The sequence below is a fragment of the Sturnira hondurensis genome, unplaced genomic scaffold, assembly GCF_014824575.4.
Source record: "Sturnira hondurensis isolate 20B ecotype Veracruz unplaced genomic scaffold, ASM1482457v3 Scaffold0009719, whole genome shotgun sequence".
NCBI lineage: Eukaryota > Metazoa > Chordata > Mammalia > Chiroptera > Phyllostomidae > Sturnira > Sturnira hondurensis.
Genome location: NW_028082350.1, coordinates 106,246 through 668,660, shown reverse-complemented (window position 1 = coordinate 668,660; position 562,415 = coordinate 106,246). Strand labels below are relative to the sequence as shown.

The 562,415-nt window shown below is 41.9% G+C and overlaps 5 protein-coding genes, 2 long non-coding RNA genes and 1 pseudogene across 17 annotated transcripts; 4 read left to right on the top strand and 4 right to left on the bottom strand.

Annotated features, from left to right (window-relative positions):
- Positions 1-3,730: 3,730 nt before the first annotated feature.
- Positions 3,731-4,239, bottom strand: LOC118994704 (uncharacterized). The gene is made up of 2 exons (XR_005068122.1): positions 4,107-4,239; positions 3,731-3,847 (listed from the first exon to the last, which is right to left on the bottom strand). It is a non-coding gene; the product is annotated as an uncharacterized LOC118994704 (long non-coding RNA).
- A 45-nt stretch (positions 4,240-4,284) lies between these two features.
- USF3 (upstream transcription factor family member 3) lies at positions 4,285-71,579 on the top strand. 5 transcript variants are annotated; one of them, XM_037057389.1, is made up of 7 exons: positions 4,285-4,572; positions 42,811-42,926; positions 44,332-44,396; positions 46,334-46,362; positions 48,237-48,319; positions 57,841-57,937; positions 60,684-71,579. In XM_037057389.1, exons 3-7 carry the CDS (start codon positions 44,350-44,352, stop codon positions 67,154-67,156), a joined length of 6,729 nt encoding a protein of 2,242 aa, XP_036913284.1. In that variant the 5' UTR covers positions 4,285-4,572; positions 42,811-42,926; positions 44,332-44,349; the 3' UTR covers positions 67,157-71,579. The 5 variants fall into 5 exon arrangements, with proteins under 5 accessions (XP_036913284.1, XP_036913283.1, XP_036913287.1 ...); XM_037057388.1 differs by having other exon boundaries at positions 42,811-42,935; XM_037057391.1 differs by lacking the exons at positions 4,285-4,572; positions 42,811-42,926 and adding an exon at positions 46,699-46,767 and having other exon boundaries at positions 44,333-44,396.
- A 9,175-nt stretch (positions 71,580-80,754) lies between these two features.
- On the bottom strand, positions 80,755-178,751 carry SIDT1 (SID1 transmembrane family member 1). Of its 2 annotated transcripts, XM_037057386.1 has the most exons (25): positions 177,868-178,750; positions 148,409-148,530; positions 147,213-147,383; positions 135,080-135,125; positions 131,605-131,706; positions 130,146-130,229; positions 128,337-128,424; positions 127,000-127,071; positions 126,558-126,651; positions 113,577-113,620; positions 103,676-103,747; positions 102,143-102,288; positions 101,342-101,415; positions 100,276-100,342; positions 98,508-98,581; positions 97,402-97,525; positions 97,086-97,203; positions 92,270-92,406; positions 91,525-91,633; positions 86,953-87,029; positions 85,977-86,023; positions 85,534-85,639; positions 85,349-85,459; positions 84,276-84,389; positions 80,755-82,827 (listed from the first exon to the last, which is right to left on the bottom strand). In XM_037057386.1, exons 1-25 carry the CDS (start codon positions 178,075-178,077, stop codon positions 82,765-82,767), a joined length of 2,472 nt encoding a protein of 823 aa, XP_036913281.1. In that variant the 5' UTR covers positions 178,078-178,750; the 3' UTR covers positions 80,755-82,764. The 2 variants fall into 2 exon arrangements, with proteins under 2 accessions (XP_036913281.1, XP_036913282.1); XM_037057387.1 differs by lacking the exons at positions 80,755-82,827; positions 84,276-84,389; positions 85,349-85,459; ... (1 more) ...; positions 85,977-86,023; positions 86,953-87,029 and adding an exon at positions 87,924-88,093 and having other exon boundaries at positions 177,868-178,751.
- A 10,308-nt stretch (positions 178,752-189,059) lies between these two features.
- SPICE1 (spindle and centriole associated protein 1) lies at positions 189,060-250,934 on the top strand. 2 transcript variants are annotated; one of them, XM_037057385.1, is made up of 18 exons: positions 189,060-189,141; positions 195,801-195,899; positions 199,498-199,545; positions 204,646-204,789; positions 207,231-207,333; positions 208,115-208,221; positions 211,010-211,122; positions 229,796-229,938; positions 230,676-230,813; positions 231,174-231,439; positions 232,890-233,021; positions 236,649-236,793; positions 237,715-237,939; positions 243,168-243,658; positions 246,030-246,240; positions 248,588-248,690; positions 249,652-249,739; positions 250,881-250,934. In XM_037057385.1, the coding sequence occupies exons 2-18, from the start codon at positions 195,801-195,803 to the stop codon at positions 250,932-250,934; spliced, it is 2,610 nt and encodes an 869-aa protein (XP_036913280.1). In that variant the 5' UTR covers positions 189,060-189,141. The 2 variants fall into 2 exon arrangements, with proteins under 2 accessions (XP_036913280.1, XP_036913279.1); XM_037057384.1 differs by lacking the exon at positions 189,060-189,141 and adding an exon at positions 189,701-189,800.
- On the bottom strand, positions 243,903-244,016 carry LOC118994881 (uncharacterized; annotated as a pseudogene).
- A 5,023-nt stretch (positions 250,935-255,957) lies between the features above and the next one.
- CFAP44 (cilia and flagella associated protein 44) lies at positions 255,958-379,067 on the top strand. Its single transcript, XM_037057378.1, has 35 exons — positions 255,958-256,014; positions 261,961-262,079; positions 269,028-269,183; positions 269,682-269,841; positions 271,822-271,984; positions 276,294-276,396; positions 281,594-281,810; positions 285,553-285,667; positions 291,058-291,222; positions 293,116-293,271; positions 293,690-293,737; positions 294,317-294,416; positions 298,688-298,782; positions 303,059-303,268; positions 303,884-303,994; positions 316,639-316,800; positions 319,739-319,978; positions 326,989-327,134; positions 327,747-328,017; positions 335,116-335,171; positions 335,309-335,471; positions 337,373-337,503; positions 342,838-343,034; positions 345,468-345,642; positions 352,678-352,855; positions 359,254-359,751; positions 362,069-362,272; positions 363,160-363,355; positions 366,288-366,398; positions 367,703-367,833; positions 369,123-369,239; positions 370,314-370,515; positions 374,779-374,939; positions 376,008-376,142; positions 377,661-379,067. Exons 2-35 carry the CDS (start codon positions 261,980-261,982, stop codon positions 377,832-377,834), a joined length of 5,547 nt encoding a protein of 1,848 aa, XP_036913273.1. The 5' UTR covers positions 255,958-256,014; positions 261,961-261,979; the 3' UTR covers positions 377,835-379,067.
- On the bottom strand, positions 378,471-451,978 carry BOC (BOC cell adhesion associated, oncogene regulated). 4 transcript variants are annotated; one of them, XM_037057383.1, is made up of 22 exons: positions 451,532-451,978; positions 449,096-449,129; positions 446,887-446,980; positions 416,872-417,047; positions 415,430-415,608; positions 414,495-414,773; positions 396,700-396,846; positions 394,926-395,069; positions 393,192-393,485; positions 392,558-392,830; positions 391,199-391,506; positions 387,817-387,976; positions 387,311-387,421; positions 386,629-386,835; positions 386,066-386,247; positions 385,650-385,755; positions 385,166-385,288; positions 382,840-383,058; positions 381,887-382,122; positions 381,639-381,715; positions 380,954-381,147; positions 378,471-379,916 (listed from the first exon to the last, which is right to left on the bottom strand). In XM_037057383.1, exons 5-22 carry the CDS (start codon positions 415,512-415,514, stop codon positions 379,729-379,731), a joined length of 3,333 nt encoding a protein of 1,110 aa, XP_036913278.1. In that variant the 5' UTR covers positions 415,515-415,608; positions 416,872-417,047; positions 446,887-446,980; positions 449,096-449,129; positions 451,532-451,978; the 3' UTR covers positions 378,471-379,728. The 4 variants fall into 4 exon arrangements, with proteins under 4 accessions (XP_036913278.1, XP_036913276.1, XP_036913275.1 ...); XM_037057381.1 differs by lacking the exons at positions 446,887-446,980; positions 449,096-449,129; positions 451,532-451,978 and adding an exon at positions 419,371-419,458 and having other exon boundaries at positions 379,218-379,916; positions 381,639-381,718; XM_037057380.1 differs by lacking the exons at positions 446,887-446,980; positions 449,096-449,129; positions 451,532-451,978 and adding an exon at positions 417,833-417,843 and having other exon boundaries at positions 379,218-379,916; positions 381,639-381,718.
- LOC118994732 (uncharacterized) lies at positions 451,623-461,996 on the top strand. Of its 2 annotated transcripts, none has more exons than XR_005068133.1 (3): positions 451,623-451,709; positions 456,155-456,239; positions 459,665-461,996. It is a non-coding gene; the product is annotated as an uncharacterized LOC118994732 (long non-coding RNA). The 2 variants fall into 2 exon arrangements; XR_005068132.1 differs by lacking the exon at positions 459,665-461,996 and adding an exon at positions 456,542-456,654.
- Positions 461,997-562,415: the final 100,419 nt, after the last annotated feature.

Genomic DNA, 562,415 nt, shown 5'->3' with positions numbered 1-562,415 from the left:
AGACACAATCTGTAAAAGAACTGATAAATTGGACCTAAGAATTAATTACTATTTGGCAAACATTTAAGAAAATGAGAAGATCCCTGGCCTGTGTGCCTCAGTTGGGCAATGGGTCGCTGGTTCAATTTTCTGTCAAGAGCACATGCCTGGGTTGTGGTTCGGTGGGAAGCATAGGGGAGACAACTGATGTATGTTTCTCACATCAGTGTCTCTCTCCCTCTCCTCCCCTCTCTTTAAAAACTAAATGAAATCCTAAAAAAAACATAACCAAGGAACTGGGAGAAATACTGCACATTATGTATCTGACAGTATATGTATCCAGAATAAGTAAAGAAGTCTCAAGACTTTGTGAATAAGAAGCAACCCAATAAAAATGGGCAATAAGCACACAAAGATGCTCAGTACTTACCATTAGTCATTAAGGAAATGCAAATAAAGTCACAACAAAATAATAAAGTGAAGTTTTATAAAAGACTGACCACATTGTTAGCAAGATACGGTACAATTCAAATTCTCATTCTAGTGGTCGAAATATACAACTTTGGAAAATAATTGAGTTTTTTTATTGTTTGTTTTTTAAGGCACACTTAAATATTTATGAGCCATTCCACTGGATATTTTCCTAAGTATACTACCCAAAGAAAAAGCAAATGTCTGTACAAGGTGGGCAAATGTTGGTTTATAGAGTGCAAAAGTTTATTCTTGTACTATTTATTGTATTTTCATATGAACAACTGTAAACCTATGTTTGCCCCATCCTGTACAAGATTTGTACAGATGTTTGGTATATTTGTAGTAGTCCAAAACTGCAAATAATCCAAATATCCACCAGTGTTTAATACGTGATGTGTCTATACAGTGGAGTACACTTAGCAACAAAAGCTAATTAATCATCGATAACAGGATGGGTGAATGTCCAAAAGTAGGCTGGGTTAAAGAAGATAGAATATTGTATATACCGAAGTATTCCATTTATATGAAATCCTAGAAGATGAAAGCGAATGTGACAGATTAGTGGTTACCTGGAGAGCAGGATGAGGGCAAGAGGAAGGAATAAGGAGCATCAGGAAGGATATGTTCATTTTTTTATTGTAGAGCATGGTTTCACAGGTGTATACATGTCAAGACATAAATGTACATTTTAAATGTGTTACTATGGGTCAGTCATACTTCAATAAAGCTTTCTTGTTTTTTCAAGATACAGAATGGGTGAAGATATTTGCACAACATATACCTGAGAAAGAACTTTTAGTCAGAACGTGCAAAGAACTTTTATGACTCAGTAAGACAAGCATCCTGATTTTAAAATGGCGTAAGATTATGACAAACTTTGCCAAAGAAGCTATGCAACTGGTCAATGAATGTACGAAAATATGCTTAACACCGCTAGTAATTAGAGAACTGGAAATAACTAGAGTCCACTTTACCCCCTGCCTCCAAGGGCTAGAATTTAAAAGACTATCAAAGTTGGAAGGGAACGTGGAATATCTGGAATCCACATATATTGCTGTTGAAATGTTATAATCACTTTGGAAAATAATATTGGGAAGTTTCTTAGGGAAATATGTAGATTTCAAAATTTGACCATTCGCTTGCATCTCTTGAGAGCCTGTAAAGCAAGCAAACACGAAAACCTGGAGCATCTCTTGCTCGGCGCGAATCTTAATGCCCGGGGACCTGGCACCAGGGGGCGCGGGGTGTCCAGACGTCGGGCAGAAGAGATTCACGCATCACCCGCACTAGCACTCTACCAGGCTCCGAACGCAGTGCTCTCCACCAAGTAGGCAAACTGTGCAGCCCTGGCATCCTAGGGCTGGGAGCCGGAAGTTGGAGCAAAATCCGGAGCCGCCTCAGCGCTTAATACCCAATCGGTTTTGTCACCAGCTGCCTCTCCTTGTCTTGCATCCCTAGAAGTAGGGGGAAAAGATGCCAGAAATAAAACGGTATGCAAGGAAGGGGGCCTTGTAAGTCATGCAAATAATCTTAGAGTCATTGAAGGGCCTCAAGTGTGGATGAAAATCAGATTTTCTTGAGCCGTGGGAAAAATGGACTTTGCTGAAAGCAAAGAGACAGGTTTCACTTGTATAAGCAGGCGTCAGCTAGCCGGAAAATTGGACTAGTGCGATTATTTGATGCCCTCCTCTCATCTCTATGACTGGTGCAGTAAACTGATATTGTATGGGCAAAGCCAATAAAAATATCCATATTGGAATTTAAGCTTCAGTCAGGAATGGGCATTAAAGAGCTAACACTGAGAACTTATCAAATAAAAAATTGTCTTATTTAAAACTTCCAAACTGTATCAGAAAGGTATTAATGTGCATTTAATGCACATTAGAATCTCTTAAATCATCTTCTGAGCCATCAAGGTATTTGTTACTTTACTTCAGATTTCACACAATGCAGTTGCTTAGAAAATCATACATAACCATAGATGTGATATTTATTAACCAGAGTAGTTTTTAAACCAGAATACCTTACATTTTGATCACAAAGGAAATTATTTCCTACATACCAATACTGCTCATGGAGGTGCTTTTAGTATTATTAGGCTCAGAACCCTAGGACTTCACCTGCAGCTTTAAAAAATATATTTATTTTTAGAGGGGAATAAAGGGAGAGACACATCACTGTGTGGTTGCCTCTTGCGCGCCCCCTACTGGGAACCAGGCCCGCAACCCAGGCAGGCGTGCCCGCCAGGAATCCAACTGGTGAACCTCTGGTTCACAAGGTAGCACTCAATCCACTGATTCATACCAGCCAGAGATGCAGCTTTGACTTGTATGCGCTAAGTTCATTCAGAAGCCAATTAGAACTTCATATGCCAAGAACTTAAACAGTTAAAGAAAATTTCCAGATTACTTATAGTGCTATAATTTGTAAGCAAATTTAAGGTCATTTCCTCACAGCTCTGAATTTTTTAAAATTGATTTGAGAGAAAAACATCGATTTGTTGTTCCACTTATTTATGCATTCATTGGTTGATTCTCCTACATACCGGTACCCTGACGTGGAATAGAACTGCAATCCTGACACAGGGCAGATTCTCTGAGCTACCTGGCCAGGGCTCAATATAGCTTTTAAGCTGCTGTACAAACATAAATTCTGGTTTCTGCTTAATTTTACACTTTTTCTCAATACGAGGTCAGTTTCCTCTTAACACAGGCTCAATTATTTCCCATTATGCCATGCCCTGTGCACACCTTTTGGAAGTTACCTGGTCTAGCTCTTGGACATCTAAGATCTGGAACGTTACAAACCCGGTTATGAAAGCACTTGGTAATCTTTGACCACCACCGCCTAGGTGGAGGACACCTGTTTCAGGAGGGGAGCGGTCGTGAAATATTAAGTGAAATCCGGAAACCAGAGTTATGACCACGGTTCCACGGCTCCAAACCCATCCTGGAATTAGAAGACCCTCAGGTCTTCATTCCATCACCGCAGCTCAACATCTCCTAGATCTAGGTCACTAGGATCCCAAGCTTGAGGGACTCTAATCTTGAGATTCCAAACCTCATCCCCCAATGCCACATATTCCCTTCTCCCAGGTGGGAGACCCCCCAGGATATTTCTGAACACAGTCATCTCCAGTGGACAGGAATTCATTATTTTTTTTTGCAATTGAAGGATGATATGACCACAGCCCACAAATTCAGGCAGCTTTAGGTTCGCAGCGATCTTGCAGTGAAAGGGCAGTCGGAGACGTCTGGAGTCTCATTTTTCTTTCTTACTTCTTGTCACAGAAGCCACGTTCCGCCTTCCTACCCTCTACGCAAAGAGGAGCTCTCTAATCATTCTTGAAGACTTCTCTGCCCTTTTCCTTTTCAGTTTTTTCACTTAAAAACGTCTACAGAAAGTGGAAAGCATAGCGAAGAACAGGATACAAAAGAAGTTTCTTGAAACACCTCCTTTTATAGGCTCTCAAGGCGTCCCCTTTAAGAAACCAGGCCCACCTCTTTCTCATTCATCTAATGGCTTTCCTTCCTGCCCATCACTCTACCTTTAAGAATATTTCCTGTTCCTTCAACCCAACTTGCACACCTCCGCCCCCCGGCCGTCCTCATTGGGCCGCCTGAGGCCCGTTCACTCTTCGGTTTTCCCTTTACCTCCTCCCGCCCTCTAGCCTAGCGCAACGGCGTTCCTCCTCTTGATTGGCCATTACGGTAGCCTCCCCAGAGTCGGATTGGTGAGCTGAGTGGCAGGGGCGGGAGTGCGGCGCATCCAGGGTAGGCTGCTTGCGTGCCGAGCGGCGGCCGCTGAGGGGCGGGGAGGGGCGGGGGGAGGGGGGCTGGGAAAGTTGAGGCCGCGCTGCTGCCGGGTCTCCTGCCTTGAGGGCTTCAGCTCGCTGCGGCTGCGGTGGCCTCTAGAAGAGGCGGCGGGGGCGGGGGGAGAGGAGGGCCTGGGCCCGCGCTCCCCCAGCCCCAGAGGAGCAGGGGGCGGCCGTAGAGGGAGAGATTCGCCCCGGCGGTCGGACATCCCTGCCGTACCCGCCTGGGATCATGACCCAGGCGGGGGTCGCCGCTGCCGCCGCCGCCGCCGCCGCGGCCGAGACGGAGACTGCGCAGCCCGCGGGTGAGTAACTGCGGGAGGGGGTCGCTGACAGCCGGAGCGGGGGGCGGGGGCCAGGGCTGCGAGGGCGGCTCCGGGGGGCGGCTCCGGGCTCTGCTCCACCCACCCCTTCCCGGCTCCCTGAGGCTAGGGCTGCGAAAAGTATGCCTCTTTCTTGGGGACCCCTGCTTGTGAAGCCTGGTGGGGTGCTTACACCCCTCTTCTCTCTGACCTCTGGGCGCCCCGCGCCCCCTGGTGCCAGGCCCGTGGGGGACTTGCGCTGCTACCCGGCCTCCAGATACGCGTGGGGCGAGAGAGGCTTCACGTTGCCCTGGGTGCATAAAGAGCTAGTCTCTAGGTTCACACCGGATGGCCTTTGCTCGCCTCGTACACCTTTTCCTGTCTCTTTTATCCCCTCTTCTTTCCTTACTTTCTGAATTTCCTTGGGACTCGCTGGTCAGACTCCCGTGATTTGCTTTTTAACTCTCACCCCTATGTCTGAGAGTTAGGCTTGCGTTTTTTTATTGGAAGCCATTCTTTTCCTTTCTTAGTAGGAACGGTGGAAGCTAATAGCCAACTCTTGGAATCTTTTTCTATACTTCCAAGAAATATTTCTGGACTCTCGTTCACGTGTAATACCTTGATTGTTGGGTTCTTCCATACTCACTGACCCTTTTTTCCTTCCCACTTACCCTAATCGGCGGTTACACTGTGGTAGGGGCCTTTGGATTTATTAACTTCATCTGGAAATAAGAAACTGCATAAGCCTGTGTGTGGACTCCCAGTTAGAGGCTTCCAACTTACGTTCTCATACCGGTTTTACCATTAAGTAGATATAGTGATCTAACACCATACAAAACATACTGTTGCAACTAACTTAAGTTTGCATAAAAAGAAGACGGTTGCTTACCTATAAACAAAGTACAGATTTCTTGAATAAACCCTTCAGTGAGTAACATGGAACCTAAAATATATTCATACCTATGCTTTTTCTTAAAAAACAAGCAAGGAAAAGACAAACAAATCTTTTTGAGGGATCAACAGGCTGGCATACTCTCCAGTCACTTTGATGTCTTTTTCCTCCTATACATGACCCTTGTTCAATGCAGTACTGAGTTGCTATATGGAATACATTTCTTGTTTCCCTTTATTTGGGAAGTGCTCTGAAAGTATTTGTTGTGAAATAAGGAAAATACTTTGTAATTATTGCACTTCTGAAACTAGGAACAGTACAATGTTATGTCCCCAGGTGCTACAAGAATGAATACTTAATCTTACATTTTGCTTTAGTCTAAGCATTGTGATTTTGGTATATGTAGGTATTATATTCTTACTCTATTTAAAAGAGAAATTTTATAAAATCCAGACATGAATACAACCTTGAACGGTCTTTAGTTTAGAAGCACTTCACTGTAGGAACCTAATGACAGTTAGTTGTCTATGGGACATCATGGGAATAAAATGTACAAGTTGCAGACTATGCAATCAGTGAAATAGTCAAATAAGAGAAATTTATAGGTTTATTTTTCTCTTTTCAGAGCTTAGCAAGGTCAACAAGGGAAAAGAAACACTAAAATTGAAAATGTTTAATTCAGGTCAGAAGATAAGCCTCACTGGATAATGAACTCAAAATTGTTGCTAACAAACAGGGACTGAGTGAAATCAGGCTTGGATCTTAACCATGTCTGTCATGCCTCACCTTACCTTCCTTTTGTGTAGCACACTGGTTCTCAATCCAGACTGTACATTAGAATCACCTTGTGTGCTTTTGCATTTTAATGCTCAGGCCGCTCCCCACCCCAACCTGAGATTCTCTTACTTTGGATATGGGGTGAGTCTCACCCATGGGTATATTTTAAAATATCACTAGGTGTTTCAATTCAGTAGTCAGGATTGAGAACTACTGTTAATCTAGAATAGCCTTTTCCACTTCATGGCACACATAAACTAATTACTAAAATTCTGCAGCATTCCAAAAAAAATGTATTTTTTGCCGATCTGGCAAAAATAGGTATAATTTTGATTCACACTGGACAACTACTGTTGTGTTGGCTGTTGTCATTTTTTTATTTGACAACAGCCAACAAGGGAACAGCCAACAGCCTAAGGGAGAAGAGGTCAGTGCTCCTGACTAAATAGCCAAGTATTGCACACTTTCAAAATTCTCGTGACATACCAGTTGAACACTGCTAGTCTAGAACAATGTCCAGTCTGCTAGGCTTGTGGTTCAGTCTCTTCTAAATTAGGCTTTCACTCACCTGTCCACCTTTTTCCCCAGTGCTTCCCAGCAAGAGTCTTTGGACTTCCCAGTGGTCCCACTGCAAGCAGTTTGGGTCCCTGCTTTTGTTAACAATGTTGGTCTTTCTCAGCATGACAAGGTCCTACCTCTGCTCACTCCCCCATCCATACTTTTAACTCTACTTTTAGTGATTGGCTGGCTCTCTTTGAACTCTGATGCCACCTGTTGTTTAAAAGACTCTTGTTTATGCTTCTACTATGTGGTGGTTTAAAATCTTTTGTATGTATGTTTCATTATTATCAAACTTAACAGCAAGGAGCATTTTATTTTGGGGTCCTTCTACAATGGTTTGCTTTGAGTTGATTGGTTTGCTTTGGAACCCTACTGACTCTGCTCACAACCACAGTTTCGGGTTTGATTCCATTCCAGATGTTTCTGTCTTGGTATCTTCCTCACACCTTAACTTGCATTGAATTCATGTGTGGATGTCAGTTTCTTCAATATCTTTTTCTGATTTCTTCAGTAGGTAGACTGTTTCCTGTGGACCCATAACAGCTTGTACTTATTTCTGTGTTAACACTAATTACATTTCCTAAAGTATGTGTTTATCTACCTTTTCCACCAGACTGCTACCCCCAGGGCATGTTGTTGAGCAATTCCAAGAGGTACGATTCACATCCTATTCTTAAATACCGCTGCAATATGGCAGAGCTAGAACCCCACCAGCATAGGAACTGTGTTCTCTTCATCTTTGTATTCCTGGGCCCTAACAGCACTTGTCATTAGTAGGCACTTAAGTGTTTGTTGTATGAGTAAACAACTGTTTTGTTATATATTATGAAAAGATAACTGTATATATCTTTAAAATAAATTGATTTGGCATTAATTGAATTTTGCTATTGAATAGTCTTACGTATTTTACTCCTATTATGGATTTGTTAAGGGTTAGTCGAATTTAAGTAATTATGGTTGTGACAGACCCCTTAAACCTTTGTTGCAATATGCACAGGGATGCACAGGGATATGTACCTTAAGGTTTTGGGGTTTTTTTGTTTTTAGATTTTATCTATTTATTTATTTTTAGAGAGGGAGAGAAACATTGATGTGTCAGAGACACATTGATCAGTTTTTCTCAACTGGAGACTTGGCCTGCAATCCAGGCATGTACCCTGACTAGGAATCGAACTGGCAACCTTTTGGTTTGCAGGCCAACAATCAGTCCATTGAGCCACACCAGCCAGGGCTATATCTTGAATTTTTTCCTATGAATTCTAGAGATTGACTCTTGTTATCTATAAAATATTTGTGGAATTCTTGCTCAGAGAAAAGCTGTTAACTGTCCAATTGGATAATTACTCTTTTTCTCATTAAATTTTCCATATGGGTACACTTGTGCTACTTCAGAAGGCCAAATCTTTTAATTAGATCAGTAGGGTATGATATGTTGCTCCTATTAATGTGCTAATGCTAGGTTTTTAATTCAGTTCATCAAGTATTTATTGAGTGCCTGCCATGTGCCCAGCACTCTGAGGTACTAAAGACAATAAAGAACTAGTAAATGGTGTGGACTCAGCTCTTAAGTTTTTAGGCTTATTGAAAAAATTAGGAAACACCATATTAAATAATTAAGGAACTGAACACAGTATTTATTAGATGCTAATTTAAATATAAGTGCCCAAAATGCAGTGGTTAAACCATAGAAAATTAAGAAAGAACAAATGTTCAGCCCTGCCTGGTGGGGCTCTGTGGGTTGAGTGCTGGCCTGCAAACCAGAGGGTCACTGGTTCAACTCCCAGTCAGGACACATGCCTGGCTTGTGGGCCAGGTCCCTCAGTAAGGGGTGCATGAGCAGCAACCGCACACTGATGTTTCTCTTCCTCTCTTTCTCCCTCCCTTCCCCTCTCTCTAAAAAATAAATAAAATCTTGGGGAAAAAACAGATATTCTTTTAGTAGACATTTAGTACTCCCATACTGAGTACTAATTGTTGAGGATACAAATGTGAAAGTTGTGGTTTCTGCCATTTAGAAGCTTATAGTCTTGTAGGAAAATCCTGTAAGCATATAGAGTGTATTTTATGTTAGGACATTGTAGAATATTAAGTCAGGATATGTGGGACCAACCTCTAGGAGTCAAAGTTTCAAAGAGGATAATTAGGAGTTCCCAGTTGGAACATTGATATGAGCATTCCAGACAAAGTAGCAGATACCAAGGCATGGAAATGAGAAAGGAAATTTCTTGAGTAAGGAACTGCAAGTAGATTTCTAAAAAGATTTTATTTACTTATTTTTAGAGAGAGAGAAAGGGAGGGAGAAAGAGAGGGAGAGTAACATTGATGTGTGGTTGCCTCTCCCACGCCCCCTACTGGGGACCTGGCCTGCAACTCAGGCATGTGCCCTGACTGGGAATCCAACGAGCGACGCTTTGGTTCACGGGCTGGCACTCAATTCATGGAGCCACACCAGCTAGGGCACATGTAGATTGATATTACTAGAAAGTCTTATGTTACAGAGCATGAACTTGGGAGCCTGACACATGTAGTTCACAAACTTTTATCCCTGAAAGGTCTGAGCTTTTGCAGATCTTGCCTGTGCCTACCATTGGCATCAGTGTACTGGTCACTTTCTTGCTAGTGTTAGTACAGAGAGGTGCCCAGGATCTTCGCAATTCCCGTCTATGCTCCTTGTAACTTCCTTTTTGTCTGTTGCGGTTGCATGAGGAGTCCCTGATATCCTTACTTTCCAATTAACGAATCCACTACTGGGTCCCTTGGCGAAAGCTTTCTCCCCCTAGCTACTGTAATTTCTTAAACAGCAGAAGCTACAGTGAAGGGACAGGGAGAAGTTTGTAGTGTAACTATGGGAGGTACTACTTCTGTCTTTATTTGCAGGACCAATTTCTCTTTGGTCATAAGCAACAGAAATTACCTTTGGCACAATTCAGCAGAAAGGGGGAATTTATTGATATAGATACTGGGTAAACTTGTAGAAGGGAAGCAAGAGCAATGAAGCCTTGGAAAGGCCACAGGGCACAGCAGCTTTTTAGGATCACACTGGGTCCATGAGGCTAACTCAGTCTCAGCCAGTTTTTCTTCCTGGGCAGAGTCATATTGGTCAGCCCTTTGCCCACACGGAGGTGAGCCCATATTTTATGGACCCATTAGACCTCAGGAATGAGGCAGAGAGGTTCTCCAAAGAAACACTGAGGTGTTGTTGCCAGAAGGCCAAACAGAAGATCTTTCATACAAAGTTCATTGGATTTGGCAGTGTGGACATCTTCTGGTAAGTTTGATATAAGCAGTTTTAGGAATAAAAGCCAGGTAACAGCAAGGTAAAGAGTGAATGGGAAGTAAGAAAGAAAGAACAGTGAAGGAGCCTGATGGTTGGGAGGGAGAAAGGATGGGAACATGTAGAAGCTGTGGCAAGGTGAAAAAAAAAACACTTTTCCTTTTTAAAAAGTATTATTTATTGATTATGCTATCAGAGTTGTCCCATTTTATTCCTCTCCTTTATTCCCCTCTGCCCTGTAGCCTCCTACCCTCCAGCATTCCCCTCCCTTAAGTTCATGTCTGTGGGTCTACCAAGTGATCTCTATTTTTGTGATTCTGTTTCTATTCTAGTTGTTTGCTTACTTTGTTTTCTGTGGGTTTTTTTGTTTTTCAGGGTTTTTCTTGGTCCAGTTGTTGATAGTTGTGAGTTTTTTGCAATTTTAATGTTCATAGTTTTTAATCTTCTTTTTCTTAGGTAAGTCCCTTTAACATTTCATATAATAAGGGCTGGTGGTGATGAACTCCTTTAACTTGACCTTATCTGAGAAGCACTTTATCTGCCCTTCCATTCTAAATGATAGCTTTGCTGGATAGAGTAATCTTCAATGTAGGTCCTTGCCTTTCATGACTTTGAATGCTTCTTTCCAGCCCCTTCTTGCCTATAATGTTTCTTTTGAGGAATCAGCTGATAGACATATGGAAACTCCTTCGCAGGTAACTATCTTCTTTCTTCTTGCTGTTTTTAAGATTCCTTCCTTCTCTTTAATCTTGGGTAATTTAATTATGATGTGCCTTGGTGTGTGCTTCCTTGGTTCCAACTTTTTGGGGACTCTCTGAGCTTCCTGGACTTCCTGGAAGTCTATTTCCTTTACCAGATTGAGGAAGTTTTCCTTCACTATTTTTTCAAATAAGCTTTCAATTTTTTGCTTTCTGGCTTCTCCTTCTGTCATTCCTATGATTCAGATGTCGGAAAATTTTTAAAGTTGTCCCAGGAGTTCCTAAGCCTGTTCTCATTTTTTGAATTCTTTTTTTTTTTTTTTTAATATCAATGTATGATTGCCTCTGGTGTGTCCACTGCCAGGAACTGGCCCGCAACCCAGGCACGTGCCCTGACTGGGAATCGAACTGCGATCCCGTGGCTCGCAGGCCCGCGCCCAATCCACTGAGCCACACCAGCCAGGGTCATTTTTTTGAATTCTTGTTTCTTCATTCTGTTCCAGTTGAATGTGTATTTCTTCTTTCTGTTCCAAATCATTCATTTAAGTCCCAGTTTCCTTCCCATCACTGTTGGTTCCCTGTACATTTTCCTTTACTTCACTTTATATAGCCTTCACTTCCTTTATTTTGCATCTGCACTCAATCATTTCTGTGAGCATCCTGATTACCAGTGTTTTGAACTCTGCATCTGATAGGTTGGCTATCTCCTTGTTGCTTAATTCTTTTTCTGGAGCTTTGATTTATTCTTTCATTTGGGCCATATTTCTTTGTCCTGGTGCACCTGTTAACATTGTATGGGGTGGAGCCTTGGGTATTTGCCAGCGTAGGGCAACCCGCTTCATTTGGTTGTGGCACTGTATGTGGAGGAGGGGTCAAAGAGAAAACAGTGCTACTTGCTCGCTTCCTGCTCCACTTTCAGTTACTTCCCCTGCTACCCACAAGTGAATTGTGCCTTTCTGGTGGTGATTCCTGGGTGGGTGGGTTTGTGTACATTCTAGGACCCTGTGAATCCCTCCAATGGACTCTCCCATGAGACTGGGAGTTTCTACCACCTCTGCAACCCACACAGGTTTTTACAGCCAGAGGCCTTGATGCTTTATTTTCTTGCACTGGAACCCTGGGTTGCACAGTCTGTCTCACTCCCCAGTTGTTCTTTCTGGTTATCCACACAAAAATATGGGACCGCCTGGTCCTCCTGCCACCTTGCTTGACCGTCCATTCCACCCTGGCTGCTCATCTGTCTCTGTCTCTCCTACCTGTCTGGATGAATCTTTCTTCTTTAACTCCTTGGTTGTTGGACTTCCATACAGTTTTATTTTCTGGTAGTTCTGGTTTCCAGAGTTTTTTGTTTTCAAATTGATTATTGTCCTTCTTTAGATTGTGAGAGGAAGTGAAGCATATCTACCTACACCTCCATCTTGGTCAGAAGTCCTCATTTTTTTCTTTTTTAATGGAAAAAATGGGGATATATTAAAAGAAAAAGCACTAACATGGAAGGAGGGATTAATAATATATAAGAGAGAAAATATGTTTTTTAACAAGATCACTGAGAAGTGGGAAAGCTAGAGTCCAGAACAAAGGTAGAGGGTATTGTGTTGGCTAGAATAGTAAAGTAGGCTTTATGGAGAAAGGCAGGCTTGCACTGGGCTTTAATGAGTTAATAGGATTTAGATAAGCAAAGTGAAAATGTCATTTCACTTTGAAAATGCAGTGGAAATACAGCAGAAAATGCAGTAGCTGATAAGTAGCTGTGGGAAGAACCTGTCTGAATTGGAGAGGAGGGAAGAGTAGATGACATGACCCGTTAGTTATATTACCCTGTTCCTTTGTGTGTTGTACTAGGTGTGAGACTGGCCAGTGAAGAAGGTAGTATTAGGTAGAGTCATGAAAGCTAGGACCCAAGAGTTTGGACTTGATGCAGTAGTTTTTGGAAAACAGTGCTGTAGATTTTGGAGCAGGAATGGTATATGTTGGAATACATGTGAATTGGCTAGATTGCTGAGACGTTGGAATATAAAACCATTGAAGAATAGGGAAAAGACTTGGAGCAAGAGTATTAAGAGCCAGACATATGTAAAACATGGTCTAATCTAAGGTGGTAGTAATGGACAAGAGAAAAAGATTGTGAAAATAATTAAATGGATTTGGTGAAACGATTTGAAGATTATTTTGGGGTTGAGAAGCCAGGAAAGTTTGATATAATTGATAAAATGGAGAAATTGTAAATAGGTCTCTTAAGAGTCAAGACAGAGAATCATGTTGCAAACAGACTTGTGAACTGGCTTTGAAATGAACGTTCTGAAGAGAGCTTTGCCTAACCAAAGATTTGGAGGAAGATCAGTGTTGAAAGGTAGCTTTATTATAAAAACATAATGACTTTTACACAGAAACAATTTGAAACTTTGTAGAGAGAAATTAGACAAAAAAGGATTGAGCTTTGGAAGTCAAAGTGAAAGACAAGGATTCACGTTAGAGAAAGATGATGTATAATTGGAAAAGAGGGAGATAACCTGGGAGAGAGAATTTCCAGAAAAGGGAGAATTCAGCATCCTCAAGTCTTGCAGAGAGAAGGAAGACAAGAAAAGCCCTTTGATTTGGTGAAAAGCAGTCCTTGACCTGTAAGCAAACAGTTTCGGTTGGCAAAACAATCAGAGGGCACACTGCCATGCGTTTAGGAGGGACTAGCCAATGAAAGAAAGGTGAGAAGTTTAATAGGAATAGTAGGAGAGAAATTGAATGAAAAGGCAGTAAATTGTTGTTGAGTATGAAGGAATCTTTTGTATTTTGAAAGCAAAAAAAATGGTTAGGGAGGAAATAAAGTACTAAAGGGGGAAGAATAGAGTCTCTCGTCACTGATGGTAGAGTTAGCTTTAGGATGTTCTGAAAAGATAGATGTCTAGTTAGAGGTTTGATATGATAAATGTAGGATCCAGTTAAGGAACTCATACCATATACCTTCCATCTTCCCAGTGAATTAGGGGGGAAATGGAAAAAGACAACTAATGTTTATTGAGCTCTTGCTATGTACCAGATACTTTGCTATATCCATTAAATGTATTATCATGTAAACTTTTAGCAGTTCTCTGAGGGGTTGGTAATAATATCCCAGTTTTAAATGTGAGAATGCCCAGACTTTAAGTAATACTTATTTTAAAACCAAATAGCTAGTAAATGTCAGCTATGAGATTTGATCCTATGTCTGATATCAAAGGCTATTCCCATTTTACCGTACCACTGATTCATTAATGTGAGGAAAAGGATGTGCATGGACTTCAGAGGGAGAGTACCTGTTAGTGATTTCAGTGGCTGTGCCTCAGAATCGCTTTAGGAGCTTTAAAAAAATTATTGACCCTACCATCTTTCATCAATATCCTTATTGATTACCCAATATATTAGTCAGGGTTCTCCAGAGAAACAGAACCAATAGTATATATATATATGATATCACATAGGGAATATATATATATATATATATATATATATATATATCACATAGGAGATATATATATCACAAACTGGTCCTGGAGCATCTTACAGGGCCAAAAAGTAAGACAGTACTAAAAAACGGGTAGGAGAGAGGTGCAGGACCATGTCAAAAAGACACAGGAGCCAACCTGAAAGAGAACCCTGTGACCAAAGTTTGAACAATTTGAATAGTAAATTAACAACAGCATTTAATTTTGGCCCAAAGAATAAAGTAAATATCCATGAGTCTATACTGATATAAAATAAGATTGAGTAAATAGATGGGGGAGAAGAGACAAATCTTTAAGAATTCTAAAAATTATATTTAGATACTCCCCTCTCCAAGAGATGGAGATTACTTCTTATCCTTATGTGTAGGTTAGAATTAGTACTCATTTCCAAAGAATAGAGTACAAAAAGGGGGAAAATAGTAACATAGCAGTCATTCATTACTTGAGCAGAGTTAACAGCAAATTTAAGGAAGAAAATTGGTGGAGAAAACTACTTTTACAACTTAAATCCTTCAGTGTGATCTGAGTAGTTTAATATAAGGATGTTTTATTCATATAATGAGAAAAACTGAGTCAAGTAACAAAGAATAAGAAAATACTGAAATAATGATACATCTTTATTAATGTCGAAAAGCTGGGAAGGGTGTCATCAAAAGATCAAAAAGCATTGAGGAATGTATGAAAAATGCAAAGCATGTGGTGATAGATTGATGACAGAACCTTACAGTGTGAAGAAATCTGCAACCCAATACAGGCTTAAAGGGGAAATGCTAAAAAAGTGAGTTTACCTAACAATTCTAGAACAACTGCAAAGCTCAGAGACTTTGTAATAAAGTAGGAGGAGGTTGAGGTTGGTTGTCTCAGTCTGTTTGGGCTGCCATAACAAAATACCATAGATTGGGTGGCTTATAAACAACTCATTTATTTTTCACAGTCTAGAGGCTGTAAGTTCAAATCAGGGTGCTAGCATGGTTGGATTCTGGTGCAGGCCTTCTGGGTTTGTAGGCTGCTTGACTTCTTGTTATATCTTCATGTAGTGGAAGGAGCAAGTTGCTCTCTGAGCCCTCTTTTCTAAGGGCACTAATCTCATTCAGACCATAGCAATGGTCAAAAGGTAATTAATTACTAGACTTCAGAACAACTGTTCCAGGATCATTTACAACAGCTAATGACAGTGCTCAATCAGAGGGTAAGCTGCTAGAACCCATTTATGTAAGTTAGGGCTATCTCTATCATAGGCTGTTGAGCCAGAGAGAGAAGCAGGGTTATACCTTAGAGAACTTCTAGTTGCTGCTATGAATGTAGACCTCATTCCATCAGAAGGTACACAGCTATGACACACCTCTATCCATGTGTGATATTCTTCATAGCTAGAACTCATAATCAGCACACACATTCATGACAGAGAGAAGAGTGATTTTCACATAGAGTATTAAAGCAGTGGTTCTTGGTGGTGGATGCACATTAAAATCACCCAGGGAACTTTCTTTTTTTTTTTTTCTTTTGAAAAAGGTGATTTCTGTAGTGCATTTGGAGTTGAGAACCACTGTGCCAGGGAAACTAACTTTAGCCACCAGTTTGGTGAACCAAGCTGCTAAATATTTGAGGGGGGAAAAACAGGATAAAAGAGGGACACTAATCTAAAGAGAGGAGTCAATCTTTGAGAAAATAAATTGAATGTAGCAGATAAAAGATAATATTTTTTGTTCAAAAATATCCTCAAGGATTTCAGAGAATACAGTTTCATAAAATAGCAATGGGGTGTTATGGGGGAAAAAAACAAGAAAAGAAAGTTTTGGCAATTAAAAACATTTTCTGGAAGAAAAATAATAGGCTGAATAACAGCATGTTGTAAGAGATGACCAAATTAATGGACTAGAAGATCAGACCAAGGAGTTCTTCCAAAATATGGTACAAAAAGACAAAACAGGAAATTATGAACTGTTGAACATACACAGATCTAGCAGGAGAGCTGAAGCTCTAGTACTAAAATTCTACACAGTTTCAATAAGTCTTTGGCAGAAGTGGGTAGTGGGTGGTTGGAGGGTAAGAAATAGAGTATGTTAAACTTTTATAGTGGTAGAAGACACCATAGATACTGTTTTTAGTAGGAAGAACATACATTTAAATTTTAAAATTAAATTTTAACCTAAAATATACTAATAGGCAGTTCCTTTTCTGTCAGCTCTGTCCTTTCAACTTTGCTTTTCTTTGTGTGTCAGTTTCATCTTCAGACTATCTTCCCTGACTTGAAAGATGTCTGCAAGTTCAGTATTTGAAATTGCACACTTTCTCTTTTTAAAATTGGGAAGAGAAAGAGCATAGCTACCCACACCATCAGAAGAGAAGTCCTGAACTTTGCTATAATTGCACTGACCTAAGGACAATCACTGTGGCAAGAAGAAAGAAAGAAAGGAAGGGAGGGAAGGAGGGAGCGAGGGAGGGAGGAAAGACTTGCCAAGGACTGCCACCAACGCTCAGGTTTGCGTTAAGGAGGGGTATATACCTAAGTGGAAATTGGGGAGTTCCATGAAGTAGAAAGGAGAAAATATCTAACAAATATCCACTACAGTATATGTCTTAAAATTCACTATATTCATAAAAAAGGTGGGACAACTGTAACTGAACAATAATAATAATAAAAAAGAATAAATATAAGAGGAAAAAAGATATTGAAGAAAAGAGAAACAAAAATTTAGCCAAGAGAAAAGTAAAAACTTATTTAAGAAGGAAGGAGAGAGAAGAGAATATGAGCAAATGTAACAATGGTTACAATAAATGTGATGGAATAAGTTCTCATTTTTTTAAAGGCTCTTAAACTGTACAGAAACAAATATCCAGATTGTGTTATTACAGACAAGTATAAAACAAAATAAAGCAGAAGAGTTCAAATGAAAATCACATATACGCTGTCCAGGTAAATATTGAATGGAAGAAATGCATAGTAATTTGTTCTCAGGCAAAGTTTAATTCTAGAAAATAAACATTTAATTTTAAAAATATTTATTAAAACTTCATACTTAATGAGCTAATAATATATACTCTTCTCAAATACTCATATAACACTTAAAATGTCATGTAAGAGCTACAACAAAAATCTCAAGTTAACTACTTGGCATATTTTTTACTTCAACTCTGGTTGAAGAGAATGTAAAAGTTGAAATTATAAAGGCAAAAAAAGTCAAGACAATAAAAACAAGCAAAAGAAAAAAAAAATAAAAGCAAATCATACAAAAATAAAGATAAATGACTCCTAATGTGGAAACCTCAGTTGTCATCAAGAAGTTGCAAGTTAAGCAATAAGAAGATACCTTTTATTACCATTTGGACTGACAAAAATTGAAGGGTATTTATTGTAGCCCCTCCCTCACCAGCATTGTTTTTAATAGCCAAATAATAATAATAATAAAAGAAAAAAGGAGAAGAGAAACAAAAAGGAATATCCATCAATAAGAAATAACTGAATATAAAATGGCTCATGCCATGTTATGCTATGCAGGTGTTAAAAATTATAAGTTGATATGTACTTACCTAGAAAAATAATTTTAATATATTTCTAAATAAAAAAAAAAGCATGTTTCAGTGACATACAAGGGGGAACTCCCAAAACTCCAGAATTTATTTATATAAAATTGTGTATTCTTACATGTTTAAACTTCAGTCACCTTCAGAGTACTCTCCATTTGATGGAATATACCTGTTGAGGTGTTTTCTCCACTGTGCAAAACAGTTTTTGAACTCAGTGATTTTGACGCCTTTTAGTGCTTCTGCTGTTTTTTGTTTCACCTTTTGCACAAAATGGGGAAACAAAAAAAGTTGCTTGGGGTAAGATTGGGTGAATAGGGAAGGTGGGGCACAGGTGGGGTAGTCATGCCGGTTTTTTATGGTCAAACACTATTGAATGCTCAGTGAAGTGTGGGCAGATGCACTGATAAATCACTGATCATGAATTGGGCAAATGCATTGGAAGAGTCTTCAGAAAAATATTCACTGAAGCCAAACACAGCCTCACACAACACCACCATCTGGTACACTGATACAAATGGCTTCCTAGAACACTCACCTAGGTGGGGAAGCCTGCACTATAAGGAGCCTGCCCGCCAGGAGGTTAATTCTGGGGTTTTTTGGGTCTCCTAAGAGATAACTCTATAGAAAGATCAAGAAAATTAATATCAAATTTATTTCCAGCTAGGAGAGGGTAGAATTGAATGCTTGGTAATAGGGACTTTAATTTTTCTCCTGAAACAAAAGAAATATGGTTAGGTATATTATTAATTTTTTGCTTTTTAGCATAGTGTTTTAACAGTAATTTAAAATTCAGCTGAGACCATGTAGCATTTAGAAATTAATGATTTGAAAATATTACATATGAAAATCTTTGGGCTGTAGATAAAGTTGTACCTTGAGGAAATATAGTCTTAAAGATATTTATTTAAAAAACTGAAAAAAAATAATGCATATTTTGGAAAAGAAAAGGTGTGCATGTATCTGGACTTCTGGCCAAGATGGAGGCATAGGTAGACACACTGTGCCTCCTCGAACAACCAAAATAAGGACAACAGCAATTCAGAAACAAAGTAACAACCAAAACTGAGAGAAAATTGAACTGTATGGAAGTCTGACAACCAAGGAGTTAAAATAGACACATTCATCCAGACTGGTAGGCGGGGTGGTGTTGGACAGCCGAGCAGAGAGGGGTGGCGGCACAGGAAGCAGTTACACCGGGCATGCAAGGTGGCACTGGGCAGACCCTGGGCACTCAGGTGGCGGCTGGCAGACCCCAGGTGTGGGGTGGCAACAGGCAGACCCAGTGAGGCAGCGACTGAGAAGCAGGGCACTGTGTGCAATGTGGCTGGCTGACTGGGCAGTGGTCCCACATTCACACACAGATAACTGGGGAGCAAGACAGACTGCACAACCCAGGGTCCTAGCACCGGGAAATAAAGCCTCAAAACACTGATTGAAAACACTTGTGGGCATTGAGGTTCAGGGAGAGACTTCCACCCTCACAGGAAAATTTGTTGGAGAAACCCACATGGTCCTAGAATGCACACAAGCCCACCCACATAGAAATCAGCACCAGAAAGGCCTAGTTTGCTTAGGGGAAGCAGCGGAAGGGACAGAGAGCAGAGCGAAGCACCATTTTTTTCCTCTCAGACCCCGCCCCCATATACAGGGTCACAACCCAGCAACAACTTGGGTTGCCCTGCCCTAGTCAACACCTAAGCCTGCGCCCCTCCTACGTAACCAGTGCGAACAGACCAAAACATTATGGCTCAAGCAGAAAAACTGCTCAAAGCCCCAGAGTCAATACTTCTAAGCGACCAGGAGATAGACAACCTATCAGATGCACAGTTCAAAACACTGGTGATCAGGAGCTCACAGAACTGGTTGATTTTAGTCACAAATTAGATGAACAAATGAAGGCTAAACTAAGTGAAATGAAGGGAAATGCAAAGGGAACCAATAGTGATGGGAAGGAAACTGGGATTCAAATCAGTGATTTGGAGTAGGAGGAAGAAACATTCAACCAAAACAGAATGAAGAAACAAGAATTTAAAAAAATGAGGAGAGGCTTAGGAAGCTCCAGGACATCTTTAAACACTCCAACATCTGAATTACAGGGATACCAGAAGGGGAAGAGGAAGAGCAACAAGTGGAAAAGTTACTTGAACAAATAATAAAGAACTTCCCCAATCTGGCAAAGGAAATAGACTCCCAAAGGAAATCTGGGAAGCTCAGAGAATCCCCAAGAAGTTGGACCCAAGGAAGCATACACCGAGCCACATCATAATTAAATTACCCAAGATTAAAGAGAAGGAGGGAATCTTAAAAACAGCAAGAGAAAAGAAGATAATTACCTGCAAAGAAGTTTCCATATGTCTGTCAGCTTTCTCAAAAGAGACCTTACAGGCAAGAAGGTGTTGGAAAGTATTCCAAGTCATGAGAGGCAAGGACCTACATCCAAGATTGCTCTATCCAGCAAAGCTTTCATTCAGAATGGAAGGACAGATAAAGTGCTTCTCAGATAAGGTCAAATTCAAGGAGTTCATCATCACCATGCCCTTACTATGTGAAATGTTAAATGGACTTATCTAAGAAAAAGAAGATAAAAAACATGTATGCTGAAATGACAGCAAACTCATAATTACTAACAACCACAGCTATAGTAAAAACAAACTAAGGAAACAACTAGAACAGGAACAGAACCACAGAAATGGAGATCACATGGAGGTTTAGCAACAGGGAGTGGGAGGAGGAGGGGGGAGGTACAGAGAATAAGTAGCACAGACAGTGGGGAGAAAATAGATGAGGGAGCAAGAGGAGTGTGGGAAATGTAAAAGCTAAAGAACTTAATGCACATGGATATGAACTAAAGGGGGGAATGTGGGAGGGAGAGGGTGTGCAGGGTGGAGGGGAATGAAGGGGGGAAATGGGACAACTATAACAACATAATTAATAGAATATGTTTAAAAAAAGGTGTGCATGTTGCAAAAAGTTAAAATTATATATGAAAATATACTGTTTCCCATTTCCTCTCTTCAAAGGCAGTCCTTTCAGATATATTCTCTGCCCTTGAATTTATATATATAGTATATATAAATGACCATCATTATATATAAGGGGGGACCCAAAAAACTAAATAGGCATTATATACAAGTTTAGAACTCTTTAAATTCATATACGTATAGTGTGTGCACGCGCGTGCATGTGTGTGTGAAGTTCAGGGCTGCCATAACAAAATGCCACAGACTGTGGCTTAAAAAAAATTGTTTTCTTTCAGTTCTGGATGATAGGAGTCCAAAATCAAGGTGTCAGCAGGTTTGGTTTCGTTTGAGGCCTCTCTCCACTTACAAATGGTGCCTTCTTACTGTGTCCCCCAGTGGTTGTCCCTATGTCTGTGTGGTCTGTGTTCTAGTCTCCTTTCTTTTTAAAAAAAATTTAGAACATTATACTTTATTTTTTATTTTTATTTTTTAAAAATATATTTTATTGATTATGCTATTGCAGTGTCCCATTTTCCTCTCTTTATTCTCCTCCACTTTGCATATCCCCTCCCCCTTTAGTTCATGTCCATGTGTCATAATATAAGCTTTTCGACTTCTCCATTTCCTATACTATTCTTAACCTCCCCCTGTCTATTTTCTACATCCATCTGTGCTACTTATTCTTTGTACCTTTTCCTCCATTACCCTCCTCCCCTTCCCTGCTGATAACCCTCCATGTAATCTCCATTTCTGTGATTCTATTCCTGTTTTAGTTGTTTGCTTGCTTCATTTTTTAAGTTTGGTTGTTGATAGTTGTGAGTTCTTTGTCCTTTTACTGTACATATGTTTTTATCTTCTTCCTTTTCTTAGATAAATTCTTTTAACATTTCATATAATAAGGGCTGGTGATGGTCAACTTCTTTAACTTGACCTTAATCTGGGAAGCACTTTATCTGCCCTTCCATTCTAAATGATAGCTTTGCTGGATAGAGTAATCTTCAGTGTAGGTCCTTGCCTTCATGACTTTAAATGCTTCTTTCCAGCCCCTTCTTGCCTATAATGTTTCTTTTGAGAAATCACCTGATAGTCTTATGGGAACTCCTTTGCAGATAACTGTTTTCTTTTCTCTTGCTGCTTCTAAGATTCTCTCCTTCTCTTTAATCTTGTTTAATTTAATTATGATGTGCCTTGGTGATTGCTTCCTGGGTCCAACTTCTTTGGGAGACTCTGAGCTTCCTGGACTTCCTGGAAGTCTGTTTGCTTTGCCAGATTGGGGAAGTTCTCCTTCATTACTTTTTCGAATAAGTTTTCAATTCCTCTTCTTCTCCTGGCACCTCTGTGATTTGGATGCTGGAACGTTTAAAGTTGTCCGAGAGGTTCCTAAGCGTCTCCTTATTTTTTTGAATTTTTGTTTTTTCATTCTGTTCTGTTTGAACATTTATTTCTTCCTTCTACTCCAAATCATTGATTTGAGTCCCAGTTTCCTTCCCATTACTGTTGGTTCCCTGTACATTTTCCTTTATTTCATATTTCATGACCTTCACTTCTTCCTCTATTTTGCAATCATACTCAACCATATCTGTGAGCATCCTGATCACGTGTTCTGAACTGTGCATCTGATAGGTTGACTATCTCTTCGTTGCAATTTTTCTGGAGCTTTGATCTGTTCTTTCATTTGGCCCATTTTTTGTGTGTGTTGGTATGCCTGTTACCTAGTAAAGGGAAGGGCAACCCACATTGCTGTGTTGTGGCACTGTTTATGGGGGACAGGTCTGAGAGGGAACAATGCTGCTTGTTCCCATCTCTGCTGGCTTTCAGTCACTTCTGCTGCTACCCACAAGCATTTTGGGTCCTTCTGGTGCTGATTCCTGGGTGGGTGGGTTTGTGTGCATTCTAGAACCCTGTGGGTCTCTCCAATAAACTCTTCTGTGAGTCTGGGAGTTTCTCCTGCTGCCACCTCAACCCCCTCAAGTGTTTTCAGTCAGAGGTTTGAGGCTTTATTTTCTCACATGGGAACCCTGGGTTACACAGTCTGACTGGCTCCCCACTTGTTCCTACATGTTTATCCGCATGCAAATGTGGGACCACCCAGTGCCACCCAGTCTGCCAGCTGCTGCCTCCCTGGTCTTCCAGCTGCTGCTTTGCCACAAGTCCTCTCTGCCCCTTCTACTGGTCTGGGTGCATGTTTCTTCTTTAACTCCTTGGTTGTCACACTTCCATATAGTTGGATTTTCTTTCGGTTCTGGTTATTTTTTGTTTTTAAATTTGTTGTTGTCCTCCTTTTGGTTTTTTGAGGAGGCACTGTGTATGTACCTATGCCTCCATCTTGGCTGGAAGTCTATTTTTACTTTTTATTGTTAATACTATTACAGATGTCCCCCATGTCCCCACCCTTTACCCACCTCCACGGAGCACTGCCCCAAGCCCTTATCCCTCCACAGTCCTTTACCATACTGTTGTCTGTGTCCATGGGCAATGCATGTATATTCTTTGGTTAGCCTCTTCACCCTCTTTTATTCAGTCTCCCGTACCCACATCCCCTCCAATCTCCTTTTCTTATGAGTCTTTGGATTAGAGCCCACTCTCATGACCGAACTGTAAATTAATCACCTGTTTAAAGGCCTTATTTTCAACTATAGTGACATTTCAAAGTACTGGGAGTTAGGACTTCAACATAGAAATTTGGGAGAGACACAGTACAGTGCATACTATACATTTGTCTCTCTGTCCATTGATCTATTAGTACATATAACTATATTGTATAAGTAGACCTATTAAATTGAAACATCTGAAATTGCAGTCTCTAGAGGCAGAAAAGATCAAATATGGGCAATTCCAAATGGTTCAACAGAGTACTGGGACATGGTTCAACAGAGTACTGTGATGTATTTCATCAGTCTCCTTCCTTGTCTTTGCTACTTAAATATCCTTGAATAAATGTCTTCTGCATATACATGAATATACTTGTAGGATAAATATCTAGGAGTTGTTGCCTTAAAGAAGTATATATTTTTATGGACCAAATGTGGGTCCAAAATGTGTGAGGAGGGAGCTGATCTGGGCATTCTGCCCAGACCTTCCTGATGGGCAAGGAAGGATACTTCAGCAGAAAGAGAATGGAATTGTGAGGACAGAGGTAGAAGTTGGAAGATGGGGAGAGAGTGTAAGAGACTGGGTGGGCAGAGGCATTACCCACATAGAAGGAAATGTATTGAGATATTTCCAATGGATTATTTCGTGACTAGAAATGATTAGAGGATTTTTATTATATAATTGTAACCACTAAAATCATGGGATCTGTGCTAAATTTTATCAGAGGAGCAGGATCACCCCACAGACAAGATTTGAACTGGCAGTGGGAGGTATTTTATCCTATTTGCATTTTGCATGTCCTGCTCCTTCAGTGTAACAGTTGCTAATAAGGACATAAGTAAGTGCTTGGACATACATAGGGAAAATGTCTGGAAGTGATACCACTAGACTGTTAAAAGCAGAGGGGCATTGGTGCTTTATATACATGTGTGCTGTTAAAACTTTTTACAGAGAGCAAGGATTATTTTTGCAATTGAACTTTTATTTATTTTTTAAAAGCAATTGCTTATTTTAAATTACATGTATTTAAAACAAATGTCAACATATATACTTAGAGCATTTTACCTAGAGATTTTAAATTGTGATTTAACTAGAACTTTAAAAATATAAATGATAACACAAATAGAATTCTAATGTTTCAATAACTGACAACATTATGCAAAGCTTGAGAATTTTGAAAAACACTTCAAACAAAAAAAAAGTCTTTTAAAACTGTGTTTAAATATAGAGGTTGACTGTAAAATGTTTTGGTGTTAATTATATTTATTAGGGTGACATTGGATAATGAAATTAGATGAGTTTCGAGTGCGATTCTGTGATACATCATCTATATGTTGTATTATATATCTACCACCCCAAATCAAGTCTTCTTTTGTCACCATGTATTTGACCTGATTTACTCTTGCAGGAGTGTCTACCTTTTTGGCATCTCTAGGTCACAATGGAAGAAGAATTATCTTGGGCCACACATTACACAAACACTAGTGAAAAATGATGAGCAAAAAATGATTTTAAGTAAATTTACGATTTTGTGTTGGGCCACATTCATAGCCCTCCTGAGCCACATGCAGCCTGTGGGCTGTGGGTTGGACACCTGTGAGTTGGAAGCATGGAGTTCTCTTTGAATTTGGTGACAGTATAATTTCTGAGCCAGAAGTATTTATAGTTTACATGGGCAAGCGCAAAGAAAAGGTCTAACAAATGCCAAACTCTTCACAGTCGTTAGTCCTGAAGAGTGTGGTTGAAGAGCTAAGTAACTTTTCCATTAAATTGAAACATTTCTATACTCTTCAAAAACTATTTTTGATAATACTGTACTATATATTTGAACGTTACTAAGAGAGTAGATATTAAAAGTTTTCATTTCAAGGTATTTGTGTGTTGATGGGTGTTAAGCAGATTTATTGTGGTTATCATTCCACATATATATACAGATATCAAATCATAATGTTGTACACTTGAACCAAATATAATGCTATATATCAATTACATGTCAAAGATAATTTTTATATAGATTACTAATATAGTTTAAAAATAAAAATTAAACTATTCAGAAAATTGTGCTTTTGCTGATTTCTTATTCTTAAGATATAGTTAGATTCAACTTCATGGTGGAAACTCTAGTAGCAGGATTTCATTATTTTATATTCTTGTATATGTCATAGTATTTCTTGGTTGGCATTATGAACCTCTATGATTGATTGCACCAAGCATAATTGTGACACATCGACAGGAAGGAGCTAATAGATAGTGTTAAAGGATGTAAGATTTCTTTAATAGCAAAAGAGATTAGCAGTGATAACACTTACACAAAACAGAGACAACACAGCACACTCATAAACAACTCCTCAAGTTCCCACCGAGATGGAAAAAGCAGCTGCTGAAACCACATACGTAGGGGAGGGATTCCTTTGGGTGGTAAAAGCATCCCTGCACTATCCCTGAAGTGTAATACAGATACTTGTATGTCAAGGTTTAATGAGTTGGAGTGGGCTGAGATGGGAGTAAAAGACAGAAAACTGTATTTGAACAACAATTAAATAAATAAATTTTTTAAAAAAGATTTAATGAGTTGAACCAGGTAGACCAGGTAATAGGACATTCTAGGTAGAAGATTATTAACTTAAAATACTGGAGAAGGTGAATGCAGGCAGTATCTCCTACATCAAAATACAAAGAGCAACAAAATCTAAAGCACTAAAGAAGATGATAGAAATTAGTATATATACGAGGTCTGTCCCCCCAAAATTCAGCCACTGTTAATATAAAGAGAATGGTTTGTGCAACATTAATGTAACCTGGCAGCCAAGGACAGTGGACTGAAATATACATGCATGAAAACTGATGACTTCACTGTACTAGTCAGTGGGGGCAGTAGACACTATTGAGTGAGTCTGTGTAGGTGTACCGTGTGGCCATCCCATTCGAAATGAGTGAATTGAGCAATGAATCTGCATCCGATTTTGCATTAAGCTTGAACATTCTTCCATGGAAACTATTTGGGTGATTCAGGAGGTATGCATCATGTCTCATGCAATCTTTTGCTGAAACATCAAGTCACCCAGGTGACTCACACCCCCTATAGCACAGATTTGGTGCCCCATGACTTCTGGCTTTTCCTAAAACTAAAATCACTTCGGAAAGGGAAGAAATTTCAGACCGTCAGTGAGATTCAGGGAAATACGATGGGGCAGCTGATGGCGATTATTGGGAGAAGTGTGTGAGGTCCCAAGGTGCTTACTTTTTTTTTATTTAAGATTTTTATTTATCTTTAGAAGGAAAAGGAAGGAGAGAGGGAGAGAAATATCAATATATGGTTGCCTCTCATGTGCCTTCTGCTGGGAACTGGCCTGCAACCCAGGCATGTGCCCTGGGAATCAAACCATGGTTGTTTGGTTCACAAGCCCGCCCTCAGTCCACTGAGCTACACCAACCAGGGCCCAAAGTGTAGCTTACTTTGAAGGGGACTGAGGCATCATTGTCCCATGTACCATGTTTCTTGTATCTTATATCTTCTTCAATAAATGTTTCTGTTTTTCATATTATGTGGCTGGATACCTTTTGGACAGGCCTTGTATATCTAAGATATTAAACATAAATGTTATAGTCACAATTTTGAATATTTAGTGACATGGAAAAATGCTACCTTTAGTAAAAATAGAATACAACATCGCTTATGGTCTAACAATGATAAAAAATCAGATGTGTGTAGAAGTAGAAAAAAATCTCCAAGGAAATCCATAAGAATGTTAATGTTGATTCATGTGGATTCCTGTTGAGTGATGTGATCAAGAGTTTTAATTTTTTTCTTTATGCCTTGTTTTGGTTTCTAGGCATATATTACTTTTGTTGTAAGAAAAAAACAAAGTATGGTGATAAAATAAGTAGATATCTTTTTGTGAGTGTAAAATGGATTGGTGGTATAATGTTTGTAACCCAGACTGGGGATTTAAGCTTTGTTGTGTTATAATTTTTGTTGATCATATTTTAGTTTAGTAGGGAAAGTCACTTTGATTGGAGAAGACTAAGAATTTACTAGAGATCTTACATAAAGGAATAGAACACATTTAAGAACTGCGTATCTACATAGCCATTCCATTAAATATATTTTTAAATATTTTATTTATATATTTTTAGAGATGGGGAGGGAGAGAAACATCTTTTGGTTGCCTCTTGCAGGCCCCCTTCTGGGGACCTGGCCTGCAACTAGGCGTGAGCCCTGACCAGGAATCAACTTGGTGACCTTTTGGGGTGTGGATGACACCCAACCCACTGGGCTACACCAGTCAGGGCCCATAAGACATTTTAAATAGTTACCAAATACATAGGAATGCATTAAACAGCATCCAAATAGAATTAAATGTAAAGGTTGAAAGGTCTTTCCTCAAATTTAGACAAATAAGCAATGTACTGTAAATTATTTTCAATTAAGATACTTTAATTCTAACTTGAAAATTTTATGATAAGATTAGGCTTTTCATTGTATCTAAAGTCACTATTTAAATTAATCTTTACCACGAATTTGCTTCCCAATGAGAAGAAAACACAGTTTGCCCTTGAGCAGTTAGACCATGTTTTCTCATAAATGAGGGTCAGTACTACTTTTGGTGGCTTCACATTGTCTCTGTATTGGGGAAATTGGGGATGGTTGGTAACTAAATAAAATTTTTAAATTGTATGCTGAAAGAAAGCAGATGTATAAAATGATGAAAAAGATGACTGGGTAGGGAATTTCAAATTACCTGATGAGACTTCTATCAAAGTTTTTTTTTTTAATAGCCTGTTTGAAATATAATTCATGTACCACAAAGTTTACCCATTTAAAGTGTAAATCAAAGGTTTTTAGTATATCTGGGGAGTCATACAACCATTATCATAGTCTAATTTTAGGACATTTCATCACCCCCAAAACACCCATATACCCTCTTCCCCGCCATTCATTCCCCATCCTCCTCAGCCCCAGGTAAGGACTAACCTACTTTCTGTCCCAATGGATTAGCCTGTTCTGGACCTTTCATATCAGTGGAACAATATAATATGTGGCTTCTGTGTCAGACTTCTTTCACTTAACAGGTTTTCAAGGATTACCCATGCTGTAGCATGTATCAGTACTTTATGTCTTTTTATTGTTGAATAATATTCAAGCCCTACGCGGGCCTGTGAACCACACGATCGCGGTTCGATTCCCAGTCAGGCCACATGCCTGGGTTGCAGGCCAGTTCCCAGCAGGGGACTCACAAGAAGCAACCATACATTGATATTTCTCTCCTTCTCTCCTTTCCTTCCTCTATAAAGACAAATAAATAAAATCTTAAAAAAAAAAAATTCAAGCCCTAGCTGGTGTGGCTCAGGGGATTGAGTGCAGGCCTGCAAACCAAATGGTCCCCAGTGAGGGTTGTGCGGGAGGCAACCACACACTGATGTTTCTCTCGCTCTCTTTCTCCTTCCCTTCCCCTCTGTCTGGAAATAAATAAATAAAGTCTTTAAAAAGAATAATATTCCACTGTGTGGATATACCACATTTTGTTTATCTTCATCATTTGATGGAGATTTGGCTTGTTTCAACTCTTTTGCTGTTATGATTATTGATGCTACAAGTATTCACATACAAATTTTTGTGTGAACATGTGCTTTCAGTTATCTTGGGTGTATATTTAGGGGGAATTTCTGGACCATAAGGGAACTCAGTGTTCAATATTTTGAGGAACTGCTGAACTTTTCCAGAGTGACACACCATTGTACATTTCCCCCAGCAATGTATGAGACAATCACACACTTTTCAATAGGACATATATTTTTTCCAGCTGTATTGAGGTATGACTGACAAAAACTGTGTATATTAAAGTTTACAACATGATAATTTGATATATGTATATATTGTGAAATGCTTACCATAATCAAGCTAATTAACTCATCCATAACCTCACACAGTTACCTTCTATGGTGAGAATGCTTAAGATCTCTCTTAGCAAATTTCCAGTATACAATAGCTTATTATTAACTACAGGCACCATGCTACATTTACATTAGATCGGCAAAACTTATTTATCTTATAAGTGAGTGTTTGTATTCTTTGACCAATGTTGCCCCATTTCTCCCACTTCCTAGCCCCTGATAACCACTGTTCCAACCTCTGTTACTATGAGTTTGACTTTCTCATTTTCCATATATAAGTGAGATCATCAAATACTTGTCTTCTGCACCTTTTTTCACTTAGCATAATATCCTTCAGGCTGATTGATGTTGTCACAAATGTCAGGATTTTTTTTAAAGGCTGAGTAATATTTCATACTTTGGATCCATTGTTATAGAATATATTTTTTATCCACACATCTGTCAGTAGACACTTAGGTTGTTTCTATATCTTGGCTACTGTGGATAATGCTTCAATGAGTGGGAGAACAGATATCTCTTTGAGACAGTGATTTATTTCCTTTGGGTATACCCAGAAGTGTAATTGCTCAATATATGGTAGTTCTGCTTTTAATTTTTTGAGGAACCTCCATACTGATTTCCATATTGGCTATACCAATTTACATTCCCACTGTGTTCCCTTTTCTCCATATTCTCACTAACACTTTGACTGTTTGATAATATTCTAACAGGTGAGTGGTGAGACCTCATTTTCTTAATGATTAATTATGTTGAGCATCTTTTCATATACTTGTTGGTCATTTGTATATGTTTTTTTGAAATATATATTATTCTTTGAATTCATATTTTTAATGAAATTTCAGGGGATTAAGTGGCAGGGACCTCAGGAGAGCCTTTTGAGATGCTGGTAATGTTTCATATCATGAGCCAAGTGGTGGTTACATGGGTGTGTATTCATATATAAACATTTATTGAAGCCCTGGCCGGTGTAGCTCAGTGGATCGAGTGCGGGCCTGCGAACCAAACGATTGAGGTTCAATTCTCAGTCAGGGCACATGCCTGGGTTGCAGGCCAGTTCCCAGCAGGGGACTTGTGAGAGGCAACCATACATTGATATTTCTCTCCCTTTATCCTTACCTTCCCCTCTAAAGATAAATAAATAAAATCTTTTTCCCCCCAATTTATTTTATTTTATTATTTTTCAAGTACAGTTTTGTGTCTATTACTCTCATCCCATCCCACCCCCATGCTCCCCCCTCCCTCCCATTTCCACCCTTCTCAGTTGTTGTCCATGTATCCTTTATATGTGTTCCTCTAAATCCCTCCCCTATTTCCCCTGAAATTCCCTCCCCTCTCCCCTCTGGTCATTGTCAGCCTGTTCTCTATTTCAGTGTCTTTGGTTATATTTTGCTTGCTTGTTTGTTTTGTTGTTTAGCTTCCTGTTAAAGGTGAGATCATATGGTATTTGTTCTTCAACCCCTGGCTTATTTCACTCAGCATAATGCTTTCCAGTTGCATCCATGATGTTGCAAAAGGTAGGAGCTCCTTCTTTCTTTCTGCAGCGTAAAATTCCATTGTGTATATGTACCGTAGTTTTTTGATCCAGTCATTGACCGATGGGCATCTAGGTTGCTTCCAACTCTTGGCTATTGTAAATTGTGCTGCTATGAACATTGGGGTGCATAGGTTCTTTGGGATTGGTGTTTTAGGGTTCTTAGTATACAATCCTAGCAGTGGAATTGCTGGGTCAAAAGGCAAGTCCAATTTTAGTTTTCTGAGAAAATTCCATACTGTTTTCCATAATGGTTGTACCAGTCTGCAATCCCACCAACAGTGGACCAGAGTCCCCTTTTCCCCACACCCTCTCCAACATTTGTTGTTTATTGCTTTGTTTATGATAGCCATTCTCACCGGTGTAAAGTGGTATCTCATTGTAGTTTTAATTTGCATCTCTCTGATAGCTAGTGATATTGAGCATCTTTTCATGTGTCTCTGGATCCTCTGTATGTCCTCCTTGCAGAAGTGTCTGTTCAAGTCCTTTCCCCATTTTTTAATTGGGTTAGTTGTCTTCTTAGAGTGAAGTCGTGTGAGTTCTTTGTATATTTTGGAGATTAAACCTTTGTCTGAGGTATCATTGGCAAATATGTTTTCCCATACAGTTGGTTGTCTTTTTATTTTAATGCTGTTTTCTTTAGCTGCGCAGAAGCTTTTTATTTTGATGAGATCCCATTTGTTTATTCTTTCCTTTATAGTCCTTGCTCTAGGGGACATATCAGTAAAAATGTTGCTGCGTGAAATATCTGAGATTTTCCTGCCAATGTTCTCCTCTAGGACTTTAATGGTGTCATGGCTTATATTTAAGTCTTTTATCCACCTTGAATTTATTTTGGTGTATGATGTAAGTTGGTGCTCGAGTTTCATTTTTTTGCATGTAGCTGTCCAGTTCTCCCAACACCATTTGTTGAAGAGGCTATCTTTACCCCATTTTATGATACTGCCCCCTTTGTCGAATATTAATTGACTGTAGAGATTTGGGTTTATTTCTGGGCTCTCTATTCTGTTCCATTGGTCTATGTGCCTGTTTTTATGCCAGTACCAGGCTGTTTTGATTACAGTGGCCTTGTAATACAGTTTGATATCAGGTATTGTGATCCCTCCTACTTTGTTCTTCTTTCTTAACATTGCAGCTGCTATTCGGGGTCTTTTATGGTTCCATATAAATTTTTGAAGTGTTTGTTCTATGTCTGTGAAATATGCCATTGGTACTTTAATAGGTATTGCATTGAATCTGTAAATTGCTTTGGGTAGTATGGACATTTTGATGATGTTAATTCTTCCAATCCATGAACACGGTATACGTCTCCATTTGTTTGTGTCTTCCTTGATTTCTGTCTTCAGTGTTGTGTAATTTTCTGCATACAGGTCTTTAACCTCCTTGGTTAGATTTATTCCCAGATATTTTATTTTTCTTTTTGCTATATCGAATGGGATTTTTTTCTTGATTTCTGCTTCTGCTGATTCATTGTTAGTATACAGAAATGCCTTTGATTTCTGGATATTGACTTTGTATCCCGCTGTTTTGCCAAATTCATTTATTAGTTCCAGCAGTTTTTTGGTAGAGTCTATAGGATTTTCCATGTACACTATCATGTCATCTGCAAACAGTGACAGTTTTGTTTCCTCCTTTCCGATTTGGATGCCTTTTATTTCCTTTTCTTGTCTGATCGCTGTGGCTAGAACTTCCAATACTATATTAAATAGAAGTGGTGAAAGTGGACAACCTTGTCTTGTTCCTGATCTTAGTGGAAAAGCTTTCAGTTTTTGCCCATTCAGTATGATGTTGGCTGTAGGTCTTTCATATATGGCCTTTATTATATTGAGGAATGCTCCCTCTATTCCCACTTTGCTGAGTACCTTTATCATAAATGGGTGTTGTACCTTATCAAAAGCTTTTTCCGCGTCTATTGATATGACCATGTGGTTTTTGTCCTTGCTTTTGTTTATGTGGTGTATTACATTTACTGATTTGCGGATATTGAACCATCCTTGCATCCCTGGGATGAATCCCACTTGGTCATGGTGTATGATCTTTTTGATGTATTGTTGGATGCGATTTGCCAATATTTTGTTGAGGATTTTAGCATCTATGTTCATCAGTGATATTGGCCTGTAATTTTCTTTCTTTGTTGTGTCTCTCTCTGGTTTTGGAATTAGGATAATGCTCGCTTCATAAAAAGAGTTTGGGAGTTTCCCATCATTTTGGATTTTTTGGAATAGTCTGTGAAGAATAGGGGTTAGCTCTTCCTTAAACGCTTTGTAGAATTCTCCTGTGAAACCATCTGGTCCGGGGCTTTTGTGTGATGGGAGTTTTTTGATTACTGCTTCAATTTCATTTGCTGTTATTGGTCTGTTCAGGCTTTCTACTTCTTCTTCATTGAGTTTTGGAAGATTATATTTTTCTAGAAATTTGTCCATTTCACCTAGGTTTTCAAATTTCTTGGCATACAGTTCTTCATAGTAATTCCTTACAATCCCTTCTATTTCTGTGGTATCAGTTGTAATCTCTCCTCTTTCATTTCTGATTGTGTTTATTTGTGTCCTCTCTCTTCTTTTCTTAATGAGCCTACTTAAAGGCTTGTCTATTTTGTTTATCTTTTCAAAAAACCAACTCTTGGATTCATTGATCCTTAGAATTGTGCTTTTAGTCTCTATGTCATTTAATTCTGCTCTGATCTTGGTTATTTCCTTCCTTGTACTTGCTCTGGGCTGTCTTTGTTGTTGTTCTTCGAGTTCTTGCAGACGTCGGGTTAGGTTGTTTGTTTGAAATGTTTCTGTTTTCTTTAGGTAAGCCTGTATTGCTATGAACTTCCCTCTCAGGCCTGCCTTGGCCGTGTCCCATAGTTTTGGGTTGTTGTGAGTTCATTTTCATTTGTTTCCAGAAACTTTTTGATTTCTTCCCTAATTTCAGTCTTGACCCATTTGTTGTTTAATAGCATACCATTCAGTCTCCATGATTTTGGGTGTTTTGGGCTTTTTCCTGTGGGGTTGGTTTCTAATTTCAGTCCCTTGTGGTCAGAGAAAATGCTTGGTATGATTTCAATTTTCTTGAATTTGTTGAGGCTCATTTTGTGTCCTATCATGTCGTCTATCTTTGAAAATGTTCCATGTGCATTTGAAAAGAATGTGTATTTAGCTTCTTTGGGATGAAGGGCTCTGTATATATCAGTCAAGTCCATTTCATCTAGGGTGTTGTTTAGTGTAGCTATATCTTTGTTGATATTTTGTTTGGAAAATCTGTCCATTTTTGACAGTGGGGTGTTAAAATCCCCTATTATAATTGTGTTGCTGTCAATATCTTTCTTGAAGTCTTCTAGGATTTTTCTTATATATTTGGGTGCTCCTATGTTGGGTGCATATATTAAATAAATAAAATCTTTAAAAAAAATTCAAAATTATTTCTTATTAAAAAAATTTATTGAGCAGTGAGCCTAATAAGTTAGTGACTTATTGTATGTAAGTTATATATCAATGAAAAATTACTTACTTTGTTTTTTGTTTCTTTGTTTTTTTTACTGTAGACTGGAGGGACTTTGTTACAGAACAGTGCTAGTCTGTGGACCACTGTTGAAGAACCCCTGATCTTTAAGATAAAATCTGAACACATTCATTGACTGAATGAAGAAAATTCCTTGACTATCTGATCCAAGTTCTTTTACTGCCCTCACTTCTCCTCCTTTCCCTCCCACCCATGTTTCAGATATTGCTGGTGCAATTCTCAGTCTCACAAGGCTTTTTTAAATTTCACTGCACTGCTCCTGCAATTGCTTTTCCTTCTATCTCATAAATGCTTTTCTTCTCCATCTCTGCCTGGCAAAATCCTACACATTCTCCAAGTCTTAGCCTTTTCAGTTCCAAAAGAAACATGCTCGATGCTTTGTGCTCATGTAGCATTATTATTTTATTTTAATAATAATATAATAATATTTTATTATTAAATCTTTGAAGTAACACCAATTTTTAAATTTACTTTTAAAAAACTTATTGCAAAATAATTATAGATTCAGAAGATGTTGAAACACAGTACAAACACTCCATGTACACTTCACCCAGCCTCCCCCACTGGTAACATCTGATGTAGCTGTAGGACAATGTCAATACCAGGAACTGACATTTGTGAACTCATTATTTTTCATCTTTCTACTTATTTTTTTACTCCCTGTGCTCACTAATACAACAGGCACTATCCATATGTAGCTATTCCATTTAAATTATTTAAAATTATATAAAAGTAAAAATTTGATTTCATGGCCTCAGTAGCCACATTTCAAACACTTCATAGCTACATATGATTTGTGGTGACCATATGGGTAGCATAGATACAATGTATTTCCATTGCTGCAAGTTCTTTTGGATAACCCTGACTACATTCTTCTTGAGGGCAGACTTACCTTATTCATCTTTATATCTGTCACTGATAGGCAGTTGTGGTACTCAATTCATATCTGAATGATTGACTCCAGTGTTATTCTCTTGTTTTACATGTGCAGAAATGTAGGCCCTAAGTTATGGTAAATAAAATGGTATTTAGCTATTGAGTAGCAAAGCTAGAAATAGAGCTCAGGTTTCCTAATTCCAAGGTCACTGCTCTTTCTGTGTGGACCTTAATTTTGTGAGCTCATAGATTTGGGTCAATTCTAGAAGTAGGAGTATTAAAGTAATATAATACTTTCAAACTTGAGGGTATATAAGAATCAACTAGGAAGCTTGTTAGAACTGCATATTCCTGGACCCCTCCCTCCCATGAATATGATTCATTAAGTCTGTGGTAAGGGGTGGGAATGTGTATTTTGAACATATACATAGTCAAGAATGTGTGGTAATACCATAATGATAGATGAGAAAAGACAGCAACAGAATAGTAAGCCTAGAAATGGAACCACGCTTAATATGACCATTTGACTTTTAATAAAGATGCTGTTAAGGAAAGAAAATATTTTCAACAAATAGTGTTGGAACAACTTCATACCCATATGAAAAAGAACTCTGACTCTTCCCTCATGCCATAAATAATATGTATTATTGACCTAAATATGACAATTATTAATTAATTATATACTTTCTAGAAGCAATCATAGGAGAATATCTTGGGGATGGCTACTGGTTTTTGGGTCAGGACACCAAAAGGAATAATCATAAAAGAAAATTGATAAGTTATACTTTATCAAGAATGTTTATTTACCAAAAGACACAATTAAGAAAATGCATAGGCAGGCCACATAATAAGAGGAAATATTTGCAAAATATATTTCAGACAAAGGATCGGTATCCAGAAGATACAACTCAGAATATATACTTTCTAGAAATCAACTATAAAAAGATAATCTAATTAAAAATTTGACAAAAGTTATGAGCAGACAGAAGAAGCTCTACAGATGCACTTGATATGTGCATAAAAAGGAGTATTATTAGTTATCAGGAAATGAAAATTAAACTATGCACCATATACCCACCAGAATAGCTAAAGTTAATAGGCTGAGAAAACCCAGTTAGTGAGGCTATGGAGCAAGCAGAAGTCTTCCACAATGTGGGTGGAAGTGCAAAATGATCTTGTCACTTTGGGGAAAGTGTGTTAAATATTCTTGTGTAAGTGTTTTTGTGGATATAGTCTTTTGTTTCTCTTGGGTGAATACCTAGGCATGGAACCACAGGTATCTGATAAGCAGTTCTAGTTCTAGTTGTTTACCCAAGAGAAATGGAAGACTACATCCACAAAAAGTCTTACACGTACAAGAATGTTCATGGATAGCAGTTTCATTCATAATAACCAAAACACGAAAACAGTCCAGATGCCCATCAACAGAAAAATGGGTAAACAAACTTAAATCAACATAATGTCACATATTCCTACTCAGTAATAAAAAGTAACAAACTACTGGATGAATTTTAAAAGTGCTCTGCAGAGTGAGAGCTTGACAAAATAGACCTTTCAATTAATGCATTATGAAGTTCTGAGGTAAAAAAAAAAAGTTAGGACTTCTGCCAAGATGGAGGCATAGGTGGAAACACTGTGCCTTCTCCCACAACCAAGTTTGAATACAACAAAGGTTTAGTAAACAAAGACGCAGCCAAAGAACAGAAAACTGAACTATACGGAAGTCCGACAGCAACAAACCGTTCAACCGGGACCAGTAAGAGGGGCGGAGGCAACAATAGAGCAGAGTCGGCAGGTAGGATCCCCCAACCCAGACGACCCAGGCGCGCAGGGAGCCAGGTTAGCAGTGCAGACCCAGTAAGGGTGCGGGGCAGGCTGAGCACGGTCACACATTCGCATGCAGATAAATCAGCAGAGGAGTGAGCAGTGAGAAGGACCGTGCGGCCCCAGCGGCAGGCGGTGGGAGGAGGCAGAGGAGACCTTCATTGATTTCCTTTGACCCCGCCCCCACATATAGCGTCACAACCCAGTGACTGAGTTGCCCTGCCCTGATGAACACCTAGGGCTCTACTCCACATACATAACAGGCACAAACAGTCCAAAATATGGCTCAAGAAGAACTCAAAGCCCCAGAGTCCATAACTCTAAGCGACCAAGAGATTGCCAGCCTCTCAGATGCACAGTTCAAAACACTGGTCATCAGGATGCTCACAGAACTTGTTGATTATAGTCACAAATTAGAGGAATATTTGAAGGCTAAACTAATTGAAATGAAGGGAAATGCACAGGAAACCAATAGTGATGGAAAGGAAACTGGGACTCAGATCAATGGAGTGGACCAGAAGGAAGAACGAAACATCCAACCAGAAAATAATAAAGAAACAAGAATTCAAAAAAATGAGGAGAGGCTTAGGAACCTCCAGGACATCTCTAAACATTCCAACATCCGAATTATAGCGGTACCAGAAGGGGAAAAGAAACAGCCATGAGTGGAAAACATATTTGAACAAATAATAAAGGAGAACTTCCCCAGTCTAGCAAAGGAAATAGACTTCCAGGAAATCCAGGAAGCTCAGAGAGTGCCAAAGAAGTTGGACCCAAGAAGGAACACACCAAGGCACATCATAATTACATTAGCCAAGATTAAAATGAAGGAGAGAATCCTAGAGGCAGCAAAAGATAAGGGACAGTCACCTACAAAGGAGTTCCCATCAGACTGTCAGCTGATTTCTCAAAAGAGACCTTACAGGCAAGAAGAGGCTGGAAATAAGTATTCCAAGTCATGAAATCCAAAGACCTACAGCCAAGATTGCTTTATCCAGCAAAACTTTCATTTAGAATGGAAGGGCAGATAAAGTGCTTCTCGGCTAAGATCAAATTCAAGAAGTTCATCATCACCCAGCCCTTATTATATGAAATGTTAAAGGGACTTATCTATGAAAAAGAAGATGAAAAATATGAACAGTGAAAAGACAGCAAACTCACAGTTATTAACAACCACACCTAAAACAAAAGCAAACCAAGAGGACAGCTAGATCAGGAGCAGAACCATAGAAATGAAGAACACATGGAGGGTTAGCAACAGGGGAGTGGGAGGAGGAGAAGGAGGGAGAAGGTACAGAAAATAGCATAGACAGTAGGTAGAAAATAGATAAGGGGGAGGGCAAGAATAGTAGGGAAAATATAGAATTTAAAGAACTTGAGGCACGTCATAAACTAAATCGGGGGGATGGTGGGGGAGGGGTGTGCAGGGTGGAGGGGAATGAAGGGGGGAATAGAACAACTGTAATGGTATAGTCAATAAAATATATATTAAAAAAGTTAGAACTCTGGTTGCCTCTGGGAGAAGGGGAAGGAACTGACTAGGAAGAACCATGAGAGAACTTTTCTCTGGTGATATATCGAGTTAAGGGGTTGGGTCACATAGGTGTGTGCAATTATCAAAACTCAGAATATTACATTTTAGATTTGGGCATATTATTAAGTGTAAGGTTTACCTCAAGAGGAAAAAATGTTAAAAGATGTGGTTTATTTTAAACTTTTTTTTCTTAAAAATTTTATTTACTTCTCAGAGAGAGGGGAAAGTAGGGAAAAAGACCAGGAAAGAAAGGTCAATGTGCAAGAGATAAATCAATTGGTTGCATCTCGAAAGCTTCCAACTAGGGAACCTGGCTTGCAGCACAGGTGTATACCCTGACTGGGAATCAAACTTGCAACCTTTTGGTTTGTAGGCCAGCACACAATCCACTACAGCACACCAGCCAGGGCTAAAAGATGTGATTTTAGTGCAGGTGAACTGAAGGCCACACTTTGAAAACCATTGGATTTGACTAATTTCAGAAGTAATCCTTTCTTACCATGAAAAATAATTCATAGATTACTAATGTAACATTTTGAAGTTGTTTTTTAAAAGATTCTATTTATTTATATTTAGGCAGAGGGGAAGGGAGGGAGGAAGAGAAGAAGAGAAAGATCAATGTGTGGTTGCCTCTCCTGTGCCCCCTACTGGGGACCTGGCCTGCAACTCAGGTATGTGCCCTGTGTGGGAATCAAACCAGCATCCTTTTGGTTCTCAAGCTGGTGCTCAATCCACTGAGCCACACCGGCCAGGGCCCATTTTGAAATTAAAAAAAAAAAAAAATTACAGCATTATTAATGTAAGAATGTCCAAACCTGTAGAGAATTTTTATGAGGTTATTTGAGCCACACTGAGGACATACTAGGAAGCAAGATCTCAAACTCTCTAGAGAGTGACACTTTTGCAGTTTCTTTTATACACTTGGAATTAAGATGGGAACATCACAAGATTACAGGAAGGAGAAACAAAGCAAAGCAGGGGAATCTCTGATTGGATTACCATAGAGTTAAGATTATGTGTTCCCTTAAGGGGGGGTATTCTTCAAAGGAGTCTGGAAAAGAGAATTACTCCTGGCATTTCAAAGGTTTTTTAACCTAGATTCACAAGAATAATGGACAAGGCTTGCGTAAGGCAAAGATAAACCTTTTGTAGGCCTAGGGTTTGACCAGGTACCTGACCTATCCTGTTAGGCATTTATAATCAGATCACCCTTTTCGGATTCTCTTACTTAGATTGATTATAGAACCTCTTCTTCTTGTCCATAGCACTTTAAATATTTTAAAGCAGGGGTGTCAAACTCATTTTCACCGGGGGCCACATCAGCATCTAGGTTGCCTTCAAAGGGCCGAATGTAATTTTAGGACTGTGTAAACGTAACTACTCCGTAACAGTTAAGTGAGAGCTCGGCATTGTTGCTGGGTAGAAACACGGTGCTGGGCCAGATTAAACAAGGTGGAGGGCTGGATGTGGCCTGTGGGCCTTGTGTTCGCCAGCTGTATTTTAAAGGGTATATTTGTATATCGTTATATAAATATTGTATGAAGAGTGTCATTTATTAGAAGATTAAATTAGTGAGTGGACAAAGATTTGTGACAATATTATATAGTTACTTATTTCAGAAAATGTTTTCTAATGTTAGGAATGCAATTTTAATATCAGGAGTACAACTTTAATAGCAGTTGTGTAACTTTTTCAGTTGAAGCAGCTTTCACCACAGTGCAGTGAACGTGTTTCCTTATGTGATAGGCCTCTGGTATCATCTACTTTCAAGATTCCAGGTGTTTAGGAAATATAGAACTTTTACTTCTTGCTTCTTAATTGTAACATGAAGCTGCAGACTTTCAAAAGTGCTTCAGGGGAACAACTGGAACTTTTGTGGAAGGCTCAGTTTTTCTTGCCAATTCAGTGAAGAATTAAAGATTAGCAAGCTGATTAGTTTATAGGCAGAGTTTAGAAGTAATACATTCTCAGGGAAGAGAAAGGGCCTAGGCAAGGTGGGCAAGAGAAGCATAGGCTTTAGGTCTCTTTGTCCTGAGGATTTACCTAGTTTGCGGGGTGGGGCCAGGAAGTTACATACTCATTTGGCAGGAAAGGTGGTGCATACTTACTTCCTTAGCATAGGTATGGGTGGAGGTCTGTAAACTCAGATCCTTACTTGCTCCAGACCACCTCTTGTCATCCTGATGTAAAACAGATACTTGGCCTGCAAGCAGTTAATCAAAGTTATTTATGAGCTTTTTCTGTAAGCACTATGGACCCCCTTCCAGGTCCTCCCTCTCCTACAGTTTCTAACTTCTACCTAATAAAACTTGATGCTAATGACCAAATGTTGACTCATGGGTATGAGGAAAATTTAACTTTACAGGTTTAAACATAGTATTATGTGGTCAACTATCATGCCACATCCCAAGTAATTTTTCCTACAATAGGATATAGTGCTGGAAATTTTACCAATTAAAGATATTTGCCTGCTTCCAAATTTTCCTGATAAGAATCACCTGGGGCACTTATTCAATTTTAGACTCCTCCTTTAGAGATTGAAATTTCTTGCTTAAAGGCTGGTTCATTTGGTCTGGGATGGGTTGAGAATTTATTTGTGTTTTTAAATAGCACCTCCTGATAATTCTTTTTTTTAAATTTTTATTTATTTATCTTTAGAGGGAAAGGGAACGAGAGAGGGAGAGAAACACCAATGTATGGTTGCCTCTTTTGTGTCCCCTGCTGGGAACTGGCCTGCAACCAGGCATGTGCCCTGACTGGGAATCAAACCTTGATCCTTTGGTTCGTAGGCCCGAGCTCAATCCACTGAGCTACACCAGCCAGGGCCTGAAAATTCTTATCAAGGACATTTAGGAAACATTGCCCTAAGATGGAACTAAGTTTCTCAAACACTTTTGCTCCCCACCCCCAAAAAAAAGAAGGAAGGAGGGGAAGAAGGAAGGGAGGGAGGGGGAAGGGGAAAAAGTAAGAGAAGGAGGAGGTGAAGGAAAAGGGGGAATGATAAGGAGATGGAAAGGAAAATCACCCAGAGACCTTGTTGAAAATACAGATTCCTGGGCCCTACTCAGTGCCTCATTTGGCTGGGATGAAGCCCCCAAATCTATACATTTTTAAAGCTGTGTACCCTGAGAGAAAAGATTCATTTGATGTGAACCTGGAGAAGAGATTTGTTTGCTGAAATGGACTCCCTGTGGTCTACCAAGGGCCCACATGTTATGGACAATGAGAGTCTAGTAGCCCTTTGCCGACAAGGGCTCCTTGTGTGCTCTATGCTGGGAAGAGCCTCAGACCTGAACTCTCTACTTCGTACTATGCACTGCAGGGAAATCCTGGTTTAGTCTTTCTACCAAAGGACTGAGACCTGCCCTGTCCAATCAGAGCTGCATAATTTGGATGCTTCATTTACCTAAAATGGACCTATTTCAGAACCTGGTGGGAATTTTTAACTGTAAAAAACAGCCTCTCCTTTGTTTTGGTGGCACAAAATTAAGGGTGCTACCTGAATCTGTCTCCTGAGCCTCAGCTCTTTTTGTTCAAATACATGCTTTTAATTCTTCAATTTGGCCTAAAATTAACTTTGGTTTACAGAGCTCATGCAGTGCACAGGTCTGAGACTGTCTCCCTAGTGTCACTGCCTTAGTGGAAGGTCCTTGAGTAAGCTTTCAGAGAAGAGGGGTGGAGGAGTAGGAGACTGAAGGCAAGATAGTTTTAGAATTAAGGACAGGTCTTAGTGTAAGAGCTAGGTGGAGGACACTGGGAACCTAAGGGGTAGTGAGCATGCCTAAGGAAAAGGAACCACCTGAGGACCAACTGTCTTATAGCTGCAGTACTACAGTCTTTGTGGGAGTGGAACATGGGTAAGCCATGGGAAGGTGACTTGAAAGCAACTAACCGTATTTTGCTGTGTGTAATGTGTACTTTTTTTTGCACAAATGTTTGAGGGAAAAATAAGGGTGCACATTATACATGGATAGTACCTGAAATACCTTGTATTTGTTCTTGTGTTTTATAATTATTTGTTATGTAAAATTTCTTGTATCATAATATGTTAAAAAATAAATGCTAAAATTTCTTTATGATACAAAAATGATCTAAATACAAATAAATATAAAGTGAAATGAAAAAATTAAAAGGAAAGATTTTTTTCATGAAATTTTGGGCCCAAAACATGGGTGCACACTGTACACAGGAGTGCATTATATATGGCAAAATACGGTACATTCATTATTTTGCAAGCAAAAATATGCTTGTGTGCCATAGATTGCCAGTTCTTGTTTTACTTGCTGCTATGAACATTTATTGATTTTTCTCTTGTGTAGTAAGAAGAAAGCATAACTTATAGACCATCTTCTGGCAGAAGATGATAGATTTGGATCAGAAACAGGAGGCGTTGGAAGCTAGGAATCAAAAGTGAAGAAATTCTGCAAGCCCTTGGGTGAGAAAGGTGATGGATTTATTTACTTACATGTCCCACATTATATGGTTATCTAATGTGAGCGTGATGCTTTTAGGTAGATATGTACCTTCACAAGTGTTCCTTCACAAGTGTTCAGAAGAACGTGGAATAAGCTGTTAGAAATAGGTCTTAAGCACACATTTCTTCTCAGGCTGCTCCTGTCAGCACTTCCCGTCATCACCTTCCCTGCCTTTACTTCTGCTTATTTGCCAGGACCCTTCTAGCTCCTTCTCATGGCTAAAGCCTTAACCCGAAATACCTCATTAATATTCATGATAGCATGTACTGACTTCTTCTTACTGCTAGGCACCATGCTATTGTGCTCTCCCAGCATTCTTTCATTCCTTTCATGAAATAACCCAGTGATCTAGTTACTATGATTATGATCCATTTTGTAGATGAAACATCTGAGGTTCTGAGAGGTTATATAACTTGGCCAGGACTTCCCAGCTAGGAAATGGAAAAACCAGATTTGACAATTGTGCTTTCTTCTTTCTTGCTGCCTTCTTTCTCTCAGAGAAAATGGGGAGTCATACCTGCATGTCCTCCTGTGTAGCCCAACTTGGTAGACTCTTTTGAAAAGTTGTCAACCCCTGAGATTTAAAAGCATTTAAGTCTTTATTATGGAATATTTGAAAGTCAGAAAGAGAAAGAAACCACCTCTATTGTTGGCCTTATGTAACTGTGATTACTATTTTAATGTGTTTGTTTTCAGGCTATTTTGGCACACGTGTGTGTTTCCTAATAGTGCATACATTCTTCACTATCATGAAATTTTAAATGTAAATAACATTTTTATACTCATACTGAGATTTTAATGATACTCAAATGATAATGTAAGATTTCCAGCAACTTGAAATGAATGAGGTCTAGCAAATGAGTAAATGAATGATGCTTGCTTCCATGTATGGAATATTACATTTGTCTCTTTTTTACTTTTGTTTTTTTCTGTGTTCAGAGAGAGAGTCCATTGTTACAGTTTAAATTTTATATCATGAGCAAACAGTATCCTGAACAAAGGACATACTCTCCCAGCTCAAGTATGTTTTACCTGACTTTCCAGGTCGTGCTCAAATCCACATTCCCTTTAAGCTTTTCTTGACTTCCAAGCCTATAACAGACTTTCTCTACATCAGTCTTCTCAAGCACTTTCTGGCTATACCTCACATTTGACTTTTACCATATTCTCTGTCTGCTAGATACAATATTTTTACCCTGTTTTCTTATATCTTTTTCTATCCCCAACACTTACTCTAGTGCTTTTTTCATTATGTTGTATTTATTTTGTTAGCATTTGGTCTTTGAACCAAATTGCTATTAACCAATTTTTCTGAGATAGTAGAATGATTTTAAACTTTCTGGTGTGTCTTTCTATGACTTGTAGGTTCCTATCACTGTAACCATGCCAGAAATGACAGAGAGTGAGACTCCTACAAAAAAGCAGCACAGGTATGTAGCCACAGTTCAAACATAATATAGTTTCAGAAGATAAGAAGCAGGATTAATCCCTACTTTGTTAAATAGGTAGTCCATAGGGAACTTTTATTTGGGTGCCTATCAAAACCATTACTCTTCAAAAATATGTGTGGATAATGAGAAATAGGTTTATGGAACGAGGTACGTAGTTAAAATTTCCTGTCTTCCTGATTTTGCCAGTAGTGTAACAAGTATAATACCAAATCTATTCTAAATGTATAGTTTCTTTGGAACATCTTATTTGCATACAGTGTTAGTCTTTGCAGATTCTAAATTCACATAGGCGGAAGTCAATTTGACTAGACATTTTGTTGTGTTAGAAACCATTAATGTGAATACACACATCAGAACAGTATTATTTGTGTTCTTTGTATTACCCTCCTTCTGGATTTCTAGCAGTTTGGCCAGTGTTTCTGCTTAGAATTACATGGCCAGTGTCCCCATTAATATTAAAATCACTATTCTCTTTTCCTACTGCATAGCTCCTAAAGAATGTTAATGTATTGAGTAATGGTGCCTGAAAGGGAAAATCAGTGTTTTTAGTAGATTAGCTTTTTTAAAAAAGATTTTTATTTATTTATCTTTAGAGGGGAAGGAAAGAGGGAGAGAAATATCAATGTATGGTTGCCTCTTGTGCATCCCCTGCTGGGACCTGGCCTCCAACCCAGGCATAGGCCCTGACTGGGAATCGAAGCACGATCCTTTGGTTCGTAGGCCTGTGCTCAATCCACTGAGCCACACCAGCCAAGGCCTTAGATTAACTTTTAAGACAATTTAAGGCCTTGGCTGGTGTGGCTTAGTGGGTTGAGCACACTGGCCTGCGAACCAAAGGGTCACCAGTTTAATTCCCAGTCAGGGCCCATGCCTGGGTTGTGGACCAGGTCCCCAGTTGGGGGCCTGTGAGAGACAACCGATCAATGTTTCTCTTGCGCATCAATGTTTCTCTCCCCCCTTTTCTCCCTCCCGTCCCCTCTCTCCAAAAAGAAATAAAATCTTAAAAAAGTCACACACTATGAAAAGAAAAAAGAAGATTTAAGAGATTGTCGTGGGCTGGTGTGACTCAGTTGGTTAGGCGTCGTCCTGCAAACCAAAAAGTTTCAGGTTCAATCCCTGGTCAGGGCATATACCTGGGTTGTGGGTTTGGTTCCCATTTGGGGTACATGCAAAGGGCAACTGATCGATGTTTCTCTCCCATGTCAATGTTACTTTCCCTTTCTTTCTCCCTCCCTTCCCGCACTCTAGAATTGATAAAAGAAAAAAGCTATTAAAAAATAGAAAAGTTAAGAGTTTGGATAACTTAAGGTATATAACTAACTGCTCAAGATGGCTAAAGTGCCAATTGCAGTGCGTGGGTGCTGCTGGCTGCCATACTTCTTCTCTCCCTGGGAATTTTTAGGTTCCTCTCTACTGTTGCCTGTTTCCTTTACACATCCACCCCCACCTTGGCCTGGGTGCCAAGGCAAACAGACATTAGAAGTCACCTACTTGGCATATCACTTTGAGAATTGACAAGCTCATTAATTACATTTTAAATTAAAGTTTTCAGTGATTGATTTACATCCCAACCAATGACTCATCTGCTTGGCACATCACTTTGAAAGTTGACTAGCTTCTTAATTATATTTTCAAATAGTTTTCATGGATTGATTTATTTCTTTACCAATGGTTTGTGGGTATAGAAGAATAGGGAATTGTAATTACTTGCAGAAATTGTAGATTCTAAATTTATATTGATGTGTCTGCAGTTGTTTTCATACCATAATATATATTAAAATTTTTTTCAGATGGTTTCTTATTGATGCACCAAATACAAAGGCATAAAATTTATTTTTATGGTTCTCAAAATACAAAGTGGTGAAAATGTTTTTCTATTATTTTCATGTTCCTTTTATCTATACTTTTTGTTTCAGAAAGAAAAACCGGGAGACACACAATGCAGGTAGAAACAATTTAAATTTTGTTTGTAAACATTTTTGTATTAAAAATAAAATTATGCTGTAGTCGATTATAAGCTTTTATGCTGTAAGTACAGAATCATTATTCATTTGTTTTAGGAAAAGTATTTCTTTGTTATTTTTAGTTGTCAAAACACCTCTGCAGCTTATAAAGATTGTTTGCTTATCATCTTTGGATTTAGTATATTTAGATAATTTAAGGATTGATATACCCCTGGAGCTAGAGTTTTAAGTGATTTCACCCACTGAGTGATTTTAGTGTTTTAAGTGATTTCAGATATACTTTTCCTAAATAGAATGAACAGTATGTGTCTTTGCAGAAATTCCAGAGGGGGCTGGCTGCCTAGAGGAATAGGGAAGACATGAGCAGCAGGCTGTAGATCTTAAAGGTACTTAAAATGTGAACAGTCTTAAATTAAGTTGTGGAGTCCTCAATTATAGGAAGAAATGTAGAAAATAAATATTTAATTTTATCATAAACATCAGAATTATAGGTCAAAACCAGATGAACATTTATAGACATAATTGTGCATACATTTACAATTTGGTGCATTTTATAACATTTATTTTCCATCAGGGACTTCACTGAGATCTAAAAAAAAATTAGAAGTTAATTTCTACTATCTGTATTATAAATGATATATATATTCCTTTCCCTAAAGAAAGGACCCTGGGAAAATTTTATCTATGGAGAGATGTGTTGAACATTTGCAGCCATATTGCTCTTCCCCAGAAGGGAGTTTCTGCCTTTGAATTTCCCTTTATTACTGTGGGTAAAGAGTCTAAATTTTTTTACCTCTACACATTAAAAATTTGCTCCTAGATAAAAACAAATACTATTACTTTGGTTTTTTTGTTTGTTTGTTTGTTAAATCTAATCTTTTTTGGATATATGACCTGAATGTTTTATTGGACTCACTGTCACATGGTGCCTTAAATATTTCCTGATACTAATTTATTGAGAATGATTAGATATCATTGAAAAAGAAATCCTTACTGCTAGATTATGAAGCAAAAAGTATGTATTTTGCAAAGCAAGACCTACCTGTGCTACAATCTGAAAGATCATTCCTTTAGAAGCACTGGAGTCCTTTGTTAAGAGATTTTGCAAACCTTTTTAAGGAAAATAGCCAAGATTAATATTTCTACTAACAGAGTTTTATAGAAATTATTTTAGATCATCTCTTATATCCTCTTGACCCTTCTATACATCTTTAAAGTTGTAGCATATAAGCCTGGAACATATCTCAGTTCATTGGGAAGTTGTCAGTTACCTAGTTTCTTGGATGAAAAAAAAATTCTACATGGCCAAAGTAAATAGCCCAGACCCCATGAGAAAAACCAAGCCACTGTCTTTTCTTATCTGTTTTGAGTTAAAACTAATAGCTGTTTCTGTTCCACAGATGTACTCTAGTCATCCTAAAGGCTATTTCAAGGTTCTTTAGTCTGTCTGGAAAAGTTTCATTAGCCCATGTGCTATAAAGAGGCAACTTTCTAGTACTTAGCTTATTAGTGGGTTCTTGAAATTTGGTTATTAAACTCTCTAATAATTACTTGCAATATAATATGATAATGGCCTAACAGTAATGTAATATTAGCAATTTGTTTATAATTTGAGTTTAGTTATTATAGATCTCATTCTTTAAAGTGCTAATAAAAGTATTGCTTATATCAATTTCTAGAACTCTAGTTATGTTATAAAGTATGACATTCTTTGAAATCTTATTATAGTTGGTCTTCAGTAGATCCTATTTGATGAGATTTTCTTAGGTTTCTTCTTTGCCTAAAATTTCTTTACCTAGGGAGAATGAAGCAATTTGGCTGTAGGTTTGATAAATGGATTTTTTCCCCTCTCTAGTGGAGAGGCATAGGAAGAAAAAAATCAATGCTGGGATTAACAGAATAGGAGAGCTGATTCCATGTTCCCCTGCACTGAAGCAGGTAAGAAGTTCACTCATTTATATGCATAACTTGTGAACAGACAGTTCCCTGTTGTTTCTGCTCTCAGAATGATTATTTTTTAATTAAAGTAATTTATTTAAAATTTAGAAAAATCGACTCAAAGAATTGAAAACAAAGCTATTTAAAATAAAATGGTACTTTTATTTTTTATTTTTCTTGACATATATAAAGCTTTTTTTCAGCTAGTGATTTTTTGAAAGATGTATGTATCATTTATGAGGTAAAGACAACTTTATGCATATATTTCTTTTTCTTATCAGTTTTAAAAATTGTTGTTCAAATACAGTTGTCTCCGTTTTCCCACCACTACTTTCCCCTGCCCCACCCACCCCCACCTCCTACCCTCTCACCCCTCCTACTCACCTTTGGCTTTGTCCATGGGTCCTTTATGCATGATCTTTGACAACCTTTTTTCTTCTTTCCCTCATTATTTCCCTCCCCCATCTCCTCTGGTAACTGTCAGTTTGTTCTTTATTTCAATGTCTCTGGTTATATTTTGCTTGCTTGTTTGTTTTGTTGATTAGGTTCCACTTATGGGTGAGATCATATGGTATTTGTCTTTTACCACCTGGCTTGCTTCACTTAGCATAATGCTCTTCAGTTCTATCAATGCCCTTGCAAAGGAGCTGTTGCTCCTTCTTTCTTTTTGCTGCTTAGTATTCCATTGTGCAAATGTACCACAGTTTTTTGAGCCACTTATACTGATGGGCACCTAGGCTGCTTGCAGCACTTGGCTATTGTAAATTGTGCCACTATGAACATAGGGGTGCAGAAATTCTTTCTAATTAGCGTTTCAGGATTCTTAGGGTATAATTCCAGCTGGGTCAAAAGGCAATTCCAGTTTTAGTTTTCTGAGGAGATTCCATACTGTTTTCCATAGTGGCTGCACCAGTCTGCATTCACACCAACAATGTACTAGAGTTCCTTTTTCTCCACAACCTTTCCAGCACTTATAATTTGTTGATTTGTTTATGATGGCCGTTCAAAATGATTATTTTTGTTCCTTGTCATTAATGGTTTTTTTGAGTTAATAATTGCCTCCTAATTTTTAATATGCATAATTTTCTACATAGATGTTCTCCTTTCCATACTCCCAACAGTCTTCTGGTGCAGTTTTTTACATGATCAAATGGGCCATATAATTTCTAGATCTTTAGGTCTTGAATTACTCAGTCCCATGATTACATTTATATGTGTGTAGCTGTATTTACCAGGCATTTTTTTTTATTTTCTGACAGTTATGTTCTTTACTATCTTAAATTCTTACTGAGACTCTTCAAAGGACCTCTTCTTTATTTTCTTCTCTATGCCCTGTCAACCTCCACTAAAATCTGAGCTTATTAAAGCTGACAGTTTCCCCTAAAGAAGATAGTGTTTTGTTTCTTCTGATGATGAGGATAAAGTGTGCTCACTGAAAACAAAACAAAATCAAACAAAAAGTGGATAAAATATAGAGGGCATTAAAAGTTTAAAAAATAAACTGCCACCCCACTCCCAAATTATAATCACCATTAAAAGTATTGTTACTCATTTCTCTAGACGTTGCTTTATGAATATGTCTTAGTAGTTTCATAACCTGCTTTGTAGTTTCACTCAGTGGTACCCAGTAGACTTGGTTGTAGATACCTTTCCTCATGTGTTCTCCTAACATTTAAATGATTATATAATATTTAACTGAAAAAAAATATTTGACTGTATTAGAATGTTACAATATGTATTAATTAGCCTTTTGAAAATTATTTTTTGTATTATAGTGCGTCATGTTTTTTTTTTAAAGATTTTCTATTCATTCATCTTTAGAGGGGAAAGGAAGGAGAGAGGGAGAGAAATATCAATATATGGTTGTCTCTTGTGTGTTCCCCGCTGGGAACTGGCCTGCAGTCCAGGCATGTGCCCTGACTGGGAATCGAACCGCGATCCCTTAGTTCTCAGGCCTGCGCTCACTGCACTGAGCTACACCAGCCAGGGTTCATGTTTGTTTTTTTAATATCCTCACCTGAGGATATTTTTTCATTACTTTTAGAGAGAGAAGGAGGGAGAGAGAGAGAAACATTGATGCGAGAGGGAAGCATCAATCAGTTGACTCCCTCATGCCCCCTAACCAGGTATTGAACCTGCAACTTTTCGGTTTAGGACAATGCTCCAACCAACTGAGCCACACCAGCCAGGACTGTCTCATCATTTTGTTTTGTTTTGTTTTGTTTTGTTTTTTTAGAGAGGGGGAGGGAGGGAAAAAGAGAGGGAGAGAAACATCAATGTGTGGTTGCCTCTTGCATGCCCCCTACTGGGGACCTGGCCTGCAACCCAGGCATGTGCCCTGACTGGAAATCTAACCAGGAACCTTTTGGTTTGCAGGCCCGCACTCAGTCCACTGAGCCACACAAGCCAGGGCTGTCTTATGGTTTTTATTATCATTTCCCTGAATCTAAAGAAGTTCTAAACTAGTTTGACAACTAATTTTTAAAACATTCTAATTGAGTATTTGTATATCCTCTTTTTATGTAGTACCTATTCTATGTGTTTGATCCATTTTTCTAATGGATATTTTAAAGAAATTGTATTAAGTTTATTGGGTGACACTGTTTAATGCAATTATGTTTGTTATTAAATTAATATCTGCAAAAATAATATATACGCATAGCAAATAGCACTAAAAAGCTTAAAACATCCAACATCAGTCTCCTGTCTAATACAATTCTAATACAGCTTCTTAGAGGCAGTCATTCTGAATTACTGCTTCTGGCATTACTTTTACATTTCAAAATGACATGCTTGCATTACTATATCTTATTTCCCTTTTTGTATATTATATATTGACTTCCCCTTGTCTAACCTTCCCAGTACAATTGTACTACAACTTTTGATTAAATTGGCGTTCAGTTTTTATGTTGTTAACAGAGTCTAGATATGGTTATGGTTGAGCGATGGAATGTACTTATATATTCTTTCAAAGATTTTATATCTATATTCTTTAAAAGAATATATATATATATATATTCTTTAAAAGAATATATATTCTTTAAAAGATTTTATTTATTTTTTGAGGGAAGGGAAGGAGAAAGAGAGGGAGAGAAACATCAATGTGTCGTTGCCTCTCACACATCCCCTACTGGGGACCTAGCCCACAACCCAGGCGTGTGCCCTGACTGAGAATCGAACTGGTGACCCTCCGGTTTGCAGGCTAGCACTCAATCCATGGAGCCAGACCAGCCAGGGCAGGAGTGTACTATATTATGTTTCATTTCACATGTAACTTTTGGCTTTTTGAAATTAATAATTGCCTCAGTGTTCTTCATTTGTTTAATTTTCTCTATACCTCTCTTTAATTTTTTCTACACTTCTAACAGTTTCTTAGTACAGTTTCTACATGGTCAAATGTACCACATAATTTCCATTTTCCCTTTTCTTCCTTTGAGGCTTTATTTCTGGAACCATCTTTTCAATCTCAATTGTTCGATCTCCTCCAACTCTTCTGTTTTTAATTTACTCTCATATTTTTAATTTCTAAGATTCTTTTTTCTTACTCTTTTTGTTTTTTTTCATGCAACCTGTTTGTTTCATGGATACAACATCATCTCATCTGTGAGAATGTTACAGAGTATTTTTAAAAGTTGCTTTCTATTTCCTGTGTTAACTTTGTTTCTTCTGATTTGTCTTGATGTTTTATCTTTTTTGGAGACTTTCCTGAAATGTTTAGTGATACTTAGTTGTTTTTTCATATTTGACAATGAGGCATTAAAAAGCTGATGACTAGGCTTGTCTGTTGGTGGATCTAGCTGTTGAGTGATTAGGTGGTGAACTAGTGAAACTCAAAAATAACAGTATTTGTAGCTTTTTTTGTTTTGTGGTTAGTGGTGATGATGATGATGATGACGATTAAATTTTCCAGAGCAGAGTCATTCAGCCCTATATCTAGGAGTAAGAGTGGTGGGAAGAGTATGAGACTAGTTGCCATTATCCTGGAAGCAGGGTCAGGGAAGTGAGTGCTCAAGGGTCTCATGCTTTAGGAGACAGTTTTCCTTTACCCATTTTCACTGAGAAGCCTCATCTTGTTCACTTCTGTGCCAACCCCCAGGTCTGAAATTCTCTGGTTACATTTCATAGAAAATAAACTTGTCTCCTGTGGTTAGAACAGCAAAGGGAAGTCATCCCGATGCCGAGAGAGAGAGAGAGAGAGAGAGAGAGAGAGAGAGAGAGAGAGAGAGAGAGTGTGTGTGTGTGTGTGTGTGTGTGTGTGTGTGGTGGGGTGGGGGTTGGTTCTTATTCCTTTCCATAAGTCCCCTCAGTTTTAACCCCTTCCTCTCACCCCACCTTCTGTAGAAGCTGGAGCTTCCCAGTCCTACACCTTCCTAGGCCTAGGGAGGCCAGATCAGCTTAGCTCATTTCCCAACGTTGTCTCTCTTGGGAAGGTCTTACCCTTCCGTTTCTTTTCATTCTCCCCTACAAATTGGTACTTAATCTTATATAAATGTGTTTTTTAGTCTTTTTAAAAACATACTTTCTCTTTATTTTAGCACAATAGCAAACTTAAGGGCGGATACTTTGTCTTCTGACTGTTTTGCTTCCTCTGTATCTCAGTGTATAGTAGCTGCTTAGTAAATATTTGTGTTTGCTTAGTAAAATCTCATTTTCCTGCCGTTGGCTTTCATTAATATAAGTTTCTCTAAAAGGAAAGCATAATTATTTTGCTTTCTTGGTGTCCTAGAATGTACAGTGGAAGTCAGTATTTGGCTTCCAAAGACTGAATAAATTGAGATTATCTTCACTATTGCTACACATTGCCAACCGCTTCTGTAGTAGAGAGGCAGTAAGTAGGCACTACCAGGTTCTGCCTTTGTCTTTGACTCTTGATTTAAAAAAAGGACAATATCAGTTTTTTTCTCTGTAAAGTGTTTTCCTGGGTTATTTTGGGACTCAGTCTAGGAACCCAGAATTGTAACTTGCAGTACCAAAGCCCTAAATCACCGATTCCTGTATGAAAACATCTATCTGATAAAGTACTAGAGACAGTCAGTAATATGCATATGGGAGTAGAAGTTAAACACGTACTGCGAATTTTTAAAAATAATTTATTTTCTTTTTCTTTTATAATTACATTTCATTGATTATGCTGTTACATTTGTCCCAAGGTTTCCCCCTTTGACCTCCACCACCCAGCACGTCCCACTTCCTCAAGCAGTTCCCACACCATTGTTCACGTCCAAGGGTCAGGCACACAAGTTCTTTTGGTCATTCCATTTTCTATACTGTGCTTTACATCCCCATGGCTATTCTGTAACTACCTATTGTACTTCTTAATCCCCTCACCTCTTCATCCATTCCCCACAGCCCCCTCCCATCCAGCAACCATTGAAATATTCTTCTTAGCCATGAGTCTGTATCTGTTCTTCTTGTTTGTTTAGTTTCTTTTTTAGATTTAATTGTTGATAGATATGTATTTATTGCCATTTTATTGTTCATAGTTTTTGTCTTTTTCTTAAATAAGTCCTTTTAACATTTGATATAATAATGGTTCAGTGATGATGAACTTCTTTACATTTTTATCTGGGAAGCTCTTTATCTGCCTTTTGATTCTAAATGATAGCTTTGCTGGTAAAGCAGTCTTGGCTATAGGTCCCTGCTTTACCTGACTTTCAATATTTCTTGCTAATTTCTTCTAGCCTGCAAAGTTTCTTTTGAGAAATCAGCTGACATTCTTACGGGGACTCCCCTGTAGGTAACTAACAGCTTTTCTCTTACTGCTTTTTAAAAAATATATATATATTTTATTGATTATACCATTACAGTTGTTCTATTCCCCCCCTTCATTCCCCTCCACCCTGCACACCCCCTCCCCCAGCATTCCTCCCTTTAGTTTATGACCACGTGTCTCAAGTTCTTTAGATTCTATATTTCCCCTATTATTCTTGCCCTGCCCTCTGTCTATTTTCTACCTACCATATATGCTACTTATTCTCTGTACCTTCTCCCCCCTTCTCCTCCTCCCACTCCCCTGTTGCTAACCCTCCATATGTTCTTCATTTCTATGGTTCCGCTCCTGATCTAGCTGTTCTCTTGGTTTGCTTTTGTTTTAGGTGTGCTTGTTAATAGCTGTGAGTTATGAACAGTGAAAGGACAGCAATCTCTTACTGCTTTTAAGATTCTTTCTGTCTTTAATCTTTGGCATTTTAATTATGATGTATCTTGGAGTGAGTTTCTTTGCATCCATCTTGTTTGAGACTGTCTGTGTTCCTTGGCCTTACATGTCTATTTTCTCTCCCAAATTAAGGAAGAGTTCTTTCATTATTTTTTCAAGTAGATTTCCAATTTCTTGCCCTTTCTCTTCTCCTTCTTGCCCCTCTATGATGCCAATGTTGGAATGCTTGAAGTTGTACCAGAGGTTGCTTACACTATGCTCATTTTTTTAATCCTTTTTCTTGTTGTTGTTCTGATTGGTTGTTTTTTGCTTCCTTGTGTTCCAAATCATTGATTTGATTCTCAGTTTCATCCACAGGACTGTTGTTACCCTATAAATTATTTGTTATTTAAATTAGTGTATCCTTCATTTCTGACTGGATCTTTTTTATGCTGTTGAGGTCCTAACTAAGTTCCTTGAGCATCTTTAAAACTAGTGTTTTGAATCTGCATCTGATAGATTGCTCATCTCCATTTTGTTTAGTTCTTTTTCTGGAGTTTTGATCTCTTCTTTTATTTGGGCCATGTTTCTTTGTCTCCTCATTTCAGCAGCCTGTGTGTGTTTATTTTTATGTGTTAGGTAGTGCTGCTAAGACTCCGTGTCTTGGAAGTGTGGCCTGATATAGTAGGTGTCCTGTAGGGTCAAGTGGCACAGCCTCCCCTGTCTCCTAAGCTGGGTATTTGAGGTGTGTCCTTTGTGTGGGCTGAGTACACCCTCCTCTTGTAATTGAGCCTTGGTTTCTGTTGGCAGATCAGTGGGAGGGGTTTACCCAGGCCAGTCAGCTGCAAGGATTGGCTGTGACCACTGACCACCAACTTATGACCCCTGCGGGGGATCAGCTGTGCAGGATCAGGGTGGTAGTGCACCAATGAGGTCTGTAGCTGCCCACTAGGTGTGCAGGCCAAGGTCAGCCCCCACCTGTGTTTTGCCTGGGGCCATCCTGCCTGAGCTATCAAACAATCTGAGATGGCTGCTACTTGTGCTGGGTTTGGAGATTTTCTGGTGAAGCCAAACTGTGAATCTAGGCTGGCTGCTGCTAGTGCTGGGCCTGGGGCCCCTTAGCAAGAGGTTCAGGGGCTAGGGACTCACTGAGGCTGGGTGTTGCTACTTTGAAAGGTTTTAAGATGTTGTGAAGCATGAGCCAAGGCCAGCCGTTCATATGGAAAAGCCACTGTTAACAGCTGTAAGTTGGGCGGGACAGAGCTTTGGGGGATCTCCATGATGGGGCAAAGAGTGTTAGCTAGGTTGATGGAGTCTCAGATATGGCACCATCTGCCAGCTCTGTGGCTGTCTGCGGGGAGGGACAATGGGCTCTCCCTGCCTTTCTGTCTGGGAGAAAGTTGTCCCCCAGCTCTCACCTTGATGCCAGACTTCAATTTTTCCCCATATGCCACTGATGCCTTTCATGCTGCTACCCTGGTGCTGGAGCTCAGAGGGAATGAGTCCGAGTAGGTGAATCCCTATGTGGGTTCTTTAAGAGGAAGTGCTTGGGACTCCAGAAGTTTATTCCACTAACTCAGTTCCCACTGGTTTTTGCATCCAGAAGTTATGGAGTTATGGAGTTAAGTTCAGTGTCTTCCTGGCACTGAAACCTTGGGCTGGGGGGCCTGTTGTGAGGATGGGACTCCTTTCTTCTGAGATATCCCTCCTGAATTTTTATGCACCATACGTAGATGTGGGACCAGCCTGTTCTGTGCCTGTTTCCTTTTACCAGTCTGGATGGATGTGGTTTCTTTAATTCTGTAGTTGTCAGACATCCACTCAACTTGATTTCTGACGGTTCTGAGTAATGATTTATTTTACTTTTCAATTGCAGTTGGCAGTTCATCATTTTTAATAGCTAAAGAATAAAAAAACCGAAGTGCCTCTTACACAGCTTAAATATCTATCTATCAGTAATAGACTGGTAATAAAATAAATACAGCTTTTAAATGTATGCCATAGATATTGGTATCTAAATTCTAAGTAGAAGAAACTCCAAGATGTATTTTTAAATTAAATAATGTAACTTATTGTTTATAGTATCTTTCTTTCTGGGTGTAAAAATTTAATACACACACATCAGTATAGAATATTCTGAAAGGATGCACAAGTAACTTTCCAGAGGTTGCCTCTGGAAAGAGTTGGAAGTTTAGTTTTTATTATATATCCCTCGAGATTACTTACATTTCTTGCTATATGCACATACTATGTTTTTGATTTTTAAAATTGTTAATTAAAGAATAAAGCAACACTTTGACATAAAATACAGTCTTTTCAAAAAGCTTAGGAATGGAATGTAGTGGTAGCATGACAACGAAACTCAATCAGGTGACACTGTTTTCTCCACCTGTGATTGGGATGGTTTTTAGTTCTGCTTGACAGAGTAAGGAATGACATTAACATGTAGAATCTTAAATGGTCTTGAAGGCTTTCATTGGCCTCTTCTTTTATTACTTTTCTCCTTACTCTTCCTGCAAAATGCCAAACACAGCCCTGGTTGAGGGCTTTGCTTTTGGTCATCCTGCTACCTGTACCCTCTTCCTTCAGATACCTACAAGGCATATAACAAACCCTTCAGGTTTGTGCTTCATTGGAGATAAAGGCCTTCCTCAACCTCCCTACATAAAATAGATTATAATAGAGTGTCTTGGTCATTTTGGGATGCCTTAGAAAAATAGCATAGACTAGGTGGCCGGAACAACCAAAATTTATTTCTTATAGTTCTAGAGGCTGGTAAATCCAAGATCAAGGTGCTGGTCAGATTGTTTACTGTATGCGCTGTCTTCCTGGTTATGTCTTCACATGACAGAGAGAGAGAGAGCAGTCACCTCTCTTTTGTCTCTTCTGCTAAGGTCATCTCATTTATGAGGGATCTATCCTCATGGTCTAGTTATCTCCCAAAGGTCCAGCAGCCAAATGCCATCACAGCAGGAATTAGAGTTTCAACAGGAATTGTGGGGGGACACAAACATTCAGTCCAAAGCACAGAGTAACTTCTGCCATCTCTCTCGCCCCTCCTTACCCTGCTTCTCCTCATTTTTCTTCATAGCACTTACCACCTGGTCATTATATATATGTATAAAATTTCTCAAGGTCAGGAACTTTTTCTGTTTTGTTTATTATATATATTATTTCTGTGCATATGACATCTGCTATTGATGCATAGCAGATGCTCAATAAATACTTAGTAAATGAAAGATGAACAACATTTTTGAATGAGTTGCATTTCAAAAATTTTAAAAGATGCTATCACATATCTGTGATAAAACCAAAGCTTTTAAATTTCTTCCTGCCAGATCTTACCTTTCAGAGAAGCATTTAAACAGTTAATTTTCTTTGGCAGAGCAAGAACATGATCCTGGACCAAGCCTTTAAATATATAACAGAACTGAAAAGGCAAAATGATGAACTCCTGCTTAATGGAGGAAACAATGAACAAGGTAAGTATTTTTTCTTCCTTTTTGTTGTGTGTGGTTTTTATGTTCAGGCCTTTGTGTCACAACTAACTTATATTAGTATACAGAAGGCTTTTTTGACCAAAAACATTAGTAAGACCATGCATTCAGTCAGTCTTGGAGGATAGTGTTGCAAATAAATTCATCTTAGTTTACCTTCTTTCCTCATTCTGTGAGCAGTTCTAATATTGCAGGCATATGTAATTTTGACTTTGGACTACTCTGTGTTTTTGGTTTGCTTAACTCATAAATAATGCTGGATCTCCTATATTCTAGGTGGGTCTTCCAGCTAGAGGAAGTCCGTAAGAGAATATATTGGTGGAATCCTGCTCATTGTAACTTAAAAACAAGATAAAGATATGCCTGTGCCAAGACTTAATTGTGAATTTATTCAAAAGGCCACACACTTAGTTTATAATTATTTATATTACATATAATGTATGCATTAAACTGATCATTTAATGATATTTGATTTTTAGATAAAGGTGAGTCTTTCTGTGTTATCAAATGAGTCTCTTTTTCCACTTGAACTGGAGAATGGGCTTCCTTATAACAGCTGAAAAGAAAAGTATCACAGGCAAGTGTAAAGCTCACAGTGGTAGGCCAGTTTGAATTGTCATTTATTTATGTTTCTGACAAGAGCCGAGAATTTCCTGCAACTCAGAAGGTCCCATTAAAAGGTGAGGAACAAAGGCAGAATTTGTGGAGGTGGGAGCAGTCCTGGGTTGTGTTTAAGAGAAGCAGGAAGAATATTAGAAAGAATATTCAGGAAGTCAGGTTCAGAATGTCCTTGTTTACTTTTATTTTCTTTAAAAAATTTTTTAAAAGATTTTGTTTATTTCTAGAGAGAGGGGAAGGGAGAAACAGAGAGGGACATCAACATGTGGTTGCCTCTCAAGTGCTCCCAACTGGGGATCTGTTCCGCGACCCTTTGGTTCACAGGCTGGCACTCAGTCCACTGAGCCACACCAGCCAGGGCCTTGTTTACTTTTAGTTAGATAACAACTTATCCCTTCAATGTGGTCAGCTGTCTTCTATAGTGTGGACCCTGTCTTATAATGCTGTCAGGTTGTTAGGTACATAGTCTGTGTTTGAGGCATCCCATAAAAGGGATGTTAAGGCTAGAATGACTCTCTAATAAGGGCCTCTTGTTTCACAGCCCAGTGGCTGAGACAATTAAGTTACCTTAGGGAAAAGGGAAACTATTGAAAAAATACAAGTTGCAGGGGGCCAGGAAAAGCTGAACAGCATGGCCAGGGGTTCAAGCAGCAAATGAGGCAGCTTAGGTGTAACCATATTGCCATTTCTGTCCTTTTTTGGTTCTTTTTTGTGTGTCTCTTCTGTCTTCTTTCCATCTCCCAGCAATTTTCTCCATATGCTCACAGTGTGCATGACAGTCTAGAGAGTGGTCCGAGCAATGGCCTTGGGAGTCAGGCCCACTTGGGTTTGTGTGTTGGTTTCATTCATCACTCACGTACCTCTGGCCAGTTACTTAACCTTTTCCAAGTCTCAGTTTCCTATTTTAAAATGAGGATAATTATAGTATCTATCTGGTTGACTTTAGACAAATTCCATAACTACTCTGAGCTTGTCTCTCACATCTGAAATGGTGATGACAAGAGATAGTTCCCATTTCATGGTGGTCATGAAGATTAAAAGATAATTCTGGTAAAGCATGTAAAGTCTGCCACATAATAACTGTTCGATAAATATTATCTGTTGTGATTGTTGTTATTATTAAATGAAACAATGAATGAAAAGTGCCAGGCATATACAGTAAGTGTGTGATGAGTAACAACCACCATTATTATTCTGTCCATACTGATTATTTTACTTTCTAATGTCCATGGCACATTAACATTTCGCCCCCTGTGTCTCTCAGCCTAAATATCTGAGGAAAATAATCTGCTCCTCTCAGTTTATCCTTGTCAGAACAGAACTTAGCATTTCAGGCTGCCTCATAGGGCATTGTCTTTGAGGATTGTCTGTTTTTGGCAGAGGGAGTGGGGAGAGTACCTACCACCACGGCAAGGCAGGTAGGGATGTATGGGGTCACAGAGCATAAATAGCAGCAGCCCAGGCTGTGCCGTGAGTAGGGTCCATGGGTGAGGCTGTCTCCCTTAGAAAGGAATGGGGTGTGACAGACATCTTCATTACTCAGTAGTGTACATACATGGGCCCTGCCAAGGAAAAGGCAAGTTTCATCGTTGATGCTTTCCTCCACGCTCTTGCACTTTACTTCTTACATGTTCTGCTTGGACTTTATTATTTAAAAGGGTAAAATAGAAACTAGTTAAAGCCACTTATAAAAGAGGCTCTATTACCACTATAAGTAACATTAGCTGTTGTAGCATTTAAATGCTGTTACATTGATGTTCAGTGTTACGTTCCTAGCATGTTACCATGATGTCAGTGTGTCTTCTCTTGCTTTACCTTTGTAGCTTCCATATTGGGAATTTTTGAATTGGGAGTTTTAACATTTCTACATTATGAGTAATTTTCATCCTTTGAGTTATTGATCTTTAAAAATATATACTTTAAAAATATGGGATAGAGGTTTGAGATACCATTCTAAAAAGAAGAAAGCTTATATCAGGACATGCTAGATAGTCTCAGTTGAGGTATTTAGAATGCTAGAATTAGATTTCTGTAGTTTTAATATACAGTTCTTAAGTTATTGTAAATACTGACATTTACAGGTAACCATTTCATTTTATTTTTAATATTGTAGCTGAAGAAATTAAAAAGCTACGTAAACAACTGGAAGAAATTCAAAAAGAAAATGGCCGATATATTGAATTACTAAAAGCAAATGACATATGTTTATATGATGATCCCACAATCCACTGGAAAGGAAATCTTAAAAACGCAAAGGTCTCTGTTGTTATTCCCAGTGACCAGGTTCAGAAAAACATTATCGTTTATTCCAATGGGAGTCAGCCTGGTGGAAATGGCCAGGGAACAGCTGTTCAGGGGATCACCTTTAATGTTGGTCATAATTTGCAAAAGCAGACTGCCAATGTAGTGCCAGTACAGAGGACTGGCAATCTTGTGACTCCTGTGTCTATTTCTGGAGTTTACCCTTCTGAAAACAAGCCATGGCATCAGACTGCAGTTTCTGCATTGGCTGCCAACCAGCCTGTTCCTCTTTGTCTTCCGGCTACCATTCCTGCTCAAAATATTCTCGAGCTTTCCACCTCCGAAAGCGAATCAAATGTTCTTGGTGCCACCACTGGCTCCCTGATTGCTATTCCTGTTGGACCTGAACCTCACCAACATTGTCCCTTGCACACAAGTCTAAATGACCAAAATTCTTCTGAAAATAAGAATGGACAAGAGAACCCCAAATTATTGAAGAAAATGTTCCCTTGTGCCACAAGCATCCCCTCCAGCTCCTCAGCAGCTGCCACTAAAGTGAACCATGGAGGCAAGACCTGTCCGAGCATACCGGATCTCAGAAGTGATTTTCAAACGACCTTTGTTGTTTCAGTTACCACCACAGTCTGTTCCCAGCCTCCTAGATCTGCAAGTGATTCCTGTCCAATGAGCATTAGCAAGGGTTCAGACTCAGCAAGTGTCAGCACAGCGGTGGCCCCGCCTGCCCCTGGAGGAGGGAAGACCACCACCCCCGTAAGCACTCTTTCTGCAAACCCTTTGGATAATGGCTGGGCTCGCTCTTGTTCTTTGCCTTCTTCAGCTGTTAGTGCTTCAGATATGAAAAACGTTAATAGCCTTACTCGAATTTCCTCAGCTGGAAATACACAGACAACGTGGACTACTTTGCAACTGGCAGGAAACACTATTCAACCCTTAAGCCAGACATCATCTTCTGCTGTGACTCCAGTATTAAATGAGTCTGGTACTAGTCCCACCACCATGAACCACAGTAGACGCAGATCTACCGGTATCAACTTGAATAATTCCTTCCCAGCAGATGGGCAGCCAGTTGAGCAAGTAATTGTAACCTTGCCTTCTTGTCCATCCTTACCTATGCAGCCACTAATTGCCCAGCCACAAGTTAAATCTCAGCCCCCCACAAATATTCTTCCATTGAATTCAGCAATGCAAGTGATTCAGATGGCTCAGCCCGTTGGGACAGCTGTGAATGCAGCTCCAGCTAATCAAAATGTTATCATTCTTCAGCCTCCCAGCACCACTCCATGCCCAACAGTGATGAGGGCAGAGATTCCCAACCAAACCGTAGGTCAGCAGATAGTAATCATACAGGCAGCTAATCAGAATCCTTTGCCCCTCCTCTCAGCTCCAGCTCCCGGTTCTGTTCGGTTCCCTGTCAATGGAGCCAATGCTATAATAGGGTCTAATTCAGTGCAAAATGTTTCGACTCCACAGACTTTTGGGGGAAAGCATCTTGTCCACATATTACCAAGACCTTCATCATTATCAACATCTAATTCAACACAAACTTTTTCTGTTACCATGTCAAACCAACAACAGCCTCAAACCATTTCTTTAAATGGACAGCTCTTTGCTTTGCAGCCTGTGATGTCTTCATCAGGAACTACAAACCAAAACCCTATGCAAATTATTCAGCCTACCACCAGCGAAGATCCAAATACCAATGTTGCCCTGAATACGTTTGGCGCTTTGGCCAGCCTCAATCAAAGCATATCACAGATGGCTGGGCAAAGCTGTGTACAATTGTCTGTTAGCCAGCCTGCCAACCCTCAAACTGCTGCAAGTAGTCAAACCACCCCAGCTAACTCTGTTTCATTAACAGCAACTGTAGCATCTCCCATGACAACGGATAGTTCAGCCACACTACCCAGTATTTATAATCTAGTGACTACTCCCTCAGTGAACACTGTAGCGTGTTTGCCTAATGTGAAATCAAAAAGGTTGAATAAGAAGCCAGGTGTCAAGAAACACTTAGCAGCTAACAAGTCAGCCTGCCCCCTGAATTTAGTCAGAGAGGTGGGCAAAGCAGACGGCCCTGGCACTGAAAGCTCAGCAGAGCCACCGTGTGATGCTGGACAGCTGGAAAGCTCCCCTCTCGTGTTGCCATCTGTTGCTGTGTCCCAGGCAGAGAGTGCTGTGAGTCTTTCTGGTTCACATCCTTTGGATGTTCTGAATTCAGAATCAGTGATACCTGAGTCTGTACCCAGATCTAAGTCAGCAGAAGAGTTTAATTCACCCTCCCAAGAATCTGTAACAAGTGAACGTTTAGCATTGGCCCCAGCAAAATCCAAAGATTCTGCCCCCATAGTGCAACGAGAGGCATCTCAGGATAAGCGACCAACTACTTTGGCATTGTCAGATGCTGCCAAACCCTGTACTTCAGCCAACATGTTGATTTCCCCTTCAGATGATCCCCACATTTTGGTTTCTCAGGTTTCTGGTTTGTCATCTGCCACGAGCACCACAAGTACTGACTCTGTTTCTGAGGTAGAAATCATTGCTGAACCTTGCAGAGCTGAGCAAGATTCATCAGATAGAATGCAAACCCCAGGTCTCTTAAAGGAGCAAGGTTTAACTGCATTACTATCTGGCCTTGCTAAAGAAAAAGACACTCAGAAATCATCTCTTTCAGACCAGGTGGACCATCCTGACTTTTCTTCAGAAAATTCCAAAATAGTCGATTCAAGTGTTGATTTCCATCCCAAACAGGAGTTGTTACTGATGAACAGTGAGGATAGAGATCCAGGACAGCATCTTTCCTGCACCCCCGATCACGAGGGTATTCACGGTTCTTTGCTCAGCAGTAGGCAGGCTGACTCTCCCATGTCAACCAGCTCTGGCAGCAGTCGTGGTTTCTCAGTTGCATCCATGCTTCCTGAAACAACCAGAGAGGATGTCACCAGCAATGTAACAACTAATACGTGTGACAGCTGTACCTTTGTAGAGCAAACTGATATAGTTGCTCTCGCAGCAAGAGCTATTTTTGACCAGGAGAACCTTCAGAAGGGAAGAGCTGGCACCCAGGCTGATATAAGGGAAGTTACTTCAAAGCCTTCTGAACCATCATCTTTAGAAGGAGACCAGCCTTTCAAAACACAGATCTCTAAAGAGAATGGCCCAGGTCAGGCAGAATCAACACCAAATGAATTTAATTCTCAGGATTCAGTCGAAGCAACTATGGATAGGCCCCTTGAAAAACCAAGTTGTTCTGTAGGAATTAAAACGTCAAATGCCTCTTTGCAGGTTTCAACTTCTCAGCCACCAAACATCACCAGTTTAAGTGTGAATAATCTTATCCATCAGAGCAGCATCAGCCATCCTCTCGTCAGCTGTGCTGGATTAACCCAAACTTCAGAGCAAACAGCTATTCCTGCTACAGTTAATCTGACCGTTTCGTCTAGTTCCTATGGCAATCAGCCTCCTGGACCATCTCTGATGACTGAATATTCCCAAGAACAACTAAATACTATGACTGGTACTATACCAAATCCACAGATTCAAGAGCCACTCTTAAAGCCAAGTCATGAAAGCCGTAAGGACTCTGCTAAGCGTGCTGTCCAAGATGACCTTCTACTGTCTTCAGCTAAACGTCAAAAGCATTGTCAGCCAGCCTCCCTCAGGCTTGAAGGTATGTCCCTGATGAGCCGAACTCCAGACAGCATTTCTGATCAAACTCAAATTATGGTTAATCAGATCCCTCCCAACTCTTCAAACTCAGTTGTGCCTATTAGCAACCCAGCACATGCAGATGGCCTTACACGATTATTTCCACCTACTAACAACAACTTTGTGGCCCCTGCACTGAGGCAAACTGAAGTTCAGTGCAGTTCTCAGCCTTCAGTTGCTGAGCAGCAGCAAACCCAGGCCAGTCAACATCTGCAGGCCCTGCAACAGCATGTTCCAGCTCAAGGGGTATCTCACCTACACAGTAACCATCTCTACTTAAAGCAGCAGCAGCAGCAGCAGCAGCAGCAGCAGCAGCAAGCAGGGCAGTTAAGAGAGAGGCATCACTTATATCAACTGCAGCATCACATATCCCATGCAGAGAGCTCTGTCCACTCTCAGCCCCATAATGTCCACCAGCAGAGAACTCTGCAACAGGAAGTTCAGATGCAGAAAAAGAGGAATCTTGTTCAGGGCACTCAGGCCTCTCAGCTTTCCTTACAACCGAAGCACCATGGGACTGACCAATCCCGACCCAAGAGTGGCCAGCCACATCCCCACCATCAGCAGATACAGCAACAGATGCAGCAACACTTCGGAAGCTCCCAGCCAGAGAAGAGTTGTGAAAACCCTTCAACTAGCCGGAACCACCATAATCATCCCCAGAACCATCTCAGTCAAGATCTTCTGCACCAGCAGCAGGATGTTGGAAGCAGGCAGCAAGGATCAGGGGTTTCTTCTGAACACGTATCTGGGCACAATCCAATGCAGAGGCTCTTGACATCAAGAGGCATAGAGCAGCAAATGGTGTCCCAATCAAGTATTGTGACTAGACCTTCAGATATGACCTGTACTCCACATAGACCAGAGAGAAATAGAGTTTCAAGTTATTCTGCTGAGGCACTCATTGGAAAAACATCTTCTAATTCAGAGCAGAGAATGGGTATATCGATTCAGGGTGCTAGAGTTTCAGATCAGCTTGAAATGAGAAGTTATCTTGATGTACCCAGAAATAAGGGTTTGGCCATTCATAATATGCAAGGTCGTGTGGATCATAACGTTGCCTCAGAGATCCGCCTTTCTGACTGCCAGACATTTAAACCCACTGGATCCATTCAACAGCCCCAGAGTAATTTTGAAGTACAGTCTTCAAGAAATAATGAAATAGGTAACTCTGTATCGTCAATGAGGAGTATGCAGTCTCAGGCTTTTCGAATTAGTCAAAACCCTGGCCCGCCACCAATCGACCGCCAAAAGAGATTACCTTATCCACCAGTTCAGAGCATCCCAACAGGAAATGCTATCCCAGCAAGGGACAGTGAAAATACATGTCATCAAAGTTTCATGCAGAGTTTACTTGCCCCTCACCTTAGTGACCAGGTCATTGGAAGCCAGAGATCACTCTCAGAACATCAGAGGAATACACAGTGTGGTCCATCCCCTGCTATTGAATATAATTGTCCCCCAACTCATGAAAGTGTCCATATTAGAAGAGAGAGTGAAAATCCGAATAGGGAAAGTTGTGATATGTCCTTAGGTGCAATTAACACCAGGAACAGCACCTTGAATATTCCTTTTTCGAGTTCTTCCTCCTCAGGAGATATTCAAGGCCGAAACACAAGTCCCAATGTTTCTGTGCAGAAGTCCAATCCCATGAGGATTACTGACAGCCATGGGACCAAGGGCCACATGAACCCTCCAGTCACAACCAACATGCACGGGGTTGCAAGGCCAGCTTTGCCACACCCGTCTGTGTCTCATGGAAATGCTGATCAAGGGCCTCCTGTACGTCAAACTAATTCTTCAGTTCCTCAGCGATCAAGGCATCCCTTGCAAGATAGCAGTGGTTCCAAAATTCGTCAGCCTGAAAGGAATCGTTCTGGAAACCAAAGGCATAGTAATGTCTTTGATCCAAGTCTTCCCCATCTTCCTCTGTCTGCTAGTGGCAGTATGATTCTTGGACGCCAACAACCCGCTACAGAAAAGAGAGGAAGTATTGTTCGTTTCATGCCTGATAGCCCACAAGTACCTAATGATAATTCAGTGCCTGATCAGCATACACTATCACAAAACTTTGGTTTTCCTTTTATTCCTGAGGGTGGCATGAATCCACCAATAAATGCTAATACTTCTTTCATTCCACAGGTTACTCAGCCCAGTGCCACTCGAACTCCAGCCCTCATCCCTGTAGATCCCCAAAATACTTTACCTTCCTTCTATCCCCCGTACTCTCCTGCTCACCCTACACTGTCCAACGACATTTCAATCCCCTATTTTTCAAATCAAATGTTCTCAAATCCTAGCACAGAGAAGGTAAACAGTGGAAGTTTAAATAACCGATTTGGGTCGATTTTATCTCCTCCGAGACCTGTTGGTTTTGCTCAACCAAGTTTTCCTCTTCTCCCTGATATGCCACCAATGCACATGACCAACTCTCACTTATCCAATTTCAATATGACATCCTTGTTTCCAGAAATAGCTACAGCTCTTCCCGATGGCTCAGCAATGTCACCTTTGCTTACAATCGCAAACTCCTCTGCCTCTGACTCTTCCAAGCAGCCCACAAACAGACCTGCCCACAACATAAGCCATATTTTAGGTCATGACTGCAGTTCAGCTGTTTAAATACTGATAGACTAAACGTAAATGTAACAGGTGAGATCACAACTGTATATGCGTGTGCATGCACATGTACATGCACGTGAGGAGGGAGATTGTGCGTGTGTATGCCTTTGTGTTCATATAATCAATTTCTAATTATCTTCTGAATGTAGGGAAGCCATGTCAGAGATGATGCAAATACTAGGCTGTCAAATTACCTTTCATTTTTAACAGCATCATGTGTTTTTTATATTTTCCGAGCAGATTTGCATTTTGTAGTTTGATTTGTAATATTCCCTAAATATTAATCAGCTGGAAGCTGAGTGAGATCATCTTGGCATTTGTTGGGTTGTAGGAGGGAACCTAGATTTTGAACTTGATTGTTGAAAGTATGTAAAATAGTTGATATGATTGAATTGTTCTCCAAAAATACAGATAATTCTATATAGCACAATGGCTTATAACCAAATGCTGTGTATGTCGGCATCTAGAATGGATTCTTACCCATGGCAGCTATTGAACTATTATAGAATGAATGTCCATGGTTAAAGGCAGGCAGTTAGTAAATAAATGAGTTGTTTAAGGTCGGCCATTATTCCCAAGATTTGGTTTAGGTAGAGGCTTCTTTTTTAACTGTGACAGTAAATTATCTGAGTTTCCTGTCTTGTTCCTCAAATTAGAGACCTATGTTATCCTTTAATGTGCCAAATCCTTTAAAGCAAAGGTCTTCCTTAAACAGTTAGCCTTAAAAATAGAAAGCTAAAAAGAAAAGTACATAGATACCCTGCATTTTGTGCTTGCATTTTGCATCAGACCATAAGGATAAGAGCAGTTCTGTTGTGAAGTTTTGCATGCGTTCAGTCAAAGGTGGTTGGTTCATCAGTTGTGTTTTGTTTTCATTAATTCTGTCTATTGATCTTGAAGTAAGTTCTTTTACATTTGTTTAATTGGTAGGGACTAGTCAGTAAACAGTATGTTTAGAAACATAATTATTTGAGCCTTTTAAAATATTTTGCAAGGTCTTAAGCTCTGTCCTAATTTTCAGTTATTGATATTTATGTTTAAAATATGGCATTGTATATTGCATTATTATCCTTCATAGTAGAATTATAATAAGATGAATTTGTTCAGTATTTTTCCTGATGGTAGATGTGAAGTGGTGCTTCAAAAATTGTCTATATATGTCTGTGTGTATGTGTGAATGTGTGTGTGTACACATAGATTTTAAAGTATAAACTGGTCGTTTAAAAATGGGCCTGCCATCTGAAAATGGGAAATTGAGACCCAAGACCTGCTGAAGTATAGAAAAACTTGATGTAGGGGTTTTAAAAAGCCCCACTGAAGTTAATAATAGACCTAAAATATATATGTATATACTTAAAGTTTTCAAAATTCAATATATAAGTCAACAACCATATATGCTCGTATTCTCAAACCCACTACTTTTTGTTGTTATATTCTGACAAAACTGGGATGAAGTGGGAGAGATTGTGGCAGAGCATATAAATTGTCCTGTCTGCTCTCTTAACAAAGTGAGCCCAAGGACCAGCATTTCCCCCTCTTCCTTAAAAAGCCTCCTAGGACTTGGTTAGAGCAGTGAACTCCAGTGAATACCTCTTCTAAAGACTCAGCAAAAGGGTCATCTGTGCCTCTTCAACTGTTCTTAACCAGACTTTCCCATCTACTTGTGCTGCAGATAGAAACAGCCTTCTGGGGGCAAAAAAAATATTGTAAATGAGAAAAACTTTTGTATTTTCTCCCTTCAAAATGATGGTGCGAGGAATAGGAGAGCTTCATGAATAAGTTATTCCACAAGACCACAGATAAAAACACAGTAGTTAAAAGTTTAAATTGAGAAAAAATGTGATATTTATTACTTGTTTTTAAATTATCTTAACTGAGCTTTAAGCTTTAACATTCAAGTTTTTCTTGGTACTTGAAAGATCCAATCTGCTAATTTCAAGGACAGTTGTCAATGTGTTTGTTTATTCTCTGTCTCTCACACAGCCACACACACGTGCTCTCACACAGTGGCTAGTGAGTCCTGAAGAACTGGGGGCTCTTAGGTATAATTGGAACTAAGGTAACAAGCTAAGGAGAGACTTAGTTTGAACATTGCAGTGAAAAGGCCTCAAAGCCTGGAACTTTCAGATACTTCACTGTTGCATTGATTGTATTTTTCTCTTCAGCTCTGTTCAGAGGTATAGTTCTCAGAGCTTTCATTCCAAGCCTGTAACACTTTGATCCTGAATGATTCTTTATCCCCAAAGAAGGCTTATCTGACCACCCGAGGAAAGATGTGTCACCATCTGCAAGTAATTTGGCTCCTGCTTACATGTAGCTCTAATTATCTTACAGAAATGTGTGTGTGTATACATACATATACATATATATGAGGTGTATATATATGTGTACATACACACATACATACATATATATATATGTATGTATGAGGTCATTTTACATAGAAACTCAAGTCTGTAGGGTTCCGAGCATAGTAATTTTATTTGACTCAAAAGCACAAGTGTATGAGATCCACCAGCAGTATTGAGTACATGGTAATTAGAACTACCTGATTTGGGGGGTAGAATTTATCTTAATATGTAGTGATCTCTGGATGTCATTTTTGGCAAAGGATTGGCAGAGAGCATAGTCAGTGTTGGTTATAGTATATTTAGTGTTATCTTTTGCTTGCTAGTATATGACTATAGCATGTAAATCCATTCCGACAAAAATTTTTAATTTGTGGAAATACACAAGCTTATGTATGAGTTTTAAATGAGAGTGATTAAATCAGTTTTCTCTTAGTATTATTAATCACATGGAGTTAGTTACAGAAAGTGGTTGACTGTAACTAAACACTTAACACAGTAACTTCTAATGAGGTGAAAACTTTCAGATTTTTCATCATGTATAAACTTTTAGTGTGTGAATCATAGATAAAACAAATCAAGTTTTGTGTAATTTTTGTATTTGTACAAACAGGGTGTTTTGGAATGTTTTACACCACTTCAGGACATTTACTTTTTGTTTTTATTGTGAGATCCTCTGGTGGTGTCAGATGGTCCCTGTTTCCAAGGAAGGACTGAGAATTCCGGAGGGATCATGCTTTACAGTTTTGTATATTGGACCCGTGGAGGGAGGAAAACGAGGAGGGGATGTTCTTTTGCAGCCACTTGCACATATCAAGGTGAACTTCAACGAGGATAAACTTTTAAAATCAGCTTTTTAAAATAAATTATTTAAGCAAACTTATTTAAAATTATTTTAATGATAATTCACTTGCCTTGCTCTTGCCTTCTAACATTGGCCATTTCCTGGAGGGGCTGAAATGTCTATCCTTCTCCCCCCAAAAATGTGGGAACACATTTAATGGGAGTGAAGTTTTAAAAATTTGAGAAAGAGTAATGACTTACATAAATTTATCTTCTTAGCAATATCCTTCCTTCGACACATAGGTACCTAGGCTCTTATTTTCATCCATGTGCTCTGTGTTAAGCAGGTGGCAGGGAATCTGGTCATTTCCTTAGCGTGATGAATGCTCCTTTGCCTTGAAACATTTATTGGGCACACCATCTCTTGGGTCAATGTGTGACAGAAAGTCATACTCCCAAATCGATGATTCCCAATTTCTGGTTTAGGAAACTAATGAGTCACCCAATTTCTCAAAACAGAAGTAAATCAAAATTGATTTAAAATATTTAATGTGCCATAAAGTTCTGTTCCTTGTTTTAATCAGCATCCCCCTGCCCTCCATGGAGTGAAGAAAGGGCAAAGCTGATCCCAAAAGACAGCTTTAGGTTGCTATCTTTAGGAACCTGGATGTCATTGTTGTAATTCTGTTGTCTGTGTACACCCTGCCTTTGCCTGGAGATCATTGCCTATGGCCTTGTACATCCAGAGGGCAGTAGTAATAGCCAGAGAAACTAGTGTGAAGTTACTCTGTGAGTGATGATTTGTGATACTTATATGCACATTAAAAGGCCAGAAAATAGTTTCTTGAGATACCTTTTGGGCTACTCTTTCTCCTTCACCAGAATTTGACATAAAGGGGTCCTTTTTTGGACTTAACCGTGTTTTCCCTGCATTCTGTACTTCCTGTGTGAGCCTGAGAGTTTTCTATTGAGTCTGTGGGGGACATCAAGATTAGATTGAGGCAGTCCAGATATGCCAGGAGGAAGGGTTAAGGGCCTTCTTGGACAGAGTTTCTTTCTAGTTCTGCTCACATGCCTCTTCTCTGGTACTGCACTTTACTGAAACTGTGCCTCTGGTCCTAAGACCAGCCATTGGAACATACTACTCACCTGCTCCTCTGTTACAGCAAAGGACCAGCCAGGATGGTACCTGTCAAGTAATCAAACACCTGGAAGACAAGTACAGTTGATGTTTCTCACTGTTGCCTTATCATTCTCTGAGCCATCTTCGATTCCAAACGTGTAAAAACAAACAAACTTACTAGGTAGAAGCAAAACTCCTTTTAAACTCTGCTTGTATGTGATGGTCATCTAACATCCTTATTTCTAGATTTGTGCAAACCACAACATCTTTATTTATAGATTTGTGTAATATTTTTTGTCATGTGCATGTGTTCAGATGCTACATAAACACGAGCCAACTTGCATTGAAAATATTGGCGTAATATCCAAATCGGTGTTATTTTTGATGACTGCATAATCCTCATTAGAGATTTCATGAGGCATAGAAAATAACTATTTGCAATTTAACCTTTTGAAAAGTGATCCTGAGTATGTATTTGTTTTGGGGGGTCAGCTGTGTGTTTGGTTATCCATCATACTATGTCATAGGAACTTAGTGTTTACTCCAGCCAGATGCCCTCTTCACTTTTCTGGGTCTCTGTTCCCCATCCCCTGAGTCTTAAAACCATTTTTCATCTGTGAGGTCATTGAGGCACTGGACTTGATAATGTTGGTAACCTTTAGGGGGAATCGAACTGTTGATCTTCCAAGAAGAAAGGGACCAGACAATGTTGCTTAAAATGCTGCAATTGTGTTACTGTGAAGAAAAGATTTGCTTCCACTTTCCGCAGGCCATAATGTATTCATTCTGGTGAAAAATACGTGGGGAAATCTGAGAACATAATCACCTTCACAAATTACAGATACACTGGGTGGGAAGCTTGCTGTAGGGCAGTCACCAGAAACAAACCTAACTGTAATGCTCTCAATGGTGTAATATTTGTAGTTATTTCCATGCCAGCAACGTCTGCTGTGCACTGTGTCCTATTACTGTAAATCACCTGGTTTGTTATTCTAATGGGAGTTAACTTGTTTTGTAATGAAATCCAGAGCAGATATGTATAATATGACCAGGATTGTCCTACTGTTGTAAATAAGAATAGGTCCTCTTTATTTTGACATCTTTTTACAAATGCATTGTATTAGGGTGTGAATATTCTGAACCATGCTCTTGTTTAAAGTTTTGAAATTTTTATTGGTAAATGTAACATTTTAATGGTTGTAATAATTATTTGTATAGATATGAATATAGTATTTTATTTAAGAAAATAAACTTTGCATTTTTGCATTGTGAATTATGTCTTTTCTGGTCATTGCATGTGCTACTTAAAGCCTGGTATGAAAACAACTTCTCTTTAAAACTACAGTCTTACATTCGAGTAATCGTTAACTTTATTTTGCCAAAGGGTCTGAAACAATAACATGACACATTTCCCCTGGGAATTGTGTTCCTGGTGAGTCAACTTCAAATAAATCAGAATTACGAGCAGCACTCTATTTTTAGAACAAACTATACACCTCTACCCTTATTGTAAATAAAATGAGAATTTCAGATCTGGAAGAATATTGAGAGATGAGTTGGTTTACACCCTTGCATTTTATAGTGGAGGAGACTAAAGCACAGAACTTCGGGACAAGAATTAGGTCTTTCGTTACCACCACATGAGCTTGGTCACCTCTCACCAGCATTAAGTTTGAGGGAGAAAACACGCCGCAGAGGAGCTTGAACAGGATAAAGCTATATAAAGCTGAAGTGCCTATAAATTAAGCTAGTATTTAGGGGTAGCCTGGAGATGTAAAAATGGTAAATTCAGGAAGTGATGGAGGTCAAGATAATGGATACTTTTTAATAATAGGACAGTAGTATCAAGGGCAATACTTCCAAAATGAAATACTCGGGTGTTTATTTCATTTACACCTGAATTTTTTGTCTTGTAAATGTATAAATATATCTGCAAATTAAAACAGGTAGGGATCATTAACTCCTGCATGTCCTACAGGAAATTAATAGAATATTTTCCTTGTTCCAACTTCTCGGGAGTTCAGATTAAAACTCAGTATTCTGACTATCACATTACTGCACACTGCCTCTCACACAGGCCATGGATGTTTTATATATCTTGATTCCACAGGGAGCCCTAATGTGCCCTAAAGGGTATACAACCCATAAAAATGTAAACATTATGTATAAATCTGATCTCCCTTAGATGAAAGTGCAAATTATACAAAGTAATTTGTTTGTTGGCTTTCCAGTTTAGTTAGATGTCTGAAGAAAGATGGTTTTAATTACCTATCTCTTTAAGAAGCTGTGTGGGGGATTTTCACTGTTAGGTGGGATGTGGGAGCTACTGGCAGGTCAGCAGTCCCATTGCAACAACTGGAACAAAAAGTTAGAACAACCCTATTGTAAGAGCTACCAAAACCCATTAACTATGAGATAGACCAGTAGATTTCAGCATGACAATGCATGAAAAGTTCACTGATACAATTTCAAATTCCACATTGCAACTCAAATTCCACAAAGGGAAGCTACCCTTTGTTGAGTTTAGGTATATGAAAGAGTAAGTACAATTATCTGGAAAGGCTACTCCCTCTTCCAACTACATATTTCTGTAAGGCCAGATTTTCTTCATACACTTCAAGCAAAATAGATACTGAACAGAGTGAAGACAGAATCCAAGCTGAGGATCCAGCTGTCTCCTGTTAAGCCAGATGTTAACTACCTTTACAACAACGCAAAACACTGTCACAGTTATCACAATTTTTTTTTGTTTCGGAAAATGGCATATAAATGTAAATTTTTTCATACAGTTATTTTTATTCTATAATGAGTTTATTGCTATCTTTAAATGGATAAATATTTAAAATTTGCCTTTTTTGTATCTAACATGGTAAATATTGATATAATTTACATAAACAAAAGTATTTTGGGGCCTCAGTAGTCTATAGGACTATAAATGGGTCCTGAGACCAAACAATTGGAGAAATAGTGTTCTAGAAAAAAAAATCCACAGGAAATATTACCTGAGCATAACCATAAAAGAAAAAATTGTTATATTAGGCTTTATAAAAATTAAGAATTTCTCATCATCAAATCACAGACTGGCAAAGACTACATATAAAAAAAAGAAAAAGAGCCATAAGCGGATTTTTAAAAAAATGGGCACAGAACTTGAAAAAAATCTTTACATATATGTCCAAGAAGTCTATGAAAGGCTCTTAACATCAGTAATCACCCGAGAAATGCAAAATAAGTGGAAATAAGTACCATTGCACTCTCACCCAGAAAGGCTAAAATTGGAGGAATTGACAAATTCGTCCCAAGTATTGAAAAAGGTGTGGAACAATAACTAGAACTCTCATCGATGATAATGGGAGTGTAAATTGGTACAACCACCTTGGAAAACTGTTGGCAGTTTCCTTTAAACTAAAGACTTACATACTCTGTGACTGAGAAATTCCATAGGGGCACTAAGTACGTACCCTGGAAAAGAATGTTTGTATACATTCACCAAAAGATATGTATAAGGATGTTCATAAAACCTTTCTTAACAGTAGCCCCACACTGGAAACAACCCAAACATCAGTAAGAGAATGGACAAATGAAAGGTCATATTCATAAAATGAAGCTACTGATACACACACAGATGAACCTCACAGACATTACATCAAGTGCAAAGTGCCAGACAAAAAGGAGTACATACCAGAGAACTCCATTTATATGAAGTTCAAGAGCAGGCAAAATTTATCTATGAGGAGAAAAGTCAGAAGAGTGGAACAGACATGAGGATGCCAAAAATGTTTTGTATCTTAATGTGGGCAGTGGTTACATGTGCATATATATGTAAAAATTCACAAATAAGTATAAACTTAATGCACATGTTATATATTACTGAATATATTTTATACTCAAATAAAAAGTTAAGAAAGACTATCTGTGGAAGTCTGAACTGATGCTAGTTTTGACAAATTTCTTGAGTCAGCCAAATCTCAAACTTCTTGTGCTGTGGTCACTCTTCAGCAAAGGAGCGAGCCATGACACTATTTCGTATTGGCTTGCCATCAGCGGGCTGTGGGACTTAGGGCAAGTAGCATAATTTGTCTGCACCTTAGTTTATTTGTTGGTACGTTATCTGTCCTCTCCCCTTTACAATATCCCTGCGCGGGACAAAGAGGTTTTATATTTCAAGTGTTTTCACACTGTTTCAAAGGAATATTTGAATGCCAGGGGCGATTCTTTTCCATGCCCTTCCTCATTCCCGTCCCCCTACACGTGAGGCCGAAATGCAGGGCTCTGCTGGAAGATAGTTTCTTGGTCAGCGTCAACCGCTCCTCTGACTGTTTTATTTCTTGTGAGAAATTAAGGAGATAAATACTAATTTGCTGCCTACAGAAGTTCAGAGGTCAGGTAAATTAATTACTAGTATCAATGTGCCACTTAATTTTTCACGTAAGTAAAGTAAGCTACAGAGTTTGGGGAAGATACAAAAATCTAGCTTTTAACGGTGCTGTGTGCAGCTCTTGCTTCGTGGTGTTTTCTTACATGGTTTAATCACATTCAGATCTGTGGCTGAGAAGGAGGCTGAGGCTAAATCGTAGTGGTGCAGAACTGACTGCCTCCGGGGAGTTTTCTGGGAGTTCCTGAATCCAATTAGGTTAAATCCCATTTTTTAAAAGGTTGCTGAGTGGCAGATGTGCAAATTCACATTAAATATTTTTTTGAAACCCTAAGAAACAGCTTAGGGAAGGAGAAGAAAATTGGTTAGTATGTCAGTGTTTCAAAGCAAATCACCTTGCTCTGTTGTCTTACCTCTGGACAAATTTAGGAACACTTATCACCATCATCATTGTACCCCAGATGAAGAATTAGGATTTCCCAGTTCATGGCAGGCTAGCTCTTCTGCCTCAGTTTGGTAAAGGAAACCTCTCCCTTACAAGGAGTAGGGGAGAAACCCTGCAGCCATGGGGCAGAGGCACAGATTCTGCCTAGCCTGCTGGGCCTGCGTGGATGAGTTTTGGAGGCAGCTTTGGACGACTTTTTGATTCTTGACAGTTTTTTTGGGGGGGAGTGCGGGGGGGGGCGGGTCCAAATGTTTTTTAGGAAATAAAAAAGCCCCTGCATTCCCGTACTTTCTGTCCATGGTTAATTTTGGTTTGGAATCAACAGCCTCCCAGTGGAAACCTGACACCTTATGCCACATGTATTTTAATTTAAAAGGAATCTTTGGTTTTACAGCCCTTTGCCAAGTGCAATCATTGAATTTATAAAGACGACTTTGGTCTTGACTTTACAAGCTTAGAAATTGAAGCAGCAGTTCTCATGTGAGTCCAGCTGTTCCCATTTAGAGAGCCAAAATGATCCAAAACTGTAGTTTCATTGGTTGGCTTTCTTAAAAGCACAGTAAGTTTCACTGTACTCAGATTTATATGACAGACACGTATCTTCTGAATTTTGAAAAAACCTTCTCTCTCTTTTATTTTTAAATATATTTTATTTGTTTTTTAGAGAGAGGGGAAGGGAGGGAGAGAACTATTAATGTGAGAGAATCATTAATTGGTTGCATGCCTCCACCTTGAGACAGACCTCAAGTGCTGCTAAAATGAAACAAGGCAAGCTCTCCACCAGCTGGGGACCTGGCCCACAGGGCAGGCGTGAGTCCAGACAGGGAGTCAAAGTGGCAACCTTTCGGTTGGCAGGCGGGCACTCAGTCCACTGAGCCACACCTGCCAGGGCAAAACCTTCTCTTTTTGTTAACAGGTTCAAGAGTTTTATAATTTTAGGCTGTGTATTTTACATATATAGATACATGTACAGATAAATGTTGACTCATTATGGTATCGCAATCTATCTTTTATCTTTCTTGTTACTTAAACTTCTGATTTTTGACTACTAATCCAGGTTTCTGCAATATTTGCTTCATAGAGGGCAGTGACTTTCTCTAAGTTTCAGTTTCTCCATCTGGGACATGGGGATTATAGTGATACCGACATCACAGAGAGGGTGTTTCAAGATCAAATACATTAATGTATATCAAACCCTTGGCAGAGGCCTGATGACAGATGTTGGCTGTTACAATGATCAGTTCTGCCAACACGCTTGTCCTTCAGTGGTGGGGGGCAGTGTTGAAGTTCCTAAGAATTAGGGAGATGGAGCCATTTGTTCTCTCAGAGCTCTTTGCTCACTTACAATGAACACATTTCAATTACTTATTTCATGTACATCCTCCCTTTTGGACCGTAGACCCCATGATGGAAGAAACTGTGTGCTTTGCCCATCGCTGTGTCCAGCTCCTTACTGAGTCTGCCCAAGTATTTCGTGATTGTCCTTTGACTAAAGTAGTGTTTCTGATTCTCCATAAGTCAACAGTGGTATGGCCAGGAAGGAGAGGATAAAGGGGAAGCAGACCCCTTGAAAAGCAGGTTGCTTTACAAGGGGTCCCACGTTGAGAGAGCAGCAGAGTAAAACTCAAACCTGCATCTACCCTCTTCCTTACAGCACCCTCCCTGCCCCTTGAACCAGGCACTGAGTCTTGTGGAAAGCTCAGATGAGCAATGTAATAAAAATCATACAATGCAAATCAACTTTTTCTCTGGTGGCAACGCTTATAGCATCCTAAAATAGAGAGTTTTTGAATTATTTCAAATAACCTCCCATTTAGAGGACTCAGAGGCCAAATTCATGAAGAATGTCAAGATCCTGAGGAAATGCGGGAACCAGGAGCTAGCCATCATGAGATAATATATCAGATTTCTCTTGTCCACATGCAAAAACCTTTCACTGTGTGAACCTCTCGTGTTTCTAAGTCATACCTGTAGTGCTGGGGCAAAAGATGGGACACCCAGACTTTGCTGAGACCTTGACTGAAACATGGTAGCACCTCAAGGCTGTTCTGTATTAAGAGACAGTGATCAGCTAGTGTGGATCTCCAGTGAAATGGATGGGTTACATGGCAGGGAATTCAAAGCAATAAGAAAAAATCTAGAATAGAGCGGAGGGATTTTTTTTTTTTAAATTTAGAGTTCAGGGAAAATTATGAAGTCCAATCTAGAGATAGTTAGGGAGAGGGCAGAGCTCCATTTCCCTCAGATTCAGGGGAGTAAAGTGTAATTCTAAGTGAGTGATGGGGGCCACTTAGTCTTCTTCGTAGTTCAGTAAGAATAGAAAGATCACCCTTCAGGAAAGCCGTAGGATGAACTCCAGCCCCTCCTTGGAGCTCAGGGCGTGAGGGCTTTTCATGGAGGAGCCCCATCCAAGTGAGAACTCTCTTACGAGGGCCTTTCAGAAACTCTCGCCAAGCCTATTTGAATTCCTGTGCCTTAAGGCCTAAGATTTAGCAGGCACTTAACCTTGCTGACAGTGGTGCATTCACATAGAGGAGATACGAACACTTAGCCGCATTGGTTTATCTTCTCCAAACAGCAAAAAAAAAAAAAAAAAAAAAAAATTCCTACTTTTAACTGGGCAGAACAGTGGTAAGCAAGGGTTTGCATTGCTTCAGGCAGAAGCAAATGGTATCTTACTCATAATGTTCTTCCTAAATTTCACCAGAGGACATTAGAGTCATTTCCAAACCTGCGTGACCACTCATGCTTCTTTTTTGGGGGGGACCTGTTTTGTCACTGGTGGGCTGAACCCCTTCTTCACACAAGCTGAACACCCAAGCTTTCCCCACAGCACATTTGGTGGCCAGGGTGGGAAGGATGTGGGGGACCTTTGCCCGTGGCAGCCCCGAAGCAGGGTAGTTATTAGCTACTTGAGGGGAAGATAACACCCAGGGCAGAGAAGGCAATAATGAAGTGCGACATCATACCCAGCTAGACTCCCTGTGTGGCCCCAGCTGTGCTGGCAATTTCTCATCTGAGTTGGAATATGAGTTTTAAGGGCTAGAGGCAGTAAAATGCAGAAAAGGGGGCAAGGACGGAGCTGCATCTGGNGGGAAGGATGTGGGGGACCTTTGCCCGTGGCAGCCCCGAAGCAGGGTAGTTATTAGCTACTTGAGGGAGGATAACACCCAGGGCAGAGAAGGCAATAATGAAGTGCGACATCATACCCAGCTAGACTCCCTGTGTGGCCCCAGCTGTGCTGGCAATTTCTCATCTGAGTTGGAATATGAGTTTTAAGGGCTAGAGGCAGTAAAATGCAGAAAAGGGGGCAAGGACGGAGCTGCATCTGGGAGCTTGGATAGTCTGAAGAATCTCCAAAGGTCAGGCCGCCTCCCACCCCACAGGGCCTCCTGGAACCGAGGGCAGGGAACAGAACAGCTGGTTTCGGTGGAGTCTGCACATTGCCACCTTTGTCACCCTCGTGCTATGTTGGCATCAGGTGGACGGGGAAAGTGAGAACTCTAGAGGTCCAGCCACTCGCCAAAGGTCACATGACAAATGTATTTGGACTGAAGTCTGACTTGAGAATCCTTCTCCAACTCTGCTGTTCCTTTTATAAAAATTGTTTATTTTTGCTTCTCCCTTGCCCCCAAGTTTTACACAAAGAGACTGCCTCCCAGAACGAGAAACATTTGTGTATTATTTAATTCACTGACACGTGCATTTTGTGGTCCCACAGAACACTGTGGTGGCTGTCTGGAGCTATAAAAGAAGCAGCTGCCACTTTCTCTGTCCTGGGAGCTGGCTCGGTGACCTCCTCCAGTCGTGGAAAGTCCCATCCTCGGACAGACTCCGGTTTCCACCGGCTTCAAGTGCTGCTAAAATAAAGCTGGGCTAAGCCCTCAACCATCCGGCATCAACAGGTGGAGTGGCCTGTGCGGCACTCACCAGAGGTGTGAAGGGGTTATTTCTTCCGTGACTGCTTGCCCCTCGGATTGCCATGGCTTGCCACATCGCTGTCCTGCTCCAGCTGAACTGCTCTCGTTACCCCTGGCCTGCTCTGGCAGGGGCCTCTTCGCAGTGGCTGTTTTTCTCGTTACCCTCCTGCTGGACTCGGCGTTCAGAGCTGCCTTCCCTTTTCTTTTGAAGAGCGAAGTCCACGAGCTCAGGCAGAAGCTGCACAGGCACTGCACTACATACAGACATGCAGCCCCGGAAACCTCTGCTTGTACCTCCACCCGCACTCCTACCCCGCACTCCTCCCCGCCCCGCAGGTGCAGTGGAGCCATTTCCCTGAGTCCTCTACCCACAAGGTGGGCACTGCAGGAAGAATGGGCAACAAGCGCCTTTAAACTTGACGTGTATAAGAGTGGGCTTGGCCTGGGTTTCTGGTCCTGCTGTAGAGAACAGAACTGACCACAATGTGTGGGTGTATGACGCAACACAGACATTGGAAAACGGTCCAGAATACAGCAGCCTGATTCCACGGGGCCTCTCCCCACGGCCATGGTCATGTCTCCCAAACAAGCTTCCAAAAGGCAATGAGTCTCGGCATTTATTCACTTCAGGCTGCAAGGCTACTTGAACAGTCTTTGTTTACATTTCCTTAGTGGATCTTTTTCAGGGGGATTTGAAACCATAAGCCCACTAAAAGAAAAGAATTGGTTCAAATCAACCATAGTTACACAGGCTCAAAATTTCTTTTAGATGTTAGACTAACACAGCCAAGTAATAGGTGGCCTTCATACAACCTATGGAAGCCAACAGTATGTTTACATTTTTACGTGAGTTTTTATTTTATGGAACACTTTTCCCCACTATTAACTTATCCGATTGTACCATGACTGTGTGAGGCAAGGATTTTGTCCCCAGGATGGGATGCCAACAATTTTTAAGGAATAAAGTGTAACAGAAGACCAATTACAAATTTGATGAAATAATAAAATATTTCATTAACAGCATCTTTGTGTTTTTTAAATGAGGGAAATTTTGCTGTTCAACTTCCAAAATGTGTTTTGAACATTATGCAGATATTTGAAAGAGAGGATAATAGTTGTTTTAAAAAGAGAATGGCTGACCCATTTCTCTAATGAATGATCAGGAAAGCAGAGGGGAGAGTTAACTTCAGTTCCATGGGCAAATGGGTCCGTTTGTGCACACTGGCGAGCACGTTTCCCAGTTCCATCGGACGCAGGCAACAAGGAGCCCGGTCAAAACGGGACTCTCAGGGGTAGAGCTGCCAGACAGTGAGGAGGGAAGTAGGGTGCTGGGCTCTCAAGGCTTTGCTGGGAAGTCCATGAGAACCATTAGGTGCCAGCAAGACAACCCTAAATTCTCTGTGCCCTTTGCAACTAGGGAGTTAGAGTAACATGCATTCGCCCTGAGAGCCACTTCTCGAGAATCCAGGGAGAAAGGCTGGAGGCCCTGGTCCACGTAAAGGGGCTGGGTCAGTGGGAGAGGACCCCCAGTGCAGCGCCCCTGGCTAAACATTCATTCCTCCCCGAAAGGTGCTGTGGGTACAGAACTGCGCTGGCTGAACTGGAGGCAGGCGGAAGTGCTTTTGCCTTGGCTGTGTTAGCTCCAGGAGCCCAAGTCCTTTGGATGGGGCCTGTTGGCTTGATGCTGACTGCTGTTCCCTCTCTCTCAGCACTGTCTGGGTCGTTTCTCTTGCTCCTCCTACCAGTAGAAAAGTTCTCTCACTTTCCCCGCTACCTTAGAGCTGGTTTGTGGAGCAAAGAAGCCCGGTTCCTTCTTCTCAAGAAGGCAGAGTCTGAGTTATGGGGTCAGCACACAGCAGTGAGATGAAGATAGCAAGGAATAAGTAAGCACCCAAGCCCTGGTCCCGGGGATGAGTTAGGAGGACTGTAAGACAAGGGCCAATCCAGAGTCTCCCTAAGGAGGCCAGGAGCCTGGGGAAAACGAACAGCATTCCTTCTCAGGAGGCATCGAGCTGCTGCTGATAAAACGTCTATCCCAATGGAGTAGGGCATTGGGTCCACCGGCTACCAGACTCTGAGGCACCGTGTCATCCCAGGGCCCTGGAGAAGTGAGCTTGTGTTGAGCAGCATATGCCTCAGAGGTGCAAAGGAGCCCACCTGAGTCTCTGGGTGGGGAATCCGGGCTGCTGGCCTTTGTGGGCATGGGGGCAGCTGGAGAAAAAAGTGCGGCATCATTCTGCCATTGCTGGTGAGTCCCAGGTGAGGTGCTGGGGCGGGGTGGAGTGGAGGGTGGGGGGTGGTCCCAAGACAGTGAATTGACTGGTGCAGCGTTTCTCCAGTGTTGGAGTCGCAACGTAAGGGGATGGAGGGGATGGGGCTTTCTCCACTGTTCAGGGCTTGCCCTTGTCCACAGACGTCGCTTCCTTTCTTCCCCGCTTCCTGCAGATTGGGATCTCCTCTGCTCCTGCCCTCCCCGTGCGAGTGTGTGCAGAGCCGACTCCACTGGGGTCGAGGGGAGCATTTGACAGTGGGCACTGTGCTGTAGGTCCCGCGTGTTTTTATGAAACAGCACCAAGATCGATGGCTCCTTTGTCCCCCTCTTAAAGCTGGACGCTCAGAAGACAGGGATCTGGTCCCTCCGAACCACATCCAGGTCATCATCCAGGGTTAACAAAACCTGAAAGGTGAGGGGCAGAGAAATAAAAAACGAACACACGGTCAGAGCCACAGTGAGACGCTACTTTCTCTCTGAGACTCACGCAGATGAAACCTGTAAATGCCCTTGCTCATTTTCAAGTCTTCTGCAGCTTTCTACAATGCTGTGCTCTCAATAGGCATGTATTATACTACATAGTTCATTTACTAATTAATTCAAATGTTTATCACAGGCCTAGCATGTGCTATTCCAGGTGTTGGAGACTGATCTCGAAACGAAAGAGGCAAAACATCCCACCACCCTGGATCTTGCACACGAGTGAGGGCTTCGGATAGGAGGCAAATACATGAGTAATATACGTGTAGTGTGTTAGACAGAAATATGTGCTGGGTAGAGTATGTTAGATGGTCATATGCACTAAGGATAAAAATTAAATTATGGAGAGGATATGGGAAGTAGAGGGTGGGAGAGGTAAGATAATTTTGAGAGGGTGGCTGGGGAAATCATTATTAGAAGGACCATTTAGGTCAAGACCTAAAGGAAATAAAGTCTTATTGCAGAAAGTGTTACTACCCAGAAGATGTACCCTCCTCCTCAATTTTTACGCCCCAGCATCACCACTCTCTCCACTGGGACCCTTCACTCTACTTTTGCTGTCTCTCCCTTTCTAATGAAAGTGACTCAAAGATAAAAGCCTTGAACAATGACTGTACAAACTTCCAAAACTGGCCACCAGGGGGTAGCCCTGCTCCACTTTCAAGGTTATAAAGCTAGCAGACAGCGCTTAAACCCCGCAGTGTCTGGAGCCCTGGCCACCTGCTCCTGTTATTTGTCGACCGAACCTCTAATAGGTGCCACAGACGTCTATTTGGAAAATCGAAATTAATACAAAAGGATTCCAGGAGGTATCATTTAAGGAGCTTATAATACGTTTGGCTTCTGGGAAAGTGTTGGGGTAAAAAATAAATGGAGGAGCTAAAGGAAAGATTTGGAACTGACTGGTTAGAAGGTAATGGAGGCCTGGATGCTACCCTAAGCTACTCCAGGAGTTTGTAATTTATGTGTAATCTGTTTCTTGAGGCTGGAAGAGGAGGAGGAATGTGAGTCTAGCATAGGAAGGAGTAACCTAATGATACCGAAGTTTCACTGGATGCCCACAGTGATGCCTGGGGCATTCTGGGCACATGAGTTTCAAGGACCAGTTCAATCTGAACCTTGTGCAGTTTAAGGAAAACCATTTTGTCAGCCTGTGTCTTAAAATATTGAAGAGTAAAGAACAATTAAAATAAACATCGAATCAAAAGATAAACAACATAAAGAGAAAATCTGTACGCTGAATTACACTGAGGGATTGAAAAGGGAAATTAAGAGAAGAATATAAAACAGGGTATAAGGAAGAGGGGAAGAGGAAAAAGAGCACAGGATTCCAGAGAGAAGAAATTAACCAAAAAAAAGTGTTATAAACTCACCAAGAATGAGAAAAATAGGGCAGTGGCAGACAGGAAGTGCCAGATGTCATGCTCATCAAAAAAATCCAGCAGGATACATTCCCGGTTCTTCTCCCGGGATTCAGCCGGGGTTCCCTGCGGGAAGGTGAGGCAGGACGTGGGCATGTAATCCCACAGCTCAGGTGTGCAGAGCCCTGAGCAGCCAAAGCTACATGAATGCAAACGCCTAGCTCAGAAACTTAGCTCCCAAGAAAACACACAGTCTCACACACACACACACACACTTGCACATGAATGTTCACAGCAGCATCATTCGTAACAACCCCAAAGTGGAAACAACCCAACTGTCCATCAACTGATGAGTGAATAGATAAAACGTAGTGTATCCACACAATGGAATACTGCATAGCAATAAAACACATGCAGTACTGATAAAGCTACGGATAAGGCTTGGATGAATGTAGGAAACACCATGCTAAGTGAAGGAGGTCAGACTGAAAAGCCTAATGGTATATGAGTTCACTCATATGAAGTGTCCAGAATGGGCAGGTCTACAGAGACAAAAGATAGGTTAGTGGTTGCCCCAGGGCTGAGGGGTTCAGGGGAAATGAGTTAATTTCTGGAGTGAAAAACATCCTACAGTTGATCGCAGTGGTTGTGAGGATGGAGTGGAGATTTCCCTGCTCTGTGGCCCAGCAATATCACTAATTTCCCAGGCCTCAGCTTTCCAGTCCGTGAGGTGGATGCATAGATACCTGCACCTGGGCATTTGTTTTTGGATGATGATTATGAGAACGGTGTAGAAGACACACTAATCAAGGTTTCTGTATATGTTAAACATTCTCTGAGAACAGGATTGTAACAACACACACGGAAAATTTGCAGAATGTGGGCATTATGCACTTAGGAGTGCTACTCTGATCACGATGACAACGTGCCCTTCATCGAGATGGTAAAGCTTTTAGGGGAAGCTTTTGCTTTAGAGGATACCAGAAACATTAGCAACAACAAGCACATGGAGAGAGGGAGGTAGGGTGCTGAAAAGGCGGGATGGAGAGGGAATATCATGTTGGAAAAGGAAACTGTTCTCTTACCTCCCAGCTGCTGAGATTCTGGAAGAAAAAATACAGGGCGGCAGCCCACAGCACAGCGGTGGCCACGCTGCAGACGAGTGGGATGGGGAGGACCTTCTCTGAGCTGCGAAGCTGTGGGCGGGAAGCAGAGGCTGTGGTTCGAACTGCCCGCCTGGGCTCCCCCCACCCCCCGCCGCCTCGCTTACCTTCATGATGGTGTAGAAGGCCAGGTAGAGCAGCAGGTTACAGATAAAGATGCCCAGCATGTAGGAAGCGAAGTCCCTGGGTCGGTAGATCAGTCCAAAGAGGGCGCTGTGCACACGGGCAGGAATTATTTTGCAGCAGTGAGGGTGGATTTGTAACATTATTGACTTTTTCGCTTTCCCACTCTCATTTTTGCAAGGAGAGGAATTTAAACAGAAAAATGAACAACCTCTTTAACATATGAGTAACTTTTAACGGATTACGCCTCCTTCAGAACATTCCTTTTTAACGATTGTAAAGCTCCCATAAGTGGATGCACCATTAAGAATCATACTTGCTGTCTGGTTGAAATGAGTTTTCCCTTCATATGACAACCAAAGAAAGCTAAACCAATGTCACAGGTATATGAATTTAAAACAAGATGTGCTTTCTTAAAGTTACTTACAAGGACCAGTTAACCAGATTCCCCACGACAAGCAACACCATTCTGTCCTGAAAAAGGAGGAAGGAAAACCTTGAAAAACCCTCAGCCTCCATTCCCTCCAATTTTAGGGCCCAGAGCTCCGGTCCAAGCTCTAGTAGGCTAAGGGGTTCCCACATTCCTGTTTGTAAAAATCCCCCGATTCTAAACTGTTAGCAGCAACGCCGTGAGCTCCTGTAGGCCAGGCCAATGCAGCACCTCTGGTTCTGAGTGCCGCTCCGTGTCTAGGTATCTAGGTCGGGGCAGGGCTCAGGGAGGCGCTTGGCTTTCCCGAGGTCGCGGGCCGGCGAGCGAAGACACAGCTGTGACCGGGGCCCTGAGTCCCCTGTTCAGTGTTCAAATGTGTAATGTACCAAACACCTTAGTGGAGAATTTTTAAAAGTTGCATGTCAACCACTAAGCAATAAGCAGTTTTAAAAAAATACCCTTGCTCATGGTAAAAAAAAAAAAACCCAACAATGTATAAAAATCAAATGCATGTATAATGTGGATAGTGTAAATTCCTAATGAAAGTGACTGGAGGGCCACAGGCCTCGGCTTGCTCGGCACAGTCCGGTTTACGCCTGCCGTCCTGCTGCAGTTATTAATAGCGCCCCCTTTCAGTGACCCAGTGAAACTGCCTTACCTCTGATGGGTTATTTACCGGGATACCACCACAGCTATGATCGCTGTTCAATAGTTTTGTACACACACACACACACACACACACACGTATTTCTACACTAGCAATCTTTCATGTTCAAAAATGGGACCATCCCAGCTTGTTTTTTAATGGAGAAGAAGAGTGAGCAACATGCTTCTTCCTCCTGACTGGTCCTCAGCTACTCTGGGCCGTCTGGCCCTCTGGACCTGGGGAGCCCGGGTGGCTGCCCTGAGCCTGCCCCTCCTGAGCCCCCCCCCCCACTCCCTGGTGCAGGCCAGAGCCCAGGGGCACACGTACCATGTACAGAGGCCGGCTGCACTGGTGGATGCAGTCCGTGTAGAGCACCATGGCGGCCCGCCGGAACATCCCCAAATCTGCCGAGGACACGATCGCGTGGTGAGGAGGCTCAGTCAGAGATAATCGATAATCAATAATCAAAATGCTCCCCTATGGCCCAAGCTTTTGGGGTCAGGATGATGTCGTCTTCACCTATCAAAATGGTGCTTTGCACCTAAGAGGTGCGTGATAAACGCTTGCTTTAAAAAGCGACACCCACATCGGCCGCTTCCACGGAGAGTGTGCCGCCCCCGTGGGTCACACCGCAGAAAGGTCTGCGAGATGCACGCGAGCAGCCAGCAGTCACAGGTCCCCTGGGCGGCTGGCCAAGCCCTCCATCGTGTCCTTCCGCTGTCTCCCTCTGCTTACAGTTTACTCGGGTGGTGTTTCCCTTAGAGCAGAGGTGTTATGGGGCCCCTCAAGCCCACCTTAACTCATGTGCTCTCTCTAGAGGATGGGAAATCTTCGCTTGTAAAAGTTCTAATCTGTATTACTCAATGTGGTTACGAGTCAGTATGAACTGAACCAAGAGATACGGTGGGGGGGGTGGGTACTGAACAGGTTCAGAAAACCTAAACCTGTACTGAAGCAATCATCAAAGGAATCTAACTAAGAGGGGAGAGAAAGACAGCAAAGATTTTTAAAAATGCAATTCCTCCAACGGATGGCATGAAGCACAGTGAGTGTGTTACAACTGCCGTAGGAACAGTCAGTATCACAGGTGGGGGCTCTGTCCGAGTTGCCCACCCTGCAGACATCCCATGCAGGGTGGGGCAAGCATTCAGTGAGAGAGGGTCCCAGCTCTGTTGGGAATGCTACCGCTGGGGCCAATTTAACCAGCCTTTGCTAGACTGTCAGATACCCAGAGGAAAGCAGGAGATACGGGGCATGCCCAGCAATGGTCCAGAAGAGGGGCGCAGGCTGGGTGGGAGTGGTCCTTGCCTCCGCACCTCGCTCTGGCTTGCCCACCCACCGAGCCTGCCCAGCCTGGAAGGAGGTGTTCAGGGAGCAGAGTTGGCAGGACAGCCAGGAGGCCGCTTTGTTAAGAAAACAATCAAGAACCCTGAGAAAAGCTGCTGAACGTTACCTGTGTCGGACACATCTGAATCAGTGGAAAGCAGAGGAGAAATGAGAAAAAGAGATTTGTAAGCAGGTAGCCAAACAGGTGAACTACTGGTCATTTTATTTTTCTCTCTAAAAGGATGACTTGGACATTATTTTCTGATTGTAAAAGCAATGTTTGCTCATCATAAAGAACAGAATTTTTCTGCCTGTCCCAGACACTCAGAAGTTTATTATTCCTCAAGGACAGGGGCAGTCTGTTCCGTCTCTCTGTCTCCTTTTGTGCAGGCTTACAACTTACAGTCCATCCTCTCTCTCTCATGGGCGTTCCCTGTGGTCTTTTATGGACTCTGGCAGCACATTAGTGACCTGGGCAAGGAGTTCTACCGTTTTCTGTCCGCTTATGAAATGCCCTGCCTCACTGCTGCTGCCTTTCCTGTGTCCATGTGTGCCTTCACCTGTGACCTGGGGGCCACAGAGAACGGGGCATGTGAACTGAGAAAGTAAAGCTAGCTTTTGAAATGGGCAGGCAGGAGCTTGAACCACTCTGTCCACTAACTCAACTTCCTGCCTTTGAACTAAATCTAGATGTGATCTTTATCACAATGACATAGAGAGTTGTCCCTTTGACTCTGGTAAGTCCATAACTGCTTGGGGAAGACTCCCAGGGAGGGAACTTGAAAATGTTCAGTTAAGCTAGACACTGGCTGTCTCCCATCTGCCCTTTCAGACCTACTTGCCACACACCTCTTTGCCCTGCACCGTGCCCAGAAGGCTCACTGTAGGGACATCAGTGGATTCCTCCCCCTCCGTGGATTTGGACAATGGGAAATGCCAGCAGGAAACTTGTGCCCTGTCCCTGTCTGCCAACCAAAGGTCGCTGCTCCTTTCAGAGTGGCTGCCTCCCCATGATTCTCTGTTTCCGTGTTTTGGTAACCACTTCCTGCCTGTCCTTCAGGCCTTATGGAGAGTAAAACTTCTCAGCTACTTGCCCAGGGTCACTATGTTATCCCTTTCATTCTTGCCAACCTTGCCATTGCCTTACGGATAGTCCTTTTGTGAATAAGTTCTCGTCAATCTTTGTGTGACAGCTTTTTTCTATTCGGATCCTGACAGATATGTCACCTGGTGGTAATGCATTCCATTTCTCCTTTTTAAAATACAGGTGAACTAAGCCAGCACTGCTAGACTACAGGTGGTAAAGGAGGTATAAATGTAGTCAGAGCTGCTGTAGGTACTAATGGTCACCACTACACACATGGTGGTCCCCCTGCTCGCGCTTTTGCTTCCCGCAGTTTCAGTTACCTGCAGTCAACTGGGGTCTGAACATATTAAACTGAAAGTGCTAGAAATAAACAGTTTGTAAGTTTTAAACTGTGCACTATCCTGAGTAGCATGGTAAGGTCTCAAGAGGCCCACGCATCTTCCCCGGGCCATGACACACCCCTTTGTCCAGCGTCTCCACCGTGCACCCCATCTGCTGGTGACTCGATCAGACCCGTCTCGGTTATTATCAGATGCACCGTCATGGTACGTTATTTCACTTAATAGCAGCTCCAAAGCACAAGTGTATTGACGCTGGCAATTAGGGTGTGCCTGAGAGAAGCCGTAAAGTGCTTTCTTGAAGTGAAAAGGTGAGTATACAGTACAATAAGATATTTTGAGAGAGTGACCTCATTCACATAGCTTTCACTACAGTGTTATACTTGTTCTATTTATTATTAGTTGGTATTATTAATCTCCTACCATGCCTAATGTATAAATTAAACTTTATCATAGGTATGTATGCATAGGAAAAACAGAGTGTATACAGGGTTCTGTGCTACCATGGTTTCAGGCACCGACCAGGGCAATTGGGACACAACCCCTGCAGATAAGGGCTGGGGGACTACGGTATCTGCATTCAGTTTATCTTTCCAACTGTGGGAGAACCCAGAACAAGGATGCTTCAACTTACTTGGCTTTGTTAGACTGAACTTGCCTCTGGGTCTGGAGGATGGGAAATGACCGTCGCACCAAACCAAATATCCTATACAGCCAGCTAATGATGCTTCCCATGGGGGGGTTGGAGGTGCACTGTCTATGTTACTACCAAGGACAAACCCACTGACCGTGCCTAAAAGGAACCTAAACTGCCAAAAGAAAAAATGTTTTATTCGGTCTCCTACTCTTAAACAAGCCACTTGTCTATGTAGAATCACTCTCAGACCTGTGCAAGAGGGGGTTCCTATTTTAGAGGCCCTGGTTCCCCCCAAGTGTGGAGTCTGCAGGGCAATGGGACTACTCTTTCTCCGTCTAGATCACATTCTGAATTCCTGGGCCCCAGAATTTCCTGCCCACGTGGCCTTGAGCCTGTTCTCGGAGTTCGCACAGCCCCACTCCCTGGTCTACCTTCCTGCAGGCAGATGGCACCATTAGAGTCTGCACTTGTAGGGGCAAGGAGTGGGCCCCTGGGTGTTAAACAAAGGTGTCTATATGCATGCCTGTGAGACTCTTAAGATGCAGGACAGGGGTGGAGGTGGGCAGAGAAAAGAGGCAGGGCTGGGAACCAACTCTCCCGTACAGCTATGTTCTGAGCATCCAAGAATTCTAAATTTGAACCTGGACTATCTAGAGTATAACAAAGGCATATTGAATTTATCAATTTGTTGGACTTTCTTCCAGTTTTCCTTCCACGTATTTAATAGTTTTAACTTTGCTTCATTACTTTTAAGTCTTTATACATATGGTATGTAAGCATTTATTTGCAATCATGCCTTGGGCTGTGCAAATATTAGGAATAGGGCTATGTTTATATGTAATATTTTTACTTGACATGGAAAAAGCACATGTAAGTCTGACTTCATGTACCTTAAAGTGACTGATGAAGTATAAAGACCCTGAGATGACTTGAACCTGCTCCCATGTATATGACTGACCAACAGCAGACCAGACGCTGATTTCTGGAGAACACAGTGTCCTCCTGCTGTTTGCATGGCCAGAGGGTGTTCAGGAGGTGTCTTGCCTCTAGATTGACGAGTTGGTCTCAAAAAGTTTAACCCAGAACCAGAATTTGAAAATAATATATAATTCATTCTTGGGAACCTTTTAGCATGGTTAAAGAAATGTTCCTTTTGAATACTACAAATTGAAAAACATCCCCCAGGTAGATAGAATGAGTGATATGGTGATCATACTGTCCTGTGAATACGGTTTCAAAGTTTTGTGTGTTGTGAAGTGTTTGGCACTTGGAACTGGAGGTGTGCCTCAGCTCTTGGGTATGGTAAGCTTAATTTCTCAGGTGACTGGAACTAGTGATGACAGTTTATTGCAATCCAATAAAGGAGAGGAAGCGTTTAGAGAGAATGTATGCTATTAAACACAACACAGAATTCAGAGCATGCACTCACAGTGACCAGTGACCCTTCCAGTTAGGTTCAGTGAAAACAACGTTTTCCCAGTGTGTTTAGTCTGGAGTAATAGGCGACTCACCTATCTTGAAACGACCCATGTAGTAGATCTGGGTGCTGAGGGCCAGGGAGGCAAGTATGTGGATCACAGAGAAGATGAGCCAGAACCACACGTCATTTTTCCCAAACACCTAGGAGTAAAGCCGGAGGTTACCTTCATCTGGGGTTCTTCCCAGAGAACTTTCTAAAGTCGGCTCTGTCTCGCATCTGCATAAGGAATCAAAGACTGAGCCATGCATGCACTTTGGTCCCCTCCCACCCCTTCTCCGAGCTCAGAGGGGCCTTACTACACCCGGGGCAGGAAAAAGAGTGGCCACCTGGCCAAATAAAAATGAAAAAGGGAAGAAACGGGTGGGCCAGCTGAACAACAATGCTGAAGGGGCAGCAGGGTTACAGTCGGGGGCTGCAGCTCTTCAAACAGCTGCAGACAACTAACATTGTTCGTGCATACTCAGAATGCGGTTTCTCATTTTTTAGCTCAGTCTCTCCAATCTTGCACATTCCCATTTCAGTCTCACATGAGTCCAGTCCCAGCTTTACATTAAGACTCTTCAGGGATGGTTTTACAGGTGCCAATTACATTATATAAAGTAACTAGCTAAGTAACTAAATAAAATGCCACCAGTGGATCAATGATGATAGTGTCATGAACCAAGGATGATGATTAATTTAGTTCTGTTCACTTGAGCTCCAAGAAACAAACAACAGAAAACCTCTCAAGAGGGTACTTTTCGAAAGGGAGGCGGAGGCTGTGGGCTGGGACGCACCACTCCAAGGACGGTGAGTGTGATGACGAAGGCGAAGGAGGCGTAGGCGGCGTAGGCGCTGGCGTTGATGTCTGGGTGGCGGTTCTGATAGAGCTTCAGCATGCAGAGGCCGGCAATCATGTACATGAAGGATGCGTCTGCGGGCCCAGAGGAGGAGCCAAGACCATCAGGCAACAGTTAGAGCGGTCCACAGCCTGGCAGAACCCCCTCCCTTCAGGCCTTGGAGTATTTGCTGCCCTCAGACTGTGTGGAGACCTCTACCATGACTGCCCCCAGGTTCATTCTCCAGGCAAACTGCACACGCTCCACTTCTGAACCCCCTCAAAGCGGTTCCTAGTTTACAGACGAAAATTATCTGAGGACATGATAAATAAGTGACTATTCCCACTTGCAGGGATATTTGTGTTTGAATGCCGGTGTTCAGCAACAATGACAAGAGAAGCCCTACTCGTGAAAGGTAAAGCAGGGTGAGATGCAGTGAGTGTGGGCGGTCCTTCTCGGCATCCGGAAATATAACCACTCGACTGCTGCTCCCGTGTAGCTTTCTAGGCTAGGGATGAAAAGCAGCTAGAAATTAAAAGTGGCTTAGCTGCAGGAGAGTTATGGGAATTCAAACACCAATGTAATATTCCATGTTACTCAAAAATCTAATACGAAATTTAAATGTCTGTCCATAACATATACCAGTAATGATATGGGGAAGTGGGAAATCCCACACAGCTAGCAGGGGTGGGAATCAATTCTCTGGAGAGAAACTCATCAGTTTTTTTGTAAAATGGAAGACGCATGTCTTCCACTGCAGGTGACTCCAAATTCTACTTCCAGGTTTTCCAGGTATTCCAGAAACCTCTCTCACAGGTACACAGAACTACATAGGATGTTCATTACAGTACTGTCTGTAACAGCAAAATACTGGTAACAGCTGAAGGTTCTTCAATAGAGGAATTGATAACTGTGGTATATTTTTGTACACAATATGACAGTTCTTAATGAATGAACTGATAAAATCCAGCACCCATTTAAGACAAAAGCTCTCAACAAAGTGGGATTAGAGGGAACACACCTAAACATAATAAAAGACATATGACAAACCCACTGCCAGCATCGTATTCAATGGGCAAAAACTACAAGTGTTCCCCTTTAGACTGGGAACAAGACAGGGATGTCTGCTTCCACTGCTCTTATTCAGCGTAGTACAGAAAGTCCTAGCCACAGCAATCAGACAAGAAGAAAAAATAAAAGGCATCCAAATTATAAAGGAAGAAGTAAAACTGTCTTGATTTGCAGATGACATGACACTATACATAGCAAACCCCAACGATTTCACCAAGAAACTACAATAACTGATAAATGAATTTAGCAATGCAGGATACAAAATTAACATCCAGAAGTCAGTTGCATTTCTATTTGCCAATAACAAACTAACAGAAAGGGAAATTAAGAAAAAAATCTCATTTACAGTTGCTTTAAAAAAAATACCTAGGAATAAACCTAACCAAGGATGTAAAAGACCTGTATTTGGAAAATTATAAGGCGCTGAAGAAATAAATTAAAGAAGATACAAATAAGTGGAAGCACATACGGTGCTCATGGATAGGAAGAATTAACATCGTTAAAATGTCTGTACTACCCAAAGCAATCTATGATTCAAAGCAATTCCTATCAAGATTACAATGAGGTATTCCACAGAACTAGAACAAATATTTCAAAAATTTATATGGAAATACAAGAGGCCCTGCATAACAACAGTGATCTTAATAAAGAAGAACAAAGTTGGAGGAATCACACTATCTAATATGAACCTATATACCATTGAGCCATAGTAATCAAAACAGCATGATACTGGCATAAAAACAGACACATCGATCAATGAGACTGAATAGAGAGTCCAGAAGTAAATCTACTCCTTTATAGTCAACTAATATTTGACAGAGGAAGCAAGCACATACACTGGGCTAAAGAGAGTTTATTCAATAAAAAGTGTTGGGGAAAATTGGACAGATACATGCAGAAAAATGAAACTAGACCATCTTCTTACACCATATACAGGAATAAATTCAAAATGAATTAAAGACTTAAATGTTACCCAAACCATAAAAATCCTAGAAAAAAAACATAGGCAGCAAAATCTTGGACATTTCTCATGGAAATTTTTATCACCTATACCTTCCCAGGTGAGGGAAACAAAAGAAAAAATAAACAAATGGGACCACATCAAACTAAACAGTGTTTACACAGCAAAGGAAAACAACAAAATAAAAAGACAATCCACAGAATGGGAGAACATACTCACTGATACACCTGATAAGAGGTTAACATCCACAATTTTTAAAGAACTTATAAAACTCAAAACCAGAAAACAAACAAACAAAACAAAAACCCAAACAACTTAATTAAAAAATGGGCAAAGGACCTGCATAGACACTTCTCTAAAGAGGACATATACATGGCCAATGGACATGAAAAGATGTTCAATGTCACTAATTTCAGAGAAAGGCACATTAAAACCACAATGAGATATCACCTCACACCTGTCAGAATGGCCATCATCAATAATAAATCAACAAACAAAAAGTGCTGGCAAAGGATATGGAAGAAGGGGAACCCTTTTGCACTGTTGGTGGGAATGCAGACTGATGCAGCCACTGTGGAAAGCAGAATGGAGATACCTCAAAAAATTAAAGATGAAACTGCCTTTTGACCCAGTGATACCACTTCTGGGAATATATCTGAAGGAACCCAAAGCACTAATTCAAAAGAACATAAGCACCCCTATGTTCATTGCAGCATTATGTACAATTGCCAAGATATGGAAGTAGCCCAAGTGTCCATCAGTAAATATGTGAATAAAACAATTATGGGACATTTACACAATGGAATATTACTTGGCCGTAAAAAGAAGAAAAATTTACCCTTTGCAACAATGTGGATGGACCCAGAGAACATTATGCTAAGTGAAATAAGCCAGTCAGAGAAAGACAAATACCACATGATTTCACTCATATGTGAAATCTAATGAACAAACTGAACTAAAAAGCAAAATAAAGACAGACTCATAGATAGAGAGCAAGATGGTAGCTAAGGGGAGGGGGAGGTTAGGATACAGAGTGATTGAGCAGAAAGAAAAAAAGACTCATGGACATGGACCACAGTGTGGTGTTTGTGGGGGAGGTAGAAGAGGGCTAAATGGTAATGGGAAAAAATACAATAAAAATGTATGAACTAGCCCTGGCTGGCGTGGTGTGGTGGATTGAGTGCGGGCCTGCAAACCACACGATAGCGGTTCGGTTCCCAGTCAGGGCACATGCCTGGGTTGCAGGCTGGTTCCCAGCAGGGGACACACCAGGGGCAGCCATACATTGGTGTTTCTCTCCCTCTCTCCTTCCCTTCCCCTCTGAATATAAATAAATAAAATTTTTTTAAAAATGCATGAACTAGCTGTCCTTGATCAATATTGATAAATCTTGAAAACATATTAATGGATGAGAAAAGAAGGTTGCAGAACACACTGTGGGAAATTAATATTAATTTACTATAAATGTAGTAAACTATAAAAATGAACTGCAAGAATAAATGCCAAATTAATCATAGTTGTCTCTGGGGAAGGAAAGAGAGGAATAAATTTGGAAAGCAGCTCAAAAAAGGACTTCAACTTAACACATTATTTTATTTATTAAAAAGTAGGCTTAAGGCAAATATTTTTAAATATTGGGTTTTGTCCATTCAGGGCGGTAAGATTGTTCTGTATAGTTTTCCCTATTAAAAGTGTTTTGTAATTTTAAGGAATTAAAATGTGACAGAGAATTTCTGTGGTGTCTCAGTTACCAGTCAGAGGCTAGAGCACAAACATAAATATGACCGCTTTAAACATCCTTATTCTTGACTGTGGAGGGCATGGTTAACTGCCCACTCCCAGCACCAGCTCTTCCGCCCTCCTCCTCCCTGACAGCATCTCAGTACTAACTCAAATTTCTTAGCCTGGTTTTCAGTTTAGAAACTCACACCCTTGCAGCCAATTTGCTCCAGGAAGGCTAACCCCACCCCTGGCACCAGCAGTGGGTCCCACTGATCTGAAGGTAATGCTGCCTCTGTTGCCACCCAGGCCTGAGCTAATCAGCGCACAGAGAATGAGCCTGGGATGATCTCATGACTGGTTAAGCTATTGAGGTCTGAGGTCGTTATTTGGGAGCGGTTTAGAAAAGACGTTTCCTTGCTCTTAAATGAAGGCTCCTGGAAGCCAGCTAGCTGTGTCCTCCAGACACTGTGGGGTGGAGACAGGAAGCCAGACCTGCTGAAGCTCTATTCGCCACTGTGAGTTCCATGGTAGCCTGAGAATGAAAGCAGCACAGGAGGAGAGGAGCCGGAGCCACTGGTCCTTTGCCCCTTTGTAGTTTCAGGTGGTGAGCTGATAAATGTCCTCATTATTTAACTCAATTTGAATCAGCTCTTCTATTATGTGCGTTGCAAAGCAATCTAACTGCTGAAGTAGGCCAAGTTACATGGGAGGACCTTTCCAGAAACTCGTTGGTGAGCTCTGTCCAACTTGCTGCCTAATGCTTAGCCCATGGCCCACCTGAAGATCTGGCCATGAGATCATCTTTCAGTGGTGAGGGGTTTCTAGTCTAAAAAGTGGTCAGAGAGAAAAAAGGGTACAAAATGTGAAAATCATGTCCTGTGGTGAGGTGCTCTCCGATCACTCTTAGCTCGTGAAATATGTCATTTAATTCTTGCATGTATGACCCTGGCATTTTTGGAAGGGTCCCAGGATAAGACTCCTCTAATTGAAGTCTGTGTAATTAATGTGCATTCTGATTACCAAATTGGAAGTTGGAGTAATTAGGGCAGATGTGGTAACAAGCACTGAGCACTCCTTCCATCATCAGCGCGATGCCCATAGCATAGAAGAGGCCAAAGTGCTTGGGAATCCCATACTCCTGAAAAAGGAGAAAGCCTGGTCAGTAGAAAGATACCAGTGAGTGATGTGGCCACAGAACCTGGAAGCCCATGTCTCTGGCCTCAAGCATCACTGTCCATCATCACCATCAGGCCAGATGTCCTTCCCCTTTGCAGACCACGATAGGAATCACAACCCTTCTTAGCTACCACTTCCAGTTTCCCCACCCTCTTCTCACTATGGCGAAGAGGTCCTTGGCTTCCAGGGCTCTTCGATGGAGAATGTCTCGGCGCAAGACTATCAGCAGGAAGAGGAAGCCCAGGAGCACGTGTCCCACATTACTGAGAATGTTGTTGAAGGCACTAAAGGAATAAGAAAGAGAGACCGTGACAGGTCAGGCAATCAAAGAGATTTAAAGAACGAACGCACGAATTAGTGAGGGAACTGAGCATTTGCGATTTCCACCACTAGCCTTTTCCTAAGATTCCAGGACTGGGAAGCCACCAGAGGTCATCTTTAACCTTTCACTTTAGGATGCTTAGCCTGTAAGATGTGTTTGTTCCTCTCAGGGTGCCCACCAGGCTTCCCTCACACCCTCCCACCCCCTCTGGTCCCAATGGCATGGGCCCAGAATGAATCCAAAGATGGGCAGTTTGGCCGAATGTTTTGGCTACACCATGAGCGGGAATTCTCAAAAATGGACCCATGTAATGTGTCAGCACTCAGCTCTGTAGGCGTGAGTTTCAGAACAAGCATTAGCTGGTCACAACTCGTGGCTTTAATTCAGGAAACTAAGGCCAGTTCAGTTCTAGAACAAGGAGCCAAGCTCCCTACTTCCAGGCACATGCTCTTTCTGCTTCTGGTGGCTGCAGTGTGGTCTCGGGGTCAGCGAGTGTGGGTTCAAGTCCCCACATCACTGACAGCTAAGAGAGCCTCAGCAAGTCCTCACCTTTCTGAGCCTTCGCATCTTCACCTAAAAAGGGGGGGCGATGATAAGAGTGCCACCTTGCTCATGAGCTTGGTTAACGAATTGCACATGGTAGCAGCTCAGACCCATTGAAGAATGTCATCACAACTAGGGACCTGATATTTTCAAAAACACCCCTGTCCAAACCCCGGCTGATTATTCTTGGGAATAATCCAGGGATGAGAGAAGTCTAGTCTCAACTAGACTTAGTCTCTTAGTCAACTATACCTAGTCTCAACTTCTTGATTTCATTCCTCTTTATTCACGACTGGGGTGGTTATCCACAGATGTTTTTAGTATTTTTAAAAATAAAAATCACAGCATTACACAGAATGGCATTTCCAAAGCCTCATGAGGAATTCGTGGACTGCACTTACCTCAGGACACCCAAGGGGTGAGCACAGAGGAAGTTGTAGTAGCAGATGTCCTGGTTTCCAGTGACATTTACCACCTGCAAAATCCAGAGCAAGGAGATGCAGTTTTCCTCCGTCCCCTGAGCCGAGCCTGGAATCACAAAGAGCAAGCCCTGCTCCCAGTGATGATACACTGTCCGCGATTTAGTGTCCCCAGGGCCCCTTCTCATCAGGGCTGGGTCATTATCTGCCACCTTTACATGGCACAGGCACACTTCCCTCAGTTATTTACTTATTTTTTTATTAAATTATTGGGGTAACACTGGTTAACAGAGTATAGGTTTGAGTTGCACAAAACTGCTACCATTTTGCTTTGAATTGAAATATTCTGTCTTCCTCATTATGTGGCCTCAAGGTACAATTCAACTGAGTATGTTTCCTCTATTCTCATGATAAAAGCAGTATCATTGGATGTGCCTGTTAGGATAGCCATGATGTGTCCTAGTTTCTAGGTGAATGCTGGGAGGAGGGGAAGCTGTCCCATTCTCTGTGGAAATGACTACCACACGCAGGCAAACATGAGGACATGGTGGTCGGTTTTCCATACTCATCACCATCTCTAGCATTAAGAACCTACCCAGACCACAGTGCGCCTATGTCTTCTGAGGGCCCCAAAGTGTTCAGAGAGTATTTAGATTACAAACTGTGGTATTCAGCCCTGGCTGGTGTAGCTCAGTGGATTGAGTGCAGGCCTGCAACTCAGAAGATCACGGTTCGATTCTCAGTCAGGGCACATGCCTGGGTTGCAGGCCAGTTCCCTGCAGGCCAACTCCCGGCAGGGGATGCATGAAAGGCAACCATACATTGATGTTTCTCTCTCTCTCTCCTTCCCTTCCCCTCTAAAGATAAATAAATAAAATCTTAAAAAAAAAACTGTGGTATTCAAACATCACAAAGTCCTTGTCTGCATCATGTAATAACTATAAAATTGGCTAAATATTATTGGATCACCAGCTTTCAAACTTGGCTACATATTGGAATCATGGGAAGTTTAATCAATACTGATGCCTAGTTCCACTCTCAGAGATGCTGATCTATGGCTGTGGGGCACAGCTTGGACATCAGGACTTTAAAAAGTTCCCCAGATGATTTTAATCCACAGCAAGGCTTGAGAGCCACTGCAGTAGAAACACCTTCAGCCTCGTGCTGTTCTAAATGGGCTTCTTATGTGGAATAGATACCAGAGGTCACTTAAGTGGCCTGGGCCCTTGGGTTCTATGAAGGGGTGGTAGGGATTCTCGAGCTGTTTCAGTGATTTTTTGTTTGTTTATTTTATTTTTGTTTTTCTTTTAATTTAACATTTTATTAATTTTATGAAGCTGTTTTTACTTTCACAAAAAAACATTTCCCCTTAGTGAGAGGACAGAGGCTACATGAGACACCCAGTTTCCTCGTTTCGTTCCAGAACTTTATTTACTTCCCTCATTACCCCATGACGGTCAAAAAAAGCTCAGACTGGTAAATAATAAACACAACTGACAGATGCTATGACTGAGTGAGTGCAAGACTGGTAGACAAAATAATACAAGTGGTTCCAGATCCCTTTGTGATACAACAGTTGGGAATTAGATTTAAAGGTCAGTCGAAGATAAAATGTTGGAGAAGTCCAATTAGAACCCAAATGGGAAGTTAATTTTTGGACCGATCCCAAGTTATACCTTCCTCTGTGCGCCACAGCAAAGACCTCTCCACACAGCATGAAGGCTCGGGCGGGCTCCAGGGCGGCACTTACCGTCTGGTAGGTGATTACCAGCTGGATCACAGGTAGCCCATAGAACACAGCAATAGTAATGATGTTCCTGTGTGGGCAGAAAGAGCCAGAGATAGTCATTTCCAACCCGACAATGAAATATCTGTTCAAGTTTTTAAAAAGGAATTCTTTCACCCCATAACTCCCTAGTCAACCCACAGAGGCAGTTAGAAACGGACAGCATGGTTCTCATTTTTTCCAGTCATTTGCAAAACAGTCTAAGTAATACTTGCTTCTGGCTTAACCACATTATTGATGAGAATCTATCTCTTAAGGATGCTGTTAGAATAAAAGTGATCAGAATGTAAGTAATGGGAGATGGATCACATGAAGGGATGTGGCTCTCTTCAGTTCCTTAGTTCTAAAATGAAGGTCCCACTATGAAATTCCTTGTGTTCTCCATTGTCCCTCATCTTCCTCTAATATCTGTATCCAATTACAGGGGCAAGAATTGAGAACAGTACAGAACGGGAAGATCTGTCACAGTGTCAGCCTGGGGGTTCTGAGGGGAGAGAAGGAGGGTCCCTGCCAGGCAGCCCAGCCTCTCCGCTTGAAGGGAGAGGTTGCATGTGGTTCCTTGAGAAAGAGACCATCTCAAGTCTATTTGTCATGGGCTGGTAGTATTGTCTCCCAGGGTAGTTTCCAGCTACTTGGAGATGCTCTAGGCATCTAGTCCCTGCAATCACTGGTTCTTCCAGGAGCAAGGCCTGGTGAGGAGAAGAGTGAATGGCTGCGGTTTAGCATGTCTCATGCTAACAGTAGTGACATTAATGTCACTGTTACATGAGCTTTCTAGAGGAGGATTTAGTGGGTTTCCTACTCACATGGAGTCCAGTACTTTTCATATTTTTCCTTTTAACTAAGTTAGGGCCAGTTGCCTTTTACAGTTTCTTTTTGTTTTTCCTGTGGAATGTGGCACGGACCTTTGACACACCTAAACCTGTGCCCCACCAAACACTGAAACCTGTGATACAAGTGACACCACCTTATACAATGAGAATTTAAATTTTAATGAAAGTAACTATGGCCCTCCTGGTCACCTACTCACCAGAAATAAATCTTATATTTTTTGCTGATAATTCTCCGATCCTTCCTGGACAAGTCTGACAAGTAAAGGAACACCTAGGAAGCCAAAAACAAAGCGAATGCAGAACTGTACTTGCTTTTATTTTGTTGCACAAGATACAAAGGAGAGCTCCGCAGATTTCAGTCCCTTACTAGGGATTAAAATCATTTACCAAGATTTTTCTCTTAATTTTGCTTGTCTCAGGACACCTTAATAAAAATGCCAGTATTTCCCTTGAATATTAAGGATCAGCTGATGTGGAAAAATGAGTGGGAGCCACAGGCTTCTCATATCTCAGGAGTCGACTTCCCAGTTTTTGGAGATGTCCACGTGGTGGACGGGAACTGCAGGACTGAAACCATGCACCCACCTTCATCTCCCTTACTGGGTGCGACACAATATAATAAATACACACCAGGAAGAAAAAAGCTTTACTCCGGAAGGACCATATTACAGAACCAGAAAGTTTTTCCAGCTCCACCCCCCAATGCATCTTTTCTTCCATTTGGTTGGATCCCTTCCTCCTTTATTGTCCACAGGCTGTCACTTCAGCCCCTGAGGGTGTTTTAATGCTCTCATTTTTTCCTCCAGAAAGAAAAGCTAATTAGAGTACTGCTTTTAGTCTATAGATATATTTTACCCAAAAAGCCCTCTGGGAAATGTGACTTCTCCCAAAGTAAAAAAAAAACCCCACAAAAATCAAAGGACACGGAGGCATTGCTGAAGTTGTGTTTAACTGCCAAACTTTCCGGCCTCTCAGAGACCACAGCCAGGCAGAGGTACCTTGGTCCGGATGACGTTCTTGTCACTCTCAATGTCTGGCATGGTGTCGAAGTCGCTCTCCTCCACGGAGCTGTCGGTGTCTGACTGGCATGGCCGGCGCCGCTCAGGGGAGGACATCTGCCCGCCGGGACTGGAGCTCGACTCGCCTGAAACAGAGAACGCTCATCTGCCTTCCCAAGCCAAGAAGAACCCGGGGAGCCCATTCTTCTCTGCAAAAACACAGTGCTGACTCACACTTAAAAATGTTAGTAAAAACTAACTCTTTACTCACAACACAGGAGCTTCTTCTCAACTCCTCCTCAATGAGCTTTCATTTTCTTCTTCTTCTATTTTTATATTTAAATTGTCTATTTCTACAGCTGAATACATATCAAGAGTAATAAAGACATTTGATATTAAGACATCTATTCTGTGAACTATTGGTCTCAAAGGTAATATGCTTATTTCATGTTTCATATTTAAAATATGAACATAAATATTATATACATACACATGCACATCGTTATGTATCACATCTACTTCATGTATGCATAAGCACACTCATATCCAGCATCCATACATGGCTTGTGCGTGAAGTATTTATACACAGAAGTCCCCCACATGCTGCGTCTAGGGTTACATAATGAATGCTCTTGGGAAGAAGAATCCTTGTGTTCCCGTGAATGTTTCCCGGAGCAGATGGGAATTAGTGCAGCTTGGTGCACACATGAGCTGAGCCTACCTTCTGCTTTATTTCTTCTGTTCAGATAGTTAAACACAAAACAAAACAAAACAAAAAACATAAGCCCTGTTCTCGCAGAGCTAGAAATAAGTCCCCTGCACTGAGCCCACATGCTTCTTAAAGTTACAGAATAATAGGGAAGGAACACAGGATTCCCCGTCCCTCTACGCTGACATTTCAAAGTGGGAATGTCACCATTCACAGGGCCACAAGCATCATGGGAGTGCATGGCAGCAGCAAGGCGCTCCTACTCAAAGGAGACAGCTAGGAGTTCTGTTCCTTTCAGGCACGAAATGAACACTGAGGGGCGCCATGTGAACGACTGGAGGCATTGAACAGGTTCAGTCATGAAGTTAGCTGAAGGGAAAGACTGTCAGGCTTTAGCCGTGTTCATGGGGATCTCAGCCTTAGTCTTCTGATCACCCTTACTCCACTGAAACCTGAGAATGAAACAACTGGTCGATTGAGGTTGGGTTTCCTGACATCAGACTGTGACACACCTTTCAGTCCTGAAGTCAGGCTGGATATGAAAACATCCCCACGGGGACCTTGGAAGTTGATGGCAACCATTGTAAGAAATTCTGCTCAAGTGTGGCTAGCAGATCCAAGAAATATAGAATAACAGAACTGGAGAACATTAAAGGTGGAACAAACCTTCCAGATCATCCAACCAACTCATCTTATAAAGACAATGCAAACTTATGTGGTGATTGCCTTGCCCACTCTCATAGTTATTAGTGGCTAGAGGACCTGTGCATCCTATTCTCTGGAGAACTAGAAAACACTCCCATGAAAGGGCTTGTAGGAAATACCTATTGCCCCATAATTGCTCCCTTCAGGGGTGCTGGCAGCAATGCGATGGGACACCGCCATCGTTCCAGCATCTGTGAAAAAGAAAGGCAAGAGGCGAACATTTGAGTCCAGCTGCTAAAACCAAGGAACACAGCACAACTCATAGTGGACTAGTTATCAGGGCACAATGTTTTAAATTTGATATTCTTTTCACTCTAATGCCGGAGTCACCAAATATGGCCTGCAGGCCAAATGCCTGCCACCTGATTTGGTATGGCCCTGGAATCAACAATGGTCCTTAAATTAGTGAAGGAGAGATCAAAAGAAAAAATAATATTTCATGATAGGTGAAAATTCTAAGAAATTTAAATTTCAGTGCTCATACATGAAATTTAATTGAAATATAGTCACACTCATTTGGATATGTCTACAGTGGCTTTGGCTACAATGGCAGAGTTGAGTGGTTGTGACAGAGGCTACGTGGCTGGCAAAGCTTAAAATATTCACTGTGTGGCAGTTCAGAGAGAAGTTGTTGATTCTCGCCTGAGAGCATTGCAGAATCCCAAGAACAAAGGGGCATGGGTCCTGAAATCACTGTGAGGTAGGCCACCACTGAACAAAATCATCAGAAACAAATGTCCGTGATTAAGGCACTGTCATGTGGAGGTTTATTTGTTATAGCAGCTAACAGTACCCTCACTCTAGGCAGAAGAAGCCCAGAGAGAAAGGAAATTGCTACACTCCTTGGAGCAATAAATGATGACAACATGAATTAAAGCTGTGCATGGACATTGAATATTTTGAGAGGTATTCAGGAGGTAGAATAGATATATCTATTGCCAAATGGTGGTTGTCAGTGAGATTTTAAAAAGCCTCTAAAAAGATGCTCCTCAAACTTTTCCAGTGAGGTACTCCTTGTAACAAGGAGAGCAAACTCATTCCTCTAAGAGTCTGGAGGCCATCAGGAGCCACCCCACCACAAGCATCAGAGAAAAAGATCTCCCGTCTTTCTCACTCATTACTAGTCCAGGAATTGTCCCACCAAGTTTGTCCATTTGTGAGCGGTAGGCAGAGCTGAACAAAGAGAGCAGAAATCGCATCTCAGCAGGTATCCAGGCAGTTTCTGGCCCTGATGTAGTGCCACCGTGTTTCCAGCAGCCACACTCATCTGTGGTGATGCAGGACAATGTCCCTTTAGTGCCTCCTGAGCTTGGCCAAGCATCTGGCATGTTGTGTGGCTGGTGGGAATTTCTTATCAATATTTTCTTTCTGAAAGATGAGATTGCTTGTATTACAATACAGGCAAAAATGTCTGTGAGTTCATTTGTCAGTCTCTTGCAGGGAAATAGATTTTCAGTGATGAGATACAACTGAGAATATTCTTTAATATCCTCACTGTAAATGCATTTCTATTTCTTCATTGAAAACATAGTTCATTGTAGTTTACATTAATGGTGCAGTGTGTAACCCACGTAAAATAACAAAAAATCTCAAACTATTCATCGTTCATCACCATCAACTCTCTTCAACCAGTTGTTCGTTTCCACTGGTGGGCAGTAAAAACATTCAGTTTTGCAAGTCAACTTTATAGGCTTGACATGTTTCTCTTTTGTTTGCCCATTCATTTCATCCATGAAGAAAAATAATTAAATTCCAAGTTCAAAATATTTAGCCAGGTGACGAGACTCAAAGCTGATGGCCTTGGAGACTCAATTTCCTTCCTCACTTCGATGGCTCAGCTGGACAGCAACACCTTGGGGCTAATGCAGGATTCTTGGCAGGCAAGGCAGAACGCAGACTCCTGGGCACTGTTCCCAGGCTTGGAGATCCCTTGATATATTTCTTATCATTATAAAGAAAGTAGATGTTTTCTGGCAATTCTTGAGCTTACCCACAATAACAGGGATCAGCACCATCTATACTTTTTATCTAACTTCAAGGCATAGAAACAGGTGATTTTTAGACTCTTAAGTATGAGAGATTAGAACTTTTGAGCAAAATAACAGTGTTATGGGAAGATGATGTCTACAGTTTGACTTTTTCTTGACCTAGGACAATTTTGGTCATAGTTACAGCATGGTGCTCTGCTGTTATTTCTGCTGCTGCTACTATTGACTATAACAAATACTAATACTTCCCTGGTTGGTGTGGTTCAGTTGCTTAGAGTGTGGTCCTGTAGACTGAAAGGTCACAGGTTTGATTCCTTGTCAGGGCACCCAACGAGGTTGCAGGTTTGATCCCCAGTCCAGGCGTGTGTAAGAAGGCTACCCATTGATGTTTCTCTCTCACATTACTATTTCTCTCTTTCTCTCTCTCTCCCTTCCCTTCTCTCTAAAAGCAATAAAAAATGCTCTTGGGTGAGGCTAAAAGATAAATAAAAAATTTTAAAAATAAGAAAAAAACCCAAGTACTAACACTATTATCACCACGACTGCTGCTACTGCCAATTCTTCGGTCACCGTTACTACTGCTGTGGTTGCTGCTGCTGATACCGCCGTTACCACTATGGGCTAATGGTTACTTGAAACTTCTTGTGTGTCAGACGCTCTTTTGAGTTCTTTACAGAAACTTAATTTTTTAACAACCCTTTGAGATGGGTACTACCGTCATCACCATTTTAAAGACAACAAAAGGTTGGAGCTGCGAGATCAGTAATTCGCCCAGAGGGACTCAGATATTGGATGGATATTGGCTTACTGTATTGCTCTCAGTTACAATTTATCTTCTTAATTGAGAAAAATACAAAGGTTTTTCTTCAAAATACGAATGACTCACAGTAAGCATGTTACTTTGGTGAAGTGCTCAAAAATACCTCTGAAAAGAGACAAGGAAGTGAAGGCTCATATACGTCTCCACTACCATAAACTCATATTTTTAAGAAGTATCTAAGCACAACCTTTGCTTTTTATGGCATTTTTTCAGCCTTCTCTTTTTTTCAACCTTTGCTTTTTAGGTTGGCTGGTGTGCTTGCCAATGATTTCCTATTTGGCCACGCTCGCATCTTCTGTCCAGTTCATTGTAGGAAATCTCACAAAAATCACCATCCTGGTCTTATCTCTATGGGTTACCTATAGGCTTTTATATTTCTATTTCCCTCAATCTCACATATGTTTCTATTCAAGCTTAAGCTCTCTATTTTTAACCATTAATGTTTGCCCCTTACTTATGATTTAACTTAAGAAATATTAAATGTGCAAACAGGAATTGAAGAATGACATTAAAATAATAAAACCCAGAATTTTTGGCATTTTGGTGTTACTAGGAAGCCCTCTGATAGGTAAATAGAAGTGTGCACATGAGAATGCTTGCGGTCAGTTGTGGCAGGAGGTAGAAATGGTTTGTGGGAGCCAGTGGTTTGTGTGTGTATGTAATCAAAAGAGAAAACACACACACACAAGCTAAACTCAAAGCAAGTGAGGGGAAAACCCCACTGTTTTGTTAAGTGACAACTTAATTAGAAAGAAAAAGCCAGCTCAGACTTGGATGTATCACCAACTTCTGCACTCTGCTCGGCCTCATAATTGAGGTTGATCTGCTTTTGATGTGGCCGTAGACCCTATCCATTCTGAGGCGACACCAGTGGTTCTGTGATGATGAAGAGCATCAGATTTTCATGTACAATACAGCTGCCATCACATAAATGATTTTACTCTGTGGACTTTTATAGGCACAATTTAAATATAAGATTGATCAACATTGGATAACTTTTCTTATATCTACAGCTTCTTAGAATGTGAAACCCTAAGGATTTTCTCACAAACTTCAAATATGATCAATGGTCCTAGAAGGCCAGCTATATTTATACTTAATTGTATGGTATTTCAAAAGCAGAATTAAATACAAAAATATTTTAAATATATTTCATTGATTATGCTATTATAGTTGTCCCATCCCCCCCTTATTCCCCTCTGTCCTGTACCCCCTTTCCGCCATCATTCTTCCACTTTAATTCATGTCCATAGGTCATACATGTAAGTTCTTTGGCTTCTACATTTCTTATACTATTCTTAACTGCCCCCTGTCTATTTTCTACCTACCAGTTATGCTTCTTATTCCTGTACCTTTTCCTCGATTCCTCCCTCCTCCTCCCCACTGATAAAATTCTCCATGTGATCTCCATTCCTGTGATTCTGTTCCTGTTCTTGTTGTTTGCTTAGCTTGTTTTTTTAGGTTCAGTTGTTGATAGTTGTGAGTTTGTTGACATTTTACTGTTCATAGTTTTGATTTTCTTCTTTCTCTTAGATAAGTCCCTTTAACATTTCATATAATAAGGACTTGGTGATGATGAACTCCTTGAACTTGACCTTATCTGGGAAGTACTTTATCTGCCCTTGCATTCTAAATGATAGCTTTGCTAAATAGAGTAATCTTGGATGTAGGTCCTTGCCTTTCATGACTTTGAATATGTATCCAGCCTCTTCTTGCCTGTAAAGTTTCTTTTGAGAAATCAGCTGATAGTCTTATGGAAACTCCTTTGTAGGTAACTGTCTTCTTTTCTCTTGCTGCTTTTAAGATTCTCTCCTTCTCTTTAATCTTGGGTAATGTGATTATGATGTTCCTTGGTGTGTTCCTTCTTGGGTCCAACTTGTTTGGGACTCTCTGAGCTTCCTGGACTTTCTGGAAGTCTATTTCTTTTGTCAAATTGGGGAAGTTCTTCTTCATTATTTGTTCAAATAAGTTTTCAATTTCTTGCTCTTCCTTTTCCCCTTCAGGTACCCCTATGATTCAGATGTTGGAACACTTAAAGTTCCAACAGGTTCCAGAGGTTCCTAAGACTGTCCTCCTTTTTTTTGAAATTCTTGTTTCTTCATTCCGTTCTGGTTGCATGTTTCTTTCTTTCTTCTCCTCCAAACTGTTGATTTTAGTTCAATTTCCTTCCCATCACTGTTGGTTCCCTGTACATTTTCCTTTATTTCACTTCTCATAGCATTGACTTTTTTTCTCTATTTTGTGACCATACTCAACCATTTCTGTGAGCATCCTGATTACTAGTGTTTTGAACTGTGGATCTGATAGGTTGGCTATCTCTTCATCACTTAGTTGTATTTTTTTGGAGCTTTAATCTGTTTTTTTTTTCATTTGGGTCATATTTTTTTTAGTTTCACTGTGCTTGTTACATAGTAAGGGGTGGAGCCTTAGGTATTCACCAGGGTCAGGCAACCTACTAGGCTGCTCTGCAGCGCAGTCTGTGAGGTGGGGATCTGAGAGGGAATAATGCTGTTTGCTCGGTACTCATTACTTCTGGCTTTCAGTCACTTCCTCTGCTACCCACAAGCAATTTGAGCCCTTCTAGTGCTCTATTTCTGGGTGGGTGACTTTGTGTACATTCTAGGGCCCCGTGGGTCTCTCGAGTGAGAGAGAGCCTGGGAGTTTTTCCCATCTCTGCAACCCCCACAGGTTTTTTCAGTAAGAGGTTTTGAGGCTTTATTTACCTGCACTGGAACCCTGGGTTGTGAAGTCTGTCTTGCTCCCCAGTTTTTCCTTGTGGTTTATCTGCATGCAAATGTGGGGCCTTCTGTTCTGCCAGCTGCTGCCTCACCCAGTCCACCAGCTGTCACCTTGCCCACCCAGGTTCTCCAGCCACTGGCTTACTGTGCATCCTCTCTGCCCCAGCTGCCAGTCTGCACCCCTCCTACTGGTATGGATGAATGTTTCTTTAACTCCTTGGTTGTTGGACTTCCATACAGTTTGATTTTCTGTCAATTCTGTTTTGTTTGTTTTTTTTACTTTAAATTTGTTGTCCTTCTTGTGATTGTGGGAGTAGGCACTGTGTATCTACCCATACCTCCATCTTCACTGGAAGTCTTAAATACAAAAATATTATTCCATAGGACAGACCAACATGTTCTGGCTGGAAATAAGCACATATAAGGTTGTGAATGAGCTTACCTAATTGAGGAAACTTGTTCTGGTATGTTTTTCCCTAAGCACGAACCCCTTGCCATCTGTCTACTTTACTGAATAGAACAGGGTATGCTTTCTTGCTTGATTTCTATGTTAAATGTTCTATGTGAGGGGAAAATCTTCATTTAATTTTGAGCATATTTAGAACTTTCAGAGACTTTATATTTATAGCTATTCTGCCTCTTTCCATCGAACTCAGGATGTTGGGAGCTGAAGAGGGAGTCAGAAATAATGTGAGCCAGCTGCCATGAAATTCCATTGTTATGCCAACTGGCTACCTACCCCAACTAATTTTATGTTTTGTTTCAAAAGTTGAGGAGAAAACGAAGAAAACCACTAATCTCTGCAGAGGGATATAAAATTCCCCTTGAAGAAAAAACTGGGCAGGAAAAGTCAAGGGCATTTGGAAAAAGAAGAGTCGAGAGTTAAGACTAGTATTAGAGACCCATTGCCCCAGAGCCTGGTGATGGCTCGTGCTCCTTGACTCCTCCAAACTCAATGCACTGCTTGTTTTATTTCCTCCTGGACACTGCTCTTTGCTGAGGGGCTGGTTCTATAATGACTCTTTGCAGGGAGGGATGTGCTTGACGATTTGGTTCTTAAATATCCAAACTTGACACATTTATCAAGCTCTCACAACTGAAAACGTGGCCTTCTCTTATGCTGCACCCCAGGACACGATGACAGCTCACATGGCCCCACAGCTTGTGAGGTATGCTTCATTCATCTCTCTTCCCAGGTGGTAACTGAATTTCTACGCAAAGTCTTTAACAATGATGTGAAATGTGGGTTTCTCCACTGGTGCCACCAGTGGAGGAAACTTCTTAGAGCACAGAGCCTTTCCTAGTACTCCTCAGATCACCGCACAGGACACTATTAAGTACCAAGTGATGAATGGAGAACACACCATTCATACCACACTAAAAATGTCTGTTGGAGGTCTGAAGAAGCTCTTTACCAACACTGTTTCCACTTCACCTGGCTCTAAGGTCTCATCTTTTTCATGCCATGAAATTTAAAATAAATTCTTACTCTTTTTAGAATAGCTGGATCCAATGTTGACATTTTCAAATGCAACTTAAAGAACTGCATACACATCAAAGAAAAGCAAAAACAGAAGAGTCAACAGGTTTTCTTTCCCGAAGCAGCCTTCCTGTCACAACCTAACCAAAACAGAGCCTTGGTAGGCCCCCCAGAGCCTACCAAGGCTTTTCCTGACTTGTGAGCTTCACTGAACTTCCTGTAATCCTACTGTTACACTCATCTTGGGTAGAGCTTGTCTTCTCTGCTCCTGGCTTTTTTTTTTTGGTGGTGGTCATTGTTCTTCATCACTAAGCCTCCCCCATCCCTTTTTTATTAAATTTATTGGGCTGACCCTGGTTAACAATATTATACAGGTTTCAGGTGCACAATTCTACAACACACCATCTATACACGGTATTGTGTGTTTACCACCCCAAGTCAAGTCTTCATCCTCTCTGCTCTTGTTTTAAATCATCTAAATCTTTCCCTGGCTGGGTACCTCAGTTGGTTACAGCATAATCCCCATATGCCAAGGTTGTGGGTTTGATCCCCTGTCAGGGTACATATAGGAATCAACAAATGAATGTTTCATAAGTGAAACAACAAATCAATGTCTCTCTCTCTCCCTTTGTGGTGAACATTCTTATTCCTACTCCCTAACTAAGGTGGGATTTTGTTCAGGTATCCTCCTCATCTGCACCTGGCAGCCCACATATTTAAGTCAATGATTCTCACCTGTGGGTATAGAACCTGTTTTGCCCTCAAGATGACATTTGGCAATGTCTGGAGACATTTGAATTGTCAGGGAGGAAGTATACTACTGGGTTCTAGTAGGTAGAGATGAAAGATGCAGTTAGATGTTAAACATCCTGCAATACACAGGACAGCCCTCAAACAGCTAAGAATCATCTGGCCTGTAATGTCAATTAATGTTGACTTTGAGGAACCCCAGTCTTAGCAAAAGATGACCTCACACTAATTCTATAAGCAGGCTTGATGGATCTGTAGATAAACATATTCTTTTGCAGTGACTGGTTTAACAATACGTATAAAAGTCATTCTAGGCCAATAAAATGAGGTTAAGTTGCTAAGTGCCCTTCAGCTTCTCCCCTGGCCATTGTCAGGTGAGGGTATAAACCTGATCCATGTCACCACCTGCTCTGTGAGCCAAGCAGAGCCAGGGGGATGGTGGGAGCATAACTAGCCACCTGCCTCTGTCAGCTCTGCAGCCCAGCCTTCTGCTCGACTTCCAGGGAGAGGGGCTTCGTTGTGGTTTAGGTGTGTTTGAGATATATTTTCTTGTTACTTGCAGCCTCATATAACCTAACTGATGCATCTTTATCCTTTCCTTTCTTTTTCTTTTGTTCATTTCTTCTTGCCATCCGAAGGGCTTCTCTAGCTCTTTGCTAATTTTCAGAGGTTTCTGGATCTTGGACAATCATCTGGCTCAAGTCTCAGCTCTGTCCACCTACGTTTCACTATTCAGGAGAGTCTTCTGAACATGGTCTGCCTTTAATTATCATTACAATAATAAAATTATCTCACTCGTACAATAAAAACAACAGACTATTTATTCAAACAGCATCCAATGGGACCCAACCAATCAGGCTTCCTAAGTTCAACTAAGCCTAAACTAAGAGCAAAACCTGGGAGCACTGGGGGAAAACAGGTGAGATTCAGAGACAACTCAAATTTATTTAAACATTTTATGAATAAAAGGGAAAGTAGTATTTAGCATTTTAATGACAGTAGAGCAGGTGTCCTTTTACAGTCTTTATATTGGCTGTTGAATGCTATTTTTTAAAAAAAATTGTCTGGGAGGCTGGAGAAAATAGATATGCTGACAGTAAGGAAGACAAAAGTCGAAGGAAGGTAGGAGAAGCAGCAGGAGAAAGTTCTTGCTGGGTGGGGTTGGGGCTCAATTTGTGTCTTTCTAAGATTCCATGGGTTCATTTAAGTGTTGAAAACACAAAACTAAACATCTGCTGCTTGCGACTTAAAAATCAAGCCTCAATTCATCATTCCTTTTCTAAATGAGCACTCTCTGCCAAATGGCTTATGAGCACCATGTAACTTGTGCTGATGTAGGCTTTTCAAAAATGAGGACATGTACAAAAGGTACAAACTCCAAGTTCTAAAATAAGTCAAGTCTTGAGGATGCAATTAATGTACAGCATGGTGACTATAGTTAATAGCATTATATTTTATATGTGAAAGTTTCTAAGAGAGTAGACCTTAAAAGTTCTCATCATAAGGAAAAATATGTATATTGCATGGGTGGTAACGAATGCCAGCTAGACTTGTGATCATTTTACACAGCATACAAATACCAAATCATTACATTGTATACTTGAAACTTATACAATCTTATATATCTCGATTAAAAAAATAGAAACATTTCATTCGAAAAAAGTTGTGATGAAAAGATTAGGCAATGAAATTCCTTTGTTCAAACTGTCAAAGTGGAGGAAAAGGCATGTTACAATGGTTGAATAATCAATTATTCTGGATTTCTCAAAGTTATCATACTTGTTATAATATTTGCTAGTCTCAAACATTTCAGTTTTCTAGACACTTAACAAAAAGTGTCTCAATTTGGGAAAAGTTAACCCTAGATTAGGGTTAACACAATAAATGTTTAATATTGTTCACAAATCAACTTTTAGGTAAGAAACTTAGAAATAATTTACATCCTGGAAAAGATCAAACTTTTTAAAAAGATGAATGCCTGATAAATGGACTGTGAGCAATTGCAAGGGACATCTCAAGCAACGGTTTTCAGTGTGAGTTCCATGTGTCAGTAATTATCAACCATAACAATTAGTTCTCACTGAGTTCCGTTTCTGTACGGAGACTGCAGATTCGACTACTTTGTAAGTTAGGAATTAAGGGAGGGTTTGGAAATTACAAAAGCAGGGAGACAAAAGAAGTACCGAGTGGGAGTGTTACCATATACATGACACCAATTTGATTTCAGACCAGGGATTTTCTCACCATCAGTGGAACCAAAGCTTCCATCAGTGGATTTTCTCTGAAACCTGCAAAACAAAATAAAACAAAACAAAACAAAACAAAAAAACACACATATACATGGTCCTAAGGCAGTGAAAATCTCAGCATTTACCTTTGTCCACTCTAGAATATACTGCAAATTTGTCTGCTAGAATCTTTTAAAAATAGGCCTTAGGACATGGAGAAACTGGGACTCTGATACATTGCTAGTAAGATTGTAAAATGCTATAGCCACTTAGGAAGACAGTTTGGCAGTTTTTCAAGAAGATAAACAGAGAGTTACCATATGATCCAGCAGTCCTACCCCTAGGCAAATACGTACACACACAAATTCATGAATTTTTTCAGATTCACTTATTTTCAGATAATTCACATACACTTTAATATACAAAATTCAACAAGTTTAGTATGTCCACAAAGTTGTGCAACCATCACCATCGCCTAATTCCAGAACATTTTCATCACCCCTTAAAGAAATCTCAAACCTATTAGCTGTTTGCCTTCCTCCCAGCCACTGGCAATCACTAATACCCTTTCTGTCTCTATAAATTTAACCTATTCTGGACATTTTGTATAAATAAAATTATACTATTGTGGTCTTTTTTGACTGCCTTTTTTCACTTAGCATAATGTTTTCAAGGTGCATCTATGTGATACATGAATCAATACTTCAGTCATTTTTATGGCTAAATAAAAATTTAGCCATTTTTATGGCTAAATTCCATGGTATGAACATACCATAATCATTTGTTTATATTTGATGAGCATTTTGGTTGTTTCCACCCTTTGGCTATATGGATAATGCTTCTATGAACATTTGTGTACAGGTTTTTGTGTGAATATATGTATTAAATTCTCTCGGCATATACCTAGGAATAGAAATGCTGGGTATGAAGTAACTCTACATTCACCTTTTTTTCCCCAAACTGTTTTCATAGCAGCATCAAAGCAGCTTTATAACAAAAACTGTTTTACATTCCTACTAGCAATGTAGAAGCTCTAGTTTCTCCACAACCTTACCAATTCTTGTCATTTTTCATTAAATTTTTAAAATGATAGCCATCCTACTGGACACGAAGTGAAATCTTATTTTAGTTTTAATTTGCATTTAGGGAAATGCAAAATGGCTAATAATATTGAATACCTTTTTGTGTACTTATTGGCCATTCATATATCTTCTTGGGAGAAATGTCTATTCAAACCTCTTGCCCATTTTCACCTGGGGTCAGTTTTCTTTTTATCACTGGGTTGTAAGAATTCTTTGTAGAGTGTGGATACTAGTCTCTTACCAAATATATCATTTAAAAACATTCTCTCCAATTTCATGTGTTGTATTTTCACCTCCTTGATAAAATCTTTTAAAAACACTAAGTTTTCATTTTGATAAAGTCCAATTTATCTACTTTCCTTTTGTTACTTGTGCTTTTAGTGTCGTACCTAAGAAACTATTGCCTAATCCAAGGTCACTCAGATTTATACCTATGCTCTTTTCTGAGAGTTTTACAGATTTAGTTCTTATATTTAAATATTTGATCTATTATGAGTTACTTTTTTAATATGGTGTGAGGTAGGGGTACAACTTCATTCCTTTTCTTGCAGATACCCAGTTGTCTCAATACCATTTGTTGAAAAGAATGTCCTTTCTCTATTTAATTGTCTTGGTATCCTTGTCAAAATTGATTGATTATAAATATAAAAGTTTATTTCTGAACTCTCAATTCTACTCTGCTGATTTACATCTCTTTCCTTATGTCAGTGCCAGAGTATAAAAGCTGTGGCTTTGTTTTAAGTTTTGCTATCAGGAAGTGTAAGACCTCCAGCTTTGTTGTTTTTTTTTCCCATGAATGTTTAACCTTTTCTGGGTTCCTTGCACTTCCACATGAATTTTATGAAGTTCCACATGAACTTCCTGTAAAGTTCAAGTTCCACATGAACTTCTATGATCAATTTGTCAATTTCTATAAGAAAACCAACTTGGCCTTTGATTGGGATTGTGTTGAATCTCTAGGTGAAGTTGGGGAGTATGTCATAAGTTTTATTGCTCCTGTAACAAATTATCAGAAACTTAATGGTTTAGACAATATGAATTTATTATCTTACAGTTCTGTATGTCAGGATTCCAAAATAAGTCTTATGTTGCTAAAATCAAGATATCCCAAGGTTGTATTCCTTCTGGAGGCTCCATGGGAGAATCCATTTCCTGGCCTTTTCCACCTTACAGAGGTGGCCTGCATTCCTTGACTCATGGCCCCTTCCTCTGTCTTCAGAGTGCATCACCCTAACCTCTGCTGCCATCATCATGTCTTCTCCTGCCTTTGACATTCTTGCCTCCTCTTTATAAGGGCCCTTTAATTACATTAAATCAATATGGATAAATCCAGGATAATCTCCATAACTTTATCACATCTGCAAAATCTTTTTCATGTAACATATTCACAGATTCTGGATATTGAGATTGGACATCTTTTGGGATCTATTATTCTGCCTACCTCACCCTCTTAACAATATTGTCTTCCATACAATTCATTAACATGGGGCATTTTTCCATTTGTTTAGATCCTCTTTAATTTCTTTCAAGGATGTTTTCTATTTTTCAATGTATAAGTCTTATATTTAATTTGTTAAATATATTGTTAAGTATTTATTATTTTAATGCTATTGTAAATGAAACTGTTTTAATTTCATATTTGAATTGTTCATTGCTAGTGTATAGAAGCCCAATTGATTTTTGTATATTGAGCTTGTACTCTCAGTGAACGCAGGGCTTCTTTTTGGAGGTGATGAAAATTAGATAGTGGTGATGGTTGTGCAACTGTGAATATACTAAAAGCCATTGAACTGTATACCTTAAAAAGTGAATTTTATTGTCTGTGAATTATACCTCAATAAAGTTATTATTAAAAAAAAACTATCGCCCTGGCTGGTGTAGCTCAGTGGATTGAGCATGGTCTGTGAACAAAAGGATCACGATTCAATTCCCAGTCAGGGCACATGCCTGGGTTGCAGGCCAGTTCCCGGCAGGGGACACACCAGAGGCAACCATACATTGATATTTCTCTCCTTCTCTCCTTCCCTTCCCCTCTAAATGAATAAAATAAGAATAATTTAAAAAACTATGTATACCATTTGGGAATTTCTATCAAAAATGAAAATGTGAATTACCCTCTTCCCCCAAATGAGCCTCCCTTTTGGATGTGAGGGAGGTTGTAATGGAGGAGGAGGAAGGTTGGGGGTTAGATGCACCTGTGCTTTGGTGTATGCTCTTATTTACTTCCTGCTGGAGACTCTAGGAGTTGCACACTGCACACCCCCGATCCTGGCATGTTTGATGGAGGGCTTTCTCTTCATTCCTTTTTTATCCCTAGATACAGAAAATCCATGCCTGCCTCAGGCTTTTGCTCTCGTGCCTGGATCACTCTCTCCCCAGATCCTCACATCCCTGGCTCCTTCCTGCTATTCAAGTCGTGGCTCTGACAGGTCTTCCTTGCTGAACAAATCAAATCTAAAGTAGCTTCCCCAATCCAATCATTCTCTAGCATATCAGAGTCTTTATGCTTCTCCTGTCACTAGCTGAAATTATTTTCTTTATGAATTGCTTGCTTGCTTCTACATTTCTCCTCTGTACAATGTAAGCTCTATTAGAACAGGACTCCAGATTGTCTTTCTCACCGCTGTGTCCTTAATCTCTAAGAAGGGCCCTGGCGCATAGGAAATGTAACTAAGTGTTTGTTGAATGAAAAACGCATGTACCATAAAGGAGAGCAGTTATAATTTGGCCTAACTATTCTAGCTGGCCAATGAGGCTCTAGTGAAGTCTGTTTTAAAACAATTTTACTGATATTAACTGGTAAGCAATTATTTGGCCTCACAGAAGATGCTATGTTTGGATTGTGTGTTTGTATTAACAAGCTTTACCCACAATTGCCCCAGGTTTTGGAGCGGATAAAATTTTTCATTAGAGGAGCTCAATGATTTACAAAGCTAGGGTGAGGCAAGCGGTATCCAAGGAGCAAAGGAAAAACCATAAATGAGAACTGTGCTAGAGCAGAGTCTGTATCTTTACTTCTTGAATCTGGACGGGCCTCATGACTTGTTTTGACCAACAGAATGAGGGGGAAGTAACACCATGCCACTTCTGAGACTACATCTTAAGGAGGCCCTTTTCTCTCTTGTAGATGCAATAAACCAGGGCTGGCCTGCAGAAGGAGAGACCGAGTACAGCCGAAGGTGGTCTGGAGAGCCAGCTCCCAGATGACCTGCCAGCTGATTGTATTCTATGACCACATTCAGCTGACACCTCTGAGCCCAGTCCAGCTGGCCCATAGATTTGTGAGCCAACTTAAGTATTTATTGATGTAAGCCACCGAACTTTTTATGGTTAACTTTTTTATAATGTATTTTATTGATTATGCCATTACAGTTGTCCCCTTCCCCGCTTCATTCCCTTCCATCCTGCACACTCCCTCTTGCCCACATTCCCCCCCTTTAGTTCATGTCCATGTGTCATAAGTTCTTTAGCTTCTACATTTCCCACACTACTCTTGCTCTTTCCCTGTCTGTTTTCTCTCTTCTATGCTACTTATTCTCTGTACCTTCTCCCTCTTCTCCTTCTCTCAGTCCCTTGTTGCTAACCCTCTGTTATCTCCATTTCTGTGGCTCTGTTCCTGATCTAGCTGTCCTATTCATTTGCTTTTGTTTTCGGTGTGGTTGTTAATAACTGTGTGTTTGCTGTCCTTTCATTGTTCATATTTTTCATCTTCTTTTTCTTAGTTAAGTCCCTTTAACATTTCATATAATAAGGGCTTGGTGGTGATGAACTCCTTGAACTTGACCTTATCTGAAAAGTGCTTTATCTGCCCTTCCATTCTAAATGAAAGCTTTGCTGGATAGAGCAATCTTGGATGTAGGTCCTTGCCTTTCATGACTTGGAAACTTCTTTCCAGCCCCTTCTTGCCTGTAAGGTCTCTTTTGAGAAATGCGCTGACAGTCTGATGGGAACTCCTTTGTAGGTGACTGTCCCCTTATCTCTTGCTGCTTCTAGAATTCTCTCCTTCATTTTATTCTTGGGTAATGTAATTATGATGTGCCTTGGTGTGTTCCTTCTTGGGTCCACTTTCTTTGGGACTCTGAGCTTCCTGGACTTCCTGGAAGCCTATTTCCTTTGCCAGCTTGGGGAAGTTCTCCTTTATTATTTGTTCAAATAACTTTTCCATTCGTGGCTGTTTCTCTTCCCATTCTGGTACCCCTATATTTCGGATGTTGGAGTGTTTAAAGATGTCCTGGAGGTTCCTAAGCCTCTTCTCATTTTTTTGAATTCGTGTTTCTTCCTTCTGTTCTGATTAAATATTTCTTTCTTCCTTCTGGTCCACTCCACTGATTCACATCCCAGTTTTCTTTTCATCACTATTGGTTCCCTGTGCATTTTGCTTCATTTCACTTGGTGTAGCCTTCATTTTTTCATCTAATTTGTGACGAAAATCCACAAGTTCTCTGAGCATCCTGATCACCAGTATTTTGAACTGTGCATCTGATAGGTTGGCTATCTCTTGGTTACTTAAAATTACTGGCTCTGGGGCTTTGATTTGTTCTTCTCTTTGAGCCATAATTTTTTGGTCTGGTCACACCTGTTACATATGAGGGGTGGAGACTTAGGTGTTCACCAGGGCAGGGAAACCCAGTTGCTGGGTTGTGACACTCTATGTCGGGGCGGGGTCAGAGAGGGAACATAGCACTCACTTTGCTCTCTCTCAGATTTCAGTCCCCTCTGCCACTTCCCACAAGCAAATTGGGCCCTTCTGGTGCTGGTTCCCAGGTGGGTAGGCTTGTGTATATTCTAGGACCCTGTGGGTCTCTCCATTGAATTCTCCTGTGAAGCTGGGAGTCTCTCAGAGCACCATTTAAATCAGTGCTTTTAAGCTTTATTTTCCGGCGCTGGAGCCCTGGGTAGCGTGGTCTGCCTTGCTGCCCGTTTTTGCCTAGTTTATCTGCACACGAATGTGTGACCACAGTTAGCCCCAGTGCCTGCATTCCCGGGTCTGGCAGCCACCACCTTTTCTGGCTGTGACCCTGCTCCCCAGGCCACCGACTCTGCCCCTCTTACTGGTCTAGTTTAATGGTTGTCAGACTTCTGTACAGTTCAATTTTCTGTTTGTTCTGGTTGTGTTTTTGTTTCTAAATGTTTTTTTGTCCTTAATTTTGGTTGTGTGAAAAGGCACAATATTTCCACCTTCGCCTCCATCTTGGCTGGAAGTCCTATGGTTGATTTTTATGCAGCATTATTGTGGCAACCGATGACAAATGCAAGAGTCAAGAGGAGGACAAGAACCCAGAATTGAGCAGTTTGAACTTGATGTCTGGCAGGGTGGTTGAGAGGAACAAATAAGAGAATATGTAGGCAGTACATGGGCCAGGGCCTGCACATTCATGGTAGGGGCTCCACAAATTTTGTTGAATACATTGGGTGTGGGGAGTGGGAGGGGAATGGGGTGTAGCCATGTGTTCAAGCAAATATAGCATAAAGACATCCCTTGAAGGCCTGGATTCTAGCTTCTTGAGGGCCAGGGCCAGGTCTCTCACCAGTGTTTTCAACCCAACTTCACAGCATGTATGAAAACTCCATATGTATTAATAATAAGGTATAGGGGACTCACTGAACAAATGGCTTTATGCTCCAAAACTACTTTCATTTGGTTTTGTATAAAACTTTGTTATCTCTGCTTAGGTCAATGAAGGAAGAGTTGTATTAGCATTTTCCCCCAGTCTATTTCCCTATTTAGGTGCCAGATAGTTCTTGTGTCTTCGGATTCCTATTTTCAGTTTGTCTATATTTGGAAAGAATCTCTTCTCATGCAGTTGACTCTGGCAAAGTAATCTGGCAGCTAGAGGTTTCAACACGGCCTTATATTGCAACTTTGGAAAACGGCACTCACTTCAGTAGGTTGAATAGCAGCTATAGAGAGTTAGATATTTAGTTGTTAATTTTTTGTTTGTACAAGGGTTGGAATCAACCCCCCGCCCCCCGAATCATCTTCTGGAGGGCAGGCTCCTTGTAGCACAGGCTTCCCCTGCTAAGTGAGTGTTCTAGGAACCCATCTGCATCAGTGGACCAGCTGGTTGTTGTGAGAGGCTGTGTTCGCCTTCAGTGAACTTCCTTTTGAACACTCTTTCAACACATTTGCCCATTTCATGATGAGTGGTTTATAAGCACAACTGCCCACACTATGCTGAGTGTTCAAAAACAGCATGACCCCATGCCCCACTGTCCCCATTCACCTGATCTCACCCTGAGTGCCTCTTTTTTGTTTCCTGGGATGAAAGAAGCCCTTAAAGGGAACCGTTTTGCTGAGGTGCAACGGGTGAAACAAAAAATGGCAGAAGCACTAAAAGACATCAAAATCATTGAGTTCAAAAACTGTTTTGAGTGCTGGAAAAACATCTTGATAGGTATAGTGCATCAAATGGAGAGTATGTGGAAGGTGACTGAAGTTTAAACATGTAAGAATAAGTGCACAATTTTTTTAGATACATTCCAGGTTTTTTTTTTTTTTTTGGTCTCCCCTAGTATGTTGACTATGCATGCTAACTAACTAATGAGGTGAAATCCCATTTCCTAAAATCTAAAACATCAGGAGTAGAGAGAGTCTTCCTAGGAGAAGCAGAAGAGGGGACCCTCTTTTTCCATGACACTGAAGCTTATCTGAATCAAAACTGGAAGCTCTGGACGTTTCTGCAATCGAATCCAGGCTGGGGTGTCAGGCATCTAGTCTGGCCTCCTTGATCAGCACTGTCCTCTCTCACATGCCCTAAGCCTCTACACCCATTTTGACCAGCCTCCTTAAAAGCTAAGGCTCAACAGCCAGGCTTGCCTGGGTTCAAATTCCAGCTCATTCCTTTACTGGCTGCGAATTCTTGGTCAAATTGCTTCATCTCTCTATGCTTCAACTTCCATAAGAGTCAAATGATAATAATCCTAGTACTGTTGTGGGCCATTAGACAAGATCATCTGTTTAGAGGGTTTGGCACAGAGCAGATACTTGTTAGATGTCAGTGACTGACATCTGATAAATTAATTGAGCTGATAATTAATGTACATACTAACTGGGTATACTAATTGCCTGTGGACTGGAGTTTTTGTTTTTAACTTTTAATTTGAAAATAACTTCAAATTTGCAGAGACTTTGTAAGGATAAGAATAGAACACTCATATATCCTTGAAATAGATTCCCTTATTGTTAGCATATTACTCCTTTGCTTTATTATCTTGTCTTTTTCTGTGTGAGTGTGCATGTATATGTGTGTGTGTGTGTGTGTGTGTGTATTTTTTCCACCTGAAAGTAAGGCATGAAATTTTTTGCCTAAATATTCCCAAAGAATCAAGACATCTGCTTACATAACCATAGTATAGTCATCACATTTAACATATAATACTCTTTAAATTTATTTATTTTTATTGTATTTTTCTACTACCATTTAGTCTCATTATTTTCCCTCCACCCAGCAATTACCACACTGTTGTCCATGTCCATGAGTCCTTTTTCCTTTTTTGCTCAATTCCTCCATCCACTAACCTCCCATCACTTAGCTGTCATCCTGCTCTCTATGAGTCTATCTATTTTGCTTGTTAGTTCAGTTTGTTCATTATATTCCATATATGAGTGAAATTGTATGGTATTTCTCTTTCTCTGACTGGCTTATTTCACTTAGCATAATGTTTTCCAGGTCCATCCATATTGTTGCAAAGGGCAACACTTTCTTCTTTTTTATAGCTGAATAGAATTCCATTGTATAAATGTCCTATAGTTGTTTTATCTACTCATCAATTGACGGACACTTTGGCTGCTTCCATACTTTGGTGATTGTAAATAATGCTGCAATGAACACAGGGGTGCTTATGTTCTTTCAAATTAGTGTATTGGGTTCCTTCAGACATATTCCCAGAAGCAGGATTACTGGGTCAAAAGGCAGATCCATTTTTAATATTTCGAGTTCCGTACTGCTTTCCACAGTGGCTACACCAATCTACATTTCCATCAGCAGTGCACAAGGGTTTCCCCTTTCTCCACATCCTCACCAGCCCTTGTTTGTTGATGTATTGATGATAGCTGTTCTGACAGGTGTGAGCTGATATCTCATTGTGGTTTTAATTTGCATTTCTCTGATGAGTAGTGATGTTGAGCATCTTTTCATGTCTATTGGCCATCTGTATGCTCTCTTTGGAGAAGTATCTATGGAGGTCCTTTGTCCATTTTAATTTTTTTTTTGGTGTTGAGTTTTGTAAGTTCTTTATAAATTTTGGATAGTAACTCCTTATCAGGTGTATTAGTGAACATGTTCTCCCATTCTATGGGTTGTCTTTTGATTTTGTTGATGTTTTCCTTTACTGTGCAAAGCTTTTTAGTTTGATGTGGTCTCATTTGTTTATTTTTTCTTTTGTTTTTCTTGCCTGGGGAGATATAGCCAATAAAACATTGCTCTGAGATTTTGCTGCTTATATTTTATTCTAGGATTTTTATGGTTTCTGGTCTAACATTTAAGTCTTTAATCCATCTTGAATTTATTCTTGTGTGTGTTGTAAGAAGGTGGTCTAGTTTCATTTTTCTGCATACATCTCTTCAGTTTTCGCAACACCATTTATTGAATAAAATATTTTTAGCTCATTGTATGTGCTTGCTTCCTCTGTCAAATATTAATTGACTATAAAAGTGTAGATTTAATTCTGGACTCTCTATTCAGTCCCATTGATCTGTATATCTGTTTTTATGCCAGTATCATGCTGCTTTGATTACTATGGCCTTATGGTATACAGGTTCATATTAGGTAGCATGAGTCCTCCAACTTTGTTCCTCCTCAAGAACACTATGCCATGGGGGGCCTTTTGTGGATCCATATACATTTTTTAAATATTTGTTCTAGTTCTGTGAAATATGTCATTGGAATCTTGAAAGGAATTGCACTGAATCTTTGGGTAGCATGGGCATTCTAATCATGTTAATTCTTCCTATGCATGAAAATAGCATGGCCTATTATGCTTTCACTTATTTGTATCTTCTTCAAATTCTTTTCTCAGTGTCTTAAAATTTTCTGAGTACAGGTCTTTTATATCCTTGGTTAGGGTTATTCCTAGGTATTTTATTCTTTTTGAAGCAGTTGTGAATGGGATTGTTTTCTTAATTTCCTTTTCTGTTATTTTTTTTATTGGTATACAAAATGCAGCTGATTTCTGGATATTAATTTTGTACCCTGCTTCTTTGCTGAATACATTTATCAGTTCTAGTAGTTTCTTGGTGGTATGTTCAGGGTTCTCTATGTACAGTACCATGTCACACATAAATAAAGACATTTTTACTTCTTCCTTTGTAATTTGGATGCCTTTTATTTCTTTTTCTTGTCTGACTGCTGTGGCTAGGACTTCCAGTACTATATTGAATAAGAGAGGTGAAAGTGGATACTATTGTCTTGTTCCTAATCTTATGGGGAACGCTTGTAGTTTTTGCCCATTGAGTATGATGCTGGCAGTGGTTTTGTCATATGTGGCCTTTATGATGTTAAGGCACATTCCCTCTCTTCCCACTTCGGTGAGAGGTTTTTTTTTTAATCATAAATGGATGCTTATTTTTATCAAATACTTTTCTACATGTATTGATATGATCATGTGGTTTTATTCTTCATTCTATTTACATGGTGGATCACAATTATTGATTTTCAAATGTTATACCAACATTGGATTCCCAGAATAAATCTCTCTTGATCATGGTGGATGATTTTTGTGATGCATTGCTGTATTTGGTTTGCTGATATTTTGTTGATGATTTTAGTGTCTGTTCATCAGAGATATTGGCCTGTACTTTTTTTTTTTGTAGTGTCTTTATCTGGTTTTGGAATTAGGATAATGCTGGCCTGTGAAATGAGCTCAGGAGTCTTCCTTTCTTTTGAATTTTTAAAAATATTTTTAGAAGGAAAGGTGTTAGTTCTTCTCAGAACGCTTGGTAAAATTCACCTGTGAAGTCATTCAGTGCAAGATCATATCCAATCTACCATCCACATTAAAATTTCATCAGTTGATCTGTAATGTCCTTTATAGCATATTTTTCTCTGGTAAGAGAGANATTCCCAGAATAAATCTCTCTTGATTGTGGTGGATGATTTTTGTGATGCATTGCTGTATTTGGTTTGCTGATATTTTGTTGATGACTTTAGTGTCTGTGTTCATCAGAGATATTGGCCTATACTTTTTTTTTGTAGTGTCTTTATCTGGTTTTGGAATTTAGGATAATGCTGGCCTGTGAAATGAGCTCAGGAGTCTTCCTTTCTTTTGAATTTTTAAAAATATTTTTAGAAGGAAAGGTGTTAGTTCTTCTCAGAACGCTTGGTAAAATTCACCTGTGAAGTCATTCAGTGCAAGATCATATCCAATCTACCATCCACATTAAAATTTCATCAGTTGATCTGTAATGTCCTTTATAGCATATTTTTCTCTGGTAAGAGAGATCCAGTCTGAGATCAGGTACTGCCTTTAGTTGTCACATTTCTATAGTTTTCTTTAATATCAGACATTTCTTTGGTTTTTAAGACATGTTAATGTTAACATGTTTTATGTTAAACACTAACATGTTTTATGTTAATAGAATGACTGTCATGCTGAGTTTAATTTTTCTCTATGATTATATTCAAAATACTGCATTTCTGGCTGGAGTACAGTATATGTGATGTTGTGTCCTTCTCAGAGTGTCACTCTAGCACACGATGTTCATCTTCTCTTTGCTCATATTAATTTTGACCACCCAGTTCGTTGTCGCCTGATTTCTTTACTGTATGGATGCTATTTCCCCGCTTACAACTACCAAGCAATTTGTGGTGATACACTGTAAGGCCACGCAAATATCTTGATCCTCATTAGATTTTCCTCCTCCTTTTGGTATCCACTGATGATTCTTAACCTGACCTACGCAAAACGATAGTTTTCCAGTTCCAACACTCCCTCCATACTTACACCAGCTTCTGGCATGGTGCTGTAGACAAAAGCCCTCCTTTCCTCCGTCAGTGTTTGCTACTGACTCCTCTCCCTAACATGCACTTGCTTTAGTAACTTTGTTGCATTCTTTGGATGTATATCTGCAAGTATTTACGTTGTTCCTCCTTCCCTCCCTTCCTTACTTTATCAATGTAGGTTCATGAATTTCTATTTTTCTCAGTGATTTAGAATTCATTATTCTCCTTAAGTGTTTTGGTGCTCAGATTGTCTTGGATATGACTAGTGATAACTCTAGGGTTTTGAAGTCAGTTTATTTACTGAAAAGCTTCATAAATGTCACAAAAGGCATTTATGTATCAGTCAGAGACAGCCCCGTACCACGGAGGTAGCCATATCATTGTGGTGGCCACGAGCCTTTTCTGCAGGTGGCACAGGAGAAGGAGCATTTTTTATTGTATGCCTCCTGCCATTCTTCTGTTGCCGTTTCACAACAAGAGCAGAGAATTGTCGAGGTTCAGGCCCACTGAGGGTGGCAAGGAAAGATGAAAGCTCCTTTTATTAGGGGCTCTAAACCCTGAGCATTTCACTGGTCAAATTATAGCACAATTATCTCCTTTTATTTCTCTCAAGGGACATTTTACTGGAAAATTGATGGTAAAACAGTGATAAAGCACATGGTAATGTAGTATCAAAGCATATTACTCCTGCTCTCATTAACTGACTCCTGCTAAAATAACTGACGCTTTAGCAGCACCTGTTCTGTTCAGAACACTGACGTAAACACTGCAGTTATATCATTCTATGAAGTAAGCTATTATCTCATTTTACAGATGAGGGAACTGAAACACAGAAAGGTTAAATAACTTGTCCAAGGTCACACAGTTAGTGGCTGAGGTAGATTTAAATCCAGTCAATATAGCTCTAAAGCCTGATGCCTAATTACTGAGCAGGGACAGGTAACGACGGTTCATTTCTTGAAACTCTTGACCTACCTGACATAATGGACAAATGCGATCAGCAGGCACACCAAATAGAAGGAGAAGAAGATGAGGAAGCTGAGAAGAATGGATTTCACAAAAACGGAACCTGAGGGAAGAGAAACAACTTTAGTCAGGATGTCTTCAGGAGAAAAGAGGGCCATGTTTGGGACAGACAGCTTCAAAGGCCTATCTATCTTCCTCAGACTCATTCTTAAGTCCTGAGATATCTCCATTTAAAGCACAATGCTACTGGGAGTCATTCAGACATTACACCCACAAAGGGTGACTTTTCACCATGACGACTTCCTTGGGGAAGCCGGGAAGGGACTTTATGTATATGACAATTTCATAATTGAGGTTCCTTTCTTTCTGGAAAGATGGCGTTAGCATTGAATTACATAATTGACTGCCTGATATAGAACTACCTCCACTGAATACTGGAGCCAATTCTGACCTTTAATGGAAGGGACAATTGTCACTTTAAGGTTCTTTGTTCGTTGTAGATTCCAGGTCTGGTTCTCCTTTTCTGGCAAAAAAAAAAAAAAAAAAGGCAAAATGGATCAGATACTAGACTCCTGGCATCTCATCTGAGCAGTTGAAAAGCTGTCCAAAATTAACTCTGGTTGCTGAATTTTCTTGTAACAAGAATTAGAAGAAAACCTAACCCATCAAACCTTCAAATCATCTAATACCTCTCTTTTTAAAAAAATATGTATTTATTTTTAGGGAGAAGGGAAGGAGGGAGAGAGAGATTAATCAATGTCTGGTTGCCCCTCATGTGCCCCCCTAATGGGGGACCTGGCCTGCAACCCAGGCATGTGCCCTGACTGGGAATTGAACCGGTGGCTCTTTCATTCTCAGCTTAGCATTCAGTCCACTGATGCATACCAGCCAGGGCATCTTGGTTAAACTTTCAATTTGGCCTTTGTCTGGGTGCATTTTTGTAGCACTAACAAACACAAATGAGACTTCAGCCTCCCTGCTTGAATGAAGAAGGCTTGATCCTTTCCCTGACATCCACATGGCTCAACATGCAATGGATATATGAAGAAAAGAGCTACAAAAATAGGAAATTACCTCATCTTTTGGTTTGCATTTTCTAGCCAGTGAGAACCTGTTTTATTTTATATAGTCATCAAAGAGCTCGTAGTTTAACAAAGAACACTGAACATTAGCAAAACTTGATACACTATGTAATTAAGAGATCAAAGAATGCAGGAACAGAAATTTCACCTAAATACCAAGGAAACCACGTTCCACTTAAGAGTAAACATCTGCTGTGTTAATCACATATCACATCAGCTGCTGGGGACCTGTGTTTTCAATCAACAGCTTATTCCATTCCCAAGGTAGTTAGTTACTGGGTAACTGGTCACCTCCCCAGAACCATCTGTACTGTGCCTCAGAGCCCACACAGACCCTGTTATCAGACAAGGTGTCCCACTTTCTTATCTTGCAAGCTACAGTTTTGGCAACCGAAATTGAGAACTCAATATTCCTTGCATATCCCTGTAGAAATGATGACTACAGATAAACATAAGTGACTCCATTACTGCTGGCTACCAAATTGATCTTAGAAAATGGACCTTGGTCTGCTGTATACAAACCATTGCTTCCCAGTAGCAAATATTTGTTGGGAAAAGAGCCAATTTTACATGGTCTGAGGGAGCACAAGATTTTGAAATAATGCGATGTACTAAGGGACATTTTATAGTATCACTAAAACCTTCTCTTCCATTCTCCTTGGTCAGGTTTTTCTAAGTAGCCAAGTATTTCCTCACTGCCTCTTACCCTGGATGAAGAAAGATCCTCCACAAGCATAATCTTCCGGCTTTATCACAAACACCACGAAGAACTGCTCGGCAGGAAAATCCTTCTTCTGCATAAGACATAACAATCTCATGATATGTTTTTACGTTCTCATAATAAGAAAGATAGAAGAAGGGAGAAAGCCTATGGCAGTGGAATAGGAGGAGCAGAAAGAAAGAGGAAAAGGAAGAAAGGTAAAGTTCGCCTTTGCTTCCTAACTTCTTAGAAGAGACCTTCCCATATCTAGAGTCACGTAATTGCTGCACTCAAGAAGTTAAGGTAAATAGATGTACTCTTCCAATTTTAATCTATCTCGTGCCCACTTGAGTGCTTAAAACTGTAACCAGCACCAGATAAGTAGTATGTCAGTAGCCTGTGTGTAATAATGAATACTTACGCATTGTTTCTAAAATTAATAAACTTTATTTTTAAAGCACTTTTAAATTCACTACATTAATTTTTTATTATTTTCAAATCTAATGATAAATGGCTTTGCTAAAAACCATATAGTCAGCAGTTAAATAAGCAGTTTAGTTTAGGGAGGCAAAGACAAGTCAGGAGACCTGAGTTAGCCATGGCTTTGACTTTCTCTAAGTGTGCTTCTTTGTGTCCCAGTTTCCTTATCCATGAGCAAAGCTTGATTTGTGAGATGATCTTTCAGGCCTATTGTATTTCTACAACTCTTGTTTTCTTTTAAAAACCCCAGATTTCTGGTATCATCCCTGAAAAATAGCCCAAGACTGACTCATGGGTCCAGAAGAGAAGTAAAAATTTATTGCCAAATATATTCAAAGTCATTATGTACTGATATGCTTTGCACTTCATTTAGTTTCCTGAATGATGTAAAATATGAGTTCTTTTTTTAAAGTTTTTTTTTTTAGAGAAAGTGAATGGGGTAGAGAAAGAGAGGAATAGAAACATCAATGTGTGAGGGTTGCCTTGATTGGTTGTCTTTCATGCGCCCCCCAGCAGGGGACCTGGCCCGCAATCCAGAAACATGCCCTGACTGGGAATTGAACCAGCGACCTTTTGGTTCACAGGCCTGCACTCAATCCACTGAGCCACACCAGCCAGGGTGTGAGTTCTTTATTATGATCACTTCTCTGTCCTTTATTATTTGGGACCATACAATGTAGGGCTGCTAAAGAAGAAATAAATATCTGAGGCTAAGGAATATTAAAGTTGGACTGATTGAAGTTTTTAGGTCTGATACCAAAATTATAATTAATCTCTCTTCATTCTTTGTTATTATTCAACAAAGAGCATCAAGTCACAGATCTCTCCAGTAATACCACCCAAAGTCAGGAACAAAACCTCTTGGAAAATATCTGACATGCGTGGATATTTTTGCTGTTCATTTACCATTGAAACAATACATTCGTTACAAATACCAAAAGGGCAAATTACTGCATATGGTCCACATCCCTTTGACAGTGCCCGTTCTGCCCAGAGTTGAAGTCCTCTTTTGCCTACCATTTCTGGCACAAATGGTCATGTGACTGCGCTCCACTGCTTTAGATGGATGAGATAAGCTTTACCCTAAATCAGCATCCCCCACTGAGAAGACTGAAATATTCTGCTTTACCTTTCTAAGCAATCTGTCAGATCCGGGGCCCACTGTATCACGGGTTCCCGAGATTCCACCATTGCCCAGAAATCTCTCTTTTAAAACCACCGAAAAGGGAAGAGATCCCAGGTACGCAGTGAAAGGCAATCCCTTCCGGATGCTGCTCCGGGAGGTAAACTGACACACTGTCATTGACAACAGTGACCACGCCAGTGATGACTCACCTGTAGTGTGATGGCAGCTTTCTTGGTCATGGACTGATAGACACCATTAAATTCCACGTTGTGGTCAAGATCATAGACTGGGCACTGCCACATGCAGGAGGGATGAAAAGGAAAGCGTCACTACGGTCACATCATGCCATGCGGCACCCACCACACGTGCGGAGCAGGGGCTTCCTTACTGAGCCACAAACCGTGAAACGTTTCCCCCCAGAACAGCTGTCTCCTAAAACTTGGTGGCTTGTCCTCTAAAGTCAAGGTCAATTTATACCAAAGAGAACTGAAATTATCTTACAGTTTATACTAATACCTTTCCATTTTTTTATTAACAACCTGAGACAGAAAAGGTTTAATGTTACAATAAATTTTTTAAAATTAGATTTATTGAGGTACCACTGGTTAATAACATTGTATAAATTTCAGGTGTATAACATTATAATTTGATATCGGTGTATACTATTGCATACTCACAACCAAAAGTTTAGGTCTTCTCATCAGCATGTACTTGACCCCCTTTACTCAGTGCACCCTTTTCCTCCACCATCTTGCCGTCCTGCTGTCTATATCTGTGAAGTTGTTTTTGTTTTGTTTTGTTTTTTTTTCATTTATTTTCTTGTTTTCTATTTCATGTATAAGTGAAATCATACCGTTTTTGTTATTTATTTATTTATTTTAAAATATATTTTATTTATTTTTAGAGAGAGGGGACAGGAAGGAGAAAGAGTGAGAGAGAAACATCAATGTGTGGTTGCCTCTTATGTGTCCCCTACTGGGGACCTGGCCTGCAACCCAGGCATGTGCCCTGACTGGGAATTGAACCAGCGACCCTTTGCTTCACAGGCCCGTGCTCAATCCACTGAGCTACACCAGACAGGGCAGTTTTGGTTATTCAAAAAACTTAGGCTCTGACCAGTGTAGCTCCATGGGCTGGGCATTGTCCCACAAAGCAAAAGGTTGCCAGTTTGATTCTTGGTCAGGGCACATGCCTGGGTTGCAGGGTCAGTCCCTGGTCGGGTGCATATGGTTGAGCACATGTGAGAGGCAAACGATTGATATTTCTCTCTCACATCGATGTTTCTCTGCCTCTCTTTCTTCCTCCCTTTCCCTGTCTCTAAAAAAATAAATAAATAAAGTATTTTTAAAAAAGAAAAAGAAACTTAGAACAAGTGGTAGGTTTCCATCTTCCCTCCTGTACTCCACAACTTCGTCTTCCTTGTACCTCCTTGGGATGATACCTCCCTGCCTGTCTCCTTTCCTCCCTTTGTTTGATTTAATGAGGAATCAGCTAGTCACTATCACCCCAAAGCAGTGTGTCCAAACACCGACGACCCGAGGTACTGTTCCTCTAAAACTCAGCAGTTTTGCAGGAGATACATAGACATGTGCTCCACCCTTCCCTTTTATTTATCCTGGGACAACGCAATGCTCCATATTGGAAGGTGGACAACTTACTAAGACTCACCATGATATTCTGGACTGAGACAACAGAACACGGATAAGCCATTTTAGACACAACTTTAATGATAACTGAGTCCACGTCTTCAGGAAATTTGTAGAGAAAATACTGAGAATAAGAAAAAGAAAGATAGGATTCATTAATAATAAGAAATGTTTACAATGACAAACTCGAACTGTTTTCACATGAGCGGGATCATTTTCTCTAAATCAGGCACAAAGTTCAGGTGCCAATCTCAGCACACCTCCGTTAGCTGAGCCGGCCGTTCATATCACAGCCGCTGACCAACTGCTCTCTGCAGGGCTCTGTGCCAGACGGAGGGACGGATCAGTGCGTAAAACAAAGTAGCCACTTCATACAATATTGCCATTTGATTTTCTATGGTTTTTCTTTCTCAACGGTACTTTCTTATACTTCATTGCAGTTTCTACTTGAAAAGATCCCTCTAACCTTTGAATTGGGGACATGAGGGATGTAATATGAGACGATTTACTTCCATGCCCATCATTTTGAAATATGAAGCTCCATCTTGAAAAGCAGGTAAGCCTGTTCTTCAAGAATCTTAACCACCTTTCTATAGGCAAGAATTAGCACTAGACACCCCTCCTTCTGCCAGACATTTTCTAAAGAATTTATTTTTTGTCTGGAATAGAGCGAGATGACATTTAGATTCAAAGACCAAACTTTACATCTGGCCCCCTGAAAGGGATGGAAATAGATGTTTGGAATTTTGGGCAAGCTGAGATATCTCTAAAGTACTTCTCCAATATCATCAGACCAGGAAACATACTAGAAAGATATATAGATAAATGCCCTGAAAAAAATTAGCTCTTAATTAGTTAATAATGAAAAAGGGGACTTCCACCCAATAGTTATAAATATGGTAACTGGTTGAGAAACTTGACATAAAATACATGATCTAAGATTTGAGGGAACTGCCCTGGCTGGAGAGGCTCAGGGGCCTTGAGTGCGAGCCTGAGAACTGAAAGGTCACTGGTTCGACTGCTGTGTCTTTTGCACGCACATTGATGTTGCTCTCCCTTTCTCCCTCCCTTCCCCTCTCTCTGTAAGTAAATAAATAACATCTTCTAAAAATTTTTCAAAAATAAAAATTTGAGGGTGCCAACCAAAACAAGTCCCGTATTTTAGGACTCTCATAATCCTATCACTTTAAAGGACAGACAAAACATGTCAAAACTTAACTTTGCATTTCAATATCCTCGTTACTAACCTTACTTAAAGAATCAGAGCAATAAAGATAGGATAATTTTCAATAGTCCAAAGCCTTTGGATGGGGGAGGGGTGGGGAATCCCAAGATTAAGAACTGTCATTTAATGCTGCTATTCAGAAGTCTGTTCACGCCTCGTAACAGATGGCAACGCTTGCGAGAATGCCCTTGGCTTTGTGCTTTCATTTTGGAGCTTGATTCAAACGCACACGACAGAGGAATCTTCCAAAGGTGAACACTCTGGAATTACCAAAGGGTGCTCTTGCGTCTCAGTGAAACCCACCTCTCAAACTCAAGAGCCATGTGGTGATTACCGTTAGCAAAAATGAGCAACAGATACGGCTACCTGTATATTACAGGGTTTGGTTTTGTGCAAGCAGTAGACACCTACTGAAGCCTTAGATAAGGCAAAATACTATCAGTCTCCTTTATTTCTAAATTGCCATAAACCCCATATAAATATTTTTGAACCTTACCTTAATAATCTAACTTTTTATCAGAAATAAGCAAATAACAAGTATCCAAAGCAAGAGCTGGAATTTAGGCCAAAAGTCATTATCTTGGGCCCTGATTACCTGCCCAGGTTCTGTAACTTGTTTCTACCCGCAATAGGGGCAAAAAGTGATGGTGAAGGTTGTCTCAGAATGTGCAATAGTTGGGGTGAGCCTATAGGAATGGGACATCTTTTCCACAGTTGGGGAGGATATAAAATTCAGGCCAATATGGAGGCAATTAATAGTAAGGTAAGACTTTCACAGATACTGAAGAGTTTCTACTTTGTTTTATCGGTTTGTTCTAAATATATTTCATTCTTGTTTGGTGTCTATATGCAAACTACTTAGGCTTTAATATTTATGTAGCATTTTATAAGAAAAGGAACCCATACTATACAATCATCACTGACTTCCGATCTACAAAATGGGAGTGCATTACAACATTCAGTATATATTGTTTACTGTAGCTATACTAAACATTAGGCTATACTCATTCTGTAGTTGGGGTGCAAGTTTTTTCCTCCCTTCTAGATGTCTCCCATTGCACCTAGCAACCAGTGCTTTCAAATATTTAATGAATTAACGAGGCAATAAATGTTGAGGGCAGTGGTTTGCAAGCCTGTAGTCCTTCTATCACTGGGTGGCAGTAAATAGGCACTGTGGACGCTTTCACTGCCAAGAAATATAACTGCATGTGTGGGAGTCGGCTAACACAGGTTAGGGGAGCTGAAGGTACAGGTCTCCCCGCACTTCCGTGTTCACCGACCATGTTCAAGGCTTGAAGTTGATTGTGGGGAAGATAATTATTCCACAGAAATGGGAAAATGCTACAAATCAGGGTTTTCTTTCCGAAAACTAGTTGCTAAATATTTATCACGGTGTAAGTGGCTGTAATAAATTCATTATAGTGCCCATATAGTGTTGATCCCAGTTTTAGTATATTCAAAACAAAAATTAATTAGCCACTTATGACCAAAACTCTATTAGAGCCTGAAGAAGATTTACAATAAATAAATATTTACATTAAATAAATCTGTTTTAAACTACTGCTTGACCTTTACTCTTTTAAAAGCCATGAAAGAATAAAAAGAAGGTAACTAGAAGTGTCACTAGAAAAGCAGCCTGAATAACTAGAGTTTTTACGTATTTATTCTGCATATGATTATGATATAATGTAGAGCACAACACAAATTCTAATTTTTATTATAATTTTTCCAGCATCCTTATTCTCTCCTTACACAGGTGAAATAAATTTATTCCATCCATACGCTGTAGAAATTAAAATTTGTTCAATTTTATTGTATCTCCAGGTCAATGAGTCATTTGTGTATCTGTTTAGTGTTGGCTGGCCTTCCACTTTCTGAGCCCAGTCTCCCACCTTCGCCCCGTCCTGATCATCCCGGGCCCATGAGGGCAGAAGGTGCATCTTCCCCTGCTTCCCCAGGGGAATTAATTGCTATCCCCAGCACCCAGGACAGTCTAACACTGCTGGGGGCATAGTAGGCACATGGTTTGCTAAATGAAAGTTGAGCTAAGGAACATCTACAAACAAATATCACGCTTTCCATTTCACATCAGTTTAGGTGATAAGATTAAATGTGTCCAAAAATCCTAGTAACATGAATAGTATTCCAAAAATACAAATATATCTTCAGGTGTGAGACATGAACAGCTGCACCACATGCTGACTCTACTATTCCCAGAGTTTCTCTGGGTAAAACTAATAGTAAAGTCATGACCTTGATGCCCTCCACTTACCTGGGGTTGAGAGGGGCTGGCAGTGAAGTGAAAGGCAACATTTGTCCTGAGAAGTTCAAGTGGGAGAGGGGAAGTGAGAAAAAAGCATAACAAGTTAGCGAGCAAAAATTATTTAAAAGAAAACATTCTTAAAGTACGTGTCAGGAAAGCCTTATGCTTTGTGAAGGAAGGGCTGTTCTCATCGAACCTACAAAGTGAACTGCATGGAAATTTGGTGGTTTCAACTCTCAAGAAGGACTAAATCGGGGAGGGAGTCAATCTCATGTCTTCAAATACCCATGAAGTCATACCTATACAAGTAAGTACTTGGTGTACTTTTGTAGACACATTTGCCTTTGGATTCTCTTAAGATTTTATAATTAAGCACAGGATTTGGGCGCCAGAAGTGGGCTGGAATAGAGAGGAAAAAATTCGAAGTCCTTGTGGATCATGAAAATAGCATGTCAAAATAATTTTGAGGTATCCATGGCAAGAGGTAATTTTTAAAGAATGTAGTGAATAGATAATCACCATGGTAGGGTCTCTAGGGATAGGAGTGTGTTCTTCCAGCCCGCAAGCTCCTCCCCTGTAGTCGGCCACGCCAGCTGAAATTCTCCTCCAAGATTTTGTTCTCTGTGGCTCAGGCATTGCCGTCAGGATGTCCTTTTCTATTGATTATAAGATCTTAAGAGAATCCAAAGGCACAAGTGTCTATGAAAGTAAAGCGTGAATAACACCAAAAGAATATAATGGAGCTTTCTCTCCAGTTAGTAATTTCCTGTGAATTATTCTGTCAGGCACTTTCATCCTCCTGTGAAGGGCAGCAGTGATGGAGCAAGGAGGAAAGAGAGGCGGGGCTGAGCAGCGCGCGGGGAGCACGCAGTTGCAGCACTGGGGCCTCTCCTGGGTGACTGTATGTGAAACAGTCCAAGGGGTTGGAAAACACACAGACAAGTTGGGTCCTCGCTACACTTTCGTAAGGGCTGCTTTGGCCTTTTATTCTTTCTAGATTTTGCCCCATCTTTAACCGTGAAGGTCATCCATACAAAGCCCACTGCACACTCTCAATGTGTGTACCTGGGGAATGGCGTCCCCCCACCCCTCCATGTGGCCTGTTTTTCTGTGAATCTGGACCTGAACTTCTGGTAATTTTCACCTGGACTTCTTCCGGGGCCCCTCCTCATAGCCTGGTGCTCTCTAAAAGAGTCTTTCTCTCTATTTCTAATTTTCCTTTAATAAAAATTAAATAGTTTTAAACAATTCTATTAAAGATTCCTTTAGCAAGGGCATGTGAAAACATGCAAATAAGAAGTTTGTAATTGGAGGTGTTGTTTAAAAGTCATAAAGTTTGAGCACTATTTCTAAAGGTAATGATCAATAATTTAGGCTGTGGGCAGCCTGGGCTCAGAATTTAGCAATGGGTACAATTTGTATATGTCCACTGTCAGCAGAAATCCTCATCCGTGTTGAGGATGAGTTCTGCTGAATGTGGTTGAAAACTTGTGGCATTAAGTCACCTAAAGAAAAAGTCAGTGTCAAACCCAGTTCTGTGTGTGCTCCTGAGAAGCCACAGCCAGAGCGAGAACCCACAGTGCTGTGTGTGGCTAGGTAGTGGCCTCTTTGCGTGGGGAGTGTCATCTGCTGTTACCAGGGCAATGATTCTGTTCGTTGCCAGGTCAGGGGAACAGAAAGGACACTGATTCTCTTGGCTAGCAAACAGACAGCATGAAGGTTTCCAGAAGCAACCAGTTTTCTTTGGCCAGAAATTTGGCTTTTCATTCTCTCCTATCACTTGAATCCCAGTTGCAACAGAATATAGAGGCATCAATATGAATTTTCTGGCCAAAGAAAATTGGGTCTTTTTCTTTTTTCTTTACTAGTACAAAACATACAAACGTTGAAGACATTGTTTTTCTTTAAGACTGACACATTTGAGTCCTCTCTTTCTCATGGAGTCAACAGTGCGTGCAAAATAAACACCAAGTCTATTCACATGAAAAGTTCTGCTTCCTTTGCCGTAGGCTCTGACAGAGGTGCACGGGAAGTTCTTCGGAAAGTTTACTTTATCAAGGGTTGTTAGCCAGCAGGACAAAGCCAATTGAGAATCATCTTTCATTTCACAAAAAGAGGTATAGAAACTTCATTTTAGTTGTTTCAAACACAGAAAACAAATGTTTATTCAATAAATGTAGGAAAAACTGAAAACTGATGTATTCCCCTTATTTTGGGTAGTTTGAGAAAGAGGGAAAGAGAAAAAGAACTGATAGAGTCAGGGGATGTGGGTGAGCAGATGAGACGGAAGAAGAGAGAGGCTGGTGGGAAAGAGAGAGAGAAGCGCACACACGAAAGAAGAAAAAGGAAAGGGGGTGAGAAGGAAGGTAAGTGAAAAGAGAGGCCAGAACAAAAGCTAAGTAGTTTTTGAGGTGAGTACCAGAGCTTCACGGCATGTTATCCACTTTACGGCAGCAAGCCTGTGTCCCAGAGCAGAGGAGGCATTCTAACCCCCCGCTGTGTTGTTTAAGGAAATTATACCCTATTATTCACTTGGACTACAAACTTCAGAGTGTCACTTCCTGTTACCTCCTGACTGCCATCTGTCACCACTCCCTTCATGTACCCAACCCTTCCCCCAGTGCTCTGGGCCTGTCACCGTCCCGTCACTCAAGTCTAAGTACAGACTTTGCCTGAGTGCGCTAAAACCTATCCTGTCTTCCCTTCTCTGGGACTTTGCTCAGACAAAATCCAGCTCTCCTATGAATTTTATCTGCCCTTGTACCCCTTGGTTTATAAACATACTACTCTAGTCTCAACCATTTTCAAAATAAATAACAAACAAAAATGCTCCAACAAATGTTCTCCCTTTTCCCTGCGTGTCTCTCCTTAGATGTCATTCTACATCCTCCTTCTCCTTCACAATCCTGCTTCTTAAAAGAGTGTTCTGCTCTCATCTCTCCTTCATTCTTTCCTCTTCCCACTGTTGTCAGGATTGTTTTCTACTTTCGAACATATCAGGAGCCTTTTCTCACCACTCCCCTGAAGTTGCCTTTGCTGAGGGTAACGGTCACGTCCTTGTTGCTGAACCCACTGACTTTACCTGTGGTGTTTGGTACCGACAGCCACTCCCTGTCTTGAAACTCTTTCCTGCCGTGGCCTCTGGGACACCTGCTTCCCCACGTTTTCTTTCACACATTGGGCTGTGTCTATTCCCCTTCTTTACTAGTTCCTGTTTCTCAGATGATGCCTTAAATGAGAATTTATCCACAGGCTTGTTTCTTATCTCATTTTCCTTAGCCACATACATTTTTGTATACATATATATATATATGTGTGTGTGTGTGTGTGTGTGTGTGTGTGTGTATACACAAATATTTGATATGAAAACATTCTGGGTCGAGGGGGCAAAGGGGAAAAATTGGGACAACTGTAGTACCATAATTAATCAAACATAATTTCAAAAAATCACCTGTATATTCAGTTGCTACAAATACCACAAAAATGCCAGTAAATCTCAAGTCTCCGTGTCCAGCCATGTCCAGGCCTGTCTCCTGAGCTCCAGTCACAGAAGACTAATCACCTGCTGGGCTACTGCCCTTGGTGGTCCCTAAGCACTTCATCGCCACGTGATTAAGATGGAATGTTCGATCATTTCCCTGGTCCTGAACCACTATGTCTCTTTGTCAGTAAATCTCACCAGACTTTGGACATCTTTGTTAAGAGTCATTTTGGATTCCTCCCTCTGCATTACTTCCCATCTGATTCATCACCAAATCTTACTGATTCTATTGGTGTATAAGTAACCGGGCTGCACCTGCTCTCACCTGAAGCCCCATCTTTGCCTGACATAGCATCCAACAAAACAAACAATTTTTAAAAGTGATGTAAATTGTTATGTAGTCCACCTCCAAATACTAAAGGATGATTACATTACACAGAGCAAAATGGTCTAAAAACCTCTTTGCACATCCATTTCCTAGAAAAAAAAAAACCCTACTTTTCACAGGATGGTAGCTCAGCTATGGCCCTTAGAACCCTCTCTCAGAGCAAAGACTCAAGATCCCCATGTAGATCTCGAGGCTGGAAGCCTGAAAGCACTCATATAGGACTATACATTTTATTCCACCACATATATTTGTTGAATTTGCGAACGATCTCCATATATATTCCTTGACTCTTTTCTCCCCCTTAAAACTTTGTTGCAGCCACAACATGTTTAGCCTCTAACCGTTTTTATTCCTCTGTTCAAATATCTAATCGTTCTATTTGCCTCTACCCTCTCCTGTCTCCAGTTCATCTTCCACATCGACACTAAAATCATTTCTAAAATCCAATCTGTTCGCGTTAGTGTTATTCTGTTGCTTAAACTCTTTTAGTGGTCCCGGCTTCCTTCAGTAACCTGAAAGGTGAAGTCTAAACTCCTTCGTGCTTCAGACAAGACCCCAGACACCAACGACGGGGCACTGCCTGTGTGTCCAGTCCCATCTCCTCTAACTCCGCTTTAGGCGTCACGTGGACCAGCCCTCCTGCCCTGTGTCTGCCCAGTCTGCGATGTGTCCGTCAGACCTTTCCGCTGAGCATCATGATGGCATATCAGTGCCCTGGCAGACATCCGTACTTCAAGTTTAACGCGTACCAAAGTGAGCTTACCACCTTTTCCTTCCCTCCTCAAATTCCTCATTTTTTCCACAGTGGCGCTACCATCCACAAATGAGGTTGTCTTTGACTCTTCCATTCCACTTATTCTTCATATCCAATCAAGTTTTGCCAATTTTGCCTCCAAATTCTTCAGTTCATCTTCTTGACCACCGCATCAGTATTCTAATCTTTCCGCATCCAGTCTTGTTCTCTTCAAATCCATTCTCTACACAACTATCACAATTCAGACAACTGACTCCACTTCTCAGCTTTTCCTTCTGAAAAGCTCCTCCCATCACAGGATCAGGTGCCCGCCCCCTCCTACTGCCTCCTGCTCTTCCTTGTCTGCGGCCTCACACTCAGCTGCACACCCGGGCTTGCGGTTTGGGAAGTAGTGGGAAGCTGTGTGCCTGTGCGTGTGTGTGGAGGTGGGGAGGGATAGTTAGACGGCAGGGAGTAATGCTTTAACGCGGAATTTTATTTTGAAAGCTGACTTTAAATAAATAAATGTTTCATGGACTTGAGAAATATTTAGGGCCGGCGTAAAAATTGTGAGGACAGTTTTAAATGGAAAGTAGAAACAGATGTTATGGTGGGAGGAGCTCAGAACTGGGAATTAGAATTAGAATCCAGAATCGATTTTGCCTTTTCTAAGTGTGTGAGTTTGGACAAGTCACTTAACCTCTCTCTGGGCATCAGTTTGCTCATCTGTAAAAATGAAGCGAGTAGATTAGATTCCCCAGGCTTTCCATTTTTAAAAAATTATGATTCTAGAAAAAAAAACCCAGAATGTGTTTCATACACCTTCTACCCTGCTACTCAAAAACACACAACTGAAACTGCAATGTTAGAAGCTTTGAGTCGATTTTCAGTGTTTCTCTCAGTACCTGGAGTGCAGCTCTGGCCCCAGTCCTCAGCTCTTGCCCTTTACCATCATCCTCTGGGTTTCTGGGTCACCAGCGAGGCTTGTGTGGGACAGTCCAGAGCCAGGAAGGGAGAGACACATATCTCAGTAGCCATCTCTTGTTAGGCTTATCTTATTCTCCTAAAAGCCCCAGTAACTGGGAGTATTTTGAAATGCTCTGAATGTCTGACTCCCGAAGTCAAGTTGCATTGCAAGAAGTGGAAACAGAAAATGATGTGAGGGAATAGATTTGCAGTTCCACCAACATCCATATCATTCATTCACACTTGCAGAGTTATGACCTCACGGCTTCAGTTTCACAGAATTCAGTTCTCCAAAGGGTCTAATTAACCTCATGGAACAGCAGCCCTAGAATTTAGTGCACTGCCACTAAGTGACAGTGACAGGTCGAAGACACAGAAACCCATTAGTAAAGGCAAGGCTGGAAGTTGGAACTGCACTCTGTCCAAGTAATGTGCTCCACCTCCTTTGAGTTGTATAACCATGAATTCTTATATTGTTTATATAATAAATAGATTTAGTTGTTAAAACGATTAATCACACTAAGCACAGTAGTTAGAAGTTGTTTAAAGGTAGTGGTTCTCACTTCTGGCTGCACATTAGAATCACCTAGGAAACTTTAAGAAAATATATACTGATGATCAAACCTCCTCCAAGAGACTCTGATTTCATTGATCGGGGTGGATCTTATCCACCAGAAAAACCTTTCCCTGCTTTTTTTCTGGGGGGGGGGCAGGTGGGAGGATGGTGGTGGGAAGGTGGTTCTTTGCTCTTGAATTATCATTTCACCTTTTTCTAAGTCACATTAATGGAGGACTTGGGAAAATGCTCTAATTCTCCGTTGTTTTGACCATTCGTGCATCCACCTGTCCATCTGTCTCTATGGGTGTACACTGTCAAGGGGTGTAGAGAAGGCCAAGATAAATATATGATTGCTATTAGCACCTCCGTTGGCTACAGGCATTTTTATAAATTGCCTTAAAAATTAAGGAGCACTTTACAATAGGACAGAATAATCTGATCAGAAAATAAGATGCAAAAAGTAATATATACTATGTTTAAATATTCTGATTTTTAAAAATTTACTCAAGTATAACACCCATAGAAAAGTTCACAGGTCATAAGCATAGACCTGAATGAACTCTCATGAGGCAAACATAACCATGAACTTCCTCTTTCCTTCCTAAAGCTACCACTCTCCTGACTTCTAAATTACAGAGTAGTTCTGCCTGTATTATACTTTATATAAAAGGAATCAAACAGTACGGATTCCTTTGTCTGGCTTCTTTAGCTCGACACTGTGAGATTTTTCCACGTTGTTAGGTACAGCAATAGCTTATTCATTGATATGGTTGTGTTAATTAAATGAATACCACAACATACATCCAGGAGTTGGATGTATTCCTAGGAGTGGAGTTGCATTGCCAGTCCTTTCAAATTATGGCAATTTGGCAGTTGTAGTGAGATCTTGTTATTATTTTAATTTGTAATGCTGACAGCTAGTGAGATTGCTGTATTTTTGGACCATTTGGATAGCTTCTTTTGTAAAGTATCTGTTCAAGTCCTTTGCCTTTTTTTTTAACAATGGGCTCACATGTCATTTTTATTTAAAAAAATTGGCATTAAAAATACTAGCCATTTCAAATAGTTGACTGCAGTTTGGTTCATTTTGTCCACTGTGGATTTGTTCTCTATTTCATTTTTGTGCTTTTATTACTTCCTTTTATTTTCTTTGAGGTTTATTTTCAGTTCTTTTTCCAACTTTGTGAAATGGATACTTAACACATTGACTTCCTGCCACTCTTCTTTCCTCACGTGTACATTTGAAGCTATCCCATCCCCTCAGGCAGGGCTTCAGATGCAGCCCCAAGTTCAATGTCATATTCCCACTATCATGTGTTAAAATTATTTTCTAATTTTTATTGTGATTTCTTGTTTGACTTACAAGTTATCTAGAAGCAAACGACTTCATTTCCAAACATTTGTGAATTTCTGTGTCAGTTTGTGATTGATTTCTATCTCAATTCCACGTAAAGGATTTCAGTCCTTTGAAATTCATCAAGATACGCATTAGAACTTGGTAATGTTGGTAAATGTTATATGTGTACTTGAAAAGGTTAGTCATTCTATCATTCTGGGATTCAGTTTTCTAAATACATTAATTAATTCAAATTTGTTAATCATGTGTCTCCTCTTTCATATCAGGAGTTGGCAAACTTTTTCTTAAAGAGCTAGAGAGTAAATATTTAGGCTTGTGGACCACAATGTCCCTGTCTCAACTACTCAGCTTTGCAGTTATAGCATGAAAGCAGCCATTAATAACATGCAATGAATGGATAGGTCTCAGTTCTAATAAAACTTTATTTACAAAAACCAGTGGCCAGCCTATGAACCATAACTTGTGATTGCCTGTTTTATCTAATTACTCTGTGTGTGTGTCTAAATATAAAATTTTTGGTCTGCTTGTTTTATCAGCTTTGGACAACTCTCCCATGAAGAATGTGGATTTGTCCAGTTCTTTTCATTCTGTAATTTTTGTTTTATATATTGAACTGATATTACTAGATGCATACAAATTTAGAGCTTAAATTTAAGTCTTCTTAGTGGATGGTTCTTTTAGAAATATGAAATGTCCCTGTATCCCTAATAATGCTCTTTATATTAAGGAATATTTTATAGAATATTGATATACTATACTAACTTTCTTTTAGTTAATGTCAGTGTGGTATTTTTTTACTATCTTTTTAGTTGCAGCATTTACATATTCTTTTATTTAAGGTTGTACTCTTGTCAGCAACATATATTTAGTTTTCTTATAAAAAATCCCACTTGACATTTTATGCCTTTACCTGGCATATTTGAGCCCATCTATATTATACATATATATTCCCCCCGGGGTAAATATAAACATTATTACCCTTCTGAGACTCTTCTTTTTTTACCCCAAAGACCTCGTGAGAAGTGCAGGTCACAGAATTGTTTTCTCAAGTGTAGTTTCTACTCCTGAGATTGCCTCATTTTTGCCTAACAACCTGTCTCTTTGTTTCAGTGAAGCTGAGTCAAGACCTGTGTCTGAACAAACAGACTTGTGCCCCACTGGGTGCCCCACTCCCCAGGCCAGAGGTTCCAAGCTTCTTCCCCACTAGAAGCCAGAGCCATAGCAATGCAGGTGGTAAATGGGTACAGCAGCCAGGAGTTTGCCTGTTTCTTATTGTTAATTAGTAGGAATTCTTTGTGTTCTGCATGAATCCTTTGTCATTATGGGTGTTGGAAATGTATTCCCCTAGTCTATGCCTTACCTTTTTGTTCTTTTTTAAAGATAGAATATATTGATTATGCTATTACAGTTATCCCAATTTTTCCCTTTGTCCCCCTCCACCCAGTACCCGACTTCCCTCTAGCAATACTCCCACTTAGTTCATTCCATAGGTTATGCATATAAGTTCTTTGGCTTCTCCATTTCCTATACTATTCTTAACATCTCCCTGTCTATTTTGTACCTACCAATTATGTTTCTTAATCCCTGCACATTTTCCCCCATTTTTCCCCTTTCCCCTCCCAGCCGATAACCCTCCAAATGATCTCCATACCTATGATTCTGTTCCTGTTCTGGCTGTTTGCTTAGTGTGTTTCTTAGATTCAGTTGTTGATAGTTGTGAATTTTTTGCCATTTTAATGTTCATAGTTTTGATCTTCTTCTTTATTTTAAAGAAGTCCCCTTAATATTTCATGTAATAATGGCTTGGTGATGATGAACTCCTTTAGCTTTACCCTGTCTGGGAAGCACTTTATCTGCCCTTCCAGTCTAAATAATAGCTTTGCTGGGTAGAGTAGTCTAGGTTGCAGGTCTTTGCTTTTCATCACTTTGAATACTTCTTGCCAATCTCTTCTTGCCTGCAAAGTTTCCTTTTGAAAAATGAGCTGACAGTCTAATGGGAACTCCTTTGCAGGTAACTCTCTGTTTTCTCTTGCTGTTCTTAAGATTCTCTCTTTACCATTAACCTTTGGCATTTTAATTTTGATGTGTCTCGGTGTGTCCTAACTTGTTTGGGACTCTCTATGATTCCTGGACTCATATGTCTATTTCCCTTATCAAATTAAGGAAGTTTTTTCATTATTTTTTCAAATAAGTTTTCAATTCCTTACTCTTCCTCTTCTCATTCTGCAATCCCTATGGTTTGGATGTTGGTACATTTGGAGATGTCCCAGAGGCTTCTTATACTATCTTTGTTTTCTTTTAATTCTTTTTTTCTTGCTGTCTGGTTGAATACTTATTTCTTCCTTATGTTCTAAATCATTGATTTGAATCCTGAATTCCTCCCCTCCATTGATGGTTCCCTGTAGACTTTTCTTTATTTCACTTAGTGTAATGTTCATTTCTTCTTTATGTTGTTGCTGTACTTAAAGAGTTCTTTGAGTACCCTGTTCACCAGTATTTTGTGCTCTGCATCTGATAGACTGTTTATCTCCATTTTGTTTAGTTCTTTTTCTGGGGTTTTGTTCTGTTCTTTCATTTGGGCCATATTTCTTTGTCTCCTCAATTTGGCAGCCTCCTTGTGTTTGTTTCTGTGTATTAGATAGGGCTTCTTTGACTCCTTGTTTTAGTAGTGCCTATTATAGAAAAGGCACTTATAAATTATGTGGGGTGGAGCTTTAGGTAATTGCCAGGGTGGAGCAGCCCACTTTCCTACTTTGTGGCTCTGTATCAGGGGAGGGCTCAGAGAGAGGACAGTGCCACTGCCTGGCTTCTGGAGGTTTGCCTGGCACTTACTCCATTTCCATTTGTTTTACCCACTTTCCATATGCAATTGGAGCCCTTCCAGCTGTTCTCTGGTAGTGAATTCCAGATTGGGTGAGTTTATGTACATTCTAAATTTGTGCAGGCCCTTTTAGCCAAGTCTCCTGAAAATCCAACTGTTTATTCTGCCACCCCAACCTCCACTGGTTTTTACAACCAGAAGTTTTAGGGATTTAGCCCTGGCTGGTGTAGCTCAGTGGATTGAGCATGGGCCTGTCAACCAAATGATCACGGTTCGATTCCCTGCCAGGGCACATGCCTGGGTTTCAGGCCAGTTCCCAGCAGGGGCCAGTTCCCAGCAGGGGATGCATTAAAAGCAACCATACATTGATATTTCTCTCCTTCTCTCTTTCCCTTCCCTTCTAAAGATAAATAAATAAATTTTTTTTTAAAAAAAGAAGTTTTAGGGATTTATCTTTCTAGCACTGGAATCTTGGGCTGTGCAGTCTAGCTTGGGGCTGAGATCACTTGCTCCCAAGGTGTCCCTCTCGATTTTTACCCACTACATGTGAATGTGGGGCTGTCCTTTCTGCCACCACCACCTGTATATACCACTCCATGTCTCCTCATCTCTACACCTTTCTCTCTGAGTCCATCCTTTTTATCCATCTGGATGAATGTGGCTTCTTTATATCCTTGGTTGTCAGCTTTCTATACAGCTCAATTTTCTGACAGTTGTAGATGTTATTTGTTTTGATATGTAGTTGTAATTCTCTCTATGGTTGCACGAGAAGGTGAAGCATGTCTACCTATGTCCCCATCTTGGCCAGAAGGCCTATCATTTTGTTCTTTTAACAATACTTTTGATGAGTACAAATTCCAATGTTTATATAACCAATATAACAAAACAGGGTGGGGAAAAAGGTACAGGGTAGGTTTCAGTTGTTTGTATGGAAGAGAATAGAAAGTTAATAAATAATACAAGAATAAACTCTGTGTTTCATGTACTCTCAAATGTAAGCCTATTTTGCCCCACCCCATATTTCATTTAAAATAGATTTAAAATAATGAGAGGGAAGGAAATAGTTTGAACCCTTAAAATGCTTTGAGCTTAGAGTTGCATAATGCAGAAAAATCCCTGAAGTTTCTGGCTGTAAGATGAGTCTTAGCCTTTCTTTTTAAATTTTACACAGATTTACACAATGTGTTACAAGAATAACCTTGGGGTGAGAATAAATCCCTTGGACACAATGCCATCAACTGAATTTGTTATACTTCACCTCTAATGTAAACAGTTTGCCATAGTGTTTCCCAACTGATTTTGTCACAAAGAATGGAAGTGCAAGGAGAAGGAGGAAATAATCTTTAGTTTTTGCATAAAGAACAAACCACATAACATATTATTTTCCATCTGTGTACATTCCCAACCTGGAAGGAGAAAACTGGAATAACAGTAACAACACACAAAAAAAGTAATGTAAGGTCTTCCTTAAAACAAAAACAAAATTTCCTCCAGGAGAGTGGCACTGGTGAGTAATACAAAACACCCAGTCAGCAGTGACCCCTGCCTAGACTGCAGACAGGACAAGGCCCTCATCCTGACCCCCGAGAACAGACACACCTATGAGGCCAACCACCGTTCTCTGCACCATCCCCTGCTGCCTCCCCAGTGGACTGAATATGTAAGGCTCTGCTGCCCAGTGTGAGCAGGAGAGGTCAGAAGGGCTAAGGCAGTATGCCACGCAGATAATGTCCTTCTAGAGTGCTGATGTGTAGGGAAGGAAGCTGGACTGAGCATTCACAAGCACTGGAAGAGCAAATCAGTGAACAGAGAGAGGCCCGGGGGAAGTCCTGCTTACTGTAGCTGGAAGTGCTTGATCTTGGTAACCAGCAGTTTGTACTGGGCACCCAGGGGTGCCATGGATGCTATATCTACAAATACCAGTTGTTCCAGTGGTCCCGTTTCATTGGTTGCTTCTGAGGGACATAAGGTGCGGCTCACTTCTTGGTAGTTGTAGGTCCTCTGGTATCTGCAGCAGCCAACAAAGGGAAAAACCGGCCAGAATAAGACAGAGAGACTCAGTGAACAAGCAGGGAAAGAAGTGTACTGCATTTCACTTCTCCCAAGTTTGTTTTCAAGCCCTTATATTTTAAACTTCAGACTGGACCTACTGATAGTGATTATAGAAGCGGTGTACTTTGGCACAGGGCTCTGTAGCATAGTCACAGGGATGCGAGGTCTGTTCGGTGCTAACTAGCACTTAGGCAGTGTCTACATTATTGTGCTAAACCATCCTCCTAATTTCAATGAGGAAAACATCAAATTATAAAAAAGAAACTATCCTGATAAGGCAATCAGGTAAACCCATTTTTCCATTCTTTAAGCTTTTACTAAATGGAGCATTTAGTTGGGGCTTTACTAAAAAGCCCCAACGTTCAAGTCAGTATTTTAATTTTCAAATTCCTCAATCTTTGAAAACAATTTAACACATACTATATGTCATGTCTAAATGCTCTCTGGGCTTTTTCTTGTACTTCTATAGTACCTTGTATAGTTTCCCCTGTGAAAATATAAACTCCGTGAGGGCAGGGGCTTTGTTGGTTTTCCACACTGTTACATCACCAGCATGTATCACCTAGTGGTGTTCAATAAATATTGTGGATGAAGAACGCACAGTGGGCATTTTGAAGAATGGAAGAAGTGTTACTCATTTAAGTTGACTGCTGGGCCTTGTCCTACCCTCAGTGGATGACCCACCAACCAGTCAAGAGCTACAGAACATTTATTTAATTCTGAATGGGAGTAAAATGATAGAAGTTCTTCCGGGTGCTGCATATCTAGGCAGAGTTCTCATGTCAGCCTCAAAGGGCACGGAGGTTGAACAGAGCCACACACGTCAGGGTGTGTGCCACAACTTGTGTTTGCACTGAGTGTGCATAGTACGTCCACATTCCAAATGTCAGATTTCTCGTTACACTAGGGAAAAGACCAGCTGGGATCTGGGCCATTGAAAGAAACAACGTAGTGGCACCGTCTGGGAAAAGGCCCACTTACAGTCCTTGGAAGAGCAGAGGAACCTGCCAGGACAGCACCTCTTTCTGCTGGCGAACCACCACCAGGACCGGGTAGTCGAGGTTCTCCGAAGAGCTGTTCACATACACCCGCACGGCGTTTACCTGTGGGCCACGGCAGACATAGGTAACGCATATCACACAGGCACAGGCACACACATCGTAGCTGCCACCCAAGGCTCTGAAAAACTTGCATTTTTCACATTTACTTCTGACCATAGGTAATCCCAGTGCCTGGGTTGTCTTTTCCTCACTCCTCTTGTAACCACAGTGGGTCTCAGCCTTGACAGCATGTTCAAATCACCAGGGAAGATGTTCTAAAGAACTGATGCTGGGGCCCAACTGACTTAAGTGGTCTTGGGTGAAGCCAAATTGTGGAGGCTTCCAGTGGTGGGCTGGGGAGTCCCACTTGGGCAGTCAACACGAGATTTTGAGAATAAGCCCAGAACTGAAACAGAAAGGTATTAATGTCCTTTAGTTCTATTCTGAATATAAATGCTAAAGATACAAATATCTCTTTTAAAAAAGACCTACAAGAGTCTCGATTGCTGACAAACTTTATTTTCACTTTATTTTTTGGAAAGTCATTCTGTGCTTCAAACCAAAATGTTATGTTTTATTAGAGACTAGCAGATGGTCTAAAGCTTCCCCAGCAACAAATACTACAGGGGCTGAGTTTTGTTCTCTTTGTGCTGCTTCAAGGCATAAATCAATCCCTGACACAAACTGCATTTTTGTATCACAGGCTATGTGGTCCCTTCCGAATACGGATGTCATCCCACGGATCTGACGTCCTCATGGCTATGTTAGAGACAGGAAATTGAACTGTGGCCCTCGATCTAGAGGGTTTGGGTGTTTTCTTTCAGTTTTTACAACACCACAGGCAGCATGGAAGGAGCAAAATAGAAGGAGGGTAAGGTAAAAAGAAAAAGTAAAATTTGATCTTTCGCATGAGATTTTTTCCCCCTAATGTATTAAAACCTTAGTGTTCTCTCGAAAACTCCTTTACTGAGGGAAGAAAAATGAAACGAGAAAATCCTACAGTTAAACCTTGAATATCTATCACATGTTCAAAATGGAAATTAAGAGGAAACAGAATAGTATGGATATCACATACTACCATCTGGTTCTCTTATATTATTCTCCCTGATTAAGCCACTTTGATTTGTTAATGTTAAAGCAGTCCAAGAGTGATTTGTTAATTTGCTAATAAGTACTTGCTCATGAAGGGAGCATTTTCTGTGCCTACACTCCACATGTTTCTATGGAAATCACACTGCAGCTGATAACTGCCTAAACCCCATCTCTAGTGCAGGCCTCCTTCCCAGGTTCTGGATGTTCCACAGGCACCTCAAATCCAGCTTGTCAGAAATGGCATCTATCACTCCCTTGACCTCTAACTTTCATCTTTCCTGAATTCCTTTGCTGGTGAATGGCTCCACTATGCAGCCATCTAAGCCTGAAACCTGAGAGTCATCCTTGATTCCTGTTTCTTTAGCTTTCTCAACCAACAGGTCATCCATCGAGTTCTGCTGCTCCTGTGAAGGAGTTCATACTGTCCATACCAAGACCCTCCCCTCCACTCTCAGAGTTCCATCCTTTGTGACTGTGAACCTCCTTGATAGGACCTTATCTAGTCTTCATATGCTCAGGCTACAACCCTTCAGATGACAAGTTCATCTTGGCATTCTCCTGATGGAAAGGCCTTCAGTGGCTCTGGGAGTTTTCAGATTTACCCTAAAGTGACAAGAATAGTATAACAAATGTTCACATACTTATCTAGCTTTCTGTTTTGAATCCTGACCCAAGGACATTTTATTTTCATTGTTTTTAGAAAGGAAGGGAGTGAGAGAAACATCAATGTGGGGGAGAGGCATCAATTGGTTGCCTTCCCCAGGCCGGGGATCGAACCTTCGGTATAGGTATGTGCCCTGACGGGGAATCGAACTCGAAATCTTTTAGTTATGGGACAATTGTCCAACCAACTGAGCCACACTGGCCAGGGCTAATCTAGTTTTAATAATTATTAGGAGTATACTGTTTAATTTCATTTATACTTCCTATTTCCCACAAAGACCCTTACTGGATTATTTTAAAGTAAATACCAAAGATTTTACCATTTCATCTATAAATAGTTGAACATTTATCTCTAAGAGATAAAGTCTCTGTTAACATAAATGTATTTCCATTATTGTACTTAATAAAATTAATAATTTTTAAGAATTATTTAATATGCACACAGGATTTGAATTTCTTTATTTGTTTCAAAAATTGCTTTTCTTTTTTTTAAGAGTCAACATTGCATTTGGTGGATATCTCTTTTGAGTCTCTTTTAATTGGAAGGTGCCCCTCCCTCCTTTTTGGGGGTGGGTGAGTGGGCATTTACTTGTAACAGAAAGCAGCTCACAAAGAAGCAGAACAAACCTTAAGTAACCACATTCTAGATTTCGTCAATTGTCTCGTGTGGTGTCTGCCTTTGAACAGATTCCTTTGTCTCCTAGATTTCCCATAAACTAGTAGTTAGAGCTAGAGGCTTGAGTAAATTCCAAGAACTGAATTTCTTAATCTTTTCCTTGGATTATGTATCACAGATGAGAAGATTTTTACTATTCCAGGTTCATGAGACCTAGATTTTCTTCTAGTATTTTATGGTTTTATTTTTATAAATAATAGTATACAGTATGAGAAATGATGTCAATTTTATCTTTTTTAATATGTTCTTTTTAGTTCAACCAATACCACTTATTAACAAGTCCATCTTTGCTCCACTAATTTGAATCCCCGAAGGCTTGATCACTGCCTTCTTCTGTAATTTCTTTGCCTGCCAATGCCCCACATGCACAATTACCTGCTGTTCCTCAAAAGGGCTATGTCCCCAATGACTGGCCTCTGGATATCCTTATCTCTGAAGTTCTCTGTGGGAAATCTTCCCTAATATTGCCCCATCCTACCATTTGGACTCTGATTACCTTTATATGGTATGTTAATACCACTATGAAATAATAGAAAATGTATATTTTATATATAGCCCCGGCTCCCAGTTCCTAACACAGGGCTCCTAAAACTCTTAAAAATTTCTAAGTGATACAAGCACTAGGAGCATATTTTGCTCTCATACTTGAACTCTGACCCTGGTTCTTGACAGACCTTCTATATCCCTTGGAATTTCCTGGGTGATAGGAGTCTTTTTTGCTCTAGTGAGGAGACTCTTGGGTTCCTGGATAGCTTCAGGATGAGAGCTACCAGAGAGACCAAGTGAGCCATAAACAGAAGGTTGAAATTTTCATCTCCACTCCCCCATCCTCCAGGAAGGCGAAGGAGCTAGAGAGTGAGTTAATGATTGATTATGCGCACGTGATGAACCTTTCATAAAATTTCCCGAAATACAGGGGTCAGAAAACTCTTGGGTTGGTGAGCATATCCAATGCACATACACAGAGCCAGGCTACCTAAACTCCACAGGGGCAGAAACTCCTGTATTGGAGAGCTTTCTGGAGCTCACCCTATGCATCTCTTTCCTATGGCGCTTCCTGAGTTACATCCTTTTATAACGAACCAGTAATCTAGTCAATAAACTGTTTTCTTGAGTTCTGTGAGCTGCTCTAGCAGATAATCAAACTTAAGAAAGCAGATCATGGAAGCCTCTGATTTACAGCTAGCTGATCAGAAGCAGCAGTGACAACCTGGACTTGCAATTGGCACTCTGAGGTGGGAGGTGGGCAGTCTTGTAGGACTGCACCCTCAACCTCTGAGATATGAGGCTAACATCAGGTAGGTAGTGTCAGAACTGAAGTGAATTGAGGGGACCCTCAGCTGGTGTCACAGAATTGCCTGATGTGTGGCAAACCCAACTCTGGTGCCAGAAGTGTTGTGACTGCGAGGAGAAGGGAATAGAAGTGAGTTTCCCTGTAAACAATCACAAAGTATTTTTTTCCATGTAGTCAAATTTACTACTTTTTTCTCGGACATTTCTTCTATGACTTTTTAAAGCTGAAATATAATTCATGCACCACGCAACTGACTCTTAAAGTGTACAATTCAGTAGTTTTCAGGATATTCACACAGCTGTGCAATCATGACCACTTTCTAATTCCAGAATATTTCCACCCCCCCCAAAAGAAGCCCTGTATCCATTACCAGTCACTCCTTATCTCCTTCTCTCAGTACCTGGTAGCCACTATTCTAATTGCTGTTTCCATGGACTTGTCTATTTTGACATTTATTATAAATGAAATAATACATACGTTCTTTGGTATCTGGCTAATTTTGCTTAGCATAAGGTTTTCAGGGTTCTTCCATGTTGTAGCATGTATCAATATTTCACTTATTTTTATTGCTAAATAATATTCCATTGTATGAAGATACCACCTTTGTTGATGTACTCTTCAGTTGATGGACATTTTGGTTGTTTCTACTTTATGGCCATTACAAACAATGTTGCTATCAACATTTTTTAAATCTTTTTTAAAATAAAGCTACATTACCTTTACCAAAATGCTATATCAAGTTTCAATAAAATAAACTAAAGTGTATTTTACCGTAAACTTTGAGAGTTTTTTTTCTTTTTTTTTCTGCTTGGCTCCAGGAAGAAGGTACTCTTATTCTTAAGCCAGGCTGCAAGTGGCTTGCTTTAGACACAGTAGAAATAATTAGCAGGGATAAGTATCTAACAAGATTAGGTATTTATATGAGTAAAAATAACACCTGCAGTGACATGATAAAAATGATACAGACCATTAAATTGCATATATTGGGGGACAAACTGATCACCAGTGAGGTCAGAAGGAAGTCTCCCCTCATGGTCTAATATTGTATAGTTATGCAAATTTGAGGATTTTGTGCCGTATTTTAGAGCATTCATTATCATCTAGCCTCAAAAATAAACTACTGGCTCTTGATTGTCTTCTCAGAATTACCAATTACCTTTTTTAAAAAATTGTTCAAACGCAGTTGTCTCCATTTTCCCCTCATCACTCTCCCAACCCCAGCCATCACCACCTCCCACCCTCGATCCTACCCACTTTGGTTTTGTCCATGTGTCCTTTATACATGTTCCTTGACAATCCTTCCCCAGTTTCTTCCCCCCATTATTCCCTCCCACCTCCCCTCTGGTTGCTGTCAGTTTGTTCTTAATTTCAATATCTCTGGTTATATTTTGCCTGCTTGTTTATTTTGTCAATTAGGTTCCACTTATAGGTGAGATCATGTAGTATCTGTCTTTAACTGCCTGGCTTATTTCACTTACATAATGCTCTCCAGTTCCATCCATTCTGTCACAAAGGGTAGGAGCTATCATCATTTATGTACAAGTTTTGTGTGAATATATATTTTCAATTCTTTTGAATATATACCTAGGAGTAGAATTGCTAGGTGACATAGTAAGCGTATGTTCAACTTTTTAGGAACTGCTAAAATGCTTTCCAAAGAGGTACATCATTTTAAATTCCAGCAATTTACATAACCAGCGATGTATAAGGGTTCCAAGTTCTCCAAGTCCTTGACAACACTTGTTATTGCCTGTCTTCTTTATTATAACCATCTTAGCTGGGTGGCAGGGCAAGTGGTGTCTCATTGTGGACCATCTGTATTTTAACTGTTACTTGCTTGCCTGGCTCTCTAGGAAGCTGCAGACTTCATCTTTGGCATCCCTAGTGCTGACAGAATGAATTAGCTTAGAAGCACACTCACTTCTAAGGTTTGTAACACAAATGGTCACCAGTATTATAGTATAGTGCATCTTTGTAGAGCACACATTAGTCTGGCTTAAGTTTACAGTAGTCAGAACTATAGTAAAACCTAAGGAAAGTTGTGTACAGGTCTAGCTTCATCTTTAGCTTGTTTGCTTCCCTTTTCTTTACCTAGAATCCAGCCTCCTTCTTCCTTCTTAGACACTTTGTGCTGAAAGGAATTTTCCTCCATTTTACTTCATGCTTTACTCTAAGGCAGTGCTTCTTAAGTTTCTATTGAGCAGATCAGGAACATAACTTTAAAATACACATTTTCAATAAGCATGCCAGGGGTTTCTGATGCACATGCATTGAAGCCCACACTTTGTGAAGTACTGTTTCAAAGAAATCATCTAGAGGGTGTGCCCCTTTGTCGGCAACACATCAGCATCCGGAAGCTGGTGTCCGGTAGGACTTTATCTGGGCTGGCAGGAAGGAGGCCTGCTGAGAGCAGAGCAGAGCAGACGTACCACTGCCACGGTTACCCCAATCTGCTACTCATCTCCACACCCGAATTTTATTCCTGTTCTGGCTCCTGTAACTCATTTACTTTCTTGTTATTTAATAATGATCTTACTAATTATAATAAAAACAAACTCAGATATACTATTATAATAAATTGCAAAAAATATACGTTAAAGTAGGAACTAGAAGACACTGGGCAGTTTTCCAAAAGAACAGATAATGTTCTTACCCCCAGGAAAGGATAAAGAGCCCTATTCACAATTTGCTTTGCCTTTCCCAAACCTAATGTGCATCTGTGAAAATTGGATTACATTTGCACAGCGAGGTAAGCTGTGTAAAGACAAAACTAAATGAAGAACAGGGTGTTGACCATGCATAATGGACCCTAACACCTTGCAATACACCATTCTTAAGAGCCAAGATTTTTCCTCCTGTTGCTTCTTCCTATTGTCAAGACAACAGATCACTTTTATTATATAGATTTTGTTTTCTTCCTACATTTATTATAAGCATAAAATTATATTACAGCCAAGGGGGAAGAATTATTTAAGTACTCCCATCTCTGATATCATATAGATCAGAGATCATGCGACATCTTAAAGCTTAGGCTCCTTATAATCTTTGAAAATATGTCAGCAGGGAAAATTTCAGAATTGTAAGTAATAAGGCTCTGTGGCATAAAGAGAATCAAAATGAATTTAATTCAAAATCTAGTTTGGTTTTGTTAGAGTAATGAAGTTGTAGGCTCTATTAGCTGGAACAATTAGATTAAGAGTCAGAGATTATTGGTTTCCATTATCAAGCACACCACTGCTTTAAGCACATCACTGTTATTAAGATCATTGTGTGATCGGGAACAACTGACTCCACTTATAATAGAGCTAAAGTACTTTTTGTAAGCGGTTCCTTTTCCTAATGTATAATTGTTTTAGTAACTTTGTTGTGTTCACTTGTGTATATCTCGGGGGAGGTGTTTAGATTCTCTGGTTCTTCCTTCTTTTCTTCCTTCCCTCTTTCCATACTTTCTTCCTCTCCTCCCATGCTCTCCCTATCATTCATCAAACATTTCACTGAGTCAAGAGCTATGGGGGTGGGGTGCAGTGGATATACTAAAGGCAACCCTGTCCTTGAGAAGCTCATGATCTAGTCAGAGAGACAAATGGTGTCATCACCAACAGGATAATGTGATGACAGTACTGTAGCAGCACAAGCAGACAGTGTGAGCACATGGCGGACAAAGTAGTACCACGTGAGGGAGTCAGGCAAAACAACACAGAGGCTGGCCAGTCACTTCCCAAGTTATAGTGAAGTAGGGCACATCCACATAGGTCCTGCCACCGCCTGCCTGGTGCATGTAACCTTGACACAGTGTTAGAGAACCTTAAATCTGGGAAAGTGCTCAGGGGAATCATCCAGTCCGAAGGTTCCATTTACAGGAGAAGTGATATGACTTCTTTGAAGAAGAATCATGACTACAACCCAAGCTGCTTGAGTCACAGCCGCCACACAGTGCTTGGCTAGATCATGCTACTGTCACTGTTTTGAACCCCCAGTGCCACTGAACATCACTATGGATATAGGCTTCTCCTATCATTCCACTGTGAAATGGAATTTAAACTTTAAACTTCACCTACCGTGAAACTATGTGGATAAACTCTGTACATGAAGGGAAGAGACAAGCCAAAGACTTGGAGGTGTTATTTATACATATATAAAAAATAAAATATCAGTATCTTGAATATATACAAAGAACTTTTAATCTCATAGGAAAAATTAAAAAATAGAAAAATATGTAAAGGATATAAACAGTAGCTGAAAAGGAGAAAAATGACTAAAGAACATGTGAAAAGATGTTCAGCACTTTACACTCATTAGAAAGGTAAAGCCTGAACCATATGGCGACGCCACATTTGCAAGAATGTAGAGAATCAGAACTCTTGCGTATCATTTATGTAAATGTTATTTGACACAACCACTTCAGAGAGCAAATTGGCAGTCTCTACTAAAGCTGAAGATGAGTTCACATTATATTCCAGCATGTCCACTCCTAAATTTATACATAATAAATACTTGCTTACATATTTACAAGAAATTCCAAACTAGAATGTTCATTGCAAGCACTTGTAGCAATAACAAAATTTGGAAATGTCCTAAATAGCAATAAAAGCAAGCTAAATAATAGGTGAATGAATAAATAAATTTTATCCATACAATAAAATGTATAGAATAGTTAAAAATGAATAAAATAGAATGTGGGTCAGTATGGATAACTCAAAAAGATAAATTGAGAGAATGAGCAGGTTGCTGAAGGCTACCCACTGCATGATTCCACTTATATAAACTTTGTAAACAAGGCCCTGGCTGGTGTAGCTCAGTGGATTGAGCACAGACCTGCGAACCAGATGATCGCGGTTCGATTCCCAGTCAGGGCACATGCCTGGGTTGCAGGCCAGTTCCCTGCAGGCCAACTCCCAGCAGGGGACGCACGAAAGGCAACCATACATTGATGTTTCTCTCCCTCTCTCCTTCCCTTCCCCTCTAAAGATAAATAAATAAAATATAAAAAAAACCTTTGTAAACTAGCAAAACAATGCTATATTTTTATATATACATCTCTAATAAAATATAACATGGAAATGATGAACACCAAATTTAAAATAACAGTTTCAAAAGCTGTGAAGGATCTGAGAAGTTACCCCACTTGCCACAGTTTCATCAATATTGATAGAAGAAACAGACTCCTGGGTTGGAGACAAAGGACTTCATTATTATTGTCATAGTAAGTATCATGAGCATTGTCATATTTGTTTTGTATTGTTTCACGTTGCCTCCAACTACCATGAAGGTGATGTGAATGGGACCAGATGGATGCCTACATACATGCACTAGGTTGCACTACAGAAGAGGTACCATGAGCTTAGGGAACCTGTATCTTTTATGATGGGCAGCAAGCCTGCCTGATCTTTGCTCCAGTGAGAGACACTGTCTCTATCTTCTGAGGCTGTTTGCTATACTGATATCCTCGGAATGATAGTGTAGAAAAAAAATTTCAGTCAGTGACTTCCTACAAGATGTGCAGAAATCAAAAGACCTATGAAGAATTTATTTCTCCCAAATGGTTATTTTGGGGGATGAAGGAAGAGAATGGGTGGGTGTAAACAGTGATCTTAATTGTCCTTTGTTTCTTAAACTGAGTTGTAGGTACACAGGTGTTTGTTATATTATTTTCTATACTTGTTTACATGTCTAAAATATTTTATAATGTAATAAAAAGAAGCCATGATATGACCTCTGTGTTTGCTCAATTCTAAGTGGCAATACTCATTTTATAAGGGCTTTTTGTTATTTGGGGATGTGACAAACACTCAGTCCCCAAACACAGCCTTATGTTCTCCTGGCTCATTTTGTTCGTAGTCTATCTTACCCTAGTGCTTTATTTGTTTATGCCAACTTTCTCCATCACAGTCTCAGTCTCTTTCTCTCTCTCTGCTTCCCTCTCCCCCCGATTCTCTCTATATATATCTATATATCTACATATCTATATATATCTATATATCTATACATCTATACATAGATCTCTCTCTCTGGAATATATATATATATACACACACACACACACACATATATATATATATATATATATATATATATATACACATATATATATATATATATATTCCAGAAGGTATCTAGCCATGTAATATGGAAAACGGAGATATTTGTTGAAGAAGAAAGAAGATACAAGAAACAATGTACATAGGACAATGGCGTAGGCACTTTGGGACCTCACATAGTTCTCCCAGTTACCATTGGCTGTCTGTCATATTTTCCTGAATCTTTTGGCAGTCTGAAATCTCTTCCCTTTCAGAATCAATTTTAGTTTTGGGAAAAGCCAGAAGTCACAGGGCACCAAATCTGTGCTATAGGGGGTCTGAGTCACCTGGGTGATTAGATGTTTCACCAAAAACCCTGTATGAGATGTGATCCACGAGCAGGAGCACTGTCATGATAAAGCTGCCAATCACCAGTTGCCCATAGCTGCCACCTTCTGAATCATCTGAATAGTTTCTGCAGAGGAAAGTTCGAGCTTAATGCAAAATTTGATGCAGATTTGTTGCTCTACTCACTCAGTCATTTTGAATGCATGGCCTTACAGCACACATGCTCACTCAATGGTGTCTTCCACCCCCACTGACTAGTACAGTGAAGTTGTCATTGTTCACTCATGCACATTCCAGTCCACTCTCCTTGGCTGCCAGGTTACATCGATGTTGGGGAAACCATTCTTGTTGTATTAACCATGGCTGGACTTTTCCCAGACAGACCTTGTATAAACAACATGCTGTTTTCCCTCTCTATGCATGTCTGTGTTGAAATTTCCCACTTCTTATGGGGATATCACCAACTTTGGATTATGGTCCACTTTAATGACCTCATCTGATTAGATCTACAAAGTCCTTGTGTTTGCATAAGGTCACAGTCACAAGTCCTAGAGGTTAGGACTTCAACATATACTTTGAGGGGACATAAATCAACCCATAACATTATATTTGTAGGATTTTTAAATGATAAAGTCACTCTCCAAGACTCTGTACCTTTCCCTGACCATTGGCTTAGTTCCACCTTGTGCCTAATAGCAAGACCGTTTGTGCTAAGTGAAGGCAGGCCTGCTGGGAGAGTCCGTTTGGTGACTGTTGTATGAAAACAGCTGTCCTTGAGCAAACTGGTCTTGCTATTTTCCAATCCCTCTCCTACTAGAGCTAGAAAGTCTATTAAATGAAGCATTCCATCCAAAGCTTTTCATATCTACCGGAGGGAACTGAACTGCACAGGTCACATTTTAAAAAATATGTAATCATTAAAATAATTGTTTTAGTTATTGATGTGACTGTTTAAAATTCCTTCTACCTGAGTCAGCCTTGGAAAATCATCTTTGTAACCTAATGCCATAATGAAGAAAGATATGTAGACTTGGATTTTATTTCTGGCATTCACTTCTGTTATCTGGGCGACCTTGGAAACATCACTTAATCTTTCTGGGCCTCAGTTTACTCAGCTGCAGAATAGGAATAGTAACACCCAGTTTATCCATCATCTTCCTAGTCTGCAGGTGACAGTATTTTGTGACTGCAGAGCACCAGGCAGAAAAGAAGGCAAAGCTGTCCCACCTGGGCCTTGGAGCTGTCCTCTCTCACCCATTCACCAATCAATCAGTTACTGACTGTCTCTTGTCCATGTTTGGAGACACACTTATAAGCCCAATCACTCTGGCAAAAAAAAAAAGCTTTTACTGTTCATCTCACGTACGATATTAATTTCCTTTCACAACTTGGCTTCCAGCTTTCCTGGAACAGCCCATCCATTACATTGAAAAGAGCAGTTTACCCCTTGGGAGTTATTTATTCACTACACTTTTAGGTTCTCGGCATTTTGTATTCAGAGCACTTTTCTAAGAAGCATACTTTGCAGATCTCATCTTACCAATTTCACTATTCCAAAAATAACTGAGACACAAGTATATTCATATATAAGTTCCTCTTTTGGTTTATGATCTAAATTTTACATTGAAAATTTCAACTCCAATAAAAACATGAGACATATTGAAGAGAGGTATAATAACTGGCAGGCCAGGAATTCATAATGATATCCAATCTAGATTCTAGCTAATATACTTTAGGATGAACTTTGTTCATTCAGTAAATATTTGACTGCCCCTCCTGTGCCAGGCATAGTTCTGGGCACAGGAGATGTGTCACTAACCCGTGTAGACATAGTCACCACCCTCATTGAGGTCACGGGTTTGCACATGGATGCCAAGTAAACAAGTCATTGACTTAACATTCAAGTTCCTGTGGAAGTGCATGCAGGGCATAGACTTTCAGGAGAAATATTTTCCTAAAGGATAAGTAGGAATTAACCAGAAAAATGTGGGACAGAGCAAGAGAAGTGTCCAAACAAAGGGAAGAGTATAGTAGACATAAGGAAGGAGGGAGGAAAAAAGAAGAAGGGTGAGAAGAGAGAGAGAATGCCTGAGGAATATTTGAAGGACTAAGAGAAAATCAGTCTGTCTGAAGTATGAAGTACACGAAGGGCTGTTATTGTCTTGAAGAGTCTTATAAATCATGCTAGGGAGGTTGGGGTTTACTCTAAAGGCAATAGAAATCCTCTGGGAGGTTTTTAAAAAGATTTTACTTATTTATCTTTAGAGGGGAAGGGAAGGAGAGAGGGAGAGAAATATCAATGTATGGTTGCCTCTCGTGCATTCCCTGCTAGGAACTGGCCTGCAACCCAGGCATGTGCCCTGACCAGGAATCGAACCTCGATCCTGTTTCACAGGCCCATGCTCAATTCACTGAGCTATACCAGTCAGGGCCTCTGGGAGGTTTTAAGTGCCCCTACCCCATTGCCATGGCCATCTCTGGAAACCCAATGTTGCCTATGTTGCTACTGAACAGCTATTTCCCTGCATCATTGGATCCCAAGTCAATGTCTTCAGAAAGAAGATGTGAGAAAGCAGCACTGAGGCCACACAACCATGCCTGACCTTGGGGTTCAGGGTGGGTAGAGGATGTGAAAGAAGGTACTGCTTTGCTTGAGGAAGTGGCTCTACCTCTACTGAAGACTCCTGAAATGGGGAATTCCCTGAAACATGGAGAAATGGGGTTCAGATGTTGAGAAGTCAAACTTTCACTATATATGGAACCCTTTTACATGCAGCCCCAAAACTATCCTACAGAATCAGGCTGTCTCTGGTAGTTTTCACAAGAATGATGTCAAGTCAGGTATGTCCTGAAGCCATTAAGTCACCCTGATCTTACCACTTTATACTCACAAAACCTATGGACCGTACTATCCAGTTTAGCACTCAATGACATCATTTTTTATGATCTGTAATATTTGCTAATTGTTCCATGTACTTGTTTCGTCTCTTGTCAAGGATTTTATATGTAACATATTTGGAATCCAGCATGTATTTAACACTTAGTACACACACTACAACTATTTGCTGTTTCTATATGAGTGGAGGTAGTCCAGCTAAGTTTGTAGCTTTCAACAAGTCCCCCCTGCCAAAAAAAATACCTGCAGGATGTCAGGAAGGTGGCTGTTCTGAATTCTTCAGCATTATATCTACAAAAATTTCTCTTTCTCTCTATTTATTTTTCTCTTTTGGGCCCCCTGTTATGTAGATGTCAACACTTCTCCTTCAGCTCCCCACCAGTTTCTCTTTTTTGTGTTTTCATGTTGGATAATAGGGGGGAAGGGAAAAGAGTTGCCAATTTCTTATATTTTTTTGTTTCTATTCTATATATTTTCAGGCAGAACCTCAACCTGACCCTCCAGTTCTCTAATCTGTTGTTCATGCTAATGCCCAACACACTGCTGAGGTTTACTAAACAGCATTATTTTTAAAATCGGGGATTTCACGTAGTTCATTTTTGTAACTGTAACCTGCTTACTTTTAACAATGTCTTTCTATCCATATGTCTTTGAGGATACTCACTTTACTTATTTTAAAGTCTTATTCCTTCTGTTTATTAATTCTGCTATATCTGGTAAAGGTCATTCAGTTTGATATCTCTCCTAACTTCCTTCTGCAGACCTGATGTTATTCTCGCCTGTGAGCTCCCTGCCGCATCAGCTATCTAGGGTAGTGCTACTGAGAACCGCAGAGGGGAGAGGTTCGATGTGAGAAGGGAGGATAGACAGGAGATTAGAATAGAAACCCCTTTAGGGTAGGGGGCCTCGGAGTTGCCCACACCCTTTTCACCCCTTTCAGCAATCTAGTCTTCGTCCTCCCATCTAATTTTATCTTCATATCACCGCCCCCTCTTCCTGCTTCCTTGTAATCTCCTGGCCCCACCTTGTGAAGGGGGCGGTGGGGAAGGAGAGATGCTCAGAGTCGGCAGGCCAACTGAGCAGGGTCATTTTTCTGCCTTCCAACTGGCCTCCACAGACATTACCCCACAGAGTCCAGCCAGCCCCTCACAATGGCGATGAGGCAGGGCAGGTGGCATCCGTCTAGGCCAAATAGTGGGAGGCCAAAAAGCACAACAAAAGGCTCTCAACCAACCTAGTTCCTATCCATGACCTCTTAAACTGTGGGCCACCGTTTGCCTCTGTCTCCGAGAGCTAACCACCTTCTGTCTCTCCGGAGTTGCTCAGATTTTTGCATCAGGACCTTGGCCCGCTGACGGCCCTCAGTCTGCAGGCCTCTCCAGGAGAGGATCTGAGAGAGAGTGAGGAGCCCATGCTGAGTCTGCTCATCTCCTGTATGTGATTCCTTTTTTCTGCTTTACCTTACCTGTCTTTTTCTATCTCCCACTCACACTAGTCTCCCATGAAGGCTCTGAAGAAGGAAAAATAATTATTTTACAGTTTGAGGCAGAAGTCAGGATTGCCTCCCTGGATTTTATTTCTATGCTGAGTGATTGCACTGCAGGCAGGTCTCTTCTATGACTGTTTTGAGACCTCCTTAATTAATGCTCTGGAGCTGGAAAACCACTAGATAATTATGGCTGTGACTGTGAGGCTTATAATCTGATGCTTATCAGCTATTTATTTCTGAGTTGGTATTTACTGTCATGCTAGTGGCATTTATAATTCAAAGTAAGTATCTGACAGGATATAAATATCACCTAAAGGAAACTGCTTTCTGAATGAGTCAAAACTGATTATCTGCAAACACGTTCCCCTTCAAAATCTTCAAGAAAAATTACGGATACAATAGAAGAGACTTCAAGAAAGGTCATGTTTATCGACAAAACCATTACTAATTATAGAGTGAACATGGTAGAGGAGATTAATATATATTATACTCTTCTTTTACACTCAGATTGGATGTTCCTCTTTATTTTTAATGTATCACATTTAGTTTATCAAATACAATTTACTTCCAATAGTATTTTGTATTGGTTTCAGTTCTACAGCATAAGGATTAGGGCAATCATACCTTACAAAGTTTTCCCCTCAATATTTCCAGTACCCACCTGGCACCATACCTATTTATCATAATATTATTTACTGTTCTGTATGTTGGACTTTACATCACTATGACTATTCTGTAACTTCCAATTTTCACTTCTTCATCCCTTCATCTTTTTTACCCAGTCTCCCAAGTCCACTCTCCCCTGGCAACCACCAATCTGCTCTGTCTATGAATCTGTTTCAATTTTATTTGTTTGTTTACATTGTCCTTTAGACTTCACATATAAGTGAAATCATATGGTATTTGTCTCTCTTTGTGTGACTTATTTCATTTACCACAGTATCCTCTAGGTCCATCCATGCTGTAGCAAATGGTAAAATTTTCATTCTTTTTTTTGTGACTGAGTAATATTCCATTGTATATACGTTCCACCACTTTTTAAAAAGATTTTATTTGTTTATTTTTAGAGAGAGGGGAAAGGAAGGAGAAAGAAAGGGAGAGAAACATCAATGTGTGGTTGCCTCTGGTGCGCATCCTACTGGGGACCTGGCCAGCAATCCAGGCATGTGCCCTGAGTGGGAATAAAACTGGTGACCCTTTGGTTTGCAGGCCCATGTTCAATTCACTAAGCTACACTAGCCAGGGCCTGTACCACCACTTTTTTTATCCACTTGTCTACTAATGGGGAGTTGGGTTGTTTTCATAGCTCGGTTATTGTAAATAACACTGAAATAAACATAGGGGCGAATTTATTTTTTTTAAATTAGTGATTTGTGTTTCTTCAGATAAATACCCAGAATTAGAATCCCTGGGTCACAAAGCAATTCCATTTTTTTATTTTTTTCGGGAACCTCCTTACTATTTTCCATAGTGGCTGCACCAATATGCATTCCTTCCAACAGTGGACAAGGGTTACCTTTTCTCCACATCTTCATCAATACTGGTCATTTGTGGGTGATAGCCATTCTAACAGGTGTGAGTTAATATCTCATTGTGGTTTGAATTTGCAATTTTCACGTATCAGTTCTAATAGTTTTTGATGGAATCTTTAGGGTTTTCTATCATGGGTGTCCAACCTTTTGGCATCTCTGGGCCACATTGGAAGAAGAGTTGTCTTGGGCCACACATTAAATATATAAACACTAATGAAAACTGCTGAGCCCCAGAAAGGTTTTATGTAAACTTATGATTTTGTGTTGGGCCACACTCATAGTTATTTTGGGCTGCATGCAGCCCACAGGCCGTGGGTTGGACACCCTTGGCAGTATCATGTCATCTGCAGATAATGACAGTTTTACTTCTTCCTTTCTAATTTGGACACCTTTTATTTCTTCTTGTCTGATCGCTGTGCCTAGGACTTCCAGTACTATGTTGAATAAGAGTGGTGAAAGCAAACATCCCTTTCTTATTCCTCATCTTAAGGGAAACACTTTTAGTTTTTCTCCATTGAGCATGATGCTAGCAGTGGGTTGGTCATATATGGCTTTTATTGTGTGTAGGTATGTTCCCTCTATTCCCACTTTGCTGAGAGTTTTTATCAGATATTAATGTTGGATTTCTCCAAATGCTTTTTCTGCATTTATTAATATGATTATACAATTTTCATTTTGTTTATTTTTCATTATGTGGTGTTTAACTTTTTAAAATTTTTATTTAGTCATTATGTGGTGTTTTACACCAGTTTATTTACAAATATTGTACCAACCTTGAATCACAGAAATAAATTCCACTTGACCATGGTGTATGACTTTTTAAATGTATTGCTGGATCCAGTTTGCTAATATTTTATTAAGGATTTTTAAGGCTTTTATTTTATTATTTACTTTTTGAGAGATGGAAAGGGAGGGATAAAAAGAAGATGAGAAACATTAATGTGAGAGAGAAACATTGATTGGTTGCTTCTCGTATGCACCCTAACTGGGGATGAAGCCCATGAACCAGGCACGTTCCCTGACTGGGAATCAAACTGGGGCCTGTTACGGGATGATGCTCGACCAACTAAGCCACAAGGCTCAGGGCTATTGAAGATTTTACTGTCTATGTTCATCAGGAATATTGGCCTATAATTTTCTTTCTTTGTAGCGTCTTTATCTGATTTTTGAATTGGGATAATACTGGCTTTGTAAAATGAGCTTGGGGGTCTACCCTCCTCTTAAATTTTTTGGAATATTTTGAGGATAGGTGACAGTTCTTCTTTGAAAGAAGATATTCACCTGTGAAGCCATTTAATTCAGACCTTTTACTGGCTGAGAGTTTTTGATTACTGTTTTGATTTAATTAGTTTTAATCAGTCTATTCAGATTTTTTTCTTCTTGATTCAGTTTGAAAAATTTATGTTTCTAAGAATTTATCCATTTCTTCTAGATGGCCCAATTTTTTGGCATATGGTTGTTTGTAATACTTTCTTATAATCCTTTGCATTTCTGTGGTGTTAGATGTCACTTCTCTTTCATTTCTGATTTTGTTTATTTGGGTCTTCTCTCTCCCCACCCCACCACTCCTCAAGAGCCTGCTTAAAGCTTTATCAATCTTGTTACTCTTTTCTAAGAGCCAGCTCTTGGTTTCATTGATTTTTTTATTGTCGTTTTAGACTCTTCCCTTTATTTTCATGCTGATCTTTATTATTTCCTTTCTTCTACTCACTTTTGGTTTTATTCTGGTGTTATTTTCCTTTATTTCCTTTAGGTATAAGGTTAGATTGTCTATTTGAGATTTTTCTTGCTTCTTGAGGCAGGCCTGTATTGCTATGAATTTCCCTCTTAGGACTGCTCTCATTGTGTCCCATAGATTTTGGGTTGTTGTGTGGTTCATTTTCATTTGTCTCAAGGTAAGTTTTGATTTCTCCCTTGATCTCACTATTTACCAATTCATTGTTCAGTCATATGCTATTATGACTTTATTTTTCCATGTGTTTTTGTGTTTTTCAGTTTCTTTCCTGTAATTGATTTCTATTTTCATGCCATTGTGTTCAGAGAAGATGCTCGATATGATTTCAATCTGTCCTAGAAAATGTTCCAAGTGCACTTGAAAAGAATGCATATTCTACTTCTTTGGAGTGAAAATTCTGAAGATATCAGTTAATTCATCTGATCTAGTGTGTCATTTAAGGCCACTATTTTTTTGTTAATTTTCTGTTTGGCAGATCTATTCATTGATGTGGATGGAATTTTAAAATCCCCTACTATGGCTGTATTTCTGTCAATCTCCCCCTTTATACCCATAAAAATTTGCTTTATATGTTTAGGTGCTCCTATGTTGTTGCATAAGTATTTACAAGGGTTATAAACATTTTGGATTGCTCCCTTTAATGATTAAGTAATGTCCTTCTTTGTCTCTTACAGCCTTTTTAAAAGTCTATTTTATCTGACACAAGTATTGCTACCCCAGCTTTTTAAAAAATGTGCATTTGCATGAAACATATTTTTCCAAACCCTTACTTCCAGTCTGTGCATATCTTTTGTTCTAAAGTGTGTCTGTCATAGAAAGCATATAGAAAGCAAAGTCTTGTTTTCTTACTCATTCAGCTACCCTATATTTTTCTCAAAACATTTAAAGTAACTATTGATAGGTGCTTTTTTATTTCTTATAATTATGTTGACTGCTCTTCTTGTTCTTCTTGTTCTTCTTGTTCTTGTTCTTCTTGATCTTCTTCTTCTTCTTCTCCTTCTTCTCTTCCTCCTCCTCCTCCTCCTCCTCCTTCATGAAGACCCTTTAACATTTCTTGTAATAGTGGTTTGATGGTGATGAACTCCTTTAGCTTTTTCTAGTCTGAGAAGCTCTTTATTTCTGCTCCGATTTTAAATGATACCATTGTTGGGTAGAGTAGTTTTAATTGTTGGTCCTCGCTTTTCATCACTTAAATATTTAGTGCCAATTCCTTCTATGCTACAAGGTTTCTGTTGAGAAATCAGCTGACAGTCTTATGGGAGGTCTCTTCTAGATAAGCGTCTTTTTCCTGCTTTTAACATTCTCTCTTTGTCTTTAACCTTTGCCATTTTAATTATGATGTGTGGGTATCTTTAAGTTCATCTTGCTTGGGACTCTCTGTGCTTCCTGGACATGTATGTCTTTTTCCTTCACCAGGTTAGGGAAGTTTTCAGCCATTATTTCTTCAAATAGTTTCTCTTTTACTATTTTTATTTTTTAAAGATTTTATTTATTTATTTTTAGAGAGAGGGGAAGGGAGGGAGAATGAAAAGAAGAGATGTATCAATGTGTGGTTGTTAAGGACCATTTTGTGCAGTTTTGGAGACTGTAGCCCCATGTGAGCAAGGCCTTGCCTGTAAGTCTCTACCAGAAAACTAGGAATGCTGGTGGCAGGCACAACCTGATACTAACACCAAGGATTCCCATGGGAAATCAGGCTTGAAGTATTCATTGTATCCTTTGAAGCTTGCTTTGCTTTGCTATAGCCCTGTTGGTGTAAACCAGATATTTAAGTTCAAAGCATAAGGAGTGAACTCCTTATTTTAGGAAATATGCCTTAACAACCATCTGACGCCAGCATGTCTAGCAGACCCTGACCTGAGGCAAATCTCTGTTTCTTCAGTTGTCATCTGTAGATGATATCAGTTTTTTATAACTAGCGTTTGTACACTGATTGATGAGCTATGCACATTTGTTGGATATTCCTTGCACTTACCAATCCCAATAAAAGCTGTTTTAGAGAAGGGCTTGGGGCATTATCCACTAGAGTGAATTGCCACCTCTTTCCTACTGGAACAACGGATTGTGTCTGGGACGACTCATTCTCATGTGAGGTGGTTGGGAGAGCTCTGTGGGACAGGGCATTCCACATGTGGTTGCCTCTCACAGGCCTCCAACCAGGGACCCAGCCCACAATCCAGGCATGTGCCCTGACTAGAAATCAAACTGGCAACTCTTTGGTTCACAGGCTGGCACTTAATCCGCTGATCCACACCAGCTAGGGCTCTTCAAACAGTTTCTTGATATCTTGATCTTTCCCTTCTCCTTCTGGTACTCTTATAATGTGGATGTCATTGTGCTTGATATGGTCCCAAAAGTCCCTGAGACTCTCCTCATTTTTAAAATCTGTTTTCTTTTGCCCTGGCTGGTGTAGCTCAGTGGATTGAGCACAGGCCTGCGAACCAGAGGATCATGGTTCAATTCCCAGTCAGGGCACATGCCTGGGTTGCAGGCTGGTTCCCTGCCGGCCAACTCCCAGCAGGGGACACACAAAAGGCAACCATACATTGATGTTTCTCTCCCTCTCCCCTTCCCCTCTCCCCTTCCCCTCTAAAGGTAAATAAATAAATTTTAAAAAATCTGTTTTCTTTTTACTGCTCTGATTGTGTGTTTTCTTCTACATTGTTTTCCAAATTGCGCATTTGATCTCTGTTTCATCTAGCCTGTTGTTGATTCCTTCTAATATAGTCTTCATATTGGATATTATATTCTTCATTTCTGACTGGTTCTTTTTAGTGGCTTATATGGTTTTTTTTCTTGCTCTTTGTTGAAGTTCTTACTAAATACCTTGAGTGTTGTTATAACTATTGTTTTGAACTCTGTATCTGGTAGTTTACTTGCTTCCATTTCATTTAGTGTTATTTTTTCCTGAAGATTTTTTTCTTTTTCATTTGGAACATGTTTCTTTGTCTCCTCATTTTGCCTGCGGGTAGTGTCAGAGAGGGACTCATCACAGGGTCCCTAGTGGCATTCCCTTCAGCACACCCTAGTCTGTCCTCCCATGACTCCAGACTACTGTGACCTGCCATTCCTCTGCCAGAGCCTCAGTGGCCAAAAATGAGATTTTGTGCATTGGCTCTTTAAGAGCCAATGGGTTTCTAGTTTACTCCCGTTTCTACCTGGCAGACAGAATCCCTGCTGATTTTCATAGCCAGATATCATGTGGGTGCCTCTCCTGGGTCTGATGCTCCAGGCTAGGGAGCCTGCCATGAGGTTGAGACCCTACATTCCTCAAGGGGGTGCTTTGTAGCTGAAATATCCCTCCATATTCTCAGCTGCCACATGTGGGTGTGGGCCCATCACTTTTCATGTCTCTACACTTCCTACCAGTCTCAATGTGGCTTCTGTAAGTCCTTGGTTATAAGATTTTTGTTCAGCTAATCTTCAGTTGGTTGTTCAGGTTGATTATTATATAATTTAGCCATAATTCCAGTTGAGAACTGGAAGGACGTGAGTATAACTTCCACCTATTTCTCCACCATCTTCTTCCTGTATCTTGGATGTTCCTCTTGAAATAGGGATAGGTAGAAGGTTGCAACACCCCAGTTTTCCTCCCTGCCACATCTTGGTCCCTTATCACCTGTGTCTCAGTATGTATAGCTGTCTTCCAACAAATGCCCTAGAAACCCTTCCCATAGGACTTTTGGAGGGGTTGATCTAGGAATCTAACCAGCATCTAAATCCCAGCATGTGTTAGAGGAGCTTCCTCTACTCCACTCCCCTGAGTTTTGTGGGAGGGAGGGCTGCCTGTGGATGCCAAAGAGGCCAGATACATGATGCATGCTCAGATGGCTGGATGCTCCCACGTGGCCTTTTCAATGGTGATTAATGGTACAAAGATGAAGGGAGACTTTAGAAGGTCCTGGCAACGGTGACACCACTGGAGTCTATGGCAGTAGCATCCAGGAGTGACCACAGTTAATGGCAGTGGAAGTGGTGGTGCCCGGCGAAACATTAGGTGGTCCCCTAATCAAACTATTCCTGTGGCATGGCTGTGCTATAAATTTTTCCTTTTTTTTAATCCCTAAAAGTAGTTTATATTTGTCTTCATTTTCTTTTTAAATTGTCCTCCACTCATCCATCCTTCTCCCTTTTGGCAAGCATAAGTTCTATCTATCTATCTATCTATCTATCTATCTATCTATATGGGTTTGTTTCTGTTTTGTTTTGTTTATTTGCTTTTTAAAGATTCCATGAACAAGTGAAATCATAATGGTATTTGTCTTTCTCTGACTTATTTCACTTAACATGATACCACATAGGTCTGACAATGTTGTCACAAATGGCAAGATTTCATTCTTATTTTTATTGCTGAGTGATATTCCATTGTATATCCATGCACCACATTTTCATCCACTCATCTGTTGATGGACACATAGGTTGCTTCCATATCTTGGCTATTGTAAATGATGCTGCAGTGAACATAGGGGTGCATTTATCCTTTTTAATTAGTATTTCTGTTTTCTTTGGGTAAATAAATACCCAGAAGTGGTATTGCTGGGTAGTATGGCAGCTCCATTTCTAATTTTTTGGAGGAATTTCCATACTGTTTTCCAGCTGTTGCTATAATTTCCTGCAGTTTAGTTTCCTTTGATTTCTAGTCATAGTCTGAGTGTGGTAACTCAGATTTGTGAGATACCCAAATCCTACTAATCCAGACCCGTAACTGGAATGTGGTCAGCCTCTAACACCCCAGAAAATCACTTTTCTGTTTGAATTAGCAGGTTGATATCTGTTGCTTGGAGGTAAATATCTTGCTAGGCCCAACATTCTCTTTCCTTCTCTGTCTACTCCACTGATATACCACAACTATCTTGGAGCCTCACTGCCCACAGACCTCAAACCACCTCTTAACTCCCAGACTTCACCCTGTTGCCCCTTTCCTTATCTCCCACTTTTTATCTCTTCGTTACCCAGGTAAACATTGCCTTTCTCTTAGAAAGCTATAACTCTTCCATTCTAGTGAAGATAGCATAGAGAGAAGGGGGGACAAATACAGGATTCCTTTTTGCAAATATTGAAGAGGCTGAAACAAAGCCATGGGCATTTACATGTTAAATTTTGGGGAGCATACACAAGCTTCCAGTTAGGTTAATTAAACGAGTGTGAGTCACTTTGTCCACAAAGGGCAGAAGCAGTCATTCATTCCTGTTTGCAATGGCTTATCTTCACTGCTGTGACGTGGGCATCCAGAAATACCAGTTCTCAGGATTAATGCTGTCCTAGAGTGACATACAGGCTAGTTGCTCAGGTCTCCAAGCTGTCCTGTGACTGGCACAAAAAAGGAACTTAGCACTGATGAAAAGAAAGTACAAAAGTGAGGAAGATTGACCCTTTTGGTCCACAGGGAGTCAGAACACAATAATGGTTGGTGGGTAGCCGTGGCTCCGTGAAACAAGAAAGAAAATCTGCCCACTTCTCAGTTTTACTTAGTGTCAACCTTGCTTGCTTGACCTGACAGACAAATGGATGCCTGGACAATGCACGAGGGAAAACAAAAATGAAAAACCTCTTGCTTCAGTTTTCAGTAATTGTCAGGGAGTCATACGTGGTTAAACAATCTGACTGTGGAAGTATGACTATGATACTTTAAAATTACTTTTACTCTTGTTGATTAAAGAGGTGCTCTTGTGGGAGGGAGAGGGGTGTAGTACAAATATCCTAAGGAAACATTGTCAGGAATCTGAGTTATGTTCCTGACTTTTCTTCAAACTAGTTACATGATTTTGGACAAGTAATTTATTTCACTGGCTCTCAGTTTTCCCTCCTGTTACGTGAGAAGCGATTGGGTGATTTAAAAGATCCTGTGAGCTGTTAAGTTTAAATACAGTTCCCTCTTTTGTGGTTTCAAGGGGTAAATGTTTCTTTTAATGTTGGGAAAAAAAAGAACAGAAAAAATCTCAAATGCAAACCCAGTAACAATTCTGTAGCTAAGTAGACTTGACAAACAAAATCCTTCATCCTCTACCATTAGCACTATTAAAATTCTATAGCAAAACCTTGAAAAGAGGGAGACAGATCTCCAGTACCTGAGATCACCCATCACGGCTCCGGTTCAGAAGGAAGGAACAAAACCTACGTCCTGAGGTGCAGAAGAAGAAGGGCTGTTTGCCAGCAGCACGGCCTCCAATCGCCGGAAGAGCTCAATTACAGAAGAAGAAGAGCTTGATGGGCCGAGAGCATTCCCGAAAGATTTGAAAGATAAAAAGGATGGGAAAAGCAGAGACATAAAATATACAGAAAAAAGGAGCAACAAGAGAGGGGTAGAAATCAGAGGTGGCGGCTGCCAAAGGGAAGGCTGAGAATAATAAGAACAATGAGCCCCAGGTAAGAACCTGCTTCAAACTCTGGTTCACATCAGCCTATAAACACATGTACACAATCCTGAAGTACTAAAAATATGGGGTGACCTTTTCAACACATGTGCTGGAACAATTGGACATCATATGCAAAAACAAAAAAAATCTAGTCAGGAACCTTATATCTTTTACAAAAATGAACTCAAAGTGGATCATAAGCTTTAACGTAAAATTCAAATCTATAAAACTTCCAAAAGAAAACATAGGGGAAAATCTAAGCGCCCTTAGATTTGGTGGCAACTTTTTCTTTTTATATATATTTTAAAAGACTTTGTCTATTTTTTAGAGAGTGGGTAAAGGAGGGAGAAAGAGAGGGAGAGAGACATCAATGTGTGGCTGCCTCTCACATGCCCTCAACTGGGGACCTGGACTGCAACCCAGCCATGTGCCCTGACTGGGAATCTAACCAGCAACTTTTTGGCAGGACCATGCCTAACCCACTGAGTCACAGCAGTCAGGGTAGTGACAGCTTCTTAGACACAGTATCAAAGGCATGGCCCATGAAAAAAATCTTAAGTAGTGCTTCATTAAATTTTTAAATGTCTCCTCTGTGAGGGGGAAAAAAACCAGTATTAAGAGAACAAAAAGACAAGCCACAGACAAGGAGAAAATATTTGCAAAACTTGTATCTGATGAAAGATTGGTATCCAAAATCTATAAAGGACCCTCAAAAGTCAGGAGTAAGGAAACAAACAATGCAACTAAAAAATGGACAAAAAATTTGAATGGACGCCTCACCAAAGAAGATGTATGGCTGGCAAATGAGCACATGAACAGATCGATGCTCAACAGCATGTCATCGGAAAATTGCAAACTAAAACAATGAGATACTGCTCTACACATACCGGAATGGCTAAAGTCTAAAGCACTGACCAAACCAGGTGCAGCTGAGGATGTGGAACAGGGACTCACATTCAGTGCTGCTGGGAATGCAAAATGGTACAGTCACTGTACAAGGCAAGTTTGATAGCTCCTTATAAAACTAAACATACTCTTACCATAAGACCCAGGAATTCAGCTCCTTGGTATTTACCTTGGTGAGTTGAAAACATAAATCCACACAAAAATCTGCACACAATGTTTACAGCAGATTTATTCCCCTTTCTTTCTGCCTATCCAAGTTTTGTTTATTTATTAATACCTTTTCAAGCCTCATTTCCTCCAACAAAGCTATCTTAGGGATGAGTGAGTTCTCAAAACCCTGTAGTACTTGGCGAAATGCTGCCTAATAAAAATACAATATGAATCAGACATGCTTTTAAATTTTCATTTAAAAAGTAGAAGAGGTAAAGTGAACTTTATTAATATATTTATTTAACCTAATACATCCAGTATATAATACATAATCAATAAAAGTATTAATGATACATTTTTTGCTATTTTTATACTGTCTTAAAATCTGGTGAGTGTTGTACATTTACAGTACATCTCATTTGGACTAGCTGCATTTCGAGTGTTCCAAAGCTCCATGTGGAGAGTGGCTGCCATATTGGACAGCACATACCTACCGAATCCATTATATAACTTTGCACAAGGTTATCAGGTCCAGGCAGGAGAAGATGGGTCCTCCACAAAATCAGACCCATAACTGGAGTATGGTCAGCCTGTAACACCCTTATGACATGTTGATGCTCCATTTTCAGAGCCACAGAGAAAGATGTGGGAGGTGACTGCCGTGAACGTTTGTATTCCCCTCCACCCTCGTTCATAATCCCTAGTGTGATAGTATTTGGAGAGAGGGCCTTTGGAAAGCACTTAGATTACAAGATTGGAGCACTCATGAGGAGAGTAGTGCCCTTTATAAGCTTAAGAGACGAGAGAGAGCTTGCTTTTCTCCCTGCGCTGTGGGCCGGTGCAGACACAGATAGAAGGCACTGTCTATGAGCCAGGAAGTCAGTTCTCACCCAATGCCCAACTTGCTGACACTTTGATCCAGGACTTTCCAGCCTCTAGAACTGAGTTAAGAAATATTTTTTAAGACCCCCCAGACTATGGTATTGTTATAACAGCCTGGGCTGGCTGAGACAGTAGCCAGCCAACCAGGTAATGTGGCATTGAAATGATTCTCTCCTCAACAAGCACCAGTCCAGTTCAGTAAGAGGACATCAGAGGCTACTTCTCTGCCTCAGTGTACAGAGAACACAGGAAGAATATATACAGGACCAGGAGAACTGAGGCTATCACATCACAGCCTTAAATTCTACCAAACCAGTAATGCATATAGGTAGAAGTTACCGTTGTTCATGAGAACTGGCGAGGCTTTTTGAATCTGGATCCAAGAGGCTGGTACAACTGGTTCTAGATACACAACTGCTGGTTGATATTAATAAAGCCAAAGATTGTTCCTTGGTCATAGAGAAGTATATGTCTTAAAAGATAATTGCCTCAGTTTAATGAACAAAATAAGGAATTATTTCCAGGGAAACATTTCACATTCAAAAAGCCATGGCAAACAATGAATTCTGTTACTGAAAGTCTCAGAGAAAACATCTTGTTGCAGGGTGGGTAGATTTTTACTTAAAGGCTCCTTATCACCATCTAGCTCAAATACAAACATCTGATTATTGCCGCCACCTGTCTGTACAAAAGTATTCTCATTTCCAACAAACCTGCTTTTGTGCCCCTTGTCCTAGTCAAAAAGGTGATTTCCTTCCAGTTTTGCTCCAGCCCTGTGGTTTTTAGAACACCTTGTGTTCCACAGTGTGCCACAGTGCAAATCCACCCCTCTTCAAAGGAGGGAAATGAAATGAAACATGATCTTCTCTAACTTGCATCTTTCATTGTTATTTTCATTATTCTTCTTCAAACCAATCACTCCATTCTTTAGTGATGGTTTTTTAATGGCAACTTCCTATTTACATTACTGTCTGCCTGGAAGGCCTGCGTGACTTTCTCGGGTGCTGAGCTCAGCTAATTAGCATGACACATGCTTGGCTAAATAGCTCTCCGGGGCAGCAGTTTGGTATGGGAGATGCAGTGGCTGACAGGAAAGATTAGGAGGGAAGGCTCTCCCACTGCAGCTTCCTTCCTTTAAAATTTAGAATAGCTTTTCTCCTCCAAGCTGAAGAAAAATAATGGCAAATACAACATTTGAAGAGAAAAGGGAAAAAAAGATTAAAATTCCACAATTAGAATTGTTTTTTGTAAACCAAATTCTTTGTTGCACTAAAGAGGGGTAGGTGGGAAATGGCCCCTTCAGGGGACGAGCCCTCTCAAGGACTAGCTCAGGTTACAGGAAACTGCTCATGGGCCAAGTGTCTGCTCTTGGACTTACAGACCTTTATTTTCCAGCATCCTCTAGTGAGTTTGGGTTTGGTGATAGAGGCAAAATTGCTTGACATGAGAGAGTAACCAAAATTTAGAGAGTGAGAAGAAGCTACCATCTGTGGCGGGTGATGGCCAAGAAGACGGTGATAAGCCAGGGCCCCCAGAATCGTACCACCACCTTGAAATTTCCCCAGGTGGGGAATAGCTGGTAAGTTGTTATGACAGCGTTGCCTAGATTCCTGATTTAATCAGAAATGATGTTCTGCACTTTCCTTACATTACTCTAAACCTTCAGGAAAATTTTGTTACATCCAACAGCACCATGTTCACGGTATTGGAGGGAGGGGCTGCTAGTGTTCAACGTGGGGCAAAAGGGACGGAGAAGAGAGGAGGCTGTCAATGGGCAGAGTCAGGACTGGGACGGATGGGTCAGCAAAGTGCCATCTCTGGAGAAATCAACAGAAATACTGATGGGAGGGAGAGAACAGCAATTTCCCACATTAAATGGGTTCCACTGTCTTGTCTGGATATCAGAGAGAGTCTCAGAATGCTATCAGAGTTGAGAATATCTGGTTCATATTATTGCTCACTGGCATTAAAATACTTGAATTGTCTGTCAGTCCCATGGTTCCCAACTTCATTCCTCAGACTAGAAAAATTTTAGGGACTGCTGAGATAACCAACTTTTTATTGTGTTATGCAAAGATATTTTAAAAACTAATTATCACCATTGTTTAAAAACTGCCCCTCCCACTCATCTGTAATGGAATGGCTGCATGTTCGGCCACTCTGCTCACCTCAGGACACTCGGCCTGAAGGTTATAGGAGGACACGACAGGGTGAGAGGGTTGTGCTGCCACAGGAGAGCAGCCCCTTAGGCTGTAGTGCGTACTGGAGACGGAGCCCTTGGTCAGCACACACGGTTGGGAGATGACTGGGAGGGTGATAGGCACATTGGTCCCTCCAGCTTAGAACTTACCTGAAGTCACCAGCTCCCTGAGTTCTCATCCTAAGTGAGAGTTAGAGAGGGAGGCATAGCATGGTATCCCAATAATCAGTTCCTGAATTCCCGGGCGCGGCTGGGGTGGGGGGGAGGTGGGGACTCCGGGCATTGCAGGAGATGCATACATAGACGTTTGTATGGAAAGAACATCCAGAGACAGGTAGGTACAACGGGGAGTCTTATATTTTCTCTGTGCCCCAGAGGGTACCAGATTAAAGAAAAAAATCTACTTATGCCTTTCTTACGTTGTATAATCAGAGTACATGTGTCAAATGGATAGCTGCTGGAAGTCATTTCCTCCCCTGTCTCACCTCAATTCTTGTTAGAAATAGGTCTAGAATTTCCACACAACTATCCGTCTTTTAAAAAATCAAAATCTCAATAGATCAGGGGATGGCTACAATGCCAATGTCTTTGGCCAGGTCTTCTGGCTTCTCTGAGCAAAGACGTGTGACAATGGTACAGAAACACAGGAAGGGACTATGAATGCACAGAGGTCTGCAGCTTGCGTCCATTCTCACACATTCCCATTTTAGATTCCGAGCAGCTCCCTCTTCCCGATGCGCTATGAAATACAGGCGTCTGGATGAATCATCCACATGAAATGAGTTTCTTTCCCCTCTGGAGATTAGGAAGAGAGTTGCGGTCCTTTCCCCGCGTGACCCTAGAAATCAAGACTTTCCCCGATAAAGGCCCAGTCGGTGGTCAGGACCCGCAGACCGTGGGGGGCAACCAGACAGAGCCTCATAAAGCCCAGAAATGCCAGCGACCAGGCCGGGGGGAGGCACCGAAGGGAGCGGAGTTGTTCCCAAGGCTGGCTGCGGAGAGCCCGCAGCTCTGGCTGGGCAGTAATTGCTCTGAATGAGAAAGAACTACGGGCCCCGGTCCCTGAGGTCTCCCGAGGTCAATTCCCAAAGGACCGAAAGCGGCGACGGGGCTCTGAGATCTGCAAAGTGCCTGGAAGTCGAGCGAGGGCAGCGAGTTTCTTACCTGGCCGGGCTGGCTGGTGTAGTTGAAGGCGTAGATGGTCTCGGTGCTGAGGTTCACCACCCCGCTGTAGACGTGATCGAAATCGGCGCCCCTGGCAGGGTCGTGGGGGTCGCGCCGCTGAGCCTGGGGCTGCGCGGGGCCCCGGGGAGCCGCCGCCCGCAGGAGCCAGGGCAGCGCGCACAGCAGCGCGAGCCGCGGGGGTCGCCGCATGGTGGGCGCCGCGCCGGCCGCAGGCAGAGCCGCCCCGGGAGAGGGCGAGCGCAGAGCCGGTCCTTCCGAAGCCCCCCGCCGACTCGGGAGCCGGCCTCCGCGCAACCCCTTCCACAAGCCCCGCGGGCGAGTGCTGACAACGCACTTGCGAAGGGTGGATCAAATATAGACGCCACCACAGGGGGTCTCCGCGGGGGGGTGGGGGGGTGGTCACTGGCTGGGAGCGAGGGGGCCCAGGGGTACCCAGGCCGTGAGCAGTAGCGTTGCTCTCGGGCTTCTAAGTCCGTTTCCGAGTGTCCAACTCACCTAGCCAACATTTCAACAGACTGTTTCCCCATCAACCTTAAAAAAAAAAGCGACGGAGACATTAGAAATATTCACTAGTCTTGAAAGGTCAACCTGATCAGCCATTGAGCAGGAAATTCAATCTTTTTAAAATAAATGTGCAACTGGGCTGCAAGCCTAGAAATAGACAGCAACAGAGCTTGTCCTCCAGTCGGCTCTCTGAATGATGGTTATTAACTATTAATTCTTTCTTCTCTAATAGAACACCTTTTCCAAACACCTGTTTTATTTCCTTGTCACCTGCTATTTTCCAAGAAGAGCCTCACGTCATCGTTCTCTCTCTCTTTCTCTCTCTCTCTCTCCTCCTCCCTCACCAAACGTGTATGCAAACATGTACGGTCATAAAAAAATAGATGTGGTTAAGAGGACAGATTTGAACACGGCCTGAAGTCTGGTCCCGGAAGTTATCCAAGAAGATTCAGAGTAACTGGGTATATGCAGAGAGCATTTCTTTCCACCCAATCTCTTGCCTAATTTACACTCTGTAATGACTTCTCGGATTCTGAAAGATTCCCTAGGATTCTGAATTGTTTTTCAAAAAACAGACACACTCCAGTATTAAAAAGAAATTTTCTGATAAAAATTAGGTGACTCAATTTAAACAGTTAAAGAACCAGATAAAAGGTGGGTGAAAAGAAGATATGTTGGAAGTCCCTGAAGAACATAAAAAAAAATCACAATTCGGGTATAGAAGAGGACTCACTTTTTAATATCAGTGTCAAGTTATTTATAAACTAGAAAAGCATATAATTGTGCTTGACATGAAGGAACATTAAAAAAGAAGTTGCAAAGAAGAAACAGATCTTATTCAAAGAGTTGAGATTAAGATTAAAATTCCAGCATTTACCATTCAAAGGGAGTTTTTTCTTTTCACCCCACTGAATTTCTAAAATTTATTAAAACTTCAAAAATAAGTGCATTACATTTGTTGTAAAGTTTTATAACTGCACAATCAGAAAACAATGCTAATGGAAGATTGTGTGAGATGACTGCTTATTAGGGCAATTTCTACTTTAAAAATATTCTTGAAAATATGTGGTGTAAGGACAAAATTATTAATTCAATGAAAAGTGCAGTGGTTAAAGTTTAAAATAGAGCTTGCTGTTTTTAAAGAACATAGCATCATAACTTCATCCAGAATTTGAATGACTATAACTGCTGTATTTAAAATGTCTATGTCTCATTTTAGAATTTAAGAGAATTTTATAAACTTGAAGTTTGTGAAGCTCTTTGAGGGCAGCTGGCCAGGCCAGTTTTCAGGTGCTCACCAGGGCTGTAGTATCATGGAGTCTTACTCAACACTAGGAGAGAGGGTGACCAGACTCTCACAAGACAACCTCTTCATTGAAGACAAGTGTGCTATTAGAAAGATATTTTCACATTTTAATTGAAATTTGACTCTCTCCCATTCATTGGCATGTGTTCTGCCCTCTGGAGCCATAGGAATAAACTTAATCCTTCTTCCACATGACAGCCTTGTAGGTATTTGTAGAGAGCTGTGATCCTCAAGGCTTTACCCTACTTTTAAGCAGTGAAACTGGAAACAATTGGAATAGATTATCATAGTACAACACCCAAAGTATTTATTTTAAAGACATTATAGGTGATATCTATGCCTGACATTTTGAGTGATACATTACAAATCACTCTATACTATGATGCAATCCTAATTCTAGACCAAATTCATTGAATGATTCAAGGTCATTAACCTCCCTGGATCACAAGATTGCTATAAGGATAAAACGGCAGGGTGTGGGGATGTACTTGAAAGTGCCTTAGACAGTTTCAAATGCTCCACAGCTAAACATTATTCTTGTAGATCTCCCAGTCCAATAGCTAACAAGTAAAATACAATCCATCAGCCAGGTTTTAAAAAATATCTACTATGCAAATCTTCCACTGTGAGAGAATGAATACACAAACAATGGCCAGACCATATATGACAATAGACCTTTGATCTACAACCTCTTTAAGAAATAGCCCAGAACAGTTAGCACTTGGTCAATGACTGCCAGCTTCCCCAATTTTTGTCCTTCCTTCCAACTCAAGGTCAATAAGAGAAAGCCAAATACGCCTCGCAAACCATAAAATATTCTGCTTCTGGTTAGTGTGACTCCTGCTTTCCATGTTACCAAGATCTATTCAGAGCATTTCTGAAACTTTCCCCTTTTCCCCACCACCTCACAAATAGAACTATAATATTAAATGCACACCAGAAGGACTATTTCTTGAAGTTTCAGAGGACTCGTCTACAGCATTTGTAATCAACTTGTGTCTGTTCTATATAAACTTTTTCTTTTTCCCTATGCTTGATGTATACTCTAGATGAATATCTTAACACTGTACCTGACTTTCAATACTGCAGAATTCCCTTTGACACAGGAAAAATAATTGGAGTGGAATCTATTAAAGTTCAAATATATTCTACCAAACTGTTAGCCGAATTTCCCCAAAGCTGGAACAAATAAAAGATCCAAGTCCTTTTCATAATCTGCACTAAACCTTGTAACACTCCTGCTCTGCCAGTAAAGAAACCAAATGGACAAGAGTATTGATTTGTTCAAGATCTCAGGCACATCAATACAATTGATGTTCCTCCCTTCCCATTAGTATCTAGTGCTAAATACTCTCCTGTCAGCAGTTCTTCCCCACCTACCTGCCTCTCTGTAGAGGATTATTGCTCTTTCTTGGCGTGTCCCAACACAGAACAGCCAACATTTTTTTTTCCTCTGGCGAGGAAATACTCTGGCGAGGACAATACTCTACATGGACAGGTAGGTCCAAAGAGTTTCCTAAAGCCCCTCTTATTTTCCTAGGTCCTTAATCAAGAATTAAAAGATCTAAATTTTTTATAGATAATTTTCTACTTTGTTCAGATAAGCCTTGTAAACAGGATTCCACTTACTTGTTCTCAGCCTTAGTAGAAAACGGAAATATAATTTCAAAAAATGTAGATTACAGTTTTGCCAAAATATAGTCCATAATTTAAGGCATGACCTTTTTAAAGAAGGGAAGACATTCTCTCACGACAGGCTAGAGACTATCAAAACTTATCCTGGACTACTTGAAAAAGTACAATTGAGATGATGTCTATGTCTTACTGGGTATTTCAGACAGTGGGGGCAGATTTTTCTGAGATTGTGACATCTTTTAATGAAATAGCTAAATCTGCAGTAAGAATTCTTTTTTGAAAGCCCAAGTATTAAACAAGTCTTCTATTATCTAAAGAAGACTCTTAACAGTCTGTTTCCCTAGACATCTCTAACAACAAAAAAATCCTTTTGTCTATTTGTGCATGAATGTTCCGGGAAAACCTTGGGTTTTTAACTCAGCTTTGTGGGAAATACCAAAACCCCATCACCACTGTAGCCTCAGCCTCAAGCCAGTTGCAAAGACTGATACCCCTTCTCTTAGGGCAATATTGCCATTGCAAAAAGTATCAAAGCTTCTGCTGAATTTATTCTAGGCTCCTTATTCGACCTTATGGTTCCTCATGCAGTGCAGACTTTACTACTGACTGAAATATACAGCACTTCAGTCAGTCAATTAGCCCCTTAGGGATTTCTGTTGCTTTCTCCCTCTCATATTACTATTAATTCCTGCAAGGCCCTGAACCCTGCTACTCCACTGCCCTTACGATAAGAAGGGGAACCTCACGGTTGTCTTGCTTCAGTTAAAGCTCTTTATAATCAGCAACCAGGAAATTTCATCTATTGGAAGAGACATTGGATAAAAAATTCTCTTGAAACTCATCAGATGGGACCTTATCAAGGATCATTAAAAATAAATACATTAGTGAAACTTTGGCAAGTCAACCCTTGATTACATATTTCAAAACTGAAGAAAAAACTCAGAATTCTCCACAACTGGAAGGCTACCCCAACACGGCACTTTAAGCTAAGGATTCTCAGAGATCGCTAGAAGCAACCTCTTTGGAAATAGCCAGTTGACCCAAGACTTTTGGAATAAGCACATGGCCTCAGATAATGGACACCCCCTACCTAAGACATTGGATGGAGAACCTTGTTGAATTCTTGTTTTGTTTCTGACTTGCTTGTTGATAATCATTCTCCTCCTCATTTACTATAGAACACTGGTGTTTTCTACCCGAAATGGCCTCTTTTCTCTCCCCACTTTAGTATAATTGTTAGATTAGAACGTGTTCATTCTAACACCATTCATAGGTTATCTTGTATAGTAGTAGTCCCCGCCCTCAGTCTTATTGTTGAATATGCCACCCATCCCTGCACCCTCACCATATAAACTTCTGGAATATTCTAGTCTTACCAAATTAAATCACAAGGAATTATAACCAATGGTGGTTCTACTTGAACCCACATGGACAAAAGACTTTAAACACATTAATGAATGATTTTACTAGTTTCCCTTCTCCCAGAAAAATAACCAATTACTATAATGTATTTATCAGGCCCCAGGTAACTCTAAATTTGAATTTTAAAAACTTTGTAGGGTGATGAGTCAAATACTTGCGACTTGGAAGAGACTAATAGAGACCCAAACATGCAAGGCTTTGGTTCTGACTTCATGTTGTGACCATCTTTTTCATGGATGTCCATGTGCCTCTACAGGTTACTACTTCCTTTGTGGCCAGGACACATGGTCTTGTTTGCCTAAGGCTAATACTTCATGTACTTCAGTAATAGTATTCCAAGACTTGTTTATACCCAGAGACTATAATTCTATAAACAGCCAAGGATATAAATTCAGACTCAGATACAAGCTTCGAAAGGAGGCCACCCTTGATTGTTCAGGTACTCTACCTGGAAGAATTACTGACTGTTTATACTAACAATCAGAGCAGTCGTCCTGATGGTGAAAATTATGCAAATAGAAAAGGCTGTAAGAATCTTATCACTAACTTTGACAGGAGTTATTAATGATACTACATAATCCCTAGATGGAATACAAATGAGTCTTAGCTCATTGCCATGAGCAGTGGTAGACAGTTAGATTGCTTTTTATTTATTGCTTGCTAGTCGTGGCGGTGTCTGTGCCACTGCCAATACTTCTTGGATTAATGAAATGATCATGGTAAAATAAGCTATGCATTGTCTCAAGGATAAAGCTCCTTGACCCTGTAAATTTGTCCTTCATGACCTATGGCATTTATTCTTTTGGCTCGGGTTGGGCAATTGGGGTTCCTGAATCTGAAGCATCTTATAGGAACCATTAGTTGTTATTGTTTTTGTTATAATGGCCATGATTTTGGCCTACTGCATTCTGCCTGGAGTCTTAAATGCATCTGTGCACCTGCTCTCTTGTCAGATGATTGTCATGATGGTAAAAAGGTCATGATGGTAAAAACAATAAAAAGGTCAAGAAGATCTCACAATCCAGGACCCTATGGAGACAAGTGGATTTTCCCAGATGGTGAAGATGGGGATCTCTAGCCTTCCTTGAATTGATCAAATTCTTGCAAGTGAGAATGACCAAAAGGAGGGACTGAGAGACTGAATACTCAGAGAGACAATAGCCAGGCCATATATAAGAATAGAACTTGACCCACAATTTCTGCAGCAATCAGTCTAGGAAGCCAAATCATAGCCTCTGCAACAATCGGAATGGTCATGATTTGGTCATGGCTGGCAGCTTATCAATGTTTGTTTTTTTACCACTAACCAGAGATTCATATGATTTATATCCAAGTTTAGGTATTTTTACATTTTAAAAATTAGAAAATACAAAGAGAATGATTCATCTCAGTAGTAGTCGAGATGAATCTTCCCAATATTAAAAAATCAATATTATAAAAATATAAGTAGTTGTGAAAGCAAAAAACTATAAACATGAGGATAAACAGAGACTATTCAGAGCTTGATATAGGAAGGATTTTAGCCACCATTTGTGTTTAGCAGAGACTCAAAAACAGGAGGAGTGTGAACATGGTTTATAGTAAAACAAAGAGAAGACTTCAGAAACACTCTGATTAGAAGATGCAGGTGGGCTAAATAGAAGTAGGAAATCTTATGGTTTGTAAAGCGTATCTGGCTCCTATTTGGACCACTCAGAGAAAGCTAAATAAAGAGCTTTCCTGAGGTATAATGGACACACAACAAACCCCACATATTTAACACACACATGTCAACTGTGTTTTATATATATATATATACACATTACCTGTGTATTCACCATGCTCTAAAGTTTCCCTCCTCCTTTAAGTCTCTCTCTTACTTCCTCCCTGCTTCCTTTCTACTCCCAAGCAAGCATTGGTCTGTTTTCTGTCGTGATATTAGTTTTCATTTTCTAGAGTCTTATATAAATAGACCTACACAGTATGTGTCTTCCTTCTCCCTTCTCCCACCTCCTCCACCTCCTCTCTCTGGCTTTTTTCACTCAACATAATTATTTTGTTACATGAATTTTGTTGAAATTCTGTACCCATATATTCTTGTGGGGTATTAGTCTGTAGTTTTCTTTTTTGGTAATGCCTCTCTTAGGTTCAGCTATCAGGGTAATTTTGGCCTCATAGAGTGAGTTGAGAAGTATTCCTTCTTCAATTTTTTAAGTGTTTGTGTAGAACTAGTGACGTCCCTCCCTCCCTGCCCCCGCCAAATGTTTGGTAGAATTTACTGCTGAAGCCATCTGGGCCTCTAGTTTTTTTTTTTTTAACTGCAATTTTAATTTCTTTAGTGGATATAGGGTTATTCAGTTTATCCAATTTTTTTAGAAAGCTTAATAATTTATGTCTTTAAAGGAATTTGTTCACTTTATCTATGTTGTCAAATTTATTGACATAAAGTTGTTCAAAATATTATATTATTCTCTTAGTACCTGTAGAGTCTGTCACCTCTTATTTCTGATATTGGTAATTTATATGCATTTTTTTCCTGATCAACTTGTTTAGAGGTGTATCAATTTAATCACTCTTCTCAAAGTCCAGCTATTAGTTTCATTGGTTTTCTCTCTTATTTTTGCTTTTCTATTTTATTGATTCAGCTTCAACCTTTTTTATTTCTTTCTTCTTACTTTGGATTTAGCGTGATCTTTTTTATCTAATTTCTAAAAGTAGAAGCTGATGTCATAGATTTGAGAACTTTTCTCACATAAGTGTTTAGTTCTATAAGTTTCTTTTGAAGTACTATTCCCAGTTACATTCCATAAATTATAATATGCTGTATTTCATTTTCATTCAATTCAAAATATATTGTACTTTCCATTTTCATTTCTTGTTTGATTAATGGCTTAGTTAGAAGTGTATATTTTTCCCCAAAATTGTGAGGTAATTGTCAAAAAATTATGCTATTGATTTCTGATTTAATTTCATTGTGTGTAGAGAGCATACCTACTATGAATTGAATGCTTTTAAAAATATATATTTTATTGATTATGCTATTACAGTTGTCCCATATTTTTCTCCACTTTATTCACCTCTGCCCTGCACTGCCCCTCCCACCAGGATTCCTCCACCTTAGTTCATGTCTATGGGTTGAACATATACGTTCTTTGGTTTCTCCATTTCCTGTACTATTCTTAACCTCCCCCTATCTATTTTGTACCTACCATTTATGCTTTCCCCCATTCTCCACTCTCTCCTCCCCAAGGATAATCCTCCATGTGATCTTCATTTCTGTAATTCTGTTCCTGTTCTAGTTGTTTGCTTAGTTTGTTTTTGTTTTTAGGTTCAGTTGATGATGGTTTTGAGTTTCTTGTAATTTTACTGTTCACATTCTTGATCATCGCATTTTTCTCAGATAGTCCCTTTCACATTTCATATAATAAGAGCTTGGTGATGATGAACTCCTTTAACTTGACCTTATCTGGGAAGCACTTTATCTGCCCTTCTATTCTAAATAATAGCTTTGGTGGATAGAGTAATCTTGGATGTAGGTCCTTGACTTTCATGACTTCAAATACTTCTTTCCAGCCCCTTCTTGCCTACAAGGTTTCTTTTGAGGAATCAGCTGATAGACTTATGGGAACTCCTTTGTAGGTAACTGTCTCCTTTTTTCTTGCTGCTTTTAAGACTCTCTCCTTCTCTTTGATCTTGGGTAATGTAATTATGATGCCCCCTGGTGGGTTCCTCCTTGGGTCCAGTTTCTTTGGGACTCTCAGCTTCCTGGACTTCCTGGAAGTCTATTTCCTTTGCCCGATTAGGGAAGTTCTCCCTCATTATTTTTTAACATAAGTTTTAAATTTCTTCCTTTTCCTCTTCTCCTTCAGGTACCCCTCTGATTTGGATATTAGAATGTTTAAATTTGTCCTGGAGGTTCCTAAGCCTCTCCTCCTTTTTTTTAATTCTTGTTTTTTTCATTTTGTTCTGGTTAAATGATTATTTCTTCCTTCTGCTCTAAATCTTTGGTTTGAGTTCTGGTTTTCTTTCCTTCACTGTTGGTTCCCTGTACATTTTTCTTTATTTCAGTTCTCATAGCTTTCATTTTTTCCTCTATTTTGTGACCATACTCAACCATTTCTGTGAGCATCATGATTACCAGTGTTTTAAACTCTGCATCTGATAGGTTGGGTATCTCTTCATCACTTTGTTGTATTTTTTCTGGAGATTTGATCTGTTTTTTCATTTGGGCCATATATATATATTTTTTGTCTCAGCACACCTGTTACATAGTAAGGGGCAGAGCCTTGGGTATTTGCCAGGGTGGGGCAACCTACTAGGCTTCCTTGTGGTACTAAATGTGGGGGAGGGGTCCAAGAGGGAACAATGCTGCTAGCTGAGCTTTCGGCAGGATTTTAGTCACTTCCTCCACTACCCACAAGCAAATTGGGCCCTTGTGGTGCTGATTCCTGGGTGGGTCGGTTTGTGTACATTCAAGGACCCCGTAAATCTCTCTAACGAATTCTCCTGTGAGGCTGGGAGTTTCTCCTGCCACAGCAAACCCCCACAGGTTTTTTGCTTTTTAGTCAGAGATTTTGAGGCTTTATTTCCCTGTGCTGGAATCGTGGGTTGTGCAGTCTGTCTCACTCCCCCAGATGCTCATCCCGATTTATCCACATGCAAATGTGGGACCACCTGCTCTGACAGTCTCTGCCTAGCCTACGTGGTCCTCCAGCCACTGCCTTGCTATGAATTCTCTTCGTTCTGGCTGCCCATCTCTGCCCCTCCTACCAGTCTGGATGAATGATTGTTCTTTAACTCTTTGGCTGTTGGACATCTATACCATACAATTTTCTGGCAGTTCTGGTTATTTTTGTTTTTAAATTTATTGTTGACCTTCTTTTGGTTGTGTGAGGAGGCAAAGTGTATCTACCTATGCTTCCATCTTGGCAGGAAGTTCAAGATGAATCATTTTGCATTTACTGAAACTTGTTTTATGATATATTTCTCTTCTCTGGCCTTTATGCTACTGTTGACATGTAGTTTACTTTTACATATAAACCTCACAGTACATTTTTATTATATTTAAGTAGTCTATATTCTTTTAAAGAGATTTAATTAATAAGAAAAAGAGTCTTATATATTTACCTCTTGTAGCTGTTTCCAGTGCTCTTCATTGTATAGATCTAGGTTCCCTTCTGATACCATTTCTCTTCTGCTTCAAGTACCCACCTACCATTTCTCATATTGAAGGTCTACTCATGACAAATTCTATCAGTTGCATGTGGAAGCATCTTTATTTTATCCTCATTTAAAAATATTTTTGACAATTATAGAATTCTAGGTTGACAGTTTTTTTCTTTCAATATGTTTCAGATGTGTTATTGTCTACTTGTTTGTAATGCTTCTGATGAGAAATACGATGTTGTTCTTTGTTTTGTTCCTCTGTAATGTCCTTCTTCCCTGGCTGCTTTTAAGATTTTTCCCCTTAATCATTGGTTCTGAGCAATCTGATGATTATGTGTGTATGTTACATGCTGTTGAGTTGACTCCAACTCTGGGTGACCATATGAATGAGTGATGCCCACAACATCCTGTTCTCAGCAGCCCTGCTCAGCTCCTGTAGACTCAGGCCTACGGCTTCTTTTGTAGAGTCGATCCATCTCATTTTTGGTCTTCCTCTTTTCTTGCTGCCTTCTTGATTATTATATACTTGATGTAATTTTCTTCATATTTTTTGTGTTTGGTTTTTTTTTTAGCTTCTAGAAGGCAGGTTGTGTGTAAAGATGCTATTAGGAGGATTGAATTAATAATTGGATCTTATGGAAGTTGTCAGTGAAGTATGAAGCAAGATCACTGAAAGAAGGTACAAAGTTGTCATTTAGAAGGTTAGGAGAATCAGTGGAGCAAAGATCTGTGATACAGTCTTCAGGCATTTTGAAGGGCCTACCAGAAATCAGTCATCATGAATATAATATTTGCTTGGCCAGTTGTTTTTCTCCTTCTGATTGTAGTTGCAAGGGAGTAGGCGCTTAGTAAGTAGTGTTGGGAGGGCCAAGATTGTACTTCTGTCAGGTGTTGCAGTAAGTCAGTGGGGCAGTGAGTAGAGGATGTATGCAGGGAATTATATTCATTGATTATTGGATATATCTACATGAAACTTCCTTAATCAGAGAGAAGCTATTAAAAGGCAGAGTTTTTTAAAATTGTATTTTACTTTTTTGCATCTATATGTTGAACATGTATTTGCCAGTCCATGTGCATGTGTGTCTTAATAGCAGAAAACCAGAGATTGAAGGAAGATGTCTTATTGAAGCAAATTCACTCTGTTTTTCAGGACAGCTTTGTGAAGTCTTTGACATGCCTGCAATCAAGGTCTACAAGGGCAGCCGACCTCTTGCCAAACTCCCCTGCTCTCTGAACTCCAGGTATACTGGACTTTTCCTCATGCTTTGCACTTATCACACACGTTTGTATATGTGGCTCCCTCTGTTTTTCAGCTTTTCTGAATAATTCAAAGATTTTTATAAGCTTAGTATCTGTTTATTAGGCTTACTTCTTAGCACTTGTCACAGTTTTAATTTTACACTTGTGTCATTGATAGCTGTTTGCTACTATGCTGTAAGCTTCCTGTGGACAGGGACCTTGCCTGTTTTTAGACTCTGTGAAATCTAGCAGTCTTTGGTACACTGGTAATAAACATTTTTAAGTAAAGAGGTGAAAGCGAGTAAATGTGATATGCGAATCTTGGTGTAGAGAGCAGTATCTTTCTTCTAGAGAATTCACAAGAAATTGGGTAATGCTACACTGCCAACCTCCAAAGCTCTGCCTCACACCCCGCATGCTTCGGGCACTTGGGAAAAATGCAGGGCACACAGGAGGAACTGTCGGTCCCACAGCTCAAAATAAACGATGGGAGGCGCCTGCGCACTGGCCTTACCGGATGTACGCAGGAGAATGGGTGGGACTCTGTAACCAAGGCAACATCCCGGAAGCGGCGGGTTGCGTTCACCTGTGGCGGGCTGGGCCGTTCTGGTGCCTGGAGTGTTTGGTGGCGGAAAGCAGCAGTCAGAAAACGAGGAAGCAGGTTGTGATGAAAAGGCGGAGTCCCGCAGCCTTCACCCCCGCCGAGCTTTGGGGACCCGGCTGCAGTTTGGCGGTTGTGGCCTTGGGTAGAGGATCATTATTACAGAAAGCGAACCCACGACTCCGCTTTGAGGGTGCCAGTGCGTTTCAGGAGGCGTGCCTGGGCGCGGTTGTGTCTAGCACGCGCCGCTTCTGCACAGAGCTGGAAATTAGAGGGACCGTGTTATAGCGTCCAAGCAGTTTACAGTCTAGCGGGAGAAACACTAGCCAGTGTACCCCGGACCGGGAGGGTAATTTACTGCGATTGGATGGTCAGAGTTTGGCAGGAAGAGGCGCCGCTTGAACGAGTTTTAAGGAGTGATTGACTGGGCGTTTACACGGTGGAGAAGGAAATGAAAGGCTGAAGGGTGTTCCAAACAGAGCGTGAAGAATGGTTAACCCTTATGTGAAAGCGAGGTCTTTGTTTTAGGGTGTGTGGGAGATTTGAGAGGAAAAAGATTGGCAAGAGAGGGCAACCAGGCCAAGCCTCACGGGGTGGTAGGGACGGGGGTGGGGGAGAGAGGCTCTGAGAGCCCAGCCGAGTTGGATTCTTCGCAGGGCGAGGACTGTGAAACTCTTTGGAGCTTACTCTAGCCGTTTATCAGGGTAATAGCAATGGAAGGGACGGTGTTTGGAAAGAGGGCTTATTTTTCTTTGATCAGTTTTCTACCAGCCGGAGTGGATTTGCTAAATCCCATCATAAAACTTGCTTAAAATCCTTAAGTGACTTTCTTGCAAGTGCATGATCTGGTCCCTGCCTTTCTTTCATTCTCTTTCTAGCCTCTCATCATCGCAAATCTTTGTTAGTTAAACTGAACTTCTCACAACTTTTTAACCCCCTCCCCTGTCCTGCCCAGCATTCTTTCACCCTCTTCTAACTTTTATTAATAGTTCAGCTCTCAGCTTAAACATTTGGGGGTAATTCGAGAGAAGAGGCAGGCTTTTCTTACTGTGCATAGTGAGGTATTTCCACGACACTGAGTTTACTTCGCATATTTTCCTTTTAGTACAGTTATTTAATTGTGGTCTTACAAACTAAGCCCTGGGAGGGTGCAGACTACTCTCTGCTGTATCTGGTGGCTGGCTCTTGGCACATGGTTTCAAAATATTTGTTGATTCTTGTATATGTCCTGACCTGGAATCGAACCTGCAACTTTGGTGTGTGGGGACAACACTAACCAAAATTATATGTGAATGATGAAGTGAGTGAGTGAAAGGAAGATCAATTAGGGGAAATAATGAGGGCCTGGACAAAATCATTTGCAGTAGAGATGAAGAGGAAGGGACAGATGAGGGAGGTGTTTCAGGGAAAGAGTAGATTCTGGTATCTGATTGGCTATGAGACAAGAAGGAAAAGAAGGTGATGCTAAGGTAACACGAGCATCAAGAAGAATGGTAATTTTGTAGGTTGAGCTGAATTCAGCATTTATTAAGCAAGCCAATCAAATATCCAGAACTAGAGGTTGGCAGTGAGGATGGCATGGGAAATAAGCTGTATTTTGACTCTGACTTGGGAGATGTGTGCAGAAAGGAGTTGGAAATGAACATTTGATGTTTTGAGGAAGGATATGAATCTTGATTTGTGACTCATTTCATTTCATTTGTGTGCCTAGTGCATTTATAACTTTGCGAGGGAGTGGGTGAGGTCAGTGAGGGAAGATATGATCTAGAAACTAAGCTCCATGAGAGCTGGCACTGTATGAGACTTCTTTACTATTGTGTCTCAGTGTGCAGCCAGGGCCTGGTGTGCACAGTTACAGGAGGATGAGAGATGGTCTCCAGCGGGAAGACAAGAGGACTGGTATAGAACTGGGTGAAGGTCTTGATTATGTGAGGAGGGGCCAATGGAGCCTGCAGAAAATGGAGAAAAGAAAAGGAGAGAAACCAGGAGAAAGAGTGTTGTGGAAGTCAGGGGAGGGGAAACTTCCAGGAGTGGTGGTCTCTAGAGCTGGAAAGGCCTGAAAAATAAGAAGGGAGCAAGATTTTTAGTAATTAGGAACCTATTAATATTTTAGATTTTCTGGGCTGTGCTAATTATTTGATTCCTTAGCACTGTAAACATCAGATTATCTCCAGTCCCACATGTCAGCATGTAAACTATAGCTTTTACGATATCTGGTTTCTGTAAGTGGCACAAAATCTCTTTGTTAGGAGACCACGAAGTCTGATCCTGGGTTAAGAAAAATGAGGTCACCATTATTGGTCATGTTCAAGACAGTACTTTTCAGTGCAGAGGTGGTCCCCATGTTGCAAAAGTTTGAAGTGTAATTGGGGCTTAGTAAACAACTGGTGAAATAATGCCTCTCCTTTATGCAGGCTGGTGAAAGGAAGTCCAGAAGAGGGGCAGCAGCTTGGCTGCACCTTTGTGATTTTACTGTACACAGACTGGAATTTAGAGTTGGCCAGTATGTTAGTTTTCTATGCTGCCTAACAACTAACCACAAACTTAGTGACTTAAAACAGTATTCTTTTTTTTATCTTACAGCATATGTGGGAGTTCGGACATGGTTTAACTAGAGACTATGTGTAGGGTGTCACAAAGTTGTGGTTAAGGTGTTGGTGGTCCGCAGTTTCCTCTGGAGACTCAACTTGGGAAAAGTCTGCTGCCAGGTTCGCTTCACTCAGGTTGTTGGCAGCATTTGTTTCTCTGCTGCTGTTTGACCAAGGGGGTCTTGGCTTCTGACTTTCTGCTGGAGGCTGCACACAGGTGTGAGTTTCCTGCCACAGGGCCCTTTGCAGAGGCAGTCCTGACATGGCAGTTCGCTTTTTCAAGGCCAGCGGGAGAGAATCTGTTGCTTTTCCTCCTAAGACGGAGTATAATACCTAAATTAACATCGCTGAGAATATACTATACGATGCAGTTTTACATTCAACTTTTTATACTCTTAATGTGTTTTCTTGTGCCAGCATTATTTTTAATATAATTTTAATGGGTGCATAATTCGTCAGCTAGACTTACTGACATTTCATGATTCTCCTCTTTGTTTCTGTAGAATAAATGAAGATCTAAGTGGTTACATAGATAAATACAAGAGTTTCAAGAGTAAAATACACTTGAAACCCTTTTTTGAACAACTGTTATATTTTTCCCACATCTACTATTATAACAGCTTTATTGGGATATAACTCACACACCAACAAGTGTACAATTCAGAGGCTTTTAGCGTACAGCAGTCCGTTTTATTCATGGTTTCATTTTCTGTGTTTCAGTTACCTGTGGTCAACCACCGTCTGCAAATGTTAAATGAAACTTCTAGATATTTTGAGAGACAGAGAACATTTACATACCTTTTGTTATAGTATATTGTTATAATTATTTTATTATTATTGTTAATCTCTTACTGTGCCTACTTTATAAATTCAACTTTATCGTAGGTATGCATGTGTAGGAGAAAACATAGTGTATACAGGGTTTGGGACTCTGTGGTTTCATTCTGATAAGGCAGGACTCCTGTAGTCGTAGCGCAGTGATGTGCCACCACCACTGCTATCTAATTCCAGAACGTTTTCATCACCCCACAAAGAAACCCTTGTCCATTATCAGTCACTCTCCATTCCCTTCTCCCTTTAGATACCACCAACCTCTAATCTACTGTGTGTTTCTGGGGGTTTGTAAATCTTGAATATTTCTTGTAAATGGAATTATACAGTATGTGACCTTTGGTTTCTGGCTTCTTTCTCTTAGCGTAATACCCTCAAGGTTCATCCATGTCATGGGAAATCTCATTGTTTCTTTCCTTCTGTTGCCAAATAATATTCCATTGTAGGAATGTACCGTAGTTTATTTATTCAAATTTGTCCATTCATCAGAGGTTTTGAATATTTCCATTTTTTTGTCTGCTATAAATATTCATGTACAGATTTTTGTGTGGACATATGTTTTCAATTCGAGGATTCAAATTGCTGCATCATGTGGTAACTCTGTGTTTAATTTTTTCAGGAACTGCCAAACTGTTTTCCAAAGTAGCTACACCGTTTTATATTCCCCCGGCAATATGTGCGGATTCTGGTTTCTCCACATTCTTGCCAATGCTTGTTGTTTCCATCTTTTTGGAAACCATTTTATAACCATTTGATTGGGTGTGAGGTCTCATTATGGTTTTGATTTCCAGTTTCCTAATGACTGATGATGTTGAACGTCTTTTCACATGCATATTGACCATTTGTAATATCTTCTTTGGAGAAATGTGTACTCAAATCCCTTAGCTGTTTTAAAAATGGATTATCTGTGTTTTTATTCTTGAGTTTTAAGAGTCCTTTATATATTCCGGATACACATTCCTTATGAGATACGTAATTTGCAAATATTTTTCTTCCATTCTTTTGGTTGTCTTTTCACTTTCTTGATAAAGCACACAGGTTTTTAATTTTGATGTAGTCCAGTTTATTTTTTCTTGGTTGCTTGTGCTTTTAGCATCAAACCTAAGAAAACATTTCTTAACCCAATGTTCATGTTTTTTTTCTAGGTGTTTTATACTTTTAGCGCTTACATTTAAGTCTGTGGTCCATTTTAAGCCATTTTTGTATATGTTGTATAAGTAGGTAGGGGCCCTACTTCATTTTTTTCCTAAAGATATATAGTTGCTCCAGCACTGTTGATTGCAAAGACTGTTCTTTCCCCATTGAATTGTTTCTTGGCACCCTTGTTGAATATCAACTGACCATAAATGTAAGGGTTTGTTTGGACTTCTACTTCATTCCATATTTTTTAAAATGGTATTTATGACTCTGTCACTTAGTCTGTTACCTTCATAGTTGGTTCAACTCTTTGTATCTTAGTTCTCTAGTCTTTAAAATGAGTAAAAATAGTAAGTACTTCATGGGATTACTGTGAGGACTAAAGGAGATTATATGTGGGAGGAGGTTAGAGCAGTGCCTGGTTTGTAGAAAGCACTCAGTGTGTGTTAGCTGTCACCTTCACCACCGACGTCCGGTCGCCATCATCACCACCGTCACTAGCCCCATCATAAAACTGAAATGGGATCTAAATTGTATGTGATTTGTCTCCTTTATTGGATTATAAACGCTGAAATAAGATACCGTGCTCAAAGAGTATGTGATTGACAAGAGAGAGGACATGGAGCAAAGAGGACTGAGGGCAAACTCTGGGGAAACACTTGCATTTAGGCATCTTTATTAGAGTAGACTAAATGATTTTTTAAAATATGTGCATAAGAAATACTATAGAGTCTTTGTTTTAGGATAATTTGGGCATATGGGGGTCAGGTGGAAAGTTCTGTAATTATTTTGGTTTATAAAGAAGTTCTGGAATAGGAGTTATGTCCTAGTGTTCGGGGACTATGAGTCTTCAAATTTTTGTAAATAAAATGTTTAGTCCAGTGTCCTTAGCATTACTATTTTAAGAGTGCTAAGCAAATGTTGGCCATTTCCAAAGTCCAGTTTAGTATCAGTAATCACCCCCATTTAGTATTATGTGAAACATATCCTAGAAATGGTATCAGAACTTATTTGTTCTCTAAAATTTAGCCGCTTTGATTTATGGTAAGCGCATATGTGTCTAATAGCGACTTCAGTGTTGGAGGACTTAGAAAGATGCCGTCTCTCTCTTGCTCTGCTGCTCTTGCATTCGTACTGTTAGCATGCGACTGACGTTTTCTATATTAATTGTGAATTTATATAACGGTTGACAAACCGTATGACTGAGTCTTAGCACTCTGCTGTACTTCATAATATCTGCATTCCTAGAGTTTTTTATTAAGCAAATAAGCAGAAGTTATTGCTTTAAACCTCCTTTCTATCTAGTAATCAGTTAACTGTCACAATTTTCTCTTAATTGTGAAATGAAAGAACCAAGTATTTTGGGAGTCTGTTTCTTGCATTATGCTTAAATTTTTCTCCTTATGTTTTAAAATTTATTTTCCTAGATCTTTTTTCCCCTATGGTGGTGCTTAATTTCTAGGTTTTCTATATTTTAAAAATCTGATATGCTTATTACTCCTAGATGTCATTTGTCAGAGTGAACCGTTACAGTCCCCGGGGAGGGGGAAGGAAAGCACTGAAAGTTAAGAAGAAGAAAACACCAGTGAAGCAAGAATGGGATGTAAGTCTGTGGGATAAGAAGCTATGTAACGGTGCTCTGGAGGAACGGGTGTGCTGAACAGGCCCCAGTGGGTCGGGACAGTGCTTCGGATGCGGCTCAGCATGTAACAGGGTAGCATGGGTTTATGGGCATGTTACATCCTCGGTTTCAGGGGGGAGAGAAGAATTCTTTGAGGAGTGCTTGTTAGGATACAGGAGTTGAGGCTGTATGCTAAAAAGCACAGGAGTTGAGGCTGTACCTCTGCTTCTTTTGAAGAGCCGGGATCTTACAGGATCGGGTAGTATGTTTTTAAAAAGTGCCCCCATCTCACTTTGAGAACGTGCTGCTTTAAGAAGACCACTCTAGCCCTGGCTGGTGTAACTCAGTGGCTTGAGCACGGGCATGTGAACCAAAGGATCGCGGTTCGATTCCCAGTCAGGGCACATGGCTGGGTTGCAAACCAGCCCCCAGCAGGGGACACATGAGAGGCAACCACACGTGGATATTTCTCTCCCTCTCTCTTTCCCTTCCCTTCTAAAGATAAATAAAATCTAATAAATAAATAAATAAAATTATTTTTAAAAAAAGAAGACCACTCTAGCTGACCCGTGTCACTGATGTCTGAATTTTGGGGGTCATTCTTTATATTTCCCCATAGCAAGCAATGATGCCATAATCACATGAGAGGTGTTTTTGGCTGAAAAGGTGGATGATCATTGCTCTCTTACCCCTCACATTGTTTATTGCTCATATTCAGAGGCTGGTCGTTTGCAGTACAAAGGTTCTCTTAAGATAAAAGACAAGTCTCAGGTACCTGGGACATGATCCATGGCTCCCATCCTGATTATTGTTGCCTGGTATTACCAAGGAGATTTTTATCTTCTGCAGCCTGGTACTTGGGTTTGAACCATGGGACTTTTTATTTTATTTTATTTTTAAAAAATGTGTTTATTGATTTGAGAGAGAGAGAGAGAGAGAAACATTGACATGAGAGAGGAGCATCAATGTGCCTGCACCAGCGGGGGTGGGGGGACGGGATTGAACTTGCAACCTAGGTGTATGCCCTAACCGAGAATCAAACCCCCAAACTCTTGGTGTGTGGGATGATGCTCCAACCAACTGAGCCCTACCAGCAGGGCTTTAGCTGCCTTTGCATTCCAGTTTGGATCTCAGAGATTCTTTTAGACTTGGAATCTTCTGGGTTGTGACTAATCATCTTAGCCAATTATCCTGAGCAAACTGATGGTGTTTGGAAGTGGAACAGAGAGACTTCTGTGTTTAAATTTGCTTTGTTGCCATCTGATTGGCTATAAAATATTTTTTATAAGGGTGTAATTCTAAGGTAATGAAACTGATGGAAGGGAAAAAATGCACACAACATAAATATTGTCTCCTTCAGAGTGGTTATTTTGGGAAGTTCGGTTTTTATTCTGATTTGCTGAAAACATAATTGAAACCCATCATTCGAAATTGCATCAGAACCTTTCTCAATTACTTTTTATCTCCAGTGCTGGAAAAGTATGGTTTTTGAAGGTAGACTGAACTTGAAAGGAGTTGTAAGTCATTTGGAGTGAATGTTAAATGAAGGAAGAGAGATAAACTGAATAATATTGTTTTGATAAAAAGTGAGATTTTTTGAAATGGCTTGTAAATTAGATTTAAAGGCAATTTTAAAAGAAAATTGTTCTAAGTGGCAATATTATTAATGAAATTATATTTTCTTCCAAGAGAACTAATTCCAAGCATATCACTTACTTATATGCCTCAATTCTATTATGATTATTAAAAATAATCCTCATGATCTTAGAGTTGGATCATGTGATTTTCTAAATGAATATGAAAGGAACAATAGTTTTAGCAGAGAAAGCCTTGAGGTAAATACAAAGCATGGCCAAAAAAGTCTTTGAATACACCAACAGCTATTTTACCAGTTCTGTATATTTCTCTTAGGAGTAAAGCTCTAAGTTGTTTTATTTCCTGCCTTACCAAATTTGTATAACAAAATGGCTGAAGTCATTCTGGAAAGGGCCAAATCGCAGGACTGCTGCTTGGAGCTCCCCAGGCCGTGCAAGGCGGCGCAGTCCCAAGAGAGTGCTGTTAACGTAGACTAGGATAGTGACGGTACCTCCCGCGTTGTGCAGAGTGGTAGCCCTGCCGTGTTCGTTTTGTGCCTTCTTACTTATGTGACTATTTTCACATTTTGTGAAATTATACAAGCTCCTCTCTTATGATGGGTTCCGTGCTTAAGGTGTTGAAATGATCACAAATTGGGCCTCTCTGTAGTGATCACAGTTTATGTTTTAGGAATTTTTAGCAGTGCCCCATTCCGTGGAATATAGTTAGAAAACTATAACTCTAGCTTATACTTATCTGAATTATATACTACCCTCTTTTATTCATTGTTTTTTAATAAAATGTATACCTGCTTGTTGAATTTAGTCCTTCTGTAAGACACTTAATAGGCTGTTACTTTCTACAAGACACCTATAAGTTATCCATATTAATATTCAAATTGAGAATACTGGTTCCTGAAAAGAAAGACTTTTTGGTCCCAGGAATTTGAATTTGTCTTGAAATCCAGTACATACTCACACCTAAAATCCAATACATACTCACTCCTAAAATCCAGTACATACTCACACCTAAAGACACACAAATGAACTATATCTGTTAATAGGTATGATGTAACTTTCTGGAGAATGTGAAAGAAATATAGTTAAGAAATTTGAATAACAAACTAGCATTTTATTTCAATTTAAATACATATATTTACTTTATATAATGTAAATATACGATAATTTTATTAATATTTCAAATTAAAGTAGAATCTTCATCTTGTTAGATTGTGATGATCAAGCCTCTTAACTCTTCAAAGAAAGGTTTCTTGGAGACCAGCATGCTTAATTAAATATAGTCTTTTAACTGAGATCTATCTGGTATGTAAAAAAGAAAGGAAACTAATGTCATGAAATATAAACTGAAACTGATTTCAAATGGTTTTTTAACCTAAAGAGAATCTTTCTCTAAGAAAATTACACAAAGAAAGTGAATAACTTCCTTTTAAAAAGATTTTATTTATTTATTTTTAGAGAGAAGGAAAGGAAGGGAGAAAGAGAAAGAGAGAAACATTGTTGTGGGAGAAATACATTGATGGTTGCCTCTTGCATGCCCCCAGCTGGGGACCTGGCCCACAACCCAGGCATGTGCCCTGACTGGGAGTCAAACTGATGACTTTTGGATTTGCAGGCTGGCACTCAATCCACTGAGGCACACCAGCCGGGGAAAAAGGGAATAACTTTGGCCCTGGCTGGTGTAGCTCAGTGGATTGAGCGCGGGCCTGCGAACCAGAGGATCGCGGTTTGATTCCCAGTCAGAGCACATGCGTGGGTTGTAGTCCAGTTCTCTGCAGGCCAACTCCCAGCAGGGGATGCACAAAAGGCAACCATACATTGATGTTTCTCTCCCTCTCTCCTTCCCCTCTAAAGATAAATAAATAAATAAAATATTAAAAAGAAAAAGAAAAAGGGAATAACTTTAAAATTCTACTTTTAACCCTTTAGTAAATGCTAATGTTTTATGAGAAAGCTTTTTCTTTAAAGAAAGTTTGTCTTTTTTGCAGAATACTGTGAATGATCTAACAGTTCATCGGGCAACACCTGAAGATCTGGTAAGTTTAATATCAAAAGTTAAGATTTGTTTAGTGTTTATTTGATAGTTGGTTTCTAAACTTTGGAATAGAAACCAGAGATATTTCCTGGAAGTTGTTATATTTAGTCTTGCTTATGTCAATATAAAATAAGAAATTATATCTTCTGGGCTTCCCATTTTTTACCTAAATACCAATTAGCCAAGGTTAAACCCAGGTTCTCGAACAGCCAAACCTGGGTTCTCAAACATCTTATCTCAAACAATTTGGTTCTCGACCAAGTTGTTCACAGAAAAAATGTCTCTGTTGTCAGACAAAGCATTGGTGCTCCACTGGACAACCCTTTTATGCGATTAAAGTTGAATATCTGTTCTCAAACTTAAATTGTGCAATTTGTAATTGATGAGGTAGAGAAGAGGGAAGGGAGGATTGATATTCCTATTTCACTAGTCAAAGAAATGCTTGGGAAATGGGGAGAATTGCAAAGTTTTTATTTATTTATTTATTTAATAAGTTTTAAAATTTATTTATCTTTAGAGGGGAAGGGAAGGAGAGAAGGAGAGAAATATCAATGTATGGTTGCCTCTCATGAGCCCCCTGCTGGGAACTGGCCTGCAACCCAGGCATGTGCCCTGACTGGGAATCGAACCGCAATCCTGTGGTTCGCAGGCCCGCGCTCAATCCACTGAGCTATACCAGCCAGGGTGAGAATTGCAAAGTTTTATTTAGAAATATCACTCTGACAAAAAAATAATAAACCGTGCAATATACTTGTTCAGTGACAATGCCGTTTCACTTCAGGCAAGTGTTAAAACATAGGCAAAAACAAACACTATTGGATAGGTTTTTAGTGAGCCAGAGGCTGAGTGAGCCTGAAGGAAGTTCTAGTGAAGCAAAGAGACAAAAGACAAAGAATGCAGAAGAACAGCTATCTGACATTGTTACGGAAGGGGACCCCCCTTCGAACAGTAACATCCCTCTATCCCTCCTCTCCACGTTCAGTCATTGATAGCTCTCAACATTGAAGGTAAGTTCTAGTGTGTACATAAATTTTCATTTTTGTATTGTACATTTCATTTGCTTTTTGTTAAATTTTCATTTACACCTAATGTCTTTGTTTTTAACATGTTTATTTTTAGATTAAACAGTATAGTAGACATGTACTATATATAAGAAAGTTTAAAACAGAATCATTTGGGGGTCTGGAACTAATTAATTCAATTTACATTATTATGAGGAAAAATGATTCGGTTTTCAAACAAATTTCTTCTTGAACAGCCTTCCAGAACTAATTAAGTTCGAGAACTGAAGTTCCACTGTATTAGAATTCACTAGATAGGTTTGGTTTATATTGGCATGGCCAAAAGTTCATTTAGTTTCATCTATGAAATTAAAGACACTTACTTCATTTTCACCAATAACTTTATTGATTTTGTCAGCTATCTCTCATGTAGTATAATGTTTATTGTTCTCTATTAACATCTTGATTTGGTTCCTATCAACTTCTACTGGTCTACCCGACTGGAGCATCACCCAGCGAGAAATCTCCAGCATGAAACCTCGCAAACCACTTTTGACCTGATTGACCAGTTGTAGCACCTTCTCCATACACTGCATGAATCTTATTTTGTGTTTCAGTTGAATTTTTACCTTTCTTGAAATAATAAAGCATAATATACCCAAAATGTTGCTTATTTTCTCCCATCTTCAGTATTAAAACTGCTATACAAAAATTCATCAATTTTGATACTTTTTTTAAATGCACACTAGTGTGACAGCTGTCACAATACAGTCTAACAAAATCGTTTTGAGTGAAGTTAAAGACAACTAAGTGCTACCGGAGCTGTCTTACAGAAAAACCAAATAACTTTTGGCCAACCCAATAGTTTAAATCTCTGTAGTCCAGTATTGCCTTGTGTACATCTATCATTTTCCCTGTCTGTAGACATCTTCAGCATTATTTACTATTACTTCTTTGTACAAATATACTGGTCTAGTCAGTGTGGTAATTTAGTCCTTGGGCAGGCTATGTATATTTTCATATTTGAGACCAAATTAATTCTAATTTCCTTAGTTCGAACAGCTTCCCTACTTTATTACCTGTCTAATTCTTACTTTGATTCCTCATCATAGTCTTTTTAAAAGTTTCTACTATATATAGTTTTTTTAAAATGGCTTTATTGAGATATAATTCATATACCATAAAATCCACCCTCTTAAAGTATATAGTTTATTGATTTTTAAAATATATTCACAGGTTAGGTGACCATCATTACTTTCTAGTTATAGGACATTTTTATCACCCCCCCCAAAAAAACTCTGTACCCATTAACAATCACTTCCTATTCCGAGCTCCCACCCTTACCAGATGCGTGGCAACAATGAATCTACTTTATGGCTGTATGGATTTGCCCATTGTGGACATTTGGGTTGTTTCCACTTTTTGATTATTACGAACAATGCTGTTTTGAACATTCATGTATACGTTTTATCTAAGAAAATATGTTCCCAGTTCTCTTGGGTGTATACCTAGGAGTGGAATTGATACATCCAGTGATATCCGTATTACTTAACTTCCTGAGGAATTGCCAAACTGTTTTTCAGAGTGGCCATAACAGTTACATTCTCACCAGCGTGTGTGAGGGTTCCAGTTCCTTCACATCACTTGTCAGTACTTGGTCTTGTTATCATTTTGGCTTTGGTTCTCCTACTGGGTAGAAAGTGAAATCTCATCATGGTTTGGGCTTGCATTTCTCTAGTGACTAATGATGTTGAGTGGTTGAACATCTTTCCATGTGCTAATTGGTCATTGTTGGCCATAGTATCCTCTTTGAAGGAATGTATATTAAAATCTTTTAGTCATTTTAAAATTGAATTATTTGTGTTTTTATTGTTCAGTTGCAAGAGATTTTTTTTAGTATATGTATATTCTGGATATAAGTTCATTACGAGATAAATGTTTTCAAATATTTTTTCTCATTCTCTTGGTTGTCTTTTCACTTTCTTGACAATGTTCTTTGAAGCACAAAAGCTTGTTAGTTGTGATGGAGTACAGTTTGTCTAATATTTTTTTTGTCATTTGTGCTTTTAGTGTCATACCTAAGAAACCATTATCTAACTGCAAGTTCACAAAGATTTACTCCTGTATTTTCCTTGTTTAAAAAAATTTACTGAATTTATTGGTATGACATTGGTAATAAAATTATGTGGGTTTCAGGCATACAGTTCTATAACACTTCATCTGTGTGTTGTCTTGTGTGTTCACCACCAAAGTCAAGTCTCCTTCCTTCACTATTTACTCCTCTTCTACCTGCCCCAGCCCTGCTCCCTCTGGTTGTTATCACTATGTTTTCTTTTAAAAGTTTTATAGTTTTAGCTCTTATGTTTAGGTGTCTGATCCATTTTGAGTTAAATTTTATATTTAGTGTGAAATAGAGGTCCAGCCTTATTATTATTATTATTATTATTTTGCAAATGGATATCCAGTTTTCCAAGTACCATTTGTTAAAAAGACTGTTTTCTCCTTATTGAGTTTTCCTGGTAGCCTTGTTGAAAATCAGTTGTCCATAATATAAGGGATTAGTTTGGACTCTCAATTCTCTTTCGGTGATCTTTATGTCTGTCCTTATTCCGGTACCGCACTGTCTTGATTATTATAGCTTTGTAGGAAGTTTGAAGGCCTAGTAAGTACGACAGTGAGAACTGTCGTACCTACTACCTACGTACGGCATTGAGTATATGCCATTGGATGCATACTGTTGATCTTTGTCTACGTCCAGTTTCCCTGGGCAGATTATTAGTGCTTTTGAGGGATAGGAGCTGTATTTTCTACATCTTTCTGTACCTAGGAATCTTAATCCTGGTAGCTCATTCAGTGTTCATTGAGGATAATGATGCTAGACTGATTAGATTTTTTTTATTATGACAAATTTCGAACTCATGTGAAAGTGCAGAGTTACCAAGAGCTCCCATATACTGTTCACCCAGATACAGCATTATTAAAATTTTTAAATAATGCCTTCATTTGTCATATCCTTCTCTAGCTTTGCTGAAGCATTTTAAAACACGTCTCAGAGAACATGTCATATTGTACCTATATATTTAGTTTGTATTTTAAAAAATATAGACATTTGCTTATATAACCACAATACCATTTCTACACCTAGCAAAAGTAATATTTTTTGGCATTACCTAATTCTCAGTCCACATTCAAATTTTCTTGGTTGTCTTAAAAACATCATCTTCATTTGTTTTTTGAGACTCAGAATCCCAACATAGTATTTGGTTGTTAGTCTCTTAATGAACTTATTTCTTATTTACATGGTGAAAACTCAGCAGTACGTTTTATCAGATGCTGTGCTGGTTTTGTTTATAGTTCTAAACACTAGAGTAACCGTTAAGCCAATATCTGTTTTTATTTTTTAGCCACGTCAGTGAACTCCTCCCCTCTAGCTCGTAGGTGGTGGCTCAGAATCTCTGTTTCTGCTTCAGGAGTTCTACTTCCCTGGAGTCCCTCATCTCCAGTGACCCTCTCCACATGCAGCCGTCACAGGGCGCTAGATACACTGCATTCTTAGTTCTTAGTAGTGATGTGTGAGTGGTATGAAATGGGTGAGTGTTTGCCGAAGATGGCTCGGTGGGTTTTATGCCTTTTACGCTGTGCTCAGTGTGTGTGTATGTGTAATTGTACGTGTATACACATATGTAACTGAAAAGCTTAATGAAATATTTAGTATGTACAGTGTCTATTATTTTCTGTTCTGTATTCTCTTTCATTTAAAGTGTGTTGGTTTTGACCTAGTAGTTGATTTTTACCATCCACAAAATGAGTCCTAGCATGCAGTTTGAAAAACACTAGTTTATTGGACAGTCTTGTACAAAGGAAGTAGAAATTAATACACTTTTTATTTTGTCTTATAGCTGGGTCTAGTAGTTCTAGGTATAGAAGACTGAAAATTTTGGCTGTGAATATATATACATATATCTATATGTATATAAGTACACATATGTTGAGTCAGAAAAAATTTAAAAAGACGAAGTATATTTGGTGGTCCTACCATCTGAATAGGCAACTCTTTTTCTCCTGAAACGTTCTTTTATAATCTTTTTTTCCCTATGTAGGTACGTCGTCATGAAATACACAAATCAAAGAACAGAGCATTAGTGCACGTGGAACTCCAAGAAAAAGCTTTGAAGAGAAGATGGAAGAAGCAGAAACCGGAAATTTCTAATCTTGAGAAAAGGAGATTGTCTATCATGAAGGAGGTGATGCTGAACTGCAATATCTTAGAGTTAGAAAGGGATAAATAGGTTTCTCTGTCTTCCCCCAAATTTGATTCACGTTGGAGAGCCTATAATTACTGCATCCCTATACAGAGGTCTACGTGTGGACTTGGGAAAAGCAGTAGGGACAGATCTGGCCTCACAACTTAGACTCTCCGGTGTGAATCGCAGTAAGCAAGTTATTAACTTCTCAGCCTGAGTTTTTTCATCCTTAAAATGGGAATAACACTACTTGCCTGATTGTATTATTTTTTTTAAAAAATATTTTATTTATTTATCTTTTTAGAGGGGAAGGGAAGGAGAGAGGAAAGAAACATCAATGTATGGTTGCTTCTCGCGCATCCCCTGCAGGGAACTGGCCCCTGCCGGAAACTGGCCTGCAACCCAAGCATGTGCCCTGATTGGGAATTGAACCGCGATCATCTGGTTCGCAGGCCCGCGCTCAATCCACTGAGCTACACCAGCCAGAGCCCTGGTTGTATTATTAAGAGATGTCTACAGTAGACATCTCTTAACAATCTCTCTGCCCAGGTTCCTTCCTCTGCAAGGAGTCTGGGCAGAGACTAGCAGAGAGGAGAGGGCAGTGGCTTGACTGGAGACCTCATTATAATTGATGTCAGGTCTTGATATGATAAAATTCTTCCTTCACATTCTTCTTCTGTCAATTATATCTCTTTGATAAGAGGTCAAAAATGCTTCGTGAAAAGTAGCAAATTCTTGAAACTGCCATTAGGAAATATTCTCTGTGTAATTTTTCTAGTGTAAACAATATATTATAATGCTCCATTTAGTCCCTTTCCTAAGCTCTAAACGCACATACTTGCAAGACGGCTAATTAGGGATAGAGATTTAGTGACTGGGATAATATAATTTAGGCTGTAACAGTGTTCTCAGATATCTCTAGAGTGATTGATGTACAGGTTTCCAGTGTGTCCACATCCTTGTAACAGCACAGTGGGCTTGGACAGGGGTTTATATCTTCATTGACACATCAAGAAACTAAGGTTAAAGTGGTTAGATTTTGCTTAGTATCTTTTGACTGGACCTAGGTTCCAGTCTTCTGGCTCCAACATCCTCTGTCTTATCCCATTCCAAAGCTTACTTTTTGTGGAAAGGACAAATCCAGCACTCTTAGTTTCTCTACCTGAGCGAGGCAGCTGCTTGGCCATAGCAGGGGAAGAAGATGAAGAAGGGGAAAAAGTCAGAATGTTACTTGGAGGCAAATAAGGGGAAATCGATTCCCAAATAAGGGAATTCCCTTATTTTCCCCTGTGTTTTAAAACAGTAACTGCGGTCATATTATATACTATGCACATGGCCTAGAGAAATTCTGGTGAGAGCATTTGCTACTAGATGTCCTGTTGACATGAGCCAGTGTTGGAAACTGGACAGTTTCCAATTTTGAGACTCCTTTCCACTTAAGAATGCCCTCTGGTGGTGATGGGTAGAGTGGACTTGCTTTTACACTAGCCTGCACCCTTGTTTGTAATTATGTTGAAAATGCACAAGCAGAGGCACTACTGTAAACCATTTTTGAAGTTCTTATTCCTCCAGGATAAAAACCTGAATTGTTGATAAATACAGAAACAAGCATCACATGTTTGTTTAATGCCCCAAAACTCATATTTTACATCATGATTTTGAAGTTATGGGTTATGAAATCACTTTAGTGATCGAAATCTTTGAGTTTATGGCTCAGAGACTCACACCTTTAAGTTTATGGCTCAAAGATTTATAACTTTAATCAGTGTTTTTTCAAACTGTGGATCACGACTTGTTAACAGATTGTGAAATCAAATTAGTGGAATTTCGTCCATCATTTTACAAAGTAGAACAGAAAAGTACCCTGGCCAGGTGGCTCGGTTGGAGTATCCTCCCATACACCAAAAGCTTGCAGGTTCGATTCTGAGTCAGGGCACTTGCCTAGGTTGCGGGTTCTGTCCCCAGTTGAGATGCATATAAGAGGTAACTGATTGATATTTCTCTCCCCGACCTCCCTTTTCCCCGACCTCCCTTTCTCTTTCCCTAAAATCAATAAACATATCCTCGGGTGAGGATTAAAAAAATAAAAATAAAAAAATTAAAAGTAGAACAGAAAGTTAAAAGAAAATATCAAATTGTTTTCCAAAGACTAAGGTTAAATGAACTTTTGTTTTGTTATATATTTACATTTACATTTACATGTGGGTTTGGGGTCACAATTTAATAGTGTACAGTACTTCTCAGGACTGTAGTCAAGCATTTGAAATCTACTAATCATTGTAATAGCCCCACCTGCTGGCACTTACAGATATAATCACGGAAGGGTTTTAGTAACCTATGGTTGTTACTATGCTTTGTGCCTTTACATGGATTTTTTCTTTGTTAATTGGTAAGTACACATTTTTTCTGAATAATAATATTTATCACTAATATGTGTCTAGATTCTTTCTGATCAATACAAGATGCAGGATGCATTGGAAAAATCTGATCATTTGATGGCTGCAGCCAAAGACCTGTTTGTTGATTTTCCTCGTAGGCGCACAGGTAAAGTATTCAACTCAGACAAAAGCTTCTTTTCCGTATTAACCACAAGGGGCTATTTGGAGGAATTTAAAATATTTTTTAGGCATTGTATTATTTATGTTATGAGTATTCTAGAGTAAGTAGCATACAAAAGTTGTCAGCCATACATTCATTATAATTTGTTCTTCACTAAGAATATTAACTATTATGAATTAGCTAAGGAAAAGTAAGTTGTTATTATCTACTAATGTTTTATGGTGCAATGTACAAGATTTTATAATTTAAAATATGACTTAATTTTTAGTTTACCAGTATTAAATTACCATATAATTGAAGTAACTGTGTTTATATGTAATTTGAGTAAAGCTTAATTTGAAATCTAAAGCAACTGAAGTCCCTCTCTGAAAGGAACATCCTTTCTTCTCACGTACATAGTATTGTTTCTGTGTATATAATTCATTGTTTGTTTTAATCTTTAAAAAGAGATAATTAGTTTATGGTTTGAATCCTGCTTCAGTCACTTATTAGTGTGACCCTGGGTCTGTTGCTTCAGGTCTTTGAGTTTCAGTTTACTGATCTGTAAAATAATAATAGTAGCAACTTTATTGGATTTTGTGAGGGTGAAATACTTTAATAAAGCATTTAGAACTGTGCCTGGCATATAGTAAGTAGTGTAAAAGTATAGGCTGATATTATCATTAAAATTTTTCATATGATGATACAAACCTACAGCAATATATAGTGTTTGTGAAATCACTTTAATTAAATGAAACAAAATCATCACAACATCTTCCTTTTGCAGGTTTTCCGAATGTAACGGTGGCTCCTGATTCCTCGCAGGGTCCCATTATAGTAAATCAAGACCCTGTCACCCAGGCCATCCTTGGGAAATCTGTCGTGGAGCCACAGGTATTGTGTTCTGCTTCCAGCCCAAGTGCTCATGCTGAAATTAAGTTTAAGTTGAGGTCGGCATTGTGGTAACCCTTTCAAAGGCCTGAATGCCAACAAATCCCAAGTTGTGGTGGTTAGAATTGTTCTCAATCATCTTGCACTTTCTGTGGTTAGAGTTTGCACTGAACAAGATAGGACTGGGTAGCTAACACACATTGAGTACTTACCTTGGGGGCAGGCACTATTATCCTTATTTAGCAGATGGGGAAAAAAGAAACTGAGGCCCAGAAAATTGAAGTGACTTGTCCAACATCATGTAGCTAGTTAGTATCCGAGATGACATTCGGATCCAGGCTGCCTGGCTCCACAGACTGCTGCCACCATCTGCCGGTACGGGAACAACAGAGTCGGTGGGTCTGTGTTCATATTCAGCTGCTGACTAGGTGTTTCATCTTGAGTTGACTTCTTAAGGTATCTGAGGTGGCTCAGTGTTTTTTGTTAAATGGTAATAGAATATATTCCTTTTGTGGTTGTTATGAGGGTCAGTTGAGATGTTATATAAAGTGCCTAGCATGACATTAGATAGCAGTTCTTCATTAGATGTTAGTTTCTTTTAATGTAGTAATATGTTTAAAAAGTAGCTACCCAAGAAAAGTGGTATTTATTGACTAGTTTTATGGGAAAATTGTAGCAGTAGAACTTTAACTAGCTGTATCCTGACCTAATTAGAATGCTTAATCAAAATGTTTAGAATTTTGAGATAATAAACATTTTTTAAAAGCCCATGAAAAGCTTAATACTAAAATAAAACTTCTTATGAATGATTATGACTCAGTACCTGTTTAATGCAATTTTCTAGTCTATATATCTTTTATGAAAAAAAGGGAAATCATCATTTAGAGGGATAATCCCAGGGAATTACAGCGTCCAGAATAATTAAAGACTTGATAAGTATCCTGTTTTCTACAAAGGCAATTAAATAGGCTGTTATATATATTTGAAATAGCCAAAAGCCATTAGTTATATCCCTAGCTAAAAACCACATATGTTTTGGTGCTTATTACAAAGTTATCTTTCAGATAATGGTGGTCTCTATCATGGGGCTGGGGAAGTGGCAAGAGCTGAGGTTAGAGAGACAGGGAAGAGCTGGGTTATGAAAGGCTAAGGAAGCAGGAAGTAAGAGGAGAGCCGCTAAAGGATTTTGAGAATGGAGTCATGATGAAATTGATTGTACCATAGAAGATGGATTGGGAGAGCCTCTGGGTGGAAGACTTAGCTTGGGATCTTAGTGAGGAGTGGTGAGGACCTGACCCAAAGCAGTGGCGGTAGGGAAGAAGATAGAGGGCAAGAGGGAGAGCTTGAGATATTAAAAGGGGTAGAACTGGCAGGACTGGGGTGGGTGATTGGCCGTGACAGATGAGAAAGAAAAATAATTCCCAGTTGCTGGCTTGAGCACCTGAGTAGATGGGGATGCTGTTTATGGTCTTAGGTAATATGCCAGGAGTGATAGGAGAGGCTTAGGAAGATGATCAGTTTTAGACATGTTGAGTATATGTGTATAGGATGTTTTACCAGCCATATCTTTTAGGCATTTAGGTAGTTGGATATAAATGTCTAGGGCCCAAGGAAGATCTGGGTAAAGATAGAAATTTGGAAATTAATAGCATTTGACTGGTAATTGCAAATCTTTTTTTAAAGATTTTATTTATTTATTTTTAGAGGGGAAAGGAAGGAGAGAGGGAGAGAAATATCAATGTACGGTTGCCTTTCATGCATCCCCTGCTGGGAACTGGCCTGCAACCCAGGCATGTGCCCTGACTGGGAATTGAACCGCGATACTCTGGTTTGCAGGCCCATGCTCAATCCACTGAGCTACACCAGCCAGGGCCTAATTGTAGCTTTGGAATTAAATATAAGCATTCAGAAAGTGAGCCACATAAAAGGAGAAAAAAAGTCCAAAGAGAAGAGCTTGAGTCATCAGATATAAGGGAGGGATAGAAAAAGAAAAACCAATAAATGACCAGGAACAGACAGAAGAAGGAAGAAACACCAAGAAAGTACATATAGTGGAAGTTAAAGGGAAGAGTATACCAAAGAAGGTATTTAAGGTTGTCCTGACTGGTGTGGCTCAGTGGGTTGAGTGTCGTCCAGCAAAGGTCGCTGGTTGCTTCCTGGTTAGGGCACATGCTTAGGTTGCTGGGTTAGGTTGTGAGAGCCAACCCATTGATGTTTCTCTGGCTCATCGATATTTCCCTTTCTTTCTGCCTCCCTTCCTCCTCTCTAAAAAAGATAATAAAATCCTTTTTAAAAGATTTTGAGGGAAAGAAATGAGTGGCCATTGATATCTGATGAGTCATAGAAATAAAGGAAGGCAAAGACTGACAAATATCCATTTGATTTAGGAACAAGTTTGTGATATTGACCTTGTAGAGAGCAGTTTGAGTGGTAGAACAGAAGCAAAGTGAGAGGGCACAGATGGTGAATGAGACGTGGAAGACACATCTTTCTGGGAGTGTGGTGGTGAAAGAGGATAGGTAGTAGCTTGAGGAGATGTAGGGTCAGGATAAGATGGGAGAGAGGTGCTCCTGTTTGAATGTGGGTGAGCTGAAGCCAGTGCCGAGAGAGAGGTTGAAGATGCAGGAGAAGGAAAGGGCAGATGATGGAGGAGATGAGAGGGTTTGGGCTGTAAAGCTTATGCAGGGACCTTAGAGAGAGGGACTGCTCTTCTATTATGATAAAAAGAAAGAAAGCGTGAGTATATATATAATCCACCAGTATTGTTATTCTGCTTTTTGTGTTGAGAAAGGCTCTTAATGAAGTAGATGATGAGGAAGAAGAACCTGTTAACAGCCAGTCAGAAGAAAGTGAGAATGAGTTGGATAACTCTTTAAACTCTCAGTCTAACATGAATGCAGAAAGGTATGTATATATGGTATAGATATCTACAGCACTTTTCTTTTTCCCAAGGCCATTATTGAGATATTTTGACATATAATACTGTGTAAGTTTAAGGTGCACAACTTGTTGATTTAATACATTTATGTATGCAAAATGATCACCATAGCATTATTTAATACCTCCATCACATAACATGATTACCATTTCTTTTTTGCGGTGAGAATACTAAGATCTGTTCGTTTAGCAACTTTATTAGCTGTAATCATCATGCTGTCCATTGGATCTCTAGAAGTTATTCGTCTTATTAGACGTCTTTATCCTTTTACCATCTCCCCATTTCCCCAACCTCCACAGCCCCTGTTAACCACAATTTCACTTTCTTTCTGTGAGTTCAGCTCTTTTAGATTCCACATTTAAGTGATACAGTATTTGTCTTTCTCTGTCTCACGTATCTCAGCATGACGCCCCTTCATCCACATTGTCAAAAATGGTAGGATGCCCTTTGTTAAATTACATTTTGTTGATTATACTATCACAGTTGTCCCAAGTTTTCCCCCTTTGACCCCATCCACCCAGCACCCCCCACTCCCTCAGGGAATCCCTGTATCATTGTTCATGTCTATGGGTCATGTGTAGGTTCTTTGGCTCCTTCATTTCCTACACTGTACTTTATATCCCCATGGAATTCTGCAATTACCTATTTGTACTTCTTAATTCCAAGATGTCTTCACCCATTCCCGCATATCCCCGCCCCCAAATGGCAACCGTTAAAACTCTCTTTGTATCTATGATTCTGTCTCTGATCTTCTTGATTGCTTAGTTTGTTTTTCAGATTCAGTTGTTGATAGATTTGTATTTTTGCCATTTTATTTATAGTTTTGATGTTCTTTTTCTTAAATAAGTCCCTTTAACATTTCATATAATAATGGTTTGGCGATGATGAACTCCTTTATGTTTTTCTTGTCTGGGAAGCTCTTTATTGACTCTTTGATTCTAAATGATAGAACAATCTTGGCTGTAGGTCCCTGCTTTTCATAACTTTGAATATTTCTTGCCAATCCCTTCTAGCCTGCAAAATTTCTTTTGAGAAATCAGCTGACAGTCTTATGGAAATTCCCCTGTAGGTAACTAACTGCTTTTCTCTTGCTGCTTTTAAGTTTTTCTCTTTATCATTAACCTATGACATTTTAATTATGATGTGTCTTAGAGTGGACCTCTTTGCATCCTTCTTGTTTGGGACTCTGTGCTTCCTGGACTTGCATGCTTATTTCCTTCCCCAAGTTAGTGAAGTTTTCTTCCATTATTTTTTCAGCTAGATTTCCAATTTATTGCTTTTTCTCTTTTCCTTCTGGCACCCCTATTTTGTAAATGTTGGAATGCTTGAAGTTGTCCCAGATGCTACTTATCCTATCCTTGGGTTGTTTTTTTAAAAAATTTTTATTTAACTCTTGTTCAAGTACAGTTTTCTTTCTTGTATTCCCAGCCCTGCCCCTCCCCCCCAGTGCTCCCCACCTCCTTCCCATCTCCACCCCCCACCTTAGTTATTGTCCATGTGTCCTTTATACTTGTTCATGTGAGTCCTTCCCCTTTTCCCCTGTGATTCTCTCCCCTCTCCCCTCTACATTTTGCTTGCTTGTTTGTTTTGTTGTTTAGATTCCTGTTAAAGGTGATATCATATGGTATTTGTCTTTCACCGCCTGGCTTATTTCACTCAGCATAATACTTTCCAGTTCCATCCATGATGTTGCAAAGGGTAGGAGCTCCTCCTTCCTTCCTGCAGCATAGAATTCCATTGTGTAAATGTACCATAGCTTTTTGATCCAGTCATTTGATGCCCATGCTCGATGGGCATCTAGGTTGCTTCCAACTCTTGGCTATTGTAAATTGTGCTGCTATGAACATCGGGGTGCATAGGTTCTTTTGGATTGGTGCTTCAGGGTTCTTAGAATATACTCCTAACAGTGGAATTGCTGGGTCAAAAGGCACGTCCATTTTTAGTTTTCTTAGAAAGTTCCATACTGTTTTCCATAGTGGTTGTACCAGTTTGCAATCCCACCAACAGTGAAGTAGGGTCCCCTTTTCCCCTCAACCTCTCCAACACTTGTTGTTTGTTTCTTTGTTTATGATAGCCATTCTGACTGGTGTTAAGTGGTATCTCATTGTGGTTTTTGATTTGCATCTCTCTGATAGCTAGCGATATCGAGCATCTTTTCATGTGTCTCTGGATCCTCTGTATGTCCTCCTTGGAGAAATGTCTGTTCAAGTCCTTTGCCCATTTTTTAATTGGGTTGCTCGTCTTCTTTGAGTGGAGTTGTGTGAGTTCTTTGTATATTTTGGAGATTAAACCTTTGTCTGAGGTATCATTGGCAAATATGTTTTCCCAAACTGTTGCTTCTCTTTGTATCTTGATACTGTTTTCCTTGGCCATGCAGAAGCTTTTAAGTTTGATGAGATCCCATTAGTTTATTCTTTCTTTTATGTCTCTTGCTCTAGGGGACGTATCAGTAAAAATATTGCTGCGTGGAATATCTGATATTTTCCTGCCAATGCTCTCCTCTAGGGCTTTAATGGTTTCATGGCTTATATTTAAATCTTTTATCCACCTTGAATTTATTTTGGTGTATGGCGTAAGTTGGTGCTCGAGTTTCATTTTTTTGCATGTAGTTGTCCAGTTCTCCCACAGTGGTTGAAGAGGCTATCTTTACTCCATTTTATGTTACTGCCCCCTTTGTCGAATATTAATTGACTCTAGAGATTTGGGTTAATTTCTGGGCTCTCTGTTCTATTCCATTGGTCTATGTGCCTGTTTTTATGCCAGTATCCTTGGTTTTTTTTTTAAATTCACTTTTCTTCTTGTTCTGATTGGTTGGTTTTTTTTCTTCCTTATGTTCCAGATCATTGATTTGATTCTCAGTTTCATCCATTATACTGTTGTTTCCCTGTAAATTGTTCTTTATTTTAATTAGTGGGTCATTAATTTCTGACTGGATGTTTTTTATGCTGTTGAGGTCCTCGCTAAGTTCCTTGAGCATTCTTATGACCAGTGACTTGAACTCTGCATCTGATAGATTGCTTATCTCCATTTTGTGTAGTTCTTATTCTGGGATTTTGATTTCTTCTTTGATTTGGGCCATGTTTCTTTGTCTCCTCATTTTGGCAGCCTCCCTGCATTTGTTTCTATGTTTTAGGTAGAGCTGCTATGACTCCCCGTCTTAGTAGTGTGGCCTAATTATAGTAGGTGTCCTGTAGGGTCCAGTGGCACAGCCTCCTCTATCACCCAAGCTGGGTACTCAAGTTGTGCCCTTTGTGTGGGCTGAGTATACTCTCCTCTTGTAGTTGAGCCTTGATTATTGTTGACAGGTCATTGGGAGGGACTTACCCAGGACTTACCCTTGCAGTCAGCTGCAAGGATTGTCTGTGACCTCTGACCACCAACCTCCATCCTCTGTGGAGGATCAGCTGTGCAGGGGTAGGTTGGTGGTGCTCTGATGTGGTCTGTTGCTGACTGCTAGGTGTGCAGGTCTTGGGGTTTTCTGGGTGGTGCAGGCCAAGGTCAGCCTCCTACTGCCCAGAACCACCCTGCCTGAGCTATAAAACAATTTGAGAAGGCTGCTACTTGTGCTGGGCTTAGAGATTCCCAGGTGAAGTCAAGCTGTGAATCTAGGCTGTTTATTGCTAGTGCTGGGCCTCGGTTTCTTAACAAGCGACAGGGGTCTGAGGGTTACCTGAGGCTGGCTCTTGCTCGGTTGAGAGGGTTTAGGAAGTTGTGAAGCATGAGCCAAGACCAGCCATTCACATGGAAAAGCAGCTTGGGTGGGCCCATAGGGTAGGTGGGAGGGAGTCTGTGGGGATCTCCAGGGCAGGGCAAACAGTGTTAGGTTGACAGAGACTCAGGTATGGTAACAGCCTGCTTGCTCTGTGGCTGTATGTAGGGAGGGTTCAGAAGAGGGACAGTGGCCTGCCTTTCTGTCTGGGAGAAGGCTGTCTCCCAACTTTCGCCTTGATGCCAGAGACTTCACTCTCTCTTTGTATGCCACTGCTTCCTTTCAAGCTGCTACCCTGGTGTTGGAGCTCAGAGGGAGTGAGTCTGATTAAGTCCACGTGTGGGTTATTTAAGAGAAATTGCTTGGGACTCCAAAAGTTTCTTCCACCAACTCAATCCTTGCTGGTTTTTGCAGCCAGAAGTTATAGGGGCTTATCTTCCTGGCACTGGGACCCTGGCCTGGGAGCCTGTTGTGAGGTTGAGACTCCTAACTCCCTAGATAATCCTCCTGAATTTTTATCCACCACATGTGGTTGTGGGACCAGTCTGTTCCATGTCTCCGCCCCTCCTCCCAGTTTGGACAGATGTGGTTTCTTTAATTCCGTAGTTGACAGACTTCCATTCAACTTGTTTTTTGCCAGTTCTGAATGATGCTTGTTTTATACAAGGAGGCAAGCCATGTTTACCTATGCTGCCATCTTGACCAGAAGTCTCTGGTAGAATTTTTTTTTCTCACAGCTCTATAACATTTCATTGTGTGCATGTGTATCTGTCTGTCTGTCTCACATCTTTATTCACTCATCTGTTGACAAACACTTAGGTTATTTCCACCTTGGCAATTGTGGAAAATACTGAAATCAACATGGGAATACAGATAACTCAGGGGTCCTGTTTTCATTTTCTTTGGCTATATGCCCATAAGTGGAATTGCTGGATCATATGGTAGTTCTATTTTAATGTTTTGAGAAACATTGTACTGTTTTCCATAGTGGTTGTACCATTTATATTCCCATCAATAGTGCACAAGGGTTCCCTTTTCCCCACATCATCACCAACACTTTTTGCCTTTTGACTTTTTCATGATAGCCATCCTAGTGGGTGAAGTGATATCTCACTGTGGTTTTGATTTGTGTTTTCTTGATGCTTAGTGATGTTGTGCACCTTTTTATGCACCTGTTGGCTGTTTGCATGTCTTTGGAAAGATACCTGTTTAAGTCCTCTGCCTATTTTGGGGGGGGGGCAGGAAAATGAATTAAGTTTTATTTATTCTAGGGCAAAGTTAAAGGGTTCTTTTGTTTCATTTTTTTTAAATCAAATCCTTGCACATTATTAACAAACAAACAAAAGCCCTGTTCATTTGCCATGATGTACTTTTTAAAATATGGAAATTATACCATTACACCATTATACCATTACAGTTGTTCTATTCCCCCCCTTTATTCCCCTCCACCCTCACACTCCCTCCCCCACCATTCTCCCCTCCTTAGTTTATAACCACGTGTCTCAAGTTCTTTAGATTCTATATTTCCCCCACTATTCTCGCCCTCCCCCCATCTATTTTCTACCTACCATCTATGCTATTTTCTGTGCCTTCTCCTCCCTTCTCTTCCTCCCACCCCCCTGTTTCTAACCCTCCATGTGTTCTTCATTTCTATGGTTCCACTCCTGATCTAGCTGTCCTCTTGGTTTGCTTTTGTTTTAGGTGTGGTTGTTAATAACTGTGAGTTTGCTGTCCTTTCACTGTTCATATTTTTCATCTTCTTTTTCTTATATAAGTCCCTTTAGCATTTCATATAATAAGGGCTTGGTGATGATGAACTCCTTGAACTTGACCTTATCTGAGAAGCACTTTATCTGTCCTTCCATTCTAAATGAAAGTTTTGCTGGATAAAGCAATCTTGGCTGTAGGTCTTTGGATTTCATGACTTGGAATACTTCTTTCCAGCCCCTTCTTGCCTGTAAGGTCTCTTTTGAGAAATCCGCTGACAGTCTGATGGGTACTCCTTTGTAGGTGACTGTCCCCTTATCTCTTGCTGCTTCTAGGATTCTCTCCTTCATTTTAGTCTTGGCTAATGTAATTATGATGTGCCTTGGTGTGTTCCTTCTTGGGTCCAACTTCTTTGGGACTCTCTGAGCTTCCTGGATTTCCTGGAAGTCTATTTCCTTTGCCAGATTGGGGAAGTTCTCTTTTATTATTTGTTCAAATATGTTTTCCACTCGTGGCTATTTCTTTCCCCCTTCTGGTACCCCTATAATCTGGATGTTGGAACGTTTAAAGATGTCCTGGAGGTTCCTAAGCCTCTCCTCATTTTTTTCAATTCTCATTTCTTCATTCCTTTCTGGTCGGATGTTTCGTTCTTCCTTCTGGTCCTTTCCATTGATTTGAGTCCCAGTTTCCTTTCCATCGCTATTGGTTTCCTGGACATCTCCCTTCATTTCAATTAGTTTAGCCTTCATATGTTCCTCTAATTTGTGACTATAATCAACCAGTTCTGTGACCATCCTGATAAACAGTGTCTTGAATTGTGTTTCTGAGAGGCTGGCAATTTCTCGGTCGCTTAGAGTTATTGGCTCTGGGACTTTGAGTTCTTCTTGCGCCATCTTTTGGGCTGTTCGTGCCTGTTCCGTAGCAAGATCGGAGCCCTAAAGTGTTCACTAGAGCAGGGCAACTCAGTCGCTGGGTTGTGACGTTGTATGTGGGGGCGGGGTCAAAGAGGGACAATGGCTTCCCTCTGCTGCCTGCCGCCGCGGCCCCCACCCGCACTGCAGCCACCACCCGCACTGCAGCCACCACCATCACCAGGCCCACGCATTTCATTCCACTGCACTCGAGTGTGCCACCACCGTCAGCCCTCCAACCACTGGGTTCGCCCCCTGGGGCCTGCGTGGTCCGTCTCACTGTGCGTGAATGTTCGACTGCGGTCAGTCTGCCCCACACCCCGACTGGTTCTGGGCTGCCTGCGCGCCTAGGTCGGGGCATCTGTCCTGCCTGACCCAGCTCCGCTGCTGGCTCCGCCTCTCTTACCGTCCCCGTTGAATGGTTCGTAGTTGTCGGACTTCGGTATAATTCAGTTTTGTGGTCTATGGGTGTGTCCTTCTTCTCCAAACCTTTGTTATATTCAAACTTGGCTGTGGGAGAAGGCACAGTGTTTCCACCTATGCCTCCATCTTGGCGGAAGTCCTCCTATGATGCACTTTTAAGTGAAACAAATAAGCTGTAACTACAGATAGGGATGTAACATGAAAAAAAACAGGAAAGAAAAAAAACAGAACAAAACCAAAAACAATCCAATCGGGAGTGTGGGGACCATGCTCATAAACATAGTGCCAACAACACTGTTTTGGTGGGTGATGATTTTCAGAGCATTTCTTTTTTAATATCTAAAGATCATTCTTGGCAGAGTCCCATAGGATTCTACAAAATTCTTATTTGCTGTTCTTTAATGTAATATTATGCTTGATAAATAAAGGGTGCCTCTGCCCATGTTTTAAATTTGATTATTATTATTTTGCTATTGTTATATGAGTTCTTTATATATTTTGAATATTAACCCCTTAACAGATAAAAGATTTACAAATATTTTCTCCCATTTCAAAAGTTGACTTTTCATTTTGTTGATTGTTTCATTTGCTATGCAGAGCTTCTTGGTTTGATGTAGTCTCACACTCTTATTTCTTTTTGTTGCTTATGATTTTTGTATCATATATAAAAATTGCTGCCAGATTAATGTCAGGGAGCTTTTCCCTATGTTTTGTTCTAGGAATTTTACCATTTCAGGTCTTTAATCCATTTTGAGTTAATTTTTGTTAAGTGGTGTATGATAGGGGTCCAGTTTTGTTCTTCTGTACTTGTTTATCCAGTTTTATCAGTACTATTTTATTGAAGAAACTATCCTTCCTTCTTGTCAAAAATTAGTTTACTGCTTATGTGGAGGTTTTTTTCTTGGCTCTTGACTCTATTCTATTGGGTTTTGTGTCTGTTTTTTTTAAATCCTCACATGAGGACATGCTTATTGATATTTTTAGAGACAGGGAGAGAAACATCAATGTGAGAGAGAAACATCAATCAGTTGTCTCTTGTATGTGCCCTGATCAGGGGCCAAACCCTCAACTTAGGCCTGTGCCCTGACTGGAAATCGAATCAACAACCCTTTGGTTTACAGGATGATGCTCTAACCAATTGAGCCACACAGGCCAGGGCAGTCTTTGTATTTATTTTAATTACAGTCTATTTTCTGCTGATAACAATTTAACTTTGATTGCATACACTTTATCCTTTTGCTCACCCTTTTGTTTTTGATGTCAGCATTTATGTCTTTTTATATTGTGTATCTGTATCAGTGTGTTGTAGCAATAGCTATTTCAATACCTTTATTCTTTTTTTTTCATGTATTGGAAAAAAATTTAAATTTTATTTAATTATTTTTCAAGTACAGTTTTTTGTCTATTACTCCCATCCCACCCACCGTTAATACCTTTATTCTTTAACCTTTATCCTAGTGTTAAGTATTTAACATATCACTGTATAACAGTGTTAGAATGGTCTGAATCTGACTATATTCTTAGGTTTACCAGTGTGTTACATATTTTTAAATGTTTTCACTTTACTAATTGGGGTCTTTTCCTTTCAGTTTGAACTCCTATCAGCATTTTTTATCAGGCAGGTTTAATAGTGATGAATTCCCTCAGCTTTTGTTTGTTAGGGAAAGTCTTTATCTTGCCTTCATTTCTGAAGAACATCTTTGCTGGATAAAGTATTCCTGGTTGGCAGTTTCCTCCTTTTAGCACTTTGAATGTATCATTCCATTCTCTTAAGGCCTACAAGGCCTCTGTTGAGAGATTCAAGGGCACTTACTGTGTTTTATGTTCTTTTTAAACTAGTTTTAAGTATATTTTCACTTTAGGGAAGGTTTTATTTTGATAGATATAATTTTTAAAAAGTGAGAATAATATAAAAATTCCTGTATACTTTTCACCTATATTCACTAATTGTTAACCTTGTATAAATTTCCCTATCATTTTTCTGTCTGTGTGTGCACCCATATGCATACACACATATTTAGGGGTAAGCTGCATCCTTCACGTTCTTTTATCTCTCAGTATGTGAGTGGATATTTGCTTAGAACAAGATCATTTATTTACACAACCACAGTGCAATGATCACAATGGATAAATTATGCCGATTCAGTAGTAATCTATAGATCTTCAGATTTCTTCAGTTGTCTCTTTATTATTATTTATGGTCACTTCTTTAGTGTTTTAAGAACCAGTCATGATCACTTATTACATTTAGTTTTCATGTTTCTTTCATCTTCTTAAATTTGGAAACTTTTAAAATTTCATTTTGGTGTTTCCTTGTCTTTCATAACATTTACAGTTTTGAAGACCTACAGGCCAATTATTTTATAGAATGTCCTCTAATTGGCTGTGTCTCGTATTTCCTTGTGACCTGGCACAGGTTATGCATTTTGGACAGGAATGCCTCTGAAGTGATGCTAAATCTTCCTTGCATTACTTCACGAGGCAATGACGTCATTGGTCCCATTATTGGTGCTATTAACTTCGATTGCTTTGTTAAAGTGATACCTGCCAGATTTCTACAATGGATTATAGTTTATTCCTTCTTTTATTTATTTTGATGTTCATTTGTAATATATTAGGCCAATGGGAGCTTCTTGAAGTCATTCTTATGTCCTATTGACTTATCCCCATCATTTTTAAGCATTTAATTTTTAGTACAACATAATGTTTCAGACTAATAATACTATTTTTCTGCCCTTGCCCTGTAATCAGCCATTTATTTAAGAAGCCTTGCTTATTTTATTGAAGAAGGGTGTTTAGAGACTAAGATCTAGTTACTAGTGTGCTCAATTCCCCTGACACGTCATTGCTTTCCTATCCTTTCAGCACATACACACATGCAGGAGCGCACACACACCGATAGTTACACACATGTCCATATCAACACCTGTTTGTCTGTTATCCGTAACTCCTGAGTTTACACTGATGCCTCTAAGTTCAGTTTAATGCTGTTGGCTATTTCTTAGCCTGTGCCATGTCATACTTGTAATTCTCTTCTTTAACAGTGAAAAACATGTCTGAAAACATTACACAATATATTTGATCACATACAATCTGGCAATACATACGACATAGTTATGGAATTCCTGCTCCCATACTACCACAGAAGTAAACCTACTAACTAGAGTTCAGGATAATTTGCAGATGTTTTAAACATTATTTTATTCATTTGGAATATATTAGGTTTATTTGTTTCTATGTGTCTTCACATTTAATTTTTTTCCTTCATCCTTTTGAAAAAAACTACACAGAAAACTATATTTAGATTAGTGTTACCCATTCCCTATCCCTTCTTTTTTAAATATTTTTTAAATTTTATTTATTTATTTTGAGAGAGGGAGAGAAACATCAATCTGTGGCTGCCTCTCACACACTCCCTACCGGGGACCTGGCCTGCAACCCAGGCATGTGCCCCGACTGGGAATTGAATTGGCGACCCTTTGCTTTGAAGTCCAGTGCTCAATCCACTGAGCCACACCAGCCAGGGCCCTATCCCTTCTAATCAGTTCTCATTTACCCTTACCTTGTAGGTAATCTGTTTTATTAGTTTTTTCTTCCTTTTTTAAAATGTAAGTTGACATATATTTTTATTATTTTCTGTTTTTTCTTACAAAAGAGATAGTGTACCATATTTACTTTTATAACTAGAATATACCACCCCTAAGCAGTTTATAAGTTCACAGAGCTCTCTTGTTTTTCTCTTCCTCTTCTTCCTCCTCCTTCTGTTTCTACAGCTGCATATCACTAAATTCTATGTGGTTTATTTGACCACTCTTCTCTACGTATATGAACATTAGGTTGTTTCCAATTCTTTTCAGTTATAAAAATGCTGCAGTGAATAACTTGTGAATGCACATTTTTTATTATTGGAGGTCCATATTTAAGTAAATTGTTAGGAGTGGGATTTGGGGATTAAAGGTAAATGCTGTGTAATTTTATTTAAAAATTACCAAATTCTGCTGTATGAGGGTTGTAGTATTTTGTATTCCCACTGGCAATGTATAAGAATGCCTGCACCAGAGTATGTTGTGAGACAGTTTTTTCCTTATTTCATTGGTGAGAAATGGTACTGTAGTACAGTTTTGACTGCCTCCTCTGAGTAAAATAGAAAAAAATTTTAAAGATTTTATTTATCTTTAGGGGGAAGGGAAGGAGAAAAGGTGAGAAATATCAATGTATGGTTGCCTCTTGTGCATCCCCTGCTGGGAACTGGCCTGCAACCCAGGTATGTGCCCTGACTGGGAATCGAACCACGATCCTTTGGTTTGCAGGCCCGTGCTCAATCCACTGAGCTACACCAGCCAGGGAAGAAAATTTTTTTATATGTATAAGGGACATTACAATGAACTGTTTGTTAACGTCTTTATTCCATTTTTCTTTTAGGATATTGGTCCTTTATTTCTTAATTTGTAAGCATTTTTCACATATTGAGGATATTAGTATTTTACCAGTATAATATGTTATATTTTCTCCTGGTCTGTTTTTGTCTTTTGAATTTGCTATGACATTTTTCTCACTAGGCAAAAGACTTTAAAAATACATATATATGTAGTTTGAATTTATTATTTTTTGCATGTGTATCTTTAATCATACTCTGTAATTTTTTTCTCAAATCAGTTGTAGAGGAATTCACCCATGTTTTGTTCTAATATTTACATGTTTTATTTTTTACATTCAGTTCTCTGAATCATTTAGAGTTTATTTTGGTATATAGTATGTAGGTATGGATCAAATTTTTATCTTTTTCTAAAAGGGTATTGAATTGTCCCAGACTCATTTATTGGAAGACTGTCTTTGCCCCAGTCTACATTTGAGATGCCACCTGTATACATAAATTACCATATATACTTGGATCTGTTTCTGGACTTCCTATTCTAGTCTACTGACTTTGTTTCTGTAGTCATGTTTCAGTACTATATGTTTCATGTTTTATGAAAACATGTTTCATGTTTTAAGTAGAGAGAGTTGGCAGTGTTTTGATAGACTTTACTAATAGCTGTATTCAGAGTTTTCTTGATGATTCTTTTTAAATTATATTTTATTCATTTTGCTATTACAAACGTCCCAATTTCTCCCCTTTTGACTCCCTCCTCCCAGTACCCTTTACCCTCCAGTAATCACCTGCTTAGTTCATATCTATGGATCATGCCTATAAGTTCTTTGGATTCTCCATTTCCTATACTATTCTTAACCTCCCCCTGTCTATTCTGTACCTTCCCATTACGCTCCTTAATCACTGTACCTTTTCCCCATTCTTCCCCTTCCCAGCCGATAACCCTCCACACGAACTCCATGTCTATGATTCTGTTCTTATTGTAGTTGTTTGCTTAGTTTTTGTTTTTATTTTTGTTGTTTAGATTCAGTTATTGATAATTATCAGTTTGTTGTCTTTAGTATTCATAGTTTTGATCTTCTTTTTCTGAAATTGATCCCTTTAATATTTCATGTAATAATGGCTTGGTGATGATGAACTCCTTCCTGTCTGGATGAATTTATCTTTAAATCCTTGGTTGTCAGACTTCCATACAGTTTGGTTTTGTTTTTTTTCAGTTTGGGTTTTTTTTTTTAAAGATTTTATTTATTTATCTTTAGAGGGGAAGGGAAGGAGAGAGGGAGAGAAATATCAATGTATGGTTGCTTCTTGTGCGTCCCCTGCCGGAAACTGGCCTGCAACCCAGGCATGTGCCCTGATTGGGAATTGAACCGCGGTCCTCTGGTTCGCAGGCCTGCGCTCAACCCACTGAGCTATACCAGCCAGGGCTGGTTTTCTGACAGCTTTGATGTTTTTTGTTTTGAAGTTATTTGTGGTTTTTCTTGTGGTTGCATGAGGAGGCAAAGTGTGTTTACTTACATCTCCGTCTTGACTGGAAGCCCCTTAATGATTCTAACATGTTTTCTTTTTTGTATGAACTTTGGTATCAACTTATGAAGCTAATAAAAGGTTACTGGTATTTTTGTTATATTAGTAAATTAACTAGGGAGAACAGACATCTTTATTATGTTGTTTTACTGTTCCAGCACAAAGAATGTTTTTCCATTTGTTAGTTAACTTTTTTGTTTTTGAGGAGTATTTTAATGGAGTTTTTCTCATACAGGTTTTGCTCATTTCTTGTTACATTTATTCCTATGTATCATATATATTTTGGTTACCCTTAAATGGGGTTTTCTCTTCTATTATACCCTCTAACTAGTTATTGTTTATGTTCATTTAGTCTGTTGATTTCAGTGTATTATCTTGGTATCCTGCTACCTTACTGACTCTTGATTTAGGTTAGCAATGATTTTCAGGGGTTTTTTTTCTTTGTTGTTCAGGTATTGGAGTATAATATCTGCAGATGACGTAGTTTTACTTGTTCCCTAAGTCTTATGCCTCTAGTTGACTTTCTTTTGTATGTTGCAGTAGCTACAGGGCAGTGTGAAGTAACAGTGGAAATAGTGGGCATTCTTGTGTTGGTCCTGATTTGTGAACATGACACTACTGTTTCTTTTAAGTAAGGTGCTGACTTTAATACTGAGGGTTACTTAAAAACAAACAGTTCTAAGGGAATATCTATCAATTACTGTTTTCTTGAAATTTTTTAACAAGATTGAGTACTGAATTTTGTCCAAGACTTTTTCAACATTTACAGAGATAATCATGTGATTTTCCTGCTTAGACCTATTACTATGATAATTATATTATGGATTTCCTAATGTTGAACTATCCTTGCATTCCTGAGATAAATTACACTTGGGCATGGTATATTACTTTTAATTATTGTGGTGTTGGTATTGTTTATTAATATTTTACTTAGTATTTTGCATCACTATTCATAAGTGATATTGTCTACAATTTTTAAATTTTAGAATATCAGATTGGAGTAACATTGATATACTTGATTTCATAAGAAGAATATAAGGCTCTAATTTTTAAGTACTGGAACAGTTCATGTAGCATTGGGATTATCTGTTCTTTGAAGATTTGATAGAATTCCCCTGTGAACTATTTGAGCCTGGTGCTTTTATGGTGGGGAAATGCCTTAATAACTTTATTTCTTCTATGGAAATGGGATTATTTAAACCTTATATTTCTACTCTAGCCAATTTTGGTGAATTATGATTTCTTAGGATCTTATTGATTTTATTTAGGTTTATCAAATATATTAACACAGAGGTGTGTGAATAATCTGTATACTGCTAAAAAATGTTTTCTGTTTCAGTGCTTATCTCTCCCTCATCATTTCTTCTGGTCCCTCTTCCCCCTATTAAAATTGGTTAGTGGTTTGTCTACTTTTTTAAATTTTCAAAGAACAAGGATTTTCACTTATTAATTAGAGCTACCATTTTCTGATTTATCATCAGTTTTTGTCTTCATTTTCTTTATTGTCTTTTTTTTTGTTTCCTTTTTTTTCTAGTATTTTGAGTTGGGAATTTATTTTCATTTGTTTATTCTTAATTGAGAAACATTTTTAAGGTTCTGAATTTTTCTGTAAACACTGCTTTTAATGTGTACTGTATGTTCCAATATATAGTATTTTGTTTTTTTAGAAATTAAGTAATTTTAGTTTACGTTTTTCCCTCTTACCTGGCAGTTGTTTAATAGGTTTAAAAAAATGTTTCCAGATAGAAAAACCTCTTTGTTGTTTCGTTTTATTATTCTTAGTTTGATTACATTCCATTCCATTCAGAGTGTGGTTTGTAATATTTTTACTTTTGGAACTTAATGATGTTTTCTTTGTGACCTAATATATGATCAAATTTTTGTGAATGTTCCATGTGTATTCTTGAGAAGATGTATTCTCTGTTAACAAGGTATAAGATTCTAAATGTATATCCACAAGATCCACTTCATTATATTGTTAATGTCTTCTGTATCCCATCTTTGTTTTAATCTTAGAGCTACAAGTAAATGTAGCAAATGTTCATCTCAGTCCTTTTATGACGTTTCCTTAATTAACTCTTTGTTGGATCTCTCAGATAAAGTTTATAGGGATTTTGAATATTGTATCCCCTGATTTCTTATACATTTCAGAGTTTCTCTGTAGTTTTGATACTTGATGGACGACTTAGCCAGATATAAGTTCTTTGGTTCATATTTTTCTCCCCTTAACTTTCCTGAAAATGCTACTTCACTCTTGATTTGCTTTGAATGTTGCCTTAGAGAAGTCTGATTCTAGGTTAATTTTCTTGCCTTTTTATATTATTTTATTTTATTATTTTAAAAGAGATTTTATATACTTTATAGAGAGGTGAGGGAGGGAGAAAGAGAGTGAGAGAAACATTGATGCAAGAGAGGAACATCAATTGGTTGCCTCTGGCACATTCCTCCTGGGGACTGAACCTGCAACCCAGGCATGTGCCCTGACCTGGAATTGAACTGGTGACCCTTAGCTTTGTGGCATGATGCCCAAGGAACTGAGCCACATTCGTCAGGATTACTTGTCCTTTTAAGTAATTTGACACTTTTATCTAGTGACTTGATATTTAACTTTAGCATTTATATTTATAATTTTATTTCCTTTATATTTATATTTAAATTTAAATTTTATTTTTTTATCTCTCATTTAAATATTGCTAAGTTATGCCTTAGAGTTTACCTTTCCAGGTCAATTCAAGCCAGTTAACTCTTTCATATATAGATTTTTTTTGAAAGGTTTGGTTTATAGTTTTAAATTTGTTCTATATAACTGGTTTCTTTTTTTTTCAGTGACTCCTTTTTTGTTTTTCCCTTTTATCTTTTCTATCTTTCATTTCAAGTACTTTGTAGTCATTTTATTTTTCTTAATTTTATTTTTAATCTTTTTGTTGTTAATCCTGTACTTCATCAGTGTTCATTATTAAATATTTATTTAACATTTCTCCATTGAACATATTATACTTTGTTATTTATTTTCAGGTAGTGTTTCTTTTTCTTGGATTTACTTTCTGAGTTTAATCAATTCTTGTTTTATTTCTTCCTGGTTTTAACCCATTGTTTTTGCCTTAGTGTTTGATTTTCTGATTCAAGATTATATATATCCAAATACTTGTTTAAATATATTTTATTTCTTTTAAAGTTTTGTGTTATAGTTTTGTTCTGCTTTTTGGGGGACAGGTGTGGGTGAATTTTCATTTGCTAAAATCTTTCAATTTAAATTTTCTATTTCTTCTCAAGTCAATTTTGGTGAATTATATTTTCTTAGGAACATATGCATTTTATTTAGGTTTATAGATATATTGTCATTGTTATATTGCCTTTTTATGGATGTACACAACTGCAAACTCCCTTTTTGGTCAGATAGGGTAACACAGGTTGCAGGGATTAGGTTGTAGGTAACTTTGGGGGATTCATCTTCCTTTAAAAAAAAAAAGATTTTACTTACTTTTAGAGAGAGGGGAAGGGAGGGAGAAAAAGAGGAAGAGAAACATCAGTGTGGGAGGGAGACATCAATCTGTTGCCTCTCGCACACCCCCAAATGGAGATGTGGCCTGCAACCAAGAATCCAGCCAGCAACACTTTGGTTTGCAGGCTGGCACTCAATCCACTGGGCCATACCAGTCGGGTGCGGGGGATTATTCTTAAGCCTCCCATAGATAGTATTATATTTTTTTCTTTTTGTTATTATTTCATGTAACCAGACTCTTAAACATTAGAGACAGAAATGTGAGTTCATACTAGTTTGGATTTTCCCAATTTGTACAGAAATTTTGTTCCAACACTTGTCTTAGTATTTGTCCTGAAGTTTATTTAGACTTAGACCTAGCACTGTCTTACAGAGGAGTCTCCCTGTGGTTAGACTACATTATGGAGTTTTTGCTTAATATAAGGCTTTATCACAAGTAATGTTCAGTGTGCTGCCTGGAGGTTGCTTGACAGCAACTTCATTTGGATGAGGTTTGTGGTACCACTAAAGGAGATTTTGCTTGTCTTGGTTGGTTTGTTTTTTTGGTAATGGCTTTATTTATTTATAGTTCACATATCATATAGTTCACCCATTTAAAGTGTGATATTTGATGATTTTGAGTATATTCACAGAATTTTGCAGTCTACGCTGAATTTTAAAACATTTGTATTACCTCTAAAAGATACTTACATTCTTTAACAGCCAAACCCCAATTTCCTCCAAAACTCTTGAGCTCTATCTAATCTATTAGTTTAGTCTATTTTCTATGTCTGTGGATTTGCCTATTCTGGACATTTCATAGATATAGAATCATGCAATGTGTGGTCTTTTGTGTCTGGTGTCTTTTACTTAGCATGTTTTCAAGATTCATCCATGTTTTAGGCTGTAGATATATCAGTGCTTCATTCATTTTTATGGCTCCATAATATTTCCTTGTGTGGAAATATATCACATTCATCACCTGGTGGGCATTTGGGTTGTTTCTGCCTTTTGGCCTCTAGCTCTGTTAAGTCATAGTCCGATTGAGAAATAGACAACTGGAGGTTAAAACACCAGTTTTATCAGTGATGAAGATGTTTACAGCAAAAAGCTTCACTATATTTTTCTACACTACAGCTCTTCTTCCCACTCCCTGTCTCTGCTCCGCAACACACAGGGCAGAGTCTGCTTCAGTTGCTTTCCTTCAGTGATGGTGGGCAGAGGCAGTGTTCTGAGTGTCACCAGACAGGGACTGCCTGGAGTAGGTCTGTCTCAGGCCGGCCTATAGTGTGTGGGTTCTTGACTTGGTGTAGGAAAGATTTCGCGACATGAGTCCAGATGATGTTGAGGGTGTGTTGATTAAGACTGGTACAGTGGAACACGGGGAGGACTTAGGGTAGAAGAGGCAACAGGAGAGTTACCGGGGAGAGCCTTGGCAGTGCTCTGCTTAGGCTCCCTAGACCTAGTACAGGAAAGGAGGGAGCTGAGGCTGGGCTGCCGTTAGCCCACTGGGGAGTCAGAGAAAAGGAGACCTTGGAGACAGGATCAGAGATCAAACTGCCGCTGCCTGTTGGTTCCCTGGTTGCAAGTCTCGTGGGGACCCTTAGGGTCTAGGAGGATGTAAAAAGTTCATGCCAGGGAAGGGGCATGGATGTGCCCACCCTGAGTCTATGTCCTGAGGGTTTTTTATCTTTTTTTTCCTGTGGGTGAGAATCTTAGGGGAGTGTTTCAGCTGAATATTCAATAGCTTTCCAGGTGCATTTTTCATATGCTCATGTATTACAATGAGTGTATTTGGGATGTGACTATTCTCTGGTCTGTTTTACTTTTATCTTGGGTCTGTCTGGCTTTTAATGGGCCTTTCAGTTATTTGTTCCCCTGACTTACTGTGTCCTTGAGTTTAGCTGCCACAAATGGCATTAACTGGGTCTCTGTTTTGTATTTCCCAGATCAGGGAAGTTTAAGCTATGTATTCTCTAGTTAGGGAGAGGAATTATAAACCATTTGCTCTCAAGTGTCCTTGGTTGGAAGAGATAAGGTCTTGGGATTCATCAGCTGGCTGTAAGTTGTTCAGATTGTTTGGCCTTGTTTCATTTTCTTGTCTGTTTCCTTATTCCACTTGCCTGGAAATTTTCCTAGTTTCTTAACTATCTTCTCACATGAGAACAGGCTTCTTAGTAGGAGAGAAAAACCGAAAGGAACCAAGCCATGTGCTTTCTCTAGAGAAAGAGAGAGGAGGAGGGAACTTATACCACTTCAGAAAGGGCAAAACGTCCCTGCTGTGGGAGCCAACATAGACTGGGAACCGGGAGAGAGAGATGGGATGATTCCTCCTAACACTAAGCAGACTGGCATTTTAGCCTTCTGTCTTATAAGTTAAAGCAAAACAGAGTTTTCTCTTTGATTATGAGTTATAAAAAGTTTCTTCAAATCCAACATGTAAACAGTTGAACAGTCTAAATGGTACCACTTATTAATTCTAATATAGCTGTTGCCTCTTAATTTATAGGTTTCTTCACCAACTAAGAGAAGATAATTATGAGTTAATTAATAAACTGTGGGCTGATATTCAGCATAAATTAGCAACACAGTCACAAGTATCAAGCCCTCCAGAAACTCCATCATCTGCCTCTCCATCAGAACGACAAAAAGGTATATTCTCCCACCGTATTATTTCTCACAGGGTGATAGTGATATGGACCCCGGCTTGTGGGGTCCGGGACATTGTGGATGAGATGCGAGAAATTCACATGGACTACTGAGTCCCATGGAGGAAAAGGGATGGCATAGCTTTTCTCTCAAGAGGAGAAGAAGCCTCAGCCCTTGCCTTGACAGGCCTTTATTGCTTTTTCTGGGCACATTACATGATGGTCCTCATTTACTATGCACAGGTTCGTTTTAGGTGGTTACCTTTTACAGAAAACAAAGGAGATGGTGCAGCTAATCACATCACAGAAGAGGGATATTTGCAAATACAAGGGGAAAAGTGGCTGAACCAGTTACACTCCATACTGGAGAGGTTTAGCACAGACTTTAGGAAGTTTACAGTAAGCACTTTGCCTCAATTTAGGATGAGGGAGTTTTAGCAAAAAGTAAGTCTCAAAGCAGCTTATGTACAATGCAGGCCTGATTCCCCGTGGGAGAACCTGTCCGTGGGTGTGGGTCCGATGCATCAGCCCTCACTTTCCAATGGGAGCTGGGCCCATGCCACACTGAACGGTCTCTATATGATAGCTTACTTGATCATGTTATTTCTTGAACACAGTAATTGTTAAAAGAGTTAATTAAATTTTGACGGTCTTAGCCTAATGAAGATGCTGATTGATCTGCCAATGGAAATGCTATAAACATTTCACCTGAGGTACTTTTGGAACGATTCTTTCTTTTAGCTGCTCTGAATGCTACCAACGCAGTTAAGAGAATCCACACCAGGCTTCAGCCCGAGGAGTCCCCTGAGTCTGTGGCCTCCAGCTATGCTGTGGGACAGGTGCTGAACTCGAGGACGCAAAAACAGCCATTGAATAAAGGTTTAGTCCTTTCATTTACAAAGATGAATTATTAAACATGTAACTTCATAGACCTACTTACTATTTTAGTAAATGTTTTTTCCTTTAAACTTATCCAGTTGGATCTAGGTAAAAGTAAGAACTCGTTGAGTGGTAGCTAAGAAATGCCCCCTTTTATCCCATGTAACTGTAGAAAGATGGTTCTAGTCTACTCCTTATAAATAGTGTAAACCTGGTTTAAACTCTATAGATTTTTGTGAGAAAATGGTGATAACTTTCATAAACCTTTTATAAACTGTAAACAACAGCCAAAGTTTTTTCTAGTGGTTTTCTATTGTAATTTTCCTAATCTTGAAGCAGAATGATTTCTGTCATTGTCAGTGAAAAGAAAACAGGAGTTGCGTGTTCCTTCTAAGCAGAAGAAAAACATGTTATCAGCTAGCACAGCCTCCACAGACTTATCAAATAGGAACTATCCCAGCCTAGATATCCTCAAACACATGATACATGAAGTGGAATGTGAAATGGAAGAGTATGAGCGATCGACAGGTCGTGAGGTCAAGGAACCGCAGAGCAGCCAGGGTCTTACCGGCTTCACTCTGTCGCTGGTGAGCTCCCTCTGCCACCTGGTCCGGTACCTTAAAGAGGTAAGAGCATGAGGCTGTCAGAATCTCTTCTCCCGAGCACTGGAGGCAAGGTGTGGGGTTTTCCCTCTATGCTTAATTGGTCGCAACGTCCAAATAGAGTATTAGTCACGTTTGAATAGCTTTGTTTAAAATACCTTAGTTTTCTATTTCTGCAGTAAAGGTATCCTCTGAGTTTCCCTGTACATGCTGATTTGTGTGTCATTTAGCGTGTAGATACATGCTCAGGGAAGTGATGTTAATTTTAATGTGAGCTTTAGTAAAATATAGTTAGGGAAGTAAATCCACTACCAATAAACAATTTTGTACGAATATTGAATATTATTGCTCAGCTGTTACAGATTAAATAGAACTATTAAATGTGTTCTATATTGCTCTCCGCTTCCTGCTCCCACTTGAGTTCACTTTGCAGAGCAGCATGCCTGTTTTCTGTAGATAATTATCTGTAGATAATTCTTCGTGTCATCTCTGTGACTGGTAGTTTGGGCTTTGCTTCGGCATCTTAATAGGAGACATTTTATTGTTGTGAAATAGTTTATAAGATGAGAAAACATTGTTTCTTTAATTCATTTGTAAATAGCAATCATCGATCCTTAGAGTGTGGTGGAATTAGAGTTAGCTATGTAATTCATCTTTTAAAATAATTCATTTAAACTATTTTTATGTATTAAATTTGTTAAACATAAAATATGATAAAAATATTTGAGGAAATTTTATTAAAAAAGTTGACTCACTTCTTTGATTCAGAATTTTAAATTTCTCTGGAGCTCTCTTCATTAGTGAATGCTTTGTTGTAGTGTCAGACTTATGAAAGTCTTAACATTCTTCCACTCTCAATTCAGGAATCCCCAGGAGTGTACCTTTAGCTTTCTGAAAGTAGTACAGGCTCAGAAGCATGTACTTTTTAGCTAATCACTTGCTTTACACAGTCAACCATTTAAACCTGTTGTCACTTATCTTAAGTTATATTTTTAGCAGACTTAATTCTCAAATTGGTGATATATTCATATGCTATGAAATTCAAACATACAGAAGGGTATATGATGAAAAATCTAATTCTCACCCCTAACTTCCATTTAACCTGTTTGCTTCCTTGTAGCCAACTATCGTTTGTTAGGGCGCACACCTACACCTCTGTGTCCTTCTAGAGACGGTCTGCATATGTTCAAGCAATGTGTATATGTACTTCTTTCTACTTTCTTCTACAGAATTGTAGTTATTTAATTCTACATACCATTCTGTTTATTGTGTTCTATTTAAAGAAGGAAAGAGGATAAGGTAGCATTATTTTAATGAAATATAAACTTTTTAATAAATATACTGAACTCTAATTACTGTCACTTACTATATGCTTAGTAAGTATTTTCTTCTTTGACAGCTTTGAGTAGAAACTTTTAGTATCTAGTATGTGATGCTATTGATGGGAGTTTATTTGATTTGTTTTGGGAGGCAGAGTGAGCTGCAACTGCGTAAAGAGGTTGAGACAAGACAGAAACTGGAAGAAGTATTAGGTGATCACCGAGAGCTCATTGATGCTCTGACAGCCGAAATTCTGCATCTTAGAGAAGAAAATACTGCTACCCAGGTACTCAGATAAAATCTCAGACTTTTGTCTGTTCAGTAGTACAGTATAAAACACCTTTAAGAATGTATGAGATTCCTTCTATTTGCCTTTGGTTTAGTTGTGCTGACAGGGTTACTTATACTTCTTAATTATCATCAACAGTAGTTTTTGAAGGTACTATTGTAGAAACTTGGACTACAAGAGTTGTATAGAATAAGTCTACTGTTTTTAAGAATCATACTAAATAGTAACAAAGACAGAATCTATGTTTAAATGATAATTACCAATGTTATAGTAGTTTATTCAAAATGTTTAATGAGTGTTATGATAGCTAGCTACTTTTAATTTCAAAACAGTAGAGGATAACGTTTGAGGAACCCTCTGCAATCATATGACATTTAAACTTGTTTGTAGTAACTTCATACTCATGAGTCCTCTTTATCACTTGTCTGGTGAATCACTCCTATTTAAAAAGAAGTATACAGTATTTCTTCTAAAAAACCCTTCCTGCCTCCTTGCTGCATTAAATATTCTTCCTTTGTGTGCCTTTGATACTCTCTGGATATTGCTCTCATTGTATTCACCATGTTGTGTTCACACGTGTGCACCTGCCACCAAAACTGTGAGCTGCCTGAGGACAGAGACACTTTCTTTCATCTCTTTGTTCTCCAATTGTAGTTATTACAACTTTTATTTATCAGCCAAAAGAGACTATGAAAATAATAGTTAGTAGACAAGTTGTGTCTGTGTAGATGGACAGTAGATATGAATTATGTGACTTAAGAAAATTGATTATAGTTCACACACCATTTAATTCACCCTGTAAAGTGTACAGTTCGGTGAGTTGTAATATAGTCACAGAGTCGTGCACCAGCACCATTACCTAATGCCAGAATGTTTTTATCACCCCAAAGGGAAACCCCATTAGCAGTCACCCTCCATTCTCTCCTTCCTTTAGCCCCTGGCAACTACAAATCTACTTTATGTTTCTATAGATTTGCCTAATTGGGATATTTAATATAAAGAGAATCATGCAATATGTGGTCTTTTGTATCTGACTTCTTTTACGTAGCATAATGTTTTCAAGGTTCATCCATGTTGTAGCACATATCAGCATTTCACTTTTAATCACCTAATAATTCTATTGTATGGCAGTACCATATTTTGGTTATCCTTTAGTTGATGGACATTTAAATTGTTTCCACTTTTTGTGTATTATGAGTGAATAACACTGCTATGAACATTCATGTAGAAGTGTTTTAGTGAACATATATGGTCAATTCTGGGACCATGGGCACTTTTAAAATTTACTAATTTGTCCAACAAATTTCTGGTGAGCATCCGCTAGGGGCCCAGCACTGTCCTAGGTACAAGAAATACAGTAGTGAACAAGAAAGAAATTTTTGCCCTCATGGAGCTTATGTTCTAAATAAATTTTAAAGAAGAAAAGAAAGTGGACTGTATTGTAAGTTAAGTGGTGATGGTGGTACGTACGGCAAAGAAAATAAAACAGGTAGGAGGCATAGGAAGTGCCTCTGATGGGAAGTTGTGAATGGAATGGACCATGCCTACCTGAGGAGGTGACATTTGAGCAAATGCCTGAAAGACATGAGGATGCGAGCGTGCAGATAGCTGAGAGATGAGCAGTTGGACGGAGGAACAGTCGCTGCAAAGATCTTGAGGTGGGAGTATGGCTGTGGAGCTCCGAAACGTCAAGGAGAGCAGTGTGGTAGGGGTGGAATGTGGGAAAGAGATAGTACTAGGGTACAAGGGCAGATAAGCCTGGTCACGTGTGGCCTTGTCGGCTGGGTAAGACCTTGGGCATTATGCTGAGTGAGATGGGAGATGCTGAAGGATTCTGAGTAGAGAAAAGATGCAATCTTATGTAGGTTTTAAAAGGATCAGTTTGGGCTAGTATGTTAATACCAGATCAGAGGTTTCCACCCTTTCCTGGTTTATGGTGCCCTTAGTGCCTCGAGATACCCCTAGGCCAAAAGAAATACCCAACAGTTCCATTTATTTAGTTAGGTTCAAACAATAAGCATTTATGTCTTAACTTATGCTTATGCTTAAGACATAAATGTCTTAAGTTAAGACATAAACAGATAGAAAAAATCATACTTTTTTATTCACAATTAAGTAACCATAGTTATTTACTAATGGAATATGTGTACCTATTGGGCACTGCAGAGCTTCTGAAAGCTTGAAATCATATTGGACACCATCACACTTATTTCCATTCCACAATTATTTTATGCAGTATTACTTTTTAGCACAACTACTAAAACCCAGCTTTGTGAAGATACAACATCATCAAGAGGAATATATCTTGATCTAACGTAGAATCTGTGAACTGCCTCAAGCTACCTGACAGACATTGAACATCTGTGTTTCCCTTGAAAATGTAAAATGTCCCGTGGTGCCCCTGTGAGGTCACGCCATTGTCCCAGGTGCGTCAGTCCAGTTGAGGACAGTGTAGGACCAGCCTATAGGAGGCTACTCTCAGAAGCCGTGTGTCACAAACACGCACGTGAGACTTGGCGGTCTGGGCTAGGTTAAAAGAGGGAGAGGCTGTGAAAAGTGACCAGATTCTGAATATATTTTGAAGGCCACCAGTAGGATTTGCTGATGGCTTGGATATGGGGTAGAGGAGGGCATGTAAGAGGAGAAGAGTACAGGGCGATTCCAAAGTTTTGGACTGGGCAGTCAGAAGGGTGGTGCTGTCATTGGTGAGGCGGAGATGTTCAGGAGGAGTTTGGCTTTGTACATTTTAAGTTTGAGAAATGCACAAACTTTTTACATATATATACATATATACAGATATGTATGTATCTCCGCCTCTCTCTAGATGGATATATGTACATATATCATTGGATAGAAGAGTGAGGAATTTGGGGAAATTTAGACTGGTATAATAATGTTTACCTGGCTGGTGTAGCTCAGTGGATTGAGTGCGGGCCTGCGAACCATATGATCGCGGTTTGATTCCCAGTCAGGGCACATGTCTGGGTTGCAGGCCAGTTCCCAGCAGGGGAGTCACGAGAGGCAACCATACACTGATACTTCTCTCCTTCCCTTCCCCTCTAAAGATAAATAAATTAAAAAAAAATAATGTTTAGTGTACTTGGTTCAGTAGTCCTAATGATAATGTTTCTGACTTTTGGTAACTTTGTCTTTTATCAGATGTTTGCACATCTTGGAGATATATATATAAATATATGTTTTTTCTCTTAACATTATTTTATATACATGACCATAAATATTTATAGTTTATGTTTATAATTTTAAATGCCCCTGTAATATGCCTCTGTTTAGTTCCCTCCCATCTGATGTAACTGTCTCTTGGGGTAGCTTGAGAGTCCATCAGCATCATGTATATAAAAGGTTTTGTAAATTAAAAGCCCCATGAAAAGGTTAATTCTTTTTGTTACAGCAGTGCATTTATTAATTAATAATATTCCATGAATTATTTAACAATTCCTTTATCATGGGACTTTTAATGTACGTATTCTTATGAATGTATTGTTTTAGCATTTGAAGGAAAGTCAGAAATTCTTAGAGTATTTAAAATAATTTTATATAGTTATACAAGTCCAGGTGATGATTTGATGATTTGAAGGCAATAATATTTCATTCCTTTTTCTCTAGGCGAGACTTCAGCAGTACATGGTCACAACAGATGAGCAACTCATATCACTCACACACACCATGAAGAGCTGTCCTGTGATAAATAACAACAAAGAAAGTCTGGCAACAGAAAGAGGAGCCACAGGTAGAATTATGGATAATCCAGGTGAGTAGGTCTCATTATCCCCAACTGGAAATAAAGGACTTACAGAGTAAACAAACAAAATTGTGAACTTATATGGGGTTGTCAGCTATTTATGGGTACACAGCATTGTCACTATTACAGTTGCCACTGATATTTATTTGATATTTGCTCTATGCCAGATACTTTTAAAGTGCTTTACATGTAATATCTAATTACATGTCTTATGATGTAGATGTTATTGTTATCACCATAACAGTCTTATGATGTAGATGTTATTGTTATCCCCATTTTTTAGATGAGAAAACTACGGTTTAGCAAGAGTTGGTAATTTAGCAGTCACACATACAGAAAGTAGCAGAACTAGCTTCCTAGACCAGGGGGAAGTGGCTAATGCCAGTACTTTTGATCATAGTGCCCCAGACTCAGGTGAAGACAAATGGTCTTGGAATAAACAAAACACTGAGCTTTAAAAATTCACAACTTTTGTTTATTTTGGATAATGTTTTGAAAGCCTTTTTTCACCTCCTATGTCATCACATGCGGTATGTTGAGTAGGACATTTAGGCTTCTTCATGTTTTTCACTTGTAAGTAGTTCTTTGATGAGAATATCTCTGTAGAAAGTGTTTTTTAAGAGTGCTTTCTATGGAGGGATCCCAAGAAGTGGCTGACAACAATGTAATTTGTATGAGATAAACTGCGTGGCTAGGGGAGGTCTTGAAGGGTGAGAGGCCTGCAGGGCTTTCTCAAAACCGGCCACCTCTTCCCAGCGCTGGCCCCACAGGAGCCCTGCCTGTGAGTTTCTGCTGAAAGGAGAGGGGGCCTAAAAGTGAAGGCTCTAGGGGCCACCTGATTTTGCCTTCTATGAAAATGCATTTAAATATGTATACCTGAAATGTGCCCATAGTTCCTTTTTGTACTAATAACCTCTCATCTTCTTTTAGAGGGTTCAGTTGTAAATGCTAATGTCGCCATGCCATTGATGTTCAGAGGGGAAGAAGTGCTTGATTTCCCGCAGGAAGACTTGCCTGTTAAACTGTCCCAGGTGCCAGACCCTCCGGACAGTGTGAACGTGGCCAGCAGTTTTCCAGCACACGAGTTCGAGCCGGCTGTGTTGTTAACGCCGCCCAGGCAGAAGAGCAACTCGGAGTTCTCTCCTCTGCAGGATGGTAAGCAGGCTCCTCTGAAGTCATATGGTAGTTGTTCCTTTATGCTTTGTGTACTTAGTCTGTTGTGTTCATTATTACCCGACAAACAGAATGTAAAAAGATATTGATTACCACATATATATCCTTTAAGTTGAAGGAGGATAGGCAGTTTACATTATGTATGTTGTACCTGTGGTGAACTCTGACACCGAATTTCATTATATATCTGTTCCGTTAGTAAAAAAAGGAAACTATAAATATTATGCTCAAATTAAGGGACTAAAGCTGTCAGCATTAAATCATGGAGAAGGGGGAATCCCATTTGTCCCTATGGTCCAGGAGCATAGGAAGGAGTAAGAAACAAGAGGAGATTGTTCTCAAAAGAGTAATGACAGTTTAATCAAGAAAAGGTGAGAACTGTGACCTTAAAGGTTTTGCCAGATCTGGTTATTAACCTCTTTTTCATCAAAATTTTCTAGCTCAGTCAGTTGAGGGAAATTTATAATGAAACTATGGACAATTAAAAATTGCTTTAGAGTCACTTTTGTTCCAGCACATATATAGACTAAAACACAGATATAGAGTTTTAAATAAAACTACACAAAATTATTGTTAATACCTAGCTCACAGATTCTTATTTTTAAATCACAAAGGTGATTTTTTATTTGCCACCATTAAAAGTCTGAATTTAAAACAGATTCTTGGACTGGGGACTCGTATCCATCAGCTCATTCAGCTCTGGCACCTGTGTCATCCTCAGTAGCTTTTGCAGAACTGCTGCCTTCACCATGAAGCTCCATGAGTTCTCTCGATTCAAACCTGGGCTTCTTCCGCATTTTTACTTTTCTAAGAAACACATCATGAAGCAGTTAAATAGATTGGCAGCCTTTCTGTGTCTTCCCGGTGCTACCTGGGACCAGTGTTTGAGCACTTCTTTCACGACATTTGTCCGCACCTCTCAGGGCATGATTTCTATCCATCTTCTTTCCGATTTGGCTGACTTGTTGGTGCTGAGCATGAGTTGTTGCCTGGCGTGGCTGGATCGGTCAGGTCCCGAGGGAAGGCGACGGGGGATTAAGAAATAAAGAGTCAAAGCCGGGTCAGGTGGAGTCCCTTCTCTGGGATGCAGAGGAGGGAACTGTTTATTGGTGAAGTCAGGCTTTGCGTATTGAGCCAGCTTTGAAGCAGCGTGTGAGAGAGAAAAACCAGGCAAGGCCAGGTCCATTTTATTTTTTAAGAACATTTGCTGCTCCTTCTTGGTACAGTGATATAGCAGCAGCCATATCACTGTACCATATCATTCTTTCCTTACAACACTTTATCAGGCAGTCGTCTGTGGCCAAGGGCAGCTGTGCTGACCCCGAGGCCTGCTTCTAACTCCCTTGGCACGCATTATCCTGCTTGCTCTCCACACAAGGTCTTCTGAATCTGACTGTTGCGTTTTTTAGTAAAACCAACACAGAATAGAGTAACCAAATAACCATTGGTAGTCTTGATATCAACATGAGCTTCAGTTACAGTCGGCCATTTTATGACCATGGAGCACATTTTTCAAGGGTAGGATTCATGCCATGGAAATTAGTCAGGTAGTTTTTGCCCTGAATGTCTTCAGTAATTAGCTTGGATTTTCTAAATGCAATTTTATCATCCTTCAGATCAGCAAGGCTTACTTCAAAAGCAGAAATCTTGAGACCATCAGATGTGATTTCGGTTCCTTGAGTTCTCGTGACTAGTGTTTTCCAATATTTCTTATATGGAACATAGCTGATGCTTTCATATCAAGCTGATCTACCAATCTTCCTAGGATCAACCACCTTCTTCTAGGCTCCCCTGTTTGTTTTTAAATCCTCATTCAAGGATATGTTTATAATTTGAGAGGTGGGGGTGGGGAGGGTGAGAGAGAGAGAGAGAGAAACATTGACTGGTTGCCTCCTGTATGTGCTCTGACCAGGAATCAAACCCCCAGCCTAGGCATGTGCCCTGAACTCACAACCCTTCCGGTGTACGGGAAACCCTCCAATGGAGCCCCCTGGCCAGGGCATTCTTGGCTCCCTTTTTGCCCTCTTTCCTAAGGTGTTTGTTCTTGCCGGCTGCCAAGGTGCTGCTCGGGGAGCCAACAGGGCCCTTAGCTCACAGACTCTTAACTTAGAGTTCATGGGTGGTCTTCAGAAGTTCCATGGACTGCTTCATTGTCTGGAAAATTATATTTGCTTGCCTACATATGCATTTTTCTGGAGCTGTAGCTTTCATTTCATTTTTGAAAGAGTTCTTCAATCAAAAGACTAATTTAGACTCTCACGCAAGGTTTTTAGAAAAGTATTACTTTGCCCTGATTTGCCTAAATTTTTATTTTTTAATAAGAGTTTATCCTCTTATATAGAAGAATGGAAGACTATCATTTACTGTCATTAAGACATATAAAGTTTGTCAGATCTTTTGTACTTGGATGTACATTTTCAATAGAGAGAGGATCTGAAAAGGTCATAAGGGGTTAAAGAAAATGACAAATCTTTGCTATTATAAAATTTGTTTTGGGATTTATAATGCAAAAGTAGGGCCTGTCAGATCTGTGTGGGTAGGGAGACAGCTGGCTGAGTGTCAGAATGCTGGCGCCCTGGTCACCCATTCAGGGACTAGCTGTGAGGCACGGGGCTGATATTTTCTGTACCTTTTCTGGACTTCAGTTTTCCTATCTCTAAAATGAGAGGGTTTCCTTTATTTTTGCTGTCCCTCCAGCTCTGTAATTCTTCGATTTGGTATTTCCTCTTTAGAAGACTAGAGATTATTATTAACTCTGGCTAGATTTGGGAAATATATCAAATCTGATTTCTGTTTAGGTTAGATTTTCATTTCTTAAATTAAGTTTTCAAATGTTTACACAGCTTTAAACAGCTTGTGTAATGATCCCTTTTGAGATACTGTAAATTATTTTTCATGGGTGATACTAAATTAGCTTAACATTTTTTAAAAGAAACAATTACTATAAATATTTTTACTGATGGAAAATATACTAAATATTGATTAAAGCAAATTATGTTTTTGTAGACAACATTTTGTTAGCATTTTCAGTGGGTTTTACATGAAAAATAACAAGGCACATTGCTTTTAGAGTGTATGGGCAGACCTATCCTTGAATATGTATTCTGAAATGAAATTTTATTATATTTTCAGCATTTTGTTTAGAATTCGCACATGTAAAGAACTGGTCAGTAAAATGGAACATGTGGATAAAGATGGGAGATACATAGGGCTCTTCGTCAGAGTTCAGTTATGTTCTAGATAACTCTTTCCAGTAGGACTTCCTGTGATGATGAAAATGTTCTCTATCTGCTCTATTTAACAGGTAGCTACTAGCTTCTTTGGGCTGCTGAGCACCTGGAATGTGGCTAGTGTGATTGAGGAACTGAATTTTAAGTTTATTTAATTTTAATTAATTTAAATTTGAATATGAATAGCCACATGGGGCCCAGATACCATATTGGAGAATATCTACCATATCTAGAATTTCCCATCATACATATTTTCTTTAGCTACTAATTTATTTCTACTTTCCTTTAATGGTGGGTGGAAGTGGGAGAGGGCATGGGGGGATAAATGGTAAGGAAAAAAGCACAATAAAAAAATAAGCTATTAAATGCCCTGGCTGGTGTAGCTCAGTGGATTGAGCACGGGTCTGTGAACCACACGATTGCGGTTCGATTCCCAGTCAGGGCACATGCCTGGGTTGCAGGCCAGTTCCCAGCAGGGGACTCACAGGAAGCAACCATACATTGATGTTTCTCTCTCCCTCTCTCCTTCCCTTCCCCTCTAAAGATAAATAAATAAAATATTTTTAAAAAATAAGCTATTAAGAATAGTATATATGCTATTAATTTTCTTATATTCTAGTCCTTATTTTAAAGAGTTAATTCAAATTTCTATTTACATGTGGTTAAAAAAAAAAAGTACATACAGAGCTCTCTTCCTCTCCCACGTCCAGGTGGGCGGGCCCCAGGCAGCAATCACTGTGGTCCCAGTTTGATTTCTGTTTATCTGGAAGTGGTCTCCATAATGAATACACTTTAATATCTCTGGTTGCTTCATTTTTATCTGCTTTTGCTTGCTTCTCCTCTCTTACCTGACTCTAAATGTTAAGCTCTTCAGGTCTGGGAACTGTTTTTTTTTTCTCCTCACTCTATTCTTTCTCTCTAAGTAATCTCATTCATTCTCATGGCTTCCGATGCTTCCTATATGCCAGAAACTTCCAGTTTTGGATCTTAGTCTGGATGCCTCTTGAGTTTCCAGTTCATGTATCCTTCTGCTTGGATAGATATATGGTTAGGTTATAAGGAGCCTTAGCATGTTCTAAACTGAACATATCTTACTCAAAGCTACTATCATCTTTATTCTAGATTACCACAGTTGCTTACCTCTTCCATTCCTGGACCTTCCAGTTATCCACAGCATTTAAGAAATGTAAATTGAGTCATTGCCAAACCTTGTCCAGGTCCCACTGCTCTTGGATTAAATTAGAAAATTCCAAACATGGCTTGAAAAGCGCTGCAAGAAATGGACCCTGCATACCTCTCCAATCTCATGTTTTTCCAGTTTTCCCTTGTTGCTATGTGACAGCTAGACTGGCTGCCTTTCGTAGCTCTTTCCTATTTTGAGACTTCACATATGTTGTTCTCTCCCTGTGATGTTCTTTGCTCCACTTTCTGCCACCATATAATTATTGAAAAATTTTACTTCTTCAGAGATGCCTTTTCTGACCATCCTCAGTTTACATTATTATCTGTACTGTTCCCACCCCCAAGATTCCTAGATATGAGTTAATGCACCTGTTAAATGTGAACGTGGCAGATCGTTTTCCACAAGTATACTGATAAAGCTTTAAGGAATATCAAAATCTCTGCACTTGATTGTTAGAGGTGGCGCTGCAGGTGTATTTCCTGCTAAAATGACTTAGACCTTTAGAAGCCAAATCCTTCCGTTGAAACACTCTACCATGATGTTCTAATGCAGGGGTGTCAAACTCATTTTCACTGGGGGCCACATCAGCCTTGTGGTTGCCTTCAAAGGGCCGAATGTAATGTTAGGACTGTGTAAATGTAACTACTCCTTAACAGTTGGGTAGAGACAAGGTGGAGGGCCAGATTTAGCCCACGGGCCTTGTGTTTGCCACCTGTGTTCTCTACTGAGATGATTATAGTGCCAATCTATGGCTAAATAATGCATGTTTGTTTGTTATTTTTAAATTTTATCTACAGTACTGAGGAGGACTGTTCAAACTCGTCCTGCTCCACGAATTCCTCCAACTGTGGAAGTAATTGAGAAGGACCAAAACTGGGAAAAGAAGACCTTACCAACTAACACAGACATTCAGAATTCAAGTGAAGAGAGTCATCTCTTCACTCAGAGGTGGAGGGTCTCTCACATGGGAGAAGATTTGGAGACCAAAACCCAGGCTCCTCTTGCTAACCTCTCACAGCCCCTGCGCAGCTCCCTCTCAAACACTCAGCTGCCCAGGAACCCTGAATTCTCAGAAGAGCCCCCAGTGTGGGGGGATGGGCAACCGCTCAGAACAAAGGAGGCGTTAATACAAAGAAAGGACATCATGGCACGCATTGCTGAGTTGACACTGCAGAATTCAGCCATCAAGGCACATCTGAATAATATTATTGGGCCAGGGGGAGAGCAAGGGGATGGACTTCGGGAGTTAAACAAACAGGAGACAAGTCATTCCAGCAGCGTGACTTCTGTGAGTACCAGTTAAAGCCTGGCATGGACACTTAGGAATTTAGGTACATTGCTGGAGCCTCTTAAGGGACTTCTTTCCAGTTGTGGTCCTGGGTATCTTTGAGGTTGGTGCTAGATGGCTTAGGCTTTGTCATGTCCTTGTTACAAAATGAGTAGAAGTTATTTGTCAGTTTGTGTCTCACATATGATAACAGAGGACAACACAATATAAAGAGGAATGAGTGAGGAAAATAGGATAAAAGTAAAATACATAACGAAGCCAAAATTAAGGAGGACTAAAGTTTTAAATATAACATGTGGAATTAAACTGATAAGAACAGATACTACACTTGATCTTAGCCAAAAGGCCGAGAAGTGATTAACATGTAGAATTAATATAGCTTAAAATTTTTCCACACAACTGCACTTTAATTGAAAACATTTTTATTTTTAAAGGGACTCATAAAAAAGAATTATGTGTAGATGAGCCTCATCTCATGAGTAGTTAATTTTTTAGGACACATAATACACTTTTATAGAAATGATTGTGAAGGATTTTTAAAGTCAGACTTTAATGCACTGTACATATGAAACATCTGGGCACCTTGCCAAATGGCTTTTTCTGATTGAGTAGGTCTGCGGTAGGCCCTGTGCGTTTCTGTAAAGTTCCCAAATGATGCCGGTCCATGCATTATACTCTGTAGCAAAAGAGTGCATGTTGCGATGCATTGATTTTTGTGAGTTAAGTGAACTGTGGGCTAACCTGGTAACTTAAACCCTCTTTTCCTTGTTTGTGGAGAGAAAGGGGATCCTAAGCTCCAACTGGGGAGAGTTTATAACCTCCATCCTCATGCTGGTCCCAGTGATGGGAGAGGCTTCCTTTTACTTCTTTATAACCTAGAATGGCTCCTGTCAGGCTTCTGAGAGGGGTCAGGACAGTGAGCAGGGGGAGGAGCTGGCAAGCATCTTGGGTTAGGAGTCCTAGGGGTGATTGCTTCCGTAAGGACTTGATCAGTGGTGGAGTGAGCGCTTCCAAGAGGAAGGTTTGGGGATAAGGGCAGCGTCTGTCAGCACTGACTTGTGGGCAGTAAGGGCAAGAGGGGCAGGCATGTCAGAAGGGACTGGCAGAAGAGGAGCCAGAAAGGAGTACTGGGAGTGGGCAGCAGCCATCGGTACAGATGTAAATATAAATGGCCTCAACTTGGACACATTTCTGTTTTTGCAGCATTTTAAAGATTATTTGAAGCAGGCAACTTTTTAGTTTATTTACTTATTTATTTTTAAAGATTTCATTTATTTATTTTTAGAGGGGAAGGGAAGGAGAGAGGGAGAGAAATATCAATGTATGGTTGCCTCTCATGCGTCCCCCGCTGGGAACCGGCCCGCAACCCAGGCATGTGCCCTGACTGGGAATCGAACCGCGATACTCTGGTTTGCAGGCCCGCGCTCAATCCACTGAGCCGCACCAGCCAGGGCTGAAGCAGGCAACTTTTTAGTTTAAAAAAGGCAGCGGAGTTAAAAGTTGAGTTTGCCTCCTTTTCTAATTAGTGTATGGATCAAGCTAGAGAAGATAATCTGTTACTGCCCTTTTCGTCAACAGAATTGCGAAATGGTCTTTAATTCATATGTTTTGACTATCTCCTTTTAAACTAATGGCCATAAGCTACAAATTACTGATTTCTCTTAGAGATTGTTTTTACCATGCAAAGGGACATGGTCAGTTAAATGAAATAATTCAGAATGACACTTATATTTCCGGAGTTTTCAAGTTAAACTTATGTTCTATTCCTTGGGTAGTTTTTCTTTTTTTTCCCCCTCTTATATTCCTTTCCAGTCACCAGCTGTCTTGAATCAAATATTGTGGGCCAAAAGTGGCCTGGGGAGGCTGGCATGTAGTCAGAAGGAGTGATAGGGTCCTAGAAATCTTTGCTGAAGAATTATTCATGGTGCATGCATGAAGATTATAATTATGGAATCACCTCCTTAAACTACAGCAGACCCTTTTGTATATTGCAGTTCAGAGCCCAGATCTGGCATGAATGTGCGTGTAACTTAGAAGCCACATCTCTAGAAATAGTCTGCTCATGTGAGCTTTCGTGAATTACAACAAACACCAAGAGGTGCAGGAAAGCTTGTCCCACAGACACTCTCGGTGGACAGAGGGACTAGAGGACTTATGTGACACCACTATTAGGGTTATTATCCCTTTGTTGTAGTCTCAGTTTTTCATTTAAGTGACTTGTAAATTTAAATGTTTATCCACCATTGAAGCATGCATATAGCAAGGACCATGAGTATTAACTTGCTGGCTCTTCGTGCAATAATTTATTTTTACAATAAGTCAGAATTGTTTGGGTTATTTTTAATATGGAATTTGTGCCTTTTTTCTAAAGACTTTTCCAGCAGCACAACCTCTTACCCCAAGCAGCATGGAGGAGCGGATTGCAGAATTGAACCGGCAGAGTATGGAGGCTCGTGGAAAACTCTTGCAGTTAATAGAGCAGCAGAAACTTGTCGGTTTGAACCCTTCCTCTCCACCAGTATCACCTGTCCAGTCACCTCTCACAGCTTGGACTGATTGGTCACAGATTCATGATTTAAAAGGTAGATAGTTTAAAAGCTAAGTAGTTTTCACTTTTTTGATTTTGCAAGTATATTATTGAACTGAAGAAACATATATTTCATTGGTCAGTTTTATGTAGAAAGAAACAGACTAAGTCAAAGAATAAATGACAGAGGTAGAGCTGGGAGGCCAGTCTCCTGGCAGAAAACTGTTCCATGGAGCTGTAGTAATCTTGGGCGTCTGGGTGAAGCTGCTCCACGTGGAAACGGGACTCACTGCAGTAGGCGATTTACTTAAAACACATGCCACATAGGGTGAAAGCATCAAGATGATGATGTTGAAATGCATCAGCAACAAGTCACAAGTTATTCTGCTGAAATCACTAAAACATGAATTTGTAAATTAAACTTTAATTTCACGTTCAGGAACGTGCAAAGCTAAAGGGGATTCTAACTAATAGAGCAGTAACTGAAAAATTAGCTGTCACAGTATTCACATTTAAAAAGGTGTTGATGAAATGAAGTAGATCTCAAGTTGCTCCTTAGCCAAAGATTAAATGATTAAGACCCTTGAGGGGTGGAGCTCCAGGAAGGCTGTGCAGGCCGTGCTGGCGGCTCCGTGTGAGGGAGGCTCCGTCAGAGCAGGAGGAGCTCTGCGTGGGTGAGTGGTGTGTATCCCTCAGGTGCCCGGGCGTTAGGGCCTTAGAAAGATTCGTGTGTCCCCTGGGTGGTTAACGTAGGTTTCCTTTAAGGTATCTGCCAACAGGACTTTTTCTTTTAGTTAGAAGTTTCTTCCTTTTTGAAACTACAGACCCAGAAAGCAGACTCTATCAGAAATTCCTGGAAAATGACAGATGGTGCGTTTTCCCAGGTCCCTTCCTCTTTATTTTAGGTTTCTTCAAATGATGACTTTGTGTACTCTTCTTCGTAGTCACGAAGTCTAGATGCAACTTCTAATTAGAATGAATAAATTAAATCACTCAATAAGTGTGTACACCTACTACGTGTCTGTCATGTTCTGGACACTGGGGATACTGCATCAAACAGGACAAGTCCCTAGCCCACTTGACTGCTTTAGTGTTCAACTTGGGAAGCCAGCCATAAACAAATAAGCAAACAAATGTATGAGATAATGGCAGTTAGTGCTTGGTGCAATGCAGAAAAATAAAGCAGATTACTCTTAAGAATAATTCTGTGATTAAATAAGACATGTTCTGTTTTAAAAGTTCCTTAAGGTAAAAATATTTTTGTTTATGTTCTTATTTAGTCCTCAACACACCCTGAGAGTAGACAGAGCTGATGTCATACCGTTTGATAAATAAGTAAACTGAGATGTAAATAGGTTATATGGTTTGTCCCAAGTTCTAAAGCAAATTGGTAGATTCGTGACTATTCTTGTCATTCCTGTGGTTATAGCACTTAAGATATTCTTTTCTTAGGTCTTTCACAGGAACCACTGTGGACTATAATGATAAAATAAAAATAAATCATTTGCCATAAAAGCTCTTCTTTTCTAGGGAAACCGAGGAATGTGTAAGTAGGAGTTCATTACCCCCTCAAGCCCAGAAATCACTGGTTTTAAGCAGTGGTTCGTGGGAGCTTCTGTGAAAGTGACTGGGATGGGTGTGAAGCCTTTCGTTAGTAGATACTTAGTAAATATTTGTTAATTGATAACCCGCATCTGAAAATAGGGTCTGGCACAAGTAATGCCCCCTTTTTATTACAAAATCTTTTATTACAAAATCATAAGCATGTAATTCTGTAACAACAGTTCACACTCAAAGCACACCATGTGACCATTTTTAAATGTTCAAATTAAAACAATAAATGTTTACACCCATATTATTACCCTTCCAACCACACTCAAGCAGGTGTTACTTCAGCCAGACCCTGTATTGAAGACATACGTCACTATTGCCATTAGCCATGCAAGCTCTTTGGCTAACTTGCCCCTCCTACTTAAAGTCTTCAGTAGTAGTAATAATGTAATACATGTAGAAGATTTAAAGTTTCACTGAATGACTTCAGAATTTTTTTTCTTTCTTTGGAAAACTTTAGATAAGCTACCTTTGACAAAAATCTCAAGTTCTTTAGGGCTAGCTTTTAATTTCTGTTTTTCACTTCCAGATTTGACATGATACCACTTGTCTGAAGATTGTGGCTCTCTGTGAACTGGCATGCTACTGAATTGACACTAGTAACTAAAGTTTCTTGTCTCACAGTTCATTAAAAAATAATCCTTCAAGTATATCTGTGGGCCATAATGATAAAAATATAGAAAGAACTCTCAAATTTAATGTGAAATGGACAGTAAGACAGAAACCAAGTTAAATTTTATATTTTTATTTTAATAAAAGGTAATGAACTAATATTGATTGTTATATTTTAGAAGGAGGAAAGAGGACAATCGAGGTGTCTATTCCAGGAGCAGAAGCCCCAGAAAGCTCAAAATGCAGTATCGTCTCTCCTACCAGTGGACTCAGTACAAGAAGGTAGGGTTACAATGGGAATATTTACTTAAAAAAGTCAAGCATGGGGTATGTGTCATTGTGAGAAAAGAAAGTACGTAACGTTTGACTAAGGTTCAGACTCACTGATGTAAAGAAAATAAAGTAGTTGGAGAGGACAATTTTGGGGGAGGAAGAAGGGGCGTAGAAAGCAGGGCTGGCTAATGAAAACAAAAATGGGTAAAAGCACATATATAGAATGCTTTATGGGTTACAAAATTAGGAGATGATGTATGACAGGGTGGGTAATTGACCTCTAGTGTTTTCCTCCTTTATGATAAAGAGACCGAAGCTCACAGAGCTAATTATGTGGTCTGCCTGTGTGGGTTCCATGTGGCAAATGGTGACACAAGGGATGTACGTGCCCGCTTTCCATCCCCACTGCGTGTCTGCTGTCGCACGGCTCCGCTCCACCTCTTGTTACTCTTCCACGGCCTGGGTCGTTGTCTTCACCCCTGCACATCCATTCCCCCCTTCAATGTTAAAAACGTACTAGTGTGATGCTGTAATGGTAGATGCATGTCGTTACACATTTGTCAAAACCCAGAGAATGCGTATGTAACGCTATGCTTGTACCCTAATATAAACAATAGATTTATTTAATAATAATGTAACACTATTACCTCATTAATTGTAACAAATGTGCCACATTGATACAAGGTGTTAATAATCACCTTAGGGGAGGAGGGCCTGAGGACTATATTGGAACTCTTGGTACTTCACACTCAATCTTTCTGTAAGTGTAAAATTACTCTAAAAAAGGAAAGTGTATTAATTGTAAAAAAGACTTAGGTTAGTGAAAATGTTATGAATAATTTATCTCATTTGGACTTATGTCAGCCATGCCTTTTCAAGTTCTTGCCATTATCGAGAATTGTCAGTCTTACATAATTTCTGAACGTTAGTAATGATAGATTACTCTCTCTCTCTTATTCCTCACAAATAGGTCTTCAGGGGCTACTAGTAATTCTTGTTCTCCACTCAATGCCACCTCAGGAAGTGGGCAACTCACACCTGTTAATCCAAGAGCAAAGGTATATGATAAAATGTAATTGTGAGCTGTATATGGGGGCTGGAAGGTGAGGGTGGGAGGTGGCTGGTTTAGTGATTTTCATTCTTAATTATTGTGTCTGTTATCCTAAAGATGATGTGGAATTTTCAGAAGTAAAGAAATATGAATTTACCTTCATTAGAAAAACACAAAAGCCATGTACTTCTTCTGTTTTGTAGAGTAACTAAGGAATAAGATAAACTTCAATAGGATTTGAACAATCCTTAAAGACTAGGAATTACTGGTTTCGGGGAGAGCGTCCAGATAGTGTGGCAGGGCCTGGGCGTGTGCCTTACATGTGCCGTAGGCGTCCTGAGATGCTGGGGCCCTGGGTCCCTGCTGCAGCCGGGTGGGGCTTGGGAGCGTCAGAGCCCGGGGCAGGTCACGCTCTGTGGCCCCAGGTGCCATACGGAGGTGTTCTGATTACACTTGGCTCAAAGAGTAAATAAATGTCTTACACATTTGTCATGTGTTCTCATTTATTGTAGGATTGCATAGAAACTAAGCATCTTACAGTATATCCAAAATTTTAGCAAAAGGCATTTTTGTGTGTTGATGATACAGCCGAACAGTTCCTCTGAGTGTTTGGTCATAGCAAATGTGAGGATATCTTTAAAATAATAAACATCACATCTGAAAACTTGAGCTAACAACTTCTGATATGGGGGAATCTTCTTTGCTGCTCGTGTTACCACTTCAGTAATTAGACCAAATAGTGAATGTTTCAATAAACATCCAGTATTTACAGTCCAGATTAATTGATGGGCTCAGATATCCCAATTGTCCAACACTGGAAAATTTGACCATCGCTGTTTAATATATTCTAAAAATGCTTTAAAGTAAACTATTTTATAAACAAATTTAATTTGCAAGATTAAATAATTGTCATTTTTAAAATTGTACCTCTGATTTGCATAAAATATGGATTTATCATTTTTTTAAAAATTAGGTCTCCTAAATCAACAAGGGTACCTGCTGTCCAGGGGATCAGTTACGTGGGAGTCTGTCTGTTAGAGAATAAAAATGGCCTCTGGTACTGTGCAGGGGCGTAGGGTTCTGTGTATTTGCATGGACTCACATTTCTGATTAGTTTTTTAATCTCTTTTGCATCTCTGTTTCAACAGACTGAGAGACGAAATGAAGAAGGCTGGTTTGCTCTTTCTACCCACGTGTCATGAGTGAGGTCAAGTTTTACAACTGCCTCCCTCTCACAGTATATTCTTGAGCTTCCACCCCCTTTCCCTGCTCTTGCTTTCGAGTTTTTGTCCTTCTTTCAGATAAAACTGCAAAGATCTTATAGAACAAGGAAATAAAGTAATTATTTTATTTTTGAACTTTCAAATATATTTCTATCAACTAACCAAACTGCAATGTCCTGTAAAAATTTTGGCTATAGGAAAAATAAACTTTCATATTCTAATATTTTATAAGGATTTTAAAGTTTGCGTAATATATTATTACCCTTTTTCAGTTTTTTTTGTCTAATATATCTTTTTTTTACCTCATCTCCTGTCTAATATATCTTAAATATTGATCTATTTGATTTTTTTCTGAAGAACTAAGTTGCTGCATATGCATCATAACAGAATGCCTTTGTGTGATTAAAGTCTGGCTTTCAGAAAAATTGAACACCCTCTTTGGTTGGTTGTTTTTGGAAGAGTCACTGTAGCCCATTACTTTTCCATCAGTGGAATGTACAGCTTTAAAAAGTGGGCATGAGAGTAATCGTTTATATATGCTTCAGCAGGTTAGAGTGGTTGTATATATTGTAAAATTCTTACATGGTCTTTAAATGTGAACGTGTCGCCAATAATGGTAATGCACATAAAATCAATAATGATCATAGAGCTCAAATGTTTCAATGCAGTAACATTGACTGATTGGTGTATTTAGTATTTGAAACAAAATTGAATACGAAAAGTTGCTATCAATTTTCCTAGGCCTGAATCTATTAAGCATTCAGGGTAGGTCTTTCTTTAAGGCACCTGTTTGGCTTTCACGCATTGGTTTCTGTTTTAAACTTGGTTTTTGAAATATCTGCTCCCTGGCTGTGTAGTAGGAATTCCCCACCTAGTGAGGTGGTTATGGGGCGGGGGCGGGGAGGCACACTGAAACTGTATTTGGGGACTTTCTCCGATGAGGGAACCGGCCCTGAGGGAACCGTCCCTTCTCCTGCAGTCACTGAGTCTGTGTTCTCGGAAGTGTCTGATGCAGCTTTCCTTTGGGCCTCTTCACTATTGTAGCCAAAAATAATATTATCATCTTCTGGTACCATTTTATTTACATAAAATCATCTGTATCCATTTGCATTATTGCAAATAGTGCAAAATTCTCCTATCCATATTGCACTTTTTGAAACATGGTGTTTAAAGATTTTATTTATTTATTTATTTTTAGAGGGGAAGGAGAGAGGGAGAGAAACATCAATGTATGGTTGCCTGTTGTGCGTCTTCTACTGGTAGTTAGCCTGCAGGGAACCGGCCTGCGACCCAGGCATGTGCCCTGACTGGGAATCGAACCGCGATCGTCTGGTTCGCAGGCCCGCGCTCAATCCACAGTGCTACGCTAGCCAGGGCTGAAACGTGGTGTTTAATAAATACTATCTCTCCCTGGGATATAAACCATTTTATTTTTATTCCTTATATTATTGAAATGTAAGATTATCTGCTTGGTTTGTGAATGCATTTTTTTTACATTTGTTTTCCTAATTATTCTTCAACTGGTTGGCTCTTTATCTTTGTTTTTTCCTTTCCTTATATTTCTGTAAACCTCAAAAGCCAAGATTCTCAACTTTGGGAGCATTTAAAAGATGCCAGAGTGACTCCCTGAGGGGCTTGTTGAGGCCTGGGCACACCGTTTTTAAAAGCTCAGAGTGATTTAATGTGAAGCCAGAGTTGAGAACCAGGACAAAAACTTTTATCACTAGCTCACTGGCAACCTGTGGGCCTGACGTTCAAGTATCCATCTTGTTAATGTTGGGTTTTGCTACAAAAGTAGATTTAAAAACTCCAAGAATACCAGCTGTAAAAGCCTTTCTTTCTTAGGCCTTCTAAAGCAGTGCTTCTCAACTTCAGCTTCCATTACAGGCATGTGAGGACCTTCTAAAATTCATAATGCCCAAGTCTCCATACATATCAAGTAAATTAGAATATTTGGGGGCAGGACACAAACATCAAAACTTTAAAACCTCCTAAAATAATTATATTGTGTAGCCAAGTTTGGGATCCATCATTACAAAGATGTTATTGTCCCCTAATCATAAAGTGGTGCGTACATGGTTTCAATTAACAGCTACATTACTTAAAAGGCCTCCATCAGCTTTCAGAGCCAACTGCATCGGTGGGTCCCCAGTCTGAACCCCTGTCAGCAGCAGCAGCAGCAGCATCGCCCAGGGTACTTGTTAGAAAAGAAATTCTTGGGCCCTACTCTGGGTCTCTTGTTCAGAAACTCTGGTGTCTGAATACGTTCTTTCTGTGATTCTGATGCGTGCTCAAGGCTGGGATCTGTCGCACTGCAGAGGGGCGTGCTCTGCTACATTTGACTGTGATGTATACGTTTGTATTTACTCCTAAGACTCCAAACTCAGATTACTTGTGTTTCTTTTGTTTAGACTCAGGCCACAGCCTGGCACCATATAACTTCTCCAGTACGCAATAGAAAGCTGCTAATCACTTGCTAGACTTTAATAAAATTTATAGTTCTCCAAATAGTAGCTTGGAAGAAAAACTAGATCAATAATTAAATCTGCAGTTGTAGTACAGTCATTTCTACACTGTATAGTGAAATAATTTGGGCTAGCAGAATTTAATAATAATTTACTGTTTACTAAGTGCCAGGCAGTGTTTTAGCCACTTTACATGACTTCATGACAGCTTAATGTGGGTAGATACGATTATCCTTACTTTGCAGATGAGATGCAAGGACGTAAGTGCTCTCTCAGGGTCACACAGCTAGGAGGTGGTGACACTAGAATGGGAACACAGGCAGTCTGTCTCTGAAGCCTGTCCCCTGCTGCCATGCCCCCATGCGTGTGGCACGGAAGCGCCATAATAATAATAATCGCTGTCCTTTATTGAGTCATTACTGCGGCAGGCATTGTGCCAAGCTGCGGTATCCCCATTATTTCATTTCAATCTTCCAGTAAACTCACGAGTTAGTTGTTTAATGCCACCCACCCCATTACGCATGAGGAAATTGAGCCCTGCAGGTGAAGGAAGTTGCCTCGTCCCAGAGTGCTTATAAGAAGTAAAACCAGGACGTGAAGCTCTTTTTAAAATGATTATGGGACTTCTGACTTACAGGATATAACTAACACAGCACCATAGCAAAGGGTGTAAGTATTGCAGTCGGAAAGCTTGGACTCAGGGCTGTCTCCCTTTGGGCAAATTAATTGCGTCTTTCCCATTCGAAGTCTTTCCTATAAAGTTGTGAGGATTAACTGAGGTAAATACCTGTAAATACACTAAGAACAGGACCCGGCTCACAGTAAACACTCAGAAATAACTGACAGTTTTTAGTGTTCAAATACACTATTGTCTGTTTCCAGATTTTTAAAGACATTATGTAGTGAGTTTATTTGAGTTTCTCTAATTAACAATTGAACCCAGTGCTTTTAATCTCAAGGTATTTCACCTGAAAAGGTGTTTGGAAATTGACAAAACAAATTGAGCATGTTATTTGAAAATGTAACTAACATGCTATCTAAAAATAAGTTTATCTTATGTTTTCTGACTTTTCAGACACCCTGGGTATACAATTTAATAATAACAAGGTTAGGTTCTTTTTAAAAAAATCCTAGAGAATACTTTCTAAAGAGAATATTTGAATATTGCCAACAAATGCACGGTTTGAAGTTTTCGAAAGTTGTGTAACATTATGGAAAACAATAAACAAAATGTAATACAGCAATGTTTCCCTATTGACTTCATTAACAAATAATTTATAATAAACTACATCTATTTAAAGACAGTAATTCATTGGCTTCATTTATTTTTAGAAAGAGGGGGAGGGAGGGAGGGAGAGAATCATCCATCAGTTACCTCCTGTACACGTCCTGACTGGGGACAGGGCTGAAATGAAGGCGTGTGCCCTGACTGCGAAGCGAACCTGTGACCTTTCCACATTGCAGGGTGATACCCAAACCAGCTGAGCCACACCAGTCAGAGCCAGACATAAGTTGTTTCTCTTGGGTAAATACCTTGGACATAAAATGGTATGGTATCGATTTAAACTTTGTTTTTAAAGATTTTGTTTATTTAAAGAAACTGCCAAAGGATTTGCAGAGTGTGCCATTCTGCATTCCCAACAGCAGTGTGTGGAGTTCCAGTTGCTCCATAGCCTTCCACATTTGGTGCTGGCAGTTTAAAAATGTGACCCATCCAGTGAGTGTGGAGTGTGTGCATTGTTGCGCGCATCTCCCTGAGGACTGCTGCGAACATCTTTCCACGTGTTTACTGACCACTCATATATGGGATGTGAAGTATTCAAAGTCCTTTGCCCATTTAAAAAATTAGATGGTTTTTTTCTTACTGAATTATGAATCCTTTGTATTTTCTGGATACAAAGTTCTTGGTCATGTATTATTGAGATGTTGTAGCCGTTTTAAAAGTATGTTTTGTAATCAATAACACTAGCTATTCAAAAATCAGTTCGAGCTCTGGCTGCACCACAAGAACACTTGAGCAACCAGCTAAACTGAGAAATCCGTCAAGCTTCTCTGTGCTCTGCGCCCAGCGTCCTGCAACCAAAGAGCCCACACATGAAACTTACTTTTGAAGGCCAACAGACATAACGTAGTGTAAAAAAATATCAAAGTAAATAAACAAACGAACGACAGCCTCCCGAAGTATCTTTGCTGGTGACACTACTCGGTCAGGGGAACTTTTAGGCCATTTTATATGATTAGGAAGGTATTTTTGAAAGCGTTCAAAAGCCGTTGGGTTCAGTACTATAACATCCTTAGGATAATAATATAAACTGGATGTAAAAATTAAACTGGGACACTAAACTGGTAGAATGCTGAACTTTTCCAATTGGCTTTGAACCTGGATCACACCTGGCGAAATAGCTGGGACCAAGGGCGAGTGAGACGAGGGGCCCAGTGACACCCACTCTGGGCGCGCATGCGCTTCACGGCTGCCAGCGTGCCCGAGGCGCTGGGAGAAGGACGCGGAGGCGTCGCCACGGTAACTGCTGTAAACAGAGACCTTCCCCAGGCCGACGCTGTGACTAGGAACGCTGCAGCGGTCGGTTTCTTCGGTAAGTTTGGGCCCTGGCAAACCTGTTAGTGAGTGGGGGAGTAGTGAACCCCTCCTTGACTTTATTTTTAGGCTGCGCCAGAGTCCTTTAGACACATTCCCTCGTCCTTCCAATGGATCAGTTCAACAAGTATTTGAAGTGACCCGCGTTCGCAAGCGTGGAGCGAGACACTGGTTACAAAGTAGACACAGTTCGTGCCTGCTAGTAGAGCATAATCCAGCGGGGACAGCCAGTAGTGGTACGAGTTAGACCCCGCTAAGCAAAAGCAGGGAGTTCGGTGGCAAAGTGCCTGGGTCTCAGGGTGAAGCAAGCCACCCCGCCCCACACTTCGCTGTGTGACATTCGGCTAGTTGAGTCCTCTGCGCTTCAGTTTCCTCATCCCTGAAAAGGACAATGCTGATGCTAACCACACGGGTTCTTGTTACAATTAAATAGGATGATGTAGGTAAAGTGTGCAGCATGTGAATGACACATAGTAGGTGAACAATAAATACTTGTTGCCTACAAGTAGTCATTGTGTCCAGTCAATTGTGAGTTGTTCTGGGTGGTTGTGGACTAAAACCTTTGAGAAGGAGAAGGGGCTGCAGAGAAACTAGGGATAGGGAAGATAACAAGAATTGAGCAACAGACCCTAAGCTGAAGGACCTCTGTGCCATGCCAAGGAATCTGAGTTATTTTATGGCAATGAGGAGCCATTAAAGGCTTTATACAAGAGTGGCACAGAAGCTGTGTTTTCGAATTACAAGAGGCAATGTAGAGAATGGACTAGAGTTGGGAGAGACAAGGTATGAGGCTGGGTGGGGTAGAGCTGACACACCATGAGGACCAGAACTAGGCTAGTGGCAGTGGGAACAGAATGGGGGGGATGCATTCAAGAGGCTTAATAACTATACCCTTGGTGGCAGGACTTCCAAACCGATTGCATGCACTGGGTGAGAGGGAAGGATTCAAGAGTAACTGCTCTGCTGTTACATCTTAAAAAGCACGTAACACTTTGAGAAATATGTGAAACAGTGTGTATAGAATCCTTAGAACTATGCTTGACCCTCAGAAAACATTTGAAAAAACAGCTATTATTCTCTCCACAGTCCTATTTCCCATTGTAAACACTGTTTGCTTTTTTAAAAAAACAAACATTTTATTTATTTATTTTTAGAGAGAGGGGAAAGGAAGGAAAAAGAGGGAGAGAAACATTAATGTGTGGTTGCCTCTTATGTGCCCCCCACCAGGGACTTAGCCTAGGCATGTGCCCTGACTAGGAATCAAACTGGTGACCCTTTCATTCATAGGCCCAGCACTCAATCCACTGAGCCACACCAGCCAGGGTTGAGTGTTTGCTTTAATTCAACAACCTCTGAGTCTTAATATGACCAGTCTGGTACACTGCTGAAGTGGAATGCTTCTGCATTTGAGAGTGAGCACTGACCCTAAACTCTAGTGAGTGAATACGAGTAATGTCACCTTCGGGGGGCCTTTCATCTAGCTTCCGAATAGCCTTCCTCTGGCAGCACACCCCCCTGTGCACTACCATTGTCTGTTTTCTTTACTCTTCCTAAGGGTTGACTGAAAACTTGACAGAAATGAGTCAGTTACAGAATTCACTAAAGGCTGTGCTAATGAGCCTGACTCAAATAAAAGTAGATTTCAAACAGTTTTGCCAATAGGCTACCAAAGCTAGCAAATTCAGCTGTGTAAGACAGGACGTGGCTAAGAACACACATAAGGTTTAGTCATTCTAGTTGACTGCAAACTGATCATGAAGGGTCAGTATGCGATGAGCCTGCCCTCCCACCTCAAAGATGACGTGATGTTGGGCTGCCTTAAAGGACACTGCTGGTGCGGGCACAGCGACACTTACTTCATCATCTCTTGGAAAAGGTACAGATCCTTCAAAGAAGACATGAAATTGAGGTTGGTAGATGATGCACTGGAAATTAACTTTTTGAGCTATCAAGATCCCGAAAAGGGTTGAAGCCTTGTTAATGAGGAATGGTTTAAAGAATCGGGGTGCTTTAGTTGGGATCAGAGAGGGCCTGAAGAGAAAAGTGAACCAGTTCCAATGATTTGAATGGCTATAATCGCTGAAAAATGGAGGGGTTTTTTTTTGTCCCAAGAAGCGTAAAGACCAAATGGATCCAAGTTAAAGGGAAGAAGATTTCAGTGGAAAATGAACTTACCAAGACCTAGAGCTGAGCATTAACAGGATGTGTTCACCTTCTTACTTGAAATGGTGAAGTTGAAGCTGATTTCTGTTCATTTATTTGGGAATTAATACATTCACCTGTTCGATCATTTTACATACTCTGTGACTATGTGCCAGGCACTGTTCTTAAAGTTTTACTGATTAACTTACTGATATTTCAGAATGACCTTATGAAGTACGCACGATACTTCACAGATGAGAATACTAGGGCATAGAGAGGCTGAATACTTAATACCTTATGGCTCTAAGGAGAACTGGGCTTTAGACCCAGTCGGTCCTACTCTAGCCAAGTACTCTCAGTGAGGCCAGCACACCAGACTGCTTTTCCGAAGGTGCTGGCTTACTCTGGCGGGGGGAGGTTGAACGAGGTAAGATCTATTTCAACTCTGAAGGTCCAAGATTATATGTGTTGAGCCCCAGCTGTATTAAAGAGAATGTGAAGTAATTATAGTAAAAACAGCTACCAGTTTTGAGTTTCTACTAGGTGCTGTATATAACCTTATGACCCTTAACCCTGGCTTTTGTCCCCGACTGCACAACAGAATTACATGGGGAGTAAGACGCGAGAAAGGTATGCCATACGAAGTTTCCCAAATGATTCTAAAGTGCAGCCAGAATTGAGAACTATAGGATAAAAGATCTCATTTAATACTTACAACAGCTGCCAGACAAGCTCATCATTCCAATTTTACATATAAAAGGAGGCCAAACTGGGATGTGAACACCTTCTGGGGTCCAGAGCCTCATCAGTTTGCAATACAATTTCCCAGTCCATTCCTTCTAACAAAACAAAACAAAGAAAAACACCTTATTCCATCTCACCAATCATACTGCTAGTCTCCAGGAGACCAGGAGCCCCTCCAAGTTAATAGACTAACTTGTTTTTGGAACTTGGAGACAAAAAAATTATCATTTGGTTCTTTACAACAGATGATTAGTTCAGCTTGATGGGTGAACCCAGTGACTATCTTGCCTCGAACCCAGTGCCTTATTTGGGGCCCATGTCATGGCAACTGAAAAGAGTAGTTTAGTTTCCTGCCAATATTGAAATGTTGATTTCTATCAAGGAAATCTTCATCTGTAGTAGTCATCTGTAGTTGTCATGACTGTCAGAGTGTCCTAGGTCTGGCCAGCCTCCGATGGAGATGAACCAGTGGTTTAGAAGAGAAGCTTATTCCATGACTGTATTTAAAGAGAACTGTTGCCATGACTGGTGTGGCTCAGTGGGTTGGGCGTCGTCCCGCAAACCGCAATGTTGCCTGTTTGATCCCTGGACAGTCAGTCAGGGCATGTGCCTGGGTTGCCAGCCAGGTCTCCAGCGGGGGCCACGCAAGAGGCAACTGATCAATGTTTTTCTCTCTCTCTCTTTCTCCCTTCCTCTCTCTCTAAAAATAAATAAATAAAGTCTTTATAAATTTTTAAATAGAATGGTCAATTTCTTCTCCTTAGATTGTAAACTATTTAAATTCAGGGGCTCTGTACTGCTCATCTTTGTATCTGCTCCATGCCCACCTAGCCTAATGCCATTCGTATACAAATATGCTCAACAGTTTTGAGAATTCAACTGATTTAAATTATGAGAACCTTGAAAACAAGGCAGAAAATGACACTTAGGTATGTTTGTAGCTCTCTGGACAAGTTTACCTGCAGTATGTGGTAATTTGTAACCAAACTACAATAACTAACATTGCCTTGCAATGTCCATTATTTTTATAATTACTTATTATCATTAATTATTTTTAAATCAGTGACTTGTATAAGCACAGAAAGCAAGCTTTTGCATACAGACTCGAAGAAACAGGAAACATACTGATGATGGAGTTTGGATTTTAAAGATCTTGCTACTTAAAATTTTTCTGTCATTTGATTCTGACATACCCCCTAACCCCAGTGGGCATACAATCTACAATCTGGTGAGAGAAAGGACGGAAGGAGAGAAGGAAGGAAGCAGAGAAAAACAACTAAAAAAAAAGAAAGAAAGAAAGAAACACCACACACACACACACACACACACTTTTAAAAGGATAGAACATCACTTTGGTGATTAAGAAAAATGGCGCCATCTTAGACATGTCTTTCTTGATAATAGTTTATAGTAAAATATTTCTGATGTGGCCCGTGGGGGTCCACGTGTTGTGGATGCAATGAACAAACTCACACAGACTGCAGAAGTCCTGTGGAGAAAAAGAAACGGCATGGCCACTCTCTGAGAGAGAGCAAGCACCTCGACCCCTTGCCTGGACAGGTTTTATTACTTTCCAGCAGCATGACATCAAAGAAGGTTCTCATTCATTATACTTAGGTTTACTTTAAGTGATTACTTCTTACAGATAACAAGGAAAAAATGTTGCAAATGCAAAGGAATGATAAAAGTGATTGATCTGGCTACATTTCGTCCTTGGGACGGCTTAGCACAGACTTCAGTTAATTGCTTCAGAGATATGCATTAAACATCTACAGTTTCAACTCAGGGTGAGGGAGTTTTAGCAAAAGCAAGCCTTAAAGCAGTCTAGGTACATTGACAACCTGGTTCCCCATGGGAAACCCGATCTGCACACCTGGGTCCTGTGTGCCGCCTCGTACTTGGTCAGTTTTCCAATTCAGTGCTGGGCTACATTAGCCATTCTGATTGGTTCCCAATACATTTGGTCAATGTACTATTGATACCCCAAATCAAGAGATGGCATCATTATAATGTCACTTCAAGACAACAGATGGAATGAACCCTATTGCACTCTCCGCAGGTCATATAGTATATATCATACCTGCTTTGGGCATGTTAGTCTTTCTTTAGTGACGGGGAAGTTATAATAATGCACTAGTTCAATTAATTCTCATAGTGGATTTATAAGCAGTTTTCTCTTCCTTTCCATTTTACACTTGAGAAATTCATGTAAAGTTTGATTAGCTAGTTATGTGGCAAAACTGGGATTCAAACCTGAATCTAATGCCAAATATGATCCGAATCAAACTCCAGTTTTATTCTGCTTGCCAGCCATGCCGTAGATGAATGCTGAGGAGACATGGGGTGTTTGGTGCGGAAAAGTGGAGGACTTAGAAGGGAGATCCAGTATGTGTTTCCACACGGAGAGCTGCGATGCAGGGAGAAGACAGGGGCAACCCGTTGTGTCACCCCCCCATCCTTCACACCTTTCCTTGGCTTTCAGTTAACATAGATATATTTCTCAATTCCTTAGCCAAGCTCAGAGACAAAGGTGCAGTCTGCTCCCTGCCTCCTCTTCAATGCCCCTTTCACCGTCCTGCTCTGGCCAATAGGCTACTTTACACCCTTCCGAGGCACAGCCCTCTCTCTAAGTCCCCTCTGCCTAATACATTCCTTTCCATTCGATGTCCGGCCAACTCCTACTCATCACCCACGTCTCAAACACCTCCTCCTTAGTCCCTAGACACTAAAGGGAGATAGTTCTCTGAATGGTGGAATGTTTAGTGAAAAGATGGACTCTTTTCACTGTGGCGTTTCACCGTGAGCCCCTGGGCAGCCAGAGGGCACCATGATGACAGGCTTGCCTGAAGAAAGGAGAGGAAGTATCTGGCTGTATTTCGCTCTTCTGCAGAGGTGTCCGATGGTTGCTGTGAGGTCCTGCTGGTGAAGTCATCTTGAATACTGTGCAAATATATGATTATCATCAGTACTCCTGGTGTTTGGTGCTTGTGGAAGTTGGTAGCGGGGGAAATCGGTTAATGATTTCCATTTTACAGCTTTCTCCCTTTCTCTGTCTCAGTTTTGTGCTCGCTGAGGAAATGAAGGAGCCAGATGATCATGACACTGAGGAGGGGAAGTCAGATAGATCGCAGAGCAGCAGGAGGCATTCTCCGGGGTCCTGGCAAACTGCATCAAGATGTAAGTAAACGTCATAATAGACCCTTGGTGTTTGAGCACTACAGTTAGCTAAATAATTTTTAAAGAGTACATATTTTAAGTTTATACAGGATAAGTGGTTCACGTGTTTGACTCCCTTCCTAAACTCCAAGTTCTTGAAGAGCAAAGTCTTTATTTTAATCATTTTATCTCCACTCCTGGCACATATACAACTCTGTGTTGATCACGACCTGCCTGCACATGGGGTCTTGTTCCCTCCTGTGAGGTCTACACGGTCTTTAATGGGCTTTTCTGGTACAGTGTGGCCGGAGGAGAGCTGCACTGTGGGTTTCCGTCCTTGGCCTACCACTTAGCGGTGCTCGATCTTGGGTAAATTTTACAACCTCAGTTTTCTCACTCATTAAAATGGTAACTGTGAGCTGTTTTAGGATTAAACTGGGTAACATATGTAGAAGGGTATTGTAAGTTACAAATAGAAGGGAAAGAGGAATTTTGTAAGTGGATTTTTAGAAGGCAGCTAGCTCTTTCTCACCGGGCACTGTGGTGTTAGGTGTCTTAGCAGAATCCTTTTTAGTTGGAATTCTAAATATAGTTTCAGAGATTAGTTTTGACTGTCCACATAGAGGAGATCTGTTCCTGGGGAGATCAGTTTATTTTCAAAATTTACATTAAATTATTTCAATATGACATGTGCCTGGTAAATTCATGATTTCTCTACACCATGGTTAATTTTAGATGCTTATCTCCTCTTGTTTGGACTGTTAAACAAGGAGTTCCATTTAAGTCTTCCCGTTCAAGTCTCCCTCTGTACTATCACTAGAGTTATCTTTACAAAAAACAGGATCTTATCATCCTTCTCCAACATTTCAGTTTGCCTCTCTCTTGTTTAGTTTCTGCTTTTCTCCCCTTGCTGCATTTCTTTTTTTTTCTTTTCATTTTTTAAAATATATTTTATTGATTATACCATTACAGTTGTTCTATTCCCCCCTTCATTCCCCTCCACCCGCACACACCCTCCCCCACCACTCTCCCCCCTTAGTTTATAACCACGTGTCTCAAGTTCTTTAGATTCTAGATTTCCCCTACTATTCTTGCCCTCCCCCTATCTATTTTCTACCTACTGTCTATGCTATTTTCTGTACCTTCTCCTCCCTTCTCCTCCTCCCACGCCCCTGTTGCTAACCCTCCATGTGTTCTTCATTTCTATGGTTCCACTCCTGATCTAGCCATCCTCTTGGTTTGCTTTTGTTTTAGGTGTGGTTGTTAATAACTGTGAGTTTGCTGTCCTTTCACTGTTCGTATTTTTTATCTTCTTTTTCTTATATAAGTCCCTTTAGCATTTCATATAATAAGGGCTTGGTGATGATGAACTCCTTTGTCGNTAATCTTGACTAATGTAATTATGATGTGCCTTGGTGTGTTCCTTCTTGGGTCCAACTTCTTTGGGAGTCTTTGAGCTTCCTGGATTTCCTGGAAGTCTATTTCTTTTGCCAGACTGGGGAAGTTCTCTTTTATTATTTGTTCAAATATGTTTTCCACTCGTGGCTGTTTCTTTCCCCCTTCTGGTACCCCTATAATCCAGATGTTGGAACGTTTAAAGATGTCCTGGAGGTTCCTAAGCCTCTCCTCATTGTTTTGAATTCTCATTTCTTCATTCCTTTCTGGTGGGATGTTTTGTTCTTCCTTCTGGTCCATTCCATTGATTCGAGTGCCAGTTTCCTTTCCATCACTATTGGTTTCCTGTGCATTTCCCTTCATTTCAATTAGTTTAGCCTTCATATGTTCCTCTAATTTGTGACTATAATCAACCAGTTCTGTGAGCATCCTGATGACCAGTGTTTTGAACTGTGCATCTGAGAGGCTGGCTATTTCTTGGTCGAGGACTTCCGCCAAGATGGAGGCATAGGTGGAAACACTGTGCCTTCTCCCACAACCCAGTTTGAATACAAGAAAGGTTTAGTAAACAAAGACACAGCCAAAGAACAGAAAATTGAACTATACGGAAGTCCCACAACAACGAACCCTTCAACTGGGACCGGTAAGAGGGGTGGAGCCAGCAGCAGAGCAAAGTCGGGCAGGAAAGATCCCCCAACCCAGGCACACAGGCAGCCCGGACCCAGTCGGGGTGCGGGGCAGACTGACCACGGTCGCACATTCGCGCACAGTGAGACGGACCGCGAAGGCCGCAGTGGGCGAACCCAGTGGAGGGCTAACGGTGGTGGCACATTCGCGTGCAGTGGGACGAAAGGCACGGGCCCCGGTGATGGTGGCAGCTGTGGCGGCAGCGGCGGGAGGTGGCAGATGGGACCGCCATTGCTCCTCTTTGACCCCGTCCCCACGTACAGCGTCACAACCCAGCGACTGAGTTGCCCTGCTCCGGTGAACACCTAGGGCTCTGATCCTGATACGTAACAGGCACGAACAGTCTAAAAGATGGCTCAAGAAGAACTCAAAGCCCCAGAGCCCTCTCTGCATTTCTGATGCAGGAATATCTACTTTGTCGTTTCCAGTCCTTGGTAGCATTTTCCTGGATGGCCAGACTGAATGACAGTGATCTTTGTCCAACACGACCTCAGCACCTCCCTTTCCTGGGTGAGGCCTCTTGGAGTCAGGCCTGATCCAGTGTGGCCTGGCTCTGTGCTTAGTTCATAAAATACTTCACATCGCGGGTTTGGGGTCCCAAAGATAATGTGAAAGAATTTGCCAGCCCCCTGGAACCCTCTACTTTGGTGCTGTGAGAAGAGGCCTCTATCCTGATTCAGCCACTTACCTGATGGCTGTGCCCCCACCCACGGCGAGACCTTGTCTTGTTCTCAGTCTTGCTGAAGTATTTGAGCAAAATATTACTCTTTAGAATTTTCATGTGGCGTGCATTTTCTGCTTTTCCACCTAAGCAGAGATTAAAGTGGACTCTTCCCGAGACTCAACAATGGCTTTAAATGTATTATAACTGAGTCCTATTAAGAAATTTTAGCCAGCCTTGGCTGGTGTGGTTAAGTGGGTTGAGTACTGGTCTGTGAACTAAAAGGTCACCAGTTCAGTTCCCTGACAGGGCACATGCCTGGATTAGGGGCCAGGTCTCCAGTGGGGGTGTGCAATCTCTCACACATCAGTGTTTCTCTCCTTCTCTTTCTCCCTCCCGTCCCCTCTCTATAAATAAATAAATAAAATCTTAAAAGAAAAAGAAATTTAAGCCAACCGTACCAGCCAAAACATCCGGCATTTCTTATAGGGGTGAAGGAATGTTAATTACTAAGACATTGATTTCTGATTCTTATTAAAGGGCTAAATTCTTGCTGGCCTCATTTTGGTCTTTCTAATTTTAGAAATATTTTGTGTAGAATTGATATTATTATTTCTTCCTTAAATATTTGGTGGACTTCACGAATGAAGTACTTGTGCCTGTAATTTTCTAGATGGGAAAATATTAAACTATGAATTAAAATTTCTTTAAAAGATAGAGGATGCCTATTTCTTCAGTATGTTTAGTAAGGTTACCTTTTTTATAGAATTTGTACATTTTTATAAATTGTAAAAATTTTTGGGATAACTGTAGGATTTATTTTTATTTTTGATATTGTAGATTTGTATTGTCTCTCTTTTATTTTTTTAAAAATATTTTTAAAATTTATTTTTAGAGAGAGGGGACAGGAAGGAGAAAGTGGGAGAGAAACATCAATGTGTGGTTGCCTCTCATGTGTTCCCTACTGGGGACCTGGCCTGCAACCCAGGCATGTGCCCTGACTGGGAATCGAACCAGCAACCCTTTGCTTCACAGGCCCATGCTCAATCCACTGAGCTACGCCAGGCAGGGCTCTCTTTTATTTCTTGATTGCTGTAGCTAGGAATTTATTTATTTTGTTAATCTTTTCAAAGAATAAGATTTTGCCCTGGCTGGTGTAGCTCAGTGGATTGAGCACGGGCTGCGAATTAAACAGTTGCCGGTTCAATTCCCAGTCAGGGCACATGCCTGGGTTGCAGGCCAGGTCCCCAGTGGGGGCCACATGAGAGGTAACCACACATTAATGTTTCTCTCCCTCTCATTCTCCCTCTCTTTCCCCCTCTCTAAAAATAAATAAATAAAATTTAAAAGAAATTAAAAAACAAAATAAAAAAGAAGATTTTGGCTTTGCTAATTTTCTTTATTGTTTGTTTTTTTATTTTATTGATTTTTGCTCTTCATTTTTATTATTTCTATTATTTCTTTCATTCTATTTGGGGGGGGGTCCTTTTCTGTTTCTAGTCTTAGAGTAGAACTTTAGATCATTAATTCCCTTTTTAAAGTGTATTTTATTTTCCCATTTTTTTCTCCCTTTTATCCCCCTTCCACCCTGTGCCCCCATGGCCTCCAGCATCCCCCACCCCACTTAGTTCATGTCCATGGGTTGTACATGTAAGTTCTTTGGCTTCCCTGTTTCCTATACGATTCTTAACCTCCCCTCATCTGTTTTATGCCTACCAATCATGCTTCCTATTCCCGGTAGCTTCCCCAGTTCTTACCCTCCCCTTCCCCAATGAATACCCTCCATGTGATCTCCATTTCTCTGGTTCTTTTCCTGTTCTAATTATTTGCTTAGTTTTTGTTTTTTAGGTTAAGTTGTTGATAGTTGTGAGTTTGTTGTCATTTTACTGTTCATATTTTGTATCTTCTTTTTTTTAGATAAGTCCCTTTAACATTTCATATAATAAGGGCTTGATGATGATGAACTCCTTTAACTTGATCATATCTGGGAAGCACTTTATCTGCCCTTCCATTCTAAATGAAAGCTTTGCTGGATAGAGCAATCTTGGATGTAGATCCTTGCTTTTCATGACTTGGAATACTTCTTTCCAGCCCATTCTTGCCTATAAGGTTTCTTTTGAAAAATCAGCTGATAGCCTTGTGGGCACTCCTGTGTAGGTAACTGTCTCCTTTTCTCTTGCTACTTTTAAGATTCTCTCCTTCTCTTTAATCTTGGGTAACCTAATTATGATGTGCCTTAATGTGTTCCTCCTTGGGTCCAGTTTCTTTGGGACTCTCTGGGCTTCCTGAACTTCCTGGAAGTCTATTTCCTTTGCCAGATTGGGGGAGTTTTCCTTCATTATTTTTAAATAAGTTATTAATTTCTTGCTCTTCCTCTTCTCCTTCTGGTATCCCTATGAATGGATGTTGGAGCGCTTAAAGTTGTCCTGGAGGTTCCTAAGCCTCTCCTCATGTTTTTGAATTCTTGTTTCCTCATTATGTTCCAGTTGGATGTTTATTTCTTCTTTTTCTTCCAAATTATTGATTTGAGCCCAGGTTTCCTTCCCGTCAGTGTTTACTTCCTGTATATTTTGCTTTATTTCACTTTGTGTAGCCTTCATTTCTTCCTTTGCTTTGCAACTGAGCTGAATCAGTTCTGTGAGCATCCAGATTAGCAGTGTTTTGAACTCTGCATCAGATAGGTTGTCTATCTCCTTGATGCTTGGTTCTTTTCCTGGAATTTTGCTTGGTTCTTTCATTTGGGCCATATTTCTTTGTTCTGGAGCACCTGCTATGTTGTAAGGAGATGGGGCCTTAGGTATTCGCCAGGGCAGGGCAACCCTCTTTGCTGCATTGTGGCCTGTCTGTGGGAAAGGGGTCAGAGAGGGAACAATGTCCCTCACTCTAGCCCCACTTTCCAACGAACTCTCCTATGAGACTGGGAGTTTCTTCTGCTGTCACAACGCCCATCGATCTTATAGCTAGAGGTTTCCTCTTCAGTTTCCCATTCAGCCAGCCCTGCTTCGCCCACATGGTCCATGCCTTGCCATGTGTCCCCTCAGCTCCACTGCCATCTCCCGTTTCCTCCTCTCCTACCAGTCTGGGTGGATGTTTCTTTATCTCCTCGGTTGTCAGAGTTCCATGCAGTTTGATCTTCTGGCACTCCTGGTTGTTTATTGTTTTTTTAATTGTTTTTATCATTCTTTCAGTTGTGCAAGGAAGTGAAGTGTTTCTACCTATACCTCCATCTTATCTGGACAGGTTATTAATTCTTGAGTTTCTTTTTCTTATATGGACTGAAAGCTATAAATCTCCCTCTTAGCATTGCCTTAGCTCATCCCAAAATTTTTGATATATTTTAATTATTATTTAGTTTGAAGTATTTTAATTTTTTTATTTCTCATTGATCCATAAATTATTTTAAGTATGCTGTTTACTTTCCAAATATTTGTAGGCCTTTGAGAGAACTTACTGTAATTTATTTTTAATATGCTTATGTTGTTATCAAAGCTACACACACTCTGTGTTATTTTAATCCTTTTACATTTATTGAAACATATATCCCAGCTAGTGAATGTACTTTGTGAATGGCCCATGTACACTTGAATGCATATCTTATATTGGCAAATGTGGTATTTTATAAATATTGAGCTAGCATGTTTTATAGTGTTGTTCAGATCATCTATCTCTTTATTGACTTAATGACTAGTTCTTCTTTCAATTGACAAAATATATGTATAGGGGTGGGCTAAAGTAGGTTTATAGTTGTGAGTATGCAGGACAGTTCACTCTTGAATTATTATTTATTAATTATTGTATTTTCCATATGAACAACTGTAAACTTATGCTTGCCAACCTCTGTATTGTAATATCAACTAAGTAAACTATGAAAAGTTGAGTATACATGTATTAATCCTTGAAGCAACTATATATTAATGAATGTCGGTAATACTGAATTGAATTAATGATAGCACACTAGCCAATTTTTTCCCTTAAATTTTTAGTTTCTTGTAAATATGCTGTGATAGGAAATAGATTGGAAATGAAGTGAAAATGGGGATTAACTCACAGGAAAGGCTTTTTAAGAAAAATTACAAGAATGGCCAAATAAAATGACTTTTCTAGCAAGTTTTGAGTACTAAAATTCATTCGCTTGAGAGCACAAACTGGAAGGAGTAGCCACTTTGGAAATAAGAAAATGTTTAATTCAAAATTTAGAAATTATGAAAACAAACGATTTTCAATAGCCACCACAAAAGAAGATGACAAAGTCTCAGAAGATATCACGGACGAAACATTAACTGAAGGGGAGAAATCATATTTAGTGGATGACGACTCAGACGTGGAACATTTGGAAGGGAGTTCCAGCTCATTTCAAGATGATTACCAGGAAAGCACTGGAGGTGAGTATTATTAGTTTTCTTTACCAGTGCTTGTCACTGTTTTAAAGATAAATTGACCAACTTAAACAGTTGTAAATCCATAGAAAGAGAATCGGCAGGATGTGTGACATCACTCACCTCACGGTGGTTTAGTAGCTGGGGGGTGTAGTCTCCGTTTCTGAGGCTCAGGGAGACAGGGCTCCTGCTCTGTCTTCTGGAGGGTGGGGTGGTCCAAGCAGCGCTCCGCCCAGGATTAGTGAGTTCAACTCTCCCTGGGAACCGAGGAGGAGCTTCCCTTTGAGACTGCGAAAACCACGTCCCCTGCTGGCCTTCAACCCGGCACACAGGCAAGTTAGATCTTCCTCCCATGCTCCCTGGTGGGTGGCAGCCCATGTTTGGGCGAGCGGTGGGCCTTACTGCTGGAGTACTGCAGGCCAGGCACATCCCTCCTGTCTTTGTGAAAGCCAGTTTTAAGACTCCCCAGAAGCCCTTCTTAGTTGAAATATTTTAATTTTCTAGAATCTCAGTATATGAAAACCCCTGGCTCAGCTGCAGAAGAGGCAGAGGAGGAAGTTAAGAAGAAAATATCAGAGAGCTTCTTCTATGAGTATATGGAGCTGGTTTCCATGCCGTTTGTGACTCCGGATTCAAACATACCACTGGATCTTCTCACACTTGTGTATCCATTTGTTTCTTACGTATAATTTTGTCATTTCAGCTTCTTAGGTCAGCGGTTGGCAAACTATGGCCCATGGACCAAATCTGGCCTTCTCTATGTTTTCCTAAATAAAGTTTTATTGGAACACCGCCACACTCATTCATGTACATTTCGGCTACGGCTGCCATCACACTGTAAGGAAAGGATTAAATATTGGGTTGGCCAAAAAGTTCATGTGTTTTTTTTCCTGTAAAATAAAAGACACATTTTTCATTTTCACCATAACTTTATTGATTGGGACATTTTGAGTATGTCAACTATTTCCCACATGGCATAATGTTGAGTGTTCTCAATTAATGTCTCAATTGATCGCTATCAACTTCAACTGATCTACTGACTGTGGAGCCAGGGATTTCCAGTGAGAAATCTCCAGCACAGAACTTGTCAAACCACTTTGACACATTTAGTTACAGCACCTTCTCCATACACAGCACAAAACTTTTTTATGCATTTCAGTTTGTTTTTTACCTTTCTTTCAATAATGAAGCATAGTAAGCCAAAAATGTATGTTTTCTTCCATCTTCATTCAGTATTAAAATAGCTACACAAAAATTCACCAATTTTAATGTTTTTTAGTGCCCGCTGATATGACATCTGTCACAATACAAACTGAAAAAATTTTTTGAATGAAGTTAAAGACAACCAAGTGTTACTAGAGCCATCTTACAGAAAAAAACAAACAAACTTTTTGGCCAACCCAAAAGTTCCAACAATGCCCACGTGGCCCACAAAGCCTGAAGTATTTACTGCCTGGCCCTTTATAGAAAAAGTTTGCCAACCCCAATCTTAGGTACTTCGAAGAAGTTTGGCCCTTAGAGAAGTTGAGCTAGAAATGCATGAGCTTAATTTAATTAAGCTTTTGATTGACGCCTAGTAACCATAAAGAGAAATGATGCTTTTCTGGCTGTCCTTTCATGCGGTGTGATGTGAAGGAGAGCACAAGGCCTCATCCCTGTTTACCTTCTCTGCCAGCTTGACATCCCTTTTTCGATGCCTGTCAAGTTAAAACCATGACTTCCCTTCTTGAAATACTGATACGGCCATTTTCAGGTGTTACTACCTTCACACTGTTTTTCAAGGAGACAGCCCTGAAAAAAGTTGGGCACAAAATAACAAGTATTAATTGGTCTGGGCCATAAGAGTCTGGGAGGAAATGTAAGGATGGGGATGACTGATGCTCTTCGGCGTTGGGTTTGTAAGGTGGGCGCTTAGGAGATGGTCTCCATTTAGGCCCTTGGTGGGCAGGTTAGTATAGTATGCCCGCCTGCAGAGGGGCAGTGCGTGTGGCCACGTGGTCGAGACCACTGACTGATTTCTGGTAAAAGGTGTGCTTACAGAGCTAGGGGGGTATGCTTCCGGACTCAATTTTATTTTTTTTTACATAGAAATAGCACACATTGTTACAGTTTCTAACTCTGTTTCAATCCCAGGTGTAACTAAAATGAATTCACCTTGAATCTTGTAACCTAGAGTTTCCGCTCTCTGGTCCTTGCTTTGTTTTTTTTGTTTGTTTGTTTTGTAGACAAGTTACTGACAAAAATAATGTGCTTAGCTTTCCTCTAGACTATTCTTTCAAATGGGGTAGTGTGTGAGAATCACCATATACTTTTCCTGAAATGCACAAGTTCTGATAACTTCCTGGACCTATTTTCATGTGCAGAGGGGCTTGGTCTTATGCACTTCGACAAAGCTTCCCATGTGGTTTTCTGTAAGAAACTTAAAAGAGTATCTAAATCAGAGTTTGAGAATTTTTCACCTAATTTAAGAACAAAATTGCGTTAGTAATACATTAAACAATTTTGAGTTTCAGACTAAACCTTTCAACTCTGAACCTTTACCCAAGAGTATGGATTTTAAAAAATGTGTTTATTCCATATTACTTTTCCTCTCTCCAGGATGGTTACATTGTTTCACTTCTTTTCCTTAGCAATTTTCCTGCAGACATTCCTTTGGTTATGACTGCCGAAAGCGGGCCAACCTGCAACTTCTAGACAGCAATACCAGCATGTACATAGCTGGGAACCAGCTGATCTTTCTGAATCTGAAAACCAAAGAACAGATCTACCTGCGAAGCAGCAGCGGTCGAGGAATTGGTATCATTGGGGTATGCCTTTAGTAACTTAGAAAAAAATCCATCTTTTCTGATTGTCCTGTGAATAGCCAGGTAGGTGCCAATGTTCACACACAGCATTGTGGGCTTATGTACAATGCACAGAGGACTTTTTTCTCAGGCATTCTCACTTCAGTGATTACAACCACAATATTCACTGACATTTTCTCTGTGTAATATTGCAGTGTTGTAGTATTAATATTATCATCTCATTTTTCAGATAAGGAATCTGGGGCTTAGGGAAGTTAAGTGACTTCCCTATGGCCGTGTAGATTTTTTGCACTGTGAATGCACATTTGAATGCACATTTTTGCTCTTCTGCAAAAACAATGAAATGAAAAACACAAGTGGTGATTCAGATAATAGAGATGAATGCCAGAGAAGATATAAGTATGTAAGTGGACATTTGGAGTTGAAGTATGGATGTACAGTGAGTAGTTTGAAGCAGACCACAGAAGGACTTGCGTGTAACTTGAAGCCTGTCTCTTCTTTCCTCTCAGCGTTTTGTCCCCACCAGTCATCCCCTTTCTTGGGTCATCAGCCTCTGCTTCCTTAGGCTTTTTGTCCTCAGCATAATGCATTCTAAATCAACTTGTCCTCATTTTAAAAGTCCGTTTCTTACCATGCATGCTCTTTACCCACTTTGTTTGCATCTTTTCTTCAAAGTCAAGCTTCTGCTGTCTTGTTTGCCATCACCTCCTGGAAACTGCCTTTACTGAGGTGACCTATGGCCCCCTGGTGGTCAAATTGAAACTCCTTTCTAACTGTAGCTCCCCGGACTTCGTCCTAATGGCTGGCCCGATGATTAAAGTTTTCCTTTGGCTATTTTTCTACTCTCTGCTCCTAGAAATAGGTGTCCCTAGATCTGCTCTCATTAGTAACAAACAACCTGAGGGGCCCTTCTTGGTGTCTTTGTCCTCTCCAGAAGGACGTCTGTTCAGATTGCGCTGTGTGAGACAGGCAGGGAAAGGAGGAGAAACACACGGCGGGTGGGTCTCATACAGGTTGTGGTTCTACATGAGACGCTCAGGAGGGCTTCCAGAAGGATCGTGATCCAAAGACAAGTGTGCGCTGTCCTTGGCCTGCCTGCCAGGGTGAGTAGACGAGGTGGAACTGGAAGGTGCAGTGCCCACTTCACAGCAGCTGCTGAGGCAGAGGGCTGCCAGCAAGGGGGCTGAGCCTGGGCTGAGCAGGCAGGGAGCTGTGGGCCCTACTTTAGATTAGATGAGACCTAATAGGACACTGAGGTTACAAGTGGATGTGAGCGCAGAGGTTTAGAAGAATCTTTTTTAAAGCATTACTGTTGATGTACACTATTATATTAGTTTCAGGGGTCCGATGCTGTGTTGAGACATTTATGTAACTTGTGAAATGATCCCCTGATGAATCTAGTACCCACCTGGCACCATACATAGTTATTACAATATCATCTAACTGTAGGGTGGTACTTTACATCCATGACTATTCTGTAAAGATCCATTTGTACTTCCCCTTGCCCCACAGCCCCTCAAGCCCCGCCCACTGGCAACAATCATGAAGGTTCTTATCTGAGGAGTGAGACAGAGACAGGGCAGTGGGAATGGAGAAGGTGAGGAATTAATTCCCTTAAATTTCACATCAACCTTGTTAGCTTGGATACCATCATCATTCCCATCTTATGGATGAGGAAACTGAGGCACAGAGAGGTTAAGTAACTTGCTTGAAGTTAAACAGCTGGTAAATATGAGAGACAGGATTTAAGCCAGATAGCTGGTGGGGCCAAGAAGCAAATGGAACTAAAAAACATTAGGTTCCAAGGACTTAGGAGGATGTGGGTTGAGAGTCTATCTTTCGAGACCCCCAACCTGAGGTTGGCTATGGAAACAGCGTACAGTGAGATGGAGAGTGACAGGTCATCTCATCTCCATTTCTCATGTGACCACCAGTCTGTACACGGCATACAAGATAAAGTCCGTGTCCTCAGGGACTTTGTTACAAGACTAATTAAGGAATTCAGCAAGGCTTCATTCTATAAAATTGAGTGTCCAACACTGCTCAGAACATGTAGGGATTTAAATGAAGAAGACTTCACGACCTCTATGAATTTGAAGAATTAAAAAGCCATTTAAAGAGACAGAAAACAAAAACAGAGACAACTGTGCTTGAACAACAATAAAAATAGAAATATTAAAAAGCAAACCCCCCAAACTATGATACTAAGCACATGATACTGTCCTGCAGGCAGTGTGCAAATATCCCTGGGTCCACCTCAAGGGTCCTGGGCTGTGGGGAGGGAAGTTAGCCAGAGGCCATCTGGGTTCCATGAGCCCTGAGGCCCACAGCATCTGCTGAGCAACATTTAACTGTCCCTTCTTTCTCTACCACCTGATAGCCAACAGTAGTTTTGAAGTTTGTGTTTTCTGTCTTGTTATACAACAGTTTGGTCTGAAGTCAGCAGTAGAGGTGAAGTTGGTCAGGAAGGCTGTCCATGACCCTCATCCACCTGGACCCCAGGCAGGTGTGAGTCCCCAGGGGCTTCTCCCTCTGTGCTGGAGCGTTGGTGGCTGGAGACTGACGGGGCCTTCCTCCATGGCCCTGGCCAACCTCATTTTTAAGTCCTTTGGCAAGGTTATGAGAAACCTGTGAGAAATGCATTTGAGGGCATATAAGCTACCTTTCAGAAAAGATGGGGCAAATCCATGTGTTGAGCGTAAATAAATGACTTAATAGTTCCGGGTCTACTAAAAATGGAGGAAAACACGGAAACCCAGCCCCACAGTAGCTTTTTGTCTGAAAGCACCAAAACTTCTTCACTTCCTGTAGGTAATCCCTAGAAGGACAAGAGAGTTGCCTGAGTCCCTGTCCAGATTTCTGAGACCACATATGTACATAATATTTATTTGTAAGTAGGGGTCGAGAAAGATAGTCCTAACCCACACCCTCGTAAGTTGTTGGGATCTACTGGGGTTTTTTTTTTTTAGCTTCATTTGCTTCTTGGCTCCACCAGACATCTGGCTTGAAACCCGTCTCTCATATTTACCAGCTGTTTAACTTCAAGCAAGTTACTTAACCTCTTTGTGCCTCAGTTTCCTCACCAATAAGATGGGAATGATGGTGGCATGCAAGCTAACAGGGTTGATGTGAAATGTAAGGGAATTAATTCATATAAAACTTAGATCAGTGTCTGGTACATAGTAAGCATGCCATAAAAGTTTGCTGCTTTTGGTGTTAGAATTATCTTAGTGAGTGTCCATCCTATAAACCCTAGTCTTGTTTAAAGTTGAAGTGGTAGGTATTTACTTGAACGGAAGGATGAGAGGCAACTTGCCAGCAGGAAGACAGCCTAACATAGATCTCATCACCCGTCATGTGGAGGGGGGAGAAAGCCCTGCGGCGTTACCTTGGGTACCAGACCTCCCGGTGCAGCCTGCATCAGATCCAAGCTCCTTGTCCTTAGGTGAACAATCAGGAGTTGCAAAACAGTAACTGACAATAGAAGTTTATAAGTGCAGCATGTGTTTTGAACAGCTCATTCTTAGAACAACCTATTTTTAGTTTTAGTTTTGAGGCACCCATTTACTTTTCATGCACATTGGCTTACAGATGTACAAAAATAACAAAGAAACATACGATTCTATACAATTTACGTGGCTATTATTTGAAATGCTGGCACAAATCATTTTTCTAGGACATGCTTACTATATTTTCCTCTGTGTCTGGCTTGGATATATTGTGACTTTCTCACTTCTAACAAGTTTACATTCATATGTGGTACGTTTGTTCAAGGCAAAATTAAAAAAATTGGGATGTAAAACTACTCTAGAAGCGTATTTTCCTATACTAAAATTTAGATTAGTGTATATGAAGGGTAAGCAATTCATCTAAATTAGTGGTTCTCAAAGGGCGGTTTTCAGACCACAGCATCAGCGTCACCTGGGAAATGGGACGAGGGTATCAGTGAGCGAAAAGCCTCGCCAGCCCCGATTTACTGAACCCGAGACCTGTGCTCCCCTAAGCCTTCCTGTGGTTCTGATGCACTCTGAAGCTTAAGAATCACTGTTTTAGGTCTTCTGAAAGCCATTACGACATTTTAAAGTTCAATTTGATTATATTAATGAAACTAAAACCTAAAAGGAGTATGTGAGTTTTCAGTTAAAGTGTATTCATCATCAAGTAGTTATCAGATGCTCATTGTTTTGTTTTTTATTGGAATGGATTCTAATGAACAAATTATAAAAAAACAGTTTCAAAATAGTGCATTAATAGGGCTATTTATATGACAATCTTAGTTCATTGTTTTAGTGGTATTTTATTTTTTTTGTAGGTTCACCCTGATAAAACTCACTTCACAGTAGGAGAAAAAGGAATTTCCCCCGAGATCATCATCTACGAATACCCTTCCCTGAGGCCCTACAGAGTCCTTCGGGGTGAGCCCAGCAGAGTCTTCAAAAACCCAGTGTACAAGGTTAACAGTAACAGTATTATACCGGTCAGAGCCCTACGGAGAATCAGAACTAGTCAAAGATCGAAGAGAGTTAGAGTCTCAACCTATTTCCCCTAAGTCCCTGGAATCTATCTTCCCCCTTGTTTAGAGGAACTGGCTTGTGCAGTTGTGGGCCTGGCCAGTCTGAAGTCTGTGGGACCTGCCGGCTAGATCTGTCCAGTTGGAACGGTGGGTGTGGGAGCCTGCAAACCCAACAGTAAATTCACCTATTTCTTCTTGACGTTTTTATCTGCTTTCGCTTTATGCGGTTTGGTGCTCTGTTGTTGCAAGCATACATGTTAAGAATGATTATGTCTTCTTAGAGAATGGAAACCCTTTATCATTATCTAATGCCCTTCTTTGTCCCTGATAATGTTCCTTACTTTGAAGTCTGCTCTATCGGAAATTAATATGACTACTCCTGCTTTCTTTTGATCAGTATTAGCAAGGTGTATTTTGTCTATCCATTTACTTTCAAAAGACATATGTGTTTGTATTTAATATATAGTAAGGTTATGATTTTTTCCATGTTTTTTGACTCACTGTGACAATCTCGGTCTTTTTATTGGTACATTTAGATGACTGGCATTCAAAGTGATTATTCACATAGTTAGATTAATATCTATATTTGTTAGTTTTCTATGGGTTGTCCTTGTTCTTTGTCCATATTTTTTCTCCTACTTTTTTCACTGCCTTTTGCAGTTTCAATTGAGCTTTTTACACAATTCCATTTTTTTCTTTTCTTAGTATATGTTACATTTCTTTTTAAAAAATTTTTTTAGTGGTTTCCCTAGTTTACAATATACATTTGCAACTGATTGGGTCCACTTTCAAATAACAGTGTACTACTTCACACCTTGTGTATCTTATATTAACAAAAATTATAATTCTTCCTTCCATCTCTTATATAATTGCTGTTATTTATTTCAACTTTATATAATCTTACACTCATTTTCCTTATATAAGCACACCTATATACATAAGCATACATACTCAAACACACTGTCACTATTCTTATTTTGAATAAATTGTTATCTGTTACAATTAAGAATAAGAAAAATAAAAGTTTTAACTTTACCTTCACTTATTCCATCTTCGATGCTATTCCTTTCACTGTGTGTATCTGAGTTTCTGACCTGTATCATTTTCCTTGTCTCTAAAGAACTTCTCAATATTTCTTGCAAATTTCCTCTATGTTTGTCTGTCTGAGAAAGTTTTTATTTGTTACATTTGAAGGATAATTTCACTGGGTACAGAACTGGTGCTTCTCTTGTCTCAGCACTTAAAAGCACTTGAAAGAGTTTACTCTACTCTCCACAAGCACACCATATGACATTTTAGGTGAAATGTTCAAATTAACACTATAAGTTATTATATCCATATAATTAGCCTGCCAACCCCGCTGAAGCAGGCCTTACTTCTGCCGACCTGCATTTCTCCTTTTCCTTTCTCCTCCTTCTGGTATCCCCATGACACAACACATACGCTGCACCTCTCGTAGGTGTCCCACGGCCCTCGAACACTCTGTTCTGTTTTTATTAGTCTTTGTTCTCTTTGCTTTTCAGTTTTGGAAGTTTTTATTGACATAGCCTGTAACGCAGAGATTCTTCCCTCAGCTGTATCCAGTCTATTAATAAGCCCATCAAAGGCATTCCTCATTTCAGTTACACTGTTTCTGATGTCTAGCATTTCTTTTTTTTTTTTTGATCCTATCATAGGATTTCCATCTCTCACATTTCCCATCAGTTCTTACATGTTATCTATGTTATCCTTTAGAACCCTTAGCATGTTAATCTTGGTTGTTTTATTTTTTAAATATATTTTATTGATTATGCCATTACACCTGTCCCATTTTTTCTCCCTTTTATTTCCCTCCACCCTTTATACCTCCTCCCACCACCATTTCTCCACCTTAGTTCATGTCCACAGGTCATACATATAAGTTCTTTGGCTTCTCCATTTCCCACATTATTCTTAATCTCCCCCTGTCTATTTTGTACCTACCATTTATGCTTATTATTTCCTGTTCCTTTTCCTCAATCTCTCCCCTCCCCCTCCCCACTGAAAACCCTCCATGTGATCTCTATTTCTGTGAATCTGTTCCTGTTCTAGTTTTTTACTTAGTTCGGTGTTTTGTTTTCTGTTTTTTTGTTTTTTTAGGTTTGATTGTTGATAGTTGTGAGTTTGTTCTCATTTTACTGTTCATGTTTTTTTATCCTATTCTTTTTTCTTAGATAAGTCTCTTTAACATTTCATATAATGAGAGCTTGGTGATGATGAACTCCTTTAACTTGACCTTATCTGGGAAACACTTTATCTGCCTTTCCATTCTAAATGATAGCTTTGCTGAATAGAGTAATCTTAGATATGGGTCCTTGCCTTTCATAACTTTGAATACTTCTTTCCAGCCCCTTCTAGCCTGCAAGATTTCTTTGGAGAAATTATCTGATAGTTTTATAGGCACTCCTTTGTAGGTAACTGTTTCCTTTTCTCTTGATGCTTTTAAGATTCTCTCCTTTAAAAAAAGGAGGTTCTCTCCTCTTTTATCTTGGGTAGTATAATTATGATGTGCCTCGGTGGGTCCAATTTCATAGGGACTCTCTGAGCTTCCTGGACTTCCTGGAAGTCTGTTTCCTTTGCTGGATTAGGGAAGTTTTCCTTCATTATTTTTTAAAATAGGTTTTCATTTTCTTGCTCTTCCACTTTTTCTGCCACCCCTATAATTCGAATGCTGGAACATTTAAAGTTGTCCTGGAGGTTCCTAAGCCTCTCCTCATGTTTTTGAATTCTTGTTTCTTCATTCTGTTCCAGTTGACTATTTATTTCTGCCTTCTGCTCTGAACTGTTGATTTAAGTCCAGGTTTTCTTCCTGTCACTGTTGGTTCCCTTTACATTTTCCTTTATTTCACTTTTTGTAGCTTTCACCTTTTCCTCTATTTTGTGACCATACTCAACCATTTCTGTGAGCATCCTGATTACCAGTATTTTGAACTCTGCATCTGCTAAATTGGCTATCTCTTCATCACTTAGTTGTATTTTTTTCTAGAGCTTTGATCTGTTCTTTCATTGGGGCCATTTTTTTTTCTTTTGTCTCGGGGCTCCTTTTACATAGAAAGGGCAGAGCCTTAGGTATTTGCCAGGGCGGGGCAACCACTTTGCTGCCTTGGTGCTGTATGTGAGGGAGGGATTTGAGAGGGAACAAGGTCGTTTGCTCAGCTCTCTGCTGGCTCTAAATCACTTCCCCTGCTACCCACAAGCAAATTGGGCCCTTCTGGTGCTGGTTCCCAGGTGAGTGGGTTTGTGTACGTTCTAGGACCCTGGGGGTCTCTCTAACGAACTTTCCTGTGAGGCTGGCAGTTTCTCCCACCACCTCAACCCCCACACATTTTTTTTCAGTCAGAGGTTCTGAGGTTTTATTTCCCCACACTGAAACCCTTGGTTGCTCCCCAGTTATTTCTCCCAGTTTATCCACGTGCAAATTGGGGATGCCGGCCCCAGTCCTCTAGCCACCACCTTGGCACAAGTCCTCTCCACACCAGCTGCCCATCTCTGCCCCTCCTACCAGTCTGGCTGAATGTTTCTTCTTTAACTCCTTGGTTGTTGGACTTCCATACAGTTCAATTTTCTGGCTGTTCTGGTTGTTTTTAAATTTGTTATTGTCCTTTTTTGAGGGGGCAAAGTATATCTACCTATGCCTCCATCCTGGCCAGAAGTTCTTTGTACCCAATATGGTTGTTTTAGATTCCTGCTCTGATAATTCCAGCATCTATGCTATGTCTGGTTCTGATGCTTGCTGTGTCTCTTCAAATTGTGCTCCAAGCCTCTGATATACTGTGTAACTTTTTCTTGAGAGCCAGAGGTGTTGTACTAAGTAAAAAGAACTCCTTTAAATACGCTTTTAGAAGTGGTGGTAAGGTGTAGGGGGAGGGGAAGTGTTCTATAGTCCTATGATTCGGTCTCAATTTTTAGTGAGCTTATGGTTCTGAATTGTGAACTTTACAAGTGTTTCTCAGGACTTTTCTAATCCCTTCCAGTGGACAGGATGGCTAGAATAGGCTGGAATTGGGGATAGGCAGCCTTGGAGATATTGCAGGTGTGGCCCTATGTCACTGTGATCAAGCAAATATTGCAATAACGTGAGTTGTAATATTTTTGTTGGGGGAGGGCTTGTCCTCAGTTTGTAAAAAGCACAGCATCTGTGAAGCGCACAAGCAAAGCACAGTAAACAAGTCTGCCTGTGTTCCAGTTATATTCTCATGACACTCCAATATTTTAGGCGCTAGTTAGTTTATCTTGAGGTCAGGCCTTAAGAAGAGCAGAGTGCCCTGGGGCATTTCCAAAGTCCCCCTTCCCCTTCTGACGGAAGTTCTAAGGGGATTTTTCTAGATATGTACACCATGGCCAAGCTCTTGGAGGTAAGTCTCACATATTGTTGTGGCCACCTTATGACAGGGTCCCCCTGGAGTTTTTAACTCTCAGACTTGTCCACACTGAGAGATTGTTCCCGCAGTCAGTTCAGGTTTTCCTATCCTCATCCTGGTTCCCTTGTTTTGGCTGTTTCTTCCCAAGTCTCTGCTCCGGTACATCGCAAATCTTTGATCCACCTGTCAGCCTCTCCAGTCTTGGGGATGGTGGTCTGCCCTGCGTCCTTCCCCCTCTTGTGGACCCAAGAAGAGTTGTTGATTTTTCAGTCTGTTCAGTTTTTCACTTGTTATTAGGACAGAGTTGTGAGTTCCTAGCTCTTTACATGGCAACCTGAGCCATCCATTTTTATTTTGTAATTTTTTTCAGTAGCAAATTTTAAATTGAAGATTGAGTTCCTTCTGATAACATGCTTTTGTGGCCCCTCCCAACTACATAAAATGGAATATGTTCTTCAAGTGGTTTTTCTCGTGCAAAATATTGTTAAAATTTAGTTACCCTCCCATCTCATATTAGTGATTCTTTCTGAAACCAAGGGTGATGAATGATTTTAGAATTATTTATTTAGGGGATTCTTGGCATTCCACCATCAGTACACAGGTGGCACACCCCCTGTCTCTCTGTCTGTATCTCTGTTGTGTGTGTTTTTAAATAATACACTTTTACAAATGAAAGTATAACACACGGTGTGTGCCTGTTTATTATTTTCATCCTTTCAGATGGGACTGACCTGAGCTATGCTTACATGGACTTCAACTCCAGTGGTACGTTGCTGGCCTCTGTTGGTGGCCATCCTGATTACACATTGACCATCTGGAACTGGAAGGAAGAACAGCCCATACTGAGGACAAAAGCTTTTTCTCAGGAAGTTTTTAAGGTTACTTTCAATCCTGAAGATGATGAGCAGCTTACGACATCAGGATCAGGCCACATCAAGTAGGTCGTGTGACCAATACAGGTGCTAGTAGATTATAGTAAAGGTATTTTCTAAGAGTATCAACCAGGTGGAGACATTTTTGCTGATGTTGTTAACATTAGGATACCTTTTATTTTTGTTTTATTGATTATGCTACTAAAGTTGTTCCAATTTTCTCCCTTTGCTCCCCTCCACTTGGTACCCCCACCTCCCTCCAACAATCTCCTTCCTTAGTTCATGTCCATGGTCACACATATAAGTTCTTTGGCTTCTCCATTTCCTATACTTATACTTCCTATTCTTAATGCCCCTTGTCTATTTTGTACCTACCAATGTGTAGTTCTTAATCCCTGTACCTTCTCACCTTCCTCCTCCTAGCTAATGACCCTCCAAAGCATCTCCATATCTATGATTCTGTTTTTGTTGTGCCCATTTGCTTAGTTTGTTTTTTAGATTCAGCTGTTGATAGTTGTGAATTTATTGCCATAATGCTCATAGTTTTGATAATCTTTTTCTTATATAATTCCCTTTAACATTTCATGTAATAATGGTTTGCTGATGATGAACTCTGTTAGCTTTACTTCATCTAGGAAGCACTTTATGTACTCTTCAATTCTAAATGATAGCTTTGCTGGACAGAGTAATCTAGGTTGTAGGTCCTTGCCTTTCATCACTTTGAATACTTCTTGCTAATCCCTTCTAGCCTGCAATGGTTTTTCTGGAGAAATCAGCTGACAGTCTTATGGGAACTCCTTTGTAGGTAACTCTCTGCTTTTCTCTTGCTGCTTTTAAGATTTTCTCTTTGTCTTTAACCTTTGGCCTTTTGTCCTTTGGCATTTTATGACATGTCTTGGTGTGGTCCTCTTTGGGTCCAACTTGTTTGGGAGTCTCTGTGCTTCCTGGACTTGTATATCTATTTCCTCCACCAAATTAGGGAAGTTTTCTTTCATTATTTTTTCAAATAAGTTTTCAATTTCTTGTGGTTTCTCTTCTTCTGGCACCCCTATGATTTGGATGTTGGTATGTTTGAAGATGTCCCAGAGGCTCCTAGATTATAATCATTTTTTTAAAAATTCTTTTTTCTTCTTGCTGTTTTGATTGAATGTTTTATTCTTCCTTATGTTCTAAATAGTTTATTTGAATCTTGGCTTCACCTCCACTATTGGTTTCCTGTAGATTTTTCTTTATCTCACTTAATGTAAACTTCATTTCTGCCTGGGTCTTTTTTATGCTGTTGATGTACCCAGTGAGTTCTTTGAGCATCCTGATAACCAGTGTTTTGAACTCTGCATCTGATAAGTTGCTTTCCTGCATTTTATTTAGCTCTTTTTCTAGAGTTTTATTTTGTTCTTTCACTTAGACCATATTTCTTTATGTCCTCATTTTGACAGCCTCCTTGTATTTGTTTCTCCCTGTCTTAGGAGTGTAGCCTATTGTAGAAAAGTGCACCTGTAAGTTGTATGGGGTGAAGCCTTAGGTAACTGCCAGGGTGGAGTGACCTGTGTCACATCTTTGTGGCTCTATGTGGAGGTGGGCTCAGAGAGGGGACAATATTGCTGCCTTGCTTCTGAAGTTTTGCCCAGAAAAAAGCTGTCTCCCAGCACTTGCTCAGATGCCAGTCACTTCAACTTCTCCCTGTATGCCACTGGTGCCCTCCCAGCTATTGCCCTGGTGCCAAATCCCAGAGGGAGTGGGTCTGCATAAGTCCTAAGTTTGTTGCAGGCCCTTTAAGAGGAGTATCCTCTGAATTCTGCGGTTTCTTCTGCTGCTCCAGCCCCACTGGTTTTTATGGCCAGAAGTTATGGAGATTTATCTTCCTGGTGCTGAACCCTGGACTGTGTGGTCTGGTCTAGGACTGGGACCCCTCATTCCTGAGGTGTCCCTCCTGATTTTTACCCACCACACGTGGATGTATGATGGCCTGTTCTGCATCTCCCTTCCTCTCCCCACATCTTGGTGCACTTGTGTCTCTGCCCCTTCTATTGGTTGTGGGACTTCCGTACAGCTTGATTTTCTGACATTTCTCGGTGATATTTGTTTTATAGCCTAGTTGTAGTTTTTGCTGTAGTTGTGTGAGGAGGCAAGATGTGTTCACCTATGCCTTCATCTTGACTGGAAGTCCATTAGGATACTTTTCAAATGTGTTCCTTTTAAAGCTTACTAGCAGCATAGCTTTTCTAATTTAATATGGGGATTTATTACTGTAGACAACACCTATAAAAGAAGGGCTTTTAAATTTACCCTGCTGACTTCTTAGAAGCTTTACCTCCTAAAACATTTTGTATAATTTTTTTTCTAACGTTGGCATGGTATTTCCAAGTTCATATTGAACTTTCAGATTTACTATTAAATTTGTTGTTCATAGTAGTATATATGATGGATAAGTCATTTTGGCCTCTCTGAACTCAGTCTTCATCTGTCGTAACAAGAATTACAACAGAACCATTTCTGACACAGGCCCCTTGATGCTAAAGGGTAGCAGAGCCTACACTTAATCTCAGGTCCTAGGCTCTAAATTTCATGTATTTTTCACTACATCAGACTCTGGTCTATTTCCAGGATGGAATGATTCTATCCCCTTTTTTTGGTTCCACCCTGTGTCATGTGTTTATTTAAAACCTTCTGCCATCACCCTTGATGCCCATGACATTATTCTTTTGTCTTTTTATGAAAGATGTTCTTTTCTATCCTAAATTCTTATTCTGATGAAAGCTGATTTTCTTATTCATTAAAAATATAAAATAAGTGAAGAGATTTTTAAATGCACTCTTGAGGGAATTCTCTACTAACCCTCTCCTAACCATAGGCTAAAAATTTCCACTTCCTTACCCATCATTTAATAAGGTGCACGTTTTCTGTGCACTATCATTGGAGAAAGATAGACATGGAACAATATCATGTGTGGAGTACTGTGAAGGAAACACAGAATATATGGACACAGATGACCAGGGGACCTGCCGTAGCATCGGAGGAAGATGTCAATCACCTAGTCTTTGGCTTGTGTTATTGGCGTTGATACCTTCCATCATCTATTTTATATCCAGTTGGTAGGCCAGATTTTTTTCTACATGGTTTTTATCATTCTGACTGTACATTTGTTTAGACTCTTAGTGGGAAAATGTTAGTAACAACTAATATATTGATTACTTCTATGTGCTAGGCACTGGCCTAAGAATTTTCCAACAATTTCATGAGGTAGGTGCTACTAATATTCCCATTTTATACATGAGAAAATAAAGGCACTCTGTGGTCAAGAAAGTAATTTAAAGTTCGACAGCAAGTAAACTGGCATTTTTGGAAAACTTTGACCACCTCTAAAACATTACTTTCCAACAGCACTTCTGACAGGGCGGAAATGTCCTGTGCTGTCCAATCCAGTTGACACTAGCCACGTGGAACTTACTGAGCAGCTGAAACTGGCTGGTCTGACTGAAACACTGATTTTTAAATTTTATTTAATTCCTTTAAATCTGAATTAGTCTGAATTAGTCTGATTTGGCTAATGGCCATGGCATAGGACTGTACACCTATAAAATGTAAGATCTACGAAGGCAAGGAATTTTCTTCTTGGTTTATTTTGCTCAATGCTGAGTTCACATTGCCTAGAACTCTGCCTGACAGGTAGTAAATAATTGATACATGTTAATGAGATGAATGATGTAATAATATATGTAACTATGAAATATATAAATGTCTGGGTCATGTTAAATTTAGAAACAACTTCTTTGAGGTCAGTACATTTAGTCTCTTTCTTGTCTGCAGATTCTGGGAAATGGCTCACACATTCACTGGTCTCAAGCTTCAGGGCTCACTAGGTCGATTTGGGAAAACAGCCACTAGTGATATAGAAGGTTACATGGAGCTCCCAGATGGGAAGGTAAGAACAGCCTCTACTTTACAATAATAGAATTATGTTTTCAAGTGACATATGCATATGAAGGCCCACTGTCAGTACTTCTAAAAAGTACTGTCAGTATTAGTAATAACAGATACTATCCTTGGGAATAGAACTGACATTTAATTTTATCTCTTTAGGTTATCAGTTTTAATATATTTCCATGAAACTGTTATAACCCACATGTACATATAATTTTCTGTTTTTAAACTAAATATTATACACATGTGTAAACTATACAAGCATTCTCATGTGTTAATATAGTGACACACTTGTTCCTTTTAATTATGTCATGGAATTGGAATGTTTATATCTTTCTCCCCTCTTTTCTTCACTATGATGCTTCCAGAAGATTTACTGAGTCAAAAATGTTGCGTGACTTTTGTTTTATTGTCAGATTATTATTCAGCACAATTGAGCAAATTTACAATAACATTTGCAACACTACAGCTTTAAAATAAACTTAGTTTATTTTTTAATATTGTTGGATTACTTCCTCTCTTTCTCTTACAAAATTTATAGGCACATTGCCTATAGAATCATTTCTCTATTAATGTTATATTTGATTTCCTATTAAGATTAGTTATTTGCGATCATCTCAATTATAAGTAAATACTAGTGTACAAATGTTACTCTAAGGAACGAAATGGCCTAGTTCTCTACTCAGTGGCACATTCTCAGGACTTACGGTATGTAGGAGGAAATAAAAAGCATTGGGGGCTGGCTCAACTATAGTATAACCAAACCCATAAGATGATCATGAATTATTCCCCTTCATATTCATTTTAAGTATATTTTATTGATGATGCTTTCACAGTTGTCCCATTTTTTCCTCCCCTTTATCCATCTCTGCCCTGCACCCCCCTCCTCCCACTAGCATTGCACCCTCTTAGTTTATGTCCATGGGTTGTGCATATAACTCTTTGGCTTCTCCATTCTCTATACTATTTAACCTCCCCCTGTCTATTTTGTACCTACCAATTTTGCTTTTTATTCCCTGTACCTTTTCCCCCATTCTTCTTCCACTGCCTCCTGTATGATAACGCTCCAGGTTATCTCCATTTCTGTGATTCTGTTCCTGTTCTAGTTTTTTTGCTTAGTTTTTTTTTTTTAGGTTCAGGTGTTGTTAGTAGTGAGTTTGTTGCAATTTTACTATTTGTAGTTTTAATCTTCTTTTTTCTTAGATAAATCCCTTTGACATTTCATGTAATATGAGCTTGGTGATGAAAAACTCCTTTAACTTGCCCTCATCTGGGAAGCACTTTATCTGACCATTCATTCTAAATGGTAGCTTTACTGGATAGAGTGATCTTGGATGTAGGTCCTTGCCTTTCATGACTTCAAATACTTTTTTCCAGTCCCTTCTTGCCTGCAAGGTTTCCTTTGAGGAATTAATTTATAGTCTCATGGGAACTCCTTTGTAGGTAACTGTGTCCTTTTCTCTTGATGCTTTTAAGACTTTCTTCTTCTCTTTTATTTTGGGTAATGTAATTATGATGTGCCTTGGTGTGTTCCTCCTTGGGTCCAATTTCATAGGGACTCTTTGAGCTTTCTGGACTTTCTGGAAGTCTATTTCCTTTGCCAGATTGGGGAAGTTTTCCTTCATTATTTTTTAAAATAAGTTTTCATTTTCTTGCTCTTCCACTTTTTCTGCCACCCCTATGATTCAAATGTTGGAACATTTAGGACTTCCGCCAAGATGGAGGCATAGGTGGAAACACTGTGCCTTCTCCCACAACCAAGTTTGAACACAACAAAGGTTTGGAGAACTAGGACACACCCAAAGACCAGAAAACGGAATTATACAGAAGTCCGACAACTATGAACCGTTCAACGGGGACGGTAAGAGAGGCGGAGCCAGCAGCGGAGCTGGGTCCAGCAGGACAGATCCCCGACCTAGGTGCGCAGGCAGCCCAGAACCAGTCGGGGTTTGGGGCAGACTGACCGAGGTCGCACATTCACGCACAGTGAGACGGACCACACAGGCCCCAGGGGGCGAACCCAGTGGTAGAGGGCTGACGGCGGTGCATACTCGCATGCAGTGGAATGAAACACGTGGGCCTGGTGACGGTGGTGGCTGCGGAGCCGGGGCCGAGGTGGCAGGTGGCAGAGGGAAGCCATTGTCCCTCTTTGACCCCACCCCCACGTACAACGTCACAACCCAGCGACTTAGTTGCCCTGTTCTAGTGAACACTTTAGGGCTCCGATCCTGCTATGGAACAGGCATGAACAGCCCAAAAGATGGTGCAAGGAGAACTCAAATTCCCAGAGCCAATAACTCTAAGTGACCGAGAAATTGCCAGCCTCTAAGAAGCACAATTCAAGACACTATTTATCAGGATGCTCACAGAACTGGTAGATTATAGTCACAAATTAGAGGAACATATGAAGGCTAAACTAATTGAAATGAAGGGAGATGCACAGGAAACCAATAGTGATGGAAAGGAAACTGGGACTCAAATCAATGGAATGGACCAGAAGGAAGAACAAAACATCCCACCAGAAAGGAATGAAGAAATGAGAATTCAAAAAAATGAGGAGAGGCTTAGGAACCTCCAGGACATCTTTAAACGTTCCAACATCCGGATTATAGGGGTACCAGAAGGGGGAAAGAAACAGCCACGAGTGGAAAACGTATTTGAACAAATAATAAAGGAGAACTTCCCCAGTCTGGCAAAGGAAATAGACTTCCAGGAAATCCAGGAAGCTCAGAGAGTCCCAAAGAAGTTGGACCCAAGAAGGAACACACCAAGGCACATCATAATTACATTAGCCAAGACCAAAATGAAGGAGAGAATCCTAGAAGCATCAAGGGATAAGGGGACAGTCACCTACAAAGGAGTACCCATCAGACTGTCAGCGGATTTCTCAAAAGAGACCTTACAGGCAAGAAGGGGCTGGAAAGAAGTATTCCAAGTCATGAAATCCAAAGACCTACAGCCAAGATTGCTTTATCCAGCAAAACTTTCATTTAGAATGGAAGGACAGATAAAGTGCTTCTCAGATAAGGTCAAGTTCAAGGAGTTCATCATCACCAAGCCCTTATTATATGAAATGCTAAAGGGACTTATATAAGAAAAAGAAGATGAAAAATATGAACAGTGAAAGGACAGCAAACACACAGTTATTAACAACCACACCTAAAACAAAAGCAAACCAAGAGGACAGCTAGATCAGGAGTGGAACCATAGAAATGAAGAACACATGGAGGGTTAGAAACAGGGGGGTGGGAGGGGGAGAAGGAGGGAGAAGGCACAGAAAATAGGATAGACAGTAGGTAGAAAATAGATGGGGGGAGGGCAAGAATAGTGGGGGAAATCTAGAATCTAAAGAACTTGAGACACGTGGTTATAAACTAAGTGGGGGAGAATGGTGGGGGAGGGTGTGTGCGGGTGGAGGGGAATGAAGGGGGGAATAGAACAACTGTAATGGTATAATCAATAAAATATATATAAAAAATGTTGGAACATTTAAAGTTGTCCTGGAGGTTCCTAAGCCTCTCNGAGAATAGTAGGGGAAATATAGAATCTAAAGAACTTGAGACAGGTGGTTATAAACTAAGGGGGGGAGAATGGTGGGGGAGGGAGTGTGCGGGTGGAGGGGAATGAAGGGGGGGAATAGAACAACTGTAATGGTATAATCAATAAAATATATATAAAAAAATGTTGGAACATTTAAAGTTGTCCTGGAGGTTCCTAAGCCTCTCCTCATGTTTTTGAATTCTCGTTTCTTCATTCTGTTCCAGTTGACTGTTTATTTCTTCCTTCTGCTCCAAACTGTTGATTTGAGTCCCGGTTTCCTTTCCTTCACTGTTGGTCCCCTGTAGCGACTTTTAGCAGCTTTAGTAGGTGGGCAGCGAAACCAAGTCTAAATAAGGACTCTACCATAAGTGGGCTGAAGCTTAACAGGTAATATAAATAAGAATGCGTAGACAAAGAGGTAGAAAAGCTTGGGTGAGGTCCTAAGTCTCTCTAGGCGAGAGGGATGTGGGGATGCAGGATCCTAAAGGAGGCAGGAATTAGGTAGGAGCTTCCCAATGGGCATTTCGTGGTGTGTTATTCTTTACAGAAGCTCAGTGAAAGTAAGACCTTGTCTTCGAATTCCTTCGTATCTAAAAATTTCTCTTGGTGATTCCTAGTGAATACTTTTGTGTCAAAGTGTCCAAGGAGTCCTAGAGCAAAGAAATTTGTTTGACTTTGTTTGTCCTAGTATTTGTCTTCTGGGGCAGTGGGAGTTGAACAGAAGATTTTGAGCCATGGTGTCTGGTTTAAAATCCTGATTCCTCTGAGTCATTTTGGGCAAGATACTTACTGGTTCTATTCTTCAATTGTTTTCCTTCATAAAATGGAGAAAATAATAGTCAGGGCTTCCCCTGGTTTATGTGGTTTTGTGTGAAGACAAAAGCTGTCTTTTCTGGGAAAATAAAGTACCCAACTTGCACAACTGTACGTGTTATCCCCAGGAAACGTACCTGGTTCATAGGGCTTTTAGGATAAACTGATGTATATAAAGTGCTCCAGCAGTTCTCAGCAGAGAGGCAATACTCCATTAGTATTATTTTTTTGGTAACACCTGTTAAACATCATAAGAACTAGTGTTTGGTGGTATGTATTGATATTTTGGGAAGTGGGGGATTAAATGGATTAATTGCAGTGGTTCCAGGTGGTCATCCTTCTTTGAATTGGATATTGTCATACTATAATCTTCTGAGTTCAGTAATGCCCTCACAACTTATCAAACATCTGATAACAATTGATATTATTACACTTAAAAGGTAGAGTCTCATCTATCAAGAATTTTAAACATACCTGTAACTTTTGGCTCAGTAATTTTTCTCCTGGATTATGCCCTAAAGAGATGTACAAAGACCCTGGCTGGTGTGGCTCAGTGGATTGAGCATCAGCCTGTGAACTAAAGGGTCGCCGGTTCAATTCCCAATCAGTACACATGCCTGGGTTGCAGGCCAGTTCCCCGGTAGAGGATTCACGAGAGGCAACCACACATTGATGCTTCTCTCCCTCTCTTACTTCCTCTCTTCTCTCTAAAAATAAATAAATAAAAATTTTTAAAAAAGAGACGTACAAAGAAATATATATTAGATATGTCTGAAAAATTGCCAGTAGCATACAGCCTAGTCATAACAATGAAAATGATGAGTGACCCTCAGAGGAAATACATCGATGTGTGGGAAGTGGTTCTTCCCGGGGCAGTGAATTTCCATTTCTATATTTTCTTATTTTTTCCATATTTAAAATGTTTTACTTTTATAATCAAGAAAAATCATTGAAAATCATTTTGACTCTTATTGGAGGCATAAATATACCCAGCTGCCAGTTTTAATGCACATTCCGCCCTTTCCATACACTTGCCAGGTTGTCTCGGGCTCAGAATGGGGCAACATGCTGGTGTGGGAAGCTGGCCTCATCAAAGTCGAGCTCTGTCGAACTGGAAGTAAGTCTTGTCACCAGGGTCCCATCAACCAGATAATGCTAGATGAGGGTGAAGTTATCACTGCTGGGTCAGATGGATGCATTAGGGTAAGTTTCCCTGATACTTTGACAGGAGCACCCGTATCTAAGCCTTGCAGATCACTCAATTGGTTCTATCAGGTTCTTAATTCTCACAACAGTCACTTTATGAAGGAGATCAGTGATCGTTTAACTCCCAGGTCAACTCATTTTAAATAATGCTTTCCCTGTGGTAAATACTTGAATTCTAGTCAAAATGAATTTATAGCATCTTAGCACTGAAATTTTCTGAGGGAACCTTTTGTTATTTTGATTCCATTGTTGAAATAATAGTTTCAGAAAATGAAAGCCCATGTTAGCACAATATAAACAGTGGACACAGATGTCCTTCCTAAATGTCTGATGTGAATGGGTCATGTTCTAGGGACCATAATGCCAAACATTTGTTGGTTATTTTTTTTTACTGTGGTTACCAATCAGGAATATACTCAAAGATGAGATGAGAGGGTTTGGTTATGGGTGCTCCCAGTCCTTGCACCTGACAGTACTGAACTCACTTGTCCTCACCAGTGGACACCCCTCCTGCGTATAGTATGGGCGAAGTTAGAGTGTTGTTCCTGCTGATTGTGGTCACACCTGTGCACGTGTGCCCTGCTGTTGCTGACAAACCTGGAGCTTCCTGATTTATTTGGTCCCCTTGGTAGGGATTCCACCTGGGGCCCTTCATAAGAAAGTGGCAGTGTCCTCTGGATAGTCTTTAGGATATATTATCAGAAGTAAGACTATTTTTTAATGGCATGATCATTGTTGACACCTATTGAGCTTACAATGTCTAACATATTGTTTATGCCATATCTTCTCCAGTCTGCCCTCTAATCATTGGCTTTTTGAACCCAAGTATAAATTTTTTACATTTGCTATATTAAACATAATCTTGTAAGATTTTACTCATTACTCTGAGAATCTTATATCCTTTATTATGTCATACAATATATTCCTCCTTCCAAGATATGTTACCCCAAACGGCCAAGATACCAAATGGAAGAAATCCTCAAGAGAAAAGAAGTTAAATATTTCACAGAGAATCCCTTCATGGACACTGCTAGTTTCTAAGCTTGATTCCCTTTTCAAAGTCCACCCTCATCTCTTCAGTCAGTTATGTTGAAATCTCTACCTCTCACCCCTTAGGGAAAACTTACCCCAACTCCAGGCATCAGTCCAGCCCTAGGACCTGGGCCTCCCACTACAAGGCTAACCTATATGGGGCTACACCAACCCTCCTGCAGTTACTTTCTCACAGTTGGAGTTATTGAGTCCAGGATAGCACAGGAGGGTGTGTCAACAGAACCATCCCGAGTGGGCTTTGGCACTTCACAGAGGAAGTTCTTCTGTGTGGTTCTCAGGCCTGCACTCAATCCACTGAGCCACACCAGCCAGGGCAAGGAAGTTCTGAATCTCTCTGCTGCGTGACATGAAACTATGCTCCCCCACCCTTCCTGTAGCATTCTCGTCTCTCATCCCAAGAACAACAATCCTAATCCAAATAGTACGGTCAAATTAATGATAAGGAAGAGAAACAGTTTCTAATAAACACATCATCACATTCATTTTCTCTGTTTTGTAATAAAGGTAGTGTTTGAATTATTAAGCAAGAACATCTACTTCCCCTTTCCAGGGGGCCTACTGGCATATATGAAACAGGGCTTATTACGATGTCTTGCTGAACAAGTGAGCCATTTACTCCTTATGGCCACTCTCTGTGCAGAAAGACCTGTTACATGTGTATCTTTAAACCTTGATATACAGATTACTTTGGGCAAATTAGAATTCTTATTTAGAGCTGTATTTTCTCACAAATCTCTGTAAATACAAGGCATTTCTTTATATTTCTTCTCTGGCTTAGAAGCATATTAATTCAGAAACTGCTCTATAATTAAAGTATTTTCTTATTAATTTTATAAGATATGGGATTTTGAGACCATAGACACCGCTGATATTATAGATGACACTGGATTGCTAGAGATTGAGCCTATTAATGAACTTCAAGTAGACAAGAATGTTAAACTCTTCTCTATGATAAAAATGAATGAAACTGGAAATAACGTTTGGTTGGCTCAGGTAAGTTGCATTCTTCTCTCTTGGCTCTTTTAAAGTTACCTGGACATAAAATTAAAATAGTATTAAAATTTATTGTCACAATAAGTCTATTTTACCTTTAAGAGTACTTTTGATAACCTGAATGAAGAGTTCCTGAGTTTTGGTGTTTAATTGACTATATTATAATGCAGAAAACCTATTAGGAGCATTTTTATTATGTCAAACTAACTGTAAGTATAATGAGATTGCTTTGTTTACTGTGTAGTGGTGTTCTAAGATATATAGAAGTTGATTTAGTTAAATTTCAGTCACACTTTAAAATATATGTAAGCTAATGTTATTGTTTCTTCTTACTTAAAATTATAGGAAGAAATTATTTTCATTTGATAAAAGTTCATAATGAGTAAGACAAAATGTTATTAGGTACTTAATTTTTCAGGATTCCAGTGGAGCCATATGGAAGCTTGACCTTAGTTTTTCAAATATCGTAAGTTGCCTATTTTCCTAATAATAAATCTTTGTTGTTCTTCCTTAAAAGATACTTTATTTTTCTCCATATTTGATCATTGCCTCATCAAAAATTTGGCCAATATATCTGATTGCTGAGAACTCATATTGTTTTTTTTTCACTTTCTCCTTTTGTTATTATTGTATGTTGTAAGAGGCCTATCTCATAGCAAAACTTACCAGAAAAGTGACCATGACAATGGCTAACATAGAGTGCTTCCCAGTTTTCATAAACATAAGCCATTTCCATTGATATTATCTCATGTAATCTGCACAACTGTTCTATTTAGTGTGCAGGCAGTTGCCATCATTTCATTTTACTGATGGAGAAATGGAAACTGGCATTCAAGGAAGCTTGTGCAAAATCACACAGCCACCAACTCTGCTTCTAATTCCAAAGTCCAGTGTTCTTTCTAACCTATTACGCTTTTTCTTATTTGTCTTAGGATAAAATCGCACATGTAGTTACAGGGTGTTATTTGCAATTCTTTAAACTTGACTGTAATTCTGTGTTAAGCTGTGTTTGAATTTAATATAATTTTCATCTTTGTATGATCAGACACAAGATCCAGAATGCCTCTTCTCCTTCCATTCTGGAGCCATTGAAGCCTTGGCTGTCTCTCCTATCACTTACCTTATGGCCACTACTGCCTTGGACTGTAAGTAGGAGCTCTTAATGACAACATAGCTGATCTTTTTGTTTCACTTTAAATACTTTTTTTTTGTTTGTGAAACTAAAGCATTTGAGAATTTTTCCAAAAGGGAAATCTTTTAATGAAAGTGAGATGAGTTTTTGTGGAGGGGAGAGGGCATAAAATGCAGCAGCCATTGTTACTGTGAGATGAAAATAAGTATGCAATCAGTAAGCCACTCATGAAGATGTTATTCATTTTGGTCTAATATATATTTGTGCTGTTCTTCTTTCCATCTGTTTTCTTTCTTGATTTACGGAGAACCTACGTGGACTGTGCAAAGTGAAATTGATCTACCAGTCAATCATCAGTTGTCTTTTCCTTTTTGACTTTAAATGATTTTTTATTTTTCATTGACAGTTGACATACAATATTATATTAGTTTCAGGTGTACAACTCAATAATTAGACATTATATAACTTACTAAGTGATCACCCTGATAAATCTAATATCCATCTGACACCATATCTAGTTATTACAATATTATTGACTATGTTCCCTATGCTGTACTTTACCTCCCCATGACTATTCTGTAACTACCAGTTTCTCCTTCTTAATCCCTTCACCTTTTTAACCCCTCCCCTACATCCCTCCCATCTGGAAATCATCAAACTCTTCTCTGTATCCATGATTCTTTTTCTGTTCTGCTTGTTTGTTTATTTTGTTTTTTTGTTTAGATTCCACATATAAATGAAATCATCTGGTATCTGTCTTTCCCTATCTGACTTATTTCACTCAGCAACATACCCTCTAGATTCATTCATGTTGTTTCAGGTGGCAAGATTTTATTCTTTTTTATGGGTGAGTCACATTCCATCATATATACATACCACTTCTTTATTCATTCATCTATTGATTGATGTTTAGGTTGTTTTCATATCTTGGCTATTGTAAATGATGCTGCAGTGAACATATGTATATATGTATCTTTTTGATTTAGATAATAAGAGTTATCTAAGAAATTGGTTTCTTCCAAGAAATACTCAGAAATGGAATTGCTTTGTTCTTTTGTTGTCTTTTGTTATAGCCTTTGTTTTAAAGTCTACTTTGTTTAGTATAAGTATTGCTACCCCAGTATTTAAAAAATTTCCACTCATCTATTGGTGGACACTTAGGCTACTTTCCTATCTTGGCTATTGTAAATAATGATGTAGTAAACATATATATGTGTGTACCATTTTGCTTTACTGTTTTGGGTTTCTTCTAAGAAATATCTAGAAATGGAATTGCTGGGTCCTTTATTGTCTCTTATAGCCTTTGTTTTAAAGTCCATCTTGTAGGACTTCTAGTCAAGATGAACATGTAGGTAGACACACTTTGCCTCCTCACTCAACCAGAAGAAGAATTAAAATGAAACCTCAAATAATACCCAGAAGTAATAATAATTACCCAAATAATACCCACACAGAAAACCAAACTGTGTGGTTATCTGACGACCAAGAATTTAAAAAGGCCACATTCATTTAGACGGGTAGTGGGTGGAGTCACGGAGATGAGTGGAGAGGCAAGGAGACGTGTTGAGTGGTGGTGGGACAGGTGGTCCCACAGTCACATGTGGTGGCTAAAAATTGGGAGGGATATCTTGGGAGTGAGTAATCCCAGTCTCAGGCCAGACTGCTCAGTCCAGTGTTGCAGTGCCCAGAAGATAAGCCCCCATAACTTCTGGCTGTAAAAAGCATTGAGGGTTGAGTGGTGGAAGAAACTGCTGGATTTTCAGGACAGTCTGCTTAAAGGGCCCTCACAGACTTAGAACATATGCAAATTCATTCTGGTGTTTACCACCAGGGCAACAGCTGGAAGGACACCAGTTGCATATGGGAAGTGGATGAAGTAACTGAAAATGGAGCTAGTGCTGGGCAAACTTCCATAAGCCAGACAATGGCATTGTACCCTCTCTGAACCCTCCCTGACACAGAACCAAAAAGCAGTGAAGCAGGTTGTCCAGCCCTGGTGATTCCCTAAGGCTCCATCCCATACAACTTAACAGGTGCAGGAATCAAAGCATCTCCACCTAATACACAGAAACAAACACAGAGAGGCTACCAAATTGAAGAGACAAAGAAATATGAACAAAACCTCAGAAAAAGAACTAAACAAAACAGAGATAGCCAACCTCTCAGGTGCAGAGTTTGAAACACTGGTCATCAGGATGCTCAGAAAACTCATTGAGTATGGCAAAAACATAAGGGAAGAGAAGAATGTTACATTAAGTGAAATAAAGAAAAATCTACAGGAAACCAAGAGTGAAGGGAAATAATCTGGGATTCAAATCAACAATTTGGAACACAAGGAAGAAATAAACATTCAACCAGAACAGAAAGAAGAAACAACTACTAAAAATAATGGGAATAGTATAAGAAGACTCTGGGACATCTCCAAATGTGTCAACATCTGAGCCATAAGTATGCCAGAAGAAGAGAAACAACAAGAAATTGAAAACTTATTTGAAAAAACAATGAAAGAAAAATTCCCTAATTTGGTGAAGGAAATAGACATACAAATCCAGGAAGCACAGAGACTCCCAAACAAGTTGGACCCAAAGAGGTCCACACCAAGGCACATTATAATTGAAATGCCAAAGTTTAAAGATAAAGAGACAATCTTAAAAGTGGCAAAGGAAAAGCAGGGAGTTACCTACAAAGGATTTCCCATAAGACTCTCAGCTGATTTCTCAAAAGAAACTTTGCAGGCAAGAAGGGGCTGGCAAGAAGTATTCAAAGTGGTGAAAAGCAAGGGCCTACAACTTAGATTACTCTATCCAACAAAGCTATCATTTAGAATGGAAGGGAAGATAAAGTGCTTTCCAGACAAAGTAAAACTAAAGGAGTTCATTATTACAAAGCCATTATTTCATGAAATGTTAAAGAGAGTTATTTAGGAAAAAGAAGATAATAAAAACTATGAACATTAAAATGGCAACAAATTCACAGCTATCAACAACTGAATCTTTAACTAACTAACTAACTAACTAACTAAGCAAACAACCAGAACAGGAACAGAATCATAGATATGGAGATCATTTGGAGGGTTATCAGTTAGGAGAGGGAAGGGGGAGAATAGGGAGAAAGGCCCAGGGAGTAAGAAGCGTAATTGGTAGGTACAAAGTAGACAGAGGGATGTTAAATACTATAGGAAATGGAGAAGCCCAAGAGCCTATATGCACTATCCATGGTGATGTGCATATGAACTATATGATGTGCCTATGATTTGTGGAGGGAGTGGGGATACTGGTCAGAGGGACGCAACAGGGGGGAAAAATTGGGACAACCGTAATAGCAAAATCAAGAAAACATACTTCAAAAATGCAGTCCATTTTGTCTAGTATAAGTATTGCTACCCCAGTTTTTTTTCATTTCCATTCATCTATTGATGGATACTTAGGTTTCCATGTCTTGGGTTTTGTAAATAATGCAGTAAACGAACTCATATATATGAATGTTTTTGATTTAGTGTTTTCAGTTTCTTCTGAGAAATACCCAGAAGTGTAATTGCTGGATCCTTTTTTGTCTTTTGTTACAGCCTTTATTTAAAGTCCATTTTGTCTGGTACAAGCTGGTACCCCAGCTTTTTTTCATTTTCATTTTCATGAAATGTCTTTATCCATCCCTTTCATCTCAGTCTGTGTGTGTCTTTCTGAAGTGAGTCTGCTGTGGACATATGTAAGGGTGCTGTTTTGTTTTCCATTCAGCCTCCATATGTTTTTTGATTGGAGCATTTAATCTATTTCCTTTCAAAGAAATTGGTGATAGATATGTATTTATTGCCATTTTATTATTCATATTTTTATCTTTTTTTCTTCTACTAAAAGACTCTTTAACATTTCTTGTAATAACGTTTGGTGGTGATGTACTCCTTTAGCTTTTTCTTGTCTTGGAAGATTTTTATCTGTCCATCAATTATAAATGATAGCTTTGCAGGGTAGAGTAATCTTGGTTTAGGTTCTTGCTTTATATCACTTTAAGTATTTCATGCCAATTACTTCTGGCCTGCAAAGTTTCTGATGAGAAATCAGCTAACAGTCTTGTTCAATTCCCTTATAAGTAACCAACTGCTTTTTTCTTGCTGCCCAGTCAAGGGTATGTGTAGAAATTTTTGACTAAGGAAAGGTTATTGAATTATCAGTTGAGTTAGTTATTTATGAAATTTCTTGTCATAATGCTCAACATGTAAAGAGAGCCAAAGTTATTTTAAAATGGATTATATTTACATTTTTTCCTTTTGAAACTGTCTTTCTGTAGGCTCTGTTCGAATTTATGATTTTGCCAGCAAAACTCCTTTGGCTCATGTGAAATTCAAACAAGGAGGCACTGCCCTTGCTTGGGTTCCTCGACTGGTAAGTTTATTTTAATGAACTTCTACCAGATTCATTAATAAATATAGTAAAACAGTGCTATTTCTAGGAAATACAGATATTTTCTGTCTCCAGATTTCAGAGAAGAATACAAATTTTAAGTTGGTTTATTCATTAGAATGTAATAGAAATCATATCATGATCCTATTATTGTGATTTGGGTCCTGTTTTAATGAAAATTTATTTTTATGCTACTCGCAGATTAGTAGTAGTTCTGTGTGACACAGTCATTACCCAACAGAACTTTTGCATATATCCTCTCTCTGCCTGGCTCTGATTTCACTCATTCTATTTATATTTCCAGCACGCCTACTAAGTGCTGGACCTTGTTCTGGTTTCTGGGACTATAGCAGTGAACAAAGACAAAAATACTTGCCCTCATTGCACTTTGCACTGTAGTGAGAGATAGGAGGCAGAGACAGACACTAAATGAATAAGTGAAGTAGGTGGTATGTTAGATAATGATAAGAGCTATGGGCAGAAAATGAGGCAGAGCCATGGAGTTGTTCGAGTCATCTGTTGTTGTGTAACAAGCTACCACCAAATGTAGTGGTACAAACAGCAATCATTTTGTTTTGCTCTGTAGATTGAGAATTCAGACAGATGACAGCAGGGACGGGTTATGTCTGCTTCCTGGTGTCTGGGACCTCAGCTGGAAAGAACTGGATGTCTGGGTCCTGGAATCATCTAAAAGCTTCTGTGTGTTAGGTCTGGCACCTGGGTTAAAAGCTGGATTAAGCTGGGGCATCAGCAGGTGTGCCCACCTAATGTCCCCTCCATGTGGTTTGGGCTTCGTCACAGCGTGGTGTCCTCAGGGCAGTCACATGCTTCTTACACCACAGCTCAGGGCTCCAAAATCTAGGGTCCCAATAATAAGGCAGAAGCTGCTGGCCTTCCCAGCCTCTGGAGTCACATTATGCCACTTGTACCATATTCCATTTGTTACAGAATAGATGGAGCAGGGGTGTCTGGATGATATAAAAGGCCCCCTCTTTTTCTCCAGGGGTTCCTCCCCTGCACTAGGTTTGCTTTGCCCGCTGTCAGAGGAAAGACGTCTCTCAATGCCAGAGATTGGTGAAAAGGAAAGGAATTGTTATTTATTCAAAAGTTATGCAGACTAAAGTTCTTTAGAACACCCACAAACACACACAGTCCTTCCTTCTCCCTCTGCCCAGTCTGGGGTACCGTATGTCAGAAAAGAAGTAGAAATCCATGATTCAGGCTTCTGGCACCATCCACGTGGCAAAAAGGGAACACTTCCAAAGTCACGTGGTCCTGACCCTTGCCAAAGTCGTGTGGTCCCCCAAAAGATGTGTGGTCTCAAAAGAGACACGAATGTCTGCCTTGCCTGGGCTTAAATCCCAGCCCCAATCTTCCTCTACAGCCCCATTTCCGGCTCCGCCCACAGTTGGCCACAGGTGCCAGCATTCTGGGCAAGTGTGGCCCTGTGGTGTGGAGCCAATTATCTCCAAGCTCTTCTGGACCCCATTACAAATTCCTATTTTGGGCCTGCCTCTTGGCTGCACCCTCTTACACACTGGGTGAAGCAGCCACAAGCTACATCCAGACTAAAGGGGGAGGAACTTAATGGCCCATCTTTTCATGAGAGGCATGTCAAATAATTTGCAGCTATATTTTTATTTTTAATATCTTTTTGTAAAATCTGCTCCCAAGGACACATTTTTATTGATGAGAGAGAGAGAGAAACAGCAATGTGAGAGAGAAACATTGATTGGTTGCTTCCTGTACATGCGCTGACCAGGAATGAAACCCACAACCTTTTGATGTACAGGTGATGTTCCAGCCAATTGAGCCACCCAGCCAGACCTTGCAGCCATGTTCTTTGAAATGGAAGTATTTTGGGAATGTTTTATCCTTACTGTTTTGGGTTGAAATAAAAAAAGAAAATGGCCCTGGCTGGTGTAGCACAGTGGATTGAGCACAGATCTGCAAACCAAAGGGTCACCAATTTGATTCCCACTCAGGGCACATGCCTGGGTCGCAGGCCAGGTCCCCAGTAGCAGGGCAAGAGAGGCAACCACACACTGATGTTTCTCTCCCTCTCTTTCTAAAAAAATAAATAAATAAAACCTTAAAAAAAAAAGAAAATGTTCCAGGCTCAAAGTAGATGCAGAGAAGACTGGAATGGAGGGGAATTTCATGACAGGATCAAGATTAAAAGAAAAATTTAGGCCAAGGTGTAGAGGCAGAACAATGATTAGGTTGGAACAAGTAGGAACCACAGCATATTTGAATCACTACCCTGGCTCATTTGTTTTTTTTTTTCAAATAGAATTCATGGGGGTGACATTGGTTAGCAAAGTTATATAGGTTTCAGGTACACAATTCTATAATACATCATACATTTACACTCTTACTGAAGTCTTTAAAATATAGTCCAAGTAATTGAATTATTTATTCAGATGGTTTTGTGATGTCCACAGAATGTTTCTTATTTTAGCCCCTTTTCAAAGTAACCATCATATGGATATTATACTAGAATTTTGAAATGCTCCTCTTCATACTTCCTGGCTCCTGGAAAACTCCACATCATTCTTGACAACTGAGCTTAGGTCAAACATCATTTTCTCTGCATAGCTCTTTGTGACCCCACCTTCAAATAGAGCTACGTGTTCCTTCCTCTGTTATATTTCGTCTTTTTAAGGATTGTGTGCATGCTTCTTTTAGAGCACTTAGCACAACACAGTAGGATGATTCGCTTTGTTGCCTTTCCTTCACACAAGACTGTTTGCTCTTCATGATGGCAGTCATACCTGTTCTTGGTACCTCCAGTATCTCCACATTTACTGGTACCTTTGACAGTTAGGCAATGGTTGCTGAATTAACAACATTCAACTGGAGTTGAATGTAGTACAGTGTTCTTATTTCCAATATTGTCATAATTGCCTGGCTTCAGGAAAGATCCCTCTGCTCTAGAGAATACCATGGCTGCGGCCCTTCTCTGAAGTGCCTTTCAGGACAACAGACGCAGCGCATTCTGACACTGCGGGGTTCACATCTCCAGCCCAGACTTCTCCTCTGAGCTGTATGTCATCTCTACTTTGAGATATCCAGGGCACCTCAAACTCATCGTGGCCACGACCAAATGAATGATTTTCTGCTTGACCCCAGCCATTCCTCCTTCCAAAACAATGATATCAGCAACAAACCACACACACAGCTGGCTCCCTTCCAGTGTTTACTGACGCAGTTTATGTCTTAGTCGTCCTCGACACCTCCCCCAGCCTCGTTCCTCATATCCAGTCATTACCAATAGGGCCATTATACTTCTTGCTAAAATACATCTATATCCCTCATCTCCACTACACCACCTTAGACCAAGCAACCACAATCACTGTCCTAGAGTACGGCAGCTGTCTCTGCAAAGGACTCCCCAAAAGTCTCCTGGCCTCCCGGCTGGCCCTCTCAGATCTACTTTCCACACATCAGGGAGGATGACTTTTCTGAAATAGCAAATCTGATTATGTCACTTCCCACCCGCCCCCAACTAAAAACCTTTTGATGACTTCCCGCTACTCTTGGGATGAAGACCGCGCCTAATGCACCACATAAGGCACCTTGTGGCCCAGTGCCTGCTCTGCTCCCTCTCCAGCCTCTTGGGGAAGCACCACTCCCTCCCTCAGTCGGCTCTACTCAAGTTGTAACTTCTTCCACAGAATTACTGGTATTACTGCTCCATGACTTCCATACAAGCTATATCCTCTCCCAGGAGTGCTTCTCCTGCCTTCCTGTTTGTTAACTCCTGGGCCTTTTTCTCATCTCAGCCCCACCATCTCTTCCTTACGGGAGTCCTCAGTCTAGTCAGCTTCTTTGTTTTGTGCTCTTAGAGAATATGCTTCTTTCCTTTGAGACTCATTTCAGTTCATAATTCCTCACTCATTTGTGTGATCAGTGTCTGCCCTTCCCACTACACAATACGTCTGCGAAACCAGGGCCTGAGGCCATTTACACTCGCTCCTGAGTTGCTAGTGATAGGAGCCTGACGTGCAGCAGACAGGCACTGGGCCGACAGGCACTGGGCAAGTGTGTGAATTGCCCTTGTTTCCCGTCTCACAGAAGGCAGGGATGGGATCTGCCCTAGACCAGAGGGAAGTCACCAGGATGCACTGTAAGGCATTACTGAAGGGCACCATGGTTAAATTACTGAAGTCTAAGTAAAGTACAGAGGTATCTGTTATGCAGTATAACTTTCCTAATCAACTAATTTCAGATTTCTTGTGTTTAATTTGTGTCCAAGATTAGCTACACTGGAGCACAGATTGTTGTAGGATTTGAAGATGGAGTTGTTCGAATTCTTGAACTTTATGATCCAAAAGGGCTCACAATTTTTGCAGGACGGAAGAAATTTTTAGACGCAGATCTCCATTTGAACCACGTTTTCAAACCCCATACCGCTTGCATCACCGCATTAGCCTTTGAACGTGATGGAGAAATTCTGGCCACAGGGGTGAGGACTGAATTTTTTCCTTTGTATTGAACTCACATGCTTAAACTTGACTTATTAGTTTTCTTACTTAAGGATAACTTATTTGGTGATACTCATTTCTGAGAACATATCCATATTTTGCTCTCTTTTTATTCATATTCTTTCTGTGTGGTCTCTGCATGGCTTTTTAGCATATTCTTACCAATGGAGCCCTAATGCTTATTTGAAATTAATAGAACATTTCACAGGGAATCACACAAGATGTTTTATGTGCAATCAATATCTTATAGTGTAGCATTCTTATGTAGAGCTGCCATAAATGAACAGAGTATGTAAATTTTTTGTGCATTAATAAATGAGCATTGATTGTGGAAATTCTTTTCTGAATTGATCTTATATAAAGGTTTGGTGACTGATTTTTTCAGAACCACATACTGGAATACATGGTTTGTCTGTCAAGTGGGGAAAATGAATTAATATTTTGAAATAAGAACTTTCCCAGAATAATCTGGGATATATGATTATTGTAGGTATAAGTGTACAGTGGGTATACTGTAGCTATTAAATTCTTCTTGGTACTTTATGGAATGGATTTCATAATAATACATATTTGGCTGATATTTCTCCTTTTCTTAGAGTATAGATAAAACTGTGTTCTTCTTTGAAGTGGAAAAGGATTATAAGCCTATCGGTTATATTACTACTCCTGAGCCTGTTTGCCAGTTAATGTGGTCTGGGGTATCTCATGTAAGTAATTATTATTTGTCCTCACACTTAAATCTTAATTATTACATAGTGATCTGCTGTAGAATAGCAGGTGAGTAATTATCCTTACTCCTGGGTCAGGCACCGAGGGACCAGGGGGCTGCTCATCTTGGCTCTAGTGCACCCTCGGGGGCTTCACGCTTTCTCACTACCTCCTCTCTCTGTGGTACTCTGGTTGGTTGGCCATAGCGCCCTCAGGTTATATCGGGCTTTGCTTCAACGGTGGTGCCTTCAGCCAGATACTCAGTGTGTCAGAATAGGCAGACTTAGGTCTGTCAGTCCTTCTGACATGCAGAAGTTCTGTTCTAAGTTGTAAATGTACTTGTCCTCATCCTTTACCTTTTTACTTCTCTTCTGCCCCAGTCTACGTCCATTTTCTCTTCTAATGTTCTTTTCTAACAACAACGAGTGATTTAGTGTTGATTACTAATCTTGTGGAAAGCCTATAATTTCCCTAAGTTTGAGCCTGGGATAGGTCAGTCATCTGCGCTTGACTGTCTAAACCAGGTGCTGTACTAGGTTCCAGGATAATAATAATACTGATGAACTGCATAGACGTGATGTCAGGATTATTGACGTAACATCTATAATCTGTTTTAAGATCTTCTAAACAAAAGGGCTATAAAAATGTAGTAGTATCTAGAAACATGTCTTTAAAAATTAACAGTGCTCATTGTTTTTTAAAACTCATTTATTTTTCAATTGCAATTAACATACAATATTATATTAGTTTCAAGTGTACAACATAGTGTTTAGACATTTATATAACTTACAAAGTATTCCCCCCAATAAGTCTAGTACCCATCTGACACCATACAATAGTTATTACTGTACAATTGACTATATTCCCTATGCTGTACTTTACATCCCCATGACTGTTTTGAAACTTTCAATTTGTACTTTTTAATCCATTCACCTTTTCCACCCATTTCCCTAACCCCCTTCCCTCTGGCAACACTCAAAATGTTCTCAGCATCTATGAGTCTGTTTCTTTTTTTTTTTTTTTAAGATTTTATTTATTTATCTTTAGAGGGGGAGGGAAGGAGAGAAGGAGACAAGTATCAATGTATGGTTGCTTCTCATGAGTCCCCTGCTGGGAACTGGCCTGCAACCCAGGCATGTGCCCTGACTGGGAATCGAACTGTGATTGTGTGGTTCACAGGCCCGCGCTCAATCCACTGAGCTATGCCAGCCAGGGCAAGAGTCTGTTTCTTTTATGCTTGTTTATTTTGTTCTTTAGATTCCACCTGTAGTGAAATCATGTGGTATCCGTCTTTCCCTGTTTGACCGACTGCACTCAGCACAATGCCCTCTGGGTTCATGCATGTTGTTGCAGACGGCAAATGTCATCCTTTCTTATGGATGAATCGTATTCCACTGTATACATGTACCACTTCCTTTTTATCCATTCATCTGTTGATGGACACTTAAGTTGCTTCCATATATCGGATACTGTAAATATGCAAAGAACGTATGGATGCCTATGTCTTTTCTATCTAGTGCTTTGGGTTTCTTCAGGTAAATAGCCAGAAGTGGAATTACTGGGTCCTTCTTTGTCTCCTGTTGTATAGCCTTTGTTTTAAAGTCCATTTGACTGATGTACTATTGCAGCCCTAAATTTTTGTTTCCATTTGCATGAAATGCATCTTTCCATCCTTTTACTTTCAGTCTGCGTGTGTCTTTGAGCTGAAGTGAGTCTCCTGTGAACAGCATGTGTAAGGGGCTCGTTTTGTTATCCACTCAGCCTCCACTTGTCTTCTGATTGGAGCATTTACTCCATTTGCATTTAAAGTGATTATTGATAGATATATATTTGCCATTTTGTTATTCATATTTTTTATCATTTTTTTCTTCTTCTAGAAGACCCTTTAATATTTCTTGTTATACTGCATTGGTGATGATATACTCCTTTAGCTTTTTCTTGTCTGGGAAGCTCTTTATTTGTCTTTAAATTCTAAATGATAGCTTTTCTGGGTAGAGTAAGCATAGTTGTAGGTTCTAGGTTTTCATCACTTGGAACATTTCATGCCAGTTTTTTCTGGCCGGGTGTTTGGGAGGATGTTCCAATCAGCTGAACCACCTGGCTGGGGCTATGGAAGGATTTTAAAAATGCATTGAATTTCTTCAGCAGATACAGGACTAGTAACATGCTAAAATAACTCCCAACCTTCAATTTTATACATAGTGGTAGTATCTTTTAAACTGAAAGTTAAATTGAAAACAAGTGTGACTCTTTGTATGAAATGAACAAATCTTGTTCCTGTGCAGCTTAGAGTTGTATAAACACTTTGAAGGCAAAGGCCTAACAGAATGTCAGTCTCGCTTATTTTGCATTTTCCTTTTCTATGAGATCATGTCCCTCAAGTCCTGACTTTCTTGTATTTTAGCTTTGCACTTAAATTTTTTTTTTATTTATTTTTTTGAGAGAGGGGAAGGGAAGGGAACAGAAGGACAAAGAGTGGGAGAGAAACATCAATGTGTGGTTGCCTCTCATGTGTCCCCTGCTGGGGACCTGACCTGCAACCCAGGCATGTGCCCTGACTGGGTATCGAACCGGCAATCCTTTGCTTCACAGGCCCATGCTCAATCCACTAACCTACACCAGCCAGGGCCTTTGTCATTAATTTTTAACAGTTTTAATATAATGTGCCTTGGAGTAGGACTTTTTCGATTGAGGTAATTAGATATTCTGTTTGCTTCTTAGATTCAAGAATTTAGCTCTTTCCATAGATTTTTGGAAGTTCTCATCAACTATTGGTTTAAATGAACTTTTTGTGTCCATCGCTTTCTCTTCTTCTTCTGGTTTGCCTATTATTATATTGCTCTTTCTGATGGAGTCACATAGTTCTTGTAGCGTTCTCTCATATTTTTTATGCTTAACTCCCCTCTCTGCTTCATTTCTGGATTTCTATCTTTTATATCAGCAATTTTTTCCTCCATCTGTTTGGCTCTATTTCCTATACTTGGTAGTTCATTCTTGATCTCTTTTTATTGAGTTCTTTATCTTCAGAATTACTGTTTTGTTCTCTTTTAAAGATTCAATCTCTTTGGTAAAATAGTCACTTTGTTTATTGATTTGTTTTCTGAGCTCATTAAATTGCTTGACTGTATTTTCTTGCATCTCTGAGTTTTTTCAGAACTGTAATCTTTTTTTAAATTTTTTTTTATTTAATTATTTTTCAAGTACAGTTTTCTGTCTATTACTCCCATCCCATCCCACCCCCCATCCTCCCCCATCCCTCCCATTTCCACCCTTCTCAGTTGTTGTCCATGTATCCTTTATATATGTTCCTCTAAATCCCTCCCTTATTTCCCCTGAAATTCCCTCCCCTCTCCCCTCTGGTCACTGTCAGCCTGTTCTCTATTTCAGTGTCTTTGGTTATATTTTGCTTGCTTGTTTGCTTTGTTGTTTAGCTTCCTGTTAGAGGTGAGATCATATGGTATTTGTCCTTCAACACCTGGCTTATTTCACTCAGCATAATGCTTTCCAGTTCCATCCATGTTGNTGGTACTCTGGTTGGTTGGCCATAGCGCCCTCAGGTTATATCGGGCTTTGCTTCAACGGTGGTGCCTTCAGCAAGATACTCAGTGTGTCAGAATATGCAGACTTAGGTCTGTCAGTCCTTCTGACATGCAGAAGTTCTGTTCTAAGTTGTAAATGTACTTGTCCTCATCCTTTACCTTTTTACTTCTCTTCTGCCCCTGTCTACATCCATTTTCTCTTCTAATGTTCTTTTCTAACAACAATGAGTGATTTAGTGTTGATTACTAATCTTGTGGAAAGCCTATAATTTCCCTAAGTTTGAGCCTAGGATAGGTCAGTCATCTGCGCTTGACTGTCTAAACCAGGTGCTGTACTAGGCTCCAGGATAATAATAATAATACTGATGAACTGCATAGACGTGATGTCAGGATTATTGACGTAACATATAATCTGTTTTAAGATCTTCTAAACAAAAGGGCTATAAAAATGTAGTAGTATCTAGAAACATGTCTTTAAAAATTAACAGTGCTCATTGTTTTTTAAAACTCACTTATTTTTCAATTGCAATTGACATACAATATTATATTAGTTTCAAGTGTACAACATAGTGTTTAGACATTTATATAACTTATAAAGTATTCCCCCCGATAAGTCTAGTACCCATCTGACACCATACAATAGTTATTACTGTACAATTGACTATATTCCCTATGCTGTACTTTACATCCCCATGACTGTTTTGAAACTTTCAATTTGTACTTTTTAATCCATTCACCTTTTTCACCCATTTCCCTAACCCCCTTCCCTCTGGCAACACTCAAAGTGTTCTCAGTATCTATGAGTCTGTTTCTTTTATGCTTGTTTATTTTGTTCTTTAGATTCCACCTGTAGTGAAATCATGTGGTATCCGTCTTTCCCTGTTCGACCGACTGCACTCAGCACAACGCCCTCTGGGTTCATGCATGTTGTTGCAGACGGCAAATGTCATCCTTTCTTATGGATGAATCGTATTCCACTGTATACATGTACCACTTCCTTTTCATTCATTCTTCTGTTGATGGACACTTAAGTTGCTTCCATATATCGGATACTGTAAATATGCAAAGAACGTATGGATGCCTATGTCTTTTCTATCTAGTGCTTTGGGTTTCTTCAGGTAAATAGCCAGAAGTGGAATTACTGGGTCCTTCTTTGTCTCCTGTTGTATAGCCTTTGTTTTAAAGTCCATTTGACTGATGTACTATTGCAGCCCTAAATTTTTGTTTCCATTTGCATGAAATGCATCTTCCCATCCTTTTATTTTCAGTCCGAGTGTGTCTTTGAGCTGAAGTGAGTCTCCTGTGAACAGCATGTGTAAGGGGCTCATTTTGTTATCCACTCAGCCTCCACTTGTCTTTGGATTGGAGCATTTACTCCATTTGCATTTAAAGTGATTATTGATAGATATGTATTTGCTATTTTTTAAAATATTTTATTTATTTATCTTTAGAGGGGAAGGGAAGGAGAGAGGGAGAGAAACATCAATGGATGGTTGCTTCTCATGCATCCCCTGCTGGGAACTGGCCCCTGCTGGGAACTGGCCTGCAACCCAGGCATGTGCCCTGACTGGGAATCGAACTGTGATCGTGTGGTTCGCAGGCCCGCGCTCAATCCACTGAGCTACACCAGCCAGGGCTTGTATTTGCTATTTTGTTATTCATATTTTTTTATCATTTTTTTCTTCTTCTAGAAGACCCTTTAATATTTCTTATTATACTGCATTGGTGATGATATACTCCTTTAGCTTCTTCTTGTCTGGGAAGCTCTTTATTTGTCCTTAAATTCTAAATGATAGCTTTTCTGGGTAGAGTAAGCATGGTTGTGGGTTCTAGGTTTTCATCACTTGGAACATTTCATGCCAGTTTTTTCTGGCCGGGTGTTTGGGAGGATGTTCCAACCAGCTGAACCACCCGGCTGGGGCTATGGAAGGATTTTTAAAATGCATTGAATTTCTTCAGCAGATACAGAACTGGTAACATGCTAAAATAACTCCCAACCTTCAATTTTATACATAGTGATAGTATCTTTTAAACTGAAAGTTAAATTGAAAACAAATGTGACTCTTTGTATGAAATGAACAAGACTTGTTCCTGTGCAGCTTAGAGTTGTATAAACACTTTGAAGGCAAAGGCCTAACAGAATGTCAGTTTCACTTATTTTGCATTTTCCTTTTTCTATGAGATCATGTCCCACAAGTCCTGACTTTCTTGTATTTTAGCTTTGCACTTAATTTATTAATTTATTTTTTTGAGAGAGGGGAAGGGAAGGGAACGGAAGGAGAAAGAGTGGGAGAGAAACATCAATGTGTGGTTGCCTCTCATGTGTTCCCTGCTGGGGACCTGACCTGCAACCCAGGCATGTGCCCTGACTGGGAATCGAACCAGCAACCCCTTGCTTCACAGGCCCATGCTCAATCCACTGAGCTACGCCAGGCAGGGCCTTTGTCATTCATTTTTAACAGTTTTAATATAATGTGCCTTGGAGTAGGACTTTTTTGATTGAGGTAATTAGATATTCTGTTTGCTTCTTGGATTCAAGGATTTAGCTCTTTCCATAGATTTGGGAAGTGCTCATCAACTATTGGTTTAAATGAACTTTTTATGTCCTTCACTTTCTCTTCTTCGTCTGGTTTGCCTATTATTATATTGCTCTTTCTGATGGAGTCACATAGTTCTTGTAGCGTTCTCTCATATTTTTTATGCTTAACTCCCTTCTCTGCTTCATTTCTGGACTTCTATCTTTTATATCAGTAATTTTTTCCTCCATCTGTTTGGCTCTATTTCCTATACTTGCTAGTTCATTCTTGATCTCTTTTTACTGAGTTCTTTATCTTCAGAATTACTGTTTTGTTCTCTTTTAAAGTTTCAATCTCTTTGGTAAAATAGTCACTTTGTTTATTGATTTGTTTTCTGAGCTCATTAAATTGCTTGACTATATTTTCTTGCATCTCTGAGTTTTTTCAGAACTGTAATCTTGAATTCTCTATCATTTATATTACATATTTTTATATCTATAATTTTTTTCTGGAGATTCTTTATTCTTTCTAAGCTGCCTCACCACCTTGGTTATTCACGGTTATTCTTGGTATTTGATGGATTCCTTTTCTAAGCATTTATGTAAGCAGGTGATGCAAAATCACAAAGTTGTTTTTTTTTTTTTTTTGCTTTTAGCCCCTTTGGTCTCCCTGACTTTACAGATCTCCACAGGGTGGTAAAAAATGGGAGGTGGATGCCTCCCTTGCCATCCACTTGCCCCCATCCCAGGGGACCAACCCTGCAGGGGTACGTGGTGGGCAATGGGGTCCCAAATCCATGAAATCCCAGTGCTGTCCTTTGGAGCCAGATGCTGCCCTCAGTGTAACTGCAATGTGTGGGGGTGGAGAGGGCTGGGGGAACTTGGCAGCCTTGTGTGTTGTTTTGCCCTCCTGGTAACATCGACCTCAGACCTCCGTGGGGTCCCCCCTGCACCCCTACCCCAGCACCAGTCACAGAGTGCACCCTTTGCTCAGGGAAAAATGTGATTCTGAGCTACCAGCTCTCGGGTTTGCAGATAATGTACTCTGCACACTGGCACTGAGGATGAAGGGAGGCCAGCTCTGGGAGGTTATGGGGCAGTCAGGCTCCATGGCTTTGTCTCTGACTAGAATGCCAATTGCCTGACAACCGCAGCTGCGCTTCTGTGTTTGACCATGCACAGGTCTCTGGGCTCCGCTCCAGTTCATACTGCCCACTCCTGCAGGAATGACCACTGACTGAATCTCTTTCCCCCTCCCAGTGAAGGGAATGCCAGCCACAGCCTGATTCTTCCCCTCTTTGGACTGATCCCCACCATGAGCTTCAGGCTGCAGGGCTGCATCCGTGGCTCCTTTGAGCCCTTCTCCCCTCTCATTTCCCAGGTTTGCTCCCACTTGCCCATTTTTAGATGTTTCAAAGTGTGATTGCTCAGGCACGTTGGTGTGTTGAGCAGGGAATCCTTTGCTGAGTTACAGGTGTTCATATTGTTGACACTTCAAGGGCAGAAACCAGGGCGATCTCTCATGCCGCCATATATCTGATGTTCATGATTAATACTTGTGGGCTTTCTTTTTGACCTTTATTTACTTTATTTCTCTTGCCTTATTTGGACTGATTTTTTAAAACATTATTTTAGTTTTCCTTCTACTAGTTTCGAAATCATACATCTGTTTCTATTCTTTCAATGCTTACTTTACATTGTAACACATGTCCTCAACTCATGAAAGTTTAATGTTAATTCTTTACCCTCCCACCTGACAATGCAAGTGCCTTAGCACTTTCTCTCTGCCTTCCTTCCAGAACACCGGTGGCAAACATGAGGACCGCGGGCTGAATCCGGCCCTCCACCTTGTTTTATCTGGCCCAGCATGTTGTTTCTACCCAGTGGCAGTGCTGAGCTCTCGTTTAGTTGTTAAGGAGTAGTTACATTTATACAGTCCTAAAATTACATTTGGCCCTTGGAAGGCAACCACAAGGCTGATGTGGACCCCGGTGAAAATGAGTTTGACACCCCCATTCTAGAATGGTATTCTATAGTTGTGCATTTTTACAATAACAATATCTCATAACATTTTATAATATAAGTATTTTAAAATGTAAGTATTTAAAATCTCACAATATGTATTTAGTTGAAGTTCACTAGGAATTATCCACATGTTGACCACTTTCTTTGTTCTTTCTTCCTTCCTGCATCTGGGAATATCTCCTTCTGTATAAAGTATGTTCTTAAAAACTTCTCTTATTGAAGGTGTGCTATTGGTAAGCTCTCTCGATTTTAATTTTTTTCTTTCATTATTGAAAGACTTTTGGAGGGGGCATAGAAGTCTAGGGTACAGTAGTTTTCTTTCAGCTCCTTCCATGTAGTGTTTCAGTGCCTTCTGACTTTCATTGCTTCTGCCACCTATTGGTGTCATTGCTCTTTGAAGGTAATTTGCTTCCCCCCACCCCCCGCACTGTGTTTAGAATTTTCATATGTTTCTGGCGCCCTTTACTTTTATTCTGATGTGTGTAGGTGCTTGAATCCACTGATTTGTAACTCATATCAATTTTGGAAAAAATTATAGCCACTTTGTCTTGAAATGTTCCTTTTGTTCCCCCACCCTTTCTCTCAGAACCTGATCAAATAACTGTTAGGATTTCTCAATCTTATTCCCTAATTTTTTTACCCTATCTTTTGTCTTTTCTAGCTTAATGAAGTTTCTCTAGGCTGCATTTTACAGACTTTTTTCCTGATGTATTTTTCATTGATTATCTCTTCAATTATCTTGTGTTTAAGCCACACTTTGTAACCTTAATTTCAACTTTTTAATTTGTTTAGTTCTTGCAGTTTTATTTGGTTCTTTTTGTAGATACTTGTTTTATTGGATTTTCTGCTTATTTGTTTGATGTAGGTATTTCAAGGTTTTCTTTTATTCCTTTAAACATAGCACGATTTTGGTGCTGTGTCTGATCATTTTGACATCTGAAGTTTTTGAGGATTATTTTCCTGTATTATCTTTATTTTATTGACTCTCATTCCTGGTGTCTTGTTTCCACATGTGTCTGGTTATCCTATCATCACAGACATGGTTGAGTATATATTTTAATTGACTGAATAAATGATTACCCTTTTACTCTCTTGAAAAAGAAATTTTATCCTGAGGCTGTAGGAGGATGGGGAGCTGGTTCCCACATCTCCGAGTGTCTGTCCGGTGATGGCACTTTGTGGGATGCTCTATGCTTTGCACTGCTTCTCTGCCCCTTACCCTGGCTCAGACTCAGTGTGTGCTGGCCACCCAGGCCTTCCTGCTGTCTCTGCCTCTCTGGTCTCCCAGTAAGGTTTGCAGCCTCTCCCGTCACTGCTGCTGTGTCTGCTGGGGCCACAGTGAATAGTGCAAGATTGCCTCAGTGGCTTCCGTCCCTGTCTTTCACCATCCCTCCCATCTCCCCTGTTCATTCCATAGCCCCACCTTTAGGTGGTGTAATGTGAGGATCGCTCAGATGTGTGTGTGGGTTGAGCAGGGAATCCTGGGTTGAATTATAGCTGTCCAACTTGTAACTGCAAGGGGAGAGGGTGGGAGGTCCGTTCACCTTGCCATGCTACTGATATCACACTGTAATGTGATTTCATTTGTGGCAACTTTTGTCTATGACTCTTATGACTTGGAACTCATAAAATTAGGATAAGAACACTGCTCCTTTGATCTAATTCAGCTGTATCACCTCGTCTTTCTTTACATTGCTGTCATCTTCTGATCACCTGGTCAGTCTTGTCCTCTTATTAAATACTTGAGAATATGGTTCACTTTTTCTTCAAAGTGCAAGCAATTATTCTGAATGAGATTAACACCATGTGCCTGACTGATTGCACAGCATCGGCCTCTGAGCTTCTTGACCTCCTCATTTTCCATGATCTTTCCAGCTCATCCAGACACTTCCACAGCTACCCACTGGGCACAGTCACCACTAGTTCATTCATTTCCCAGGGCTTTCATAACAAAATACCACAGTCTGGGTGGCTTAAGCCGCCAACATTTAGTTTTTACAGTTCTTTAAGCAAAATCAAGGGCTGACAGGTTTTCGTTCTTCTGAGGTGTCCCTCCTTCTCTTGTAGATGTCTACCTTCTCACTGTGTTTTCACCTGGTCATTCCTTTTTCTCCTAATTGTCTCTTCCTATAAGGACACCCATCATATTGGATTGGATCCCATCCTAATGACCCTATTTTAACATTATTACCTGCTTAAAGGCCTTATCTTCAAATGCAGTCACATTCTGAGAGCTAGGGGGTTAGGACTTCTGTGTATGAGTTTTGTGGGGTGACATACTTCAGACCAAACATCTTGTAAGAACTCAACCTTGAATGTCAAGTATTTAACTATCTCACAGTCTGATCTCAGCCTCTTTCTTCCAGCCTGTTCAGTGGGCTCTCCCTGTTCTGCTTGTTCTATGGTTTTACAGGAACCTCTTGCTCATTCACCATTTGCTTTCTCTAACCCATTAGTTTCTTGCTGTCCTAACTTCCTTCCATGTCCCACTCAAATTTCACGATTGTCCATTTCAATAAGGATAAATACAATTCTTCCAAAGCCTTGATCTTCCTGTCCCTCTGTCTTTTCTTCATATGTATATGGCATAAATTCATCCCCGAATGCCCCAAACTGATGTGTATTTACATGTAGTGATCAGCTGGGGACATCTGGAGATATGCATCAGGGAAGATTAGGTCCTTCAGAACTGAGTGATTCACATGGCCTTGAAACAGTCCATGGGGTGGTTAGAAATCCTATATCAACTTCATCTCTCACACATAATGATCATTTTAAAACTTCTCTCCTCAAAACGTCAAGCCCCCGACTATCACTCTCATTCTCATCATCTATTATTTCAGAGAAAAACTTGGGACCCTCAGTTAGGGACTCCTTCACCTTCCCACTACCAGACATACAATTCTGTCTCCTCTGCGCTCACCTGCTCCTCTCCCTCTTTTGCCAGCGACATACTGTCTTCCTTCCTACTTGAGGCCACTTTTGCCTCTTGACCTTTGGATCGTACTCTCTTCCACTTTTTTTCAAGATTTCACACTATTTATTTTCTCTGTTCTGTCCTATAAATTTAACCTTACCTGTTTACTGGATCATTTCCATCAGTATTTAAATATGTTCACATCTCTACTACTTACAAAAAGTAAATTCCTCGACATCATGTCCTTCACCTACTGCTCCATCTCTGGTCTCCAGGCTTTCTCATGAGGATTGATAATTCTCACAAATTTTATTTCTTTACATCCCACTGTTTCCTTTACACTCTCTTACCAGTATCTAGTCTCATTATTCCACTAAATCAGCTTTTCTAAAGACACCAATGATATCCACTTAATGTTTTTATTTCTTACCTTCCTTGACTTCTTAGCTTCATTTGATCCTGTTGAACCTTATTTCCTCTTTGGACTACTATCTCCCTTTGACTTTTGTAACATTTTGCTCTGATGGCTCTTTCTCCTGCATCTTGTAATTATTTCTTCTCAGTCTCTGTTACCCAGCCATTGAGTTTTGTGTCATTAAGGCTCTGTCCCAGTCTGTCATCTCACTCTGTTCTCTTGACCTAGGTGATATTATGCAAGCCCACAACTTCCTTATCAGCCTGGTGTGTGTCAGGATATTTGCACATGGCATTTCCTTTCCATAGCATCTTCCCTCAGACCGTCCCTCAACACATTGTGTATTTATTCTCTACTCCTCCTTCCTGTGAAGCACAGGCGCTGCCTTCTCAGGAAGCTTTGCACAACCTTCTTGCTCTCATGGCACCTCCGCAACATTTGTTGCAGTTATACTTTACATTAATTTCTATGATTTGTTAAATGATAGGCTCTCCCATTAGAGGGAAGCTCTATACTGGCAGAAACTTTACTTTTTCTTCCTGTGATAATTTTACCCCTAGCACTTTACAACATGCTGAGTACATGGTAGGTATATAGTAAGTAACTATAGAAAAATATCTAAATAAACAAACATTTTAAATAATGTCTGGGAGCTCAAGAGAGAGGTCGGGGCTAGAGAGAATGATTTGGAATTTACTTGCATATCCATGGTAATGAAGCCTAAGAATGGTAATGAGTTGGCCATAAGATTTTCCAGGGAATGTTTATGAAGAGACCGGAGAAGAGGAAAGAACACAAAACCCTTGGGAACATTCACACTTAATGGACTCTGGCTGATAGAGAATGACCCATCCAAGGAACTGGGACTCTCGCCACACACTACAGATTTTCCCTTTACAGTCCTGATTTTAATATTCTGCTCTTTTAGGCCAAAATGTTTCACAGTCACGTTTTTGACTCAGAAAATATGTATGGCATCTACAAGGGAAAAATCTAAATCTAATGTTGACATTTAGCTTATTGGTTATAATACTATAATAGTTAGTATTAATAGTTGTGTATAGGGATGAATAAGGTTGACTTATGAATAATAATTACAGTAATGAATTAAGTATCCTTCAAAAATAGTTAGAATATTCAAGGAATTATATTTTCTCTGGTTTGTAATATTTTTGAACTGTGCTTCTAAAAATTTGCATAAGTATAAATAGTGTTTCATCTTTCTTTTTCAGCCTGATAGTACTTTACTTATTATCTGTGAGAATGACTATGTTCTTGAAGCTCCATTACCAACCATAAGGGAGGAAGGGGAGAATAACGATGCAGTTTCCTATGAAATCAAAGACATGTGCATAAAATGTTTCCATTTTTCAAGTGTCAAATCTAAGATTATGGTATGAGATTCTTGAATCATTATCTCCTGATGTGTTTTTTTCTTGTTTAGTATATAAAATATCCTGTGTTAAGTGTTGGGGAAATACAAAGAAGAGTAAGCCATAGACCTTATATTTTAAGGCAGTAGTGAATAGATATGAAAATCACAGTGCAAAGAAAAGAATTTTAGGAGCATGAGGAGAAAAGAATATAGGTTCTGATGGAAGGATGAGAGGAGATCAATGACTGTATGGAGGTGACATTTAATACTTAAAGAATAAGAAGAATTTTGAAGGATGGAAAATGAAGAGGAAGGCAGGAAAAGCTGGGACAACATCCTGAGGGAAGGCAGACTTATGTTTGAAGTTTGGGGAAATTAGGAATGGACTGGTGAAACAGGGATGCAGTTTGTGGTGGGATGTGGCGAGAGTCTGTGACCAACACATGGCTCTCCTTAAATTCTAGCCAAGTGTTTCAATTTATTTCTTAGATCATTGGAATCCATTGTGAGTTTCTGAGGAGGGGATTGATGTGATGATATCATGTGATTTAGGAAGATAATTATGAGAGGTAAACAGAATAAAGAGATAAAAGATGGGGACTTCTGGCCAAGATGGAGGCATAGGTAGATTCACTCTGCCTCCTCACACAATCAAAAGAAGGATAGCAACAAATTTAAAAACAAAAAACAACCAGAAATGTCAGGTATGGAAGTCCAACAGCCAAAAAGTTAAAGAAACATCATCGGGTCTGGTAGATGGGGAAGAGATGGGCATCCAGGGTGGAGAGTACTCATGGCAAGGTGGTGGCTGGAGGACCTGGGCAGGCACAAGCTGGCGGCCAGTGGACCAGACCTGGCCCACTTTTGGTCCCACATTTGCATGCAGATAACAGGAGGAACAACTAGGGAGTGAGACAGACCATGCAACCCAGGGTTCCAGCACAGGGAAATAAAGCCTCAAGCCTCTGACTGAAAAAAACCTGTGGAAGTTGAGGGGGTGGGAAAAACTCCCAGCTTCACACCAGAGTTCTCTGGGGAGACCCACAGAGACCTAGAATGTACACAAAACCACCCATCCAGGAATCAGCACCAGAAGGGCCTAATTTGCTTGTGAGTAGCAGAGGAAGTGATTGAAAGCCCTCCAAGAGCCCAGTAAGTGGCATTGTTTCCTCTCAGTCCCCTCCCCCACATATAGCTCCACAACATGGTCAAGTGGGTTGCTTTGCCCTGGCTAATACCTAAGGCTCCACCCCTTACCACATAACAGGTGCACCAAGCCAAAAAAAAGGGCCTCATAAAAGAACAGATCAAAGCTCTAGAAAAAATACAACTAAGCGATGAAGAGATATCCAACATATCAGATGCAGAATTCACAACACTGGTAATCAGGATGCTCACAGAAATGGTTGAGTATGGTTGCAAAATAGAGGAGGAAGTGAAAGCTATGCAAAGTGAAATAAAGGAAAATGTACAGGGAACCAACAGTGGCAGGAAGGAAACCGGAACTCAAATCTGGTTTGGAGCAGAGAGAAGAAACACACATTCAGCTGGAACAGGATGAAGAAACAAGAATTCATAAAAATGAGGAGAGTCTGAGGAACCTCCAGGACAACTTCAAACATTCCAACATCCAACATCATAGGGGTGCCAGAAGGAGAGGAGGAAGAGCAAGAAATTGAAAATTTCTTTGCAAAAATAATGAAGGAAAACTTCCCCAATCTGGCAAAGGAAATTGACTTCCAGGAAGTCTAGGAGGCTCAGAAAGTCCCAAAGAAGTTGGACCCAAGGAAGCACACACCAAGGCACATCATAATTACATTACCCAAGATTAAAGATAAGGAAAGAATCTTAAAAGTGGCATGAGAAAAGGAGACAGTTACCTATGAAGGAATTCCCATAAGACTGTCAGTTGATTTCTCAGAAGAAACCCTGCAGGCAAGAAGGAGCAGGAAAGAAGTATTCCAAGTCATGAAAAGCAAGGACCTATATCCAAGATTACTCTATCCAGCAAGGCTATAATTTAAAATGCAGATAAAGTGCTTCCCAGATGATGTCAAGTTAAAGGAGTTCATCATCACCAAGTCCTTATTATATGAAATGTTAAAGGGACTTATCTAAGAAAAAAGACAATGAAAAATATGAACAGTAAAATGACAAAAGACATAGGTATCAACAACCCAACCTAAAAAGTCAAAAACAAAAACAAACTAAGCAAGCCAGTAAAACAGGAACAGAATCACAGCAATGGAGAGCACATGAAGGGTTATCAGTGGGAAGGGGGAGGGGAAAATGTGAGAAAGGGTAGAGGGAATAAGAAGCATAAATGGTAGGTACAAAATAGACAGGGGGAAGTTAAATAGTATAGGAAATGGAGAAGCCAAACAACTTATATGTAAAACCCATGGACATGAACTAAGGGCGGGATGTGAGTGGGAGGGGAACAAGGGAGGAAAGTGGGATACTGTAATAGCAGAATCAATAAAATATATTTAAATAAATAAATAAATGTAAGAAGGAAGTAAAAGATGAGATGTAGGGCTGCCAGTGTTAGGGGCCAGTTGATAGATGCTGAAGGCAAGAGTAACAGTTTTACTAAAAATAGAAACATCCTTCACAAACGGTTGCAGTTCACCTAATTTATCAGCTGACAGAGATAGACTGAGAGAAACTGTATTTAGTTTCTTTATTAGGGGAATAATGATGAAATAATTTCTTTAAAATCAGGATCAATGGAAGATAATACAGAAATAAAGTTTTTCTGAAGATTTGAAAAATTTAATGATAAAAATATATCGCCAAGTTGATAGTTATTTTTAAATGATATTACTTGTTACATCAGAGCTGTGATTTTTTTTCTAGAACCCTACCCTTCTACTTTCTTTGTCATCCAGAATAGTGTAAATGAATGAATGAATTACAGTTATTTTCACATCTCCTTAATGTCTCCTTTGCAAAAGAGATTGATAGAAATTGAAAAGAGAAACAGACTGAAGGAGTTGAAGGAGAAGGAAAAGGAAGAAAGGAGGAAGCGTCTAGCAGCAGAGGTGGGAAAAGATGGAGAACTGGAATCCCAAGAGGAGGAGGAAGAGGAGAAGGAAGTGGAAGAAGAGCCCTTGCCCGAAATCTTTATTCCATCAACCCCCTGTCACATCCTCTGTGGATTTTACTCTGGGCCAGGGAAGTTCTGGCTTTCTTTGGTGAGTAATAATGTAATAAATAATTTTTATGTCATCCCTAAATTAACATATTTGATATTCATTATTTTCCAGTACATTTTTTACTTTCTCTTATGGTAAACATTTATGAACTCCTATTAAAGGTGTGAGTCTTGAAGAATGAATGTTACAGTTTTTTAATATCATCTTAATATATGTCTTATATGTCTACTTGTTATGTCTGTTATCATCTAAAACAATCATGGGTGTTCCAGGAGATCTAAGGGGAGAAGGACTGAAGTTAGAAGGACAAGGGGCTAGGGAGGTTTCCAGCTGAGTCAGTGTTTTTATTTATTTGTTTGTTTGTTTGTTTAAATCATTGTTCAAGTACAGTTTTCTGCCTTTTACTCCCATCCTAGCTGACCCCCCAGCCCTCCCCACCTCCCTCCCATTTCCACCCCCACCCTAGTTTTTGTCCATGTGTCCTTTATACTTGTTCCTGCAAACCCTTCCCCTTGCCCCCTGAAATTCCCTCCCCTGTCCCCTCTGGTCACTGTCAGCCTGTTCTCTATTTCAGCGTTTTTATATTTTGAAAATAATCAGCTTTTTGAAACTAATGACAGGGCTATCCATAGATGTTTGCTTATGTGTTGCTATCTATAACTTTGCTGTATAAATATATGGAAGTCTGGGAAAATGACTGTCTTTGGATGGGCACATTGTCACCTGGAATAAAATTGGAACTTGGGTAATAAAGAAGAATAGAAGAATGGATGCTGGGGAGACAATTACCGGGGACCATCACAATGATGTGACAATTGCATCCTTGTATATATATTCTATTTTTATAAAACATTTTATTGTTCTACTGCAAAGCAAGATTTCCTTTATTATAAATTTGTCACAAATTTCGATTCTATTAATCAAAAAGTAATTGACATAAAAGTATATGTGAAGGTTTATCAGTTTTCTCGAAATATAATTGACATACAGCATGGTTTAAGTTTAAGGTATACAGCACAGTGATTTGATTTACATATATGATTAAATTATTACCACAGGAAATTAATATCCCCCCTATAATTTTATTCGCTAAGTATGGAAACTTACCCTGTGCCAGGAACCATTCTAAGTGATCTACCCAACAACCCTCTAAAATAATTGTCCTTATTTGCATTTTACATATAAATAACTCAAGGCATAGAGAGGTTAAGTAACTTATCCAAGGTCACACAGCGAGTTGGAACCAGGATCTGGACTCAGGCTGTCTGGCTGTAGAGTCCATGCTCTTTCCAGTAAACGACACCTGTGCGTGTGGTTAAGTTATAGTTCACAGAGGCAATGACACTTGATCCAACTACTTGCCAACTTGTGCCTACATGTAAGCAGATGCTGTGGAAAACCACTCTCATTTTGAAGTCATGACCACAGTTCTCAAATCAGTACTCACACTGCAGTCTGGCTCTGCTACCCAGCCCTGTTCACTTCCCCATTTTCCAAGTTGTTGTTTTAATTCTTTCTTCTCCCATCAAATATTTTGTCTTCCCTCACTTTCCGTTGATAACCTCATCTCACATTTCACTGAGAAAATAAAATAAGGACCATCAGATGAAATTACCTTGACTCATTTGGATCTGATGCTCTCTAGGGATCTATATAAGTTGAATCTGCTTTGCCTGTTGTGAGTGTCTTGAATGGTCCCCTGCAACTGCCCAGTGACACTTCCAAATGGCCTCTTGATCCCACCTGCTCTCAGTTTATCAAAGATTTTGCTCCTGGTCTTCTGTATCATAAACTTCTCTCTATTTGCTCAATTCTTATCAGCACATAAATGTGCTTTGGTACTTAACCTTAAAATTTCCCCTAAACCTCTTTTATCCCCCTCCACTGCTGCTTTATATGAAACCTTATCGAAAAAGTTGTCTCTAATTGTTGGCTTCATTTCTTCACTTCCTATTTGCTCTTCAGTCCCTTCTAGTTGAGTTTCTGTCTCCACCAACTTCAAAGATTTCCATATGACCAAGTTCAGTGGTCACTTCTCTGTCCATTTGGCCTTTCAGAAACATTTGATAGAGCTGAGCCTCCATCCTTCTCTTTTCAAAATAATTTTTTATTTTTAAATTAGAGTTGATGTGCAATATTATATTAGTTTCTAGGTATACAATCCAGTAGTTAGACATTTATGCAACCTATGACATTATCACCTTGCAAAATCTAGTACCCATCTGACATCACACATAGTAACTACAATAATATCGACTAGATTGTACTTTACATTCTGTGACCATTTTGTAACTACCAATTTGTGCTTTAATCTCTTCATCTTTACTCCCAGCTCCCTAACCACTCCTCTCATTTGGCAGCTATCAAAATATTCTCTGTGTCTGTGAGTCTGCTTCTGGTTGGCTTATTTGTTTATAGATTCCACATATAAGTGAAATCATATGATATTTGTCTTTCTCTGTCTGACTTATTTCACTTAGCACAATATCCATGAGGTCCATCCATGTTGTTACAGATGGCAAGATTTCATTTTTTTATGGCTCAGTCATAGTCCATTGTATATATGCATTACTTCTTTATTCATTCACCTATTGATGGACATTTAGATTGTTTCCATATCTTGGCTATTGTAAATAATGCTACAATGAACATATGGATGTATATGTCTTTTCAGTTTAGTGTTTCAGGTTTCTTTGGGTAAATACCCAGAAATGGAATTGCTGGCTCCGTCTTTGTCTCTTGTTAGAGTCAATTAATATTTGACAAAGGAGAGAAGAGCATATGGTGAGGGAAAGACAGTCTCTTCAATAAATGGTGTCTTTCAATAAATGAAAGATAGTCTCTTCAATAAATAAATTGGACAGGTGTGTGTAAATAAATAAAACTAGGCCACCAACTTATACAATATACAAAAATAATCTCAAAATGGATAAAAGACTTAAATGTAAGTTGCAAAACCACAAAAATCTTGAAGAAAGCATAGGCATTAAAATTTCAGGTATTTTGCATAGCAATATTTTTGCTGACATATCTCCCAGGGCAAGGAAAACACAGGAAAAAAATAAACAAATGGGACTACATCAAACTGAATCACTTCAACACAGCTAAAGAAACCATCATCAAAATGAAAAGGTAACCCATTGTATGGAAGAAAATATTTGCCAATGATACACCTGATAAGGATTTAATTTCCAAAATATATAAGGAATTTATACAACTCAACACTAGGAAGATAAACAAATTGATGAAAATGGGCAAAGGCCTGAATAGACACTTCTCTAAAGAGGACATACAGATGACCAATAGATGTATGAAAAGATGCTCAAAGTCACTAATCATCAGGGAGATGCAAATTAAAACCATGATAAGATACCACCTCACACCTGTCAGAATGGCTACCATCAACATTCAACAAACAAGGAGCACTAGCGAGGTTGTAGAGAAAAGGAAACCCTAGTGCACTGTTGATAGGAATGCACTGGTGCAGCCACTGTGGAAGACAGTATGGAGTTTCCTCAATAAACTGAAAATGGAACTCCCTTTTTACCCAGTGATTCCACTTCTGAGAATATATGCTAAGAATCCTGAAACACCAGTTCAAAAGAATATATGCGCCCCAATGTTCACAACAGCATTATTTATAATAGCCAAGGTCTAGAAACAGCCTAAGTGCTCATCCATAGAAGAGTGGATAAAAAAGCTGTGGTACATTTACACAATGGAATACTATGCAGCAGTAAAAAAGAAGAGCTTCTTACCTTTTGGCACAGTATGGATGGACCTAGAGAACATTATGCTAAGTGAAGCAATCCAGTTAGTGAAAGATGAATACCATACAATTTAGGTACATGTGGAATCTAATGAACAAAATAGAAAAAAAGGCATAGACACATGGAACAGACTGAGAGCTATTATGGGGGGACTGGATGAAAGAAAGTGAAGGGGTTAACCAAAGAATATACATGCATGACCCATGAACATGGAAAACTGTGGGGCTTGCCTGAGGCAGGGTTGTGGGGCTGGGTAGAAGTAGGCAAAGGGGGGGAAAGTGGGGAACAACTGTAATAGCATAAACAAAAAATATAATTTGAAATGACAGGTAAAAACTCAACAAAAAAATAAAAGTATTTTTTGGTCTAGGATAAGTATTGCTATTCCAGCTTTTTTTGTTTGTTTGTTTCCATTTTCATGAAATATCTTTTCCAGCCCTTTACTTTTAGTCTGTGTCTTTTGGTCTAAAGTTAGTCCCTTGTAAACAGCATATGTAAAGGCCTTGTTTTGTTATCCACTCAGCCACTGTATATCTTTTTATGGGAGCATTTTACTCATTTGTGTTTAAAGTAATTGTTGATAGATATGTATTTATTGGAATTTTATTCATATTTTTATTATTATTTCTTCTTCTTCTTCTTCTTCTTCTTCTTCTTCTTCTTCTTCTTCTTCTTCTTCTTCTTCCTCTTCCTCTTCCTCTTCCTCCTCCTCTTCTCCCTCTCCCTCTCTATCCTCTTCCTCCTCCTTTCTTCTCCTTCTCCTTAAAGAAGACCCTTTAACATTTCATGTAATGCAGATTTCGTGATGACAAACTCCTTTGCCTTTTCTTGTCTGACAAGGTCTTTATCTGCCATTTGATTCTAGATGGTAGCTTTCCATGGTAGAGTAAACTTGGTGCAGGCTCCTGTTTGCATTACTTTGAATATTTTATGCTGTTCTCTTCTGTCCTGCAAAGTTTCTGTTGAGAAATCAGCTGACAGTCTTATGGTCACTAACTACTTTTTTCTTGCTGCTTTCAAGATTCTCTTTTTGTCTTTAATGATTGGCATTTTTATTGTGATGTGTTGTGGTGTGGTCTTCTTTGAGTTCATCCTGTTTTGGATTCTCTGACCTCTTGGACTTGTTTGTCTATTTCTTTCACCATGTTAGGGAAGTTTTCTGTCATCATTTTTTTTCAAATAGATTTTCTATTCCTTGTTTTCTCTCTTCTACTTTTGGTACCCCCATAATGTGAATGTCGGTACTCTTGAAGTCCCAGAAGCTCCTTAAAAATCTCCTTATCTCTTCTCATTTTTTGGACTTTTTTTGTGGGGGGAGTGTTTTCTGCTCCCTTATCTTCCAAATCACTAATTATATGCTCTGCTTCATCTACTCTACTGTTGATTCCATGTAATATATTCTTTATTACAGTTATTATATTTTTCACTTTTGATTGTTTTTTTGTTTTATATCTCCATTTTTTATGTTTCCTGTCTCTTTATTCTTACTAAATTCATCTCCTCCTAAGTTCACTAACCATCCTTATAACTAGTGTTTTGAACTCTGTATCTGGCAGATTGCTTGTCTCCATTTTACTTGGTTCTCTTTCTGGAGTTTTGTTATTTCCTTTGGGACACTTACTTATTTTTTTTTGTCTCCTCATTTTGGCTGCCACCCTGTGTTTGTTTCCATGTATGAGGTAGCGCTCCTACATCTCTCAGTGTTGGTAGAGTGGTATTATTTAGCAGTTGTCCTATGGGCTCAGTGGTGCAGCCTCCCTGGTCACCAGGTGTGTCAGGTTTATCCCCAGGGTGAGCTGTGTGCCACCTTCCCTTTGTAGCTAAGCTTTGATTTCTCTTGGTACATCAATGGCAGGGATTTACCCCTTCCTTTTAAAAACACTTTATTTCCCTGTCTTAAGACACCACATTTTACTGGCCACTTTTTAGCCTTATCTGCTGGCTTCTCATATACTGAACAAGGTTTTGAGATTTGAAGTACTCTAGGATGTGGTCTTGGACCCCTTTTTTTCTTGCTAGGTGACTTCATCTAGTTCTATGGATTTAAATGTTGATTATATGTGAATTAATATCAAATTTTTGTCTCTATTCTTGACCTCTCCTCTTACATTCAGACTCATATACCTGCCCAGCTTGACATCTCTTCTTGGCACCTCAAAATTAACATAGTCAAAATATAGCCTTTAAATCACTTTTGCCTCATGCAAACCTGCTCTATCTCTCTCTCAGTAAATGAAACAAGCATTCACCCTGATACTAAAACAAAGCTTAGAGTTATTAATGCTTGTTCCTTTTATACTCTTATATTCAAGGAATGTCTCTTTAAAGCATCGTACAGTTAGTCTTCTTCTTTTTTTTAATGCTGTAGGTTGATCTTTGTCTTTATTTTAATAGAGTACTATGTCCAATTATGTTTAATTTGATTACTAATATATTTTAGATCAAATCCACCACCTTATTAACTATTTCTCTTCATCACATCAATTCTATGTTCCCCTTTTTACCTTCTGGATGATTAAGGTAATTTTCTGCTCTATTAGGTTATTAGTTATACATTATTTTACTATTTATTTAGAGGTGATCCTAAAGATCATAATATGTATCCTTAACCTCATATAGTTTGATACAAATTTATTCTCATACTAGATCCAGAGAAAAAAGACCTTAGAGTACTTCATTCCATGTATCTTCCCTCATTGTCATGTATTTTATTGTTATGTATGTATTTGTGTCCCCAAAAGGCATTTTACTATTGTTTTATATTCTTGGTATCATTTTGGTATATTCTTTTTCTTTCTGTTATTCCTTTCTACATCTTTGTAATTACATCTTCCACCTAAAAAATAGCCTTTGATATTTTCTTTAATGTAGGGTGTGTTGATGACAGATTCTCTGGTGTTTGTCATGAACTATAAAATTCTGTTAATAAATACTGCTTATTCAGTATTTATTATTCAGGGTAATATTTAAAATGGAATTTATTATTCAGGGTAATATTTAAAATGGAATTCAATACATAGTCAGGGGTGAGAACTCTCTTCTCTTACTTTTAAGTAGAAACAAATTATTGTGTTTTATCATTATAATTGTACAGTTGAATATAAATGAAAGATGAAGATGCTTTATAAAACCTATCTATAGTCATGGAATTTATATAAAGTAGATGTTTTAAGACATCTATTTTATGATTTAAATTTTGAAATAATCAAAAACTTCTCATGTGGTCATATGTGTCTTATATTCAAATACTACCTTCTGTGTTATTTATCTCTTTCCTAGGGTGGCTATGATGCTGGTTTTCTATATCACTGTGAGTTCCCTCCATACGACAAAAGCAGTGATATCACAGAAAAGAAAGATGAACCTTTTGACTTCCGTTTTCTTGAGGATACAGAAGATAATCCCATCCACACCATCACTTTCAGGTGAACAGAATTTCAGAAAGCTTTAAAAAACTATAACCCATTGGTATCTATAGTTTTACCCATTATGAATACTGTCAATTTTTAAAGATCTATCCAGATGGAGGGGCACTCAAATAATGACAAATAAATCAAAGGAAGAAACAGAATCAAAGCTAATTCTGAAACTGTATTTCAATCCCTTTTATCAAATATTCTGCAAATAATTCTGTTTATCACATAATTGAATTGTATGGATTTACTCTGTGTTATTTAGGAGGATGCCAGTGCATGGTCAGATAATGTAGCTTCAGGATTATGATTCTGGAGAAATCACAAATTAAATTATTATTACTCTTTTAGTAGTTGGGAATGAAGCATATGTGCCAGTCATTCTTTTGGAGACCAAATGCAATAACTCCAACTTTCATATGCCACCCCCCCTTTATCTTCTTGTATTAGTTTGCTGGAATTTTCATGGTTAGGGCTTCAGCATGTAAGTTTTGAGGGGGACATAATTTAGTCCATCATAGCTTAACAAAGCTATGAGCAAATTTTTAGTCATTTGTCAATTAATTTAAAATTAAACATTTTCAGATTAATGTGAAGAACAATTTACTTCTTTTTGTTTTATAGTTTTAACCAAGATATGATGTTCTGTGGAATGCAAGATGGGGCAATTCGAGTCTATGTCCTAAGTCAGAATGACTCTTCATTGACCAGTATGGAGCACTACTGGCACTTCAGTATCCATGACAATGATTATGGATGTATTAAAGGCATTTCTACCAGCTATGATGACCGTTTTTTGGTAACTGTTGGAGCAGATAGTAATATTTTTGTTTTCAGCACTTTTTCTGTATTTGAGTTAAGGGAAAGCGTGAAAGCCAAAGTGCCATCTCCCAGGGTATGTAACTAACAACAACAACACCCTTTATTTTAAAATAGTAATGTTAGAATTGTTCGTATTCTCTAAAACTTGCAAACTTCTCAGACACATTTACCCTATAGACTAATCTTCCTACCAATATTTTAATCTTGACTTTCTTGGGCCTCTTTTTCAAATACTAGAATACTAGGTGTTGAATTTCCTTTCTTTCTAAAGGTATAGAATTTCCCAAATTAAAAACAAAGTTGTGTCAATTTTCTGTATCAATCACTTAATCAAAGTTTGTTTTCAAAATGCACATTTTTTAAGATATATATATTGTGCTTTTTATTTATTCACTCACTCATTGAAGGAGTTTATGTGAAATGTGCACTATAATTTGTGATTTGGAAAGGGGTTGTGAAAATATTATTGTAGTATTAGAGTATGATAGTGTGGGTCATGATTAAAGATTCAGTTAAATTATTCTATTTTTAGGAATAATACATTATTGGCTTTTAATAAAGATGGAATATTCAGCTCCCTGAATTATATACTTTTTCCCTGTCAGAGGACCTGAATTTTCTATTATTGATGTGGTCCCTTTTGATTGAATTATTAATAACTGTTAGAATTTCTCCTAAGGAATAAGGAATTGTATTAGAAAGACTATATTTAAAATTCCTATGAACACATTGGCTTCCCACCTAACAGGTAGCCAATCTCAGGAGACCAGACAAAGAACATAGGGAAGATAGGGAAGATTTGAGAGGGAAAATTTTGGTTTCTATTAATAGCAGAAAGATTTGCAGAGTGTACTGTTTTTTTTTTTTAAAAGAGGTTCAGCTCAGGAAGAGGAATTACAGCACAGAAAGTGTATGAACAAGAAGAAAATCTTAGGACTTCTGGCCAAGATGGAGCATTGTAGATACACTGTGCTTCCTTGCACAACCAGAAGGACAACAAATTTTAAAAACAAAAAACCAACCAAACTGCCAGAAAATTGAACTGTATGGAAGTCTGACAACCAAGAAGTTAAAGAAACATTCATCCAACTGGTGGAAAGGGTAGAGATGGGCATCCAGGGTGGAGAGTACTCATGGCAAGGTGGTGGCTGGAGGACCTGGGCAGGCACAAGCTGGCGGCCAGTGGACCAGACCTGTTGGTCCCACATTTGTGTGTGGATAACGGGAGAAACAACTGGGGAGTGAGACAGACCATGCAACCCAGGGTTCTAGCACAGGGAAATAAAGCCTCAAGCCTCTGACTGAAAAAAAACCTGTGGAAGTTGAGGGGGTGGGAAAAACTCCCAGCCTCACACCAGAGTTCTCTGGGGAGACCCACAGAGACCTAGAATGTACACAAAACCACCCATCCAGGAATCAGCACCAGAAGGGCCTAATTTGCTTGTGAGTAGCAGAGGAAGTGACTGAAAGCCCTCCAAGAGTGGAGCAAGTGGCATTGTTTCCTCTCAGTCCCCTCCCCCACATATAGCTCCACAACATGGTCAAGTGGGTTGCTTTGCCCTGGCTAATACCTAAGGCTCCACCCCTTATCACATAACAGGTGCACCAAGCCAAAAAAAGGGGGGCCTCATAAAAGAACAGATCAAAGCTCTAGAAAAAATACAACTAAGTGATGAAGAGATATCCAACATATCAGATGCAGAATTCACAACACTGGTAATCAGGATGCTCACAGAAATGGTTGAGTATGGTTGCAAAATAGAGGAGGAAGTGAAAGCTATGCAAAGTGAAATAAAGGAAAATGTACAGGGAACCAACAGTGACAGGAAGGAAACTGGGAGTCAGATCAATGGTTTGGAGCAGAGAGAAGAAACACACATTCAGCTGGAACAGGATGAAGAAACAGGAATTCATAAAAATGAGGAGAGTCTGAGGAACCTCCAGGACAACTTCAAACATTCCAACATCCAACATCATAGAGGTGCCAGAAGGAGAAGGGGAAGAGTAGGAAATTAAAACTTCTTTGCAAAAATAATGAAGGAAAACTTCCCCAATCTGGCAAAGGAAATGGACTTCCAGGAAGTCCAGGAGACTCAGAAAGTCCCAAAGAAGTTGGACCCAAGGAAGCACACACCAAGGAACATCATAATTACATTAGCCAAGATTAAAGATAAGGAGAGAATGTTAAAAGTAGCACGAGAAAAGGAGACAGTTACCTATGAAGGAATTCCCATAAGACTGGCAGTTGATTTCTCAGAAGAAACCCTGCAGGCAAGAGGGAGCTGGAAAGAAGTATTCCAAGTCATGAAAAGCAAGGACCTATATCCAAGATTACTCTATCCAGCAAGGCTATAATTTAAAATGCAGATAAAGTACTTCCCAGATGATGTCAAGTTAAAGGAGTTCATCATCACCAAGTCCTCATTATATGGAATGTTAAAGGGACTTACCTAAGAAAAAAAGACAATGAAAAATATGAACAGTAAAATGACAAAAGACTTATAATTATCAACAACCAAACCTAAAAAATAAAAAAAAACAAACTAAGCAAAAAACTGGAATAGGAACAGAATCACAGCAATGGAGATCACATGAAGGGTTATCACTGGGAGTGAGAGGGGGGAATGTGGGAAAAGGTAGAGGGAATAAGAAGCATAAATGGTAGGTACAAAATAGACAGGGGGAAGTTAAATAGTGTAGGAAATGGAGAAGCAAAAAATCTTATATGTAAAACCCATGGACATGAACTAAGGGGGGGAATGTGAGTGGGAGGGGAACAAGGGAGGAAAGTGGGATACTGTAATAGCAGAATCAATAAAATATATTTAAATTTTAAAAAATATTAATGTATTAAATTACCCATAAAAAAGAATCTTTAGCATTCTATGTGTGGTCAGCTCTCTATATGGAAACACATATTGGAAAGAAAAAATACATTCTGCATACATATAATAGTGTCCTTTTGTTTATGACTGCAATCAATATTTCTTAAATTACTGAAGCACACTCTGCTCTGAAGAAGGTGAAACCAGGAATAATTGAATAAACAAACCAGGAACTAACTCTGTGTAGGGTTGAGGTTCTTACCTCAAACCTATGAATCAGCTAAGGAGTTGTTAAAAGTACAGATGCTTGAGCCCTACTCAAGAGCAATTAAATCAGAATCAATGAAGGTGAGGCCCAGGTATCTGTAACCTATGCCTCCCCCCGCCCCTGTAATTTTACCATGCAACCAGTATTGAGAACAATGGCATACACTTTGGAACTGCTAGGAGCACCTTTGTTTAAACTCAAATTTGTTGAAAACAGCTGAGGCCAGGAGATCCTGGAAATCATACTAATTTGAAGAACTAAATGGCTTAATTCTGGGCAATAAAACGATTTTAAAATGTAGTTATTTTTATTCATTTGTCCACTGCTACGTGATCTCCTAGTGCTAGAGATTGTAGGTATCTATGAAACAGACAAATAAATAAATACAACAAAACATCTCTAAAAGTGTACCATGTGATGCTACATTGGAGTCAGAATAACCTGCACTATAGCTGAAATAAACTTTAAACTACTGTTCCTTTTTTGATTTTCTATCCAGCTTTTCTATCAGACATCATCTTTTTAAATTTTATTTTTGTTTACCTCTCTCCATTCATTCACATGCTCATCTGAGAAGACTTAAGTTCTTCTAGCTTTGGACAATAACTGCTTTTAGAAACTGTAGTTGCAAGAGATCAGTTGCCCAAGATTCAGAATTTTTTAAAATCACTGCTCTAACATGCTCAAGAAATCATCCAAGAGGGAGGGAGGCGGGTGCTCAGTTGTTGTATCAAAGGGAGCTGCATTATTCTAGCAGCACCATTCTTTTTTTAAAATTAATTAATTAATCTATCCTTTGAGGGAAAGGGGAGGGAAGGAGAGAGGGAGAGAAATATCAATGTATGGTTGCCTCTGGTGTGTCCCCTGCTGGGAACTGGCCTGCAACCCAGGCATGTGCCCTGACTGGGAATCGAACCGCGATCCTGTGGTTCGCAGGCCTGTGCTCAATCCACTGAGCTACACCAGCCAGCACCATTCTTGGTTAAGCCTCCCACTGTTAGAGATCTGAGGTTACGTGATATACTTTACGCTCATGTGGCTGGAGAAGGGCATTGAATTTACAGCATTAGCAGAACACAGAATGTGATGTATTTTATTCGTGTCAATAAAGGAATGACCTGTCCTTGTTCTACAGAGAAAAAGAAAATAAAATAAAATTCAATGATTAACAGTAACTAGAGTATATTAGTGATCATTGTCTCTTACATTGGTCATGATTTATGACTTCACTTTTACTAAAGTCATAAACCTGTCTTACATAAAAATACATAGGCTTACATTTCATATGTATAAAGACTAGTAGTATAATGACAACTTTTTTTCTTATTTTTTTAATATATTTTATTGATTATACCATTATAGTTGGTGTATTCCCCGCCTTCATTCCCCTCCACCCACACACTCCCTCCCCCACCATTCTCCCCCCTTAGTTTATAACCACGTGTCTCAAGTTCTTAAGATTCTATATTTCCCCTACTATTCTTGCCCTCCCCCCTATCTATTTTCTACCTACCGTCTATGCTACTTATTTTCTGTACCTTCTCCCCCCTTCTCCTCTTCCCACTTCCCTGTTGCTAACCCTCCATGTGTTCTTCATTTCTATGGTTCCACTCCTGATCTAGCTGTCCTCTTGGTTTGCTTTTGTTTTAGGTGTGGTTGTTAATAACTGTGAGTTTGCTGTCCTTTCACTGTTCATATTTTTCATCTTTTCTTATATAAGTCCCTTTAACATTTCATATAATAAGGGCTTGGTGATGATGAACTCCTTGAACTTGACCTTATCTGAGAAGCACTTTATCTGTCCTTCCATTCTAAATGAAAGTTTTGCTGGATAAAGCAATCTTGGCTGTAGGTCTTTGGATTTCATGACTTGGAATACTTCTTTCCAGCCCCTTCTTGCCTGTAAGGTCTCTTTTGAGAAATCCGCTGACAGTCTGATGGGTACTCCTTTGTAGGTGACTGTCCCCTTATCCCTTGCTGCTTCTAGGATTCTCTCCTTCATTTTAGTCTTGGCTAATGTAATTATGATGTGCCTTGGTGTGTTCCTTCTTGGGTCCAACTTCTTTGGGACTCTCTGAGCTTCCTGGATTTCCTGGAAGTCTATTTCCTTTGCCAGACTGGGGAAGTTCTCCTTTATTATTTGTTCAAATACGTTTTCCACTCGTGGCTGTTTCTTTCCCCCTTCTGGTACCCCTATAATCCGGATATTGGAACATTTAAAGATGTCCTGGAGGTTCCTAAGCCTCTCCTCATTGTTTTGAATTCTCATTTCTTCATTCCTTTCTGGTGGGATGTTTTGTTCTTCCTTCTGGTCCATTCCATTGATTTGAGTCCCAGTTTCCTTTCCATCGCTATTGGTTTCCTGGACATCTCCCTTCATTTCAATTAGTTTAGCCTTCATATGTTCCTCTAACTTGTGACTATAATCAACCAGTTCTGTGAGCATCCTGATAAACAGTGTCCTGAATTGTGCTTCTGAGAGGCTGGCAATTTCTCGGTCGCTTAGAGTTATTGGCTCTGGGACTTTGAGTTCTTCTTGCGCCATCTTTTGGGCTGTTCGTGCCTGTTCCGTAGCAGGATTGGAGCCCTAGGTGTTCACCAGAGCAGGGCAACTCAGTCGCTGGGTTGTGAAGCTGTATGTGGGGGCAGGGTCAAAGAGGAGCAATGGCGTCTCGTCTGCCGCCTCCTGCCGCGGCCCCCACAGGTGCGGCAGCTGCCACTGTCACCAGGCCCATGCGTTTCGTCCCACTGCACGCGAGTGTGCCACCGCCGTCAGCCCTTGCCCCCTGGGGCCTGTGTGGTCCATCTCACTGTGCGCGAATGTGCAACCGCAGTCAGTCTACCCCACACCCTGACTGGGTCCGGGCCACTTACTCGCCTAGGTCTGAGGATCTTTCCTGCCCAACCCTGCTCTGATGCGGGCTCTGCCCCTCTTACCGTCCCTGTTGAACAGTTAGTGGTTGTCGGACTTCTGTATAATTCAATTTTCTGTTTTGTGGCTGTGTCTTTGTTCTCCCAACCTTTGTTGTATTCAAACTTGGTTGTGGGAGAAGGCACAGTGTTTCCACCTATGCCTCCATCTTGGCGGAAGTCCATAACAAGACAACTTGATCAAATGTCTTCGTGTCTTTACAATGAATGACAGCAAAATAAAGACCAACCTATTAGAAAAGATAATAGAGCCCTGGCTGGTGTGGCTCAGTGGACTGAGCGCGGATTGTGAACCAAAGGGCCACTGGTTCAATTCTCAGTCAGGGCACATGCCTGGGTTGCAGACCAGGTCCCCAGAAGGGACTGCACAAGAGGGAACCACACACTGATGCTTCTCTCCCTCTCTTTCTCTCTAAATAAATAAATTTTCTAAAAAAGATAATAGAGAATAAGCAAGTTCAATTTTACTTAAGAACTGATTAGCTAGCAAACTAAGACTCTTGTTTAGTTCACCAGGTTATACTTCCTCTTCTTTAACAGTCTAAGACATTTTACAGCATAGCACTTGAATAAACCAAGTACTTCTGAGTGATTTACTTCGTAGTACTCCTTAATTTAAACTAATTTTTTAAAGGGAGATTTATATTTCTGATTTAATATCTTTCTCAAGGAGAAGGATTATATTATTCGGTACATTTCTCATTGTATGTGTTCTTTTGATAAGGTCAAGTGAAATGCTTGCTAATATATATGAGGTATTTTGGGGAATTGTGTATGTATAAGAGGGATATGCATTTTTAAAAAACTTGTATTTTAAAATAAATAACAGAAAATTTTTGTGTGTATTTTTTATGAATAGCACATAAATATCAGTAATTTATATTTTGAAGAGTCAATATGGTGATTTAACATTTTTGCATACACGTGATTAAGTTTCAAGACTTTCCCTACCCCTTTAAATGAAGTCGAAAAAATCAGTTTAGTCAACTGCAATATTTTCCCTAGTTTATTTTTTGTGAAAATATTTTTTCAGGCCTATAATTGCTAGAAAAATGGCAGGGGGAAATCCTCAATTTAGTTATGATTAGATACTTTAAGGGCGATACGCAATTTTTAAAGGGCTAACTTTTTATTCCTCTCCCTACAGTTTGGAATTGAAACAGCGCCAATTCCAAAAGATATTGAAGATTCCAAAGCCTACAGGTCTGAGCTTTTGCAAAACAAACCAACATTTTATAGAAATCGATTAAGCTAAATGAATTGCCAAATAGTTAAATGCTAATTTTCTCTTTGCTGTTTCTGTATCTTAATTTGTTATGCTTTAAAATTTCTGTTTTCAGTATAGAGAATGCCAGAAGAAAAAGAGAGCATGACAAGCTAATGAAAGAAGTGGAAGAAATAAAGGCCAGGAAGAGAGAACAACTCAAAGCTTTGAGGGACCAATTTCAGAAATTACTACGAATGAATGAAGAATTACCAAAGCATATGCAATTTAAACGCACAGTAAGTAAAAAATAAATTTGACTTTATCATATGCTATTTCTGGTTTGAGACTAGTATATAGTTGGCCAACAAGTAGGAACACTTAAAATCATCTTGAAGCTTCTCTTTACCTGGCCAATGTGTTGGCAGCAACTAAACTGTGGTAGAACTGGTCACACAACTTAGTTTAGTTGCAGAAGAATCTCTTAATACAAAGTTTACTTCTGGATTTAGCTATCTTCCCTTTTTTTTGGTAATAAGATAAGATATAAATATAAGTTTGTATCTGTTATCAATTCTTATCATATGTAGCCAAGATATCTAGCTATTGAATATGGAACTATTGGATACATAATTTGATTCTTGGTGGTTCCATTTATATAATTCCTCAGATCTGTTGAAAAGATAGTACCTGCTTTAGCCACAAAATTTCTGGAAGATGACTTAGTTAATTTTTTTAGCTGTGGGGATGATCACTCAATTGTTTAAGCTAATTCTGTATTAATTTTTTTCTATCTACTAGTAATTTTTTTCATTTTGTACTTCTTCCTAAACAGAAATACTGTCAAGAGCCTAATCAAATAAAAACCTAGAATTTATCACCCTGACTATAACCATGATTTGTCCAGTCCTGTAATTCTAGAGGCACTGGGGCAATTTCATATAAAACGTGCTTTGGCAAAATCATAATGGTTAGCTCATATTGGTTAAAAGATGTTTTTGCTCTGTTTTTTAAAAAAGATTTTATTTATTTATCTTTAGAGGGGAAAGGAAGGAGAGAGCGACAGAGATTTCAATGTATGGTCGCCTCTCGTGTGTCCCCTGCCGGGAACTGGCCTGCAAACCAGGCATGTGTCCTGACTGGGAATCGAACTGTGGTTGTTTGGTTCTCAGGCCCGCACTCAGTCCACTGAGCAACACCAACCAGGGCTATGCTCTTTTACTAAGAAAAAGGCAGACACTTGCAGAATATGGATGACATAATTCAAAATAAAGAACAACTGGGCAAGTTCTTTGCCTAAGCACATTGTACACATCATTACTTACAACACAAGCACCTCTGGAAAAAATAATTACCATTTCCAGTTTAGTGTTGAATGAAGGCCCTGACAACATTTGGGAGTGAAGGTAAGAAACATGAGGCCTCTAAGTATAATTATGAGGAAAATAACCCCCTTGGTGAAGGACATTCAGCCGGAACTTGATGTTAAGAGGATATCAAAGATTTTTCTGTCTTTCCTGGGTAGGGTTGCATGGGAGGGGATGTTTCAGCTAATGATCAACTGCCAGGAGCTGCTACCCTGTTCCCCGCTGGCTATGTAAAGTAGTTGCTTTGGGGAAAAGGGAACATACTTTTTACAACTGTGTGAAGGGAGCTCTAGCCAGGTGGCTCAGTTGGTTGGAGCATCACCCCATACAACAATAGATTTTGGGTTCAATTCGTGGTCAGGGCACATGCCTGGGCTGCAGGTTTGATCCCTGGTTGAAGTGTGTACAAGAGGTAACCAATTGATGCTCCTCTCTCACAGTGATATTTCTCTCTCTTCTCTCTAAGATCAATAGACCTATCTTTGGGCGAGGACTTAAAAAAATGTAAACTTTGTGAAAAGAGTATTTTTTAAAACTTTGTACAATCTAAATATTCTGTTAGCGTTCATTATTTTTATTGTGAGAAAAATAATATACTATGTAACTTTATTTGTATTATTGTTAATTATTTCTGAGAACCTTTTTCCATTTTTTTTGCGGAAGATCAAAAATATGTCATTTCTCTCCAGAATGGAGCTTATGATATTTGGGAGAGAGTAATGATGGTGCATAAAATTGAGGACAAAACTTAAAAATCTGTATGTGTGAAATAAGATTGATAAAGTACATTGATAAAAGTACCCATTTTGATGAACAAATCTTCCTATCTACAGGATTTTGATATAGATTCTAAAATTCGTGCTGAGATTAACAGAAAAACAGTTCATAAAATTCAACAAGTGGAAAAGGAATTAGCTTGGGAGAAAGAGAAACATGAACTTGGCCTAAAGAAGCTACAGAATAGGTAGGATCCATATTTCTTGCAATTTAAGATGTTTGCCAGTATGGATTTGAATAAAATAGTTTGAAGTGTCTTAATCAAAGTATTCAGATAAGAGGTCTCCTGAAATATGCACTAATTCTTAAAATCTCAAGGAATCTTCTTGTCACTGCTACTGGGGTATCTTCCTGTGCTTTCTGATTGCTCCTTCCTAGTTTAAATCTGAGAAATTTGTTTTACAATTAGATATTTTACTGACCAAATGATGTAATACATATTGACATTGTTTTTTTACAATTATTTTTTTATTTAACTAATACAATAGCATGTAAATGTTAAAACACCAAAAATAAAATAGAACCAAAGGTCTCACAATGAAAGACTGCAACTTTCCATCCAAACCCTTTCGTGTACCAATTTGACTTCTCAGGGAATAGTTTTCTTTGCCTTTTTGAGATATAATTTACATACAGTAAAATGCATAAATCTTAACCGAACAGCTTGATAAACTTTTACAGATGTTTAAACACGTATATCTTTTACTCAGATTAAGGACATTTATAGCACTTCAGAAAGTTCCCTCATGATCCATCCCAGTAAAAATTAACTCTGCAGAAATGAATGTTTATCACCATGGACTACTTTTGTCTGAACTTGATAGGAATGAAATGGTACAATATTTCATTTTACGATGTGTTAAAGAGCTAATGTTACAATATTAACTCTTTGGTGTCTGGCTTCTTCACTTGGTGTCATGCCTAAGTTTAGCCGTGTTGTTGCAGGTGGCAGTGGCCCATTCTTTCTCATGGCTTTGTAATATTCTAGGAAATGGTTACACCATAATTTACCCACTTAACTGTTGATAAATGGTTGAGTTGTTTCTTCTGTTTTTTGGCTACTATGACTATTGGGGCTATGAAAAGTTCTGTGCATGTTTTTGGTGGATATAAATGTGTGTTTTTGAACAGAAGTTTTTAATTTCAAAATGTTCAATTTATCATTTTTTCAATTTATTAATGTTTTTACTATCTCTTAGAGCTTTTATGTTGTAATTAGGAATTTTTATCTATTCTCAATTTATGAAATAATTCTCCTGTGTTTTCTGCTAGAGGGTTTATTGTTTTTGCCATTATCTACCTTGAATAATTTTAATGGGTGGTATAAGATAGAGATCAACTCATAAATTCATAAGTAGGTGGGTCATGGTGGGTAGTCATGCCCCACGCATGTAACTTTTTAGTAAAAGTCCTATTTTTGTTTTTAATTGTTTATTTTTATTTTTATTTTTATTTATTTATTTATCTCTAGAGGGGAAGGAAAGGATACAGGGAGAGAAATATCGATGTATGGTCGCCTCTCATGAGTCCCCTGCTGGGAACTGGCCTGCAACCCAGGCATGTGCCCTGACTGGGAATTGAACTGCGATCGTGTGGTTCTAAAAGTCCTATTTTTGCCTTAAGCAAGCTCTGTCCATTGTTTCTTTGCATCTAGGTTAACATGCCTTTGAAACCCCCTCCTTCTAACTTGTGACTGCATTTAAAAAATCACTTAAAAAAAAAAGAAAGCACTTAATCTTAAATTGTACTGTAATTTAATCCCAGCTTTGCTTTATTCCACTTTCGTGTAATCCCTCCTTAAGCGCAAATGCATAAAAGAAACTGCAAACTGTTATACTCTGAAACATTTATTTCGGTCTGCTCAGATCTTGCTTCCAGGAGTATCCTCTATTTGGCTCAAACAAATTTCTGTAAAAATTAAAAATAAAGAGATAGAGATCAAGTGCCATTGGTTTCTACATGGATATCCAATTGACCCAGTATCATTTGCTGAAAAAAGTATTCCTTCCTCTTGAGATTGTAGTGATGCTATGGTTAGCCATGTATCTGTGGGTCTGATCCCACACTCTTCATTCCATTCCATTGCCCTGTACATGCTGGCATCACATTGCCTTAATTATTCTTGACCTCTAATACTGTAGATCCCCTGGATTTGTTCTTCATCTTCAACATTGTTTAGCTCCTTTGCATGCTAAGATTTTTTATTGAAATTACATTGAATCTGTGGATCAACTTAGACTTTAATAAACATTGAAAAATATTGAGTTTTTTAGCCCATAAACATGATAAATCTTGAAAAGAATTCACTCTTAATGTTTCTTATAGTGGTTGCAACTATACATCTAAACAGCATATTTCTATGAGTTTGTTACTAATCATTATTTATTGACTTCCTAGTATGATAGGTGAAGATTTTGCTCACTTTAACATGCTTATGCTCTTTTAAAAAACTTTTTAGACATAGAAAATATAATAAGTACTTTAAAGTCTTTTTCTGTTAATTATATCATCTGTGTCATTTCTGGGTCTGTTGCCATTAATTGATATTTTTCTATTTTAGGTCATATTTTTCTTCTATTTTGCCTGCCTAAAGTTTTTTGATTGTATGCCAGAAATTGTGAATTTTACATTGTGGGTGCTGGATGTTTTTTACATGCTTTTACATATTCTTGACCTTTGTTCTGAGATTTAGTCAAGGTATTTGAAAGCAGCTTGATTTTTATAGGCTTGCTTTCAATCTTTGTTAGGTGGGATCAGGCAGCCTTTGGTACAGAGCTACTTTTTCCTGCCACTAAGATAAGATTCTTCTGAGCACTCTACCCCTTTGTCCCATGTGTTATAAGGCTTGTGAAAACATAAGCTATTCCAACCTGTGTGGGGGCCTGAGGATTGTTCTACCTGCTGCCTTCGGGTGTTTCTTTCCCCAGCCTCAGGTAGACTCTTCACACATTATGTGCTGATGAGGACTTACCTGAGGCTGGAAGGGAGCCCTTTGCAGATCTCCAGATCTCCTTCTCCATGCAGCAATCTCCTCTCAGGTACTCTGTCCTGTGAATTATGGCCTTTGTTACTTGGCATCAAATCCCTGAATATTTGAATTCTTGGATAATACTAGAATATATAAATTCCTAAATTATATCTAAATTGCTACCCATCAAGAGATGAAATTAAGAGGTTCTTTTCAGCCTGGCTGGCGTAGCTCAGTGGATTGAGCACAGGCCTGCGAACCAGAGGATCGCGGTTCAATTCCCAGTCAGGGCATGTGCCTGGGTTGCAGGCCAGTTCCCTGCAGGCCAACTCCCAGCAGGGGACGCACGAAAGGCAACCATACATTGATGTTTCTCTCCCTCTCTCCTTCCCCTCTAAAGATAAATAAATAAATAAATCTTTAAAAAAAAAAAAAGAAGTTCTTTTCAGGAAGAACCCTCAACATAGTATATCCTATGTTTGACTTGAATATATGTAATATGTTTGTAAATATATATGGCAAATGTGACTCTTTCACAAAAAGATATATAGGCAATATTGCTAGTTTTTATTTTATTTAAATTAACCCATATTTGACTCTGGGCTCCTATTCCACCAAGTTGATAAGAAAGTCATTTTTAGTACCACTGAGGCTCGTTGTCCCAGCCTGTCTGCTTTTTTCAGCCTTTGAATCTATGGATTCTGTGCTCCGCTGGAGTGGGCAGTCTTTAGTAAGGTTGCCAGGACTCAACACACCAGCAGCCATCATCCTTGAGGCCTGGTGTCTCCTGAGATGCTGTCAGAAGCAGAGAACAAGTACCCACAATTCTAGGACCCAATTTGCCCAGTTGAGCTCCACATCAGCTGGAACCTCTTCCTCACTGCTCTCCTTGCCCTCAAATACGTGTTTCTTTAACTCCCTGTTTTCCCACCCTGGTCCAGGCCTGAGCCTTCATAGCTTGGTGTCTTCAAAAAACATATGGAAGGAAATAATAAGAACCTAGCTCTCTGGCTGGAACTGAGGAGAAGATAAATTTGTACCACTGAATAACACTGGGTATTACCAGTGTTTTCATCTTACCAGTCTAATAGGCCAAATATAATAACTCTTCATTGAATAATTTACATTATTTTTATTATTGATGAAGTTGAGCATTTGTTTTCATGAGTCTATAGTTCATCTATCTTTATTGTTAGAATTGCCTATTTAGATTCCTTTTTTTTTCATTTTTCTTGGAGTCTTGTTTATTTCCCCCCCCCTTTGTTTTTGGTTATAGTCTCTATTTCTGTAAGTATTTGCCTTTTGATATATACATCATAACCACTTTCTCCTACTCTGCCATTTGTCTTAAACTTTGTTCATATTTTTAACTGCACTAAAGTTTTAAATTTTGATGTAATCGAAAGTATCCATTATTTCCTTCATGTTATCTGGGTCTCATGGAAAGACTAAAATTTAAAGAGTGAAAAAAATTCCCAAGAAGATAAAGGGAATAAGTCTTACAGAGATGAGAAAGATACTATGCTATGAGAGAAAATGGAAAAATAAAAAGAAACAATAAGCCATTTTAAAAGGAGAAATAAAAGGATTGAGTCAAAAAACAATGAGAGAGGCAAATAAGCTAGGAACAATTACTATGCACAAAAAAATTAAATTCTAAAATTAAAACATGGGGGGATAATTATGAATAAGTGCCAAAAATAGCAACAGTTCAATTGATGAAGAAGAATTTTTAGAAGATAAATCTTACCCTGACTGGGTGGCTCAGTTTTTTGAGCATCGTCCTGTACACCAACGAGACACAGATTTGATTCCCGGTGAGGACACGAGCCTAGGTTGAGGATTCCATCCCCAGTCAGGGAATATGTGATAGGCAGCTGATCAATGTTTCTCTCTCATGTTGATCTTTCTCTCCCTCCCTCCCTCCCTTCCTCTTTATTTCTCTAAAATCAACATGTATGTCCTCAGATGAGGATTAAAGAAAAAAAAAGATAAATCATTGTGGGCTGTATGAGAAAGGGGAACTAGAAAGTGGTATGACTTTCTGAGCTTGATGTTTCTTACAGAGGCAAATAGAATAATATGATATATATGAGCTATATGGCATATATCATCTCACTTTATTTATATTTAAAATACATAATATAGGAGATGTAAATAACACAGGAGATATGTATATAATATAAGTAGATAGAGGGGTAGATTGCAATTTCTTAGTTTGAGATGATCCTTTTACCATTAAACTATAATCAACTGAAAACTTCTATTTTTCTACACATTGCCAAAACAGTAACATTATACTAATTAATAATGGACTGTTTAGTATTTACATTAGAAACAAATTTCTACTTGTTCTTGCTTTTTAACAAAATCCTATCCAACTTCCACCACAGCCTTGTTGGTATATGGGTGATTAAATTTTGGATCCAATATGATATAATGATATTATTTATAAGCACAGTGTATTGTGGTCTTATTTTATTACTTAAAAATCATGTAGAATGGTTACAATGATTAAAATGGTGATTAGTGAAGATATTTGTGTTTTTTCAGGTTTCGTGACTCATTGGAAAGCGACACTGTTGTGGTTCATGCCATACAGAGTGACCACAAGATATCCTCCTACAGGCTTGCGAAGCCCTCGAAGTACTCCAAGTTCAAACGGGCCAGCCAGTCAGATAGACGAGCAAGCAAATTGGAGAGATTTGAAAAAGAGGGAATTGGAAAAAAGGATAGCCAGAAAGACGCAGGTAACTTAAATGACAAGAAGGCTTTTAAATCCTCTAAGATTTCAAAACCAAATTATATTTTTGTGGGCAGAACATTGGAATGCTTTTTGGTGGCTTGAGCTCATTCTCTTGTCTCCTATCCTTTATTTCTTTGGAATAAATAATCTAAAGAACTTTATATGGTTGAGATTGAGAGGCTATGTTTCTCCAGAAAATGCTCCACACCAACTTTCTTATTTAGTACAGGCTGCTAAAGAAAACTCATCCTGATCATGTGACTTAGAGGGTAAGAGGACCAAAAGCTGTTGCTTGTTGGGTTTTTTTTAAACTTCCTGTTATCTACTTATCCTTAAATCTAGGACTTCCCCAGAGGCTAGTTTCCAGGCACCGCTCCACCCCAGAGCATGGGGCTAGAACACAACATTTCAAACTATTTTCCAAGAGCATGTGCTTTGAACAAAATGATGAGGTGAGAATACAGATGTGAAACTAGTTCATGCAGTTCCTGCGAACTGCCTCTTGTAACTGCCCACAGGGTGACTGCGGATGACTAGATGGAGGACCAGCATTCAGGGAATGGCTCGGAGAGCCCAGTCAAGCACAGATTGAGGGCTCGTTGCCTGGCCAGGTCTGAGCTAGTGCCTGGGATACAGAACTGACATTAAAGCTGGTGTTTATCCTCTTCACTGAACAGCTCATTTAACAGCTCTTTTCTGCCTCTAGGGTAAATTCTGAAACCATTATCCCAGTATTTTCTTCTACAATGTATCCCTATTCTTTTTCGTACTAGTGATGTGTCCTCATTACCATTCAACTTGTATTTTTAGTCTTTTGTCCTGTTTGCTGCTTCCTAATAATGCTTGGTGCTTGCATAATGAAGCCCCTGCCAGAGTGACCAATTCACTCTTCCCTTTGAATTCTACCAGTTCATGGGGATCCAGGCTGAATTACACTAAAAAAAAAAGCCTTCCATGACCATCAGCCTACATTAAACTCTTCCTTTTCTGTACTATTATATACTTGAAATATGACATAATGAGTTATAGCTACATGGCCATCTCATTAACTTTTTTCATGTATCTCTAACATACATCTCTGGGTAGCTTAAACATGAATTGAGATGCTTATTGATAAAGCCAATAACTTTTCCCCCCACAGGAGACAGCTTTTATTGATGTTATCTCCAGAAACCAAAAGACCATGTACTTACTTTCAGTCACCCCCTATTCCCTCCAGAATCTCACATTGTTTTACTTGGGGAAGGGATATAAATTATCTTTTGGTTTTCTAAAGCCCTAGAGTTTCTCTTTCCTTTGTAGTCTTAGGAATTCAGAATCAGTACTGTTTTGTTGTTGTTTTACAGCAATGCGTGCTGCCTCTACGTAGTAACAATCGGTGAGGGAGTGTGAGGGATACACAGGAATACAGCAAAGTAGCGTATAAAACGGCCAGCTTCAGTGGCTTGATCCTTCTTTGGTTGCATTTCTCTTCTTGCTATATCATAACTTTCTGAATCACATCCAGGATTTCCCCTGCCAGCTGTAGACCCAGTCCCAGAGCCACGAGATGAGCTCGTCTCATGGGTACGTTAGTGGTCTGCAGAGACTCATAGCATTAGGTCAGGCATATTTTGCTTCCCCCATATATCTTTTCTAGTTTCCCATCCAGTTCAAGGGCTACAGTTTCTGGAGCACTAGTGGGACATGTGATAATTTGGACTGTCAAACTCATATTTGAGAAGATTGTGTATGTACCAGTATTTTTCACACCATTGAGTCCCTTCCTTTTTGGACTGTAGTCAGAACCAGTCGTTGTTCACATTCTTGTTTCCACATACCAGGTAAGAGACTGACATTCCCCTTGAGTCACTACTCCCACAGCTCCTGATCTCAGCTGCATTGGCAGTTTTCAGCGACGGGACCTCAGATATGCCATGCTATGCAGCCTCGTCCATCGTCTTGTGCAAGGGCCTAAAGCCAATAACTTTAAAATAATAGATCTGATTGTATGTTTCTGATCAGTTTTTAAGTTGGCCACAGACCACTTCAGTTGGTACGGTATATGTCACCTCAAATACTACATCTCAAATAGGACTCATTTGCTTTACCTTTCCCCTACTCTCATGCCACAGACACTCCTTCCCCACTTCTCAATATATATGCCAGTGGTCCATCATTATTTAATCTCACTATCTAATAGTTTAATGTATATGTCTTGTCTTCCCACCTTTTCAATCAGGTTCTTAAAAACAAATATCCTAACTTAGATCTCTTTATTTTGATATTTTAAAGTACTGATTATGGGGTTGAATTCATGCTAGTTGCTTAATAACCACTGTGATTTACAGATTCATTATATTCTCTGAATTTAAAAAATGATAGATTGAAAAAACGATTTGAGAATTTTGTTTTGATGTTTCAAAAAGACTGAAAAAAATGTTGACTCTCTGTGCAGCTGGGAGTATTAGTGTGCAAGAAGAATCAGTTATAGAAAAAGGGAAGCAATTTCGGCCTAAAACCCTCAGCCAAATCATGGTGGAAAATCAAATTGAGAAAACGAAGAAACTTGTATTAAAAGCTGAAAGGGCACGACAAAAGATTCAGCAACGAAAAAAACAGTGGGAGGACCTGTAAGTTTTTATGTAAACTTTTAGTATGAGTCTTAAAATATCTTTATTTTTTAAATGCTTCATTTATTTATTTTTTTAGGGAGAGGGGAAGGGAGGGCAAAAGAAAGGGAGAGAAGCATCAGTGTGTGGTTGCCTCTCATATGATCCCCACTGGGGGCCTGGCCTGCAACCCAGGCTTGTGCCCTGACTAGGAATTGAACTGGTGACCATTTGGTTCACAGGCCCATGCTCAATCCATTGAGCTACACCAGCCAGGTCTAAAATATCTTTAACAATGTCAATAAATATGAGGTCTTTTTTTTTTTTTTAAAGAAAGAAGTGAGAGAAATATTGAGGTGGAGATCTTGGAAACAGTTCCGCTGGATCTTTCAGGGTGGTGATACCTTGGTGGAACCTCTACGATCTAAGAGTTTCAGGACCAGGAATCCCATGTTACTGATATTCTGAGAGGGATTTTTAAGGATTAAGAAATACTTCTTATCCCAACATCAAAAAGATATTCTCCCGACAGTCTTCTAACATCTTATAGTCTTGGCTTTTACCTGTTGGTCTCTAACCATCTGAAATTAACTTTAAAAGTCTACTATGAACTACTTATATTTAACAAGCATGTGCTTTCATTTGTCGATTTGCCACCTGTATATTTTTGGCAAAATGTCTCTTCATATGTTTTGTTCATGTTCAAATAAGATGTTAGCTATTTAAGTGTTGAGATTTGAGATTTTTAAAAAGATATTCTACAGACCAGTCCTCTGTCAGATATGTTGTTTTCAAATGTTTTCTCCTCGTCTGGAGCTTGTTTTTTCGTTCTCTTAACAGGATCATCTGCAAAGCAAAACTGTTTTGATTTTGTTGAAGCCCATTTATCCGTTTTTCCTTCTGTGAATTTTGATTTTGGTGTCAAGTTTAAGAATTCTGCCTAACACTAGGTCCCAAAGATTTTCTTCTGTTTTTATAAAAGTTTTGTAATTTTACACCAAATATTTAAGTCTGTAATACATTTGGTGTTCATTTTCGTATAAGGTGTGAGATTTGTGTTTATATTTCTTTTTCTTTCTCTTTTTTTGCCTGTTGATGCCTAATTGCTCTGTCATCTTTTGTTGAAAAGCCTCTATTTCTTTCATTGAATTGCTTTTGCACTTTCATCAAAAGTCATCTGGGCATATTGGTGTTGGTCTATTCCCAGTTCACTTTCTGACCCAATGATTTTTGTGTCCCTCTCCGAACATACACTTCTGGATTACTGTGGCTCTGTAATAGGTCTTGAAATTGGATAGACCAATTTCTCTCATTTTATTCTTCCTTTTCAAAATTATTTTAGCGATTCTAGTTACTTTGATTTTTCATATAAATTTTAGGATAATCTTGCCTATGTTTATGAAGAATCTTACAGAAATTATGGTAGGAATTGTGTTAAGCCTTGTATCAGTTTGGAGAAGATTGGCATATTTATTATGAGTCTTTTAATCCATGAGCATGGTGCGACTCTCCATTTACTTAGATCTTTGATTTCTTTCATTCATTTTGTTGTTTTTCACTATAAAAGTACTACACATATCTTGTTAGATAACTGTAAATAGTATTGTGCTTCTAATTTTGGTGTCCGTGTGTTCACATGCATTGCTAGTGTAGACGTACAGGGGATTTTTGTTTGTCTGGGTGCTGGGACCTTGCTGCGCCCAGAGGGGTTTTGGGGTTGGGGGGGTGTTCCTTGGCATTTTCTGGGTAGACTTTCATGTCATTTGTAAATAGGGACAGCTTTATTTCTTCTTATTCAATCTCTTCACTTCTTATTTCCTTTTTTATTTTTTGCACTGGCGAGAGCTTTCAGACCTATATTAAAATAGAACAAAGAGAGCTAGCATCTAGTATTCCTCCTCTTAGTGGGTAAGCATTTAGTATTCAAACATTATAACTGTTTTCATCCTTTTACTTCAGCTATCTTTGTTGCTTTTTTGAGGTTAATGTATTATTGACAGCATATAGTTGGGTTATGTTTTTTTTTAATTTTAGTCTCCAGGATTTTATTTCTTTAAGTCAATGGTAAGAATTGTTTTTTTTCTTTGTTAATTTTTTAAAAGATATTTTATTGATTATGCCATTACAGTTGTCCCATTCCCCCTCTTCATTCCCCTCCACCCTGCACACCCTTCCCACCCACATTCCCCCTCTTTAGTTCATGTCCTTGTGTCATAAGTTCTTTAGCTTCTACATTTCCTGCACTATTCTTGCCCTCCCCGTGTCTATTTTCTCCTCACCATCTATGCTACTTATTCTCTGTACCTTCTTCCCCCTCTCTCCTCCTCCCACTCCCCTGTTGCTAACCCTCCATGTGATCTCCATTTCTATGGTTCCGCTCCTGACCTAGCTATCCTTTTAGTTTGCTTTTGTTTTAGGTGTGGTTGTTAATAACTGTGAGTTTGCTGTCCTTTCACTGTTCATATTTTTTAATCTTCTTTTTCTTATATAAGTCCCTTTAGCATTTCATATAATAAGGGCTTGGTGATGATGAACTCCTTGAATGTGACCTTATCTGAGAAGCACTTTATCTGTCCTTCCATTCTAAATGAAAGTTTTGCTGGATAAAGCAATCTTGGCTGTAGGTCTTTGGATTTCATGACTTGGAATACTTCTTTCCAGCCCCTTCTTGCCTGTAAGGTCTCTTTTGAGAAATCCACTGACAGTCTGATGGGTACTCCTTTGTAGGTGACTGTCCCCTTATCCCTTGCTGCTTCTAGGATTCTCTCCTTCATTTTAGTCTTGGCTAATGTAATTCTGATGTGCCTTGGTGTGTTCCTTCTTGGGTCCAACTTCTTTGGGACTCTCTGAGCTTCCTGGATTTCCTGGAAGTCTATTTCCTTTGCCAGACTGGGGAAGTTCTCCTTTATTATTTGTTGAAATAAGTTTTCCACTTGCTCCTCCTCTTACCCTTCTGGTACCTCTATTATTCAGATGTTGGAATGTTTAAAGATGTCCTGGAGATTCCTAAGCCTCTCCTCATTTTTTTGAATTCTTGTTTCTTTATTCTTTTCTGTTTGGTTGTTTCTTTCTTCCTTCTGGTCCACTCCCTTGATTTGAGCCCTAGTTTTCTTTTCATCACTATTGGTTCCCTGTGCATTTTCCTTCATTTCACTTAGTTTAGCCTTCATTTTTTCATATAATTTGTGACAAAATCAACCAGTTCTGTGAGCATCCTGATCACAGGTGTTTTGAACTGTGCATCTGATAGGTTGGCTATCTCTTGGTCACTTAAAAGTATTGGCTCTGGGGCTTTGATTTGTTCTTCTGTTTGAGCCATATTTTTTTTTGGTCTGGTTGCGCCTGTTACATATGAGGGGCGGAGTCTTAGGTGTTCACCAGGGCAAGGCAACCCAGTTGCTGGGTTGTGACACTGTATGTGGGGGTGGGGCCAGAGAGGGAACAATGGTGCTTGTTCATCTCTCTCTCGGATTTCAGTCTCCTCTGCTGCTTCCCACAAGCAAATTGGGCCCTTCTGGTTCTGGTTCCTGGGTGGGTGGCCTCGTGTTCATTCTAGGACCCTGTGGGTCTCTCCAATGAACTCTCCTGTGAGGCTGTGAATCTCTCCCAGCACCTCAACCCTCACAGGTTTTTTTCAATTGGTGCTTTTAGGCTTTATTTCCTGTCACTGGGGCTCTGGGTTGTGCGGTCTGTCTCACTGCCCATTTTTAGCCTGGTTTATCTGCACACGAATGTGTGACTGTGGTCAACCAATGGCCTTGAGCGCCTCACTGGGGTTTGCTCATTTCTTCCCCACACACGGGTCTGCTAACCATCACTTTTTCCTGCTGGGACCCCTCTCCACCTCCACTGACTCTGCCCCTCTTACCAATCTGGATGAATGGTTTGTTATTCAACTTCTGCACAGTTAACTTTTCTGTCTGTTCTGGTTCTTTTTTTGTTTCTAAATTTTTGTTGTCCTTAAGTTTGGTTATGCGAGGAGGCACAGTATTTCCACCTATGCCTCCATCTTGGCTGGAAGGCAGTTGGGTTATTTTTTTTAATTCACTCTGTCAAATCTCAGTTCTTCAATTGGTATATTTAAGTCATTTATACTTAATGCAATTATTGTATTTGAAGCTTGTATTTGCTATTTTATATTTTATTTTCTATTTGTTCTCCTAGATTCTTTGTTTTTTCCTTCTGTCTATCATTTAATTGAATATTTTAGAGTTCCCGCATGATTATCCATAGTGTTTTTTAGTATATTGTTTTGTGTAGCTGTTTTAGTATTTGCTCTAGGCATTACACTATGTATACACAACTTAATACAGTGTACTAATGTTGAAATTTTATCATTTTGAATGAAGTGTAGAAACTTCACCTGCTTTTATGTCCCTTGCCCCCTCATTTCCACTGTTCATAAAATAATTGTATAAATATTTCCTCTACATATATTTTAAAACGGTAATGTTATAGTTTTCCTTTAATCACTAAATATAACAGATGATAGAAGTGAAATGTCTTTTCCAATATTTTTGCTATTCCCATTTTAATTACTTCCTCTTTGCTGTTCCTAGTTTTCTTTTATTTTTTCATTTGTATTTAGAGAATGTTTTAAAGCCATTCTTTTATGGTAGGTATCCTGGTGACAAATTCTGTTAGTTTTTCTTCATCTAAGAATGGTTTGATTTCCCCTCCTACTGTGCATAGAATTCTGTGTTAATAGCTTTTATTTTCAGCATGTAAAAAATATTGTGCTTCTTCTTGCTGGCCTCCCTGGTTTCTTATGATTTGTCTGCTCCCATTGAAATTGTTTTCCTTCCATACATAAGGTGTTATTTTTCTCTTTCTGCCTTCAAGACTTTTCCCCCCTTGTTTTTATTTTTCGGAAGTTTTACCATGCTGTGTCTTGGGGTAGATTTCTTTAAACTTATTCTTTGCTGGATTCATTAAACTTCTTGAATCCGTATGCCTGTGTCTCCTGCCAGCTTTGGGAAAGTGTTCAGCCATTTATTATTTATTATAGTTCTTTTGAAGTCCTTTCCTCTTTTTCTTCTTCTCCCGGGACTCCAATGACACAAGTATTAGGCTTCTGAAGCTCTGTGTGTTTTGTTGATGCTGTTGTTTGTTTGCTTGTTTGTTTCTGGTGTCTTTTCTTTCTGTTGTTCAGATTGGGTAATTGCTTTATTCTATCTTCAAATTCACTGATTCTTTCCTCTGCCGCCTCCATTCTGGTATTGAGCTCATCCTTTAAGTTTTATTTTGGTTACTTTATTTTTCAGTTCTAAATTTCTACTTCATTCTTCTTTATACCTTCCATTGCTTTCTGAGACTTTTTCTTTCACTTGTTTTAAGCATCTTCCTAATTATTTGCTGGAATACTTTATGATGGCTACTTAGATTCTTATTAGATTATTTTAATGTTCTAAACTTGGGGTTGGCACCTGGCAATTGTATTTTCTCATTTAAGTTGAGGTCATCCTGATTCTTGGTATGATCTCACTTTACAAAGTTATGACCTCAAGCCAGGAATCAGGTGATTTTCTTTATTAAAATCTGGACATTTGGGGTGTTATGAGACTTTAGATCTTATTTACGTGTTGTTTTAGCTGGATTTCTCTCACTTCAGCAGGATAAGGAGGAGTGCCATCTCATTATGAGTATAGAAGCCTAGGTTACCCAACCTTCCCCAACTGACACCTGAGGAAGGAAGAGGCGACTTGCTGGTCAAGAGTTGGAGTTCCCATTAGGCTCTCCTTAATACCACTTTACTCTTCAGTTGGCCTCCACTGATACCGTGGAAGGGATGGAAGTCATCACTTTCCAACAGGCATCCTCAAACACTACCTCAGCAGGCAGAGATAGACCATCTCGTTACTACTACAGGCATTCGAGGTTCAAGCTATCCTATGGGGTCACTACTGACATGGTGTGGCTCGTTACTTCACTATGGAGATAAGAGTCCTGGTTTTCAGGACTTGCCTTCTCTGACACCAACCCTGAAGTGATTATTTTGCCTTGTTAAAGCCAGGTAATGGTAGAAATCTAAATCCCCATTTGGCCTTTGCAGGCATGGGTGGATGTGTGGTCACAGTTTTTTTCTGTGGGTTTGGCTGGAATAGAACACTTCCTGCCTGGAAGTTTTCTGTCTTGCTATTCTGCTCCTTTCTTAATTATTTGACCAGAGAATGCAGGATTTTGTTTATCTTTTGTTGTCTAAAACTATTGGTGTTTCTGAATTGCTATTTTCTTTTTTTTAATTGTAAGTGAGATACAATATTGTATTAGTCTCAGGTATACAGCATAATGATTTGATACTTATGTACCTTACAAAGTGATCAACATGGAAATCTAGTCACCTTCTATCAGTTTACAAAGTTATTACACTATTATTAACTATGTTCCCTATGCTATACCTTACTTACATCCTGTGGCTTATTTGATTTGTAACTGGAAATTTATGCCTTTTCATTCCCCTCACCTTATTGACCCATCCCCAACTCTCTTCCCATCTTGAGTTGCTGTTTTGGGGGCTCCAAGTATGAGATATATGAGGCAGAAATAAAATCTAGAAAACATACCATCATATCCTTGGGTCCCAAGGTTCTCTGTGGTCTGCCTTCTTCTTTTCACATTTCAGAATCTTATGTTTGTTTTATATATGAGGTCTGTCCAGAAAGTATCCAGCCATGTAATATCAAAAATAGAGACATTTATTGAAGAATATACAAGATACAAGAAACGTTGTACATGCTCATATGTATGCATAACCCATAGACACAGACAACAGTGTGGTGATGGCCAGAGCAAAGGGGACAACGGGTACAGGAGCTTGGTGGGGATGGACAAAGGGGGAAAATGGGGATATCTGTAATAGTGTCAACAATGAAACTAAAGTAAAAGATAAATGAAAGGTCAACTTTAAAAAATGCTTGAACTCTATAGACAAATCACATAGCAGATTAAGAATTAAACTTTTGCTTCATGACTGATTATGATTATATGCCTATAATAAAGTAGACAAATTAGAGTTTATTGTTATTTTTGGGGCTGGGTAACCTACTTGTCTCGTAGGTACAAGAGTAAACCTGCTGATGATTATGAAGATCCCAAAGATGTTCAAGCCATCAAAGAGGCTCAGGTGTACATGGGAGACTTCAATCTGAAGACAGCCCCAGACTACAAGATACCCGAGCACATGAGAGTAAATGCTGCCAAGAAAGAAGAGGAACTGGGACAGCTAGACTCTATGGTACTTACCCACGGCTTGTGCGACCGTGAGAGGCACCTGGGTTTTTAACTGAATTCTGCTAAAACCTCCCATTTCAGTATTAGGTCCATAATGACATAGTCATAGAAATTTAGAACTGTAAAAGACCTTTATGTTTATGTTTATGTAGGCCTCAGTCCCCTCATTTTTCAGAAAGGGGGCATTATTTTAGATAATCATAAAAAATAATGGTGGGAGTTTTTTTATTATTGATTTAATCTTCTCATACTAATAATTAGTCTACTCAAATTTTCTATTTCTGTATGATTTACACTTGGAAGATTGTATATGTCTAGGAATTTATTCATTTCTTCTAGGTTGTCCAGTTTGTTGTTGTATAATTGTCAATAGTAGTCTCTTGCTAATAGTGTTTCTGTGGTATTAGTTGTAACTTCTGTTTTATTTTCTATTTTTCTTGGTGAGCATAGCTAAAGGTTTGTTGATTTTGTTTATCTTTTTAAAGATCCAGCTCTTAGCTTCATTGATCTTTTCTATTGTTTTTTAGTCTCTGTTTTATTTAATTCTACTCTGATTTTTATGAACTTCCCTCTTAGATATACTGTTTTGCATCCCATACATGTTAAAATATTGTATACCCAGTTTCATTTGTCTCCATGTATTTTGATGCCCCCATTGATTTCTTCATTGATGTTGAATAGCATGTTGCTTGATCTCCACATATTTGTTATTTTTCCTTTTCTTACTGCAATTAATTTCTAGTTGTGTACCATTGTGATTGGAAAAGATGCTTGATGAGATCTGACTCTTCTTAAACTATGGAGAATTATTTTGTGGCCTAACGTGTGATGTATTCTGTACAATGTTCTACATGCACGTGAAAAGAATATGTATTTTACCACATTTAGATAGAATGCCCATGTCTATTATGTGCATCTAGTCTAATATGTGGTTTAAAACTGATGTTTCCATATTGACTTCCTGTTTGAATTATGTACCAGGGGTGTCCAACCCGCAGCCCACGGGGCACATGGTTCCCCGGATGGCTATGAATGTGGCCCGACACAAAATTGTAAATTTACTTAACACAGTATGAGATTTTTTTGTGATTACATGTTGCAATGTATTTAACGTGTGGCCCAATGCTTCTTCTTCCCATGTGGCCCAGAGAGGCCGAAAGGTTGGACACCACAGAGTCATTGATAGAAGTAGGTGCTTAAGGTCTCCTACCATTATTATGTGCTATCAATTTTTCCTTTTATGTCTGTTAATATTTGCTTTATATATTTTGGTGCTTCTAAATTTGTACATAAGTTTGATAAATGTTATATTCTCTTGTTGGATTGACCCCCTTTATCATTATGTAATGCCTTTATTTATTTTTTATTATAGTCTTTGCTTCAAAGTCTGTTTTGTCTGATATACGTAGAACTACACTAGCTTTCTTTTTGTTTCTATTTGCATGAGGTATCTTTTTCCATCCCTTCACTTTCAATCTGTGTGAGTTCTTAGATCTGAAATGAGTCTCCTATAGGAAGTGTATAAGATGAGTCTTGTCTTTTTTAATCCATTCAGCTATTCTACATGTTTTTGATTGGGGCATTTAGTCCATTTACTTTTAAAGTAATTATTGATAGGTAGTGCTTATTACCACTCTGCTCCTTGTTTTCTGGCCATCTTTGTCATTCTTCTTTGTTTTTCTCTTCTCTTCCCTTGTCATTTGATGACTTTCCTTCGTGTTATGCTTAGATTTTCTTCTCATCATCTTTTGTGCATCTACTATAGGTTTTTGCTTTGTGATTATTCTGAAGTTCACATATAACAGTATATCTCTCTATCTCTCTATCTCCACATATAATATATATATATATATGACATATGATATATCTTATAGAATGTTCTATGTGCACTTAAAAAGAATGTGTATCAGTGTATTTTAAGTTGATAGCAATTTAAGTTTGAATACATTCTAAAAACTCTACATTTTGCCCTGGCTGGTATTGCTCAGTGGGTTGAGTGCCAGATTGTGAACCAAAAGGTCATAGGTTCAATTTCCAGGCAGGGCACATGCCTGGGTTATTGGCCGGGTCCCAGTTGGGGGTGTCCAAGAGGCAAATAGTTGATGTTTTCTCTCACATCAGCATTTCTCTCCTTCCCTTCCTCTCACTTTAAAAAATAAGTAAATAAGTAAATCTTTTTAAAACAATAAAATAAAAACTCTACTTTTTATCTCTTTCTCCACATTTTATATTTTTATTGTCATGTTTTGCATTTTTTAATTTTGTGTATCCATAACTATTTATTGTAGTTGCAGCTGATTTTACTACTTTTGTCTTTTAACCTTCATGCTACCTTTATATGTGGTTAATCTACTACCTATATTTGCCTCTATCAGAGAGATTTTTACTTTCATATATTTTCCTAAAGAAGTCTCTTTAACATTTCTGGCAAATCCACTTTAATGGTGATGAACTCATTTAGCTTATCTCATCTGGGGAACTATTTTCCTTTCCCTTAATTCTGAGTTTTAACCTTGCTGGGTACAGTTTTAGCTGGAAGCTTTTTTCTTTTAGTACTTTGAATATGTCACACTACTACCTTCTGGTCTGCAAAATTTCTGCTGAGAAATCATTTGATAGTCTTATGGGAGTTCCCTTGTACATAACAAGTTGTTTTTCACTGTTGCTCTTAAGGTTTTTAAAATTTTAATTATAATGTATCTTGGTATCGATCTCTTTTTGAATTATCCGTGCTTCCTGGACCTGATGTCTGCTTCCTTCCTCAGGTTAGGGAAAATTTCAGCCATTATTTCTTCAAATAAGTTTTCTGCCCCATTTTTTCTCTCTTCTCTTTCTTGGACTTCTATAATGTTAATGTTATTCCATTTGATATTGTTCCATAGGTCCCTTAAGCTGTTTCATCTTTTAAAAGTCTTCTTGTTTCTGCTCTGTTTGAATGGGTCCCATTCCCTTATTTTCCAGGCCAATGATTTGTTTTTCTCCTTCACCTAGTCCGCTATTGAATCCCTCTAGTATATTTTACATCTATTTTATTCTTCAGCTCTGTACTTTTGTTTGGTACTTTCTTATATTTTTTATTGCTTTGCTGAAGTTCCAATTTCATTCATCCATTTTTCTCCCAGGTTCAGGGAGTATTTTTATGGTCATTACTTTTAACTCTTTATCATGTATGTTCCTTATCTACATTTCATAAAGGATTTTTTCTGGAGCTTAACTTGCTTTTTTATTTGAAACATATTCCTCTATTCCCTCATTTTGTGTGTCTCTCTGTGTTTGTTTCTATGTATTAGGCAAAGTAGCTACCTCTTCCAATCTTGAAAGATTGATTTGTATAAGCAATGGACCTTAATCCAACATTGCCCTAACTCTTCATTGTCTCTCAAATCTTTGTGATTGTCTAAGCAGACTGATTTTTTCTTGATAGGTCCCAGTTGTTGAGAGCCTGACAAGACCTGTCAGTATTCCAAAGGGAGTATCTCAGCACCTAGATTCAGGCTGATTGAAAGTCAGACCCTGAGAAGCACCTTTTAAAGTAGCAAATATATATATATAATAAAGTATATATAAAAAATAAATATATATACAGTCCTGTGAGACTGCATTCTTGACCCCTGCTGGCCTCCAGGTCAGGCCCCAGGTCAGGGGTCTTTTTGGTGACAGTTGCACAAATCAGAGCTTCAGAAGCTCCTTTTTCAGATCAACCTGTAAGCTGCAGGAGGCCAACAGAGAGCACAAAGATGGCGCTCCCAACTTGTGTTCCCTGCAAGCTCCTTTGTAACCTCTAGATGTGTGGTAAACGTAAAACCTGCCCCTTGGGGTGCTTTAGGACAAGCCTGCCCCTTAGGCTGGTGCTTCAGGACAAGTAAATAGGCCTTTTCACATGAAGACTGGCGAGACGTTTTAATCAGCTATATGTGCCAAACCCTGGGGACTGGTAGCTTGCCAAGAACTGTCTCTCTGAATATTTCAGTCCCATGGGGCCTAACAACACAGTCCCTTGTGACCACCATTGCCAGGTGCTTATGGGGGGTCCCCTGTTGGACTGCATTCACCTGCTGATCTCAGAGGGGCTGCGGGAGGGAGGGTATGTGAGCAGGTGAGCCTGCTGACTTCAGGCAGGCTGTAGGAGTGCATGGGGGTGGGATAGCCCATAGGTGCCAGAAAGTAGAGGGAGCACAAAAATGCACCTATCAGCATCAGTGCTAGCAAGGTGGACTAAGTGCAAAAGTGGCACCTACCAGCACCTTTATCCCTAGAGAAAGTGCCAGGAGACACTTCAAAGTTACCTAATGAATCTCCTTTACCTATGGTCTAGGCACTTTTTTATTGTTTTTGTTCTGGATCCAGGTGAGTAAGTCTACACGTGAGCTCTAAAACTCCTTGTGTTGCCTTTCTGCACAGATTTTTGAGTCTTCTGGCCATAAACCCCATTGGTTTTCAAAGCCAGATATTCTGAGGGGCTTATCTCTCTGGGACAAGTCCCAAGTGTTAGGGTACCTGATGTGGGACATAAACCCCTTGCTCCTCCGGGGGATGCTTTGTGTTTGTGAGATCTCTTCCCATTGTGTGTCTTTGCACTGGGGTGGTTTTGGTGAGACCACATTTCTTCTTCTCCTCCCCATCTTGATGTGGCCCTTTATCTTTTATTGTGGAGAAACTAGCTGTCCAAGTAGATTTAAGGTCTTTTTCAGAGGGACTTGATCTTTGTGTATTGTAGCTGTAGATTTGGTATGCCCATGGGAGAAGGTGAGTTCAGGTACATCTTACTTTGCCATCTTGAACTACACCCTACCCCTGAACATTTTATTAGTGACCATTTGGGTTGCTTTTCTAGCTGTTCATCTAAGGTAATTCTTGTTTCATCTTTCATGTTACACCCCTCACCATAGAAATATGTTCTTTTGACCACAATTTGCCAGTCATCCAACCTGAAATTTCATAGTCTAACTAACTAAAGACGATGGGCAGGTATGATGTCATATAAAACATTGCATTATACTGAAATCCACTTTATTAAAATGGCAGCATAAAGTAATGTAGAGCACACTGTTCTACAAGTCAGAAGACTGGAGTTCTGTTCCCCTGTCTGTTCCTGACTTAATAGCTATGTGAACTTTGTTAGTCATGTAAATGTCCCTAAGTCTCTGTTATATTGTTTGTAAACAGCCAATTAATTCCAATTAACAACAATAAGATATGCCTAGTCTTTCTCATAGGGTTAATGTAATGGTTAAAGTCAATAAATTGTCATTTTTGTCATGGTTAAATGAAAAATCATTGAAAAGTATCAAAGGCTTTTTAAATAGTGTATTTATACATCCCTTCTCCCCACTGGCCAAAGTTTACATATGTGCATATTTGGAAAAGTAGAGAGGGTTGATGTGGAACGAGGGCTTCTCTAAGAGGTAGCCTTAGAGCCAGTAGACTAGTTTGGTTTTCTTCCTTTAGGCTTGGTTCTCAGTCCCCTAGGTGCTTCAGAAGTTGTCCCCACTCACCCAGGTGAGTTTTTGAGTATAAGCCTTAGTGCTTTCAATGTTTATTCCTGAGTGTGTAAAACATTTCCTCTAATTTATTACGTAAATAGTAAGTATACAGGTTTAAGTTGTGTTAGGACTACTTGGAAAAGTGCCTTTTGATCTTTTTTAAAAAAATCCGTGTATTTAAGCAAGTTAACTCTTAACTGTCTTTGGACCATCTAGTTGCCTAACTGCACACAGGAGCAGGGTTGCATGGACCCATAGGCTCTGGTAGTGCATTGAGAAAACACAGACAAGGGAGAGAGCTGGTAAGGAGGGACACATGGATCTGTATGGCACAGCTTGGCTTAGATAAATAGAGAAGGAAATAAGAAAGAGCCCTGGAATCTCTTGGTGGGATATGATACTGGAATTCAGGATCATTACCTTGACCTGCACAAAAAATAGCAGTAACATGAGGCCAAAATACAGACTGTAAATAGACTAAATTATAGTTTGGCCCTCAGCAGGCATACTGAGTGTGAGCCAATGATACTTGTTTCCATCAGAAGAGGAGAGTTTCTTGTGTGTTCCTGACCAAAGAATGACCTCCCCCTCCCTGAGGGGATTCAGCTGAATACAAGCCTTCAGGAACGACTTCCACTGTCGTGGAAGCAGAAGACAGGGGAATTCAGACCTATGAGCCAGCTGTGCGGTACCGCAGGTCATATCCAGACTTTTGCCTCTCCTCCTTTTGGAGAGGCAAAATAGGAAAAAGCCTAAAAACTAGGGAAAAAGTTACTTAGTAGTAAACAAGAATGTTCAGATAAATTTTTATCTTGAATTTTTGTTATGCATACCAGTCAATGCACAAAAGCACATCATGCTTGAAACTGTCCTTTGAGAGTGGATTGTCATTTTGCTTCCTTTCTGTTCTTTTTATCAGACCCATTCAAAGAAAAGGCACATGAACAAGTGCATCCTCTCTCTTCGAGACCTTAAAGTGGCTGTCATCGAGGAAATACAGTGCCTGGTACAAGAGCTGAAGAACATTCAGTCAACTCTTCACATATCCAAGCACATCCCCATCCCGCAAACCCCTGAGATTCATCCAGAAGAAGTTCCTGAAAAGAGATTTCACTACGATGAAGAAATTCTCCTAGCTTTTAAGCAACAGCAGAAAACTGAGGGTGAAAAGATGCCTCCAGCAGAACAGGCAGGGTCTACAGCTGCCAGTGGAAGATTCCTTAGACTCTCTTCTTTAAAGGATGGTGACTTGACCACACGGGACTCATTGGCTAGAACATCGAGGGCATCGACATTCAGTCTAGAAATTTCAAAGTTAACAGAATTTGAAAAAGCAGATCCAACTGACGTAGAGCTGGAGATTATGAAGAGAAATGAGATTAAAAATATTTACATGCAACAGTATTTGGCCAACAGGGTAAGGGGTGAGATTGTGCCTATTTAAAGCTGAAAGAGAATGGAGCAGAAAAATAGATCTAGTTTCTTATTAATTTGTTTATTAAAAATTTTTTTTACATTAACCTTCCCAAACCCTGTCCAGCCCACACAACTCACTAATGGCTTTGCTTCATCCCCATCCTGGTTTTCTGAAAATCACTGTGCTCTGCCCAGAACTTTGGAGCTTTGGGACTTCCTCCTTTTTGGAAGGCTGACTAAGCATTAGGGGCAAATCCATGTTAACTGGCATCTAACTGAAGTCATGGGACAGGGAAGTGATGGAGCAGCTTTTTACATGATGGATGGAACATCATAAAAACCTTCCAGAGGAAATGGGCCACCTTCTGCTTTTCATACTGTCCCCATTCTCTGTTAATGTGCTTTGCTCCAATAGTGAGAATGTTCATGGTAATCAATGGCTCCAAAACTGGTCTGGAGCTAGAATTCCAGCTACTTTTATTTCTAGAAAAATCAAGACCAGACGGGGATCAGTTGTGCAGGAGTTATTCTGTATATGGAAGGAAAAGGACCTTTCCTGGATAGATAGCTCCCTGCTACCCGCCACACAGAGTCCTTTTCCTCATTTTGTCTTTGCCCGCTAGGCACCCCTTACAGCTCCCCAATTTTATTCTTCACCCATCATCTCTATTCAGCCCAGTATTCTCACCCTTCCTGCTTTTTCCTAGTTCCCTCCCCACTATTCTGAGTTTCATATCTCTGCTTTTTCCCTTGCTATTTCCTTCTACCTGCAATGACTTCCTTCCAAAGCTTGAGTCATCATTCAAACTCAGCACAGTTCCAAACTTCTGTCCACATTACTTATTCTCTTTTTTAACCTTCAGTTGCACCTGTAATCAGCACATCATACTTTGTACTAATTTTTCTTGCTCTTTTTTGCCTTAGTTTTGCTTGCAAATTAGGTTATACGGTTCTTGAGGGAAGGTACCTAAATGTTTGATTCCCCTGTAGTGTCTAGGACAATGCCAGGCACATAGTAGACACTTAGTAAAAAGTTTTGGTTTAATTGAGTAATTTACTTTATTAATTATAAAATATTTATTGGATATCCTATCAGCAGGGACAGTGTTAACTAAGTAGTAGTGATTCATCAGTACTCAAGTCAGATATGTTCTCCATCCTCATAAAGCTTACAGGCTGTCTGGGGTATGAAAGATTAGAACAAGTGAAAACTTTATAAACTTGGACATATACGTAGTACACTTTCAGAATGCTGTTGTACTAAAAAATATAGTCCTTCCTCCAAAGAAATCTTAAAATAACTCAAATTCATTAGACAGACTTCTATTGGGGAGCCCACTTATAGTCTATAGCCATATATTAGTTTAATTTTTTTCTTTTCCTTGTTCTTTTTTGTTTGTTTTTAAGCGCTCTGAAATTCTCCAGCAGTGTCACTGTCCCAAGCCCACAGATCCCTTTGCCTTTCTCAGTGCCAATCTGGGCCCTTGCTCATTACAAGCATTTGTCATGCCCAGTCTAATGAGAGACATGGAATGGAAGTGAGAGACATGGAGTGGTGTGTCTTCCTCCTGTTGTACTAGTTTCTTCAGGAGAAACAGCCCTTGGGGCTCTCTCTTGATCTCATCTCCTCTGGGATGGGGTGGGGGAGAAGCTGTGCCAAAATCAGAGCAAAAGCAAATATTTAAGATCATTAAAACATCAGATGAGTAAGGTCTAGATCAGGACTTGGGGCATGTAGGTTCTTATCCCAGCTGTGTGGCACAGATGCTTTGATCTCAGCTGCAATTTCTTCATTTCTGAAATAAGATTGAACAGGTTCCTTGTGGGTCCATGATTATATTTATCTACTTGAAAATATTTACTGTCCTTAGGTTTCAAATTTTTCAAAATAAGAAGTTAAGGGAAATACTTATTTAGTGTCTACTATATGCAAAGGCCATGGAGAAATACTGTGGGGACATAACGGAGGCAAATATGAGCACTACCCACAAAGAGTTCACAGTCTCTGACTTATACTATTCAGCACAGCAAGAAGGGCATTCTTGATCAATGGCTTTTTCAATGGTAGAGAAAGAGCTGGAAGAACTACAGTTACAGAATTTTTACCACTTAATAAATAAATAAATTTATGTAAATGTAAGATGGCTGATGAATGATTACATGATTAGACACAACCACACACACCCATGGAATTCTCCAACCATAATAAGGACAAAATGAGAAAATGTTTTCACCAAAACAAATTAGTATTGTTAAATAGCTTAAAAAACCAGATTACCTGTTCTTCTGATAGATCCTCAAATCTTTTTCTACCTCAGATCAAAGAACTGATTGTCACTTTTGATGCAGAGCTCCATCTCTTGAGACATCGGAAACTGAAACTAGATACTCAGATGAAACTATCTGACCTGCACCATGTCACGTTATTCCAAGAAATGCTTCTCCTCAAGAATTTTGAAAAACAAGAGAACATACTTCAAAACAGTGTGAATTCATTAGACAAAGAGGAACAAGACATGCAGGTATGAATGGGCAGAAGGACGCCAGCTGCTGCACCCTTTGTTATGGAGGGAACTTAAGTCTTCTTTTCTTTCTTCTTCTCAACTTAATTTCCCCTTTTGTCTAGTCCCCATCTCTTTCTCATCTTCTTTCTTCTTTTTCCCATGATTCACCTTGCTCTCCAGTTTTGGTATCCTTGGTCAGAGAAAAGTGAGTCACATTTTTTAGTGCATTGATATGATATTTTGTAAGGTACATTAGAGTACAGTTTTCAAAAGTGAGCCTTATGTTTAGTTTATCTGTGGCTTTCAAAAGTTTATGTTCTTGGCCCTGGCTGGTGTAGCTCAGTGGATTGAGCACAGGCCTGTGAACCAGAGGATCACGGTTCAATTCCCAGTCAGGGCACATGCCTGGGTTGCAGGCCAGTTCCCTGCAGGCCAACTCCCAGCAGGGGATGCACAAAAGGCAACCATACATTGATGTTTCTCTCCCTCTCTCCTTCCCCTCTAAAGGTAAATAAATAAATAAAATCTTAAAAAAAAAGTTTATGTTCTTGTTGTTACTACCTACCATGTGAAGCTGAGTTTTGACTCTATGCTATCCTTATGAATATAACTGGGAAAGAAGCTAGTGAGTTTCTTAAATGTGATAGCTAGTATCAGAGCAATGTGTAATATAAATATCACAGGAAATAGTTTCTCTTTGTATATATGTTAAATTTAAAGGAGTACATTATACCATCTCTTTGTTTTAAAGGTAGAAGGATTCTATTAAATAGATATTACGTACTGATAGAGACACTGGTTTTTAGGTATTTCAGCTTCACTAAGATAGGATGTATCTTTTTTTTTTAGTTGTCATACAAGAGGGGCAAAAATATTTTCATTTACTCTTCTTATTTTTCATTTAGTGGAAAATCAGTGAAACCCTTAAGGAGATGGAAGAGAAAAAGAATGAAGTTACCAGGCTCCAGGACCAGGAAAAGGCACTCTATGCTGGTTTCCAGGCCGCCCTTGGAGAAAACAATAAGTTTGCTAACTTCCTCATGAAGGTCCTAAAGAAGAGGATAAAGCGGGTGAAGAAAAAGGAGGTTGAAGGAGATGCCGGTTTGTATTTCTTTCTTTTATATGGTAATATTTTTATTAGCATGAAGTAGGGAAATAGAGAAATCGCCTATGTTCAGGAAAACATAGAATGCAGAGGCGCCGTGGGGTTTAGAGGAGAGGATAGAAACCATTCAGGTCTCTGTAGGTAGAGCACCCCTTTTTCTTCACTACCACATCAGACAGTATGTGTGTGTGTATATAATCAACTTGAAAACAAAAGGAAGGAAAAGATATGTCATGCATACATTAATCAAATCAAAGCAGGAGTGGCTGGGTTAATATCAGATAAAGTAGATTTCAGAGAAGAAAAATTACCGGACACAGAAAAACATTGTATGATGATAAAAGTGTCAATCTACCAAAGAGACAAAGCAATCTTTAATGTCTATGCATAAAACAAGAGAGCTGCGAAATATGTGAAGCAAAACCTGATAGACATGAAAGGAAAAATAAAGAGATCTGTAATTATATTTGGCAACTTGGATGAAATAGACCAATTCCATAAAAAATACTTCCATGACTCATTCAATATGAAATGATGATTTCATAACCATTAAGAACATTGAATTTGTTGTTTCAAAACTCCCCTGAAAAAATCCACTGGTCTAAATAGTTTTCCTGGAGCACACTACCAAACACTGAAAGAAGAATTACCACCATTCTACACAGTATTATCCAGAAAGTCAAAGAGGAGAGAAAACTTCCTAATTCACATTCTGAAGCTAGTATTAACCTGGTGCTAAAAACTGGAGACTCTCTTATTATGTCATGAAACTCTGTATCATTAAACATGTTTTGCATGGCTTTCTCTAACCCTGCTCCTCCCGAGAAAGGGGTGGGTGGATGCTCCTTTTTGCGAGGTGGAGGTATTCACCTTCACTGTGACCCAAGGGAAGGGGATCTCCTTGTTACTGCAGTGTGTAGACGTGAGTTCCAGCTCCCCCTTGTAATCTCTATTGACAACATGTTGGGCATGGCCCTGGTACCTCTGGGCAATGGTGACAGTCCTGATTCTCCACGAGGGCTCTTCTGACACCACCTCTGTGGAGAGTGTAAAGAGAACCTTGTTGCCGCTGGGTGAGAGGGGAAGTCCAGGCTGCCCATAGGATCTGTACAAACATCTTAATGTGGGAAAGGAGGCTGATTACCAGCCCTCAGGAATAAAAATGCCTCTTTCCTACTTGGCATTCTCTGACACCACCCTCGTAGGAATGTTGGTGTGCCTGGCTTTGCAAGGGTGGCTGTCTAGGTTCCCTGCTTGGCCTTTGGTGATGTGGGTGGGAGTGGGACCACAGGTTTTCTCCGTGGTATTCAGGTAGGGTATTGTCTAAAAATCTTGCTAAGCTGCCTCTTTCCAGGAAAAGAGAGAGAGCTTAGCAAGAGAGATTTAGCTAGAGAGAGCAAGCTCTTGTTGGGCCTTCCTGTGTCTGCACCTGTTGAGGTTTCCAAGTCGCCCAGTTATTCATCTCCAGGTCTGAGATATGAGGCAAAAAGAAGACTCAAGGAACTCATCACAGTATTGTCTTTTGGGTTCTGAGGTGCATAGCTGGCCTGCCTTCTTTGTGCTTTTCAGAGTCTTCTTATGTTCATTTTACATGTAATGTCCAGAGTTTTTAGCTCTATCTAGTGGGAGAAATAGGGAAAAGTGATCTATCTCATCCTCCTCAAAAAAAATTTAAGGTCTAATTTCACATTTTGATGCTATATTTCATAAATTGGTACAGATCACTTAAAGTAATTTTAAGAGAGATGTTATATTTAAAAAATCATCTACAGAGTATGAGGTCCACCTCTTTGATGTTTTCTAAATTACAAATTTCTAATTAGTGATCTATGGTTCATAGAGATCCTCAAGATGTTTTAGAAGAGAGCAGAATTGGGTGGGGAAGGTCTACAATCCCTTATCCCAAACTCTTAGGGGCAGATGTCTTTTTGTACTAAAAAATTTTATGTTTTATAAAAGATATTATCTGTGACATTGTTAAAGAAATCATTCATAACACTTGTTTAATTACTCAGAACACTTGGCAAAGAACAGCAAGGTGGACTTTATTCAGGAGGGACTACTACAGTGGGATTTTGTAGAGAGGAGGAGAAATCAGCTCAGCTCTCAATGCAGCAAGGGCAAGGAGAGATGTATAGCCAAGGAGCAGGGTCAGGGGCAGTGGATGAAAAGTTACTCAGAGGTAATTCTTCGCTAAACTGACCTAACAGAATTTGGGCTCAATGCTGGCCAAAGTGATAAGATATGGTGGACAGGGAATAAGGAATTGGATCAGACATCCAGGGTGAGGACTTTCACTAAACTGACCTAGCAGGATTTTTCATGAAACTGGACTCAGTGGACCAAGGACAGCATCCAAGGTCAAGGACTAGTCAGAAAGAGGATTCAGAGGGGCAGGAATCAAGTGTGGTCAGAGCAGAGTCTTTGTCGGCTCACCCCAGCAGGGTTTGCTGCAGGATCTCCAAATCGACGCCTCCAGACGCCTCAGTACCTCTGTCACAACACATGAGTATCCATCCACACTAAGTAGGTTAAATAAAAGTTGTAAATAGCATCACTTTGGTTCATACAAGTCGTGAAAATTTTCTCTGCTTTTGGGGTAGTGTGAGTTCGGGTTGTGAACCTCTATAACCAAATGTGTGTCGGGTGAGTCACGGCACAAGCAGTTTGGCAACGTGTTCTCAACCCTCTCTGCCTGGATGGATTGAAATTAGTTGCACAACTCCCCACAGGCTTTTAAGTTTAAGTTTATGGTCTCTATGCCTTTACCCATTTTAAACTCTTCTAAAAAGATTGAGTAATTTTCTGCCTTTTCTTTGTTATTTTTCTAGTGACTAACTCATTGAAAAAATACTTTGTTTTTAAAATCTGGGGTTAAGCTTAACACAGGAATCTCTGCTTATTAACCATGTTTTACTCCCGCCTTAGATGAAGATGAGGAGAGTGATGAATCGAGTGAGGAAGAATCCAGCCTGGAGAGCGACGAAGATGAGTCTGGGTCTGAAGATGACGTGTTTGACGATTCTATCTGCCCAACGAGTGAGTTGGATAAACCCATGTGTTCTCTATGAAGTGTGAAGTGGACCATACCAAGAATGTCCCTTTTTTGTCTTCTCAATGACCTCATAACAACATTTAAGGAAAGGGTGATTTACAATATATGAAGTATAGTTTGATGTATAGTTTTGGAGGCTTTCTGGATAATTGGTTTTCTGTTTCATTAAGCAGCCATGTATGAATGACAAATTACATTATCTGCAGACAATCTGTAGATGTAGATGTTGACTGAGCATCATCAATACAGCAAGTTTCATTTTATAAAGTAAAAAAAGATTGTTATAAATATACAAATTTGCATTCATATATATAATATATGTGTGCATTCATATATAATATATATATATATTTATATTCATATAGATATATAAATTTTTTTCTTTTACAAAGGTCTCCCTTCTCAACAAACTCACCCACATTTTCCTGTTTCCTGTCGTGTGAGGGCAGTTTGTACCAGTTTCCTGGAGGTGCTTGGCAAATTCACTATTTTCACCAGTGAGACCAGTCAGAAGTATCCTAACCAATATTCTTACAGTTACAATAGATACATGATTCAGTAGAAAAAAAATTTCTTTTTAGTCTGAAGTTTATTTTCTTGTAATTTTCTAAAAATTATACATCAAAATTTAAAGTTTAATTCCAAATAAGTTTTAAATCTTACTCTGATTTTGAAAATAAGAGTTTTTTAATTATAATATTTATGAGTGGAAGGGAGCTAAAAAAATCTTGTAGGATAACTCATTATTTTATACCAGGATTCAGTGGCTTAAACAATCTCACAGCTAGTTTAGTGGTAGAACTAGGGCTAGAACTAAGGTTTCTAAATTTCATTGTAGTACTCTGTTATGTTTTTACATTCTTTGTCTATTATCAACATTTGGTGGATAAATGTAGAAGTTAACGTGGAGATACTGTACTTGACTCCCATTCTGTCACATGTCAGCTGCGTGACCTCTCTGACACTCAGGGTCCCTCACCTACAAAATGAAAACAATAGTTTCCACTTTGCAGGACCTATGAGCCTAAATGAAGCAAAGCACATGGAGGGCCTAGCACAAAGCCTGGCTCAGAGTACTGCTCAGAACATCAACACTAGTATCATGGTCACTATCATGATTGTTAACAATTTCTACTTGGAATAATGGAGCCCTAAGTGTAATGCAACCTTGCTAGAGTAGATCCACAAGTGAACATCAATAATTCTGAAGCTCCAAAGTCCACACTTACAGTATCACTATATTCCATAACAAATGGTGTTTATTAAAAAAGATTGACTGTCTTTTCAGATTGTGATGTGAATCTTTTTGAACTGGCGCTTCAACTTCGAGAGAAAAGGCTGGACATTGAGGAAGCCTTAGTTGAAGAAAAGAAAATTATCGATAACCTCAAAAAGGAATACGACACATTGTCCAAAAAAGTACGGGGCTTTCCCTTTATGAGGTCTATTTCTCTTCCCCTACGTGCTGTGCGTTCTCTCAGCTCTAAGGTTGCCATTTCATAGCAATGGCATGATTTGGGGCTTCTCCAATGAGAAGAAATGTCCCGAATATTTCATCCAGTTTATTTTTCTTCAAGCACAGTCGTGCTGGGGGCCATTGATTTTCCATACTTAAATCATTGGTTCCCAGACTTTTTGATTACATACTTCTACACATTAAAAAATTGTGGCATGTGTACCCACACAATAAATATACATTTATGTATAAATTGTATTTATGAACTATTGTAGTAATACACAGTTGACTCTTAAACAACACAGGTTTGAACTGAGCAGGTCTACCTATAATGCAGATTTCTGTTGCAGTCGATTCTGCATCCCCAGATTTTGCACCTGTAGGTTCAACCAAACCACTGATTGAAAATGGTATTTTCAGTCCGTGGTTGGGAACCCATGGAGGTGGAAGGCCAGCTTAGGTTCTGCATGGATCTTCAACTGTGCAGAGGTTGGCACCTCCAGCCCCCCACGTCGTCCTAGAGTCATCTGTGTTTCATATATTAGAAAACATTTACATAAACAAAAATTAAAAAGAATGAGATAAAAGTAAATGGAAACTCTGATATTTTCTTCCTTCACTTTGCTTACTCTCTGGGGTATATGCTAAAGTTTGGGCATAATTATATTGGTTGATATTTGCCTTATCTGCTCACTTTTCCTCTTAGGCACCTTTCCTAGGGTAGCATCATTTGATTAATATACAGAAATACTTTTGGTAGATCGCTTCTCCTCTTTCAAATAGGAAGTGATTTGGAAAACTTTCAAGTGTTTTAGCAGATGAAGAATATGCTACAGAAATACTGTGATGAGTAGTTTCATTATTTTTAAGTCTGCTTCCTTTAATTTATTGAGTCCATTATGACTAAACGAGATTCAAACCATTCTGACAAAGACAGTCCATGCTGAGAGACTTCTCATGCAGCAAATGGGAGGGAGATGTGGGCATGTCTTCTGGGCTCACGTGCACCGAACCTTACAACTCTGGGGACATAGGAGTGGCTGAAAAAGTGTAGATGGTGACTTCGCAGGATGAGAATAACATACATTTCTGGGCTGCAAACTGGGATCATCCGTTTCATCACAGCCCAACAAAGCAGATCCTGCTCATGCTTTTACCCCCCCCCTGCCCCCCGCCAAGATGCCCTCCTTCCCCAGCTTGCGTGTGTGTTTGCTGAGTCTTCTCAACCTTTCCCTCATGGGGCTTCCCACAGGTCAAAATTGTGGCGACTAACCTGAATGCGGCAGAGGAGGCCCTGGAGGCTTACCAACGAGAGAAGCAGCAGCGGCTGAATGAACTGCTGGTTGTGATTCCGCTCAAGCTCCACCAGGTGATGGGTCTCAGGAGGCTGCCCCACCCCCTCTGAGCAGACCCACTGCATGCAGGCCTTTCCAGAGAGTGATCCGTGGGTCACTAGTGGGAAGAAGAGCAGTCTTTTGCTGAGAATTCTACCTGTAGGAACGACACCCCACCTTTCTTACCCATTCTCAGATTGTTATAAAAGAATGACAGCAAGTGCGTGTATTTCTCTGTAGCCTGTTACTGAACTTTGGGAGATGAATCATTTCAGGTCTGGAAAATGAGGGGCCTGTGACTTAGGAATGAGATGGCTTGGCGGTTGAAGTCTTGGATCTTGCACATATATCTCTTTTCATACCATATTTAAAGAGATGTGAACTAGTGATGCATGAATGATCACCATTTAATCTCCACTCATTAAGGAGAGAATTCAAGACAAAAGGAAATATTCCCCTTTTCCCCTTTTTTGTTCATTTGCACATTTCGCTTGAAATATAACATATTAAAATGCAGATACATATCAATGAGAGAAAAGGCCCATTGTACTATATTTTGTGAGGTGAAGAGAGAATGCTGTATTTTAGAAACCCAAGATCAGCCTTATGTATATTGTGCATCTGTGTGATGTGCTGAGTGACCCTATCTCTAGGGTCACTGTGCACAATATACGTACATCTGTGCACATACACAGATGCACAATATACATACATTGGAGAGGCTCTGACTCCAGGTGACCCTATGAATGATGTGCTCTAAGTAAGACAGTTTCAGTCATCATTTTTGCCTTCAGCAATGTCTCAGTCTTCATCTGCCTTGTATAACCTGATGCCAAATGAGTTAGCCGTATGGGCCAGTTTGCCCGATATGCCAACCCTGAAATCTGAGATGTTTGTTCTGTTGTGCTGTAGATATCAACCACGACCTGTGTGTGAACACTCGCTGTCTCACCACCCAGAGGCAGCCTCCTGCTTTCACAGACGTCATGTTGAGAGAAATACGAGCCCAAAGACAGTGACCTAAATGAGGGACAGAAGGAAGTGCTTTCCTTGTGCTTTCTATGACTTCACATTCAGTCTGATCTTTGATTTTTGTTCTGTTTTGTTAGATAGAGTATGTGGTATTTGGGGAAATACCTAGTGATCTTTCTGGAACTTTGGTCTTCTCCAACCGCTCCCTGGGGCGGCTACAAGGACGGATTGTGCAACTCCAGGAGGAGAATACCAAGCAGCAAAAGCTTAACAAAGAATGGCGGGAGAGACGGAAACAGCTTATTCGAGACAAGAGAGAGATGACAAAAACTATAAAGAGTGAGTAACGAAGTCCCTGGCGCATCTAGTAATGTTTATTGATATTTACTGATAAGTAATATTCATTGATAAGAGGGAACTCTCAAGTGACTGTCTCCAACTTTGAACACAGTAAGTAATCAAAGACTCAAGAGGAAACAAGGACACTGTCTCATATTCCTACTATCTCTCCTGATACCATGAAGCGATCGCTGTCCTATTTTAAAGGGATGAATCTTTTATCATAGAAATAATTTATCTGAATTATAAAAGGTTTTATGTATAATGAAATATAGAGTGATATAATAACCCATGTACCACTACCAAGCTTGAGACACAAAACATGGAAGGTCCGATTGAGGTCCTTTCCCTTCCACTCTGCGGTCTCCCGCCCCAGGACCAAGCACTGGGTAAGTGCGCATATATGTGATGTGTCCACACACAGTCTGTGAAACTACTTTTAACGGTAATGCTGTACTGTTCATTTAATTGTATAGTTCACTTTACTCAGCCAGTTCTTCAGAGTTATCCATACTGCTGTGATAGTTTTTCATGTTTAGTGCCATTACAGCGATTTTCAACTGGTGTGCCACAAGAATTTTGGAAGCATGCAGTTCCTGCCTGAGTGGTCAGGGGCACTGCCCTCTCTTCCCTTAGAGTGTCAGATAAAAAAGTGACAACAGCCAACACGAGAAGAGCCATCAGTGGGAATGAATCAAAATTATGCCTATTTTTTGTCAGATCAGCAAAAAATATATTTTTTCGTGTGCTGCAGAATTTTAGTAATTAGTTTGCGCCATGAGGTGAAAACGGTTGAAAATCGCTGTGCTATAACGATATTCCGTTCGTTGCAGGACTATAAAAGAGTTCTTCTCTTGCCTATTGATATTTAGGGAAGTTCTAACTTTTCGTGATTGCAGACTTTGTTACAGTGAACCGCCTTGAGCACATCTCCCTGTGTGGGTGTCTGAGAAGATGACTCCAGGGTGGGGTTTCTGGGTGATAGGGGTGTGTGTGCGTTTTCAGCTCTCCTGGACGTTGCTTCATTGCCCTCTAAGGCAGTTGCGCCATTTTCGCTCCGCACCCCCCCGCGCCCCCCCCCCCGAGAATTCCCCAGGGTTCACATTCTCACCAACGCCTGATACTATCAAACTTTAATATTTTTGCCAACCTGGTGGATGTTACATTGTATTCCACTGAGCTTTTATTCACATTTCCTTGATTATGGTGAAGTTTAATGACTTTACATATATCTATTTGTGTTTCCTTTTCTCAAACTTGCCTGTCCTATCCTTTACCCATTTTTTTTTACATCTATTTTTTGTTTTCTTATCAGTTTTAGGGAGTTCTTTCTCTATTCTTTCTGTGCTTGTTAAATGCACCTCTAATCTTTTCTAGTTTGTGGCCGGCCTTTTACATGGTTTAGTATATCTTTGGGGGGTTACAGACATTTTAAATATTAATATAGTTCATTTTATCAGGCTGTGTGTTTGTGGTTTGTACATTGTATGTGTATGTGTTAAGAAATCCATTTCTATTTTAAGGCCATAAAGATATTTTTGTATAGTGTCCTCTTTTAGTGGTATTCTTCACATTTGCATTTTTAATTCATCTGGAATTGAGGTAGATAGTACAAGATGCAGTATAAAAATTATCTTTTAAAATACTTCTACAATATTTGACACATGGAATATGTGTAAGTGATAAAGTATTCCAACTTTAATAAAAATAACATTACCAGTGTCATAGCATCTACCTTAATGCCACAGAATTATAAACTTGAAAATGTATCAGTTTAATCACCTCTTGCTATGTATATTTTGCCACAATTAAATAATTTTTAAAAGAAAATTTGAAAAAGTAAAACAATGGGAAGACTATAATGGTCAACCAATCCAAGTTGCTGGAATTTGTAGAGGCCAGTTTCCATAGAGGGCTGATGGTTCTGCCTTCATGGGTGGTTGGATTATTTTTTTAAAAGATAAAAAATAAGAAACCATGTCAGTGCTCCATGTTCGTATAACACTCAGTTGAAACAGAGTTTTCTCAGGTGTAAGCCTTGAGGTTCCAATGGTTCTTGCGTATTTCACATTCCTTTGGCTTCTATAGCCTGTGAACGTTGTTTATATTTGGAAGCACTATTCATCAAACCAAGAAGTAAACTAGTATGAAAATGAGGAAGCTTGTTTGATTTGGTTAAACTCAGTTTGGGGAAGTGTGTGAAGAAAATGAAGTGAAGTGTTGTATTTTTGGAGTGTTAGTTAAAATTTAAAAAAATACTTCCCTGGGGTAGGGGTTTTATTCGGTGACTTTGAGTTCTGCTCTCACCTCCAGCCCATTTTGTGAGAGCAGCCCGTGAGTCTGGTTAAAGATTGATTTCCTAATTCTGAGTGTGAAACTGAGGGTGAGCTCCCTTCCTGCAGATCAGAGAAAAAAGGCCGAACAGTGGCGAAAAACACTGTACTTACCTTGGCGGTTGCCCTCCTCTATCCCTAGACCCAATGGGGAAGAAGAGGAGAGTCTAAAACATGGGCATGGGCAGGGGTAAGTTCACTCCATTCCCAGGAAGACACAGCTCACAGCCATGGGGAAGGGGGCTGCTGAGGGTTCCAGAAGCCTCGATGTCCCCAAGAAAAACTAGCAGGTTTAATGGAGCCTGGAGAAGGCATTAGGCTGGCTCCCCCGGGGGTGTGGCACAGACCCGAGTACACGTCCTGCTACACTGCCGTGGACAGGCGAGCCCCTCCTGTGGGGTGGCTGGAAGGAAGTGAAGATTCTTTCCAAGAAAGGCAGAGAGACAGCCATAGGCTATTCCAGCCTCTTATTTGCCACCGATGTGCAAATAGTTTCACTGTTTTATTTGCATCATTGATTGTCACAGCCACTGCATTACACAAGTCAATGGCTGTCTCATACACAGAATATTATGTATGCTACTCATGCAGAACAGAAGTTAATAACCCCTTCCTGGTTGGTGCAAACTGGTAGCCTAGCCATTCATACTGTGACAGTTCAGCCATAACAATGTTACCTGAACAGAATTTTTTCTCTATAAATATTGTACCATGTTATACTGTAGGGCCTTCAGACTTCACTTGAAGATAGTCTGTGACTGGGGAAGTCTTGTCACAAGATTACATTTTCTTGAGGTGCTCAGATCCCACAAACGGAATTTTGTCCAGGTGTTCCAGCATTCTCATGATAAATAAAAGTAAAATATGCTGCTTGTTAGTTGGAGATAATTGTTAAAAACCATCATCAAATAGGACTGGGAAAGTCGGGCTGAGGCCCGTAGGAGGGTGGAAAGGGCCCCCTGGAAAGGTGACTTCCTGATGAGATGTGGCTCTTCTTGGTTGGAGGACAAGGCCCCGCTGTTCGTTCCACCTTCAGAATTGGGGGTATTGGAAATGAGTCTTTCACAGTTCTCACAACTTGCTTTCAGAACAAGCAAGTTGTGGCTGGACAGAGTGAGCTGTGGGGCTGTTTGGGAAACAGCATCCCAGACAGTGGGAACTGAAATGGGGATGATCCCGGAATATCTGAAATGCAAAAAAAGGAGTCCAGCGTGTATGGGCAAAAATGAAGAGACTATGAGAAAGGAATAGGAGAGGTAACATGGCAAGGAAGGGTAGGGCCTCGAGAGACACCACAAAAACTTACAATGTTTACTTGGAGTAAGAGGAAAACTTGTGTTATCCCTGGCTGGTGTAGCTCAGTGCATTGAGTGCGGGCCTGCAAACCAAACAACTGTGGTTCGATTCCCAGTCAGGGCACATGCCTGGGTTGCAGGCCAGTTCCCAGCAGGGGGCGCACGAGAGGCAACCATACATTGATATTTCTCTCTCTCTCTCCTTCCCTTCCCCTCTAAAGATAAATAAATAAAATCTTCAACCCCCCCCAAACTTTTGTTAAATGCCTGCACTATTGTTAACGCTGATGCTCTAGAGATCAATACAAAAATATTTCAAAATGTAAGAGTTTCTAATCTAGTTGGAGCCCATTAACAGTCTGAGGAGGGGGCAGAGCAGGATGTGTACGCCAGGTGGGGAAGATGAGTTTGTTTTTCACAAGGTTTTGAAGTAGGTAAAAAGATACTACAGAAATGGGCATTTTAAGTGAAGAAAGTAGCAGCCGAAAAGTCAGAGAGGAAAAACCAACTGGTAGCATAAACTTTTTCCCCGCCTTCTTACAAAAGCCCTTCCTTAGAGGGCTCCTGTCATTGGCATTGCTCGTTCAACAGCAACAGAGCCATTGAACAATCTGAGAGTGACTGTCTTCTTTTAGAAATGGAAGGAACAGTCCGTGAACTCATGATGAGCAAGTTTGGCCGTGTGATAGACCTAGCAGCTCTTCAGACACTTTCTGTGAATGTAACACTTGAAGAACTGAAGATCAAAAAACTTCGAAAGGAGCTTTTGAATGCAAAGGAAATGAAGAAGTGGGAGGTACGGATGAGAGGGCACGTGACCCACTGAGCGGAGGCAAGAAATCCTGGGGAACTTGTGCAATCCTGTGTGTGGTTCCCACAAAGCATCTGTGCACCCGGAGAAGGGTCCGAGTCTGTGAGCCGCACTCTTGAACCCACCCCTCCACTGTGATCTGATCTTAAGCCTATCTCAGCCTCCTTACCATTCACTTAGTTGGAGGGACTAGTCTGTCTTGGATTGAACGTGCCAGCCCTGGGGCTTGGGGTCTGGGATGCATGTCGGTGTGATGGTGAAATGGCGTGAAAGATTGCAGAGGAGGTCTCAGAGCTCTAACAGGGTTAGAGATGGAACTGCTGTACTCTGAGGATCCGAACTGTATTGTTCTATACAGCTTTCACATGCTGTTATAATCTGGAAATCAGAACACATCTCTGAGTAATAAATTTTATAGCAAGGTGTGGACTATTGAGCTGGTAAGGTCTTAGAAGAATTTAATGGCTAACATTGCTCGTGGAACTGCTCGTGTGAGATGTGGCTAACTGCTCGTGTGGAATTTAATGGCTAACATTGCTCGTGTGAGATGAGGTAGTGCCTAGTTATAGCCTGATTCAAACACAGGTGCTTTTACAAACGTTTGATAAGCCTGCAAATCATTATGACTTCTCCAGTTTCCAATGTCATTTCATCAGTAGATAGGGAAGGCGGGGAGGTTCCCAGTGCTGTCTTGTCTTATCATTTGTCACTCAAGATTTGTCACTGCACTGTGAAGAAGTAAATTACCTATGCTCACAGGCATTTGTGACAATGGGACTGGTCCCTATAGGCCCCCAGTCTGCGTGCTCACTTCCTTCCTTGACAGCGGAGTGATGTCCCAGTCTCCCTTATCTCCACCTGCTCTTATCCTTGACCACACTTACATTCTTCTTGTCTTTTCTCTAGTCAAACCAGACCCAACGCAACTGCTTCTTATTATATATTTCTATACGCCTATTACTTCCTTTGCCCGGTGGTTTTGATCAAATCTGGGTACTTCTCTATCTCCTCTCATGTACCTTAATTCATTTTTGTACCTTCTGGTGCTGGTAGGAAAAGATTGCCCAAGTGCGATGGGAACTGATGATGAAGACGAAAGAACACACCAAAAAGCTTCACCAGATGAACGACTTGTGTATGGAAAAGAAGACACTCGATTCTCGGTTGAACACACTACAGAACCAGCAGGTATGCTTCTCTTCTTCAGAGCCTTTGTCGAACTGGGGGACTTCTGTACAAGCAGCTATTCACAGGAATAGTAAGTGCTGGCATTTAACAAACCTGCTTTTAGACTGCTTCTCACCCCACCTGGGTCTCTGAGACCATGGAATTGAATCTGGCCACGTTACCGTGAGCCTGAGGGACAACCTTCACTGTAAGCCTCTTGGGTGCCATGAACTTAAATAAGTGCTAGTCTTTGGGTTTTGCCTTGGCCCTGGAGAGATAAGGTTATTTAGGTATAAATAATACTAATATACTACCTGAATTTAGTGTCATACATCCATCTCCAATATCTGCTTATTTAATTTGACCTGAGTGGGTCAGAGTCACAAGACGGCTGCCTCAGCTCCCTGTTTCACATCCATATTCCAGCCTCTTTAGTGCCTTTCATAGGAAAGAGGCAGTTTTCTGCTAACGTTCACTTAGCCACCCCCAGCTGGAACGGAAACGGGTAACGTTGGTGTTTCGCTTCCACAGCCTGTACAGTGAAAGCAGGCAAGGGAGAAGCGATCGGGTAACTAACCTCTTACTATTTAGTTCTGCCATAGGAAGTGAGGGTAATGGACACGTCATGGACTTCCGGCATCAGTAACCGGCTTCCAGTCCTTAATAGGATAGTCACTTGGGCCAGGCCAAGCATCTCTCAGTCTCAGTCCCCATAGCTTTAAACTGGAAGAGCACCATCTAGCTCACAGAGTTGTCGTGTGGGTGAAATGAGTCAGCAGGGGTAAAGCACCTGGCAGAGAGCAGAGAGGGTCTACGTGGTATGCTCCTTCCTCTAGCAAGCAGGCGGCGTATACGGAGCATCTCCTGAGGCCGACGGGCTCTAGGCCGAGTGCTGGCCACATGCTGAGGTCCGGGAGCACTGGGCCTTCTCTCTGAGAGGCACGGAATGTCACAAGAAAGATACCAAAGTTGTAGGTTGACCCATAACAAGTCGCTACTTCATTTAAGTTAAAAAGTGGTCAAATGTTATAAATCTCAAGTGCTTCAGTCTGAGGATTACAATGACACAGGATGGCTCCTGTGATAGAACACACAGCAAGCAATCCCAGTCCACGGGGCAAAGAAGGCCTCCCTGAAAGTGACGTCGGAAGCATGAGCAGGAGCTGGCTGGACAGGGGAGAAATCAGATAAGGAAATTTCCCAATAAGGATTTCCTTTTTGGAAAACAAATATGAGTATGGGCTGTATAGAAAAAGGGGGGTAACTTGCCTTTCATGATTCCAGTGATGAGCCCTCGAAGGTATGAGTGGTAGCTTAATAGAGTTACCCATCTAAAAGGTATTTGCATTTTAAGAGTTGTTTTTTAGCCCAAGGGGCACATTTCTAAAGGTGAGATTCCAGTGGAAGAACGCAAGCCTCTTAGACTAAAAGAGCAACAAATGGCTGTTTTAAATGGCAGGCACTCCTAACCGATTCAAGGACAGAGAAATTTTCACAACCCAAATGGTGCTTAAAGTAGGGGGTGTTTTCTTTCGACAGGGCAATGCCTTCCAGGGCCCTCGGAAAGCAGATATCCTGGCGAGAGAGAAGGTCACCGAGTTGATCCAATTCCAGGCAGAAAGGATTCTGGCCTTAAAGAAAGAGATTGCTCTTCTGCGTAAGAAAGATGCCCTAATCCTCCCACCTATTCAGTCTCCCCGAGAGAACCGATGAAGCCCTGGGCCTTCTAAGTTTGCATTATCCCCCTCAAATCCATCCAAATTTCTGACATAAAATTCAACAGACGTTGATTTGTCTCCTGCAACAATCCCATTATTTTAAAGTGAACTAACGTATCTAAAAGTCTAAAACCAGATCTAGTCATGTGGTGCCCTGTTGTTGAACTCAGCCACTTTAGATTTGTTTGGAACTAACCGGAGTGAATGTGAGGTCTCAGAAGGCTGTGTCTCAAACTGCATCTTTAATACGTCCCATTTTAGAAAATTTGTGGGTTTATTTTTTGGTTATCTAAATTTCCCGTTGGCAAGAAAAACTATCATAAAGAGCATTATCCAGGTCATGTCTTTGCTGTTATTTAAAGGCGGTGGGCCAGAAGGTGGGGTACAGTCCAGACCTGAGGGCCGCGGGCATTAGCTAAACAGAGACTGAGAGGAATGGCCCTGTCCCTCCCCGGGAAGCGACGGCCCTCAGCCAGGTGTCTGAAGTCACATCTTACTTCTTTTACCTGCTCCACTGCTCCTTTCTTATCATTTCCATGTTACTTATAACCCTTCATTTTATTTCTTAAAATATTTTTCAAATACAGCTTTTCTGAATATCATATTATACATCTTGAGTTTTTCTAATTTATTCTTGGATGGAAAAAGGATTCAACAATCCACCAGCTGGCACTATTTCTTCTGGCCAGCAGAGGGGGCACTTGTCCTAGACCACCAGGCCTTGGGCCTTCCTAGAATCCTGTTAAATCGGAGACATGAGAAGCCAGGCTCTGGCATGACGCCTCCCAAGTGGCATTTCGTAGGTAACTGTACTGAAATTGAGGGATACATTGCAAGCTTCAGCGTCCATCTAGTTCCAGGTATAAAGGGTGGTGCTGTGTTGGACAGTATGCAGTAAGCGTTGATTTGAAACCAGGGCGTCGACTCCTTTGGCAATGCTGATGTATCTTTAGAAGGAAGGAAAGTGAATTTTATCGGGCACCACATATTCATGTGTAGCGTAACACTTAACTAACTGGAGAAAATACCTGGTCTTCAGCACACACCCCACCCTATAAAGAAATGACTAGTTCCATTCCTTTCATATGAACAGTCTGAACTTCAGTCTAGTCAGCAGGGGACCTGAGGGTCTGGCCCTCCTTGCCTGCCATACACCGTCTCCCTCTTGGGCTGGACAATGACTAATGAATCCCGTGTTAATAAAAGCACAGCCGACATTCAGTACTTACAAAGACAAAAAATTAGTAACATCTGCTATCTTTTCCCGCTCTCATCTCCTGATCTGAAGACGTCACAAGTGGGTATTTTCTTCAGCTACTCCAAGTCGGACTCCTAAGGTCTAAGGGGAATGCTGACTCACACTCGACTAAGCTGAACGTTACAGGGAAGACTAAACATTTATTTAGAAGTTACAGTGTTTGTTTTTACAGAGCTATGTTGCCACAGATTATTGATTCTGGAAGGGTTGTTAATGCTTATAGTCCTGTACACGTCTGCGTCTGTTCTCACGGGCATCTCCCGAAACTGCTTCCCGCCGCCGCACGGGATCCGGCCGTCTTCACAGGTGTCTCTGGCTCTGACACCACGGCCTCTGCTTTACCCCGGGGCCGGCACGCACACGGTGCCCGGGAGTCTTCCCTTCGCGGCCGCTTGCGGCCCCCTCAGTCTGGGTCCTAGCCAGTCTGTGCGCCTCTGTCCGGGTTCACTCCTGTTATGTCGTGGCTTAGACCTCCACGGGGAGGATCCCCTGTGTCTTTCCAGAACTATAAAAACATGTACATTTATTTACAAGTGCATAAATATATAAATATGGCTATTATAGAAAAATAAATACCGATTTTCTCTGTCTTAAAAAACCATAATAGTCTTTCTGAAATCTTGGCTTCAGCCTAAATTGTGGGGGGTGGTGTTTCAAAAGTCAGGTGCACCGGTGGGCTGGGGGGGAGCTGTCTCCCAAGCTCCGGTCCCGTGTAGGTCCCTGTGGGGTGCTGGGGACACCACTCTCCTCCCCCCATTTGGCAAGATTCAGGGCTGTCCACCTCTTCAACCGGTACCAGGCCCAAGCAGCACGGGGGCCCTGAGGGAAGAGAAAAGTGGGAAACATTAAAATCCAGGAAACTGACCGGGAAACAAGGCCCAGAGGCCCATCTCTGTGCCGGGATCTCCTTGATCCTGAAGGAGAGGGTGGCACCTGCAGCCACGACGAGGCCACCTCCACTCCTTCTGAGGCCTCTCACAGGCCTGGGCGGCCATCCACACCTGTCAGTGGTGGGACCACAGACACTCTCAAGAACCTGACCCGTACCCTGGCGCAGGGGAGGTCAGCTTAGCCCCTAACGTGTGGAAGAAAGCCCTGCTCTGTCCAGGTTTGGGCTGCTGGTCCACCCTCGGATGTGATTTCCGGTCACGGCAGCCCCACCCGCAGTTCATCTCCCCAGGGGACGGAGTCCAGCTTCCGTGACGCTGGTCAGGCTCTAGGAGGTGAATTTCATCTCCCGGATGTGGGGCTGAGGGTCTGCCAGTGGGAACGTCATCCAAGCCCCTGCACCATCCTGCACCCAACCAAGAACCCACACTGATCCTCCAGACACTGGCACAAGGAAGACAGTGGGATGGGGCTGGTGCACACTGAGCCCCTTGGGGGAAAACGGCTACAGAAGCACAGGCAGTTTCGATGATACTTTGCAAGAACTTGGCTCCTTACTCATTGATGCAACCTCAGTTCTTAATTAAGAGACAAGACCCAATGAAGCAAGGCATTTTGGAGTGATTAGAGAGTACCTCTTATGGTGAGTGGCAGTAGGAATTTGTGACTGGCCTTGAAATCAGAGACCAAAGGGCTTTTCTCTGAACTTGGAAAGCGTCCTTTTCCTTAGCCTTTGAGGACACAGCTTGCCATGTTGGAGAAGGACCCCACTGGTATGCCCCCGCACATCCTACTACGCTTTCAGGCGGGGAGGAGGGCCTCCCCCAGGTACAAGCGGTGGGAACCTCCTTACCAAGCACCACCTTCACTGACTTATCTCCCCTCCCTCCGAGTCACTCCTGGGTTGGGGTGGGCACCTTGTGTTATCTCCAGCCAGTTTAATTTCCTGCCCTGCCCCTGGCACGGACCTGGGTGAAAAAGAGGGTCCCATGTTGCTTCCAGCGCAGGATTCTGGGGAACACTCCTCCTCCCGGACTGGCTGGCTGAAGCAGGCTCTTCCTGGAGGTGGTGGTGGTCCTGGTGGGTCTGGAGCAGCTGGTGAGTTGAGTCGTCAGGCAGTGTGTATAAGAAAGAGACCTCTTCTGGCTTAGCTTTGCTTCCCCTGCATGCAAGAGGCCAAACGGGAGGTGAAGTGTGGGCAGAGGGGGCCCACATCCCCACCTGCTTCCCTGTCTGAGGGCAGACGGCAGGGGCTGCTCCCCGCTGAACGTCAAGAGCCCATCTCCATGGGTAGTTCTGGTCTGTCCCACTGTGTTCCATACCAGCCCTAGTGTGTGAGAGGATGTGGAGCTGGGTGCCCAGAGCCCTCTGGGCAAAGCCAGCAGTGTGAGGCTGCTCTGGCCTGCCACGTGAGGGGAGGATTCCGAGAGGCCAACCCATAGTCCGGAGCAGAAAGGGCATCGTAAGGGCAAACCCAGCAACCGCCCATTGGACAAGAGCCCAGGGGAGCGGGCTGTCAGGTGTGGGGTCCCCTGAGTGAAGTGCTGGTCCCCACCTCTCAGTGGCTGACACGGAAATTGGGAGCCTGCAGAGGAAGTGAGTGAGCTCTGGGACTTGAGAGTGGAAGGCAGGGACAGGGAGGGGCCTGGTTACCTAGGAATCCGGTGACTGTGGATGTCGTATCCACTGCCAGGAATGGTGTGTCTCGGGAGGCCGTTGGTGTCGTCCTGCTGCTCGAAAGAAGCAATACAGAGAAGGTCATGTGAGGGGGTCCAGGAAACTTTCCCCCTCGTCCTTTAACCAGAGGAGCTGTTTCTGACTAGAGAAAGCCTCGCCAGCAGCCCCACCCTCCCGCCGTGGGGTTTCGTGTTTGCCTGCCCCCGCACCCAGGACCCCGTTACCTGCTGGTGCTCTGGAGAGCAGGGCTGCAGCGGTTTCACGCCAGGGTAGCCCGTGGCAGTGGCAGGGAAGCCCCCGTTCACATGTACCCCATTGGCACAGGCCTGTCCATTGGCACCACCGAGGCAGGGCTGCCCACCGGCGCGGCGGCCTGGAGGCCCTCCCAGTGGCACCATAGTGTATTGGCAGGAGGGGGGCAGAAGCACGCTTCGAGGAAAACCCAGGTCTGCTGTGTGTTCTGGAAGGACGGGAGGACAGACATCTGCTTAGGCCAAGGAGACCTGGGCAGCGTGAACACGTCCTGCCTGAATCTCAGAAAACTCCAGACCACGGGCTCACATGAGGTAGGCAGGGAGTTGGGTTGGCACCTGCCTAGGGATGGGAATACTCTCAGAATATTCTTCCTGTCACCCATTTTTCCCCGACATCCTAACTTCATTGATTTTCTTAGTGGGGATGAGTGCAAGGAGGTACAGTGACAAGGGTGTAGGGGAAGTTGCTGGTGAGCAAAGAGAAGGAGCAATATGTAGGTGAGGCACGTTGACGAGGCGTGTTGCCATCTGAAGCAGAAATTAGTGGCTAGCAGGCAGGGTGACTCAGGGTAAGAGGCCGAAAGTGTTTGGAGGAAAGAGGCAGGTAAGTACAGTCAGAGCAGCAGCTTCGGACGCTAAAGGAGCAGGACCTGGGAGCAGGACCCAGCTAAGTCCTGAGCGCCGGAGCCTTGAAGAGGACAAACTCCCATGCCTTCACACTCCTCCGCCTGCCAAGGCCCGTGAGCTCGGGGTCTTCTCTGATTCTCTCCAAGCCCTCTGGGGGACTGAGGGGCTTGAGCTCCAGCGAGTGGGAAGTGGGGAACCCCTGACCCTGCCCTGGGGAGAGGCCGTCTAGGAGGGCCGGGGGCCTCCCCCACCGCCAGGCTCCTTCCACCTGGTGTGGAGCAGGGTCTCTCACTCACTTTGCTTAGACCAGGCCCTCCACAAGCAGAAGGGGATGAAGGCGACGATGATGAGGACGACAGATCCCAGGACGACCCCGACAATCAGGTAGGGCAGGTCGCTGGAGCGTGCCACCATGGCCCCCGTGCCCACTGGCCGCTCCAGGGTCTCCAGGGGTGGCGGCTGAGGTGGGGCCAGAGTCGGGGGTGGGAGTCCACCAGGCTGGCCAGACTTCCGAGCTGCAATTGTGAGCACAACTCACATCAGCATCTATGCCTTTGGCATTTCTTTCACGACAAATAAAAAATATCCCGATTCCATGGGTGTAGGAAACAGGGTCAAACTCACAAAATAGGGCCTCAAAACCCTTTGTTAGGTGGGTGAAATTTTGTATTACTCAGAGGATTGAACCTTATATTTCAAGATACAATCTCAGCTATTCGTGAGCCAAGCACCAGAGTCAGACGGGGTCTTGTGGGCAGAAACGTTGTGGGGATTTTCTGAAAGAAGAGCTGGTAACCTTTAGGAAGAAAATATTTTAAAGATGCATGGACAGATTAACAGATGTGAAATACTGGGCACGAGCCCAAGTCACACAGCTGGAAGACAGGTGTATTGGGTGGGACTCCCGGGACAGGTGGCAATTGTGAAACACTAATTCAAAGGTGATGGGTGAAGAGGCAGACTCCTCGTGGGGTTTTGCCGTTATCAGGGTGTGTCCGACTGTGTTATGTGTTAACTCCTCTTCACAGCCATCTTCCACCTGACTTTCTGATACAGCAGGCATCCCCTGGCCTCTCTGACTGCTGCTTCTAACATTTCTCTTTTCCCACCCTTTCTTCTCCTCAGGTGCTGAGAGGTCTTCCTGTCCCTCTCGGTAGACACTCCATACCCTCATCTCTCCCCATGATTTCCGCCTGATGACTGCTATGTCCCCACGCCCACAGCCCACCCCCAGCCCGGAGATGAGCTGGCTTCTCTTAGGGGACACTTGCCTTTCACTGTCTCAGGACACTCGGACTCAGTAAGTCTCCAAGGGGTTTCGCCTTGTTCCTTTCTGGAAGGATATGGTTCTCCCCCAGTCTTCCCCATTTCAACAAACAGCAACGTTACCTGTGTGTTCCTTTAATCTAGAAGCCCCAAGGCTTACTCTGAGCTCCTTGCCCCTCTCCCAGCCGGGACATGCTGTCAGTCCCTGGCCCTGTGCCCGCTTCCTCGAAAGGAGACCCAGACCTGTCCCCTCTCTTTGCCTTCACTTCACACCCTGTTCTCTTCCCTCAGGCCGTGACTGCAGAGTCACCCGTGACCCTTGTCAACAAACAAATCCAACAGTGACCCTCCACGTCACAGCCGACAGGGCCTGTGATGACCCAGGGCCCACCAACTTCCCTGGCCTCTCCCCTGAGCGTTCTGCTCTCGTCCTCCTTCCAGGCGCCATAAACTTGAGCCGTCTGGAGTTCCCCGCAGGTGTGTCTAGTCTCCCAGGCCACTCCCTCCTTGGTGCCACTGGAGAGTCAGTCCTTCCAGACGACCAGTGTGAACCTTTTGTGAAGTCTCTGTTCTTCGCCCTGGGCACTCTGGGGGTCCCCTGATACAGGATTCTTAGCTGTGGATGTCCCTGCCCCTCACTTTACCGTGTGTGAGAGGAGAGGCAGGAAGAGCCCACAGCAGGCGCTCCCGTTTATCGAATGCTGGTGGAAAGCAGTGCAGAGCTGGAGAAAGAACGTGGCCAGTGGCCGCAAGAGGGGTTGTGTTCTTCTCTCTATTCCTATTCTTTGATGTTCTCCTGATTTTGTTCTTTGCAATACACCTATTTTATATACTTTGAGTAATTGCAACATGGAGATAATATCTATCCACTTGGCCAATGTGAAAATATTAACAAGTTATTATGCGAATATGTTTACATGTTTTAATGCAGAAAAGTCTGGGCTTGTAGTCAGACGAACTTGGCCTGCAGTGCGCCCTACTGCCAACTGGCGGCACAACATTGGACAAGCACGTAGTTTCCTTTCCCGTCTCACAGGTTTGTAGTCAAATTAGGTAAAACAATGACTGCAAGCATCAACTGTTACAGTAATAAGGTGTCTATAGAAAGTTTCCAACCTAAGAACGGGTTCCATTCCACGAGTTCCTGCAGGAGTTAGTTCCCAGGTTCCTCGTAGCCAGCCATTCATGCTTTAACGAGGCACATGCAGATGAAGGGTTAAAATGACAAAGTTTAGGGGTCCTTGGAAAATAGGGAGTCTTCCTGAGGTAGAGACACCCAGCAAGGCACATGCAACATCGATGCTGTCCCTGACTGCTGAAAAGCGCAAGAGGAAAGCAGAGCACCCAGGGACTCACCTTTGGTTTCGCAGATCATCACGTTGCTGAACTCGCTCTCGCCTCCTTCATTAAAGCACTGCATCTTAATGTCGTAGGAAGTCTCTGGCTGCAGGTGGCTGATCGAGTGCCAGTATTTATCCCCTGGAAGAGAGCGCGAGGGAGCCGCACGTGGAAAGGTGCCCCTGCTTCGCTTGGCCTGCAGCGGCAGGAAGACTCGGGCAGGCGGCGCGCTGGAGCCGGTGCCGTGGGGGCGGGGCGCAGCAGAAGTTTGGAGAAAATGTCCTGGGTTCCCACCCACGTTCCTGCTGCCCCATCACTGGGGGAAGGAGCTGTGTGGATTCATCAATTTGAACTTGATGACCCCAGTGTGTCAGGGAACAGCCAGTGACACGGGGCACAGATGCTTCGTGTCACACCAGCCCAGGTTCCGTATTTCTATCTCACCAACAGTGAGACCCCTTTGCCAACGAAGGAAATGAAATCACAGGAAAGCGTTTCTCACCTTCCACCATATCCTTCTTGTAGTCGCTGTCATTGTCACTGTCTGTGGGGCGGTAATAGATGTAGAAGCCATGGATCGGGGTGTTGTTGTTACTTGCTGGGATATACTGTGGGGACAGAGCAGAGAAATCACCAGGTGCGCGCAGCCCCCGGGGGGCCTGGCGGACGTTTCTGCTAATACTGTGGGGCTCTCTCCTTTCATTTAGCCCAGAGGCCCCCCCGTCTTTGGAGACAAGAAACAAACTGCCATTTCCCCAAAGAGTTAAGTGCCCTTTGAACCTTCCCAGGAAGATGGCAGATGGACAGACACACTGAAGGGAAGTACCGAGAAGAAGGGCTGAGGAAGAAGAGCGGTTCCTTCCTTCCCAGAGCGAAGCCCAGCCCCACCCCCACTGCGGTCTGTGCCAGGCCGCTCACCATCCACTTGAGCATGATGGTGGTCTCGTTGACGGCATCAGTGAAGGTGATGTAAGGGCCCGCCACGGGCCTCTCGTATATGCGGCCGCTGTAGCCTGACACCATGTATGGCTGGGAGGGGGCGCTGGGCTCGCTCTCCCCCAGCATGTTCAGAGCCCGGACTCGGAACTTGTAGGAGGTGCCTGGTGAGAGAGACACCGCTGAACCCAGGAGCTGGGAAACACCTTCTGATTCTCAGGCCCTGGACTTGGAGGGATCATCTGGGCAGCCCTTCCCCAAACGAAAGCCCCAAAGGACTCATGAGAACCCCCGCCCTCATCAGAAAGGAGCCACGCGGGAGCTGGCTCTGGGTCTCCTAGGGAGGCGGGGAGGAGGGCTGGTGGGACTGAGGCAACACCACCAAGAACATCCACAGGAACCTAGCGGCAGGTGGAGGAGGATGAGCAGTGAGAAAAACCTCCAAAGCTTCCACTCCCCTCTAGGTGCCCAAGGGGCAGCGTGGGGGTGGGCACAGGGGTCAGGGGATGGGGACGAGGCCAGGAGGTAGATGGCCAGGCCCCTACCTTTCTCTAGGCCCGTGATCTCCACTGAGAGCCGGGAGGGAGGGATGGCGCTGGTGGCTAGGATCCAGTCCCCCACTTTCTTCAGCCTCTTGTACTCCACACGGAAGGACTGGATCGGGAAGCCCCCGTTCCCACGGGGAATCCAGGTCACATACACTGATGTCTCAGAGGCCATGGAGATAGTGGGCCTGTCGGGAGCTTCGGGGGCTGGGGGAGACGATACACAGGGAGGGAAGGAGCAGGAGGAAGACGCAATGAGAAAATGGTTGCATCGCAAGTGGACTCGGCCTCCTCCTGATGGGAGCCTGTTCTTCCCCACGGCCCCCCACCCCTGGGGTCTGCACTTGATCTTCCTGGGGTTACCTGGGTGGCCCTCTGAGAGCTACCCCTCCGCAGGGTCAGAGAATGAAGGAGCCAAGGGCCACCTGCTCTCCACTCCACAGTCTCTGGGCCCACAGGGTCAGAACCCCAGTATTGGTCTCCAGTGTTTTATATGACAAGCTCCAATGTCTAGTTCTTCATTGTGGTTAACTGGGGAGATGCCGGGAAAATGTCATAAGGACTCCTGGCCCCACAGAACCAAAAGCCCATTCAACCTTCAGCAATGAGGCCTGAGGCAGTGGACCTGGTTCCAGTTACGACCACTCATCACTCCCACCCCTGTGGGTTTCTGGGGGCTTACGGGACAGGCGGCCGTGGTCTGGCTGGCTGCTGCTTTGGGGACTGGCTCCGGGGTCATCTCTCTGGATCTGCTGCTCCTTGTTGGCCATGATTTCAGGTTTGGGCCGCCGTCCTGGGCAGAAATGGGTTGAAGTCAGTAAGGGAGTGTGCATTAGGTCTCCCTCCCCACAGAGCCCTTTCTGCCTGAGGCTCTGCCACAGGGTCTGACAAAGAGACTCAAGTAGCCCAGGGCACTGAAGTCTTGTCTAGTTCTCAGCTCAGACTGAGTGTCCCGGTGCTGCATCTGGCCCCTAAGTGCAAGAGGGACAAAGGGATGCCAGAGAGGCTGGCTGGTGGCTCTCCTGATGAGAGGTGTAAACTCGGCCTGGGTATATGAACCACAGGGAGACTGGAGCTGGAAGGCAGGTGACCAGGTGGGGCAAGGTGAGCAAGGCTTTCCACCTGGGCCTGGCAGGATTTCCTCAGGCCCATGGGAACCCCAAGCTGGGGGCAATGATTGACCCTTACCAGTTCGGAAGGTGACCATGGCTGTCTGGCCTTCTCCTGCACAGTTATAAGCTGCCATCTCCACTTCATATAAGCTCCCGGGGTCAAGTCTGCTGAGGGTCAGGCGGTGCTGATTGGCTGGAATGTCAGAGATGGTCCAATCATCAGAGGAGTTTGTGACCTGCTGGGGAAGATGGCTTGTATAAGGACTGGCATCTCAGCCTGGAGCTACAGATGGGCTGTTGTTTGCAAGGAAATTGAGACCTGAGGCCCAAGGGTGGGGGCGGGGAAGGGGGAGAGTGGGCCCAGTTGGGAGAACGCGGGTGGTGGGGGTGCAGACCAGCCCTGCCGGCTCTGGGACGGTGAAGCCAGGCTCCCCGATCTCCATCTGGTGATCCCATCCAAGGAAGCCCGGTGGGACGGGTCAGAAGGCCTGACTCAGACTGCTGAGAATTTCTCCAAAGACCTCCCCTCTCCTTTTGAAAAACTCCACATTTAACTTTCTTTGTCCTTCCTCTGTGTAAATCAAACTCAGTTCCTTCAGTTCATGCGGTAACAGGAAGGTGGTGAGAACGATGGGAACAGTACCGGCGTGGGCAGCAAAGGCCACATTTGCCACGTGTTCACTGCGTGCCGGGCCTGGGACCGGGCGCCTCACACGCGCTAGGACAGCAGCCCGAGAGAGGTGTGAGGGATTTGCCGACAGCCACTCACTGGGGAGCAGAGACACCATGAGCACATGCTCGTAATCTTAACCTACTTAGAAAGGAAAACAATCTGGGAGCCCCCAAATCTGGGGTTCAGTCCTGGTTGTGTCTCTCGCAGGCTGTGGAACAGAAGCAAGTCCCCTAACCTCGCTGATCCCTAAGCCTTTCATTTATAAGATGAGGCAAATAAAATCTCTCAGATTATTCTGAAATTGGGTGATTTACGTAACATGTCGTGCTTTGGACAGAGGTGTGGACAGTAGTTCGCAGCACATGCCTGGCCCTCCCTGTGTGCCCCAGGCCCTCAGTGAGGTGTCTGCCATTTCAATTCCCTTTCTCTGCTCCTGCCCTCAGTCCTTGCTTCGAACTGAGAAGCCCTGGATGAATTGTAATGATTATGGGCTAATATTAATGGCTTCAAATTCCTAGCTCCTTAAAGAAAAAAAGGAACTCTAGGCTCCTCCAAAGGCGATGCTGAGCGGCTGCTCCCCTCACCAGCCCGACCTCTCAGGAGGAAACACTTCACTGCCAACTGTGCACATCTCAGAGCGCCTGCTGGGACCCGCGGCTGTGGTTTGCTGAAGGAATTCAACAGCTGGTAGGAAAGCTCTTAGTCCCAGGCAGAATATTCCAACGTAGAACAAAACCTGCTATTCAAGGGACAGGGATGGTCTGGGCTCACTAATGTCAGGCTTCCAGTATTTGTCCCGAGTGGGGAAGATTCTGCAAACTGAGAATCCCCAGCGGTGCTGGGAACCCAAACACAGTAGCCCAGCGTCTGCAGATGCAGCAGGAAATGAAACTTGCTTCATCGCGTGAAAAAGCAAAAATGAGCCGAATGATTCCCAGACTCCAGCAAGAGAAGGAGGTTGGAAAAACACAACCCAAATGCTGGTATTTCTTAATTCCTGAATTCCTTCTGATGTGATGATCCTTAAGACATGGTAGTCCCTGAAGGAACTGCTTTCAAGGCACAATTTCTGCCTTGGCCACGCCTACCGAACAGCTGCGGATGCCCCCCAGGGCGGGGGCCTGCTGGACGCCAGAGCCAGTGGGTGCCCCGTCTCCCTCGGCCCACCCAGCTCTGGCCTCACACTCCCACTGGGATCAGAAAAGAAAGTATGAAATAGACCGGTCATTAGTCACTGTCACACAGACGGAGAGGGCAAGAGTGGCCTCCGCCTGGCATTTCCGGATCGCCATGCACGGCCTTTGCCAGCCTGCCTCTTGGCGAGGCCATTTCATGGCCACCTCTTGGTCTGAAAAATATTATTCTTGCTCTCATGCTGGTTCTTATCTCCCAGGGACCGTGAGCGTCTGGCCTGCCCTGATCTTTGTCTGCAACTCTGAGGTGGAGGTGTCCAGTTACACGGGGAAATGAGGATTAGGACCAGCCCGGCCCCATAAGCAGGGCTGAACAATGCTGCTTTTTGTTCAAGACTCGTTCACCCCCTTTTCTGGCTGTCTGTAAAGAGGCCAACTGGCGGAGCGTTAATAAGAAACTGCTCTGCCCTGGGTGGCAGCCTTGCCCTGGGTGTCTTTTTGACAACCTCGGTGTCTCTGTGGACTGGTCCTGACTCAGGGTCTCCTCGAAGATCCCATAACAGGAGAGGGTAGGCGGAGAGAGGGGCTGCCGGCTCCACAGCAGGGCAGGCGGCTTCTGCATAGCCAGCGCTTTCTGCCGTGTTGTTTTCTGTTTGTTTTTTGGAGGGGAAGAGGAGTTGATAAATAGTTTTAGTTCCACATTCATATATATTCTCCAAATTTTCCTCCAGGTGCGCATAGAACTTTTACAAGCAAAAATATGATTGCATAATAAAGTCTGGCCATACAATACATTATGACTCATCAAATAAGGTTTTTAAAAGTCCATTTGAGAGCAGTAATTGACTACTGCCTGATGACCTGGGCAAATAAAGGACATGCACCTGGGACGAGCAGAAATATTTTCCAAGGGCATTTCCTCGAGGGAATTCCAGGATCACAACAGTGAGAACGAAGACTTGAAAGGGGATAACAGCCTGCAGGCCCCTTTCCGCTTCGCAGGACAAAGTGTCCGAGAGGATGGGCTGGCTTGGCTCCGTCCCGCACCCATCGGTGCCAGACAGGCCTTCCCTGATGACTCCCAAAACATTCGCTCGGACAGACTCCCTCTGTCAAGGCCTGAACAACATGATGGGCTTTCACCTCAAATGCCTGCTCGTCAGACTCGAGCCATGGTGAATCCTGAGAACCGAGGGGTCTGTTACAGCCCTCAGAGAAAACGGTTCTTCACAAATACTTGCTTTCCTGGCTCTAGAGCTAGCTCGCCATGCCGGAGTCCATGTAGGTGTACACCCAGCAGGGCTTTGTTGGGTTAAAAAAACAGAACAACACCAACAAGAAATGAGAGGGGGAAGTGGGGAGATGGGTAGCAGGTAACAGGGAAACTGTTCACTCTCCTCTGGGACTAGGAGCTGGTGCTGTGAGTTTCTGGGAAGCCTGTGCATGAAGCGCAGACCTGAAGGCAAACGCTCAGCTTTTTCCTCAGCACAGCCATCTTCCTGGGAGGTAGTAGGAAAGTGTGCAGGAGATGGAAGGTCAAGATCAGCAGTGGAGACTGGGGGTCCAGGATGCAGGAGCTCAAGGGGAGACAGCAGCAGACTGAGACTCCGGCCCAGCCTGAGAGGAGGAAGGCACAACGCCAGGCTCCATACCTTACGGTATTTCACCACATAGGAGAGGATTTGTGCCCGGCTGCCACCCTCGTGCCGAGGCCGCCACACGAGCTCGTAAGAGTCGGTCTTGGAAGTCCGGGGTGAGCTGAGGATGATGGGTGCCTCGGCGGGAGCCACCTGCCCCTTCTCTCCAGGGCACCGCAGGGAAGCTGGCTGCACTGACGTTGGAGGCCTCAGGACACCTGGATGCTCCCTCAGCATCTGGTTCGGGCTTCTGGGTCTCGGGGGTGGTAGGGGAGGTGTGGTAGTGTCCAGTTTAGCATCCCGCCATGGCCTCGGGGTTGTGCCTGGAATACCTCGCAGGAAAGAAAAGGAGGAAACAGGGTGTTAGTCACCCTGATCACCTGTTGAGCTGTTGCCCCCATAGATAAACAGTCAGAGAGAGACCTGGCATGACCATCGGCCCACTGAACAGGCTCTGTAGGAAGAGAGAGTGTCACGGCCCTGCCCACAGCAGGCAAAGGCAGCCTGGTGTCCCTCGTCCAGGCTTTGTGCCATGGCCCAGGCTGGGCAGGCCAGCATCTCTGCAACCTGCCTGTTTCCCTAAGCCCAGCCACCAGCCCCGTCTGAAGTGAACTATCTCAATTTGCTCCTGAGGTCCAGGACCGCTGTGCCCTCTTTCTCGTGTCTAATACTGTGGGCATGCCCTTCGCTGCAGGATCTTAGTGCCACGGCACAACACGGGTCTCCTCCCACTCCACCGCACTGGCCCGGAAACGTGTGACGGAAGGCCAGCTGTAAATGCCCTCAGAGAATCTGAGAAGCCAGGAGAGTCAACGTTTCCTTCAGAAAACCTCCCCGGACCCTGCTGACACTGGTTTTCCCTGGGCCTGACCTCCGGGACCACGGGGGGTTGGCATCTGATAACGCTGACTCAGCATTTCATTGTGTGTTGTCGTTCTCAAATCACTTCCTTGATAAGTTGTGTCTCCTCCATGAGAAAATTCTTCAGGTAAGTTCTTTGTTGTGTTTCCCTGTGTTCCCCAGGTTACCTAGCCCAGTGCCGGGCACACAGTGACCGCCCAGTCAGCACAGGTGCCACTGCCGCGAACCAGGCTGAAGACGCACCTGCTTCCCTTCACGTTGGAGCAGGGGTGGTCAGACTGGGTTTCATGGAACATGAAATTTAAAAAGGCTTTTTTAAAACTAGAATAAAACAGTTAAGTGGGTTATTTTCACTAGCAAAATCTGCGCCTGACTTTTTAATAAGTTAATATAAGTTTGCACTTCCAACGCAAAGCCCCTTCATTTTGTTTGATGTACGGGGTTCTATTTCAGACTTGAGAGAAGGGCTCTGTGTCTACCCCACCCAACTCCCAGCCCTGGTGTTGCACTCACTGGGCCTGGCGGTCCTCAGCTGGACCACGGCGTGGGCGCTCCCAACTTCATTCTCGGCCATGCACTGGTAGACACCTTCATCCTCGGGCCCCACGCTGACCACTCGCAGGGCCCTGCGGGACAGTCGGAGGCGCTGGCTGGAGGTGAGGGGCACGGCATTCCTCAGCCACAGCACTGAGGGCGGCGGGTTCCCTCGCACCTCACAGGTGAGCTTGGCACTCTGGCCCCAGGGGATGACCAGCTGGGACAGCTCCACAGTGACCTCAGGGGGTTCTGCCAGGAAACCAGAGCAGGGGTTAGCGAGGCTGAGTCTCCCTGTCCACACCCAGTCAGGCTGGGGGAGGGAATGCAGGCGGGAAAGGCTCCTTCCTTCCCTGTAGCTGCCGAGAGAGGAAAGGAAGGGCCCAGGTCTCCTTCATCAGCCACGACAGGAAGGGCAGAAAGCAGGTTGCCAGGCCCCTATACCCTAGGCCCTGGGATCTGAGGATCTCCACCTCTCTCAGTGATCCTCTGTCACTCACTGGAGATGTGACCATTCAGAAGGTACACAGCCCTGAGCCTGAAGTTATGAGCTTCCAGAAAGGCCATGTAGACCAAAGAGGTCAAGGAGAGGAAGGTCTACAGAGACACTCACCAAACACCTGGACGTTGTAGAGGATGACCGCTGCCCCAGGCTCCCCGACCCCGTTGTCGGCCATGCAGCGGTAGGTCCCGGAGTCCTCCTCGCTAGTGGTGTCGATAAGCAGGTTGCTCAGCAGGAAGCGTGTCTTGTTATAGCCCGCAACGCTGGACCCGTCCTTGGCCCAGGTAACCCTCGGGGGTGGAATCCCACCGGCCACGCACTCCAGGATGAGACTCTGGCCTTTGGTCACGATGATGGTCTGGGCCTCGGGGGGGTAGATGATGCGGGCAGCCTCAGCAGTGGAGCCTAGAGGGACGAGGCAGGGAAGGACTGCCTGTGGGACCAGGACTTGGTGTAGCGAATCCCTTCTGTGCCACCTTGGGCGGCCCGGGCCCAGGAGGCAGTCCCGGAGGTCATGGATTTGGAATCAAACGGCCTTCAGGAGCTTACAACCTATGTAAAGCGGGGCAAGTAACTTAACGCCCTTGGGTCTTGGTTTTCCTGAGAGAAACAGGGACTTTTAGCAGGAGCTGTCACAGTAAGAAATGAGACAGCAGTGGAGTAGCACTGTGGACAAAGCACACGTGTGGGCGACTGTGTATGTTGGCAGAGAGACAGATAAGGCAGTGGACAGAGGAACAACTCAAGTGGTGCAGGTCATTTTTCTTGCTTGCACGAAGTGAATGCTAAGACAGAGGATGAGGTGGGATACAGGAACCACAGTGGCCTCCAAACCCCAATCATGGGTCACAGTACCCCAGTGTCTCCCTCAGCATGAGCATCTTGCTGAGCTGAGCAGGATCTGTGGTTTAAAGATACACATTTCTCCTATCGTGAAGCCCCCACCCCAGACTGGTGAGCTATTAATACTTCATTAGGTTCTGAGCTGAGGAAGCTGCAATCTTTTTTCAACGCTGGGGAGTGACCGAGTAGAACTTACCGAAAGGCACGTTGCTTTTTAATGTGCCACTTTCCTTGGCAACCTTCAAAAAGCACATTGACTATGTGTGACTTTTGCTTTATGTGCCAACCAGGGACAGATAAGGTTTTATAAGACCTGAAACTCACACAGCCTGGGTGGCTCTCTTTCCGAAAAAAAAAAAACCCAAAAAAACAAAAAAAAACCCCAAAACAAAATTATCGATAAAAAAAACTAGGTGAATGAGGAACCACTGAAATTTTGCCTCATTATCTGCCAGTGGTGCCGACTCCAAAAATCTAGTAATTCCATGTTAAGATGTCACAACACCAAATACACAGAGAGCCTAGGAGAGAGCCTGGTGCATGGAGCGAGTTCAGCAAAGGGAGCTGTTTTTATACAATGGGGGCACGTGTGGGTCCCCACAGATTTTCACCAGAGGGAGGTGTTGGGCAAACTTCAGCGGAGCAGAATGCTGCCCTCAGTGTGGACACAAATGCACCATCGTCTTTCCTACGCATGCGCCGGCAGCTGCTGAGAGCCAGACTGTCCTGCCCCAGCTCACACATCCCAGTGGACCCCCATCCGCTCAAGGTTACCCAAGGAAGAAGAGCTCTCAACAAGGAGGGGGAAGGGGGTGCCTCTACAGCTCTACTTGAGTGACCAGGAAGCGCAGACTCCCGGTGAGCTCAGCCTAAGGGCGTGGACTGTGAAAGCTTGGCGCTTGGGCGGGGTGGGGCGCCCCCCATTCCGAAGAGAGCACAGAGCTGGAGCATTGACTGTGGCGCCCCAGACCCCGCCCCCACCAGGGAGACCCCGCCACTTACGGCGCACACGTAGTCTGTCACTGGAGCCTGAGGTTTTCACTTCTTGGGTCACTGGGTTGTAGGCGGCGCACTTGTACGTCCCCTCGTCCTCCCGGCTTGCGTTTACTATCTGGAGGTTCCCCGATGGCATGATCAGGTAATTATCTGAGGAAAGAGCAGGGGAAGGGAGCATGGGCCTAAAATACTACAGCCAAAGCTCCCACAAAGGTGGGGAGGGGACAGGTAGGGCAGGAGCCAGGAGCTGTGCACCTGAGTCCCAACAAGCCCACCCTGGAAATGCAATTCTCCCCATAAAACCTCACTCCCCGTGGGACAGAAGCGCCAGCCAGCTGACTGGCTGACTACCCAGGTTTGTGGAGGAGCATTTTATACTTTCAAGGGAGCTGGTAGGGTGAAAGGTAGCAGGATTTGGGTCCACCAGACCTAGACTCAAATTTCAAATGATGTAACATGCGCTGCCTCAGCCATTGTAAGGACCGAGGGGCCCATGCTGCAGACATGGTGATGACATGAAATGATCATCCCCACAATCCAACAGTAGGGAGGGGATGTGACGTTTAGAACTTCCCATCAGTCTCTGTCACAGTCACAGCGTTGAGCCACCTCACTACTGAATTTCTGCAACCAGGGAGGAATATTCTGACTCCCAACTATCACCCTCTATGGAGGCCACTGAAGCGCTTCCTTCTGTGTCACTGGCCTGCTAGGCTGTGTCTGCTCTGGGCCAGGGGTTCCAGGGAGGGGGCTTCAGGCTCTGGTCAGCTTCCTTCCACAGGAGATAGATGCACACTGCTAGATACACCAGTGATTGGAAGAGAGTTCAGCTTCCGGGCAGGCAAATTGCTGGCGCTCAGAGCTTTCTGGTGGCCTGCCCTGGGAGTGGTGGTGTCCCAGTACTTGGGACTTGCTAAGCCTGGTGCTTGCCTGTCTCTGGGTGTGAGCTCCTTAGGCAAATGCCAGACAGACTGGGGAAGCCCTTGACCCTTGTGGGATGCACAGGCCTTCTCCCTAAAGAAGCTTACTCCAGGCTTCTGCTGGGAACACTAGAGATCAATGCTGTTTTCTCAGTCTCCAGTTATTTCTGAGGAGCAGGATTAGGGCTTCTACACTTTCAAAAAAATTAGTTTTGTGTATTTTCTATAGTGAACACACATTCCTTGCATAACCAGAGAAAGTTAAAAGCTTATAGGCCATTTAAAAGGCATACATTTTGAGCTGTGGGGTTCAGTCAGTAGGGTCTAGCTGGCCTTGAGGGCAGGTCAGTTGTGGAGGAAACACCCTGTCTCTCTCCTGGCATTTCGAGCACCAGAGCTTGGCCTCCCCCAGGTGGCTGTGTTACCAGGAAAATGGGAAGAGGGAAAACTGAAGTTCCACTAAAAGGACTGCTCTGCTGTGTGGGGACCCACTCCACCCCACACTCTGCAGCTACGGGAACAGGTTTGCCGGGCAGCCTTTTTGCGTTTGCCTGGTGGCCAGGAGCTCACATGGGGTGGAAATCTGGAGCCCTGTGCTGACAGCCCCGATCGGATAGCAGTAGCTCAGCAACAGCTTCCAGGGCCTCAGAGGATAAAGAAATTCCTCAGGACAAGGCAGAAGACCTCCATAAAAGAGGCTAATCCCTTTACGACCCCCCAGGGATAAACGTCAAGTTGAAGGCAGCGGACCAGCATGAGGAGGGAGGGATCTATCGGGTGTTGATAGGGGTTTGGGAAGCAGAGGTCAGGGGCGGCCAGCTTCCCTCCTGGCCTTGGTGGCCGGGCTCCCGCTCGCTCACCTCTGGATGCCTCCAGCCACTCTTGTTTGACACTGTATCGAACCTGGGCTTTTGGGTGGCTCTCAGGAAGGTGGCAGGCAATGACGGCCGTGTTCCCCTCATCTACTTCGATCACGTGCTGCACGTCTAACTTGAAGTCCTGGAGGTCTGTGGAGAGAAGGGAAGGTGCCAGTTGAGCCTCGACGGAGGGAACGCGCAATGTTGCAGGCTGGTTTGTGGTTTGGAGTCTTTTGTCACCCCCACACAGCGGCAGAACCTCACACACAGGGGGCTCTCTGGGGGTTCTCCAAGTCCTTCCTCTAGCCTTTCGTGGCCTATGGCAGTTTAAAGGATGGAATGTGTGGTGGTCCTCCGTACTGCCCGAGAGTCCAACTTGGTGTATATAAGCTGCAGGGCGGGGGTGGACGCCGAGAATTCCATCCGGAGGTGCCTGTGAAGCAGACCAGCCTCTTTTGTTACACCGAGACCTGGGGATGAGTTGGCCGGGCCCACTGCAAAACCTGGTCAGGGTCAAGGCACAAACGTCCTGGCACAGCCCACCGAATGGAGACAGAAGGCACAAATAAAAGGGAATGCTGATGTCTTCAGTTGAGAACAGCCTTCCCTGGTTCTGCTGAAGCATCCACAGTGAAGAGCGGCAGGCCCAGGGGTTTGCTCAGTTACCAACCGTGGTTATGAGCAGAGGTGAGTCCTGCTATGAGGAAGCTATGCTCTTCGTCATGGCTAACACTTCTTAGGGCTGCCGTGGGGATCTGAGGATGCCCGACAGGTTTTCTAAGGCCAAGAGGGGGCTCCTCTTTGGTGTGGCTTAATGGCAGGGGTCTAGGGGAGGCTGAGGATCCTGACACCAGGCTGCAGGTCCTGGTTGCACAGCGGTCGAGCTGGCAGGGCGGCAAGAAGACTGGGATCTAAGCTGAGAGAAGATGGATATCCATCTGGAACAAGAGCAGAATGCTTCCCAACCAATCCCACAGTCCAAACCACAAAACTCTCTTTGTAGGAGCCGAGTCACTGATACTGCTGAACAGAATGGTCCACTTGTGCAGCAAAACCAGAGTGAGATAAAAGGAGGAGAAAACATTTACCCAGACTTCATAACGGTACTTCGAAAATACCCTAGAGGTTCCCTCACTGCGTGCTGTCCACACCGAATTCTGCTCACCTCCAGAGACCTGATAACCATCGGTGTTCACTACAATCCCACTGCAAGACCCCACCTGCCTGTGCCGTTTCCACAGAAGACCCAGAGGAGGCAACAGGAGCAGTGGGGAGTCAGGTTTCTTACAGAAGAGATAGTTAAGAAAAACAAACTTACTGTCACCAAAGGAGAGTCCAGTGATTCAGGCACTTAGTGAGGTCAGGAGGTCCTCACTTAATGGAACTTTCCAGAAGCTCTCCGTCAAGCCAGGGCAGGAGAGCCCTTTTGTTTGTATGCAAGGATCATAGTCCCTTTGATTACTGTATCAGTTGTGAACTGTTTGGGGGCAGGGATCGAGGTTTCATATATATGTTTTCCAAACCTAACCCAGGCCTGACCTGAGTAGGTGTCCAGTAAACGTCCAATGATGGAAGGAATGACTGTCTTGGAGCTGGCTGCTCAGTCAGGTACAAGATGCCCATTTATGCCGACCCTGAACTCAAATTTCCTGGCTGAGTCTGGTCTGCATTGTGAGCTCAAGAATAAGGGCCCAGCACAACACATTTTCTGTGAACCTTTTATTCAAGTGTGGCCAAGCTTTTATGTAAGTGTGGCTATTTCGAAAATAGAATGTTTCTTGAGAGGTTACTTCCAGGGTCACAGGAAAGGGGTATAGTAGGTCCAGTAAATGTGGAGTAAGAAATAAGTGCTGTTCACGGCATGGCAAAACAATGACGGGCTGCCCTATTTGTTCCCATTACCCCACCTCCCTCTGCAGGCTGACCAAGTGGTGCCTGCGGCCCTCGGGAGACTCTCATGGGTCCAGTCCTTTGGGTGGGTGACCCTCCTTCCTTGCCACAGAACTTCGTGCTTTCTGAGAAAGCACACATTAGTTCAGAGCCTTCTGGGCTTTTAAAGAATCATCTCATCATTATTTAATTTTGTGTGTGTGATATCTGACCCCAAGTAAATTGTAAATTCCCAGTGAGCAGTCTATTTTACAATCCAGCCCCCCACCCACCCCCTGCACAGTTTTCAGGAGACAATAAATGCTCTCTAAATCCTTGTGGAGTACTTTGGCAGCTTCATGAGTGTGCAACCTGCCCAGTGGTGCAGGGCCCTGTGCTTGGAAGGGGTCAATGCTTGGTTTAAGGGTCTGCTGTCACCATCTTGAAATTCTTACTAATGTTTGAACCAGGGACCCCACATTTCCATTTTGCACTGGGCCACCCAAATTACAGCACCCAGCTACGGGTGAGCCTTTCAGCCGAGACATTCACTGGATGCATTTTTTCTTAGAAAAGAAGATATGGACTATGGGAAAGGGTGGGCAGCCTGTGCTCAATGTGCTCTAGCTAAATATTGCTAACTGCTTTCAAAAGCAATGCACTTAAACAATACGAAGGCCTTAACCCTTCTCAGCTCAGTGCATGTGTACCTGCCAAGTCAGGAGGCCCCCGCCACGGAGCGAGTTGTGAGCGCGGTGAGCTCAGGGGCCTCTGGGAATTCCTCCATCACTGAGCAGCGCTCTCTTCACTGGTCTCATACACACCTAAAAATACTCCACTGAGAGTTTTTGAGTTTTTTCTATCCTCCCCCGTAGCTTTACCTCATTCCAAGAAAATGTGCCTCAAGCGAGAATATATTTAAACCTAACAGATCATTTTGCAACAAAGATGGGAGCCACTGAAAGGAGTTTGGCACCAGAATTCCATATCCATCGTAATAGCCCTGGGCTACTGCCCCATTGTAACTGAGGGCTCATTCAGGCAGGAGCATGCCCTCCTCCGCGCACCCACTTCCCCCACCCAGTCCTACAAACACCATGTGCCTCTACGCCCCTCTTGGCTCTTCCCGCACCCGCTGACAATGGCCGGGCTAGAGACAGAAGGCTGTGCAGTGGGAGAGGCGTGAGGCCGGGCACCAGTCAGCCATGTGCGTAGACAGCCCCTGTGTTCTGATGCCAACATGTGCACAACAGCCTGCGCAGGCAGGACCAAGGACACCCCAGCTGTGCACCCAGCTCCCCACCAGGGCTGACTGGCAAGCAAGCCTTCCTGGCTTCAAAACAAATAAGCAGCAATTTAGCCCTTGGCCCTGGCCTCTCCGTGGGCCTCCTAAACTTAAGCCTTGGCTGTTGCTTCACTAGACAAACTCCCCATTTGGCTGCTGGAGCAAAAGTTGAGTTTCCCTACGTGATCAAAGGAAGAGTGATGGACGGTTGAAAATCACAGCAGCCCCCTTCTAGTGTTTTGGGGCAGAGGAAGGGGACCAGGGACGAATGGAAGCTTCATAATCAACAACAGCCTCATTAGCCACCAGGCAGGGCAGGTGCAGAGGGATCCATTCGGCTGCATGGGAAGGAAAGCAGCCTGTTCCCAGGCCCTTTTGTCTGCAAAACTGGTTTCCTGGCCAGTCTCTGGGCTGCTCCCGGGCGTCTCACTGGGAATCAGGGGCAGGCCCTTGAGCTACAAATGGGGTGAGCAGGCCTCGATTCAGAAGGAAGGATCAGGTTTCATGGGGAAATGGTTTGACAGGACACCTGTCCTTGCCTGTTGGCTGGTGTGTTTAAGAAATCCAATAGCGGAATGTTTTTGCAGCTTTAATCCTCCTACCTTCCCTCAGACCCTCTTTTGCCTCCTCCCTTTGTGTAGTCTTCCAGCTATTTTATTAACTTGTCTGCACTGATCAAATGCCAATAGGCCCACTTTGGTTTCGCCGCTTTCAGCAGGTCAGAAGCCCTGGTTGCTGGAGCCATCTCAGAGTTTACTGACCTTCCTTACTTTCAACAGAACTTGGTGCTTTCTGAGGAGGCTCATATTAATCTAGGTTCCAAACAGAACTCTGCCCAGTTCCTTGCCTTCTAAGTGCTTGGTTTCTTAAGGGAACATTGATGTCCTGATCTATCGCTTCCATAGGACCTGGGATACACACATCACAGGCATTTGTTCAGACAGAAATCATGTCACTGTGCTGTGTGTTTCCTCTTCAAATTTGCAGGGTACATCACACATGCTGGGGGCGGGGAGGCAACTAAAAGACACTTAAAGGCACATGGGTGTGGCTGCCACCACCAGGCTCACAGGAGAAACCACAGTGGACGACAAGTTTTAGCTTGAGCCCCTTTTGAATTTCCTTCGCACCACCTTCTAGACCCAGTCCTTTACTTACTAAAAGGCTCAGTAGAGCTATGCGTTAAGTTAAAATATTTGGTACATGTTCATGCATTATCATAATGCAAAACTGTCAAATCTTAATTAGGCGCAGCCCCCTGATTTTCACAGAATTCACACGGTTACAGGTGCCCCCCACCGTACTGCGCCGTGCTGCGCCACACCATGCCTCAGCAGAATGCTCCAAGTGGAACCGTTAAACTTGACAATCACTTTCAAGGAGCTCCTCTACTCCATCCTCTTCTCCCTGAGCTCTCACTCAGGCTACAGATCAAACTTCAGTTCTGTTTAAGAGGTCAGGTACAACGGGGCTTTTGGCTGGAGGCTGGAAGGAGTTACCAACACCCCCATTTCCATGAGCCCACTTTAAAAAGCTGGCTTTCTCCCCACCGCAACGAATCTCTCATACAGTCAGCCCTGTCCTCCCCGCCTGCCTGTTTTCAGGAATCACAAGGCAAGCCTGCACTCATCTGCTGGGGCCTGGACACGAGCCACCGGGTTGCGGGGGCTCCTCGGTGGGGCTCTCTGGCAGTGCTGCCAGGGTGGCTCTGCGGCCTCGCGGCCACCGGCAAGTTTCTGGGCTATTTCTGCTCCCTACCACTCACGGCCTCCAGGCCCCAACTTGTCTCTACGGTGGTTTGTTGTATCTGTGGCAAAGCATGGAAAGGTTCTGCTCTAACAGAGCACTCCGCAGTGGCATGCTGACCCCATAGTTCCTCCCCACACCTTAGTCCCTTCTGGAAAGATGGGAAAGTGCAAGGGAAGCAAAGGTCCTACCAGCTGTCTGCACAGAGCCTGTGGCTCATTGCTCTACAGATGGGCTTGGAGGTGGAGTTGGTGAAGGTGAAGGGTCCCTGGCACTGCCTCCCTATGCCGCCTCTGACATTGCAGAGGCTCCCCAGGTCCTGACTGCTTCGCCAATGGGCAATGGGCAGAGGGAGAATCACCACATGGCTCTCAGTCTTCAAGTTACCTGAGGAACCAAGGCTTGGCAGGACCCCAGACTAGTTCTCTGAAAGAAAGTGCTTTGCCAGTGAATCAGTTACAGAAGCAGAGTCCAGGGTGGAGCTCGACAGGGCTTTCACTAGGTCCGAAAGCCTAGCTCCCAGGAGAGGAGGGGGTTTGCTGTGGGATAGGCAAGCATCTCAGAAACCAGGCATCCTGGGCAGTGACTAAACCCTTTGCCAGTCTGTTGCCCTGGCACACAGACCACTGAAACCAAACCCACAGTAACCCACAAGACAGGGCAAATCAGGGTATTCTGTAGTCAGCATTTAGCACAATACCATCGCTCCAGGCATCACTGAAACATTCCTTCAGCCAGCCAGGAGCTGGAGGTTATGTAGCACGCCAGGCACTGCAGAGGATACCAGACGACAGAGTTCCTAATCACGAGGAGCTTCAGTGGACAAGACGTACACAAGGCAGGATACAACAATTTCCAGAGCGATGCCCCCAAGCCTAGCCCACCTCCACCAGCATTCCAGCCTGGGTCAGGCCACTTGGGTCTCCCAAGGAAATTTAGAAAGGAGCCTGGCAGAGTGAGTCCTCCTCTCTTCACAGGCAGGGTGAGTGGATAAATAGATTTGCTCTGTATGGGATTTTTTTTTTCTGCCTGTCCAACTGCACAAATAATTTGGGCTCTGAAGCACTCTCCTGCCAGCCATGGAAACATGACATAAAATTTCTCAAACACACTTTCTGATGAAAACAAGACACACTCTCTTTTATTTAAATAAAAAACAGTTCCCATGGCGGGGGCGGGGGGCGGGGGGAGAAACCTTTGCAGATGCCAAACACATTAGTTGTTAAACCTTGTGTTTCTTTCCGTTCCTTTGAGTTGAGGTGGGGTTTCCGCCCAGACTTGAGCCCTGAGAGAAAGCCTAGGTGGGAGAAGAGCGTGCAGAGCCAGGGGGATGGGGACCGAGATTGAAGCCACGACAGTAGGGGGGGGGGAGGAGAAAAGGCATGAGGGTGTGTGTGAGAGGAAGGAGGAGGACAAATAAGAAATCTAGTTTGCCGTGTCATTAAACGATTCGCAATAAACTGGCCTAATGCTTCAGGAATTTCTTGGCTTGAACCAATTAAAAATATATATTTTTAAAAAAGACATAAGAGGAGAACGAGCAATGTGATTAATCCTTGAAGACAAGTCAAGGATGGGGGCCATGTCTCCACTGAGTCTGGCAGCCAGATGAACCAGGATGTCTGCAGACCATCTCGTTTATCTGACTTTGGCGCTGCTATGAGGTGGGGCTGGTTAGCAGGACTGGGGAGTTTCTTTTGGACCAAAGGAAGGAATGAAATGGTTTGAAAAAAAAAAACACTGAGGAAAAAAAGAAGAAGGAAAAAAAGATTTATTTGCTAGCAACCCACATCACACATATTTCTCTGATCAACTCAATATAAACTATAAACTCTAGCAATGGGAAAATTAATGTGAATCCTGGTGGTCTGGACTCATCAGAGCCAGAGCTCGGCCCTGGCACGGCCTCTGGCAGGCAGGCAGCCTGCCCAGGAAGAGGGAGAGGAGTGAAAGGGAGCCCAAGGCGCTCAGAGGGAGAATGAAGATGAGCAGCAGCGTGCCTTTAAAGACAGAGTTCTAGGTGGGAGAGGCAGGGACACTGTCCTAACGCCACTGAAGCCCACAGTGGTTCCCGCTTCTGCCCTCACACCTGGGAACGGCAGGTTCCTAGGGCAGTGGCTTCTGATGCCACCCACCCTCACCTCTGATAGTGTCCCTGAGGTGTCTGGTAGGACACAGAGCCACCACATTCATTGGCATCTCCTTTCAAAGGTTCCAAAGTTTCCTCCAAACATCTCAGTTCATTTTAAGCAGCCTTTTGTTGCTCATACCTAACAGTTTTTCTAAACCCTTCCTGAATTTCTTTGTCTCTTCAACCTGTTTATACCCTGAGTTCTTGCTTCCTCCTTTCTTCCTTATTTCCTTAAAACATTTAATATGTCAGGATTTGGTGAAGAAGACTTGGTTCACTTTCTGCAAGCCATTTTTGATCTTCCAGAATTTAAACACATTTTATCTACAGTCTTCCTCTTGCTAGACACTCGGAAGGCCTAGCAGTGTGGTCACAGAAATGAGTGGTCATGTTCCTGCCTCCAGGCAATGAGGCCACGGTGGGATCGAAATACACCCCACATGACAGTAAGGAAGCTGGGAAGAAGAGACCCTACTCCAGACACTTGGGGAGTTGAAGGGGTCAAGAAAAGATTCCTAAAGGAGAAGATACTTGAGGCTTGAAAATTGAGAAGGAACTCATTAAACCAAGGGAGGTAGGCGCTCTCTGGGGAAGGGAGTGGAAAGGAAGATGCTGTAGGCAGATGGGGTACCATTCCAAGAACAAGGGGCAAGTGCCAGATGAAATGAGAACACGGCAGAGTTCAATGAGAACATGGCAGGTCTGCAGTGGAGGGCGGGGCTCTGAGACAGGCTTCTGCTCACCTTGCTGCTGGCTGAGCCTCAGTCTGATTCCTGGAATCTTCAAATATTTTTTAGCAGAAGAAGAGCACAGTCACTCAAAATTAAACACAATTTTCCCCATAGGAAAAAAAGTGCTGTTTTTGCCCCTCGGCAAGATTTTTTTGTTTTTAGGTTTTTTTGCTTACATTTTTCCTCAATATTAAGAAATGATTCTTTATCTTAGACGTGAACATTTGTTCTGTTTGCAGGATAGAATCACTGTTCTTTCGTTCTCAGGGTTCTTACCAGATCCTAAAAATGGCTGAAACTCTAAAAACAAGATCAAAGTGGAAATCCCTAAGCTTTTCTACACACAGATAAGGAAGAGCCAAGGGAGCCACTTGTTCTCTTAATTCTTTCTTGTACAGATTTTATTCATTATTTATTTTTAGAGAGGGGGGCAGAAGGAAGGAAAAGAGGGAGAGAAACACATATGTATGAGAGAAAGGTCAGTTGGGTGCCCCTCCCACAACCCCAGTGGAGAACCTGGCCTGCAATCCAAGCCTGTGCCTGACAAGGAATGAACTGGCAACCTTTCAGTTCACAGGCCGGTACTCAATCCAGAGTCACACCAGCCAGGGCTGATTCTTTCTTTTTCATTTTAAAGAAATTGTCTTGGTACTGTCCAGTGTTGAACAGTTGGCTTAGTTGGCTGGGCGGCGCCTGCAGAGCGAAAGGTCACCGGTTCAATTCCTGATCAGGTCACATGCCTGAGTTGTGGGTTCAGTCCCCGGTCTGGGCACTTCAGGCAACCGATCAATGTTTCCCTCTCACGTCAATGTTTTTCTCCCTTTCTTTCTCTCTCCCTTCCCCCTCCCTAAATATAAATGAATAAAAGATTTTTATAAAATTTTCTTGCATAATGTTTCCTAAAGGATTCCAGTGATTTCAAGCAAGCTAATTACAGCAGTCACCTGCGCCCCTTATTCCTGAGGGATTCGTTCCAAGACCCGGTTGCCAGTGGAGGCCTGAAACTGAGCCCAGTACCGAACCCTGTGCACTCTTACACAGTCACGTGCTGTGCACAGTGACAGCACATGACAGGTCGACAGGTTGCATATGTGACAGCAGTCCCGTAAGATTTTAATGAAGCTGAAAAATTCCTGCCGCCTAGTGACACTATAGCTGTCATGACATCAGCGCAAAGCAGAAGTTGTGTGTTTGTGGAGATGCTGGTGTAAACAAGCCTACTGCGCTGCCAGTCACATAAAAATACGGTCTGCATAATTGCATATAGTGCCTAACGCCTGATAGTGATAAATGACTGTTACAAGTTCACGTATTCACTACATTTTTATCGTTAGAGTGTAGTTTCTATTTATAAAAAGGTTTGCTGTAAACAGTACGCAGTGTCATGCCAGCAGCAGCCTCAGACGCCTCACGTTTACTGCAACTCCTGATTGCATCATTTTCTCTCCAGCCTGATTTAACCTCCTATCGATTCGTAGAGGAACACGCTATACAGTTCCGGAGCCTCGGCGCAGCAGGCCTTGTTGTGCAGGAGGCTGTACCACCTGGGGTTGTGTAAGGACAGTCTGAGACACTCACACAACAATGAACTCGGCCAACAACACACTTCTCAGTATGTATCCCTGTCGTTGAGTGGCACACGGCTGTATGCGCGCATGCGTGAAAGCTGAGAGGCACACTAAGAGGTTAACAACAGTGACTAATGATAAAATAAGAACAATTATGACAATACGCTGTGAAACAGTTACGTGAATGCGGCATTACTAAGTAAAATAAGAGTGAGCTGAACGCAAGCACTGCGGTACTAAGACAGTTGGTCTGAGAACCGAGACAGGTACTAAGTGACTTACAGCCTGGGTACTTGGGGCAAGGACAGTTCACAGCATAGGCAGGGCAGGGCAGGGCAGGGCAGGGCAGGGCAGAGCAGGACGGCGTGAGATGTCATCATGCTACTCAGAACTGCTCCACTGCAACTTATAAATTATTTATTTCTGGGATTTTTCCATTTACTATTTTCAGACTACGGCTGACCGTGGCGACTAAACCCGTGGCAAGTGACATCACTGATAAGAGGGCCCTGCTGTGACCCTTCCTCCACCTTCTCGTGTAACGGGCTTCTCAAAGTGCTCTGGCTCACCGTGTCTATTATCCTACTCAACACACTGTATGTTCCTTAGCTTAGAAAACGGACCTGGGATTTTATTTAAGCATGTAGTTACGTGTGCAAAAAACAGACTGAGGAGAAGAGTGGGCCACAGTAAGAGTTCTAAGTGCGTCCTTGGTAGATGTGCCACAGTCTTAGGGCCTTCCTTTGGAAAATATGGACTATTACTAAACAGAGCACTGGAACCCTGGTTGTCTAGGGCAGACAGCTCTCGCCCAGGTGCCCTGAGCAGAGCTTACACCACGCACTTGCCTGGGCACCTGCACCAGGTCTGATGGGATCAGTATTGCCACTGTCGTCTGAATATTGAGGACATTCTTCTGAGTTGGGAATTTCTATGTGTATTTAGGGGAAAACAAAAGGGTTCATATGACTTTGACCTAAAACTATAAGCTGTTTCTTAGTCATTTCCTATTTAGATTTCAAGTTGCTTAGCACCTTTTGGGATTAAGCTCTCTCTCAATAATGTTCTTGTCCAACTGGCAAAGTACAAACAAAGTAGTTCAGTTTTAAGCTCAAGCCAGTTCTCTTCCAACTGTGTAACCCCCATACGGAGCTGTTTGTATCTCCTGGCAAAGTAGAACCCAGCAGCCTGGCCGGGACTTTCAGCCCCAGCTTTCAGCTGCAGACGCCCTTCCCCTCCAGGGGCAGCTCTTAAAGCCACCTGTGTTTTTCCCCTCCCCCAACACTTCACACTGGCACTGCCGGCCCTTCACCCCAAAGCAAAGGGCTTTGCACAGGTTTCTCTGAGACATCCAAGCCAACGAGCGTTTTTCCAATTTGCAATGACTCCTTGTTTTGGTGTTGGGAAAAACACTACAAGGTTCCTTTTCTTTTCTTAATCACAAAATGTACATTCCCAGTGGGAAAAGAGATGAGGAACAGTGAGAAGCGGGGGTTGGGAATGGAGTGGGGAATAGGCTGGGGTAGCGAGAAAGACAACCAGCTGGCGGTTAGATTTGGGATCTGTTTGAACTCACCATGGAAATACGCACTGGAAAGTCAGCTCACATGTATCTGCCCTGTGCTGGACACTGCGCTGGGCTCAAGTCTAAGTACACGATGCTGACAGCTGGATTTAGTCGTTGAAGGTCTGAGGAAGGTATGTGAGGACTCCAAAAATTCGAGATCAAGGGTGTCTCCCACACACTCCTCAAGCTCAACTCCGAGTCTTCCTGTCCCCCCGCCTGCCCCCCAGTGAATCGCTGCTAGCCTGAGCTCCCACTAAAATCTGTCTACATCTCCGTGAGGCCACTCATGGCTCTGGCTGGCTCCGTGGCTCACATGTTGCTGCGCCCCACCTTCTCCATCTCGACTACGAGGTCCTCAACCATGGGGACGAGGCCTCACTGTTCTCTTGGGGATTCCAATCACGCCAATTATCCAGACACCAATTTCTGAAATGTCCAAATACTGAACCCAGTGCTGGAGAACAGACGGCTGCTGTTTCCCAGGTGGAACTCATGAATCCCTGTGGATTTTGGACTCGCCAGCCTCCACAATGATGGGAGCCGGTTCTTTTCTTTTTAATATAAAATTCCTGTTTAATGTTTAGTAAACTCCAGTGTGCCCGGCCTGTTCTCTACGGAGGGGCCTAAAATTATGCTTTTCTTTTTCTAACCCTCACCAGAGGACGTTTTTTTCATTGCTTTTAGAGAGAGAGAGAAAAAAAATATTGATGTCAGAGAAAAACATTGATCAGTTGCCCCAGCCAGGGATCAAACCCACAACCTATGAATGTGCCCTGACTGGGGATCAAACCTGCAACCTTTTGGTTTACCAGATGATTCTCCAACCAGCTGAGCCACAATGACCAGGGCTGGTAGCCAATTCTTTAAATTAAATCTCTTCCTCTTTGTCCTTCTCTTTCTACATATTTATGTAAAATTGGTTCTGCTTCTCTGTAGAACCCTGACTAAAACACAGATAAAGGAAGCTAGAGGTCCTTTAATAAAGAAATGTTTACAGGGGTCCGTAATGGCCTGTTCTAATTCAAGGTCAGAGCCTAGAAGACCTCAAGGAAGTATCTGATGGGAATCAGAGTTGTGGGGCACTGAGCAAAAGGAGGCATGGCTTCTGTCTGTGGAATTCACCATTCCGAGGGCCAGGGTCGGCCCAGCCTGCCGGTGTAGCACACCAGTGTCTGTCCGGCGGGAAGAGTGAGCAGCAGCGTACCAAGAGAGGGATAAATGGGCAGGCCTGTGGCCCCAGTGGCAACAGAGCAGTGACACCCTGGGCTGCTCTGAGAAGCAGCTGGGAGATGGGGCACTGAGCTGGGGCACTGAGCTGGAGCACAGGTGCACAGGGGGAGCAGAGAAATTCACAGGAAGTGGGTTGGTTCTCACTTCCCAACGAGCCCGTCCTCTCTCTGGGTTCTGGCCATGACTGGGAACTGTGCCACCCCCTGAACTCTCTTCCGAAGCGCAGTCCCCAGAATGGAGTTGGGCAGCTCAGGGTGGGACACAGGCCCAGAGACTCCTGCAAGAAAACACTCCACACACATTTGTCAACCAAACTGGCGAATGGATGACGCCTGGAATTTACAAAATGCTTAAAAATATTACCATCACGTATTCTCTCATTTGGTCCTCAAAAAAAAAAAAAGGCCGCGAGAGTATTGTCATGATTACTGTGCTCATTTCACCACTGTGACAATCTGGGAGGTTAAGTGACTTACTCAGAGCCACATGAACTCAAAGAGTCGGGGTTAAAACTTAAATCCAGTATCTCTTCCAGCCCCTTGTTTTTTTCCCATTCTACCAGTTTGGCTCTTCTCTGTATTCATGAGTTAAATTCTGGGAACACGGGCCCTTGTCACCTTACGATCTTTCCTCCAAGGGGAGCGCCTCCCTCTCCTGTCAGCTGTCTCGCCGGCCGGCTGATGCTGAGAGAGGATGACTCGGGAGCGTGTGCCTGCCTGAGTGCGGAAAGACCCGCACGGGGGAGTTCCAGGTTCGCCCCCCATGAAATCAGCATCGGCTTACGACGCCACATCAGCTTGAGGACTAAAACTCCCAGATCCAGCATTACTACCCAGTTACCACCTATTTTATTTCCAAAGTCAACCGGAACCTGGGGATGACAGGATAACTGGGAGAATTCATTAAAGACTTTTAGGGAAAATGAAGAATCGAATAGGAGTAGTTATCTCAATGGCAGCTTATTGGAAGTAAGGAATGAAACAACGGCTTGTACATTAAACATCAGCTCTGGTGCCCGGCTGTGAGCACCCGCTGTGCTGGGTGAGGGCAAGTCCTAGGCTGAGTCGGGGCCAGGAAGAGGGGACATGGTGTCCATCGGCAATGTCTGCTGCTGATTCAGGTGCACAGAGTGGGAACCTGTGGGCCATGTTTGGCCTCCTGGTCCAAAGCTTGTGCAAAGAAAGGTAAAAGGAATAAAGGAGATCAGAGTCACAAGCATTTTAAAAAGCAAGAATTAGACAAGGAGGTCTAAAGTGAGGCATTAGCAGCAAGAGAGATTTCCCACAAATAAAGCTGAGGCTCAGTAAGAAAGGAAAGTCGTCTGCAGAGGAGATTGGGAGAGGCACCTCCACAGAACCCGACAACAGCCATTACCCACGTGGCCAGGGCAGCCTGGAGGAGAGGGGAGGAGTGCAGAGGTGAGACACTCCAGGTGGTTCAGTTTTTCCTGAAGACCAGAAGCTGATGTCTCCAGGAAGGGATGAAGTCTAGGTGCAACCCCCACCCTTCAGCATCAGAGTAAATGAGGTCTGGACCAGGAAAGTTCTGCCCGAGGCCTCTTCCATACCCTGAATCTTCCAGCCATGTCCTAGTCGCTGTCATCAAAAGAAGTTCACTAAAATGTGGGAGGCAGAGTCTTGCCAGGTAGGCCACTCTGCACAATTGTTTTTTTGTCTGAGGATAAACATCTGAACACATGCCCAAGAGGCCCCAGAGGAAAAGGAAGCCTCACATGCTGAGTGTGGGGTGTGCGTGTGTGCGTGCACACCAGCACGCCGCTGCCCAGCCTTGCCTCTAAATGCAGACTATGCCTCTGGTAATCCTTCTACTGCTCAGCCTCCCTCGTACACCAGCCAACCAGCAAAACACAGCTTCCATTCTGCGCAGGAATGTGCTTTCGGAAACTTAATCTAACTGCTGAGTCTGGGCCAAATGCCCCATGGCACTAACCCAAAGACAGCACCCTTTTCCCGCCTCTCCTGCCTTCCCGCTGCCTCCTCCAAGTCTGGGAGGCTGCAGTCCCACTCCACCGGCCCCTGCTCTCCACGACACAGCCCCTCCACGCCTGTCTCCCCATTTCCAGAACCTCTCCGTCTTCCTAGTCAGGCCCAAACATTTCAGTTCTGATTCATGTCTAAATGACAAGCCAACAGTTCCTGGCTTTCAAACGAGACCTGGCTGGCTCCTGCACAAGCCCCTTCTCTCACTGGGCCTTTTTGTGTTGCAACCAACCCCTTCCCTTTGTCCTCACTGCCAACTGCAGACCCCTTCAAGCACTAGAGAAAGAGGTGGCCAGGAATTTTTAAAAAATAAAACTATAAAGTGTCTCTCCTCACACAGATACACCTTGAAGTAAAAAGAGGGCCCCAGTATAAATCTTCTACTCTCCAACTCTCCCTTCTTGCAATCAATAAAAAGGTGTGGGCTGGCTTCTAATTAGGCCAAATGAATAGGCCAAATGAACAGTTATGGAGTTTCTGAGCCTTCACAGACCTGCGCTGACCATTTGCAGATGACCTCTCCTCCTAGATGAGCAGCATTACCCTTCGAAGGCCCCAACGTTGCTAGAAAGCACATCTTCTTTGTACCAATGAACAACGGGAAGCAACCTCATTGGCAATAGGAAAGGCGTTCACTACATTGTGGTAGAAACACTCGGGGGACATTTCAGGGCCACGAGTACCAGTGACCCGGCCCTGGTGGGGCATGGGGGCAGAGTAACGAGAAAGGGGCATGAGGGAGCCTGCTGGAATAGCGGTTACTCCGTGTACAGACGTGAGACACGCACCAGGTCATCCACTTAACATTAGCATGCTCCATGCGCTTTACTGGGTGCATTTTATCCTCAGGAAAGAAAAGGTAAAAATGGTCGTCATACGGCCCATGAAAAATGCTTATCATACGGTGTCAAGGGAAGAGAATAGGGGTAGAGACTACACACTCAGTAGCATCACTACGACAGTGTGAACACAGCAGTGTGAACACACATGGGCATGGACACACACCGGAAGGGCGACTGTGAAATGACAATGGCGGTTGTATGACGGCGGCGGGCTTAGGAGAAACGCTGTTTTCTATATAGTCCAAACTTTCTATAACATGGTTTTAATCATAATTTAAAAATATAAGAGGCCTGTGATGGTAGGAAGTGTAGCTCTGACCTCAACCTTTCCTCTTACGAAGGGATGACCCTTCCGCACCCTCCCCCATCCTTACCCAAGTCTCCCGAGTCCCCCACCCNCCCCTTCTCTCACTGGGCCTTTTTGTGTTGCAACCAACCCCTTCCCTTTGTCCTCACTGCCAACTGCAGACCCCTTCAAGCACTAGAGAAAGAGGTGGCCAGGAATTTTTTAAAAATAAAACTATAAAGTGTCTCTCCTCACACAGATACACCTTGAAGTAAAAAGAGGGCCCCAGTATAAATCTTCTACTCTCCAACTCTCCCTTCTTGCAATCAATAAAAAGGTGTGGGCTGGCTTCTAATTAGGCCAAATGAATAGGCCAAATGAACAGTTATGGAGTTTCTGAGCCTTCACAGACCTGCGCTGACCATTTGCAGATGACCTCTCCTCCTAGATGAGCAGCATTACCCTTCGAAGGCCCCAACGTTGCTAAAAAGCACATCTTCTTTGTACCAATGAACAACGGGAAGCAACCTCATTGGCAATAGGAAAGGCGTTCGTTCACTACATTGTGGTAGAGACACTCGGGGGACATTTTAGGGCCACGAGTACCAGTGACCCGGCCCTGGTGGGGCATGGGGGCAGAGTAACGAGAAAGGGGCATGAGGGAGCCTGCTGGAATAGCGGTTACTCCGTGTGCAGACGTGAGACACGCACCAGGTCATCCACTTAACATTAGCATGCTCCATGCGCTTTACTGGGTGCATTTTATCCTCAGGAAAGAAAAGGTAAAAATGGTCGTCATATGGCCCATGAAAAATGCTTATCATACGGTGTCAAGGGAAGAGAATAGGGGTAGAGACTACACACTCAGTAGCATCACTACGACAGTGTGAACACAGCAGTGTGAACACACATGGGCATGGACACACACACCGGAAGGGCGACTGTGAAATGACAATGGCGGTTGTATGACGGCGGCGGGCTTAGGAGAAATGCTGTTTTCTATATAGTCCAAACTTTCTATAACATGGTTTTAATCATAATTTAAAAATATAAGAGGCCTGTGATGGTAGGAAGTGTAGCTCTGACCTCGACCTTTCCTTTTACAAAGGGATGACCCTTCGGCACCCTTCCCCATCCTTACCCAAGTCTCCCCAGTCCCCCACCCACCCCACAAGCACGGCTGGAGGGGAGGGCTCGGCTGTCAGCCTGCCACCCAGAGGCCCAGCAGGCAGAGATGCAGAGGGTGCTCCTTCTGCCACAAAGTGGACCTCATGGCCGGAGGGGCTCCAAGAAGCAGCCCAGACTCAGCCTGGCCCCCTGGGGAGACAGGGCCCCCACCCTGCCTTCTCCCTCCTCTGAGGAAAGGGCAGGGCTGGATCACTGGTTCCCATGCAGTGGAGTCCCTCCAGGGATCTGAGAACCAGAGGGCAGAGAAGTCTTTTCTCCCCGGCTTTCTCACTTCCCCATCTCTCATCACTCTCCTCCCAGGACTCCCGCCTCCCAGCCCAGGGACCCCGGCTGACTCTGACAGAGGAGCGTTTCAGAAGTCTGCTGCCTTAGGCATGACCCCCAACCTAAAGACCAACCTCCTGGAGCCACCCCACCAGGAGGGTGATGGGGGCAGGACATAGAAGCCCAAAGCAAGGCTGTCAAGGAGAAGGGGCACCACTAAGTCACAGGGGGACAAGCTCTGAAGACCTCACAGTTTAAATCCAAACACCTTGAAGTTTCCCCAAGCCCTACACTTTAGGATCCAGGAAAGGGGAGATAATTCTTAGCACCCTAACTCTGGACTCAGTCCGTAAGGATGGGTGTCAGGGCTGCTCTCTAGCCCTCGGAACTTGAGTCAATCAGTCGAGTCTCATTTGACGTTTGAACAGTGGGTGGGACACTGGGCAGCATGTGTGCTGTGTCTGGGCGCCACGGCAGGCCACGTGCTGTTGAGACATGAGAGTAGCACGAAGTCCCCTCCTGGCAGCCTCCTTGGACCAAACTGTCACCGAATCCCTCCCTTGTCTCTCTTCTCTTTAGGCCTTCCTCACAGTTTTCTTTTTACTGTTCTACTGTTTATAATCCAGGCCTTTGTAATATGCTTGCCCCTCACAGGGAATGGGACGGGCAGGCCCTGTTCAGACCACACAGAGCCCCGTAAATGTTCCACTACAACTGCTTCGCAGAGGATGGAGGGGACAGTGAGCAGTTGGCACGACCACCCAAAACCACAGAGTGACCATGCAGAAAGACATGGTGGGGTCCTGCGTTGGCACCCACAGACACAGTCCAACCATGTCAAGTTCCCCTCTTTCTAGACACTCACGCCGGACACTCCACGTCCCCCACTCAGACAGTGGCATCACAAGGGCATGTGGCCCTCCCACCATCGGGACCGCTGAGCAGCTACCACACTCCAATTTAAACTTTCAATGATTGGGAGCCCTTTTATGGCAAGACTACAGACGGGTCATGTAGGGTCGGGGAGAAGAGAGGGAATGGGAGAGAAGGAAGACTGCACCATGGCGCAGGAGCAAAGGGACAGCACTCACTGGCTAATGTCACAGTGGCTGGCACGCTGGCCACGGCCCCTGCAGGCATCCGGGCCACACACTGGTACCGTCCCACGGTGCGGTTATTGAGGGCGGTGATGACGAGGGTCCCGCGAGAGATGAGGACGCCCAGAGCATCATCGGAACCATTCAGTTCCTTCCCGTTCAGGCGCCAGGTGGTGTTCACGCCCGGGGGCTCCGCCACACAGCCCAGGATCACAGTTCCTCCGAGCTTCTGGACGGTGGAAGGGGGCTGGACAGTCACCTGAGGGACCTCGACTGGAGGAAGAAGAAGGACACAGCAACGAAGTGACACTCTTAAGAATCCAACAATGGGACTTTTTGAGAAGCGCAGCACCCAGGCAGCCATTCGGAGCTGGACAACCCAGAGGAGTTGACCTTCCTCTAAAGAACTCCACTGTGCGTGGGTCCATTCGCCAACCTGTCCCTGTGCTGGGACAAGCACTCAGGCTCTGGAGTCGGACCGACCTGAGTGTGAATCCCAGCCCCACGGCTCTGAGCCATGTGACTTTAGCCTTTTTGGCTCTCAGTTTCTATTCTGTAAAATGGGGCTAATAATACTGTCTCAGAGGGTTGTTGTGAAGCTTGGAAATAATGCAAACTGCCTGCCATAATCTCCTATAATAAATCCTCAGTAAAAGGCAGTTATTATTATTGTTCCTCCTCCTCCTCTGGTATGTACTGGAAATGATTAAAATACCCCAAATAACCCATATGATGTTGTTGAGATCATTTCTCATCTTGTAGTACTAAGTGTGTCCCTGAGGCCAGTGGGAATAAAGTGTTCTTGGGAATGCTGAAGGAGGAGAGCTTTTGAAAGGGTTCTGGTAGGATACACAATGCTGCCATTTGACATTGGGGCGAGGTGTTTCCCCGAGAGGCTCGTGCTGAGAAAGGGAGGGGGCAGCACTCACCCAGGTCGGCGATGCAGCCTGCAGCGGCTAAGAAGAGGCAGGTGAGTACGACCTTGGGCCTCTTTCCTCCACGAGTCGTCATCATCCCACGCAGCACGGTGTGTTACAGAGCGTCCAAAGCCAAGGTCCCATAAGCCACCAGGGTCACTCACAGAGATCCCGCAGTCCCCTGCACCACTCTGTTGTGTGACAGAGAAATGGCCATGGTGAGAAGGCCTGGGATGCCCATAGGGAAGCCATAGAGCCTGGCTTTGTTCCCTCGCCGACTTCTTTTCTCATCTAAAAGAAGCTTCTTCTAAGTTAACCCCCACACCTTGGGCTAGCCCGTGAGTTTAGGATGTGAGAATGCTAGAGCCTTGCCCAGGGCACCACCAGCCATAGATGCTAGAAAAAGATAAAGCCATTGTGGCCACCTGTTTGCAGGAGGCCAGATGCCTTTGGCCACGTACCACTGGTATGGGCCATGCGGACAGCGCTGCCCTCCTGCGGTGCAGATGAATCCCGTTCAGGGGATGTTAGTAATGAAGGAGTCCTGAGGTCTCAGGGACACATCAAAGATCTCAGGTTTTGATTGTTCCTGATCTTGTACCCATGTCTCTGTGAACTTTTTGTTTTGTTCTTAGAATCAACCCGCCGTCTGCAGCTGTGAGTAACCTCCAGACCCATAAACCCAACAATAGCCACATGTCAGCCGAGGCCCCCACCTTCTCTTTCCCCTGCTGCTGGAATTCTGGCATTTTTTAGTTCTGCAAAATTTGCACTCATGACGACAGACCATGCGGCCTCTCTGCCCCAGAACATTCCTTTGGGGACCTCGACCTGAGCCCCTTCCACCTCCAGCCCCAGCTGACCTGCCTCAGCTACCAGCCACCCTCTCACTGACTGCCACAGTAGTCTTTCAGCCTCCTTTAAGCCACAACCCTTAACAGATTCATCGAAGTCACAGAGAGACCAGTGTGCACTGTAACGCACACTTCTGTCACAGCCGAAACCAAGATTCCGCTTCCATGCTTTTCACTGCTGTGCTTAGAGACATCGGGCCAACGAGGAAAGTGTGTCAACATCCTCCCTGGTGGCAGGGAGGCAGCAGAGTGAGCTTCAGTGACAGTGAAGGCAACAAACTGACAATCCACACAGTGGATGCACTGTCCTGAATTATGCACAGGTGGAAATATTAATAGTAATTTCCAGGAGGATGACATACATTCAAAACGTTAACTCTTCTGGACCAGTTATCTAACTAGCGACTCTTTCAAAGACTTACAGTCACCACTGAAAAACCAGTAGTAGTTGAGGTGCTCTCCCGACTCTGAAGTCCCGCCTACCTGCAGGATCCCTGCGGACGCAGGGGATGAGGGCGGGGCTTCGGGGCTCTGGCTTCGTGCAGGGGCTCGCCTAAACCTTTAGCTTCTCCAAGCTCCCTTGGCCCTTTGGCTTCTTACCTGGCTGCTGAGAGACGAGAGGGCCGCATTCACTCTGGCCAGCGAGCACCCTCCAAACCAGGTCGAGGACCAGCCTGACGTTCAGTGCGTTTTCCAGGAAAGAGTTCTTGCCCTCGATTTTTAACCCCTCCCGTTGCCTTGTGTCTTCAACGTCAGAGACTCCTCCACCGGCGGCTCTGGGAAAGGACAAGGGGGAATCTTCTATAAAAGGTGAAAGGAAAACTTAAAAGAAGCTTTTCAAAAGTTCTCTCTTGACAAGTTAACATACTTTCCTCTTCGTATAGAGAGGTTTTGCACTTTTTTGGACAATCCAGTAAATCAGAGTGTCGTGTTATTAGCAGAGTGAAATAAAGGAAATCTGCAAAGGATATGAGAGGGTCTGGGAGGGGCTTGGAGGCCGGGTGTTTGGCGTGGGAGCGGGACAGGCTTCTACCACCACAGGTTTCTCCATGAGCTCTTCCGAGGAGGTTTTCTTCTAGTCTTCATAAAACCTCGTAAGGCGGGGCTGTTAGCCCCACCTCCCAGGTAAGAACATTGTGTTCCAGGGGCTAGTAACTTGCTCTAGCTCACGTAGCTGCAGGCCTGGAATGGAACCCTGGTTGGGCTCGTTCCAAAGCTCTGGGCTTTTAACCACAACAGTAGCCTTTTCACATGTTTTCTACCAGTGCTCTGCGCCCAGTGGGTGCCTGGCAGGGTTGCACTATGGGTGATGTACAACAGTGAGGAACTTTAGAAGTGATTTCTAGAGAAAAAGGTCATTAACATGTGTACAAACCAATACCAAAGCAAGCTTTTGGTGTCCTCTCAATTTTTCAGATACTTGTTTTAACTGTGTACTTTCCCCCAATGAAATAACATTTATCTAGAACACTGCATGGATTACCAATGACAGGAATTTAGAGAACTTGAGTATCCATGATGCCCTCCAGTTTCCCCAAGTTCTTAAGGAGTCTGTGGACACCTGCTCCTTCCCAGCCCCAAGGAAGGAAGGAAAGGAGGGAGGGAGGGAGGGACCTGGGAGGCAGGGAGGCAGGGAGACAGAAAATGAATACAAAGTAATAAGGGGCGAAAAAGAAGACCAATAGAGAGATAGGAGGGCTGTTTCTTATCTGAGCACAGGGTGGCTGCAGAGGTGTTTGGGTTGTAAAGCCCACAACGGTTTTACTGAGGAAATTCAGCTCCGACCCCCTCCTGCTTCACAAGGACCAGCCAAACAATTCCTGTTACTTCTGCAGCCTCCGTAATTTATAAGGTTCAAAATGGAAACAGACCCCACTGCTGCTGCCTGCCACCATCCTGCTTTTAAAAGCAACAAGGAGAAAAGAATGTACCTGGGGAGGGAGAGAGAGAGAGGAAGCAGGTCCCCAAAGCAGGAGGAAGGAGTTAACTCATTAATTCCCACAACGAACTTATGAGCAGGTACCATTTAAGGACCCCGAAGCAGGACACTGTGAGGTTTCCTCCACCAAAGAGAAGTGTGACAAACATGTGGGGCCCAGCAGGGGTCCCTGTGACTGGGACGCACCTTATTTAACAGCTGGGTGACTGGTTACCTCCTGGACCAAGTCACCCAGTGAGTTTGGTCTAGAAAGATAGTTCCATAGACACAGATTTCTGAGCACTCTGCTTTAATGATTTAAAAAAAGCAAGTAAAAACAACTGGAGTACCATGTGCAGTGTGACTTTGCCACATTGTGAAATGAACAGGTCCAAGTTCAAAGCTGGCTGAAAGCATCATCAGTAAGGCCTGTCACTGTTCTCAGCAATGCAAAGTATGTCTATTTTCTTTCTCATTTCAAAGATTCTTACTTTCTATGCATTTTCTCAGAAAAAGAGGAAAGATCGAAAAAAAATAAAGAAAAATGAATTCTTGACATTAATTCCTGAGGTTTAGCTTCTTGCTTTTTAAAGAGCTATTTGGACATGAAACACAAGTCCCGTCTGAAAATTCTAACTGCTGACATACATGTTCCCACTGAAATAATCACCAAGCAGACATATTTGAACCTTTCCAAAAACAACAACAACAGAATGCACTTCTGAGGTTGAGAATGAGCATGGGAAATTACAGCCTCTGTATTTATTTTGCAAGAAAGTTACAAACAACTGAGAGCTGGCCATCGGCAGGAGATGGCCAGCTCCAACTTCCCCCAAGAGGGCAGCTGACTGGCTGGAGCAAAAGAGAGAGAGACAAGGGCCCCGAGTCACTCGGATCACCCCGGCCCCTGCAGCTCCCTCAGAAGGGAGGCCTCCATGATCTAAAACACAAAACACACCCTTTGGATGGCCTATGACCAGTAGCCAAGCGGAGCTGAATAGGAGAGTGTGTGATCTAGCAGAGAGCATAGAAAAGACTTTCTTAAAACATTCAGTGGCAAGGAACAGAGCTGGCAAATTTTCATGCCATTGGTTGGGAGGGGCTAGCCCATAAGAAAAGAAATATTTCTAACCCCACATGACATTCTTCCCATGTTCCCGATTCTGTCGAGTGAAATTCACCTGTCCCAACTCTCTTCGAAGGTGGAGAGGAGCGTTCATCCTAAAAGGTGGTGCCAAGTGGCGGAGGAAGTGCTGGCTGCCCGGGCCTCCAGGAAGAGAGGGGTGTCCCCGCACAGGGCCGTGGCACTGGGGGAGACAGTGGGGAAGCAAGTGAATTTAATTCTCGGAGGGCTGAATGTGTGAATTGAGACAGATTTAAGAGAGGGATTGAAAAGGTCATTTTTACTTAAAACGTTGTACCCACAGACCTAATTAAAGGGAAGCATTTTAAATGAGGGGGGACCTTTAGAGAAAATAAAATAATAGCTTAGAATATCCTAATGGATATTGAGCATTATCAATGAGAAAAGAGAGTGATTGTAGAAGATCTCCCAGCTAACTAAGAAGGGAGACTTCAGGGTCCAAGTCGGGTCAGACTCCTGGTTCAGTGCCCTTTCCACGGTCCCGACACCACCTCTTGGGGGCCGGGTTACCCAACCACTAGGAGCTTTTAGAATTTACTGCAGTGTTTTTAAATTTACTTTCTGGTGCATAAAAATAATGTTACTTAGATCATTGTCTGTTAGCAGAACTTTCTGTATGGCCACTTTCACGCTTTTATCATTTTTACCCTAATCTAGAACACTCTCTTGCTGTTCTTCCCCTAAACTTCTCAATGAATTTCCTGCAGCGATGAAGACATTCTGTACTGGTGCTGTCCAAAACGCTAGCACTAGCTACTCGTGGCTATTAAATCCTTAAACTATAGCTAATATGCCTGAGGAATTGCCTTTTTAATTTAAATTTAAATGGCCACATAGGGCTAGTTTTCCAGCTCTTAACTGCCTGGCCCAGAAGGGACACAGCTCACTTCCACTGGAAGCTTCCCAAATTTTGCGTATGAGTCTTCTATTTAAAAACTGTGTATTTCCATTTTATTACTATTGGGAAGAAAGAAAATATTACTGCAATCTACTACATATAAGTATGCCAGCCACCACTGTCATAGAAAGTGGATTCGGTCCGGAGAACCTTAAAGCAAAACGTGGGCCGTCAGCCAGCTAGTGCTCAGCAGACACCCAGAAGACCCTCATTTCCCAGTCTTCTCTGCTTTTAGCCTAGGGCCATGCACTAGCCAACCAGGTGGAAGGAAGTGAGCAAGCCCCGTGTCACTTCCAGACCAAGGCGGTTTAGAGCTGGAGAACTGGAGAACTGCTTCCACGGCAGCTGCTTCTCCAGCCGCGAGGCAGCACCACCCGTGCCCGGAGAAGACAGAAACCTCTGCTGCACAAAACCACCGGAGTGTGGGGATCGCCCTCCTGTAACATCTTCCTCTAAAACTTCACCGATCACCAATTCAGCCACGAACATAACATGGCAAGTGAGAGCCCAGCGAGGAGAGCATGTTTTCAGGAAAGGTTTTTGGGATCCAGGGTTTGAAGCTGGGCCTTCGGAACACGCACGTGTAAGGAGACAGAGGCACTGCAGGAAGGTGGGGACGCGGGAGTTTGGAGGGGGGCGCGCCAAGCAATTTGGCTGCTGATATCGAGCAGGAGTCTCTAATTTTTCGGATCTTGCTCTCACGAGTAAAACATTCTGGGCACATATCCCTCATGCATGTGAATGTATTTATAAATCAAATGTGTGCACTGCTGAACTAAAGTGTAAAAAAGTAGGTGGAAGTGAAACCGTGCTTTAATGGCTTGTTAATCACGGTTGTTTTGTAGGATCATTGAGCTACCACTGGGTGCCTATTTAGGATTAGGTTCATCACGAACAACACGGATGGAATTACTTCCACACAGTCTGCGCGAATGTTAATTATCTTGGGGACTTCTCGTCAGATGTGATTCCATCATCATCGTTTTTACTTCCTAATGTGGCTTGACAGGGGTCGCTCTGCTGTTTTCTCCCTGTTTGCCTGTGCTTGGATTTCCGCACACTCTGCATCCCAGTTTCTTTGTAGCGATCTCTTTAAGCCACTTGTCCTTTTGTGAGAGGTAATGTAGTTAAAACTAAATAATATAATCTGTAAATCCACTTAACAGAGAACTGGAAGGCTGAGGAGTGAATGAAAGGCCGAGAGGTCCCACGGTCGAGACCTGCACGCAGCGGGATCGCTGGGTGCGCTGTGGCGCACGGCCGACGGGCCCGCGGACTAAGGTGCCTCTGTCAGTCCCGACCTTAGACACTGGGAAAGCTTCATTTCTCTCCTATTCCTTTTCTAGGAAGAAATAAACAATAAGAGAGCCTCTGGTATTTTCTTCCACTGTTCGAATGGACACTGTATTTCCCCTTTAGGAACTCGCACCCCACTTTGGAGACCATCCTGGAAGAATTAAAGGAGAAAAGGGAGGAAATCGAGGGTGCGGCCCGCGGTGGGAGACTAGGGGAAAAGTTTGAAATACATACCATAGACAGGTGGGAACTACTGATGGCTTTTGAGAAGGGAATAGATAAGCAAAACCTGGGTTTGTCATTCTCACGGAGCCCAATATCTGTAACACGCTGCTAACAAACACAGACAGGGCCCACTTCCACTCAGGCGAGGGAGGGCCCTCCCCATGGCCCTGAGGTGGGGAGAGGGGCCTGGACACAGCCCCTTGGCTCTGGGGATGCCCCCCAGAGAGCCACCACCTCTGCCTCCAAGTAAAGGGAAAGTCTAAGCTCTTGATTAGCCCACCGGGCAATTCTGATCTTCCCCCCCCACCCCCACCACTTGAGGAAGGAGTTACTGAGGAGTCTCCTTTTTTTGTCACACACACCTCTGCCTGAAAGTAGCCTCATTTCTTTAAAGAGATTTTTTTAAGAAGCCTGCGGGGGACAGGAGGACCGCAAACCTTTATTGCTAAACTGGAAAAAAAAAAAAAAAAGAACGGAGAGCAAAGGAAAACCACTTCCTTTCTTCTACACCCCTCCTCAACCCCCATCCCTATTCCACATAAATTCAATTTGACAACCCTGCTAACTGGATAAACGCAGCTCCTCCTCTCCTAGAAGGCCATTCCCTTTCCTTTCTTTTTCTTTTTTTTGTTTTGTTTTTGGAGGGCTCAAAACAGGGTGATTGTGCTGTTCTTTAACACGAATTCCATCTGCTTTATTTCTCCCTCCATTCATGCTCCTCTTGAATATTTATGAAGCCTTCCCTCCTGCCTTTCCATCCCACCTCCACTGCCTCCCCCCTCCCACGCCTCCCCACCCTGCCTCCAGCCTCCTCTCCCCTTCCCTCAGAGTGGACAAAAACCTTCCAAATGCCCCCCCCTCCCTTGCTTTAGATAAACACAGGCAGTGTCAAGTGTGAGGCATAGGGGGAGGTGGGTAGGGGGTTCAACTGCCAGTCAAGCCCCCCCCCCTTCAATGAGGCCCAGGGGCCTATCCTAATCTGCTGCATGCTTGCCATATGGGGGCTGTGTTGCCCCGGGAAACACTAACAGGCAGAACGGAGCTTAATAGAGTCCATACTCATTGTAATGCAGTGAGGTAACTCAGGGCACCACTGCCCCTTCCGTGCTTTCGTTCTTCTGTGTCCCTCTTCCTTTCTGTTTTTCCTCCCTCTTTCTCTCTTTCGTCCTTTCAGAAGGACCAGGTATGCAGAGAGCAGTAACCTGGAGAGGCCTGGGCTGGCAGAAAGGTTGAACCTGGGGCTGAGGAGTGAGGAAGGTGATGGTGGTGTTGGGCTGGGGTTCAGGTGGATGGGGATAGGTGAGAAATGGGGGCTCCCAGGAGAGCAGAGTGGGGCGCACATCGGCTCAGGGGAGGGAGCTCGTGGCTCTCTGTGTGTGCAGGTGTGCCCAGCCTCGAGTCTGGGAGTCTGTGGAAGAGAGTGTGGCAGGTGGGCACGGGGCTGGGGAGCACAGACACCTTCGTATTTATTCAGCTGCCTATGCAGAGCCATTCCAGCGCCACTCTATCCCTAATCCCATGTCACTGTAAGGTCACAAAGCCAGCGACATCTTCCTCCCCAGGTGTCAGGCCAGTGGCCAGTTCCCAGCTCTTCAGTTGCCCTGGGAAGTCACAGGTCAATGAAATGAAACCACTTTAGACATAAATTCCTGAAGGGACAGAAGACCCACCAGCCTGCAGGGTTGGGGTTCTTTTCCTCCCGTGGCTGACAGGTGGCTGAGGAAGACATGACAGCTGTGGTCTGCCACGGCCGAGCCACGGGCACACGGGGCCTCTGCATGGAGAGTGGGCCGCCTGGCAGATGAAGCCTTGTCATGAGTGGATCTGCCAGAAGCGGGACTCGGGGCTCCCTGAGGTCAGAGGTGCTCTTCCCCCAGGCTCGGAAGGGACAGAAGGCAGAAAACGTGCAGAGGGCGTGGGGCGCTTTTCTCCCAACTTCTCAGAAAAAGTAAAATTGGTAACTGAGATACTAAAGAATTCCTCAAAGAATAGAGAATCAGGTTCCTAAGTTGTGAAACAAAGCTAGCTGTTCATTCTGTGACTGTAAACATCCCAAATTTAGAATCAAGGTAGAAATAAAAGCTATAAAAACTTGCCCAGACTCTTCCAGCTGAAGTACCAGCAGTACCCTGGGTGTACGACACACGTAGGGTGTCTAGTACCTGGGCCGAGCCCAAGAGATGGTTTCTGAATGAACAAATCATATACACACTCCTATAGTTTTACTACTGCTGGCCAAGGCTTGAACCTCTCTACCCAACTGACAACTACCATCAGGGTTCAAATGGGTGGCAGTAGCTTTAGCAGCAAGACGGTGCCCTGCCTTTGTGACACCAGTATCCGTCACAGAGGCCTTCTGTTATCGGCCGTGCCCTACGCCAAAGCCAGGCAGGCTGAGACGGATGAAACTACTCAACCCAAGGCAGAGCTGGTCCTTGCTGTGGTTTGGGTTTTGCCTTCCACACGTGATGTTCTACTTTGCTTTCTACCTCACAGGGATGCATCCCAAGTCTGTGGTTCCCTACACTCTCCTCAGGGGGAACCGACTATAGAAGAGTATATGAAAGTTCTTATGATTTCTTTGCTTCTATTTTTTATTTAGATTCTTAAGGCCCTACATCCAAACAACCCTGCAGGAGATGGTACAGTGGATTTTCAAGGGCCAAGCACAATTTCAACTCCTGGCTCTAAAACCTAAACAGTATTTTGTTATCTGAAACGCCACCCAGAAACCTGCCTCAGCACCCTGTCCACGTACCGCGTTGGCCAAAACGTTCATTAGGTTTTTTCCAAACGATGTCTCTAGTAGCACTTAGTTGTCTTAAACTTCATTCGAAAACAATTTTGCTAGAATGTATTGTGACAGCTGTCATATCAGCCTGCATTTTAAAAATTTCTTATCAAAACTGGTGAATTTTTGTGCAGCCATTTTAATATCAAAGATGGAAGAAGACACACTACATTTTCGGAGTACTATGCTTTACTATTTCAAGAAAGGCAAAAATGCAACTGAAATGCAAAAAAGATTTGTGCAGTGTACGAAGAAGGTGTCAAAAGTGGTTTGTGAAGTTTCTTGGTACTACTGACATTTTGGCTAAATAATTCTTTGCGGTGGGGCTGTCTTATGCATTGGAAGATGTTTAGCAACAACCCTGGCCTCTACCCACTAGAAGCCAATAGCAGGAGATAGCCGACATACTCAAAATATCCAAGTCAATAAAGCTACTGGTGAAAGTGAAAAATGTGTCTATTTTATGGAAAATAACTAAGCAGACATTTTTGGCCAACCCAATACATCCATTAGGGACCCATCAAAGCAGTAATGCCCCTTCCCTGAGAACTCCAAACCAGAGCTGATGAAGACAGACCGCTGGGCAGGGTCTCACAGGGCAGACAGCGCTCACCCTCCCTGCAGAAGAATCCTTCCCCTCCAACCTCTGTGTTTCTGTGTAGCCCCATTCGCATCTATTGTGACCCCAGCATACTGCACGTGTCAGGAGTGCCCCACATGGAGCGGTGGGGACATCCGGAGCTCCACTGTGAGCCAGTCCTGGAGCAGAGCAGCGGAGCGCTCCCCGGACTTCCCTGCAGCCAGCGCTTTGGTCGGTTATCTTAGCACAGAAGTGCGGGATGTGGTGACAGCCAGAATGGCCAGCTCTTCAAGTAGGCAGGGACAGCTACTCCGGTCTACACCATATGCTTGTCTTTCATGTCACTGCTCAGAGAATACCCCCTCCTGACCTGTTTATAAAACCACACAGTTGAACTCATCTACTCTTGTCTTCCCTAAAACTACATTGACATTCACCTCCCAATCAGCTGCGCAGACTTGGGCTCAATCTTCACTCTGACTCTCCCCGACTCCCCACCCTGGGACTGGGTCAGTCCTGGGGACCCTGGCTCTGGCATCAGCAGCCAGAGAAACACAAGGCAAGCTGCCTGCATCATCTAAAAAACCTACAGTAGCCACAATGAAAACACAAGTGAAAATAATTTTAATATTACCTTTTAACACAATACATCTAAAATATTATCGTTTCAACACAAAATACAAAAACTGTTAATGAGGTATCTTGTGTTTTGTTTTATACTAAGTCTTCTAAATGTGGTGTTTATTTTATATTCAATACACATTCCAGTTCAGAAGAGCCACATTCCGGGGCCTCGACAGACACAGGGCTGGCGGCTGCTGTGCTGGGCAGCGCAGGTCTGGTGCCCCCAGACTGGCCCCCCGACTCTCCTCGCCCCATCCGGTCAGCCTGCGCATCACCACCTGCCTTCTCTACACAGTATCAAGCTCAACAGCACCGATGACTAAAATTGGGCAACTTGCATTCGTTGAGCAAGCACCTTCCACAGGGCATGATCCACAATTCATCTAATATGACGCAATTCTCGCAATGACACTGTCAGATAGGTGCATGATCAACTCATTTCACAAATGAGGAAATTTAAGCTCAGAGTAACTAGATATTTTGTCCAAGGTCACACAGATGGTAAATCAGAGTTGGAATTTGAACTGGGTGCACTTGACTTTAAACCCCTTGCCTTTTCATTCTACCATACACTGTAAGTAAATTACAGCATAATAATCGAACCATTAAGCAGCCATTAAAAGTGATAATTATAAAGAAAAGTGTTTAAAAGATGTTAAGGAAAAGAACCATCGATCTCATTTTGTAAAAAGTCCGCAAGCTGTTGAGTGAGACCTAGTGAGAATATGCAACAAATAAAAAACAGGTGATTGGAAAATGTGAAAGAATTATGAGTCATTTTCCCCCCTTTGGAGGCCAGTCAAAAACAAACAAGCAGCCCTGGCTGGTGTAGCTCAGTGGATTAAGCGCGGGCCTGCGAACCACACGATCGTGGTTCAATTCCCAGTCAGGGCACATGCCTGGGTTGCGGGCCAGCTCCCAACAGGGGACTCAAAAGAGGCAACCATACATTGATGTTTCTCTACTTCTCTCCTTCTTTTCCTCTCTAAAGATAAATAAATAAAATCTTAAAAAAACAAACAAACAAGTAAACCAGCTAACAGACACACCTTTGATTACTCCTCAACTGAGTGTGATTCAATAAAGTCCCAACTCCTTCCAGGCCCTTCCTTCCCCCCCTCCTTCCAGGTAACTGGGCTGCAGTCCACCTTCCCCACGTCTTCCTCCCACCAGCCCTAAAATCTGAGCAAGCAGGATTTTCCCACCTGCCTTCCTTCTGCCAGAACCACTGTCTCTTCCTCTTTTCCTTCCATCAGGGGAACTCTGATGGTCCAGGGACTGTTCCTCACCCCAGGTTCCACAGCACTTTGCATACCTATGCCAATGTTTCCAGCAATTTATGGATTTGATGTTGTGTCTGTCTGTAATAGGTCTCTTATCTCTCCCCTCTTACCCCAGAATATAAGCTTCTTGAAGGCCAGGATGGCCTTCCCTAGCAACAAGAAAAGCCTTGGCACGTCATGCGGGCTCAGTCAATGTCTGGTGAATTGAAGGATCTGTTCATGTTAGAAATTTGAGCTGGCGAAGGAATGTTAATCTGACCCATGGTCACTCAGGAGGGACACATAGAGACACACTGTTATCAGTGATGGAACTGGGGATTGAGTTAAGTATATGACTTAACTCAATTAAGTATATGACTATAACCATGGCCTTTATTTTTCAAAACCAAATGGCCCCTAGTTGAGTATAGGCAGCCCTGGAGGGAAGGACCAAAGTCAGGGTCCTTGCCGATGCTCCTGTGGTGTGACATTTCACTCAAGGACCTTCTTTGTCTACCTTCTATGTCTTCTCCCAAAACAAGCATGCAACTAAGTTTGAGACTGCGGCTGCCAGACTGCAGGCAGTCTGCTCCAGGACTGTACCAGGATTAAGGACTAGGTGTTGCCCGGCCAGCACTGGCCTGAGCTTGAGATCAGGGTGGGAGGAGGCAGGCAGCGAGTGGTGGGAGATGGAGAAATGAGGAAGCTGTTGAGCGAGAAGGGAAGGATGGGTGCAGGCCTGTGGAGAGAGCAGGGAGGGTAGGAGGAGTGAGAGCAGAGGTGTCAAAAGGGCAACCAAGTAAGCGAGCTCCTCCTGTGTTGCAAGCCCAGTGCTGAGGGCCTCGTATACATTGTCACTTGTCATCTTTGCCACCCAGGGAGTGCTACTGTCCCCACTGTACAGACAGGGAAAGAGCTTATCAAAACCCTTCTCGATGCTTCACCACATAAGGACTTGAGGACACCACAGTTCAATTTTTGTTAAAGACGTAGTTCCGCACTAGGTGACACCGTTGGGACTCGGCAGGATCGGGCACTAAACTCCCAAGCCTAGGGTCTGCGTGCGAGCTCTGCCACTTGCACCTGAGGTAAGAGGCAGCTGCGGGCCAGTTACTGAAGCTGAGCCTTGGTTTACTCTCTATAAAACGAGGACAACGGCACCGCACCGTTTCGCAGAGCCCCTTAAATGAGTAAAGGTTACACACAGCAATCATGCAATAACTTGGGGAAACAGGTGCCACGGAACTTTACTAACAGCCGTTCACCTGAGGTCTCACCTCATACGGGGGCACTGTCGCCTGGTGGGCTTTTACATTAACGTCCCTTGAGACTGAAAGACGTTGCATTTTAACAACTCCAGACACATTTGATATCATCTCTCTGGCTCACTGTTCCTTATAAACTGTATGAAGTTAATTAAGCAAGGGCCTGGTTTTGTTGCCCTACCCACATGCATCAAAAGTTCAAGAAATATTCTTTGTTGAAAAAGAAAGCAGAAACATCCACCTCTTACACGGGGCTTTCTAAAGAAGCTCACAACAGCCCCGTGGGACAGGAGCTCTGCTGAGAGCACTGCAGTGTCCCCGCGTGTGTGGCAGAACTTGGCTCCAGTCTCTCCATTTCCACCCTACACCCCTCAACTTTTCTATCACTTAAGCCAAAAACCTCTCCCTACCACCACCTCCCACTCCATTGATGTCCTCTCCACGCTCCCCTGATAGGATAATAATAATGATGACGATGATAATAATAATAATAACTCCTCCTTATTGCCTCTACTTGTTCAGAGAGAAAGTGGAAAGATGCCCATCAAACTGTAGGTCATTGGGACAAGAAGCTATAAAGTTTTCCAGGAAGGAAACATACCCCCACCCCCTCTGTGACCGTCACTGCCAGGCCCAGAGAGCAGCTCATTTCCAACATCATCAGTGAACACACAAACCCGCAACAAACCCACCAGCTCTTTTCCACTTACCTGTTTCTAGTTATAACCCATGGCCAGGGCTTCATCCATAGAAGTAAGCAACAAAGTGACATGGTAACATGGTGACCACAGAGGAAACAGGAGCGTCACTTCCAAGCATTCTGGTGTTCACAGTTAACAAAGGATCCAATGTAAAAGGAATCAAGTAGAGCCTGGGTAGGCAGCACAGATAAGGGATAGAAACAAACCTGACCTGGACCTTCACAGCACTTAAGGCAGATCTCAACAGCCTTAAGGTTCTGTCTCTCAGGACAAGGGAAAAATGACCCTATCTGATGAGCAATCCGTGTGTGAACACAAACCTTAACTGTCATTAGCAGGCTCAGGGGAAGGGGGCTGGGACGCTGCCCACCTGACAGCGCCCACTGAAAGCAGCAAGAAGAGTCGGATGCATCATCCCGGTAGCAAGGATCTCTGTCTGCAACGCACACACGACAGAAGGACAGGCATTTGTGCTGGACCATCCAGAAACGGGACAGGCGCCTGCACCGTGCAGAGGGCAGAGGGGATACGGAGAAAGACGAGGCACAGTCTCCCATCCTTGGAGAACCTGGAACCTAGTCAACGTTTAGCTTTGACAACATCTTTTTATCACACTAAAATTAAAATGTAGCATGGCCTCAAGAACAGATCAGAGTCAGAGATAACTGCGGATTTTACCAAGTACAGGCAAGAAACCAGACCGCTAGCAAAGGCATCAGAGAATGCCGAAAGAAATGTGTCATATACTTGAGCGCACTCACATGTGCACACTCGGGCCCTGCTCAGCAGAGCCCCTTCCTCTAGCATAGCCCCCTTCGCAAGTCCTAAAAGAAGTCCCCTTTCTATCACCCAAGTTCATTCCTAGCAAAGCCCTGGAACTTCATCACAGTGCACAGCTGCGGCGGGAAAAAGGTTTGGAGCTAGTGGAAACCTATGGGCACTTCTTAGGCCTCAGCTTTGTCACTGTCACTCCTCACTATATAGTAACTTATTTGTTTACACGCCTCTCTCCTGGATACCTAGTGGGTACTCATAGTAGATACTACCTCTTAGGTCTTTGAAGTTTGGATCTGTGAACTCCACGGGTGCTTCTACTGCAAAGCAGAACTTGAGCAGAAGGTGATGTGTCTTCCATCTCCACTCCTCCCTCCCGCCAAGATCTGGCTTGGGTTCTTATTCAGAGGAGAGGGCAGGCAGGCTTGCTGCAGCACCCAAGCATGAGGCGGGTAGGGAAGGAGAATGAGATGAGAAGTAGGCACCCAGAAAACGGGCTTCTTTCAGCAGGCAGGCCCTCCCAGCACCTGTTCTCTGGGAGGCAGTGGTCAGGGCCCAGCTCCTGCCCCCCGAGAGTCCTGCACTTGCCCTGTGGAAGCACCATCACACAAATTATTTACAGTTCCCAGAACTGCGAGGCCAAAGGCTTCAGGAATCAGGGATGGCAATGATCACAAGGACACCATCAGCTCTAACGCAGTTCTGAGTAATTCGGCGAACACCTGTGGAGTGAACGAATGAAGACCTGAGACATGAAGGTGGAAGGTCGTGGCAGAGAAGAGAGAAAATTGTAGTCATATAGTCAAGAGAGAGCTTTTTCTTAGTACAAGAGGGGCATTTGGGACGCTTTAGGGGTTAAATGGCTTATTTTGACGGAGTCTGTTAGGTAACATAATGACCAACTCCAGTTTAGCCATCATCCGAAGCCATTTTCTGTGCCTCTTCCTCAAGACGATCGAGCACCAGGCCTACAGCCCACTCTCCACGTGACTCAAAACCATCTCAGGTTCTGTGGCTCGGGATGAATGGAGACCAGGCTGCCGCTTCCTGACCTGTCTGGTTCTGGGGCTGATTCAAACGAGTGTCAAGCAAAACTGCCTCCAATCCCGATACACATGTGCACACACGTACACACGCACCCCCCCCCCCGACAGGCTCATGCATGCTGGCAAAAAATCGGAAGCATTCAGATGAAAAGTTAAGCCTTGAGGTAAAATGACTGAATTGCTAAAGACGGCAGATCAGAAGCTCCCGCTCTTTACCTGGTACCTGACTGCGCTGTGACAGGGACAATGTCGCCCCTAGACGTTCCTGCAAGGAATAAACCCTCACCCTAGACTTGAGTGGAGCCACTTTGATGGAGGACATCAAAATCTATCTCACACAGGGATGTTGAAAGAAAAGCAGATTACAGCAGTAAGTCATCTACAGTGGTGATTTCCAGCCTTTTCCATCTTGTGGCACATAAACAAATCACTAAAGTTCTGAACACACCAAAACTATATTTTTTGCCGATCTGACAAAAATACATATACTTTTGACTTGCTCATACTGGACATTTTTTTCTTTTGACAGTGTAAGGGAAAAAGAGGTCAGTGCCCCCAGGCGTAGCGGTATTACCCGTCAGGTGTTATATGTTTTAAAAATCCTTGCGGGGCACCGGCGGAACCCGCTGATATAGAGCAGCGACTGGTACAGCACGGCTGTTCAATAAACGAGAGCAGCTCATTAAGTTTGAACAGCTCTCTTTAGGGTAACTTTTAGGAGTACTGTATCTTCATTAGCATGATCCTTGTTGCAGATTCATCCTCGGTATTTCAGCAAAAGAGGAAAGAGACTAGGCAACACCCCAGGGCCAGACACCCCAACCTGGGCGTTCCAGCCTCCCCAGACTCCCCGCTCCAGGCCCGTGCTCTCATTCCGTCTAAGACACGGACACACATGCACGTGCAAGGCCATGCATACGTGTGCTCACAGCGATCAGCTCCAGCTCCAGCTGCTAAGTGTGCTTTAGAATCCTGACAGTTTACTTTCTTTCCCATCTGACCTCATACAAACACACTTTCTTCACCACCTCCCTGACCCTGGAATATACACATTCTGTCCCCAACCCCCCCAGGCTTTCTCAATTACAAAGCTCTTTTAAACCAACTAAAACTTAAAATAAATACCAATTTGAAACCTGAAGCATGCTCCAGTCTGTCTGTCAGTCCCTGCCTTCTGCTGGAAGCCCCCAAATCCTGTTAGCTGCCCCCAACTTGTGAAGCACCGTGGCCTTGGTGCGAGGCTGGCACAGGCAGGGAAAACAAACATGGGGCATCTTGCCAGCTGGGTCAGGCACCGCTATTTATAGCAGAGCAAAGTGTGGGGACTTGGAAAGACCTGGGGAGGAGGGTCGGGAGCAGAGGGGTGGGGGTAATCCCAGCCTGCAGCCGCGGAGAAGCCCTGCTGAGGCTCTGCCACTCCCAGGCACAGTGACTGGTGCGTCCCGGTGCCACTGACACCAGCACTGGGCTGTAGGAAAGCACGTCTTCGAGGCCAGAGCGCCTGCCATCTAGCTCCTTCCTGTAGCCCTGACATCTGTCCTATCTCAGTGCTTGGCACACGGTAGGAATGCCAGAAGTATTTGTGGATTAAATGAATACATGAGGGTTTTTTTTCTGCCTACCCCACGAGGTTACAGGTGGAGAGGGGAAGTAGGTGGAAGAGAGATCAGTGAGGAATGCCTTAAACAGTGCTTCTAAAACCCCCTGGATATTAAAATGTGCTAGCAAAAATAATGTAAGGAAATGCCCGGTTAAGAAAAGCTAATTAGGTTTATTTACAGCAGGCCTTTTCAGAGCCTTTAATATGCTAATCCTGAATCACCAAGGGGGGCGGGGGAGGGCAGAATATGCACTGGAGCCTGAATCACTTAACCGCAGGCCTGGACTTCACGACCACACTGCTCTTCCCACCGCGCCCCCCCACCCCGACCATTGGTGAGAGGGATTTCGTCAAATACACTTTGGGAAATGTTGGTCTAAGAGGTCCCTGGAGAATATCCCAAAAGCAATTTGTAAAACAGCACAAATCCCATTTTTGTAAATAAAAAATTACACAAAATATGTGGTACGTAGTTATTTGGATTGTCACACGAAAATGTCAAGAGACAAATGTTAACAACAATTATATCTGAAGATTAGGAGATTTGCACTTTTTACATTAAATACTTCAGAAATATTCAGTGGGGTATGCTACCACTTTTGTCATTAAAAAGGCATTTTTTTTTTTAAAAGCTACTCCCAAATATCATGATGTCATCACACACTATTTTAACTTCCCATGGGGGTGGAGGTGTTATTTCCCAATGACCCTTTGAGCCAAAAGATGTCACTCTTTCTTTGTCCACTGTCCCATCTAAACATTTTCCTGTGTTTCTCTCCAGCACTCCACGCCTCAGCTTATAAAGGACACCTCCCCTAATTCCAGGGTTTTGTGGTTTACACACAATAGGATTAACAGTTTTGGGGGAAAAGTGAAAGCATTTAATATTCTGTTACTAACCTTCACAAATCAAATTGCTTTTTTTAGTATGATGTATGAAATATCCAGCAAGCACTTAGTTTGCTGAAATGATCGTGTTGGGTATGTTGACCTTCACAGACCGCCTTTTTCCTGCCAAATGACTGATTTCCTAATTTAACTGAGCTGTAAATGGAATTACAAATCACTGAGATTTAGTGACTGTAACACACCAGGTTTTGTTATAGTATGAGACTAAGGCAGATTTCTTATTAGAAGAAATCATCAATCATAGCATAAAACAAAGAAAAGCATTGGCCCAGCTGTGTGTTCCTGGGTGTGAGGCAATGGATGTGTGTTGTCTTGTCTAACCTCTAAAGACTATGGAGTAGGTAGAGCTGCCATGCCCACGCTGCAGATGCAGACACTGAAGCTTAGAGAGATCAAGCATCTTGCTCAAGTAAAGGACACAAAGCTGGGGCTAACCGGCTTCCCCGGCCTGCTGGCTGTGCTGTCCTTGAGCAAGTTAAATAGATACACGAGGAACTGTTTTCTAACAGAGGAGCTGAAAAAGGCTGGGAAAAAAATAAAAATAAAACTGATATGGAGCCGTGCACCAGCTGCCGTGTTTCTGGAGGGGTCACTGGCGAGCCCCACAGTGCGCTCCTGAAGATGCGTTGTGCCCACCCCACCCAGAGTCAGTCGAGGCCCGAAGGCCTAAACCCCATCCAAAAGTTGGCGGCGGTGGCACTTTGAGCCTGCCTCCAAGTTATATGCACCATCGTGTATGGGAGACAATAAAATTCTCCCACTTCTAAATCTGGCCCCTCTCATCTTCCTTCTGTTCTTAAACAAGCATTAGAACGTAGGTTCTTAACTCTGGCTGCATGGAGGAATCAGCTGGGGACTCGAAAACTCACCCCAAACTTGGGCAGCCCCTCAGGCAAATTAAGTTAGAACCTCTGGAGGTGGGGCCCAGACGTCAATCAGTCTGTAGTTTTAAACTCTGTCCTGGAAACTGCAATGTGTCGCCAGGGTCGGAAAGCACTGGGTGCATCTGCCATGGGCCTGGAGGTCATTCTGATTAGGAACGCCTGCCAGAAATGCCCTGAGTGCATGGATACCACGACTGGAACTGAGAATTTTGCAATAAAATGTTCCTGACTGTATTATCTTAAAGAGATGCTCGTCATTTTTAAAGCTAATTATTTTTTTCATTTCAGGCATTGATCTTAAAGAATAAGACATTTTCTCAAAGATTCCCTTAGATTTCCCCAGATATCTCCTGGACTATTTGATCCCTGTTTTTCTCCTCTTCACCTAAAAATTAAAACCCAAGAGGCGGCCACCACTGCAAAGAGCACACTCTTTGGAGGCCAAGACAGGCTCCAGAGCAGCAGAGGCAAAACTCAAAACAGCTCCCTGGAGGGGCCACCCTGCTGTCTGGGGGCACCAGCTCCCAGCAGGTGAGCAGGAGCCTAGAAGTTTCCAAAGCATATGTGCATTTTAAGGCTTGCACATCAAAACCCGAAAGCCACCAGGGATTTCCTTAACAAAGCCAGAGCAGTCTGCAGAGGCTCCCAGACGGCCAGGAAGTGAAACAGGTGTTGGCCTCCCAGGGGTCCCCTGTCCACTTAACACCAGATCACATCAGAAGGCTCTGCCATCACTGGAGCCGGACACCCCAAAGGGTTAACAGCTCAGCCCCCAGCTGCTGGCCTTCCCTACGGAGCTGGATTTTCAGCTGGATCCCTACCGGGGAGAAGACAGCTCCCCACCCCCACCTTGGAGACTTGGGGCCCACCCAGCCCCTCCCCTCTCTTCGGCCCTCCCACTCCAGGAATGAGGCTGCTGCTGCCCAACATAGACCCAGACTGGTTTCATCTCCTTCCAAATCCATTTTGTGTCTTAACTTCTGCCAAGAATAAAAATTAAAACACTCACACACACGCATCGTGCGTGTATGGGAGGGGAGGACAGCACTGGAAGTTTGAACCGAAAAAGCCCAGGCAGGGAGCGGTAGGGGAAGGTCCCCGATGAAAGTGAGGGCCTGAAGACCTCCCGGGGGTTTGTCTTGTCCTGCCCGAGGCCCCTGCTGGCCGCACAGGGGGTCAGATCTGAGGGCAAGTGTTGGCAGCAACGCCCCTCATGTTTCTGGGACACCCCATTTCACACTCTTTAGCCCCCCACTACTGCCCAGAGGGGCCAGAGCAGCTGAACTGCCAGCACTCCGAGGGCCAGGGCCGGAAGCGGACTGCATTCCCCACACTTGGAGGAGCCTTATTCCTTGCCAACTCCAAAATGAATAAAACAGCACTTGGAATGACACGTGGGCCTTGGCGAGGCAGGCGGCTTGCTGGCTGCTTGTGGCCACCCAGAAAAACGGGTCTGGAACTGGAGCCTCATTCTCAGAATCCTGTCCCCCCCAACGCCCCCCCCAACCCAAGGCAGGCAGATGCCTGGATGTGGGGCCCAGGCAGACCGCAGCTCTCATCCAGCCCCCTCCTGTTCTCTCTCACTGCTGACTGTGTCCTTCTCCACAGAACCAGGAGTCCCTGCACTGCAGAAGGATCACACCCAATGCTTCACCCACTCAGGATCCTGCAGGCTTCATGTAACAGCCCCTTACTCAACTCTTAATCCCATCCTTTGCCCCTTGGCCTCCCCGAAATGGTGGACTAAGTACTCACATTTCTCAAACCTGTCCAGACGGAACCCACCCTGCCTCATGGAATCACTTGCCTCACAAATCAGTAAACGCTTACTGACCACCCACTCCACACGAGGCTTGGGGAATCCAAAGACAAAGCTCAAGCTTCTCCAAGAGCTCGAACACCTTGGTGGGGCGAGACACAGAGCCACCGCAGCACACTGTGGAGCAACTGGGAACCAAACCTGAGTAGCCTTGGCTGGTGGCCCTTCCTTTCCACGCCGTTGCTAGAAAGGGTGGGAAGACTGGACCACCACTTCTCCATAACAGGGCAGCCTGGTGGCACCCATCCTTGTCCCAGGTGGCACATGGAGCGCAGAGATGAAAACAAAGGAGTAGCTTAAAAACCGCTTTGTGTGTGTTGACAATTGTTGAATCTGGGTGATGGGTACATCGGGTTTGCGGTATTCTTTCTACTTTTGTGTGTTTGAGTTTTTAAATAAGCAGATAATAATGATTCCCCCTTCCCACCCCCAACGACCTAACTAGAACAAGATCCTTCTAAATCTTCCTAATCCTTCACCAACTTCCGGGAACGACCCCACCCTCCACCACCACTATCACACCTCCCCACTGTCTTCTTGCTTAGCCCACATCAGCTCGATCAGACAGGTCTCAGTAGGTGCCCAGGTTCTGGCAGGTGAGGGAGTGCGCCCCCCACTTAGACCTTCAAATGCTCCCCAGGGGTGGGACAAAAAGGCAGCCCCACCCCTGAAAGAAGAACCTTGGCTGCAGCCAGAAGAGGCCTGAGGAACCCATCTCCCTGGCTCTCTGTCTCAGGGAGTCTGGAGCCAGCCGCTGCCTCCCACGACCTCTGCATCCTTTACGGGGCTTCCCTGTCCAGGAGTCCAGGACAGGCCCTTCCTAGGACCCTGAGCGTGTCTCACCAAGCACATGTCCCCAGCTCAGCCTGGCTTTTCCCTGACCGTAGGACCAACCAAGTGCATGGGCCTAGAGGTCTAGGTGAAAGTCCATCCCTACCCTCTGGGCCTCCATGTGTCTACCTACAAAACCCTCAAATATACTATAACTGACAAAACTTTTTAAGTAGCCAAATCTTCTAAGAATGGGGCTTTGGAGAAAGAATCACAAATCCACAGCTCATCCGAGCCAAAGTAATAATAATCATGATGGTAATAACGGTGACCCTCTAGCGCTTACTTCTGAGCCAAGCCCTCATCTAGTGAGAGGACGTGGGCAATGCAATTCCACGTGGAATGACCCTCTTGATTGGACTCGGGAAACATTCAGAAGCTAGGTTATAAGTATCTTGAGGGCAGCAGGCACAGTGCTCAATAACTTGTGGACTGAGCAATTGAAAGGCCCCTCTTGAATGGTTATGAACACGTCTCTGGGCCCATGTGGAAAACTCCCGAAGAGGCACGCACAGGTGCTGGTCTCAGCAGGGCTCACTGCTGGGCATTTGGATAACCAGAGAGAGCTCGGTGCGTGCGAAACCTCGGGTGACTGAAGACAGGCAGGCTCCGGCAGTCACGAGTTTCCCTCCGGGGAGACAGGCCAGAACTCCCCAGCTCAGGGAAGGTAACACCCCTCATCTTAGCTAAGATCAGAAGAAACAAGGTCTCGGTGCTTTTCCTTTATCCAGACCATGGGCGTCAGCACTGGTATTTGGTTCATTGCCTCGTGTGAGGAGACTCAGTTCTGCCAGCCTACGGTTCCACCTCAGCTGGGCTCCTGCCCCTCTTCCCCTCCTGACTCCGGAAGCCTACAGAACTTTGTCAGAAAGGAACCTCCCTGATCCACTGCCGGGGCTGGCAGGGAGGGGGCCCTGATTTTTCTAGAGAGCAGAGTAGGTAGGCAGTGGGTAAAACTGGAACCCAACCCTGGTTTCTCCAGATTGTTCTGGAAAGAAAGTACTAGAGAAGATCCTGACTGCACCAGACAGTTCCTTCCAGCAACACTTGCTGAAGCTCCCCAAGGAGCAAGATGCAGGCCGGGCCTCCTCCTGGTGCCCCCCACTCTGACAGCGGCCTGGCGGGCCCCCCACTGTACAGAATGCCATCCCTTACGCTAAAGGTGGTTTTTTAAGTGCATCGCATTTATAAATTTCTATTTTTATAAATAAGGAGGCTAGTTACAAACGACTTTTGGAGACACCCCACCCCACCCCACCAAATCAGGAGAAAAAGAAATGGCTTGTTGGATCCCATACTTATCTCTGGGTTCAGAAACCGTGACCCCTGCCCCTGGACACCCGCTACCTGGCAGGTACCTAGAGAGGCCACATGGGATTCTTTTTCGAGAATCTCACTGTACCTCTCAGGGACAGAATTATGAGGAGGTGATTTCGGGGTAAAGGCTGGATTTAGTAAGGAACAGGGGGCCCACACTCACACGATTCGGCTGTTCTCTATCCTCTGCCTCCCCGGACAAACTGAGGCAAGGGCCGAGGCTTCTGGAAGCACTGATGGTCCGAAATCGCTGTCACGGGCTCCCAGCCTCTGGAGTGAGACCCAGGCAGGCGAGGAGCCAGGAGGCTCTACCCTGCCTACGAAATTAACAACGGAAGCAAGAACTGCTGGCCTGAAGAGAGCGTCATCCTGGAAGAGCTTAGAGAGCTTTAAACGTAGTGTCACAGTGTCAGCGACGAGACAGGGACAGGCGTTGTTAGTCTCCACTCGCATGGGGGCCAACCAGGTGGCACCGCTGAATGGCAGCAAGGAGCGCTTGGTCCTCGCCTGGAGGGCGGCCTAAGGCACCAAAGCAAACCGGTGGAGGAGGAGGTGTGGCTTGGGGTCCTCAGCATGGAATGTCCCCTTCCCGAGGGGGCCAGTGAGTCTCCTTTCTCCCTCATGCTGAGCTTGACACACCTGGCTGGTGTCCTTCAGCATGAGAAGGTACCAGCTGGCCTCAGCTCTGTGTTTATCCCAAACAGGAAGCGATGGAAGTGGGGTCTAAAGTTCAGTTCCTGCTCCTCAGGGTCAGAACTCTACCTGGTACCCCCTTCCTCAGCCCCTGGAAATTTCCAGCCTCATTCAACAAGGGGAGATGAGCTGCATGACTCCCATTCACAGGCACTTTCCTTATCCAGCATTGAAGTGGGGTTGGAGGAGCCCCTTCTTCTGCTTTGGTTACAAAATCCATCACCATCACCTATCCCCCCAAAAGTCTTGCTGTCTAGAAGGACTTCTGAGTGCACTGGATACTGAGGTTCCCGCCACCAGGCTCCCAAGGAATCCTAGTCTGTGAGGCTGACTGGAGAGGGCAGCACTTCTCGGCAGAGGAAAATGCTCTCAATCTCTCTGCACCTGGTGGGTCTGCCTCCTGACTGACCACAGAACAGGCCCCAGGGCTCTGTCACTCCCAGGACTCAGCACGGACACTGCTGGGACCTGGGCTGACCCAAGAGGCTGGGGTCCAGGTGGTGGCAGGCACAGGATGTGGTGTGAAGGAGGGTGCCTGGGGGCGCTCACTTCCCCACTGCTGGTGCTCAGCTCCAAGGCAAGTAAAACAAACTACTGAGGAGGAAGGCCCGTATGCCTCCTATTTGGGAATGGGATGGGAAGGTCTGCACAGCTGACACTTCCAGATGTGGAACCCAAACACAGGCAGCTCCTGAACGTTTACCAGCCTGAGCTAAACTCCAGTAGCACCAGAGCCAGGCCTGCTCAGTGGATGAAGGAACGGCACTATGGACTCTGCTCAGGTGGGCCTCACACGGGCTCCTCCTTTGCCGGCCCCTTGCTCCCCAGCTGGATGGATGTGTGTGTGTGTGTGTGTGTGTGTGTGTGTGTGTGCAGGAGGCGGAGGGGAGAGGCCATGTTTACAACCAGAGGAGACAGCTAAGTGAAAGAAGCCAACCTGAGAAGACTATACACTACGTGATTCAAACTATGACATTCTGGAAAAGACAAAAACACGGAGAAAGAAAAACCAGCCGTGGTTGCCAGGGGTTTGGGTGAGGGGAGGAAGGAGGTTAAAGAGCGGAGCACGGGGGATTTTAGGCAGCATTGTTCTGTATGACACGCTCATGGTGGATATGCGTCATTATGCATTTGTCAAAACCCATAGAATGCACATATAATGCAAAAAGTGAGTTTTCATGTACACTATGGCTTCAGTTAAAAACAATGTGTCAACACCGGCTCAGCAGTTGTAACGAAGTTACTACAGCAACAACTCAGTAATGTGGGGAACTGGTGGGGAGTGAGGAGTGTGCGGCAGCTCTCCGTAATTTTCACTTAATTTTTCCTGTAAAACTAAAATTGCTTTTTAAAAAAAAGGCTATTCATTTTTTAAGTTAAACAAGAAGCCCTGACTCGTGTGGCTGAGTTGGGTGGGCACTGTCCTGAAAACCGAAAGGTTGCCGGCTGGTTCAGTTCCCACTCGGGGCGCATGACTAGGCTGTGGGTTTGATCCCTGGTTGGGGATATGCAAGAGGCAGCCTACCAATGTTTTTCTCGCACATCGATGTTTCTCTCCCTCTCTTTCTTCTTCCCTTCCCCTCTTTCTAAAAATGAATACATAAAATCTAAAAAAAAGTCCTTGGAGAGGAGGCTTGGGCCATTCCCCAGCTCCCCGAGGTACTGTAGATGTTTGACCTTTGGGTCTTGAAAGGGCAATTTCTCAAACACACTTGTTGTCAGCACAAGACCTCTTGTGATCTTTATCCTATTTTCACGCATCCTCAGCTTCCATATCTAGAACCCAGTCAGAAATGACGGAGATGCAATCCACAGTCAGATCAGTGCCCTCAGCACAGACATCCCAACATGCTGTGCCCTGTACTTCCACGCGTGTCCGCCCCAACAGCTGAGACTGTGTGTGTGTGGCTGGGGTGCCTGGCCTGGGGCCTGACTGCCCCGCCCAGTCATTCACGTCCGTGGGGACTGAACTATTCTTAAAATCCTCCCACGCTTCATATCCCTGGCGTGTGGTCCCAAACCAGATTCACCAGAGCTCCAATTCAACCTAGGAACTGGGCTCACAGTGGGGGATCCGTACAGTAGGCAGCCCAAGCAGTCAGGAAAACCCCAGACGAACAACTGGACTATAGGCTCTTGGTGGAGTGAGAGGATGTGCTGGGCTTCTCTGCACTTCCCAGCCAGGCTGGGCATAAAGTAGATGTTCAATAAATTCTTCTTAAGCGAGTGATGTGGACGGGCCAGGGAGGCATCCATTGTTGCATTCCCCTTCGGGACGGAACAGCTGGCAGCCCTGCCAACGCTCCTGAAGTCAGCCGCCTTGAGGAAGAGAGAGGAACTAGGCTGTGTCCACTGCAGCCTCGCACACTCCTTGCTGGCTTTTCTAAAACAGACACTCCTATTACAGTCCTATTACTAGGACTCTCCCCCCCACATACCCACATATATGAATACCCAGAATGCATTTTTCTTACATAATTCTGCCTATAATTATTTCATTTTGTTCGAAGATCATTGTGCCCCTTTTGAGATCCAGGAGACCCATGCAGATTAGTAAAAAAAGGGGGGGGGCACCAATTACACATAAGATTCTATCTAGGCACTGGGAAGAGAGCAAGGGACAAAACAAAGTCCCTGATCTCATGGATCTTTCATTCTAAAGGAGAAGCAGACAGTAAGCAAAAGAACAAACAGACATATGTTGGGAGGAAATAAGTTAGGCTGAAGGGAGAGGGGACCACGGTGGCAGTACGATTTAATACAGGGTGGTCAGGGGCCTGAATAAAGTGAGGGAGGACATGTGCAGGGATCAGGGAAGGAGCTTTCTAGACAGAGGGCAAAGCAAGTGCAAAGCCCCTGAGAAGACAGGCTGCTCAGCGGGTTGGAGCAGACAGGAGGCCAGTGCAGCTTTGGGGGTGGGCAGGGTGGGGGCGAGAGGGAGGGCAGGGCCGACGGGCAAGGGGGGCTGCAGAGGGCGTTGAAGGTATTTGGAGTTTTCTCTGGAACAGGGTGCCATGGAGAGTTCTGGCTTCTCTTTTGGAAGCTGACACAGACTTCTCTATACACAGACCATGAGGCAGGGAGGTTGGGGGATCTGGAAGCAGGGAAAACACTTAGGAAGCTTCTGCAGTATGTCCAGTATTTCCTACTCTTGCAGGTAGGAAATGTCACTGGGAGACTTGGGTGGTGAAAAGCTGCAGGATTCTGGATACGTTTTAAAGGTAAAACCAATGTCACTGGCCAATTTAAAGCAGAATATGAGCGAAAGTACAGAAGCCAAACATGACTTGCAGGTTTGTAGGCTAACTGATAAAAACAAAAGATGCTGATCAGGGCAGAAGCAGAGGACAGGGCTGCATGGGAAGTCTTTCCCAGTGACCAGGTCTGCGCGCTGCTGCCTGACAGCACCCCCACCGCTGCCCCTTGCCGCATGGTGGGCTCCTCGATCTCCCTACCTTCTCATCCCTTTATCTCTGTAGACCTTGGGCCAGTGAGGGTTCCATCAGCGCAGGCTTCCACCTACTCATCCCTCTAGTTCCCAACCTATCAGTAACCCCCCTTCATTCTGTCCCTCTTTTCTTTCTTTCGCTAATAACAGCCACACTCAACTGAACGCTCACAACACCTGTTAATTCTCTTTATATACAGCATCTTGCTTCCTCCTTGCAACAAGCTCAAGAAACTGGAGTCTCAGTTCAGTTTAGGTAATCAGCCCAGGGACATACAACTACTGATTGGCAAGGCCAGGGTTCAAATCCATGCCTGTGTGGTTCTGAAGTTCCCTTTACCCAGAATGCCACACAATCTCCAACCTGGAAGTGGCCCCAGAAACACTGCTCCCTCTTAGAACCATCTTTCTCCAGAACTTCACCCTTTTCCTGGTAAGACTGGCTTCAGACTTCAGTGTTCTCGGGTGGGATCCCCCAGACAGTCCCCAAACTCCATTGCTCCTTCCTCTCTCAGGAAGGGTGTTAACCGGATCCTCCCACCAGAAGATTTTTTCTTCTCCCAACTTCCTAGTCCCTGAGACCTCTCACTGCCTCTTCCCGCCAGAGAGGGAAAGCCAAGGTAGCTGGAGTGACCCAGGAGGGTCTCTGGTAACAGGACTGAACTGCTCCCTGCCCAGGCTCCCCCACAGAATAGAGAAACACACCACAGACACAGGTATGGCCCTAGCACCCAGACCCACGCCCATCCCCTAGAATGTCCTATCTCCTAATTCACCTTGGTGGGCATGGATCCCAGAGGCCTTGGGTGTTTGGGGTGCGCGGGAACTCTGAACCAAAAGTTTTCCTTGTGCCTCCTAACAGTGCTCTGAGGAGGCAGCTTGTGTGGACGGGGACATAAAGGCGGAGAGTTTCCATGACTCCCAACCAGTTACCCAACTGTTGGTCACATAATTATATCTTAAACCCTCGTGGCCTGTGTTCCTGCCTTAACCCAGAATGTCCTAGCTTCAGACTCTCCATGTTTGTTAAAGAAAAACAAGGCACCGAGGGTAAATGCATCCTCCAAAGCCAAACCCCCGCCACACTCCTCAGCCAGGAGGGAGGGGTCCGTTCTGCTCTGCTGCAGGAAACTGCCTGCAGAGTTCTTCCCCCCACCTGCCCTGTGCGTGTGTGCCTGGAAGCTTCCCGCTCCCGTCAGTCACCTGTCTGTCAGAGCTGCTACCTCCTTCCTCGGGGTGCTTTTCTGTACAAGCTGCCGGTCTCCTGACTAAGCCATCTGCTTGGCCAAACGCCTCCCCCGCTCACGCCACCTGGGGCACAGAGGACCTGCTTGATCAGACTTGCAGACACCCAGGGAGCAATGGTGTCTATGGTGAAGCAAGGTTCCCACAGCCAGTTCAGATGGCATCCCAGGGGTACAAACAAAAAGTCAGGAAACATGTTCTGAGATGAGACCCAAGGTGGCGGCGGCTTTGAGCCCTGCCTGTGGAGTCTGACAGGAGCGGGGACACACAGCCTGGCCTCCTCCCGCTGCTGCCACTGAGCTCGGTTGAGCCTTCCAGCTGTGTAAAGGACCCCACCTGCCCCTTACACTTTGTTGCAAAAGAAATAGCTCCCCCCAACGAAGAGAGCTCTGCTTTGGGGGGGAGATGGTCTGAGTCCTTGTTTCCTTCAAAGCCGGAGTTTTGAAGTCAGCAGCCCTGTGCAAAAATCTCGGCTCAGCCCCTGCCCAGCTGTGTGACCAGAACAAGTCACCTCAGTTATTTAAGCTTCAGCTCCCTCATCTGTAGAATAGGGTCATAATGCCCATCTTCACGAGACTGCCTGGGGCCTGCAGAGGCAATGCTTGCAGTGCTAAGCACAGGGCCGGGCACACAGTAGGTGCTCACTGACTGGCAGCTACCATTCTCCACCTCACTGGAGGATGGCAGAGGCTGGCGGTGCTGCCTCATTGGTACGGAGATTCCCCAATCTCAGCCTGCCCTCCCGGTCCACGGATAACTCCCTGAGTGACAGGGGGACAACTCTTCCCTCCCGTGATGAAGGGGGCCTGCTGCTCACGTGTGCTCACCTCTTGGGAGAGGGGCTTGCCACATACAGGCTTCATTTGTAAATTTGGAGGAACAAAAATTAACCCCATCACAATACTGCCTTCAGCAACCAGTTCCATTCTTCTCACCCAAAGGCAAGACCTCTGTGGCGTTCCGGTGATGGGGAACGGGTTGCCAACCTTGTTGTTCCCTTTGGGCAGGAGAGCTGAGCTCCCCCACCCCTCCCTCTGCCATTGTCAAAGACCACCCAGTGAAACTTGCTGGCAAGCTGCCACAGTCCAGACAGGAGAGAAAGCCAGGCCTAAGTACCCAGCCTCCGTGCCTGCAACAGAGGGCTATGGAACCAAAGCACCTGACTGTGGGGCGTCCACCTGGCGCTGACGCAGCCGGCATGACGGCAGACCACCAACGGCGTCAACGGAGGTTTGCAGGTGACTGGTTCCAAGGCCTGTGCATTGGAAGAGCCGTTAAAATAGAACGCGTGGCTGTAACACAGCAGATCTTTATAGAACTTGTTCACTACAAAACACCCATTCATAATGACAGGGGTAAACAGCCATGAATTTCCATCACTTCATGTGGGCTCACTTGCAGAAGAGGGCCCTGTGCTGACGGGCTGCATTCTGACCTTCACGTGAGCACAGGTACTTGAAAAGGAGGAGCTGCGGTAACCCCGGTGTGGGATGATCGGCGTTAGACAGAAAGCAGGAGGAGAGTCCCGTGTCAGGGGGATGATTTGTAAAATAATCTGCTTTCACAGAAAAGTAATACAGCCAGAACCCCCGATTTTCCTCTCCAATTAACTGTGAGCCACACCTAATAAACCTGCTGGGATTATAATGTTAGGTAAATTCAAACATGTAAAGGCACTCGGCTGGGACTAATCTGGAAAAACACTGGCTGAGCCAGGGAAGGCTGGAAAGGGCTCCCCTCAGGAATCCAATTCCAGCCCAGCCTGGGGGAGCCCTCCAAGGCCAGCGGGGCCACATACCCTCCTCCTCTTACCTGTAACTCCCATCCTGGGTGATAGTTATCTCTCAGCAGCCACGGAGGTTCCTGGGCGACAGCAGAGGTCTGTAACTTTTATTTGTCCCTAAAATAAATGTCCCCTCACTTGCTACTCTGGGAAGGATTTCGGAGCCAAGCCAACCTATTCCAGACAGTACAGCAAAGGGCAAATGGAACGGAAAGGTAAAAAGCTGAATTTAAGCATGTGTTTCTAGCATTCTCAGCTAAAACCTGACACAGATGAGAAAAAAAGACTCATTTCTTCCTTTTTGCTGTGAAAGTATTCGGTAAATGGTTTTAGAAACCTGTCTAGTAGTCACATTTCTGAGATTCTGTATTCAATGCAGAGATTCTAGTTTTTAACTTTCCTAAAATTAGGGGGGGAGAACCCTACTCTGAACTTATCTCCTGTCTCAAGAATACTTCAGCCTATCAGCTGAGGAGGAAAGGGATGTTTTCAGGGAAAAGTAGCGATGGGCAAAGGAAAGCACACACTTCAGCACTGCCAGTCCCCTCTCTGCCCGTGATACTCCGCCTGAGCTGTCGACTCTCCTGCGTCAACAAGCCTTTCTTAGCCGACCTGGTCCAGGTGCTTTGACCCTGGAGTTTGCATTGCGCTTTGCTCATCTCCCTTCCCTGAAGGAATGGGATTCTGATGCACAGGAATGGGCTCTGGTACACAGTAAGTACTCAATCGGAGCTTGTGGAAAGGGTGAAGGCTGCAATCTACACACACGACATCACCCTCATCTTGTCCAATGCTGTCCAAACTCATTTTAGAGAAGAATAAACATTCCTTAGCCATACTTTCTGCTGCTGAGCTCTTTTTGCATTATTTTTTATTCAATCCTACTTATCCTGGCCATCTTATGTATTTTCCTGCTACTGACCAGAACTAGTTGAGACTTTCCTCAACATTTTCTCTGGCAACCAAGTTAAGTTGACTGTGTATTACTGGCTCTGATCTTTCTCTTATGATTTCCTCTTACTGCCCAATAATCCTGTCCCAAACATCAAAGGCCTTCTTTGAAGATAAGGCCAAATTCGCCATTAGGAAAAGAGAAATTATTTCCTAACTTTACTTCAGAGGATAGAACGACACAGAATCCCTCTGGGTTTTGAGAGATAAACACTGCCCGGGACGTCGGATCACAAGGCATTCGCTGTAATACCACCGACAGAGACATAAACACAGGGCTTTCTGTGCCCAAACCTGAGTTCGACTCTTCCACAGCAGTCTCAGACTACAAATCCTGTAGGAGATGGTTTGTATGCAATATGTCCAACAGTTTGCCTCGGGGGAAGAGGGGTTCGCACAGCTGCCCTGGGGGAACGAGGCCACCACAGGCTCTGACTAAAATGTATGTGAGTCAAACTTGAACCGATGTGTGTTTAGTCCACATTCCACTCTAGCTGGACCCTTCCCATGCAAAATGATGAGAAACGTTCTCTCTTCCAGTGGCAGCACAAAACATGAAAACTGACAGACCTAGCAGGCCACAGATACTGTACTGCGGGCAGAAACCTCACCTGCTTCTTCCTCTACTTCATTGCTGCTCTCTCAGACGGTGGCAGTGTTGACAAGACATCATGGGTCATGGGTTCCCGGAAGCTCGTGCTGGGACTGAGGAAAAAGAGAAGTGTCTCATCTTTAGAACAACCAAATAAACAAACACTCCCGAAGTGTTTGCTTTTTTATAAGGTGCATTTCTACAAACCATAGTAATTCCTTATTAATCCATTTATAAGTAAGAAAACAAAGAAAAAGCAGTTTTTCTAAGATCAGAGACTTCCTTAAGTCTCCAGTCACCTGGCTCCTTGCTAAAGATGAAGTGAAAAATGGATGAAGGATGCTTCGTCAGGTGTGGCTCAGTTGGTTGGAGCACTGTCCCATATACCGAAGGGTCATGGGTTTGATTCTTGATCAGGGCACATGCTTGGGTTGCCGGTTCAGTCCCCGGTATACAGTAAGTACTCAATCGGAGCTTGTGGAAAGGGTGAAGTCTGCAATCTACACACACGACATCACCCTCATCTTGTCCAATGCTGTCCAAACTCATTTTAGAGAAGAATAAACATTCCTTAGCCATACTTAGCCATTCCCTAGCCATACTGCATCCAGCAGCCATTTCCATCAATATCCACCAACTATCTCTCAAGAACACATTATCAGCTGGCTTCATACAAAGTAAGGTGGGCTTACAGGAGTGGTTTGTGGGTGGTAAGGTAGTAAGCAAGAAATAAACCCAGCAAAAGTCAAGGGTCAGCTACTAGGTGGGTCAAGCTGGAGCAAAAGGCTCCCCTGGGAGGTAACATTATCATCAAGTGGGATGGAGCCACGTATGACAAGGTTAAGAAATTTAGACTGTGCCCTGGCTGGTGTGACGCCATGGACTGAGTGCCAGACTCTGAACCAAAGGGCTTCTAGTTTAATTTCCAGTCAGGGCACATGCCTGGGTTGCAGGCCAGGTCCCCAGTAGGGGGCGCGCGAGAGGCAGCTGCACACTGATGTTTCTCTCCCTGTCTTTCTCCCTCCTTTCCCTGCTTTCTAAAAAATATGTACACAAAATATTGTTTAAAAATCTGTATTGTAAGCTTAAGACTGTTTTAAGCTGGGTGGTGACTTGCTTTGGGACTGATGGCGTACAGGTGCATTGTGATATGTAGACAGTGGGGAGTCTAGCCGAGGAGGGTCAGCAACAATTGTCAAGGGCATGAACAAGTGTGGAGACAGCAAGACTAGAAAGGTGACGCAGATGAGGGAATAATGAAAGGAAGGGCAGGAAAGACTGGATAAGCTTGGGGAGGGAGGCTAACTCAGTGGCGGTGGAGATGTAGGAATCCATTAGCTCAGTGGTTTGAACCAGTGGGAGTGGAACCCACATGCAGAGCCAGGGCCCCGGCCCACCTTTCCCAATCCTGGGGCAGGGCCACTGGAGATGGATCCTTCGGACCTCACTTCCTGCATTCCTCCTCCCTTTCTCTGCCCATCACCCACCCTGGGGGCTCCACCAAGGCAAAAGCCCAATGGAGGAGAGCTTTCAGTAAACGTGGATTTCTAGGATGAAAAACAAACACCCTCTTCATCCCAGTGCCCGGCCTCAAATATTTGATCCAGCCTCATAAATGATTACATGTGAAGGTTTCGTGTGGGAGCACTCCTAAGATTCAGGTCATTTTTACCATAGCAATGGTTTGGACATACCTGTTTTCTGTGTGTTTTTGATCAACAACTCAGAGACACTTCAGGGCTGTCTCTACTTTTATCATAACTATGTGAAAACTATTATGCACATGGATGAAGAAAAACAAGTTGTGTTATAGTAGGGGATTGTGGGTAATTTTCAAAAAGTTTCTTTATTAGTAGTAGATACTTGGTCAATAAATTAAAACTGGGAGGGGGAGGTAGTTCAGAGAACCACCTTTGATCTAAGAAAAGTTATTCTCCTGGCACAAGACGCTTCTAGCCCTCGAGCTATTGTGCTATAAATGCCTGCTGTATTTAGGTATGGAGATGACAAGAAGTTCCACATATTAACGTAAACAGATTTTTCAAAATCTAACAAATCACTTTTTCCTCCCCTTCTCCAACTTCCATTTGCTTCCCCCCTCTCTCTTGTTTTTCCAGACAACAAGGAAGTCTGAAGTTTGAAGAAAAGAAAGCAAGCCCCTGTTGCATAAGACATTTTAGTGCCAGGCTAATACTTTCCGAGGCCAGGAAGTACTGGATAGTAATTACCTGTTGCACTGGGGTCTTCTTCGGTTTCTTCCCACTTCGGTTTGAAAGATGCAGAGAGAAAAATCCTTAATCATTAATCATTATCAGCATCTTTGCTGAAATCCAAACCCAGATTCCCCAGGGGCCTTTGAAATACTGTGACCACCAGCCTCACTCCCCTCCCTCCTTGCTTAAACTCTGGGGTTCCCTGGGGAAGTCAACTAAATGACTTCATGAGTAAAACCTACTTCTTCTTAGGGCTTGGAAACCACAGGTAGGTTGCTAAAGAGAGCTGGGAGCCCAAACACTTGAAAGAGCACTTCAAAGTAAAGAAAATCTCTGGGCCCATTTGTAGGGTGGAAAGGAACATAAATCATCCTCTTATCATGAGCTGGTCAACTAATCAACAGCTAAGCAGGGTCCCCTTCCCAGATGTGGTTGAGGAACCAACCATCCTGGCCTCTATCAACCTCCTCTCCCAAATAAAGTCAACTCCAGTGGTTTGGGCAAATTCTCCAGAGAAAATGTCTCTTACAATGTTACTCTTCCGAGACCTCTTAAAAGAGGATAAAGGGGACAGTGTCTGCCACCTTAATCTTCAGATGTGCGCCACCCCTGGCCAGCCACCTGAAGGGCCAAACTGAGTAATAAACAGGGACGAGCCGGATCGGCCAGGTGGCCCAGTGAGGCAACTCTTACTTCTTTCAGTTTTACCTCTTTCCATAAACTCATTCCAAAAACTCATCTGGCAGGGGAAGTCACAGCTCCACAGCTGTTCCTGCCCTGCCTCTGTCCCACTGACCCCAAGGTGCTTCGGGATTACCATGGGAACCCTCTGGGTTTCAATTATGAGACCATTAAAAAGTGCCAATTATAAGACCTCAGAAGCGTTCCTGGGTAACCTGTTACACACCTCAAAATGGCCAAGCTCTTGCCTCAGTCACTTTAAGTAAAGTTCAGAAAACAGGTCACCCAGATGTACTGAGCTCCCCTCCCCCATCCCCCACTTCAGTCCAACAGGACCTTGTTTTAATATTGTCCGTGCTGCCCTTGAGAAAATGGGGATTGATTTATTAGCTGTAACCAGAGGTATATAAAAAAAAAAGCCCATCACAGAGCTGGGCTGCCTGTTCAGGGCCCAGCGGTGCAGTAAGTCAGAAATGTACACACATTCAAGAATTTTGAAGATGCCATTCGTTCAATGGCCAATGTCTGCAAAGTTCTGGGCAACAAAGAACTAGGTGACAAATATGAGCTGGGCGCAGGGCATCTGGAGGTGGCATGAGGGCCTGGCACCAAAATATACTTTTCACTTAGTCCACTCAAAGAGGTAACTCTGGGTCAAAAACTTATGTGAACCCGTTTGAACTAGCTGAGAATGGATGGGGGAGGGGCAGAACACCCACCACACCCAGAAAGCGCCTGTTTAGGACCGCTGGTGTGCGGTTTGGGTATTCTTAGCTCCACTGCCACATCTCTGGAGGGACGCAGCCACCATTCAAGTAACCCTGCCAATGCCATCCCCATCCCCAAAACAAAACTAAATAAAAAAAATCCCCAAGGCTCCTTACACTCCTTCAGGTCTGCCTGCCGGCCACCCCTCATGATTCTCCCATGGTCTGGAAGAGCAAACTAACCTTGGGCACACCGAGAGTTTGGTAGGGCCTTCAAAAACCCAGCAGAAAATTCTCCCTGGGTCCCTTGCCCATTCCCACTTGTTCGGAGGCTCGTTGCCCCACCTTCTCACAGTTATACAAACAAAAACTCCAAGAGCACAACCCAAGGAGCACGCTGCGCGCGAACACACGCACGTACACAAACCGGCCTTTACCGCTGCCCCAACCCCCAGGGCGCCTCTGGACATCTCACTTCAGCCTCCTCCTTTCCATCCCTCCAGCTAGGGATGTTCTTCTGGGGCTGTTTCTCTCCCGGTCCGTTTGGTCCCTCTAGTTAGTGTTTTCCATTTTAAACACCAATACCATCAACCCTCACTCTCGAAAGAGAACGAATGAGTGTTGGGTGGTTCTGTGTATTGGCCGATCGCGCGGTGGTCTTCTCCCCATGGCCTGGCGCACGGGGCCAGAGCACCGGTGTCAACCTTTGGGGAGAGTTTGGGCTGCTGTCCCGGCGGTTTTTCCACACTTGGAGCTTCCGGGAGTCACCGGCCAGACCGCACCCGCAGGGAACAAGATGCGGCGCCCCAGGCACCCCGCTGCCCGCCCCATCCCAATCCCTGGGTCCCCGCGCCGGGGCGCCCCTCCTCGGCCGCAGCCCCTGCCGGCCCCGCGGGCCGAGCGCTCGGACCGGCTCCCGTCACCCGTGCGTCCCCATCAGCCGCCCGCTGGCGTTTCCCTGGCGTCGCCGGCCTGCGGTCGCCTCCCGCCCCCTCTCCTCCCCAAACCAACAAATAAACACAACTTTTTATGAAAAGAAAACAACTTCAGCGACGTGACTCACCTCTGGTGCAGCCGGCTCCTGGAAAGGGAGAGCCGGGGCCCGGGGGCCAGCGCGGTGGGCGCGGAGAGAGCCACACGGCACCACGCCGCACCGACAACCACCCGCACGGGGACACCCGGGAACACGCGGAACGGGAGACGGCGCAGCGGGAGCAACAAAAGAGCCCCGGACCCAGAAGGTGCCGGCCGGGGGAGGGAGGGCGCGTGCGGGCGCGTGCGGCTGCGGCGCGCGTGAGCGCGTGTGTGCCTGTGTGCGAGAGTGTGCGAGAGTGTGCGAGTGCGCGCGCGGCGGCTGACACCGCGGGCCGGGCTCAGGGACCCCGCGGCAGGAAGCGGGGGCCGCTGCGGCGGCGCCGGTAGGGGGACGAGGCAGAGGACGCCGCGCCCAGCGCGCCCGGTCCCTCCATATGGAAGAAGCTTTTTTGGATGACTGAACTCGCAAACAATTCCTTCTTTTGCTTCTCCTGCCTAGGAACCTCCCATTGCTGCGCGAGGCGGAGGAAGAGGGGGGCAGAGGAGGCGGGGAGGAGGGGGAGGAGCAAAATGGAGCAAAGAAAAAGTCTTGGAAAGGAAGCTGGAAAAAAAGTCTCTCAAACTCAGTGTTTCTCCTAACACTTATTTTCTTTTTGTTGCGCCTTAGTCTTGCGCTTTCCCCGCAACTTCTCCTTCTTTCCCAAACAAATGGGATGTCCTCTGCCTTTCTCCCATTCCCTTGCGCTTCCCCGGAGCCCCCGCATTCTCTTCAGCTTCACCTCGGACCCGTGCGCCTCTTGCCCAGTCTCTTCTCCCCAAGCCTTTTTCTGACACCCTCCTCCCAATAGTCCCCATTCATTCTGCAAATAAACTATTGAATAAAATCAGGAAAACCAAGTTTGTTATTAAACCCGCCCTCTCCAAAGAAGTCGGTAGCGGCTATGGAGAAAATGATAAGGAAACCAGACTTGGGGAAGCCTCAAGTCCGCCTCCCCCGACCCACCCGACGCGTTGGGGAGGGAGGAGGGTTTGCCGCGTCCTCTTTGACAGCGCCCTGCCCTGACCTCCATTCATCATCCCAGGACAAGGAGCCAGGAAAGGGGTGAGAGGTGAAGGGCGAAGAAGGGGTAGTGGCCTCCGAGAAAAGTTAGTTACCTCCTTGCGTGCACGTGCGTGTTAAACCCTCTCTTTAATGTTGGGCAGAAAACATGCAGGACAGCGGTTCTCAGTCTTGAGCTGCACCAGAACCCCGTGGAGAGCTACTGAAACACAGATTACTGTGCCCCACCCCCAGAGTTTCAGGTTCAGTGGGGTCTGAGGTGGGCCCGGGGAAGTGTCATGTCTGATAACTTCCCAGGTGCTGCTGTTGCTGCTGGTCGAGGGTCACATTTTAAAAACCACTTTGCCAGGGTATTGAGAAGTAAAACGTGTGCTGAGTTGGGGACATGTTGGGTCCCCTGCTCATTCTTTAGGGATAAAACACAGATTATGAGGAAACCAAGACCCGAAGGGTTAAGTATTTGCTCAGAGTGAACCTCGAGTGTGTGCCAAGAGTGGGGAGAATGATGGTGCTGCCTCCCTTCTGTGGCAGGATGGCTGCACTGGGAGTCAAGAAGCCGCTGTGTGACTTTGTGAAAGTCGCTTAACCTCTCTGGGCCTCAATATCCCTTTCTTTAGTTTCTCATTAGTAAAAATATACACTTTATGTTGAACGTATGATTTTAATCAAATCTGAATCAAAAGGTGTTTAAAGGGGCAACATAAATATATTTTATCGAATATGTTGTACCATTTTTTCCCTCACATATTTGGTAACTCAGGGAGGAGCCAGTTTATTAATTGATTTACTTTCAGCTCAGGTGCCTGGATTGTTAGACCTGTTCCTGTAGTAAATGCATAAAGGGGATGATCCATTTTCAACCTGTTGGAAAGGATTTTGAACTCCCTTTTTGAACGATACCCTTGTATTCTTTCCTCTCCTTTCTTCTTTAATTTCTTCTGTACCCACTTTCCTTCTCTTTTCATCTCCAGCATTCTCCAAGACCTATTTTTCTCCCCCATTCAGTTCTACCTTCTTATTGTCCCCTTTCTGAGGCACAATCTGAGCTACCAGGCCTGGGGTCCACCCAGGTACAGAACTCTTCATTCCCCAAGGGACTGGGTCAGCCAGCCTTCCGTTGCAGTGAAAACACCCCCTTGCCTCAGAGCTCCACAAAGGGGATCCAGCTGTCTGGTTTTCAAAGTCGGCTCCAAGCACCACTCGCACTGGCCATGTGGGATTCCAATGAGAACACAATGCATGACGTTCTCACATTGATTCTTCAATATCCCTATATATACTACTCATTACTCAACATGTCAAAGATGTCCTCACCACTTCACATTGTCCTCTTCCTTGGACTTTCTCCCAGGACTCTCCATTGCCTCCGTTCTGACTTTTGGGTCTCACCCTGGGCTCGGAGTCAAGGAGCCAGAGCCCAGAGGAAGACAAAGACCAGCGCAGTCCTTACCAGTGCTGTTTAGCCAGGAGAAAGGCCCATGGCTCTGCAGTTCCTTCCATCCTGGGCTCTACATGTGGCTCCTCGTCTTCACCACACAGTTTAGACAGAATGCAGATCACAGCTTACTTTGAGAGGGCTAAATTCTGCACGCTGTTGGCACCTAAAATAACATGTCTTATTGTTTTTATGGCTGTTTGTATTAACACAGTTGTGTTTATTATTATTACTCCTGTAAAGAACATCAAATCTCTGAACTCTCCCCCTTTGCCTGGGGCAGGTTCCTTGCTTAATTCTCTCCTCCGCTGCCTAGTTCGACAGAGTCTGGGCTATCTATAGTCAGGTGCTTTCTGCTACTCTCTGCTTTGTCGTTCACGATTTCCGCCTGGAATCTAACTTTCTTGGGGGCTTTTTGAGCCTCTATCAAGAAGGAAGCATTTCGTGTGGAAGTGATCATCACGTTCATTATGTTTGGGGGGCAGGCAGAGACTGTAGGTCTAATGAGTCACATCACTGAAGGCTGTGCAGAGTGAACGGGAAGGAATCCTAGTGAATGACGTGAAGGGCGGGGCGTCCCCTCCTCCGTGCGCTACAGACACTCTACCAGTATCATCTACGCAGGGAACCAGGTTGTGGAGGGTATCTGGAGAGGACTGTGCTGAGAAAATTACTAAGATGTAGACGAAGGGAATACTTTTCCTTCCTTTTCAATATAAATCTACCCAGAGGGGAGGCACTGGGGAACTGGGTAAAAAAGATGAAGGGATTAAGAAGCGCAAATTGGTAGTTGCAGAATAGTCATGGGGATGTAAAAGTAGAGCCTGGGAAATAGAGTCAATGACATTGTATTGGGTTAGCCAGAAAGTTCATCTAGTTTTTTTTGTATGACGGCTATGGCACTGCTTAGTCCTCTTTAACTTCATGCGAAGCAATTTTGTGAGATTGTATTGTCACAATTGTCATATCAGCGTGCATTTAAAAAAACTTATCAAAATTGGTGAATTTTTGTGCATCCATTTTAGTATTGAAATGGAAGAAGATACACAACATTTTCAGAGCATTATGCTTTATTATTTCAAGAAAGGTAAAAACACAACTGAAACACAAGAAATGATTTGTGCAGTGTATGGAGAAGGTACTGTGACTGATGAAACATGTTAAAAGTGGTTTGTGAAGTTTCTCGGTTCTATTGACATTTTTGCCAAATGATTCTTTGCTGTGGGGCTGCCGTACCCACTGGGAGGTGTTTAGCAGCACCACTGGCCTCTACCCACTAGAAGCCAATAGCAGGATACCAACACACTCAAAATATCCAAATCAAAAGTTATTGGTGAAAATGAAAAATGTCTTTGATTTTATGGAAAAAACGAAATGGATTTTTCGGCCATCTCAATAATATCTATGTATGGTGCCAGACAGGCATTTCAGGGGGAACACTTTGTGCGTATGATTGTCTAATTACTATGCTGTGTACGTGAATCTAATATAAAATAATATTAGATATAAACTAATTGAAAAAGTTTTAAAAATTACAAATACATCTGTCCTGGGACATGTATATGTGTACACACACACACACACACACACACACACTTTTCCTGATTATGAAGTATGTTCATTGAAAAAAATTAGAAAATATAGAAAAGCACGAAGGATGGGAGAAATCACCTTAAACCCAATCAATACCTAAGGATTCCACTGTTACCAGATTCAGGTGATTTTTCTAGTAATTTTTCTCTCTTAGTTTTGTTTCTCATTAATACAAATACACACTTGATCTATACAGTGTGAGTCTAACTGATCATAATTGCAAGATGCTTTAAAGGGCAACATAAACAGATAACTTTATTCAACATTTTGTAGTATTTTTTCTTATGCATTTGGTAATTTAGGCAGGAGCCAGTTTTTTTATTGATTTATGTGGTACTTCACATATTTTGCAAAATTGTGTTCATTGTACAGTAGATACAAGTCATTATCCTACTTTTTAAATTTAATATTCTGATGTGATTATTTCCCCATGTCATTAAATCTTCTCCAAAGCTAAACTTTAATAGCTGTGTAGTATTGTATCAAAAAGAAACATGGTTATTTATTTTTTAAATTTTATTTTACTTTTAATCCTCATCCAAGGATATACTTATTGATTTCAGAGAGAAAGAGAGGGAAAATTGCTGTGAGAGAGAAATATTGATTGATTACCTCCTCTACACATCCCAACCAGCATCTGCAACCCAGGTACGTGTCCTGACCGGAAATCAAACCTGCAGACTTTTGGTGCACAGGATGGCGCTCCAACCAACCGAGCCACCCATCCAGGGTGAGATAGTTTTTTATTTAACCATACTTCTATTGTCATACATTTAAATTGTTTCCCTTTTTGTTTCAATCGCGCATTGCAGTTGACTAAACATCTTATCATAAAACTTTATTTAAAATTCTGATTATTTCCCAAGGGTGAATTCCTATGACTCAGAGTTTGGGATCAGTGGGTATAACATTTTAAAGACTTGTGGTTCATATTGCAAACTGTCCTCTAGTGGCCCTGATGTACACTTCCACCTCTGGGATCTGAGCAGCAATGAGATCATCAAACACAAGGCCCCAAGTGGAGGCTGGATTGAGTCCTCTAGTTTGGATGACTGTACGGACCAGGTAAAGAAAACAATGGTCAAATATTCACTGCAGTGGAGAAACCCCCAGGTGGGAGAGTTAAACAGCAGTCACTGACTCTGTGAGCTCTATTATATTTATGATATTATTTAACCTCTCCAACAACCCTCTGAGAAATAAGCTAACTTTTTTAAAATTTAATTATTTTTCAAGTACAGTTTTCTGTCTATTACTCCCATCCCATCTCACCCCCGTGGTCCCCCCTCCCTCCCATTTCCACCCTTCTCAGTTGTTGTCCATGTGTCCTTTATATATATTCCTCTAAATCCCTCCCCTATTTCCCCTGAAATTCCCTCCCCTCTCCCCCCTGGTCACTGTCAGCCTGTTCTCTATTTCAGTGTCTTTGGTTATATTTTGATAAGCTAACTTTTTTGAGCACCCATCTCTCACGGCCTCTGTGCTGGATTCTGTGTGCCCATTCAGTCTTGAATCCCCACAACAGCTCTCTGCTGTAGGTTGGATTGTCTCCGTTTTACAGGTGTGGAAGATTGGGTAGCTTGCCCAAGAGCCTCGGCGACTTGAGGGGTTGTACTAATTCCAAAACCAGAGGTTTTTCTGGTCCAACACATGTTTTCCCTGCAATTGTTGCATGAGTTACGGGCCCATGGGGTAATAATTTAGAATATGCTTGAATTTTGTCAAGACATTAAGAAGCTTTGGTGAGCTTCCTCATGACTGTTTTTAAAAGGGCATCCAAGTACATTCAAAGAACTACAGTAACTTACTAATTATATTTAAGAGAAGAGCCCAAAGATTGTATACCTTAAGAGAATGAAGTTTTAGTGTATGAGTTAAGATTAAAGGCTAGATATCAAAATTCACATTACTAACAGTAATTAGTAAATTGACTTCTGTATATATTCCTATTCTCATAACTAATGTATGGATAAAGACTTTTTATCTTGCCCTGGCTGGTATCGCTCAGTGAACTGAGCACAGGCTATGAACCAAGGGGTCACTAGTTCGATTCCCAGTCAGGGCACATGTCTGGGTTGTGGGCCAGGTCCCCAGTGGGGGATGCACGGGAGGCAACCATACATTGGTATTTCTCTTTCTCTCTTTCTCCTTCCCTTCCCCTATCTCTAAACATAAGTAAATAAAATCTTTTTTAAAGACTTTTTATCTTGATAGAGGTGCTAGAAATAAAATATTTTGTGTATCCAACTTCTGAGCCTCAAATTCTAGCTGTTGAATGTATAAAGTTTACAATTATTGAGGTAATATTTGAATGCATTAGAAAAATTAATGCAAAAATTAATTCACTAATTTATTATTTAAAAACTTTGTCTTCATTTTATTCTGTAGCAGGCCATTCACTAGGTATCTGAGTTGGTCTACCTCTCCATGCTGGCACCACAAGGGCTGCTGGAGAAGCAATGTGTGTAGTTGCTCCAAAATATTTGATGACTGAATAAAGAATGGTAAATGAAAGTACGGGATTGACCTCTGCAACAATTAGTAAACAATGCAAGACAACATGTAATTAAACCCCAAATTGCATGGTTCAGGCAGAATTACAGGTGAGTCTTGTACAGGGCCATCAGAGCCTTACAAGTTCAGCTGGCTGGCTCTGACTTCGTTAGCCCGGGGCCACCTCAGGGCTCCTGCAGGCCAAGTGTGTTCTGTGGACTTGAAGAGATCAGTCTCTGGATTCCTCTGAGGCTGCCTGCAGACAAGGGTACCCTAGGGAAGGATGACATAAAAAAGCAAGATTGTGGAATCAAGACTGGGTTTGGATCCAGTGTTATCCAAGCCGTATGACCTTGAACACGCTGAATCCATTTCTTCACCTGTAAAAATTAGAAATAATAGAGATGAAGTCTCCTTCTCATGTATAAGTCTCAGTAGGTTATCTGGTACAGAACCACACCAGCTGTTTATGGCTACCGCTCATTCTGACTGGTCAGTTCCCATGCCGTGCACATGTGATGGGTACTCCAAGTCAGTTATTTAATAAAAATGGTGAGTCAGAGGTGAAGCTAGAACAGAGAAATGGAGAATAGGGTAATACAAGACCATTTCTGCGGCCCGTGCTGCGTGCTTGATCTTTGCACACTCCTGAAGTACCAAACCGAATCTTTCTGTTGACACCGAGTTTTCAGAGACTGCACTATTCCAAGACAGATTCTCTGAAGCTGGCTCAGGCCCCATTTAGTCCACATGAAACTCCTTTCCTGCTCGACAGCCTCCATCTGTCCCCACCCCAACACCCGCATGTGTGAGGCTGAGACACTGCAATTCTGGAGCTGCCCAGACTCCAGCTGTTTGATACTGTGCAGCTGACGGCAGCAGAGGGCAGGGGGTGAGGGACTCCAGATGAAAGCAAAAACTCAAAGAGAACTGGACCTCGGAGCTTTGATAGCAAACTCAGTGGGTAACAGCCTCCGTTAAATTTGTTCAGTCAGCCATTTAAGAGGGAAGGGGTTTCTCACACACCCCTATAGGGGTTTTAGCAGTGGGCTGCTTGCACGAAGGGGGATCCATGTCCGGGGACTGAGCAGGGCAAAATAAAGTGCCAAAACTGCCCTTGCGAGCTGAGAGACAGATAATGTGCTGGCTTATTTCGCTGCCAATGTATTGTGTTTTTTCCTTCTTACTGAGGTACTGAGGCTTTTGGTTGTAACCGAAAATGTGCCCCACCCCAGCTCTCCTCCACCTCACTTCTTTGGGTTCTTCCCTCAGGGGGAAGGCTGTGAAGAAGGAGGGGAGTAGAGAGGATGACGGAGATGCTGGGGCTGGCAGTGTTGAGGGGGACCCCACTCAGAAACCAGTTTCATGTTGTTTGCCTTCTCCTGGTTGGATTCATCGACTAGGGAATGGATTCACGTGAGACTTGGTGGGTCTGATCTGAGAAGCATCTTACCTATGAACCTCTGCCTGGAATGAGGAAGGACTAAGAAAATGAATTTCCTGGCTCACTGATTTTCACATTCCTGGAAATGAAAATGAAAATAAAATCAAATCCATAAACCTTGGCTTTTTTTATCCAGGAGAGGAAAAGACAGGACCAGTCATGCCACTCACTACCCGAGAACCCATCCCAGGAAAGCCTGGGAAGCAGAACCACATGTGAGCTGAGTCTCCAAGCCTCCTGTACATGCCCCTTTGCCCGGTTAAACTTCATTCACAAGACGGAAATTCAAAGATAGAATTTCAAAATGGCAGTCACAGAAATTCAAGCCAAGCAACGGGCCCTTCTGAGCGCAGGGCTCTGTGCAGCTGCCCTGGCTGTGTGCCCGTGAAGCTGCCCGAACACATCAGATTCGGAACAGCCTGAAACTGTAAACTTCTGCTCTTCACGGGACCGGGAGCCAGTCCTTTCTCCCCAGTGGGGGCTGGCAGTGACGGCGTGGGACACTGACGCTGCCTTTCGGGACCCCTCCTCAGTGGAGATGCGTAATGTTAGCTAAGCCCCACTTATCTGGCAGAAAAATAATCTGCACCTTTCTCTCTGTCTGATGTTAAAAAAAAAAAAAAAGCCTTGAATCAAACTATCTTAGTGAACCACCCCTCTGAGAAAGAAACTCGAGAGCCTCCTTTGGTGCCTCCTCTCCCTTCATTCTCCCTCTTCAGCAGTCACTGACTTCTGCGCTGCCACACCCCCAGTCTGCCCAGAATTCGTGTTTCCTGCATTCAGTCCCCTCTGAAATTGCCCTCGTCCAGACTTTCATTCATTTCTTATGTGCACTATTGCAAAGACCTCTTCACTAACATCCCTACCTCCCACCGGACTCTGTCCACGTTCCTGATGGACACAACTTTAGAAATGGCAAATCTGATCAGGTCCTATGCCCCCCTCCCCCCGGAATTGTTTAGTGACCTCATTACTTTTAGGATGAAATCAAACTGCTCAGCAAAGCACACAAAACCTTTCACAAGGATCTCCTCAATGTGACCTCCTGCCGTGTCCCATCACAGACCCTGTTGCCTTCTCATCACACACAAGTCTTCAGATTGCTCCAGGATCATTCACATCTCTAGGGGGATATCTCTACGTCTTTGAATATGTGGTGCCCTTGCCAGGAGTGCCTTCACTGCCTTCTGCACCAAATACCTGCTTGTCCTGTGCAATTTAGCGCAGCTGCTGGCTCCTCTGGCCCTCCTTGGCCACCTCCCCTTCCCAGCATGCCACAGGTGCCTATTACCCAAGGACTCTATCTCGATGTTCATCCTTTTAGCACTTCTATACCGCTTTACGATGAACTGTTTCAGGCGGTCAGGTTTATCAACTGCAGGGCATGTCATTTATACCGTGGGTTTTTTCACCTTGCCCCACCTCATGTAACACCCTGAAACCCAGTCCCGGGCCTCAATCGCCACTGTCGTCCTAATGCCTTGTACAACTTAGGGAGTAAGGTAGGCAGCGGGTGGCTGTTTGGTGGAAAAAGGAAGAAAAAGAAGGGAAGGAGAGAGGAAGAACTGCAGCTGCCAGCCTGCAATGTCTCCTTCTCCCCGAGCCGGTGCCCCACTCCTCCTCCCCATCAGGGAGCTGTCTGATGTCTCAAGAGCCAGTACAGATTGACAGCTCAGCCGATCCGACTGTGCAGACGTGGGTGCTTCGTTGCGGGGCGGGGAAAACAACCATGTGACCAAGTCTGGAGCAGTGGCTGTGTACGGACACAGCCTGGCTCTTCAACTTGGGGCCTTTTGATGTGGAACATGGACGTGCTGATACTTATCTTCCTCTGCGATGACTAATTCATAAAGTTATCCCAAAGCATTTTGAAAATATATGGACATGCCTAAATACACACAGCAAGAGAAAAATCCAGTTTTATGGATGTAGAAAAACAACTTAAAATGTGGTTGTGAAAACTCAGAGAGCTATACTCCACATAAAAAATTTTACTGCATATAAATTTTTAAAAAATCAACCAGAATGAGGGGAAACCCAAAATGGAATACAAACTGTAACAATTGAACCTAACAACATTACAAATGAGTAACATAACCATAATGTAGGTGGTGGGGAAGAAAAGAACTAACTCAAGTTACTTTGGGCATCCGTGTTTTGACTGGATACTGTAAGGCTAATGACCAAAAGAACTGTACACAAATACTATAGTCTAGTTAGTAAATTTGTTTCTCGAAGGGATATAGATTAGCAAGTCTGAAACTACTTTGTGTATACATGCTGGAGTTGGACAAATAATTAAATACATTGTAGATAATGAAAGCCAGGTTTCAAACTGTCAGAGAAAGAAATTATAAATAAGGGAGGGGGAAGGCTAGGATGTACTGTGTGCTATTGCATTGGAGTCAGAGGTATCAGTATGAATTCGTGGTTTGAAACATATATGGGGTGGGCAAAAGTAAGCTTACAGTTATGAGTACATGATACACAGAGTTTATTCTTGTATTATTTATTTGTTTGTTTACTATTGTGTTATTTATTTGTATTGCAATCGTAAGCCTACTTTTTCACACCCCTGTATATATGTTATATATTGGGTTGGCCAAAAAGTTCATTTGTTTTTTTATGTAAAATAGCTGTAGCAGCACTTAGTTGTCTTCAACTTCATTTGAAACAATTTTGTTACATTGTATTGTGACAGCTGTCATATCAGAGTGCATTTTTTAAAAGTATCTAAATGGCTGAATTTTTGTGTAGCCATTTTAATGTTGAAGATGGAAGAAAAGACACAAAATTCCCAGCATATTATGCCTTATTATTTCAAGAAAGGTAAAAATGCAACTGACATGCAAACACACACACACACAAATTTTTGCAGTGCATAGAGATGGTGCTGTGACTAATCAAACACATCAAAAATGGTTTGTGGAGTTTTGTGTTGGAGATTTCTCGCTGGACAATGCTCCATGGTCAGGTAAGCCAGTGGAAGGTGATAGTGATAAAATTGAGACATTAGTTAAGAACAATCAAGGTTATACCACATGGGAGATAGCCAACATACTCAAAATATCCAAACAATAAAGTAATTGGTGAAAATGAAAAAACGTTTCTTATTTTGTGGAAAAAACATATGGGCTTTTTGTCTAACCATGTGTGTGTGTGTGTGTGTGTGTGTGTGTGTGTGGTGTGTGTATGGAGAGGGGGGCAGACAGAGACAGAAATAAATATAGGTGTACATATATACCTAGTATGGTCCTAGTACTATTCATCTATTGATTACCTAGCTCTCTCTGCTGAGAGGGCCTAGAAGCAATGACATCCCAGCAGTAGGGAGCACACCCAGTACCCAAATCTTAGTTTCTACATCCCACTCTCCACTATGAGGAATTAGGGATTCTTAGAAAAGTGTTTGGCACCAGAGCTGGGGTGGGGAAAAAACCAGGATGAGCCAGGAGCACCTCATGCTGCCAGGGAAACAAGGAAGTGCTCAAAAGAGATTGGGGTGTGTTGAGAGGACAAAGTAGCCAACCTGCAGCCAAAGTTGAAATGATTTCAGGAACAAAATAAGCAGCCGTTGTATTAGATTATAACCTGAAGAACAAAATAAATAGCCATGAATCCATACTGATATAAATAAATAAAGTAAAAGGGGCAGCTCTTCCTTGGAGAAGAACTCCAAACAGTAAGTGTAAAAGCAGTTAGGGGAATAGAACACCTGTATTACAACACCACAGCAACAGTTTTTCAGGCCAGGATTCACCGATGAATGCTAAAATTCATGGGTAAAAATTTCAGGAGAAACAAGATACTTGCAGAGTCTAAAAAATTACCCCTAAGATATTTATTAATCACAAAGTATCTATTTTTAAAAACTGCCTTTACTGTGAAGAATCCCAACCTTAGCCAAATATTAATGTTAATATTATGAGTAATAAGATATACTGACATTATGTACCCCTAATATGACACACTGAGAAGGACAAGTCACTTTTTCAGGTATTCTTGCCCTGAAATGGAAAATCTCAGACATAAAAAAATTGAGGGACATTCTACAAAATAACTTCTAAATAACCTAAACTTCTCAAAAGTGTCAAAGTCAGAAAAGACTAAGGAAACGCTGCAGATGGAGAAGACCAAGATATGACAACTAGGTGCCATGGAGGATCTTGGATTAAATCCTAGAACAGGAAAAGGGCACTAGTAAAAATATTGATAATATCTAAAGAAAGTCCATAGTTAATAGTGTTGCATCGATTTAGTTTCTTAGTTTTGATTATTGAGGTTGTTGAGGATGATAACCATAGACAAGGTTGGGTAAAGGGTGTATGAAAAATTATTGTATCTTCTTTGCAACTTTTCTGTAAGTTACTTAAAAAGCAAAGTTGAAAGAATGAGGAGGACCATGTGAATAAAGGGGTGGAACATGGAGAAAGGCATGTTTAAAATCCTCTGAGAAAGAATAATGCGCTGAGGAAATGGGAGAGTTCAGAATGGTTCAAACAGAGCAGGGGGAAAATTTTTTTTAACGATGTTGGAAAAATCACCACTTCTTATTTTAAGTCACTCATTTAAAAATGAGAGGTCCAGCCCTGGCTGGTGTAACTCAGTGGATTGAGTGTGGGCCTGTGAACCAAACATCCACGGTTTGATTCCCAATCGGGGCACATACCTGGGTTGCAGGCCAGTTCCCATCAGGGGATGCATGATAGGCAACTATACATTGATGTTTCTCTCCCTCTCCCCTTCCCTTTCCTTCTAAAGATAAATAAATAAAATCTTTTAAAAATATTTAAAAAAACCCCAGAGGTCCATGTAAGCAGCCATGGTCTAGTACAGGTCTCCACAAATGCTAAGGCCTATTCTAGAGCTGTGAGCACCATCTCCAGGATATGCTCAGGATGTTTTAAAGGAGTAAATGTGTGCTTGGCCAGGGGCCAGACTAAGGAGAGCCCTGGAGAGGCTGAGGCCTATATCTCAGATACCTCATAGACATCTTAAATTGCGAAGTCAAATCCCAGAGTTACTTTAGGTAAGCATGGAAATAACACAAGGAGGTTAGATTTTGTGGCCCAACTATTGAATGGCATCTATTATCACAGTGAAGCTGCCCATGGCACTAGCCTTACATGGGTCAAGTAGCTGGGCCCCATCCTCTCCTAGGCTGAACTCAAGTGGGTCTTGCCACATTTGTCTCTGGGAAGATGACCAACTGCCCTTTATGCTTGCTATACAATTTCTTAGACACGTTAAGATATTTTACAGGTTTTGTTATTGTAAAACAGTCATTCTGAGCGCTGGTGGGTCTCCCACATCAGCCAAGATGGTGGCGGGGGAAATTCTCAGTGTGTGAAAAGCTGGTAAGATCATTGGACAGAAAAAAGCCCTTCCCCCCACCTTTCAGCATGAGGTTGGAAGTAGGACCAGGGAAGACAGGTACATGCTTCACAGAAGTCAAAATGGTAAAAGGGGAGGTGCTAGACCAAAGAGACCTGTCAGTCTAGTTTGGGAAAAGAAGGGATTGGTTGGGAGGTGGACCCACCCAAAGCAGGTGAAAGTAAGTTTGGAAAGTTGATTGATTGTTTTGAGAAAGCCCCTGCTCTGTCCCACGCCCAAGCTAGTATGATCCCAGGGAAACAAAGAAGCTCTTTTGCTCTAGCTCATCGCCTGCACTCGCCTCCTCCCTCCATGGCCTCCAGGAGGGAGCCTCCTGCTGTGTCTAGCCCACTTGGTGATCCACTTGTGGGTGCATTCACATGCTTTGTCACCTGGGAGTGTCTGAGGTGCGGCCCCAGAAGCCATGCGGCCTATGGCTGTGGGGCCAGGAGGGAGCCTGAAACGGGAGGCAGCCAGAAACGAGCTAAGCTACCTGGGTGGGGACTAAGACCACTTAGCAGCTGCCTGTGGGCTCCAAAGGACGGCACTTTAAAATGGAGCAGGAACTCCGGACACTGGCTTTGGTCTTGGCCTTGCTGGGGCCGGTTGGACTTTTTCCACGGCAGAAAGAGGAGCGGGTCTTTGAGTCCCCCATTCTCTCAGGTTGTGCAGTCTCTGAACAAAACCTCTTTCCTTTCGCACCAGCATCTGCTTCACGAGTTTGGCTTCTGTGGAGCCAGGCAGCTGAACTTCCGTTTTTTTGTTCGGCTACAGTTTGGCAGCCATTCCACCTCTAAAGTGATTTGGGATCTCTCTTGTTATCTATTAAAGTTAACTTTATATTTTCATTCTCACAGGCAACCTTGTTTCCAATCTGGTCAACGATCAACTTAGACGTGGTATCCATGACCTCATCCACGTCTCAGTCAAGAGCACCTGAGATGAACAGAGTGTTGAGGCAGCTGGCTGTAAAGCCGGCTCCAGCTTGGCGCGGAGGCGTGAGGGTGGCCCCTGACATAGCTGTGTTTCCGCTGACAGCTGGAGTTCCTTCAGTGACGGTGAAGTCCCGGATCTTGCGGTCAGAAGACCTGAGATTGGCTCCTGGTGTCACCATTTCCAGCTGTATGGCGTTAAATAAACCACTAAACTTTACCTTTGGTTTTTTTCATCTGTAAAATGGGGATAATGATAACACCTGTCTCGCAAGATTATTTCGAGAATCAATGGAGATACTCATGTGAACGTGTTTCTCGAAGGGTAAAACATGTTACAGATGTGAAATTTAATTTTACTGTCTCAACACAGTGAAACATACGGCATATTTAATGTAAAAATAAAAAACATTTTTAATGTAAAAAACAACACATGTGTTTAGATACAGATAATTTCAGCAACACAATGATTTTTTTTAACCTAAATCATGTTTTTCAGCACTTAGCTGTGCAGTCGGAGGTCAGTCACGGTGGATTCCTCTCTACAGTGTCCTTGGCAGTGCGAGCCCTGCTGGTTGCCAGGACGGCGACAACCGAAGGCTGCTGATCATTAGTCCTTGTGAAACACAACACTCGGGCATCTCACTTGGAATTTGCTTTTTAACTTGTTTCAAGATGTGGCGCTTAGAACTGAAAAGACTATTGTATGCCTGAGTGAGTGCACCAAAACACCAGGGCAGACTGGGGTGTGGGCACCCACTTATGTGTGCAACTGCCTCTTTACCTAATTAATCCTCTCCCTGCAAGCCTGAACGCAGCCTGTGAACTTCACATTCCACTGGTAACTGGAACTCTGGGTCCCGCAGAATCTGGAGGCTTTAATGGAACGTTATTTGTTCAAGGCCCTTGAAGCAATGATATCTAATGAAGCAAAAGCAAAGAGAAAATGCCCCGAGCCTTAGTAGAAACAGTTGATTTCCATCACAGATCTGGCCCTGTCACTCCCCTGCTTAGGAAGCCTGGAGGGCTCCCCTCCTGGACAGAGTCCAAACTCTTCTCCACCCACCCTGGTTTCATCTTTCCACACACTCAGGGCTACTCCCACTTCCCTCTCCCCCTTCCACCCCTTCCCCCCTCCAAATCTGGGTCTGTGCCTCTCAGAGTGTGGTTTGTAGACTGACTACCTGTAAGAAAATAAACTGGTGGTCTTTGTTTAAAATGCAGATAGCCTTGCTGGACCTTGGAGCGACTGAATCAGAATTTCTGGGATCTGCATGTCAAAACTAGCTCCTTCAGCGATTCTTATAAACACAAAGTGTTGGGAGACACTAGTCCAGCCACACTCAACAAACTCTGCTCCTTCGACACAGCATGCATTTTATTTCCCCTCTGCCTTACCCTTCTTTTCCCCACAGATTTACTAAGCTTCTTTTATTGAGTAGCTTCTGTATGCTAAATGCAGTCTGTGCCTTAAGGCTTCTGGGCCCAGCTCACATGGATGAATTCTCTGTTGCCTTCCTGATCCCTCTCAAAGAATCAACAAAATCAAGGGAGTATTTACCAAGTCAGCAGCTTCAACATGCAGAGAGGAAATAGAAATGAACTAGATGAAGTCTCTGTCCTTAAGATGCTCCCTCACAGTAACCAAGACCTCATGTGGCTGTGCCCCTCGGGCCTCACAGAGAAACTGGACTCTCCAAACCCCAGCACTGGAAGAAGAGGAAGTGTCAGGCAGCCCACATAGGGAGGCTCTTCCAAGCATTAACACGCACAGCACCCTTATAACTCAAGTTCATTGTGTGCCAAGCCAGCAGTCCTTTTCATTCAAAAACACCTATCATGGAGGGAATGCCAAAGTGCTTCTTAAATAGGTTTGGTTTGGGTACAAGTTTTACAGAAAGTGAAACCAAGGCTCAGATATATTAAATCTCCTCTAGGCCTTAGAGTAGCTTAGAGCAGAACTGAGTACCTGAAAACCTCTCCAGTGCGGACTAGCGTGGGGCCCACCCATAACAGGCCCTCGCTAAACCTGCCCCACGTGGAAGAGCGTACCAGTGAGTGATCGCTCTGCGTTATGATCTAAAAAAACAAACTGCCTCTGATAACATGAGACTAAAGCTTAGGTCTCCTGAATATCCCTTGCATTCTGGGACTTTGAGTTTACCCATTTTTTTTTTTTAGTCCTTTATTCTCTTTTCAGATTTTTAGCTTTAATTTGTTAAAACAGTATCCCTACCCCCAAATTTTGCAAATTAATTTGTTTTTTCTTCCTAGGTCTGCCATTTGGTAGTTTCGAAGTTTCTTTTTCTCCCCTCACCTTTTTCCTCCCTCTCCCTAACCCCCTCCCTCTCCCCTCTCCTCCTCCCACTGCCCCCTCCCTCCCTCCCTGTGTCCCACATCCTGAGTATGAATGCAGGCAGGATTAATCCAGCGGGAGCGCGGAGCCTGATGTCTGTGAGCCATGACAGGTGCACTAAAGCGTGCAGCAGTGATAAAAGGCCGCTCTGATGGGCTCTGTCAGGAGCCCCTCAGAAACACTGAGGGGGAACATTTGCTAACCCCTCTCCCGGCTCCAGGCCCCCGGGGCCCCAGCACAAGGTCATACCTAGAAAAGCCAAGGGAGAAAAGTGGAGAAACTAGAAAGTCTCCTTCCCCTCCTGGAACCCCACTGAAGAAACATCCCCCCAGAGCCCAAATTCTCTGGCTCTTTACCTAAATAGCCCTGGCTTAAAACTGTGAGTGGCCACAGACTTTGATTTAAGCCCTGGGTTTGTTGAAGGAATACCGTTAGGCATCTTGGGAGAGAAGGTTGTGTAACCTACTTCTGGCTTGCAAAAAGAACAATGGGCGACAGGAAAAAATATCACTTTAGTGCTGTTTTTAACCCAACACCCAGCATACACACATATACATACATGCATGTGCATAAACATACAAGCACATGTGCATGTAGCTCTTATGTCCTCTTCAAGAATAACCCATTGGAAAGGATTTGCCTAACATAGAGAGTGAGGGTTACACAGGACAAGAAGCAGCACTTGGCTTATTACCTAGTGGCTTTGGTCTGCTAAACACCACAAACATTTACCCAGGGTGACCTAATTAACCAAACCAAGTAATCATTATCCAAGTAATCATTAATACGCTCTACATCGAGAAGAGATAATGATTAGGATAATGCCCAGTAGTGATTCAAGATTACTTTTTGGCTTGCTCCCCATGGACTTACTCTATTTCCTAGACTCATTGCCATCCTGACGGCCTCCACGATGGTCACTGCTGGGCTGTTTGCACGGAGATCACCTTCCAGGTTTCACAGGGTTGCAGCCTGGTTATTTAAACATTGACCCACTGGTGCTGTTTGTCTCTGGCTCTCCATCTCTTTCCTGGATTTTGGGTCTCCCCGGTTCCATTATCTGGGTAGGCAGGGGGCCCGCCAGGCTAATAGCTGACTGTTGGGATCTTTTGAGATAGTAAAGGCTGGGTTTCTATAAAGCCTCAGCTAAAAGGCTCACCACTTATATAGAGCCTGAATTTCAGCCTTTTTCCACTAGCACTTTAGCATAAGTTAGTTCATCAGGTTTATCTGGCTGGTACTAAAGTCATAGCTTGCAGGGCTTTAAAGTTCCCTAGGGAGAAACAAAGTGGTAATAACATCCAATCATCTATCAAATAATGTCCAAATGCTATCATGTACCATGCACCAAATGCAGTGGGCAGAGGTCTGCAGTGCAACCTTAGAGAAGGGCTTAAAAGAGACAAAAGCAAATTTTTCAGTAATTTTGCTTGAACAAATAATTCCTGAATTCTTACTATGTGCCAGACACTCTGCTTGGTCATAAAGACATGGGGTGAATAAGGCAGGTCTCTGCCCTCAGCAGGACTTCAGTAACATGCTCAGAGAGAGGCCCAGCCAGTGTTCAGAGAGGGGCCAGACTTGGGAGCTTGTGGGAGGGGCTTGGGAGGAAGTGTAAAAATCAAGGACGTCTTCCAGGAGGAGGTAGCACCTTAGGTAGGTAACCTAAGGAGATTAGCTGTTGTGTGAATAAAGAGGGGAATAAAAACAATAAGATTTCTAGCTGTAGAAATGGGAAATAAGGACTTTCTGGGAGGAAGGAGCAATCTGATAAATGATTTAGAGGTAGGATCACTCCCAAGAGACATTATTGAGAGCTTTCAATGCTAGGCAAATTTTAGGGGGATTTTCTTTGTTTTTTTACAGTCATTAGAGAGCATTAAAATTTTTGAGCAGGAAATGGACATGACTCATGTTATATGGAAGATGGTAGAGACATCAAGCTAGAGTAACTAGTCAGGTAGTTGTAACCACTTCGATGATCTACAGTGAGAGTAAAAACTAAATAGTGGAAATAGGAATTAAAGGAATAGGTGAATATGAAAGATACTAATTTCTAATTGACATGTATTATAGGTAGCTGTAAAAGCATAATTCAATTAGGTTTTAGAGAGTAATGATATTAAGATAGAAACTCTGGCTTGGGTGGTTAGCTGAGCGTGCACATTTATGTCCTCCCTCCCAAAAATATATTAAGGGAGTCTAAAGGAATAATTAAAAAGTTATCATCTCTCTCTGACCAAGACAGAAAGAGGGGCGGGGCATCAGGGCCCAAGGGATTTCAGCGTGTCTGTGGAAGACTAAAGTAGATGGACGAGTAGTGACTGACAAAGCAGTGATAACTGACGAAGCACTATGGAGGAGAGAGGACTGAGAATACACTCAGAGACGGCTGTAGCCGAGGAGGAGAAAACTAGTCTGTCCTGCGGAGCTCTGGAAAAGCTGGAGACCTCAGGAGAGAGGCCAGGGCCTAAACACAGGGAGAAATAGCAAGAATTTAGAGATATAAGTCAACTTTCCACACATCCCCACCAACTGTGTGCAAAAGAGTGAGGCAGTCAGCTACACACCTACAAATGGAAGAGAGGAGGGGTCAACCCTACAGAAACATAACGGACTATTCGGGGGAAGCTAAGGGAGCTACTGCGGGAGGGGGCCTCGCCAGGAATTTCAAAGCACAGCGCCCTGTTTTCTGTCCCCTTGCCCTTTTGATCTGTCCCACCTGTGTCCACAGAGCTCACACTGTGTCTACTTGTTGTCTTATATTTAAATATGAATGTGAACCAAAGATCTTATAATATGAAAGAGAAACATGAAAATAAACGAATATGAAAAGATTGGAAGAGGAGAAAATTCTGAGAATCAAAATAGACCTAATGAAAGAACCTATGAGTCTTGTTTTATGAATACCATGAGTTCTCAAATCTCACTGAGAATTCAATAATGTGTAATAGATTTAAGAAAAACAATAGATGTTATTTTAAAAAACCCTTGAAACTATGGCTGCCTAAAAATAAATGATAATAAATTTCTCTACTGAGTTGGGAAGTAAAATATAGAGAAAATCTCCCAGGAAGTAGAATTTAAAAGACAAAAATACATAAAAAATGAGGGAAAAGATAAGAGACAAAACTACCACCCCAATTATTCTTATATCTGATTAATAGAAACTCAAGATAAGATAAGAAAAGAAAAAAGGAGGACAAATTCTAAAATAAATAAAAAATAATTTTACAGAACCAAAGGACATGAGCCCTCATATTTAAAGGTCCCTTTCAGTACCAAGCACAGTGAATGAAAACACTCCTTACCTAGACAACTATTTGTGAAATTTTAGAACATCAAGGGGAAATAGAAGATCCAAAAGCTTCCAAGGAACAAAAACCAAACATGCAAAAATTGAGATTCAGACTAGAATCAGTATTAGATCTCACAACAAAAACAACTGAATATAGAGAATAAAGCCATGCCCTCAAATTACGAGAAAAATTACTTTCAATCTATTCTACGCCCTGAAAAACCAACAGTTAAGTATGGGAGTTGAATAAAGACATTTTCTGAAGCAAGAAATCAAAAACTTTACCTCCTATTTCATAAAGTGTTATTTGAAGAGAAAGAGAAAAAGAAATATATGAGGTCAGGAAAAAGTCCAGCCATTGTTCTTTTTTTTTTTTTTAAGATTTTAGTTATTTATCTTTAGAGGGGAAAGGGAAGGAGAGAGGGAGAGAAATATCAATGTATGGTCACCTCTCATGTGTCCCCTGGGAACTGGCCCACAACCTAGGCATGTGCCCTGACTAGGAATCAAACCTCGATCCTTTGGTTCGAAAGCCTGCGCTCAATCTGCTGAGCTACACCAGCTAGGGCCAGCCATTGTTAATATAATGAGAATGGTTTCCATGATATTGATATAACCTGGCAGTCAAGGAGAGTAGACTGGAATGTGCATGTGTGAACGATGATGACATCATTGTACTAGTCCATGGTGGGGGGGTGCATTGAGGGAGCATGTGTACTGTGTGGTTGTTGCATTCAAATGACTATGCAGGTAGAACAACAAATCTGCATCAAATTTTGCATTAAGCTTGAACATCCCTCCACAGAAACTATTCAGATGATTCATGAGGCCACAGCTATGGGCAACTAGTGATTGGCAGCTTCATCACAACGATGCACTTGCTATGCATCACATCTCATGTAGAGTTTTTGGTGAAACATCAAATCACCCAGGTGATTCAGCCCCACTACAGTCCAGATTTGGTGCCCTGCAACTTCTGGCTTTTCCCAAAACTAAAATCACCTCTGAAGGGGAAGAGATTTGAGACTGTTGATGAGATTCAGGAAAATACGACAGGGCAGCTGATGTCTTTTGGGAGAACCATGTGAGGCCCCAAGGTGCCTACTTTGAAGGTGACTGAGGCATCATTGTCTTATGTACAATATTTATTGTATCTTCTTCAATAAATGTTTCTATTCTTCATATCACATGGCTGGATACCTTCTGGACAGATCTCGGGTACAGCATCTAGAGAACAATGGATCCAAACCAGGAGGTTGGTGAAGCCCAGGGTAACAGGTGTGCGGCGCAGATCCATAGAGCAGCCAGGCTAAATCAGCATGGGAGAGTAGGTCTGGAAGGAATATCTTCCAGCAAAAAGAGGGTGGTATCAAAAAGAATTACTGCTCTAATAAGGAGGTCTTATTAAATGCAGCTCTAACAAAGGCACATCAAAATGAACCCCTGCCTCCACAAAGGCAATTAGAAAAACAAGAAAAAAAATCAAATAACTAAAAAAGTAGTGAAATGTAATCACTGTGAGGCATTTGGTACTGTAGTAAATAATTATGACATAGCTGTACGAATGTTAATATACTTTATTGGTTTTAAACTTTTAAGGTCAACCTATAGATAAACAATGGAAAACAATTTCAGTTGAAGAACAGAATATACATGTTTCCAGCCCTGACAATGTAAAAGTAAAACTTTAGAGGACAGGGAGATGGAAAATGGAAAAAGGCAAGGGTGCTGATACTTCGTTTTCAAAGTGGGGAGTAACGTGGGTCGTCTGCAGGTGACAGACCTATACATAATTGGACAATTTAAATTTATAATGGAAATAAACAGAAGAACAAAAAATAGGAGGGAATAAGCAAAAGAACTAAAAATAGTGGTCTAATTTCTCATGTGCCATAGCAGGATGTTTTCCTACCACCAACACCATGGGGTCCTCTGGATCAGATGGCACGGGAGGCAGGGCTGCTGGCCCGTAGCCAGGACTGGCTGCAGAGCCCTTTCCTGCTCTCGGTCTCAGCGCAGGCAGCCTTCTGTGTCCCTCAGGACATAGACTGACCCTGTGGGATGTGTTGCCTCTAGAACCTAGAGAGGCCTATTGGCCAGTTGGTCTCCACATCTGCACCAGGGGATGCTAAGTACAGCAATTTCTCTTTTACTTTGGAAGAGTTTTCCCGGTATGTCCTTGATTGTTGGATGCCTAAAAACTTTCGAGAAGTGATAGATCCTTGAATCTTCACAGGGTTTACCTTCCATCTTCTGGGGCGCAGGTGCACCAAGACCTTCAGTGCACTAACCACCTGTTGTTCTTCCTGCCTTATCAGCACGGCCAGCCATGGAAGATGTGATAATCTTCAGGATGACCTGGTAGTCGAGGTGTCTTTGGGCTGTATTATGTCAGGGGCAAGAGAGTTACTATAGCCCTCAGGCAAACTGTAAATGAATAATGCTGTTTCTTTCACTTGAATGTGAACTGTTTCTGATGGTCTTTTCTCATTGAGATTCAAAAGAATAAATTCACCAGATCAATGACCACATACCATGCACTCATGGCCATGTTAATCTGCTCTAGGGAAGATTCTGGTCAGTCATAGCCCTGCCTTCAATGGCCGTGCTATGACTTGGTTGTCTCTGCAGTAGTCTGCAGTCATTCTTCGGGATGCCTGCAGTTTCTGCAGGGGTCAGACTGGTGAATTAAATGGAAGTGTGAGGGGGACTTCCACTTCTGTGTCCGTAGGTCTTTAAAATTGGCCATAATCTCTGTTACACTCTCTCCCTGGGATATGATACTAGATTTGATATACTGCCTTGGGAGTATATCAAACGCCAGCATTAGAGGTGTTCGGGGGAAGTTTCAGAGGTCTCCATGTCACTTTCTCCACTATAATACCTCTGCTCAGCAGGCTAAGGACTCCAGGAGGGGGTTACTCCAGTTGCAAGCATGTTATGTCCAATTACACACTTAGACAGCAAAGAAACGATACCTTGGTATATCCACTGACTCAGCAGGCCCACTGCATGCCAGTGGGCTTCATTATCAGTCCTTCCTTTGGCCAGGACTTCATTATTACTTGGTTCCCAGGGTCGCCCATTCTGTGAGGGTAGGGGAGACATTATGATGCTTTGGGTCTCTGGGTATCAGTATCTACTCAGATCCCACATCCAATAGTCATCCAAATGTGTGGGTATCCCCCTTTCTGCAGTACACAGTCACTGGAGTAAGGCGCCTTTGGTCCCTTTGGGGAAGGACAAGAAGAATGACTGCAGTATACACTTGCTATAATGTGACATCTACTGACTCTGGGGTTCTAGATTTGAAAATAGGCTCAGGTCTTGGAACTGAGCCAGAGATCATGACTTTTCATTAGGGTGACTGCCCTCAGTCTCCTGGCTTTATTCTTGACTTTCTTTTTTAATCATGTGTGTTAAGCAGCATCCTTGTTGGCTGCCCATCTACTTGGTTTTGCTTACCCTTTTATCAAGTCCAACACTTCCCCAGCCCATTTATGCTGGAATTTAACCTTAGTTATTGTCCTACCATCCGGGAGAGAGAGGAGTTAGGGAGCAGCTATTGAGAGGGTGAGATCTCTGGGGTAGGGATCTCTGTAGCATCTTTCAGTGCAGGGGAAATGCTACCTCTAACTAAGGAGTGAGCCACCTGGGCAAACTCTGAAGGTCTAAGGAGGTGGTGGGTGTAGAATCAACGTGCTCAGGGAAATCTGTCCTAATTACCGCATGAAACGTTTCAGGGACCTAGTATTTTCCAGGGAGGGCCCTGATCTTAGCAGAGCATACCTGCCTTGGCTGAGCACACAGATGTCTCTGGAACTCTGCAGCTTTAACTATGAGATTTGGTTTTTGCTCATTCTACTCTTAGCTGCATCTTTGTAAGCTACGAAAGAAGCCTTCTAGCTCTCATATTTAGTCCTTAACTGCTTAGTAATGGCCCTCCTTCACATTAGCTCTCATCAACACATCTTAGCAGTAGCCACAAGCTCACTGTCTTTGTAGACAGTTTTCTCCGTGGTTTTCCAAACACCTGACTCACCACACTGCAAAGGCATCTTCTTGTACGGAGATGGTTTCACCCCCTGTGAAATCTTCAGCAATTGGACCACCACTGTGTGATCATCTCTGTCACACACATCACTTATGATGGTGTTCTCTTGGGCCACTGGTCACTAAGTAGTCAGCTTCAGGACCCTATTTACTACCTTTCTTCTTGGACCACTACTGGCACCACTGTTATTTAGGTTCTCTGAGGAGCAAGTGCCAAGACAGGGTTAGATGTGCAAGAGATTTATTGGAGAACATCTGTGAGGGGAAATGAGGAGGGAGACAGAAGAGGCCAGGGGGCTGGTCTTCTCTGGGACGTGAAGGTCTGTAAAGGAAGGTAGGACAGAAAAAAAATCTCAGATGAAGTATCATATAAAGAAGTGTCAGCAAAGCTGGTGGGCAGTTCTTGAGTGAAAGCTGTCTTTTTTAGGAGTCTCACTTCTCCCCAGAACAGGTTCGTCTCAGTGTCCCTGCTGTGCTCAGACCATGGCCCCTCTGCGTGGGGATGGGTTTCAGAGCACGGCGCCTGGGGACCTTGGCCAGAGTCTCCAACTCCAATGTCTCAGGTGTACGTTTATGGCAGCCAGAGATGGTCCTCTTTACACTGTGGGATTTTTTTTTCACCATACGCATACTTTATTTTAAAAAGAAGGAAAAAGGTGATGTAAGCATATTATCAGAGATATAGAGATAACTGCCAGAGAAAATGTTCAATAGTTCTATCTGTAGAGCAAGGCTAGGTTTGGGAAGGATGGAGGCAGTGACTGTTGCTTTTATTATCATCTCTTTAGTACTATTTGTGTTCCAAATGTGCATTTATTATTTTGATAATTTTCCTTATTATTAAGAAACAGAGAGGGGGGGCAGGAAGGAAAGACAGGAAAATAGGAGTGGGAAGGTAAGTTTGCTTCTGAAAACAAGTTAACACTTATCAAACACCTCGTATCACTAATCCTTGAAACACTTCCAAGAGGGAGGAAATATTCCTATTTTACAGATCATGACACTGAGATTTGGGATTAAATCTTAGGTTAAAGATTTTTCTAAAGATCACACAACTAATCATTGGCATCAGGATTTGAATGCAGGGCCAGGTCTGTGCTCTTTCCACAAGTAATGGGCAAGAGGCAGCTAGTGGATGAAGGCCACGTGGGGCTAAGCCATGTCTTGTTCTTGGCCAGCCTAAACAGCGCCTTGGCCCAGTGGCGTTCACAAGGAGCTCAAGGGGCCAGTGTTAGTCATTGTTTAACTATATTATACATATTTGGCCTTTTAAATCTTTTCTGAGAAATCATTTCTTTCTACTCCTGTCATCATCCTTGAGTAGCTTCTTATAATAAAAATACTTAACGGAAGATGTCTGTGGCCAAGAGATGGGACTGTCTGGGGCTGCACCAGAGCTGGATGAAGTTAGCAGTGTGTTTTCTCCAGGCTGGGTAGATCGTGTCATGCCAACCAGAGGGCAGCCGGCGACTCCCTTTGTTTATCCCACAGCCTGAAAAAGACTCACTGGCAACAAGTATAATCTTGCTTGATAAATGTATTAGTCTTACTTTAGTGGAGATGGTCCCTGGATCTGTGATGCAATCTCTAATAACATTTTCTTTTTCTGTGGTGACTTCTGGGTGGGCTTAGACAGTAGAGGAGAAAGCCGGAGGGGACCAGCGTCCGCCGAATGGCAGTCACTGGCCTCGAAATGAGGGGAATCACAGTGTGTTATTCTGCTGCCATAGATGGGCAGGTGACTGTCAAGCAGACTGGCCTTGTGGCCGGAGAAGCTGTGCAAAAAGAGAGGAGCAAAGTCTTGGGGCCAGGAAATATCCTGGGTAGGTTGGCAGGTGCTGGGCTAGACCACACCTGTTCAGCTGAGCTCATTATTTACTGCTGGTGACTCTGGCACCTCCAAACCAGGGGTTGATTCTAATTAGTATCCACCTGGCACAAGTAAATAATAAGCAAATTAAGTACTTAGTAGAGTGCCTGACAAACACTCAACACGTGTGAGCTACTACTATTAAGAAACCTGCTGTAGGAGGGCATATCTCGCCCTGGCCAGTGTGGCTTAATTGGTTGGATCACTGTCCTGCAAACAGATCATAAACCTAAAGGGTTGTGAGATCTATTCCCAGTCAGGACACGTACTTAGGTTTCGGGTTCCATCCTTGGTTGGGGTGTATATGAGAAGCAACTAAACAATGTCTCTCTCTCTCTTCCCCTCTCTCTAAAATCAATAAACATGTCCTCAGGTGAAGATTAAAAAAAGTATAGCTCTTAAAAGTTTTCATCACAAGTTGGGGAGAAAATAATTCTGTGTGCTGATGGATGCTAACTAAACTTAGTGTGATGAACCTTTCATAGTATATACAAATACCTAATAGTTATGTTGTATACCTGAAATGAATATGATGTTATACTCAATCATATCCAAATAAAACAAAACAGAAACTTCCTAGTGTATCCTATTTTTTTCTCAGAGGATAAACTTACATTGAGAGGACATTTCAAATAGAAGAGTTTTGAATCTGTATGCAGTTAGACCCATCAACCTTCTCTTTTCTCTTTTCTTTCTTGGCTTTTTTTCCTCCCTGTGATAAAGATAAGTACACATTATATTTTCTTAGAATTTTTTTATGGTTTACCTTTTTATTTTTTTTACATTTACCTCTTTAATCCATCTGAAATACATTTTGGTACCTGCTATGAGGGAAGAAGATAATTTTTTTTCCAAATAATCAATTTTTCCAAAGCTATGTATTAAGTTGAGATAACAGTTTTGTGTTATGCTGATTCTTATATAGGAAATCTGTCCAGAAGGTCATGTAATATGAAACATAGAGACATTTATTGAAGAAGATACAAGATACAAGAAACATTGTACATAGGACAAGGACACCTCGGTCCCCTTCACAGTAGGTTCCTTGGGATGTCACACAGTTTGCCCAATCACCATGAGTTGCCCTGTTGTATTTTCCTGAATCTCATTGACGGTCTGAAATCGCTTCCCTTTCAAAGGTGATTTTAGTTTTGGGAAAAACCAAAAGTCACAGGGTGCCAAATACAGGCTATAGTGGGGGCTGAGTCACCTGGGTGATTTGCTGTTTCACCAAAAAACTCTGCATGAAGTGTGATGCATGGACATGAACATTGTTGTGATGAAGATGCCAATCACCACTTGCCCATACTGTGGACTTCTGAATCATCTAAATAGTTTCCACGGAGGAGTGTTCAAGCTTAATGCAAGATTTGATGCAGATTCATTGCTCTACTTGCTCAGACATTTTTAAAATATATTTTATTGATTATGCCATTACAGTTGTCCCATTTCCCCCCTTTATTCCCCTCCACCCTGCACACCCCCTCCCACCCACATTCCCCTGCTTTAGTTCATGTCCATGTGGTAGAAGTTCTTTAGCTTCTACATTTCCCACACTACTCTTGCCCTTTCCCTGTCTGTTTTCTCCCCTCTATGCTACTTATTCTCTGTACGTTCTCCCCCCTCTCTCCTCCTCCCACTCCCCTGTTGCTAACCTTCCATGTCATCTCTGTGGCTCTGCTCCCGTTTTAGGTGTTTGCTAAGTTTGCTTTTGTTTTAGGTGTGGTTGTTAATAACTGTGAGTTTGCTGTCCTTTCACTATTCATATTTTTCATCTTCTTTTTCTTATGTAAGTCCCTTTAGCATTTCATATAATAAGGGCTTGGTGATGATGAACTCCTTGAACTTGACCTTATCAGAGAAGCACTTTATCTGTCCTTCCATTCTAAATGAAAGCTTTGCTGGATAGAGCAATCTTGGATGTAGATCCTTGCCTTTCATGACTTGGAATACTTCTTTCCAGCCCCTTCTTGCCTGTAAGGTCTCTTTTGAGAAATCAGCTGACAGTCTGATGGGTACTCCTTTCTAGGTGTCTGTCCCCTTATCTCTTGCTGCTTCTAGGATTCTCTCCTTCATTGTAATTTTGGGTAATGTAATTATGATGTGCCTTGGTGTGTTCCTTCTTGGGTCCAACTTCTTTGGCACTCTCTGAGCTTCCTGGACTTCCTGGAAGTCTATTTCCTTTTCCAGACTGGGGAAGTTCTCCTTTATTATTTGTTCAAATAAGTTTTCCACTTGTTGCTGTTCCTCTTCCCCTTCTGGTACCCCTATAATTCGGGTGCTGGAATGTTTAAAGATGTCCTGGAGGTTCCTAAGCCTCTCCTCATTTTTTGAATTTTTGATTCTTTATTCTTTTCTGTTTGGTTGTTTCTTTCTTCCTTCTGTTCCACTCCATTCATTTGAGTCCCAGTTTTGTTTCCATCACTACTGGTTCCCTGTGCATTTTCCTTCATTTCACTTAGTGTAGCCTTCATTTTTTCACCTAATTGTGACCAAAATCAACCAGTTCTGTGAGCATCCTGATCACCAGTGTTTTGAACTGTGCATCTGATAGGTTGGCTATCTCTAGGTCACTTAAAAGTATTGGCTCTGGGGCTTTGATTCATTCTCCTGATTGAGCCATTTTTGGTCAGGTTGTGCCTGTTATGTATGAGTGGTAGAGCCTTAGGTGTTCACCAAGGCAGGGCAACCATCTGGGTTGTGATGCTGTATGTGGGGGCGGGATGAGAGAGGAAACAATGGTACTTGTTCATCTCTCTCTCTTGAATTTCGGTCCCCTCTGCCACTTCCCATAAGCAAATTGGACCCTTCTGGTTCTGGTTCCCAGGTGGGTGGGCTTGTGTACGTTCTAGGACTCTGTGGGTCTCCCCAATGAAGTCTCCTGTGAGGCTGGGAGTATCAACTGGCACCTTTTCAATCGGTGCTTTTAGGCTTTATTTCCCGGTGCTGGGGCCCTGGGTTGCGCAGTCTGTCTTGCTGCCCATTTTTGTCTAGTTTATCTGAGCATGAAAGTGTGACTGGGGTCAGCCAACCACCTTGGGTGCTCTGCTCGTTTCCTTCCCATGCCCAGGGTCTGCTAGCCCCGCCCCGTCTGGCAGCCACCACCTTTTCCTGCCGCAATCCCTCTCCACTTGCCGCCGACCCCCGCCCCTCTTATTGGTCTGGTTGAATGGTTGTCAGACTTCCATACAGTTCAATTTTCTGTCTGTTCTGGTTGTGTTGTTGTTTCTAAATCTTTGCTGTCTTTAATTTTGGTTGTGTGAGGAAGCATAGTATTTCCACCTATGCCTCCATCTTGGCCGGAAGTCTTGCTCACACATTTTGAATGGGACAGCCACATAGTGCACATGCTCACTCAGTGGCATCTACTGCCCCCACTGACTAGTACAGTGAAGTCATCATTGTTCAGGCACGTGCATTCCAGTCCACTCTCCTTGGCTGCCAGGTAACATCAATGTCATGCAAACCATTGTTGTTATGTTGACAAATGTTGGACTTTTTCCAGACAGACCTCCACCAGACAAGATTGGGCATGTTCAGGGTGGTATGGCCATAGACTAGACCTCCACCAAATAGTTGTTTCACTCTTGGCAATTTTTCCTGAAGAAAAATAAGAAATTCAGACAAATATGTGTGTGTGTGTGTACACACACTTGTGTATAAAACTGTCCATGCTGTCATTATTTGTAATAGCAAAAAATTGGAACTATTTTTGAAAGGTATAGTTATACAAATTATATTATGTTTATAGAATGAAATGTCATTAAAACCATAAATTTGAAAGAAAATAACATAGAAAATACATTTTTATATTAAGTGAAAATGCAGTATATGAAATTTTTATGTAATATTATTTCAACATGTTTTTAAAAATAAGCTTTTGCCACTATGGCCTTTCAATTCCCTGATCAAACTCTTTCCAGCCTCAAGGACTTTGCACATTCTGTTTCCTCTCCCTGGAAAGAATTTCCACCTGTTCTTTTATAAGGTTGGCTCTTTTTCATTCCACAGGTCTCTGCCTAAATGTATGATTTCAGAGAAACTTTCCCTAATTACCTTATTAAAAGAAGGTCCAGGTCCCTCCTTAGCTAGCCCCCATGTTTAAACATCAAGCCCTGGCTGGTATAGCTCAGTGTATTGAGCAGGGGCTGCAAACCAAAGGGTCACCAGTTTGATTCCCAGTAAGGGCACATGCCTGGGTTGCAGGCCAGGTTCCCAGTGGGGGCCACATGAGAGGCAAGCACACACTGATGTTTCTCTCCCTCTCTTTCTCTCTCCCTTCCCCTTTGTCTAAAAATAAATAAATAAGAATTAAAAAATTTGCTGTTAAAAAATAGAATAAACATCTAATTATCCTTTCTACATGGGTAAATTTTGCCTCTCCATTTGAAAGTTCTGCTTTTAGAAACTAAGACCATATTTTTAAAATTTTCTCTTCAAAGCATCCATTTCTGTGATCTGAACACAAAAAATATGCACTATTGTCTGACCCACCTTTCCATTTCCTAAGGATTTTACATCACCTTTATGTCCTTAAAACAATCCACATACAAAAACTAGACCCTATTTTACATCACACAAAATTTAAAGTCTTAATGAAAGACCCAAAACCATAAAACTCCTGGAACACAGAGACAAAGCTTCTGGGTAGTATCGGTCTTGGCAATAATTTTATGAATACGACAGTGAAAGCACAGGGAACAGAAGGCAAAATAAACTAATGGGACCACATCCAACCGCAAAGCTTCTGCCCAGGAAAGAAAACCAACAACAAAATGAAAAGGCATCTTACTGAATGAGAGACAGTATTTGCAAATCCTGTACCAGGTAAGGGGTTAATATCCCAAATATATAAGGAATAATACAACTCTAGAGCTAGAAGAACAAATTCAGGAAGGGGCAATGTATGAAGGTGATCAGAGGACACAAACTTTCAGTTATAAAATGAACAAATAAGCAAATAAGTTCTTGGGGTCTAATGGACCACATGGTGACTGCAGTTAACAACTCTGTACTCTATACTTGAAAGGTATTAAGAGAGTAAATCTTCAAAGTTGTCATCTTACTCACACTCACACACACACACACACACACACTTAACTACATGAAGTAAGTTAACTGACCTTTTCATGGTCATTTTGCAATATATACCTATATCAAACTATTGCATTGTCCACCTTAAACTCACACAATGTTATATGTCAGTCACATCTCAGTAAAGTGTCCTGGGTGGGGGGCATCTCAGTGTGCAGACTTTGTTACCAGGACGAATTGTGCAGAGGAATAAGTAAGCTGCTGGTGATAAAGCATAAGGCAGATATAAAACATGAAGCAGTGAATGTATTTCTGGAGGGTGTACGTCAATAACCAGGGCCCCCTCTAACCTGTATTCCTTTAAATTCATGTCAGAAAGGAGTGTCTGGAGAGAGTGAAGTCAGGCTGGGAATCAGAGCCAGATGCAGCTTCCCTTCTAGGTAAATGGGGCCCTAGATAATTGGACCCAGGTGCCTGGGAGAGGGGCCCCAGAGCTTTCAAGGTGTAATCAAGCCTACTTAACTTACGATTATAAACAGCATGTGTCCTTCACGTGTCAGAGTCTGGGCCTCAGATTTGACAGGGATCGCCAGTCCCTCCCTTCAAACGAAATTCCTCACATCCCCTGCTGTTTCCCACAACCCAGTTCCCATGGCTTTTGTTCTTCCTGCTACTGAAGGGGCACTGCTTCAGTTCTTCCAGAGTCCGGAACCAATTGGGTCAGTCTCTTTATAAGAGAGTGGAGACCCAGTGTCCAGGATTCCTGAAGTGGAGCTCCACGTAGGCAAGGGAATGGAGTCTGGGCCTGCTGCCCACAAGAAGTCTTTGTGCAACACAAATGCGTGGAGCTCACCCACCTGACAAACTGCGGTGATTGCCAAGGTCCTGCTGCAATGCTGGACCACTGAAGTCACACCATGGACTTGTCACAGACAACACTTGCCATTCACAATTAGGTGCTTGCAATTTTGACAGTTTTGACCAATCTTGAGGACCCATTGAAATGCGAGGTTTTCATTTTCCTGAGGCCCAAATGTGAAGTTCCTTTGTGGGGGGGGGGGGCACTCATCCACAAGGACTAATGATTGTGTTGAGTCAACTGCTCAGTATCCAGATTTCAATGCAACTTCGTATATTTTCTTATAACGCGTGGGCAGTGATATAAACTGTCCCCCGGGGGCAGGAGGGACTCTAACATTTTTATTACTTACACCCAGCTCTGTTTTGGGAGGGGGGGGATTATGCGTTACAGAGGTGTGCACAAAAGTAAAGATCCATGAGAAGATCCTTTGATATTCACACGTCGCTTATAGTACTTTTTTGTTTGTTTTTTGTTTTTTGTTTTTTGGTTTAAGACCTTCCCCTAGCTTCTAAGACAGAGCAAAATAAATTCCATGTCCTTACGCAGACAAGCTTAACTGATATCTCCAGGCTGTCAGAGAGGGTCAAAAAGAAGCTTTAAAAAGTGCACATTTCACACACCTTTGTCGCAGAGGGGAGCAAACCTTCCAGATATCCTCAAACTGTGTCCACAGGTTCGCCTTCCCTATTCTAAGTGAAGGAAGTCACTGTTGCAGGCTGCACAGGGGTCAGCTATAGGCAGTCCAGGGCAGGCCACCAAGGAACCTGCCAACCTGCCCCCTTACCCCACGTAGGAGTCGTTAACGCAGGGTCTCCTCCCCAGTGGGGAGTTAATTGGAAATGTTACACTTCAAGAGGAAAAACAAGAGTAATGGAAAAGGCATCTGTGTGTGACCAAAGCCTTAACTGAAAACAGGCTTTCTCTGCTCCCAGTCTGGGAAAGCAAGGAGGAGAGAAGCCAAGGAGAGTGCAAATGTGGACACTCATCTGGGGATGGAATGTCATGGTGGGGTGGGGGTAGGGGAGATGGAGAGGGGAGTCATGCATAGGATTTGGGAGATTCAGGGGAGAGGGAAGATTAGTGTGAAGAACTCAGAATGAAGCAAGGCTAGAGTGGATGGTTAGGTAGAGGAGGGAGCTTTGAAACTCATTTCCTTTCTAGTTTTTGGGGGCTAGGGTTAGGGAGAAGAGAGAGTGACATGGGTGAGATAAACTAGGGTTGTATCTGATGGCCTCTGAGGAAACTGGGGGTTTTGACCAATTGGTGATTTATGTAACTCAACAAGTATCTACTCAGAACTAAGGTGTATCTCCTACTCTCTTCTGAACTCCTCCTGTCTAGGTAAACACATCCCTTCCCAGCCTCTTTCCTCCCCATGCTTCTCTTGGCTGCTCTTCTGTTTGCATTAGCCCCTGCCACACAGCCACGCTGACCTTATTTTTATAGAGCACCTTTTTTTTTTTCTTAAACCAAACTTACGGGGACTGGAAGTCCAAACATGGGAAATGGAGCCTCCCGGTGTGGTAGAATCTTGTCTGTGTGAGGACATGGCATTTATCTTGCTGTGGGCCCAGTCTGTTGTTTTCAAACACACAAATTCCACAAACTTTTGCTGAGTCCATTCTGAACCAGAAATGGTACCAGGCACTGGAAATAAATAGAGACATAGGCACTTTCTCAATTTCCCAAATAAGGAAATGGGATTCAACATGAGAGAAAGGATCCTGAAATCCCAGAGGAAGGGCACCTGGCTCAGTTTTAAGAGAGGTGAGAACTTCTTGGAGATGGCATTTGACCTGGTTCTTGACTGGTAAGTGGCAGTTGCAGGCACAGAAGAGGACGATGGGAATTTGTAGACAAAAGACTCAGTTCACATCCTAGCACTGCTTCTTGCAAATGGGGGAGCCTAAGTCTAGCCATCTCTGTATTGGTTCCAGCAACAACTACCCTACTGGGTGGTTATGAAGATTATAAAATAACTACAGGGTCCTACATATAGTCCAGGCTTCTCATGTCTCAGTCCCACTGGCCTTCATCTATATTCTCTTCTCCACCAGCACCCACCTGAGTGACCACAGTGCAAACCTTTCACTGCTCAGCTGCTCAACTGCTAAGACATCAGATCATGAAAGAGCCCGTGCCTCAGGCTCTCACCTCACCTCCCTCCCGCTCATGCCAGTGCTAAACTGGCCCTGTATCCGCTTTGTGAACTAGAGTCCCTTGATTTTCCCCTACTCTGCTCCCCTGTTCCTATGTTCATTTGCCTTCTTTCTCATGTGAGGACCCATGGTCAGCCAATAAGTGATTCTCTCTGGTCTTGTCCACCCCCTCGTCTCTTGGTTTTTGCTGTGTGTGTCCCCCACCCATGCTCCACTGCACTGTCTTCTCCAGATTCCTGCTCCTGGTGTTTGTGAATGCTACAGAAAGCCTGAACTGCACAGTTCCATTGCACCTGCATAGTCCCAGTCACCACTGGGCCCTTGCTACTTCTTAGTTTTCTTTCTATTTATTTCTTTTGAAATAACTCAGTATGTAAAGGCCCTGGCACTAAGCCTGAATGCATAGTAGGAGCCCCATATGTTCACTTCCCTTTCTTTCCTCCCTGATTCCTTATAACATTATCAATGGCTCCTAGTTCAGTCTTTTTATTCTTCTCACATCTCTGATTTCCTTCAGCCCTGTGCTTTTGCTGTCTTGTACCAGCCCACTCCATTTCCTAATTCTCAGCTTACAAGCAGTGATTCAGAGCACACAGCCTCAATCATCTAGCCTGGTCTAGTTACATCTCTAAGCCTCACTTTCCTCTTCTGCAAAATTTAAATTATAATAGAGATTAAAAGTACCCTGTCATTGGGCTGTTCAGAAGATTAAATGAACTAATATTTATTAAGTACTTAGGATAGGATTTTTTACGTGGCACACACAATACATGTTAGTTGCTACGGTGATGATAATAATTTTGGACACATTTAAAGCTCTTTTTTCTTATCACTCTCGGAGAAATAGAGTGGCCGAGAACCAACTTGTGCTTCAGAGCCTATCCTCTCCTGGACCTCAGAAGGCCTTCCTCTACAATGAACCTCTTCCTCCTTCAATCTCTTCCTTTTCATTGGCTTCTACTCTCGAATCTCTAAACATACCATGTCTTCCATACCTTAGAAAAGTAACCAATCAAATACCATGTCTCCGCTCCACTATCTCCTCTAACTTTTCACATCTGTTCCTTGATTCATTGTCACACTTCTCCAACTGGTATTTATAACGCCAGTATTTCTCGTTACCACCCCCTATGCCATGCTCACTCATAAATTCCTTGGTATCTGGCTTTCACCTTCAGAGTCAACAAAGTCAAAAAGAGCTTAAAGATCACTGACCCCTTCCCAACCTCAACCCTTCTCAAACCATTTTTGCAGCATCCTTTGATCCTGGTCGCCCCGGCCTTTAAGAAATTCTCTTCCCTTGGCCTGCTCATCCAGCTTCTCTCCCGGCCATGCTCCCTCTCTTCTGACCATTTGCTCCTGTTCCTCTGGCTCCTCTTCCTCCAGTACATGCTTGAACATAGGTGTTTCTAAGAATTAGACCTCGATCTTTATTTTCCTTGCTTTATATGGTCTCCTTGGACAAATTCATCTACTTTAACAGTCACCTCCCTAGTAATACCTCTCAAATCTTTGTCTCCTCAGCACAACTACTTGGAGATACATTTAGGCATTATCTTGAGGAGTTAACATTTGTATACTTTGTGACACAGCAATTTCACTCCTAGGGATAAACCCAAGGGGAACTCTTATGCATAGGTACTAGGAAACACATGAAAAATGTTTAAAGCTCCCTGTTCAGAATAGAAAACAAAAACAAACCCAAACTGGAAACAACTCAGCTGCCTAATGACAATAGATAAATTGTGTATTTTCACAAAATGCAACATTATACAGTAGTGATGATATTCAGCCACACATAACATGCAGGAACTTTAGTGACATAATGTTGAATGATAAAAGCAAGTTCCAACAGACATTATAGTGCAGCCTCTTTATAAAGAAAAAAAAAAACAAGCAAAGTCAATTTACTTTTTAGGGAAGAATAAACATCTAGTAATATAGAAAACTAAAGAAATTATAGACACAGAAAGCAGGACCATGGTTCCCTCCAAGGCAGAGGGCCAGGAACCTGCACTTGGGCAGGTTCACAGTTGTTAAAAGGTAAAATAAGTAAGTTATGGTCATGCATAGATCACTGTGAAAAAAATCCAGTTCAACCACTCTCCTAAACTCCATTCCTGTTTTTCTAATTCCCTATTGGCACCTTCATTTCGTTATTTCATTAGCTATTAAAACTCAAAATGTAAAAAACTGACTTTATATTCATCTTCAAATCTGCTCAGCCTTCTCAGTCCCAAATTTTTCTAAATGACCTTCACCTCCTCCAAGGCAGTCTGCCCTACACCTAGACATTTAAAAGACTCTGTTCCCCCTTAATTCTGTTACTTGCCAACTCTTACTTGAATCTGCAGTAAGATGCATCTAGGAAGCAACAGAGCCAGAATTCTCACTCATATTGCTTGTTGTAACAGCCTATACTTTTAATCATTCCTGTACAGGTGATAGTGGAACAAAGTGACTTTTAACCAATGACTTCTAGCCTTGGGGCCTGAGGGTTCATTTGCCCTTCCCTGAAGGGTAGCTGATGTACCAATCTGCTCTCCCCATCACCCCTACCTTCTTTTGAGCTCTAGCCTCTCCAGATTCAGGCTGCTGAGCACCCAGATCCACCCCCTGAAGTCCTGCCCAGTGTTCTGGCTTGGACAAACTTTGCCAGGCCTGCTGGACAGCTCTTAAGGCCACCCTGTAGGGAGGAGGGCTACACTAGGCTCAGTGTGGATGGGAATAAACAGCTCTTGTGAGCAGCTGGGCCAGATGGAATCGCTGGAGTGTTTCTTTTCTTGAGCCCTGCTGGGCAGCCCTCTGCGAGAGCAACCATAGAGTACAGCCTTAATGGGATCCTATAGGACCAACGGGAGGACAGGCCGGGGCCAGGAGGGAGGAAGGAGGTTGCAAGCATAGCTTCAAAAGCCACTATACTGCCTGGAGAAGTGATTATTCCTAATAAGGACACAGCGGTTCCTGTTTACAGTTGTTCCAAACATCCCTCACGCCACAACCCATTGCGAAATATGTGCCAAAGACCAGCAACCTTTTCTGTTTAAAGATTTCTGACTTCACAGCTGGTCTGCAACCTTGTTGGGTTCTGGCCTCTGCTCCCTTACAGAGCAGGCACATTCTCTCCACGCCTCCTAAGGCACCTTCTCTGCAACTCTTTTTCTTTTGTGTGTCTACCCACATGGCTCCCATTTGGGCTTACGTATGTGGGCAACGAACACCTATAGACCCTCTGGCAAGATCATTAGCATTTCTTCGGATGTCCAATCACCAAAGACCGGGATTCTTCAAAATGTAAAGTAGACAACTCCTAAGAGATGGCCTGTAAAGGGAAATTATGTAATTCAAACCCTATTGCTTCCTGTTCTGGGAGAGGAAATGTTTCCTGACTGGCTGGGCCATCCAGGCACTGGGAGGTAGAGTGAGTGAGTGTTGGAGGCGAGGGGTCTCGGCTACAGAAGGGAGAAGCCTCCCGTGAGAAAGCTTTCTTTCTAAATTAGACATTTTGGGAAACCCTGTCGTTGTTTTTTCTTTGTATTTTTTTTTTCAGAAACACTCAATCTTTATTAAGCATCTACCGTATAAAATATTGCTGTTTCTAGGAATGTTGTTTTCTTGAAGTTTTTAAAGAACTACTTTCTTTTCCTCCCTCTCCTTCTTACCCCCTTTTTACCTCCTTCATCAAAGGGACACAGCTCCCACACCTTAAGGATTGGAGCCATTTTAAAGTATTTTCAGTTGGAATGAAGGGATAGGAAGCTGTTACAGTATCTTCTGCGACAGGAGACCTGGGCTCTGGACTTTGCAGGGTCTTGAGATGTCAGCTCTGCAGATGAGTAGCTCTGGGACCTTGGACGAGAGATGGAGTCCTTAATCTCAAGGGTAGAGATTTTTTAAAAATTTATTTAATTATTTTTCAAGTACAGTTTTCTGTCTATAGAGATTTAAATCGTTACCTTATAGAGCGGTGGTGAAAATTAAATGAGATAATGCATGTAAAAAGGCTGGCACAGTTAGCATTATAATGACCAACAAATGGCCAACAAATGGCAGCTTTCGTTATTTTTACTCATATTATTGTCTCATTGTTCCATTTAAATAGAACTCATCTAAGAACTTCATCCATCTGGAACTCAGCCCAAAACTAGGAAGTCATAAGAAAAAGGTCTCTGAGCAGCTAAAATTAGTGTCTGTGGGCTGAGAAACAAAAACTTTATTCACGGATAAGATTCCTATTTTGAGCCTATTTAATATTGTGTATAGAATTATATCAGACCCACAGCAGATGAGAGAAGCAAACTAAACAGGGAAGCATGTGGAAAGCATTAAAGTGTGACAGGTGAATTCTGATGATTAGCAACCAGAACTACAGAAACAAGACATAAGAATTATAACCACACATTATTAAGGGGCGTTTAGAGTAAAGCAATTTACTGAGTACCCATTGGGCGATAGATATCCTATTGGGTGTATTGGGCACACTGTTTAATCCTTATGGCAATCCTCTGCAGTGTGTATTTTTATGCCTGATATTACAAAAGTAAACTAGCTGGTTCACAGAATTTAAGAAAATTGTCACCAAGCTAGGTCGGGGGGATAATCTCAGAGCTTGCGGATATCCGATGCCCCACCCGCTCTCCAACCGAGTTGTTTAGATCTGTAACGTTCCGGAGTCCTTCCTCCCTTCTTCTCTCTCTTCCTTCCTCCTTTCCTTTCCTCTTTCTTTCCTTTCTTCCTTCTTCTCTTCACCCACTTGATAACTGAAACAGAGTCCTTGAACTCAGGGTATCTAAAAAAACCTAAATTTTATTTTAGATGATTTTAGACTCACAAAAAGCTGCAAAAATAGTTCCCACGTGCCACTCTCCCAGCTCCCCCCACCCCATGACATCATCTCACATAGGTGCACTCCATTATCAAAGCAAAGACATCAATATTGGTGCAGTGCCATCATGGACCTTTTTTGGATTTTCACCAGATTTGCATACACTCATTCATTTCTTGAGGAACTTATAGTCTAGTATTTCTCTTATTATAGCATAATTTGTAATTGCCATTCCTGAGGTGAAATTAAGTTCACATTTAAAAAAGTTAAGGTAAGGTATATGCCTTTGGGAAAAACGTCATTCAGAATCACTGAAATAAAGTTTTGGCACTTAAAGGGGTGAACCCTTTGCTGTCTGGAACATTTACCCTGTAAAACAGTAAATTTTCCAAAGCAGTCTAGATAGCCAGAGCTGAGAGTCTGTGACTTCCCTTCAGAATATGATGGAATTGGCCAAGTCCTTAATGACATGGAAATCTTGTCAAAACTTGGTGCACTTTCAAGGTGTCCACGTTTAACTGTGCCGTTTTTTTCCATCATGTTGTTCTTCAGTTTCCAAAATGCATCAGGATGCCATATTACACCGTGTGGGCAGAATATTTGTAAGTTTGGCTGTCTCTTCAATTCTTTCCATGTGTGCCATGGAATCTAAGTGCTGGAGTCAGGCATTTGCAAATACAATTTTCCATATGTATTGGATTCACCACTACCCGTTGAAGCACACATCTGATCCAGTTTACTGGGATTCAGACAGGATAATAAGAACCTAGGAAAATTCCCTGGCAAGCAGAATGGGGAAACTGGGACAGATAGTTAAATAGCTGAGCAACTTATAGCCAGGTAATACATTGAAAGGTCTTGTTGTCCCTAACCAAGGACACTTAGGAGCGAAAGGTTTACATATTCCACACCATGCTGGGGCAGACCTGCCTCCATTTGGTCCCCTTCTTTGGTGGCATTCTTTGAAGGTGAAGCTGACCAGAGAATGACCCTGACCCCTCTCTATGCTCATTTTAATGAATCAGCATATTAAAGGACACACCTGAAAAGCTGATGAATATCCTAGTGAGATCCTCCCCTGAGACTTTCATAAAATTTCCGCCTTTAGAAAACAGATAAAAACCCTTCAGACAAAGGACCCAGTGCACAGTCTCCCTGGCATGTCTGTGCCTCCCCTTCTTTCCTTGGGTGTGCAGTTTTGCTTTCTTTCTCCTAAGCTCTAAAGATTCCCAGGAGACTTGCAACCAGGGGACTCTGGTGGGAAATAGCAGCTCATTTGGGGCTAACTCCCTGAACCTCTCTCTATGGCCTTCCTTTTAATTCTGTAACTTGTTTCCTGAGTTCATGAAGCCCAGATGGCTCCCTTCTTCTCTCTGTGATGTTCTTTCTAAAGGGCCACATTAGGCTCAACTTTTTCCCATGTTTCCAGAGAGTGAAGGCAGCCCCAACGTAGGCTCACTCCTGTTACCATGATCTTGCCTCTTCCACCGTAAGTTCTTCCTTTGTTTCACTGCCCCCAGTTTTAATAAACATACTCTCAAAATCACCTGGACTCATCTCATGAAAGCTTTCCTGCATGAAGTCAAGAACCCACACATTCCAGACTGTGCCAGGGTAGACCCACTTCAGTCTCTGTTGCTTTCCAGTGATAAGATGACACTTAGAGTGAAGAAGTGAGACAGAGTGGTGTGTGCTAGTTCCGATCTGGGCAAGCTCAGGCCAGAGAGCCAACTGTTTCCGCTAGTCTCTGACTGGCATAGCACACTAGTATGAAGCCCCTTCGACAATGGCTCTCATGCTCTCTCGCCTCATTCTCTTCTCCTTTTTGATGCTGGTGTCCGATCTTTCTAGGAAGCATTTTTTTTCTCCCAAAATGAGTGGAGAAAGGCCTCCCTAGTGACATTTCATAAAGATGTGCCACTAGACCCAGCAGATGGGTTCCAAACTGGCCCTGACATCTTCACTCTCAATTGCTTTTCTCTTCTGTAATCTCCACTTCTGCTAGCATCATGAAACTTTAATGGCAGCCTTAATGCTGCCTTTTCCTTTACCCCTAACTTCTGCTAAGGGCTTAGTGCGGTTGATTCCATCTCTTACTCATCTCTCCTGTTATTTTCATTCGAAGTCCCTTGAGTCTTCAGCGAGAAGGAAGCTGGCCACTCTCCTTTGCCAGACTGTGAACTCTCTGGGGGTGGCGTCTGTATCTTAGCCACCATTGTAGCTCTGAGACAGCTGTGCCATGCTTGACAGATGGCAGGCCCTCAGTGATATTTGAGTTGTTCTCTCAGATGCAGAATATCATTCCTGGGGGACTGATTACCCAGGCAGGGCTTTGCTCCTTTTAGGCTGGGTTCTGGGTTGCAGAAGAGGGAAAACAATGGGGAGACAGGCCAAGTGGCCTGGGGGACATGGGCCTCCCCATGCCTCTGCTTCTCATGGCTTGCTGAAACCATTGCCACCTGCCTAGCAGCCGTCTTCTATTCTCCTGTTACCCCAAACTTCCATGTCTCCAGGTTGGAACAGGTGAGCCTGTTACCTGAGAGTTAACAGCTATGCATCCAGATTTCCTGATACCTACTTTCAGCAACATGCTGTCACTCCTCATTCAACAATTGTTCATTAAATTTTTCATTGTGTTAGGTGCCCTATAGTTTTTCTTTCATCAGAATCTCTTATATTCTCTATTGCTCACTTACTCGTTGTGTTTATATAGGACATCTTTGTGTGCGTGTGTACAACAGCATTGCTTTGAAAGTCACTCATTTCGTCATTTCATCTGTAAGTGAATCAGAACTCAGAGACCAAAGTGGTGGCTCCAGTTTCAAGGGCCAGATTTGGACAGGGCCTTGAAAGGTAACCGGCAACATCCTACCCTCCCTGACTCATGCCCCACCCTGAGAGCAATCAGGTCACTGAAAACCCCTTCTATAGAACTACATCTTCGAGCTGCATTCTGGTGATTTTTCTTTGCCAGGTACTTTCAAACTTCAAAAGTTGTCTCTAATACCCTGGGATTTATGTTTTCTCTGCTTAAGAAGATAATCAGGCCACAGCCAGGCATTTTGTAGGAATACACATTGAACAGGCATCTGGGGTATTTGTTGCAAAATATGCTTGGGAGTCTCCAGACAGATTAAGATTTGTCACTGTTGGGTTTTGAAGGGTCACAGATTCCAATCAAGTGTGGTGGCCCGAGACTGCCAAGCCTGGGACTTCTGGCTATCCTCTGATTCACTGAGAAGACAGGAACGGGAGCTTGGGCTGTGCTGGCCCTCAACCCCTTGAGCCTGGCAAAATTAGGATTCCGGAAAGGCCGTCAAATCTTTTTGTGTTAAAGGCAATGCATTTTTGGAAAAACACAACTTCCTGTTTTTATACTGAAAGCAAGGTTTTTAAATTTCCAAATAATGCCCATAAAGTTTTTCAGACATCAAACAAATCTTGCATAACAATATGAAGATTTAAGGGTAAGTAAATTAAAAGCATGTGCATTAAATGTCCCTTAAAATACACATGTGTTTTAAGATTATGGGAGGAAAGTGCTTGACAAAAGGCCTATTGGGTTTCTTGAAACCTTGAATGTTTGAAAAATAGGGCATTTGATGAATTCCAAACAAAACTGGTTCTCCTATCTATGGCAGAATGCTGTGAGCCAGTTTTCTGTATGTCCAAGATGAATGGTCTGCCTGATCTTGGAAGGGAACAGCAGCCCCCAATGCCCTGCGATGTGAACCATCAGTTTCAGTGGAGAAAATGGGAGTGAGGTCATGGTCACAGCCACGCAGCGAACCCCCTGGAGGGAGCTTAAAGATTTATAACTGCTTTGGGAGCCTCACAATATTACATCGTTTGATTTCGTATACACATAATGTCTCAGCCTTCCCACCCCACAAGTGCATTAGGTAATAAAGTTTTTTCCACTTGGGCATGTTAAAATCTTGGCTTTGGCCCAAGCCAAAATTCAGCTACTCCTTGGGCATTATAATTGAGGTCTAAATAGAACTTGGCACCGTCCTAGGGTCTCTCAATCAACCAACTAACATTAAATGCCTCCTAGACCAAGGCAGTCCTCAGACTCAGGGCAGGGAGGAGATGGAAGAAGAGGGCCTATGAAAAGTTCAGAAACTCAGAAGACAAAGTCCCAATTTCAAGTAGCTAATGTTTTAGCCAAGGGGCTAAAACACACGGGAAATTGCCAAATGCCACTTTGCAGCATAGACGGGAATAAACCCTGACTCAGGAAAATACCCTGAAAGAGGAGAGAATTTTGATGGGCCTTGAGGACTGAGCTGGTTCATGCACTTGTGAAAGTACACTTGTGAAATGTTTATGGAACACCTACTACATACAACACACTGGGCTAGTGCTGGGGATTCAGAGGTAAGCCAGACAGGCCTGGTGCTTGCTCTTGAGTTGGGAAGATAGGCATCAAACAGCTAATTACATCATTTATCCTTAACTGTAATCATGATTGCAAAAAAAAGGGAAGGACAGGGTGTTGGGAGATGCCTCCAGAAGGGGTATTTCACCAAAGTCACGTGAGCTGAACTGTCCTAGACCTTTAGTTAAAGTTTGCTCCACCTGCCTGCATGATATACACACAGGATCTCAGGCCCCTCCCTAGTCCTAGTGAATCAGAATCTGCATTTTTAACTCAATTCCAGGAGACTCTTAATGCACGTTAGATTTCTAGAAGCAGTGCCAAAGCAACAGACTATGCAGCAAGAAAGCAGAGAACGCCTGGATTACACGAGTGTTCAAATATCTGGATTAAATGGGAGAGACACCTCCTTTCCTGGGTGACAGTTAGACAGCAGAGTCAAATGTGGAGGAGTCCACATCTCTTGCATAGATGCTGAAGGATTCCTTAGGTCAGTTAACAGACTGCTCATCTTTGCATCTTCTGGGGGCAGCTTTGTCTATTTGTATCTGATTTTCTACTGGGTCAGGATCCTTTCATGTTCCGAAATAGAAGATCTATTCTGTTTGGCATCAATATTTCCCTCCCGTTTCCCTCCCTCCACTCTCAGTGCTGGCTAATGCTTTCCAGATGAGGTGTGAGCAGCTGTTAATTGTACCAGGATCAGTCTTGATTTGTGTTTCAGTCAGCAAGGCACCTCACTAATGGGTCTGAAACTTGGCAGCAGGCCTGGGACCAGTGTCAAAGGAAACAGATCCAAAAGACACACCGAAAAAGGCAAGAAGACAGGGAGTGGATAAAAAAAGGTTTGGAGGATGAGAGGGGGAGGGAATCAAAGGGACAGGAGAAAACTAGGGAGCCTACCGAGGGCAAATCAGCAGAAAAACAGATTTCGGAAAGCAGGAGATGTGGAGGAGTGGGAAGAGAAGCAAAGCCAGGAAAAGGGGGGGACGGGAGCGGTGGCATCGGCATCTCTGACGGGAGGCGAGACAGTCAGACTGTATTTTGTGATGTGATCCTGAATGCTAGTGATGCCTGTGGCTGCTCACAGCGGCACTGTTCATGGGGAGTGTCAAACAGAGCAGTACCCAACCTTTTTGAAGGCAGTAACCTGACACCTCTCTCCTCTTCCCGGCCCAGAGCTTTCCAAGAGCAAGGCAGGGCGCACTGAACTCTGACAGGAGCCAGTGAGTGAAAGCTCAAGTTCCAAGCCTGACAGCGTGGAGGGGCCCAGACATACCTTGGCTTTATGAGCTGAGGCTGGAGGAAGGGCCTCTCCTGGACTGAGCTCCTGGAGCTGGCTTTCCTGGAATTGAGTTGGAAAGGGGCCTTGTTAGGGGAAGCTGAGAACTGAGGCCCAAGGCCTTTCTGAATTGGACACATTCATTGTATTTATTTAAAAAATATCACCTCTAAAGAGGGGGGAAATCCATCTGCCAATATGAATTCCAAATTGTCTGAGTGGGAGAGAACCCACATATACATGCAAATTTGTGCAGGGAGGAGAGAGGAAAGAAAACAGGAAGAGATTACCAAGGGGGAAGAGAAGGGGATTACCAGTGGACAGACTCTTCGCTCAGGCACCTGCAAAGCACACCACGCACCCCTGCCCTAGCAAGAGGCAAATAAACAAGTCTGTGTTTTAGAGAAAAGAGTACTTCAGAAAAAGCATTCAAGTTCAAACAAAACTTATACATGCATGTTCACAGCAGCACTGTTCACAATCACTACAAGGTGAAGACAACCCACATGCCCGTCAAGTGATGACCGGGTAAACAAAATGCGGTACATTCACACCGTGGAATATTATCCAGCCATCAAAAGAAATAAAGAACGGATGCGTGCTACAAAAGCGATGAACCTTGAAGACACAGTTAAAGAAGCCAGACATGAAAAGCCACATGTTGTATGAGTTCATTTATATGAAGCACACAGAAATGGCAACTCCGTAGTGACAGAATGCAGTTGAGTTGTTGCCGGAGGCTGAGAGGGGCAGGGCAGAATGGGGAAGGACCTTGTAATGGGCATGAAGTTTCCATCTGGGGTGACGCAGGATTTCTGGAACTAGACAGTGGTAACGGTTGCACAATATTATGAATGCACTTAATGTCATTGAGCTGTGCATTTTAAATTGGTAAATTTTATGTTGTATGTACTTTACAATTAAAAATGCAGAAAAAAGCACTGATATATCATCATGGTGAAGGTCTGAAAAAAAACAAAATAAAACCATCTGTTGCCCCATAAACTGCTTTTATTTTGATTCACACTGGAGGGGCAAATGCACATGTGATCCCGAAACGGAAAGAGAGAATACGAAGTTCTGGTGAAGAAAGGAAAAATGGCAATGGAAATAGGAGGGTAAAAGTCAAAGAAAACCGGTTACCTATAGGTAGGAAATAAAAGACAGGGATAGCTGCCAAAGAAGAGGAGCAGAATGAAGTGAGGAGAAATAAGTTTATCATGTTTCATCCAGGAGAGAAAGACCTCAGACAGAAAATGAGAGAAACAGAAAACAAGGGAAGTCTTTGAGTTGTGCCCACAGCACAGGAAAAAAACCCAACTAAGATGAACTAAAAGAAACTCTTAAAACAAACAATGGAAAAACACACAATGTGAAGAATTCTTCATCTTATGCCCCCTTTTATCTCCCATGGCATGAGATCTTAAAACTGTGATGTGCCGTAGACCTAGGGGCTGGGACCTGAGGGGGTTAGTTACATGGGGATAGATCCTTCCTCTCTACACAATGGGCCTCCTTGGCCAAGGCAATTATCCACCAATGGCTGGTCTCTCAGACCTGTGGTCCCCATGCTGGACGTGAGTAGGCAGAGACCAGGGGAGCCTCAGTCAGGGGACACAGCACAGCAAGGAGAGTTGTATGTTGAGTGGGCAATCAGGGAACAACATTTTTCAAAACCCTTGCAGTTCCGTGATCTTGGTGTGAATGACTCTAAGCCACATGCCAGTGCCTGAGAAAAGGTCGGTCACTGGGTCAGGGGATGAGTCCATGAAGGCTTACTGCAGGCGCACACACACTGTTTAAAAGGCTTGCTGAGGGGACTTACAGGCCTTGTCTCAGAAAGAGTTGTTAGATGGGAGGAGTGGGGTTGAGACTGTAACTGTCTGACATGATATCCAGGTAGTTGGGATGTAAACATTTCCAAAAATATTTTTTAATTTGAAAATACATATTAAAAAGATGAAAATATAAAGCACCCATAATGCCACCACTTTGGTGGATATATTTATGCATATTTACCAATACTTAGAACAAACACACACACACAAGATTATACCAAACATATTGTTTCATGTGAATATCTTTCTAGAGCAGTGATTTTCAACCTTGTTCATCTCATGGCACACATAAACTAAATACTAAAATTCTGAGGCACACCTAAAATATTTTATATTTTTTGCTGATCTGATAAAAAATAGGTATAATTTTGGCTGATTTACAAAAAAACGATAATAGTAATTACCTATGTTTTTTGCTCCAAACTGACTTTTTAAAAAAATCAGGTGCCAGAGGGTAAAAGCCAAATAAATGGTGATAGGAACAGACATGATAGGGGTAGGTAAGATACAATAGAATAACTACAGATATTAGAGAATTGTGTACCTTAAACCTATACAATTTTATTAACCAGTGTAACCTCAATAAATTCAATTAAAAAAATCAGGTGTCTATACTTAAACATAAGAATTTCTGGAACCAAGAATTAACCAATGAGATACAGCTTTGTTATGTGATCTGACCAATAAGATGCAACTGTATTATATGACCTGTATATTTATATTTCAAGACACATCAGAGAGCTATTGTTGTGTTGGCTGTTGTCATTTTATTAATTTGACAACATAAAGGAGAAGAGGTCGATGCCTCTGACTAATCAGATATTACACATTTTAAAAATGCTTGCAGCACACTAGTTGAAAATAGCTGTTCTAGGTGATTAAATAATCTTCGACAACATTGTAATGACTTTGGTGTGTGTGTGTGTTCAAGAGCCTCATAATAAAAACAAAATAGGGAGATGGAAGCAAGATGGTGATTCTGGGAAGGCAGTATGGACTCATTGTGCCAAAGAAGGCACAGTTGTATCCCGTTTTGCAAAAACTATCAGTGTTTGAGAATGATCCTGATGGTGAGCATGTGATGGTTAGCATGTTGCAGACAGGAACCAGGCCTTCAGCCTCAGTCCTGAAATGAAGACAGGATGGACCTGCAGCTATCCACAATGGACATACCACATGAGTAAGACATAGATCTTTGTGTTATAAGCACACACACACACACACACACACACACACCAAAACAAAACAAAACATACAAATGACAATAAGACCACCTTCATTTTCTAAGGCCTCAAGGAAGGGCACCTGTGAAAGAAATCAGCTTCTGGAATCTGGGCTCCTTCTTGTGCATATCTGGTAATGCATTTGAATCTTATGAGGAATGTGGGATTTTCCAGACTGAGCCTATAAACACTTTCATTCTTTAGCTGTATGGGGACTCCGGGGGGTGTTTCACTTCCTGTGTAAGGAAGAAGTTTGTGAAGGCCTACCAGTACTTTGTCCCAGGTGGAAGAAGATGGACATAGCAGGTGTCCTCCTAGGCTCTGTTGGCAGAGTCTATGAGGAGGTTAGGAGCTACAGCCACCTACTGTGGTGTGCAAGATACCACTCAAGTAGGCATCCAAGGCAACCACTGCCTATGAAGCTGCACTTGTAGCTACCACCATCCAGATGAGAAGGATTTGCTCAAGTGGCCTGAGGTTTTCAGCCTGTATGTCTTTCTCCCCTCTTCTGGCAACTCTGCAGCCCAGAACCACACAGTTAGTGGCTGAAGGACACGGCTGTTTTCCCTGTAACTGGGGCTGGGGAGTACAATCTTTCACAGGCTAGGAGGCAAGTATAACACTGGAAAATCCTACCTACATGATGACACAGTTTCTCCTAGGCCTTTCAGTAACCTGATGAGTCTAAGATCCTCCAGTGGCCTCTCACTACACTCAGAGGAAATTCCTAAATCCTTACGGTGGTCCTCAAGGCCCTGTGTGACCCATACCATGACACCCTCCAACCTCTGCGGTCTTATCCCCTATGATGCCACCCTTACTCGTTTCTAGCCAAGGGGGCCTCCTTCTAGCACCAAGCTCTCTCCCACCTGCCTCTGGGCTTACTTTGCCCTATGCCTTGGATACTTTTCCTTCTGTGTTTGCATGGCCCCCTCTCTCACTTCATTCTGGCTCTACTCAGATGTCACATCGTTACCACTAAAGCATTTTATGAACACTCTGTCTAAATAGCATTCTCCCACCATCACTTACCTATCTATTAGCAACAGGGATCAGGGCTAATAGAGCCAGGGAAGAGGACAAATAGATAAGTGATGGATGAAGAATACATATAAATGCATAATTATGTAAATGTGTATTTAATTACATATTTATATATCTTGTTTATTATCTGTCATCTCCACTAGAATACAGGTTCCATGAGAGCAGGGACTTTGTTTTGTTCATTGCTATGTTCCTGGTACCTTAGACAGTCTCTGGAACACAAGATTCAGTGAGCAGTGGTTGGATAAATAAATGGCCACCCTTTCTTCTCACTGATTGCCTTTACCTTTTAGTCCCTAACTTAGAGCCATTTGTTTAATGGCTCTTGAGTGCTTCTACTTGCACTTAAGCCTCAAGTCATGCCATAGTTTCAGAGATAAAATATCCCTAAGCCACCTGAATTCCGACTCAGGGGAGAGCGGATGAACCTGCCTAAAGAATTCCCTCGGATATATCTGCTTCTTCATTGGACACAGCATCCTACTCATCAATCCAAAGTCTCGAGACTCAAACAAGTCCTCTCTTCTTTCTACCCAAATCAGAAGTAGGTAGGCCAATGAGGCTATCCATGTCTCTGAGGCAAATGATGCCCAAATGTTAAATGACCTTATTTCATATATCCAGGCGGTGACTATGGAGGGCAGCAGAAGAGCTTCCGCAGGTCTCTACCATACTGGCTGTCAAACAGAGTTGTTCCCATGTCTATAACAAACTTCCTCTATCCATCAGCCCCCACTGCTAACTCTACTCCCAAGATCCTATGTCCATAATGCACTCCATGACGCTGACTTGGGATAACCTGGCCTCCTGGCACCTAAATCTCCTAATTCTGATCTCCATGGCTGCCTGTCCTTCTGTTCTGCTGGACCTCAAGCAGCCCTACCCTTCACTTCTCTACAGTTCAAGCCCTGGAAGATACAGTCCAAGCCCTGATGACTGAGGCTAATATCTTTAGAGTGGCCCATCAAGTAAGACCCAATGACAGCACAGCTTCTGACCACTCCTCTCTGTGCAGAACCCTGTGTAAGCACAACATTATCTCAAATGCCCTAAAAATGAGAAAAATCAAAGGACAAATCCTTGAAGCCTAAGTGGTTCTCCTCGGAAGTAAGTCAAGATGCTCTGAAGTCAAAGTTTGGGTTTGTAAATAGCCAGCTTCTCTACCCTTTTGATGTTGAAAGGGAAATAAGAGAGGGGCTATCGCTTCTGAAAACTCATGGTGCTATCTGAGAAACTGCCCTTCCTGACTCATGGAGGCTTTCCAACCCTGCAGGAGGGCAGCTTTTCCTACTCAGGTGCCTGGCTGGGATTCCGGCCTCATCCAAAAAGGATAGCTGGGAACCATGAGGCGGGGAGGTTGTGGCTGGGAAAGAATGGACAAAGAGGCCTGATGGCTCTGATTTGTTATAGGTACGTCCATTACACGGAGGTCAAGCTCTGCTCAACCACGGAGCATGCGTGTTGACTGACGGACTCTCCTCCCCTGTCCCCTGCCGTGTATTGGGGGATCTTTTTTTTTTCAGCTGCCATGACTTTCGCTATATCTCCTACTCCAGAATCTTTATCTTTGAGGAAAAACAGTGACAACAACATTATGTACATAGGCAGCATCTAGATGTTCAGCAGAAGACATGACATTATGATGTGTGAAGTTTAAGAATTTAAATGTTTAGTTACATGTCATCTAAACATTTTAGAATCCTTCCACACACACCTAGCCTGTGGTGCCTTGGGCATATTCATTCATCTACAGCAGACAAAAACATGGACAGAATAAGTCCAAGCCCTCTTACCTGCCAGCATAATCAGGAGCGGAGAGAATTTGAACCAGACTCTCACCATTCGCAAGTGCCACCTGGCGCCACGCACATTGATTCCCAATTATTCTCTAATTTGCACCAGTCACATAAGAAACAGCTTATTGTTTGTCAGTATAATATACGATTAAGAAGGTAAAAGAGCTCCTATTCCATCAGAAGGCCTTTCTAAGTATGAAAAAACCCTAGAAGTCAGAAATAAAAAGATTCATAAATCTGACTACATACGAACTAAACACCTTGGCAAGGTGATAATCCTCAGCAAGAAAATCAAAAGACACATGACACACTCCAAAAACGTGCATCTTATTTCACAGATGAATGGTTAGTTTCCCTAAAAAGTAAAGAACTTGAAAAATAGCTATAAAAACCCTACTAACCCAATAAAATAAAGAATAAAGGATACCTCTGAAATATGTGAAAGATGAACCATCTTATCCATAGTAAGAGAAACTAATTAAAAATACACTGACAGACCATTTTTCACCTACCAGATTTACAAAGTCTAAGAAATTTGATAAACTAAGTTGCTGAGAGTTTAGGGAAATAAGCACCTCAATACACTGTAAGTGGAAGTGTAAAATAATGTATTATGAAGAGAAGTTTGGCAATATTTAGCATAATCACAGTGCTCATACCATTTGACTCCCTTTTAGAGATTTATCTTAAAATATACTCTCATCTGTGAAATAATGTATGTACAGAGGTATTTAGTGCATCATTATTTTAAATAATAAAAGGGTGGAAAGAACCTAAATGACCATCAATAGTGGGTTAGTTAAAGTACGATACACTTATACAAAGAAATCTTTTCAGCTTAGAAAAGAACAGGAATTCCTTTCAATATGCTGACATGAATACATTTTAAGATCTAGTAAGTGAAAAAAAGAGAGGTACAAAAACCTATGCAGTATATGCCATCTTTTTGTGGAACAAAGTGAGGAAATAGCTGTATGTATTTACTTATGTATAAAATAGCTCAGCAAGGATACATAAAAAGTTGCTACCAATGATTGCCCTGAAGAAGGGAGCTAGGAGGGGGATATAAGAGAGATATTTTACCTATAACCTTCCAAATTTCTTAAATTTTGAAACTGGTGAATGCATTACCTCTTCAAAAAATTTTAAAGCAATTATTTTTGATTTTGTGAAATATCAATTAATCCAACCATCAGCTTCAATCATTAAAATCTTGGGTAAAAAAATCAATAAATGCAATAAGTAATCTTTAAAGAATTCATTATTTCTAATTCCTGGTTGGATACAGGAGAGAGAGATGGAAAGTGTGAGAGAGTAGGAAAAATAGTTGCCATCCAGGAGGCTAGCCAGGGATGATGGGGAATGGAGAAGAAAACAGGGAGAGAGGAATGTACAGAGGGAGAGGGAATCACGGGTCAGGGGGGCAGAGGCAGCAGCTGCTGAAGTGGGTGCCGCAGGCGGAAAAGCTGCTACTGCACTCGGGTGTTCAGGGTGTGCTTCAGACCAGACTGTCCAGTCACTACTGCTCTTTGAGGCTGAGTTTATTTTTCCAGGGACTTTGTGGCGGTTTCTCCTGTGTATAAGGAATTGACAAAGGTTTGAGAAATTTACTTAGGAAACATGGAGGTCCTCTGACCCCACCAGAGAAAATAAACAAGTGTAAAGTGGTACTTACAGGAAGATAACATAACTGTGACTTCATGATTTGGCAGATTGTATCAATACTATGAACTGTGGATATTCAGTGGGTTTATTGGATTTACTCATATATGTACAAGCACTATAAGGTGTGGAACAACTTATGACCCCACCCAATTTACCCTAGTACATTTTGCTTCCTTAATATTGATGACTGTTTCCATAACACTTTAAGCAAACATGCCACTTACACTATAATGGTTTGCTTACGTACCTTCTCTCATGCGCTAGTTGGTGACATTTTTGAGGACAGTGGGTTTTATCTGACTCATCTTTGTATTCCCAAACCTAGCACACCACAGGTGATCACTGCTGAATTTAATTGAATTCAAACTGCTAACAGAGGTTATGTTTGGCTGCATGCGGGGAAGACCCAACCAAGAAAGGCTTAAATAAGATAGGGCTCACACAGCAACAACTACAGAGGTGGCAGCCCAGCATCCGCTCAGTGTTTGCGGAGGACCATCCAGAGCCCGGGCCGACGGGGCACTTCCGCTTGTCCTTCTCAGGATAAAAAATGGCAGCAGGGCATCCTCCCCTGCTACAGGACGGGAACTGAGCACCTAACGCAAGACACCAGCCCAGCAGACAGCCTCCAGCCCCGCTCAGCGAGCTCTCCTTACATCTCATTAGACAGAAGGGGATCCCATGCCTCCCCCAGCTGCAGGGAAGTATAGGAGCTCAGTGGTTTGAGAGCCCTGCTGTAGCTCAAGATAAAATTCAAGTTCGCTTAGTAAGAAGGGGAAGATGAATAGGAGTATTGGTCACAGGTGTGTAAAGGCCCAAACACAAACACATTTCCAGCTGTGAAACTGTTTTCATTTGTGTGTTCCTTCTGTGAGTAGATTTGTGGTGGTGATGTTCCAGTCCCTTGCAAATCCCAGTGGGTTCAACCTGAGTATAGACCTGAATCGGAGGCAGTCCGTGACCTTCCTTCTACCACCCTCAGGGCCCTGGCAGTGTGTCTGACGTATTCTAAGACTCTCAAACAAGAACCCGGGGCAGTGCCTTTCCTAAACTCATCCGCTGTCTTCAGAGTTGAGGATTGGATGGATATTCCTAAGGGGCGGAATTGGATGCAAACTCCTTCTCACTCCCTTGCTCTTTCGCAATGCTAGCCCCCACCCCACCACACGGCAGCCCTCTGTGGATTGTATCACGGGGTTGTCTCCATCAGTGGATCTTTTACAGACGTCTGGCAGCAGAGCCTGGCCTGTTCCAATCCTCGGAGGCCACCCTGGACCACAGGCGTTCTTCTGGATGGTCAAGAGATCTTGCCCCTGCAGTCTGAGGAGGAAATTTGTGCTGGTCTCCTGTGCTGCTCCCCAAGCAGGGGAGGGTTGTTCATTCCACATAATTAATGGACAGAGGAACTGGCCCTGATTTATGTTACTTATAGGAATGAAAGTCTGTTCTTTCAAGAGAAAAATGTGTGTCTTTGCCTCACCCAAACAGACTAACAATTTCCTGTTAAGTGGTAGATACACTTGGGCCAAAGGTGAGGGGAAAAGGCAATTCTCAAAAAATCTGAAAGAGAACCTAGGCACAGTTTAAACAAATGTTTCTGTTTGGGTCATCTCACTTTAAATGCTACATGTTTTCATGTAGACTGTTATTAAAAGGCATTGAATGAAGATTTTGGGTTGAGGGTCACGTGTTACACACTGGATTTCTGTGGCCTTTTTGAATTTTCTAGCTGTTTAAAAAGCCAGTGACCTTTAACTTATTTTGAATCAAGATTCTTGGATTTTACGGACACATCAAAGCTACACAGAGAATGACACGTGTCAAACGCCTGCCTGCAGTATACAGAGCACTGTCCTCGGGACTGCGATGACAAAGGCTGTGGCTCTGAGGCCCTGTCAAACGGCATTTGCAAAACTCTTTGCGGATGACTTTTATGAATCTTTTAGAGTAGATCAACAAAACCTACACCCTTCTCAGCAAGGTCATTAATTTCACGCCAGTAATCATCCTGCGCCCGTGTAGTTTTAAAAGGAGGAAGCGCATCTAGTCAGTGATATTGTAATGACGATGTGGGGGGTGAGGTGGGTATTTGAAATATCGATGGGACCGCTCTGTAAAGTGTGTGAGTATCTAACCCCTCTGCTGTACACCTGAAACTAATACAGAATGATATTAAACATCAACTATAATTGGGGGGAAGGAGGTAATGGAATGAGAAGAACATGGGTTTTAGCTTCAGGCCTAATCTATATGTTGATCCCAGCTTTGCTGTTCCTATTAGGGAAGCTACCTCCAGCAAGTCCACCTCTTTTGGGCTGTAATTTATCTGTCATTGCCTTGCAGGGTTGTTGTTACTGAATGTGAAGCTCTTGACTTGTGGCAAGGTACTTGACAGATGGTCGTGGTAATTAATACATGAAGCTCTTTCCAGTGCTGAACTTCCCCTGAAGCCTTCTGAACACAATGAGGTGGGCATGCGCCTAAGCACTGCCTCCCGTGGCATGAGCACTGTTGTCACCGACTTAGGGCACATCTGTCCTACGCTTCTGCCTCCCTCCTATCCTGCTTGAAACAGTTTCTGCCAGACGTCCTCTCCTCTGGGAAACGTCCCCTGAGCTGTGGGACTGGGTTGGGTGCTGAGTGCTTGCAGAGGCCCCTGGGTGGCCTTCTGTAGCGGCCCTTAACTGACAGTCTTCTAATGGTCTGCCTGCTCGTGGGACAGCGTTTTGCTTTGTTTTGACAGTAAACAGGTCATGGTAACTACCCGTTTTTTTTTAAAAAAAACTTCATTGAGGTATAATTTCAATACCATAAAATCCAGTCATTTTCAGTGTACAATTCAATGGTTTTTCAGTAATTTTATAGAATTGTACAACCATCACCACAATCTAGTATTAAAACAATTCCATTACCCCAAAGAGATCCCTTGTGCCCATTCCCCAGCCTCAAACAACCACTAACCTACTTTCTGTCTGATAGATTTGTTTTTTCTGGACGTTCCATGTAAATGGAATCATGCAATATGTATTCTTTTACATCTCACCTCTGTCATTTAGCATGAAGAACTGTTTGAGATTATATATATATGTAGTTTATGTCAGTAGTTCACTTCTTTTTCTTGATGTACAGTGTTCCAGTGCATAGATACACAGGGACCAGGTTCTATGCGCTGTTGTGTACCCAGTGACGAGTTCAGTGCCTGTCTGTGTATTACAGCAAAAGCTGAGAAATGTTTGTTACTTCAATGAAGTGGAATTGTGATATTATTGAAGTTGGTTTGACATATCTAGCACAGCAAACAATGAGGGGGGCAAACAAGAACACACAGTCCAATTCCTGTGTCCTGTTTTGGCAATGTCAACTCATTGATGCGTAAGAAAGGTTCAAGTTATTACCTGGAGGGACTTCTCAGCAGCTTCTTACCTTACCACTTTATCATGTATGGATTTTTAAAATTCTGAAGTGAGAACACCTACCACCACCTGAGCTATTTTGACCTTTTTTCTCATTCTCCCTGAATGCTCTGATGATTAGTGATGTTGAGCGTTTCTTCATATGTCTCTGGGCCATCTGTATGTCCTCCTTGGAGAAGTGTGTATTCAGGTCTTTTGCCCATTTTCTGATTGGATTGTCTATCTTCCTGGCATTGGATTCTATTAGTTCTTTGTATATTGATATTTTAGAGATTAAATTCTTGTCAGATGTATCATTGGCAAACATGTTCTCCCATACAGTGGGTTCCTTTTTCATCTTGCTGATGGTTTCTTTAGCTGTGCAGATGCTTTTTAAAATACATGCACCCCTATGTTCATAGCAGTCCTACTTACAATAGCCAAGATCTGGAAACAGCCTAAATGCCCATCAGTAGATGAGTGGATGAAACAGTTGTGGTACATTTACACAGTAGAATATTGCACAGCAGTAACAAAAGAAGGAACTCTTAGCTTTTGAGACAGCACAGATGGACTTAGAGACTATTATACTAAGTGACTTGAGCCAGTCAGTGAAACACAAATACTACATGATCTTATTTATATGAGGAGTCTAATGAACATAATATACTAATGAACAAAATAATAACAGAAGCATAGATACATGGAACAGACTGACAGCTGCGGGTGTAGGGGCCACTGAATGAAAGATGGTGAAAGAATTAACCAAAGAACATTTATGCACAACCCACTGGCATGGACAACAATATGCAAATTGACAGGGAAGGGAGAGGGTAGGGCTGGGTGAAGGTGGGCAAAGGGGGGAAAAGCAGGGAAAACTGTAATAGCATAAACAATAAAAAATTGATTGCTAATATTTGCCCCAACACATAGTGGATATCTTATAAATATTAAATGATAATTTACTCACTTATTTACTAATTAATTATTCGGCACCTACTGTGTACCTGGCATTAATTTAGATGCTTAGAATACTTCAGTGAACAAAACAGACAAAAATCTAAGATGAATTTGTTTATGTATCTACAGTATTTGTAGTGCTTACGAACTTCACCCATGAAATCCTAAACATGTTCTTCAAAAGTCATTAGATATGAGGTCAAAAGACATGAATAAATTATTCACATAATTACACATACTTGTAGAACACAGATAAGCCTCAATAAAATGAAGTAAATTAAAGTATAAGTGACTTTATAGAAGTTAGTAGAAATAGAACAGAAAATAAAAATTATATGTGATGTAGATGGGTTATAGACATCAGAAATTGCTGACAGCATTATAAATTGACCAGGTCTTTTGGAAACTGATTGCACCATTGATTTAGAAATTTCTTTTTTTAAAAATGAATGTCCAAAAGAAATAATTTAGGGAAAATATTATACCAGAACTATTGACAAAAGAAAAAAGACTGGTAATACTTCAAATGTCCCATCATTTGGGACGTATGATATGATAGGATGGATGACTCTTATACACTAAAAAAAATAGAAGCCTGTACATTTTTTAATACACAGAATATATGATATACAAAATAACATTAGTTAAACAAAGAGTGAAAATATTATACACAAACTGATTATAGATATATAAAATATGTACCAGAAAAAAGCATAAAGTGCTATACTTATTTGTATTTGAAAAAATTTTTATGACATATAATAGATTTTTAAAACTCAATAGTTATTCCCCCCATACCACAAAGTATGATTTTTTTGTAAAGTATAGTCTTAATTTCTGCTCTTTTTCCAATTTATTGCATCAGTGAATTAAACAACAACAACAACAAAACACTCTTCTCCTCCTTAGGCACTATACCCAGGCCTTCTCCATCAACGCAGACCCCAAGACCTGTGTGTAGAACAGCAGGGATGGAAAGAATCTAGAGGCCACCAAGGCCCTTTTTCACTTTACAGAGGCAGGAACTGATGTCCATAAAGGGGAAGGATCTTGTCCAAGGTTACCCAGTGGGTTGGTGGGAAGGATAATAAAAAACATAAGTGTCAACTGTCTTCACCACCTGACATAGTCTCTGGTATGTAGAAGAAATTCAAGAATATTTGTTGAGTGAAGGAATGACTTTTGTAACAAAAACTGATATGCCAGAATTCATCGAGATGCCCACATCCTGGCATTCTTCCCTCTGGGTACCCAGCTGAGAATAGGAAATGATTTGGACTCACAGAGCAGAACTAAAAACCAAACCAAAACAAATGAACAAACAAACAAAACCCCAAGAAATAATAGAAGGAAACCAAAAGCAGCAATCTGCCTTGGTAGAAGGCAGCTGTTTGACTTAAAATACTTGAAACAGTCTTAATTTTCATGGGTGTGCTCGCTGTCCTGCAGCTCTAGGTCCTGGACCAATTAAAAACTATGGGTTTATTTTGGTTTATTTTAGGCAGCCTGCTGTGGCATCTTCCTGTTGCGGTTGATGGTACTTGTATGGTTGGATTACAGCATGATGCTCATTGTTTTATTTCAAAAGGAAGCAGAGCTGGTAGAGGAAGTCTATGGCAAACCCTTGGGGGAGAAGGTGACATCTCTCATTGCATAACTGGGATAATGTGAAAAAAACTAAGATGGGAAAGGCCGTGTGGCTGGCAACTTTGTGTTTTGGAGGCAGTCCGGGGGCGGGGGATGAGAGGGAGGTCTCCATGCTCGTGTGTGGAGCAACTGCGGGCAAGTCACTCTGCTCTCAGTTCCTTCAAGGGTAAGTGATAACTCTGACTAAGAGATTCAGAGGAGGTAATAGATATGAAAGAATTTAAAAAATATAAAGTGCTATGAAAACTTGCAGTGGTGTTAATGGAGGTTGAAATTAAATTTAGCATGGGCAATATTTTTTAAAGCAATTGGTACCATCTCATTTCTTTCTTTAAAAAAAAGATTTTACTTATTTATTTATTTTTTAGACTGGGGAAGGGAGGGAGAAAGAGAAGGAGAAAAACATCAATGTGTGGTTGCCCCTCGAGCACCGCCTACTGGGCACCTGGCCCTCAACCCAGGCATGTGCCCTGACTGGGAATCGAATCGGGGACCCTTTGGTTCACAGGCTGGTGCTCAATCCACTGAACCACACCAGCCAGCGCTCATTTTTTTTTAAATGAAAGTGAGCAGGAAAGAGTGATTAGGGGAGGCCATGCCTATAAGGAGGGAGGGAATGACTGATAGGTTTGTATAGCAGGAACAAAGGGGGAAAACCTTTGGCCACAGTTTCTTCTTCGCCACTCATCTGTTTTCCAGCTACCACTAAACACCAAGCAGTTATGGACCTTGAGACTAGAGGCCTTTGGTTCTTTCCCAACGTGGCTAAAGTTTACCAGCCTTTTCAGGGCCCTTTTCCCAGTGTTCACCATGGGACCCTGGGAAATAGCTGTGGTTGAAAAGAAAGGATGACGGATTCCAGAACTTGAGTGTGGACCGGAGTGCTTCCATACAGGTTAGCTGTGTGGCCTGGAGAAGCTTTTTCACATCTCTCAGCCCAGGTTTTCTCATCTGTCGCAGAGGAAGAACAACCTCTTTAACCCACTGTACAGAATGTTTCCAAATAAAATAACGTTTTTGAAAACTCTTTACAAACTGCAAAGTGCATTAGAAATGACTTTTCTTATTATTCCTTAGACCTGTTTTGCCTCCCTTTCTGCATTTCTGAGATAAGGACAATGCCGTCTATCTCACCAGGCTATTATGGCTTTCTGGGAAAGCCCTATGCATGGAACTGGTCTCGTATTAAGTTCCTATTTCTCTACCCCATACTGGAACATTTATCTCCAAGCTGACGTGCTTTCTATTCTGTCGTTAAATTTCACACTCAGAGAGCTTGCAGTTTATTTGGTAAGTTAGGCACTGCCCATGACTTACCTGACCAGCCTTCTCTCTGTTTACAGCAGTCTGCCACTGTGGGAAGCTGAGACTCACATCTGAGATTAGAGGTGCTTGGTTCTTTCCTCCAAGGAGATTTAGGCATTTTGTCTAATCCAGTCACTCCTGCCATGCTGACTAGAGGGAGACCCTGGATGAGAGGAAAAAGCCAAGAGGACCGTGACAGCTAGAACACTAAGAAAGAGTTTGCAAACCTGTGCCGCTATGAGCCCCAAGGACACTATGAGTGAAAGGAGGGGCCGTGTCCATTGGGCTGGTTGTCTCCTGCCTTCCCTCATGAACACAGAGCCCCTTCCATTCACATCCACATGCGTCTATTCTCTGCCTCTTGAGTGGGTCTGAAATGGGAAAACATCTGCACTGGTTTCGTTGGGGTGTGATTTATAAGGACTCCCTGCAGTTTTCCCTCTCCCTTCTCCTCTTCACCTCTGGGGCTTGGGGGTTTCGTGGTTTTTGTTTTTAAACAGGCTTGTGTTTCTCGAGACTGGGTCACCTTGATTTATTATGCCCTGGACTCATTAACAAAAGACTCTGGGACAGGTCATTTATTTTCTGAGTGCCGATTTCCTGTGCTACTCCAGCCCTGCTTAGCAGGGGCTGAGCGGAGCACAGATGTATTAGCTACACTGTCACCACGGGAGAACGGACTGGAGCAAAGAAGGCAAAAAATGTCTCCTTCTTAAGAGCTTTCTCTTCAGTTTAATGATTTCCTTCAGAGTCCCTTTCTGTAGTTCTTTCTTTTTCTCTTTCCTCAACAAATGGGACAAAGTTAAACAAATAAGTTATGGAGTTGCTTTCTTAAAGATGTAATATATCTATAAGGATGTAAGGTCGTTAGCCCCATTTTATATATTAATGAATGGAGGCTCAGAGAGGTTATGCAATTTGCCCAAGGTCACACAGTGAGGAATTGACAAAACAAGGTCTAGCTGACTCCAGAGTGTATGATAAGGCTGACTCACAGGGCAAAGGAATTAGTGAAAATAAAGACAAAAACCATCTTATGAAGTTTTCATTAGTCTTAGATAGCTTTATGTTCAGGGAATAGGAGGTTGCATTCCATGGGTTTAAGGACTTGGGGTTCTGTGATGGGCCGGAGTCTGAGCTGGGAAGGCAGTATTCTCCATTCATCCTCAGCCGAAGAGACAAGCAGCGTGGGCAGATCCAGCCTCACTGCCCCCTGAAGCCCTGAGGAGACTTAGGGCTCTGTCTGAGTTGGTTGTCACTGTTCCTGGTCACCACCTGCACTCCCAGACAAAAGCTCTGCTCTCAGGAAGGCTGTGGACCAGAGTGGTGGTTGTAGATGACCGAGGCTCCGGAAAGGCATGCCTAATGCCCACAGTGCACGTCCTCCCCAAGTTCATCCCTACCATGGGGACGCCGGTTAAGGAGTTTGCAGAGTTTACTCCACCTGAAGGACTGGGATTTATCCAGAGTTACCAGAGTGGCTGGACTCCTTCTGAAAAACATGCAGCGTTGGGAGGAGCAAATGCCTGCTGGATCTTGGCCCTGCACATGGGTCAGTTTGTGAATAGCCAACGCTATCAGAAACCAGAATTGATATCTGGGGTGGAAAGGATGGCTGCCATATACTTACTCTGCCAGGCACTGGTGGAAGGGCAGTAAATTATCCCGGCTCATTCAATCTTTGCAACAACCCTGTGAAGCCAGTACTATTATCCCCACTTACAGAAGAGGAAATGCAGTACAGAGAGGGTGATAACTTACTTATTCAAGTTCAACAGCCAGGGAAGGTTGGACCTGGGATCCAGACCCAGGAAGAGTGTGATCCTGGAGACTGCATTCTTAACCACCTGGTGTAAAATGAGGCATCCCCTGGGTCCCCCGACTTCTTCCCGGCCACCAGGGAGAAACTTTTGCTCTGGAGTTGCTGACAACAATGACATACCTTCTTGCTGCCTGGTTTATAAGAAGTCCTAACAAGTGTAAACTTTGTTCTAATTTAGACATTTTACATTCAATCTTTCTCTGCTTCTATAATTATCTTAGAGAGCAAACGTTTACCAAGACGCAAACACTGTACACTCCCCAACTCAGACATTGGGCATTTATGGGTTAATTCTTCTCTAATCGCTTCTTTTAATTACTTTGAAGGTGTAGGAGACAGTAGTAGGAGCTGGCATGTTTTTCCACAGTAACCAGTAGATCCTAGCGGAAGGGGCAAGAAGAGAGAACCTGCATCTGCTAGGTGCAGACTTGAGTGAAAGTTTTCCCATTAGTTTCTCCATTTGCATCCTCCCAGTAGTCTTTGAAGGTAGGTCTTATCAGCACAGTTTTACCAACGTGGGAGGTTACATAACTTGCCAGAGGTCACATTGCCTGTGTAATACAAAGAGGCTGGGATCTGAACCGTAGAATTTTGCCCTCCAGGCATGTACCAGTCAGTGCTAGGCCCAAGACAATCAAGGCTCAGCCATGGGGAACAGTTAAGAGCACACAGATGGGGTGACCCTGGCAGCATCCTCTGCACAGGCCGAGCTCAGCCCTTCTGCTCTCCCAGGAGGATTTTGAACTTTGGTCTGTGGAGGAGCAAACTGGACAAACAAGTAGCCATCATTTCTGGGTTCTGCTCTGCCAGAGGCCTGGGGCATGGCAAGATGGTTAATGCAAAGTTTGGCAAGCCTTCCCTTCTTAATTTAGGCCTCCTCCCAGGAGGCAATCTAGGGGCGGGGAACATGAGAAAGGGAAAGGAAAAATAATAAGAGATAAGTGAGAAAAGAGAATATTTATAGGGCTTGGAACATCTAATGAAAAACAGCTGCCTGATTGGGGGAGGGGTCTCTGTTTTTGCCTGCAAGAGATTATTAAGTCTTCTCTTGTACATACCTGTGTGCAGAGGGTGTCTGGGGAAAGAGAGAGAGGAGGGCGAGGGCATGTGAGGAAGGGAGGGAGAGAATGGGGTGGGGGAGATTGAGAAGGGTCTTGAAAGAGACATTGAGCAAGGTATTGAGAGAGAAGCTGGGAGGCTTGGGGGAGAGCTGCGCTCTGGGTACATTGGACATGAGAGAGCTGAGATCCCCTCCTGGCTTCACTCCACCCCCACCCCCTGCCTTCATTTTAAACTGGAGCTGATTCAAACCTGCTGCTCTTGGAAAGAGGCCATCAGTACAGGCTCCAACAGAAAGATGATACACAAGGGGATATGAGTGTGAGTGTGGGGCAATCAAAAAGAATGAGAATGTGAGACAGGGAATGGAAAAGGTGAATAAACAGGGGATAATGAAGGACAGAGAGAGATTAAAGATTAAAATGTTGGCCCTGACGGGGAGCTTGGAGAGAAAGGAGTGAGCTGGACCAAATTCAGAGCTAATCCTTCGGGACCCTGTTCTCTCTCTTACAGACCCAGAGGGCTGCAATCAAGATGTGTGTACTTGAGATTTTCCAGGTTCCTTTCCCATAAATCTGTTTCCTTCTTGATCAAGGTCTTCAGGACCAAAGGGTCATTCAGGAATTGTGTTCAAGATAAGAGGAGGTTTCATAAACGGGATAAGCGATAACTGTTGACCAGAATCCAGGGCACATATTTAGAAAGACAGCAGTTAACAACACAGGAACTTTGCAGAGGACATTTTTTCCCCCTAAAACTAGAGCCTCGGGTGTAGGACCCTACCTTTTACTCAGCTCTCATTTGGTTCTTGGGTGAGGTTCTGCCCCAGAACCGTGGAGTCCAACTTCATGTGTATTTAATTGATGTGAATTCAATGATATGTGTTAGAAAAAGAAAGAAAGGCGAAAAGAGCCATTTAAATAGTGAAGCTGATTTGCCCATCTTTTTACTCAATTAGTAGTGGTAGATGGGCTGAGATGAGAGATGTGAATCTACCCTTGCCTTCTTGCTCTTGATTTATAGATGTAACTCATTACATGAGCTGATTTGTGTTTATAGAAACAACAATTTGTTGCATAAAACGATCTTTTAAATAACAGTCCAATGCTCTTTATCTCCCACCCAACTGAAGGAAAACACCCAACAAACTGTGTTGCACTTATTGAAAGATGGTATAAAGACAGTATAAGAGCTTGTGGAAAGATGCGTACTTTAAGGGATTTTCAAGTCATTTTTAAATGAGACTTTTTTAAATTGTAAAATGCTTCTTTTAGGCTTCTTTATTAGGATTAGTGAGTGTGTGAATATGTTGTATATTTGGACTTGTGGTTAGTTAACAGACTGCTTTCTCCTGATTACCCAGCAAGTTCACAGGTATGTAATACACTGATTAGTCTGGAGACCCTTTACCTCAGGCAGAGCCACAAGAAGGAGCCAGTATGATGAACAGGATGAAAACTCTCTCCTTTCAACTGTGCCCTCTCCTCTTATTTTGTCGTGTACTCTCACTCCTATCCCTTAGTTTGGAACAAGTGGCTGCCTTGCTATCCTGTGGCACCACCTCTGTAAATCCTAGTGGGTCCTGTGTACCACCAGCATCTGGCTAACAAAGACAAGCTTCTAATTTATATCTCATTCAACATGTTGACCCTCTTCATTAACTCAAAACAAGTTTTCTGTGCCAGAAGTATTAGAGAAGAAGTTATTTCAAAGACCCTGTTAACAAAAATGACAACTTTCCTTTAAGAAAGAATTGTTGCTACTAGTTTAAGAACTTAAAAAAAATCAGACTTCCAAAAAAAAAAAAGGCAGGGAGGTTATTGCCTTTTGGAAGAAATTCCTGGTGGAATTGTCAGACGGGTTCTGTCACAGACAACCTCCTCAGACTGGCAGGTTACAGCTTCGTGGCAGCCTCGTCTGCCTTTCAGAAATGAAGGCTCTGCTTGATCATCCTCGGTTCACATACTTCTGTTGTTTGTGAGAAATTCCACCCCATTAACTCAAGCAGAAATCCCGAGGTCCTGGGCAGAGAAGGGATTTCAAGAGTACTTAAGTCTCCCTCCCTTGACTTCCAGGTCAGACTTTTGCTGGGTCCCTACTCCTCAAGACTCGCCAGAAAAACAATTCTCCATCTTTCAAAATAACGTTAGGAAACAGATGCTTTGGCACTTCGCAATTTTATGTGCTGGACTTTGCGGATTTGGTACTTTCTGATCATAATGTGCCACATTTCCAGGTTCTTTAGATTATATATTCTTTTTTATTTTTACTTATTTCTCAGTAGATCCACTGCTTTTTCAAAAACAGTAAGTTATCTCTATTTGTGTATTGATGAATTGTAAAAGACATCTCCCGCCGTTCCTTCCATCCAATGACCAGTCCTCTGTTCTCTTGTCTTTCTATTGTTGACCCCTCATTTGCATGAATTTTGGCCAGATGCAGGTCAGTCACTATGATTGTGCTTGTCAGGGAGGATTACTAGGAAAACATAACATAATTCATATTTTTCAATGCCAAGCACATCATGTGGGGAGTTGGCATTTGAACTTCCTATTCTCACTGCATGAGGTGGTCTAAATGGAAACACTTATTTATGTGGTATAGCATATCCACCTGCCAATTTGAATAAAAGTTCTCACTACTCTAGAACTGGAACTAGAAGAGTCTCGTGTACTCTGGACACAAAAGGACCACGGGTTTTCATGGCCTATATTTAGGTTCTAGAGAAAGTTACCGTCTTTAGGGGCAGTAAGTCCCTCTATGTACTGTGATGGCTCACACCATGAGAACTCACACTCTGATCTGGGTGTGAGCTGACTCATTTTTAAGAATCTACTTCCACTTCTACTGGGCGAATGGCCAGTCACAGAGTTAGGAATAACATGAGCAATGGCAGGTTTAGGGGTAAGAGATGAGTACAATTTTGGTCCAGTGATTGAACCAGCTATAAATTTATTCAATCACATTTTTACCTAGTCAACTTTTCCATTTGATTTGAACATTTCATGGAGGTTTAAACCTTTCCTATGCAATCCCCAATCTGCCAGCCTCAACCATGGAACGCTCACTCCCATCTAGAGACTCCCAAATGATAAAGGGTGGAATGTGATGATGCACGGAAGCTAAAGCTTGTGAGAAGTGTTGCATCAAGCACTCAGTTCCCTCAGTAGACCTATCCAGCCTAACTCTCACACACATTGGTTTCTAACACACTCTTTTACATTCTCATCTCTCTGTGTAGTTCCTTCAAACCCAAATCCCCTCATCACCTCTTCACATACCTGAGCACTGCTCATTCATTTTTTATATCTTATTTTTTATTGTATTTTTTCCATCATCATTTATCTTCTTTACACCCTCTTTCACCTCCACCCATCCCTATCACCCTGCAATTACCACACTGTTGTTCATGTCCATGAGTCCTGGACATGAACTTGAAAAAGAATAACAAACAAAGCTCAAAGTGTGTAGAAGGAAGGAAATAATAAAGATCAGATTAGAAATGAACAAAATGAGTCTAAGAAAGAGTACAGGCCCCTGGCTGGTGTAGCTCAGTGGATTGAGCGTGGTGCTGTGAACCAGAGAATCACAGTTCGATTCCCAGTCAGGGCACATGCCTGGGTTGCAGGTCAGTTCCTGGCAGGGAATGCATGGGAGGCAACCATACATTGACATTTCTCTCCTTCTCTCCTTCCCTTCCCCTCTAAAGATAAATAAATAAAATCTTTTAAAAAAAGAAACAGTACAAAAGACAATGAATCCAAGACCTGGTTCTTTGAAAAGATAGACAAGGTTGACAAACCTTTAACCACATTCATCAAGAAAAAAAGAGAGAGGATCCAAATAAATAAAATAAGAAATGAAAGAGAAGAAATAACAACTGACACCAAAGAAATACAAAGCATTGTAGGAAAATATTACAAACAACTATGTGTCAATAAATTGGACAAACTGTATGAAATGGATAAACTCCTAGAGATACACAATTTTCCAAAGCTAAATCAGGGAGAATAAGGGAATCTGAATGGACCCAGGTGTAGCGGATCACACTTCTGGATAATTAATATCCAGAAGTCACATGCATTTTTATATTCTAATAATGAACTAACAGAAAGGGAAATTAAGAAAACAATCTAATTCACAATTGCTTAAAAAATACCTAGGGGTAAATCTAACTAATCATGTAAAGAAACCTAGACTAGGAAAATTATAAGGCACTGAAGAAGATACATTAAATGGAAACACAAACTGTGTTCATGGATAGGTGAATTAACACCATTAAAATGTCCATACTGCCAAAAGTAATCCATAGATTCAAGGTAATTTGTAGCAAGATACCAATTACGTATTTCACAGAACTGAAACAAATATTCCAAAAATTTACATGGAACCACAAAAGTCCCCAAACAGCAACAGTGGTCTTGAGAAAGAAGAGCAAAGTTGGAGGAATCGTGCTATCGAATATCAGACTATACTATAAGGCCACTGTAAACAAAACCGCATGGTGCTGGTATAAAAACAGACACATAGATCAATGAAACAGAATGGAGAGCTCAAATTAACCCACACTTTTATAGTCAATTAATATTTGACAAATGAAGCAAGTACATACAATGGGCTAATGATAGTTTATTCAATAAATGATGGGAAAATTAAACAGATACATGCAAAAAAATGAAAAGAGACCACCTTCTTATACCACACATAAGAATACATTCAAAATGGATTAAAGAATTAAATGTTACCAAAACTATAAGAATCAGAAGCAAGCATAGGAAGTAAAATCTTGAATATTGCTTATAGCAATATGTTTTTTTGATATATCTCCTTGGACAAGGGGAACAAAAGAAAAAAATTAACAAATGGGACTACATCAAACTGAAAAGTTTTTGAATAGCAAAGGAAACCATCAACAAAATAAAAAGACAACCCACAGAATTGCAGATACATAATAACTGATACATAATAACTGATACATCTGATAAGGGGTTTATATCCAAAATTTATAAAGAACTTACAAAACCCAAAACCAAAAATAAATAAATAAACAAATTACAAGTTGGGCAAAGGACCTGAGTATATACTTCTCCAAGGAGGACATACAGATGGCCAACAGACATATGAAAAGATACTTGACATCATTAATCATCAGAGAAATGCAAATTAAAAACACAACAAGATATCACCTCACACCTGTCAGAATGGCTATCATCAATAAATCAACAAACAAGTACAGATGAGGATGTGGAGAAAAGGGAACCCTTTTGCACTGTTGGTGGGGAAGCAGACTGGTGCAGCTGCTGTGGAAAGCAATATGGAGTTATCTCAAAAAATTAAAAATGGAACTGTCTTATGACTTAGTGATTCAAAATTTGGGAATTTACCTGAAGAAACCCAAAACACTAATTTGAAAGAATATAAGTACCCCTATGTTCATTGCAGCATTGTTTAAAATAGGCAAGATATCACAAGATATGGAAACAGCCCAACTGTCCATCAGTAGATGAGCAGATAAAACAACTATGGCACATTTACACAATGGAATATCACTCAGCCATAAAAAATAAAAGATTACCATTTGCAAAAGTGTGGATGACCCTGGAGAACATTATACTAAGTGAAATAAGCCAGTCAGAGAAAGACAAATTCTATATGATTTCACTCATACGTGAAATCTAATTAACTGAACAAGTAAGCAAAATAGAGACAGACTCATAGATAGAGAGCAGGCAAAGAGCTCTGGTTGGGGGGCAAGTTAAGGGGTAGAGGGATTGAGCTAGAAAGAAAAAGGACATGGACATGAGATTTCTTTTGTGTCCTAACATGTAGTCAAACCTAGAAAACATTCCATGTGCACTTGAAAATAATGTATATTCTGCTGCTTTGGGGTGAAATTCTCTGGAGATATCAATTAAATCCATTTGATTTAGTGTGTCATTTATGGCTGCATTCTCATTGCTAATTTTCTGTCTGGAAGATCTATACATGAAGACGATGGGGTGTCAAAATTCCCTACTATGCCTCTATCCTATCAATCTCTCCCTTATGTCCATCAAGACTTGCTTAACATATGTAGGTGCTCCTATGTTGGACATGTAAAGGTTTAGTAGGGTTAGATCCTCTTGTTGGATCATTCCCTGTATCATCATTTAGTGTCCTTCTTTGTTTCTTACTATATCCTTGGTTTTAAAGTGTATTTTGTCAGATATAAGTATTGCTACCCCACCTGTTTTTCCTTTCTGTTTTCACAAAATATCTTTTTCTATCCCTTTACTTTTAGTGTGTGTGTATCTTTCATTCTGAGGTGAGTCTCCTGTATACAACATATATATATATGGCTCTTGTTTTCTTATCCATTCAGCTACCCTATGCCTTTTGATTGGGGCATTTAAACTATTTAAATTTAGAGTGATTGCTGACATATATGCATTTAGTGCCATTTTATTTTCCAACTGCTTTCCTCTGTTTTTTTTCTTCTTCTTCTCTTTAAAGCAATTCCTTTAACATTTTTTTTTTCAATACCGGTTTGGTGTTAACCAACTCCTTTAGGTTTTTCTTGTCTGGGAAGCTTTTTATTTCCCCTTTGATTTTAAATGATAGCCTTGCTGGGTAAAGAAGCCTTGGTTTTAGATCCTTGCTTTTTATCACCTTTTGTATTTTATGCCAATCCCTTCTGGTCTGAAATGTTTCTGTTGAGAAATCAGATGATATTCTAATGGGAGCTCCCTTGTAGGTGACTACTCTCTTACAGCTTTTAAGATCCCCGCTTTGTGTTTAAGCTTTGCCATTTTAATTATGTTGTGTCTAGGTGTGAGTTTCTTTGGGTCCAACCATGCTGTTTGGGACTCTCTGAGCTTCCTGGACTTGTGTGTCTTTTTCCTTCACCAGGTCAGAAAAGTTTTTGGTCATTATTTCTTCAAATAGTTCCTCAGTTCCTTATTGCTTTCACTTCTCCTTCTGGCATTCCCATGATGCAGATGTTGATACGCTTAATTTTGTCCCAAAGGTTTCTTAAACTCTCCTCATTTTTAAAATTGCTGCTCTTCTTGGATGTTTTTTTCTACCTTGTCTTCCAAATCACTGATTTGATCATCTGTTTCATCTAACCTACTATTTCTTCCTTCCATTGTATTATTTATTTCAGATATTGCATTCTTTATTTCTTACTGACCCTTTTTCACGGTTCCTATATCTTTCTTCATGCTGTTGAACATCCTTATAATCATTACTCTAAACTCTATGCCTGATAAATTCCTTGCCTCCATTTCATTAAGTTCTTCTTCTGGAAAATGGTTTTGTTCTTTCATTTGGGGTATATTTCTTTTTCTTCTCATTTTGACTGCCTCTTTGTGTTTGTTTCTATGTGTTAGTTAGGTCTGCAAAGACTGTGGTGTACAGCTACGTCAGACAATGCCTGTGACTGGTCCTGGGCAACCTGTTTGGAGCTATAAGTGATCCAGAGTTTGTGGCTCCCTCTGCTTGGCCTGGGTGTGTGTAGAAAAAAAAAAACAGGCTGCATACCAAGGCTGACTTTTACCACCAATGGACCTGATGGAGGGTCAACTAAAGTCTCAAAGCTCTCAGAGATCTGTTCTTGTTTTCAGACTTTCTGTTAGGCTTAATTGGTGAATGTACCTCTAGTTGTATTCCTCAGAAATTTGGCTTAAGCTCCACAGGGTGGGTGAGAGGAATTCCTTCAGGTGAGGCTATTGCTTTCCCCCAGGCTGATGCTGCATGGATAGGAGTGTTCTGCCTAAGAAAGCTGCCTTCTGCGGTACAGAGAATGACTCAGCACTGGTATCCTGAAAACAGACCCTTTAGCTCTCTTCCCAGAGCCACTGACCCCAAACTTTTCTTGTGCGTCTCCAGTCTGCTCAGCCCTCCTTTTGCCAGAGCCCAGGGTAAGTGGCTGCAAACAAAATTTTGTGTTGGCCCTTTGAGAGGCTCTCTGTATCTCTGCACACTCCCCAGGAGGTAATCCTCTGGCTGCTGTAACATCCTTCTGGAACATTACATGCTGCCTGGAAGGTCTGCTGGCCCTCTCACACCTCACACTTCCTACCATCTCAGTGTGGTGATGTGATTTCTTCTTTAAGTTCTTGGTTATAAGGCTTCTTTCCAGCTAGCCTTCAGTTATTTATCCAGGATGATATTTCTATAATGTAGCTGTAATTCTTGTTTGGTACTGGGAGAAGGTTAGTATAGCCTCTACCTACTCTGCCATCACCTTTCTGCTCATTCTTTAAGACCCAACTTCATTTGCTCTTCCTCTCTGAAGCTTCCCTTGACTCTGCAGTTTGCCATAATTTCCCTCTGATAGCTTTAGTGCTATCTTTTACTGCTTCTTAGCTTTATGCACTATTCTTTACTCTTTGTTACATTTCTGTACTGTCCAGTCCTCTTCGTTTGGTTTTTGGGTGTGAGGAACCAGTCACAAGAATTATTTGTGGTGAGTCCTCCTGACAGAGAAATTGTGGAGCCATCATCACATGGGACTTGAAAGAGATAAATTGTGGGGTACAGGGACTCACATGAAAATGGACAGCTGATATAGTTCTCTTCATGGGATGATAGTTAGCACAGGTAGTACCTTTCTTCTCCCCCTCCATTCTTTGTTCTTGAGAGAGGGATGAGGAGACCCAGGCTTGAACCCAAAGAGACCAGACTGGCCTAGACAGGAAATATTTGGCAGAGATGCAGTAAGCTGTTTGCAGTTTATAAACAAGTCCTGACATCCCAACTTGGGTGCTGGCAAACAATGTCATCAGCCCAGAGAAAGTTCTCATAGATACACCAAGGCCCCAGGCTAAACTATAAACTAGACAAAACTCTTCCCTACTCCTCTTCTCACTCCTGCAGTTCCCCAATACCATGGCCACTACTAGCTTTCACACTGCCCTCTCTGGAAACATTTAGCCTTTCTCCTTCTCACTGGGTACTGTTCTCTTAAAACCTGCAAGATGCGAATGATCACTTTGCTTTATCTTTCCAGTAGGTTCCACTATAGTGGCATAATTTTGTAAGGAGATACTGAGAGGCTATGAGCTTTGCCTACCTCTGTTAGCTACCTTCCCTTTCTCCCAAACTGGGTGTATCTAGATGATCAGTTCTGTAACTTAAAATATGACTTCTTTCTCCCAGACCTCCCTTGCACCTCCCTCTTGCAACCAGCCAACGGGTCATCCTCATGGGAAAGACAGAGAGTGGGCACAGAGACCACTGGACAGATGATCCCAGAACAGAGCATCTCCTGAATGTTTTACTGATTCAACATTCTTGAGAACTATCTTTCAGAGAGTCCTGGAACCTTTGGAAGGGACCTTCGGAAGGGACCTTCACTGTTCAATTGTGCACCCAGGGCAGGGTAACATTTTGTAATAGCTTCAGTTGGCAGCAGCCAGCTTTGGATGGAATATTTCCTCTGAGGGAAGGTTAGTTTTTTCCCAGGGCAGCCTGTTCTATTGTCCAACAGCTGTACTTGTTAGAAAGGTCCTTTTGTATACAATAAGAGTTCTGTTCCTGTTTTACCTTTCAAGGGATGTGGAACACAGCTCCTCTTCCCCATGACAGCTCTTCAAGGCAGGGTGGTTCTCATTACCCAACCCCCTTCTCTTTCTCTTTCTCTCTCTCTCTCACACACACACACACACACACACACACCTCTCTAGGTTAGACATTTGATTCCTTTCCCTTCTCTGGACATTTGATTTTTTTAATTGAATTGAATATATCTTTTTTTTAATTGATGAAAGAGAGAGAGAGAGAGAGTTTTTCCTGCTTATTGATGCATTCATTCATTGATTCTTGTATGTGCTCTGATCAGAATTGAACCCGCAATCTTGGAGTAATGGGACGATGCTCTAACCAACTGATCTCTTTGGCCCGGGCTGTTAATATCTCTCTTAAAGTCTGATCCTCAATTGGTTATGTTCCATTTCTAGACATGGGCTAGAGTTGAGACTCTTACTTCCTTTGATGTAATTGGAGTTAACAAGTATCTACTGAACATCTAATAGATGTGAGGCCCATATATTAATAAGGAATTAGTCCTTAAAGAATTCTTTTGCATTCCGGCCCTCGCTGGTGTAGCTCAGTGGATTGAGCATGGGCCTGCGAACCACACGATCGTGGTTCGATTCCCAGTCAGGGCACATGCCTGGGTTGCAGGCCAGTTCCCAGCAGGGGACTCATGAGAGGCAACCATACATTGATATTTCTCTCCCTCTCTCCTTCCTTTCCCCTCTAAAGATAAATAAATTAAATTAAAAAAAAGAATTCTTTTGCATTCCTTGAGCAACAGCAGTTCACAATGAGATTGTCAGCAGTTAAAAAAAACTAGGTTTTTGCTATAAGAACCTTCATCATACAAAATTTTCCCATCCTGTTTTATACAAATATAATTCATATTTATCTAAGGCTTTTTTCCCTTTTGTTATTTGGCACCCCCCCCCCCCACCCCACCACACACACACACACTTTCAATTATACGCTACTCCAGAGTCAGGTAACATCCGAGTGATAGTTCTACTTGTTCTCCTCACTTCCTGCATGTATTGGATAAGGTGGGCTGAACTGATGCCACAAATGCACCCCAAATCTATAATGGCTCAAGCATAACATAAGCGTTAGTTTCTCACAACTGTTCGAGGAAGGTGCTGCTGACTGGAGCACAGCTATCTTCCCCACGGTGGTTGAGGGATCCAGGGTCTAAGGACCCTGCAAACTCTTAGAGCTGCATCATCCAGCCCACAGACAGTGTAGAAAAACTCAGAAGAATTTTTATGGCCCAGGCCTATAAAGGCCACTTCTACTTCTACTCACAACATTGGGAAGAATTTCATTACACGGTTCCATTAACCACAGGAAGATTGGGAAATGTAGCCCAGCTACATGCTTAGGAAGAAAGAAAGGAAGGATTTTACTACATAACCTGCAGACTACCACAATGGCATAATTCTGTTTCTACTTTTTAGCGCTATTGTTCATAGCCCTACTTTAACTTCTATAAAATTTGTCATTCCTTTGCAATGTTGTTGGATGATGATTGTAGTCGAAGATAGTTGGGAGTGTGATTCAAGCTCAGGGCAAGGACTTAGGGATGAATGAGGGACACCCAAGAGGCAGCTGATGGCAACGGATGAATTTAGAAGATTGGAGAAGCCCACAGTGAAGGATGCCAGATGCTGACTGGGAGGGCAATGCCAGAGGGCCCATGTGGAGGTTACTCTGAGCAGTGAAAGCGGGCAGGGGACTAAGACAGGAAGAAACAGGAGGGTGGTTATTTGGGTTTGGAAAGGACTTTTTAACATCTTGATAGTGGCCTAGCATATTATACCCTTAATACTATATATCTTCCAGGCAGTTCCTAAATAGTGAAATAATGGGTAGTTTCTCCAGCCATGTGTTTAAAACAATTCAATCAACCCATTAAAAACTAATTTTTTTAACTACCATTATGTGCCTGAATCTATGCTAGCCACTGAATACAAGGTCTAAGTTTCTCAAAGGACTTAACAATGTAATTAATCAAACATGACACGTACATGAAATAACACAGGAGAAAAATGAGTGCAAATTATTTGATGTCAACTTTCTAGGTTAAAGATTCAAAGGAGAAGTTCACGGAAGGTCAAGAGAGTTAAAGAAGGCTCCGTAAAGAAGGTGGGGCTTAACCTGGGCTGTAAAAAATGGAAGGATTTTTAGAAAGGCAGACAAAGAAATGTGTACCAGGCCACATGGAAAAGGCCAGAATGAATAGTAAGAGCCCCAATACACACGGAGAATAAAGAACAGAGGAAACAAACAAAAGCATTTTTACAGTGTTGTTTTGAGAAATTAAACAATCTACTTGAAAGCATCTACTAATCATTAATCAGGTAACTTCTTTTTTTTTTAAAGATTTTATTTATTTATCTTAGAGGGAAAGGGAAGGAGAGAAAGAGAGAGAAATATCAATGTGTGGTTGCCTCTCATGCGTCCCCTGCCGGGAACCGGGAACTGGCCTGCAACACAGGCATGTGCCCTGACTGGGAATCGAACCGTGATTGTGTGGTTCGAAGGCCAGCACTCAATCCACTGAGCTACACCAGCCAGGGCCTAATCAGATAACTTCTTAGTGACCACTTATTCTGCCAAAAGAGGGACTAGTAAAATGACAGTGGTGTGCAGAAAACACTTCATTCATTTATTCTTTAAGCATTGACCTGGTGTCTTCTATATGTCACAAGTTCTGCTAGATATGGAAGATAGAGAAGTAATAAAGTCATGGTATTTACCTAGGCTTAACCTTTCATGGACGGGAACTTCTTACCTCCTGGTATCCAAGAGGTGCACAGTTCCCTTACCTGTGCTATGTGCCCACCTTGCCCCCTGCCAGGGTAATGCATTCTGTCCTACTTAGGTCTGACCTCATGGATCACCCTCTGTTCATCTAAAGACCAGGCCTTCTGCCTATTTCTTCATATTCATTAGGGCAAATTCAGCCCTCAGTGCTGGGTTATTTGCTCACCAACCACACACACACACACAAACACATACAAGTTCTGTCTAGAAAGTATCCAGTATCCAGCCACATACTCTGAAAAATAGACATTTATTGATCAAGATACAAGGTGCAAGAAACATTGTACATAGAACAGTGATACCTCAATCACCTTCAAAGTAGGCACCTTGGGACCTTACACAGTTCTCCCAGTCACCATCAGCTGTTCCATCATGTTTTCCTGAATCTCACTGATAATCTGAAATTTCTTCCCTTTCAAAGGTGATTCTAGTTTTGAAAAAAGCCAGAAGTTGCAGGGCACCAAAATCTCAGTTGTAGGGGGGCTGAGTCACCTGGGTGATTTAATGATTAGCCAAAAAGCTCTGCATAAGACTTGATGCATGAGCAGGACCACTGTCCTGATGAAACTGCCAATCACCAGTTGCCCATAGCTGCAGCCTCCTGAATCATCCAAATAATTTCTGCAGAGGAATAGTCAAGTTTAGTGCAAAATTTGATGCAGATTCATTGCTCTATTTGCTCAGTCATTTTGAATGCAACAGCCACATAGTACACATGCTCACTCAGTGGTGTCTACTGCCCCCACTGACTAGTACAGTGAAGTCATCATTGTTCACAAATGCACATTCCAGTCCACTCTCCTTGGCTGCCAGGTTACACTGATGTTCTTGTAATATTAACAATGGCTGGACTTTTTCTGGACAGACCTTGTGTGTGCGTGTGTATATGTGTGTATATATGTATCTGTGTATATATGTATATATGTATATGTATAATATATATGTGTACACACATATATGTATGTGTACATACCAGTATCTTACTATGTTTGGGAGGAATATCTGAGCTAAGTCACCCGACCTGTGTCAGTTGGGTTTTAATCATTACCTCAGAGTCATGCTGATGTATCTAAGGGGTTGAACTGATTATTCCTTCTAAACTGATTTTAAAATACTGACATAAGAACTTTCAGTTTCCTGCCCAGAGTATAAGGAGCTTAGATGTTGCCAATGTGTCCTTGCAAGTAGAAAGCTAAAGAAACTGAAAGTTTAACAACTCTTCTTAGATTGGTAGAGAAGTGAGATCATAGGGTAAATTGCTGCCCCCAAATTGGAGAGGCAGACAGACATACAGACACACAGAGAATGACAAATTTCCTAAAAGAATCCCAGGAGCAGCAAACGCTGAGGGAACAGTACCAGAGTAGAACAACATGAACTATCACCGACGACTAGCTGGTGGCTCAGGATGAAGACCTGGGAGAGAAAAACGCCAGGGGGATCCCAGACATGGTTTTGGGGGGCGGGTGGAATAGTCCTCATATTTTTGTCTTTTGTGAGTTTTAACTCCAGAAGTTCCACCAGGTGTTCACAGTGAGGACCAGAGAAAAATCCCTTCAAGTTGTTTCTGCAGGGAAAAGTAACCATGTTGAAATGTACCCAGAACATTCTGTCCTCTTTAACAAGGCCTTTCCTCAGGAGAAACATTTCAGCCAGAGCCTCATCTGCTGGGGGGTTACCAGACACTAACACACATGGGGAAAGTAAGTGCCCCTCTCCAGTCCCCTCTGACTTCCACATGGGGAGATGGGGAGAGGAAGCTCCCTGACCCCTGACCCCTGTAGCCATCCGGTGCCACCAAGGGGAGGAAACAACTGAGAAACACTGAAGTCACAGTTCAGGGGCACAGCCGCACCAAAAGAGAGACCCAATGGTAGGGCTGAAGAATGCTCTCCCTCACCTCACATCTTACAATTACGTTACTAAAGGACTAATTACCACCATTCCTTTTCCCCACTTCATCATGTCTGCCTTCAACAAAATACTACAAGGCCTAGTAAAAGGCAAAACAAAACAAAAAAAACCAAAACTGTTTGAAGAGACAGCACAAGCATCAGAATCAGATCTTGGCAGGAATGTTGGAATTATCAGACCATAAATTTAAAATAACTTTGATTAATATACTATGGACTCTAATAAAAAAGTAGACAACATGTAAGAACAGATGGGTAATGTAAGCAGACAGATGGAAATTCTAAGAAAGAATCAAAAAGAAATGCTAGACATCAAAAAGACTGTAACAGAAATGAAGAATGCCTTTGATGGACTTATTAGTAGACTGGACACAGCTCAGAAGAGAGCCTCTGGGCTCGAGGATATGTCAACAGAAACTTCCACAGTTGAAAAGCAAAGAGGAAAAAGTCTGGAGAAAAAGCAGAACAGAATATCCAAGAACAATGGAACAACTAAAAATGTGTAACATATACTTAATGGGGATACCAAAAGGAGAAGAATGAGAGAAAGAAATAGAAGAAATATCTAAAGACAAACCAGGCAGCTCAGGACACACCAGGCAGAATAAATACCCAGAACACCATACCTAGGCATATGATACTCAATCTGCATAAAAGGAAAGATTTAAAAATTTTTGAGAGAAGCCAGAGGAAAACGTTTTTTATTTTAATGCTAGATGAGCAAAAATAATAATTATATCTGCCTTCTCCTCAGAAATCATGCAAGCTAGCAGATAGTAGAGTAAATATTTAAAGGGTTGAAAGAAAAAAAACCCCTCCAACATAGAATTCTATATTTTGTGAAGTTCTCCTTTGGAAGTGAAGGAGAGAAATAAATCCTTTCTCAGAGAAACAGCAGTTGGGAGAATTTGTTGATGGTAGAGCTGCCTTGCAAGAAATAAGAAAAATCTAAAATCAGAAATTTAAGTTTTTACCCTAGGAAACTAGAAAATAAGAGCAAATTAAATCCAAAGTAAAGAGAAAAAAAAGAAATAATACAATGAAAGCAGAAATCAATAAAATTTAAAACAGGAAATCAAAAGGGAAAATCAATAAAACTGAAAGCTAGCACTTTGAAAAGATCAATAAAACCAATTGAAAATCAATAAATGATCAATTCATTTATTTTCTCCTTTTTTTCTCAGTTAGCCAGGTTAACTGAGAAAAAAAGGAGAAAATAAATAAACTATTAATGTCAGAAATCAAAGAGGGAACATTACCCAGAGCCCATGGACATTGAAATGATAATGAAGGAATGCAATGAACACCTCTATGCCCACAGATTTGATAATCAAAGAGGAATAAACCAATTCTTTGATTTCAGTCAAGAGGCGTTCAGTCATAATCCCACAGATGGTTGCTTCGCCCTATTGGCTCCTCAGCCAGACACAATCTGCAAACTCACATAAGAATAAATAGTCTGAACAGACATATATATATACATAGATAGATTAAATCAATAATTAATAACTTTGTGAAACAGAAGGTACCAGGCCCAGATGGGTTCACTGGTGAATTTTACCAAATATTTAGGGGCAATATTATACCAAATCTTTATAATCTCTTCTCAAAGATAGAGCAAAAGAAATATTTCCTAACTCATTCTATAAAGCCAGCATGACCTTAATATTGCTATGAGAAAGAAACAAATTTTAAAAACCTACATACTATATGAATGAAACTATGTGACATTCTGGAAAATGAAGAACTATGGAGACAGTGAAAAGATCATTGGTTGGCAGAGACTAGAGGGGAGAGGGAGAAGAGTAGGCAGAACACAACAAACTAAACAAACAGTGAAAGAGGGCTATGCATTGACCAATGATGAGAGTGTACTATGAATCAAGAACAGTAATTAATTCAATTCTGTGCCAAAAATAAATTTAGAAAAAAAACTACGTAGCAAAAGTCATGGGATGCAATTAGAACAGTGCTTAGAAAAATTTCATAGCTTTACATATTTAGAATAATAAACAAAAAACCTAAAAATGCAAGAAGTAACATATTACACAAGTATCGAATAAAAAGAATTGAATGATAATAGAAATAATAATAAATGTAAGCAAAACTGAAAATAAAAATTAATCAAAATAAAAGCAGTAATTATTTAACTAAAAAACAAAAAATAAGTAGAGTACATTAAATCCAAAACCTAGTGCCTTCAAGAAAAAATAATATACTTATAAAAAACACAAGTAAATAAAGTAAAATATTATAATGGAGAAAATAACTGCAAATACAAGGGAACTGACAAGAAACAGAGATTATTTCTTAATATTTGCAAATAAATGTGAAATCCTTGAAAATACATAATTTTCTACAAATAGAAGTTATTTAAAATGCCTCTAGAAGACAATAGAATAATAACCATTAAAAACCCATTTAAAATAGTACTGTTTTTAAAGAAGTAGCGCCCTACGAACAATCAGAAAACAACAAAGTGCCAGGAATTCTCAGGGAACTCTACTACCTCACTAAGGAACCAATCATCCCAATGCTTGTAAAATGTTTCCAGGAAGTAGAAAAAGAAGAGAATCTCTGAGGCCCTGGCTGGTGTAGCTCAGTGGATTGAGCGCGGGCCTGCGAATCACACGATTGCGGTTCGATTCCCAGTCAGGGCACATGCCTGGGTTGCAGGCCAGTTTCTAGCAGGAGACTCATGAGAGGCAACAATACATTGATATTTCTCTCCTTCCCTTCCTTTCTAAAGATAAATAAATAAAATCTTTAAAAAAGAAGAAAATCTCTGAGACAACATTGATATTCTAGCCACCAAAAACAGTGTAGACCAACCTCATTTATTGTTATATCAATAAACAAATGCTAAAGAAAATATTATCAAACACAATGCAACATTAAAATAAAGAATAATATACTATAACCAAGTGTATATCCATTAGGAATACACATATGACTTAATAGAAAGATGTTAACAAACTTCATTCTATTAATAGACATAAGGGGGGAAAAGTATGACCATCCCATAGATGCTAAAAAGGCATTTGTTAATTTTGAACAAATAACACAAACAAACAACAAAAAAGAAAATGAAGGTATCTTTCCTTTCTTAACATGACTATGTATTTACCAACCCAAAACCAGCTGTATGGGAACTACTAGAAACATTCCTTTCCAATTTGAAATAAGAGAAAGATGTCCACAGTTATCACTATTACTTAACACTGTTCTGATTCTGGCTGGCCAGCGCATTTAACAAAATTAAGAAAAATAAAGATATATTAATTTGTTAGGGCTCCCATGACAATATGCCATAGATTGGGTGGCTTATACACAGAAATTTACTTTGTCACAGTTCTGGAGGCTAGAAGTCCAAGATCAAGGTCCAGTAGGGTTAGTTTCTGGTGAGGACTCTTCCTGGCTTACAGATGGCTTTTTCACTGTGTCCTCCCATGGTGAAGCGAGAAAGGAAGAGAAAGCTCTCTAGTGTCTCTTCTTGAAAGGGTGCTAATCCTATAAAATCAGAGCTCATTTAACCTGAATTACTTCCTTAGAGGCCCTATGCCCAAATACAGCCCCACTGGGGATTAGGGCTTCAACATAGGGATTTTTGGAGGATATAAATATTCAATCCACAATAGGCATCTGTGAAAAAGAGACAAAATTGTCATTACTGAGTCATGATGTGATTGTATAACCTGAAAACCTAAGAGACTCTATCACAAATAAAATGAGAGAGAATACAGTAAGATGGTGAGTTACAACCTGGGTACGGAAATCAAAGCTTTCATATATATATATATATACCAGCAACCACCTAACAAAATAGAAGGAAAGAGCAACACCAAGGGACAAACTTAAGAAAATGTGTGAGCCCTCTATGAAGAAAATATTGCATTGTTACTGAGGATTAAAAAGAATGCTTTACCAAATGAAAGGTATCCATAAAGAGACTCAATGTCATAAAGATACATGTTCTTTCTAAGTTAATCTATACATTGAATGCAATTCCAATGAAAACTTCTACATAATTTTGGGGGGGTCAAAAACTGATTCTAAAGTTCACATGGAAAGAAAAACAAGCAAGAACACTTGGAAGAGTCCTGAGACGTGGAGCCCTGAGGATGCTGGGTGGTGAGGATGCACAGAGATCATGCCCCTGAGGGTCTGGCTTCTAAGAAGGGAAGTTTGGTAATATTAACTCAACTTACAAATGCACAGACCCTTTAACCCAGTCATTCTACTTCTAGGAATTTATCCTTCAGACGTATGCTCCCGTGTGCGAAGTGACACAGGACCCAGGTTATTCGTGGCAGAATTGTATTCCATAGCATACAACTGGAAACATCCCGACTGCCTGTCTGTAGTGGTCTGGTTAAATAAAGCTGGAACTGTCCATACAATGTAATGCTCTGAGGCTGTGAAAAAAAGAGAGGAAGTTCTTTCTGGATTGGCATGGAATGATGGCCAAGATATACAGTGATGAGAAAAAGAAATCAAGTTGCTTTTGTGTAACGTATGCTACGATTTGTGTTAAAACAAGGAAACACACACACACACACTTAACTGTTTGTACATGCATTGACATCTCTGCTTCCAAGGAGAACTGTGTTTTTGGAATTTTGAATCACAGAAATGTATTTATTTTTTAAAAATTACATAACTGAAAAAGTAACTTATTTTGGATGTTTAGGTACATAGACTTGAATAAACCTTTAAATTTAAGACCACAAATGACAGCAATATAGTTTTAATTTTTCTAAATTATGTATTCCAAACTCCCTTTCAGCTGTGAGAGAGAGACTGTAAGAAAATTAAAGAGGGATAAGCCACAGGGGAACAGGGAAAGCCTGGGGAAGGAGAGTAGGAGTTGGGAGTCCAGGAACCCATCCAGAGAGAGACCCAGAGGATCAGGGAAAGCTGGCTACACAGGAAGAAGTGTGGACACAGGAGAGTTTCTGGTGAGGACAACCAGGTGAAGTTTCTTGTAACACTTTGCCGTCCACTGGGGATGTGAGCTTCAGAGCAAGCTATCCCGTTCCACTGCCTTTAAAATTACGATGTGTAAATAAAAAGTTACTTTTCCCATCGAAATAAAGGGGTTTCTCCAGCATGAACGGAGGTGATAAAGGCCTGAGAAACTCACTGGGAACCTAGTGTCTGCCTGGCCTGATTGCTTTGTTTTTGTTCTTTGAGAGTTTGGGTTACACTCATTTAATAATGTCAGGAAGTTATATTTGAAACTATTGTTTTATTTCACCTTTTTTCCCCTTCTCACCTTTATTTCCCTTCACCAAAAATAAATGTAATTTATGCAACTGTAAGTGATGTTGCCATTATTTTCAGTTTTTCAATGGAAAGCATCCAACTCTTAGAGAAGTCTCCCTGAGAAACGGAAGTGCAGCAGGTGATCAGTGAGAAGAAGGGTAGGTGCCTGTCTACAGCATCTTGGCTCGAATGGTTACATCTCATAGGATGCCTGTGTGAGGCAGAGGGGAGTGAGGCTGGGGCCCTGACGAGTACTGAAGATTCCCATCTCTGGTTTATAAAATAATACAAGCTGAATCTTTCCTCAGACACAATTACCTCTATTGCCACCTGCTGGTAAACTTATGTCTCATTTAATTTCATAATGGCTTTCCCACCCCTATTAAATGCATTTTGGAACATGGAGATAGATTTGTGGCAAAAAAACTTTTATTGCTTCAGGAGTGGGGAGGATGGATCACACCGAGTCACGCCCTCAGCACGCAGGACAGCAGACGACAAAGACTGCACCGGTGTGAAGAGTTTGTCAGTGCCTCCGCCCTGCCAATTCTTTAAGTTTGTCTGCTGTCTTGAATTCACGTAAATACAAGGGTTTCCTCTCATTACCTCCCAAAGAGACTAGTTTTTAAAAACATTCAATGATTTTAAGCATTAATTTTTTTAAGTTTTAATCACACATGTGCACACACACAGCGAGGCGCTTGCATCACCTTGGTCCTGGGGTTGAAGTCGATGGACTCTGACAGAGAGACTCCTTGGTTTGTTCACCTGCGGACTCGCCTTTGCTCCTCCCACTCAGTACATTCCCTTCTGTTCCTTCAAAGCCTTCACTTCATACTCGGGACTTAGACGTAACACACTCGCATATACACAGCATGGCTAACTCAAGCATCAGTAAACAGTTCACACAGTTTCTCATGTCTGTAGTAGCATAACAATCTTCATTTTATCTGGATTCTTAATAAGTAGATGAGAACATATGACTATTCCCCTCCTCTGGGGCCACCTCTTGACACTAATCGATTATATAATGTTCCCACGGCCCAAATTACTGTAAGATTCTGAAGTCGATTTGTTTACTCATTCAGCTAATGACAACCTTTTGGGTTATTTCAAGTTTTTGGTGATTATGACTAGAGTGGCTATAAGCACGCATGTGCACTGTTGATGTGAAAATGAATGTTAGTTTCTCTGGGGTGAATCTTCAGGAGTTGGACTGCTGAGTCATATGGTTTCTGCCTATTTAGCTGTTTAGGAAACTGACAAACTATGGTAGCTTTACCAGTTTGCATTCTCACCTGCAAAGCGTGAGAATTCCAGTTGCTCTGCGTCCTGAATAGCGGTTTCTATTGTGTTTTTTTCTTTTAGCTACTATGATAAGTGGTGACTCCTTTTGGTTTTAATCGGCATTTCCCCAACAGCAAATGTTGAACAACTTTTTCTGTGCTCACTTATCCAGATATCCTCTTTGGTGAAGTGCCTGTTCAACTGTTGTGTCCATTTCCCTGCAAAGGGTTGTTTATTTTCTGTTGTGTTTTGAGATTTCTTTCTTTTAAAAAACATTTTATTTATTTATTTTTAGAGAGAGGGGAAGGGAAGGAGAAAGAGAGGGAGAGAAACATTAATGTGTGGTTGCCTCTCACGTTCCCCCCACTAATATATTCTGGATGTGACTTTTGGTGAAATAGTTCTTGAATCATTAAAAAACAGTATAAACATTTAGGGTCTTTTAGTATAAAGCTCTTTTATTCTATTCACTTCTTGGTGATTTACATATGCGATACACAGTTAAGTCTATAAACTAAACTTTTCTACTAACCAGAACTGTGGGCATTTGGAACGGTGAAGTATGCTCTCTAAGAGGGACCAGAGGGAGAGTGTCTAGATGGGACTCTAGAAAGAGCTATTTACCTCGGTGAGTTCACCGAAGTTTAGGGTTTAGTCTTAGGCTTTAAGGGTTCAGAGACATGAGTTGGCCAGTGTCCCAAGAGGAGATCCCACTTGAGGGCACTTACTCATGATAGCAAAGCTCCAAAGAGACCAGTGTGCAAGGCCAGGGTGACAGCTAGTGCACCAAGGTAGCTCATGTGATGGTTGTAAGCTCCCTGGGGGTCCTTGGAGTTGGAGCAAGCGGCACTTAGCCATATCAAAGGCTGTGATGAAATTTCTACTGGACCCCGGTGAAAAATAAGCACATATAATTAATGTTTTTGATTGCCTTAATTTAAGAGCTATCTTTTACTCTGCAGTTGTGTCCTTTCTGCAACTTTGACAAGTTGTGTACGAATTTACTTCCCTAGGGTATAGTCATGGCTTATCAGACAAGCAGATATTCAGAAAGTCCAGAGATGTTTTCTGTTCTAATGTTACCCTTATCTCCTAAAGTTCTGAGCCTTGGGAGATGCCTCCCTGACCCCTTCACCCCCACCTCCACCTATATATGTCCAGTGAAACTGAATTTGGCATTTGAGGCTCACAGTCTGATACCTAGCCATGTGATACACCTTCCCATGTGATGGCTCTCCAGGTGAACCAGCCTGCTTGCAATTCCCAGTGTGCCATGCTTTTTTTTTTGCCTCTGGACATATTTGCTGTGTGATTCCTAGTCCATCTTGTTCTTTTCCACTTTCCTTGATGTCTTCTGAGCAAGTGAACATTTCTCTGGATTCCTATAGCACCTATCTTCAGTATCATTCTTAACGTATTTATCCTACAATATCTTTCACTGTGGGGAACTTGTGTATGCATCAGTGAATGATAAGCTATAGTGGTACCTCCATCAGGCAGTAAGCTTATGAAGGGGGAGTAGAGACCCATCTCTTAGAAATATTAGTAGTTATTATAGCAAATGGCACAGTGCTTCTCAAAGTAGGGGCTCCATAAAGGTTTGTCAAAAGAATGAAGAAAGAAATGATTATATGAGGCATGGTACATTTAAATTCTTGCAACAGATTTTTCTCTTTTTACCCACGGTTACCTATGTATTTTGATACTTGAATGCCCTCTTCTACACGCCTCCTGCATAAATATACAGGTCGAGGGCTCCCCTGGGCTGTGTGCTCACATGTCTGAGTCTGTGAGTGTGGCCTGCACATCAGCAAACTCAGGCAGAAGGAAAAACAAGCAAGTGCTTCCCACTGGGGAAGTCATTTGCAGCTCCTCCCATTATTACTGGCTGAATCTTCTTACTTAAAACAAACAGAGAGCTGGAAGCAGCATTTCAAGTGGCTGGCTATTAGTAAGCTCAGTTGTCAAAACACAGACCTACTCTTTAAACATGTAAAAGAGCAAGCCCCAAAAGTCCACTCCTGACCTTAAGCATCTCTGCCTCCAGGTCCTCTCCTAGTGTCTCCCTTCAGGACCCTTAGGGGTTCTGTGTCCTTATCACATGGAGGCTATTTTTAGATTTTACTTGGTTGAAAGCTTTTGCATTAATCTCAAAGAGATTTTTATTTCATTTCATTCCTGTTCCACAGGGCAAGGGCGCCCCACAAGGGCAATCCAGCTACTATCGTCTACCTGGTCTGTGGCTAGTCAAGGGCCTATCTGAGTGCTGTAGAAAGGGCGGTCCTGAAGTCCAGACCCCGGGGATGAGAGGGCTACTGTAGGACCAGCAAAGATGACCAAAGGAAGAAATCAGGACATGATCCAAGTCACATTAGGGAAACACGTTTCGTTTCCTGTTTCTGATGCCTACTGAGTGGTCCCGGCATCTGAGCTGCTCAGGTGCTGGCCTCTCCAAGCACAAACCAAGGGAGGGAAGTGTCGGGAGACCTCCGTTAATCTGTGGCGCTTCTAGTCACCTCTGCAGTCATCACCATGGATGCCAGTTCTCCCTGTGCTGCGGATGGAAGGGGGATGGGAAACGGAAGGAAGTTTGTGGCCACCACAGGCCACAGCTCAGTGATGCTGTCTTTGAGTTTTTAAAAGAAATTAGATCTATCAACTTATTTGTTGCCTTTTATCTCTTTCCCTTAAAAAATAGAGTGCATTAAAATACTAGTTGCATAAATATTCTGATTATTTTATCATATAATATGTATTGTATAGGGTTGGATAAAAACAGATATTTTAATTTACATAAACCATTTGGCACAGTGGTTGGCACATAGAAATAGTCAATAAATGGCAGTTATGATTATCAGTTGGTGAATTCTTATAAGCAAGGATTTTGCTGTATTAAAGGTGAAACGCCTACTGGGTTCATTCTTGATCTCCTGAAAACAGCATCACATACCGTGGTAGTATGATCTCAAGTATATGTGTATTGCAAAATAAAGAAAAAAGACTTGAAGGAACTATACCAACCTTAACAGTGATTAACTCTGGGTGGCAGAGTCAGATAATTTTTTCCTGTTTCCTTATACTTTGCATTACTTTTCAAACTTTCCATAAGCATTTATTGCTCTGTTGATCTGCAAAAATGTTGACTAAAAATAAATTTTTAATGCGATTACATTGTTCAGTGCATAGTGGTTGTTTTTAACCTAATTAATCTTTCAGAGGCTTTGTCATTTTCAACTTGTGTGACCTTGGGTAAAGTTACTTAACCCTTTGAATCTTAGTCTCCTCCTCGGTAAAACAGGGAAGGGAAGTACTTTCTTCAAAGGCCGGTGGGAAGCTCAATTGAGAGAACGCAGGGGCTAACCTGTGCAGAGCCTGATGGCCCACAGGCACACACAGTGGGTGAACACCGCTCTGAAGTAACAGCCGCCCTTCCAACAGGACAAGCGCCTTCAGGAGCCTGTTTGGATCAGCACTGAAATGGAGTGACTCCACTTATTGTCACTGTCACAGGCCGCTTACCGCATGGTTTCTTGCTTTTCTTCAGCTACGCCTGAGAACTGCTTGACCCCAAATTCAGAAGATTAATGCAGTCCTAAGGGCAATTGTATGAGTATAAATAATGGAATGATGTGGTAAAACACAGGCCCATGTGCTTTGGATTTGGTAAGACCAGAGTTTAAACTTTACTAATTACTAACTGTGTGATCTCAGGCAAGTGACTTCAGTTTTTGGAGTTTTGATTTTCTCGTACTTGGTAATTCTAACCAACATCCATCAAGCCCTGGTTACTTGAAAACATGAGGCTAGATCTCATCTAATAAACACAGCCACCCCGAGACATGCAATTATTATTTCCATTTTACAGATGAGCAAGTAGTAAAGTCAGCTGCCTGAGGTCCCTCAGCTGGGTAATGGTAGAGCCTGGATTTAAGTCTGATACCAGAGCCTGTGCCCTTGCCCACTCTGCTGTAAAAGCGCCCCGCCCCCCACCTTTATCAAATGGGCATGCAGATATGAGCTGATGAGCATGTCCCAATAATTAAATGGAATAATACAAGTGAAGTACCTGTGTGTAGTAAATACTCCATAGGTGCCCAGGATCATACCAGGCCCTCTAATCTTTGAAGATATTCAGGAGTGCATATAGAGGAATTTCATACATGGATTCCCAAGGTCGTATGCTGGGAAATGTCTATCAGCTCTTTCACACAACTGACTTCTCCTGTGAGCATTATTTGTAGTTATCTGTGCATATCTCTCCCACACTCGTTTTCTTGACACTTAGTGAAGTCTCTTCAAAAAAAAAAGGCAACAGTTTTAAAATAGCCTTCAGATTTGCTCCATGATTTCTTTCAGACACTGCATTGACATTTGCTTATTATTCCAACCCTAACACTAATGATAATAGTTATCACTTACTGAGTACTTGTCAGTTACCAGGTACTGGGCTGGGGGTTGGCATCATTTGCCTCAGGGCAAATGATAAACTTGTCAGTTAAGCTTTCTTAGTCCCATCTTGCAGATGAGGAAACAGATGCAGAGATGTTAAGAAATTTTCCCAAGTTCACACGGGTAGTAAGTGGTAAAACTGGGATGCAAATCCAACTCTGGCTTTGAAACCACTGCATTTAATCATCTCATCACTCAATCCCCCCAAGGCCCTGGCCTCCATTTTTGTGTACGAGTGATTGTCTACACATCTGGAGAATGGCATAAAGGGTCACCTTGGAATCAGGCCATTCTAGAGACCAGTGGTCATTGTGTTTTTCCTGCTTTTCTTTGAGGCTGAGGGGACTGAATTCAGTACAGTGAGGCTGAAATTGCCGATTGCCCTAACATCTTAGGGTGTGAATTAGCACCTATCAAATCCACTACACACCATTGTGGTGGTCACTAGCCCTGTTTGACAAACATTTCATTTTCCTCAATTCTGGGCACAGGTTAAGGCTGAACTTCCTGGCTTCACTATGGTTGAATGGGGCTGTGTCACTAGTTATAGACTTTGAATTTTATATGCAAGTGACATGTGACACTTCCAGGCTGGAGTCTGGAGCCTGTTGTTGAGAGTTTCCAGAGCTTTCTTTTCCCTTTGATACAATCACCAGCAACATTCAAGGTGGTAGCTGCTCCATCAGCTTGGGTCTCTAAGTAACTAAATATGAAAAGATCTGATCCCTGTAGACTTGTGACGAATATGTGGCTTGAGTGAAAAACAAACCTTTGTTGTTTTAAGCCACTAAAATTTGGGGGTTATTTGTTACTACAGCGTAACCTAGCCTATCCGGACTGATAAAACCCATGTTTAAAACTGTGAATCATATAAGCAGTACCTGGATGTCAGTGTGCTAGTTGCTAACATGCTCTATCCATAACTGTCACCAGATGGGGATGGGAGGAGAGAGGGAGGAGGAGAGAAAAAGACAGAGAAAGGGAAGGGAAGGAGAAGGAAGGGGAGGGGAAGGGAGGGGTGGGGAGGGAAAGGGAGAAGACTTTCAGTTTTGGCAGAACCTTTAGGAAGCTATTCCTTACTTTAAAGAAACATTCTCAAGGTATCTTGAGGGCTGAGACTGTATCTTGCTCAGTATTTCCAATGTTTACTAAAGTGACTGACACTCCCGTATTTGTCAAATTCATAATATGTTGGATTATCATTTTACAAACAATAGAAATTGAACATTACAAACATTTCACTTGGTTTTAGAATTCACTTCAGCCAAAATTAACACAGCTCTCATAGTTAGCTTTTTAAACCAGGCTAACTTCCATCCTTGCTTTTTCTCTCTCACTTGTCCAAGGTTTCTAGCTGTGGGGGGTCTCAGGATTTCAGGATGCATGCCCTTTTATAAATTAACAAAATCCTTGTGCTTTATAAAGGAGTGTGGAAACCCATTCATATTCAAATGAGAGTTTTCATTCTTTAACCTCTTAAAATAAATGAATAAACCAGTCCAAACTTCAGCTTAATCTGGAGATGCTTGTTTCTTTCACAGAGCCAGTGCTGCTCAGTGGGTGGAGATGACTCATCCTGAAACTCAGCAGCCACTCACACGGGAAGAACAGCCAGACAAGCCGCTGGGCCAGGAGGAAAGAGTGGGAGGGCGAGGAGAAGGGGGAAAAGGGGGCCAGGACTCCCAGAACAGGAAAACAGCCTGCGCTTGCAGGATGGACTGCAAGGCTGACTGCCTCTCCAGGTAATTCCAAACGCTCCTTCTTCTTGCCAGTCATTTTCCCACTTTTTCCAGGAACCACTTGCCAGCAAGCTAACACTCCCACTTTCGCTAGACTGTGAGTTCCTGGGGTGCACACCCTGAGTCTTATTCACCGTTGTTCACCCGACACCCACACTCCACACCTGGCAGGTTGAAGGCAACTAGTAGATATTGGCTGATCAAGTGGTACTTGAGGACCTGGGATCATTTCGAAAGCTACAACTAGTGAACTGACCCCAAAAGAGGAGAACTCAACATCTGGCCCCTGCCCTTCTCGAGAACATGGGTTGCTCACTTTTCAGGTCACACACAAGTGATTCGAAGCTGCTCTCATCTCTTTTTGACTCCTCTGCTGTTCAAAAAGTGGCTGTATGGGACTCGGACAGCTATTGCCGGGTTCTTAGGTGCAGTGTGGGAAGACGTCTGCAGCTGGCGTCACTGGAGGAACGAGGGCTCCTGTCTGCTTCAGAAGAGGGGCAGCGGATGGAATATACCGATTCCGTGTCTGCCTCTGCCGCCCAGGGGTTGCGGTTTTGGGAAAGTTTGCACCTACCAACAGATCACAGGATGAGAAGACATTGCAGGGCCTACAGGCCACACTAAGATATGTTCTGAGACTTTGGAAATATAGGTTATCTTAAGAGTTAAACTACTAAGACCCATACATAATAGATGTGATTAGCCATCCACGGAAGTAAACCAGGACATCATTCCTAAATGTGTGAGTCAGAGCTTGGGAAAACCCAAGATACCAACCAAGATGAACCAGAAGAAACCTCAGGAAAGCAGGCAGGATGGCACTCAGAACCCAACCAACAGAATGCACTCCGTCTGAAGAAGGCCTCTGAAAAGAATGGGCCTGTCTGGGCAGTGAGACGGTAAGGGAGAATGTCCGCTACAAGGGTAAAGGGAAAGGAGGTCTGTAGAGGCAAAGCCCACCGGGTGCTCTCCTGGACGGAGATTTTCCTTTCCTCTGATTTGGTGAGAAAGCCTAAGGCTTCTTAGTGGAGACACTTCTGAAGCTCAAATCATCCTTCCCTCCTTCATTGGGAGGGAATATACTGATTAGGCCAAAATGAATGCCTCTTACTCTTAACAGTTATATTTGTCAGGGTTAATTAACAAATTGGCATGGATTGTATGTATGTGTGTGAGAGAGAGAAAGAGACAGACAGACAGACAGGCATCTGGATGTACTACACAGGGTTAGGGTTTCTGTGTGGGCAGCTAGAGGCTGGGGAGTGTTATTCTAGTGATGCCAGGAGAGTCAGGATTCAACGCCTGAAAGGATGGTGGTGAGTCCCAGAGGCCAAGGCAATTATTGGACCTTCTATGCATCCCTGTGGGTCACAGATGGAGCTGCCCATTTTCAGATGCAACAGAAGACAACCCATAAAGACAATGGCCACCCCTTTGCTTCCTGGCAAGACTATACTTGTATCCAAAGTTCTCAAGCTTTTTAAAACTATGGCAACCTCACAACTCACTTACTGCATCCCCTACAGTAGGAAGAACTCCCCCTTCCACACCCCTTCATAGCCCACCCTGAATAGGGACCACCTTTTGAAAATCACAGTCCCAGCGGCAAGCCAACTTCTATCAGAATTTTACACAGGATAATCCCTACCTTGGCAGTCTGTTCAACTCTGCTGAATATATATATATATATATATATATATATATATATATATATATATATATACTGTGTGTGTGTGCATATACACATATATAATCTCCCATTATGGACCAGTTGCACAGAACACCTCCAACCTCTTCTGATGGAAGGTGCCACCAAAGCAGAAAATAATTGGGGAGGTGGAGGGGTAAACTTCAAAGGGCTGATGGGTCTGCAGAGGCTCTGCATTCTCTGGAAAGAGAGCTGAGTGGGGAAAGATGAAGGGGCCTGGAGGGTTCTGAATAATTCACACTGGGAGAACTATCACGAGGCAACAGAACCATCAAAAGGTCTTTCTCTGCAAAAAGATCCCCAGTAGTTTTCCAACTGCAACAGCTTCCTTTGCTTTGCTCAGCATCCAGGCCAAGAGCAGGGGCTGCTTCTGTGATGATGGAGATGAGAGGTCTGAAGGGGCCAGACTCAACTCACCTGCAGACCCTCTGTGAGGAGTTCAAAGTCCTCCGTTCTGCATTCTGAGATGGTGCCTGCAATGACCTAACACCAGGAAGTCACACTTGGACTAGAAGATCGGGACTGTGCACGATAAAGTATTGATGAAGGGACAGGAAGTGGGTTTGGCCCTGAGTCAGGAGCACTACTCTAAGGAAACTCAGGGCTGGGGCTAAGATCAAGGGCATCCCGATGGAACAACAAGGGCCACTGAAGTCACAGATAAGAACAAATCACAAGAAGGAAGAAGAGCACAGCAAAGGAAAGTACTGGACCCAAGAGAAAGAATATCTGCTCCATGTTTTTTTCCTAGAATTAGGTGTGGCTACAGACATGTTTCATTTATTTATTTATTTATTTAAAATTTATTTAATTATTTTTCAAGTACAGTTTTCTGTCTATTATTCCCATCCCATCTCACCCCCCCGTGCTCCCCACTCCTTCCCATTTCCACCCTTCTCAGTTTTTGTCCATGTATCCTTTATATATGTTCCTCTAAATCCCTCCCCTATTTCCCTTGAAATTCCCTCCCTTCTCCCCCTCTGGTCACTGTCAGCCTGTTCTCTATTTCAGTGTCTTTGGTTATATTTTGCTTGCTTGTTTGTTTTGTTGTTTAGCTTCCTGTTAAAGGTGAGATCATATGGTATTTGTCCTTCAACACCTGGCTTATTTCACTCAGCATAATGCTTTCCAGTTCCATCCATGCTGTTGCAAAAGGTAGGAGCTCCTTCTTTCTTTCTGCTGCATAGAATTCCATTGTGCATATGTACCATAGTTTTTTGATCCATTCATTTACTGACAGGCACCTAGGTTGCTTCCAACTCTTGGCTATTGTAAATTGTGCTGCTATGAACATTAGGGTGCATATGTTCTTTGGGATTGGTGTTTTAGGGTTCTTAGGATACAATCCTACCAGTGGAATTGCTGAGTCAAAAGGCAGGTCCGATTTTAGTTTTCTAAGAAAATTCCATACTGTTTTCCATAATGGTTGTACAAGTCTGCAATCCCACCAACAGTGGGAATCAAGGAAGACACAAACAAATGGAAACGTATACTGTGTTCATGGATTGGAAGAATTAACATCATCAAAATGTCCATACCACCCAAAGCAATTTATAGATTCAATGCAATACCTATTAAAGTCCCAATGCCATACTTCACAGACATAGAACAAACACTTCAAAAATTTATATGGAACCATAAAAGACCCGGAATAGCAGCTGCAATGTTGAGAAAGAAGAACAAAGTAGGAGGGATCACAATACCCGATATCAAACTGTATTACAAGGCCACTGTAATCAAAACAGCCTGGTACTGGCATAAAAACAGGCACATAGACCAATGGAACAGAACAGAGAACCCAGAAATAAACCCAACTCTCTACAGTCAATTAATATTCGACAAAGGGGGCAGTAACATAAAATGGGGTAAAGATAGCCTCTTCAACAAATGGTGTTGGGAGAACTGGACAGCTACATGGAAAAAAATGAAACTCGAGCACCAACTTACACCATACACCAAAATAAATTCAAGGTGGATAAAAGATTTAGATATAAGCTGTGATACCATTAAAGCCCTAGAGGAGAACATTGGCAGGAAAATCTCAGATATTTCACGCAGCAACATTTTTACTGATATGTCCCCTAGAGCAAGGAATATAAAGGAAAGAATAAACAAATGGGATCTCATCAAAATAAAAAGCTTCTGTGTGGCTAAAGAAAACAGCATTAAAATAAAAAGACAACCAACTGTATAGGAAAACATATTTGCCAATGATACCTCAGACAAAGGTTTAATCTCCAAAATATACAAACAACTCACTCGACTCCACTCTAAGAAGACAACTAACCCAATTAAAAAAATGGGGAAAGCACTTGAACAGACACTTCTGCAAGGAGGACATACAGAGGATCCAGAAACACTTGAAGAGATGCTCAATATCGCTTGTTATCAGAGAGATGCAAATTAAAACCACAATGAGATACCATGTCACACCGGTCAGAATGGCTACCATAAACAAAGCAATAAACAACAAACGTTGGAGAGGGTGTGGGGAAAAAAGGGCTCAGATATGTTTTAAAAGAAGAAACCACGTCTATCATCTACCATCCATGACACCCGTTCCTCATAGAGAAAGGACGGAGCACGATGCGCTGCCCTCTTTGCTTGCGGGATTCTTCTTGACTTTGCAGGATCCTTCTTGACTTTGCAGGATTCTTCTTGACTTTGCAGGACTCTTTTTGACTTTGCAGGGTTATTCTAGACTTTTCAGGCAGAAATATTTGCCCCAGAGCTCTACAGCGAGTGTCTTAGTTGAACATTGCGCAAAAGGCTGCCAACTGCCCCAGCTCCTTTCCTGAGACGGTGCCCTTTGAGAGGGCGAAGGGGGGACATCGGGACAATCGGCATGGCATAAACAATAAAATATAGTATAAAAGAAAAAGTAAAATGAAAAAGTTGATGCTCCCTCGTTGGCATGCAGATACATACTCACGTAGGCGAATTTACTCAGACTCCTCTTGAGAAAGTCGCACTGTGCGACAGTACAGGGCAGCAAGAGGCCAAACGAAGAAAAACGTGTGAATACAAAACCAAACCAAACCAGTAACAATTAATTTTGTGAGTCATCCTAATAATATTTTTCAGCGTCCGTCAAAGGCACAGAGCGTGGCATTTAGATTAGCATGGAGGGGAAGCATCATGTCCTCCGCTCCCAGGGAGCTACTGGTTGTTGTGTGGCATCCGAGTCACTCCCCTTTCCCCTGCACTTACGTGTGGAAGGACAATGGCAGTCTGCTCACCTCCACCAGCCCAGGGCCAGTGGCCACGCACACCTCCTGATGAAGCTGGCACTGGCGATTACAGAAGCGTCCTGCAGACATAAGAAGCCACCACAAGAAACACAACCTCAGTTTTCCTTCTTATGAAATGGGGTATGCATAATTGCAACCTACTTCACTAGAAGAAAGTTGAAATACTAAAGACAAAAAAAGGCCTAGATAGATGTTCCATGGAAAGGCATGGTGCAAAGGATTGCAAATGCTATAATATGCTTAGAAGCTGAAATAACTCCAGAACCCTAAAAGGTTTTATACAGGAATTCCATTTGGAGCTTCATCTAAGTGCTGCTTGCTTTTTAAGAATAAAAGAATCTTAGTTAAAAAAACTAAACTATAAGTATTCCTAAAGCATGGCCTAAATGGTAGTATTAAAATGAGGCTCTTTTTCAGTCATATCAGCTATCACCTAATTCCTTGGTGCTTTGTTTTTGCCTCTTTGTCTTTCCCTTGTGGAAACCTGTAACCCCTTCTCTCTCTCTCTCTCTGTCTCTCCCTTTGTGTGTGTGTGTGTGTGTGTGTGTGTGTGTGTGTACACTCAGGTCTCAGGGAGAATGCAGAAGCCGCCTGGATTGCCAACTCAGGCTGTGATTTCTTTTGTTCCTACTGCTGGAGCCTCCTCGGCTGATTAAGTCCTAGGCTTCTCCCAGGTTTTGTTGGCCCATGAATGGAGCCTCTTCAGTGCTCACTGGAGTGCAATATCATTGATACTTCCTCCTCTGCCTGCCTGCCTGCCTTCCTCTCCCAGGCCAGCTGAGCTGATGGATTAATCCTGCTGTGTACTCAGAAGCCCCGCACGCAAAATGCTAACGGGTATAAAAAAGGGCTAGGGTTGGAAGGGACAGCAGAAACCTTCCTCCTGACAGTAAACTCCTCATTCTGCTTAATTGGGGTTAATTGAGGCCCAGGACAGAGCAGTCAAGAGCCTGGCCCAAGTCTTGCAGCTGCTGGCGATGGGGAGCCCCCAACTTTCAGGGCTTTGTGCTCTTCCCACTGCAGGCACTCTCAGAGGAAGCTTCCCCGGCTCTGCTGCTTTTGCGACAGAACAGTACACTGTATCTAACAACAGAACAGTAACAGGCACAAACAACAAACAGCAAGACACCTTTCACGTTTTTACAGCCAAGCGAAGGACCGGGTAACCAAAATCATAGATCTTTGGTCATATGATAAAGTTGTATCACCTGAAGTTTATACAGTATTATTAACCACTGATGCCCTAATACATTTCATTAAAAAATAAAATTAGAGGTATGATTTGGGGAGGAACCAAGGTCTAGAGTACTTTTAAAGAGTCAGAAAGCTCCCTTGCGTGCTAGTAATTGACTTGCATGTGATCTTGATTTTCCAGCCATATTCCCCATACCCTGTAAGTCCCACACGCTTGAGTCTGTAGATTATCTACCCACAGAGTCCTTCTCCGAGACTCTGGCTTCTGACAAGCTTCCTGTTTAGAGACAATGCTTAACAGCATTTATCACTTTCTAATACCATGTTGTATATTTATTTGTATGTCTCCTCTCACTAAGCCTCCTTAGGAAAAGATTTCGCTCTGACAGTTGATACATCCCTCTCCAACACTTGCAGTGTTTGCCATCTACTTCATGGCGAGCACTAAACATTTCTGTGTGTGGAATGGATGAATGTATGCATGCGAACCACCTTCCTACGCACTAGCACTGGACAGGAAAAGCAGTGTGCCCTTGGCTGGATGGGGAGGGAACAGACTTCCACCTTCTTTCTTCTTGGATCTCTGTCTCTCCCCAGTTCCACCTTCGCCCCTCACCCCAGAACTCCAGTCACGGTCTCTTGGCTTCCTTCCCTTCCCTGCAAAATTATCTGGTTCTTCACCTTAGTAACAGAATATAAATAATTGTTAGCTATTTAAAAGTAACTCTTTCCAAGGAACATTTTAGAAAAACTCCAAGCTTAAGTCAAAAGGATGAGTCCCCAATGATAGATTCACAGGCATCAGCCAAAAGACTGGAGAGGAGGTGAGGGGTCTGCACCTCCATGGAGCCTGTTTTAATGCAGCAGGTTCACAGCTTCCGAAAGCTACCAGCCACTGAAACAAAACCCCTTGACTGTGGAACTGTGATCAGAAGGTTGCTGGATTTCATCAGCAGTTAGGTAGTCTTGAGAAGAATCTGAGAAAAATAGGTCACTCATATAGTGATTTTCTCAGTATAGACCAGCAAAACCTTTTAAAATGCAATTTGGCAATATGTGTGAGGCCCCCAAATACTTAACCATTTGATCTTACTCCAGTGAATTTACTCTAAGAAAATAATGAAGAATAAGAGAAAGGCTTTATGTTCACAAAGTACATTGTCATATGATTTCTAGTAGTTAAAATTTTGGGAAAAAACTGAAAGGACAAATAACACTGAAAAAAATCCAATGTAAATTACATTGGATTTGACAGATTGGCAATGATAGACTGGAGTTACAATGTACCTGATCTATTTTCTACCCGTGATAACTTGGGTAAATTATTTAACCTCCTCAAGCTTCACTTATCTTGTCTGTAAAATTCTGTCTCTGTAAGAGCAGTGTCTAATTCAGGAAGCTGTGAGGATTAAATGAGATCACTGCAGATACAGTGCTCGGCACAGGTCCACAGTTATAGCCTCCTCCTCCCCTCTCCTCCTCCTGCCCCTCCTCCTCTTTCCTCCTACACCAGTATTATTATCAAACACCTAATCTGCCAACAGTGTAGTCAAATGAATATTGAGGGAACCATATGAGGCCCAAGGCTCCATTACGATTACACATCTTCTCAGTATGAGTTTGGGATTTGATTCCAGACAGGAAGAGTTAGAAGGTATTGAGTTGACCAAAAAGTCTGTGTGGTTTTCTCGGTAAAATAAAACACACACTTTTCACTTCCACCAACAACTTCATTGATTTGGATGTTTTGAGTGTGCTGGCTATCTCCTGTGCGATACAATGTTGATTGTTTTCAATTAGTGTCTCGATTCAATCACCATCAACTCCAACTAGTGTAAATGACCACGGAGCATCGTCCAGCGAGAAATCTCCAGCACGAAACTTCGCAAACCACTTTTGACACGTTCCATCAGTCACAGCACCTTCTTCATATAATGAACAAATCTTTTTTGTGTGTTTTCTTATTGTTTTAAACTTTTTCTTATGCATTTCAGTTGCTATTTTACCTTTCTTGAAATAATAAAACGTAATATGCTGAAAAAGCTGCATATTTTCTTCCATTTGAATAATAAAATGGCTACACAAAAATTCACCATTTTTGATAAGTTTTTTAAAAATGCATGCTGATATGAGAGCTGTCACAACACAATCTAACAAAATTGTTTTAAATGAAGTTGAAGACAACTAAGTGCTACTAGAGCCATCTTAGCCATCTTACGGAAAAAAAACAGACAAACTTTTTGGCCAATGCACTATCTTCGTCCAGAGGTTGTCTCACATATTCACTCTTAATTAATCAAAAAATAACTTGGCTTTGAAGGACAGGGTCAATGATCCTTTTTTTTCTAGCTGTTTTTCTAGGTACATTCTATGTGGGGAGGAGAATCATGGGCAGACTGGAAAAGACAAGAGGTGAAGGGAGCCCACTGAAGGATGTAGCTTCTTATGAGGATTTTCAGCTGTTTCTGAACTTGTTTTGAACCACAGAACCCCTGGAAAAGCTTTTACCTGCTCCCCCTTTCCCCTCCGCTCAACTCCAGGCTCAATCCTCAAATCGGACATTTTTGCTGGGCTGTGCAGATCTGGACCCTCCCAAAGAGCAGGAATGCCCAACTGGGGAAACTCTGAGCCATCGTTAATGAGCATTTTGGCCTTGGACCTCAAAAAGTAACAGTAATACACAAGCTTGGCTCCATTTGCTCAGTTTTGTCCTTTTTCTCACTCCCACTTCCCCCTTTATTTACCTACCGCAGATTAGGGCCCAAATCTGGGATATTTGTCTTTGTAACAGTTAGTGGGATGGTAATTTGATCTTCTTGGCTTCTTGTTTATTTGTTTCATTGCTGGAGAAGTGTGTGTGTGTTGAGGGGGTGGTGAATGTGTTTACAGTGAAGTTTCTAGAGCTGCCCTGGTGCTAGTAAATGTATGCCCATGGACAAGCTGGGGTACACAATTCTTGGATATGGCTCATGCATCTTGAGCTTCAAGTATCTGTTCACATTTGTATATCTGGGTATTTGGACATATTTATATCAACTTTTATGTTAGCCAAAAGGAACAGCCTGTCAAAAGAAGCAAATGTTTCCTATTTAAGGATTTCTTTTTTTTTAAGATTTTATTTATTTATCTTTAGAGAGGAAGGGAAGGAGAGAAAGGAGAGAAATATCAATGTATGGTTGCCTCTCGTGAGTTCCTTGCTGGGAACTGGCCTAAAACCCAGGCATGTGCCCTGACTGGGAATCATTCCGCGATCGTGTGGTACGCAGGCCCGTGCTCAATCCACTGAGCTATGCCAGCCAGGGCTAAGGATTTCTTCAATGATGCAACTTTTCAAATGAATGAAGGAGGATGCGATGCTATACAAGGATTATAATTGCATGTAGGGGACCGGCTTGTTTTGGTCTGGTAAATGTGACTCAGCTCTGTATGGAAAACCTACAGAAGTGGGGTGGTGGGCAGGAGCCAGAACTTCAAACCGAGTTTTCCCATGGGAATCAGGCCTAGAAAATGCACACAGATTGTTATGGCTTGCTCTTGCTAAAACTCTATCACCCTGTCCAATGAGGCCAGGACACGGCTGTGGAAGAGAGAGATTGTGGCAAAGGGGGCCCATGGCCCTTCCCACAAAAGCTCTGTTGCCACAGCGTTCCATTTCCTATTATCAATAGCTTAAGAATTTCTCACATACAATCTATGGTTGACATTTCTTATTTACCAAGAGGAGGAAGATATTAGTGGTTAGAAGCATGGTTCTTACAGTCCAATTGACTGTAAGAAGTGAATTCCAACTCTGCCACTTCCTAGCTATGTGACCTTGGGTAATCATTTAACCTCTCTGAGCCTCAGTTTCCTCATCTATAGTGTGTGGAAAATAATACCTTCCTTATAGCATTGTGAGAATGTAAGGAGATGGCAGATGTAGGTAGAATGCCCGAGCCCAGGGCCCGGCACTTTACTTCTCATTTCTGTCGTGGGGTTTTTGTGTGATATGAATTTAGTCTCAAAATTCAATTCAATTCAATTCAATTCAATTCAATTCAATTCAATTCAATTGAATCTGGCTCAAAATTCAATTAAATCTTGTGGCAGACATGCATCTAGGTAAGAGTCAGGTGTGCCCAGTGGGGAATCTCTTCTGATGCTATGAGATGCACTGACAGGTTCTTGGCACACCTGACAGGCAGCTCCTTAGCCTTTGTCAGTGGGGTGCTGCCCACGCAATGCTTCATTTAATCTTGCAATTCATGCCCCAGGTAGTTACAATAACCTTCATTTCTGCAGATGAAGAAACGGAACCTCAGAGCAGTTAGGTGACTTCCCCCAAATCATCCTGGTGGGATTCGAATCCATATTTTTCTGATGCCAAAGGTTTACAGTATGCTTTTCCCACTAATTCAGTCCACAATCCAGTAAAAGCACTTCCTACATCTTAAAAAGAACTCGAAAAGAATAGCAAAATGTGTTTCCCCTCAAAACTCAAACACTCGGTGTGAACTGATGAGGCAAGTTACACTGTTCATTTATCACAGTGTGATGAATAAAGTTAGGACTTCCCCGCGCACTGCTTTTTTTCTAATATACTGTGCAATTACTTTAAGTTTAAAAAGAAGTAATAAGCCCTGACCAGAGTACTCTCCCAGCAGCCCTCACAGTGCAGGGCCCCCTGTGACCTTGAGATGACCCTGCAGGGTAAGTGAAGGCAAGCCTGTTGGAATTCTGAACCATAATCCTGCAGCTAAGCCAAAGCAATATTCCATGTGGGCTGATACTGAATTTCCTATCCAGGTCCCAGCAGAGCTGATGAGAACTGGCTAAGGAGCTTTTCCCGGTAAGCAAACTCGGGTCATAGCATAGTGAAATAAATCTCCTGATTTGGCTATCGAGGGGAGAAGATTGAATCCTGCTGCTGACACAGGGGCCCATTAGGATAGCTCATGCAGAAGAGCCAGCCAAGTGTCCTTTGTTTAGGATAACAAAATGTTTGCATTGCACAAGACAGCATGTATGAAAGTGTCCAGTTGAGCATCCCTCGGTACCAATTCCTACCCTGCCTTTTATAATGCTGGGATAGACAGAGGTATTGATATTCATACTGAAACTATATGGACCCAGGAAAGAGGGATACTAGCTTTAAGGATGGGAGCCTAGGACCTGAAGCATCTCCCCTTGGACATCCCGCCATAGTGAGTGATGTACTTTATCTCTGTCTTCTTGCTAATAGGTGGCCAAAACTTAACCCAAAATATAGCCTCTCCATGTTGCTCAGATTTGGAATCCTGACCACAATGCGACATGGGAAGAGGCTGATAGTTTTAAATGTGGAGATTTCCGGTGGAAACCAACTGCCAAATTATCATCCGTGAGGCCAAGAGGGGCTGGTCTTCCTGAGGGAGCTGTCAGAAGCAAATCCCGTGAAGCTGGCACACACGGACAGGCATTAATGGTTCTCCCAGGCAGTGGCTGTAAGCCAGCAGAGCCTGCAGACCTTGTCCAGTGGAAAGAACAACAAGTGGGGAGGGAGCAGTTAGCCATAAAAGCTCTCAAAGCAACCCCCACTCATATCTCAGTTCTCTACCCCTATTCAAGAAATGACTGAGGACAGACCTTCAGCTTCTCCCTAGTGGTGTGATGTCATTTCCGTGTTTGGACAGTGCCTCAGTGAACTGATGTCATCTATCCCTCGTCAGAACAGGGGAAATAACATGTTCAGACAGGAACAAAACCTAATCTAACACACTCTTGGGCTTTGCAAAAGCACTCGTACCCCGTGTACCTCATCTTTGACTTGTGGCATTGTCTCAGTCGAAGATGGGGAGAGATTGGGAGAGGAGGTTCATATAAAAGGGGGTAGCATTGAGTATGGGTGCTTGGTTATTCATTAGGTTCTCTTTGCTGCTCAGATGAAAATGTGTAAAGAATAGCCCATCATTTCCAATATCTTGAAGCCCTCAGAGACATTTGGATGCCATCAGAGGCAATTGCTAGTGACAGATAAAGAGTATTCACACATTTGAACAATTGTACATTTGAAAAGAGCCCCGGACATCATCAAATACTATTCCTTCAGTTAAGGGATGAGAACACTTGTGCCCAGAGAGACTGAAGGATAGTCTTTTTTTTTAAAGATTTTATTTATTTCTCTTTAGAGGGGAAGGGAAGGAGAGAGGGAGAGAAATATCAATGTACGGTTGCCTCTCGTGTGTCCCCTGCTGGGAACCAGCCTGCAACCCAGGCCTGTGCCCTGACTGGGAATCGAACCGCGATACTCTGGTTCGCAGGCCCGCGCTCAATCCACTGAGCTACACCAGCCAGGGCACTGAGCTACACCAGCCAGGGCTGAAGGATAGTCTTAATGACTGAAGTAATGCAGAACAAGAAACCACATAGTTTATCTAAATGGCCACCGAGGCATCTTGATGTAATCCAGACGCTGGTACCGCTAGCCACATCAGCTTCTTGATAAAAGGGGAGAGAATCCAGTCGTGCAAACTTCTCTTTCCTCACATGTAAAATGAGGAAGCTGGATAATGCCAGGTGTTGACAGAGATGTGGGCAGAGGCCCCTCATACTCTGCTGGTGGAAGATGGATAGGGTAGCCATTCTGGAGAGCAATCTGGCCCTATTTTGTCAAATTAATATTTACAAACCTATGAGTCAGCCATTTTAGTCCTAGATAGACTATTCCAGTAAAATGTTCACAACATTCCATAGGGCATATATACAAGGATGCTTATTCCAATACTGTCTGTGGTACCAGGGAGTGGCTAGAATAAGCGGGACGGAGGCCCGCCTGGAGTGCAGGGAAGCAGTAAGGAGCAACGGATGAAATGAATACATTGCCACAGGCATGGTCTTAAATTGGTACTCCAGGGGGGAAAGTATGAAGTAGAATGTGTTATATACCAAATTTCACAAGATTTAAATACCATTTACTATCCCATTGCTTTGTGTTTTGACTCAGAAGGTAAAAATTCTGCCAATTAAACTATGAGGGGTGCCGCTGCGGTCCGGCCGCAGCAGGGTCCAGGGGTCCCTCGAGGTGAGGATAGGCGTCAGCGCTGGGTAACAGGCAACTACACAGCTCAAAGGCAGGTGAAGCACTGTTCCGTTTATTGCAAGTACAAGTTTGCAGGTTTTTTATATTTCCATTTCTGGTAGTGATTAACATTTACAGGTGCATAGTATAATCAGTTAAGCAGAAAAAATCAATACAAAGGTAATAAGGAAAAATATGAAAGTTCCCATAGTTTCAATTATATTAAACAAAAGTTATTTTGAACAGGAGAACTATTAATCAGACAATTTGAAATAGCTCTATGTACAGAGTTTGAATGTCTTATTATTTATTAAAGTTCTCAGAGTTAGTCATGGGGCAAAATGACACGCTAGACCCATCAGAGTTTAGGAAACTCATTATAAGCCTTTGTGATGTTTAATTTAGCTATCTATCTTTCTGTCTAAAATATTTCTCTGTGTACTATAAACTCTATCTCCCTAGTAACTGTTTTCTACATGCTTAATAGCTAACTAGCTTCTCCTATTTCTTTGCCTGTCTAATTCTAATAGATACATATCCCTATTCAAGGTGAAGGAGGGGCTGTTATTCTAACAACTTTAGACATTCAGGGGCTATTTCATTAGAGGGGATTTGCCTCGGGACTTACTTAAGGGGGCTGCCATGGGTATTCCAGGCTCCCTACTAGCTGATATCATCATATCCTACAGTTGCTTTAATCAGGACTGGGAAGGAGGTGTTATTTTGGGGAAAGGCCAAGGTGATATTATTCTCAGCCTGACCTAGTTGCTGTTCAGCTCTGAGAATGGTCAGCATTTCTAGGAGATTCCAAATTATCAGAAAGGTAAAGGTTAGAACACCGAGAGACGGCAAGATTAAGAGCAACACCACATATCCATTCATGCCACGTCCGCCAGGCCGGAACACGCTTCTTTGAAGTCGTCCTCCCCGTGCTCGGACTTGGTCAGACAGCATGGTTGGTGCTGGGACTGGACGTGGCAGAGGGGGAACCCAAAACCCCTAAAATTCATTCATAAAAATTGTATACTTATTCTTATGTGTTTAATCTTCAACCACCCTCAAAGTGCTCTCCACTTGATGCAACACATGTACTGAGACATTTTTTCACTGCTCAAGTAAGTTTTGAACTCGTCAATTTTGGTGCCTTTTAGTGCTTCTGCCATTTTTTGTTTCACCTCTTCCACATCAGCAAAATGTTTTCTTTTGAAGATATTTTTCACCTGGGGAAACAAACAAAAAAAAAACCCTCGCTCTAGGTGAGATCAGGTGAATGGGGAGGGTGGGGCATAGGGGTCATGCTATTTTTCATCAAAAACTGTTGAACACTCAGTGCAGTGTGGGCAGGGACATTTGTAATCCCCCATCATGAAATGGGTAAACTGGTTGAAAGAGTCTTCAGAAAACCATGCACTGAAACCAAACAGCAGCAGCTTCTCACAATAACCCCAGCTAGTATACTAAGACAAAAGGGTTCCTAGAACACCCACCTAGTGGGGGGAAGCCTTTACTACAAGGGGCCTGCCCTCCGGGAGATAATTTTGGTGTTTTGGGGGGTGTTCCCCTCATGTGACATACAATTGATTGCAAGATGCATCCACACATCAGAGATTAAAATGTAAAATCCAACTATGTAAAAAAACCATACACACATAGAGTAATATTTACTGCAAGAATATATTCAAATACACATGAAATGCATTGCCTCTGTGGTGTAGCGGTGAAATGGGAGTGGCTGTGGGGATGTAGGGAATAAGCAAATGAACCTGGAAGCTTTGCACAAACCGAAGAAGATAAAGTGGGTAACTCTGAGTAACAGTGGATAAAAAAAGTGAAAAGGTGAGGAATAACACAGGCTTCCCAGGTGTGCAATGAGAATGACCGAGGTGATCCAGGCACTGTCCACAGCATGGAACCGAGTTCCCGAGTTGCTGCTACTCTCTTTTCATCTCAGTATTTGCAGATGCTGCCCAAGATAGGAGTTGAAAGGACAGATTCAATGTCCCGAGTGTCATTTGTTCCTTAAATACCAGTAAACGTGACCTTGCTTCACACTGAGACTCCAGCATACTGTCAATAAATGGGGCACACAACAAACAATCTTTTGCTTTTCTGACACCAGAAGTCCATTATTATTATTTGTTTAAGATTTAAAGCCCAGGGATAGAGATAATGATGCCGATGAGGAGGAGGGGGATGAAAAAAAGAGCAGACTGGGGATTGCCAGGGGGCGGGGGGGGGGGCTGGGGGGGGCTGGGGGATGTGTGGAGAGGTTGAGAAGTATGGATAGGTAGCTACGGCACAGTCATGGGGATGTAAGGGACAGCATAAAAAATAGTCAGTAGTATTGTAGTAACTGATGTATGGTGCCAGGTGGGAACTGGAAATATTGGAGGAGATTTTGTACAGTGTATGATTGTCTAAGCACTCTGTGTATACCTCTAATACAAAGTAATATTAAATGTAAAAAAAACAAATATACTTTTCATTGAATGAAAAAATAAAACCGAAAAAGCGAAACCCTAAAATAAAGCAGTATTTCAGAAATGCTTAATTTCATGGAATCGGATGAACAGACTGAACTAACAAGCAACATGGAGACAGACTCATACAGGGAGAGCAGGCCGAAAGCGCTGTGGGGAGGTTAGGGACGTAGGGATCAGCAAAAAAGGAAAAAGGACTCATGGACATGGACAACAGGGTGGTGATTGCCGGGGTGGGGGGCAGATATAAAGGGATAAAATGGTAATGTAATAAATAAATAGATGAAGTTTTTTTAAAAGAAAGAAGGAAATGCTAATTTCCAGAAGTTCTTTGGACGATTTTCCCGTTTCTCTGGAGGAACAATACAAAATCACCCCAATAAACAAATGATATACAGACTCTGCGGGGAGCTGCTGGGAAATGAATTGGCTTCCGGGAAGAGGGGGGGCCACAATCCCACATTACTATTACATTGTCAACCTGAAAACACGGGGCGTTTTCTTCAAGGAGCCCCGAGGAAGGCAAACCATAATGCCTGAGTCGTCCTGGGAAGGGAGAGCGAGGACCAGTGAGGTTCAGTAAAAAGGACACAAACCGTGGCTCTGGAAGTGCCTTTCTCTGAGATACCAAAGGGGTATAAAACACTCAGTGAGCCAGTTAAGTCACTAATCCATCCCCTGAACTGTCTCCCTCCCCACACGAGTAAAGGCTCCTAGTCTTAAGGGGGGGGGGGGGAATTATCTTTGTCTTTAAAGTTAGGCAACGGCAAAGTAACCATTTTAAGAAAAACGACCAGGGGAGCCACACTGCAATCCTGCTGGGGACACTGGAGACGGCACCTGGGACCTGCTGGCCACGGTGGAACGGACTGCTGGGAGCAGTGTCTTCTCTTAAGGCAAAGAGCACTCCTCCAAACTTCCTGCACTAATGGAGGTTTTATAATAGAAGGCTGCCACCCAGAAGCCCAAATACACTATTAAAAGGTGTAAGACACAGCGGGTAAACATGGGACCTAGAACTCTGCTCCTTACAAAGGGACAGACTGAGAAAGAAGCTCTAATATCTCTAAGTGTCTGGCTGTCTTCTTTCTTCCCGGTCCTTTGCCTTCCTCTTGAAGTTCACTTCAACAGCTCTTTCCCTCTGTGTGGGGATTTTCTAGAGTCCTTCTGCGCGCAGGAGTCTTATTATTTAATATCTGAGGCATAGTGGATAAGAATCTTTAATTTATAGACCAAGGACACTTGGAGGAAACGAACAACTAGGGCTTAACTCCAAAATACGAGCGTATCTTTGGTTTTGCATTGCTTTCCCCTAAATATCGGGTCAGTGATAGTTGACTCTGAGTGGGCAGTCCAGCCAGTGGGTATCTTTCCAGGTCGCATCTTCTGGGTGGGCTGGAAGGCGGGCCAAAGCCAGGTGACTCAGACTTACTCGTTCGCCTTTAGTTTTCCAGGTTTGGAGAATCCTGAAGCTGGGAAGGGCCTCACAGATAATCTGGTAAGCTGTTCCCAACCTAGGGTCTTTGAACAGGTAGGGGAACCTCAAAGGAAAAAAAAAAAAGTTGAAAAGCTTCTCTTCATGAACTTTAAAAGTCTACAAGGAATCATACACTTAACTTCCAACAAACTTCCCAAATGATGACAATGACGATGCCTGGAAATCCCGTTGTCAGCACTGAGAGCTCCTGTGGATGGGAGGCTCTAGCTGGCTGATGATGACGTCATCGCAAACGTGTAGCAGCGGAGCCTGCTTGGTAACAAAACAGGAAACACAAGATGTAGATCGAATCTCACTTTGTAGGTTTGGTAACTGACATTCTCAGTGAGTCCTGGAGAGTTGTACTGAATGATTAGAGTGGGCTCCTCAGAAGCCCCCTAGGGCAATAAACGAACTCTCTGCCCCACCCCCCCAAGTTAAAGTAAAGTCTCTGAATGAGTAATGATTTTAATGCTTTTTTTTGTTTAGATGAGGATTGCATTTGAAAAAGTAGTATTTTATTCTCCTCAGAATATGATGCTGGGGGGGGAACTTGAAACATAAGATAGCCTGCTTTTTCCAATTTTTCCTCGAGACCCAGTATTTGGCCCAAGCCTTACAGTGGGACACAGACAGGTATGGACTCACTGCCTTTTCATTTTACAGGAATACAGCAGATACCTTAACCTGAAATCCTGTTTGTCTAAGCAGCATGTTACTGATGTCCTAAATGGTGTGTCAGATTTAGAAGTTTCCTTCACCAGCACTAAACAAGCCACAGAAATAAGCTACACATGGAATACTCTGAGAATTGTACTGCTTGTGAGTTAACCACACAATCCCACAAAACTGTAGTGTCCATAGAAAACAATAGTTTCCAATGCTAGGCAGGTGCTACGTATGCACGCAGGTGTGCATGGGGATGTGTTCTGAGTGACAGGGAGCTTGAAAGGGCTGGCAAATCTACTGCTAGATTTCATTCTTCTTCATCCCGCCTGGAAAATCACTTTTGTTCATCTGAATGTCTTTGACTGTCAGGGAAGATAAGGTGATTCATAAAGACACTTGGAAGGCCAACACATGTTAAGATTAGGTAATACTGCCATAGATTTACCCATAATTCTTTGCTGAGCCTCTGGAGCTGGGGCTGTGTGAAGGGTTAGCTTCAGGACTGAGCATGAAATGTTTCCATGTTCAAGAGAAAACTGAGCCCCTCTTATTTAGTCCACTCATTCCCATGAGATCTAACCATCCTTGGTCTCATCTAGATTTCCAGGAGAACGTAAAAATCCAAGAAAACCTTGAAAAAGACTTTTTAAGGTCATTATTTTGTCTGTGTGTCCTGAGAAGTAGTGAGGGAGTGGGAAGACAATCCACTGTTAGAGTAAATTGGAAGAGAAATGCTAGTCATGACTGTTTGCTTCTCCAACGCTACAGCTTATGCTTTTTTGTTTATTTTTTGAGCTGTAATTCACATACTATAAGATTCACCATTTTAGAGTGTGCAGTTCAGCAGGTTTTAGTGCAGTCACAAGGTTGTACAACCATCACTGCTATCTACTTCCAGAGCATTTCACCCCACCCCACGCCCCCAAAAGAAAACCCGGAGCCATTAGCAATTTAGTTGTCATGCTTGTACGAGGTCCTGCCTCAGGCACACAACATTATTAATTCATTTCTTCAGTCATTCAACAAACACTTAGCAAGCACTTACCAAGCTCCAGGCATGGGGTAATTTAGTCCTACTCTTTTCAGCAGAGGTACTTACCCAGCCACAAAATATTGAACATTACCTTAGGGAGCGGAGCGTCTTTTATGGTTACAGTCAAGTCCACAGGTGTGAGACTGTGGCAGCTAGAGGTGGGTCATTTATCAACAGCTGGTGAGGGTTGTGAGGGAGGAACTGTGACAGACAGCAAGCATACAGAGGGGCTATATGTTCTGTAGGAAGGTTTGCACTGTTGCTTAGGTTCCTTTTACGTGCTCACAGGCTCATGGCTTGTGGAGTCATTGTCTCCCCAAAGGAGATCAGCAAACCAAACCCCTCGCATTCCCAGACGCCACGGCCTATCACCTCACAGCCACATTTCTTGCTATGTCCAGCTGCAAAACTTCTTTCCATCTTCTACCATTTCCACTTTCTTTCACTTAGTTTCCTTTTGCATGTCTTTTTCTAACTATTTCCCCCATAAATCTCCTTTACTTAAAAAAATTGCTGATTGATTTTTGAGAGAGATTTGTTGTTCCACTTATTTACTCTTTTATTGGTTGATTCCTGCATGTGCCCTGACCGGGGATCGAATATGGTTCCCCGCTGCACTGTGGTGATGCTCTAACCAACTGAGCCGCCCAGCCAGGGCAAATCTCTTTTACTTTTATCATTTCTTTTTCTTTCAGTTTTCTTCCTTTTTACAAGCTCTTCCCCTCACACCCAAGGAACCCAACAGGCTTGAGTGAGAGAGTTGCCACAAGGGTCCCTTCTCCAAACACGCATAGAGAAAGTGTGAACTCGGTGGCCTCTCCTTTTCTTCAGTGCCATTATTTAAAATTATGGCAGTATAAAATAATATTTATTAAGTTCTTACTGTGAACCAGACACTGTACTAAATTCATTACAGGCCTAATCTTATTTATTCTTGATAACCATCCAATAAGGTTGGTGCTGTTAGGATCCCCAGTTTACAGTTTGGAACCCCAGCCCTGGAGTGGCTGGGGTTCCAAACTTATTGTGTTCGTTTAATATAATAAGCTCGGAAATGAGAGAAAGTCATGCAAAGCCCGCTTTGTTTGAGGAGCCTTAGCTGTGACTTTATAATGCCTCACTTACCCTCCGGGTTTCCACCTTCCACCCGCGCCAGCCCCCTCTCTCTTCCTGAAGTGAACTTGCTGTAGAGTTGGCCTCTTTCCAGCACTAGCCGGCTGGGGCTGGAGGATCGTTGGCAGGGGATCGGCCCCAAGCTCCATGGAGCATTGTAACTGCTGGTACTGGGGCAATAAAATCTTAACGGTCTCCAGAAAAGACGGCTGTAAATTTTTCTCAGTCCCACTTTGGGTGTAAAGGTTCACGCCCCCCTCCTTTTTTCCTCTGCCCCCACCCCCCGGATCTCCCCTGAGTTTCATGAACGGGGCCATGCATTAAAATAAGGCACAGAAATCCCAGCAGCCTCCCGCTGCAGCCAGGCTTGTGCTTTATATAAGAAATGTCCTTTAAAAAGAAAGCCCCCAAACTTTGCCATTAACTTCGTTCAGGATCCCAGGCACATAGCTTATGCTTTGGGAAGCAATATAGAGAAAAAAAGAAGCGGCAGAGGAAAACGGCCAAGGAGGACAAGAAACAAACATGTATGCGTGATCAGAAGAAAACTTTGTGGAAACGATACCCAAGGGGTTCTGGGATTTTTTCTTTCTTGATTACCTGGGCCCTGACACAGCAGCTGTGGTCTTTCTGAAAAACTCATTTGGCTGTTTGGAACTGAGTTGGGAAAGAAATATCAGCAGAGGCCTGAGAGAATGAAAGCTCAGTTCTTCCTTCAAGAAGAAAGAGAACAGATCTCAGGCGCGAGCAGCCCAGGGGCTGAGACATGAAGGAGAACAAAGGGGCGACTTTTAGAGTCTCTGCTCGGCCCCAGCCTGATAACTGACGAGGAAAGTGACCACCGGGGCAGGCATCTTGTGTGACCTAAACCCCAGCCACCACACGACAGGCTGCCTGAGTCCTCCCTCCCAAGGAGAGGCAGTCCAAAGGGGCAGGGGCTGTAGGGCTGAGCTCAGACCTGGAATGTACGTGCAGGAAGTCAAGGATGGGCGAAAGCCAGGGGCCTCTGGCTTGAAAACACAACAAAAGGGTTTTATGTGTCTTGTGTGATAAAACCCAAAATGTATTTGTCTAAATCCTGCTGCTCTGTTAGTCTCTAAACCCCTGTACATTTCACAGGAAATTAAATCTGTGTTTGTCAGATTCCTTTACCCTTACCTCATTGAAGGGAGGTTGGGTTGGAGTTGGCTTATGTACCAGAAGCTGCTAGGATTTGTTTCTGAAACAAGCTCTGAGTGCTTTTCTGACAAAGACTGAAGGACAATCTGTGGCAGGATCAGCAGCAGCGAGGCCTGTCCTTCGCTGGCCAGCTGGGCAGGGACACAATGGCTACTGAAGTATATGTGAGCACACACACACACTCAGGGGTGTGTGGGTGGGTAAAGGAGAGGTTTGGGGAGTGGATAATTTGCATCAGGGCTGTGTGCTGAACTCTGAACGTCAAATTTGAGCCAAATGTTTAAAGAAACGTTGGGAGTTGATTTGTTCCCTTCCTTTTTTCAGTTGAGTTGGGTGCAAAATTTTTCTATTTCCTTCTGTCTTTCTTTACAGACTCCTTGAGGGGAGGGATTGATTCTTTTGCATTTCTGTCTTTCTAAGTCAAGCAGAGGGCCTGGCATCCAGTAGGTGCTCAATTGTTGTTTGCAGAAGGGAAGCAGAACTCTTTAAGGAGCACATTAGCCACCCCCTCCGTGAGCTGCTGCTACGCGCCCTCCTCCTTCTTCAGCCTCTCCTGCATCGGAATGCCTTCTCTCC

Excerpts from the sequence above, each read along its gene's own strand:
- USF3 (XM_037057389.1), top strand. The coding sequence starts at position 44,350 with ATGCCAGAAATGACAGAGAGTGAGACTCCTACAAAAAAGCAGCACAG. Across the intron at positions 46,363-48,236 it reads CCGGGAGACACACAATGCAG|TGGAGAGGCATAGGAAGAAA; the intron begins GTAGAAACAATT and ends TCCCCTCTCTAG. Across the intron at positions 57,938-60,683 it reads TGGAGGAAACAATGAACAAG|CTGAAGAAATTAAAAAGCTA; the intron begins GTAAGTATTTTT and ends TTAATATTGTAG.
- CFAP44 (XM_037057378.1), top strand. The coding sequence starts at position 261,980 with ATGAAGGAGCCAGATGATCATGACACTGAGGAGGGGAAGTCAGATAGA. Across the intron at positions 293,738-294,316 it reads ACCTTAGTTTTTCAAATATC|ACACAAGATCCAGAATGCCT; the intron begins GTAAGTTGCCTA and ends TTGTATGATCAG. Across the intron at positions 366,399-367,702 it reads CGATTCTATCTGCCCAACGA|ATTGTGATGTGAATCTTTTT; the intron begins GTGAGTTGGATA and ends CTGTCTTTTCAG.
- SIDT1 (XM_037057386.1), bottom strand. The coding sequence starts at position 178,077 with ATGCGGCGACCCCCGCGGCTCGCGCTGCTGTGCGCGCTGCCCTGGCTC. Across the intron at positions 102,289-103,675 it reads GAGCAATTATGGGGCAATAG|GCGAGTCGAGCTCCAGTCCC; the intron begins GTATTTCCTACA and ends TCTCTGTTTCAG. Across the intron at positions 84,390-85,348 it reads AGAATCTCAGCAGCTGGGAG|GGAACCCCGGCTGAATCCCG; the intron begins GTAAGAGAACAG and ends ACCTTCCCGCAG.
- BOC (XM_037057379.1), bottom strand. The coding sequence starts at position 415,511 with ATGACGACTCGTGGAGGAAAGAGGCCCAAGGTCGTACTCACCTGCCTC. Across the intron at positions 387,422-387,816 it reads CATGGTCACCTTCCGAACTG|GACGGCGGCCCAAACCTGAA; the intron begins GTAAGGGTCAAT and ends ATTTCTGCCCAG. Across the intron at positions 379,917-380,953 it reads GGACCCTCTTTTTCACCCAG|GGCCCCCGTGCTGCTTGGGC; the intron begins GTCCGTGCCAGG and ends CTCTTCCCTCAG.
- SPICE1 (XM_037057385.1), top strand. The coding sequence starts at position 195,801 with ATGTCATTTGTCAGAGTGAACCGTTACAGTCCCCGGGGAGGGGGAAGG. Across the intron at positions 204,790-207,230 it reads GATTGTCTATCATGAAGGAG|ATTCTTTCTGATCAATACAA; the intron begins GTGATGCTGAAC and ends ATATGTGTCTAG. Across the intron at positions 207,334-208,114 it reads TTTTCCTCGTAGGCGCACAG|GTTTTCCGAATGTAACGGTG; the intron begins GTAAAGTATTCA and ends TTCCTTTTGCAG.